This window comes from Canis lupus, chromosome 14, assembly GCF_011100685.1.
Source record: "Canis lupus familiaris isolate Mischka breed German Shepherd chromosome 14, alternate assembly UU_Cfam_GSD_1.0, whole genome shotgun sequence".
Taxonomy (NCBI): domain Eukaryota; kingdom Metazoa; phylum Chordata; class Mammalia; order Carnivora; family Canidae; genus Canis; species Canis lupus.
The window spans coordinates 42,613,274-43,101,466 of NC_049235.1; the positions used below are offsets into that span (position 1 = coordinate 42,613,274).

General features: G+C 43.4%; 5 protein-coding genes, 4 long non-coding RNA genes and 1 other non-coding gene across 24 annotated transcripts; 7 read left to right on the forward strand and 3 right to left on the reverse strand.

Annotated features, from left to right (window-relative positions):
* The first annotated feature begins 15,511 nt into the window (after positions 1 to 15,511).
* On the forward strand, positions 15,512 to 21,032 carry PRR15 (proline rich 15). Of its 2 annotated transcripts, none has more exons than XM_038557215.1 (2): positions 15,512 to 15,642; positions 17,615 to 21,032. In XM_038557215.1, the coding sequence occupies exon 2, from the start codon at positions 17,655 to 17,657 to the stop codon at positions 18,042 to 18,044; it is 390 nt and encodes a 129-aa protein (XP_038413143.1). In that variant the 5' UTR covers positions 15,512 to 15,642; positions 17,615 to 17,654; the 3' UTR covers positions 18,045 to 21,032. The 2 variants fall into 2 exon arrangements, with proteins under 2 accessions (XP_038413143.1, XP_038413144.1); XM_038557216.1 differs by lacking the exon at positions 15,512 to 15,642 and adding an exon at positions 16,398 to 17,076 and having other exon boundaries at positions 17,615 to 19,223.
* A 6,735-nt stretch (positions 21,033 to 27,767) lies between these two features.
* Positions 27,768 to 34,998, forward strand: LOC119866126. Of its 2 annotated transcripts, XR_005369635.1 has the most exons (4): positions 28,365 to 28,561; positions 30,097 to 30,881; positions 32,402 to 32,488; positions 33,506 to 34,998. It is a non-coding gene; the product is annotated as an uncharacterized LOC119866126 (long non-coding RNA). The 2 variants fall into 2 exon arrangements; XR_005369634.1 differs by lacking the exons at positions 28,365 to 28,561; positions 30,097 to 30,881 and adding an exon at positions 27,768 to 28,032.
* Positions 34,999 to 39,344: 4,346 nt separating this feature from the next.
* On the forward strand, positions 39,345 to 49,889 carry LOC111098692. 2 transcript variants are annotated; one of them, XR_005369220.1, is made up of 4 exons: positions 39,345 to 39,664; positions 45,019 to 45,191; positions 45,977 to 46,089; positions 49,449 to 49,889. It is a non-coding gene; the product is annotated as an uncharacterized LOC111098692 (long non-coding RNA). The 2 variants fall into 2 exon arrangements; XR_005369219.1 differs by lacking the exon at positions 49,449 to 49,889 and adding an exon at positions 47,052 to 48,470.
* Positions 49,890 to 61,946: 12,057 nt separating this feature from the next.
* On the reverse strand, positions 61,947 to 117,967 carry LOC111098813. 3 transcript variants are annotated; one of them, XR_005369637.1, is made up of 4 exons: positions 117,786 to 117,967; positions 70,873 to 70,977; positions 65,315 to 65,386; positions 61,979 to 62,009 (listed from the first exon to the last, which is right to left on the reverse strand). It is a non-coding gene; the product is annotated as an uncharacterized LOC111098813 (long non-coding RNA). The 3 variants fall into 3 exon arrangements; XR_005369638.1 differs by lacking the exon at positions 65,315 to 65,386 and having other exon boundaries at positions 61,947 to 62,009; XR_005369636.1 differs by lacking the exons at positions 61,979 to 62,009; positions 65,315 to 65,386 and adding an exon at positions 67,738 to 68,609.
* An 871-nt stretch (positions 117,968 to 118,838) lies between these two features.
* Positions 118,839 to 199,576, forward strand: WIPF3 (WAS/WASL interacting protein family member 3). The gene is given in 10 exon segments (XM_038557217.1): positions 118,839 to 119,206; positions 135,100 to 135,250; positions 173,735 to 173,867; positions 175,940 to 176,071; positions 181,633 to 181,823; positions 181,825 to 182,401; positions 185,375 to 185,539; positions 186,529 to 186,630; positions 195,299 to 195,375; positions 197,295 to 199,576. Coding segments are annotated over 9 exon segments (1,494 nt in total). The 5' UTR covers positions 118,839 to 119,206; positions 135,100 to 135,157; the 3' UTR covers positions 197,319 to 199,576.
* A 3,076-nt stretch (positions 199,577 to 202,652) lies between these two features.
* Positions 202,653 to 265,236, reverse strand: SCRN1 (secernin 1). The gene is made up of 8 exons (XM_038557218.1): positions 265,124 to 265,236; positions 241,396 to 241,555; positions 227,407 to 227,588; positions 222,914 to 223,116; positions 220,367 to 220,561; positions 217,964 to 218,129; positions 208,468 to 208,648; positions 202,653 to 206,400 (listed from the first exon to the last, which is right to left on the reverse strand). The coding sequence occupies exons 2-8, from the start codon at positions 241,552 to 241,554 to the stop codon at positions 206,242 to 206,244; spliced, it is 1,245 nt and encodes a 414-aa protein (XP_038413146.1). The 5' UTR covers position 241,555; positions 265,124 to 265,236; the 3' UTR covers positions 202,653 to 206,241.
* Positions 265,237 to 275,382: 10,146 nt separating this feature from the next.
* FKBP14 (FKBP prolyl isomerase 14) lies at positions 275,383 to 287,693 on the reverse strand. 4 transcript variants are annotated; one of them, XM_038557222.1, is made up of 5 exons: positions 287,551 to 287,693; positions 286,667 to 286,867; positions 283,747 to 283,898; positions 280,313 to 280,440; positions 275,383 to 277,721 (listed from the first exon to the last, which is right to left on the reverse strand). In XM_038557222.1, exons 2-5 carry the CDS (start codon positions 286,861 to 286,863, stop codon positions 277,563 to 277,565), a joined length of 636 nt encoding a protein of 211 aa, XP_038413150.1. In that variant the 5' UTR covers positions 286,864 to 286,867; positions 287,551 to 287,693; the 3' UTR covers positions 275,383 to 277,562. The 4 variants fall into 4 exon arrangements, with proteins under 4 accessions (XP_038413150.1, XP_038413147.1, XP_038413149.1 ...); XM_038557219.1 differs by having other exon boundaries at positions 286,667 to 286,887; positions 287,551 to 287,683; XM_038557221.1 differs by lacking the exon at positions 287,551 to 287,693 and adding an exon at positions 287,040 to 287,162.
* A 1,582-nt stretch (positions 287,694 to 289,275) lies between these two features.
* PLEKHA8 (pleckstrin homology domain containing A8) lies at positions 289,276 to 342,273 on the forward strand. Its single transcript, NM_001167698.1, is given in 15 exon segments — positions 289,276 to 289,635; positions 310,849 to 310,965; positions 311,984 to 312,139; positions 313,999 to 314,123; positions 317,586 to 317,744; positions 318,755 to 318,795; positions 320,368 to 320,522; positions 322,323 to 322,415; positions 322,417 to 322,483; positions 322,872 to 322,957; positions 326,529 to 326,587; positions 326,968 to 327,098; positions 327,718 to 327,788; positions 337,102 to 337,163; positions 342,028 to 342,273. Coding segments are annotated over 15 exon segments (1,560 nt in total). The 5' UTR covers positions 289,276 to 289,595; the 3' UTR covers positions 342,226 to 342,273.
* Positions 342,274 to 383,230: 40,957 nt separating this feature from the next.
* On the forward strand, positions 383,231 to 412,121 carry MTURN. 4 transcript variants are annotated; one of them, XR_005369642.1, is made up of 5 exons: positions 383,231 to 383,468; positions 393,058 to 393,180; positions 406,732 to 408,490; positions 408,664 to 408,725; positions 411,649 to 412,121. It is a non-coding gene; the product is annotated as a maturin, neural progenitor differentiation regulator homolog (transcript). The 4 variants fall into 4 exon arrangements; XR_005369641.1 differs by having other exon boundaries at positions 406,732 to 408,725; XR_005369640.1 differs by having other exon boundaries at positions 408,664 to 412,121.
* Positions 412,122 to 426,035: 13,914 nt separating this feature from the next.
* Positions 426,036 to 449,140, forward strand: LOC102152815. 4 transcript variants are annotated; one of them, XR_005369645.1, is made up of 6 exons: positions 426,036 to 427,633; positions 427,715 to 427,831; positions 432,019 to 432,275; positions 435,157 to 435,374; positions 446,918 to 447,035; positions 448,806 to 449,140. It is a non-coding gene; the product is annotated as an uncharacterized LOC102152815 (long non-coding RNA). The 4 variants fall into 4 exon arrangements; XR_005369646.1 differs by having other exon boundaries at positions 426,037 to 427,633; positions 427,728 to 427,831; XR_005369643.1 differs by lacking the exons at positions 426,036 to 427,633; positions 427,715 to 427,831 and having other exon boundaries at positions 431,728 to 432,275.
* Positions 449,141 to 488,193: the final 39,053 nt, after the last annotated feature.

The following is a 488,193-nucleotide window of genomic DNA, read 5'->3' on the forward strand; positions in this document are numbered from 1 at the left end:
CTGTGACCCCCTGTGGTTACTCCGAGCTCTACCACTTTCTGAGTGTAACTTAGGGAAAGTTCTTTTACTTATTAAGCTTGTTTCTTTGTCATCATAATGAACTACTATTGGCACCTACTCCACGAAGTTTGTGAGACTTAAGGTCATCTACATATAATACTCACTATAATATCTAGGGCATGGAACAAACGTTTGTACGTACAAACGTTTGTCTAAAAACTCAACCACTTGGGGAAACTCTTAGGAGAATGCTGAGACCATTAGTATCCTTTCTTGTACACTCTCAAGCACTATCCCTTATTGCTGCCTAGCAAATTAGAGTCAAGGAATTTTAGCCAGTTACTGCCCGTGAGTTTGTAAAGTCAAGCCACACCTGGCCGGTGGTGGGATGTGGTGGAAAGACAGCATGGTAGCCCTGTAAGAGCACTGGATTTAGAGCCACAAGGCCTGGCTCGGTCACAGATTAAGGCTTTTAACATTTCTGAGCTTCAGGTTTCTCCCCTTTGAAATGTGAAAACTAATGCCTGCCTGCCTGCCTGCCTGCTTGACCCACCAACCTCACAGGGTTATCGGCGAGGCCAGATGGCGTGGGAGCAGGTGCAGAGGTGCCGTCACACACCTTCACACCACCGTCCGGTGCTGCTGCCCCCACCCCCAAGCGCTCTCCCTGGAACCCCAACGACCACCCTAAATCTTCAGGTTTCCACTTACTGGGCTTCTCAGTGGCTGGCACAGTGGACCACTCCCTTCTTCTCAAACCCCTTCCTTTCTTGGCTGCTGTGATACCATCCTCACCCCCATCCTCTGCTTGGCTCCTCTGCCCATTCTCCCTCTTAACTGTCCAAATCCCTTGGCATGCCCACCAGCGCTGCTTCTTGCCCTATTTTATCCACAGTCCATCACAACCACTCTGGCTCTGAATGCCATCTGTCAACAAATAAACTAATCCCGAAGATTCAATAACTACCTAGTGGCCTGTAACAGATCCCTTCTGCTAAAGCCGGCTAGCATGTGATCTACTGCCCATAGCCAAGGCTCCTGATGAACACTCCCAGAACTCCATCACTCAGCTCTTTAAAATCTTCACTTCCACCATATTGGCCCTGCATCAAAAGAATTTAGAAATTCAGAATAAAAAATCAGTACAATATAGTGATCCAACAAGTCTCTATATTACTCAGGGCTCATCATGGTAAGTGTGCTCTTATACCCCATCACCTATTTCACCCATGCCCCTACCCACATCCTCTCTGATAATAGTTTGTTTTTTATAGTTAAGACTCTTGGTTTTTCATTTGTCTCTCTTTTTTCTTTGCTTGTTTTGTTTCTTAAATTCCACATATGAGTGAAATCATATGGTACTTTTTGTCTTTCTCTGACTTATTTCACTTAACATTATGCCCTCTAGATTCATCTATGTTGCAAATGGCAAGATTTCGTTCTTTTTTTTATGGCTGAGCAATATTCCATTGTGTATGAATAACACATCTTCTTTATCCACTCATTTGTCAGTGGCACTTGGGCTGCTTCCATAATTTGCCTATTGTAAATAATGCTGCAATAAACATAGGGATGCGCATATCTTTTTGACCTACTGTTTTTGTATTCTTTAGGTAGATCATAATGGAATTACTGGATCATATGGTAATTCTATTTTTAATTTTTCAAGGACCCTCCATACTGTTTTCCACAGAAACTACCTATATAATTTTAGGAAAACTTTTATCTAGTCATATGTATTAATATGGTGCTTTAAAGAACTGTACATTAGCTCACTCTTTTCTATTTTAGAATTTTACATCAAGCCTTACATGCGAAATTGAAATTGCTCTATAACTGTCATTGCTTGACCAGTCCTTATTCAATTTCCTGTCTCATAAGTAAAGTGACATAACATTATTTTTTTTCTCTGAAAGCATTTGAATAGGATTCATAAGGTAGCTAGTTTTAGTTTCAGCTGCAAGTATCAGAGAACCCAAAGTACAATGGATTACATGAGATGGAAATGTATTTCTCTGTCATTTAAAATTCCAGGTGGAAGCTATGGGTCTAAAATGGTAGCTGCATACTCACTGAGGTCCCGGGTTCCTTCTATCTGGCTCTTTTAGCAGAAATCTCCCATTGGCTCCCTCACACAGCACTGCCTCCTCCTACAGGATTCATTAAAGTGCACAGTGCTAGTTTCCCAAGGACCCCCTGCCTTCCCAACATCTGTCTCTGTTTGGATCACCAAGCCTGGATTGGGTCCCTTGCACGTCTAAGCCTTCCTGGAGTCCCATTTAGCCTGCAGAAATGCATGTGCCTCTTTCACATCGTTGGTAGAGAGCAGATCATTCCCCTCACCATAGCCCTCTCCTTTTACCTTTAGCATCAATCAGGTCATTTAAAGTCCCCAAACTCTAGGAGACACACATTAAGCTCTCAGAGGGGTTCTGTGAAACTTCCCCAAGTTTAGTCTTTCCTTCATCAAAGAACATTCCCATAGCACTCAAAAGTTCTCCCTCTAAATAAAATCCTATTAAACCTTTTGCTCATCTGGGAAATACAAATCCAAACACAATGAGATACCACCTCACACCAGTTAAAATAGCTAAAATTAACAAGTCAGAAAACCACAAATGTTGGCGAGGATGCAGATAAAGGGGAACCCTCTTACACTGTTGGCAGGAATGCAAGCTGGTGCAGTTACTCTGGAGAACAGTGTGGAGGTTTCTCAAAAAGTTAAAAACAGAGCTACCCTATGACCCAGCAATTGCACTGCTGGGGATTTACCCCAAAGATACAAATGCAGTGATCTGAAGAGGCACCTGCACTCCAATGTTTATAGCAGCAATGTCCACGATAGCCAAACCATGGAAAGAGCCCAGATGCCCATTGACAGGTGAATGGATAAAGAAGATGTAGGATACATACACAATGGAATATTACTCAGCCATCAAAAAAATGAAATCTTGCCATTTGCAACCATACAGATGGAACTAGAGGGTATTATGCTAAGCAAAATAAGTCAATCAGAGAAAGACAATTATCATATGATCTCACTCATATACAGAATTTAAGAAACAAAATAGAGGAGCATAGGGGAAGGGAGGGAAAAATAAAACAAGATGAAATCAGAGAGGGAGACAAATCATAAGAGACTCTTAATCATAGGAAACAAACTGAGGGTTGCTGGAGGGGAGGGGGTTGGGGGCTGGGGTGACTGGGTGATGGGCATTAAGAAGGGCATGTGATGTAATGAGCACTGGGTATTATATAAAACTGATGAGTCACTGACCTCTACCTCTGACACTAATAATATACTATATGTTAATTGAATTTCAATTTAAAAAGCTTCTTGCTCACTCCTCTGTATCCCCCTATATATACCCACCAAGATGGGTGCTAAACTAAGGGTCACAAAAATTTTTCTTATTCTTAGCATTCTCTGCACCTTTAGGCTATCATCTATTGTTCTCAGTCTTTGGGGCCTTGGTTGAAACTTGGTGACAACAAGAAAAGTCTCATTCAAAATCCTGTAACATATATATTTTTAAACAAAGATATATTACTCTGACAAACAGAAAAAAAGGCAGATTTTGAAAATAAATATTTAGCAGTTTAAAATAGATTATCTAGTTGTAAGAAATAAACAAAAGTGCAGATTCGCCTGACAGATTATTATCTATTGTCAAAGGCTATGAGATCACTCATTTTTTCCAGAATTCACCATTTCAGGAAAACTGAAAAATAATATAATGCCTATCAACAATGGATTTGTTAAGTCACCCATGGCATTGCTACCTAATGGATACTACTTGATCATTAAAAAGAATATGTTCCTAAGTTTATTAACTTGGAAATGGTTCACAGTAGCTGACTTGGAAATAGTTCTCAGTATTGAGTAATGAAAGAAAATACAGACTATGACTCTATAACTATTTCTAAAAACCCTCCCAGTGCTTCTAGCTCATGCAACGTGAAAGGAGTACACTGACACTGTCATCCCTGACTCCATTCTTCTCACCTACCACCAACAGAATAGCAGGGAAGCCTATTGGCTTCACATACCCATAACCACCTCCTAAGTCAGCTTTTTCTACCCTTGCCTCCGGCTTGCAGGAGCCTATTCTGGTCCAACAATCAGAGGGATCCTGTGAAAATGTGAGTTCTGGTCCCCACATTGCCTAGAATCCTCTGGTGGTTTCCCACATCACTTATAATAAAAGCCAGTCTTCACAGTGGCACACGAGGCTCACAGAAATGACTTATCTGGATTCCTATCAGTGCTCTGATCACCCCTCCTGCTACTAATGCATACACTCACTGCATTTCAGACCCAGACATGCTAGGCACACTCCTGCCTTGGAGAGTCTTGGCAGTGGCTCTTCTTTCTGCCTCATTTGTCCACCTGGCTCCCTGCCTTTCCACCTTCAGGTCTGTAGATCAAAGAGCATGGGCACACACGAATATGCAGCACTTAGAATGGGCTGGAACTCATGGCAAGAAGGATTAGCAGGAACAGAGTCCCCTTCTCCAAGTACTCAGTAGAGAGACATCTTGAGTAGAGGCCCAGATGAACACAACACTGTGTGTTGAGCTGCAGGGCACCCTTTTATAGGGAAAAGGTAAGAATGGCCTTGCGTGAGAGGAAAGAAAATTTTAGATTCAGGCTGCAGCTTGCCTAGCACGTGGACTTCCTGGAGGCTCCTGGTCCTGTGAGAAATTGAGTCCTAGCACAGTCTTTCCCACTGTGGGAAAGAGAAAGAGCCCTAGAGCCATCACCAGACAGTCCTGCTTTTCACTCCACTAGGTGCTGAGTGTTTTAAACTTTTTATTTTTGAAGTAATTGAAAGTTAAGAAACAAGTAAAGAGTCTGAAGTACCATCCACTCTGCTTCCCCAGTGGTGACATCTTCTATAACTATAGTACATTACCAAAACCAAGAAATAGACCAGTTGACAAGACTACAGACCCTATTCAGCTTCCACAACTGTCTAAGCCCACATTTGTATTCACATACACATGTGTGTGAGTGTAGCTGGATGCAGTGTTATCCAATGTACAGATTTGGATAACCACCACCAAAATCAAGATACAATCTAACTTCTTCCTGCTGTCTCTTTGTACCCATGCCCACCCCCAGCCCAATCCCCAACCCTGTCCCCTACAAATACCTGTTCTCCAGATCTATAATTTTGTCATTCTGAGAACATTAAATCAGTGGAATCAAACAGTATGTAACATTTTTGGCATTGGCTCCTTTCACTCTGCATAATTTTCTGGAGATGCATCAAAGTGGTTGTTGTATATCAAGAGTTTGTCCCATTTTTATTGCTGAGATGTATTCCATGGTATGGAGTTACCACAGTTTTACCCTTCACCCAAAGGAAGGACATCTAGATTGTTTCTAGTTTGGCGCTATTACAAATGAAGCCATATGAACATTCACGTACATACAGGTTTATGTGTGTGTGAATGCATGTTTTCACTTCTCTGAGATAAATGCCCAGGAGTGCTACTGCTGGGTCACATTGGCATCTTTATTTTTTAAGGCAACACCCAACTGTTTTCCCGGGCAGCCACACCATTTGACATTCTATCACCCCCCAAAGTTTTCTTGTGATCTTTTAAAATCTCTCTCTCTCATTTCTCTCCCTATCCAACTCTGTCCCATATATTAGGTGGCATTTCCTAGAATTTTATACAAGTGAAATCATAGAGCATGTACACTATTCTGGTCTGGCTTCTTTCACTCAACATCATTATTCTGAGATTCGTCCAAGTTGTAGCATGTATTAAGAGTTCATTTCGATCTCTTGCTAACAGCGTTCTGAAGTATGGACAGACCATAGGTTGTTTATACATTTCCCTATTGATGGACATTTGGGTTGTTTCCAGGTTTTTGGCTACTGCTAGAAACATGTAAAAAAAAAAAAAAAGTGATTCCGTTTCTCCACATTCTCACCAGCATTTGGTGTTGCCATTATTTTATATTTTAGCCATTCTGATAAGTGCCTACTGGTATCTCATTGTGGTTCTAATTTGCATTTTGCTAATGGGTAATGACGCTGCACATCTTTTCATGTGTTCATCTGTCACCTGTGTCTCCAGTTTAGTAAAACATCCGTTCGTGTCTCTTGCCCATTTTATTTATTTTTATTTATTTTTTAAGAGGGAGAGAGCATGTGGGGTGGGGGTGGGGGCAAAAGGGTCAGAGGGAGAGGGAGAGAGAGAATCTTAGGCTCCACGCCTAGCACAGAGCCCCACAGGGAGCTGAATCTCACAACTCTGAGACCATAATCTGAGCCAAAATCAAGAGGTAGATGCCTAACTGACTGAGCGACCCAGGTGTCCTATTGCCTATTTTATAACTGTATTTTTTTTTTTTACTATTGAATTTGGAGAGTCCTTTATATATTATAGGGATAAGGCCCTTGTCAGATATGTGGTTTGCAACTATTTTCCCCTAGTCTGCAGTTTGTCTTCAGTTCCTCTTAACAGAGTCTTTTTTAGAACAAAAAGGGTTTTAGTTTTGATGAAGTCCAATTTAGTAATTTTTTATTTTATGGATCATGCTTTAGCTGTGTCTAAGAATCCTTCACCTTGCCCTACATTGCAAAGAGGTTCTATATTTTATTCTAAAAGTTGTATAGTTTTACATTTAAAAACCATGATCCCAGATGAATGGATAAAAAAGATGAGGGGGATAATTTTTGCAAACACACCTTCCAGAAAGAAACTATATATATACACATATATATATATACACATATATCCCCCACATCTTATATATCTCCACAATGGAATATTACTCAGGCATCAGAAAAGATGAATACCCACCATTTACATCAATATGGATGGAACTGGAGGGTATTATGCTGAGTGAAATAAGTCAATTGGAGAAAGACAATCATCATATGGCTCCATTCACATGCAGACTATAAGAAATAGTGAGAGGGATTATAAGGGAAAGGAGGGAAACTGAGTGGGGAAAAATTAGAGAGGAAGACAAACTATGAGAGACTCCTGACTCTGGGAAACAAAGGGTTGCAGAAGGGGGGGAGGGTGGGGGGTGGGGTGACTGGGTGATGAGCACTGAGGAGGGCACTTGATGGACGAGCACTGGGTGTCATACTATATGTTGGCAAATTGAATTTGAGCAAAATTTTTTTTAAATGCCAAAACTAAAAAGTTAATATAAAAAAATAAAATCCATGATCCATTTTGAATTAATTACAGTGAAATGGGTGAGGCAAGGTTCACTGAGTGCCTTTGCACAAAGGAACTCTCCCAAATAAGGGTGGAGGGAGGTCCCAGGAGGATAGCTGTGTGCAAGGCACAGAAGATACAGTCCAGGTGGAAACACATGAAAGAGACAGCCATACTGAGGACTGCCATCACCATGCCTTCTGCAGCAGCACCATCTGACCATCACCAAAGCCAGGGAGTCCAGCAGGAAAGAAGGCACTCAAAGTCCAGGAAATAGGAAATCCAACTCAAGGCATTCCCAGGAAGAGGCAGTGAAGCAGGCCAGAGAGAGAGATCATTTCCTATGGAAGGAGATGGAGGTGTCCAGGAGTGATACCTTGGGGAAAACTTAAATGGAGCACACATATATTGATTTGATTGGACTTGTAGAAAAGTGTACCAAAAAACCACTGAGAGGCATAAGAAAGAATTAGAAAGAGGACCCACTGAAAGGGAGGAAGAGGGCCATTATTAACTTCAGGAAAGGACATAAATAAGAAAGCAAATACAGTGATCTGTACACTATAATGCTCAGTCTGAACAATATTTATACGGGCACAATAATATAAACATGGAACAGTTCACTGAACAAAGCCTGTAATATGACTCTAGTGGGAAACTGGGAGAGGGAAACAGAAGGCACAGTATAAGAGAACCAAGTCCTCAAATACCATAATAAGAAACTAATAGAGGATGTCAAATATTGATAAATCAAAAGAGAGCGTAATATACATATTATTTAGAAATATAGAGATGTGTTAATGCCAGGAATGAAAAGCCAAAATTGTTGAAAGTGGTTGGGGAAGGGACCAAGGGAAGGAATGAGACAAGAAACTCCCATAATTGGCTATAAGCCCTTTAATAACATTTGGCTTTTACCCTAAAAGTGCATGTGTCACTTTAATAAAATAAAAACTAATTTTTGCGAACAAGAAGTAGTGCCATGTTGTCTAACACAGCAGAGGACACGATGCTCTTGTTCTTTCCCTCCTTCGGGCACGATTCGCTGATGCAGGTTATATATCAAGATTCCAGGAACTAATGGGGCAGCACATGTGAAACCTATTCCTTGGCTTGTGCCCTAGCCACCGCCTGCTAGTGACCTTACTTCTAAGGATTTTGTCTTATGATTTGCTAATCCTTTTCTGGTAACATTGCTTCCAAGCTTAACTGAACACACTTCCTTCTTTAACTACAGGTAATGCAATTTCAGTTGCAGACAGGATAAAGAGCATTCTTGAATCACACACAGAAAACTTCTGCTAGATTTGATTTCATCATTAAGTGTGTTCCTGAAAAAAGTCAGATTCCGAGCAAATTATTGTGTATTAAATACTCTCCAGTAAATTTTAACATTATGTTCTTAGGAGGGGGAGAAAAATCTGACCCCAACCAACAAGGATGACAGTGCTTTCTCAAGACTCTCTATAATTATTTTCAAAAAGCCCTTAGAAGTGATTGACTTATACAGTTTGTTCACATAATTTTCCCACACAGCCAATGAAAGAAATTAGTCAAGGAGAAACTAACATTTGCTGAGTGCCTATTATATGTCAGGCACTGTGCAAGAGACTTTAATAAATGTATTGTCTACTTTTATCTTGGCAACCACCCAGAGAAGTAGATAGAATTATCCCCACTTTACATTTAAGGAAACCAGAGCCTAAAGATATTAAGACTAAAGATTTTCCCAAAGCCACACAGCTAGTAATTCAAACCAACCATCAAGTCTTTTCACAAGAAATGTATGTAATTACAATTCCCAGCGTTAATTTGAGCTTTGAGTGCTCTGTGATTCCATAGGGCTTTAATATTTAAACAGCCACATATGATTTAGCATTGTTCCAAGTGGGAAACTCAGAAGACACTGACCTCATCAGAATTTTTAAAGTATGACAATCTCTTTTGATGTAATAGTCTTGAAGCCAACAAATGTCTATTGATCTAATGATCAATTAAAAGGCAATATGAGATTCAAATAGCAATATGAGAAGAACACTGTTTTAGGGACAGAGTAACTAAAACCAAATCAAAATAAAAAGTCTTGTGACCTTGAGCAAATCGCTTCAGCTTTCAGGATAAAACTGTCAGTCTTACCGGAGCTATCCTCAAGGTTCTTCTGCCATTAAAAAAAAAAAAAGTGAAAAGAATACTATCCACTTTTGGATAAGCCCACAATAAAGTGAAAAGCCCACAGCAGGAATTTCAAACTTGCCACTGTTATAAAAGGTTCAGAGCTGCAGTTTCAGCAAATTTCTCCCACTATGTAAATGAAATGACATCAAATGGATAAACCTAAACACTCACTAAGAATGTGCAGTGTGAGATTTCCCTCTGTGAGCACCGAGCAGAGCTGAGTCCCAAAACTTTCCTCCTCTGACAGCCTGACACTGATAAAGGCAGCTGTTTCTTAGCTGTTTCTTTCTAACTATGTAAGTTTGACATTGGCCTCGATGCAGATGGGGAAACCAAAAGACTTACCTCCTGCGTCATGTTACCCTTCCATCGCATATTCACCTTCTACCTGTATGTGTGACGTAATGAGCTGACCCACAGACAAACCACAAAAGAGAAAATGTAACCTGGCAAATGGAGCATAACCAAACCAACCCCTTGAAAAGAGAAATTAACAACAGCCGATAGCAGGTCACCTTTTAGGGGAGCTGGTTTACCCCAGCCCTGACCTGGAAACAGGTGACCAGCCAGAGAACATTATCTTGGATGGTAACACATGATTTTTATTTACATCAATGATTTTCTAACAAACAATAAAGTTGAATTACCTTTTTTATTTCCTGAGTCAGGATGTGCTGTGGAGTCTTCCTTGTTTCAAGATGTCGTGTCCTCTAGATCATTCATTTATTCCTTAAATACAATATTTAATAAAATCTCAGCAACCATCCTCCGGTGTTACATCACTCTACCCCATTCATGTCCTACCACCTAATGCATCTCCATCAAAGGGTTGCAACATGAGAGTGGTCTTCCAATTTTGTAACAAGAACAACAAAAACGTATCAGATAATTGGGTCCACTCACACTACTCACATCTCAGAATTAAAATCAGGTTATTATTACATGTAATAGCCGATTGACGTTTTATTACATTGCCATTTTCATAGCATTTCTTTTTATAAGTCAGTCATATTACGACCAACAAAGCATTTATATTTATGCACTTGATGGTCACTCCTTCAACAATATCAAGAACTTTTATTGCCCGGCAACATGCCACGTCCTGAAGTTTCATTAATGACATGTCTTGGCGCTCATGCAGAGACACATGGCACAGGGACTAGTTCGGTTCCTGGACTCTCAAGCCAAGTTCCCCAGGGTCAAGTGCTGGCTCTGATGCTTACCAGCTGGGTGACTTGGGGCAAGCCACATAAATGCTTAGTGTCTCAATTACCTCGTCTATAATCATAACGGGGCCTACTTCACAGGGCTTTGGGGATTAAGTGAGTTAATAAACAGAACTGTACCTCACACATAGGATCACTATATAAATGATCATTCAATAAAATGGAATTCCTTTTCTAGCGAGGGAGTCAGACACAATAAACAAATAAGAAAATTATACCTAATGGTGGGAACGAACACCAAGGAAACAACTTACAATATAATTAAAACATACCCATTCCTGTCAGAAGCAGCTGTTATTTGGATGAACTCCCCTGCTAAAAACAAACTGGGCACCAAAACGAATTCAGTTTTTGATAGCCTCATGCAACAAAAGGGACAGAATTATAGGCATAGGGCTCACCCAAAAGCAGAACAATCCTTCTGTTGTTCCCTAAAGGGCCATAACCAACCTCAGGGCTTGGGCCACTTAGAAGTAAGATGTCCCCATTTTTCCCACCCTCTACAGGTCTGCACGGACAATCAAGCTGCTTTAGAACAGGAGAGATCTGCTAGGGGGATCTGTTTAGATCATGAATGCATTTGTTCCCAGAAGGTGTGACTACGAGTTCATAGGGCTCACATAGATCCCTGGCTTTCATCGCCCCAAACTCCTCAAGCCATGAACTTAGTGCAAAGGAACCCTGTCTGGTAATGCCCCTAACTAAAATCCTGTAAACTCTTTCTATAAGCCGCCTTTGCTTTAGGCCTTAAATCTTCATAGCAAGAGTTTCCAAATGAAAATGAGGAGTATACAATGATATCCAAGAATACAAAGAAACAAGATTGACAAGTAGGAGTAGGAAGTTAGGAAGAGTCAGCTGGTGTTGCTTGAATTTCAGAGAGAGGTGCCACCGTACTCATCGGCCTTGCTTAGGTCAAGCGTAAAACCAAAGGGACTAGTAATATTTTGTGACTTGCAATTTGCCTACTTCTATAATATGCATTCGTGTTAACCTAGCAGGGTACAGGACGAGACGCTACAAAAAGCGGACCCCTACTTCAGGCACAGGTGTTAAGGCCCACTCTCTGAAGTTTATAAACTAAGTCCAGCAACACTGATGTGAAAACATGGAAAGGAGAAAAGGAATATCAAACTACCAGGACACTGGTGATTAGAAAGGAAAAGGCCATGGGAGATGAGCATCTAATTTTCAAAAAGTGGAAGCATCCGTAAAAGAAAGGAATGAAGGGGGGCATGTGGCTGGCTCAGCCGGTTACACATCCAATTCTTGATTTCGCCTCAGGTCATGATTTCAAGGTGGTGAGATGCAGCCCCCAAGACCCAGAGGGGCTCTTCACTCAGCAGGGAGTCTGCTTGAGATCCTCTGTCTCTCTTTGCCCATCCCCCTTTCCCCTCCCCTTATGTGCACGCCCACACAAGCTCTCTCACTCTCTCTCTCTCTTTAAAATAAATAAATAAATCTTAAAAAAAATATAAAGGAATGAAGGGAGGGAGATGAAAAGAGTAAATGTAAAAATAGGGGCAAAAATAAAGAAGGACTAAGCTTACCCCAACGTTAACTGTTAGTCCTGGAGGAGAAGAATATAAATGATCTTTATTGTCTTCATTTTGATGAGCTGTATTTCTTAAATTTTCTCATTATGTGTTTTCCACTACCCAGTTTCCACTATAAATGCTTTAAAGGAAAATAATCAATTTTCCAGCCTCCAAAGGAATGCCAGGTTTGCTAGGATTGCAAAGGCCAGGTTTAACCTTGAAAGTTATTTTAATTTCTAGTATGCAAATCTTCCCCTCTAGGAATTCATTCTCTTTTGCGTTTGAGTATTATCATTTATTGCACTTAAAAGTGCACCTGAGAAAGAAGCAATTTAATAAGAGAGAAAGAGAAGGGGCAGGGCGAGTGGGGGGGAGGGGGTTGCGTAGAGAGAAGGAAGAAAATGTCCTTACTCAAACCATCAACACATTTTTGAAAAATAAAAAAATGACAAAATAAATATTATTAAGAAAAGTAAGCATACTTCTAAGCATACTTAAATTCTGTATTCAGAATTTAACAGTATATTTGGTTAAATTCTATAACATTAAAAGTCACCTACTATTCACTGGATAGATAAATTAACTTTTCAGTCAAAGTGGCTTATTTTACAGATGCATTCCCTGACTCTATAAGCTTCCCCATCACTTAAACATTTCACTGAATCCTCATTCCATGAAGAACTTTCCAGATTGGTCCGGGAAAAAAAAAAAAAGTGACTGGGTGGGTCAGTGGTTGAGCGTCTGCCTTGAGCTCAGGTTGGATCCTGGGGTCCAGGGAGCCTGCTTCTCCCTCTGCCTATGTCTCAGCCTCTCTCTCCATGTCTCTCATGAATAAATAAATAAAATCTTTTTTTTTTAATGTGACAATTCTACCTTTTTTCCCCCTTTGAACAATATCATTTTCTTCTATACCTCTAATAGACTGTATCAGGGAGGAATACTTTTCGGCTGCTAGTAACAGGAAACTGTATTTAAATCTGTGCTTAAATCATAGGAATATATATTATCTCACTCAACTAACAGTCTGGAGTTAGATGGTTCCAGGGTTCTTTCAGGGGCTTATTGATATCATCAAGACCCAGACACTTCTCACATTCCCCTGCCATCATCCTTAGCATGTTGGTTTTTATGCCCATGCCTGTTGCCTCACTGTTGCATGACAGCTGCTGCAACACCAGACATGACATCCTCACGCTGTGCTTAAATGTAAGAATCAAGGGTATAGCACAAAATATTCCTCTCTCAGAAGGCTCTCCCTTTATCCAGGGAAGAAACATTTCCAGAAGTCTTCTTTTGGCCCCCAGAGTCAGAACTGGATCACCTGAGTACTCCCAGTTACAAGGGAGGCTGTGAAAGTATCCTCTTTTTAAGCCTTCCTCCTCCACCCAGTGTCTTCATCTGTAATGGGGTGGCACTGTGATGACTTACCCTGTCCTCCCCTCCCAGGGGGGTGGCCTGTTTCAGTCCTGATGCCCTGACTGAACGTTTTATTCTCTAAAACTAATTGCAATAAACAAGCGAAATTGCATCTCTTTCAAATATACACTGTTGTGCATATCATTTAAAAATCCAGGAATGTTGGGCAGCCCAAGTGGCTCCGCGGTTTAGCGCCGCCTTCAGCCCAGGGCCTGATCCTGGAGACCCAGGATCGAGTCCCACGTTGGGCTCCCTGCATGGAGCCTGCTTCTCCCTCTACCTGTGTCTCTGCGTGTGTGTGTGTGTGTGTGTGTGTCTCATGAATAAATAAATAAAATCTTTTAAAAAATAAATAAAAATCCAGGAATGCTCAATTAAGAAGTTAATGATATAAAGTATCCATACTTTTATATTTCAGGCGTTGAAATACTCTACAAAAATTTCTTTCCACTAACTCCACATTGTCATTATTTCTTTCCACTAATTTCCACTAATTCCAAAGGCATTGTCATTGCCTTTCATTATTTCTGTGCTTCACAAAGTCCTCAGAACAAAGATGCCCAGATGTCGGTTGCTCTATACCCACCCCTTCGAAGGGAGGAATTTCCCAGGACCTGGAGGAACATCAAACTAGTGCTTTGAAAAAGAAGAGCACCCCGGAAGCTGGTGCTGGTTGTACCTCCGCCTTCAGGAGTGAGAACAACCTACAGCAATCAATATTTCTGCCCAATCAATAAGCAGCAGCCCCGGGTCCCCAGGAGCCAGAAGCCTCCGGAAGCCCTGCAGAAGCGCCCCGGTTCGCTTCCCCCAGCGGCTCAGGGCTGCTGCGCCCCCCCAGGTGGAGTGCCGTCCCCCGCACTTCCAGACCTGAGCGAAGCAAATGCACATCCTCACTTAGTCGTTTTGAGAGCCAGAGACCGCCAGGCTTGGGTCCAAGGGGCTAGTGAAGCCCGCGGGAGCTGGAGTCAGAGCTCCTGGGTTCAAATCCTGCTCTGCCACTCACGAGGCACGCAACTTGGAGCTACCAGTTAGCTTTCAGCGCTGGGGTCTCCTCGCCTGTCCAGTGCGGATGACGGCAGCCCCTGTGTCCCTAGGGCTCCTGCGAGGAGTGCAGGAGTTCAACCCCCCCACCCCGCCCCCCAGAAAGCGCTGGAAACAGAGCCCGGCTGGCACGCAGCGAACTCGTGCCTTTTAACTAAGTGCCTGCGGCTCCGCAACATTTTGCCCGGGTCTGAAGCGGCTCCTGTGCGTTACGAAACTGGAATCCTGGGGGCTGCGTGGCCGAGGCTGGGGCCCCGGAGAGCAAGGGAGGAAAGAAATCAGGGCAGGGGCCGGGGGAGCCCACCTACAGCTTCCGTCTCCCCGCCTGCGGTCTCCAGCGTTTCTTCTTCTTGGAGGAGTCGGACGGGCGAGCGGCGCCGCGCAGCGTCCCTCCAATCAGACACCCCAAGGCGGGCGCCACGTCCGCGACCTGATCCAATCTCGTCCCCTGGAGGGCGGGAACGCCAAGTTCCTACCTGCACCTGTGGCCGCTGTGGCCGCCTCCTCCGTTGTTGTTGTTGTGTGTTTTTTTTTTTCTCCTCCTCCTCCTCCCCCCCCCACCCCCCACCCCGGGGTTCTGGTTTCTCGAATCACTTGGCGAATAACCAGCAGGTGGGCAGATAGATGCCTTTTCCCCGTGCAAGGGACCGACCGGAGCGAGCCTCCGAGGGGCCCCCTCCCCGCGCCTGCCGGGCGGCGCCAAGCAGGGAAGAGGGGCGCGCGCGAGGATGAAAGGCTTAGAGACCCGGGCGGCCTGTCGGGGCTTTCACCTGCGCCGGTGAGCCCCGCACCTGCTCGCGCGGCGCCCTCCGCCCCAGCCCAGCGCGCCGCGGGCCCAGAACGGCCGCCACCGAGGCGGCGCGCACAAGTTGGAGGAGCCAGCGGAGGCCAGCAGCGGCGATCGGCTTAGCTGGACTGCAGAGATTTCGGCCCACACACCTTCCAGAAAGAAGCCCGACCTCCCCGAGACCGCGCGGAGGGACGCTGCGCCTGGCTTCCAGGCTGTCCCCAGCGCACCCCCTCCGGAGTCGTGGGATCCTGGGAAGCCGGAACAGGTGAGCGATTTGGGGTGATCCCGCGTCGGCCAACACAGACCCCACTCCGGGGTGTCAACCTGGGGTGCTCCCCACACACACACCCCTCCTCCCCCACCCCGGCTCCGGGCGGGGGGGGGGGAGAAGTTGAGAGCCGCAGGCGCTCTGCGTACATTTGCGTAATTTGCAGTCTTTTCCTTGCGCAACTAGTGCGAAGCCTGTCCGCGCACAGTTGGTTGTGGAACAGAGAATGCAGGGTGGAAGACAGAAGGCAGCCATCAGGACACCCCCCCAAAAAAACCACCAATAATGGATAACTTGGGGGTACTTCTCCGAGGCGCAAGATAGAGGGAGCGGGATGTTTGCAAACCCAACTGCCCACGGTGCCAGGGGGAGTGGGCGCCTCCTGACGGGAAGAACTTTCGGCGGGTTTAGCTTCTATTGTTTTCAAGTCGCAGCCCGAGCGTGCCCTGGGGCGTCCTGGGAGGAGCCCCGGCCCGGGTCTGGGCTGCGGAGGCCGCCGCGCCGCCTCGCGTGGGCGCTCCAACTTTCCCCGCGGTTCCGGGAGCAGAACCTCCAACCACCAACACCTCCGAAGTTGAGCGGCCCGGCGCGCCCGCAAATCCCCAGAGCGCCAGGCGCGTGGGATGGGAAGGAGCCCGGAGGAAACCTGGCAGCGCGCCGCGGCGCCCCGTTCGTCGGGCGGGCGCCCAAGACCCAGCCCAGGGAGCGCGCGCGGAGGCCGCTTCCCACCCCCGCACGCTCAGCGCCGCCCGCCGCCCCTGCGCCCCTGCGCCCCTGCGCCCCGCGCCGCGCGGTGTTTAAAGCTGGGATGAAGCGCAAAGGTTCGGAGTTCCAGGTTGCGCGCAGCGGGTTCCTCTCTGGGGGAAGGAATCGCGCCAAGAAAGAACGAACGAACCAGGGATCTTTCATGCGTGACCCAAAACCTCGGGAGTTGAATTGCGTGGTACACACAAGACCCACCCCGTGCGCCTTTTATTTATTTTTTATTTTTTAAAGGTTTTATTTATTTATTCATGAGAGACACAGGGAGGGAGAGAGAGAGAGGCAGAGACACAGGCAGAGGGAGAAGCAGGCTCCATGCAGGGAGCCCGACGTGGGACTCGATCCCGGGTCCCCAGGGTCACGCCCTGGGCCGAAGGCGGCGCTAAACCGCTGAGCCACCAGGGCTGCCCCCGGGGCGCGTTTTAATACAGAACTCAGAGGAGGGGACATTTGCCGCCTGGCCTCGTCTCGGCCATCGGTGGGGGCGGGGGACGCTTCAGAGGGACGTTGAGATTGGTCTCTGGGGAATAAAAGGAAGCGTGGGACGGCGGTTTTCAAGGGAAGCTAAGTCTCCGCAGGCTTCTCTGAAAGCGACAGGTAGACGTTGTCAAAAGCAGAATTTAAAAGAAACAAAACACCATGAGCTTGCCCCCTCGCGCTTAGGAGCACGTAAGTGCCCCCCACCCTGCGAAGAATCACATCGAGAAGGATCCTGTAGCAGAAACCTATGGGGGGAAAAAAAAGCCTCTGGGGGAAATTTCTGGAACTGTTGATGGGGGCGGAAGGAGGGAGTCTAACATTCCGGGCTCACCTCCGGCGGGGACGTGCTCGCTTCGGCGCGCCCTCCTCCCAGGTGCGCATCCGAGAGGAGGCCCCCCTGGGCGGCCCCCAGTCAAGGCCACAGGGCAGGCCAGCTTCCCTCTGGAGCAGGTGCAATCCAGACGCCCGGGAGCCTCCCCGGGGTGGGGGGTGGGAGGGGGTGCCCCGCGCGCGGACCCCCTGCACCGGCCCCGGGCTTGAGGGACGGGAGTGCCAAGCTGCCTGGAGACCAGACGGTGGCGCCCTGGAGGCCGCTGGTCCCCGCGCCCTCGGGGGCGCAGCGCAGCGCCGCGGATCGGGGCGGGCGGGGCGAGGGGAGGACGCGCGGCTCCGGGGCGCGTGGCCTGGGCCGACCCGTAACCGAGTTGTGCTTGCTTCCCCCGCACAGGCCGCGGAGCCCCCCCCGCCCCCGCCCCGGCCCGCGGGCCATGGCCGACAGCGGCGGCTCGGGCGGCTCGGGGCCCTGGTGGAAATCGCTGGGCAACAGCAGGAAGAAGAGCAAGGAGGCGGCGGGGGCGCAGCCGCCCGCGCAACCTGCGCCCGGGGAGCCCGCGCCGGCCGCGCCGCCCAGCCCGGACTGGACAGGCGGCTCCCGGGAGAACCAGCACCCCAACCTCCTGGGCGGCGCCGGCGAGCCCCACAAGCCGGACAAGCTGTGCGGGGAGAGGGCGGGCAGCAGCAGCCGCCGCAACCTGAAGATCTCGCGCTCCGGGCGCTTTAAGGAGAAGAGGAAGGTGCGCGCCACTCTGCTGCCCGAGGGCGGCGGGGCCGCGGAGGAGGCGGCCTTCCCCGGGGACCCCCGCGACGACGCGCAGTAGCGGGGCGCGCCCGGCCTGCCCTCGCCCCCCAGCTCTGCACCGCCCCAATACCCCGCGTCTCCGCCCGCCAACTTCAGAGCCGTGCACACGAGGCCTCCACGCTTTGGTGTTCCTGGAAATTGAAGTGTCCGCTGAGTTTTCAGTGTTTCAGGACTCAAGGAGGCATCGCGTGTTTATCTGTGCTGGGAGAAGGGGCCTGCCGCAGAGCAAGGTGGCATCATCATCACTATCTTTTTTCTCCCCCCAAAGTTCTCCCGTGGCCTCCATCCCTTGTGCAAACCCGGGGAGTGAGAAGGGTCCTTCTCCGAGTTGGTGGCCCAACTGGGACTGCGCAGCCGGGACGCCCAGCTCTGATTCAGGACTCGCCCTCCGAAAGCGAATCACAGTGGCTGCTTTCAACGCCAGGGAAATGCACTTTAGACGTACTTGGGTAGCATCCTACTTTAAGTGAAGGGACGACGACGAGAGAGGGCAGGAAACCTTCTTAGGTAGAAGCATTTTAAGTAAGGCAAGAGATTGCTTGTAAACGTTGAACCACAAAACTGTACTGCCTGTTTTAGTGTGGACTATTAAAATTGTTGCACCTGTGAGACTTAAGGTGACTTTGGTGTTTTTTCCATTGCAAGACTGAAGTCCATCCTACTTAAAAGCTGGCATACAGAGGCCAGAGTGACAGAGTTAATCATTTGCCACACAACATAACAGCTACTCTGGGATCTTGCTAGAAGGAGGAGAACATTTCTGAAAACTAACATCACCCAGGCTGGAACCAGTTGGCGGGACATCTCTATGTACTAACTAAATTTAAGGAAGGGAGGGAGAAGCCCTATAATTACTCCCAAATTCTCTTTGTTACCTCAGTACATCTTCACACAGTAGAGGAGCTCACACTGCCAGTACTAATTCTCTTTAAAAGTATCCATCGTTACCGTTGCTAACCATTGTCTGAAAATACTTGCTGGAATAGATGGACTGAACTCTTGGCTTGTGCAAAGCCGGCCTCTTTTCCCACCCCTTTGCTTCAAAAGCTTATTTCTTTAGTCTGACTTATGCATTTATCTGGTTTCAAAGCCTTGAGATGTACTGATCTGAAGATTCTGAACAAAAATCTACCTGTTTGCTTTTGTTACAAACTTCAGGAAAAGGAGTAAATAAATCCCACTTGCTTTCAGCAAATTACAAGGGAGTTATTGTAGTTAAGGGCCACTGGGATCATTCCCACCACAATTCCATTCATTTATGATCATACAGAAACACATAGCAAGGAAATTGTAGTGGTCAAAGTGTACATGTATATATAGTTTAGATAATTACAAGCAAGAACTTAATTGGAGCTTCTGAATGTGTTATATAGAAAGAGGCAGGTTTTTGTTTCTCTCAGGGTAGCAATTTATAAAACAGAGAAACATTCATTGGCTAAAGAGATTGAACAAAACCAAACTTGCTGAAAATAGCTAAAAGGGACTTAAATTAGTCAATCAAGTTTGGGTACCAGCACAATAATAGAATTTACCATTTGATACATGAATTTCCACATACCAAAGGCTTATTCCAAACGAAATTGTTTGTATGAGGATTACAAACACTTTACGTTAAAAGAGAAAGATCTATGAGTTTTTTTCATCATGAAAAAAACTTTTTTGTTGTGTATTTCGAACTGGGAATATGTGACCAAAGTCTCATCAGTGTGAGCCTCCTGGCCGAGGAAGACTTCATACCGGTTTTAAGTGGGCCTCCCATCTCGAGGCTCTGATGAAGATGAGGGAGAGGAGAATGTGCTGGGGAAGTTCACGGTAAGGAGGGAAGAGCAGGCTGGGAGCAAAGCAAGCAAAAGCTGCCAAATAAAGCTTTGAAACACAATAAAGCATTCCACTTTGTAGAAAATAATCAAAATTAGGGTCAATAACTATCGAAAATACTTTTCCCCTTCCAGGAGGACCAATAAATTAGGACCGTGCTCATTTATAAAGTTAAACCTGCAATTGCATACTTTTAAATTTTTACAGTAACTCTTTCATTCATGGTTTTATTGTTTTAAAAAAAACTTTTTTTTTCTTAAAAATTCCTTTTGATTCATGAAACATTGGCATTTTCTCAGGTTCTGTATCTTGTTTGGGATCCCATCCAAATCTATAATTGCTGCAGATAACCCATAGCAGATATATAACAGTGGAACTTATTCACATGACATCTTTACCTCACTGTTCTGGAAGAATTGAAAACCATGCTAATGGCAGTTATGACGGTGAGTGCAACACACAATCCGCAGTTGAGGTTTGTAATTACAGAGTTTTAAAGCAGTCCTAATTATGCAGTGGGAGGGATGCACTGATTTAATCCCAACTCAGTGAAATCAGAAACCAAGCAAAATTGGTGGGATGAAAAGATCATAGGTAAGATGAGATAATTTGACAAAGTGTCTTGCTGGGATTTATATGCTTTACAGATGATTAATTACATTCTTGTAACATGTATACAGATTTAAATTTTTTTAAACCTCAAGATAATTTATAGTAAATTGAGGGAAAGTGTTAAATTAAACTTGGAGTTAATTAGATTAGAGGCTTTTGCTTTCTTTACACCATCTTACAAATGAAATTTCACCCACACGTTTGGAAACCATTAGAGAAATTTTAATACCATGGTTCCAAATGATATGGGGGGAGGAAAGAGATAAAAATCTAGTTGTGTGTTTGTTAAATGCTTTCATAACCATGATAATTATACCTACAGGGTAGTTTTCGCTTCTGGACTCTCCTTGCCGAGCAGTGATTCCTATCACAGGGTCATTTGAACATCCCTTTGTGTTCATACTTCCATCATTCATCCCATTCTGACTTGCATTTCAAGAGTTTTGTGGATGTAGTTAGGACATTCTGCTTTAGTATAACACTGGGAAGTATAATGTGCCTTGAAGCATAATGTGAATTCAGCAAGCCTGATTTTGCCGCATATTTTGAAAGGAACTAATAAACCTCGTGAACAGTAGCACTGGCTAAAGCTTTGTCAGAAATAGTTCTCTCAAGATGTTCAGAAGAAAATGTTGGTGCCTTCAAATAAATAAATAATAAAAAGTGAGCAGAAAAAAAATTCAAATAAAAAGTGAATCAGAAAGGAGGAAATAGGGGCACCTGGGTGATTCAGTGATTGAGTGTCTGCCTTCAGCTCAGGTCTTGACTCTGGAGTCCTAGGATCAAGTCCCACATCAGGGTCCCTGTGAGGAGCCTGATTTTCCCTCTGCCTATGTCTCTGCCTCTCTTTCTGTGTCTCTCATGAATAAAAATATAAATTTTTTTTAAAAAAAGAAAAGAAGAAGAAGAAGAGCGCGATAGTAGAAATAGTATCCAGTGATCACAGGATCCTTTTATGAGGAAAACAGAGAATATTACTTTTTTCCTAGCTGAGTCATGCCAACCAGACTAGAAACTAACACACAGAAAGCTGGCCTGATAAATACAGTAAAGGGAAACTGATCTTTTAAAAATCTATTTGGTTTATGGAGCCTTTCATTATAATTTACAGAAATGTAGGAGATTCTTTCTTGGGATAAGCTCAAGTTTATCTCCATGGCGAGTAGAAAGTGGGACGAGAGATATTTTATACCGTTTCAGTGTCAACATACAAGCACCTTAGACTGAAACAAGCATGCAGCCCCGGGCAAACTTTGTCATTGAGAAGCAGGCTGTCCATTAGGCATTGTTCCTCTCATCTTTTCTCTGTAGTCGCCCACCCCATACCCACTTTGCCTTGGAGCCATTGCACATCCATTTTCACTCAGCTGAGTCATAGAAGAAGGGGTGCCAGGAGGCACAGGGGTCTTCCCTGGTCTCCTGCAGGCACAGCATGTTGACAACCACTTTGTCCAAAGATGGCCCTACAGATTTGGATTATGGGAAGAAGAGCGTTCATGATGAGAGAAGATTATCACGGAGATAGGATGTAAGGAAACAACACAGGCCTTCCCTAGCAGAGGACAGCTGACCATTTGTATAGGAATGGAAACAGCTATAATCCACGATAAGTAAGAGGACATAAGCGATCCTTCCACATGTTCAAACCAAGAAATTCAGCCATACTTCCAGACTGAATTGCACTACGAGTGACACATCATGGACTGGTAATTATCCTGTCAGAGTTGTTGAAAAACCTCATGCAATAAAAAAGATCCATGAGGAAGTGTCTTGATCTGAGATGTGTAACAGGATTGTTACCCGTGAGACAGAAATGTCTGGCCCTAAAACTAGAGAGCATCATGTTAAAGAAGCTAAAGGTCCCTATCCATGAGAGGAGCCACCAATTGACCTGTCTGTTGAGTGGGGACTATGGGGCCCATCTTGGACCTCCTCATACCTTTTATGAAGGGATTTTCCTTGAGTTACAATACCCTGGGCTATTAATTTCTTTCTAGTTCCAGTCAACAACTGCTGATTCATACCCTACAAGGATGGCAGCAAAAAGTTCCCGCAGTTTTCCAAGATGCTTTTTTCTTTTTTTAAGATTTTACTTATATATTTGAGAGCGAGAGAGAGCACACACAGAGAGAGAGAGAGACAGAGGAGCAGAAGCACACTCCCTGCTGAGCAAGGAGCCTGATGTGGGACTCGATCCCAGGACCCTGAGATCATGACCTGAGCCGAAGGCAGATGCTTAACTGATTGAGCCACCCAGGTGCCCCTCCAAGACAGTTGAACATAGTTGGCTCTCTGACTTGTTCTTGAGTCTTTGACAATCTGATGTCAGTTTATTATACTGTAAAATGATGGGATGGAGTCTATATTCCAGCTTTAAAACTCTCTTGAGTATTCTATTTTGAGCAACTGGTTGTAAAAGTAGTTCACATACTCACTGTTTACTATAAAACACAAAGGCACCACCTGTTCAGTACTGATGGTCAGGTGGGAGCCAAGGAGGAGAATTATAAACCATGAAAAGGCTACCTACCACCTTATGGTGTGGTGCTACCAAAACCATGACATTCATCTGCCCCAACAGTTGGGGTGATGATTCTATTCTACAGGAACATTGAGGCTCATTACTCATGTTAGAGTCAAATATTTAAGTTTGTCCTGTTACCTCTGCTTGGCATATCCTTTGCTCACCACCTGCCTGGCAAAGCCTCAATATACCTTCAAGCTTCAAGAGTCTCCTTCCCCCAAAACACAGCTATTGGGAACATCTATGAGTGATACCGCCAAGCCCATGTTGCTCAGCACCACTGACCATATTATGTGGATGTGATCATGTGTCTCCCTGTCTCTTTAGTCAGGGAGCTCAGGGAAGCTTGAGGGGCCATACTTATTCTTCATTGCCCTGCATGAAGTCCTGGATAACCTACTAGGACATGGACCTTGCAGGTAGCCTGTGCAGCTAGCATGTAGCTCTTGACAGGACCATAATCTTTTCTCCTCTAAAGAAGTTATCTTATGTCTTCCTGGTAGAGAAATAATCTGAGTGTTATTAATCAGTCAGAGTCTGATCAGGAGAGAGAAAATACAGAGTAATTTGAACAGGAAGCATTTAATATAAAGAATTATTACCCATAACAGGGATGGCTAATAAGAAATAACGAGAGATTGGCCAGTAGGAAGTAAAAAGAAAAAAAAAAAGAAGTAAAAAGAATCCCCCCAAAACACAGGAATAAATAAAGATAAGGGGCAGCCACCACCCTGGAGCTGAGATAGATTGCTCTTCCTTCCAAACCCCCTTTCTCCCCCTCACCCAACCTTAATGGAAAAGTAAGGCTATGAACCACTGATTGGCAGAGAAGTCGCTGTGGTGCACACCAGCAGAACTTGCTGGAAATATACCTTCTAGAACTGCTACTAGGTGCCAGTGAGCACTAAAGCACAAATCACTAAATTATTTGAACTCCATGGATAAAAATACAGGAAATATCACTGCGTTAATACAGTGTGGGAAGAAATTTAGGTTTCTGTAGGTTGGCTACATTAGTTTCAAGAGGGCAGGTGCTTGCCATAAAGTGCTTTTGCAAAGTGAGAAAAAGTTACTCCTTCCTCTGGGTGGACTTCGGCCCTGACACATTCCCATAGCAGGTACTCTTGTGCACTAAACAACCTACACAGCTTTACATGGCAGCTTGTGGGTCCATGAATAGATGGAACTATGCCCAAAAGGTGATAGGATCCAGTAAAGGATAGATTGGCCTGCTTGACAGGAAACCCAGGTTCTAAGACCCAGTTCTCTAACCAGTAGTTGTGTGATCTCAGGCAAATCACTTGCCTCTTCTGGGCTTTCATTTTTTTTTACTTATAAAAATGAGAAGTTCAGATACTGCAAGTTCCAAAATTCTATTATCGTAATGTGTATATAAAAGACCTTTATATTTAAAATACAGATTAGACCAGGGCACCTGGGTAGCTCAGTCCGGTAAGTGTCTGCCTTCGGCTCAGGTCATGATCCGGGGTCCTGGGATTGAACCCTGTGTCAGGCTTCCTGCTCGATGGAGAGTCTGCTTTTCCCTCTACCCCTCCCTCCTGCTTGTGATCTCTCTCTCACGCTCTTTCTCTCTCAAATAAATAAATAAATAAATACAATCTTTTAAAAAAAAATCAGATCTCTAATACCTGCAACAAATTCCAAAGAAGCATTGCAATCAACATGGTGCCCCTCACCATTGACTTACTTGCTGAGCGGGGCGGGGAGCGGGGGAGTGGGGGGGGGGGTGCTGTGATCAGATCTACCTGTATCAGCTCTTCTAGCTACTTGAACTCTCCTCCTTTTATACAAAACAAATCATAATATAGCTCCTACTCTTCCTTTCAGTTTTAACTATGATATTGGATGCTCCAGTAAGAGCTCCCGGATAGAATTAGGTCCCCCCACCCTGTCTGGGTTCCTTCAGTGGGCCACACAGAATCCTATCCCACAGACAGTACTGTCCCTTCCTCCATCACCAGATGGTAAGCTATTTCAGGGAAGAACTCTGAATCCTGCTGGCTCTTCTGTGTCCAGCACCATGCCCAGCTCATAGGACTCACTGTTGAGCTAATGAGAATTTAAATCCAATATCTTGTAGAAGCACATCGGTATAGTCGTTAGGACAGTAGGCTCTGAAGTCAGATGGGTTAGACTTAGATTCTGGGAATCTATCTGGGAAACTATGAATTACACAATCTATCTATGCTTCACTTTTTGTTTTTTATTTTGTTTTATTGGGGGGAGTTGGGGTTTTGCTTTTGTTTTTGTTTTCCCCCACTTTTATTGAGACCTAATTGACACATAACAATGTATTAGTTTAAGGAGTACACAATTTGATATATTTATATGTTGTGAAATGATGACCACAGTACCTTTATTTTTTTTATTTTTTATTTTTTTTATTTTTATTTATTTATGATAGTCACAGAGAGAGAGAGACAGGCGCAGAGACACAGGCAGAGAGAGAAGCAGGCTCCATGCACCGGAAGCCTGACGTGGGATTCAATCCCGGGTCTCCAGGATCGCGCCCTGGGCCAAAGGCAGGCGCCAAACCGCAGTGCCACCCAGGGATCCCCACAGTACCTTTAGATAACATTCACCACCTCACATTGTTACAGATCTACTCTCTTAGCAACTTTCAAATATCACAAGATAGTGCTGTCAACGATAGTCACCCTGCTGTACATTATATCCTCAGAGCCAATTAGTCTTTTTTTTTTTTTAATTTATTTATGATAGTCACACAGAATGAGAGAGAGAGGCAGAGACACAGGCAGAGGGAGAAGCAGGTTCCATGCACCGGGAGCCCGACGTGGGATTCGATCCCAGGTCTCCAGGATTGCGCCCTGGGCCAAAGGCAGGCGCTAAACCGCTGCGCCACCCAGGGATCCCTACCAATTAATCTTATACATAGAAGTTTGTACTTTTTGACCACCTTCACCCATTTCCCCCACCTCTAGAAACCACCAATCTGTTTTCCATTTCTATGAATTTGATTTCTTTTTAGATTCCAGTATAAGTGAGGTCATCCAGTATTTGTCTTAATCTGTTGGACAGTTTATCAAAGCTTTAATTTTTCATCTTTAAAAATAATTGTATCCAGGGACACCTGGGTGGCTCAGTGGTTGAGTGTCTGCCTTCAGCTCAGGGTGTGATCCCGGGTCCTGGGATCAAGTCCTGCATCATATTCCCTTTGGGGAGCCTGCTTCTCCCTCTGCCTCCTTCTGCCTGTGTCTCTGCCTCTCTCTTTCTGTCTCTCATGAATAAATAAATACAATCTTTTAAAAAAATAACAATAATTATATCCAATTCACTGGTTCCTTGCAAAAGCATGGAAAGTAGACAAAACTGTACTCCACATGTGGTAAACTCTTAGTAAATATTAACCATTATTATTATAATCAAAATTCAATTCTATTTGTGCAGAGGGGGGAAGTGGAAGGTAAAATGTGCTCATCCCAAGCCCCATGTAACTTTGAAGAAGATCTTGAAGCAGCTTAGAAGTTCAAAGCCTTTCCTATAATTTTATAAATCTGGGATGGCTCACGTGAGCTCACTCTGACATCTGATCATCTGAAACAGCATCATCTTTAGAACCATTTCCATGTTAGGAAGGAGAAGTCACAGCTATAATGGCCTTGCTGATCTAAAAGGAAAATAGGTTCTCAGGATACAACCAGAGTCTTTTTGTTGCAGTCTTCAAAGTGATTATTTTCATTTTGCTGATTTTTTTTCTTACCATGCTATTAATACCTATTAATACATATCATCACCAATCCTTTAGAAAATGCTAAGTAAAAACTTCTCATTACCCCACTACCCAGCCTAAGCCCTTCTGAGTGTATTTTCTTCTACTCATTTTTTAAAGCATCTATTATATGTAGAAGTTTGTAAATGTATGTAGAACCCTGAGATAAAGCTTTATTTTTTTTATTTTTTTTATTTATTTATGATAGTCACACACACAGAGAGAGAGAGAGAGAGAGAGAGAGAGAGAGAGGCAGAGACACAGGCAGAGGGAGAAGCAGGCTCCATGCACCGGAAGCCCGACGTGGAATTCGATCCCGGGTCTCCAGGATCGCGCCCTGGGCCAAAGGCAGGCGCCAAACTGCTGCGCCACCCAGGGATCCCAATAAAGCTTTATTTTTAATTTTTTCCCCCAGCAGTGTGAGGGCTGATGAGGAAGGAGAGGTGAACACCAGCCTACAATGACTATTGTGTGATCATTATGTTGTCCTTTTGGAGACCAAACCATAAAAAGCCTCTGTGCAGCACTGAACCCTGTTGACACATTTCTCCTGCCTGCGAGTCTCCTGTGAGCACCTGTCACCCAGCCTATCCAGAATTTCCTCCTTCCAGTCACTCAAGCCAGAAAACTGGAAGTCATTCTTTGTTCACCAAATTCATCAGTCTGTTCTGTGTTTCTAATAAACTTTCTCCAATCTGAACATCTCTCTCCATCTCTCCTACCACAGAGTGAAGGCAAACACCCATTTCTCGTGCGGGGCCCAGCCCAGCAGCCTACTCACCGGCCATCTGTCTCCACTCCTGCCCCACTGTGCTCTGTTCCCCAACTCACCCTGGAATGGAACTTTTTAAAAAGTTGAAGGCTTTTTAAAAAGATTCAAAATGTTTCCAAATGGAAAGCTAAACCAACGCTTCCTCTGTTTAATGCTCTCTGATGAGACAATAGCCTCAGAATAAAATCTGAAACCATTAAAAGTGCCTTAAAGCGCCTGCCCTGCAGGATGGAGCCCCCCACCCTCCCTTGGCCAGTGCTCTCTGTCCGTCCAACCCTCTGAAGCAGGTCTGGTCCACTTCTTTGAGCAACAATCTCTCTTCTATCATCAGGTCCTGGATCATGGTCTCCCAGCTGCTGGGAACCCTTCTGGGGGTCAAGTTGTTCAAGGACCCACAAGCCTAATGAACCCCCTTAGATCAGCTTTTTCTTTGCAGACTTCCAGTGCTTCAGAGGCCACTTCTGCTGCTTGAGCAGCCACACCAAACGGAACTCCAGTGGGGTTATCGTCCCTCTCTGGCTGCTTTCCTTGTGAGTATTTGGAAGTGACAATGCCACTTTGTGGTGTTTTTGCATGAACTAAGTCCACATAAAGTACATCTCTGACAGATAAGCTGCACAGCTCAGAGGAAAGCCTCAGTCGTATGGACTGATGTATTCTTACTGCTGAGTGGTGGGTTGAGATGGCCTGGAGGCATTATTGCAGTGGTCTTCCTTAGAAACTGTCTGGAATGTGGAGACTCTCCACATTCCCAAGGGATGTGGAATTCCATAAGGGAATCCCAAGAAGTCTGTGTTCTAGAAAATTGTGCTTATGTCCTTATTCCAAAAATTCAAGGACAGATGGGCATGGGGGAGGGGCTGGGAGATGGGGAATAAGAGAGAACCCCTAGAAAACCTTTAGGCCCTGAGATGAGGATTCTGTGTCACAATCTTTATATACAAAGATGTACTCTAAACCTGGGATTATTTAGTGAAAGCATTTACAGTATTGCCAGACCCCCAAGGAGAAAGGAAAAATCAGAAAATGAAGAGGCAATTAGTTTGGTGAGATGCAATGGTGAGTTTCAGGAATGCAGAGGCATGACTAGGGTGCCTGTGGGGACACCACTTTGTGAACAAAAAAATCCCTAAAGCCTGGGGAGTGACCATTCTCCCTGCACTTCTGATCTAGGAGCCTAGTGAAAGATGAGGAAGCAGCTTCATCCTCATGAGCCACAGGGTTTACTCAAGCTATCCCCTTTGTGTAAATACGGTGGGGGGTGGGAAGAGAACACCTGGGACAATTTTTGCACAGATGACTATGCTGGGAATTTGGAGCAGGCCTCAGGTAGCTCACTGGTGGTTCCCTGGAGGTTTTCAACACCCCTGAGCCTCGGCTGACCATCCCTGGCAGTAAATCTCTGTCTGAGTTTGCAGAAAGGTGTGTTTTGATTAAAGGCAGCTATTCGTACCTGCACCCTTGAATGTATTCTAAGTTTCTTTTACAATGAGGCCAATTCTCAGCAATTAGATGGAGAGACTGAGATGGAGTCGGGGGAAGGAGGCAGAAACAGCCACAGAACAGGAGAAAGAGCCTCATGAAGGTCCCAACAGGCATAAGGGTCTTGAAAGGAACTACCTGACGTCCCCCAGTTGATCATGATAAGAATATGGGTGTGGTCACCTCTGATCCTGGTGTAGCTGAAACCACAGGCACCAGGGAGGGAGGAAGACAGTTCTTTCCAGTCTACAAGGGCCCAGAGCTATGGCTTTTCAGGAAGGGAAGGTTGGATTTTACCCAATGCACCTTCTAATTCTGAGGGCACTTAGCTGTCTTATTTTTGCAATGTAATATTTAATTGAGGGGATCTCAAACTTCTGCACCAATCAATAACTATTTATTGTCTACATCCTACATGCAAACTCCTGTATAGGCCTTGAGACAAAAAAAAAAAAAAAAAAAAAAAAACGAAAAAGACACAGATGTTTTTAGTGCTTCACATACTTCATAAATGTAAGCCCTGGTTGTGCCCTTTCTTTTTTTCTTTTTCTTTTTTTTTTTTTGAAAAATTTATTTATTTATTCATCAGAAGCACACAGAGAGAGAGAGGGGTAGAGACACAGGCTGAGGTAGAAGCAGGCTCCATGCAGGGAGCCCAATGTGGTACTCGATCCCGGGACTCCAGGATCAGGCCCTGGGCTGAAGACAGCGCTAAACCACTGAGCCACCCAGGCTGCCCTGGTTGTGCCCTTTCAATAATTAATTACCTCCATAAATATTTATTGAGATCATTCATTCTTTTATTTATTCAATATGCCTCTTAGGTACCAAACAATAAACTAAACTGCAGATGCAGAAAGAAATAGGATCTTAATGTATACGTATTTATAGCCTCAGTGCAATACAGTGTAATACAAACAATGATAGTTCAGAGACTGGTGTTGGATCATTGAGGAGTCATCCAGGATATTTTGTTTTTTGCTTTTTGTTTTTTTTCATCCAGGATATTTTGATGAATTAATTACATGTCAGGAATTGTGAGTAAACTGAAGGTGTTAAATATGCTCACAATCCTGATTGACTGACACCCCCCCCCCTCCCTTTGCTTCTAGACTAACATCACTGCATATCTGAGCCAATATATAGGAGATGCCACCAGCAGATGTGACATTCTGCCTTTTAAGTCCTCAAGTGTGCAGAGCTCCAGAGAGGTCAGAGTCTGAAGCAGCCCTTGTTGGGGCTGGAGGGGTCTTCTGTGAGATCTCAACCCCTTTGACTTCTCAAGATACACAGATTCACTTCCTGGGAGCCAGTATGCCTCCACCCCACAACAGAGCACCATGTCTACTGTCACTGACACACAAATCCTGAGATGTGCTGTCTTGTATGGTTTAACCTTTTCTCAGTTCGAGCAGAAACACCAATCAGCCAGACCATCGACCTCGACAGAATTAGCGTTATCACAACTGTCAGTTGGATTGCTGCTTGTAGTTCTGTGCAAGGACAAGGGATGACTAGGGAGTTGATGATGTGCTCTTCCTTTGGCAGTCAATCTATCATGAAGGAGGGCTCATGAATGCAGATGCAGTCTCAGGAGCAACTGACTGGATTGCAGTGGGAAGAGAGTCTGATGCTACAGCACAGACCTGCCCACCCCAGCACGTACCTCTCTGACTCAACAGCCACCTTTTCCTCTTGGGCTCTCGGGGAGATAATGAGCCTGGCTAAATTCACTGAGGCCAACCTGATTTGCATCCTTCCTTTCTACTATACATCCAGCCATCAAACTTCCTGTTCCTGAACTCATTGATTGGGATACTCATTCAAATATTTGTTTCCAGGCTTTTCAAGCTATGAAAATGCTGTCTTGCTTTCCCAAACCATGGCTACTTCTCTGGTTAGTTTTAAGAATTATAGGACTCCTTCATTAGGCAATGACTTTTACTAACTCCCCAGGAAAAAGTACTACTCAGACATATCTACCTAACCACGTCACCTTGTACTTAAGAAACAGTCACAACTACTGCCAAGCAGGACAAGATGCTGAGGATAGTTAGCATTTATACAGGGCTTCATGACTGAGGAAGCACTTTCATATCCATAATTTCATGTGATCCATACAAGAATGGTGTGTGGCAGATGGTTGAGATTATTATACCTATATCCTTGCCCCTCTGATATGTGACTTTGCAGCTCCTCCCATCAGGATATGGAGTCCACTTCCTAGCCTTTTGTCTTTGGGCTCATTCCTAGTGTCACGCTTTGGCCAATAGAGTATGGTAGGAGTGACATGCCACCAACTCTAAGCGTGTTAGTCTGCTCAGACTGTCATAACAAAATACATTGGACTGGGTGGTTCAAACAACAGAAATTTGTTTTCTTACACTTCTGAATAACTGATCACAAAAAAATAAAACAAAAATAACTGAAGTCCAGGATCAAGTGCCATCAGAGTTGGCTTCTGGGAAGATTTTACTTCCTAGCTGCCTCCACACTGTATCCCCATATGGCCTTTCCTCTGTGGTCCTATGAAGATAGGGAGATCTTTGGTGTCTTCGCTTCTTCCTAGAAGGACGACAGTCCTATCAGATTAAGGCCCTTCCTTCATGACCTCATTTAACCTTCATTGCTTCTTTATAGTTCCTATCTCCAAATATAGCTGCACTGGGGATTTAGGACTTCAACATATGAATTTAGGGGAACACGGTTCAGTCCATAGCACCAAGACAAGGCCTCCAGGGTCCTTGTGAGGATAACTCTCTTTTGGGACCTGCTGCCTACTTGAAATAAGTCTGGGATAGCCAGTTGGAGGAAATACATGACATGAAGCAGAGATAAACTGTCTCCCTAAGGCTACCTGAGACCAGATCACCACCAGGAACCTGGGTACTGACTGCAAATGCAGGAGGGAGCTAGATGAGCCCAGAACCACCCAGCTGAGCCCAGTCCAAAGCAGTGACCTGCAAAACTGGGCACAAATTAGTTGTCAGTGTTGTAAGCTACTAAATTCAGCCTTGGTTTGTTAGGCAGCAAAAGCTTACTGATATGGGAGGTATTTCTTCTGTCCCCCAATTTGTTGAAGAGAAATGGAATTGCAAAGAAAGCAAGTGATTGCTCAAGGCTTAATGAGTAGTATGTAAGAGAGTAGAGATTAGAGTCTTCTGAATTTGAATCCTTTGTTTTTTTCTACTCAGGAAGGAGGTATTGAGTCTGGAAACACAGATACATTGCTATGGGCTTTTCCTAATAAATTGATGTTTAATGGGCTGCACTTTAGAATAAGGGTGTATGTGAATGTATGTGTATTGTGTATGTGTGTGTGCATATATATACGCCTATATTTCCTCTGAAGGGTACAAGCTGAGTGTTAATCAGGTTTTTGTTGTTTTGTTTTGTTTTGTTTTGTTTCATCCCAAGGGAATAGCTTTATTTGGCTGTGATGAATCCAGGCCCTGCATATCCAGGCTGCTGCATGAGATGCTGGAGACTACTATAGAAACCGAGGTCAGGAAGAAAGCAGGGCTGCAGAGAAACACTCACTGGGCTGGAATATGTTTGCTATTTGAGAAAAATGATGGACAAGTGCCTCAAAGGGGGGACTTGACTCCTAGGACCCCCCATGAGGACTTCCTCAGGACTGAGCTCTATCCCTACAGTGACAGTCATATTCTCCAGCTTCCTAATAGCAAAATTTGTGGTTTATTTCCAATATTTTCCTCTTTATGACAATGTGCTAGAGGATAATTTGAACACAGATCATTTCACACCTATATAGATTTTTCTGTAAAATAAAATCCTGGAAGTAGGCATGCTAAATCAAAGAATATGCATTGTACAATTTTTTATTTTTATTTTATTTTTTAAAGATTTTATTTATTTATTCATGAGAGACACAGGGAGAGAGAGAGAGAGAGAGGCAGAGACACAGGCAGAGGGAGAAGCAGGCTCCATGCAGGGAGCCTGACATGGGACTCGATCCCGGGTCTCCAGGATCAGGCCCTCGACCAAAGGCGGCGCTAAACCACTGAGCCACCCGGGCTGCCCTGCACAATTTTTTAATATAAAAGTTTTATAGATGTCCAATTGCCACTGTAAAGGTTGTACCAATTTACACTCAACAGCAATGTATGAACTGATCATTTCTCTGTAGCCTCACCAAGAGGCTATTGTCTAACTTTTGGGTTTTACCTACAAATTACATAAGAAATGATATTAATAACAAATAATTTCAGTTTGCATTTCTCTTCTTATGAGTAAGTTTAGTATCTTTTGGGATATTTAATTAATATATTTTTATGTGAACTCTCTGTTCATATCCTGTGTCCATTTTTCTATCATAATATTGTTTTAATTGTTCTTTCACCATGAGATATGCTAGTCCTGTATCTCTAACCAGATTGCTTTTAATTATATTTTTATGTGACATTACTGAACTACTGCATTCTTTAACTGTCTTGAATTATGTTGGATTTTTTGTGAGATTGGTTTTTCTTTTTTCTTTTCTTTTCTTTTTTTTTTAAGGATTTATTGTGAATCTCCAATCAGTCCATCAATTCCCTAAATATAGGACCCATGAACTGCATTTATTTCTCATTTATTCTGTTCTAGTGTAAGGCTAAGTAATAGTTCACCACCAGTAAGTGTTGGCGTTACTGAATGAGTAAGAATGGAAGAACTGAATGTTGTCTGGAGGCTGGGACCTCAACCATCATGGGTTGAATGTGGCGCCTACAAAGGGTATGTCCTAACTCTTAGGATCTATGAATAAGACCTTATTTGGAAAATGGGTCTTTGCAGACTCGGAAGTTAAGAATCTTAAGATGAGATGGTCCTAGAGAATCCAGGTGGGCCCTGAATCCAATAGTGTCATTGAGACACACAGAGGAGGAGGACACCAGAAAAGGAGGAGAGGGCCACAGGAAGAGGGAAGCAGAGACTGGATGCAGCTGCAACCCAAGGAACACCAGAAGCCACCAAAAGAAGAGGCAGGAAAGGGATTTCCCCTAGAACCCTCAGAGGTAGTGCACCCTGCCAACAATTTGATTTCAGCCTTTTGGTCTCCCCAACTATAAGAGAATAAATCTGTGTTGTTTTAAGCCATCAAGTTGTGGAAGCCACAAGGAAATGCACCCATCAACCTTCACTCCTTTAGTGTGCTCTCTTACCACATTCAGGAAGCAGGGGTCACTCAGCCCCTACTGTGAGACAGGAAGAGAGAGGGCTGCAGGAGACACAGAAGCTCCGGAGAGGAGAGGAGGGGACACACAGGGCGGGCAGTGCTGCCTGGAGAAATGAGGAGAGAGAGCAAAAAAAAAAAAAAAACAAAAAAAAACAAAGAAGAGAAGCAAAAGAAAAAAACAAGGTGAGAATGAGTTGGCCTCTGCTCAGACACTCGCCTTTGTCCCTATCCTTTCTCTAGTCTCTCTCCTTCCCTCCCTCAGCATCTCTCCGGCCCTCAGGCATTCTGCTGCACTAAGCTAGTGCATGTTTGTGCTGCTTAGAGTTTCTGTCCTGTCCCACATTTCTGGTTACAATCTGCAGGCACCAGTGAGAGGGTTAGAAGCTCGAGGAGAGGCACATGCTCCCCCAGGGAGCACCTGCTCCACCAGCCCACGCTGACCCTAACCCAGCATGCTGGCATTCAGGGTCTCCTGCGCCCAGACAGCACCCTCCAAACTTAACTGTGTTTCCGGTGTCTGCCTGGAATGCTCTGTGGTCATGCCTTTCTGCCACCCTACCTTCCCCCTAGCAGGAGTGCATGAAACAAAGGAAGGAACCCAGAATTGCAAATTGTGCAGTTCCAAAATTTCCAAAGGCTGGATGGAGATTGTGGTTATTTCTGCTGTTCACATTCTGGGTTTGCCTGAGGGACTCTAGTCGTCTCTGTGCTGCCTCTAGTAGTCACTGGTAGTAGTGTTCCCCTACAGGGTGTCCTGGTCCACAAATTTCTCACCCTGTTTTTAAAATTTTCCATGTGTGTTTTTTTATTAAGATTGTATTTATTTATCCATGAGAGACACACAGAGAGAGGCAGAGAGACAGGCAGAGGGAGAAGCAAGCTCCCAATGGGGAGCCCGACATGGGACCCAATCCCGGGACCCTGGGATCAGTCCCTGAGCCAAAGGCAGATGCTCAACCGCTGAGCCACCCAAGCGTTCCTCTCTGCATTTTTATGTAGGAATTTTATTTAGGATTATTTTTACATAGAGAAGTTTTAAAAGCATTTTTAAAATTAATTCCTTTTTTTCCCTTTTTGCATATTTTTAAAAATCATTTTAAAATTTACATGAGGTTCAATTCCCCTCTTTCAGTGTACAGATCTGTGAATTTTGACAAATTATAGTATGCTAGGGGATCCCTGGGTGGTGCAGTGGTTTGGCCCCTGCCTTCGGCCCGGGGTGTGATCCTGGAGACCCGGGATCGAGTCCCACGTCGGGCTCCCGGTGCATGGAGCCTGCTTCTCCCTCTGCCTGTGTCTCTGCCTCTCTCTCTCTCTCTCTCTCTCTCTCTCTCTCTGTGACTATCACAAATAAATAAAAATTAAAAAAAATTATAGTATGCTATAACAACCATCACAGTCAGGATACAATTCCTTCACTCTGAAAATCTCCCTCATGCCTCAACTTTGTAATCAACATTTCCCCTTCACTCTTAAATCATAGTAAACAACCTTAGATCTTATTTCTATCCCTACAGTGTTGTTCCTTTCAGAATCTCATATAAATGGAATCATACAGCCCTTTTTGAACCGTGCTTCCTTCACTCAGCCTAATACATTTGATTGGCATAATGCATCCATGTTGCTGAGTATCAACAGTTCATCCCTTTTTATTCCTGAGGAGTGTTTCATTTAATGGATGTACAACTGTTTATTTATTCAATTACCCAAAGTAGGATATTTAGGTTGCTTCGGGTCTTGGCAATTACGAACAAAACTACCACAATTATTTGAATTCAGGTTTTGGTGTGAGCATGAGTTTTCAGTTCCTTAAGATAAATACTTAGGAATAGGATTGCTACTATTATATGGCAAGTGTATGTTTAATTTTACGAGGAATTAACAAGTTGCTTCCCAGAGTAGCTCTCTGTTTTCATTCCCATCAGTAATATATGAGAGTTCCAGATGCTCTACATCCTCACCAGGACTCGGTATTGTTAGTTTTTGGTCTTGTATTTCACATTTTAAAAGGTGTGTAAAGGTATTTCATTGTGATTTTTCATTTGGATTTCACTAATGACTAGCAATGTTGAGCATCTTTAATGTGCTCATTTACTATCTATATGTCTTCTTTGGTGAAGTGTCTGTTCAAATCTTTGCCAATCTTTTAGGGTTTGTTTTCTTATTGTTGAATTTTGAAAGCTATTTCTATATTGTGGCTATAATTCTTTTGTCAGATATGTGATTTGCAGATATTTTCGCCCAATCCGTAGCTTGTCTTGACACTATCTATCACAGAGTAAAGTCTATAATTTTGTGAATTACAGGGGGCACCTGGGTGGCTTAGTTGGTTAACTGTGCCTCTGTCACCATCCTGGAGCTCTGGGATCAAGTCCCAGTCGGGCTCCCTGCTCAACGAAGAGTCTGTTTCTCCCTTTCCCTCTGCCCCCACCACCCCTACTCGTGCTCTTGCTAGCTTGTTTACTTTCTCTCTCAAATAAAATCCTTGATATCTTCTCTAAGAACTCTACCAATCCAAGGTTATAGAGATTTTCTCTTATGTTTTCTTCCAAAACTTTTGTAATTGTATGTTCTACCTTCAAATCTATGAACGATTTAAAGTTAATTTTTATGCAAAGTATGCATTAGCATTCATTTTCTTGGCATATTTGTATTCAATATATATATTCCAGTACTGTTTGTTTAAAAACTATACTTCTTCCAGTAAATTGTCTTTTCACCTTTGTCAAAAAATATATTGGACATATTGGTATGAATCTATCTACCGACCTAGACCTATATTCTGCTCATTCATCCATGTGTCTGTCCTTTTGCAAATGCCACACTGTCTTGATTACTGTCATTTCATAGTAAGTTTTTATTTTTTATTTTATATTTTTAAAAATGTATGTATTTATTTGAGAGAGAGAGAGAGAGTACACTATGGGGCAGAGGGAGTGGAGGGAGAATCTCAAACAAACTCCCTGCTGAGCGTGGAGCCCAACACAGGGCTCGATCTCATGACTTGAGATCATGACCTGAGCCGAAATCAAGAATGGTCACTTAACCAATGGAGCCACCCACGTGCTCCCATAGTAAGTCTTTAAATCAGGCAGCATGAGCCTTCCAATCTTGTTTTTTTCTTTTATAAAATCATTTTATTTATTCTAGTTTCTTTTACTTTGCATATAAAGCTTTATATGTAAAACTCTTTATATAAAGAATTATATTTTCAATAACTAAAAAGAGTCCTGTTGGGATTTTTACTGTGATTATAATAAACCTATTCATCAATTTGGGGAGATCTCCATATTTAGTCTCCTAATACACAAACACAAAATATCTCTTATTTATTCCTCTCTGATTTCTTTTATCCACATTCTGTAGAATTTAGCATGCAGAGTATGTAACTATTATATTATATAAGTATTTCATTTTTTGGAGCCCTTGTAAATGATGTTTTTAAAAATTTCAACTTATAATTGTTTGTTGCCAGTATATAGAAATATGACTAATTTTTAAAATATTAACCTTGTAGCCTATGACTTTTTTCAACTTACTTATTATTATTTACTAGTTCTAGGAGTTGTTTTTTGTTTTTTGTTTTTTTTTTAACATATATCCCTTGAATTTTCTACATAGAAAACTATGTTGTCTGCAAGTAGTAGTAGTGTTCTTACTTCTTTTATATATGTAGGTTTTATTTCTTTTCCTTGCCTTATTGCACTGACTAGGACTTCTAGTATGCTGTTAAATAGGAATGGTGAGAATCTTGTGTCAATCTTGAACTTGTTCTAATCTTAAGACAAAAGTATTCAGTCTTCATTATGCGTAATTTATAATGTATAATTTGTAATGTATCATGATGTATAATTTAGATTTAAATATTTAGCAGATGCCTTTTATCAACCATAAATAATTCCTTAAAGAACTTAAGAATTGACTTAAAATACATTATTTTATATTTATATATTATTATAATATATGGTATTATTTTTTATAGGCCAACGTTTTCATCTGGTAACATTCCCTTCAGCCTTGCTCTAACAAAAAGTGTAACTGGAGTCCCAGAAGGAGGAAAAAAAGAGAAAGGACAGCTTTTATTTATTTGAAAATATCCTCATTTCACCATTAAAGGGGAGCAGAATAAGCCACCCCAAGATGTGCCACTTTGGCAAGTAGATTGTTCTGAGCTGAAGGCAATTAAGACCTATCAGATTCAAGAAAAACTTCACCTCCCCTAAACTACCTAAAAAATTTAGCTATGGGGCCTGGCCCAGAAAGTGAGCTGAGGGTAACTTTTTATCTGAATGACCTATCTGTATGGCCAGGCAAACATCTGATTACCAGACACCTGCTCTTCTCTTCCTCCTATGAATGACCCTCCTGCCCTTTGGAGCCTCAGGCCCTTAACCCATTCCTTGGCTCAACATAGCATACAAGGCTCAATTGTTTGGTTTGTTCTTGAGTCTTGTGTCTTTGAGCTCCCATATAGATGTAATTAAACTTGTCCTTCTCCTGTTAATCTGTCTCATGTCAATTTATTAGACCAGCCAAAAAAACTAGAAGGAAAGAAGGAAAAATTTTTCTCCCCTAACTAACATTTTAGAAAAATATTTTCACTGGATATAGAACTCTAAAGTCTAGTATGGGTTGCTGGGTTGGATTTTTTTTTTTTTCTTTTAGAGTATTTTTTTCCTTTTGGCATTTTAAAGATGCCATATTGTTATACTTTGCCTTAAGGTTTTAAAAAATATTTTTTAAATTATGGCAAATATGCATGACATTAAATTGACCATTTGAAACATTTTTATGTGTACAGTTTAGTGGCATTAAGTACATTCACATTGTTGTGAAAGCATCACCACCAGCCTTCCTGATAAAGCTCTCTGCATAGCACTTATCACCATCTGATATTTTTGTTTATCCTTAGTTTATTACCTGTCTCTCCCCACTGAAATGTGAGTTTACTAGGGACAGGACTTTGTTCTATTCACAGCTATATCCCAAGTGTCTAGAGCATGATCTAGTCCATCCATAGTAAGTATTCAGCAGGTACACATTGAGTAAAAGAAAACATAGCAAGAAAACAAGCAAAAACACTATTCTCCTGTATAATTTTTCTTAAGATTTTATTTATTCATGAGAGACACAGAGAGAGAGAGAGAGATGAGAGAGAGAGGGAGGGAGACACAGAGGCAGAGGGAGAAAAGCAGGCTCCCTGTGGGGAGCTGAGTGCAGGACTCAATCCCAGGACCCCAGGATTACGACCTGAGCAGACGCTCAACCTCTGAGCCACCTGGGCACCCCCTCTTGTATAATTTAAGGAAGGTGATTTACAATGACAGAACTTTGAAGTGTCTTTGGCCATATGAAGGAATGTGATATTATCTGGGTTATTAATGTTTTTTTCTCTGAGCATACCTGAAGGACACAACCCAAGACAAGACGGTGAGCCTCAACTAGAAGGGATGCCCCCGCTGGGGAGAATATCAGAATATGGAGGGAGGAGCAGGACTCAGGTGAGAGTTTATGGTTTGAGAAATCCTTTCAGGTGATAAAGCTTTTCCAGGGAAGCATGTTCATGGCCCTCTTTCCCTGAGCTCCTTCCGCTCCTACTCACAAACCCCATTTAAAGAATTCCGACCTGATCTCACTACTTACTTTTAGACAGTGACCCTGAAAGGTTAAAGATTTGCCCAAGGTCAAGCAATTAATGACAGAGCTGAATTAGAATGCAGGATTCTGATACCGTTTTATAGATTCAAATAAGGAGCAAAGAGAAGAAAGAACGTTAAGGTCCATGTCCCTGGGGAAGAATTCTATAGTGATTAAGAGCAGAGAATCTGGAGCCAGATCATCCTGGGCTCAAATCCTGTCTGTGTAACCTTGAACAATTTAGTAATCTCTTAAATTTCATTTCCTCGTGTGTAAATTCTGGATTCATTTGAATATCCAATGGCCATCTAAAACTCAGCACAGGGAAAGAGCACTAAATGCTCTATTTTCCCTCACCCCAAAACCAGCTCCTCCTCCTCTGTTCCCAGTTAAATGCCAGCCTTACCTCCCCAGAAGCCTATGGCTGATAATTGACAATACCTCTCTTCCTCAAGCTCCCTCACTAACACCGAGGCCTACCAAATCTGCATCCTAAATGCCTTGCCAATCAAATCACATTTCATCCTTTCCCATGGTTTCTCCCCTAGCATTGGGCTATCATCATCTTTTTTTCCCAAATGACTTCGAGTTGACTAACTTCCTTTGTGACCAATGATCTTGCCCCCTCCCATCATTTACCTGCACAGTAACAGCATAATCCATCTAACATCCCCATCAGATCATGACATTATCCTCTCTGATCCCAAATCTCCACTCCTCAAGCATGGCTTTGATGAGCAGCTCAAACTTCCCTTCAGAGCTTGCTTTTCATTATCTCCATGTTTGCATTCTCTGCTTCTCCATATTGAAAATTTTTCAGTCCTCTGAAAATGTTATGCATATTCTATCCTTTGGATATATCTTCAGGCTTCAAGATTTCTTCTGAGAATAGTCTTGACCTTCTTTGTGTGGCCAACTCATACCATTTTGATATCACTTCATCCAGAGAGTCTCATGTGACCCACAGCTTTTCCTAGTAAAATCTGAATCTGGCATCACTCCAGTGTGCTTCCATGACAGCCTGTACTTCCCCATCACATTCCCTCCACCCCATATGTTGATCTATCTACACCTCATCACTAACTCTAAACTGTAAATCCAGGGACTGTGCCTCATATATGTACTATTGTACCTCAGGGGCCCAGCAGTGCTAAGTACATAATGGCTGCTTAACAAATGTTAGCTATTCTCATAATCATCACCATAATGATTGAATAAACTCATAGTTTCAAAAAAATGCTAAATATGATGTACAGTTGCTAGTTCTAAATAATACTTTTGACTAATATTTTTCCTCATTTTTCCACCAAAATTTAACCTTTCTGAGCTCATCTATTATAATAGAACTCAAGGCAAAACACAATTACATCCCTTTGGCATCTTATCATAAAATAACAAGTAATAAAAATATAAAATATAGAACATCTACATGTATATATATTTAGATGTTCCAGTGATATGTTCTCCTTAGATTCACTGATGTTCTTGAAGAGGAGCCAAAAACTTACTGGGAGTTCTCTTATACTTGTTGACTCAATCTAGTAAAGGTCAAAGATTACTTTATGTGTTTAAAAAATTCTTTCTGTGAACAAATCATTTAAACTTCAACCACACCTAACTATCCCAAGAACAGAAACATTCTTATTTGATGAACAGCTGGTAACAGGCATCCTGATCTTTCCTAATTCTCTTCTTTGAGCATAGCATTGAATGGCAAAGGTCTTGTTATGAAGATTGCTCCTCCTTCTATAAAGTTGGGAGAGGCCAGTTAATTATGATTGAGTTTTAAGATAATATAAGATCACACACACTAAGGGACTCCATTTAAAATGCTGACTTTCTGAAGCAGAAAAAAAAATCAGCAAAATTATTCAGCACAATCTTATTGTCTTTATACTAATTCTAGAAATATGCTTAAGACAATTTTATTTCTATGGGAGATAAAAACTTGAAAAGACTACTAATTTTCCTTCTGGATAAATTTTAGAAGGAACTGTTGATTTTGGATTCACAGTGAATGTCATAGAGGGTTTTTTTTTCCTAATTAGCAAAATTAAATGAGAACAATGCATCATAAAAAGGCATTTCTATACAAAACTCATTTACTTTATTTCACAAAAAATAACATGTTGAATATTAATATTATATTTTTTGTTAATTTGATTCCATGAAGTAAGGTTATACAGATATATGGTCATGTTCTCTCTCTCATACCTGGCATCCTAAGCAATTAAAATATTTCTGTGGTAAAATCTTAACTTCTGTATTTCAATACTCCCAGGAAACATTACTTATCAAAGCTATATATCTGTAGATATATCCCAGTGTGATAAACTCTAAATTAAGAAAAATCTGGGATCCCTGGGTGGTGCAGCGGTTTGGCGCCTGCCTTTGGCCCAGGGCGCGATTCTGGAGACCCGGGATCGAATCCCACGTCGGGCTCCCGGTGCATGGAGCCTGCTTCTCCCTCTGCCTGTGTCTCTGCCTCTCTCTCTCTCTCTCTCACTGTGTGCCTATCATAAATAAATAAAAAAATTAAAAAAAAAAAAAGAAAAATCTGAATGTTCAAAGCAGATGAGTTATGGGTAGAAATTATTTTTTATTACCAAAATACTCTACTAAAAGATTTGTTAACAGTATTCTTGAACTCAGAAATAAGTGTTTGTATCAATGTTTGTAAGAGCAGAGAAAATGAAAGGGAAGACTGAAGATCTGAAATAAAGTGGAAGGTAAATTTATGAGCAAATAAAAATGGTTTGACTTTACAATGTAAATTGATGGAAAAATATGATTTGCTTTGTCAAGCACTGATTTATATAAGAGATAGTATAAAATCTAATAAAAGAAAATGCAATCCTTTACTTAGCAGATTATATATTTGGAAGATTTTGCCTCTCAAAAAAAGATATTTTACCTAACTTCAGTTAGAGTAAAATATAAACAGACTAGACAACATGAGCTAAATTGATGCATAGAAATGCCACCAATGTTACCTAAGCTAATCATTTATTTCTACCTTATCTCATTTCACAAAGAGTGTTGAAAAGCTTATAAAAATAACAAAAACAGTAAAGTAAATATTTAGGCACCTGGAGCAAAAGAAATCATAGCTTTATAGTAAGCTACCTAAGAAATATTTTATATATTTTTTAAGGATTTTACTTATTTATTCATGAGAGACCGAGAGAGAGGCAGAGACACAGGCAGAGGGAGAAGCAGGCTCCATGCAGGGAGCCCAATGTGGGACTCGATCCCTGGACTCCAGGATCATGCCCCGCGCTAAAGGCAGACGCTCAATCACTGAGCCACCTAGGCATCCCACCTAATAAATATTTTAATAAGTGCTTAATCTTAAAATCTTAAACTTAATAAACATTTTCTGATTGATTTGATAATTGATTACCAAAAAGAAAAAGAAAAGCTCTTAATCTCTAGGACAGAAGTATGAGGGTGAGCCAGGGGTAGCTGCTTGGGGGGAGGGAGGAGTCGTTTTTATGGTCCCTTAAAAAAATTTCTAAAATAGCTAAAAAACATGATCCCAATTAACTCAGCTTGCCACACACAATTTCTTGTATGTAAAATATAGATAATTCCATAGTATTGAAATAAATAGAAAAACATTTCTCTCATTGCTTAAAATGTTGAGCATATTTTAAAAGAATATAATTTGATAAGGTATTGAATTATTAACCTTAAAGCACAGAATTATCAAACTCTTATCTTGGTTTGACTTAAATATGGGGACCATATCTTGTTTTTTATGTGCCTACAACACTGTAGGGCCTCAATAATATTTGTCGAGTGCATGATCTAACAAATTAACAATACTTGTGATCTCTGAGGATCACATGGAGGAAAACTAACGTCTTCAGCCAACGGAGACCGAATGGGCCAGTTGTCAGGTTGAATATGAAGTGTTATGTTTGTTTATGCATTTTGCAGGATCTAAAGCACATAGAAATCTTCCTAAAGTCAAGATGATCTAGAAAATCCCAATATTATCCTGAATAGTCCAGCTCAAAGCATAGAGTCTAGGTATTGTTCATCTAAAAGGGACTCTAAAGACTGTTCTTACGATCCCTACTTTTACAGATCAGGAAATCTCTGCCTAATCGAGTCATTTGCCCAATCAACATAGGTAATTAACAGTCCCAATGGAAATTCCACAACATTGGCTGCTTTTATAATTTAATTAGAGTGATGATCAAATAAAAAAAAACAGCAACTTTGTCTTAGTCTGTACTGTTTCTTTTTACTAAATTTCTTCCCTAAATTCAAGATGCCTTGAAGCTGGATCTGAGCAAATGTGGAAAACAGGGAGATTCTGGGAAGCTCCTGGAAGCAACTGGGGCAGCAAGATAAATGAAACTGTCAAACACCTTTCTTCTCTCCCACATGGTAGCAGTAGGGGAGTGGACTTAGGAGGATTCAGGTTTGCCTTTGACAGGGTCTGACTCAGTTCGTTAAGGATACTGTGTATGTTGACATAGAGAGATCTGGACAGACTATTATGTCCAAAAGTCCATTTATCAACTAGATAACAAACTCTTGGAGAGATTTCTGAAGTAAAAAATGTTGCTTGGAATGTAGCCGTATTCCAAGTAAGTGCTCTTGCAGTAACATTCGCAAACCATTATAACCCACGTGTCCTCGCTCTTCCAAGCAGTAGCTGAGCAACATTATCATGCTGGTGCAATCAAATTATTGCTGATCGAAATTAGTGCAGCAAAACAAAAGACCAATTATAGGACCGTAAAGCCCTAATTAAGAAAAATGTACTTTATTGTATGGTAACAGTTTTCTCCAAGTATCATTTCCCACTAAATTAAACAAAGTTTTCAGGGCCTCAGTGAACTCAGATAAGGTACTGTACAAGTACACACACGTGCACACACACATATGCACACACATACTATGTATATAAGCACACAGCTAGTTCTTGTTAGTCACAGTAGTGATGGTCTATGGGGTCACCATGAACACTGGATTAGCATATATTGACCCATTGCTCCTTAGGAAAATTCAGGGGTAGGTTCCTATGGGCCTCTGGGCACAACACTTTCTTGAATTGATCAATACATGACCTTGTTTTCTGTTGATTCCGTTTAAAGAAATTTTATTTAATATATACTGTTGCTTTATTAATATTGAACTCATGACGAACAGTACTAAAACTCGTACCTGAATGAATCTTACCTAACACATGTATTTTCTTTAGAGGGCACATCACAGCCCCACGTATACCCAGGAGGTCATTATAAACAGCAAAATTATCAACAAAAAGCACATAATAAGCTACTAAATAGACCATGAAAGGGACACTTGTTTATCGTAAGAGAGCTGAAACAAGGAGCCAGCCCATCATCCTGTTCAGCCTCAGCTGGGAAGAAGGTGTGTATCAGTTGACTTGAATTGGTCACTGCTCTCTGCCTACCTGTAAATAGCTGCCAAAGTGCCCTCAGTATGGATTTGGGGGTTACGGATACATTTTAGCAAATAAGTGGATTCATGAATACTGATTCTGTGAAATAATGAGGACCAACTGGACACAAACTACGTGCATCCATGGTGTACATGTATGTATTGGTGTGGGCATTTCTCTGATGATCAAGTAAGTTTAGTCCAATGTTGTTGGCAGTTGTGACTATTAGCAATCACAGTGTCATTTCTAAAATGTAACAAGACCATGATATTCCTACATCACAGGTTAAATATGTAGGAAACCCTGTGTTCTGGGGGCAGGGGGAGAGGGGAGTTTAGGCGGCTCTAAATTTTCCATCCTTCTTAGTCTACAGAGTTAGAACTGTAGCTTTTCTTGAGCCTTTCAAAAACCGCTTTATTTCTCTTTGTTATGCTTGAATGAGACAATATTGTGGTTCTTATTTTGTTGAAAATAGAAGGAAATTGGAAACTTGGAAGCCTCCCCTATCTTTCTGGAGGAGAGAAGAGTGTGAGCCTCCAGCTCTGCCCTGGTCAACAGCAACTTGGCACAAATCCATGTAGAGAGGAAGGGGTATATAGACTTTAGATCTGTTTATTGCCTGGCTCTCTTATTTTCTGTGTGATCTGCATCTGTAAGATGAAAATTATAGTGTCCACATCATGGTAGTGTTATGAAATCAGTAGAAATCATTTCTGTTAAGGACTTTGTGTTTTGTTCTCATTATCATTAACAGTAACAATCATCATTGTCATGTGAAACATGGAGAGTATAGCAAATTCAACCCCAAAAGAGATACAAAGGCAATTTGACAAAATCAACATCTCCCCGGTCATCCTAGATTTGAAAGTAAGTCTGCCGATTTGAAAGTAAGCACAGCTGGTCTGTGTCCCTAGAGAACCTTGTCATGATAAGCTTGACCCTCTGGCGGGACTACTTTCTCCAAAACGCTTGTGTGCCAATCATTCCGGGTTGTCCCAGCCATCAGCTGTCCCAAGAGCATTAATCGTCACCCCACCCTCCGCAGAGCTCTGGTGTTCAAGGTCCACGTAAATGATTCCATAAGAGAGAGCTGATCTTAGCTTAAGGCCAATGGAAGGAGTGTTAAGTGCTAATGAGGCTTCTGTACCCCTTCTGTCTGTCCTTGATTTTGCTGTGATTCTCATCTGCTACTGCTAGACCATAAAGAATAGAAAATTTTGAGGCTAAGGAGCTGTGATAGGGAAAGAATATTGCTTGAAAAAAAGATAGAAATCAGAACAGAAATGTATATAATAGGCATATGTTAATAATGCATGTATTATATATGAAATACTATATATGTAATATAGAGAGAGATCCAGGCATTTGTTATAAACAGTTATCAGAAAACAAAAGAGCAAAACTACTAAAAGTCACATTTTCCTGCACAGAAAATGTAGAGATCCACAAAATCATGAGCAGCTTTAGATGATAGTGAGTTACCTAACACTTGAGATGACCAGAGAAGACTAGGTGCGCAAGTTGTCGATCATACAGCAATGAGTGTTGGCTCATTCTCTCATTGAACTGGTCATCAGTCACAGAGCTTCTGTGGGGTGGCAGTCACTGCAGGAAGCAGTGCAGTCTTTGCTTCTGAGGAGCTCATGTCCAGGGGCATCATTCAGAAGAGTTTTTTAGAGACTGCGCCTATCTCTCAACTCAGGGATTCTATAATTCTATATCTTTATGTTCAGGGCTGCCACATAGCAGGTATGCTCTAGGCTATTAAGATATGGAAACCCTATTGGCTACTAAAATACTAAAATTTTTCCATTCTGCTTGGTAAACAGCCACTGTGGCAGCAAATTTAACAGAGGACCGAATGAGAGGACTCCGTGGGCTCTCGAGGAGGAGTGGGAGAGCCTTACTGTTTTAAAGACTCTTTGCTGTTTATCCTCCTTACTTTGCGGGAGTAACTGCAGAATTTTTCCTTGGAAGTGATTTTTCTTTTTGAATGGGAAAACGCTTTAATAGACTTTACACTTACACCTAATCTGGGCGGGAATGGTTTGGACAGAACAAGACCAAAATTTCTCTATGTAAAAATGCTACCTTCCTTGGACAGTGATGCACATCTGTTGTGCTGTGGGCTCTTGGGTAAGAGGCAGCACGGGAGACCAAGGAGCAGGGACTCAGGGAGAGGCAAAGATGGGAGAAGAGGCTCTGGCTTGCAGGAAGTAGATGCCAGTGATTTGCAGGAAGGCGCACATGGGCCGAGAGTGGAAGTATCTGTAATGGTCATAAGCTAAGACCCTGCTGCCTTCCACTATTCTCCTTTTCTGCACTGCTAAACCCCCATGCAAACCTCCCATCTTTAGTCAAGACTGTTATGCCAGCTGCCTCGCTTAGTGATCCCTGAGGGATTAGGAAGGGACTGGGGAGAGAAGTCTTCAGCTTGCAGGTGATGACAAGGACACCAGGGGTAACCAACAGGAAATCTGGAGCCACTGAGCCAAACGAGACAGGGTAGGTGGCAAGCAGAAGCTCCTGGGAAGAACTTCTGCGATGAGGGCCAAGGCAGTGTGTTTGGATATGAGAGGCTGGAAAATGTGGCAACTTGAAACACTCCCATTTTCTTGGCAAATATCAAATTGTAATATCTTTAATAACTTTTTAAGGAGGTTAGCTGTTGTACATAACTAAATTCTTAACATAAAAGTGAAATCTTTGGGGGTATGTATCGCTCACCCATAAATACCAAAACCGTGACCAAAATAAAAAGACTTGCTTTTGTTTGTATCAGCCAGTGGGGTCTCTTGGCCTCTACCCCTTGCCCTGCCCCAGTGCAGTGTGGACCCTCTGGTCTATATGCGGGCTGTCAGCTGCCTGTTTTCTCCCCCCACCCACACCCCCACCATGGTCTTACAGACAGTTGCATCCTGACTTAAGGAGCCACTGTGTTAACATTTCTCAGGAGCTCACCACCAGTGCCCTCGAGGCACAGAACAGTTACAACTCTTAGAGATCAGTCATAATCACAAAACTATAGCTTTTTTTGTTCATTCTGACTACATAAGGAATTGTGCTTTATAGTAATTCTGGAAAATACTAAAATTACCAAGAAAATTTTAACGTTACCTATAATTTCACCCCCTCAAGTCACCTTAATATATGTGTGCATTTCCACCTCCCAGACTTTTTTCTATGCATTAAAAAAAAAAGACCAGGATGATACATTATATACAATTTTATACTCTGTTTTATTTCTACTTACTGTATAATGAATATTTCCATCATTAAAAATCCTTTGAAAATAGAATCTATAATGACTACACAGTATTTTTGTATGAAATTTACTAAACATATTAGAAAAAAATTTTAGTGTTATAAACACATCCGAAAGAAAAATGGGCAAGTGATATGAACCAGGAGCTGGTAGGATTTAAAGTCTAAATGTCCCACAAATACAAAAAAGACATATCGATGTGTTAATATTAAAGAACTGCAAATTAAGCACAATAAGAGAAATTTTTCCTTATAAATTGCAAAACATTTAAAACACTTGATAACCCCTCGTGTGGGTGAGGACACAGAGAAATAAATATTCTCAAAAAATAGCATCTTCTAGGGTATTATGACAATTGCAGTATTGTTTGTAACATAGAAAATTGGAAACAACTCAGATATCCACTAACAGAGGATTAATTCGACAAATTATAGTAAGTTAATACAAAGAAATGTTATGGAGTCTTTGGAAAGAATGAGATACATTATGCACATGCCATCATTAAAGATGTCCAGTATGTATTGATGTTTTATAAAGTTAAAAGTTCAAATAATGCTGCAAAATACTTTGGACTCTATACACATATTCTGTTTAGTGTGGGGAGACTGATTAGTTTCTGGAAATGGGAGCTTCCTTTGAGTCAGATGGTTATGCAAGTCATTACAGCCCTGTACTTTGGGAGCTGAATTCTTACATTCAACATTGGCGATGGCTTCTCCTTGCTCCTTAAATTCCTTGAAATAGTTGCAAGATACCAGCTACAGTTTACGTAATTGGAGGCCCATTCTTCCAGGCTAAGGTGTTATTTATGATGACTTTCATAATGTCAAAGTGTTCCCAGAGTCACCAATTAATCTTTATCCTCTGCTTCCTAGACCACTGTCATTAAATGTACCATGAAGGTTCAACACTTTAATTTTAACTACTAGCATGATTCTCTTCTTTTGTTTCTTTGGGCCAGGTGCAGCACCATGGATACCAACAAATGTTTAAGCATTTACTGTAAGTATTAAGCACCAGTAAACCTTTTGATAGTCAAGAGTAGCTTAAAGTTTCTTCCAGAATTCAAAACAAATAGTAGAAAGAGAAGCCCAGGAGCACAAATAACATGTATTGCATAACAACCTGTGGGAGACCTATGGAACTCTCATTGGTTAAGGGCAGTTGCAATCTGGAGCAGAAACCCTCACTGGCCAAAAATGTGTAATCGAATCAGCTCTGCTGGCTCTCACTAGGGTGAGAACAGTACACAGTATAGAGGAAATATGTGGCAGTAAACTGTAATCATATACTAAATGAATATGTATTTTGGATAATATTCAAGGGACAAAGATGGTATTTCAAATCATCATCATTTAGGTGAGTTAAATGAGATGCTGCCATAAGCCCATTTTTTTAAAAAAGAGAGAAATATTGCATGAGTAATAATGCTGATATATGCAAAGAAAACTATTTGGAGGAAATTATAGCAAACAATCAACAGCCTTTGACAACAATCAACAGGAATATGAGATACCTGTAGTTTTTTCATTATCCATTGATGTACGTGCATGCATGTCAGGACAATATCATTTCTGTATCCATGAAGAGAAAAAGTTATTACAGGGGAATGAATCAGATTCATTAGTTTTACTTCTGCTGCACTAAATATCAATAAACAATAGAATTCCTAGACTTTTGAGGTCGTGAATTTAAAAAAATGTATATACCTAGTCAAGTTGTCATTGCAAGAATTCCATAAACGTCTCAACTGAAACAATTCCTTGAAAATGACACTCTGAGAGATCACAAATTGAGAACTCAAGCATAGAAACTCTTAATACCAAGAGGTTAGTGGTGACCTTTGAAACCCATGAAATCCTAAAGAGTCATTGTACAAATTGGTTACAAACAAACACAAAATCCTAAATCAATTCTTCATAAAGAAGATACATAATTAAAAGATATTTTAATAATGACACCCTAGGTTTGATATATATATATATATATATATATATATATAGCCTTCATATAAAAGAACAAATAAAACATGGGGGAAAAGACGACAAGATAAAATAAAATGATAAAAAATGGTGTGTCTTGATAGAGCCAGTGTCAAAAAGAATCATTTTGGTAATGAAATTATTATTTCAAGAGATATAAATTAAGTAATATTGCTACAACTATTAGAAATTTGTAGCTGCTAGAGTAGATTAAAAACAAACAAGATATAGTTTGTACAGTAAAATGACCATAAAGAACAAAGAAGTATTAAAGAAAAACATAAAACAGTATGATAGCAATAAAAGTAACCCGAATGATTGCAACAATTTATATAAACAATAAATATAAATATAATAGATTTCAAGAAATCTAATTACACAGCAAAAACTGTTAGTTTGGGTTGTTTTGTGTTGTTTTTAAGAGAGATAGTACAAGCAGCAGAGAGAGAGAAACTTAAGCAGGCTCCATGCCCAGTGCAGAGCCCCACTCGGGGCTCCATCTCACAACCCTGAGATCATGACCTGAGCCGAACTCGAGAGTCAGACCCTTAATCAACTGAGCCACCCAGGCGCCCCAACAAAAACTCCTAGTTTGAGTTTTAAAATGCAGTCACAATTACTGCTTCTAAGAAACTCAAAATGACACAGAAGAAAGAAAATTCTCTAAAGCAAAGTTAACAATATAGAGGAGGCAATATTGTGGATGCTGGTTGATGTTCATAGGCCCTGACAAATTTCTCACATGTTCTTTTTTTTTTTTTAGGATTTTATTTATTTGTTTGTGTGTTTGTTTATTCATGAGAGACAGAGAGAGAGAGAGAGAGAGGCAGAGACACAGGCAGAGGGAGAAGCAGGCTCCATGTAGGGAGCGGGACATAGGACTCGATCCCAGGTCTCCAGGATCACGCCCTGGGCTGAAAGCAGACACTAAACCGCTGAACCACCTGGGCCACCCCATCTCACATGTTCTATATATTTTTCTTGCACAGCTCTACTGCCTCTCTGGCTACCTGTCTTTATCTTGACCGTCATGTAATAATTGTACAATAGAGAGATGGCTGCCTGAGTTTCTCCTTGGTAAAGACAGTTTTTCTGAGTTTGAGGGCAAAGAGATGGGACCTAGTGCAAAGAAACTCCTTGCTTCATTTTAGGCTTGCTGGTTTACTCTCCCAGATACCAGAGCTCCAAGAAGCTTGTAGTTAGTGTATATTTCAGTCATTCTGCCAATACTGAGACTAGTAGTATGCTTGGTTTGGGGTCGTTTTCTAAATTTGTTCTTTCTTTCTTTCTTTCTTTCTTTCTTTCTTTCTTTCTTTCTTTCTTTCCTTCCTTCCTTCCTTCCTTCCTTCCTTCCTTCCTTCCTTCTTTCTTCTTTCTCTCTTTCCTTCTTTCTCTTCCATCTGGATGCCAAATTTCTTTATGATGGGACTAATGAAAGAACTTAAGTAGATGTTTCGAGATGGTCATTTCCTAAGTTTCAAGGAGGGATGGAGCAAGGTAGTATCAAGATTTCTAGGCATTTCAAATCAACAGTTCTCTTCCTTTGTCTTGGAAGTGAACGGGTCATCCTCTTATCTGACTTTGGTGTATCTGTCCTGGACCCCACCTTCCCCTTCCCCCCGGGGAAGCCTCGGAGAACATTGGCATCTATGGATTTAGCTGTCACAGATTAAATACTGGTGGTTTTGGCCTTTCTTCAGCCATCCCAATGGTACATGACACATGGAAAGCTGTCATTTGACTGGGGAACAAATTCGAATTGTCTGCTACCAGGCTGGTATGTGGCAGCACTAATACAGCTACTGAATGAACTGGGTGACCGCCCAGCACTCACATCCCCGTGACTTTGTTGTCTGCTACTCACTAATGAACACCCAGCATTTCTGCTGAAATGACTTTCTTTCATTGCTTTACTTCTTGGAAAAAGAAACTGCCAGTAAGTGAAAGAGAAACGTTTTAATGATAGTTGAAATGGCCTGAGATGTGAAGTATGCAAGCAGAATATGTGAAGGGAACATGCTGCGTGAGAAAAATAGGAGCCTGCAGAAACATCTTTGTAGGTGCAAAGTTAGGTATTACAGAAACATTAGGCCCAGAGAGATGCTGAGGGCCCACTACACCATGTAGCATAGATCCAGTTAAGTTCCTATTAGTTATTCCGAGTGAAAGTTATGGAAGCTGTAAATGTTTCGATCCAGTTCCATGGTTGAGGAAGGCAGCAGCGAATAATGTGTGAAAGGAGCAGGTTTTACAACTATTCTCATCACTACCAGTTATGGAACCCTTGCTAAGTCCACAGCATGTGTTAAACTCAATTGACTTAATTCTCAAAATATATCCATCAGGTTTGTATTAGGATCTGCAGTTACACATAAAGAAACAAAGGCTCGAGCAAGTTAAGTGTCTTTCCAGGGCCACCCAGCCGGACAGGAGCACAGTGGAAATTTGAACTCTTCAGGACACCTGGATGGCTCAGTGGTTGAGCATCTGCCTTCAGCTCAGGTCGTGATCCCGGGGTCCTGGGATCAAGTCCCGAATCGGGCTCCCTGCAGGGAGCCTGCTTCTCCCTCTGCCTGTGTCTCTGCTTCTCTGCGTCTCTCATAAATAAATAATAAAATCTCTAAAAAAAGAAAAGAAATTTGAGCTGTTCTAACCATGACATCTCATGGCCTCCCTCCGGGATACTAACAATAGCCTTTAAACTATACTCCTACTCACTTAAGGGAAGAATCTGTAATGGGGGCTCCATTTTAGCTATAAGGCCAGTAAGAGTAGAGAAAAATGTAGTGCTTCCTAAGAGTAGGGTAATTCGTCTTATCCAGGCTACTTTGCAACAGACCATCAGAAGGAACAAGGTAACAGGGCCTGGAATGGTACTTGCCCTGGTCCCGGATTACACACAAAGTCTTTTACTTTCCCTTTTCCTATGACACAACTGCACCCCACTGTTGGCTCTCAACACAGATGTTGAGAATTATAGAGCTGGGAGCAAATTTAGAGCTCCTCCAGGGAAAACCATGTCATGTTATGGGTGAGACAATCAAGGGCAGAAAGATGAAGGAGCGGGTCCAAGGCCATAAGGTGGTTAGTGAAACAACTAAGACTAGAACTCAGGCCCCACGGTGCCGTGTGAACAGTTGTGAAAAGCAGCCCTTTGCTCTGTTCTACCATTGACGTTTTCATAAAGCCCGTGCGTCAAGTGAACAGCGAATTGGTTCATTCTTCTTCGCTTTCAGCGAGCAACATTCTCCCAGGACCATTTTCCAATCTCACAAGAAGTAAACGGAAGCCATAGAAATCGAATGGACAATTTAAAATGAAACATGTGTTAGAAGAAAAAGAAAAGGCTCATAAAGCTCTGTAAAGGAACACACGCCTAGAGCACACAGGGTGACTCAGAGGGCGTGGTGAGGGAGCAGAAAGAGAAAACTGATAATCACCGGGCAGGCCAAACAAAGCGAATGCCATGGAACCTCTATTCTTCTTGCTCAGGGACAAAGGCTAATAGGCATCTGGTGCTCCGAGGCTGGTATTACATCCCCTGCAAGGAAGAGGTCATGGACAGAAGAGCTGAGTGTATGAAGCTGAGCACTGCGCTCACACCCTCCGCTGCCCTCCTCTCCACCCCTCGGCCCTGCTCTGGTGTAGGCCTGGGCTCTCTCAGTTGGAAATGGCCTCCAAGCCACGTCACTGACTGCAGGGATGTGTCAGGTTCATGCCAATTTGTCAGCTCAAGCCAGGTGGTTAATACCTCACTGTATCTTACAGGACAAAATCCAAGCTCTAACTTTTTAAGACTGGCATTCATCCAGACCTCGGCCAGGTTGGCTGATCTCCTGTGTTCCGCTCCGTGAGTCCCCATCCTATTGGTTGGCCTTCGCAGTGTGCCCCAAATATGCATTATACATTTCCTACCTTTACTCCCGCGACCTGAAATTCTCATTCCTTTCTCTCCCTCTTTCCCATGTTTTTCTGCCAATCCCAAACTACCAAACCCTTCCTGGAGCTTTCCTTGAGCATCCTATACACCACGTTAGTGACTCTTGGGGCTGTCGCTGTGGTTACAAACAGGTAAGACACATTGCATGTCCCTATGGCAGGCACGTCCATAGTGCTTCCTGCTGGATTATCCCATTAATCTACACAACAATGCCATGTGGTGAGCATTGCTTTCTTGGTGGTGAGTGGTAGGAACTCCAACTCAAACTGGATTAACACATAAAAAAGTTATTGTCTCACTTAAATGGAAAGTCTAGGGACAGAGGACAACTCCAGCGATGCCACCAGGAACCAGGCTTTCTTCAGGTCTTGCCTCAGCTTCTACAGCGTGGCTTCTTTGTAAGGCTCCGAGAGGGAATGTGGAGCTTCAGGCCCTCACCTCTCAACACCCGGTCCAGTGGAAGGCAGTGGGAATCTTTGCCAGAATGTCTCACAAAGGTCTCCTATTGCCTCCATGCTAAGAAGAGGTGATTTGGCCATCTCTGAGCCAATTGTTATAGCCAGAGGAATAGGATTTGAGCCTGGCTTTGCCCAGTCTCAGAGGTCCCCTGCCACCCCCACTAAGCACACAGGCCAAAACTGGTGAAGAAATGCGAGTGTGGGGGATCCCTGGGTGGCTTAGTGGTTTAGCGCCTGCCTTTGGCCCAGGGCGCGATCCTGGAGTCCCGGGATCGAGTCCCGCGTTGGGCTCCCAGCATGGAGCCTGCTTCTCCCTAGTCCTGTCTCTCTCTCTCTCTCTCTCTCTCTCTCTCTCTCTCTCTCTCATAAATAAATAAATAAATCTTAAAAAAAGAAAAAAAGAAAAGAAAAGAAATGCTAGTGCTAAAGGAAACAGAGTTACCAGGAAGCCAAAAACCACACATGTCACATGGGAGTTCATGAGACATTTTGACAGTGAAAAAATTTCTGCACATTAAAAATAAAACGGGTTCTGTCTATCTAGATAACATGGGAAATATCTTTATTAGTGAGTCTGAGTGACAGAAAACCATTTGGAAGTTGGCCATCAGCAACTATTTTCTGAAGTTGTCTTTGGTTAGACCAGAAGATGAAAACCATGAACTCACTTTTCAAGTCACCTCATAAAACATTGTTTGAAATCTGCTACCATAAGATTGCATTCTATTGTTGGAACTAATGCAAAAATGAACTTAAAATGTGTTCATTTTTCTCAAAGAATTATTAGACTGGCGATCTGAGTGAGTTTGCTGTTATTAGTTCCAACCAACTCAGATATCGTGGTAGCCAAGTGCTTGCTGAACGTGTATCTTCATGGCCACTTAGCATACGGTGGTTGCAAGGCAAATTTACGTGCCTGGGTTTTGCTGCTTACTCTTGCCATGAGACAGCAGCTCTTTCTTCTCTTCTTGTGTGCACTTTATCTTCTAGCTAACTCAGCACTACAGCACTTCTTGAGTCCGTTTGTATCTCACTGTACAATTGCTTATCTCTGCCTTGCAAATTGCCTTTCAAAATCAATAGTAGGGCAGCCCCGCTGGCTCAGTGGTTTAGCGCCGCCTTCGGCCCAGGACATGATCCTGGAGACCCGGGATCGAGTCCCGCATCAGGCTCCCTGCGTGGAGCCTGCTTCTCCCTCTGCCTGTGTCTCTGCATCTCTCTCTCTCTCTCTCTCTCTGTGTGCCTCTCATGAATAAATAAAATAAAATCTTAAAAAAAAATCAATAGTAAATTGACCTCTATAAGAATTCATAGAAATTAATTCCCATGTTCATGGCCTGGTATCCTCCCTAAACCTCCTTTTGAAATATCACAGAAATGCAAAAGAAGTTTCTTACATTATAATAATGTAACACTAATAGGTCTGTGCCAGGCACTGGACAAAGTCTTTTATATTATCTCATCTACTCCTTACAGGTGCTCTGTGAAGCATGAACATAACTTGGCTCCATCTAACAGATAAAGGAACTGAGGTTTGGTGAGATTATCAAAGTCAGTTACCCAAGGCCACTGAGTCAAGATTCAAACCCAGACGGTTTGCCTGCAAGCTCCTTAACAAACATTCTAGAAAATGCGTTATTGACAACCATGCAGTTTTTTGCTATAGTGAACATGCACTAAAATAATAATAACAGTGAGGATAACGCCTGAAGGAAAGAAGCACTTTGATTATTCATGCAGGGAGGCATGTTTTCCCTCCAACCTCAGGAGACCAGGTACTCCATGCTCTTAGACTGAGTCAATTGCAAATATTTAGTTAGATTCACATTCTCAAAGTGGCAAGTTCCCAGTTGGGCTCCCTTTTAGCTTCCCCACCCCACTCTGTGGACCACGCAGTAAATCCCAAGCCCTCCTCCCCTCACCCACCCCAACACAGAGGAGGTGAAGTCTGCAAATATTGGCGTCAGAGGCAGGAATGTATACATCTTGCCTTGATTGGTTGCTGCCTCATTCCCCATACCCTTCTGCAGCCCCAGATTCAGACAAAATGGGCGAGATGTGGGCAAGGCCTGCCACAGCTAGTCTTGTTTTCCATGTTTTTGAGAAACAAGGTGGCATCAGGAAGGAGTCTAAGGGTCATCTGGGAGACCCTCCTGCTCAGTGGGTCAGGATACCCACCCAGCACACCCACCCTGCCCAGTGGAGATACCCACCCATCCCCAGCATCTGAACAGGTCAGTATTTAACGTGTGCCTGACTCCTCCCAGTGACAGGCAGCTCACTGTCTTAAAGAATCAACCTGGAGCCTCAAAAGGGCTCATGCCCCATGAATAGCCCCTTCCTTTGAATATCAGAGTGAAAAACCACAATGATGGGTACATTTCCTCGTCCTCCAAACCTCCCAATAGCCTTGATTTCTGTTCCCCCTTATCCTACTTCTGCAAGAGAAGATACCTTTGACAGGTAGAAGGTAAGTGGGTGTGGTGCCCATCTCTGCCTAGGTTTTATGTACCTCCGGCATGCAGAGGCTGGCAGCCAGGAGCATTCACCAGCTCCGTGGACTCAGCCCTCAGAGCCTCTTGGTTTGCAGAGGAAAGGACAGATCTCTTGGCTTCAATATAAGAAATGAAAATAAAGCCTTCTCTCTTTTAGTCAAATATTAACTCACTTCCCCTTTCCTTCTCCCAGCCTCAGGTAAACATTGAGGAAATGAGATGGTGGCAAATTCCCAGGCGCTTTTAAGTGGTTGCTGCAGGATTCTCTGAATTAGCCCCATCTGGCGGTTTGCTGGAGTATGATCCGCAGCCCTAGTTTCTCCCCAGGGTCAAGGGCAGAAAGGGGAGAAGCTGAAGGTAATGCTCACGCTGCGGCAGCCTGCACTGTGCTGGGCATGGTTATGTCCCTTATTGTCTTGTTTAATCCCCACAACCTGTGTTGGAGGTGTTACACTCTCTCTGAATGAGGCACCAGGGGATTAAGCACCAGCTGGGCCTGGGACCCTAATCCTCACCTGCCTGACACCAGAGCCAATACCCTTTCCATAACACACCCCAGAGAAACCATCAAGCAGCATAGATGTGGTTTATAGGATTCGGAGACCAGAATTTAGTAGGGGTAATATTGACTTTCTCATGATTTTGAGTAGACTTTTTAGTTTGGGATGGGGTGGAGAAGGGAGTTGTTTTGTTTTTCTCAGTTTAGACTTTAGGTTAGATTTTTAGATTTAGTAGATCTTTAGTTTGGAAGAGGAAAATTTCATAAATTAAAAAGTCGAACAGCAATACACATTTTAGATATGTGGCTTTCTATTTCCATAGTTGAAACCGATAGAATTTATAAGATCCACTTCTGTTTCCATTAAGACTATTCTTCCCCTAATTCTTTCATTTTCAAATGGGAAGAGTGTTTACATTTCAGGTCCCAGAATTGTGTCAAGTTCATTTTTTTTATCAACAGTAAAAAGAATATACCACCTCCATTGTCGCGTTTTTCAAGACTGCTAAGTTCAATTAAATGTCAACATTTACCACAGAATAACCAACCAAAAACAAATTTTGGGTTGTCTTGATGTAATGTCATTAAAGTTTATTAAATGTAAACATCAGAATCCCCTCATGGAAATCCACAGAAATAGAACTGGAGTCACCTCAGAAGACTGCCATCCAGATGTGCTGATGGAGTGTCCAAGGTCACAGTGGTCATTGAAATAAACCTGATATTCATTGGTCCAGGGGACTGGTCTCAGTTGAAAAGGGACACTACATACATTCTAGTTGCCATAATGTTTACCTAAGGGCCTTTGCCTTAAGTGCCCATCTCTCTATGACTGCATGGAGAAGCACCATTCTGTGTGGCTGCCAACAACTTGATTCCTTTGGCCCCATCCTGGGAGACAGCAGGAATGGCTCTTCCTCTCAACCAGCATCATGCAAGCCCTGCTAAGTTACCAGTACATATTTATGACCACCTCTTCTCCCACTATGGGGGAAAGGGAAGTCTTCCTCATTGTGTTTTTGTCAAGAAAGCAGAACACTGGAGCCTACCACCATGGTTTTTCTTGGAATGGAGATTCACTGTCAGTCATGTGGAAAGTCCTTATAGATGAACTTCTCTGGGGCTCTAAGTTTTCTGAGACTCCCTACCTGAGTGATGAGAAGGGTCTCAGAGAAGACTTTGGTATATAATGAAATGAAGGTGAGCGGGTCACTCCATTTTTCTAAATTCCTGTGAAATTTAGTTCTGGTTTATTAATGATCCTACAATGTCTCCTTTCAGATTGACCACGATACTTGAAACAAAGCTCTCCAATTTCTCTCTCAGGTATCAGAAAGAGAGAATCCAAAGACAGTAATCCAACTGACTCATGATATCCAAAAACAGTCTTGGCAGGAATGGGCATAAAGAAAATGCCTCGCACCTCTCCCAGTCCTCTAGGGCAACAGCTGCTCCATGTTTATGTTGAGGATTCATAGAGACAGGTACATCTACCTGGGCACCTGGTGTATCAGCAGCTAGTTGGAAAGTCCTTGAGCAACTTTTGGGTAAAGCCTCCACATGCAGAAGTGGGAGAAGAGAGAGAGAGAGAGAGAGAGAGAGAGAGCAGAGAAGGAACAGAGACAGGTGGAAGACCTGGAGGAATGGGGAGGAGGAAGAAAGGGAGGGGGTAGGAAGGAGGGAAAAAGGAGAGGATAGTATGAGAGAGAAAAGGAGGATGGGAAGGAAAAGGGAGATAGAGCCAAGAAAGAAGACAAAGGGGAAAGGAGAAGCAAGGAGTGAGCCAAGGCCCATGGCATCCATCCTTCCAGGCTCACTTGATGAAGAGACAGTCTTCTGAGCTGCATGTCATGAAGCCAGGGGGATGAGAGGCTCTGTGTGCCCGGCTGGGCTGTCTCTGGTTTCACAGTCTGGCTGGCCAAGCCTCTGGGAGCAGGCATGTCACCTGGCACCTACTGTCATGGCTTCCCTTATTCTGTTTGCGTGCCAACCGGCCCTCCCAGGCCGCCGGATGGACAGTCCATGGGAAAGCAGTGGGAAAGCCCCCGGGGAGTGGGACATGGCTTCCCACTGCACTGTCAATGCCGTGAGAACCTCAGGTGCAGGTGTCAGGTGTCCAGCCCTTGGGAGGACGGCAAAGAGGGGGAAACACAATGGTGAGGCTGGCCAAAGGGAGGCTTCTGTGCTTTGCCAGTTCTGTTTTCTTCCAGGCCATGAGAACTCCTCTGTCCCTTTCAATTTGCTTTGTCCCAATCGGGGACAGATGTTGCTCCACGCTGGGACATGTGGAAACAAGAACTTTTCTTTTTCTTTTTTCTTCCCATGCCCACCCCCCCCCCCCCCAACCCTGGCTCGACAATTTACAAGAAAGGTTGACTCTAAGCCTTTTCAAAGTTTCTAGAAACACCAAGTGGACTGTGAATCAGAGAAAACAAAAGACATTAAAAAGAAGAGAGGTTAATTAGAAAGAGAAAGAGATTTTCGAAAGGGTCAGAAGACACAGGTCATTTACATTTCTGGTATGAGCTTTAGCTCCCTAGAAAACAAAGCAAGAATAGAGGGGGCACATTTTCCTCCATCTGTGTCTCCTGTGCGCACAAATCTCCAGCTACTGTCCCATCAGAATCTAAAATTCTCAAACTGAAAGTGACCTCAGAGATCATTTATTCTAATCTTTTCATTTTCAGGATATAACAAACGAAGCCGGTGAATCAAATCCCCTGTCCCAGGCTGACATGCTGGCGGTGGCATGGGATGCTCCTTTGTTGCACCAGCCCAGGCGACTGAATGGGTCACTGTGCCGGGGACAATGGGGTTGAATTTCTGCAGAGAGCACTTCCCGCATTTGATACAGGCAAAGGGAAGAGGGAAAGCCTGGCCTATTCACTGGGGCTTTTTTATTTAACAGCAGAACATCATGAGAATCTGCCTACACTTTTGTAGTTGGACTGTTATTATTTTACCCAACACCGTATCTGGTGCTAATGGAGGTACAGAAAGAAAAGAGGAGGCATCTCGTGCTTTGTAAGATCCCTTGGTGGCAAAGAAAATACTAGCGCCACTTTCTGCAGCATCTGACCTTGGGAAAGGAGCCTAACATTTCTGGCTTCAGTTTCCTCATCTGTAAGATGAGGCCGCTGGAATTCCCGCGTGGGCAGGACTTCTTTAAATTGATGTTAATCCAGGACATGGCCCTGTAACTGTTGTAAATACTACACATTTCCGTCTCAGTGCTGTTACGTGTATCGGTGTTGTGAGGCCTGTTTTTATCTTCTGGGACCAATAAATGCTTGTGGAATGGAGGAATGAATGAATTTTAAACTTCCTAAGGTTAAGTCTTTCCAAATCATACTCTCTTGCTTGTTGAGACCTTGAATATAACGAGTGTGCTTCTATCTGGGTGTCCTCACAGGACAAGTTGGCATAGGACAAAGATTATAAGAAGATAGAGATCAATGCAGCCTCCATGGAGTACTCCTTTCTCGCTGGAATAAAAGCCGAAGTCATGAAATGACTTACAAGGCCCCACATGATCTGCAGGGCCTCCACCTTGACCTCCCAGCCTGCTCTTTCTTCTGCTGCTATTCAAGTTACTCTGTCTCCTTGGGCACATCAACCAGGCTTCCACCTCAGGGCCTTTGCACATGCTCTTCCCTCTGCCAGAAATTCTGTTTCCCCATTCACTCTTCTCCCTCACCTTCAAAAGTCACATCAGTGATGCCTCTCAGGAACGTAAGATTTCAAATGGTCCCACCCTACCCCTGCCCGTGGCACTTAATGTTCAGTTGTGAGTCTCCTCCATCTGATATACTATATATTTTACCTATTTATTTTGTCATTGGCCCTTCTGCCCTCTTCTCACTAGAGAGCAAAGAATTTTGTCTATTTTCTCACTGCCATTTCCCCAGCACCCAGATCAATGTTTATAGCACACAGTGGGTACTCAGTACACATTTGTAGAATTAATGAATCTTGTAATCTTTTAAAAATATTTTATTTATTTATTCATGAGAGGAGAGAGAGAGAGAGAGAGGCAGAGACACAGGCAGAGGGAGAAGCCAGTTCCACGCAGGGAGCTCGATGCGGGACTCCATCCCAGGTCTCCAGGATCACTCCCCGGGCCGGAGGCAGGCGCTCAACCACTGAGCCTTAGGGGATCAGGTAAATAAATAAATAAATAAATAAATAAATAAATAAATAAGGCTCTCACTTACTAAGCACTTTCTAGGTGCTTCTAAGTACTTTCCATATGTTCATTTAACCCTTAAGACCTTTGAATGAAGAGCCCTACTAATTAAGGTCTGTTATTTCCATCTGCTTGGCTGGTCCCTCTAATCACTCGTGGGCCTTAGGATCAGTCTCTGAGCCTCTCCTATTCTGTGACTGTACTCACTTGCTAGGCGCTCCCATCCCTTCTTGTGACCTCAAATATCCTCTACATCCTGACTCTTAATAAATGTACACCTCCCACCCAAGACCTCTCCCCCAAACTCCACGTCTGTTTATCCAACTGCCTACTCAGTTCTCCTCCTTCTTTGGATGTCTAGTAAGTATCTCAAACTTAACATGTCTAAATTCAAACCCTTGGACTGTAGCTCTTCTCTCACTCTGAGAAAGGCAATTCTATTATTTTGGTTTTTCAGGCAAACATTACAGGATGGTAGAAATAGTCTTTATCGTGATAGTGGTGATGGGTTTATAACTATATGAAGTTGTCAAAACTCATAGAGCTATACAGCAAAAGAGTGGATTTAACTGTATGTAAATTAGACCTCTGTGAGGTCTAACTTTTTTTTTGAAGATTTTATTTATTTATTCTTAAGAGACAGAGAGAGGCAGAGACACAGGCAGAGGGAGAAACAGGCTCCTCAGGGAGCCTGATGTGGGACTCGATCTCAGGATCCTGGGATCATGACCTAAGCCAAAGGCAGATGCTCAGCCCCTGAGCCACCCAGGTGCCCTGAGCTTAACCTTTAAAAGAGGGCTGTAGAGAAGCTATGACTGAAAGACCTTATTTTGAAAATTGTCCTCCTGTCTTACATTGATGGTGGTTTCTGTTGTCCTGAGAGCATATGCCAGTGTGTCTCCTCACATTTGCAGTAGGAGGGGAGCTGCTATCAGGGCGGTGTTATGACTCTCATGGGCCCCCTCCTCCATTAGAAAGTTACTAAAGATGACTTTTTTTTTTTTAGATTTTATTTATTTATTCATGATAGTCACACACACAGAGAGAGAGAGAGAGAGGCAGAGACACAGGCAGAGGGAGAAGCAGGGAGCCTGACACGGGATTCGATCACGGGTCTCCAGGATTGCGCCCTGGGCCAAAGGCAGGCGCCAAACCGCTGCGCCACCCAGGGATCCCTAAAGATGACATTTTATGACTGCGTTGATACAACTTTTTTCTTCAGATTTTAAAAGAAATTTACCTTTTATTTAATTTAAATAAAATGACTGGATTTAATTTAAACTTAAATTTTAAAATTTTATTTTATAGATTTTCTTCAGATTTTAAAAGAGATTAAAACTTTTCTGTGGGCCCCTAAAAGTGTCATGAGCTGTGGGCATTGGGCCTAATGGAAAAGTTGGCTGTGGGTGTGACCCAAATCTGCCGGAAAGGAAAATCAGGCTAATCATTTCCTACAAGTGACTGACCAGGAGTAGAAATTATGTATTTAATTCCCAGTGCTGTCACTGGTTTTCCAATAGTTTCAAACAAACGAGTTACTCTCTCTGGGTCTCAGTTCCCCAATGTGCAAAAAAAGGATATCAAACCTAGTAGTCACTTAAAACCTGCTCCTAAGGTCCTAAATATCCAACAACAGTTGGTTCTGTATCAGTTTCTGCGTGGTAGATGAGGAAATCTGAGATAAATCCCATACAGCCCCTAACCTCGGCGTGCTGCTGAATTCCCATGAAAGAGCACTCATTAAACATGAACAAAACAGAAGATTCTTGAAAAGGCACTTGCATTTCCTTATCTTTTTTTATATTCTTCTTCCAAATATCGATTATTCTGCATATCTAACCAGTGAATGGCTTGCAACCACAAGGGTTTAGTTACAAATATAAATTCTGAAGAAATCATGCATTTCTACTGGGAGATCTCTATCAACACTTCTCAAGTGACATTTCCTGTGATCTTATGTGTCTCCAAACTGTTCATAAATGTCTCCCTAAGTCAGTACATGCCACTTTGAACTTTTCTTTGACTCCACTTTGAATACTAAGTTGATGACGGTGATGGTGGGCATATGTAACATGGCATGATTAAAGGAAAGACCTCTGACCAAGAAACATCTCCCCTGCTAGACTTTTACCCATGCTTGATGGCCAACTGCAGACTGTTCCTTCGTTCTGGTTATTTCCTTTCCCCTATAAGATCTCTTTAAATTTTCAATTACCCCCTTTGTTTATGAAGTCAAATGGCTTTCCACTGGAGCAATGCAAACTCTAGGGATTAGGTAGAGAGAGCAAGACCTAAAGAGGAGAAAGTGCATGGGAGGAATCCTCGAGACAATCTCCCACCTCACTCAACTCCCATTATAATTTCAGCCTAGTCTAGAGAAATTCCCTGCCAGTCAGTCAATAAATATTTATCTAGTAGCTCCTGTGCTGAAGTCCTGGGCTGTGAGGGGAAGTGTCCGTGTCAATCTCGATTAAAACTCTGCTGTCAATGTTGCAAATACCCAGCCACCTCAAGTGTCATCCATAATATGTTGCTCTGTTTTTAGAAATGTACTATGTATGCACTTCTTTCCCCCATTTCATTTGTGATTTTTGTTCTGGCAACTGTGGACTCAGAAGTACTTTGAGTAACACTACACAATTTTCCAAATAGGCAAGACTTTGAATAGTACTCATAGTGGACTCTTTCGTTTTCCTAGTTTTCTATTAAATTATTTTTCCCTTGGTAACTGATCCCTTTTAAACGAATAACTTAGATACATCAATCACTCACTTTAAAATTATTCTTTTCCCTGCCCACTATGTTCCTCCTTTCTTGACTGCTAGAGGTAAAATCGGATGTTACTGATGCCACTTCTAAGGGTTTTGTTACACATTCATTTCATGGGACTAGATATTGAAACTTTCACCAAGAAAAAAAATCAAAATAATGTTTTTCATCAAAAGAGTTTTATAACCGTAACAACTACAGGAATACACGTTTGGCTCTTTCTCCTTAATATAATGACTCTTAATATTTCTCTGTGCTCTTCCCAATTTTCAGGCATGTGCATAGTTTTTACTTCTGTAACACAAGCTTCCCAGGTCATACAAGACTGGCCAGAAAATTCAGAGGGTGTGACTTACTCTTAATAGAGTCCTTTGCAATCATATCCCTGATTTTGAGCTTCTTCTCATTCCTTTCCCTCCCCAGAAGAATCACTAGATACTCCAGCCCTTTTCCCTAAATCCATTTGGTGTCTGAGAAGGGTCCAGGGGTGAGGCTGACCTGTTCATGGGCTGCCAGTGGAGGTCTCCCTTCTAGGGCTGGTGACCAATATTTGTTCTCTCAGTCTGACAGCTATGAAGACAAGCAGATAATGAGACTGTCAGCTGCTATTGAAGGGCTCATTAATTGTTGAATAAGACCATTATCTAAAGAGGTAAGTATAGTCAATGATGCAAGGCCTAGACCACATATTGGAACAAAGCAATGACGTGAGCTTGGGGAAGGAAGGAGATTATAGCTTAGGGATGCTGGAAGGCTGAATAGAGGCACTAGGTGATTGAGTAGACCCTAGTCAGAAGGATAAACTGGGAAAAACCACTGTAGACCAGTAGTTCCCAACCCTCATTAGGAAACATTAGGGATGCCTGTGTGGTTCAGTGGTTGGGTACCTGCCTTCGGCTCAGGTCATGATCCCGGGATCCAGGATCGAGTCCTGCATTGGGCTACCTGGGAGGATACTGCTTCTCCCTCTGCCTGTGTCTCTATCTCTCTCTCAGTCTGTGTCTCTCATGAATAAATAAATAAATCTTTAAAAAAAAAAGAACATTAAAATTACCTGGGGAGATTTCTTTTTTATTTTTTTAATATCAGTGGAGGCAGGACTCCCTGGAGCTTTCTATTTAATTAACTTGTGTTGGGGCCCAGACAAGGACATTTAAAAATGTTCCCTAGGGAAGGCTAAAATGAAGCCTGTGATGCTGGATTAGAGTTGAAGGTATTAGTATGAATTTGTGTTTGTTTTCATATATTTGCAGACAGAAACATATAGAAATAAAAGTATATATGTATTCCTGGGTTATTATGCATCCATTTCCTAGTTCTATCCACTGAGAGGGCCTAGAAGCAATGACACCCCACTAATAATGAACACACCTAACATAGGACCTTAGATTCTAAATAAAAGGAAACAGGGCTCTGGACACCTGGGTGGCTCAGCGGTTGAGCCTCTGCTCAGGATATGGTCCCGGGATCTGGGATGGAGTCCCACATCAGGCTTCTTGCAAGGAGCCTGTTTCTCCCTCTGCCTGTGTCTCTATCTCTCTCTGTGTGTCTCTCGTGAATAAATAAATAGAATCTTTAAAAAAAAAAAAAAGGAAACAGGGATCCTCAGAGAAATGATGAACTCTAAGGCCTGAAGCAGGGAAAATACAAGATAAACCTGGAGCCTATTTGTAGCATTGGAATAAGAAAGTGTTGTTTAAAAAAAAAAAAAAAAAATGGGGGTGGAGGGTGAGGGGAGCTTGCCTTAAGTACAAAGGGGCCAGCCTGAAGGAGCCCCCGGTGGCCAAAGCTGGAATAATTTACAAAATAAAGGTAGGATTAGATTATAACCCAGGCATAAATAAATACCCTCAAATTCATTTGCAATTGAATAATTAAATAGATGGGGTGAAGGGGAAAATCTTCCTTACATAGAAGTCCAATTAATAAACACAGAAGAAATGAGGGATATAGAAAATCACCTGGAGAATACCAGAGTAACAATTGCTGGAGGCATGACACATAGATGGACGTGAAAGTCAAGTGGGCAAACCTTTACAGAAAAATAGGATATTTGCATAGCTTTAAAGTAATCCCTCAAAATATTAGTTATTGTGGTGGTTTTAGTGGTTTTATGGTTTTATGGCCATATTTTTGATGTACTTTTCCCTCCAAAAACTGAGGGTTAATTCCCTTACCCTGAGTGTAGGCTGAACTCATGACTAATATGTACAGAAAGAGAAAAACAGTCACAGTACAGTGGAGAAATCTGGTAGACACCACTTTGACCAAGTTCAACATCATCATGTTGCTATTATGTGTCCCCTGATATGAAGCAACAAAAAGAGCATACAACCTCTGTGATAGTCTTCGCCCAAACCCAGAACCCCAGTTTAATGATAAGAAAATATCAAACAAACTGGAAGAATTTTCTGCAAAATACCTGACTCGTGCTCTTTACAAGCGTCAAGTTCCAAAAAAGCAAAAAGAAGAAGCAAGAAGAAGAAAAAGCAAAAAAGCAAAAAGAAAAAGCAAGAAGAAGAAGAAGAAGAAGAAGAAGAAGAAGAAGAAGAAGAAGAAGAAGAAGAAGAAGAAGAAGAAGAAGAGAAGAAGAAGGAGAAGAAGAAGAAGAAAGAAGAAGAAGTTTTCACAGATTGGAGGAGACAAAGGAGACATGTCGTGTAAATACTATGTGGTTCCCTAATTTGGATCTTTAATCAGACGAAGGATGTAAGCGGAAAACAGGTGAAATCCAAATGAAATCTGTATTGAGTTATGAATGAACCAACGTTGATTTTTTAGTTTTGATAAATGTAGTGTGGTAATATATGATGTTAACACTAGGTGGAGCTAGTGATGGGCATATAGGAACTTTTATCTTTATAAATCTTCTATAAATCTAAAATCACTTAAAATTTTAAAATTTGAAATATAAGCAAGTGAAAAGGTGTTGTCAGTGTTCTCCAGGTGATGTTAATGGGTGCCCAGGGTTGAGAAGCCCCTACTCTAGCCAAAGGTAGAAACTTCCGCTGAGCCACAAAGTGATAAAATATGAGCCAAATGATGATATGGTAACATTTTTTGATAGTGTACATAATAAGGGATGGTGGGGAATGAGGGGAGAGAGGTAGTTGGGTCAGATTATAAAGTCTTTTTACCATGCAGGATAAGAGATCGATCCTTTACATGGTAGACCTTGGGAAGTCATACTGTCTTAAGCAGAGTGAAATTGGAAGTCATATCTGGGATTAGTTTTAGATAACTCTGGTGTCACTTAAATGTTTTATAAGAATAGTAATTACATAAAAATATCTTGCAAATCTTATTTTATTTTATTTTATTTTATTTATGAAAGACAGAGAGAGAGGCAGAGACACAGGCAGAGGAAGAAGCAGGCTCCATGCAGGGACTTGATCCCGGGACTCCAGGAGCACACCCTGAGTGGAAGGCAGATGCTCAACCGCTGAGCCACCCAGGCATCCCAATATCTTGCAAATCTATTAATTGAAGGATGTGGAATTGTGTGTGATGCCATACGAAGTTTTGGGTTTTTGTTTTGTTTTGTTTTGTTTTTTAATGTCCACGTGTTTTCCTTTGCGCATTTCTGCATTATGCCACACACTCCCTAGCTAGGCATTCTAGTCGGAAGCGGGAAGAGCTAGGATCCAATAGCAGAAACGCAATGGGAAAAGTAAGAGTTAGAGGTAAGATTCCAATGTGCAAAGTGGAATTTTGCAGAAAGTAATTTGCAAACCAATCTGAGTCAGGCCTGATGGGACAGACCATGGAATTCCTTGCAACTGTAACTCCAGACCTAAAAGAAAGAAAAAAAGGCAAGTTCAGCCCTCCAGCCCCAGAAGTGACCTTTCGGTAATTTTAATTTTTTCCAGAACTAGATCTTAATTAGAAGTGATTCTTAATCAGAATCTTCAGGACAATGTCCCTGTGGGGAGGGACAGGATTGTCTGGTCCGTGACCCTATGAACTCAGATTGCCCAGAGTGGGCTCACTGGGGCCAGGCAAATTCAGCTTCGAAGGAACAAGGATTCCTCTGGCAGCTGGAAACCTGTTTCTTCAAGGGTTGCTGAAACCTTCAGTTGGTGATGTCAAACAAACCATTGCCCAGTTTGGGGGGTCACCCAGAGTGCTTTGTGGCTATGTTCCCAAAGCTTATTAACTGTATGGGAGGCATTCTTTGTGCTGTAAGAAAATAGACAACCAAGGGGACAGAGGATCTCCCCTAAAAACAAACTCACAGCTGCATTCGCCCTTGCCCTGTCTAGTTGATAAAAATATCCATCAAAAGGGGCGCCTGGGTGGCTCAGTTGGTTGAGTGTCTGACTCTTGATTTCGGCTTAGGTCATGATCTCAAGTTCCTGAGACCAAGCCCTGTGTGGGGCTCCTCGCTCAGCAGAGAGTCTGCTTGAGAGTCCCTCCTTCGCCCTCTGGGCCTCCCCCTTCATGTGTGTGCTTGCTCGCTCTCTCTAAAGTAGAAAAATAAATCTTTAAAAAAATATATCCATCAATGAAAGAACAGTTAACTAAATTTTGGAACAAATATGCGATAGGATAGTATGCAATCATTACAGATGATGACTGAGTTTATAATTTTGACTTGGAAACCTGTCTATAATATCTCAAATGATAAGAAATAAATTCAATTTGAGCATGCTCAAATTCTCCATGAAAATAATATTGTGTAAGTCTATGCATGAGAGCGTGTGCCTACATGTATGCACAGAGGATATTGAATATGGAAGGATATTCATTAACTTAACATCTCTTTTATCTCTGACAGCTGGTGGGTTTTTTATTCCCTTTTGCTTCTTCCTTTGGGTTTTCTGCGTTGCTTCAGTTTCTTATTTTAATTTTATATTTTTTTTTCAGGATGATTGGAAAGTTATCTAGGTAATTTGGTGGGGACAGGTGACTTGGGGACCCTACTCTTCCGCCATCTTGCCCTGCCTCCTCCATAATTTCATATTTTTTTTAATCAGAAAAATAAACTACTTTCATTTTGAAGTAGAATAAAGTATTTGTTACACCTCAAAAAGCTCATTATTCTCTGAATATTCCTCATGTTGCTAATTACAACTTCAACTAACTACCAACATTTTGGAAAACTAAATTAATAATTAGATTAAAAATAAATAGCTAAAAGAGAATATTTTCTGGCTACACTATAATTTACATAAGATTAGTCTAAGTTTGGAGCATTGGGGTCATTTCAAACTTTTGATAAATTAATGAATAAATATCTTGATGTATAAATCCTTATACTTCTGACTAGTTCATTAGTAAATGAAAGAAAATTTACTGAAGCAAAGTAAAATTTGACAAATATCCCAAAGTGCTCTATCTGATGACTAGAGCATCTTTGCCGACTTACATTTGTGTCTTGTCTTTTTAACAACTCTTTGCCATTTAATAATTTAAAAGAAACGATCTTGTTTTCATTTTGATCTGGTTAGTTCCTAGGGAGGCTGGTCACTTTAATATATTATTTGCTATTTTCATAAAATGTTAAATTTATAAATTGCCTTTTCATATCCTTTGTTCATTTTAATTTCATTTAGGGGGAGAGGTTCTTGTTAACAAGTACAATTAGTTCACCTCTATAATAATTTTGTAAATATTCAATTTTATATTTTTATTTTGTTTGCCTTAGTTGTCAAATATGCATACAGAGTAATATGTATTCTATGTGGTCAAATTATTACAAACTTGACTTTTTAGATATTTTTCCATTGACTTTTGTAGCTAAGAAGTCCTTTCCCATCCCAAACTCAGATAATCCGTTACTTAATTCTTAATTTTATAGCTTAATCACTTACATCTAATTCTTTAGTTCATCTGGAATTTCTTTTGATGTATGAGGATCTGAATTATTCTTTTTCCCAAATGGCTAACTAACTATTGCCATACAAAATGAAGACATCCACTAAGATCTGCTACTTAAGTGTTAAACCAGGTAGAAGGGTCATTCTTCCATAATTATTTGAGGCAGTTTGTGGTTCATTGCTTGCTAAAAGTAGTATATAGAAATGCAAACCTCTGGCGGCTACCATTCCACTCACCTTTCCTGGTTTTGCACCTCTATTCCCTTCCCTCACCTGGCTGCTGGTGAATCACGGCTCACGCTTGTCCTCCTCCAGGTGCATTACTGAAACCAAACCGCAGGCCTGAGTACAAGCAGAGAGAGAAGTGTTGGTCTGGGGTGAAAGAAGTAACCACCAGCTGCTCACCTGTAAGACCCCATATCTCTGGAGCCTTGGGATACACGGAAACTTTCTTATAGCATCCTGAACATAGCATCTTATAGGAGGAGCCTTTTGAACACTTAGTTAATAAAATTTCTCCTGGAGTGATTCCGAGAGTTTGACCAATGTGTTTAATCCCCAAGGTGTTATAATTTACAACTGATTTTGCGAATTGTTTCAAACAGTGTGTATTTTTTGGGAGAGGGGGTGATAAATCAGGTATTTTACTGCCTAGCAGCCTTCTTAACCCGAGTCTAGTAATTATTTCCATACTTAAATTCTTTCTTTCATTGGAATCAACCCTTAAAAGGAGGACTTCAGACTTACCAACCCACTGATTATATAATAAATTTGTAATGTATGTAATATATGTAAAGCATCTTATAGTACTTTGCCTCGCTATCTGTGAGCTTGAATTTTTTTTAACCTGGTATTTTTACTTCAAAGATAAGTACATTTTAATTCCTGCAGCCATTGTCATGTATGGCTAATTACAACAGAGAAAAAAGAGAAGAGTTTCAACTCAAAGGGATAATATATTTTATTTCCCACAGCCTCCTTTCATCCAAAAACTCTTCACCATAAACTTTCCCTAAACTTTATATTTTGTGAAAAAAAAAATATGTGCTCTGTTTTAATGCAGGTCTAATTCTTTATGTGTCTTCAATAATTGTACCTTATTCCAAAATACGTTGCCAAAAATAACCCATTAGCAGCAGTGGCAGCTTTGTCTCAGCAGGATCTCCCATATTTTATGGCTACTTTTATTCTGGGAATAGCACACTCTTTCCTTAGTGAATTAATCTTTTAATGGAATTTCTTCTGCATTATTTAGTGAGACGACCCCACTCTGGGCTAACCCCACCCTCTATAAGTAATTAGAGATAAGTGTGTTTAATGCATTTCTGAATACTTTAATACTCTCCTTCAGTCACAAATAAGCAGCTGAATCAACCTGCCTTTGGGGCTCTTGAGTCCAGATTTAAAACTACACATATAATTGTGTGGCACCTAGTCCACCCGACTGTGCGGTGACTCAGATTTGCCTTCTGAAGGGGCAGGCAACAAAATAGCCAGCAGGCTGTCCTGACATTTTGGATCATCTCTGTGTTTCCTTCTTCCTTCTACCAAATGTTAAACTTACCTGAGCTAGAAAAGTTGCTTCAACTACTCCCTCGGGCAATGTTCTATCCTTCCCTAACTCCTAATTAGGGTTCAACTACATTTTTTTTTCCTGTCCTGGCTCCAGTTGCATCTCCATGACTCCATCCACCCCCATTTAGCCTTTGTTCCAGAGTTGGGCTGGTCACCCACCCATGATAGTCTGGCTCTGCCAAAGTCAATCCTAACCCTGGTAAAGAGGCCAGAAATGATGCTTATGGCCTTGCTGCCGGGACCACAAAACATGCTGAAGCTAGATTAGGATTCATTTTAAAAAATAGATATTTTCAGGGGCGCCTGAGTGGCTCGGCCGGTTAAGCGTCTGCCTCCAGCTCAGGTCATGATCCCAGGGACTTAGGATAGAGCCCTGTTGAGCAGGGAGCCTGCTTCTCTCTCTCCCTCTGCCTACTGCCCCACCTGCTTTTGCTTCATTCTCTCTCTCTCTCTCTCTCTCTCTCTGTCAAATAGTAAATAAAATCTTTTCCTAAAAAATAGATATGTTTATTTCCCACTATTTAGAAAAGAAAGAAAATTCAAAGTATGCCCCAGGGTTGGCATTAAAAGAACCCATAAAAAAAGCTGTAGGACTAGATTTGCATCATTTTCATTTTCTCAACCCAGGGGGAGCTTTGCATAGATCCTGCTGTTCTGGTCAGGGATAACCAGGGTGCCTCATTGTTTTTCAAATTACATTTGGGATAATGGACCTATTCCTGTAAACGGCTTGGAGCAGTCCTGCTCAAACTATGGTCCACAAACTTATAATTGTCCAAGATGAGAAAAGTACAGAAATTGAGACATGATATACTCTGTTTTCAGGGATGTGGAACTCTCTCTCCTACATTGCTGGTGGGAATGCAAAATCACAGAGCCACTTTGCAAAAACAGTGTGACAATTTCTTGTAAGGTTAAGAAACTTTGTACACTTGCCACACACCCCAGCATTCGTGTATTGGCAGCATTATTTACAGTAGCCAGAAACTGAAAACAACCCAAATCTCCATCTGCTAGTAAGTGAGTAAATAAACTACGGTATAAACCTATCATAGAATATTATACATCAAGAGAAAGGAATGGAATAATACATACAACCACATGGATGAATATCACAAGTACTATTTTAGATGAAAGAAGGCAAACACGAAAGACAACACACTGAATGATTCCATTTATGTGAAATTCTACTAAAGGTAAAACCGTGGGGAGAGAAAGCAGGCTCATGGTGGTCTGGAGCCGGGAATCAGGGTAGAGGGAACTTTGCAAAGGGACAGGAGGGAGCTTTTCAGAATGATGGAATTGTTCCACCTGATTTGAGTGGAATTTGAATGACTGTGCACAGTCATCAAACTTTATCAAACAGTATGCGTAAAGTAATTTTTTTTAAGTGAGTAAATTTTATTGTATGATAAACCTCAATAAAATGAGAGAAAAGGGAAGGAAAGAAAGGAGAGAAAAAGAAAAGAAATAAAGAAAGCAAGCCAACAACAACAAAAAAATCTTCTTTCTGAAAGTAAATGAAATGATTTGAAGGGAAGAGAAAAAATTTCATTGGCAACCCCCTCCAAAATACAAGTTTGAGCCGCAACCACTGAGTCTGAAGTGGAGGAATTTTTATTTTATATCATTCACAATGATATAAATGATATAATGAGTTTTTTTAAAAGATTTTATTTGTGGGATCCCTGGGTGGCGCAGCGGTTTGGCGCCTGCCTTTGGCCCAGGGCGCGATCCGGGAGACCCTGGATCGAATCCCACGTCGGACTCCGGGTGCATGGAGCCTGCTTCTCCCTCTGCCTGTGTCTCTGCCTCTCTCTCTCTCTCTCTCTGACTATCATAAATAAAAAAGTTAAAAAAAAAAGATTTTATTTGTTCATGAGAGAGAGGCAGAGACACAGGCAGAGGGAGAAGCAGGCTCAGGCTCCATGCAGGAGGCCCGATGCAGGACTCGATCCCAGGTCTCTGTGATCAAGCCCTGAGCCAAGGGCAGACGCTCAATCAATGAACCACTGAGCCGTCCCTATTCACAATGAGTTCTGAGATTTCTCTGACTGGGATGCAGGGGGACAGGACCAGCACCTGCCCATCAGTCTTGCTCCATCATGTGAGCTGCTGAACCAGGAAGCGCCGTTAGCCCTGGGGTGCACCTGAATCTTTGCAATAACGTGCTATACACACCCTGGGATCAAGCCTTCAGAGTGTGGTCCACTTCCTCTAAAGGCAAAATGTCATTTTTGTTATAACATTTATTTTGTTTTCCTTTTTACCAGCACCTCAGGGAAGAGCATCAACAGCTTCATGTTTACTTCAATGAATCAAGGCTGTTTCCATAGCAACGCCTCTAATGCTCTGGGACTGCCATTTTATGTCAATTTACTATTAATGGAAGATGAAACAAAAGAAAGCACACAGAAAGAGAAGGCTTAGTGCCTAAGACTGACAAGCAGAACGAGGGGGAAGAGGGGGGAATGTGTCATTTGCAAGACTTCTAATACTTTGTCAGCTGTGAGGTTATTCGACAGATAACAGATAACCATTTCGTTCCTTAGGTTTATATAATGATTTCATAGAACAGTAGAGTCATTGGGCTAAAATGGCCTTAAAAGCTGCCTGCAGACCTTATTTTAGAGTCCAGGATGCTTGGTCCCAAAAGCTGTAAGAGATTTAATGAAGGTTGTTTAGCTGGTAAGGGGCAGAGCCTAGAGCAGAACACAGGACATAGAAGAGTCTGGGGCTCTTTTTAGGCACATGACCTGTTAGTCTACTAGCTTAAGCTCAGCTCAGTACTTTTTGTGGAATCCATTGTACTAAATCCGAAGAATTTCACTACCTGGCCTACCAACAAGGAAAGTGAGACCGTCGATTATGGCTACTGGAGGACTGCACTGTGGGCTAGATCTCCAAGAATGATGCCCAGAACAATGTGGAACTGACGCACCAGGGAAGCTTTCGTGTGTGTCCCAACCAGGAAGGTGGAAAATCAAGGTTACCACTGGAACTATTGGGTCCAAGAAAATGTCAGTGTGGATAAGATCCAGAATTAAGTAGCGGGGATCCAGAAGTCACTGGTACTCTCACTGTCCACAAATCTGGAGATCGGACACTGGACCACTTCCGGAAGGAAGAAAACACTGCATTCTATTACCACATGTGACATCACCAACAGCCCCCAAAAGCAACAGGCAGGCCCCTCAACCTCATTTCCACCTTTAAATTTCCGATGAATGCATCTCATTGGCAGGACCTAATTTGCACCCAGCACTTAATCCAAAGGGAAGTGTAAAAATGCAGGGGTTTTTTTGTTAAAAATTTATTCATTTATTTGAGAGAGAGAGAGGGAGCAGGGAGAGAGGAGAGAGAGAATGCTCAAGCAGTCTCCCCACTGACGAAGGGTTTGATCTCATGACCTCAAGATCATGACCTGAGCCGAAATCAAGAGTCAGATGCCTTAACCAACTGAGCCACCCGGGCACTCCAAACTGTAGTTTGCTTGAAATTTCTGCTGTGCTGGAAGATGTGCTAAGATGAGGAGGGATGGAAGGCTGAGTGTCGGTTGACCGTAGACAGGTGAAGGAACTCATTAAGCCAGGTGGGTGATGGGTATTAGTACGAATCCACAACAACCAGGTGCATTATTACACTGGGAGGCAGAAGAATACTTTGGTGAAAGTGGGTAAACGAGTGCCCTAAAACATTGCCAGTGGGGCGGAAGGAGAGGTGGAGCAGCCACATTACATAGGATTTGACAGGACCATTTCAACATTTTCAAGCATGTAGCTTATGACCCAATAATCCCACCCACCCTTTTTTAGCCCAGAGGAACACCTGTACATGTGCACAAGGGCGTATGTATGAATATTTGATTTCCATTCATGTGCAGCAGCACAATACTTAGAAGTACAATAATATCCATCACCAGGATAATGACTGGATAAACTGTGGAAAGCCTTCCTAGGGACCTAAATATAGCAGTTAAGGAAAATAAATAGGATGATCTGTACTGTCATTGAAGGACCTTGAGGACATACTGTAGAACATTTTCCGGGCGCATAATTGGAATGATTGAGAGACCATCCCATATGGACAAGAAATGGTCTGCACCAATTCCCAGGCTTTTCACCACCTCGGACAGATGAAGGGTATAAAAAGAGGCCAGAGTGATGAGAAAGGGGATTCCTGAGATGCCTTCAGGAAAGATTTCCAGGAGAGGGAGGATTCCTGTTACCTTCTATTCAGGTCTAATGAGAAGAGCTCAAGGGAAATCCTGGTAAAGTTGAGAATGGGACAGAATGGTGCCCTGGAACAAATAAAGCCATTTCCTCCTGCCACTGCAAGGAGTTGTTCTTGACCAGGTCATCATGGCCCCTGACCTATGGATCTGTGCACCCAAAGGGAGATTGCCTTTATTTAGTTAAGAGTTTGGAAGAAGTGCTACTTTAAAAAAAAAAAAAAAAAGGTTTTATTTATCCACTCATGAGAGACACAGAGAGAGAGATGCGGAGACATACAGAGAGGGAGAAGCAGGCTCCTTGCAGGGAGCCTGATGCAGGACTCGATCCCAGCACCCTGAGCCAAAGCCAGACGCTCAACCACTGAGCCACCCCAGTGTCCCTGGAAGAAATGCTCCTAATTGCATATCGCATCACTATCTCATGTCTCCATTTCTCAATTATATTTACATTACAGTTAATGACTGAAAAAATAAAGTCAAATTTAAAGATGTAGCAACATGGCTTTCTACAACACAGAAAAAGAAATATTGAAGATACTTGAAGAGGCAAATGTGTTATCACTTTTCAACTATATAAGCTATAGTTTTATTTTGTTTGTATTTATTTTTTAAATTTTGTTTATTTTTTGTTATAGACAGCAGCCAGATATTCTAAGAGCCTTTTTAAAGTGTTTTTCTTGGTATAGACAGACAGAAAATCTATTTTGTGCAAGTGGCAGCAGAGGGCACTCTTCCTACAGATTTGTTTCTATCAGGACTTTTCTTCCTAAAGGAAAACTGTTAAAATATCTGTTAATAAGTTTATGGCTCCTTCTAAATACGCACATATAATTTTATTTATAAGTGTATGTGTGATTTTTATGTATTTATAAATTATATAAATATTTATTTATAAATATATTTAATATGCAAATAAATATATTTATATATTTAAATTACATATATATATGTTTAGAAAGAGCTATACACTTAACATATACAAATACAGATAGGTCGGTAGATTATGGTTTCTCCCTATCCATTAATACTAAAACCACACGTAATTATGTTCCCTTAACTAATTACCACTTTTTTCTCCTTAAGCATGCTAACTTCCTATTTCACACTGGGAACTCAATTCTTTTTTAAGGATTTTATTTATTTATTTGACAGAGAGAAGGAGAACACAAGCAGGGGAGCAGCAGAGGGAGAGGGAGAGACAGGCTCCTCACTGAGCAGGGAGCCCGATGCAGGGCTCCATCCCAGGACCTTGGGATCATGACCTGGGCCAAAGGCAGGTGCTCAACCAACTGAGCCACCCGGGTGCCAACTCAATCTCGAGCACAGAAAATTGGGATTTTGGGGACTTTCTCTTGTGATGGCTTTGGGTATGCTCTGCTGTGAGTGGGCTGCAAACTGCTCCAACACTCCTTCCTTCCTTTCTCTTTTCTTTGTCTCCCCTCCTGTCCCATATCCCTGCTCCGCCAAGCCCTTCTTCCTGATTACATGCTTCTATCATTCTCTGCCACCTCAAAGCCATAAGCATCATGGATGCCCACTCATGGTAGCCAGCCTCCAGGGTGGTCCCAGTGGTCCCTGCCTGCTTTGTATCTACATCCTTAGTATCCTCTGGCACCCAGCAGGGCTGATCTGCGTGCCCACTAGGATATTGTGGGAATGATGGGTGTGTGACTTGCACAGTTAAGGTCACAAAAGACATGTGGCTTCCACCTTGCTGTGTCTTGGATCACTGAGCCAGCTGCCATGCTGTGAGAGGCTCGAGTAGTCCCAGAGAGGGTCCTGGTTTCAAGGAACTGAGCTCTCCTGCCAACAGCCGGTAGTGGTTTAGCCATGGGAGTGAGCCACCTTGGAAAGCAAATCCTCTAGCCCTAATAAAACCTTCAGATGATGCAACCCTGGTGGCCATTTGACTACAGCCTCATCAGGAACCCTGGGCCCAAATCACCTAAGTCACTTCCAAATTCTTGACCCACAGGAACTAGGGGGTAATGAATGTTTATGGTTAAGATGCTAACTGTAGGGTAATTTTTTATGCAGCCATAGAAGCTAATACTCCTCTCCTCGTGCCTGATGACATGGTTAGCACTGCTGTGTTGTGGTTTCACCTACTGGTGGTGTATGCTCGCCAAAGTCTCATCATCAATTTCAGGATAAAATCCAAATCCCTGACATGGCCTGAGATTAAAAGAGGACTTCAACTACTTCCATTTTGACCTCAGTCTGTGCTTTCTAAGTGATTAAGTTCTTCTTTCTAGTTTATCTCTGAACTTGGGCAAAAGACCCTCTAGGCAAAGCATCTCTTAAGGGGAATGGAAAGTACCCTCTCAAGCAGTAAGGACAGCCCTGAGCCAGCAAGCCTCAGCCTGATTGACTCCAATACAATGATTGACCAGACCTTTATGCCCGCCTGCATGTATCCAAGAACTTTGTCCCACAGTTTCCTTATACAAAACTGGAAATATTTTCAGCACATTGGAGACCATCTAATATGCTAGTGCGCTGTCTGTCCAAGTTGGCCTCACTGAAATTAATTCCTTTCTTGTTTCACCACCATTCATTTCTCCGTCTTGGATTTTGTCAGCAGAGAGCGGCTGAACCTGGTCTGTCTGTCTGTCTGGGACCCCAGGGCCCGGTGCTCCTGCCCTCCTGTGCCCTGGCTACAAGATCTTTCACGATCCGGTTCCTACCTGCCTCCCAGCCTTACCCACCCTTCCTTCCCTCCGCCAGCACCAGCTACACGGAAACACCTTCACCTCCTTACATGTGGATGGATATAGCTAACAGTTGAAATACAGATTGCCCAGCTAAATTTGAATTTTAGATGAGCAACGCATGATTTTTCTTATTATACCATATTTGAGACATACTTATGCTAAAAATATTTCATGGCACATACTTATTCTAAAGGGTTCTTCATTGTTTATCTGAAATTCAAATTAAATGGGGCATTCTGTATTTTTAGTGCTAAATTTGGCAATCCTACAGAGGTGAAATGCTTTCTCTCAGTTCCTGCTCTTCCCCCTGCCTGGATCGCTGCGCCTCCCTCTAACTTTCCATCCTGCAAGCCTCTCATCCCCGATATCCATGCCTCTAGAAAGCCTATGCTGACCGCCTCCACCACACACACACCTAGAATGGGCTAGATGTGCCCGCTGCAGGCTCCCGCCACACCCTGTCATCCCTCTCTGCAAACCACACACATTACAGTTATTAATTTTCCTCCAGGGCTAGACTGAACTTCTGGAGGTCAGGCACTGTCTTATTCACCATGTAGCTTCTGTGGCAAAAATATAAAACGATCACAGCTTAAAATCATCAAACACTTACAGTAAGCAGGTCACTATTCTGAGCTATTTGCATGTATTCACTTATTAAATCCTCACATCAACCTGAAGGGGGTACTATTAACATTTCTTCGGTTTTTATTGGTGAGGCAACTGAGGCATGAAGAGGTTGTGCAACTTCCCCAAAGCCGCTCAGCAAAGGCAGCAAGGTGGGAGTTCAAACCCAGGAATCCAATTCCCCATTAGAATCCAGCACACCCAATGCTGAGCTAGCAGCAGTGCTTCTCCGAAGTGTTTGATGAGTGGGGCTTTTGGGGATGCGTACAAGAACTAATTATCTAGCTAAGTGTTTTCAAATGAGATAATTTTCTCCAAACGGGGACCATGTTAAACTTGGTCCTCTCTATCTCTGTGCTTCCTTGCTCTCTCTCCAGCCACCATCACCTAGCCCAAGGCATGGTGCTTTCATTTAAATAGCAAAGAATCCTTCAGGTCTGTTTTTCCTTGTTCACATCCTGACCACAAATCCAGCATGCCAGTGGGTGCTGCATTCCCTAAGGGAGAATGGACGCAGCACATGCCTTAGGGCTAGAAGCTGACAGGGCACCGTGGTTAACAGCCTGAGTTCTAGAATAAAGCTTCCTGAGTTCCCATCCCAGCTCTCCTGCTTATTCGCTGTGTGGATTTGGATGAGGTCCTGAGACTTCGATTCTTCATATTTGAAATGGAAACAATGATAGTTTTCAATTCATAGGGTGTCACAGAGGATTGAATGAGATTAAAGGGGGGGAAATGTGCAATGCCTGGAATATAGCATGTGCTCGATAAATGTCAGCTATTACAACTGCAATGATTATTCCACTCATCCCAGTGATAAGCAGGTGTAGGCCTGGCACTCCATGAATTTTTGTGACTTCCTCATCACCTTTCCCCTGCTCAAAATTTCAGACGGAGATTAGAGAAGCAGGTTTGCACTGATAGTCTACAGGGTTTCAAGGCCTGGCCTTAGATATCTAAATTAAGAACACAAAATAGGAGGAGAAAAGCTGGCTCCACAGCCCAGAGGGAGCTAGACTGAAGCAAGAATATCCTCGCTGGCCTGTACTTCCTGTCCCACTATGTGGAACTGGGTGGCTGGTCTCCTGACTCAGGTCAAGAAGCAGTTTTGCTTCTGGACAACTACCCCAGGAGAAGTGAGTTCCAGGAAATGATGCATGCTCGTTCTCAGGGTCTGCAGCCACATAACCCTGCACATCTCCAAGGCACCTGTCTGAAGGAACACTCTACTTTCCCAAGTGGCCAGAAATACGCAAGAAGCTCGATGTCTTTTCAGGGAGTGGTCTAAGCTCAATCATAGGGGTGACCATGACGAAATTGATGGCTAACATTTTTGAGCACTAATTACATATAGGTCACTGTTCTCACAGCTTTACATATGTTACCTCACTTATTTGCCACAATACCATCAGATTTGCTACCAACATGATACTTATTTTACAGATAAGAAAATGAATTAATTTGCCCAAGTCATACAGCAAGTAAGAGAAGAACTAGATTTTTAATTCTATGTATGGAAATAGACTCTTCAGCTGCTCTCATCCCTATGGCTCTGTCATGGGACTGGGTCAGTATTTCCAGTAGATCCTTAAGCTATAATACACTCAGAGCAGTAGTTCCAACTGCACATTAGAATCACCTGAAAAGCTGATTCACTGGACCCTCCCCAAACCAAATGAATTAAATTTTCTGGATGGTAGAACCAAATCATTGGAGGTTTCATAAGATTGGATGATTCCAATGGGCAGCCAGAGTTAAGAACCAATCTCCTGAGGGATAGTTTCAATGGATATACTCAGCTTTAAAAAGAAATTCCTAAGACTCTCAAATCAGAAATCTCTCTGGAATAGTGTTTGCTCCTCCCTCTCCAAAGAACAGTCTCTGAACAAACTAGAGGTGAGGACAAATCATGGAAGGTTTCAAAAGTTTTTGTTGTTCATCTATGGTGCCTGCGTTATGAGATTGGTTCACTTAATGCAGAAGTAAATGCTACCCTCAGGCCTTAAGGGGAAAACTTTGCCTAGGTGTCTGCCCTGCACTTGCATGAATCTGAGAGTGAGCATCTTCTGAAACTTAGCCCTCTGGGCAAAAGTCCTCGACTCACCCAAGTCTTGACTCTGGAAGAAGCTCTTATCATATCCTGTAATGTGTAAGACAAGGAAAAAAAATGAAGTGGCTCACACCAATGTATAATCATCATCATCACTTCTTTTTGTATGGCACTTGTTCTAGTTGTTTATTTACAAGCAATAGAAACCAACTGTGATTAAGAAAATAAATATTTAGGGCAGCCTGGGTGGCTTGGCGGTTTAGCACCACCTTCAGCCCAGGGTGTGATCCTGGAGACCTAGGATCGAGTCCCACATCAGGCTCCCTGCATGGAGCCTGCTTCTCCCTCTGCCTGTGTCTCTGCCTCTCTCTCTCTCTCTCTCTCTCTCTCTGTCTCTCATGAATAAAAAAATAAAATCTAAAAAAAAAAAAAGTAACATTAAAAAAAAAGAAAAGAAATATTTGAAAACACATGGAGTGGGTCACAGAATCCAAGGAAAAGCAGTGGCTTCAGAAGAGACAGAAACCAGGGTGCCCATAAGGATTGAGGAGACAGAAATTCTTCAGGAAACCACCTTAGATGTGTTAGCTTCCACCATCTTGAGATCAGATGATCCTTCTCTCAAGATTCAAATCCGTTGTAAGAGGTTCTATTCAGTTCATATGACTGCAACTTAGCACCATCCAAGAACACTATTTCCAGTAGGATAGTTTCTCAAAGCAACACTAGCACCCTGTTACAGAAGGTACCAGTAGGTGTGCAGAAACACAGCAAGGAGGGGATGGAGCCAGACAGGACCCTCGAGTTTAGCTCCTGCTTATGCCACCCTCTTATCAACATCCTGTCCAGCTTCCAGGACAGGCCATTTCTTACACTGATAGACAGTATAGCTAGTAGTTAAGAGCATAACTCTGGAGCCCGTAGCCGAGATTTAAATCCAGACCCTGCTACCTGGTGTGATTTAGGGAAGATGCTTGCCTCTAAGCTCAGTGCCCTCATCTGTGAATTAGGCTTAAGAATAAAATAGCACCCACCACATGGGAGTGCCATAAATATTAAGAGTTATTAAATGCTTTGTTCAGGGGCACCTGGGTGGCTCAGTCAGTTAAGCGGCTGCCCTCGCCTCTGGTCATGATCCCAGAGTCCTGGGATCCAGCCTCACATCAGGCTCCCCACTTGGTGGGGAACCTGTTTCTCCCTCTCCCCAGCTTGTGCGCACTCTCTCTCTCTCTCAAATAAATAAATAAAATCTTTTTAAAAATGTACTTTGTTCAGAATCTGGCCCATGTAAATACTAACAAGCATTTACTACTATAGTTCACCATGGTTTCAGAGGTATTGTTCATGGAAAGAGCTTCTGGAAGATAACAACTGGCCTATTCCCGTGTATAACATTTGGATCTGCTTCAGAGCTAGCCCTTTGCCTGGGTCATGTAATGGAAGTTCTCTGGGAGTGGAGCGTGGAGTCATGATTGCTCTTTCCTTTGTTCTTTGTTCACTCTTCAGCCCATCCCATCTCCCCTTCTTAGGTGGCAAACACGAAAATCCCCAGTTGATCCGAAATGACAGTTCACAGCACAATCTGCTTATCTGGGGAGACCAGCTGGGAGTCTGCTAACATAATCAACTTCTGCTTTGGTGCTTTCATAACTCAGAAGTACATGTACCCTGAGGAACCCTGAGAACTGTGTCCTCCCCTCCATCACTTCTTGGCCCATGCTCTTGCCCGATTTCTTCATCTTCCAACAGGTGCTGTATTCATTAAAAGGAAATACAGGATACCCAGTTAAATTTTAATTTCAGGGACACCTGGGTGGCTCAGTGGTAAGCAGGGAGCTTGCTTCTCCCTCTGCTTATGTCTCTGCCTCTCTCTCTGTGCCTCTTATGAATAAATAAATAATATCTTTTTTTAAAAAATCTGAATTTCAGATAAACAATGATTAATTTTTATTTGCTATTTATTTGAAATTCAAATTTAACTGGGTGTCCTGTATTTTATCTGGCACCCCAACTGCCGCCCACTGTGAACACACTTGCTGCGAAGCTTCCTAACAGCAGCCTTGTCTAGCCCCACGCCAGGACCCAAGATGTGAACAAGATTGCTTCTGTTGAGCCAGCTATGCCAAGGCAAACACAAAGTACATTTCCTGGCAACATAAACCCACAAGATGCTTGCAAATTACAGATCCGTGCTTAAATACGTTGGGGAAATTCTACATTCCCTTCAACTCTAATCACTTCCATCCCAGTTTAGAGAGGATTTCTGTCTAAATATTTTGGCTCTTTTTATTATCTATATAATAATATTATTATGTATAATATATTACATGTAATATTATATATAGCACAACATAGGTAATACTATCTATATAATAAGGGCATATTTCAAATATTAATTTTATACATGAAAGTTGATTTAGATTTATCACTTTTTTATTCATGAGAGACAAGGAGAGAGGCAGAGACACAGGCAGAGGGAGACGCAGGCTCTCTACAGGGAGCCCCACGTGGGACTTGATCCTGGGACCCCAGGGTCACACCCTGAGCCGAAGGCAGACATTCAACCACTGAGCCACCCAGGGGCCTCTAGACTTATCACCTTTTTAAATCAATTTTCTTGTTCACTATTCCTTTTTATATCTGAGATCTTTCCTTTGGGATCAGTTTTCTCTTCCTAAAGGACATCCTTTTTGTGAAAAAGAACCAAAGGTTCCCTTTTAGTGAAATCTGTCAATGGCAAACTCCCAGTGTTTGTGTGTCTAAAACTGTCTTTGTTTTACCTCTTCCTTGGAAGACAGTTTGATTGAGGATGCAATCCTCCCTCCTGGACAGTTACTTTCTCCCAGCATTCCATTCAACATTCCACTGCTTTCCAGCTGTGGTGTTGCGACTAAGAAGTCTGCTGTCATGCCATCGGTAACGGACATTTCTCTGTATGTAATTTGTCTTTTATCTCTGACAAGATAAATGATCTTTTCTTTGTTTTCATAGATTCATTACAATAGGTTTGGATATCAGTTTATTTTTACTAATTATGCTTAGGATTCACTGTTATTCCTAAACCTATAGATTTGTTACATAAATTCTATACTATTTCCTGCCATTATCTATGCATGTATTATCTCCTCTCTCTCTGTTCTTTCCCCCGGAACTCCTATTGGACATAGTTACTTCTGTACATTTTCTGTTTCTTTTAAACTCTCCACATTTGTCTCACTGTGCTGCCATCTGAATAATTTCTTCAGATTTATCTTCTAGTTTACAAATTCCGTCTTTAGCAGTATCTTATTTGCTGCTTAATCTGAACATTTAATTTTAATTTCAATAATGATGTTCTTATTTCTACAAGTTGTTTCTTTTTCAAATCTATCTGTTCTTCTGTAAAAGCATCTTATTCTTCATGTTTTTATTCCCTCTTTCCTTTATTTAAATAATTTAAATACTTTTATTTTATATTTCATATCCAATAATTCCTATCTGAAATCCTTGTAGGTAAAATTCTGATGTTTATTGTTTCTGCAAGCTCATAATAGTCTATTTCTTCATGTGTTTTGTAATTTTGAATTTTGAACTCATGTTCTGTGGACTTCAGCTATGGAAATACTGAAAGGCCTGGGTGGAGGATGAGTGCCTTGAGAAAGGAATTTTGTTTTGCTGTTCAAGGAACACTAGAGCATTATAATCTGAAATTTTTGTAAGTTAATTTTTTTACCTTGTGATTTCTCAGATGATAAAGGGAGTCTATTATTATGAAATATAATGTAAGACTTTTTTTCAGTTTTATATCTTTATTTGACAATCAGTGATTAGTTCTCATCCACATTAACAGTCTATAGATTTTTGAAAGTGGTGACAGGTACGTAGGTAACCAGCGTGTACAGCTTGTTTGGTGAATCTTCATCCTCGTTATGTTTTCTGGACAACCGCACACATTCTTTATTCCTTTGGCCCAGACAGCTTTGTTGAGCCTGGTGTCAATGCGCACATCTGGAGTTCCCATCTCTTTCAAGGCAAAGTTCCAGATCTCTTGGAGTGCCTGAGGGGCAGGCTTCTTGAAATCCACTCCATGGATATGTTTGTGAATGTTGATGGTGTATTCTCTGGTCACTACCTCGTTGATGGCAGAATGGCCCTTCTTCTTCTCGCCACCCTTCTTTGCGGGAGCCATTCTGCTGGGCCCAAGTTGGAAAGGACAAGACTTTTCCCAAATAAATAACACAGCCCAAGATAGAAGTATTCCTTATCACCTCTCTTTTCTTGAGTGGGTTTTTTCCTAGTTTTTCCTTTCATCTAACAGAGTATACATTTGAGGATCTAAGCTTAATGGAGGTTTGGCAATTCTAACTTCTGTCTCTCATGCAGCTGTTAAAACTCAGAGTGCTATGTTTGCAGGATTGGAAAATGCTCCCCATTCAGGGGTGGCTTTAGCCTTTCCTCGCTGGCCTGGTTTCTCCTTTGAATTTTTGCCCCTGGGGATTTCTCTAACTTTGCATCTCTGTGCATTTTACTTATATATTTCATCCAGAACTTCTAGGTGTTTTGTAAAGAGAAGATTTTTTAGGATGTCTGGTTCACTGCATTACTAGAAAATGGAGTCCACAACTGAATTCTCCAACTCACTCTTGGAGATTCACATTGCATGTCAATCAGCCTATTCGGAGTACTTAAGTAAATAAACCAATGAAGACTTGTTTAAATCAGTGTTTCTGGATTTTTTTTTTTTTTACCCTAAAACCCATTGTTCAAAAAGTACTTATCATTCAGAGCTAGGAATTCCTGGAAAACCCTTCTGGAAACAGTGGTCTAATAATTTGAATAGTGATAGTGAGTGAGAGTTGGTCTGCTGGTGAACAAAAGCCCTTCTTGATAAACTTGGGGAGTGGCCAAGGAAAACTTTACCAACTAATCATCCTTGCATTCCTGAAAGATTTTTTTGCTTTTTGTTTTGGGTCCTATAGGGAAACCAGAAACACTGTATGTTTGCTCCCTCTGCCAGCACACAGAGCTAATGTTGTCTCTCTTTGCACAAGGAAAGAAAGGAAGTACTTTCCATTCTAGCTCTTGTCTTCATGCCCAGAAGTTTCCAGGTTATTATCCTGGATGTTGAAATTTTCCAAACCCAGTGACATGCAGGTGGAATAGTCATATAAAATCTGTTCTGCCATTTCTGAATAAGGAAACTTATTATATTTATTTTTAAACCATAAAGTGTCTGTTTTTCTGACAGCTCAGGAACAACCAACATTGGAATAGAACTTTGCATAGAGCTAGCTAATCCTGATGGAGAAACAGAAGTTAAACTCATTCTCCAAAAGTTGAAAAAAGTTTAAATGAGCTGCCTAAGTGGAACATAATCCTATGTTCGGTTGAGTCGCAGTGAATTAAATGGACATGTCACAAAATTCCTTCACATCGGATTATAGACAGTCTGTGTGCTACTTCTGGAATAAGATTTTTCTAAGTTATGGAGTTGCATAGTTAGGAAAATTCAATCTGTGAGTATTTTTAGAGACTAGAAGAGTAGAGCATGGTTATGGAAATCATAATAATGTAGCATTAAAATCAAACTTTATATAGGAAGTAAATAGGAGAAATAAGATTTCTCTAGGAAATATTTTCATTGTTTGTCTGATTATAGTAAAAAATTTATTAGAAGACTGGGGGAAAAGAATTGAGTCTTTTCCAGCCCTAAGGTCTGTCTTTAAATTTCCTTTACCACTTTAGAACTACAGATTTACTAGACAGGCTTCTAAAACAAATAATCCAAAACAAATAATGGCTATATTATTGGCAATACCTTTCTAGGGTGACTAGAAGATGTTGTACCATATAATTGGGAAGAAAATCTGGGTAAAGGGGTTGTAACTATGTTCTTATCCTCCCCAGAGAATTCTTGACATTGGTAGCAGAGGCTGAGGATGTTAATGTTGCCATTGGAGTTTGGGGCTCTGCAAAGTGTCATATCTAATTCCCATGGAACGAGCAGTATTAGGTTCAAGGAAAAAGCAGAAATGGGCTTGCTCACCTCACAGAGAAAGAGAAACCAGTCTAGAAATCATACAGTGCCAACCTGAGTCTGGTTCAAGGTGGACCGTCTGTATCAATTTGACATTGACATCATCTACCCTGGGGATAGGAACAGGATTGTCTAAAGCCAGGGCAAGCAGTTGTACCATTGCTAGATGGAATCGACTCCTGTACCATTGTTTGAGGGAGCAGAATATTGGTAAAATCCTTTGTGTCCAGTTCAAGTTAGGGATGATATAGAGATAGGCTTATACAATAAGCCATTGCCTGAGACATCCACAAAGGCTGTTCTCCATGCCTTAGCCATATCTTGGATGGAACAGAAGAAGAATTCACCCTCTAGTGCCATCATCTTTCTGGGTCAGACATATTCACTTCCAATCCTACTCTCACTTTATCCACACCATCTGAACTTTTCCCTCAGCAAAAGCTCCATGGGAACAGGGAGGCATTTTTTTGCTATCGGGCTATCTTCACAGACCCACAGCAAAGAGGTGATCTGCTCCATGGTGCTTATGTCATAGCCATGGCCACATTACAGAGGAATAACATGATGGAAGCACAGAAAACTCAACACAAACAAACTGTCAGGGTTGGCTGCCTTGAGCAATAACCTTGAGATGACTTCACAGGGACAGAAAGCACTCAATTCACATCCATGAAGCTGTTCCCAAACCAGGCAACCCCAACTGCCAGGCCACACAAAAGGGTCAAAGGAAGTATGAAAAAAGGAGGAGAGGGATTAGGTATAGAGACTCACTGGTTCTGACATGCTCAATGGGCTCCTCATACCTAGATTGGTCCCTGCACCCAGCTTTGTGAAGTTCAGCCAGTTGCGAGCTGGTCTGATACACATGACATTATGCCACATTCCTCTCAAGCTCCCTTGTAAGAGCTCATGGTGGGTCCTGATGGCCTTGAACATATTCTCATGTATTGAAGTCCTATGAGCACCCAAGCATGGGGGAAAAAAGGTAAAAATAAGTAATGGGAAGAAAGTTAACTTAAAAAAAAAAAAGGTTGACTTTAATTTGTTTACAATTAATTCATGAAGCTAACGGTATGATGTTTACTAAATTTTATTGTTAATGTTGATGGTGTATTCTCAGCTTTCTCAGAGAAGAAAAGCTCTGTAACTGCCAAGTTTGATAGCCAAGCAACAGAAAGACATTTTCAGAAGCACTTCAAATTCAACATTGGTAAATGGAATTCATCATTTCCCCCTCAAAAATCCCACCCTTCTCTGTGTTTCTCTTTCATGAATGGCATTACCATATATCTATTTTTCTAAACCACAGATCAGAAAAGCTTTTTGCTTCCTTCCCCTTCCTCATGCCCCATATTCAAATACCAACTTGTGTTACTTTTACATTCTAATGAACCCATCCCTCTTCCTTTATCCCCAATTCCTCCTCCCTAGTTCAGGTGACCATCAACTCCCACCTGGAGATTAGCATGACCTGTAGACTGTCTCTCTGATTCTACTGTTGCCTTTCCTCCAACCATCTGTCAATACAACCTACTCTTTTCTCACCAAAAACCTTTCAGGAACTCCCTAATATTCTTTAAGGAGTATCTAAACACTTTTTCTTGGCCTATCAGCCCTGCAGGATCTATCATCTACCTTCCTCCCTAGATACTTTTCTTGTCCCTTTCCCATTCACTCTGTATTCTGGTCATGCTGTCTTTGAGAGTCCTAACACACTGTGCTCTTTCCCATCTTTGGACAAGATTTCTGGCTGGTTTCTCCTCAACTTCTGGTCTCTGCTTAAATATTCCTTCTTTGAGGAAGCTTGCTTGAGCCTCTAAGTCAGGTTAGATAGTACTCTATGTAATTCTATAAGACTCTGTATGTCTATCAGAACACAAGGTTTTTATTGCAGGTTACTGGCCTCTTTTTCCCCAGAAAGCAAGTGCTATATAGTGCCGATGCCTATATGGTGACCTAAACAAATTATTTTGAATGAATAAATAAGTAAATGAATGAAGGAATGAATTAATAGATTTTCAACTACTTATAAGACCTACCTCTTCTACACTCTTTTGGGAAATAATTATTTAAAGATATACCTGGGCTAAATCAGAGTTAATAAAGATTAGCATAGTAACAATGGGAAAGTTGTAATTCAAAAGGATAAAAAGAGCTCTCCTTATTCAGTGTTCATGCCAACCTTAGGAATTCAGTTGAATTATGTATTTCTAAGTGGATTCAGCAGTCTCAAGATAAAGTTTGACCTGTGTTCTTTTAGTTAACTAGTTATCATATTCCTCTCTTCCTTCCCCAGTGTAATGCTTCTTGAGCCATAAGCTCCATCCAACCAATCAGATGAGATCTCTTGACTTGTTTGATGACTATTTAAAACAATAACTGTTATTGTTCTCCAGGACTTGCTAACAATGGCTAAGTTTTTAACTTGGTGGGAACACTATGCCAGAAGAAATACTTAACAAAAAGTACCCCCCCAACTCACCCTCCCACTTTATAAAAGCAGACTTACATAGAAAAACATACTAGACATTTTTATGGCTGAGCAATTTGAATAATAACATTTTGGATCCTTTAATCTTATTTTGAATGATTCTGAGTTTTTTTAATTGGGAAAATCTATTAAACTGCCCAGGGATAGATACTATTCTCCAGATCTCTCTTCAGAGCATCAAGATTTGCCAATATTCCTGGGTCAAATGGACTTTAAATTCATATAATACGATCTTGACAACATGCTCTTGATTATGTAAAGTTATATAGAAAAAAGATTATAAAGAAATATATCAAAATATACGAAGAGATTATTTCTATATACTGGGAATCTGGGAAATCTGAATTTTCTTTTTTTCTACTTTTCTATATTTTTGTGTGAGCATTTTTTTGTAATCACTTAAAGTGGACATTAGTTTTACAAAAATCAGAACAATTTACCTATGTCCACAATAGTAACTAAGTGAAAAAGAAATGCATAAAGAGAAAAATGTCTGGGAGAATGAATAACAGAATTTAAGTTTCTATATGACTTCTGTTTTCTGACTTTTTATGTTTCCCAAATTTATTATATTTAACAGAGCACATACAAGTGCAAAAAAAAAAAAAAAAGGACATACAAATGCAAAAAAAAACTTAAGTAAAAAGTAAGTGATTAATATAAGGCAGTAAATTCTATCCAAAAAAGAAGGTTCCAATAGTAAGCAAGATTATTGGAGGGGAGTTCTCTGTGAGCCATATGCTAGGAATGGCCTCATGGGAGACAGAGCTTTTGCTAAGCCTTAAAGTATGGGCAAGTATGACTGGGCAAAGAGGAAGTGGGGAGGCACTTTAGGCCTGGAAAGGAGCCTGCTTACAGAGTGGAGCCAGAACATTCTTACTCAAAGGAAGAGCTCATATAGGGCAGTGGTGGGTGATGAGCATGAAGTTGAGTACTACTCAACTAGGGAAGGCTGTGGGTATCCAGTGAAGAACCTTGAGGTTAGTCTGCAAGCAAAACATCAGCACTTTATACCATAAATGCCCAAAGCAGCCCAGGAGTTGATTTGCAATTACAGTTGAGCAAAACAAATTTGAACTGCATGGGTCCACTTATACATAGATCTTTAAAAATAAATACAGTAGAGTATTGTAAATGTATTTTCTCTTCCTAAGGATTTTCTTAATCACATTTCCTTTCCTGTAGCTGTCTTTATTGTAAAAATCTAGAATATAATACATATAGCATGCAAAATATATGTTATTCAACTCTTTACGTTATAGGTTAGGCTTCTGGGCAACGGTAGGCTATTAGTAAAGTTTTTAGGGAGTCAGAAGTTATTCATAAATTTTCAACTACACAAGGGTGAGGTCAGTGCACCTAACCCCTGTGTTGTTCAGGATCAAGTGTACATTCAGATAGGTGGTTGTTTCTACCAACCATTGGCCCACTTATAAAGTCATCAAGACTTTCATTGGTGTCATCCTCTTTCATTTTCTGACCCATATTCCACCTCCTGCTGCCTTCTTTTTAATATTCTTCCTCTCCCCAAAAGCTCTTGATTTCCTGGGAACTTTCCCAAACTCCCCTATGTAGAGAGTTCCCTATTGTACAAAACCATCCCACATTCTTCCTCCCATCCACCCTATCCAAGAACATTGCTCTTCTGGCATTATTGATAGTGGATGAGAACTTATCTAGTTATAGTTATTCATAATAAAGGAGAAATTACCTGTACATTTTAACATTTACTTTCAAGGTGTATTCACATTTTAAAAGAGGTCCTTGTTAACCCATTGTAATTAGAACAATGGAGGAAGGGAGGTAAACTTTTTGAGATACTTGCCTCATTCTCAAACCAACAAAGCCAATGCAACTTGCCAGAGCCAACAACTTTGGGAAAGTTGTCCATCTTTTTACATGCTTGTAAATGCAAGACTGGGAGCTGTAGGAAGTAGAATCCAGGTGATCATCTGAGTTCAGGCCAATGTCAGGAAGTGCTGGTACCAACAACAGATGACATTCTCCTCTTACTACACAGATGGTCAATGTAGGTGAGTGATGCAAGTGAGTGGTGGTTTGACAAAGACATGCCTGCAGTCTAAAGACAGAAACAGGAATTTCTTTGACCCCCTAGAGTTGGATCACATGTTTTCCTGTTAATTCTACTGCCCTCCTATTCGGGGCACAATCAACCTGAGCCTGTGCCCACATCCAGGAAGGAGGAGAAGAGGAGATATGCATGGATAGCACTCTGTGAGCTGGAAAGGGGGAGGTAGGGGGATGATGTGTGGAACAGATGCAAGGGCTGGTTATTATTAGTGCCCTTGGTAAACAGGAGAGCAGCTTACCCAAGGATGAAATCAGCTGTTTTTGTACTGGGGCAAGTTCCAGAGATGACTGCCTCTGCTCTCTTCCCAGCTTGATCTGACTCTCTGAAATTTGAAACTGCTTTTCCTGCTTTTAATTTCTTCACTCTCAGTGTACTTGTTGAAGCCAGGTACATAATAAAATAATGATAATGACGATGATGATAAAACAATTATTGTAACTAACCATCCAGGAACAGTTCTAAGACTTCATACATGTAAATTGAATCTTTCTTATAACCACCCTCTGACAGAGGTGCTATTGTTGTCACCATTTTAAAGATAAAGATCCTGAAGCTCAAAGTTGTTCAAAAACAAAATTCAACTAAGTTTAAATATCTAATCAGCTCTATTGAATCAATTCATGAATCCAGCAGCAAACCATTTAAATAGAAGGGAGATCTGAAGAGCTGTACAAAAGGGAAGGTTTTAAAGGCAGAAATGAGCTAGGATAAGGAAGTCAGAAACAGAAGAAAGAATTATTTCAGGCAAGGTCACCTTCTTTTGTGGGGAGGGCCGAGACCTATTGCGTAGATTACCTCACTAGTGCTGATCAGTAATTCTTGGTTGACTGGTTAAAGGTCACATACCAGGGAGGGGCTGAAACTACAATTAGGTTAAGTATTTTTAAGTCTTGAGTTGCTGACATGGGTCTCAGCACAAGTAGCTCCATTTGCTGCCTGTAGTTTCTTTGTTGACAGAGTTTAAGTCATTGTTCAAGGTCACCCAGCTGGTAAGGTGCAGGGCTGGGGTTTGAACTGCTCCTAACCATTCTGCTGCACTGCCTTATTTACCGGTCATCTAATCATTTTGCTTACTGGCTTCTCCCAGCAATGACTTTTGAGTTCTCACTGTAACCCACATTATCAGTCCCCCTGCCACCTGCCTGAGTGCCCCCTGGTCAGTGTTTCTAAAACTTAAATGTACTTATGGATCACTTTGGGGATCTTGTTAACATAAAGATTCTGATTCAGTAGTTCTGGGTGGAGCCTGTGATTCTGCATTCCTAACAAGCTTCCAGGTGATGCCAATGCTGCTAGCCCGTGGAGCAAACTTGGATAAGCAATCTCAACATAACACCTGACTGAGTATACCAGATACCAGCTCCATTTTCCTCTGCCAGCACTACACACGTATGGGGCTGCTCCAAGGCAGGTCTGTCCCCTCCCTGGAGCTACCTGATGCACCTGTGAAAAGTCTCGCATTTGCAAAAAAAAATCCACAATCCCAGTGGCTGCTCCCTCCTTCTCCAGCTGCTCATTTCACCCTCTCTTCCTCTCCCTCCCTCCCTCTCTCTCTACTTGTCTCTTCTCCCTTTTCCCCTTTGTATCTCTTCTCTCTCTGACCCATAACATCTTCAACTGAGTAAACGTCCCTGCGGTTCTTGTTATTGGAGACTTCTCACTAAACAAACACAGCATGTGCTTCTTGCCACCCAGAGATTCTGCAATTATAATCTTTAACCAGCCTGAAGGCTGCTCACTGCCGTGGGATGTGTGTGCAACACAAAGAGGAGAAACGTGGGAAGAGAATTAGGAGAAAAGCTTGGAGGAACATTCTGTACCGTATATGTTATTTACAAGGGGCCTTGATTATTTATTATGAACATTATGCTTCTTCCCCATAATCACAAGAGAAAAGAAGACCTATTGTTTAACTTGAGGGGTATTACAGAGCACTGGGAAGCCTCTAGGAGTTCACAAACAACACAAGCAGGACGGCTGTCACATTCACAAAGCCTGGGGAGGTAGGGAGGGCACCACATGCTCCCACCGCTAAGCCAGGCTGCCCACGCCTGATGGCCAGCGAGGCCACCTCAGGGGCTCCTGCTTTCTCATCATCCAACACCGTGACTTTTCTATTTGGTGGAAACTTTTCAATAATTGGAACCTAATGAGAGGGAGGGCCTTTGTGCATATAAAGGCAACGGGAAACACCAACTCCTTAAAATTTCAAGACTCCACAAAGACATGAAAAGGGGACCCTAGATTAAAAACTACCCATGTGTTATTGACTGCATGTTTGTGTCCTCCCAAAATTCACATGTTGAAGCCTTAGCTTCAGTGTGGTGGTATTCAGACGTGGGGCCTTTGGGAGGGAGGGAGTAGGTTTAGATGAGGTCATAGCAATGGAGCCCTTATGATGGGACTGATGCCCTTACAAGGGACTGAAGGGAGCTCTCACTCCCCCATCTGAAAATACAAAGAACAGTCAGCTGTCTGCAACCCAGAAGAGAATACATACTGAACCCAACTATGTGGGCACCCTGATCATTGGACTTCCAACCTCAAGACTGTGAGACAGAAATTGTTATTTAAGTCATTCTGTTACGGCAGCCTGAGCTAAGATCTCATCTAAGAAAAGCATATTAAGAAAGATAAGTGCTGCAGAAATTGTACAGAAATGAGAGGTGGAATTGTTTAGTGCAAAGGAGTACAAAGAACTTCAGTGTGGAGCTAGAAGTTCCAGATTCACATGCCAGCTCCGTCATCTTTAGGACTGTGAATCTGGGCACATTACTGAACCTCTCTGAGGTACTAATACTTATCTCTCAGGCTTGCAGCAAGGATCTAATGGACTGAAGTGCATGAAAGTAACTTCCAGGAAGCAGGCATGCAGTAAGTATTGGAGGAATGTACCACCCTGCCTTGGAACACAGAAGAGGCTTCTAAAAAGGGTGATTCCTTCGCAGAATAAGAGCGATCTATGCTTTTGGGTCCACGTAAGAGAGGCTTTGTGCCCACACATTCCCATGGCTGTTGACCAGTTCACAGGAAGGGTTGTCTGCCTCACTTGAACAGGGCAACACACTTTCCAAAATGTCCTAAGAAAAACACACCTGTAGTTAGACTGTCCTCTGGGGCACCAAGGAGCTGAGGAAGCCCAAGGAGCCTGAGAAGTTGCTTACAAGCACGATTTGAAGCACTTATACGCAACCTCCAGACAATTGTATTTCTACACTGAAGGGTTTTAAAAATACTTAAAATCAGAAGGTCAAGGCTTCAAAATGCAAAGTGACTGGCTGTTTATCTTCATTCCTATCTGCTTCTAGTACTTTTGTGAACATGTTCTGACCTCACACTGTGGGTGGAAATGCAGGAAGAATGGTGTCTGTACATTAGTGTGAACCTTGAAACTTGTCTGGAGTACTTCTGAAGCCCTGCCCAGATGACATAAATAGACATAGATTCTCTTCCTATCTCAGCTTGAAAACAACACTGTAATTCTTGGAATTAAAGGATTTCAGTGTGCTCCAAATCATGTGGCAGTTATTACTAGAAAGAGAGCTCGTGGTGATTAAATGATAAAATTTGAGGCAAATCATAGACTTAAAATGAAAGCAAACCCAATCAAGCTTCTAGAAGAAATTAGAGACCATCTTCATGACCTTCAAGAAATGCAAAGATTTCTTGAATAGAGCACAAAGAACACTAATCATAAAAAAAAAAATTGAGAGATGCCTGAATGGCTCAGTGGTTGAATGTTTGCGTTTGGCTCAGGTCATGATCCTGGGGTCCTGGGATCGAGTTCCACATCGGCCTCTGCTTCTCCCTCTGCCTATGTCTCTGCCTCTCTCTTTGTGTCTCTCATGAATAAATAAATAAATTAAATAAATAAAACCTTTAATAAAAGAAAAGAAAAAATTAATAAAAACATTTCTCTTTAGTAGTAAGATCATTCTGTCAATCAAAGGACATCATTAAGAGATAAGAGGCAAACTGTGAGATGAGAGAAGATATTTGAAGTACATGTATTTAAGAACTCCTATCCCTATGGTGATAAAAGACTACTACAAATTGAGTTTGGGGTTTTTAAAAAGATTTTATTTATTTATTCATGAGAGACACAGGCAGAGGAAGAAGCAGGCTCCCCACAGGGAGCCCTATACAAGACTCCATCCCAGGACTCCAGGATCATGCCCTGAGCCAAAGGCAGACGCTCAACAAGTGAGCCACCCAGGCAACCCTATAAATTAAGTTTTAAAAGGTAAAACCAAAAGTTCAAGCGATCAAAAGTCTTGAGCAGGCACTTTATAAAGGAAGATACCCAAATGTCCAATGTGTGCGTAGAGAAGTGTTCAACATCACTAATCAGCAGGGAAATGAGAGTTAAAAATCACAGTGATACACCACCAGCCATTAGAAGGCTAAAATAAAAGACTGAGTGTGGGAGAGGAAGTGGAGCAACTGGTAGCCCCCATATCCTACTGGTGGGAATGTAAATTGCTTCAAACATCTTTGTGGGTGACCCCTATGAAGATGGGTACTCCTGAGATAGAAGACACCTAGTGCTATGGATAAAAATAAGTTAAGTGTGGCTGGGAGGTGAATAGCAAATCTCTCTTAGACTTGAGTCCGCCCTATCTACTGGTTGGTGCCCTTGGGGACTCCAGCTGACCGTTACCCAGTTCTCCTCTCCTTGTTGCACGTTTCTTTCTCTCTTTCCCTTGGGCTTAGATTTCTAGGTCTGGGACCGTTGATGTGATTCTACTCTCACCACCATCCCCCCTACCCCCCAGTTCAACAATTTTTTATTGCTTCAGGGGGATAAACAAAGAAATAAGTAACAGTTTCAAAGATTTACTTCCTATTGCTGCAAAATGCCTGCCTGTACAGCCTTTTGTCACTGACAAGGTTTTGGCAAAAGATACCTAGGTTTACTGTAGATTGAAATGTAGTCTTTTTTCCTGTAATTATTCTTCATTAGGTGCATGTGTGCTTGTGTTTATCATCTTATTTAGTAAATTTTTCTCGATCCTTCTTCACACTCATTGCTCAGTAATTCTGTTGTATTCCTGGTGCCTGATTCCTCCTCCCCCTCCTGGTCCCCAGCCCTCCTACTGTGGCCTTTTCAACTTAACACTGCTCACAGTTCCATGAATTTCTCATTTAGCCAATGGCATCATTTTCCAAGAACAATTTGTGAATATTGGATCACAGCCTTCTTTCACAGCCTGTGAATATTTCTAGGCTTGAAGTTAATGATACAGTTTTAGGGCGGATGTTTAAATCCAGACTAATCTCAATTTTCTTTAGATTTGGTGTAGAATGCACTAACGTTCATGAGAATTATTTTTCTGGATGTAGTCTGATATTTGGGCCACTAAATTCTTCCTTTTGTGTTTAATTCAAGTACTCTAAGGAAGGACAGATTTGCATGTAAGACCAGTCCTAGGAAATTTATCCTTGAGGTTCTTAGTAATTTTTTTCAGTGGCATAAACCCTGCTGATCTCCATCAGTAATTGGAACTTGCAGTACAAATGGAAGTTTCTTTTGTTTTGCTCCAGCCAGAATTATATGAAAGGGCTCTCCTTCCATGGCAGACACCACTTATTGCCTACTGAGTATTCATTTTCCACTACCACCCATTCTTTTTCTGGATGCAAAACCCTGGTTTTGCTCCAGAGAATACTCAGCAATGGATCTACATAAGCCATTGGGATCTCATTCCCTCTGACCTGTGATTGATTGGTCTAGAGATGGCCACCTGCCACAGGTCAGCCAGTGAGATGTAAGCAGACATCTGCTAGGTAGAGTCTTAAAATAAAAATGGCTGCCTTCCTGGTTTTTAAAAAAAAAAGGCCTTTTGCCCCTTTACCTTTACTTTCCTCCATCTTCCTTCTTCCTATTTGGAACAGAAATGTGATAGTAGAAGTGCAGTAACCACCCTGTGAGCAAAAGGAAAAGGCCAAGAAAATTGCAGAGACATCAGCATTAATGTTGTTAAGGTGTTTAACTAATATCAAACAACTGCCCACCTTTGCTGTTACTTGCAGCCAAAGACACTCCTAGCAAACGCTTTCCTTTATCATGGTGAGGTAAAGAGAAAGTAATACTTACTCAGCAGCTTCTGTACATCAAGGATTGGTCTGATTTAAATATGCTAGCTCATTAGCTCTTCAGACAACCCTATAAAGTAGCTCTTAGCATCTCTGTCTTCAGATGAGAGCATTGAGTTCTAAGAGGTTGAGGAAAAGACAGATCCAGGATGAACGCCAGGCCTAACTAACTCCAGTGTCCAGGCTCTTGTCACCCCACCACACTGGCTGCCAGCCTTTCAGTAGAGCAGATGGAAGCTTGTACTGTTTTAGCTGAAGTATAAGCCCTTGGGTTGTTTGAAGTAGGAGCATCTGGTTGTTTGTTTGGATTTGTTATTGTCTTTTTTGTTAATACCCTTAAAACAGTGTTCTACAAAGTGTTGGTCTAGAAGAGGTTTACGATCCTACCACTCTCTTGGCTTTGTATTCAAAAGTCAGCTAGTGGGCAGCCCCAGTGGCGCAGCGGTTTGGCGCCGCCTGTAGCTCAGGGCGTGACCCTGGTTTGAGTCCTACGTCGGGCTCCCTGCATGGAGCCTGCTTCTCCCTCTGCCTGTGTCTCTGCCTCTCTCTCTCTCTCTCTGTGTCTCTATGAATAAATAAATAAAATCTTTAAAAAAACAACAACAACAAAAGCCAGCTAGTGGAATGTATGCCAATAAAGGTAGGCAAAGCCATAGGCTTTCCACTTGAGGAAAAATGACACGATTGTGTGTCACTGTCAGTTATTTCAAGGAATTCTATGGGAGAATGGAGAAGTCCAGTTTCTTAAACATGAGTAGAATTAGCCCTCCTTTTCCCATCCATTCCATGTAGGTAGAAGGTAGGATTTAGGACCTCATTCACAGCCTGGGGATCTCCACCACAGCCTGATAGTCTCAAATGGTCACCATTAAAGCTACAAAATGATGAAACAACAAAAATCCCCAATTAGAAGAAGCACACCTTACTTTAGAAATTGCACCTCCCCACCCCTCCTCCAACTCCTGCTCTTAACACATTGCAAATCATTTATTCAGTTAGTAGTCACGAGCAAAAAAGGAAAAACAGTGGGTGGAAAATAAGAATGTGTCACAATGAACCGAGGTACATGTGTGTGAAGCCACAGAAAGAGATAAGAGTTGGAGTTAAGACATTGTACCATTAATAATGCTTTCATTCATTCATTCAACAAATACTTGAGGCACTATTCTAGGTGCTGTGTACAAGCTGTGAATAAGATGGTGGCCTCTGTCTTCTCAAAGCTTACATACTAGAACATAGATGTATATTTTTTAAAACATAGATCAATTTATTTTACCCATATATTTTTCATTATATCAGTGATAAACATCATGAAAAAAATTTTAAAGGGTTACAGATAAAGAGCAAATGGAGAACAACTCTAGTAATTTCAAATAAGTCATAAAATCTTCCTTGAAGAGGTAATATTTGATCAGAGTCCTCAATAAGAATGAGGCCACCTATGCAAAGATTAGAAGTGGGGTGGGGAGTTCAGACAGCAGGTAAGAATAGCATGTGCAAAGGCCCTGAGATGCAAATAAACCTGATGTGTGACTGTGGTTTGGGCATAATGAACGAAGAAGTAGGAGATGAAGTTGGAGAGGCAGGAAGGCCAGAGTGTGTAGGTCGGTGGGCCTTGGAAGAGGATGGAAGGCATTGGAGGGTTTTACACAGGTGAGTGACCTGATCGGGTTTACTGTTTTTAAAAGAGACTACTTTGCAGCTCTGTGGAGAATGGACTGTAGGGAAGCCAAGTGTGGAGGCAGGGAGGCCAGTTGGGAGGCTGTTGCAAGCAGAGAGTGGGAGATGATGGTGGCTCAGATCCCGGGGGTAGCAGTGGAGATAGAAAAAGTGATGACACTTGGAGTAACTTTTGAAGGGAGAACAGTGCTTGATTTGGATTCAATGTAGGAGCTAAAGGGAAGAGGAGTCAAAGATAATTCCAGGCCCCTTGTGGGATGGTGGTTACCCTTTGGTGGAAGTGGAGAAGGTTAAAGTGGATGATTTGGGGGAGGATACTGTGAAAGTGGGTGGGTCTGTGAACCAGGAGTTCCATTTTGGACAATTACATTTGAGAAACCTATTAAACATCCAAATGGACTTGCTGAGAGGGCAGTTAAATAATATGGCAACAACCATAACAGTAACTATGGTCATTAATTAGCCACTTGTTATGTGCGAGTGTCCTTATAAATGTCATCGTGTTTGGCATTCAGTCTTACAAAATAGATATTATTACTATTGTAACCCAGAAATCCAGATAAGGAAAAGGAGATTTTTCCAAAAGTCAAGCTACTTGCCCAAGATTCTACATTGGGTAGGTGGCAGCCAGGCCATGGACTCAGAGTTTGTGATTCCAAGGCCCATGTTCTTTCCCTTGAGTCCACCCAGCAAGATGACCCATGGGAGAGCTTTCAAGATCCTTTCTGAAGCTATTGTACAAATCGAGGGAAGTGGGGTCTGCTTTGTAGGAGTGGGGCTTCCCTAGGCCAGGCCACTAAGTTTCTTCTGGGCTCTTTCCCTGAACAACCCCAATCCCCTCTTGGGCTTGGATCTCTAGGTCTGGGACTGAGGAAAAAAGGAAAGAGGTTTTTCATGGACTAATGAGATGTCACCTTCTGTCTAAGCTTATTAAATCTGAAAAGCTCTCAATTTTCATGCAAAGATTGATTCTTTCCCCATCTCCTCTCTCAGGGCTTTTTAAAAGTCTGACATTACTTGACCACATAGAAAATATTCTCAAATGCACTTGTCGTGAAGGAGAAAGGGAACTACTCAATTTCTGGGCTAGAGAAAGGGCAGCTGCCAACAGGAGTGCATTAAGCCCTCTGCCTCTGGTTATTTAGCTTATAACGATTTCTTTAAAAGCTCCCAAAACCCTGTGTGTTGGAAAATGGTGAATCCTGTCATTACTCAAACTGAAAATAAACCACAATACCATCCTCTGAGGGCAGTCGAGCAGTGATATTAGCAAAATAAGGATGGATGGCAGAGCTGGGAGCCTCTGCCAAGGTCCTCAGAAGGAGGAAACCAAGACTCCCAGGAAGAAAGAGAAAGGTCAGACCCTGTCTTGTTTCTTAACACAAGAGGGTATGAGCAGGTTCTTGTGATCTTGTAGGTCCATCAAAGCACGCTGGGATACACTTTATACCACACAGTATAGTAGATATTCCAGTCTAATGACTGGGAGACACCAAATTGGGCAGCATTTGAGGCTTAGTCTCAAGGAACATTTTCTTTTTCGAATCCACATGGGGACACAATCCAGATTTTCATCCTCTACCTCTGTCTTTCCTGTTTTTCTCCCAGATAATTTCAGAGGAAAAAAATCTGGCTCCTCCAACAGAATGCAATAAATGAATGTTCTGATGAACAGAGTTTGGTTTTGCATCCCCACTCCCTCTCCATATTGCCTTTTGAGTTATATTAAACCTGACATTATCCAAGGGCTTTTGCATTCACTGCTTTTGAAACTTGGTGCAGTTTGTGAACAATTTCAATAATGTGCCCGATTCATTTTTGCTGGAATCATGAGAACCCAGCCCACTGGACAACCCTGAAGCCGCTGCTCTGTCCATCTTTTCTCTTCTCTTCCCCTGCCCTATTTCCCTAAGAAAAGGGATAAAGAATAACTCTATTTGCTGGGTTACATGCCTTATTTCTCTCTGCCCCCTTCTCCCATCAATGAACTTCAAATCCAGAAACAGTCAAGCAGCTTACAAAAATCATTTGCCACTGTTGGCTCAACCAATTAAACCTTCCTCCTGGAATGAGAGTGAGTGGGGAAACCTCCCGGACTCATTGATTTTCAACTTCCTAAAGCAGCTGGGCTCATACCGTGTGTGAGTTATTAGTTGCAAATTGACATCCCCCCAAACAACCTTAAGTGTGTTATTAAGATGGAAACCTAGAAGTTTCGATCCTAAGTGAGTACTTGAGCTTTAGAAAGGGCAAAGTGGGACTATTGGTCAGGTCAGCTAATTTACTGTTGCCTCCTCACCTACGTAGAATTTTCTCATGTCACTAATTCAATAACCTAATTAACACAAAGACCCTTTTTTAAAAAAAAAATTTCACATATAGTCTCTCATTTCTTTATCATAACTGCCATGAGCTAGCTTTATTGTTACCGTTATCATCTAAATGGGGGAAAACAGGGTTCATGGAGCTACTGCAAATAACAGCACAGACCAAATTTTAGGCTGTTTGAATTCTACATGTGCTTATCCATTACAGGGGATGAACCAGATGGGGTCTTAAACTTGCCCTAAGAGTCTTTTATATTTTTAAGAATTTTTAAAAGCTCAGACCAATAGCATGATGGTTGGTTTCTTCCTTTAACAGGTGGAATCCTCTGAGTGCACACCTACAAACTACTATAGTTAAATACTAGGAGAGGAGGGGTACTGAGAGGTTTATCGCACCTGGAAATAGCACACCTCCCTGCACATAGTTGGTGACCTATCAATATTTAATGAATGAATAAATTTCTGGGTAGTCATTACAAACTACAGTTAATCGATTTTGAAACAGAGTTGGAATAAAATCATATTCCAATTTCGAAACATGTATTAGCAAGTGTGTAAGGAAAATAACCAAGAAAAATATATACCACACCTTTAATGTCTGACAAAACATAATTAAAAAGAAAAAATGAATGAAAAAGAAAACAATAAACATTAGAGCATACTTGTGCTATAGTTAGGAGTTAGGAGTGAAGCCCAACAGACCTACCTATTTATAAATTCCAGATCCTCCGCTGTCCATGACATGATTTGGGACAGGTTACTTAATTCCATTATGCCTCCTTTTTTCTTACTTGACAAATGGAGGTGATAAATAATGTGCATTTCATAGTACTGCTATAATAATTAAATGAGACAGTGCTTAGCACTCAATGACCTATTCTTACTATTGTTATCATTCTTTTTTAAGATCTTATTTATTTATTTATTCATGAGAGAGAGAGGCAGAGACATAGGCAGAGGGAGAAGCAGGCTCCTCACAGGGAGGACTTGTTCCCAGGACCCCCGGGGGATCACCACCTGAGCCAAAAGCAAATGGTCTCATTCATTTGGGGAATATAAATAATAGTGAAAGAGAGTATAAGGGAAGGGAGAAGAAGTGTGTGGGAAGTATCAGAAAGGGAGACAGAACATAAAGACTTCTAACTCTGGGAAACGAACTAGGGGTGGTGGAAGGGGAGGAGGGCGGGAGGTGGGGGCGAATGGGTGACCGGCACTGGGGGGGGCACTTGACGGGATGAGCACTGGGTGTTATTCTGTAAGTTGGCAAATTGAACACCAATAAAAAATAAATTTATTATAAAAAACAAACAAACGCTCAACCACTAAGCCACCCAGGCGTCCCACTGTTGTTATCATTCTTATTCTCATTTTGCCCCAATTCACATTTCTGTGAGCCGAAATTCACTGTATCATGACCCCTTTTATCAGCAGATATCATGCAGATCAGGCTACAATTGCAAAAAAAAATCAATAGCATTAGTTATATGGAAGGTGGACCTAGAACATTGCTTTCCCCATCCTTCTTTCTCAACCCACCAAAAAATAAAATAAATAAAATAAAATATAAAAGAAAAGCAAGCAAGCAAGCAGGAATTGTTGAGACAATAGTTACAGAGAAGAAAAAAAGGCAACCTGCCTTCAACCCATCTGGCATGTACCAATAGCAGATGGATGGGTGGCACAAGTGCCTTTTTCTATGAGTCTCCATCCCTGTCTTCTTCTTTTCTGGCTCCTGGGGGAGGAGAAAAAAGCTGTCTGCATTTTACCTACCAAGTACAGTCTGGGTATTTAATGGTAGATCATTGTTCCCTAACTTCCAGAGGCAAATCAGGAGAGAGGGCAATAACAAGATTTGATTTTTTTTTCAGTAACCAAGAAAGTCAACCAGAGACATTTCAGCCCTTACACAAGAGGCCCTGTGGAGGACAGGGGAGACAATGAGGGATTGAAAATCGTAGGAATATATGTAAATCCACATACGGAACAGCAACTTTCCCTTTCCCTTACTCAGATCCCAGAATTTCCACAGCCAGGTTTATAATCTTCACACAAGTGGTGAGAAGATCCTTCTTTGGAAGAAGTCAATAAACATAGAACCATCTTCAAATGCTGGAGATCATCCAACGGATGGGCTGTCTCCTTCCTGACCCTCTGCAAGGGAACCCAGGGGCCAGCAAGCTTCATCCATGAACATAGAGCTTCTGAGCAGGGATGAACTTCTAAAACATGATTTGACAACTAAAGGTCGAAGTTTCTTTTCCTAACGTGGAAAAGAAAGACTCAAACAAGCAGCAAAAGGACTTAAAGATAACGGAGACGGTGCCAAAATCAAGAAAACTTCCTCCTCAAAAGTACAGAGATAAGAGAAGATACTGCATCCATGAAATAAGAACAATTGCAGAAAAAGATAATTTTAAAAAATGAAAGCCAAAATTTAAAAAAAAATCAAGTTAGGGGATTCCCGGGTGGCTCAGTGGTTTAGCACCTGCCTTCAGCCCAGGGTATGATCCTGGAGTCCTGGGATCAAGTCCCACATTGGGCTCCCTGCATGGAGCCTGCTTCTCCCTCTGCCTCTCTCTCTCTCTCTATCTCTCATGAATAAATAAATAAAATCTTCAAAAAATTCAAGTAAGATTCCAAGAAATTTTAACAGAAAACTAATGAGAGAAAACAATATTAAAATTAGAGTATCAATCCAGAAGGTCTGCATCAGATAAGATTAGGTTTGGCTACATTTAACAGAAAATGTAAAATGCTAGAAGCTTAAATGTGCAAGGATTCCTTCTCTCTTAAATGGAAATAGGCATACTAAGGTTGGTATGGCAGCTCCAGAGAGACTCCCAACTTTTTACTCCGCCTCTTTCAGCATGTGGCTTGTATCCTCAAATTCACATCATGATCCAAGACAGCTGGTGGAGCTCTGGCCATAATGCCTGCATTCCAGCATCAGGAAAGAGGAAGCCAGGAGAGACCAAAGGTATTCTTCCCAGCGAAGTTGGCTCCAAAAGCAGTGTCCCAATAAATCCCATGCCAACAATTTTCATTCATTGATATCTCATTGGCCAGAACTTAGTAATTTGGTCTCAACCAGCTACAAAGAAATGTAGGAAATGTGTTCTCTTCTCTAGATACTTTACCGCAATGAACCAGTGTTTTCCTACTAAAGAAGGAGAGGATGCAAATATTTAGGTAGGCAACCAGCAATCCTCATTACAAGGTCCAACTTCTGATTAATAAGAAGTCTATGAGGGGTAAACAGAGAAAATGGATAGGAGGAGATTGTTCAGAGGTGCCTGGGTGGCTCAGTTAAGTGTCCAAATTATGGTTTTGGTTCAGGTCATGATCTCAGGGTTGTGGGATCAAGCCATGCATCAGGCTCATGCTCAGCAGGGAGTCTACTTGAGGATTTTCTCTCTCCCTCTCCTTCTGCTCCTCCCCCTGCTCGGTCTCTCTCTCTCTCTCTCTCTCTCAAATAAATAAATAAATAAATACACAAATCTTTTTTTAAATAAAAGGAAGAAATTGTTCAGAATTAGTACAAAGAAATCATGTCTCCATATTGCTGAACTACCAATTACCAAGCATAAAGAGTAAGAAAGGACCCCACCAAGACCCATCATTAAGATTTCAGATTACTGGACATAAAGAGAAGATCCAAAATAAGTTCACAAGCAAAAGACTGGGGCTAAGAACAGCAGTGTACTTGTCAACAACCCCACTGGGAGCTGAAGAAAATGGAGCAGTACCATCGAAATGTTGAAGAACATAACATTCATCCTAGAGTTTCATACCTGCCACAACTAACAATCAAGTGTGTAAATTCTCAACCACTAAAGAAAGTGCCAGGAAAGAAACTGAGAAAGAAGAAAATATGAATTCCAAGCACCAGGAGATCCAGTGAGGAAGGAAGGATGGGAGAACTCACAGGAGGGCAGCTGGTTGGCAGGTTCCAGTAGCAACCAGGCCAGTTAGGAGGAGGAGAATGAGAATGATGGATTATCTGAAATTTGTACTCAAAACCTATGGGAGGTGTAAGAAAACTTAGCAATAGATTCAAATAAAACTAAACAAAGAAAAAAATACACAATTACAAAAGCTAAGTCCTTATCTACTATAATAGAAGTTAGATGATTGTGTCTAAAACAGATTAATGGAGCAATAGCACTTAATACTTATTATTAAAGTATCAACAGAGATATAAAAAAGAAAAATCTAAAGGAGTTGGGAGAGGTTGCTTCTGCCGAAGAAGGAAACTGGCATAAGGAAATACTTTTTTATAAGCTTTTCGGCACTATTTTTAAACTTACATGCATTATCACTTTGATTTTTAAAAATCAGTTTTTAAAATATGAGAACAACTAACCATGTCATTGTCCTTTTACTAAACTATACAAACTACTTCAGTGGTGTCCTTCATTGGAATTATTGAGAAATATATATTAAATGGAATAACTAGTAGGTTAATCTGTATTAATTTATCTTTATGAGAAACTCAATACCTTTATCAACTGATCCTATGGATTCTAGAAATCGAAGTTTCTATGTTCAAAGTCTATCTCAATCTCAGCACCTACAAAAAATCCCATTTTATTCAGGAAGGTTAACACCACACACACACACACACACACACACACACACACACACACGGCATTTCCATCCATGTTTCACTGATTCAGTTTGAAGGTTTTAGAACAAAAGATCCACAGGAATAGCTTATCAAGTTTCAAACTGTCAAATTCCTGAATCTTTAGTTTAATTGTTTAACTATTGATTAAAAAAAAAAAAAGCCAAAAAAGCGTTAATGAGATAAACTGTGGAGGAAAAGAATCTGTCAAACTGAATCAGGAAAGGAGACAGCTAACATAACACTTCTACAAAGATAAGTATTATTTGAAAACTCACTGCGCAAATTGTTCACCGAGACCTCCAGCTACTCAAAGCATTTTCCTGGGCTGATCAAGACAAGAGAATGTGTGTGTGCTTTGTTATAGTGCTCAAGGATCCGGGTGTTCCCTTTTCATTCTCCCAGAAAGAGGAGTTGACTGAAGGGTCCCAGGAAGTTTTTCTCTCCTCAGCGATAAAAAACTGGAGGACTGTTAACGGGCCTTTAAAGTGTGTATGATGAGGTGAGCAAAATAAAAACCATGTCTAGCCTCTCTCCTTGATTCTGTGCTGCCCCCAAGCAGGAGAAAGAGCAAGGAGGGTTTGATTCGGCCAACATGAGCTTGGTGCCTTTCCTCTTTTGACTCACTTGTGATTTCACTCCAAGTGACAAATGCAGACTTTTCATACATTCGTGGCTGCTAGCCCTCAACTTCACTCTAAATAAACAACTGGATTTGGAAACCCAGCTGCCCACAAGAGTAATGTCACTTCTGGGTTGACCCATCAAATGAGGAGTGAATGACAACCAAGCTTCAGATGCCTGGGTCCCTGCACTCCTACCACTGGACTATGTATGTAATGACAAGGAAATTCACTTATGAGGTAATGTTAAGTGAAAAAAAGCAGAACATTTGTATGTCCATATGTTGTATTATACGGACGAGTGTGTGTGTATTTCAGAGAAATACATTAAAATATTACCTCTGCTTATCTGTGTTGTAGAATAATTATGAGTTCTTTGCAAATTTTCTTCCTTGTGATTTTCTGTGCTTTCCAAATTTTCTTTATACGGAGCCAAGAGCATACATTACTTTATCATTAAAAAGAACACGCTTAAATAGAACTTGCTTCTTTCTATTTAAAGCAAAAGGAACTTCTAGCATATTTTCCACCTGTTTGCATCTTCTATGTTATAATGTCAGCTGGTTGACAGACGACACAAATTTTGGATGTGTGGAAGATACACTCAGAGTTATACCCTGAAATTCCTATGCACTTTTTTCTGGGCTGGACCCTATGGCCTTTAATCTGGCTTCCCTGTTGGGGTTCTGTTCTTCAGCAGACTTCCGGCGAAGCGCCTTCCTCCATCTTCACCATGTACTTCCTGACTATTCGCTTGAATAGCCAAAAAGGATAAATATTTTAGGCTGATTAAAATGAACCTGATTTAGAAGCATCTCTTTTCAAATGTTTTTGGGGGCAGACTTTTATTCTTACTAAGCAGTAGAGAGCTGGTAGGCAAGACCCTTAGATAAGCGTGACATAATATCTTCCTCCAACCTGATGTTATCTCAGATCAAAATAAACCAGCATTGGAAAGAAAAATAGGAATATCAGTCTTTTTAATTCCAGGGAAACACAGCTAATCTGATACCTGAACTTGTTACCTTATTGATGTGGAAAGAGGAAGACTAAGGTTTCTTTTTCTTTTTCTTTTTTTTTTTTTTTTTTTTGAGAACTGACTGACTAAGGCCTGGCTGTGTCACCTCGGTGACTGACCTTTCAATCTGAGAAGCTGTCACTCTCCTTTGTTGCCACAAAGTGATAGTTTAACACCCTGTCACATGCCACTCTCTTGTTACCATCTCAATATGCAATATGCAAAATTCCAGGACTTTTGAAAACAGTTGATTCTTGATCATCCTTGAGAACAGGGTGTCTGTTTAGGCAAAATGGCAGGAAAATTTAAAGCATGTCTGTTTAATCTTGGGCTGCTTTTTTGTTTTAACATTTGAAATGTGTGGCTGTTTTTCAGAAGTTTGCAACATTTTATTTTATTTTATTTATTTTATTTTATTTATTTTATTTAAGATTTTATTTAATCATGAGAGACACAGAGAGAGAGAGAGAGGCAGAGACACAGGCAGAGGGAGAAGCAGGCTCCATGCAGGGAGCCTGACGTAGGACTCGATCCCGGGACTCCAGGATTGCCCTGGGCTGAAGGTGGCGCTAAACCGCTGAGCCACCCAGGCTGCCCAGTTTGTACCATTTTAAACAAAATAACAAAGCTACAGAGTTGAGCTCGACTCAGGAATTGCTCTGAAACTGTCTTTCTTATTATATCATTCCATTCCAACCTAGTCCATGATTTCACACCATAAGGGTTAACCTGAGTCCTTTGTCACCAAGACAGAAATAAAGTACCCACTTCAGCTGACTTATCACCTCTAAGCTGCTATCTTTCAGATAGTCCCTGGACAGGGATCCCTGGGTGGCTCAGTGGTTGAGTGTTTGCCTTCAGCTCAGGGCGTTATCCTGGGGTCCTGGGATCGAGTCCCACATCGGGCTCCCTGCAGAGGGGAGCCTGCTTCTCCCTCTGCCTATGCCTCCCTTTCTCTGTCTCTCACGAATAAATAAATAAAATCTTAAAAAAAAAAAAGAATATTCCCTGCACAGATGAGAGAAGGAGGGCCAGATATTTTTTGAATAACTAATTAATCAAACATTTATTGAGTACTGACTTATTATAGGACACCTTATGTGCTAGGTGCTGGTAGTATTGACACAAGGACACCATTTCTGCCCTTAAAGATGTAAGCAAATAATCCAAGAGCTATGACACTGTGATCTGAGTGCTTCAGTACAGATGGAGAAGAAGATGCTAGATATTCAAAAGAAGGGCCCCTGTTCTACACTGAGGGTTCAGAAAGCTTTGCCAAAGTAAGTAGGCATTGATATTGAAGAATGAAGAGGAGTTCTCCAGGTAGTGAAGAAGGAAAAGGTATTCCAAGACAAGGATATGGCTTGGGTGAAGGAAGAGTCAGGAGCACATATGGTGAATCCAAGGGCTTCCAAGTCCTTTGGCATAGCTGGAGCATAATAGGAACAAGGAAGATAAGGAGTGGAAGATGATGTGGGAGGGGCAAATCTTGGAGGCTTTATAAGCATATTAAGTTATTTAGGCCTTATCTTGAGATCAAAGAAGAACAATCGAAGGATTTTGAGCAGGCAAATTAGATGATTAAATTTTCCCTTTAGAAAAATCACTATGGATACAGAGTAGAGAACAGTTGGGAGCAACGGGAAGAACACTGGAGCCAGAGACACCAATTTGGAGATGATGGCACTAGACCAGGCCTGCACTCAAGAAGGTGTCTGGGAGGCAGAATGGACAGGGTTTTGTGATGGATTAGGTGGTGGTGGTGGTGGAAATCAGGGGAAGGTAAGGACGAACCAGGTTTTGGGCTTGAGAGAATCAGTGAGTTACAGTGCCTTTAACAGAAACCAGTAATCCAGAAGGATGATAAATTCCACTTTAAAGGGCTTTAAGTATGACATGGTAGCTCTTATCAGGATGGAGGTTGCATTGGCACAACTACCCAGAGATGGTGATGAGTCATTCCTGTAGTTGTGCATTCACTGGATGTGCTCTGTACCCGGCACCATGCTGGGCAGTGAGACCAGAGTCCTGTGGCACAGGATTCATTTCCTTTCACAATTCTACTCCTTACCAGCCCTGAAACTCTCACGAGCCCATTACCTTTCCATGAGCCCATGAGTTTCCATGTCAACATCTCAAATATGATGATCAAACCCTCAGGTTGTTTGGATGATCATTATGATAATGCTGGGGAAAGCCCTTGGTAAATCGTAATCACTAGAACCTGAATGACGATTTCAACAAGGAAGCTGAAAGCGGAGTGCGCCTTGTAGGTAATGGACCATGTTGGCTACAGAAGAGTCAAGAAACAAGAGGTGAAGAAAACGAATCTTAGCAGTGTGACAGACCCGGATAGAACATGAGAGACTCCTGACTCTTAGAAACGAACAAGGGGTAGTGGAAAGGGAGGTGGGCGGGGGGTTTGGGTGACTGGGTGATGGGCACTGAGGGGGGCGCTTGACAGGATGAGCACTGGGTGATATGCTATATGTTGGCAAATTGAACTCCAGTTTAAAAAATTAAAAAAAAAAAAAGAAGTGAGGAAGGGACTCTGAGGGCCCATCATCCCCTTGCTATACCACATTCACTGCCCCCTGCACCCACAGTATATGGGGAGGTAAACCTTGGATAAAGGGAAATACTCTAAAAAAGCTTGGGGGAGTTTGTAAAACTGAGAGCAGTTGTCAGTAACGTCACCCTTTAAAAGATAATTACTTTTAGTTGGTATTTCCAATAAGTACAGGTTAATTTAAAATATGGTACAGTAAAAGAGGTAAAGTTCTTATGTTCCAGTGGCCCTTAGTAGTAAAAAAAAAGGGGGGGGGAGTTTCCAATTTTACAAATTTCATAGAATTCGCGCCTCTTGGTATTCTGTTAATGACTCTGAGGCATGGCAGAAATTATTACATTCATTTTGTAGATGAAAGAATTAATATTTTGGGGATCTGACAAGTTAGTGAATATCACATAGCTAGTTGATGAAACCTTGAATCCACATCTTTGGTCTCTGAGATGAAGGTTTTTAATATTATTTTATATATTTACTTAGAAGGGTCAATAGTTCTGAAAACTTTGTGAAATATTGTTTGGCAAATCCCTTCTCAGTTTTTCAAACAACAGGTCTAAGAAGATATTTCAGAGAGTTCCTGGCTCCATTTCCAATTTCTCTTTCCTAAATCTTGAAACTTTCTTCTCTACTGATTCTCTTAACCAACAAGATGCTAGGGTCTCTACCTTCCCTGACTCTTTCTCCTATTCTAGATGTGATTCCCCTTCTCACCTCCTCTTCTTGGCCAAGATTTCTGAAAACACTGGAAGTGTGTTCTACATTCCCCCAGCTTTTCTGTATTTCAACCCACCAAGATCAGTCTTCGCCTTGGCCTAGTGCACTAAACTAGTTACTAGGATAACTCATGACCTCCATTGTCACATGTTCCCTTGAATGTGACATCCATGTAGTATGACACTACTGACCATGCCTTCTCTCTGTCTGGTTTCTGCACCCCTTCTCTCCAGGCTCTTTCCTTATCCTCGCCCTTCTCTCCCCATCTCCCTTGTGGGCTGGCTCCTCTTTCTCTGCCTGTTCAGTAAAGCCCTGTGTTCTCCATATACCTTGACCTTCCAAGATCTCAACCTTTTCGTGTTTGCAGCACATTCTGGAACAGCAGAATTTGTGGAAGCATCATGATGGAATTTAACTGCATTCAAGATAGTGAACTATCCTTTTGTTGCCCTTTGGCACAGTCTAGCTGTTTATTTATTTTTTTAAAAAAATTTTATTTATTTATGATAGTCACACACAGAGACAGAGAGAGAGAGAGGCAGAGACATAGGCAGAGGAAGAAGCAGGCTCCATGCACTAGGAGACCAACGTGGGATTCGATCCCAGGTCTCCAGGGTCGCGCCCTGGGCCAAAGGCAGGCGCTAAACCGCTGCGCCACCCAGGGATCCCCAGTCTAGCTGTTTAATGGCATCACTAGAACTGTAATAAATGCTGCAACAGGAAGTTACACAGGATTATGAGAGCTTATAACAGGAGAAAATGGTCTGGTCAAGATCTAGGTTAAATTTAGTTGAGATCTGAAAAATGAAGGGGAGTTCACCTGGGTGATGTTCTTTACAAAGAGGAAATAGCATGTGCAAAGGACCTGTGACAAGAAAGAATGTTACCTGCTCAAGGATCTGAAAGTAGGCCCACATACTTGGAGTAAAGAGACAGGGGGAGAAGCCTGAGCAAGTAGTGCCGGAGACTGTGAGGGCCTTCAGACAAAGCTCAAGATCTTAGTTGTTACCATCAGAGCAAAGGGAAGTCACTAAACTACAGATAATGGGGGGTTAATAAGATCAGCTTTGGATTTCGAGATAATCTCTCTTGCCACACTGTGGAGAAAGGTTTGGAAGAGAGAAGCTGCATGTTGCAGAGTGACCAGCTGGGAGGCTGCTGTGGGAGCACTGGAGAGAGGTGACACAGGTGCCCCTGGGTAAGACCAGACAGACCCAAGAGACAAACTCCAGCTGGGGGAGAGGTGATGAGGGAAGGGCAGCTGAGGAAGCCGCTGGGTGGTCCAGCTGGACAGGTGGGCAGATGCGTGACACCCAGAACAGGATAGGTTTGGGAGGAAGACCACGAGTGTGGTTTCAGACATGTGGAGTTTGAGGCTCCTGGACCACCAAGCTCCGTCCGTCAGACATTCTCTTCCCTGAAATGGGGTCCCTTCCCCAGTTTGTGACAGGGCAAACTCCAGCTCCTCCATGGAAGCCCAGCCCAGGTATTACTGCCTCCCTCCTTCCCTGAACCAGACAGAGCTCATTGTTTCTTCTCCTCTATTACCCCTCTTTCCAAGGCAAACTCCTCTCTTGCACAGAACTGCAAAACTCTATTTGCAAGCTCATGCCCTCTACTAAGCTGTTTGCTCCCTGGGGGCAGTGCTGGGAATTCATCTTTGTGCCCCAGAACCAGTCCATTATCACCACCTACTAGCTGCTCATAAACACTTGCAGGGTTGATGTGGATACATGTATAAAACATTTACAATTTCTATAGCGCCCTTTCTCCCGACAAGCTCAGGAAGTCACAGCAGATGTAAATACACGTTTACAAGTAGAGGGTATGAAAGGTGAGCTATTTCAGGCACTTGTGAGCAACGGGAGAAGACATCCTGCCCTTCACCCGGTCACTGTATTCATTGGAAGTACATCTGGCTGCAAGGAGCAGAAAACCCAGCCTCAGTGGCTTAAACAAACAGGAACTATTTTTCTCACACAGCGAGAAGTTCAGAGGTGGGCTGTTGCTGCCATTGCTTCGAATGCCCAGCGGTGCCATGCTGACTATTTTTCCCTCGGCCATCCTAGTCATATTGGCCTTGTGGCTTCATGCTCATTGTCTCTTGGTTGTCATCTGGTTGCAGCACCCCTAGGCATCCCGTTTGTGTTCGGGAATAAGGACCATGGGAAACAGAATGAAAGAGCCAGCGGCCTATCCATTCAAATAGCTCCTGCTTGGGCCACTCAGCAGAAGACTCGATGGGTGCTCTCTGGGCTCATGGAAATGTCTTCTCCGCTAATTCATCTTTTCTTCCTTTTGCATTAGAATTTGAGTGGTTACGTGTTTAAGGAGAACAAGCATTAGGGATTCGGAGGACAGTGTCTTGTCTGGTTATGTTTCAGATATTTTTTAAGTAGTGTTCACCTGTGCAAAATCGTTTATGAATTTTAGGTTGAGCAGTTTTTCAGACTGCATACCAATGATCATCTTATTGGTTCTAAAGGAGGAAAGGCAGGCCGAACATGGACAAATAGGCAGGAAGCAAGTACCTCATTGGCTTCCACTGACTGCACATACACCTTTATTCATCTCAATCTAACAGAAACCCATGTTCTTGACAACCCACGAACGACATCCGGAGTGAATTATTTATCCTTGCTGTGAACATGAGTAATTAAGAAACTAGCTAAGGGCTGCGTGGGAACATACGTTGACAGCAGCTCCTCCAGAACCTGAACCTGAAGAGAGGTTGCAGCCCATGTGTGAGATCCTTCCTGTTGTCATTACCTGCTTCTTGTCCTGTGTTCCCGTGCACCTCATAGAAGCCTTGTCAACAGCGTGGAGCACAGGTCTCTCTCCTCCCTCCAGCCCAGAAATTCCTTTCGTGTTAGAGACCCTGCCCCCCTCACCCCCACGCCTTTAGGGCTCTGCAGAGGGCATGGGTTGCGGTCCATGTTCAGACACTGAAGGGCTGAGTGAAGGGTCCGTGAGTATCCTCTTAGCTCCTCCTGTCTGTAGAGAGGTCCAGGCCACGGACGATAGGAAACCCTCACCTAGAGGAACACTCCAGCCTCAGATACAAACTTTGTGCATGCTCCACGGCGCCTGAACCTGAAATGCGACGGGGATTTGCTGGTCACAGCGAGTTCTTCCCGCTCCAACATTTCAGTTTTCAAAACACAGTCTGCTCCCCGTCTCCTAGGCTCCAACTGGGACGGTCTACCTGCCCAGGCCCTGGGCCAGGCCCCTGCACCTGAGCCATCACCTCCTGGGGCGGCCTTGCCCTGACCTCCCCCCAAGTGTGGATCGGGTGCCATCCCCGCTGCCGCACCCTCCCGGTCCTGGACTGTACTTGCCCTGTAGTTTCCCTTCCAGACCGTGAACTCCGGGAGGGCAGAAGGTGACCTGGGTCTCCCCTTTTGTCGCCAGGGCTCCTGACGCCGCCTGGAGCAGAAGGAGGGTTCCAAAGGCCCGGACTAGGTGGGTGCAGCAGCGGCGCGCCCCCAGCGTGGCGATGCCTTAGGCCGGGTCTCCCCGCGGCCGGGACCCGGGACGCGCACCCGGAGAGGCGGGAGGGGCGCGCCGCCGCCGCCGGGACCCGCCCCCCGGGCTCCCGAGCCGCCCCGCCCGCCGGGCCGCGTCCCCGCGCAGGAGCCCGCGGAGCAGGTGGGGCGACGGCCCCGCCCCCGCGTCCCGGCAGCACCAGAGCCCGCGGCGGCCGCGGAGCGGGGCGCACCGAGCGCAGCAGCGAGCGCAGCAGCGGCGGCACCTGCAGCGCCGGGCTGGGGACGGAGCCCGGAGCCCGGAGCCCCGAGCCCGGAGGCGGCGGCGGCGGCGGCGGCGGCGGCGGGGACGTGGCCTGGGGCCTGCGTCCTGTCCGGCCCCCGCACGGCCGGCGGCAGGTAGCTCCGCGGGGCGGGGAGGGGGCGCAGTGGCCCGCGGCGCGGACAGGGGTGCAGCGCGCGCGGGTGCCCGGGCATCTCCGCCCACCCCAGCGCCGCCCGCCGCGCCTTCCGAGCCCAGCCGGGCCCTACGCGGACGGCGGAGGGTCCCGGGTCCCCGCGGGCTTGCCTGGGGACGTCTTCCCCTGACCCGACTCTCCACCGAGCGGCCCCGGCGCCCAGCCTGCCTGGCCTGGCCTCGCCGCCGAGCTCCCCCCCCCCCGCCCCCCAGAACAAAAGGCTGGGGTCTCGCTGAGTAGGGGACGGTCGCACGCAGGAAGAGCCGGGGCGGAGTGAAGAAGAGCTGGGACGTTGCAGGGCTGGAGGCGGCTTTGGGGTTGCAGAGGGAGCAAGCCGGTCCGGGAGGTGTGAAGTGACTTGCCCAAGGTCACACGGCTGGTGCGTGCTGCCCTAGCTGGGACCTGCCCGCGGATCTTGGGACTCAGCCCCCAGGGCTCATGTCCAGACCCCCGGGGTCAGTAGTCTGTGCTCCAGCGATTTAGATCTGGACACGCGTACGGGTTTCAGAGTCCTTCGAAGGAGTCAGAGAAGGTGGCAGAGAATGCCCCTCCCTCCCTACCGCCCCCCAGACACGGAGGGATGCGGGGAGCAGGGTGGGGGGAGCGGGCGCTGGGGAAGGGGGTGTGAGGAGCCCCTGTGGGCAGGCAGGCACAGGCTCGCAGGCACAGTGCCTTCCCCTTCCGTGCCAGCCGCGTGGGTGTGCCCGCAGCGGGAGCTGCAGCCTCGTGGGGACGGAGTGTACGCTGCTGCTCACGCTGCTCCCTACCAAGTTCTACGCGGAGCCTCCCGGAGAGCTGTGCCCGGCTCCAGGCTCGCGGGGATGCCCCGGCCGCGTCCCTCACGTTAGAGACGCGTCCTGTGACAGCAGCATTTGGAAGCAAAGTTACTCTGTAGCAGGAAGTAGCGCTGTCACTCGGCCTCCCTGAGAGCCTCGAGTCGTTGGCTATGACAAAATGAGGGCCTTGTCCTGCGTGACCTGTGTGATTCACAAAGTTCATGCCCCTTTTCCAAAATCTTCTATCTCATCAGAAGGAGGATTGGAAGTACGTTTCTCATGGGCAACCATGGTAGTAGTAATCGCTGCAACCCCAACCTCCCCTGAGTTGATTTTTTTTGTTTGTTTGTTTATTTGTTTGTTTGGGCTTGTAACTTTAGGCAAGGCTAATCATGGCAATGTAAGTTAGAAGTGGGGTTGCCTTTGGGCCTTTTACAACAACCTGGACACAAGGGGGGTTTCTGGAATGTGGGAGATGCTCCCTCCCTTGCCTTACTTGTGACTCCACGGGTGTGCACATACAGGTATTTATGAAATCCCTTCCTTGAAATTTGTGCGCTTGGCTTCTGCGTTACCTCGATTAAAAAGTACATAAAAATTTAATGCTGAAAATCCACTCACTGTGGTAGCACACAGATTAGTGTTTTCCAGGCAGTGCATTTTAGAGCTACATTTAAAAACCACAAAAACAAAAACAAAAATAAAATAAAATAAAATAACCACAAAAACCGAATCAGGAAAGAAAAGAAGGACAGAGGAACAAAAGAAAGTTGAGAAATAATGGGAAATGAAATATACGCCTGCAGAGGGCTTTGCCAAATGCCTGTGTGAACATCCTCACGCGGAGTCACGGTTCTTTAAGGGAGGTGTTTTACAGATGAGCAAATAAAAAGTCACACACTTTAAAAATGCCTTAAGTGCCTTACCCGGGGGAGCCAGAGTTAAGAACCTGGGGACACAGACTTCAAATTCTGTACATACCACCAGAAGCAGTTCTCGGCCACCTGAAGCCCGGACAAGAGACTTGAAGGTTGGCTTCCTGCCTTGCCCTCTTTTTGTTCCTTTCCAGGAGTCTCTGTTGTTTTCATATAATTGTGCATGTGAGATTGTGTCACAGACTGAAGTTAGCAGCAGAAGGGATGGAGGAAGTGCGTGTGTCTAAGAACATACAGTTTTAGAAACAGGAGAAAGCCAGCTGGCCCAGCCTGCCAACGCTCTTTTTAGGAGATTTATTGTTCAGAAACCATATAGAACAGGTTGTGATTTTGCGGTTACTCACACACACACACAGAGCACGCACACACACAATGAATAATATAACCTAGAAAAGGTATGAGAAGCCAAAATATAATTAACCCTAAGGGAGAAGGCATAAAATTTTCACCAGGCAGGAAGAGTCAACTTTCCTACATCCTAGAGTTTATAAAGATACTTTAACGCTGGAGTAACAACAAAAGCAACTAAAAAGCACACACTACGGAAATAACTGGGCAGGGGAGACGTTGTTTTCTAGCCCACGTGGTCTAAATGTACATTAAATTTGGTACAGAACTATTTGAAACTTTAAGGTACAGTGACATTATATGTAGAGAGACATCGTATCCTAATGTGTGGTCTTCTAGTGATTTCATATTTCTGCCTAAAATTCAGACCTCAGAGAAGTAGAAGCGTGTTTGTTTTACCAGCCAGTTTCACACTGCAGGTTGAATGTTTGCCTTCTTCTTGCAATTATAAGGATCTGATATGGGTTAAGTGGGGCAGCTAAAGAGGTACCTCTGGGTGACTCTACTTAGCCGAGTGCCATCAAGCATGATTATGCATCATGAAGTTATCTTTAGGCGAGTTTTGCCTTGTCACAGTAGTGTTCCTGCCATCTGGCTGCTGGAATATTTAGAAAGGAATCGTAATGTTTGACTGACTTTGCTGATAGCATGACAAAACAAACTTTGAGAGGGAACTGTTAAATATGAGTTAGGTTTGGTGAGAAAATGATTAGTTACTTCTTATTTAGCCACTGTGCTAAACCGAAGAGAGACGTACTGTTCCCAGCTGATGCTGAGCAGGTGCAGCACATATGTTCTTAACGGCTTCAGCCAATAACGCACTTGAGACTCCCGTTTTGCAATTCTAGTTGGGGCTTTTCCTTAGACCCGTTCAAGTGGGAACCTGACCCGTTATGCGGCAGGGGACTCGTGCAGTTACCTGCCGTTGTTGAAGCGCCAACCAGATAAAGTGAAGCAGAGCAAATGCAGGAAAAATGCCGGGTGGGGCGTGATGTGGACCAGGTACCGTGGAAGATTTTTGAGCGCAACTGGAAGGAATATTCGTCGCGTGTGGGTGATCTATTCCAACAAGACACTGAGTCTGAGATGGTGACATCGAGGGAAGAGTGCTAATGGACTGTAAGTCAGCTCTTAGGGGGTAGCTCAGGGGAGGTAGTAGCCAGCCTCGGTGCTTGAGCTTCTGAGAACACTTGTCCTTATGAGGATTGTGCGTGTGACAAAGCAGGATGCCCAGGCTGCTGTCCACTGTGCCTTAGGAGCTGAAGGCTGACACATCCTGAACACATAGTACATGCCAGGCTAGGCTAAGAGCTTGATCTTAGCCCAAAGATCTTAGCCCAAATCGTCGCAATAGCCCTCTAAAGGAGCTGATTCTTCGTACTCCCGTTATCAACTGTGACATAGACACCAAGGGCTAATCTGGTCCTAAAATGATCCCGTCGCACCCTGCTCTGGTCTGCTATCAGCTCGTTTATGACCCCGAGGCACCCTTTACCTCCCTGACTCCCCCTTTTTGCTCCTGAGCTCCTGAACAGGCAGGTGCTTGTCTGTTTCATCTCTGTTCCCAGAACCTGACCATGCATGGCACATGATGAGTACTGCATGGACGAGTGAGCGAATGAATGAAAACCTCTATGTTCTAAAATCAAAAGTCAATTATTTTTGGATTATCTGCCCTTTTAGCTTCTACTGTCTCATTCCCCTCTGTGGGTGGGGGTCATCAGGCATGACTTTATAGACAAGATGTATAAGAGATATCTCCTTTATTTTTTTTTTGAGATATCTCCTTTAAAGCTGAAGGATGCTAAGCTCATCCTATAAATTCAGAAGGCCTCAGCTTCTTTTAGAAATTCAATATTATTAGTTCTTTTTTTTTTTTGGTGAAATTTTGTAATTCAGAGTAGCTGGGTTTGAGTCATCATTTTTTTTTTAAATATTTTTTTTTCAATTTTTATTTATTTATGATAGTCACAGAGAGAGAGAGAGAGGCAGAGACATAGGCCGAGGGAGAAGCAGGCTCCATGCACCGGGAGCCTGATGTGGGATTCGATCCCGGGTCTCCAGGATCGCGCCCTGGGCCAAAGGCAGGCGCCAAACAGCTGCGCCACCCAGGGATCCCGGTTTGAGTCATCATTTATTTGTTGTATGGTCTTGGGCAAATGACTTCTCTGTCCCTCAGTTTTCTCATCTGTAAAACAGACGTAATAATAGTACTTATCTCATATTTAGGGTAGATAACTTAAGATAGGTTCCATGCAGGGACGCCTGGGTGGCTCAGTGATTGAGCATCTGCCTTTGGCTCAGATCATGATCCCGGGATCTTGGGACCAAGTCCCACATCGAGCCTGCTTCTCCTTCTGCCTATGTCTCTGCCTCTCTCTCTGTCTCTCATGAATAAATAAAATCTTAAAAAGAGAAAGAAAGTTCCATACTTAGAACAGTACCTCGTTCATAGCAATGGTCAGTAAAGTAGCTGCTGTCATCTGATGCTTTTAAAAGTTGTTTGCCTTAAATGGTTCCTATCCCATAAAGCATTTGAGGAGTTTACAAAAACAGGTAATAAACATAAAATTAATAGCGAATGAAACCAGGGTAAAGAGAATGCACAAATTAGAAAGCAAGATAAAATCAGAGGTAATTTCGAGAATAAGACTCTATCATAAGGTGCAGTTGAGTTTACTATAAAGTCTAGTGTAGTTTCTGGAGAGAAGATTAAAAAATTTGTCAGAGCTTCCCAGTAGACAAAACAAAGAGGAAAACACAAATAGTTATTTGATCCACAGTGACCATGAGATAAAAACAGATCAGTTGCACATTTTTTCCTGGTCCTAAAACCTGGGATAACTTTCTCCTGGCAGGTCTTCAAAGGAATCACTGTTGCCATAGAGATCTAAGTGTTCCACAGGGTCCCTGCCCTGAAGACAATGGAAGTTTTGTGGTAGAAGGCAATAATAAATGTTTCCTAGAACATTATGGACTGCAGTTCCGGAGACATAAACCCAGAGCACAGTCCAGCGAAAGTTCTTCTGTGAAGGGCCAGTGAGCTGTGGTTTGGGGACATGCTATTTTCTTAGCTATGTTTACTGAGGGCCTGGGGGAGTAGAAAGATTCTTTCTTCCACAGATTATAATTCTTGTGAGAGTCATGTGAACAATCCCATCTTTAAGAACATTCATTTTGGCTAAAGCCATTTAAATATACCAGCTCAATTTACCTCCTCCAGAAGGGTGTTTCATGCACATATGCTCATTAATAGGGTTTGTATTCATGAATTTTCTTAATAAAGTAGTCCCATAATCTCTGTTTAGCTGCAAATTTTATCCCATTGTCTGGAAGAAAGAAAAATCCAGTACTCAATACTACCTCTTAAGGCCCTTAATGCTTTCAGTACTTCTTGGTAGTAAAAATAAATATCTTGGGGACACCTAGTCAGTGCCAAAGAGCATCTGCCTTTGGCTCAGGTCATGATGCCCGAAGTCCTGGAATGGAGCCCCACGTCAGGCTCCTCGCTCTCCCTCTTCCTGTGTCCCTCCCCCTCCTCATGCTCTTTGTCTATCTCTCAAATAAATAAAATCATCTTTAAAAAAGAATAAATATTTTGTTTTTAAATTTTTTTTGGTAGTTGAAATGGTCTTGTCTTTTTTAGTCTCTCTCTGTTATATACCAATATAATACCAATGTATATAATAACACTGATAGATGTGTTAGTTCAAATGTGATTTCTAGCAGTTAAAATTGCATTCAGCTACCAAAACCAACAAAACAAAAACAACATATACATTAGAATCTTTTTTTTTTTTTTAGATTTTATTTATTTATTCATGAGAGACACAGAGAGAGAAGCAGAGACACAGGCAGAGGGAGAAGCAGGCCCCATGCAGGGAGCCTGACGTGGGACTCGATCCCGGGTCTCCAGGATCAGGCCCTGGGCTGAAGGCGGCACCAAACTGCTGAGCCACCCAGGCTGCCCTAGAATCTGGTTTAAACAGATACAAGTTTATTTATCTTGTGGAACTAGACTAGACTCCCAAGAAAGGCAGTCCAGGGCTGATGCAAGGGCCCAAACAATACTTTCAACTTCCTGATTCACTGTCCTTAACCTGTAGGACCTCATCTTACATCTGGTTGCCTCATGGTCACAAGTTGGCTGCTGCATGTCTAGGCTTAGAATCAGGAAGAAAAGGAAGATGTAAATGCCCAAAGAGTGAGGGCCCTTCCATTAGAGAGGTGTTACCTTTTTATTCAGAAAGTAATACCCTCTTTAGCTACTTCCACCTACATCTTGTTCGCCAGGATGATGTCACAAGATTGCTCAAAATATAAGGGATTCTGAGAAATCAAATATTTTTAGCTGAGTAAATTGCAACTGCTACCACCCCACCCACAAATTAGGGGTTTTGCTATGAGGAAGAAGAGGGACTGGCTATTGAATAGGCAATTAGCATTATCAGCCACCTGACTTACTGCCATTATTAGCCACGTCCCTGACTTAATTAGAAATTACAGAAGGCAACTCAGTAGTTTAAAATGTTACGCATTTCCAGATCTTCATACAATTAGCATGAGAGAATGAGACATACCCAACTGCCTTATGTGAAGATTCCTGAATCACTATCACCAGGCCTGATTCTTTCCTAAATTTCAGATCTAAATTTCCATTTGTCAAAAGCATCTCAGATGCTCCAAATTAAATCCCCTTCTCCCTGCCCATCTATGCCCCTCCGACCACACACACACTTTCTCCTGTCTGCTTATTTTAACACTAGATTGTCTCGGCCAGGAGCACTAGGGTTATCCTGGGCTCATACTGCTGATACCCATTCCAGACATCCAAACTAATATTCTTGGTTCTATCCCATTTACCGTGATTATAATTCAAATAAATATCCATCCTCACTCAAGTGGATCCCCAAATTGCTCTACCCATTTGCTGCTTTTCCCTATAATTCACTCTCCACACACAGGGCCCCCAAGGTGCTGTTTTTAAAACACAAGTATCTAACATCTTTCCTGTCTTTAACAGCCTACAAAGTAAGGCTCTGTGAGCACCATGCTGGCTGGGGCTGGCTGCCGCACACCCCATGCATGCACTGGTGGCAAAGCTTTGCTCATACCCTCCTCACTCCCTTCAACCATGGAAGGCCTGCTTCAGAGGTTTCTTATGCTTTTTACGTATCCATCACCCATGGAACCAATTAATTCATGTTTCCAAAACACTACATATTTGTATTAATATTTTTTGCCCTGGATTCTGTTTTGCCTGATACTAATCACACTGCACCAATTGTTTTTTGTAACACAGCCTTCTTGGGTTATAATTCACATATCATAAAATTCATTCTCTTAAAATGTGCAATTCAGTGGTTTTTGGAATATTCAGAGTCACGCGACCATCACTATCATCTACTTTCCGAACATTTTAATCACCCTAAAAAGGAACCCACTAGCAATCACTCCTCACCTTCTGTCTCCTCAGCCCTGACAACCACCAATCTCCTTTTTACTTTTATGGATTTACCTATTCGGGATATTTCGTATAAATAGGACCATACAGTATGTGGCCTTTTGCAATTGGCTGGCTGGGTTGCTTGCTTTCCTTCCTTCCTTTCCTTCCTTTTTTCTTCTCTTCTCTTTTTCTTTTCTTTTCTTTCTTTCTTAAGATTATTTATTTATTTGAGAGAGAGAGCAAGCATGAGTTGGAGAGGAGGGTCAGAGGGAGAGGGAGAAGCAGCCTCCCTGCTGAGCAGGAAGCCTGCTGCGGGGCTCTATCCCAGGATCTTGGGATAACTGACTGAGCCACCCAGGTGCCCCTGGATTGGCTTCTTTCACTCAGCATAATGATTTTGGGGTTTATCCATGCTATAGCTTATATCAGTCTTTCATTCATTTTTGTTGCCAAATAATATTTCATCCCACAGCCATTTTGTTTATCCACTCATAAGTTGATAGACATTTGGGTTCTTTCTACATTTTGGCAATTATGAACAATGTTACTGGAAATACTCATGTGGAAGTTTTGGTGTGGGCTTAAGTTTGCATTTCTCTTGGGTAGATACCTGGGAGCGGAGTCAGTGGGTCCTATGATAACTGTTGGACATTTCAAAGAACTTTCAGACTTTTCCAAAGTAGCCACACCATTTTGCATTCCCACCAGCAGAGTACAGTTAGCTCTGCCAAAGGGAGGAGGATCTCCCTGCAGGGCAGTGGGCACCTGAGAGTGTTTTAAAGGATCAGTAGGAATTTTTCAGGTGTCAAAGGCTGTCATACACAGCCTGAATAACATGGACAAAGACGCTGAGATAGAAAAGGTATGTAAGAAGATGTCACAGATGTGGTGTGGGTGAAGTATAGGATGCATAGAACAGAGTGGAAAACGAGATGTAGAAATTGCCTCCATGGAAAGGGGTATGTGGATAAAGCAGGGAATGATGCCCCTTGGCCTGGAGGTACACCCTATGGTCACTTGGCTATCACTGACCTGTGCTTGCTGCCATAGGAAAGGATCAGCCTGGTGAGGGATGATGGCTCCTTGCCACCGACTGTTTGAGGTTCTAGCAGAACGTCAAGGTGGACAAGAGACTACAGGGGCCACAATCTGCGTGGTCCTTTTCTGGCCCAAGCCAGAGCAGTACAAATAAGGTGAAAAGACTTAAAGTCTCAGAAGTGAAACTTGAAAAGGAAGGATTTATCTTGTAGCCTTGAACCCTGTGCCACCTCCTGTCTTCACATTATTTCCTCAGTGGTTCTCAAAAAGTCATTTTCAGGAGGGTTCACCATCCTAAGTGAAAAGTTACCACCTTAGCCTTAGAGAGTAAAAAACGCCCTCATCATAAAATCTAGTGTCATCAAATAAATTAAGGAAAGAGGTGGTAATTTATTGTGTAAAATGACTCATTATTTTATAATGTCGATTACGGGTTTCCATTGCATAATAAATTCCTTTTGTATACTTAAAGCATTCCTTGATTTTCCAAAATTAGAGATGCCATTTTGCAGAAGCATAACAGTTATATGAAATGAGGCTTACTTATAAATGTGTGATTAATATTATGTATTTTTAATTAGCCTCGTTCTTCTTTTAGCTCGTTCAAAGGCAGCAAAAAAAAAAAAAAGACAGGAAATCAATATTTTCTCCTTTCAGCCTTGGGAACTGCACACACAATGATTTTCGTTACAGTTAGCTATAATTTAAATACCGGAGTCAATGATAAATATAATCAATATTTCCATTTTTCCCTTTCGCCAAATATGTCCAAAAACCATAGAACGTTCAATGAATGACCTGGGAACAAATTTGTGTTTCAGTTAAGAGTCTTATAAAAGGAAACTAATTTATGAGCTCATTGTAGGTATGACTTGCTAGGATTTCATATTAGATTGTGGTTAATGTATATCTTAATTTTAGAACTCACGTAGACAAGACTATATTAACCCTTTCAGCATTTCACCAGATAATTAACTACAATGTCCGATCAGACCTGAGCAGATTCAGCTTCAGGAACTATTGTCATCAGGGCGGTGTTTCCCAGGTGTTAGAAATCCTTCCCATCACCTCGGTGAGAGTGAATGGACACTCGGTGTGGTTTCCCTTTCACGCTTGTGTGTCAGTTCCAATTCTCATACAGTATGAGAATCCATCCAGCAGGCTGGATCCATTCGTGGATTAAATGAGTCTATAGAAAAAGAGCCTTTCAGTAAAGGACACAGTGTCCCAATGGTGTAGGGCAGAGAATTTCAGCAGCCTTGATATTCTGCAACAGAGCTTTACAAACTTGAGCAGGCATAAAATCACTTGTTGAGAAGATTCTCCCAAAGATTCTAATTCAGGAGGTCTGGGATGGACACTGTGCCTTGCTTACATATTTCCACATTCTAGAACTACTCAAAGTGTGGTCTCCAGACCAGCAGCGTTGACCTGGAAGCTTGTTAGAAATACAGAATTTTAGGACCCACTCAAACTACTGAATGAGAATCTACATTTTCATAAGATCCACCCCCCCACCCCCACCGTGATTCATTCTCCATTAAAGTCTGGGGAAGCATCACTGTAGATCAGTTTCCCAAAGCACAAAGGCTTAAGTATCACCAAGGGAAACATGAAATGCATTGAAATGGTATATAGACAACATTTTAACAATGATTACATTCACTTTTTTATTACTTTCTATTTATGTATGACTTTCTATATACATTATGGAAATGTATATAGACAACATTTTAACAATTATTGCATTCGCTTTTTTATTACTTTCTATTTATGGAAGATGATTTTGGTTTTCCATTTATAGCAATAATTTAAAGTTTCTTCTGCAAAATAAATGTATCTAGCTAAAAGAAAGTTCAGGTGGTATGGGATGTGACAAAAACTATAAAAGCCTTTTATAAATTTAAAATTGTTTTTATTTTAAATTCTTTAAATTCAATTTTGTTAAAATATACTGTATTACTAGTCACTGGGGTAGAATTTACTGATTCATCAGCTACCTATAACACCCAGTGCTCATTCCATCAAGCGCCCTCCTTAATGCCCACCACCTAGTTTTCCCATCTCCCCACCCACCTCGCCTCCAGCAACCCTCAGTTTGTTTCCTAGAGTTCTGCATCTCTTTTGGTTTTCCTCCCTCTCTATTTTTATCGTATTTTTCCTTCCCTCCCCCTGTGTTCATCTGTTTTGTTTTTTAAATTCCACATATGAGTAAAATTATATGGTATTTGTCTCTCTCTGACTTACTTCACTTAGCATAATACCCTCTAGTTCCATTCACCTAGTTGCAAATGGCAAGATTTCATTTTTTCCCGTGGCTGAGTAATATTCCATTGTGTTTGTGTGTGTGTGTGTGTGTGTGTTGTGTGTGTCTATATATATACCGCATATTCTTTTCTTTTTTTTTTTTCTTATGATAGTCACACAGAGAGAGAGAGAGAGACAGAGACACAGGCAGAGGGAGAAGCAGGCTTCATGCAGGGAGCCCTACGTGGGATTTGATCCTGGGTCTCCAGGATCGCGCCCTGGGCCAAAGGCAGGCGCCAAACCGCTGCGCCACCCAGGGTTCCCTATACCACATATTCTTTATCCATTCATCTGTTAATGGATATATGGGTTCTTTCCATAGTTTAGCTATTGTGGACATTGCTGCTATGACATTGGGGTGCAGGTGCCCCTTTGATCACTATGTATCCTTTGAATAAATACCTAGTAGTGCAATTGCTGTGTCATAGGGTAGCTCTATTTTTAACTTGTTGAGGACCCTCCTTCCTATTTTGCAAAGTAAAACCCATGTGTTTTTAAGTGACTTAAGTTAGCTTGGGCTTAAGAGCATGGACTCTGGAGACAGACACCCTAGGTTTGAATGCCAGCTCCTCCGCCAATTCATTGTGTGACTTTGGGAAGATTTCTTAACCCTTCTGTGCTTCAGTTTCCTCATCTGAAGTATGGGGACAATTGTAGCGCTTAATCTGATTGGGCTGTTGTGGGGCTCAAATCGGTTGATATACAAAGAGCCTTAAGAACAAGATCTGATACATAGTAACAGCTATCACAGAGCTAACTTGTTTTACTATTCTCCAGAACATAAATGGTCAAGGATTTTTTTTTAACCTGTGTTTTTTATTTCCCCCTCCCCGTGTCCCCTGCTTCCCTGCTTATTCAGCCCAACGTGCCCCAACTCCCCCAAAAGGCTGAATATTTCCAGGACTTTTATACCATTGAGGAGAGTGAGGGTATCAATTTCCATTTGGCCTAAACCAGGACAATGTTAACTAGGAGAGGTGACGTGTGGGATGTGAGATCTTATGGGTGGGAAGTCCCAAGAGAAGGCTATGCCCAGAGCATTCACTCATCACACAATGAGGAAGGGACAGCAGAAAGTGAACACTCTAAATCATTTTCACTGTCACCAGGAGAGGTTTTTTTTTTTTTTTTTCTTTATTATTTTCCTTATAGCTTTGGCAACTTTTTTTTTTTTTTTTTTTGGCAACTTTGCCATGTGTTTTTCTTTCTTTCTTTTGTTTTAAGATTTTATTTATTTATTTGGCACTGAGAGAGAGAGAGCGAAAGACAGCACAAGCAAGGGGAAGCAGCAGGCACAGGGAGAGGGAGAAGCAGGCTCCCCACTGAGGAGGGAGCCCCACATGGAGCTCCATCCCAGGACCCTGGGATCATGACCTGAGCCGAAGGCAGACACTTAACCAGTTGAGCCACCCAGGTGCCCCTATCTTTCAAGAAACCTTTTATTTGTGCCTTGTATGCTCATGGGCCTGTGGGTTGTGATTTCCTGGCCACAAGACACCTTTGATAACTAAATGATAGACAGAGCTGTAGTACCCTGCTGAGACCATCATGTGAGCAGTTGTTTGTCACCTGGGGCTCCTTCACCTTTATTAGTTCAGAGGTGAGAAATCTCTGCCTGGCTCCCTCATTTCACAGCCAAATAAGAGACTCAATGGGACAACGACACAACATAAAAAGTCATGAGTGCACAGAGAAGTTTATTTTCAGATTCCTACTGAGATGTATTTTAAGAACCAGCACAAGGAACTTTTGTCAAATAGTAGCAGTAACCCTTCTTGCTTATATTTTAAAAATAGGTACACATTCTACTTGTCAACAACTGTAATCTGACAAACTACTCTTGGAAGGAAAAAAAAAGGAGCGTATAGTTTAGTCAAAAGCAACTAGTGTGTAAACTTGTTTACCATAAGCGATTTCTCTCTGATAAAGCTCAGTTGGTGTACATATACATAGAGAACTTTTTATTTTAACAAGCTAGGCAAGCCCACTCCACATCTATTTCTGAATCAGGTGCGGAAGGAAGGAAGGATGGGAGGGAGGGTTCATCACCCACCCCCACACTCCCAACCCCACTAGCTCCTGGTAGAGAGGTTGTATTATGGCAGCCCATGGATTCTGTATGACCTGCAGGTATGTTCTGTTGGCCCAGTGATTTTAAAAACACTTTTTGAATTAGTTACCGACGTTTCAAAACTGGGCTTCACACCAAAATCTGGATTTGGGGCTTTGGGGGGAAAACCGAAAGGATGTGGCCATACTGGGTTTGCATTCCCACTGAAGGGGGGCCTCCAGCTGCAGACCCACGCTGTCACTCCTGTGAGCCAGGGCCCCTCCACACCTTGTCCTTCCACTGTTGTGACCACTGAGTCACAAATCAGCTCCCTGCCTGCAAGGGATGCTGGGAAAGGGAGCTCCTGGCTTCTGGCTGAGGGGGCCAGGACTCCTCTGAGAAGTTCACCATCTTTTGAACTCTTTTCCAATGCCTGAGGAGTTGGTGGATGGCCGCAACAAGACACATGTCCACCCCTACCTGAGAGAAGAGATACTTGCAGAATAGTATAGTGTCATTTCAGCCCCTCTGTGATTCTGGCCTTTTTTCTCTTCTCCCCTCCCCCCTACATACAGAGCCTCCCAGGCTTGCTTTCTCCCCTTTCTCTGTCTCTGCTCATATGCTACCCTCCCTAACTAGAACAGCCTCCTGTAGCCACCTTGTCACCTGCTGAAGAATGCCATAGCTTCTACCCAACATTTATCTACTGCCCCCCCCCCCCCCGCCCGCCCTCCTCATATTGGAATTGATGGTGACATTCCTGAGCGCTCCACAGCCCTCTTGGGACATGTGTCCCGCTCCACCTTTTATTGTAGTTATTTGTGGGGCTGCAGGTGGTGGTGTGATGCTGATAAATATAGCTTCCAGTTAAACATCGGCTGCCTGTCAAGACCTCTGTAATACTCTTCATGTACAGTCTTTGTTTTAGTCCCGACGACCAACCGAGAGTTAAGCATTCTAGACAGTTTACAGGTAAAGAAAATGAGACCCCCTGGGGCTAAGTGACTTGATCAAGGCCACACAGCTGGGAAAAGCACACCTGTCTGACCCTGAGAGTAGCACAGTCCCCTGTACTGGGGCGGGGGGGGGGGCTCTCACGTGGAAGTGGCATTAGTTTTGCCGCCCTCCACACCTTCTAAGGGTGTTTGGATATCTAACCTGCGTCTCAGCACTGTTTTTCAGTTATTTCATGAGTCGGGAGAAAACACAAAAGCCTTTGAGAATCTGGCTTTTTTTATCCTCGGCATTTTTTTTTAATACATTACAGAGCAAAATAACAGTTTTAAGTGTGTCGAGAGAGCACAAAGCTTCAAAGAGCTCATGGTACAGCCTGTGACTTCCTGGAGCTCTGCATTCTTAACTGTCAGATTTTAACAAATACTTCTCTAGGTAATTGCTTAATTATTTTATCTGTCAAGAAAAAGCCTTCAAAGCCATCAAGTACCACATGTAAAAATACCCTCTAATCCTAGAGTTTGAAACATCATCCCAGGGAGTTCAGCAAGACAGAAGCCCAGTGGCACCTGATTACTCTCAGATTTCTCAAAATAAAATTGAAAGGACAGCAAGGATGCCTAGGTTCAGGAGGAGCAAGTGCAAGAATTATGCTTACCTACATGAGGTCCTTTTCACCTGAGGGTCTCAGGAATATTTAAAAATCTTTGCATAATGGAAGCAGATAATATGACCTGGATGATACCAAGTTATTAAAACCAAGAAGTGAGGTTTTGGATCAGAGAGGCCAGAGCTTTAACTCATCTGTTACTCTTTCTGAAACTTGGAGGAAACTAGTAAGGTCTCTGAGATAAAATTTGGTTCTCTATCATAGGAAATGCCAGTGCCTGCCATATAGTTGTTGAGGGCATTAATCGGAACAGTGTGTTATAAGTCCCTGATGCAGTGCTGAGCCCATACAGGGGGTTCAGAAAGTTATCCTGTCGATCCTCATTATTCACGGATTCCATAGGTTGCTAGTCACCTACTTGTTGAACTCTATTTGCAACTCCAAAGTCAGTATTCTTCGGCACTGTCATGTACAGAGTGGGGGGAAACCTGGGGCCTCCCCGTGCACACGTGCTTCCCAGCTGAGGTCCAACGAGGCGGCACTCTGCATGCTTGCTCCAGTTCTCACGCTGTAAACCAGTGTTCTTTGCACATCCTATTTAGTGCCATGTTTTTTGGATTTGTGTGCTTGTTGTTGGTGAGTTTGCTCGTTTAAATGGCCCCTCCCAAATGTAATGCTGAAGTGCGATCTAGTGTTGTGCATAGAAAGGCTGTGTTGTGCTTTATAGAGAAAATGTGGTAGAGAGGGCACCTGGGCAGCTCAGTGGTTGAGCATCTGCCTTCAGCTCAGGTCGTGATCCCAAGGTCCTGAGATGAGTCCCACATTGGGCTCCCTATGGGGAGCCTGCTTCTCCCTCTGCCTGTGTCTCATGAATAAACAAATAAAATCTTTAAAAAGAATGAGTTAGAGAACCTTCATCTAGGCATGAGGTATAATGCTGTTGGCATGGAGTTCAAGTTAATGTACCAACAATATATATGAAATGAGGTGTCTTATAGCAGAAATACACATAAAACAAGAATCTGTATTAGTGAATTCACAAAAGCCTTGTGACTAAATGTCCAGAGGAGTCTAACTCTTTGTGTTTCTGTGGAGAACAGTGGTTCAGTATTTGCTAACTCAGTGTCTCTGGCAACTTTATAGAATATAACTACTGCACATAATGAGAATTGGCTCTATTCTATTAAGTTCCTGTGTTGGGCAACTTAAAAATTAGTGGCTGTATACATTTAAACTCCAGACTCTCCATGATGTAACACAGTTGAAGTTTTTCATTTTTGTAAAGTCCAATAAAGGATTTGGTGGATGGCCTTAAAGAGAGTCAGGAATCCAGATTTCTTATATCTTGTGGCTGTGCCCACATATCAGACCTTTCCTTCCAGCCAGTGGATGGAGGAAGAGAGGAAAACTGTGGGTAGAAAGTCTTTATGGGCCTCATGGAAGACATCACGGCTGCCTTCATTCTGTTGGCCAGAGCTCAATCACATGGTCACATCTAACCACAGAGGACACTAGGAGATATAATCCAGCTGTGGGCTAAATGGTTGTATGAATAGTTCTGCCACAGTTCTCCTTAATTCCTTCCTGTGGCCATTTTTTTCTGAGATAAATGACCTTAGGTAAGTGACATTTAAGTTTCTAAAGTTACTTTCCTAATCCCTTTCCAGTTCTTCACCAAGGGAAGCAGGTCTGACTCCTCTCATCCGTCTTGCTTAAAAGATGTAATCCTCATTTAATGAGACCTCTATGTTTTCTTGTTCTGTGATACTTCAGCCAACCCTTTAATCCCTATTGTAAAGTTTTGACTGAAATTATTTTGCCACTGAATTAAGGATCACAAAGAGATATATACCCAATGCCTTTCATGAAAGAAATTGTTAAAACACAAATAGCTGATCATTCATCTTTGTTCCAACTAAACTGTGAGCTCACATCCAACTTCCTTTAGCATTCAGCCAGTAAAATAGTAAAACACCAGCTTTATCCGACTAATACACACAGTTTGTTTTATTGTATAATAAGATAATATTGATGCTACTTAGAAGAAATATCTACTACCAACTGGCATCTCTGCTCAATTTTAATATAGTTTTATTCTCTGGACTCTGATGAATATTATTTTTTTCAGTCTTTCTGTTCCTGTTTTACTATCAAGGAAAGAAAGAGTGACACAGAAATTATCAGGTGCTAGTAACTTTCAGGGGAATACTTTATAAGAAAATTGTGGTCTTGGGCAGCCCCGGTGGCGCAGCGGTTTAGCGCCGCCTGCAGCCCAGGGCGTGATCCCGGAGACCCTGGATCGAGTCCCACATCAGGCTCTCTGCATGGAGCCTGCTTCTCCCTCTGCCTGTGTCTCTACCTCTGTGTGTGTGTGTGTGTGTCTATGAATAAATAAATAAAATCTTAAAAAAAAAAAAAAGAAAATTGTGGTCTCCTAAGGTGATCAGCTCATGCACCTCTTTGGAATTCTTATAAAAACTATCATGGATTCTTTCCACATGAAAGTGTAACTTATGTGTATATCTTATACCACTTTAAATTTTTTTATATAATGTATTTGAGAGAGTGAGTGCATCTGTGGGAAGTGAGGCAAAGGGAGAGGAAGAAAGAGAATCTCAAGTAGACTCCCTGATGAGTGAAGACCCCAATACAAGGCTTGATCTCACAACCCTGAGATCATGACCTGAGCCAAAATCAAAAGTAAGATTCTCAACCAACTGAGCCCCCCAGGTTGCCCCATCACGTTAAATTTTTTGTACAATTTTAGAGGGTTCTTAACCCTGCTGAAAGCAGGGCAGTACCATATGATCCAGCAATTCTATTCCTAGGTATATGCCCAAAAGAATTGAAAGCAGGGTCTTGAAGAGATACTTGTATATTGATGTTCACAGTTATATTCACAGTACTCAAAAGGTGAAAGCAACCCAAGTATCTATCAACAACAGATGAATGGATAAACCAAATGTGGTGGGTGCATACATACAATTAAGGAAGGAAATTCTGGCACATGCTACAACATGAATGAAACTTGAAGACAAATAAGCCAGACACAAAAGGACAAATATTATATTTGAGGTACCTAGAATAAGCAAATTCACACTAAAAGTAGGCTAGAAGTTACCAGGGGCTAGGGGAGGAAGAATGGAAAGTTATTATTTAATGGGCACTTGTTGGGATGATGAATAATTCTGGAAATGATAGTGGTGATGATTGTACAACATTGTGAAAGTACTTGATGTTACTGAATTGTACACTTTGCAATTATGAAAATGATACATTTTGTAGTATGCACATTTTGCCACACACAAAAAAAATCATGTTGAGAAGAGGCTGGACTTTAGAGCTTGGGAAGCCTGGGTTCCAGTCTCAGGTCCACTCATGACTCTCTGTGTGATATTAAGTACTTAATATCTCTGAATGTCAGTTTTCTTACCTATAAAATTGGGATTAAACTACTGACCTCAGAGGCTTGATGTGGAAATTACTGTGATTAGCCGGTCACATGGCAGCCACTCTACACAAAGGTAAAGAGAATGTGTGTGAAGTAAGCAAAATCCATGGGACTAGGTTAGGAACAAAGTTCCAGGTTACATAATTGCTTTTTGCCTCTAAGAGATAAGAATATTACCATTAAATAATACAAATGGTAGGAGTTTAAAGCTAAAGAAACGGGCATGGGCCTTGCTCTATCCTTCCACTAACTAGAGAGACAGAAGGAACACAAAACCACCCCGGCCTAAGATTGATGTTTATTTTTGTTGCCACTTAAATTGTTAGATTCTTCTATAGGTTTTCCTCATTCTTGTAAACTGTGGGATTTTTCCTTAGTATACATTTTAAGCTTTTTCAGCGTGTTTTGATGTGGATTCTAAGACACACACACACACACACACACCACCCACTCCACAGTGAAATACCACATTTATTTGGAGATCATACATCCTCTAATATTAACTGTTTGCAACATAACCATATTTGCAGAATTGTGCCCCGAAGCCCTGTCTGTAGCAAATACCAGATTGTATAGAAACAGCAGCCCGGCAACGGCAAGAAGAGTAAAAGCAGAAGAGAAGGAAGCAGGAAAATGATTAATGCACTTTGCAAGCCTTGTTCAAGGCTGGCATCGTGAGTAACGTTAAGCCCGTGACATTCAGAAAGGTTAAATTTCATTCCATTTGCTCTGCTTAGGAAAATGGGAGTATGTACAGAATATTTTTAAACTGCATCAGAAAGGAAAAAGCGAGAAAGTTTAATGCTAAGCAGATAGGATGCAGCTGTTTGGAAAAATCGTTATGGAATGAGGTGTTGCCACTGACATATTTATATATTCTATTTCTATTGAGACATAAATAGCTAGATTTCATCAGTTTTTTTTACCTAAGTCTCTCTAAAATCTAGCTACTTCTTTTGTTTCCAGCACTTGACCCAATGCCGGCCCCAGAGCGGGCATTTGGTATTTGTTGAAAGAGTGAATGGGAGGAAGAATGAATGAGTGGACAAGAGAAAGGAAAAAGCTATCCATTCTTCGCCTGGGCCTGCGTGATGCGTGCTACCTGCGCATGAATAAAGACACTCAAGTTGAAAACTATCTCTTTTCTCCCTTTCAGAGCAGAAACCGTTCTCTTGGGACCATTCAGAAGCAAAGAGACGCCAACGCTGTGACATATGCCGGTGCCACCGCCGCCACCACCTCCTCCTCTGCCTCCCCCTCCCCCACCGCTGGGGGCCCCTCCTCCTCCCCCACCACCAGCGCCCCCGGTAAGACCTGTTGTTTTTCAGTCTGGGTTACTGTTGAGCATAAGCTGCTTTGGATACACCTGAGCAGAAGGGTTTTAAATGTTCAGAACCGGCCACCACCTAGCTCCCCATCTTAGGAGCTGGCTCTGGGGGCTCCAGGGTCTGATTCCAAGCCAGCCTGGCCAGGTATTTCTCTCCCTATTTCTCAGCAGCATCTCAGTGTCCCATACAATCGTCTGCATAATTTCTCCTCTGATTCCTGCTGCTCCATACAGGCCTCCCGAGACTCCCTAACTGGCTCTCCCATCTCACTGGAAACCTCAGATGAGAGGCCATGGGGACAAGTGCACAGTAGTGTGGGCCATGCAGCAGAGTCAGCTTCCAGTGCCCACCTGGATGGTGGTAACGTTGCTTGGGCTTCAGTGGCCTAGTTCTAGGCCCGCGTAAGAGAAGCGTCCTATGAAATGCCACAGTGAAACATAAATCCCAAAGGAAATTTCCCTATCTACACAAGCCAGAGTTCATTCCATTGCAGTTTGTATTACTGGATACTCTTTTTTGGTTTAATAGTTTGGGTTTAGGAGAGGCACAGAGGGCAGTTGCTTTGTTTTAGAAGAGGGATTTCTCAACCTTGGCACCACTGACATTCAGGTCCAGATCATTTTTGTCATGGAGGGCTGTTCTGTGCATTGTAGGTTGTTTAGGAACATCCCTGGCCTCTACTCCCTAGATGCCAGTAGCACCCCCCGATTGTGCCAATCAAAAATGTCTCAAGACTTTGCCAAATCTTCCTCAGAAGTGTAGTCATTCCCCCGTCATCTTAGAAGAATATTTGTGCTTAATACTGTCAATGAACCTTTCTTCTGAGGAAAACCTAGAGCACTTCTTACCCCTCAGCCTTCATTCCACGGGCCACTGCAGAGAGCCAGGTCTAGCACTGACCACGGCTCCTGTTTCTAGTGGAAGATGAAGGATACGGATGCCATGGTGATGTGGGCATGCAGAGGCAGGGCTGCCTGGGGTGGTATGAACCAACAGCGGAAGCCAGGAATAGAGCCTCACCTGCCATCCTCCCCTGATGGGAGCGAGGGCATGCCTGGGTGCCACCCTCTATGATGTTAGCTTTGCACGCTGACCATATCTGATGTGCCACGGACACAGACCTGCCTCAAACTTGGCTCTTGCTCTTGAAGAGAGTGGAAAGAAAACACATAATGTAAATTATATCTAAAAGCTCTCTAACCAGTATAGAAATACATGTTGGAATTCCACTGCTGAATTTGATCCCACAAAGTTGATAAAGGAGATGGAGTATACATGGAATACATGGGAATATCATGTGGCTCTTGCATAGACTTGCCTGCACTGAGAAAGTGCCACTTCCAAGAACTTCAGATACCACAATACACAACACTGTAAACTTAGCCAGAGTAAATAAACTTATCAAAACCCATATTGTTGGAGATTTGGGAAAATAAGCTCTTTTAAACACTACCAATAACACTCAAATACCTGGGACTCAGTACATGTTGAATGAGTCTTTCTGGAGTGTTCTCTGGCAGAAAACAATAAAAACCTAAATGCATCGTGCTTTTTCCTCTGGTTATTGAGTAGTTTTGTTTTTGAGATTGACTTAAGAATTTAACTCTAAAGGAATCAAAAAGAATTTATGTAAGGATATTCACAGCAATGCTATTTATTCTAATGAAAAATTGGATCTTAAATGGTTTATGAGAACTAAATGAAATTTATTTCATGCTGTTAATTAAAAATTGCATTATATCCTAGAGTTAATTAAAAATTGTATTTATAACTGTGCTGATTATGGAAAGCAGATATGGAATGATGGATTAAAAACAAAACACATTTTGTGCATAGTGAAATCAGCTATATAATATATATATGTAGCAAAGATCAGAAGAGAATTTTGAATATTGACAATAAAATTTTAAGTTTCATTAGGCAGTTCTTTAAAGATGCTAAAGTTCATAATAAACAAAAATAATTCTACATTTGGTTAATTTTTTGCATTCTCTGCCCCATTCCTAAATTCTTTCGAGGAGGAAAATAATCATGTAAATTTTAATATTTTTAAAGTGCATTTTTCTACAATCTGGGAAAAATATGTACAATGCATATTAAAGGCAAAGAATTAACATCCTTAGTATAGAAAGGGCTCTTATAGATCAATATTTAAAGGATAAATAGAAAAATGAGTACAGGATACGACCAGGTGAAAGAAATACAAATATTCCAACCTCACTATAATTGAATAAACACAAGTTAAAATAATGAGAAACCATTTTCATCTATCAGTTTGATGATGGTATTAAGTGTTGGCTCTTAAATGTCAGGAACCAAGCACTAATCGTTCTTAATGGGAACAAAACTTGGTATAATTCCGTAAAGCACAAATTGTTAATATAGATGAAAACCCTTTAAAAAATGGCTAGACTCTATGACCCAGTTTCACTCCAAGTAATTTTCTCTAAGAAATAGATGGAGGTGCCTGGGTGGCTCAGGATGAGTTAAGGATCTGACTCTTGGCTTTGGCTCAAGTCATATTCTCAGGGTTTTGAGATCAAGCCCCAAGTCAGCCTCACACTTAACAAGGAGTCTGCTTAAAGATTGTCTCCCTCTGCCTCTTCCCCACTCACTTGTGCGCTCTCTCTCTCTCTCTCTCTCTCTCTCTCAAATGACTGAATTTTCAAGAAAAAAAAAGAAACTAATCATAGGTGTACAGAAATATTTATCTACAGGATATAAATTAAACACTTATAATAGCAACCAAAAAAGAAAGAAAAGAATCTAAAATTTTGATATCAGGAGATTGCATTAAAAATGATTATGTAATCCATATAATGGCATAGTAGGAAGCCATTTAAAGTCATATCAAAATTATTTTGTAACTTCCAGTGTCATGATTGACTCAGGCAAGGATCATCTGTGAAAGCTAAAACCACTCAGTGAAAGGTTTTGGGTGAACAGGATGTTCACAGGATTCTAAGTATCACCCAGATTACTTGTAATTACAAAGTGGCAAAATGTACCTTTAAAATTGTAATCTTAGGGGCGCCTGGGTGGCTCAGTCTGGTGGGTGTCTGCCTTCAGCTCAGGTCGTGATCTTGGGGCCTTGGGATTGAGCCCCCCAGCCCTCTGGCTCCCTTCTCTGTGAAGAGTATGCTTCTACTTCTCCTTCTGCCCCTCCCCCTGCTTGTGTGTGTGTGTGTGTGTGTGTGTGTGTGTGTGTGCTCTCTCTCCCTCTTTCTCTCAAATAAATAAAATCTTTAAAAATAAGTAAATAAAATGGTAATCTTAGTATCACCTATAATGGAATGACGTTATATCCCTAGGCCTTTGCTGTGATGCAACAACAAATACATAGCACTGCTCTGTAAAAATCACCTGCCAAAAACAAATACACTCTGAGCAATCAGTTAGATGTATCCAGATGTGGGGTCTTCAACAATAGAGGTTGGCAAATAAGAATGGAGCCCGCTGTCCAGTTTTATACAGCTCACAAGCTAAGAATAGTTTTTACTTTTTCAAATGGTTGAAAAAAAATCCAAAGAAAACCACTATGACACATGAAAATTATATGAAATTCAAATTTCATCTCATAAAGAAGGTTTTATTGGACTGCAGCCGTGCTTTTTCATTTATATTGTCTGCTGCTTTTGTGCTACAGTGGCTGAAAACCAATGAAATAACTTGTTATTCCCCCCAAAATAATTTCATTTTCTCACTAATTAGCCTGTATTTTTAAAATAATACTCAATTACCATTATTATTATTATTATTATTATTATATTTTGAATGCCATTAAAAATTTTTGTGAAGTTTTTTTGTTGTTATATTATACTTACATAACATCGATGATTTTGCCTCTTGGCTCACAATGCCTGAAATATATCCTTTTGGCCCTTTACAGAAAAAGTTTTCTAACACCTGTCCTACAAGCCAGCTGGCTTCATTCAGCCTTCCTTGGTCACCAGCAGCCAGGGATCTTGATACACTCGCATTAGGTCTTATCCCTCCCTTGCATCGCTTTGCAGGGACTTCCCATCCTTCTCTTAACTGTTGCCCATTTCACCTCTTAGACCTCTACTGTGCTCTTCTCGTCGTGTCTCTTACTTTAGGATTTCAACATTGCTCTTCATTTTGCCTGGAAAGTTCTTTCTGTGCATCTCAGCTTAGACCTCACCTCTTTGGAACATCATTTCCTCACACCCATTCTGGCATTTATAACATACTTTTAAACCCCTCCTTCATAGCAGTTACCAGTTTTTAGTTTTGTTTTTATTTCAATAGGGGCCACATTGTGTGTGGCTCTTCAAACTTAAACATCCTAAAGAGGAAACAGTACCCCAAAGAGAAGTTGTATCTTGTTATTTAAAAACAAATCAGGGGGCACCTGGGTGGCTCAGCGGTTGAGTGTCTGCCTTCGGCTCAGGTCTTTATGGTCTTTTAGTGCTATGTGCCTGGCTCATACATAGGCTCTCTACTCATTGAATGAATGAATGAATACATGCATGCATGAATGAATATCTATGTAAAAGGATTGAGAAATGGAGTTAAGCCTTTCTAACCAGTGTTCAGGACCTTAAATATGTATGCTCGTGGAGCAACGTGGCAGGTTGTACTATATGTAACCTTTGCAAGGAGGGGGCACTTTGCATGTTATATCTGATCGCTTGTAATGAAAAGCATCCTGTCAGGCTTCAGTTTAGCTTTGGAAGACCTGGGGATCAGACCAGGGCTAAAAGTTTTCGGTTTCATCACCCTACCTCTCACGTCTCCTCTTCCCATCCTCATCTCTCCTCTTGTCTGATGTGCAACTTTTCTTTTTTCCAAAAACATGAGCTTGGAACTGGAAGAAGGGCAGATGGGGCTTGCTAAGTTTTGGAGTAGACTTTAATTAAAAGCCAGAAATGGGGCACCTCAGTGGCTCAGTCATCCGACTTTTGATTTCAGTTCAGGTCATGATCTCAGGGTCATGAGATTGAGCCCCGCATTTGGCTCTGCACTCAGTGTGGAGCCTGCTTGGGACTCTCTCTCCCTCTCCCTCTGCCCCTCCCCCACATCTCTCTCCCCATCTCTTAGAAAGAAAGAAAGAAAGAAAGAAAGAAAGAAAGAAAGAAAGAAAGAAAGAAAAAGTCTTTGCCATCTTGTTTTTCTTTTCTTGCCCCATATTCCCTGTCTTTTGAGCTCAACTCCTTTGTCTTATCCCTCTAAAATCTGGTAACAATATCAAAATTTCCTGCATGGGGCATTGGCCCACGTACAATGAAATTATTATTGTTGCTTTGGTTACAGAATATAACTCTTTAAAAATCTAAAGAAAGTATAATGGATTTGATTTTTGAAATGCAACAGATTCTCACTGAGTTTTTGTTTTCAAATCTACTTGACCCTTTGGTAGTGTCCAAGATGAGAGAATAAACTCCTTGAGGGCCTGTGATTTCTGTTTCCTTGCCATAATCCCATAACACTACCTACCCAAGAGGAAAGAAATACAAATGTCTCTGACCAACTGATAAACTCTTTGGAGTTGGGTTGTTCAGGCAAAGCATGATGGTAGGGTCATGACCACAGCATATGTGTTTATTTAAGAAGTAGGTTTGTGAATTTTCACAGCATTATTTTCTAATGTTGCTCTTCAAACTTAAACATCCTAAAGAGGAAACAGTACCCCAAAGAGAAGTTGTATCTTGTTATTTGAAAACAAATCAGGGGGCACCTGGGTGGCTCAGCAGTTGAGTGTCTGCCTTCGGCTCAGGTCATGATCCCGGGGTCCTGGGATCAAGTCCCACATTGGGCTCGCCACAGGGAGCTTCCTTCTCCCTCTGCCTATGTCTCTGCCTCTCTCTGTGTGTCTCTTGTGAATAAATAAATAAAATATTTAAAAAATAAAATAAAAACAGAGGGGGAACTGGTTTGATAATCCTTTATTTACCATGAAAGGGAAAACTCTAAGCAGGAAAACACCATGGTGCCATATATTTCTACCTGCCTGTTCTGGGGGATCATGTTTAATAAAATACTAAAGGGAATTTACAATGAGAAGCATGTTATGGCCCCTTGCTATTCTATTCCCTCCTTACCATTTGTAGAATCCTTGTTTGCATTCGGGAAACTCAGTGAGATAATTTTTCTCCTTGTAGTCTAAGGATTGCATGATTTATGGGCAAGGTAGACTTTCCAGTGTTAGGAAATATCTGCTGTGGTGTATCTCACCATCTCTAGGATCACGTGGTATAGAAAAATATGTCAATCTAAGAAAGAAAATGTGGAAAGTGGAGTGGTATCCGAAATCCCATGAGAGCCTCTTTCAGAGTTTTGTGTTTGCTGTGGTTAAAAAAAATGCAGAGTTGAGGGACACTAGGTGGAAGGGGGCTTAGTAGAATTGCATATTACCCTATATTCTGGAAAAGGTCATTTGCATGTTTACCGGTACAGTTGGAATAATGAAAGGCTTAAAAAGTCTTAAACACTGTCACTCAGATTCTCCTGACACTGGCGCTTTGATTAGTGCTGCTAATAAGGGATTGGGAACACTTACCCAGAATTGACAGTGACCACTGGGATAAGGAGAAGGCTTTTACATTAGGCCAGGCTATTAGGAGAGAATTAAATTGACATTTGGTCTCTGCTTAACAGTTTGCAGAGCTACACCTTTGTCTTCGAGTAATTTAAAAAACTTGATTCTCTCTCTCTCTCTCTCTCTCTCTCTCTCGTCCATTTGCACCCACAAGCAATAACACAGACTTTGGTGAAAAAGGGAGCCAGTCTTTGCAACAGATTTACTGGGTCTGTGAGCGAGAGAGGTGTGGCAGGACCTGCCAGTCATCCTTCCAAAGGGACCATTCTGGATGGTATTGAAATGTGGGTTTTTTTCCCAGCTGTGAGGTGGGAGGGGTGGTGGGAACGAAAAGGAAAAGGCTTGCAGTGGTATCCTGGTGGCAGCGATTATGCACTAATAATGCCTGGGAACGTGGCTAGAGAGCCTGCAAGCTCTTGTTAAAGGCTTTTATCAAATTTCCTAGGAGCCCAGGAGCATAAGCCAGTCTCCTGCAGCGCCTGAACCCAGGGAGAAGGAAGGAAGGTACCATGGGGTGTGAGGCCAGAGGGCGACCATCCAAAGCCTCAGCCATCTCTTTAGCAATCCCTAGCCGGAGATTTATTTTACACCCAACTCTGCTGGTTCTTTGCCTTGGAAATCTTTTAAAATTGCAGTGTGACTAACGATTCCTAGAAAACAGCAAGTGATCCATTTTCCTTACACCCGGGGTTACCTTTTCATAAGTGCACTGTTGCACTAAGGAACGCCACTGCGGTTTGGGCCACTGCGGTTTGGAGCCTGGGATCTTTGGGGCCACGGACCCCTTCCCCCAAACTGCTCTTTCTTTCCTTACCATACAAGGAAAAACCTCCCAGTGTCAGGTGATTGCTGGAGGTTAGATACCCAGCCCTGACTCAGTGGAGACAGTTGCAAGAGGGGAGGGGTGCTGGGACCTACCAGCAAACATGTCTCTGCAGCAGGGTGTTGGCGGCCAGGGAAAGTCCTATTTCCTAGAATGTTGCCTGAAAAGACAAGTAGCATGGCAGGAGAGAAGCAGGCTACATAGGAGTAGTATGGTCGCAATTATATAAAACAAAACACAATTGTGTATGTATCTGCTCACTCATGGTCTGACTGCTCGGAGTCTGTGCTGCTTGCAGCACTGGGCACACAGTGGGGACTGTAAATGCCTCTGAGCTCAGGGGCCACAGACTGTGCCCTTAACCTTGACCAAGACATCATGCAAATTTATGAACCTTCTACTGCACCATAAACTTACAGGGACTTACCCAGTCCCTGCCTCTGAAGAGTTTAGAACCTGAGTCCAGAGATGCCTGGACTTGTCACTGATCACTGCTTAGTCATGGTAGTAGTACTGAGAATTAGTACTGAGTAGTGCTGAGAATGGGTTATTCCCAGACCAGAACTTTGTACCTTGGATTGCTGCTTCATTATGTATTTCCTGCCTCTGGGATCCTTGAGGTCTAACCTTTTTTTTTTTTTTTTTTTTTAAAGATATATTTTTTTAATTTTTATTTATTTATAATAGTCACAGAGAGAGAGAGGCAGAGACACAGGCAGAGGGAGAAGCAGGCTCCATGCACCGAGAGCCCGATGTGGGATTCGATCCCGGGTCTCCAGGATCGCGCCCTGGGCCAAAGGCAGGCGCCAAACCGAGGCGCCACCCAGGGATCCCGAGGTCTCATCTTTAAAGAGCCCTTCATGTCCTCTGAGTTTGTCACCATTCATTCTCCTATGCTTGCTTCTCTGAGCATGGGGCATTGGATGTGTCTTTCTAATGCATTGGAGATCTCCCCGGGACAGGCAAATTGAGGACTGAAAGGATCCTGGGGCCACTGAGCAGTTAGTGAGTGACTCTGAGGCAGGGATTCTGTGCCCTGGTCAGTACTAGCTCCTAGCTCATAGTAGGAGCTTAGTACCTGGCATTACTTCCTGAACTAGTGAGTTTAGCAAAAATATAATTCTCAAGGTAACCCTACTGGGAGCTAACAAGCCACTACTCTACATCCTACACCTGCTTAAGCCTTGAAAGCCAGAACATGTTCTATGTTGTGTCAGAACAACATTAGCACATTCAAATTTTATTTTATTATTTTATTTTATTTATTTTATTTTATTATTTTATAGATTTATATATTTATTTGAGAGAGAGAGAAAGCAAGCCCACAGAGGGAGAGGGAGAGAAGTAGACTCCCACTGAGCAGGGAGCCCGAGCGGGGCTGGATTTCAGGACCTTGGGATCATGACCTGAGCCAAGGGAAGATGCTTAACTGACTGAGCCACCCAGGTGCCCCGGTACATTCAAATTTTAGTGAAAATATTTTATAAGGCAAATGCATTTCTATCAAAAGTAACAAATTTAGGGAAAGCAAAAGTTAACACCCAGGTGTTATTTTAGGACCCATAAAAAAAGCCTTTGGCACAGCCTTACCCATTCCAATCTGTTATTGTTTTCAAAGAGAATAGACCTTGCACCTTTCCTTTACGTAAACACATCTTTTAAAACTCCAGAAAGGCCACGCAGTGTATCCATTTGGTACTTGGTAGTAATAGATTTCCATATTAATAAGATCTATTCAAACAGTGGAGTATGAATGTATTTTCAAGCTGCTGAAAGCATGATTGCACCTGTACCACATACAGCACTTAAAACACAAAGGTGTAAAACCATGTTTGTGTTCTGCATCATCCATTCAGCACTCATTGTGCCAAGCTGTCCGGTTCCATCACTCAGTGATGCAGTGTGGGGTGTTAAAAAAAAATAAAAACATGTGGGCTTTAGAATGATACAGATTGGAAACTGAATTCCCACTGTGCCACTTACTAGCTATATGATGTCAAGCAAATTCCTTAGTAACTCCGGGCTTCCCTTTTCTCACTGTAAATGGGAAAAATAATCCCTATTTCCTCAGACACACTGCCCTAGGAGTGGAAGCTCCACTTTTGTCTGTTTGGCCTATAGCACATCCTCCACAACTGAGCAGTGCCTGGCATGGAGTGGACATTTGGCAAATATGTGTTGAATGAACAAATCATGGGGTTATTGTGAGGATCTAGTAAGATATTGATAGAAGCTGTTGTTTCCCCAGTCCCTACTTGGTGAGTGGTAGCTACTATTATTTCAGGGACCAGGGAACAGCTGTGCAAGTAACCAGATCCGGGACCGGTAATTGGCAGCCAGTGTGGGCCAGGAAGTCAGACACCCAAGGTCAAGATCAAGGTTGGAAGCCTGAGTTATTTAAAGTGGGGAGTTAGACCAGTGGTCTGAACATAGTCCAAAAAACGGAGGGCAGAGTTGATCACTTCTGGGTTTTCAGTGGTGATAATCCGTCGTGCCAGTATCTGCTCCTGTAGCATGATTCCAAGGGAGTCAAATGGTTGGCCTTTCCTCTTCTCTTGTGCCTCCCACTGAAGTTGGGTGGCTGGAGTCCATGGTATAGCAGGAAGTAACTGGAATTGGCAACGAGCCCTCAGTCTTAGGACCGGGGCTGTGGGCATGGAGTGAGAGGAGATGTGGGAGTGTCCTTTAGGACTCACTCCATTGGAATGATAGCCTGGTGCAGATATTTTAAACGTGTAGAGGAGGCTTTATTTTCTCAGCTGCTGTTTGGTTTGTCACTTTACAAGCAGCTGGGCAGTAGCAGACCAAGAGGCTGCCTGGAGGAAGGTACACATTTCCCTAAAGATTCCATGGTGATGCTCCTGCAAGGATTCTAGATCACCTGGCTAACTCTGGGCCCCTATCTAAAGCAAAGAAAGATGTTCTTGGAACTTGTGGCAGCTCCAGGGGGCTGATTCGGATGTTATGGCTTGGTCTGTCTCTGCGTGGCCCACACTTTTATTTCAAACTCAATGGACCAGGAGAATTTGAACACTGATGAGTATCCCATCAGTTGGGTTGAATGTGAAGAAATTATAGTTAATTTTACCTAATAATACTAGTGTTGCATTTTTAAGAGCTCTTTGAGCTCCCCCATACAGTGTGGGATATATGTTTTTTGATAAATAGGGACTTGGAGGGGAAAAGCAGGTCAGGGTAAAGGTAGAACAAGATAGGCTGTGAGTTGATCATTGTTGAAGCTGGATCATTGTACTTGAGGGCTCATTATACTACTCAACTTTTATATATGTTCGTTTTTCATGACAAAAAAAAATTAATGATCAAGGATCTCAAAATCTGCAAAATAGAGGTGGTTTAGCAGAACCAAGGAGGAGGGCATTATGTAGCATGCTTTCACCATTTCAGACGGATAGTTGAGACCAAATATTATATGCTTTTAATTTAAAAAAAAAAAGTAAAATAAAGCCACATAGGCACAGAATGTCTACTTAAAATTCTCTGCGTTGCAGCCTATCCCCACCCCCTCCCTGTGTAATCTGGCTCCTGTTTTTCTAGGGATTAATGTTAAAGTTTTTAGCACCACCTCCCTACAGCAGATGTGCCGTCTCTAATCACTGAGTTACAGAATGGTTTGGTTTTCTTCCCCCCTAAGACTGAGCACTACTGATAGTAGTGCCTTTGAAGGGGAGCGTGGGAGAAGCAGTGAGCTGAACACCACAATTGGTGCTACTCAGCACCGTTGCTACTTTTTATTTAAATAAACCTTGAGACCTGGTGGGAACCCCAGATGACAAACAGTGGTTTGTGAAACTGTTGCCTCTACTGTCCCCTGCCCTGGTACAAGGTCGCCGAGCCCTAGCTGGTATTTTCTCCTCAGACAAAGCACAGAGGACGTGGTGGGAATTACAAAGGCAAAACTTTCCCAGCCGGCAACGCTTCTGGGCACCAAGGTCACCCCACCCAGATATGGAAGACTTTTCACCTTCAGCATTGTCTCCTCTCCGACTCCATGCCACTTGTGATTGTGTTGCTGAAGGATTCTGGAGGGTGGGGAGGGGAGAGGAACTTTAAAACCAACTCAGAAGCAAAAACCATAGGTGTGAGGGTAGCTAGGAAAATGTGTTAGGGCTTAAAAACAAACAAACAAACAAAAAAACCAGAAACCTTGTAGGTTCATGAGCAGGTGAACAGCACTTCTCATGAAGTTGGATCATGGGCTTCCAGGAACTTCTTTAAACCTCACAGCTGTGGGGACACCTGGGTGGCTCAGTGGTTGAACGTCTGCCTTCAGCTCAGGTCATGATCCTGGGGCCCTGGGATCCAGTCCCACATGGGGGTCCCCGCAGGGAGCCTGCTTCTCCCTTTGCCTATGTCTCTGCCTCTCTCATGAATAGATAAATAAAATCTTAAAAAAAAAAACCCTCACAACTGTGAAATACAGACTTTTGCCCTTTCGGCATTGCAGACTGTCAAATTTTTTAGAAACTACCATTGGTTTGACTGGAAGACGCAAAAATACAATCATGCTGGGGGTCAGATCTGTGATGGGAAGAATGTGCAGCTGCCCCTCGAGGCTCCTCACACAGAACACAGATGGCCCCAGTAAAACCCCAGTAAAACCCATTCCTTTAGCTCAAGGGCTCCTCGTACAAACACAAGTGAGGACTGGTAGGTGAGTTCTTTTTTTTTTTTCTTGCCATCAATTCATAACTGGTGCTTAAAAATGTGCACCAAAAGCACTTATTGTCTCCAAAGAAAGGATTAAACAACAACAACCAAGCCAGTTGCTAAGGGAAAAAGACCCACTGGAAATATGGCATATCTTTGCTCACTTCCTCAAAGGCCAGATTTAGACTCACCTAGGGGAGCATGCACCCTTCCTCCCCCCATTGAGATTAAGTGTGGAAAGCTAAGGTTAGAATGGGGAAAAGTGGAGACTCACCATCAATGGTAGTGGTGATTCCCTGGGGGAGCAGAGAGCACTGTGCCCACTGGACACACACGTACTGTCCACCAGCAGTGGGAAGACACCTGAGCAGGGAGGGGAAGGCCGCAGGCTTCCGTGGCAGATGGACCTGACTCCAAGTGTTGTGACTCCTAGAGCCTGAGCAGATCTTTTTAGACCTCGGTTTCCTCACCTGCAAAATGGAAATACTACTACTCTATGGGATGGCCACGGAATTAATGGGAATGATGCTTTGAAAACCCTAGCCCCGTACCTGACACAGGCAGGTGTGCAGTTCTGAGTGGCAGCCCCTCTACCCCACACCCCCACATCCTGGGTTAGAGCATGGTCTCACTGGCTTTCCACTGGTGTCTCCACGAGGACAGTAAACCCTGCCAGCTCAGTTCAGCATTTGCCAGGCCCTCCTTTGTTGCCAGTTCCACTCACCTTAGGGGGATTGGGCCCAGGAGCCTTCTGTTTCTGTGTCAGCAAAGGCTGCTCTCTGGAGGATCCTGAGGGGGATGGGGGTCAGAAGACAGAGATGGGTGATTGTCCTGTCCCCTGGGGCCCTACAGAGCAAGATATGAAGGTCATTTCCTGGTGTCCCAAATTTTCTCCTTGGCACACTGGCTTTCCCATTTCCATGGCAGGAATTTCTTAGCAGCATGCCAACTCACACATCAGTTCGTCTTTCCCTTCTTGGAGATGTCACTTTAGCCCAACCTGTTTTGGCCAAATGCTTCCATGAATGATCAATTCCCGACCCTCACCTGGCTGCTTCTCCTCACCAGGGCTACACGAAAGCACCCCTGTCTCCAGTGATTTCATGTTAACACGAATAATAGGATTTTGTGTTCAAGGCACATAAATTTTCCTGTTACTAACAAGGCCCAGACTTGGCCTGTTTGGCTTGGATAAGAGTAGTAGTCAAGTGACCGACATGGAAGGCTCCGTGAACTTTGTGAAATTCAATGGTGTTCCTTCCTGCTGCACTTTGGCACAGAGAAGTGTGTTGGTGAGACCAGCCACGTGTCCTCCCTGGTTGGGCTAGTCCTGAGCAGGGGCTGCAGGAGCCCAGAACATCTGCCTCACCCATGCCCTCTGTGTCACCTGGGACTTCCCTGCCTTTCACCTCTCAGGCTGCACAATGTGGACAGTCCTATATGGAGAGAGGGGGTCGCTCGGGGTCGCTCACTGTTGATTTTGTTTCATTTGGCTTTGTCAAGGATTTGTTTCATTTTGTTTTAATTGTTGCTAGGTAATGAATGCCTAAAGAGAAAGACTTTGCTAAATCTTTTTTTTTTTTTAAGATTTTATTCCTTATCAATGAGAGACACAGAGAAACAGAGACAGAGAGAGAGAGAGAGCGCCAGAGGGAGAAGCAGGCTCCATGCAGGGAGCCCGACGCGGGATTCGATCCTGGGTCTCCAGGATCATGCCCCGGGCCAAAGGCAGGTGCCAAACTGCTGAGCCACATAGGGATCCCCTGCTAAATCTTTAAACACGTTCTCCAAAGGCTGGATTCTCAAGTGAGGGATTGCGGGAGACTGGATCAGGGGAGAAAGAGGGGACCAGGGCCCTAGGGAAGATATGAGGATCCAATGAGATTTCATATGAAAACTCTAAACTCACACAAAAGCACACGCTCCCTTAGATTAGCCTCTAGGTGAAATGAACAGCCATATTAGGACACACTCTTCTGGAAGGTGTTCCTTAAGGCCCAGACTCCAGGAGCACCAAGGTCAGCAAGAACCAATCACCCAAGCACCCCGTTCCTTAATCCTCTGCTTCGATGTCCAGAGCACTAGCCCTCAGGACCCCTCTGACCTGCTGTAACTTCTTGTATGTTGTTTCCTCCCTGGTGGCAGGCCCGTTGCCCCATCTTTACTGAAGGAATCAGTGCCTTTCACCAAGCCTCTGATTCTGTTTGCTGCCAAATGTAATTAGCCCCTACCCCAGACTTAGAGTTTCTGCTATAGACCCATGATGATGCCCCAGTTATAGGTTTTGAGGACAAGCTTGGAAAAAAGGGGGGGGGTGCATCCAGAGCCATCTGGCATGGAAACTTTACCATGGCCATTATATTCGTACCTTTGTATTATTACTCAAAACGGTAATCCTAATGTATTACTGTAAACAGCCTGACAGTTGAACAACTTCTCACAGAGCCTCATTGGACCTTCCCTCATCCCCTGTGAGAAAGAGAAGAGCGTTGTCTCATTTGGGTTTCCCTAGGAGTAGACCTCGAGACATGGGTCTGCGTGCAAGTCATTTATTTGGGAGGTGATTCCTGGAAGCCCTGGCAAAGGAGTGGGGAATGAGAGAGAAGAGTCAGTGAACAGTGTGTGGGAAAATGGGGCTCCCTCCTGCAGGGGCCCCCAGAGAGACTGTAGAATCTGCCTGGTTTGTGCTGTTGAGGGCCAAGGGGCTGGGGACTCTATCCTCCCACCCTTGTCACTCTCTAACACTTTCTAACACTAACACTGTCCAGGGAAGTCCTCTGGCGGAGACCAACAGGCAGCGTGGGGGGAGTGCCGCCCGCCGTCAGCCTCTGGGCTAGGCCAAGCAGGTGGCTGTGGGGACCCAGAAGCATCTGCTATAGTCATCACCAACTCATGGAGAAAGAACTGAGGCCAGCGAGGTTGAGTCCTTGCTCAGAGTCACACAGCCGGTGGAGCCTTTACGCTCCTTCCCCTGCATGCTCTCCCGTGCACCACGTGGCCTCCAGGGCTGCGACCCCCTGAAAACCCAAAGCAGCCCGTGTTAGGAGACCTGGGAGCAGGGCCGGCGGGATGCCTTCTCTGATGTGCTTCTCACGTTTCCATTTGCACAGGGACCTCTGCATGACTAGCGTAGCCCTCTCTTTCAAGGTAACCCCGCACAGTGGTGAAGATTTCCGAGCCAACCCCCCTGTGTTCCTGTCCTGGAAACGGAGTGGCCTTGGGCAGATTACTTAAACTTTCTGTGCCTTAGTCTTGTTCTCTCTTAAAATGCTGTCTGCTTCATAATGGCTGATGCAAAGACTAAATGAGTTAATACATGCCAAGGGCTGAGCAGGGAAGAACAACCACCAAGGCGTTAGTTGGTGGTGTTACTGTGCACATGGATGCTCTCTTTCCTTTCACTAGCATTTCTGTGGCTTTAGGATTCATGTGAACTCATTCTGAAACGAGAGCTCACATTTCATCCTGCGCTCATGTCTAAGAAGCAGCTTGCCGGGTTCAAACACCATGGCACTTCAGACAGTCTATCGCCTGTCTTCACCCCACGTCGATAACCTCCCCGCCAAGGAGGGAGGTCACGCTGCTGGCCTTACCCTTCACGGAAGGAGCGGTGCCAAGGGTAATGCCTGGCCCTGGGGGAGCCGCTCCGGAAATTGGTGTTGGGTGAATGAGAGTGCACCGGCCCCCCCAGGGGTTCACTGGTGACACCAAGGCTCCTGTGACACAGGCAAGCCACCTGCTGGTGGTCCATCAGCATGAAAAGAATCCAAAAGGTTGAACCAGAGATGTACTCCTCCCAGAATTTGCTGTATATTTATAGAACACTATTCTGAAGCCCTCAAAAGAATTTTCAGCTGTGGCTCAGTTCTTTAATCCTCGGTGAGATGAAATTAGATGAAATTGGAGTCCAAGAGATGGAGTGGGGCATTCCGATGTGCACTATTAACATCTGCCAGCAATTATTGGTATTATCGTGTCCTTACGGGTAACACTATGTGGTGAAAGGTGGACTAATTTTCATATCTCTTTGATCCTGACACACTGGTAAAATGGGTCAGGGTCAAACTGGGTGTACTGTTTTACATAGGAGGAGCTCAGACCCACTGTGGCGTGCAGAGGATGCTGAGGCACAATGACCTAAGCCGGGTTGCTTGTTCACAGTTACCAAATTCCCATTGGTAAAGGTTGGAGGTGAGGTGCCCAGTAGTGGGAGGTGGGTCATAGCTACACAGCCTGGGCACCAAGTCACAGATGCAGCTTGTGAGGGGCTGAACTGTGTCCCCCTCCAATTCATAGGTTGAAATCCTAACCTCCAGTACCACAGAATGTGCCAGATAGGGTCTTTAAAGTGAAAAGTCAAGTTAAATGAGGTCATCAGGGTGGGCCCTAAACCAGTAGAACTGGTGTCTTTATAAGAAGAGGAGATCAGGACCCAGGCAGGGAGGAGAGGGCCATCCTCAAGCCAAGGAGAGGGGTCTCAGAGGAAAGCCACCCTGCCCACACCTTGATCTCAGACTGCTAGCCTCAGTACTCTGAGGAAGTCCATTTTTGTTGTTTAATAAATTACCAGGCTGTGGGACTCTGTTGTGGCAGCGCTAGCAAAGGAAGACACAATGCCTTCATTCGTAGGCCCGTGCAGAGACCTCTCACCAGCTCAGGGACACCCTTGTGTGGCTTCTCCACCACACGACTCAAGGACAGGTCCCCTGGGGCAAATCTGGTTCCAGAGTCGCCAGCCCCAGACCAATCAGCAGCTTATTTCTGTATCCACTGCTGTATGCACATCCTTGCCCCCAGATTGTGCTTTTTTGGGGGTTGGTTTTATTCTTGCTTTCTCTGTTTTGTCTTACTCTGTCTACTGTTTAGAAGCACACAGAATCTCTGATTAGAAGGGGCCTTCTGTCCCCAAGACCTTGTTTAAAAGCCTCTGTGGCTTTTGCTACAATTGACCTAAACTGCTGAGTTTGCAGCAGGAGTCATGCATTTCAGAATCCATGGACCGATAGCTTCTATTTCTGGAAGCTCAGATTGATAGTTGTGTCTATTCCGTGCAACCTCAGATCACTTTCAGCATCCATTCTGGGACAGTCGTCCAGCCATCACAAAGCCAATCTCTCTGCTTGCTCACCGCACAGCAGCTGCTGGCTCCCTTCCTGGAACCTCCTTCTTCCTAGCTGATTCTTGCCTGCTAGGGGGGTGTGGGGGGAGGCTTGGTTATGTGCTTGGGTAGACCCAGGGTAAGCTTTGGGAGGTCCTCATGTAGACCTGGCCTTGCAAAAGTACAACACGGTTTTAGATCCTTAATCATACCAGAGAAACCACAAGAAGTGAAAATTAATCTTTTTTTTTTTTTTTAACAAATCATCTTACTTTCACTTTTTTGGTCTCCTTCACTTTTTCTCACTCTACCTTCCCTCTGTCACTTTTATCTCTGTTGCCAGAGTGAGCAAATAGAAGTCCATGACCCCTAGGTAAAATGAATTTCAGCTAAATAGTATAGTACAACTAAAATAAATCATTGTGTTAGTATAAGTTGGAAGCAAATATGGACATACTTATACTTACATTTTTTGTTTATATGAAATTCATATTTACTTGGACACTCTGTACTTTATCAACGGTCTCTTGATATGTGTTCTTTTGTGTATTTCTCATGTATACAGATATGTACGTACACAGAGATTTAGCTAGATAGAGATACCTCCCTCACAGGCTTTATCTGTCTTTTTCCTCTGTAAACCCACCCCACACACTCCCCACCTCCATTCATATGTACAAGAGTGGTTATACATATTTTTTTCCACTTTTTTTCGCTCCTTCACATCCTGTCCCCTGTTAAATTATCTCCCTTATCTATCCTTAAAAACTACAGTTTTCCTTTCCCTAAGTGTTGGTCACATTCATTAAATAACTTTTGTTTCCTTCCTACTTAAAAATGTTGAGAAATAGAATAGTTGATAGTTCTTTCTCTAAAAACCTGTAAAATAAGATCATTCTCAGCCTAGATGTTCTAATTTGCTTCTTGTTGATCTTACTTATTTATATTTATTTTGCCTTGCCGGATCATTAGCTCTAAATATGAAGATGGGATCATAACCCTTGTTCAGAAGGGTGATGCCACAGGATAAAGATCATGTAGGAGCCTTGTGGGCAGCATAAGAAGTTTGAGGAATTTTTCTTTTTTACTTTTGTTACATTTTATTGGTAAATCTTAAAACCTGCCAGTCAATAGGCATCCATCCCTTAATGTCTATTTTTTTGCAAATCATTATGCTAGGCTTTGGGATTCCTGAATCAGAGAAGCACATTGGTCTTCACCCTTAGATAAGACACATGAAAAGGTAAGAATATGAAGGAATATATATTCATTACAGCAAAGAATAAGGAGTGTAGGTTGAGTCAGAACTGAGTGATGACAGACCTTCATCATTAAGGCATTGGGGTAAAATGGCGCCCTTGCTCACCAGGGCACTCACTCTGGGCATCTCTTAGTTTTGCACCCTAGACACCTCCCTCACCTCACCCTTGCCCTCGCTCTGTAACATGGTGCAATTAAACTTTGCTCCCTCATAACCCAGCACTTCACAAGCTAAACCAAGGTGTTTCTCTTTCAAAAAGACTCATGGTACTGGTTTTTCCAATTTGGGGAAAATATAAGTAAGTGAGTTTATTTTTCTTGATTGTTATTCTATTGTGTTCCACCTCATTCTGCAGAAAGTTGACACAGCCATTGTTTAAAATTCTGCCTCCACAAACTTTTCCCAAATCCTTTTCATAGTAGTTGGCTTCTATGGTTTGTTTTTTCATTTCCAGTTTAACAGTTGTCTAATTCACTTGTTAACAAAAAAATTCAAAAAACTCTGCAAGAGTCCACCAAAGCAGTCCTAAAATACACTTTCCAGACTTCCAGCTCTTGGAGATCAGCTGTTGATGGTATCTGGGGCTTCCACCATTCCTTGACCCAACCCCTACCCCATGACTTTGATGACCAGCATGCTTTAATATTATAGATTTTCTTAAAAATATTTCCATGTAAACACTTGAATCTGAAATGTATCTGTCTGTGTATGTGACTTATTTTTAACTGACTTTGTAAAGCAGTTTTAGGTTCATAGCAAAATAGAGTGGAAAGTACAGAGAATTCCCTTATACCACCTGCCCCTGCACACATACAGCCTCCCCCATATCAACATCAGATTTTTCATCAAAACTGAAATTCTGTGTTTTGATAAAGATTCATGACCTTTAAAGCTATGTCTTTGAGGGCATGGTTACTTAAATGAATACTAACCAAAGATTAGTAGCATTTTTAAAATGTGATTTTAAAGAAATGTTATTATATTAATATTTTACAGGGTCTTACATATTTTCTGCTTATACAAGAATTATTGGTTCCTAAAAATGGAGTGAAATGTACTAAAGATCAGAGTAGTAGCTGGCACATCAAAGGCAGCTGATGTTTGTTGACTGTATTGATAATCTATTCCTTAAGGAGTCTTGTGATTTCCAGATGCATTGTCATCTGAACAGTCTTTGGCCTGGGAGCCAGTAGGTTGGTGGTCTTTTAATGGCTCTTCCTCAAGCTAGGGCGTAGCCCCTGCCTTAGGTAGTACAGAGTTGACTTCCCTGAGATGCCAAAGAGGCAGAGATCCATCAGTGCAAAAGAAGGACCCTGGTTGGAGATACATCTCAGTTTGCAGGAGCAATTATTGCAACAGCCTACATCATTCTGATTGCATATAGCCTCAATCAGTAGGCCTAATTTTAGGAGGTGTAAGACAAAAATACAGTTGAGAAAAGTGAACTAAAAATAGCCCTCCCCCTTTATTCTGTTACAATTCACTCCCTCAGATGATAAGTCTGTTCAGTTTATGCAAAAGTCTTTCCCTGTCATAATTGTCATGAAGACTTTTGACAGTTATTAAGCACAATGAAAGCCTACATCTCATTTTGATTCACTGCAGCTGTCACGACCTGCAACTTATTTCTGCTGTCCTCTAGAATTTCTGGCATTCTGTTAAACAGATGCTACTGTATTTTTAAGGGAGGGTTTGAAGTGGCCCCATTTTATTAAAAACGTACAAGGAATGTCATTAATAAAAGTATGTTGTGTAAGCCATGCTTCATGTGCTCAGGTGGGCCCCTTCTGTCTTTATGATGACAAAAATACTTTAAAAAATTGACATCGAATTTTCACGTTAAAGAACTAATTTTATTTTAGTGAATGTTCAGAGTGTTTATTATATAGAAGACGTTGTGCTGAGCCCTGGAAGAGTTGATGAAGACATAATTTCTGCCTCAAGGAACTTATTTGGGAAAGACAGATGTATGTCAAGATGTGAAACATACGATCTCAGCAACTGGCGCCAAAATACTTCCTAAGGAGGGACCTGTCTGGATAGGCTAAACTGCACCACACAAAGCAAGAAGAAGAATTTGCTTCATTCATAAGTAGCTGGGCAGAGGGAAAAGACAGCTAAGAAGGGAGATAGAGGAAGGGGCAAGAGCACTGGTTTGAGGTAGGTGACTAAGGGGATGCTGGGCCAGATGAAATCCTCCTGTGTGGTGTGAGCAAAGGCCATTTGAGAGCCAGGGATGGTAGTCAATGCAGGGGCATTGGTTCTCAGAATGGAAAGCCCTCCTGTTCTCCACCCACATTTCAATAAAGTCTACTGTGCTCATGAATGATTTATTCGTGGAGCGTGGAGGAAGAAGGGAAAGGCTCACAGAAGGCTGTGACTTGTGTTTCTGAGACCATAAGGAGTAAAGCAGAGACAGGATGTGTGAAAGAAGGAACATGGAAGCACATGTACCCATGAGACATAACTTCCCCTGAAATTACAGAAATATTTGGGAAGCTTTGGGCTTTCCAAGGGCATCAAGAAGGGCTCTGAGTCAGTCTCCTCTAGATCTCAAGGACTCAGGAACCCCCAGTTGATATCTACTTATCCAGGTTAAACTTCTAAAATATGACTATTGTACAGTAAGTGGATAAGAGTTGAAATACAGGGTCAGTTTTGACTCTGGAGTAGTTTAGGCTTTTCTGTGAGAGGTTTCATAGCTGTGCCTTGGAAGATAAGTGTGACTTTAGTTGGTAGAGTTGGAGGAGAAGAGCATAGTGTGCAGAGAGAATGCATGGGTACTGACGTTGAGATAACAAGGGCATGACCAATACAGAGAATGGGGGACGAAGCGGGCATGGGGAGTATATAAAATGTGTGGGGTGGGAGGTAGAAAAAGAACGTGGTCAGATTCTGGACAGCCTGGAACACCAGGCCTAGTGAGTTTTATCCTAATTCTGCAGGTACCTCATTTAGATGTAAAGAAAACTGGAGAAACAACATGAAAGTTTAACTAGAAAGTGGAGATTTTGAAAGCAAGAGTCTCATCAGAAGACCATTTAAATTTGTAACTCTCAACTTCCCACCTCCACCTGCACACCCGAAGGCTGACCTCCTCCCATTGCTAAGAACGGAGCCGTGGTTTAAGAGGATGTGGGCGAGAAGCGAAGAGTGAACACAAAATATGGTGGTGAGACTAGAAAGGACAGTAGGAATTAGAAATGTGTCTTGCAAGTAAAGTTGATAGTAGGCAAGTTTAACCAATTGTAGACTATCAACAGTGTGATATAGGGGGCTCCTGGCTTTGAGCCTGCATGACTCAAAGGATCCGTATTACAAGAGGTATGACAAGAGTGCAGGTGTGAGTGTATCCACACATGCACTTGGCGGGGGGCGTAAAATGGGGGAGAGAATGAGTTTGTTTTGCATGCATTGACTTTAAGATGCTAGTGGCACCCTTGAATGGAGATGTTCAGCAGCCAGTTGGAAACATATCCCTGGGATCTCACAAGATTCCATTCAGCACATTCTGAAGTGACCTGTCTCTCTGTTGCACAAATGCCAGCCAGCAAGGCCCAGAGATGGATTGAGTAGATTCCAGGTGTTTCTGGTCTGCTGGCACATTTCTGAGTCTTATCCAGCCAGTGATATGTGCAAGTATCTGGTTGCCCCCCTGCTCTGTTCCTGCCCGTAGGAGATGCTCACTGATTTTCTTGTTGTTGTTGTTGAATGAATGAGAGCACAAAGCCTCATTTTGACAAAGCTAGAAGAACAAGAAGAGTTTATATTTTTCTTGCAGGTTATGGCATGGAGATAATTTCCTATATTTACTTATATTTGGCTTTTTTGTCCATATACATATAAATGTAACAAATATTTTCCTAATAAAAGAAACAGAACTGTACAAAAGAGGATTAAATATATATGTAAGGAAGGAGGTGGGGAGTGAAAACCAGATGGTCTTAATTCTGCATTCCTGCCTTATTTCCTTTTTTTCCTTTATTTTGACCTGTTAGTGTAATATTTTATGCCACTTTTTGATTGACATTTACTTATTTTGGAGAGTTTGTTTCTTGTTTATTCATTTTAGATATCGTTCCCCTAAAGAGCAGCAATTTGAGGCTGTCTTTGTAGAAAGCTTTGGATCAAAATGTTGTGCTTTATAGTCAAAAGTCAAACAAATACAAATTGAATCCCTGGCATACCGCACTCAACTGGGTTTAAGTGGTGATAAAGGAAGGCACTCACATTTACACCTCAGGGTTGCTGGGAATCACACATGTCATAATATATATAGAAAGACATGTAAGCTGTAAATGTTTGCAATTATAGGGCTGCATTAGGCAAAGATCAGAGAAATGAAAGACCCACTAGGGTTTTCAGAAAGTACTTCATGGCAAAGGTGTGTTTTAGCCACAGAACCACTGTATCTTCTTAACCAGAAATGGGACTGATGAAAATGGTGTTTGGGGAACAAACTCATATCTTCTGGTTGTGTATGGGGTGATGGGTTTGGAGAGAGAATACCTGGGATGTTTTTCCAGGATTCAGCCTACAATACTGGGAAGAGCCTGGCATGATTGCTGAAATGGGAGGGGAATGCTATTCTGGTACTCCACGGTTTCCATAGATCCCCCTCTGGAACCCCATAGGGGGTTGGAATTCAGAATGGTTTATTCTCCCCAAGACATGTTAGCTTCTTTGCCAGCAGTACTTCCTGGCCCAGTCACCTTATTCCATGAAGGCCTCACACATATCCAAACTAGACAGTTCACAACTAAACTGAGGCTGGGGGAAAGGTCAGCCTTTCTTCCTAGAAGAAACATCAAACGTGGTTGTTTCTGGGTGTTCAAATTTACTCTTATTCTGAAAGACTCACTCTAGGGCCATAAAGTGATAAAGGGTCAGAGAGACTCTGGGGTAGTAGACAAACATGGTCTGGAAAGGACTTGGGTCACTTGTTGCCCTCAGGGTAGGTTATCTCTGTACTGCAAATGAACAGAAACCAGCACTTGGTGAGCAGCCCAGTGGACACACCAAACTAACACGTGCCCATGGTTAAAAAATAACCAGTACAGAAAGTCAACAATAACAAAAGAGCAGCAGTGTGAGTGTGAGTATAGTTTGAGCATTTTAATGGTGTTCACTTTTTTGGTGGGGGAAGTAATCTGGTTGATTTAAATTACAATCTCTAAATAATATTTTTGAGGAGTATTATAGAGACTGGCTCATACGCTTATGGAGGCTAGGAGTCACTATTTGCCATGCAGACTGGAAAACCAATGTAGCTGATGATATCATTCATTCTGAGTTCAAAGGCCTGAGAACCAGGAGTGCTAATGTCCAAGAGCAGGAGTAGGTGGATGTGTTGGCTCAAGCACAAGACATGGCCCTTCCTCTGCCATTTTGTTCTAACTCCAGCCCTCAGCTGACTGGATGATGCCCATCTGCATCATAAGGGCAACCTTCTTTACTCAGTCTATCAATTCAAATGCTAATCTCTTCCAGAAACACCCTGGAACACACACCCAGAAATAATGTGTTCCCCAGCTCTATGGGCTCACCTTTGCCCAGGCAAGTTGACACATAAATTTACCATCACACTATGTAACTTTAAAGAATATACTTAAACCTCTGTTGCTTTTGGTCAGCATTTGACTTTGTGGGTTCTTGAACCCTCTGTTTTGTGGAATGAGGTCATTGGTGCCTAGGCCTTATCCCATCTTTTTTCTCTCTTCCACTTTCCAGATTTTCTCAGCTGCATTTTTAATTTTATTTTTATTTTTTAAAGATTGACCTTTTGGGGGGAGAGGGTAACCCCTCTCTAAATTACAGCACACATAGAGATTTGTTTAACCTTGACCACAATCAGGATATAGTATGGTTTCATCACCCAAAAAACTCTCTGCTCTTACCCTTTTGTAGTCACACCCTCTCCTGTGCCTAACCCCTTATCAGCCTGTGATCTGTTCTCTGTCACTATAGCTTTGCCTTTTCCAGAACATCTTATAAACATACATCTTGTAATCATACAGTGTGTGATTTTACGAACCTAGCTTCTTCACTTAGCATAGTGCATTTGAGATTATCCATATTGTGTATATCAAGGGTTCTTCCTTTTTAGTTCCTTTTTATTTTTCCACTGCTGGGTAGTATTTTGAAGTTTAAATCAAGGGGCACCTGAGTGGCTCAGTTGGTTAAGTGTCCAACTTTTGGTTTTGGCTCAGGTCATGATCTCAGGGTGGTGAGATCCAGCACCATGTCTGGCTCCACGCTCAGCGGAGAGTCTGCTTAAGATTCTCTCTTTCCCTCTCCCTCTGCCCTTCCCCCGACTTGTGCTCTAAATCATTCATTCATTCATTCATTACATCTCTAAAAAATTAAGTTTAAATCCATTCACCCACTGAAGGACATTTGGGATGTTCTTAATTCTTGGCGATTATGAATAAAGCTGGTCTAAACATTTGTGTACAAGTTTTCTGAATGAACAAAAGTCTTTATTTCTCTTGGGGAAATCCCCAGGAGTAAGGATCATATGTTAAGGGTATGTTTAACTTTATATGAAACTGCCAGACTGCTTGCTAAAGCGGTTACACTACTGCACAATCCCATCAACAGTTTGTGAGAGTTCCAGTTGCTCTTCATTCTTGTCAGCACATGCAACTGTCAGGGTTTGGTTTTGTTCTGTTCCATGTAGCCATTTCTAACAAGTGTGAGGAAGTATCGCATCATGCTTTTAATCTGTATTTCCCTAATGACTAACAATATTGAACATCTTTTCATGTTTTTATTTGCCTTCTCTATATCTTCCTTCATAAGATAGAAGTCATCCCCCCCCCCCCTTTTTTTTAACTGGGGTTTTTATTTTCTTACTGTTAAGTTTCGAGAATTCTTTAGATACTGGATACAAGTCCTCTGTTGCAGAGGCAATTTGAAAATATTTTGTCCCAAACCATAGCTTGTCTTTTACCCTCTGAACAGTGTCATTCCCAAAACAAGAGTTTTAAATTTTTGATAAAGCCCAATTTGACAATTTTTTTAATGGGTAGTGCTTTTGGTGTCTTGCCTAAGAACTTTTTGTCTACCTCTGGGTCACAAGGATTTCTCCTCTGTCTTTTTCTAAAAATGTGGTTGTTTTAGATTTTACATTTAGAGCTATGACCCAGTTTGAATTTATCTATACATAAGATATAAGGCTTAGGTTTGGTTTCATTTTTTTGCATGTGGATGTTCAGTTGTTCCAGCACTATTTGTTGAAGACTATCTATCCTTTCTCTATTAAATTGCCTTGGCACCTTTGTCAACAATCCATTAAACATATTTGTGTGGGTCTATTTCTGAATTTTCTATTCTATTTCGTTATTCTGTGTATCTAGCCCTTTGCCAGTACCATGTCATCATTGTTACTATAGCTTATAGTAAGTCTGAAAATCATATAATGTGGGTCCTCCAGTTTTTCTTTTGGACCATTGTTTTAGCTATTTTATTTCCTTTGCCTTTCCATATAAATTTTAGAATAAATATGTCTATATTTAAAAATTGTATTGGGTTGTGCTTGCCACTACATTAAATTTATAGATCAACTTGGGGAGAATTGATATCTTTATTGTGTGGAGTTCTCCAGTTCATAAGCACAGTATAATTCTTCATTTCTTTAGGTCTTCTTTATTTCATGAGAATTTCATGGCTTTTAGAATCCATATTTTTTTTTTTAATTTTTGTTTATTTACGATAGTCACAGAGAGAGAGAGAGAGGCAGAGACATAGGCAGAGGGAGAAGCAGGCTCCATGCACCGGGAGCCCGATGTGGGATTCGATCCCGGGTCTCCAGGATCGCGCCCTGGGCCAAAGGCAGGCGCCAAACCGCTGCGCCACCCAGGGATCCCTAGAATCCATATTCTATACATATTTTGATTACTACATAAGTATTTCATTTGTACTTAAAGCTAGTTTAAGGTATAATGGAGTCTTAAAAATTCTGGTTTCCAATTGCTTATTGTTAGTACGGAGAAACATGATTGATTTTTGTATCTTGACTTTACATTCTATGACCTTGCTAAGTCACTTATTAGTTCTGAAGTTTTTTGCCTATTTGAAGTTTCTACATAGAAAATCATGTTGTCTGTGAATAGAGACAAGTTTATTTATTCCTTTTCAATCTGCCATTTATTTCTTTGTCTTACCTTATTGTACTTGCTAGGATTTCCAATTATGGTGTTGAAGAAAAGTGTTGAAGAAGAGTGATAAGAGGGAATAGCCTTGTTTCATTCTTGATCTTATCATTTTATCGCTGAGTGCAATGTTAGCAATAGTGTTTTTGTTCATGCTCCTTTTCAGGTTAATAAAATTCCCTTCCTTCTGACTTTGATGAGATTTTTTTTTACCATGGATGGATGAATTTTGTGAGATGTTTTTCTGCTTCAATTGATGTGATCATGTGATTTTTTTCTTCTTTAGAAAGTAGGCCTAATATAGTAGTATTAATATAATGGGCTTTAATATGCTAGGCTTTACTGATTGATTTTCCTATATTGACCCAGGCTTGTGTTCTCAGAATAAATCCCACTTAGGTGTAGTTTAGTATTCTTTTTATGTATTACTTGATTCTATCAGCTTCTTCATAGTCAAGGATGATTAACATTTGCCTTCTGTTATGTAACCATAGTTAAGTATTTCCGATGTCTCTAAAAATGTCTCTAAAATGGAGGTAAGGTAACTTGCCAAAGTTATGCCACTAAGAAATGATGGATCCAGGATCCCATTCAAGGTGAAGGGACTCTGGGATCCTCATTTTTAACTGTAAGGAGGGGCTGTCTCTCCTTGATGGAAGGCTGATGGCTTCCTCCTTGGATGACTCACTCTATTATGACTACTTAGCCATTGGCAAACTGGACTCAGTTGCTTCCTTAAGTGTTAGCCAGAACAGAATAGTAAATTGTAAAACTGACCCTTGAGCCCAGCTTTTCCCACCATACCACACTATCTTCTTGCCAACTGGCCACTGAGGATGCTAAAGCATCCAACACTTCCAGAAGAAGTGGCCCAAGGGAAAACAAAGGACGTGAGCAGCATGGATCACAGAGATATCAGGCAGGGTGTAGACCTGAAGGCCTGAAGGCCAACAAAGGATCCTTTAGTTGCCAGATAGGGCTTTCCACCCTTCATCAGCAGCGCCCAGAACTAGAGTGTGGTCCAGGGTGATGACAGAGTGATAGAGGACGTACACAGAGCACCCAGGTCCAGTACTGTAGGGGCCCACCAGATACATGGGGAAGCAGGTTCTGGAATGGTGAGAGTATCACCAGATCCAGATATAAGATTCTTTTAGTGGACTTGGTAGTATCCAATCCACATCCAGATCCTGCAGCTTCCACTGGCCTCTCCAGGCAAGGGACCTAAGAAAAGAAAGTCTAGATCCATTTATGTTATCATATATAATAGGTATAACACTTTGGGAACATCTTGGGCTTTCTAGAAATTTTGGAATTCTCTCCTCTGGGTTGTTTTTTTGTCACTTTTGTGTCCTTTCATATTTGAGCAGTGTTCAACATCTTCCTCTATTTCAGAGTCAAAAAAGGGAGGCCACCAGCTGAAAACCCTGCATTTTGCCCCGCAGCCAGCAGGGAGGTGTAAAAGGAGAGTAGGGGGCTGACATGTGGAAAGAAAGAGGTGGGCCAGCATGGTTGAGCCACAGGAGGTTCCGTGTTACCTGACGAGGGAGTTTCAGGTACAAGCTGTTTACAGTTGAGGTATCAGCCTCGGAGCTTGGGTTACTCGGCGTAGTTTCCATTTTAAGTGCTTTTAGTTGTCCTCCTGCCAAGACGGCCTCTGGCTCACTAATCGGACTGTTCTCAGAGTCCATCATTCAGCTCCGGCTGTCCTTTCCGGCCTTGGCAGAGGCCTGGCACTTAGCTCCTTGGTCCCCAGCCTTCCTAACAGCAACACCCTCCCTTCCTTTTCCTGACACCCCTTCCCTGCCCCCTCCTTCCTGCTCTGGCTGTCACACTCCTTGTGAAGCAACTACCATGGTCATAGGCCAGAAAATAATCTGACCACCCCCCGCCACCCAGCTGCGGGCTGGCCATGTATTCCTGGATTTTTGCCTACACTGTTTGCCTAGGTGTTGTCATGACAAAGAGGCTGTACAGCATGGTGACAGTGGGACCCGGCCTTGCCTGGCCCCACCTTTCCACTCTCCCCTCACTAGCAGTAAACAGCGTGCTTCCCCTCTGTACTTCCTCTGTAAAGTGGACATAAGACTCATAGTCGGTTGGGACGCCTGGGTGGCTCAGCAGTTTAGCTCCACCTTCGGCCCAGGGCGTGATCCTGGAGTCCCGGGGTCGAGTCCCACGTCGGGCTCCCTGCATGGGGCCTGCTTCTCCCTCTGCCTGTGTCTCTGCCTCTCTCTCTCTCTCTCTCTCTCTCTCTCTCTCTGCCTGTCTCTCATGAATAAATAAATAAAATCTTTAAAAAAAAAAAAAAGACTCATAGCTGGTACCTACATCACAGGGCTGGTTGTTCAAGGGCCCTGGAGAGGAGCTAATACATGCCAAGTACTTAGCACCCATGGATGCCGTCCCATCTCTTTTGTCTTATTGCTGTCATCATTGTCAGCCTTTGCATGTCCCAGCCTCGGTACCTAGATTCCAGAATCACCTTTGTGCATGGTTGAGTGAAAAGAAGGAGCCAGGTCTCAGGGAAAGTTGGTTATTTCAAATGGAAGAAAGGAAGGAATCATAGGTTTCAGCTCAGGTCAAAGAGACAAAGCCTTTAACAGGACCAGTAATGCTGCAGTTGACAGTAGTGTTGTGTCATTAGTTTGCAGATTAATCTGCTGGGACAAGAGCATGTTTCTTTTTGTCTTAAAAAAAAAAACAGGAAGATAAGAAAACTCAGCCAGTTTTTGAGACACTGTTCAAACTATGTTTTATTTATTAGCAATTCCTAATGCCAAGCCCTTGACTCCTAAGGCTGGCCTTTTTTTTTTTTTAACAAGGTTATTCTTTCCAGATCCAGCATAGGTTTTAAAATCAGGTTTTCTCATCGTTTAAATTTTAGTTTTAAAAGCCTGGGAATGTTGGCATCATTGAAAAAAGAGAGAAAGGGCGCTGAGCTGAATTCCCATCTCTAGGGACGGGGTGACCAAAGGTTAAAAAGTGTGAAGACCGCTTGAGGGGCAGTGGCATAACCTGAAAGGCAGCACTTCTCTGCGCACGCTGCATGTTTTGTTGGAGCAGACGTATGTCAGAGATCTAGAGGCTCAGGTTACATGAAGTCCATTTTAATAAAATACTGCTAGGTTGCTCATACAGTTTGAAAAAAAAAAACAGCTGGATATGCTGGTTATTAAAAAGGGAATGGCTTAGCTTTTGCATGTCCAGAATTTCCACACAAAAATAAGGGGGAATGGCAGAGACAAATGATCTCACTTCCAGAGAAATGGTGGTTGGCCTTTTAGCTCTTTTCTAATTCAATCTGGGTGTACCTCAAAGGAGTCTTAAAACGATGGTGATAGGATGCTTTCGTCCAGGGGGAGGCGGGGAGGGAAAGCACCCGGAGTTCAAAACTTGAACTTCTGAGACCAAACATGAGGTGTCCAGATGAAGAGTTTGAACGAGTTCTAGGACAGTGTTCAACAGTCTCCGGAACAGATGTCCACCAGGGTAGCCAGGGCGACGACGTGGACCCCAGATTTCCAGAGTTTCAGGAACTGTCCCTGGGACCCGAAGAGCTTTGCAGGATGTGGCAGGAACTCTGGAGCTGGATATTTTTATATTTGAACCCAAGGATTGTTGGCCTGGCCATGAGGGAAGAGCCAGCCACGGAGCAAGCACTGTGCCATCAGTACTGTTTGGGAATTCAGAGACTCCAGTCTTTGCTGGACCCTCAGGGCAAACTCTGGCAACGCTCTGTCCACAGTGACCTGTGTCACTTTGATTACTGGGTGTGTATCCGGACCTTGGGACTTTCTCTTCTTCTCGCTTATCCTTAACCTCCTGCTCCAACAATGAGATGTTTTGCAGCCACCGTTTGTCACCTATGAATTGTCCCAATTCCAGGAAACCAGTATGCATGGGTAGCAGTTGCAGGATTGTTAGGCAGCACCTCTGTGGGAAATAACACGGTCTTTCAGAATCCAGGCTTTACGTGCAGTCCGTTTGCCTTCATTCGTAAAAGTTTCGACTCCTTTGCAAACGTATTTTATCAGTGTCTTTTTTTCACACAATGTGCAGTGAGATTTTTATTTCGTTCATTGGTAACACAGTTGGATAATTTTGTCACATTCTGCATTCTTTCCCGGGATACAGCAACTTCCTAAGCGATTATTTTTATTTGCGTGCGTATGGTTTACTGCTTATGCTGTAAAGTTTTATGGGTTTTGGCAAATGCATAATAGCAGTTGCCTGTCATCAAAGCATCCTGGGAAGTGTTTCACCGATTGAACCTTCTTGCTCCAAAAAATGCCTGATATGTTTTCCTTGTCTCTAGTTTGGCCTTTTCTAGAATCTCATATGAATGGAATCCTAGAGTAAAGATAAATAAGTAAGTAAGTAAATAAATGGAAAGAACAGTGTATAAAAACTTTAATATTTGAAAGACCTGAGTAGCACTGTAGGGAATTACCGTGCACTTTGGAGGATGTGTGTGGATCAAACAAGAGAGACATTGATTTGAGGAAGTTTAAAAGAAAAAAGATTTTGTAAAGTAAACTGTTTTTGATGTAGAGTTTAAAAGAGAAGTAAAAGGTTGGGCAGGTGTGGCAGCGCAGGGGGAGGGTCGGGGAGCATTCCCAGAAAAAGCAGAAGCAAAATTCTTAGTGTTACTAAAAATGATACCATGACCATGAGCACAGGCTTGGAAGTAGAAAAAGAAATATGGGAGAAATCTGGAGCAGTTTTAACTCATCAAAAGGGACAAGATAAGGTCGAAAGTTTCCTTGGGGGAAGAAGTATGGCTAGATTCTTTGATTTGGTGCAGAGTGGAGAGTCATGGAAGCATTTTGAGGAGAGTCAGACAACAGATGCCTTAAATACAGTTATCTGAGGGCAGTCTTGAGGATAGATTGGGATCCTAGCTGTGGAGACCAGTTCAGAGTCTCAGGTCCAAATGATAAATAACAAGGAATGTAGGTTTACCCCGATATCTGGCCGTAGAGTTCTTATGAAACCTTTCTTAAGTCAAAATGTTGTAAATTGAGGAAGCAACTGCCATTAATTTATGTAGAAACACTTTTGAGCAAAATGTAACCTCTCTTAGGCTTTTCTAATACCTTAGAACACGTCTTCTAACAGGTGCACAACATAAATGGAGATAAAGCCCAGGTGCCCACAGACACAGTTCAAAGCTAGGCAGCTTGATGCTAAGATGCTGAGCCTACTTCTAGGCAAGGAGCCTGGTGGCACTGCTCGTGCCGCTCCAGGGCCAGGCTGCTTCTGTAAGGCTCACTGCAAAACAAACACTGAACACTATTTTCACTTTTTGCCTTTTTTTTTTTTTTTTTTTGCAAAAGCAAAAATCCTTTTCTGATTTCTCGTGTTTAGTAAAAAGAGGTGCAAATGTAGACCCTCTATATGTACATGTATGCAATACGTGTACACACACATATATACATACACACATACATAGATGTACTGCCTGAGAACAGGATCCTCACAGTCTTGCCCGTACTGTATCCCCAACTCCTAATCCAGTGGCACAGAGTCAACACTCAAATCTTATTATTGAGTCATATTAATAACAGGTTTGCTCTACTGATTTCTCTTTGTCCTCCTTTCATGGTCCCTCTCTCTAGCAATTCCTGTGAAATACTTACAAATTCATTTTGCTGTGATACAGACTTTTAAAATAACTATCACAGGAATTTAAAGGTGTGTTTTTGTCCCTGTCCAATCTACTATCCATAAATTGACTGCCTTTATAAATTCATGGCTCCGCTATACTTAAAATCTAATCTCTGCCTCTAAAACCCATCCATGGGTCCTGTTTATACACACCTTACATCCCTCCTCCTCCATATTTCTTTATTGCTACTCTTTGTATTCCCAGCCTGTATTCTTCTGTTTTCTTCTGATTATTCCCTACTGAAGTGACTTGAAATCCACATAAAAATCAGAATTCTCAGTATTGCTAAAAATGAGTACCACAAGTACAGCTTTGTATACAGGAGCTCCTAGAAACAGGAGATTCAAAAGCAGTGGAACTGCTTTTATAACATGATGTGGGTAGAAAAATGCTGGCTTTTATAGGTAAACTCAGGGTAGCATGCTAAAATGCAGTTAGGCCCAGTAGACCATATTAATCAGGGCTTTGAATTTTTCATCCCAAGTGAGATGGAAAAACACAGCAAGTTTTGAGCAGAGTGACATGATCTGGGTGGCAGGTGCTCTGCTAATGGTGAACATGTTGCTCTAGGAACAGAAAAGGGCTCTTCACCTGGTCTTCCAGGATCAGAAGTCTTCCTGGAAAATAGCCAAGAGACAAGTGTAAAAAGAGCAGAGAGATTAGCTCAAGCTAAGATCCAGGGGTAAGCTGCAGTATGGAATGCCTGAGAAGTGAGGGTTGGGGGACCTGCACAGTGTGATGGAGATTTGAACTTGCACCTGAGAACAGTGGGGAGCCAGCAGAAAGTTTTATGGTGGGGAGGGACATTATAAGTGACATGTCTCTTATCCAGGGCATTCTGAGAGCTGAGTGGAGGAGGGCAAGAAGACAGGAGGCTTCAAGACCAGGTAGATGGAATCCCAAGGTGACAGTGACCTGTAGAGGGGCGAGCAAGTCTTCTTTTTTTCCCCTCTAGGTTCTTTGGCTGGTCCAATAATTAAATTGCCATAAGACAGGCTAACAGGGGGAAAATTTATTTTGTATGTATAGGAGCTCCTAGAAACAGGAGATTCAAAGAAGTGACCAAAGCAGGCAAATTTTAGACCTTTTAGACAAAGAAACAGTAAGTTTTTAAAGAATGTACAAGACAGTGGCACCTGGGTGGCTCAGTAGGTTAAGCGGCCAACTCCTGATTTACGCTCAGGTCATGATCTCAGGGTGTGAAGCCTGCCTAAGATTCTCTCTCTTCCTCTCCCTCAACCCCACATAGGCATGCATTCCCTTTCTCAAAAAAAAAAAAATTGTTTTTAGACATATCAACAAGGCAAAGAAGTTTGGGCTTTGGGTAGTAAATTAGCAAAGAAGTAACAAGGTTTGTTTATATAGCCCGCTAGGCCTTGAATTCCTACTTCTGGAATTAAGAATGTCTCCTCTCCTCCTGGTACAAGGGGGGTACTTTTCACATGGGAAATTTATTTCCCTGCTAACAGAGGACAGAGAATGGTCAGTGTCCTTTATTGGCTGTTTCTTATGTAATTTTAATTCAAAATAAACAATATACCAAAGTGGTATTATTTAGGGGCAGCCTGTGCCGAACCCCCATCACCTGCTCTAAGTCAGCATTGAGGAGTGGAGAAAAGGAGCCAGATTCCGGAGAGATCGCTCAGGAAGAACCAATAGGAGTTTGTGATTGAGTGGCTGTTGAGAATGAGGAGGAGGGAAGGGTCGAGATGGCCTCCAGACACAGGGGCAAGGAGGTAGCTGCCTGCTTACAGTAGCCGGTCACTCCATTCCAGGGGATGGACTTCTCTGAGGGTGTAGAGAATAGGAACAGATGCACCTAGAGCTCCAGTGAAAGGTCCCTAATTCTTTTTTGCCTCCTGTTAAAACACAAAATTCAACCGACTAAACTTATTTCTGGGGGCACCTGGGGGGCTCAGGGTGTGATCCCAGGATCCTGGGATCGAGTCTCGCATCTGGCTCCCTGCATGGAGCCTGCTTCTCCCTGTGCCTATGTCTCAGCCTGTCTCTCTCTCTGCATCTCTCATGAATAAATAAATAAAATCTTTAAAAAATTTTAAAAATAAAGGTAGAAAGCAGGTGTGACAGGGAAGTCATAAAAAAAAGGACTGTTTCAGGCAAGGTGAAGGGCAGAGGGAAGGACAGGGGTCAATCACACAGATTACCTCACTAAGCTGGTGGGGTCGTTCCAGACTGACTGAGTAAAGGTCACATTCCCGGGAGGACCTGAAACTACAATTAAGTCTTGGTTTGCTGTCTTGGGGGCAAGTGGCTCCATTTTGGACCTGTCATGCCATTTTAATCCTCCTGGTAGGGGACGTGGCTCTGTACTGGGCAGCTGTGTCCTCTAAGGAACCTCACAGTCTGTGTGCAGTTGTTCAGGAAACCAGGCTTTAGAAAAGGAGGTTTCAGGGTCCATTCTTTCCGCTGTGGATTCTAATGGCATATCTGCATTTCTGAAAATGAGACCTAACACTGTTAGATTCCCAGTACACCTCATTCTAGAACTTTTTTTTTTTTAAAGATTTTATTTATTTATTCATGAGAGGCACAGAGAGAGGCAGAGATACAGGCAGAGGGAGAAGCAGGCTCCATGCAGGGAGCCCAATGTGGGACTCGATCTTGGGTCTCCAGGATCAGGCCCTGGGCCACAGGCAGGTGCTCAACCGCTGAGCCACCCAGGGATCCCTAGAACAGACTGACTTAAGCACATGGGAGGTTCAGGGAACATTGCATCCATTTTCTCTGAAAATATTTCATGTCTCTCTTTCGGATCCCAGGCCCTCTGTGTTCTCCTCCGTCAAGATGGTGCTGGCAGGGGAGGCAGTGCCATTCAGGCTGTCCTGGGGCTTCAGGTTGGGTCATGAAATCCAAGTACCCTGGCTGCTGAGAGCTGTCTATCCCCAAGTTTGGAAGACAGGAGTGGGCTGAGGGCCAAGGTAATGAGCAGGCTGTGTGCCTGGAAACCTGAGAACTAATTTTAGGTTTAACAGCCACATTGGAGAATGTACCTTTCGGAAGCTGCAAAGCTGAAATTGTACGACGTTGGTAGGGTTTAGATCATCCTTGAGACAAACAACCTGCTAGATTTGGATTAGCCAGCTGGATTTTTTTTTCCCATCAGTGTTTCTCACAGAAATCAGTATGAAATCAGACAGATGCGGGAATGGCATGTAGTGGCCGAGTGACAAACAGCAGGACCTGCATCTCTGGGCTGGACTGCCCTCCCCACCCCCCAACCACACTGAAACCTGATCAGCTCATTAGCTGGGATGACAAAGGGACATGCAGAAGCTTCTAATTTATCAAGATGGGAGAATAGATGCGTCACCACCCTTGGCTCTATTAAAATTGTCAGTTTTTGTCTGTGTGATCTTATTGGTTCACTTCTGCTTGTCAGCCTTTGCACGGCTCAGGATGGGCTAATCTGCATTGCTCTTCTGCTACTTTGCATCTTCTTAGGATCCAAGCTACTCCATTTGGAGCTCACTATGGGGGAATTGAGTCCACAAAAGGTTTGTGTGGAACTCAACAGATTGAGTCACACTCAATAGCAATGTCAAGGAAGAACTAGAACAAATGTAGAAGTAATGTTTTGGATTTCTGTGTGTGTGTGTGTGTGTGTGTGTGTGTGTGCGTGTGCACAGGGAGTGAGGGAAGCATGTTTGGTGGATATATTTACCACAGGAAAAGTGTCCAGGAGTGGCTTTTTCTCTGTTGATTATGCTTTTAGTGAAGTGGCTAATAACCAGGATGTGCATAGAATAAAAGAACGTTTGGAAATCTCTTTTCTGTGTCCCGTAACCACAGTAACAAGACTTTTTAGGGTTTTGTAAGAAAGCAAGTCATGAGTGAATCGTTAATAAATATTGCAGGTGGAGTAGTTTGTCACTGTGCACTATAGTTTTCAGTGTGCAAATGAATATGTCTTTAGATGTCCTTTTGTACAAAAACCCATTAAGCCTCAGTCTCTAGTGTGACCCTAGGCATGAAGTTTTTCGTTCTTGACCTCACAGGAGAGGATTGAGTGACATCTTATCAATATCAGGGGAGGGAGAGCCCTCTAGTGGAAAGTCATCAGGGCTGACCGTGCAGCAGGGAAGTAAAGTGAGAAGTCAACGGAGTGTTCAGTATAGTCCAGCAAATTGAACTGCAGCACGTAGATGTGATGTGATTCGCCATATCCTCCTGCTGATTTGGAAGGTGTTTATCAACAAATCTGTCCTGTGGATTTGTCAAGAACCTGTTGAAGCCCTTGCTAATTAGGTACTCAAATTAACATTATCCCAAGGACATACAACCTTCTCCATAGCCCTCATCTGAAAAGCTTGGGATGGATGGGCAAGATTGGGCAGTAGGGGATCTGTTTCTGTAGTAAATTAAAGAATCAGGTTAAAATTAGGTGAGATGACCTGCCTCCCACCCCAACAATATTAGCAATAAGGTTTGTTCATGGGTCCAGATTCCTCTTTAAACAGAAGAACACACTGTTCTAACCCTTGCCTTCCCCCAAGGCTATCATCTGAGTTGGACCATGACTATCATTATAATTCACAGTGTGACTTATCTTGTAACTAGGAAGAAAGCTACAAAGCATTCTCTCCCTCCTAATCCCTGACCATGATACATGTCTGAGATTGTAATGCTAGATTTTTGCAAAAATTTGCATACCCTCTTGACTGGGGTCATGATATTTCTGTTGGCCTTTTATTCTTGTCATTAACTACTTATAAATAAAATGAGAGGAGACTTTAGAAATCACAAAACTTTGCAGTTTAAAATGATTTATTGATACATAATAGCATATATAGAGAGACTTTTAAAAAGCATGTTGTGTGAGAAATTCCCTGTTGTATATGTGCATTAATAATGCCTTCTAAAAAACAATAATAATGCCTTCTAAAAAACATGCATCATTAGGGTTGGAGCCCTTTGCTTATCGCTCTCTTACTGACCATGACCCACGAGCCCCTCTCAAGGGTTCAAAAAGCATGTTTCCAGGCATCAAGAATCCAACTTTGAAACTTATGCCCTTCAAAGCCTGTGGAAGATGCGTTACCAGCGCTGTAGAGTCAGCCGGTGAAAATGCGCTCTCAGCACATTTTCGCTAAGATCACAATTACCCTTGTTTCCAATCTGTGACACTGGAAAGTCTCTGACTGTATAGTCAACAAAGATGAATTGTCCTTTTCTGAACAGGAAACGACTCTAGCAAGGATTTGTAAATCCTGTCTATACTTCAGGACCATCTTAAAGTCTCATATCTGTCTTGCAGCCTGACAAACATGGCCATTTATGAACTCTTGGTGGCCTTGCTCCCTGTGGGACTTATGTCTTGGGCTGCATTATATAGTGGCTTAAATTCCATTCATGTGTGTCCCGTCTCCCTGGCACACACATGTGCCCTTGAAGGCATGGCCAGTGTACCGTATATATCCTGGGTCTAGCCCACTCGTTCCTTCCTCTGGTAAATAGTCACGGGCCTATCTGCAGCCAGGTCCTGTTATACTCTCTGGAAATACATTTGTGAACAAAAGGAACAAGGTCTTTTTTCTGACAGAGTCATGTGGGAGTGGTGAACCTTAAACTCATAACCACAAATGGAAATTTTCCACAAGGAAAGATAAATATAAATTTATGCAAGGTGGTAGAAACTGCGGAGGAAGAAGGAATATGGTACCCTGAGAGAGAACACTGGGGGGCCTTATTTAGACTGGGGGGTCAGAAAAGGAGGAAGTGGTGCTATTTCAGTTGAAAACCAACGACACATGGTATCTCCTATACAGCAGGTGCTAAGAAGTATTTCTGGCTTTGAGAAATGTTTAACCAGGTCTCCGTGCACATGGTATGAACCTTCTGTGTTTCCTCCTGGCTGTGTCTTCCAGTGCAACCCCCCCCCCTTATTTGCCACCAACCTCCATATGTTTTTTTTCTGATGCTCCCTGGTTCATCGAGCCTACAGAGACCCCTGCCATGTCAGCTCAAGCTACAATGGAAGTGTTCAAAAACAAAATTCAACTGAGTAAATTTTAAAGATCTGATTTTATTCAGGGATTCATGAAATCCAGCAGCATCCCATCTAGCAGATAGAAAAGAGCCCCAAGGAGCTGTACAAATTGAAAGACTTTTAAGGGCAGAACGAAGTGGAAGAGACAAGGAAGTTGTCCTAGAAAACAGTAGATTATGATATTATATGTAGTTATAATCAAATGTCTCTTATTCCCTTACAGGTAGGCACAGACACTTCCAGCCTGAGAAAGGCGGACCCCAAAGGTCGGAGTGCGTTGTTGGCTGATATCCAGCAAGGAACTCGCCTACGAAAAGTCACACAGATCAATGACCGCAGTGCCCCACAAATCGAGAGTAAGTGAGCAGCTGGGCCAGGTCTGCTGTGAGTCAAGGGCAGACCACGTGAGGCTCAGCCAGGCCACCCCTGGCTTGCTCAGGGCAAGGGCCCCGCTTGTTACCCAAGTGCACTGCACCTTGGGCCATCGCAGACTTGCACGATGTACAAACCACAAGGGTGAGAGAATCAGAGCTCCCTTTCCAGATCGACAGATGGTTTCTAGGGTATCTTCTACCACTGTTCAAATGCTAAACAAACAAATAAGCAAAAACATGAGGGGATAACTTTTTAAAATTGCAATAAAATACACATAATATAAAATTAGCGTCCGATTCAGTGGCATTTGCGCCTTCACAATGTGGTTGCAACCATCACCTCTGTCTAACTTCAGAACATTTTCATCACTCCAAAAGGAAACCCCACAGCCATTAGGGGTCACTCCCCATTCCTCCCTTCTCCCAGTCCCTGGCAGCTGCTAAATCTATCTTCCAACTCTATGGATTTGCCACTTTGAGATATTCAGGTGAGTGGAACCATACACTATGTGGCCTTTTTGTGACTGGCTCCTTCATTTAGCAAAATGTTTTCCAAGTTCATCCATGCTGTAGTATGTGCCAGGTCTTTGCTCCTTTTTATTGCTGGCTAATATTCCATCACCCGGGTACTCCACTGTGTGTTTATCCACGGTGTGATACCCTCTACAGATCACTTACCCTGCGTCAACCTAGTCCTCAAACTCAATGAGAGAAAAATCAAAGTCTCAACATTAAAGTATGCCAAGGTTTGGTGTTCATGAGGAAAAAAGATGTATTCAGAACTCTCTCGTAGAATCATATGACTGCAGCTTTCTATATACAGAGTACGAGAGGCCCCGTGCTTGGGTCCCATGACCCAGGCTGAGTCCCGAGTCTGCTACTGGGCACATCTGGGAATTTCTCTGAGGTTCAGTCCGCTCATCTACAAAATGTGGGCGGTAATAATATTTTTTGTCAAGATTGCTGAAGGTTGAAATAATCTATGCAGAACAAATTATCAACATCATCTCTTATTATGTCTTCATATAGTTTTCAATGATGCGCATGATGCTAATTCTCAAAGATAGTCCTAAAAATAGAGTAGTATCTAGCATCCATAATTATATAGTAAATACACAAGGATAGATAAATTACCTTAAGAAATATTTTCAAAAATTGCAATAAAAATGAGTTTCCAGCTAAACCCGCTAACTAGTTAAGCCCAATTACCGGATAAGCCCATTTGATTGGAATACTCACTCCCTAATCACTCCACTGGATAGGTAATGTATAGTAATGGTTGGAATCATCTATAAACACATTCATCCACCAGTGGGCACTGTGCCCTGATTCCTCCGTGCAAGTTAGCTTCAGGCTGTGAGCATTTCTTGCTAAGCCAAATGTCTTTTCATTGTATGGAGTTAGTCCATCACACACATCTGGAAGGATGGAATTTGTGACACTTCTCCGCAGGGTCTTACGAGCTTTCTTTTCTATAGAAGAAAAGATGCAGAGAAGGGTGCAGGGCCCAGGGAATAAGAGCTGGGGACACAGAGAAGGAAGAGGCCAAAGCACAAATCATCACAGACCTTCACTTCCTGCTAGCAGCTTTGGGCCAGACTCTGGGGACAAGAAGTTAAAATTACTGACTAAACTAAATCTGTGGGTTTTCTCTGTCTGGTCCTCCCACAATAACAATCGAGTTGAAAATAGGCCCAGTGTGACACCTACAGTGTTTGGGTGTTCTCCCATTTAAAAGGTGCTGTCAATTTCCCCACCGGCATCCGTGGAATGGCAGCATTTAGATCCCTTTGTTTCGGTCCCTTTTCAGGGAGCTCAGCTACGGATGGTCAGTTCTTTGGTAGGTCCAGAGAGAGTAGCAGACAGGCGTGAGCACACGGCTCTGTGGGGTATCCCTGCAGAGGGGTTTGGGAACAATGCCTACTAGAAGGGTAATGCTGGAATGGGAGAACGGGATGACTGGCCCTGGAGGTGTTGGACCACGGTCCCAGGCTGGGAACGAGCAGCTCAGCTCTGCTCACAAGTCCTCATCTATGTGCCTTTGCTCTACAAAGGTTCTAAAGGAACCAACAAAGAAGGAGGGGGATCTGCAAACTCTCGAGGTGGAAGCACACCGCCAGCCCTGGGAGATCTGTTTGCTGGTGGCTTTCCTGTGTTGAGACCAGCCGGCCAGAGGGATTTGGCAGGTAAGAGAAAATTCAGACTGGCTACCTCGTGGTCTTTCTCTCTTTAACATGTAGAACCAACTGGGCAAGCCTTGTGTGCCCTGAGGATTGTGACATGTTTTTAGTGAAAAGTTTTTTTTTTAATTTTTTTATTTACTTATGATAGTCACAGAGAGAGAGAGAAAGAGAGGCAGAGACATAGGCAGAGGGAGAAGCAGGCTCCATGCACCGGGAGCCCGACATGGGATTCGATCCCGGGTCTCTAGGATTGCGCCCTGGGCCAAAGGCAGGCGCTAAACTGCTGCGCCACCCAGGGATCCCTAGTGAAAAGTTTAAGTGACGTGTTTTTAGTGCAAAGTTGTATGTAGCAGGAGATCATGGATTTGGGAGCATGCACTGGAAGTATTCAAAGCATTGTTCCCAAGGGATCTTGCAAATCATCATCCTGTGTCAATCATCCCATTGTAATAATTGAAGAATGACTTGCCATAGCATGTAGTGTTTAACAATGGTGTGATGGGGGCCCAGACTGCAAAGTATAGACAAAAGATATAAATCACATTAGAAAAACCTTGGTGACACCACTGTAATGTATCAGTCATTGTTATCAGTTAGGTATTGCTGTGTAACAAAATACCCTAAAACTTAGAGACCTTAAACAACCATGTATCTAGCTTACAGTTCTGTGGTTGGCAATTAAGGGTGGTCTCAGCTGGGCTCCCTCTGGTACATACAGCTTGGGTAAGTGGCTTTTGCTAATCTTTTTTTTTAAGATTTTATTTTATTTATTCATGAAAGACAGAGAGAGAGAGAGGCAGACACATAGGCAGAGGGAGAGGGAGAAGCAGGCTCCCTGCAGGGAGCTGGATCTGGGACTCAATCCTAGGACCCGGGGATCATGACCTGAGCCAAAGACAAATGCTTAACCACTGAGCCATCCAGGTGCCCCAGGTCTTTTGCTAATCTTATAGTTCCTATATCTTTGGTGCCTCAGCTGAAATCACTGGCCTGACGGTGTCTAGCCAACTATTTGGGATTGGTTTTCCTGTGGTGGCCAACAGAGAGGACAGAAGTATAGAGATGACAAAAGGATATGAAGTGTCCTAAGGCTTAGTCTTGCAATTGACAGTGTTACTTCCTACTGCATCCTCTTGTCCATAGCAAGCCACAGGGCCAGTCAGAAAACAAAGTTGAGAAAAGAGACTTCACCTCTTGATGAGAGGATCTGCAAAATCATATTTCAGAGATTATGGAATCAGGGATATGTGGATAATCAAGGCCATTTCTGCAGCCAGTCTACTGCAGTCACTTATGTGTTAGTGGGTATCAGATATTTTGAAAGCCTTGCCTTAAAGTTGGGCAAATATATACTTATTGTGTGTAATAGAAGTGTTTTTCCTGTTATTGATCTCTTTAGCCAGCAAGCTGAAATAAACTCCAATGATTTCATTAATCAGGGAATATTAAAAAAAAAATCAGGGAATATCAAGCCCCAAACATTACTGGTATAGAATTTTCTACCATGTGGCTTTGCTAACCTTTTTAGTGGGCTCTGTGGCTGTACGACATAATGGGGTGCATTTGCTGCTGTCACCTACTGATAAAGTCCAGCAAAGATAAGGGTCCTAGGATGCTTTGAGATCCAGTGTGAACCTTCTCAGAGGCCATTTCATTTCCTCTTTTTTTGCTATGGGTTTGGCACTTTTCAGTGCTGCCTTCTTTTTTGAAATTCCTGAGTGGTATCAAATAAGCATCTTGTGGGATGAAAAACGTCTACTAGTTTCTCCTCACAGAAGTAAAGATGGGAGAAATAGCCCCCAGTCAGTTTTCACAGGGAGCAGCCAAAGGAAGCCAACCATTCCTACCTATCAACAGTAGGATACGAACGTCCGATGCTTGAGCCACCCTGTGAAGACAAGGATTAATATCTGCAGAGGACATGGAAATCCATAGTGTAGTGACTGATGATGCCGTCTACAGGACGGAAACTCAAGGAGGGAGCCAATGAATAGACGCATGGATTGGGTGCCATGTTAGAGTCAGACAGACCATTGGCTCTCCTCTCTCAGAACCCTTCCATCAGCCCCTGGTCATTCAGCCAAAAGGACTTTGGCCTTTGCTACCTCTCTCATGTTGCTGCCCACCACCCTTGACAGCACACACCCTCCCTCCCAGCCACACTGTCCTCTTTGCTGTTCTTGCACACACCAGGCATGTTGCTGCCATCGGGCGCTTGCACTGACTGCTCCCCTGACCGGAAACACTCTTCCTCAGGTGTCCATGTGGCTCATTCTCTCCCTTCCTTCAGGTCTCTGCTCAGATGGCACCTGATCAACCTATCAGTGAGGCTTTATTCATCAACTCATATAAATTGTCAGCTCCATCCCCTTAGCCCATAGCCCCTCTACCTTGATTTAGTTTTCTTGTATTACTTGTCACCATCTGACGTATTATATTTACTGGTTTATTTGTTTATTTCTGTCTTCTCTCTCTAAAGTAAGCTCTGTGAAGACAAGAACTATGTTTTTTTTTCACTGCCTGAAAAATGCCTGAGGCATAGTAGGTGCTCAGTAAGTATTTGTTGAATGGAATGTAAGTGGGTAGCATGGTTACTTAGAGCCATTAGGCCCAGAAAACACAAAAGCCTAGTGCTCACAGTACTTTTGGCAACCCGTTAAAATGTTTGGGTATCTTTTTAAATCAGAAAAAAATAAAAAAAACAAAAAAACATGAACCTTTAGAGTCAAAGATTATATTTGTCATTGTAGCAATGCACCCATAAAATGTCTTCAAAAGTCATAATGTGGCCCTGGCTTAGAGCTCTGAAGGGGTGATCATTGAAATAAGATGGAGGACACCTGGGTGGCTCAGTGGTTGAGCATCTGCCTGCAGCTCAGGTCATGAGCCCAGGTCCTGGAATTAAGTCTCACATCAGGCTCCCTCCTCAGCAGGGAGCCTGCTTCTCTACTCTCCCTCCCCTTCCTCCTCTGCCCCTCCCCCAGTTCAGAATTCTCTCCCTCTCTGTCTCTCTCTCTCAAATAAATAAATAAAATCTTTTTAAAAATTAAAAACTAAAAAAAAAAAAAAAAGCTAGGATGAGTAAACACCCCTGAGTTGGGGTTCTATGGAATATGTAATGAGACTTCCATACAGTCTAAGGTCTTCTGGAAACATACACAGATTGAAGGAAGAAGACATATTTCCTCTTTTGATAACCCCCAGGCTCTTGGTGTGCTCAAGCTGGGCTTTCCCCACCTGCTTTATGTCTCCTTTTGTGTTTCTGTTTGGATTTAGGGTGAATCCAATGATTCAGGAGGAGGTGAATGAAGCCTCCTCCTTCATTCCCTTGGCTCCCTCTGCTGGCCCCATGCTACCTGGGTTCCTGGCCTGCACTTAACACTGTTAGTTCCTCTGCCCCGTGGGTCTTGCTTTAAGTGCAAGCTGCCGGCTCCCTGCTTCATCCTGGAGTGGGCATGAACAAAGCCAGATGAGGATTTGTGCCTATCTCATCTCTGCTCTTCATGTCACAATAAAAATAGGTTTGCTCACTTCTCATATGCTTGGCTTCTTAGTAAACAGAAGCTTCTGTACTTTGAACTGACTCTTTCAAAGAGATTTTGAATCTTGGGTACAGGGTGTCCCATAAAAGGTCTACATTTAGTCACATAAAAGGTCTACATTGGTTACTCAGGGGCTGATTCTGCTCCTTAAACTTGCTATCCCTCTAAAGTTCATGTTCAAGTAGACATAGAAGGAGGCCTCAGCCTGTTAGGGACTGCCTTAGTACTCCATCTTCATGTCTGTGTACTATGGAAACAGGCTTGAGACCTTGGAGGCAGGAATCCCTGACCCTGATACCTGCCCTGGCCCTCACGTAAAATGTCTAACGTTAGAGTTGTAGGTGGTAGATCCTGTTCTTAAAAAGGCCAAGTGGGGGGCCTTCACTCCTGGTCACGGTCAGCCAGCTGTTATGGCATTGCTTGCCTTAGACCCCAAGGGGATTGAGTCAGACAGGATGGATGCATCGGTACAAAGACATCTCTTCTGGAACTGCCCCAAAGAAAATCCTCAACAGAGGAATAGTGACATCACCACCCTGTCTCAAGAGCAGCCATTTCAGCGCTGAGACTTGCAATGAGTAGTGCTGCCCAGTAACTGTCACACCATAGCCAGACGAGGGTCATCCCTTTGGAAAGCCAGATGCCACCATCCTGCCCACTGAGTGTCAGCCCTAGTGTCACCCGCACCACACCTTACTTTGATTGGCCTGGCTTTTGGCATCAAGTACTTTGGGGTATGATCTTGTACCTGGTTGGGTAAACACAACTGGAGACTCATCAGCTGAAAAGTTCAGAACCGCCACCAGATGCTGGGGTTTATAATCTGATTTGAAAGCTCTGCTTTTTTATTCTGCAACACCCAGGAATCTGTAGTTATGAGAAGCAACCATCTTTTCAAATGTTCTCCACATGTTTTCATAGGGGTTATAAAATATAAAGGTGCGAGAATATAGGAAAAGACATATTCCCCAGAATTCCATTAAGGAGAACATTTATTTGGAAAGAATATTTTAACATGCCTCCTGAGTGGACCGTGATGCTCCAAGGACACATTTAAGCAGTGATTGCAGAACTTCCATGCTTTAGTAAATGGGGAGAGGACCCTTTTTCTCCATAGTGAGAGAGGAACAAAAGGAGAAGAGGTAGCAGTATAGTGGGCATTGTGCACAGAGTGCTGGGGCCCCTCCTAGGGAGCACCTCCACCCAGTCTTCCATGAAGTACACCAAGCACACGTCACTGTGAGGAGTGTGTGCTGTTCCAGTGTTCCAAAGAAGCACTGGGTTTTAAGTTGGGGTTCATGGATCTATGGGTGAGGAAGCCAGGAGACCAAGAGATAGAGAGCCTGTTGGAAATGGGCAGATCTTTCAGAAAAGAGGATTTGAACTTCCAGAGACCATGGAACTGGGAGGTTCAGGATCATTCGACATGATCCCCAAGGCAAGGTGTCTTCCCACTGACTTCTGAGTTACCTTAGATATTCAAGGAATAAGCTTGTGATTTTGTTTCTGCAGAAACAAAGCCCTTTATTCACAAAATTCTGGAAAATGAGGAAAACCTCACTAGCGAGGAGCTTCTGCTGGGTACACCTGAGGATTCAAACTGGGGTGTGAAGGCTGGGTACCCAACTGGGTTGACCTAGTGGGTAATGGTGAATGAGTGTGAGGGTGGTCTTGAAATACGGAGAGGTGAAGGAGGTCAGCACGGCCCAGGGCCCTGGGCTGGGAGACTCCGATGCCCTTGGCAATTGAGGGCAGAGGTGAGATGGAACAGGAAAGCTGGTTCTGCACCGCAGGCTGGTGGCCTGACCTGGGCTTATCTCCGAGAAGGACAGCACAGTAATGCTGGCAAGGCCCCTGGGGCCCAGCCGACTGGCACCCTTGTGACAGCTTCTGGGTGAACCTGCAGGAGAGAGCATCCACCATGCAGGTCACTGACGTCATGCCATCTGTCATCACTGCCCGCAAACTTGGGTTTCTCCTTCTTCTGTCTCTGAGCTAACTCAGAACTTGTTTCACTTCCAGGTGGCAAGACAGGGCAGGCCCCTGGCTCCCGCGCACCTTCTCCCCGGCTTCCCATCAAAACTCTCGGGGGCCCACCTAACCCCCCTGCATCTCCCAGGCTAGGCAATGCCTCTGAGGCTCATGGCGCTACCAGGACAGTCCCTCCTCGCCCCAGCATGCCTGCCCCACCTCCTCCCACCCCACCTCCACCCCCCCCTTCCTCCCCCCCTCCCCCCACCCCTGCCCCCGTCCTCCCCCAGCAAAGCTCCGCTGGTGTCCCCACCTGGCCCACTCACCAAAGGGAACCCCCCTGGGGTTGCACCCCCTCTCCCCTCCGCACCTCCCCCTCCCCCTCCTCCCCCACCTCCTCTCCCAACCCCACTCCCACCCACCCTGGCCTCCGTTCTCGGTGACAGAGCAGCTAAGCCTCAGCTAGCCCCCTTGCACCTGCCGCCCATGCCACCGCCACTCCCTCTTCTCCCACCCTGTGGGTATCCCGGGCTCAATGCAGAGGCTGCCAGCCCTGCCCAAGATGTTCGGGAGCCTCCTGCCCCACCACCTCCACCACCTCCACCCCCTCTTTATGCCTCCTGTATCCCGAGGTCCTCTGTGCCTGCGCCTCCTTTGCCAGGAGCTAACAACAGTGGTGAAGCCCCACTCCTGCTGCCCCCCAAGTCTCCCAGCTTCCAGGCCCAGCCACCCAAGTCCGGCACGCAGGCCTTGCTGGTACCACCAGCCCCTCCGGGATCCCAGATGTTCCTGCAGAAGAAGAGGCCCGGCCGAGGCCCAGGTAAGCACCACTCTCCTGGTCCAGGGTGGCCGTATCAGAGGATCACTCAACCCTCGCCAGTAGTTATGAAGTTGCTAGAGACACAACCAGAGGCCTACTCCCATGAGCCACTGGGGAGTACCTTGAGATGTCTTAACTCCTGGATTTTGTTTTCGAACAGAGCTCTCAGTGCCCCTCATGAAGCACAATAAAACTTGTTGTATGGGACTTTATGTTGTATTCATGTTAGAGACAGGAAAGCAAGGGGGAGGGAGGTTGAAAGACTTGTCCAAGATCATACAGACCACAAGCCAGCCATTCTGGCTTTGATCACCTTACAATTACTAGCTATGTGACGCTGGGCAATCACTTGGCCTCTCTGTGCTTCCTTCTCATCTGCAGAATGGAGAAAGCAATAGTTCCCACCTCTTCTGATAGTTGGAGCAGGGCCTGGCAACACTGAGCTCTAGAGAAGGGTTAATTATTCTTAACTCTCAACATGCATACACTCAACTCTTCCTGGGGATGCAGTTTGTTTCCAGAACCAAGTCTCTGGTGTAATTTTTGCCTCAGTTACTACGGTCTGGCTCCCAGCCACAATCTGCACTGGCCCTCAGCAGATTGGATTAGCATTCTGTCTTCTTTTTGGCAGGTTTTCGTGCTGATTCAAGAAAACTAAGGGTCTGTATTTCAAGCCAAATATTTAAAATAATTCTTTCACATACCTACCAGAGAGGATTTTGGGTGGGCACACAGGCCCGTAACTGATTTCTACATAGTGGGAAGGCTTCATTCACCTCTGGTGTCCTTCTGAATGGAAAGTCTACCCACCTACACATATGTCCACACACACGCCCACAAACACCACATCCACACATGCACACACATCCCAATGCGCGCACACGCACACGCACACACACACATATTCCTTGGTCTTTAAGAATATCTTTGATGCAGAAGGTTTCTTAAATGTAGTTCCTCAAATTGAAAATAATACAAGTTCACTGTAGAGCAAATAGAAAGAAGTTGAAATCACGTACAATAACATCACCCAGAAATAGCAGGGTATATTTCCTTTCATTTTGGAGTATATTTCCTTTCATTTTTTTCAAAAATATGTACATATTTACAGTTAATACTAGTTCAAATATCCAATTTTTTTTTTTTTTTTAATTTTTATTTATTTATGATAGTCACAGAGAGAGAGAGAGGCAGAGACACAGGCAGAGGGAGAAGCAGGCTCCATGCACCGGGAGCCCGATGTGGGATTCGATCCCGGGTCTCCAGGATCATGCCCTGGGCCAAAGGCAGGCGCCAAACCACTGCGCCACCCAGGGATCCCCAAATATCCAATTTTCTATGCTGTTTTAGTTTAATATTACATTATAGGCAGTCTCCTCCAACTGTTAAAGTTCACGTATAAGCATATTAATATGATCATCAGTATTTACCAGATTTCTGGTATTAAATTGATTCTATTTTTTGTTATTGTGAATAAGAATGCAGGAAACACTTCTATAGCAATTGTCATCCACCTTTTGGGTATTTTGAAAAGATAGGTTCCTGAAAAGGCATTTCTGAGACAAAGGGCGAGAATATTTTTAAGGCTCTCAGGCACAAGAGGTAAAGGTTCGAGGGATTCTCTTTTCAACTGATGGGTCGCCATAAGGGCCAGCATTTGTCCCAATGAGCCGGAAGTGTTCAATGGGGTGGTGAAAGAAACAGTGCCTTAGATTCAGAGAGACTTGAGTGCAACTAGGCGTCTCCACTCACTCCCGGGTAACCTCATGCCCAGTCTTCAAATGGTTCTTGAAAACTTTTTTTTTTTTCCTTTTTTTTTGGCAAATGGGAATCATGATAAGACCTTTCACACAGGATTGTTATGAATATTCAGTGAGAAAATTTGTGCCTGAGGTTCTTTGCATGGAGCTGGGTCTCAGCCATGTTATTCCCTTACCATGTGGAGGGACAGCTTTTCCTCCAGAAGAGAGGTCAGCAGCCACGGTCGCCCCTTACCCTCTTGAGTTTGCTTCTTGGGAATAAGTCAATCCTAGTGGCTCCTGATTCCGAGGAGGGGAAGACCGGAGTGGTGAACTCAAGGCCAGCAACAGATGCTTGCCCGGCCTCTCTCCTTGTGTCTTTGGGTGTGAAACTTAGTTTTCCCTGAACAAAATGAGGGCGATTTCTGCCTCAGGAACAACTGCAGAGGTGGGGGGGGGGGGGGGGCGGCCAGAGAAAGAGGTTGTTAGTGACGGACGTGTTGTCACAGAGAACAGTGGTACGGTTGTCATCATTTCAGGAAGTCAAGTGTCCACGCACTGACGTGCCAGGACAGCGGGCTATCGGGCTATCAATTGCCAAATGAGTCATTCAAAAAAGTCTTGGCAAAGTAGAGAGAGCCTCCCACAGACCCCATCAAGAGTTTGATGGTGTGGGTGGGACTCGCGTTGGGCCCTGGTGGGCGGGGTGGATTTAGGTGGAGACTGGAGGGAGAAAAGAGGCTCTGCAATGCAGGGGGACCCATGTAGGGAGAATCCTGGGCTCGGGAGCTCATCAGCCTCACCTCCCTCTGCCCCTCACCTGCAGACAGCCCTTCTCTTCCTTCAGATGCGGCAATGGTCCACCATCTTGGAGCTGTGCCATCTGATCTGAAGGCTGCTGTCATCATTCATAATGTCACAGCAGCTAACATTTACTGAACCCTACTGCATGCACTTGAATTTACTCATTCAACCCTCTTGACACCCCTAGGAGGTGCATGTACCGTGATCCCCATTTTACAGATGAGGAAACAGAGGCACAAAGAGGTTGTGTTGTTATCCCAGCAGGGGAGCTGGAAGTCAGTCCCAAGCAGCTCAGCCCCAGAGGCAGCCCTTTTATTCACCATGCCATATGACATCCAGAGACCTCAGTACCTCACTTCTCACAGGAGGTTACATAGCATCTGCTGTCCCCATTCTTCTATCTGAATCCACTGGCATCTTTTCTGTTAAGGGACCAGTGGCGGAAAACTAAATCCACCCCCAGCACCCCCTGCAAGATCACCCACCACGGAGCTTTCAAGCAGAAGCCAGCAGGCCTGGACCCCGACCCAGCAGGCCTGGACCCCGACCCAGCAGCCCGGAGGTCAGCTGCGGAACGGAAACCTGCATATCATTGGTAAGCGGGCCCACCTTCTATGCCAGCTTCCAGGGAGGGAGTGCTGTCCCCTGGCCCTTGGAGAGAGATTGCCAGCCCACCATTTCAGGATGCATGCTTCACAGGAAGAGGGAGCTGACTGTAGTACAAGACAACCTACAAGTTGTGTTAAGTAGAGTTTCTCTTGAGGTCTTCTGGGAGGTTCCAGAACCCATTCTCTAAACCTTCTGATTGAGATGAGAATGAGGGAAGAAAACCCACATTCAAACTGTATGTGTGTGTGTGTGTGTGTGTGTGTGTGTGTGTGTGTCTCCATGGGGAAATTCACGCATATTGGATTAGAATAGAAAGAATAGAGTGGTCTGGAAAGGTGAGGGGATGAATAGAAGGCCCACCAGATAGATGGACAGTTAGGGCAAAAATATAGAGATAGGAAGGAAAGTTCTCTGGGGTCAGACACAAAGCCTAGCTCACAAAGCAGGGATTCAACTCATAAAAGGGCCCCCAAGATTCGACTCTTCTTGCAATCAGGAGCTTAGGAAAAATCCTGTTTGTTTTGGGGAGCTCAGGTTCTGCACCGGACATAAGCCATGCTCCCTCCCACCAGCCACGCTGAGGACTTCTACTCTGCACAAAGCCCTCTCCAGGGGCTCAGGAGTAATTTCAGGCCACAGGGACTCCCCTGGTCCCCTGTTGCTGTCACCTTCCCCACGTCTGACTCTGGATCCTGTATATCTCTGTGGCACTTCTCCCTTTAGAAGTTTCCTGAAGATGTTGGTCAAAGCAGAGTGGGGTAGGTGATAGGGAGAGTCTGTTGATTTTACTTTTCCTGATTCCACCTATCTGAGCTAAGCAGTAAAAATTGAGAGGTAGATAAGTGTCTTCAGGGGGAACAGCCTGGTCATTAAAACCCTTGCTCTGGGCAGGCAAACATGTGTGCGTCTGGAAATTTTCAAAACTTGGGTTATCACAAGAACTAGAGTAATTTTGGCTATTTTCCATGTATGTAGATGACTTTGAATCTAAATTCACGTTCCATACTGTGGAAGACTTTCCTCCTCCGGATGAATATAAACCATGCCAGAAGGTTTACCCCAGCAAGATCCCCAGAAGTAAGTACCACCCTGGGAAGCCTCCTGCTTTTTCCCTGACCCTCCAGAATTAAGTGCTTAGTGTTCTTTGATTGGCCACAGGTTGCCTAAAGGATCACATCATCATTTCATTGTACTCCTGCAAGAATACAGTGCTATTCGTACTTCTAGAAATGTCTAAACACTTACTTGTCTTGGCCCCAAGGATTCATTTAGAAGCTTTTAGCTTTTTACAGAACTCCAGAGTTAATTGTTTGACTTTGGATTTAAGTGCCTGGATTTACCACTTGTCCCTCCCCTCCCTAGGGCTTTTGACAAGGGGGCTAAACACCCAAGACAACAGCAAAATGGGATACAGGAGCTTTGTATCAATAACCAGAGAATAATAATTTAAAAAAAACAATTCAGGACTCTGGTAGACTATGAAATGGGGAATCTCCTTAGGTCAGTGGTTCTCAACCTTGAAGACACATTAGGATGACCTGCAGAGCTTTGAGAAATCCCAAAGGCCAGGCTTCACCAAGACCAACTAAATCCGAATATACAGGGTGGGACCCATGTGTCAGTATTTCTGAAAGCTGCCAGGTGAGTCCAATGTCCAGCCAGGGCTGAAAAATCTCAGGCTGGTAAGAGCCTGCCTTCTCCTAACTTCATCATATGGCCAACCTCCAAGTAGAGGCCTTCACTCTGCTTCTCTGTTTAGCCCTAAGAGTGGAAGAAGAAGAGGCTGGTATATCCCTCAGGTGGCAGGGAGGCAAGTCTTAGGCAAACAGGGGGGCACCTAGGTGGCTCAATTGGTTAAGCGTCTACCTTCAGCTCAGGTCATGATCTCAGGGTCCTGGGATCGGGTGTCACGTTGGGATCCTTGCTCAGTGGAGAGCCTGCTTCTCCCACTCCATCTGCCTGCTGTTCCCCCTGGTGGTCCTCTCTCTCTCTCTCTCTCTGTCAAATAAATAAATCTTAAAAAAAAAAAAAAAAGAAAAAAAAAGAAAAGAAAAGAAAAAAAGGAAACAAAGAAAAGCAAGGTGAGGTGTTAACCACACAGTCATGCCACTTGTTAGTCCACATGAGCTGGTTCTGGTCCAGTACTGAGCCAGGCCAGTTGGGCAGGAGCTGGTAGGAGGGGCAAACACCGAGTAAGGGTGTTTCCCATCCTAGGACATAAGTAAAGCCCCCAGCCCCAGACATCTATGGACTAGCATGGAAAATCAGGGGACAGCCCGGGTGGCTCAGCAGTTTAGCGCCACCTTCAGCCGAGGGTGATCCTGGAGACCCAGGATCGAGTCCCACATCGGGCTCCCTGCATGGAGCCTTCTTCTCCCTCTGCCTGTGTCTCTGCCTTTCTCTCTCTCTGTGTGTGTGTGTGTGTGTGTGTGTGTGTCTTCATGAATAAATAAATAAAATCTTGAAAAGAAAAGAAAGAAAAGAAAAGAAAAGAAAGAAAAGAAAAGAAAAGAAAATCAGTGTCCTGGGATAGCCCAAGCCCATGAATTGTACTCTTTGACTCTTTTCCTTCAGAGGGACTCTGGCAAAGTCCTTTCTCCGAGGTTCAGCTTCCTGCAGGCAGACCAGAGAGCTTGAGCCTGCTTCCTCTTCAGGTCACAGGTCCTCTTGGAAGCAGCCTAGGCAGGTCTTTGCCTGTGGGCCTGTGGATTGCACATTAAGGAAGAAGTGACCTTGTGTGCTTTTTAAATAATATGTAAAAATTACGGCTCTGAACTAAGAGAGAGAAAGAGAGGAAGGAGAGAGGAGCAGCATAAGTGGAGGGCCAAAGGTGGAGTCAGTATTGTCAGCACTCCTACAAGGCTCATTTCCTTTCCCTAAGCGAGGGTCTGCTAAATGGCCCCCTTCATGCCACAAACCCCACCGTTTTCTGTTACCCAGACAGTAACACAGGAATGCAACACCTGGCCCCAGGAGGCTTTTCAGTTACTGACCCCTACCCTAAGCCAGAGGTCAGCCAACATTTTCTCCATAGGGCCAGATATGACATGCTTGATGCTCTGCAGGCCACATGGTCTGGGTCACAACTCCCCGGTTGTGCTGTTTTGACCTGCAAGGAGCCACGGACAGTACATAAATGAATGAACATGGCTGTATTCCAATAAAACTTTATTTATAAAAACAGGTGCTGGCTGGATTTGATCTGCTGGCTATAATTTTGCTGATCTCTGCACTAAACCATTCCAGAAAAGCAGATTCTTCAAAACCTCACTTCTTTCTCAGTAGTGTGCTAGGCAGTCCTTCCACCTTCAGACTCGGTCACTTCTAAAGTTAGCTGCGCTTTGAGGCCCCGGCACCCAGTCTCCTCCAGAAGGGAAGAGAGGTTGTGCCTCCCACCGCTCGCTGGCCAGGAGGGCTCAGCTGGCCATCTCTGCTGTATTCCTCTCATCTCAGAGAAATGGTCAAATCAGTGTGTCCCCCCGCCACACACACACACAAATAATCAGATGCTCTCGGGAAGATGCAGTTAAAAAGAAAAAAGAAAACCTGCTAAGTGAACTGACATCCTACAGACCAGAAAGGGTATTTCAAAAATAAAATGTGGTTTCATTTATTTATTTTATTTTTAATTTATTTTTTTACACCTTACTTTTTTTTTTAACTTTTGAATTTGGAATAATTTCAGACTTACACAAAAGTTACAAGAGTAGTACACATAAATGTGGTTTTAGATCCACGTGGCATTGGCAGGCGTAAAATCCTCCAGTGGTTTCCTAGCACAATTACACCAGCACATTCCTGCCGCCCCTGTAAGCCGCAGGGTACAACCTTGGTAATTCTATTAGTGTGAGTCTGATACAGTTCATGCCTGTCTGATTCCATTTCTTCTTACAGTTTTTCTCCTGCTCCCCATTGACCTGGTTCCCCAAGAGTGGTGTTCTTCATGGTCTGGGAGACAGTGCTGGTTCTGTGGGATGAGCACGTCCTCACAGTCATCAGTTCTGGCTTTGTCTCCTCCCGCCTGCTCGCTTTCTCTCTGTGCTCCTGACACACACACAGCACACAAATACCCTAATGCTTCGCTTTTCCACTCATCTCTTGACCATCTCCACCCAGCAGGTAGTAGCTATTTTCTTTCTTTGATAGGATGACCTGACCTAATTTTTTTTTAATGTTTTAAACATGCATTAGGTTCCCCAATGAGTCAATCATAGAATTACCATACGACCCAGCAATTCCACTCTTGGGTGTATGCCCAAAAGAATGGTAAATAGAGGTTCAAACAAGAGCTCACACTGCACTCTTCACAACAGCCGAAAGGTAGAAACATCCCAATGCCCATCGGATGACGAATGGATAAACAAAATGTATAGCCATGCAATGGAATATTCTTTGACAGCAAAAGGGAATGAGGTGTGGATACGTGCTACAACGTGGGTGAGCCTAGAAAACATCACGATGAGTGACACAATGCAGACACAAAAGGCCACATGTTGTAGGATTCCATTTGCGTGATGTAGCCAAAACAGACAAATCCTTGGAGACAGGAAGTCGATTTAGCACTAGTTGGGCTGGGGAGACAAAGAATGAGGAGTGGGTGCTACTCGGTGTGGGTTTCTTTTTGGGGTGATGAATATGTTCTGAAACTAGACAGAGGGGATGGTTGCACAACACCAGTGGTATTCAAGGCCACTAGGGGTAAATTTTATGTTGTGTGCATTGTGCTGTTACAATAAAAAGAAAGTAGGGGGGAAAGAAAAAGAAAGTAGGGGTAATATCAGCAGGAATCTTTGGGAAAAACTGCATAGGTCACAAATATTTACTTACATAGCGATGGTAAAAAGAGTGCAGTTATCATCATACTGAAAGATGCTTACTGAGGCTCTTACCCACTGGAGAGATGTAGTTAAATGATCCCCCGACACGCCCTCAAGAAATTCACATTTTGGTGGCGAAAGGGAGGAGGGACAGACACCCAAACACAACATTTCAGTCTGGTGTTCCCGGCAAAACCATCCTGATCACGTTCAGTGGGAAAGTGGCTTGTTAGAAATCTGTTTACAACACAACGCTCCCCCGCACCCAAATTGTGGCTTAAAAATACATAACATGAAGTTCTCCAGCTTAACCATTTTTAAGTGTACGATTCAATAGTGTTAAGTACCTCCACACTGTTGTGCAGCCAATCTCCAGAACTCCTTTCACCCAGCAGAACTGAAGCTCTGTTCCCATTAAACCCATTAAAATGGCAACTACCATGCTACTGTCTGACTCTAAGAGTTTGACTATTCTTATACCCTGTATAAGTGGAATCATATAATATTTGACTTTTTGAGACTGGCTTTCTCTCATTTAGTGTAATGTCCTCAAGGTTATTCAGTTCATAGCATGTGTCAGAATTTTCTTCCTTTCTAAGGCTGACTTATAATCCATTGTATGTATGTATAACATTGTGGTGATCCATTCATCCATCAGTGGCCACTTGGGTTGACTCCATGGTTGGCTATTGTGAGTAATGCCACTATGAACATGGGTATACAAATATCTCTGTGTCCCTGCTTTCAGGTCTTTTGTGTGTATACCCAGAAATGGAATTGCTGGATCATATGGTAATTCTATTTCTAATTATCAGAGGAAGCACCATACTGTTTTACGTTTTACACTCCCACCATTTTACATTCCCATCAACAGCACACAAGGGTTTCTCCACATCCTCCGTAACACTTGTTACTCTCTTTTTTTTTTTTTTATTTATGATAGTCACAGTGAGAGAGAGAGAGAGAGAGAGAGAGAGAGGCAGAGACACAGGCAGAGGGAGAAGCAGGCTCCATGCACCTCGGGAGCCCGACGTGGGATTCGATCCCGGGTCTCCAGGATCGCGCCCTGGGCCAAAGGCAGGCGCCAAACCGCTGCGCCACCCAGGGATCCCCTCTCTTTTTTAATAGTAACCATCCTAGTAGGTGTGCAGTGGTATCTCATTGTAGTCCAATTCCTATTTTAAAATAGTGACTTTGCACTTACAGTGAAACTAGCCACAATTATTTCCATTAGCAAAGTAACTTCACCAAGTGCTGCAATAACTTCAACGGTACCAGGTGGATCATGTCATGAAATCAAAGGATCAGGGGCACATGGGTGGCTCAATGGTTGAGCATCTGCCTTTGGCTCAGATTGTGATTCCGCGGTCCTGGGATCCAGTCCCTCATCGGGCTCCCTGCAGTGAGCCTGCTTCTCCCTCTGCCTGTATCTCTGCTTCTCTCTCTGTCTCTCATGAATAAATAAATAAAATCTTAAAAAAAAAGAAAGAAAGAAAGAAAGAAAGAAAGAAAGAAAGAAAGAAAGAAAGAAAGAAAGAAAGAAAGAAAGAAAGAAAGAAAAGAAAGAAAGAAAAGAAAGAAAAGAAAGAAAGAAAAAAGAAAGAAAGAAAGAAAGAAAGAACGAAAGAAAGAAAGAAAGAAAGATCAAAGGATCAGCTATCCCAAGACTGAGAGAATCCATAGACACTTGCCAGTGGCTGAGCATTTATCTCCACCTTTGTGGAGGGCAGCAGAGCAGTAAGGACCTCCGCCCTGTACTTACTGTAGCCGTTCTCCTTCATAAACTGTCTTCCAGCATCCCACTCTCTGACCACTTTTCCTGTCCTTCTAGATTACTCCTTTATTCCTCCGAGCCACCAAAGGTGCTGTCATATCTATAAAACACCTCCCTTGACCTAGTCTGGCCCCTGGGCCATTTCTCTGCTGCTCTCACGGCCAGTGCCGTCTGCATTCTGAGTAACTCTTACCCCTGGCCACCCACTTCTAGCAACAATGAAGTTCCTTTTACAGCAAAATACAACATTTTCCTTCCTGTTTTATGAAGAAATTGATTCTCCTTTAGCTCTGTTGTTGTATCCAGTCGTATTTATGAAAACTAGTGGCCACTACTTTCTTACAGAGAAACCCATCTTACTGCCCAGTGGTTCTCCAAAGGGAGGATTTTGCCCCCCATGGGACATGTGGTACTGTCTGGAGACATTTTTTGTTATTACAAATGCCAGGTTTGGCATCCAGTGGGTAGAGACTAGGGCTGCTGTCAGACAGGCCACCCCCACCACAAAGAGTTATCCAGCCCCAAATGTCAATAGAACCAAGTTAGGAAACCCTGGTCCAAAGGAAGGCTCTTCTGTTGTAGACTGGAGTTTCTTAAATCTAAGAAGTAATTTTAAAGTCATTTGCCACATGGAATTAGGTCAGGGGCTGTATATCAGTGTCTTTTTATTTTTAACCTAGTTAATAAACTGGCTAAAAATCTAGCGCTCCCTATGTCATTTGCCCCAAAATATCTTTATCCTAGAACAAGTGCACTCATTAATTTAAAAAGTATCTTAATGAAAATTTCAGTGTCCATTGGATTAATGTTTTATAAGTTGTAGAGACCCTTCCAGTGCTAGTTCATTTTAAAAACTGTATCTTGGGGATCCCTGGGTGGCTCAGCGGTTTGGCGCCTGACTTTGGCCCAGGGCGCGATCCTGGAGTCCCGGGATGGAGTCCCACGTCGGGCTCCCGGCATGGAGCCTGCTTCTCCCTCCTCCTGTGTCTCTGCCTCTCTCTTTCTCTCTGTGTCTATCATAAATAAAAATAAATAAATCTTTAAAAAATAAAAAATAAATAAAAACTGTATCTTAGGGATGCCTGGGTGGCTCAGCGGTTGAATGTCTGCCTTTGGCTCAGGATGTGATCCCGGAGTCCCAGGATCGAGTCTCACATCGGGCTCCCTGCATGGAGCCTGCTTCTCCGTCTGCCTATGTCTCTGCCTCTCTGTGTGTCTCTCATGAATAAATAAATAAAATCTTTAAAAATAATAATAAAAAATAAAAACTGTATCTTACTTTACAGATTCTCCAGATGGACTTGCATGTTCATTGTAGAAAACTTAAAAAGTATTTTTAAGAGATTAAAAAAAGCAGTAAACCCAGGTGGAATCAATTCAATAAATTATTTCCATTTTTAAAAAAAATATTTGAGATGATCCTATTTATACAATTTATAGCCTGTTTTTTCTCCTAAATTTCAAACATCACCCCATATTATTTTGTTTTGTAAACATTCAAAAGGCCACTTTAGGGACGCCTGGGTGGCTCAGTGGTTGAGCGTCTGCCTTTGGCTCAGGGCATGATCCTGGGGTCCTGGGATCGAGTCCTGTATCGGGCTCCCTGCAGGAGCCTACATCTCCCTGTGCCTATGTCTCTGCCTCTCTCTGTGTCTTTCATGACTAAATAAAATCTTCCTATTAAAAAAAAAAAAAGAGGCCACTTCATTTTCCGTCATATGGTAGTGAACCCTGCATTTCCTAAATAGTTTTGTTGAACACAGGGTATTATCAATTTTTTACTATCATAAATGATCTGAATGAGTAGTTCTGCTTTTCATGCTGTTTTGTAAGGAACATAGCAGCCTGGATTGTCTGGAGGGCTTTGGGTTGTGGTTATTTAATTCCCTGTCTGGGGGAATTAGTCGACTCCCTGGGTGGTTCAGTTGATTAAGCATCTGCCTTTAGCTCAGGTCATGATCTCCAGGTCCTGGGATCAAGCCCTGAATCAAGGTGGGACTCTGCTTCTCCTTCTTTCCTCTGCCTCTCTCCCAGCTTGTGCTCTCTCTCTCTCTCTCTCTTGCTTGCTCACTCTCAAATAAATAAAATCTTTAATAATAATGATAATAATTTCTGGTCCGTGACAGAGGCAGAACAGAAAAGCCTTGTGTTGCATGCAGCAGAGAAAGAGCCACTCAGGGACACCATTCAGATCATCGGATTCACAGAAAAGTTCTGGAGGGCCTGGGAATGTGGATTTAAAACTTGGCTAGACCAACCAAATCATATAGATGTACACATACACACACATACATAAGTAAATGCCAAACTAAAACATCTGGAGAGATAACCAGTAAGCTTCGAGTAGCAGTGGTAACTCTGAGATAGAAACTGGGATTAGGCCAAGAAGAGGCACTTGAGGTTGTTTTGCATTTTTACTTCCTATTGTCTTCCTCTATATTCTTTCAACCCTTCATTATGAGAAGATATGTATATGTAACTTGTGTAATATTTAAACAAAATACATTTTAGAAGATGAGTTCGATCCTCCTAGAACAGAGCTTGATTTATTCAGCATATATTTTACCCTTTCCTCCTCTTTTTAGCCGACCCTAGCACCGCACGTGGCACATTTGGGGCACTGGACAGATGAGCGAGTCTGGAGACGGTGGCTTGTTCTGAGCTAAGACGCTTTTCCGGGCCTTTATTTCTTTATTTTAAAGATTTTATTTATTTATTTATTTATTTATTTATTTATTTATTTATTTATTTGAGAGACACAGAGAGAGAGAGAAAGAGAGACGCAGAGGGAGAAGCAGGCTCCATGCAGGGAGCCCGAGGTGAGACTCGATCCCAGGACCCCGGGATCACACCCTGGGCTGAAGGCTCAACCACCGAGCCACCGGGGTGTCCCTCTCCCGGGCCTGTAGACGACAGGCCTTGATAAGCTGTCCCCTCCTAGCACATCGGACGAGCTGCCTCCTTGTCCCATTGTGGAAACAGTGGGTGGACACACCCAGCCTGGGGCCGGGAGCCTCAGGGTTTCGGGTTGACCGGCTCATGTACCCCGGTCCCCTTGCTGTCGCCCTACGTGCTGCTTTGCTCGGAGCTGCTCCGCGGGGCACACAGCGGTCCCTGGGCCACCAGGTGCTGAGAGCTTCCCTGTTCCTTGCAGGCCGCACTCCGGGTCCCTGGCTCCATGCGGAGGCGGCGGGGCAGAGCCCGGATGACATCAGGGGCAGGAATTCTCAGGTAAGGCCCCCCTCGGGTCGCACGGAGCCCAAGTGGGCCTTGTCCTTGAAGCCGCACATCTGGCACAGATTCTTTCGTCCTCAGGGAACGCCGTCGGGGGGACCCTTGGTTCCAGCTACAAGGCAACGCATACAGTTCCAAACTCCGAGGAGGGAAAGGGAGGGGGCTCCCCCCAGAACCCTCCCCCCACCCAGAAGCAAGGCTTCCCACCCAGAACCCCTTTGGATTCTTTGCGTAACCCATTGGCTCCCCGTTCATTCTTCCCCAGTTACGACGGCTTGAGAGGCCGGAGACAAAACTCCGTAACGTGTATTAGATGTGATTCAAGGTTGTCTTGTTATAGAGTACAGGGTATCTTACTGCACCCATGGGTGGGGGGTTTCTCCCATCAACGTGAGGATTTCTTTTGGCCAAATTTAGTCACAATGCAAGTCGCAAGTCGCAGTGGCCAGAGGAAGCTGGGAGGGGACCCTGGTGGGTTCCTGTGGGATGAGACAGTCTTTGAAAAAAATGCCCTCCTTCTCCCACCAGGCAGCTCAGACAGACCGTGTCCTCACCTGGGCAGAGCTGCCGTCTCTCTGCCCACGACCAGGGTCTCATCTCGAAAGGCCCTTTGTTTCTTTGAAAACACGCATTTAGTCCTGCCCTGGCCTCCTCCTGTTTCAGAGGTCTGAGTGGCAAAGGGGGTGGCCTGCTGGTCAACGGGGCCCTGCTACCACCACATGGGATGGCACAGCAAGGGACGTGAGTGGGGGGACGAGGCCCTGGACGCGGGAGGAGTTCCTGGCAAGAGGGCGAGGCCAATCTAGGAATTAGGATAACCGCTCCGAGGATCCCAGCCTCAAAGCTGGGTGTAGGATTGCAGGTAAGGCAAAAGAAAACCGAATATACACAAAATTCACAGGCATCCGCTCTGGGAGATGATGGTTGATTTTTTTACTCTTCTTCCTAGCACATTTCTGCAATTTCTGAATTTCTACAGTGAATACGTTACTCCTGTGGTCAGGAAAATACAGTAATAATCAAAATAATAGTCTCTACATTATACACTTCTTTACATGTTTTCAGATAACTTGCACCCATGATCTCGTTTGATCCTTTCAGTAACTCTGTGATGTAACCTGGAGAGATACCCTTAATGACCTTTTTTTCAGTCAAGAAAACTGAGCTCCAAGGGGTTAAGGAACTTGCCCAAGGTCACATGCCCCAGACTTTCGATTCCTTGTCCAGTGCTCCTTCCACTATACCTCTTTGCTTTTCCTGGCATGTTCATATTGCTAGGACAGGAGTCATCCTCCCCTTCAGAAGTGGCAAGAATGGTTGAACACTGTGCCACATCTGGTCTCTGGCCTCACAGCAGGCACACAGCTAAGTCACTGGAGCCCATAAAAGTCTAGTCAAGGGTGGATTGTAAGATCTCTCTTGGGCATCCCATAGTCAAGAAGATCTTCTTTACATCTAGCTGGTCACTGTCTTCAGGGAGACGAAAAGCATTTGCCCAGAGCAATCACAGGGTTCTAGACATAGCAAACTGCCCCCAGGGGGACACTCTTCTTTTATGGCTAAGATCCCCAAGTGGTCTAGGCCCAGGTGGGAGTCCTGGCCTGGAGATTTAAAGGCCTGGGGCTCTCCAGCAAATGGTTTTTCTTGAGTTTCTATCAAGTGCTGGTATTTGGTCTCAAAAATGTTTATAAGATGGCATTAGGTCTTCAGATGCCATCAATTCTAATATCCCATTTCATCCCTTTACCACCCACAAGTCCCTGGGTCAAAATTAGCCCCTTGCATCTGATGGGACCCTCAGGCCTTGGCTGCCATGTACAAAATGCAGGAAGGCTTTGGTGCCCAGCCCCAGGGTGGGTTGTTTGTGTGTGAAGAGTCTTCTAAACCCACTTGGTAATGTCATTGTGTTTCTGCAGTTATCTCTAAAGACACTCCGGTGAGAAGACAGATGAAGCCAATGCCCTGTGAGCCACCTGGGCCTCCGCGTCGCTAGATGGGCATCCCCAGGAGAACGTGTCTGTCCATGTCATACTTAAGTTGTAACTCAGATGACATACAAGCTCTGAGTGGAGCATTTATTTATTGTAAATATGTGGTTTGCACAGGCTTTAAATCAGTATGATAGTCGACTTTTACTTGCGTAATTTAAAAAATCCACAAACATTGTTTCTCCATTTTTTTAAGATGCATCTTGTCATTCATCTGTCATGACAGAGAGAGCCCTGTCCCCACCCCATGGTGTTCCATTCCATGAGTGTAAATATGCGTGCGGGCTGGCCTTTCCTAGATTCTGAACCGTGTTTAGAAGATTCCTTAGTTTCCAAGTAGTCCCAAAGTCATAGTATCCACAGCCGCTTCTTATTGGCATGATTCTATAGTCTCATTGCACCAACTGCAAACTCAAACCAAATAATGCCTTATAAATGATGCAGCTCAGAGAGAGTAGCATATCCCCACACCCAGACAATGCCACACAGCCTCCAGTGAACGAGATGCCATGTCTCGCTTCCGTTTTGCACACCAGGGATGTTTTTTTTTTTTTTTTTTTTTTTTTTTTTTTTTTTGCTGCCTAATGTAAATATAACGCAAAATAAAGGCAGGAGTGGGCTTGGCCCCTCCAATGCCAACCACAGGGCCCTTTTGTAACCGAATGATCCTACAAGTAGCCAATGTTCTTACTGTTTACAGTCCCCTATGCCTACCTTCCCACGGCTCTCCTCCTGTCCTGCTAAGTTCTTACGCCCCATCCTGGCAGCCAGGGTAAAGCAAGATTTATGAGATTTTGGGTATTTTTTCTGCAAGTTATAAACATACATAATTACAGTCAAGTACAAATTCTATCTCAGAGATTTTTTTTTCTCCCCGAGAGAGGGATTTTCATGGAAAATATGACATGAGTACGTGTAGATTGAAGCATATTAGCAAGTATCTGCCTCACATACCCGGTGCCTCACTCTCACCCTTAGGAACCCTGGAAGCACCCACCAGGCAAACTAGCTCCTTTCTGAGCTCAAGAGGACCTGACTGGTCTGAAAGCTCCCCCTTCCCCGTGGGGGCACACTTCTCTGTCGGGGAGAAGCGCACAAGTCCAGACACCCCTGAATATGGACTTGGTCAGGATGGGCTCTGACTGCTATGCTCACACTCTTTTTCTCAAGCAGGCAAGGAAATGGAAGTGTGGTTTTGCTTGCAACGGAACCCAAATGCTCCCCATCCTTGGAGGGGAGGCTGTCATGGAGGAAGGAGAGAAAATAGAAGCAAACAGACTGAACCCCAGGTCTGTGCTCAAAATAGATACAGATTAAAGGAAATAGGGGGAGGGGGACGGGAAGAGCAGTGGAAAGGAAGTGTCCTTTGGAACCACTCACTCATGTGCTCAGACCTCAAGGACACCGTGTCCAGACCACACCAGCCAAAAAAGGTAGCGGGTCAGGAGGGATTGGGCAAATGTGACTGCTTGCACTTTGCTGTTGTCTAAAGACTAGGATGGCATCCTGCATCCTTGTTGTGCTTTTTCATCCCAGAGAGAAGCAAGTGAGCAAGGTCAAGTGCCCTTCTCTGGGGAATCAATCATGCCAAATTATAACCGCTTAAATCAATTGGAAAAGAAGCTTTTGCAGGTCATCAGCTCGGGGCATAGCCGATTTGTTTTATCGGTTCTGGAGGGTTTCCAAAAGGTCAGGATTTCTTTAGTGTAATGGGATCCACTCCATCTCCCTCCCACTTGTATAAAAATAATTACAAGGGCTTTAATTGTCATGGTGAAGAAGGCCCGGGACAAAGGCAAGTCCACCTTCAGAGGAGACTGGCTGCCCTGATGAGGCGTTTCTACATTCATGTTCTGCATCACTGGAAGAGAAATCAAAAATAAAACTGCCAAGGACAGGGGGAAGGGATGAAAAGAGAAACCAAAAATTGCAACTAGGGAGAAATCTCAGGAATCTGGCATCACGTCGCTCCTCGAGACCTGTCACTGAATCCACGCCCTTCGCCCTCCTGCCTCTGGCAGGACCCACCTGTAGCCCCTTGACCATAAACTCACGCAGAGGCACCGAGTTACAGCGCTCTTACCACCCTCGAGTCTTCTCACGGACACTGTCGTCTGTGGCTCCCCCGTGTTTCATATGTATTTTATATTTATTGATGTGCCCTCCGCAGACTCATTTCTTTGTATCTAATAAACTTTAATAAGTGGAAACGCTTCTTCCTGTGTCCTTGTTAGAACCCATCGATGGTCACCAGTACCGATCTAAGCCAATCATTTTTCAGGGTTAGAAGGGCTTCTCAGGATGATGGGACACAAGGGATACTCACACAGGACCCAACGCTTGCAGTGACATACTGTGTTCAACACGGGGCGTTTCTTTTCTGAGCTGACATTTCTAACTAACCTGCATAATGTTTTCCTGGTTTTTGTAGGCAACCTGAACTGATGGGTGTCTGGCAAAAATAACCCAAGGAAAATCTTTCTGAGATGCATTTTCTTAAAAAAAAAAAATAGGTAACACGGTATTTTCCTAATAGAAATGGGCAGAAAGTATTGCTTATAGGATGCCTCTAATTTGTGTTAAAATGAAACAGCTTTCGAAGCTGAAGTGCACTGAGCACCTGCCCCAACTTAGCAAACCCCTCAAAACATCTGTATGAGGTAGTATGCTCTTGATCTCCATTATAGTATTTTCAGGCGGTCTCTCTGGCATTTGGTGCAGGGGCGATGGGGTTCACCTGCTTAGGGCAGACATAGATAGGACTCTCCAGTTCGCCTGAGTTTGGGGGTGTAACTTATATAATGAGTCTATGCCTCAGTTTCCTCACGTGTAAAATGGGGACACAAATATGTACCTAAGCATGTACTGGTAAAGAGGCAGTGACATAAGACCGAGACAAGCCCCTAACCCTTGGGTCCCAACAGTCTTGTACCCATACTCTAGGGTACAAGCAGTTTGCTCATCACAGGCCGAGTCCCAACTAGAGCTCTCAGCGGCTGCACCCCAGGCATTGCACTTAGATGGTTATGGAGCTGCTCAGACCACACTGCACTGGCTCTGCTGTAGGATAACAAGGAGAGACCAGTAATTAAAATTCATAGATGTTCCCGAAATAAATCGCATCTAGAAACTAATTTCAAAGTTAGCTGTTGCCACACACTTTGCCTTCTAATTAGATAGGGACCTGACTTGTTTTATCTGCTGCCTTATTAGCAGAGGTAGAGGTAAGCTCCTTAATGACCAAAAGGGCCAATCTGTGTGGAAAAGCAAAGCAGTGGCCCAAGATGACTGGCAAAGCAGGTGATGAACTTCAAAGCCGTGGACTGCGGAGGTGAAGGAGCCGAATCTTCAGGCAGCCCTGATGGGAGTTAGGGGTGGGAAAGGTGGTACCTAGGAGGCTGAGGGAAGCAACTTCACAGGAAGAGTAGTGGCGTCCAGAAGCGGGTTCCAAATTCTCACCCCGCGTCCCAGAGGTTTGGGCGTCCTTCACGAACCTGCCCTGTTGCAGGGTGAATTATGCCTTCCACAAATTCCTATGTGGAAGTCCTAACCCCATATCTCAGAATGTAACCTTATTTGGGAATAAGGTTGTTGCAGACGTAATTAGTTAAGATGAGGTCATACGAGGTGGGGTGGGCCCTAATCCAGTATGACTGGTGTCCTTGTAATAAGGGGGATTTGGACACAGACACAGACACGGGGAGGCAGAGATTGGGGTGAAGCGGAGGGCAGCAAACCACCAGAAGCTAGGGGAGAGGCATAGGACAGATTCTCCCTCCCAGCCCCCAGAGGGAACCAATCTTGCTGACACGTTGGTTTTGGACTTCTCGCCTCTAAAACTGCGAAACAATCCATTTCTGCGGCTTAAGCCAAGCGCTTTGTGGAATTTTATTACAGCGGCCCTAGCAAACTAACATATGCTCTGTCACCTTGGAGCTTTGTGGGAGAATGTTATGTTCATGGAAAAAGAGTCGGAAATAAGATTTAAAGAGCTAGAAGTTTCTTGCCATATAAACAGGGCAGTCAGGGATCCCTGGGTGGCGCAGCGGTTTGGCGCCTGCCTTTGGCCCAGGGCGCGATCCTGGAGACCCAGGATCGAATCCCACATCAGGCTCCCGGTGCATGGAGCCTGCTTCTCCCTCTGCCTGTGTCTCTGCCTCTCTCTCTCTCTCTCTGTGACTATCATAAATAAATAAAAAATTAAAAAAAAAATTTAATAAACAGGGCAGTCATCTTCTCTGACCCTGACACGAGTCACTTGTGACCAGTGACGGAAGTCCTATCTTCATGAAGATGTTCAGTTGCCTTTTGCCTGTCACAGTGGAGAACAAATCGTGGAAGCAATCTGGCATTTCTAGGTCACAAGTGTGGAGACAGCTGGCTTTTCTCTTAAGTGGCATCTTTCGGAGCTGGTATGGCTTTAACACAGAGATGCTGGGCATGGATGGCACCACCTGTTCTGGTGATCTGGACTTCCATTTCTAGCGTGGTTTTTTTCTTAAATTGTAAAATATACGTAACATAAGTTTACCATCATAACCATGTTTAAGTGTACAGTTTAGTGCTGTTAAGTACATTCACATTATTGTGCAATCTCCAGAACTCTTATCATCTTGCAAAACCGAAATTCTCTACCCCCTAGAAAAAAACTCTTTGTTCCCCATCCCCCCAGCCCCTGGTAACCACCATTCCACTTTCGAGCTCTATGAGTTTAACTACTCTTGAGACCTCATGTAAGCGGAATCATACAATATTTGCCTTCTTGATACTTACTGGCTTATTTCGCTGAGAATAACATCAATGGACACTTGGGTTGCTTCTACCTCTTGGCTATTATGAATAATGGTGCCGTGAACATGGGCGTAAAACTATCTCTGAGGCCTTGCTTTCAGTTCTATTGGGCATATACTCGGAGTTTCTGGGGTATATGTTAATACTATCTCTTCACATTTTTTGAGGAATGGCCATACCGTTTTCCATACTAGCTTCACCATTTTATACTCTCACCAACACTGTACAAGGGCTCCAGTGTCTCCACATCCTCACCAACACTTGTTATTTTCTACTTTTTTGACAGTTAGCCATCCTGGTGGGTGTGAAGGGGTGTCTCACTGTGCTTTTGTGTTTGGTTCTAAAGAGTGAAGCCATCCACAGTACGGTCCACCATGTTGGAAACACTGAGCTGACTGGGTTTTCTGAAGATTCCAGTCAGAAAAACATATCCCCCCTTCATACATTTTCTATTTTGTGGCTGATGCCCACATTTATTCATGAAACACAAGGACATTAATTTCAGTGTTTTCTTTTATTGTATGCTTGATGTATTTAGAGACAATTCCAAGGGCAAGCACTGGATAGGGAAGTTATCTGGTTCATAGATATTTGTACAAAAGGCTGTTAAGACTACACGGTCAGTTCCCACTGCAGGAAACAGAAAGGTTTTCTTATTTATTATTCCCTGCCAACAGCATTTTCCAGCTCACACATTTAACTTCTCACAACATGATTGCAAACACGTACATATTCATTCCCATGAGAAATCTGCATGTGACATTTCGGAATGTTTGAAGTCAGTCAGATAAAAAGCACATTTGACACAAACCATAGGAGGAGAGCTGGGACTAGGGACTGTGCAGAATGAAATGTCACAGCCACAGGGAGGCACAGGGTGGTGCTGGGACAGCACGTGCGTGTGACCTGCCACTCCTCCCCCTCCATACAAGAATGGCCAGCCAGGGGAGGCTCCCCTCCCTCTTTCTTCCATGTGCTTCCCTCCTTAAGCTGAGAGCTCAGCTGAAGACCTCCCCGACAAATAGCCTGACTGTTCTTCAGTCAGGGATGCAGTTAGTGCCTTCCTAGCAGACATACTGGTCCCACCTGGCTTCCCTGCTGGGCCAGCCAGAGCTGTGTAACACCTGTATCAATGTGGGGGTGACATAAGTTAGAGAGTAAAGTAGTTTGCCTGGTTGGTAATTATTTTTTAGACCTAATAATTTACCCAACAGTGAAAGGACTTCATGGCTAATGTCTAACAGGCATACACCTGCTGTGTTAGCTTGTAAGAAAGACTCTTCCTAATAATAACACTGTGTCTTAGGTTATTGGGCACTAAAGAATCACCATAATTTGAAGTATATCCTTATTCTACCTAGATTTCTACCTAGCATTCCAAACCAACCTCCAAGAGTGAAGAGTACTACTCTGCTTTGCCAATTTTCTTTTACTGCAGCCTCTGCCCCCCGTCGCCCCCGAGAGGATGAAGGCTGTCTTCATGTATGGCATATCCCATCTACTAGATAAGACTAAATAGCTTATGTTTAGTTATGGGGCATGGGAATGGGGGAGAAATTCCATCCTTGATGGCCATGTCTTCTTTCTGCACAAAGCATGCACAGCTCCCCCATCCAAATCTTAATGGATACACAAATGGTATTTCAGGAAGCTATTTACACACTGACCGTTAAAACGCTGCTTTCATAGTTCATCATGAATATTCATTTTCCCCATAATGCCTTTAGAAAAGCGATCCCTGGTCAAGAATTAATCCATGTATTGATAAGCATTTTTCGAAAGCAGGGTCTGTTAGGAGCATTTAAAAAGGAGCATCTCCCCAACAGCCTGCTCAAAATCCAACCACGTATTTTAAGCAGTTGACCTAAGTAGATAAAAGTCACTCGCAGAGAGCGCGGCCACATCAGCAGATTCCTTACTCTCTTCTTGACTTTCCTCGCAACTCCCAGTGCACAGAGAGTTCATGCTGCTATTATTGAGGGCTTGACTGTGCCCAGACTTCCCCTCTGTGCCTGATGGAAGCATCCCAGTCCCATTTAACACCTGCCAGGCTGCGCCATGGAGGGCTGACACGCCCCCTGGTGGTAACACGGGGACATCACAATTGTGACGTACAGCGTCGGCCAAGACCTTTCTCCTGTAGGGCTGGCCCTTCTTTGAGACGCTGGACATATGTCCCCTAACAGAAGTCGCCATTGTACTTCCCTCTTCGCAGTGGCTAGGGAAGGGCATCGGCTGGATGGGTTATCCAGGGCCTTCATTTGGCCCAAAATAATGAAAGCAGACGTCTGTGTAATTAATTCTCACTAGACTTCTCTTGGTAAAACGCCCCCCCATCGCCTTGGGTATCTCAGGCCTGTCAGGTCTGACACAATGTTTCTATAGTAGGTGGAGGTAAAACCACCTACTATAGGTGAAATTTTAGGGTGGCTTTCCACATCAGCTTGCCTTAACCAGCAAGCAGGTGGACGGAGAAGGGGTGAGGTAAGACTCGCCCCACCCCCTCAGCATCTGCAAACAGATGCTCTGAGAACGGCCGTTGCCTCTCCGAGGAGACCCTATGCTCAACGACGGCGAGAGCCCTGGATGGGCCCTGGATGGGAGGCCCAAGCCTCCTCCCCATCTCCTTCCACCTGTCGTTTGTGATTTTACACACAGAACCTACAAGACTGCAGGACGAGGCTCGTGGCTCTCTCGTGCCCACGCTGGTAGGGGACGTCGGCAGGACACGGTGTGTCCCGACAGGCCCCGTGGCCCTCCGCGCCCACCCCTGGGTGTGCGGCCGCGTCCCTCCTGGCCCTGGAGGCCGGTCGTGCCCCGCCGTCGGTGCAGTCGCTGCCCGCGGGCCCCTGGAGGACTGTCGCCGCTCACCACAGGCCGCGCGGCTCGGAGGGCAGAGCACGCGGGCAGGAGGCCTGGGGCTGCAGCCACCGCGCGGGAGCTCCTGCGCCCATCTGTCACCTCCTTGCCCTGTGTCCCCGGCGCCGGGCCATCTGCTCCTCCTCGCGCGCTCCTTCCACGCTCAGGCCGCCAGTCAAATCCTCCGCGCGAACCGACGTGGGAAACAAATCAGTTTAATGAAAGCCTCTGCTGAGATGATGTAGCCGCCGCCCCGATTCCGGCGACTTTGAAATCGAACCGGTCAAGGGTTTCTCCTTTTCTTTCCCTGGAGAAATTCGCAGCTTTGGTGGCGCCGGGGGTGGGGGGGTGCAACTAGGCCATCGGGCCGTTTAATGAATCCTGAAGGAAGCAGATGGCCCTCGAAATCGTCCCGACACAGGCCACCTCTAAGGGGTGGGCAGGCTGCCCCGCGGGGAGCGCCTCAGGCCTCTGGGGAGAGCCAGGCGGGGAGGCCGGGGGAGGCCGTGGGGAGGCCGCGGGCCTGGCTGCCTCCGCATCTCTAGGGCGGGCGGTTCCAGCTACCCCAGCCCTCCTCGCCCCCCAACTCCAACCCCAGCCCCCCACTGCAGGCGAGCGCAGTGTGCAGAAGACAGGCTCTTTAGGATCACGGACTCGGGAGGAGCTGGGACCACAGAGCCCCCCCACCCTGGCCCTCCCCACTGGCTTCGACCCTCAGCAGACACTTCTGGGGACATTCTGCAGGACAGGCACGCACCGTGGGAAGGGGGGACCGGGCAGCTTCTCCCTCAAGCACACACACAACAGCGCTGGGCCCTTCGGGAGCCTGGGAGAAACCGTCAATTGAGAGAAGGAATAAGACTTCAAAAGATTTTGCTCTTCCTGCACACTCAGCGCCGGGGAGCCCCCTTTCAAGGCCCGAGGAACCTCGTCCTCCGTGAGAAGGCTAATGTGTCCACTGTCACCGAGATACAATGAGAGCAGCTGAAAATCCACAATTAGTCATACGATCGAACGACAGGCAAATGGATACGCGTTACATCGCAAAAGAAGGGAAGCTACGTTGTAGAAGGAGGGGACGTTGCTGAGCTTCGGGGCAGAACACGGGTGTGACTTTGACACATCTGAACTTTCTCGTTCTACTCAAACAGGAGAGTGGTTTGTTTTGCTGGTCATTTAGTAAGGTGGGAAAGTTTAAATAAGAAGGGGAAAGGGAATGCTTACTTCACTTAAAGAACTTAATCTCCGTGTCAACACAGTCATAGAAAAGATCCCCCACTTCGGTGGGGTCCAGGGGGTCAGAGCTGGTCAGGATTTCTTCCATGGCTTCCAGGCCTTGCTTCTCTAGTTCCAGCATGGTCTTTCTCAGCTTGCGACCTTGCTCCTGAGGAAGGACGGAAACGGTGCGAGTCAGTACAATGGACAAGAAAGTCGCCCAGGGCCCACCCACCCCATTCAAGCAGTTTCCCCATAGCTGCTACAGGGATCATTCTAGAATGCTTGGCCTCCTTAACTCCTTGCTGCCTTCAGGATAAAATCCAGACTCCCGAGAGACATTCAGGAAAGATCTTTTGTGACATACGAGGCTCCTGCTTGCCTCACCTCCTGCCATGCCTTCCTTCCCTTCAACCAGACTGTATTAACTGCATTATTCTTCCAATCCGTGATACTCCACCCTGCTCTTCCTCAGCACTCGGTCATCTTGTACCCATCACCAGGCCTCTTCGACCCTTTCCTCTGGGCTCCCTGTCAATGCCTTTATTTCTGCCATGGTTGTTCTCTTCCTGTCTTGGAAGGATCTGTCTTACTTGCCTGTGTCCCCCTTTAGACCATGAGCTCCTGGAGGGAGAACTGAACTCATCACTATGTTCCAATGCCTGGGACACAATAGGCATTCCCAATAACTGTTTGTTGAATGAATAAATGGATCAGCAAATAAACACATGCCATGTCCATCCCCCAACTTTTTTTTCCCTGAGGTAGTGAGACCTCTTCTTCCACTCACTTACAGTGGATGACCATGAAAAGCTTTCATCGGCCCAATTAGTCTCAGAGTGGAGAAGCTGCTGTCACCACCCCTCCACCTCTTCCTGACACCGCCTTGGCTCAAACCAATGGTCATTGCTCAATTGCAAAGCCCACCCAACCTCATCAGTCTTATCTCTTTGACATTTTATGTGGAATAGTTCAAACACATGGCCCTTTCTCCCTCTGCCTCTGCCTTCTAGTTGCCCCATAATCACAAAACCATGCACCAAGTGGCATTTGTATTCAGGGCTTGCTGTCATCCACCTAGAAAGTTCGCACAGTCGGGAACCAAGGTGGACATCCGGGCAAAGCTCAGTGCAGCGTGGCAGCAGCACTCATGATTCTCAGGAAGTGTTCAACAGGGAAGGCAAATGTAAAAATCTATGACTTTGACATGTTCAAATGATCATCACTGTGGCACAGAAGAGCAAGTTCTAGTAGTGAGGCTGCCGTTCTCTGAGGTTCTTTCTGAATTCCCTTGGATTTACTATTGATATTGCCCTTCTATACATGCTTTTTATATAGTCCACCGTGCCGAGCATGAGATAAGCTCACCCAGCCCACACACATGCAGGCACCAATTTATCTACACGGTGTCCCTTTCTTCAGAACAGACTGGACCTGTTTCAAATTGTTAAACACATGCTTGCAAAGCAGATGGGCATCTAATAACCATGTTCTTTTCCTTTCCCTTCAGCAAAACAGAGGTTGGAGTTTTATACGCCACCCATCACTAATGGCTGCCGTGGGCAAATACAGGGTGTGTGTCTTATTTGAATCAATGTCCTCTAATTTTATTTACCAGAACTTGGGCGGGGGTTGGGGAGGTGGGGGGAATTGCACGTTCAAGAATAAATTTTGCAAAACACTAGGAATTTGAGAATCTTTTAAAAAAAAAACTTTTTAAAATTATAGTAAAATATACATAACATAAATTTTGCCATTTTAGCCATTTTTAAGTGTACACGGTCAGTGGCAATATGAACATCTGCATTGTTGTACAACCATCCATTTCCAGAACTTCTTTGAAGAATTACTTTTTTTAAAACATAGGATTGTAACTTTAAATAAAGTTTTGCCATCTTGTACAACTTCTTACCCTCAAAAGTATACAAAGATTTTTAGACAGCAGAAAAGCAGTGATCCCTACTAGAACCACACATTTCTATTATTTCCTAGGTACACAGTAAATGAAAGAGGGATATTCCTCGCCCACTGAAGTGGAAGCTTTGTTTCATTTGGTTTCAAGAGACTGGCTGGAAAGGTCAACAGCAGCCTTCTAGGAAGGGCCTTGGGTATCTGAATTTCTGGAAGGACGCAAGCTGGCGAGGAGGAAAATGGTGAACTCCATAACCGCTCTCTTGCCTCACCTCTCACAGACGGCGCTCCCCCCCCCCCCCCGTGGGCCCAGCCCCAGGCTCACCTGGTCACTTTCGATGACAGCACGTGCCCACTCGTGGGCCTTGTACAGCTCATGCCGGCGGTCCGGCTTCTCCAGGAACCGAGGCTCCTTTTTGGCAGGGTCGTTGTCCCCAAAGCAAGGAGACTGTGCTTTGGGGACCAGTTTTACATCATCAACAAAGATGAAAGGCTTGAATATGGACCTGGAGAGAAAGGAGAGGTGCTTCACCACAACTGAGCTTGAGGCTTGAGGACACCAGACTGTCCTTTCATTCGGCAAGCACTGCCTGAGCCAGCGCATGGAGGGTGGGAAGGGGGCTGGTGGGGGCCGGGACACCGACACAACTGCATATTTTAGTAAGTATTTTAGTAGAACTGTCATTTACCAGCTGCAAATTCTTCTATTAAAAGCAAGGAGACACCAAAACAGACTTACTTTGTCCTGGGAAGACCGTTAGAGAGGCCCCTTTCAGTTATGTAAAGGCAAACAGAAACACAGTGTCTTGAGAAAGGGCGTGATGGGCCATCTATCTGTGTTGAAAGAGGTTTGCCTTTCTCTACAGTATCTTCCTGGAAACTGGCCTCCCTGGAAAGGAAGAGCCTGAGACCTTATCTCTTTGTTTTTTTTAAGGTCCTACCTTATTTGCAGATGACACAAAGGTTCCCAGAGTCCCCAGAGAGGACACACTGCAGAGAAACAGCAGCCCTGTTGTGTGAAAGAGGAGCTCTGGGCATAGGAGGTGGCTAATGCAGAACTCATTCAGCTCTTCCGGCATGATGGTATACCTTAGGGAAAATGTGTGTGTGTGTGTGTGTGTGTGTACGCATGCACAGGGGTATCTGTGCATAACTGCACACACATCAACACACACTCACACACCAAAAGAGCCATGGTTCTTAAAAACTGCATCCTGAGATCCCAAGCCAACAAGGTGTGTGGAGACCACAGCTGCGTGTAACATGGGGAGAGAGCCCTATTCTCCCCTCTGCACCCAGATAAACAGTGCTGAATCAAAGCAGCGCTCCTGGGCCAAGGGTAGCCTGCTTTCAGCCACTCCGTGGGGCAGCACCTGCAATAATAAGAAGTGGGATAAGACTATGTGCACTGATCAGACTTGGGTTCTTTTCTCTCCTCTTAACTGGTACACCTCGGCTCCTCCAGGCGTCAGGTGGGTTAGCAGTGAGCTGGGATGCTGATCCTGAGGCGGCTGGGCCTGAGGCAGCCAGGACAGCCTTGCCAGTGTGCCACAATCTGAAAAAAACTGGGGACCAATAACCCTGGCTACCCAAATTGTGCCCCTGGATGTGATGCATCAGCATCATGCTCAGGCCCCACCCCCATCTTACCGAATCAAAGTCTGCATGTTAACAAGGTCCCCAGGGGGCTCCAAGTCTGAGGAACACACTAGGAAGGACAGTACAGGCTTCCCCAGATATTTGAAGGTGGAACGTTCCTAGGAAACCTCTCATAAGCCATGATGGTATAAGGCCAAGAACCAATTATCATTTCGTAAAAGGCAAACATCCTCTTGGGATGTCTTCTAGTTGGTGAAAACAGGTACCATACTAATGTACCTCTTTTGTAAAAGTGAAGGGAGGCGAAGCAAACTTGTGGAAAAGTGGAGAAAATCTAATCATGAGAAGTGACCTCTTGCGGTGGTTCCCTGAGGTTCACAAAGGAAGGAGGACTCAAGAGAGGAAAAAAGACCTTGAAGTCACTCTGCAAGACTAGGCTCCAGCTAAGTTTCATGTGAATATTAAAAATAGTGAGAGGGGTACCTGGGTGGCTCAGTCAGTTAAGCATCTGCCTTCAGCTCAGGTCATGATCCCGGGGTCCTGGGATGGAGCCCTGCATTGGGCTCCCTGCTCAGGGGGGACCCTGCTTCTCCCTCTTCCTCTACCCCTCCCCTCTGCTCATGCTCTTTCTCTGGCTCTCTCTCTCAAAATCTTTAAAAAAAATTTTTTTAAAAAAGCACTGAAAAATAAAATCAGTGAGACCTTCATAGCTCAAGCTGGTAAAGTGGGTGACACTGGTGCGGGATAGGTGCCAGGTACCCTGTTCTCTGCAGGTGATGAGGATGCTTCCAGGAGACTCAGACCCATCCTCAGCCCTATCTCCTGGGAAGCACAGGGCGCGGATAGGCCTGCCTTCCCCAGGCCACGCCTGCCAGGGCCTTGCCCTACCCAGGACGGACCACGGCTGCCCAGCACGGAGGGAGCACAGACTGCCAGCCGCCACCTCCTACAGCCTGGGGAACACACATCGGTCCTTCCCCCCTCTACTGAATATTGCACGCTGACTACTGAAGGTGAAAGGAATCCACGCAAAGCTTTAAAGTGTCTAAAGCAATTTTGATTCTCTAATGCTGAATTATCCAATTAGTCACGCGGTTGATCCTGCAAAAGGGCTGCAGTGTGAGGGGTCACTGGGAAAGGGTAACAGAGGGGGCGGGAGGGCAAGCGGGAGGAAAGCGAGTCCAGAGCTAACAGAGTCCCTCCCCTGCCCGCAGCCTCAGGGCGGGCGAGCACCCCAGCTCCGGGGCCAACAGTGCACCCCGGCAGCACACGTTAACCTGCAGGCCCTCCGCGGGAGCCCAGCCGGCGCAGCTCACGTGCTCTCAGCCCGGGGCCTGCGCTGCGGGCAGCGGGCAGCACGGGCCAGAGCCGGGACCTCCGCGGCCCAAGGCCGGCGATCGGGACCAGAACTCTGACACAGCGGCCCGTGGGCCAGGAGCGCGGCTCTGGGGGCCACGGCCTGGGAGCACCGCGGGTGGCAGTGGCGGCGGGGACTGCGCTGGGGCTCAGAACTGGGACGGCCGGCCCCTCCTCCTCTGACCGACCGCCGACACTCTCTGTTCCCTCTCTGTCCCTCATCGGGACTCCAATGATCTCTAACGTCCCTCCCAGCCTCTAAACCTATTATTTAACTTCTGTTTGTATGTCATGCAACCCACGAGCTTGTGGCTCTGACTTCAAGAAGTTCACGCTCAGCACAGTAGTGGTCTTCTGCATCCAATATCTAGGATAATGGTGCAGTAAGAATCAGAACATTCCATGTGACTTCAAACCCACTCCCCACCCGCCGGAATGTGGAGGTTAGTTTAACATCAGTAGGGGTGTCTGGTGGCTTTCCTAAGACACGAGGCGCCGTATGTTTATCCTTCCCCAACTATCGATTTTCTTTTTTAAAATAATAAAATATGATGAGGTTCCCATTATACTCTAAAGCAGCCACAGCTCTCCACGGATATTTTTTTTTCAGAGTCTGTAAGGAAGTCAGTATCCTCAACTGCTAAAAACATGAAGCACAGATTTGTCAAATGGTTAAAGGGAGATATTTGAGGGTTTAATGAATAAAAATTACTGCTGGTGACAAACTGTAATAATACTAATATTTATTTAAGCCAGAATATGGGAATTATAACTCAGGCTTGATTATTTGTGCCTACATACCCAAAAAACTAGAATGTGGATAAACCCAAACCTTCTGATTTCTTGCCAAGCCTTATAGAATATCACACTACAATTCTAAATAGCCGAGGAGAATCTCAGACATCTTCCCACACTAACAGCTCCGACAGTAGCTTCTTAAATGCCACTTGATCAAATATATGTTAATTAATGGCCCAGAAATTAAATGACTTGACCCAGGTCACATGTCCAGCCGATGGCAAAGCTGAAACTGCCACCCGGGTCATGAGGCACCACCCCTCCCAGGCCACCTGGACAGGCCAGGGCACACTTCGTCACACACCGAGTGTGTCAGGGATGGCTCTGATGTGGGACACACCTGAGAGGGCTCCAGAAAGCTAGTTCTGCTCTGTCCTCACTTTCAAAGAAGCCACCTACCCTGGAATTTACCCTGACACTCAGCGCCTCCATGATGTGCTGTGACATGAACCCAAGATAATATGCCCAGAAGGGAAAATTATTCCAGTAGCAAAGGGCAGCCCGGCAACTGATTAATGAGGAGGTTTAAACCTGGCTGAGCTACACTAAAGGAGCTATCCATCCTTTTGAGGAACAATAAACAAAGGAAGCCATGAGTAACATGAAAGGAACCATATCACCACCACCGCCAGCAATCCCTGAGACAAATCTAAGGTCCAAGGCACAGTCTGATGACAGGAAACACAGCATGGGCTTCCAGTGTGTCTCCGAGGCCTGCAGAATTTTAGCCTTGGGTGACACTCTGAGTCACAGCCAAGAAACATGCTCCCCTAGAGGCATTTTTGCCTTATCTGTCCTTGTGATAGACACAGTGAGCCAGTACAAAAAAATGTTTTCCTTTCATTTGTTTTCTCATTTAGAAGGAAAACAAAATTACCATGAAAATCCCTGACATTTTATAATGTATCACAATTTTCAAAGTGCTTGCATTCAGGTCTCCTGGTACTCCTAATTATTTATTCATTCATCAGTAAATATGTGTTGAGTGATACCTAAGTAACAAACCATTCTAGGTCCTAGGGATAGAGCAATGAACAAAGCAGGGCAAAATTCCTAACCCATTTTTCAGATGAGAAGACTGGGGCTCGCAGCAGCTAGGTGCTTGGTCCAAAGGCATATTCCTAATGAGTGGCAGATGGAGAACTAAATTCAGATCTTCAAAAGCTGAGGTCAGGTTTCCCCTACAACCTCTCACCATTATATCGTTCTGTTGGGTTTTTTTAATACACATCATGCAGAAAAATCTAACACCTTTTTGTACTGTGGGCTTTGGAATTTTATCAGTGGCCAGCCAGCCCTTCTGACCTCAAACATGGCTCTGTTCTCACTGAAGGTGCAGAAACTTCCTTGGTGCCTGAGTCAGGCTTCCCCCGTGCTCTGGAGTCCCCAGCAGATTCGCTGGCACAGAGGGAAGTGGCCCAAGATCCTGCGCTGGTGAATTTGCAAAATTTCAACCAAGCTCAGAGGAACTCAGGATAACCAGCTTTCTCTCGATTGCAGGTGTCTCTCTGAATGGGTCGCTCTGCCTTTTTACCTTGAGGCGCTTTAATCACATAGTCCCAGGTACATCTGGCTGAGCGCAGAACTGATCAGTGAGGAGCCTATTTAGAGAGAAACAGAACTACTACTTTTGGAGCATGGGACAAGCTGAGGGCTGGATCCAGAGGCTCTGGAAGGTTTTGAGGTAAAAATTGCATGGTAGGGACGCCTGGGTAGCTTAGGGGTTGAGCATCTGCCTTCGGCTCTGGTCATGATCCCAAGGTCCTGAGATCAAGTCCCACATCAGGCTCCCTGCATGGAGCCTGCTTCTCCCTCTGCCTGTGTCTCTGCCTCTGTGTGTCTCTCATGAATAAATAAATAAAATCTTTAAAGAAAAATTGTAGAATAGAAGAGAGGAGAGAGATGGTTACGGCCGGATTCAGAATGAAATGGGGGGAAGGGGCTGCTATTTTGCATGGGACCCTCAGCATTGTGGACATCTGTGCCAGCTGTGCCCTGAACCGCACCAGAGCTGTATTTATAGGCTGTGGTGTCTAAGGCTCATAGAGTTATCTCCACCAACAAAGAGGTGCCACTTGTCACCACTTTTGAATTAACCAGATGAGACAGTCTCAGTTAATCCAATTAGCTTCTCAAGCTTAGTACACTGGGAGAAGAGGTGGAAACACACACACACGCGCGCATGCACGCACACACACACACATATACACACCCCCCAGGCGCCTGTATCTCCCCAGCTCTTTGCTGCTAGATAAAGAAGGTCAAAACTATTTCCCTAGAAATTCCTCTCTATTTTCTGTTCCCTAGGTGTAAATATACAGCCTAATCTGATTAGAAAAATGAGCTGATAGCCTTTTAATATTTAAAATGGAAAAATTTCCCATTTTCTCCCCCTCTTGGTTTATCTATCCTGTATGTAGAGTACTTGTGGGCTCTCTCAGATGTCAGGGCCTCTTGATGATGTGCTGGTTTGACGACCATGTCTGGAGCAAATAAGCCCTGATTCGTGGTGTCAGCCAGTTTCTGCGGTGTGACCCATGTCAAGTTGCCAGTGTGACGTCACTGAACATAGGGTTGGGAAGAGAGGCACGTAATCGGCTCTCACTGGCTCCAGCACACTGCAGGACTGTTATGTTCTCAAAGTGCTAAGGGACTTCTCTACTCTCTCCCTCTCCAGTACTTCACGTCACTGACGCTTTGGCCAGTCCTGGCTTCCACCGAGGAAGGGGCTTGCAGAGGTCAGAACCCCAGCGCTAAGGCCAGTCGGTGTCACTATGTGGATCACCGAGCACTGGCTAACTCAGAGGAATATTACTAATATCTCAATATAATTAATCGAAGGTCTTTTGCATCTCTCTGGATCTCTGAAACTCTGACACATTCAGCTCCCAAACTTGCATCACATCTGGTACATACTGAGAGGGAAAGAGAAAGAGAAAAAAAAGGCTGGAACGAGTCGAGAGAAGGATCTGCAAGAAATACAGTGAGCAAAGGGCAGAGAAGTGCTGAAGCAGACAAAACAATAGATCAGGTCTTTGGTTCTGAATGTTACTTGGGAGCGATAAAGAGCACAGTCCTGCTCCTGGATCATCATCTTTTGCCAGCCCCCTGCTCGGAAATGATTTCCTGAAAACATCTCTCTGATGCTTTTAGCGTCAGCAGAAGCCAGCTAAAGTTTCCCCGATTCACTACCTAAAAACCCAAGAGTAGGTAATTATGCTTCCTGCTGACAAAATACAAAATGTTAAACATGCCCAATTACAGAGAAACACTGAAATGTTGAATCTGTGACAGTTCTAACAATTGCAGTAAGAAAGGCAGCTCACTTAGCCCTGGAAGACACAAAAGAATGTCTTCCGGAGAGCCTTTAATCTTCCTTACAGTCTTTTCAATTAATTTAACCATGAATCATTTTCTTTTAAAAATTACTTGAAATTTTCCATATTAAATACTAGAGGGCTATTTCCCAGCCCAATCTTAGAACTGTACCGGGCCACGCACTTCAGTCTAGGAAGTGGCATTCCTTCATATTACTGTCCTGGTCTCACAGAGCCCTGCCTTCTAAGCACAGCTGGAGCAGGTGCCTGAGATATCAGAAGCAAAAGGGGTGGTACAGGCCTTCTTCAGCTCAACCCACTCCTGCAAAGGCTCCTGCTCCCTAAAAAACATGGCCAAATACATAGGCAGAGCATCCCAGGCACTCTAGTGTCAGGCTCTAAGTGCCCGCATGTACCCCTGTGAGCCAACAGAGAGTGTTCTCAAGGTGGTTGAGCCACCAGTGTTGGGGGCAAGCTAAGTCAGAGTCCATAAGGGGAAGTCCAGACAACAGGGGGGAAAGACGAGCCCCAGAGCTGATGGACCAAACAGAGGGTGGGAGTGGGGCCATCCATGAAACCAGGCATCAAGAACTGGAAGGGAAGATTAAGAGGAAGTAGCTGGGATCAAACAGGAGTGCATCCTGGGAGACTGGCTGGTATATCACACAGTAGAGGCTCACTGAGGGAGGCCGGCAGAGGTGCCACTCGAGGGCAGCCGAGCTCATCCACTGGTAGAGTAGAGGTTGGAAGAGAGATGGAAACCTAATCCACAGAGGATACTGTCTGATGGCTCTCAGCATTTGCATTGTTCCTTCTACCCAAAATGTCATTCTTGTTTTCTGTACCTAACTAAGTCTTGCTCTTCCACAATGCCTGGCACTCAAGGGATCCTTCCTCTAGGAAGCTTGCTCCTTCAGCATCACCTCCAAGCCACCTGTCACCTTGTACACACTTCATCCCTAGTACTTAACAAGCATGATAGCTGGTATATAGTAGGTGCTTTATGAGTCTTGTTGAGTCAATAAATGAATGAATGAAAAATCAAGAATAGATTATACTGAATTTAATAGTCAGATCCTGCTAGAATGATCTATTGATATTGGCAGTAGTTTAAAAACTAAGGCTGAGAAGTCCCTAAGTGGCTCAGTAGGTTAAGTGTCTGACTCTTGATTTCAGCTCATGTCATGATCTCAGGGTTGTGAGATCGAGCTCCATGTCAAGTTCCATGCTGGGAGCCTGCTTCTCCCTCTGCCTGTGTCTGTGTCTCTGCCTCTCTCTCTCTCTCTCCCTCATAAATAAATAAAATCTTAAAAAAAAAAAAATTCTCTCTCACCCTCTCCTGCCGCCCTTCCTTTTCCCCACCCTGCCCCTCTCACATGTACACTCTCTCTCTCTAAACATAAAAAAAAAAAAAGAAAGAAAGAAAAAGAAAAAGAAAAGAAAAAGTAAGGCCAAAAGTTTAAGAGAGGTACTTAGCTTTTCTCCTGAGTCATCTAAGAAATAGATGACCCTTTCTAGACACCATCACTATCTTATATTCCTGAAATAATAAGAATAAATATGTACCAATTTCCTGGTAGCAGTTAAAGATTTGATGTCCAATATTCAAACAGTGATGATGGTTTTCATCCAGTGGAACTCCTAAGAAATACCAGTGAAACTAGTGGAATAGGAAGTCTTCTAGAGTTTTCCAAGCTGAGAATCAGTCTTACTGACAGATTCCTGAGCCCAACTTAAGGATTCTGATACAACAGGCCCAAGCACCTGTATTTTTCAAAAACCCCTCCAAGTGATTCTGATAATGAACAGAATTAGAAACCACTGGATGGTTGTGCCTAAGCCACTGATGATGTGACCGGTGCTGTATGTGACTCAACATTACCAGGGAGTGAGAATGCCGTCTGCCTAGCAAATCAGAGATAGTCTTAATAAAGAGAAGTTAAACCTACTGTGTATTTTCCTGGATTATCTCATTTAATCCTCCCAACAAGCATACAAGGTAGGAGCTGGGATTATCCCCATGGTACAGTATAGACATTGAAGCTTACAGAAGTTAAGCAACTTACCAGTCCCTAAGTCAGACAGATGGAATTCAAAATCCTGGCAGATTATTCTAGAGGCTGTATTCTTAAATCCTGAGCAGTACAACCCCTCTGCTGAAATACGTGAGCAGAAAGTAACCCCCTGAAACACACTGTCTTAAGGAAGTGGCCAGCACACTTGAGGTTTGGCCTCTGCACCATGTTGTCCTCTAGCTCATAGGAACTGATTGCTTTGATAAATCTTGGGCATTCCTGCATCTGTCTCACTTTGTGTTATTTATGTTTGCATCCCTCACACATAGCACAACACCTGGCCCATGAGATCAACTCAACACTTATTTACTGAATTAAAATCATTTGATTCTATGATTGTCATAAAAATGATGTGACTAGGGGCGCCTGGGTGGCTCCGTCAGTTAAGTATCCAACTCTTTATCTAGGCTCGGGTCTTGATCTCAGGGTCATGAATTCAAGCCCTGTGTTGGGCTCCATGCTGGGCATGGAGCCTACTTAAAAAAAAAGTGATATGACTAGAGCCAAGAACTCCCCTTAGCCAAAGTTCTCTGTACTGCCTTGGCCACGTTGGGGTTGATTGAAAAATGTGACTCAGCTACAGAAGGCAAGGGAGAGGAATGTAGTATATGCTTATTGGATGAGCTTTCAAGGGAAGCATATACTCTCTGCCAGCGCGACTGTGTGTCAGACAAACCTGGAAGGATCTGGGGTCCCAGTGAAGTAGTGAATGCATGGCGAGCTTCTGTTCTGAGGCAGAACAGACACTACACTGGCTGTGGTGAGGAAAGACTCAGAGTCTATACAGACTCCACTGGCTTTGTCCCGTAAGATGTCAATCATAGTCTGCACAGTGATGCTTTCTGTAAAGAAGAAGAGAAAGAGAGAAGCTGTAACAGTGGCAGGTTTTTAGCCAAAATCCCATTCATTCCTTTTCCTTTTTAGTAATAGAACTCTTGAACAGATAGCTGAGAACATAACTGCCCAGCCACAGACGACATTTCCCCGCTTTCCTTGTGGCTACATGTGGCCACATGATAAATCTTGACCAATGGGAGATGAAATGATATGTGCAACTTCCTTGTCATGCCCATAAAAGGGACAGTTTGTCCTTCACTTTTTTCCTCCTCCTGCTGCTGCCTAGGACACGCTCATAAGTGATCCACAGATGGAAGTCCTGTGTTGAGGCAGAGTAACCCACCAGCCCTGGACTGTCCATACACATCTAAACTATAATAGGGGCAAAAAGTAAGCCTCCATTTTCTTTAAGCCATATTATTTTGGAGTCTCTTTGTTAGAGCACTGAGCAACACCTCAATGAGTGCAGTATTGCAATAGAAAGGTACTTGCATAGCAAAGTACATGCAATCTATGCACACCCCACTAAGCTAGCTCTCTCGTACACTCTTGCTGGTTAGACTCAATACGATATTTGGAGAATGGCCTTTGCAGTGGAAGAGATTCACACAAAGAAGCATTTAGAATATTCAAGTCATTATGACTACTGTCTCTGACTTCAACTAAATGTGTTAACAATTCCTTGACTGCACAGAACCCCAGGTTTACATTTTCTCCTTCTGTTTATAATTCATTAAAACACTTTTCTTTCGGTCTGTGTTCACAAAGATGGGATCAAAGCATCACATAGGGAAAAGGTGCCTTAAACTTCACTAATACAACTCACATCCCCTTTGTAAATTTCTATTTATAATGTCACACCTAAAAATATTAACAATAAAAACCTTGATTTCTTCAACTACCCAGTGTTCAAATGTTCTCATTATCTCATAAATGAGTTTACTGATTTAAATCAGGATCTAGTAGTTGGTAATGTCTCAAATTTCCTTTAATCTCTGCCTCTCATTTTATTCTTTTGCATTTTACTTGTTGGGCCATTTCTCCTACAGAATTTCACACAGTCTGAACTTTGCAGATGGTATTGCCTGGTGTTATGTAATATGTTCCTCATACTCTGTATTTCCTGTAAACTAGTAGCTAGATCCAGAAGCTTCATCAGATTTAAGTCTGATGTTTTGGTGAGACTACTTCACATAAGGGATTATATACTTTTATCAACTTAGGTTTGTTTGTTTGTTTGTTTGTTTTGAACTTTTAATGGTTTTAAGTTCCCATTGTAAAATGGATGCTTTCTTACGTCCCTATGCTGAATACATTAATTAAGCTCCACATCAAAACTCCTGAACTGTTTTTCTACATTAAGCAACAGCAAAGTTTTTCTTGAAGAACCAGATAGGATTTCAGGCTTATGGGCAACATCATCTCTGTTGTAACATACTGTGCCATTATAGCATGAAAACAGTCCTAAACGATATGTAAATAAATGTGTATGGCTGTGTTCCAATAAAATTTTATTCACAAAATACATGGCTACCAACAAACAGGTCATCATCTGCCAACCCTTGTTTTAAATGATTTTAAATCATTTTAAATGATTTTAAATGAGGTTTAACTTACAAAACACACGTATCACTGGCAAATATAAAATGTGGCCATGGTGGTTTATTTGGAAGGGTTTCCACTCAGGCACACAAGTACCAAGCTATCCAGTCAACACATTCACCTAAATTTGTATTTTGATCAAGTCAATAACTGGGCAGAAGATAGAAGGTTTGGGAAGAAAATTCAGGTCAACAGTTCAACTCAATAAATATTCATGGAGCAAAAGTCTATAATGGGCACCAAAAAGGGAACTCAGGATGAGTAAAGGACAGTGCCTTGCCCTCAAGGCCTAGCAGCCTAATAAGAGAGGAAAACATAGGAAGACAGTAAGTCAAATATACAAATGCTGAGATAGAAGGAAGCTTCAATAAGAATCATAAAGACAGGTACAATAACACTGATGTTTAAAGGAGAAACCACTCCAGAAGAAGAACCTCCCATGGGTGAGGAAGCATCCTACAATAAGAAATACACATTGATATCCTTCCTGCACCTCAGGGGCATCAACACAAATTGGTCTGTATGTACAAGGTCTACTCTCATTTCCTCCTCTGCTGATCCTAAGATCAGACAAGTCCTCTGAAATAGTTACAAGACCACAGGTATGAGAGGGAGAATCATAAGGGGTGTACTAACTCACCTTCTTTCTTTTCTAAGCTGTCTTTGCCTGCACAGCAGTCTAGATGGTCATCAGCCAGAGAGAAAACTTGGGAAAAATTGAACTCGTCCTCTCCTGTCCACCAGCCTTGACTCTGAGCATAACTCCTGAGTTCAGGGTGCTCTGCATCGATCTTCGTGGTGAGTGAAAGCTGATTGCAAATGCACTTCACTCCTTCTGTAGAGAGTACAAAGCCCCGTTAGTTGGAAATACATAGTTGAGTATATCAGTATGAGTGTGTGTGTGTGTACATGTGTACCCAGATATAGGAGTGTGGGAAATCTGCGGGAATTTTTTTTCTCATAAAAACGTAAGTGTGGCTAAATAAATCTAGAATCAGAAACACATGCACTCTGAGTACACTCCAGCTTGGTGGATAAGAGGCCAGAAATTCTCCCATCAGCTGGCAGGCTTGCTCTAGCTCTTCCAAAGACTCAGCTGTAAATACCCTGAGGATGACTTGGCTTTCAAGCTTCAAGATACTGTCTAGAACACTAAGAAGTTAGGAGTTGTAGTTCAAAAAAGCCATCCATATTTGCTGCTGCCAGGAAGCATGTTGATCTAAATTCTTGGAGAATGAAGTAGAGAGAGAGCTCAAACCACAAGCTGCAATAAAGTCATTACTGCCTAAAAACCAGTCCCTTAGAGACAAGGTCAGTATTAGACTGAGTTCTTCTAGTATGTTCTGCCTCACTGAATTATTCTTCCAAGATAAGGAAGATTCCTAGCTGATAGGCATTGGCCCTCTGCCATTCATCATTTCAGAGGATAATACAAGAATAAAACTACTTTAAAAATTAAAAATAAAAAATAGCTTTGGCCTAAATAAGTGATTTTGGCATTCTTCATACTAAACTACCAAAAATCTCTTGTGAGCAACTCCACAGATAGTATTTTCCTCAAGGGCTGATTTATAATAAGACATTTGCTTTCAGGAATGTTAGCACTTGGGGGCCAAATTTACTATCCTATTACTATCACACTGCTGCTGGAAGCAGAGGACATGAAATCAATGAGTCCAAGGAATGGCTAGGGTTTTATTTCAATATTTAGTGAAAGACTGCGTGCATTTTGACGAGATGGGTTTTTTAAAGCTATATCTTGAAGAGACACTAAGCTTTTGAAAAGCAGGTATAGGTCAAAAAAGTTTTTTAAGTTCTACTGAAAAGCAATATATGACTGCTCTTCTGTACAGACCACTACTCCTCTTGAAACCATTTGATAGTAAAGCTTCATCTTAGGAGAATTTTTTTGGTAAAGGAGTTTTATGGTCTTGCACTGCAGGAGGCTTGGTGATATGGCTGGCCACACCGGCTACACCCGTTCTGTAAATACCACAAGAATAGGGCAGCAGGCACAAGTGAGTATATGCTGGGCACATGGGGGTGGAGAAAGTCTCTGAGATTGAGGCAAGGGCACCACCAGCCCATTCAGCACCCTTGTGAGAATAAGAAGACACCCTCCTCCGGGCAAGCCCCGGAAGCCAGCCTTGAATAGGACACAACATGCCTGTCGTCCACAGCAACTCTGATCACCACACTGACTCAGGCCACAAGAAACAACGGGCTTGATGCTCAACTATTACAGTAGATCTTCTGCTTCTAACTCAAGTCCGATTTGGTTCCAATCACCCCTAAGGCAATGATGCAAAAACAGGTTTCATCCCTCTCATCAATTCTGAGGAACCAGAAAAGACTTCCTTGCAAATTCAGTTGAGAAAAATATGTAGGCCAAGTACAGGTCCAACAGGAGAAGAGCGCTGTGATCTCCTAGCTGTGTCTGCCATGAGCGCACGAGGGGGAAATGGCAGCGCACAGTCCAAGTGTGTGTCATTCAGTCCTAAGGAATGTCAGTGGGGCTCCACTGCCCAATCCCCTCCTAGAACTCCTTAGTTCTCTCAGAAGCCCTTTAGCCCATTCTGGGACCCCATCCAGTCCCTAATATGAGGGTGCTAATTGATGAGACAGGACAACCACACCTCCTTTTAACATCTCCTCCCTCAGAACTGTCTAAGAACAAATGTGGCAGGGAGCACAGAGCAATAGGTGAATGGGCACTGCATCCTCCCGGGTGGATTCCCTAGTCTCTGCTCTTCTAGAAACCCTGTCTCACAGAGAAATGAGCCTGTTGGCCCAGAGGCAGTCAGTGGTCCTCATACAGATCCCAATTCCTCTTTCAGAGGAATATTCCAAGCACAAAGAGCTATAGGGCTGGGGGTAACGAGGGGCAGTTCCCTGTAGTAATGGCTCATTGACTCAATGGAATGGGAAAGTCACCATTCCTTTGGCCTGGTCAGAGTAACTTTGGGTCACAAACTGGTGGTAGTCAAAATTGGGTCCTGCTCAGAAAGCAAACAGAAAATAAACGTCAGGAGTGTGTTTCCCAAGTGCTGACATCCCCGCATCCCACGTTCCAGAAGCAGAGCCTAGAAGAGAAGGTTCAGCACAGAGAGGGTCCACATCAGCAGTGGGCAGGCAGCTACACATCCGGGCAGCATCCCCCTCGGCCGCCCCATCCACACGGGCTCACCTGTGATCTGCTCGGCAGCCCAGTACTTCCCCACGGTCTCCAGCACCCAGGCCTCCTCACGATCCACAATCAGATATGCGCTTTGGAAGCTGTGGCAGGAGTCTGCATCTTCATAGTAATTTCCACCTTGTCCATGTTCCTCCAACAAGGCGACGATGACATCTAAGGCTTCTTTAGCTGTTGTCCCTCTTTCTAAACCAAGCCTGGAGTAAGAAAACCAGAAGTGTACCTCAGTTATTTCCTACCATGTGGTTTTTACCACAATAACCAAAGACTAGGAGGAAGGGGAGTGATGAAGCGGGCTGACATGTGTAAACACGTCCATCTGTGGACAGATACAGAGATTCACAGCACACTTGAACAGCACAGCACACTTGAACTCAAAGTGCATCTCTTCCACATTCAGTTCAAAATCATGGGGGGTGTTTTGTGTCTTTAGGCACCTCCCCTCCCACACAGACAGAAGAGTCAGGAACCCAGGGCTTCTCCCCCATGAAGGGCACCTCAGCCATCTCTCTGTTTCACTTTTCTTTTCTCTTTCTTTATTTCTTTTAAAGGTTTTATTTATTTGAGAAAGAGAGAAAGCACGATCAGGGGAGAGGGGCAGAGAGAGAGAGGGAGACTCCCCACTGAGCAGAGAGCTCGACATGGGGCTTAATCCCATGACCCCATGATCATGACCTGAGCCAAAGGCAGATGTTTAACTGATTGAGCCATCCAGGCACCTCTCTGTGTTTCTTTTCTAACCCTGGCTCCCATGGAGCTGCCTAGCTCAGCTCTAGCCTTATCAAGACTCCCTTTCTTTTTATTTTTTTTAAAAAGATTTTATTTACTTATGAGAGAGAGAGAGAGAGAGAGGCAGAGACACAGGCAGAGGGAGAAGCAGGCTCCATGCAGGGAGCCTGACATGAGACTCCATCCCGGGTCCCCAGGGTCATGCCCTGGGCTGAAGGCGGCGCTAAACCGCTGAGCCACCCGGGCTGCTCCAAGACTCCCTTTCTGTGGCTTATTCTCCCTCCTGTCTCTGAGCAAAAGGAAATCTCTGCCCAGTGCACCCTGATCTCTGCTATTCTACGCCACATACTTTGGTTGGTAGTGAAAGTGTCCCATAGCCAGCCACTGTCCTCAGTGCATATGATTCACTCAGAGATGGCATTAGGAACCGGAGCCTGGTTGGGACACGATCAATGCTTTTCAACATATCTCTCCTCCTACCTAGTATCAGCCTCCTTCTACTGGTGTGGCTTACAGCTTCACTTATCAAAAACTACACAATTCCTCAGAAATGAAACAGCAATCTCCTCCCAGCCCTTCCAATTAATTGGCCCCCTAAAGAGGGCACAGATACTGCCCTCTGCGTGACCCTGGGGAAGTCACATAATATATTTGAATTCAAATTTATGTTACCTATCAAGTAAGGACCTATGTCATCAGGTGGCTTTGAGGACAGGTTTATGAGATAATGAATGTAAAACCACAAGCACAACTGCCCAGGACCAAGTAGGTGATGAGTACATTTAAGAGGCAACACACTATGGCAGAAAAACAGTGACTCAGAGAGAGAGGGGCCTGGCTTCTGGTTCAGGCTGTGCCACCCACCGGCAGCATGACCTTAAGTAACATAACCTTTCTGAAAGTTGATTTTCTCATTTGTAAAGACAAACTGGTACTACATCCCTCTCAGGCTGATCTGAAAGAGGATGGCACCTGATACGTACTCAGTAAATGTCCATTTGTTCATTTCTCCCTTCCCATTATAATTCTGGTGCCAGCAGCACAGAACCTCAGAGCAGAGGCAACAGTGCCTGCTAAGGTGGTAGCGTACACCAGTTCTTGGTGAATTTCCAGCATGAGACCAATTATAACTAAAATTCACCCAGCCTGATTCTTTCCAAAGGGCCTTTAGCTGTGCTGCCAGGGAGGGAGAAGCAATAATTCCACAGAGATATTCTTGTAACAGGCTTATTTTCATGGTCAGATAATTATATATCAATTCATTGGCCATTTCTCAGTGTTGGTCTATTTAGGAAGACTTGAGGACAAGGCACTGATTTGAAAGCTGAACCCTATGACCTTAGGAGAGTGATAAAAAAATAAACTCATTAGAAGGTTGGATTAAGTAGACTATTCTGTTGGTCAGTGTCATCTTCTCCGAAGAGGAACAGCAGAAGCAAGCATTCATCTGATCTTGAAGGTCCAGAGCAAATAAGTGTGCTGTGAGCACTTCTATAGGTCTGCCCAAGCTGTGCCCCAGGAGGGCCCTGAGAGCCTCTGGTCACATTGTCTCGTGCATGCATTCCAAGCAGAAGCCTGTCCCAGGGCTTCGGTAGGGCTCCAATTTGCCCATGCAAACCTGTGCTAGGAGCACATGAATACCCAAGCAGGGGCACCCTGCCTTTGGAAGCTGTGACTTCTCTTTTGCAGTTTCCAGCTCACTCTCCTGCTCTTCTGCCTACTGTGTTCCACACAGACTTCCGAGACATGCACTTGCCCTCCCACGCTGACTTTTGTGTCCTCTTTGCACAGTATCTGCAGCGGGACCTCGACACTCATCCACAAACACAACTTTCTCTCTCCTGCCCCCTGTGCCAGGACCATGGAAAACAATACTCCTTTGTCCACCTGTTTATTCCCAACTAGCCTCTGTGCCTCGGGACGAGGGCAGGACAGCCTGCTCCATGGTACCAGGACTGCAAACGACAGCAGGGTTACACACTCTCCGGCTGGGACCCAGGGGACAGATGCTATAGAGCTACAGCAGTCTAGGGCCACAAGTCACCTGATATCAGGATGCCTGTTCCAAAGCCTTTCACAGGGGTCTTGCCTCCTAGATGGGCAGATTCATGTGATTCAGGACGAGAACAGCATCTTCCTGGCCCCCACGCCTATTTTCATACTGGCTGCTTCACCTCATTATGGGGATGACTGGGGCAGGCAGAGGAATGAAATTTACTGGACCAAGGTTAGAGTCCTACTCTGATATCTACCTTAGGTACAATTCAGATCCTTCAAAAGTGTGTGCTTAGTCCAAGTTTTTCTGGGCCTTGGATGCTCCCAAATTCAAATCTTGTTCTACGGTAAATCCTTAGAAGAATCCCTATTTTCAGCCTGTCACTCTCACACTGGAATGTCAAGCTCACTGTGTCCATTCCTGAAAGGGTAACAGAGCTATCCATCAGTTGGTGGAAGCCTCAGATCACAGAGATCTCTGTGCAAATGTGTACTTTCTCCTAACACAGCCTACAAAGTGTCAAAACCTCTACTCCTTTGTATAGGATGTTGGTTTTGGGAGGTACTTTAGAGGTCATCCAATCTAAGGCCTCCCCTCGAACAAATGCAGACTATGGCCCAGAGAGGTAATATAACTTGGTGTATTCACACTGAAAACCTAGGCCCCTGGTCTCCAGCCCAATATTCTCTCAACTAGGTCACGATTCTATTGCATTTCACTATTTCAGAAAAAGAAAGTTGTTTCAGAATGTCGTTTCATTCCAGCCCATCCTCTCCTTTGGTCATTCAGTCCAAACTCAGTCACTGATGAACCACCAAAGGCCAGGTACACAACTCCTGGTGCTCATGACACAACAGAAAGCGAGCAAAGATCCCCATCCTGCTGAGCCCACACTTCCACTTCCCCCTGTTACATAGTGGCTAGCAGAGCAGGAAAGGGAAAAAGATGCCTGAGATAAAGAGGGGACAAGAGGGATATTTTTCTTCTTTTTCCCCTTATATCTTATGTATTTGATATGTATCCTTTCTTCTTTCATATATTTTAAATGTATTTCAAACCATAAACTTCACCCACTTAAAACATACAGTTCAGTGATTTTTGGTATATTCACAAAGTTGCGCAACTATCACCAGAATCTAAAGTTGGTACATTTTTAACAGCCCACAAAGAAGCCCCATATCCCTTAGGAATCACTCCCCATTTTCCCATCCCAACCCCAAGCGACCATTAATCTACTTTCTACTACTATGAATTTGCCTATTCTGGATATCTCATGTGAATGCAATCATATGTATGTGACCTTCTGCATCTTGGTTTCTTTCACTTGATATGTTTTCAAAATTCATCATGTTCAAGCATGTATAAGCATTCGGTTATTTTTTACTGCTTAATAATATTCCATTGTAATCTTCTATCACCTTAAACTTCTTATCAAAAGGCACACCTCAGGACGCCTGGGTAGCTCAGTGGTTGAGCTTCTGCCTTTGGCTCGGGGCGTGATCCCAGAGTCCTGGGATCGAGTCCCACATTGGGCTCCCTGCATTGGGCCTGCTTCTCTCTCTACCTGTGTCTCTGCCTCTCTCTCTGTGTGTCTCTCATGAATAAATAAATTTTTTAATTTAAAAAATTTTCTTTAAAAAAAAAAAAAGACCCACATCTTCTTTGGGAGGCTTGTGTTACCATATATGAGGTTTGGAGGAAAATAAATCCTGCCCCCATTCCCCATCTGTTCTAAGCAGTTGTTTCAAAGAATCACTAGTACCTGACCAGATCCATCCCCAGTAAGGCTTCCGTCTCAGCGGCTGGTTCTCTGGCATTGATGGCTTCATTGGCTATGCACACTCCATGCTCGTTGGCTCCCATTTCTGCCCCCCAAAGCCAGGCAGGTCTGCTTATCACAATGGCATGGGTCCTAGGGACTTGGTCGATTGAAATGTAAGTGCACTGAAAAATGAAGACAGAAAAGAAAGGACCATCATCTGCCAGGATCCACTTAGTTTCCACCCTGGTACTTATACCAAACCACCACATCAGTTACAAACAAAGCCAAAAATAAATAAATAAATAAATAAATAAATAAGGCTCAGGAACACCAGACTTAAACGACACCCCCCCAAATAAATAAATAAATAAATAAATAAATAATAAAAAAATAAACGACACCCCAAGTCTCAATGCAGCTCAGATGTCTCTATGGCGGGTTTAAGTTTTGCCTATCAGGTGTCTCTGGTTCAAGTGCAATTTATCCACAGTGTTCACGTATATACTAGTCATCTTCTTGAACCAGGTATTCAGTCAATCTCTGCCCTGAACATTCCGTCTGGTCATTTCAGTAGCTATTTATCCTCATGTGCAAAAATCCTAACTATTTATCCTCATGTGCAAAAATCCTTCTCGATCAGTGGTTAAAAGTTAAAGAGCCCTACTATAGGAGAAACTTTACCTGGAGACTTAATATAGAAAGCAGATTCAAGGGAAAATTTTTTCTGAAGAATAGGGGTTCTTATGCCTCGGGCAATGATCCCTAGGGTTCCCTGGAACCAGTTTGACAACCTCTACGATTACTCTAGTGTTAGAAAAATGATAATATTTTACATTCAACTAATGCATTAAATGCTCTCGTATACACTGTGCTTCCCCATCTGTCTCATTTGATTGACACATGCTAAGCCTGCGCAGTGAACACCTAAGGAGACAGTCCCAGAAGGGCATGTTTCTATCTGTTGTCAGGATGCAAGACATACTGCTTGGTGGTGTATATCTTACCTTCTCCAGGCTGCTGTATCTTTACCTGGAGAATGAGTGAGCTCATCCAGATCAAAGGATTTTTAGCCTCAGAACCCTGCCTTCACACAAACTCTTACAAAGAAGCGTGAAGACAGTAAAAGGGGTCAACGTGTGTTGAGGCCAATGGAAGATGGGTCGTGGGAGCAGCTCACTCAGAGCCAGACCTGCTGGCTCTTCCCTCTGACTCCCCCACCCCCCCCACACACTGGGCCCATGCGAGAGCTCCCTTGGAGAAATCAGAAAACCACCAAATGAAGTTATCCATAAGGAGCCTCCTGCTTCTGGCCTCCTCTCAGTCTATGACATCTCCTGTGTGGTGGCTGCAGCACAGAATTCAGAGCTCTAAACTATACAGAGCTCCCTGGCTCTCAAGGGAGAATTTTATCAGCTGCAGCAACCATTTACATTTTAAATGGAGCACTGAAAGCATGGGCTCGACTGTGGCCTTGGATCTTTTTCTGATTCCAGACCCAGTTTTATCGACTGAGTGCAGCTCAGAAAGTTATTCTGCATTGATTTTCCCATAATCTCTAAACCTCATGTGAGAGCTGAAATGCATGTAGCTTGCACTGCTCATTGATAAGGTGACACGTATCTCCTTATAATCCATATGAGGTGCAGCTCTGCACTGGGATAATGTGATTTCACTTGATAAATAGTGGTAAACTGAAAGCTAATTAAATCCAGAGGTTGTCAGGAGACTCTTGAGTTTTTCATGGCAAACTGATAATAAAATATACTCTTGAAATCATTTCCCCTATTCAGTTCCCAAAAGTTCTTTACTTTGAAAAATGATTCTGTTAGAGCCAAAACCTTAGCCAAAGCAGTAAACAAACTATAGTCCTCTGTGCTCTTCTACTTTGTAATTGAAATTTACATCTTATAATTGTGTTTTTTTTTCATGTAAAAAGGAGTTCAAGCATTTAACTAACATTTTTCAAAACACCCGTGCACACTGAGCTCTGCTGAGAAATTTGTCTTGAAAAGATGAGTAAATGTGGAAGGAATTTAAGATTCTTTTTTTTTTTTTTTTAAGATTTTATTTATTTAGGGACGCCTGGGTGGCTCAGGGGTAGAGCGTCTGACTTCAGCGCCAGGGCATGATCCTGGAGTCCCGGGATCAAGTCCTGAGTCAGGCTCCCTGCAGGGAGCCTGCTTCTCCCTCTGCCTGTGTCTCTGCCTCTCTTTTTCTGTGTCTCTCATGAATAAATAGATAAAGTCTTTCTTTATCTATTATTTGAGAGAGAGACAGAGCACAGGCGGGGGAAGGGCAGAGGGAGAAGGAGAACCAGACCCCCTGCTGAGCAGGGAGCCCAACACAGGGCTCAATCCCAGGAGCCCAGGATCATGAGCTGAGCCAAAGGCAGATGCTTAACCAATGGAGTCACTCAGGTGCCCCTTAAGATTCTTAAGTATAGATTTATCACAAAGGTTGTTTTAAGGAAAAAAGTAAAATTAAGAACGGGTTCATTTGGGGTGCCTGGGTGGTAAGAAACAAAGATCAGAGGGACATAATACAGGTTCAAAAAGAAGAGGGAAACCAGCCAAGTGGGCAGAGGCTTTATATCAAGTGGGTGACATTTGAGTCGATCTTGAAAAATGGGCCAGACATCGAGGTATTCCAGAAAGGGGTAAGAGCCAGAGAAGAGAGGAAAGATGGGGATGTCAGAAGTGTGTTCATGGTCCAGGGACATCCTCCCCTGTGCCGCTCAGGGAAGCTATAGCGATGGCACTGAATAACAGGGCTGCAAGAGCTCAGTAAGTACTGACTGATAAAAATGTTGAAAACTGAATCCAAAAGACCATATGGTCTTCGTGGGAGTTCAAAATATTTGCAGCCAAATTGACACTTTTGGCCAAACTCAGAATGAGGAGGAAGAAAAGAGATGCCCAAGTAGCCAGATGGGCCAAATCAGCCCCTCCTAAGCACGAGGCTGAAAGCCAGTGCACCAGATCCCCCTCATACGCTACAGAGCCAGGAGGGTGGGGAGATGGGGAGATGGGGGTTGGGGTGCACCCAAGCCCTAGTGAGCCTGTAACACACACCCCTTAGGGCATCTCTGTCATGGCCTGCAGTGCCTGGGCCTAACAAGGATCCTTCTGTTGCTGTAACTCACACACACTCCATGTGTTTGAAATATGACTAATCGCACGCAGGTCAAAGAGAATGGTCACGCTAGTCTCATACAGGTGGGTTATCTAAAACCCTAGTCTGGGCGCAAACCTCATAAAAAAAGAGAACGTTTACACAAGATGTAATTAGCTACACTTTGTAAAGTCAGCCATCTAGAACATGAATTCTGCAGGCAGTCATTTCTTTTTTTTTTTTTTAATTTTTTATTTATTTATGATAGTCACACAGAGAGAGAGAGAGGCAGAGACACAGGCAGAGGGAGAAGCAGGCTCCATGCACCAGGAGCCCGATGTGGGATTCGATCCTGGGTCTCCAGGATCGCGCCCTGGGCCAAAGGCAGGCGCTAAACCGCTGTGCCACCCAGGGTTCCCAGTCATTTCTTTTTTAAATAAAATTCACCGACCTCCACAATTGCCACATCTTTAATGAGGCAGATACAGTAAGTGGGATTCGAGGCAGCAGAGAAGCTCTCACCAGGAATAATAATAATAAAAAAAATCCAAACAGCACCTGAAATCTTCTTTCAGCATGACAAAAACAATATAGTTCCTCAAGTCAAAATTCCTAGCCAGATTCCTAGTCGAAAACAGAATTATGTTCGCCACTCCAAAGATCAATCTTGCCAGGGATGGTTCTGGCCTCAGCTCTGGTGCTGAAGCTGTTTAAGAGGTCTGCAGAGAGAGATGAGCGAATTGTCTTGCTGCCCCACGGCCGCTCCCAATCAGCCTTTAATAAAACAAATCTGTCAGCGAGCGCGACTTCTGGGTGCCAAGGCCACATGGCAACGTTAAGAATGTCCAGAGTGGGGCGCGTGGTGAGGCATGCTTCCAAGTGCCAGCACTGCTAATAACCACCGAGGTTTTCAAGGTCCTGCCTGCACTGAGCCTGTCACTCTCCCAGGTGGCTCCAGGGGACACGTGCCAGGCTGGAGGATAGAAAAGACGAGCCTTGACAAAGCCCCGGAGACAGAGACAAAAGACAATTCTACTGCAGAGCAAGCCCTTTATTATTTTGTGTGATTGTGTCAAAAAAATGAAAAAGCAAAATCAGCTTCACGCTGGCGCCTACCCTTTGCACATTCCAGCGCACTCTGTCTGGCTCTCGCCCAGTGAAAGGGGACTAGAGACGCTCACACAATAGACGTTTCAATTAATGAAATGCAACCATTGTGCTTTCCTACTGTACTCAGATGGTGAACACAACCCTGGCACCACCAGTGAAAACCACTCTGAAATGAGTTGATGAGTCAGCCAGACTTCCTAGGGTGGGAATAAAAAAAAAAAAAAAAAGCAGGGAAAATGGGATGCTTTGGAGGAATATTTTTAGTCTTAGAAAATTTGCAACTCTAAAGCTGCGTGGCTAATTATCACTGAGGTTTTGGGGGGGGGGGGTTGTTTTTTTCTTTTTTATCCCAGTGTCTTGCCTGCTAGTTGAGTGGTTTTTGAAAATGTGCCCTTAGAGTTCATCTGACTCTAAATAAAGACAAAAGAAAATGTCAGCCACATTTTAGAAGAGCTGCTACTTATGTCCCTGAAGCCATAAGCTCTTTGAAAATGGGCGGTGGTGCCAAGGCCTGGGGTCAGAAACAGGCTTAAGAAAGGGGACAGGGTGGAAGGCCCCAGCTAAGCCATGCTCCCACGAGGCAAGGGAGACTTTCTGGCTCCACACCAGGCTGGAAGCTCTTGCTGCTCCCGGGCCGTGAGAGGGCCAACTGCAAGACAGGTGCACAGTCTGCCCAGCAGCCGTGGAGCTTTGCTCAGCTCTGATTCCAGACTAGCTTGTGCTTTCCTACTGTAAGGGACAATCTTCTGAATTAAAATTCAGACCCTCTCGGGCAGCCCTGGTGGCTCAGCGGTTTAGCACCACCTTCGGTCCTAGAGACCCGGGATCGAGTCCCACATCGGGCTCCCTGCATGGAGCCTGCTTCTCTCTCTGCCTGGGTCTCTGCCTCTCTCTGTGTGTGTTTCTCATAAATAAATAAAATCTTAAAAAAAAAAAATTCAGACCCTCTCCCAGGCAAAACACACATACACGCCCAAACCACAAATACAGCTGCCATCTGGACAGTGTTACTAACAATGTTACCAGCTCTCATTAATGGGTAATTTTCGATTCTTCTTACAAGTATTTTTATCCAAGAAGAAAAAGGAAGTGGTCTACCAAAAGCCTGCCCCAAACTCTGTAAGTTGTATAACCTCACTGGGGTTATTAAAATCATGGGACCTTCATGCAGAAGGAAATATAAATAAATACTCACTTTCACTAAAAAGGGAAATAATGAAAACTTTAAACTTTAAAGGAAGGGGGGCAGTGGAGGGGAGGTTTATTATATAATAATAAGAGGCTCTTTAAAAAAGCATTATGAAAAAAATAAATAAATAAAATAAAAAAATAAAAAAGCATTATGTGTCAAAACTGATTGACCATCAAGATTTCTGTCCCAACTGAGGGGTGAAATGACTGCCTGTAGGTGGGGGATGGGCTAAGTGGGAAGGGGGTGATGAGCATTAGGGAGGGCATGCGTTGGGAGGAGCACGGAGTGTTGTATGGAAGTGATGACTCACTAAATTCTATTCCTGAAACCAATACTACATTATATGTTAACTAACTTGAATTTAAATTAAAAAAAAAAAAAAAAGGAATTCTGTCTCCAAAAATTGGGATATAATTATTCTCTGGGACACCAAGTGTAAATCATGTCAACTTTAACTGAAATTCATTGTTTTCTGGAACAGCATTCTAATGTTGAATCCACTGTTTCCTAATTAGGAGATTCAACCGAATAAGAATAGACCCACATACCCATCCTCAGTCATGTACACACGCGCAGGCACATCACATGCACACACCACGCACTCACAGAACATCATAATCTGGGAAATTATCCATCTGCTTCCTTGACATTCCTAACTATAGGAAGGAGCAGGGCTTGAAAAAAAGATGAGATGAGTTCTGTGATGCACAGTGGTACGACATCCTCAGAGGGGACAGAGGGCCTTTCACAAATAGATACTCATTTATCTATCCTACTCCGCATCCAAAATTGGTGTTGTGAAAAAAAAAAATCAGCATCCACAAGAGAAAAACTGTAGAACATAAAATATAATGCTCCAACCTTCCAACTGTGTGGCTAAACAAAAATGTGCACTGTAATCTTAGAAACTGAGGAATTCTGCTAAAGGATCCTATCTTACTCTTCCAGTCTCAAGCAGAGAACTTGCCGTAGAGTCGATGATGGATGGACAGAATGAAGGAAGGAGGAAGGGTGGGTGAGCAGACAACTTGGAAGGGAAGGCCTCCTGGAAGGATGGGCCAGCTGGAGGGGGAGGTGGGTCAGTGGATGAGTAATCAAGATGACTTTTAGCACAGAGTTATTCCCAGAAAATGAATTCCCAGAACTTCAAAACTCAAGGATGAGGCTTCTAGGGAAACTGCAGAATATGTTAAGTTTAAAATGTCATGAAATGGCTGAGAAATAGATGAGGTTTTATGGGAACTTCTCACTTCTCATAGTTTAGAAAAATAATTTCTGTATGCTAATGAGAGCTTTTGTGAAAGTTACAGGATAGTTGTTGTAGATCATAACCCCAGCTATGGAAAAGTAATGGATATAACTGTAAGGGAACTATAGGGGTAGGAGTAAATTTGAAAAGCAGATTTAGAACCATATGCTACAGAAAGGAGTTTGGAAACTGAGACCGGGAGTCATAGAATCTCTCAACACTAGCCAATTCCTTAAAAAAAAGAAAAGAAAAGAAAAGAAAAGAAGAGAAGAGAAAAATTAACTGTTTTCATAATGTTCTCCTTAGAGTTTACAAAGTACTTCCAAATATCAGATCCCATGTGCTTCACAAAAAAACTCTGTAAGGCAGACACAGTGTGTGTTATCTCCCTGGCAAATGAGTAAACTGAGTCTCAAAGAGGCTCAAAGATCCAAGGTGCAGGAAACAGGGAAGGCAAGACTGGAAGCCAGGACCCCTGCATCTGGGGCCAGACTCATTCCACTGGTTTCAGGCAACTGTAAATTTCAATTGATTTATAAAGGCAGAACAAGCATAAAGTGCTACATGTTCACAGAAAGACAGCAGGCTAGGGGTGGCTCAGTCAGTTAAATCTCCAACTCTTGGTTTTGGCTCAGGTCATGAACTCATGGGTCATGAGACTGAGCCCCGCATCAGGCTCTGCACTCAGCAGGGAGTCTGCTTGAAGATACTCTCCCTCTGCCTCTCCCCCTACTTGAGTTCTCATTCTCTATCTCTCTCTCTCTATCTCTCTCTCTCTAAAATAAATGAAAAGCTCTTAAAAAAAAAATAGGGGCAGGCTAGAGGGAGGTGGAGACATTGCTTTTGGGCTTTGAAGGATACATAAGAGTCTATCAAATAGATGTGAAGAGGGGAGAGCAAGGACATTCTTAGCAAAGGATGGAATGAGCAAAAGCACAGAGAAATGCAAGTGTGTTATTTGTTAAAGAAATGAGGAGCAACCAGTTTAGTGTAGCTGGAGCCTATGGTACAGCTGGGAGAGGAAAACTAAGAATTAGGATCGAAAAGTAAGCAAGAAATTATACAACCCTTATACAGGGTAATTAGTACAAAAATTTTACCCCATGACCCAGCGATCCTGCATCTGGAAGTGTATCTAGCAACTACACCTACACATGTACAGAATGATTCATGTACAAGGTCCTCAAGGCTGACTTTCTGGACTAGCAAACAGGCCCAGTGTCTACCAACAGGGGACTGACTATAAATTATGGTGTATCTCCATAATGGACCACCGTGCATCTGTAAAAAACAATAATAAGGACAATCTCTGTGTACAGATGTAAAAAATCTTTTAAAAATATTATTAAACAAAACAAAATTATAAACCTTTTCTGTAAGTTTGAAATTTTATATTTAAAAAATCAAGTTTCAGGGGTACCTGGGTGGCTCAGTCAGTTAAGCGTCTACCTTTGGCTCACATCATGATCCCAGGGTCCTGGAATTGAGCCCCTGCTAAGCGGGGAGCCTGCTTCTCCCTCTCCTCCCTGCTTGTGCTCTCTCCTGCTATCTCTGTCTCTCTCTCAAATAAATAAATAAAATCAAGTTTCAGAATAGTATATATAATGTGCTACTTTCATGAAAAAAGTGAGAAATAAGGCTAAGTATTCATATTTGTTTGTATTTGCATAAAACACTAGAAGGGTGTGCAAAAAATGAATAAAAAAGGCTATATGGGATGGGAATCAGAGTGAATAGCAATAAGGAGGAGTAAGATTGCTCATCAGGGCAAACCTTTTTAATATTACTTAATCTTTGAACCACATGAATATATATTACCTATTCAAAATGTAAAATTACATTAAAAAGCATCTTTACTTTTCAAAGTATCCCAAATGAGTTAAAAACTATGTCCATACAAAAACTTGCACATAGAAGGAGAACAGGGCTAGAAAGGAAAACAAAATAAAATGAAACAAAACAAAACCCAAAAAAACCCTGCACACAAATGTTTATAATAACTTTGTTCATAACTGCCAAATCTTGGAAGCAACCAAGACATCCTTCAATACGTGAATGGAAAACTAAACTGTGGTCCATTCAGACAATGGGATTTTTTTCAACACTAAAAAGAAATGCACTTTCAAGCCCAGAAAACACATGGGTGAACTTTGAAAACATACTACTAAGTGAAAGTAGCCAGTTTGAAAAGGCTACATACTGTAGGATTCCAACTACACAACATTCTGGAAAAAGGCAAAAACTATAGACAGTGAAAAGATGAGTGGTTGCCAGGGGTTAGGAAGAGATAAATGAATAGGCGGAGCACAGAGGATTTTTAGGGCAGAGAAAGTATTATGTATGATAATTTAGTGGTGGATACATGTCTTTACATACAGCTGTCAAAACCCATTAGAATATACAACACAGAAAGCAAACCCTAATGTAAAAGATGGACTTTAGTTAATAATGATGTACCAGGGCAGTCCTGGTGGCCCAGCGGTTTAGTGCCGCCTTCTGCCCGGAGTGTGATTCTGAAGTCCCAGGATCAAGTCCCACGTCGGGCTCCCTTCATGGAGCCTGCTTCTGCCTCTGCCTGTGTCTCTGCCTCTCTCTCTGTATCTCTCATGAATAAATAAATAAAATCTTTAAAAAATAAAAATAAAAAAATAATAATGTACCAATGCTGGCTCATGGATTATAACAAATGTACCACAGTGGGCACCTGGGTGGCTCAGCAGTTGAGCATCTGCTTTTGGCTCAGGTCATAATCCCAGAGTCCTGGGATAGAGTCCCACATCAGGCTCCCTGCAGGGAGCCTGCCTCTCCCTCTGCCTGTGTCTCTGCTTCTCTCTGTGTGTGTCTCTCATGAATAAATAAATAAATAAATCTTTAAAAAAAAAAAACAAAACCAAAAAAAACCCACATATGTATCACATGAATGCAACATGCTAATAACAGATAAAGTTGGGAGGTAGGAGGGTGAAGGGTTATACGAGAACTCTCTGTACTTTCTGTTTTTCTGTAAACATTAATCTATGCTGAGAAAAAAAGTGAAGTCTATCAATTTAAAAGAAAAGAAAGGGAAAGTGAGCCCAGTGCCAGTCTGGAAGAGTTCCATCGGCATACAGATCAGCCCGGACTCTCATCCTTTAAACAAGGCAGTGACAGAGTTGTGCTCTGAAAATTCCTACAAGCTGAAGAACCTACGAAAAAGAAAGCCATGGACCAACAAGCGGATGATAGAAGGGAGATGGGGGCGGGTCTGAACAAGGGGGGGTGCCGGGCAGTAGAAGAGAATGCAGCAGAAGAAGTCACAGGACTTGGGAACAGCTGTACCTGTGCATCTAGGGATGTGTGTGAAAAATGAGGGTCAGAGTTGCCCTCTGGTTTCTAGATTAAACTATGCGGCAGACAATGGTGCTGACAGAGGAAGAACAACAAATGAGACGGGGAAAATGCATTTAGTTTTTGGTCTGTGATGTTATTTTATTACCTGGAGAATATGGATGTGGAAATGTACAGAGGCAGCTCCAAACACAGGGGGGCAACTCAGAAAGGATGTCAGGTTGCCTTAGAAACTAATTCTGGTATGTATCAAGCTGCACTTATTTATGTGAGGGGACATCATGTAACCTCCAGCATAGGTGAGTGATAACATACCAGGGGTTAGGGACGCCTGGGTGGCTCAGTGGTTGAGCGCCTGCCTTCAGTTCAGGTCATGATCCCGGGGTCCTGGTATCAAGTCCCACATCAGGCTCCCCACAGGAAGCCTGCTTCTCCCTCTGCCTATGTCTCTGCCTCTCTCTGTCTCTTATGAATAAATAAAATCTTAAAAAAAAAATACCGTGGGTGAACAAGTGAAAGAAATCTAGTCTATTCCCTAATCTGATTGTACCTCTGAAAGTAAAATATTGAGTTATTGAGCCTATCCCTCCCAAAAGAAATCAAATTTTCCTAAAATATCTATTTCAGACATATTTATAAGTGGCTTCTGTGTGATGCTGTGGTTACTATGGCTACTAACAAGTGACCCCAAAGTGTAGTGGTGTGAAACAACCATTTCTTATGCGCATGCACTCGATGGGTCAGGAATTTGGACAGGGCACCACAGAGATGGCATGTCTCCAATCCACAGTGTCTGAGGCCTGGAATCATCTGAAGGGCCATTCACTCACACATCTGGCAGTTAACATTGGTTGTTGGCTAGAGGGACTTTGGTTCCTCTCCATGTGGGTCCCTCCCTGTGTTCTTCATATGCTGGTTTGGGTTCCTTCCAGCCCAGCGCCCGGATTTTTAGGACCCAGGACCCAGGGTAAGAGACTACGCGTCAAATTCATTCCTTTATGAATTTGACGTGTAGCCCTGGAGGTTGCATGGCATCACTTCTACCAGGCAACACTGGTCAGAGCAAACACATGCCCTCACCAAGATCCATGGCAGGGGTAGGGGGCACAAACCTCACCTCTCCCTGGAGGAGTGTTCATCACACTGCAAGAAGTACATGTAGGATGGGATTTGGTGCAGCTATCTTTGGGAAATTAAATCTGCCCACATGAAAATCGAAGTATTATTTTAGTCTGCATGACTCCTTGAGAAAAAGAAACACTGAGGGAAGACAGGGAAAGTCAAAACGACTCAAACCTGCAAACTTCATCCATGCCCAGCACACTCTGTTCCAGGAAGAGAGAAACATTCAAATCCAAACAACACGAACATTCAACATTAATAAATATCCATTTAAAACCTAGCGTGAGGGCAGCCCAGGTGGCTCAGCAGTTTAGCGCCACCTTTGGTCCAGGGTGGGATCCTGGAGACCCGGGATGGAGTCCCACATCGGGCTCCCGGTGCATGGAGCCTGCTTCTCCCTCTGCCTGTGTCTCTGCCTCTCCCTCTCTCTCTGTATCTCTAATAAATAAATAAAATCTTAAAAAAGAAAAAAAGAAAACCTAGCGTGAATAAATAAATAAATAAATAAATAAATAAATAATAAAAATAAAACCTAGCGTGATCAGCAGAGACCCTAGCACTCTTCTCTGCCTATAAAAAAGAAAAGTCCTGAAGTTTAGGGGTTTGGACCCAGTTAGTGGGGCAACACGAGAGGTGAGTGGTTCTGTTGAAAGTCCTGTGGGAGACAATCTGCCACTGCCCAAGCCACACACAATCCGTGCCAACTGGGGCTTCGTGCTGCCTGGGAGCACTTCACTGCCCCTGTTCAATTCACATAACATACCCCCCTATAGAATTCTGTGCTGCTTAGTTGCTTTTAAAGCATTGAAACAGGGATCCCTGGGTGGCACAGCGGTTTGGCGCCTGCCTTTGGCCCAGGGCGCGATCCTGGAGACCCAGGATCGAATCCCACGTCGGGCTCCCGGTGCATGGAGCCTGCTTCTCCCTCTGCCTATGTCTCTGCCTCTCTCTCTCTCACTGTGTGCCTATCATAAATAAATAAAAATTTAAAAAAAATAAATAAAATAAAGCATTGAAACAGATAAAGAAAATAAAACACACATTGATGAATACCCATTTAAAACCTAACACAACTACTAGAAAAAGTCAATTTGTTTCATAAAGCATAGAACACCAAATAGTAGAGGTTTATGTCCGTGGAAGGAGCACACTAATTTACCTGCCCCCAACGTTTTTTCTCTAAATTCTTCCTTTAAAGAACAACTACCATTTAAACACACACACACACACACACACACACACGCGCATACACACATACACACGCAAATAAATACACCATAATCAAGAAGTTTATTTTATGAATGCAAAGATGGTTCAATTTATCACATAAATTCAAAGGAAAAAATCAAGTGATTATCTCCATATCACTGGGGGTAAAAAAAGGTTTAACAAAATTTAACACCTATTCCTGAAGGCTTTTTTAACCACTAAAAATAAAAATTGGTGTATGCTTTTTGACATGACAAAACTATATGAGTTTCAGTCCTAAAGCCAACATCTGAGTGACTGAAGAAGCACTAGGGGCTGCTCCACTGGAGTCAAGAACAGAGAAAGATAACCACTCTTACCACACTAAATATTAACACTGAATCTAAGCTATCAGCCAATCAGACAAGAAAACAGATATAAGAACAATCAGACTATCTATCTCTGTTTGCAGCTGTTGATAACAATAAACCTGGAAAACCCAAGAGAATCAATGATAAAAGCTGACGCAAGGAATGAAAGAACTGAGTAAAGTCGCAGATTGTAAAATTGATACAAATGAGCCATCATGAAAGTCTGACAGTACACTCTGAGAATATGGAGAAACAGGCATTGTTATGCTGCTAGTAGAAAGGCAAACGTGCACCACCCATGTGAGGAAATTTGATAAAATTCCAAAAACCTACATTTACTCTGTGACCCAACAATCCCATTTTAGCTACCTATCCCAAAGGAAGACTGACAAAAAACTGATTTTTAAGCTCTCAAAATAGTAACTGATGGATAATTTTTTGACATGATAAAATACAGAAACCAGGAGCAGATATTGTGACAGATACACTAGATTGTTATTCCCTTCAAAACACAACAAAATATTTTAATAACAAAAGACTGGAAAGCAACCTAAATGTCTAGCAATGTGGGACTGATTAAACCATGATATATCCATAGAATGGAACACTCTACAACTCTACATGAGAAATGAAGACTACCTCTATTTACTGTATGGAACAATCTCTAAGATATGTTTGAAGTTGAAAAAGGCAAAGTGGAGAAAAGTGTATGTGGCATGCTACCATTCATCTAAGAAAGAAAAGGAACTGGGATAAATATGTGTGTGTGTGTGTGTGCAGTATGTTACATACATAGGTAATTTTTTAAAGATTTTATTTATTCATGAGAGAGGCAGAGACATAGACAGAGAGAGAAGCAGGCTCCTCGCAGGGAGCCGGATGCAGGACTCAATCCCCAGACCCAGGATCAATGCCCTGAGTGGAAGGCAGATGCTAAACCGCTGAGCCACCCAGGTGTCCCAACATAGGTATTTTAAATGGAAGGACAAACCAAAAAACCTTTCAAAACATGGAAAAAGCAAGTAGAAGAAATGAGACAAAATTAGGACTTCTATGAATACACCTTATTTTATACATTTGACTTTGGAATCATGTAAATATTTTACTTAATTATAAAACAGGACCATAGCAACAAATGTATCATTCTCCATGTGATCCTGTTTTTAAGGCCATGAACAAACCTTCGTGGGAACAGGAATCCACAGAACCGACAGGACAGTTCGGACCGGTGAGCAGGTTTAAGGAAAGGTGTGCTGGGCAAAGCCGAGGAAGGAAGGCAATGAGTGCCCAGGAGAGATTGTGTGTGACACAGGACTTACCTCGACCTTGCTCTCGGGTTCATGATCCGCAGCCGAGAAATACATGACCTCCTGTACTTCATCCCTGGGCCGGGCCGAATTTTTCCCAAACACCACCAGACCGTCCTTAGCACGTGGTGGGAAGGCCACAAAACAGTAACTTGGAGGAGCGACGGCCATCCTGCAAAGAGAGAAAATGCCAGAGATGGACTGGAAGCAGCCCGAACGGGGAACATTCCAATAGTGAGTCCTTCAAACACATTTTACCAAAAAATGGTTTTCGTGTTGCACTGTGTGCAGCGAGCTCATTAAGAGATCCCGGCTGGCTCATGAAGGTAGGGCGCCCGGAGGAGAATTACAGAGCCACCGAGACCAGATAGCGCTTAGCACTCCGTGGGACTAAACGAGCACAGATTTGCAACAAACTGCAGTCAGGGGCAGCCAAAAAAGCAATGACACAAGAGAAAGGGAAGGAAGTTACTGTTCCCCGGCAGAAAACACAAACAGACGCAATCTGTCGCAGTAATAGAGAAATAAATAAATACAAATAAATACACTCGTAACAGTGCGTTACACAAGTGTCTCAGGTCTAGGGCTGTGTGGCTTCCACCTAATGGGTTTTGGGGTGGTGATGGGGAAATGGGTCTAGAGAGAAAGGGAAAGATACTCCTATTTTATACATTTTTACTCTACCTCAATGACCGAACACTCAGGGATGTCATGGTTTTCGTCCAACCTCTCCAGTGCTCCTGGGCTGGCTTGTTCTCTTCGACCTGGCCGCTGAGCTTCCTTGCTGCTTCATTCCTCTTTTCTCACTTTATGCTGCTTTCTCTCTGGGAAAGCTCAACCCTGCCCAGTGGTCACTCATGTGCCCATGACCTACACATTCAATCCCAGCTCAGTCCTCTCCTTGAGCTCTCCACCCATACACTCAAATGCCTTCCTGATACCCAAAGCTGATTTCATCTTCTTCTTCCTCAAACATCCGAAACTCAAAAAACTATCCTTATCATCCACGTCTCTATTACCCAGGATACCACTAAATTCCAGCTGGAGAGCTGACCTTCTAAATCCCTCTGGAAACTATCTACTTGCCCCATCTCCACTATCACCACTCCGCACCACAACATCATGTGGCTTGGATCCCACGGTAGTCTCCTAAGGGGTTACCGCATAACCACTATTATTCCCCCTCCAAAACACTGGCACACGCCAGCCAAAGTGATCTTTTTAAAAGGAAGATTTGATCACAGCAATCATGTCAGTCTGTTTAAAATCTTTCAGAAGTTTCCCATGGTTCTTGAAATAAAGACCAAAATCTTTTTTTTTTTTCAAAGAATTTATTTATTCATGAGAGACACAGAGAGAGAGTCAGAGATGCAGGCAGAGGGAAAAGCAGGCTTCATCCAGGGAACCCGACGTGGGACTCGATCCTGGGTCTCCAGGATCACTCCCTGGACTGAAGGCGGCGCTAAACCGCTGAGCCCCTGGGGCTGCCCTAAAGACCAAAATCTGATCAGGCTCATGCTCCTCCCCTGCCTCACTTCATGCCACTCACCATTCTGCTCTCTCAACCCCAGCACACAGGCCTTTTTCCAGACCCTCTGATCCCCCCCACCCAGGGCCTTTGCACGTGCTTCACCCTCATTCCCGATCACTCCTCTCTCTGCTCCCTATGCCAAAACCATTTTCCTAGTTACTTCTACTCCTTCACGTACAAGCTTAGACATCAAATTTACATCACTGTATTATATGCTCTCATAGAATCCCACCCTTTTCCTTTATAGCAAATCTCAATCTGAAATATTTATGTAATGATTTTCTTACCAACAATCAATATTGGTCTTCCACCCCAAAGTCTAAGCAACATGAAGCAGGGAGGGTACCAATGTATCTTTGTTCACTACTGTAAACCCAGCTGGATACAAGGTCTTCGGCAGAGTAGATTTTCAAAAAATTACAAACAAGTGCTCTTTTCTTCTTTCTTAAAACTGAAGCCAAGCATACCTCTGTACCTAGCTAGAATGCCCTCCCCTTAGTTTGTCCATATCCTTTAGGATCTGATTCAAAATCCCTTTCTTTTAGAACATCTTCTATAAAGGACTCTGTCATTTTCTCAGCATCCACGAGTACTAAAACATCCAGTTTTAGGGTGATGTGCATTTGTTTCTTGTAAATGTGCCGCTTTAAATATTTCAAATAAAGATCCCTGAGGGCAAGTGCCAGGCCATCCAACTACATCAGCCCCTTTCCCAACCCCCTATTATGGGCACTCAACGAACATTATCTATTAACCCAACTATCATATTTGTGTCATCAATTATCCAATTTAGATGTGTTTTATTTTATGATCCCAAAATATAAGCAAGAAGGAAAACAATTGTTCTCAGCAAAGCCACTGGGATTCAAAACTCTGCTGTACCACCTACTATATACTGTGTGACCTTGAGCAAGTCACTTCACCTCTCTGGGCCTAGGTTTTCTCTTCCGCAAATGTTTGGCCCCAGCCCCTGAGTTTATTAACAGTATCAAATGACATGATGCTTGAGAACATATTTTGCAAAATGTAGAGGATACGTAAGTATAAGATATTTTATTTGGGTTTTGACTGCTCAAACAGAGCAGCATCTCAACATTTCTACAAGGCAAGCCAACCAAAACCAACTCACTCGTAAGTGGAGTAATTATCAAATCACAGAGTCAGCAACATTCTGAGATTGGAACCATCTTTATGAGGGACCATGTTGCTATGTCTGCATCCAGGCTGCTTCACATTAGTCTATACATGCACACCCTGGGCTGGCAGATTGTGAAGCGGGGAAGCCCAGAGCTCTGAAAACAATTCCTCCCCCACTCCTGGCTCAGAAAAATCTCCCCACCCCCTTTGATGAGAAAGAAAAAACAGGAAGATAAATTCCAGTGCCTTCTCCCATTATCCTTTCCCATTATCCTTTTCCACAAAAACTTCATTATCTTCAGACTTGAAGTGTAGGAAGTGATAAACCAAGACTCTGTATGTGGAAGAAACATCTAGAATAATAAGATAAAATGCACTAATAGTGAGTTCCTAGAATCTGAGGGTGGGAAGAATTGCTGGCTGAGACAAATAAAGTGAAAATCCAGAAGATAAGGTGGAGAAAGGGCACATTCACCTGTGTTTGTATGCCTTGTATAGGTGTTATGACTTCCCTTCGTTCTCCATCACTGGGTCATTTCAAAAGTGCTGGTGTCTCATCTATGAGCAGAACCTTACTTTATTTGGTCCTTAAAAATACTAGCAATCCACTAGTCTTACATTTATGACACATATCCATAGAAAATAAATAAAACTTGCAGGGTTTTTGACTAGCACCTTTTCTATTTTTCAGCCAGGACATCCACTTGGTTAGCAAGTCCTATGAATCACATGACCATGATATGGATGTAGGCAATAGAAGCCCAGGGCTATATGGGCCCAGAGAAGCTGACCTTTTCACTGAATCTTGTGAAAGACTGGGAATACCAGAAGGGAATAGAATTGTAATGTCTGTTTTTTTAATGCTAAATGAACCAGGAAACTGTGTAACACATCCAATAGCAAACTAGCCAAGGATAATTGTCCACTCATTTCTCCTGGATCACCATTCTAGACACTGGCTAGCCTCAGAATGGACCTAGCTGAATCCTTTCCTACTCTCTAGATCAGTGCTATCCAAAAGAACTTTCTACATTGATGGAAGTATTCTATCTCCACTGTCCAATATGGGCCATCAGCCTCATGTGGCAATTAAAGTATAGTTAGTGTAATTAAGGACCTAAATTTTTATTACAAACTTAAATTAGTTTAAATTTAAATAGCCACACATGGCTAGTAGGAATGCTATTGGACAGAGCAGCATTACAAATTCCCAATAAACCCAGAAATGAAGATTTTCTCATGAAGACTTCTAATAATCCCCGAAGAGCTTCTTTGTGAAGCCTTCCACATATTTTAAAGGCAAAATATGCTACCATCCATATAAACTGGATTAGCAAAGAGGAGATAGTACTTCCAAAAAGCTGAAAACAAATGTTAGGAAGTAGCTACTAACTGGATGGACTGAGTTTAAACAATTTCTCCAAAAGCTTAAGGTAATCATAGCCCTGGACACCAATTCCACTTCCCTTGATGTGAGTCTCATACTCCTAACCCTCAATACACCATGAGCATATTCCCCTCATCGGTGCCTGAAATCTTGTGGGTATCTCTCCAGTCAATTCCACTCTTTACCTCCTAAATGAACTTTTGAGACCTTCACTTCTCTCCAACTACCTCCTCTAAGCAGACATCTCACCTCCTCCTACACAAAGAAGAGATGATCAGGGGAGGGAGACTGTTTCAGAGACGTGTAAGCAGCTCTGAAGGCCCTGAGGCTGGAGGAACGGCAAGGAGCCAATAAATCAGAAAGCCAGGGCAACTGAGGCCAGAGAGAATGGGGAAGAGGCTGGACAAGCAGCTAGACAGGCCGGTCCACGTTAAATCTTGCTGACCACAGCAAAGATTTTAGTGTCTATGCCACGATAGACATGGATGTCTATCCCAATGGAGGCTTTTAAGCCATGTGTTAGGTAGGAAGTGGAGCCAGTGCTCCCAAACAACTTTTCAAAGAAGTTGGCTGTGATGGAGAAGAGCTAGCTCATTAGATATAAATGAAGGATCAACAAGTAAGTCTATTTCTATGTATCTATCCTAAGGAATGATCAGGAACACTGACAAATATTATGCACAAAAATGCTCATCACGGTGGTATTTATAAAGGTGGAAAACTAAAACTTAATTGTCCAGCATCAGAGAAATAGCTTAAAAATTCATGCTACATCGATGCTATAAAAGCATTAAAAATGTTTGTGAAGAATTTTTAATTGCACAGAGAAATGGCTGAGGAGGAAGATCCAAAATAAATTACTCTAATTATGTAAAAATACATATAGAAAAGACTAGAAGGAAATGTGCCCAAAATATTAACAGCGGTAGCCTGACCACTGAATTTTTCCTAATTTCTTCATATCTTCTTTTAATTTCCGATTGCCCTACAAGTATTTGTAGTTACATAAACACAAGAATGATTTTTTAAAATAAGCCTGATGGATAGTACCAATTTGGAAATTGTATTTTTTTATTATTTTTTAAGGTTTATTTATTTGAGAGAGAGAGAGAGAGATCAGGGGAATGGGCTGAGGGAGACCAGAGAGAGAATCCTCCAGCAGACTCCCTGCTGTGCATGGACCCTAACTTGGGACTCAATCCCTGAGATTATGACCTGAGCTGAAATCAAAAGTTGAACACTCAACCAACTGAGTCAGCCAGGCCCCTGGAATTTTAAAGAAAACACTTTGCTCTACTTCTACATCCCGACACATCTAAAATTTCAAAACTGGAAAATTCTTATGAGGTACAGTTAGGATGACATTTTTTTTATGGAGGTATAATTAACATACATTAAATTAGCTTCAGGTGCACAACAAAATGATTCAATATTTGGATACACTGCAAAACGATCAGTCTAATAAGTCTAGTCAGTGTCTATCACCACAGTTACAGAATTTTTTTGCTTGTGATGAGAACTTTTAAGATCTACTCCCTTAACGTTTCAGATATGTAATACAGTATCATTAACTATAGTTGCTGTCCCTGACATCCCCAGGACTTATTTAATATTTTGTTAAACTGTAAGTTTGTTGTCTTTTGGCCACCTTCAGCCATTTTGTCCATCCTTCATTCCCAAGGATGAATATTTTTTATTATTCAGCATTATTATACTTATTCTGATACTTTCTTCTCCTTTTTTCTACAGCTTGCCTAATTCAGAGTTGCTCAAGGAGTACACAAATTTTCATTACTATTATTCACACAAATAGGGGGCAGGCCTCTTACAGTGTTGTCTCCTTGGTTAAGGTGAAAGGAAAAACAGGCCCTTAAGAAAGCCAATTCTCTGTTGACTCTGAGATGAAATGTTTCTGAAAGTGATTCAGGAAACTCCCATTTTGTTCCTATTATCTGTCAACATACTAGTTAACATACCAGTTACACTACAAAAGAAAAAAAATCTGACAAGTTGACTCATCTACATACTGTATAAAACATGCATTTTAAAATCTTTGCAAGAGATCTATAAACTATTAAATTGGCCATGCATGACACCAGAAACTAAGATTTTTTTCCTCCTCCTCCCTCAATAACTTTATATAGTATTTATATATATATATATATATATATATATATATATATATATATATGATGTGATATTATCCTTCATAAAGAAAAGTAAGCTAAAATTCAATGCACTCCCAATCACACATGCTAATACAGAAATTTACTGCATGGGGGCACCTGAGTGGCTCAGTGACTGAGCTTCTTTCTGCCTTTGGCTCAAGGTCGTGACCCTGGGGGTCCTGGGATGGAGTCCTGCCTTAGGCTCCCATTGCAGAGCCTGCTTCTCCCTCTGCCTGTGTCTCTGCCTTTCTCTCTGTATCTCTCATGAATAAATAAATAAAATCTTAAAAAAAAAAAAAGAAAGAAATCTTCTGTATGAAAAAGTGTTGTTTATTTGGCTTTGGAAAACACAGTACGACCATTTGATAATGGATTCTATCATAATACTCTCTACTTAAACCAATGGACAGAACTCACTTAGAAGCAAAGCCATGATCAAAGGCTTTTTAAAAAACTTGCTTGTTTTGGGGGGACCTGGCTGGTTCTGTCTCTTGAGCGCCTGCCTTTTGCTTGGGTCATGATCTCAGGGTCCAGCCATGAGTCAGGCTTCTTGCTCCCTGTAGGGAGCCTGATGTGGGACTCGGTCCCAGGACCCCAGGATCTCGACCTAAGCCAAAGGCAGATGCTCAACTACTGAGCCACCCACCCAGGTGCCCCCAAACTTGCTTGTTTTCATTTGTAAGCCATTTTTGGAGTCATGGGGACCCAAGGAAGGGATGGGGGGCAGCACTACATCCCAGGCCTGAATAGCTAAAGCTATTCCAGGAATAGCTTGGTGTAGCTAAAACTGTGTTTTCCAAAATGTATGTTGTGGCCCTTTTGAGGGTTACAAAATCAATTTAGTGCATGGGATCAGTGTTTTGAATAGGCAAGCATTTTTTTTAAATAAAAGAATGTATGCATCACACTTAAGAAGGTTAAGTGTTGTTCCAAGGAACTTTAAGTTCGGGTATAGATACACATAAAGTGTGTGTATGCCCTGGGTTGAGATACAACTTTCTCTTACTGTGGGCCTCAAGCAAAAATCTTTAAAAGCAACAGCTTCAAGGGTAGGTCTACTGAATAAGGCTTCTTTGTGATAAATACCAATTAGGATTCTTGCCAAGTTAGCGATAAACTGGATAGTTCCAATTAATGAAACACTCTAATTCAACTCCCATAGATGGTTAAACTGACAGGCATTTCCTGAGATGTACTCAATAAGAATATTTTAAAGTACATTTATCTGTAATCTGTACTGTGTATTTTCTCAAACTGGATTATTTTTCTTGCTCCATGATGCTGGAAGATGTAGGGCTGGGATAAGGATGGGAGTTGCAATTATTAAAACATCAGGTAGCCGGTACTATTTGGGGGCAGGGGGCAGGGAGGAATCAGATTATTCATTAGCTGTAATGGTGAGAAAAAAACAGCTAGTACTTTCCTTCTCCCAGCCCCTGCCTCCAGCACTTGTCTGTATAAACCACCCATCTGCTTTTAGATGAGCCCTGTCCAAGAGAAATTTCTGCAATAATGAAAACGTTCTGTGTCTGGCTGTCCAATATGATGGCCACTGGCCACATGGGGCTACTGAGTACTTGAAATATGGCTAGTGCACATCCGGAGCTGAATTTTTAATTAATTTAAACCTAAATAGTGCTTATTATACTAAGTGAAATGAACCAATCACACCAAAGCAAATACTGTATAATCTCACCTGTAGGAGGCTCCTGGAGTAGTCAATTCATACATAGAGACAGGAAGTGGAAAGGTGGCTGCCAGCGGCTGGGAGGAGGGGGCCTGGGGAGTTGTTTAAGGGGGAATGGGGAGGCGGATACAGTTTCAGCTTTGCAGGCCAAAAAAGTTCTGGAGATCGGTTGCACAAGGCAAGTACACTTAACACGACTAAACTGTGCACTTAAAAAGTGATGTTAGGATGATAAATCTATGTTATGTAGATTTTACCAAAAAATCTTTTAATTCTACAGCCACATATGGCTAGAGGCGGTGGTACCGCAACCCCACAGCATTAGGGCGGGTGCCGCCGCTGGGGTGAAGTCCCCCAAGCTGGTCCTAACCACCACTGTCCTCCCTAGCAGACTTTCAGGAGTCACGGCTCCTCGTGGGGACAAGATGCTGGAGCGCCCCTGGGGTCCCCCGCACGGGGGCTGCACCTCACCCCCTGGCTGTGCAGGCGTGCAGGGCTGGGGCACTGCAGCCCTGTAGCTAGGAGACCACTCGCAGAATGTCTAGACAGGAGGGAGGAAGCCGCAAGCGAGAACCGGTCTTTGTCCTGAGTCCTGGAAGCTGTTATTGAAGTGCATGAATGGTCAGGCCCGGCTGGGTGGGGGCTTAACTGCCCTGCCCTTTTATGTCAGGGAAACTCCAGAGTGTCCCTCATCTGTCACCTGACCCAGCAAGAGGAAAGCCTTAAACTGCCTGAGAGGAAGAAAAGGACCATCTCTACAAGCTATAGGCTTATTAACTGTCTCACAAGGGATGGTGACAAAGTGCCTTTACTTGCACACAAAATGCAAGCCAGAGGTCCAGCAAGGCTTCCTGGCTCTGCAAGCTCCAGCTTTACTGAGAGGGCTGGGTGAGCTGAAATCCAGTGTCTGTGAATCACCAACTTCCAGAAAAGCCAAGAAGACATTATTTTATTGCATTATTTTATTTATTGATAAGTTCCTTTAATTATTGATATTCCTGCCGAAGTGAAAACAGAACAAATGAAAGTCACTTATGAATTGGTTTCTTTGTCATGTGCCTATTGGTGGAATAGTAAGGAATCAATAGAGTGTTTGGGAAAGGAATTGTCTCACTTGGAACTGGATGTAAATGCTAACCAGAACCAACGAAAGGCTCATCAAGCCATGCCTCAAAGAAGGAAAATCCTACTGTTTTGTTGAAAGCTCAGGATAGTAGAGCATCAGGCTTTGGAAGTCCACAGCCAGGGAACTGCAGTTTCTAATACTCAATGCCTTGAACGAGGAACTATTTAACGGAAGAAAGACCACATAGGGCAGTAAGTGAGCAAGCAGGCTGTGGAGTCAAAGTAGGTTGGAATCTCAGAGCCCTGCCACGTTTCCACGACAGGATAATGACAGGGCTGTGGAGAGGCTAAAATGAGTTGAAGCCTTGCAAATACTTACAAAATGCTCAGAATGCCATCTGGGACACAGTGAGGACTCAGTCCTCAGGAGCATGAGGAAAGGTACGCAAGGAGGGGGGTTCCTTTGTCAGGGTCTGATCTGTTCAGACTTCAGAAACTGGCTTTTTCCCTTGAAGTATCTAAACGCTCTGTGACTTCTTGAAGATCTGGTCTGTTGTCACTTGATGTCTTGGCCTTTTCTCTAATTTCAGGGGCAACACCTTCCTGGAACAGTTAATTGCCCCAGTCATCAGCCCCAACCTTCAGGTGATGTACCTCTGTGCAGCATGAGGTGGGAAGGGGGTGGCAGGCTTGGTTCAGGGTGTTGTCCTAGGTCATGTTTTTTAAAATCTGAATTGGCAGCTGACATTTTTAAATCTAAAGATTTTTCATAGATATTCAGTGAATATTCATAGATATTCACTTGACTTCTGAAAACTCAAAACATCTGGCAACACTGGGTGCACATTCCTGCATGAGATCAAGACAGGAAGGAGCTGAGCAGGGGCTCTTCCCCACATTCCCCTACACCCTCTGACACTGAGGACAATATAGTGGCACCTAGCATCATCCTAGGGCTGGTGCTTTTTTTCTTTCTTTTTTCAATGTTGAGTCAATTGTACTCATTTACATTGCCTACTTGGCCCTGTAGCCCAGTGTATACAGAGGCAAGAGAATGATAGGCTTCAAGACAAGCAGACCTTTGTTCATATCTGACTCTACCCACCAACTGTAAGACACAGGCAGGTCATGAACTCTCTGCACCAGAGTTTCCACATGTGAAAATGGAACTAATCCCCCAAGCACACCATAGCACTTGCATTTATATGAGAGCATGTGGAAAACCAGGTCCTATGGCTGTATACAGTGGACAACCAATAAATGTTTACTTTCCTCTTTCTTACTCACTGGTGATGGTTTGCCACCATTACACCAATCCCTCCTATGGCTCCTTCACCCTTTCTCACCAACAGTTTACACCTGGCACAGCAGACACATGGTCCAAAGTGTAACTAAAATGCCCATAAAGAATCAAACTGGAGTGATAGTGCCTCCAGATCTTAACTATCAGTTTACAGAGAATGCAGATGACACCATCGGGAGGCAATGAGGAAAGCCTAGACTAGGAGAAATTATAGGGTAAATCTGATTTCTTCAACAACAACAAGAACTGAAAGGAAAAAGAGATTAAGAGACAAAGTTACTTCAGAGATACATCAGCACTGAATGGAATTTATTTGGATCCTGATTTAAATAAACGATATAAAAACTTTATAAAACATTTGGAGAAATGTGAATACTGATTGAATATTTGAAGACATTAAGGAATTCTTGTTTTAGATATTATGCCATTGTGGTTATGTCTGAAAAAGAGCCCATATCTTTTAGAGATACATACTGGAATATTTCCATGTGAAAAGATATTCTGAAAGTAATCCAGGGTAGAAAGAAAGGGTGACAGTTCAGATGAGACAAGGTTGGCTATGTAATAAAGACGGCTGAGGTTGGGTAATGGGCGTGCAGTGGTTTACTATACTGTTCTCTTTACTTTGGTATATGCTTATAATTTTCTATAATAAATAACATTTTAAAGCAAAGCGCATGGATGGCTCAGTTGGTTAAGTAACCAACTCTTCATTTTGGCTCAGGTCCTGATCTGAGGGTTGTGAGATTGGGCCCTGAGTTGGGCTCTACTCAGCAGGGTGTCTGTGAGAGATTCTCTCCCTCTCCCTGTTCCCCTCGCCCTGACAGCACATGTACTTTCTCTCTCTTCCTCTAAACTTAAAAAATAAATCCTTAAAAAAAAAAAAAGCAGAGCACATGAGGAGATGTTCAAAATTCCTTTGAGGCTAGAAATAGCATTGAACTGATCTAATAATACAAGGAATGTTTTCTTCGAGTTATACTTGTAACTTGTCTAGGGCTCAGATACCTCTTTGAGGAAGGATTATTGGGGCAGGAGGATGAAGAGAGACCTTAGTTTGTCTTGTATGTTTATGCAATGGGGGAAACTTCCTCAAGTTTCAAAATGCCTGTCTCTCTGATCATCAGACTCTAAGTCCCATGAAGGCAAGAACTCTTACATAAGTCCTGTTTCCCTGGCATCTAGCACACAGACTGGCACATAATAAGACCTCAATAAATGTTTGTTGAATAAATAAAGGGGAAGGAACATATCTATTTTACCTTTAAAGAGAGAAAAAGAGCAGGAAAATCTAATTTTGCCAAGGTGTTCCCATGCTGTGGTTTAATTCATGGTATTTATATTTGATCATGCATCAAAATCATCTGGGGAGTTCCTTAAAATGGCAGATTCCTAGACACACCCTCCTTGTTGATTCCATTCAGTAGATGTAGGCTGAGATCACAGGAAGGCTATTTCTAACAAATGCCCAGGTGATTCTGATGCAGCCAGTTCAGACTGGTGTGCAATACCCAGGAGTGCAGGTTGTTTAACCTCTTTGCTCCTCAAAAGCATTATTCATTTTTTCTGCCTGGCTGTTTGTGGAAACATTCAGCACACATATAACAATACAATAACTGCCCCTCCAAGGCATCCCCCAGCCTCAAAGGCCATCAACTTTCTGCTTCTCGTTTCCCAAATTTATTTTTAAGAAACCATTTAATTTTAATTGACTGTTGCTGAATTCAGCAACAGCTTGGCAGCAATACTCTCTGCTGAAGGTGGGTGAAACCCATCTCTGGTTGACTTGAGAGAGCAGGGTTTTCTTTTCCCTAGTAGGACAAGTTGAAGTGTAGGAGCCTATGCTTTCTTGGTCTCTAGACTTAACACAGGAAAATGAGGGTACATGATAATCAGGAAGATATGAATTGTTAATGGTTATTTCAATGTTTTGCATTTTTTACCACTTTAAAGAAATGAAGTTTCATCCAACTCTTTAAAAATGCCTTTAAAAAAAAAGCGTTCATTTAACAGATGCAAGATTGGCAACTATCATGACTTCTCTACCTTGGATAGAAAGTGAGAATATGAGTCAGAAAAGAAGAGTTAAATATCATTTCAAGTAGCTGAATATTTCTAAACCAGCAAGACAGTTAAGAAATATCCTCTGCATGCTTTTTTCTTAATGATTGAAATGACCACAAACTTGTTTGTTATTCATTTCAAAAATACTGCAATAAATGTTACTAGCTGAAGAAATGAGTGCCTATTTAAAATTATAAAACCAGGGTACCTGGGTAGCTCAGTCAGTTGAGGGTCCAACTCTTGGTTTCGGATCAGGTCATGATCTCAGGGTCATGAGATCCAGCCCCACATTGGGCTCCACCCTGGGTATAGAGTCTGCTTGAGATTCTTTTTCTCAGAGTGCCTGCGTGGTGCAGCCAGTTGGGCACTGGACTCTTGGTTTCACCTCAGGTCGTGATCTCAGGGTTGTGGGATCAGGCCCCAAGTTGGGATCTGCAATGGGCATGGAAACTCTCTCTCCCTCTGCCTCTCCCACCCACCCTGTTCTCACTCTCTCTCAAAATAAATAAATAAATCTCTAAAAAAAGATTCTCGGGCAGCCCTGGTGGCACAGCGGTTTAGCGCCGCCTGTAGCCCAGGGCATGATCCTGGAGTCCTAGGATCAAGTCCAGCGTCGGGCTCCCTGCATGGAGCCTGCTTCTCCCCCTGCCTGTGTCTCTGCACCTCTCTCTCTCACTCTGTATCTCTCATGAGTAAATATAATATTAAAAAATAAAAAAATAAAAAATAAATTAAAAAAGATTCTCTCCCTTTGCCCTCCACACCCCTGCTCATGCACACAAATACTCGCTCTCTCAAAAAAAAATTTTTAAATAAATAAATTAAATTAAATAACTAAAATTTCAGGTAATTAACAACTATTCAACTTCATCATAACCCCTAATAATTTAATGGGCCACTGCTGCTTCATTCACTTCCTCAAAAATACAGCCATTTAGATGGTAAGAATAAAAAAAAACAAAACAAACACATAATATGTAATTGGCTATCTATACATATCATGGAAAGCTGGAAAATATATAAATACACAGAATCAAGCTGGTGAAATGAAAAGAGGTCACACAAATTAAATATAGTATCATTCAAATTATGTATTACCTAAATAGATAATGCAAAAAGATCATAAGGAAATGCAACAAAATTTTTAAGAGTCATAGTATCTCTGGGTTGTAGAATCACAATTTCTTAACCTCCATGTATTCGGGCATTTTCAAATTTCCCACAGGAAAGTACAGAATTTGTAATGAGAATATTTTTTAAAAAAATAAAATTAAGAGTTGCAATCATAATCTATTTCTAACTCATTTCAGGTAATAAATATGGTCTTACAACAAGGTAGAGACCCGGGAATTGGGGTGAACCATATAACTCAGTCAGGGCAAATGAACTCATTTTACCTTTGGGAAAAATCTGATTCTGCCTTATTTGCAATAAATGGTCACAATGAGAAATATGAATAAAGCAAAACGTCTAACTGAATGATTCATGTGACAAACTAATAACTAAGGGAATGTAGAGCTTTCTAGATATAGTCAAATGGAATGTTGTCCGTTAATCTGCATTTATTCACAGGATAAGTGGCGAAAGGTCACATCACAAAAGTATTCTTCAAATCACTCCAGAACTTCTCTATAATGCAAAATATTCTAATATGATGTTTTCCAACTTATAAATGTCAAAAGAATTTCACGGAAACCTCCACGTAAGAGTCATTATAGTTGGATGGGAAATACATAATGAATATATGTTATGAATTTGGTAACCCTTCCAATGGATTTGTATATATTAAATGGCAAGGCAATCCTTATATATTTGAAAAACAGTAGTGTAAATATATATGGCTCATGTGAATTCAAGGACCATCTGCAAAAATCCCACCACACCCAGGAGTCTGTCCATCACTCTGGGGTATTTAAAATACGGTATCACTTACAAGAAAACTCAGGCCGCAAGATTGGTGACTATTATGATTCCTCTGCCTTGGATAGAAAGTGAGAATCTGAGTCAAAAAAAAAATAAGAGCCCTTTGAGGGATTTCAGAGTGAAGGAAAGCAGAGAGGGGCACCTGGGTGGCTCATGTTTGAACGTCTGCCTTTGACTCAAGTCGTGATCCCAGGGTCCTGGGATTGAGTCCCACATCAGACTCCCTGCGAGGAGTCTGCTTCTCCCTCTGCCTATGTCCCTACCTCTCTGTGTCTCTCATAAATAAATAAATTAAAATCTTTTTAAAAAAAAAAAAGGAAGAGGAGAAATTAGTTGAATGGCATCCATTTCTCATGGATATGACAATTTTTTTTTAATTTTAGGAAAGAGGCAAGATTAATTTCCCACTCAAGCTTGCCAAATTAGAAAAATATAGTCACCTCCAGTTCATTGTAAGGAAGATGTTTTCTTCCTTCCATGTATTCATGGCAGGTTGGAAGACGTTTTCCATCTTTCATAGTAACATAAAAAACAAGTGACTTGCATCACATTAATGATATAAGTTAGACTGTGCAGTTAAATTAATCCCTCTGGTACAGCTCCTCTACTTACCAAATTCTTCATTTATACAGTGAGCCTTGATGTCCATTCACCATGAACTACTACGGGGATTAACCGAGGTAATACAATAGAGAAACATTCAAGGTTTGCTCCTTTAATTTGCTTAAAAAACAAAGTTCTTGAAGCATAATGGTAATGGAGATGAAGAAGAAGAATGTGTTTGAGATAGGCAGGTGTGTGGTTAGCTGCCAAAAGCATTCTCTGTGAGAAAGATCTAGAAGCTACTAAGCAAACCACATCTAGGATCCTTTCATTTCCTTCTGTTCTCATTTCTGACATTGCTGCCATTGTGTCCACTAATTTGGCAAGGTTGCTTTTAATTACGACCTTCCTATTCCCACCATCTGTTTTCTTCTTCCATCTAAATAATGCATTGTCTATTCTGGTCTTTCCCCATTAATGTGATTTGATATGTACCTGTTAACTCTGCAAACTGGGATTTCAAAAACTCTTCTCAGTCATTCTTAAAATGATTTACACTGTGCCTGTGAAAAATTGGCTAAATATTCATTTCCTACAGAAGGAAAAAAAGTAGTAAGATTTAAATCTTGCTGGTAACCAGAGAATTACTTTATCACATCTAGCAAAATTTGACCTAAAAACTACATTGTAAATACCCATTAATGCCAGAGCTATTTGCTGTGTTTTACTATTAGAAAATATATCCCATTTTACTATCAACAGAAACTTGTGTTCATATATGGGAATATATGCATGTATATATGTATATACATATATATGTATACACATACATTTATGTAAATATAAGTATATACAAAAAAAAAAGAGAAAAGAACCTTAAAGGATTTATGGATTAATATCTAACTGAGGGACACCTGGGTGGCTCAGTGGTTGAACGCGCCTGCCTTTAGCTCAGGGTGTGATCCTGAAATCCCAGAATCAAGTCCCACATCAGGCTCCCTCCCTGCAGGAAGTCTGCTTCTCCCTCTGCCTATGTCTCTGCCACTCTCTCTGTGTCTCTCATGAATAAATAAAATCTTAAAAAAAAATATATATATATATATATATATATATAAAATGAGAATTGGCATGCAGGTAAGGATGGGATACAGAGATAGAAGCTTTAAATTTTACTTTACCTAGTTATGTCATTTTAAATTTATAGCAAGCTCACATTACTTTACTGGGTTTTTAATTATTTAAAAAATCTGATTCCTTTAGTGTTTAAGAAAGATATTTCATTTAATTCTTTCAGGTCACTAGGGCACTTCTAAGTGCAATTTAAAAATACACTAAGGTTTTACTTTGAGAGGAGAAAAAGATATTCAGAAGAGCCTCTGATCACTACATTATTTAATCAGAATTTTTAAGAAGTCAGATGAATTACCAATTTGTATTTTGAGCCCCTAGCCACCTGCAAGCACCTTGTTCAACCCAAGGGAAAAACAGAACTAAAACGAGATTTTCAAGGTCTTTATCACCTAGAAGAGGTGCTCATGAACACAGCGGAGAGAGAAGGGCAGCAACCCAACTTATAATAATGACTAGAAATGCTTATAGGAGCTTTCTAAGATATGTAACTCACTTCAGGGGAGTATATTAAGCCCTGGGAGAGTTAGACTAAATATATAACTATTAAGAACAGAAGAAGGAACATTAACCTTCTCAAGTTCCCTCTCTGTTTCAAGTGAGGCTCAAGCTGGTCAGCCCTTAGCACCTTCCCCTCCCAGGCACCCTGACTGAGTAACCTGACATTCCATCCAGTTCAGTTCACCCACCATCCCAGGCTGGGCTGATGATGTGGGAAGCTTCTAAAGGAGGGTGCGATTAATGCCTACATCACTCTTGCCTTCTTGGATGACAGGTTGCTCCCTTGTCCCAAAGGGAATGGGACATGTGATCTTAGGCATCCCTTCTACTACAAGAGCTTTGTAATCATCCTTATGGATTGCTGAGAAGATTGTTCCATATGAGGCCCAGCCTGGGAGTACGGATGACAGTGAGGGTAGAAGGGACACAGAATGATGGAAAAGGATCTGCCTATTCCTGGTACAGGGCAGGAACAAAGTGCTCAAGGGTTGTGGCCAATCTACCTCAGAGACAGAGCAAGTACATATCCTACTTCACCCCTGGTAACTGCCTTTTACATTTCTTAGCTCTTCCATTCATTTGTTTCCTAAGTTCAGCTGAACTCTTTAAAAATTTGGCAAAGGGCAGCCCAGGTGGCTCAGCGGTTTAGCGCTGCCTTCAGCCCAGGGCATGATCCCAGAGACCCAGGACTGAGTCCCACATCTGGCTCTCTGCATGGATCCTGCTTCTCCCTCTGCCTATGTCTCTGCCTCTCTCTCTCTCTCTCTCTCTCTCATGAATAAATTTTTAAAATATTTTTAAAAAATAAAATAAAAATTTGGCCTCTTGAAATATTTCCAGGGCCTCTCTGGACCTATGATCTAAACATGATACTGATTTATAGATTCATTTGACAGAAATAACTAAAATAATCAAAATCACAAAATCTTACATTATTCCATGTAATAATGTAAAATGCATAAAATCTTACAATCATATATTACTATTACTATTATTGAGAGTATAAAGCATTCACTATGTGCTTAGTAACATGCTAAGCAATATATATAGATATATATAATATATAAATAAATAACACACAATAATCACATCACAAAGGTAATACTATCCCCCTCCCTTTTTTTTTTTTTTTTTTAAGATTTTATTCATTTATTTGAGAGAGAGAGTGCTCACAAGGCAGGAGGAGGGGTGGAGGAAGAGGAAGAAGCAGACTCCAGGCTGAGCATGAGGACCCTGAGATCATGACCTGAGTGAAGTCAGACACTTAACTGTCTGAGCCACCCAGGCATCCCTTATTTTCTCCTTTTTAAAGATGAGAAAATTGAGATCAACAGCGGTTAAGTCTTGCCCAGAGTCATATAATAAGAAAGTAGTAGAGGAAGAACCCAGACTCCAAAATGCCCTAACCACCCTGACTCTACCTTGCCATCCAAAGGCAGGAAATGTCTCTGTTGGCATGAGATTCTAAACCCATTAGTCAAGTTTTACAGTTTTCTTTACAGGGCTTCTTCCCATTTTCTGACAAGTTTACTAGAGAGAGATGTACAAATTCTCAATGAAAAAAATTATAAGGCTTATGGGGACCTAGGAGAAGATCTGAAGGGCAGGGAGAGATGCCTGTGCTTTGCTGTAAAGATCCGAAGCTATATGGAGGTGTCAGTCTTCCCTACATTAATCCATGGGGTCACTAGGCAGCAATCAATCTTGGATACAACCTGATAAAAAATGATCCTGAAGCTCATCTAGAAAGGATTTGGGAGAAGCCAAGAAGTTTCATAAATGAAAACTAATGAGGAAAGACTTGCCCATGGTATTAAACCATGTTATGAAGTTTCAGTAATTATAACAGTTTAATACTCATGCAAGAACAGACAGATTAACAGAGCCGACACTACTGAAATATACCCATATATTATAGGAAATTAGGGTATGATGAAGGTTGAATTTGAAACCAAGGTGAGGAGCGCCTGGGTGGCTCAGCGGTTTAGCGCCTGCCTTCAGCCCAGGGCGTGATCCTGGAGTCCCGGGATCAAGTCCCACGTCAGGCTCCCTGCATGGAGCCTGCTTTTCCCTCTGCCTACATCTCTGCTTCTCTCTTTATGTGTGTCTCTCATGAATAAATTTAAAAAAAGAAACCAAGGTGAAAGGACACCTTTATTGTATTAAACAATATATGTTGTTGGGATAATTAACTATTTAGGATGGGGAGAAGAGGGGAGGAATCTGTGCAGATCTCCAACTCATTCCTAATCTCCTCCCAAAATATTATTACTCAAAAATTTAAATTTTTAAAACACATATTGGTAGAACCAGAAGAAGGCTGGTCTTTTGGTTGTTGTAGTCCTCCTATGCACACATGTAGAAGTAAAAGTTATCTCGGTGTGTAGTGTTGTAATAAAGTAATTTAAATTCTAATAAATCCCTGTATTTTAATATGCCATATCTCATCCCATGGAAACCACCTAGCTAGTTGGTGGACAGCCCTTGTTCGTCTCATTTTAAAAAGAAGGTGACTGAGAAGCATCTGAACGAATGACTTGCTCAAGGTCACACCTCTAATTAGAGGCAGAACCAGAGCTAGAACTCTGAATGAGATCTGTTCATCTCATTTCAATGTGCTAGATATGTTTGTGAAACCAGACATCTCAGACTCGGAAGTTACTTTCCAGTGTGATTTACAGTTGTGTCCATGCTACCTTTCCACCATCTGGGTTCCTGTCCCACCACCACAACCCCTGCCAACCACAATTCCATAGATTCCAAATCTTGGATCCCCACACACTGTTTTTTCTACTTCAGGAGTCTCATAACTCAGCAGGCCCAGCACACTCCATGCTCATGCTCTCCGATTACCAAGGGTCCCTGAGCACGCACTCCTGGTGGTCCTTCTCCATCCACTCTGTCTCCATCTAGCTTCTATACACACCCAGTTCTGTGAACAGTACCACACATCCTAACCAACCTCCATTTCTGTTAATGATCTAGACCAACACAGTGTAATGAAAAACAGATGGAAACCACATAATATATTTTTATGTTTTCAAATAGAGCTACCCTACAACCCAGCAATTGCACTGCTGGGGATTAACCCCAAAGATACAGATGCAGTGAAAAACTGAGATACTTGCACCCCAATGTTTATAGCAGCAATGTCCACAATAGCCAAACTGTGGAAGGAGCCTCAGTGTCCATCAAAAGATGAATGGATAAAGAAGATGTGGTCTCTATATACAGTGGAATATTCCTCAGCCATTAGAAACGATGAATACCCACCATTTGCTTCAACGTGGATGGAACTGGAGGGTATTATGCTGAGTGAAGTAAGTCAATCAGAGAAGGACCAACATTATATGGTCTCATTCATTCGGGGAATATAAATAACAGTGAAAGAGATCAAGGGGAAAGGAGATAAAAATGAGTGGGAAATATCAGAGAAGCTGACAGAGCATGAGAGACTCCGAACTCTGGGAAATGAACAAGGGGTAGTGGAAGGGGAGGTGAGCGGGGGGATGGGGTGACTGGGTGACGGACACTGAGGGGGGCACTTGACAGGATGTGCACTAGGTGTTATGCTATATGTTGGTAAATTGAACTCCAATAAAAAATATATAAAAAAATAATAATAATTTTATGTTTTCTAGGAGCCACACCTAAAAAAAAGAAACTGGTGAAACTATTGTTAATAACATATTTTATTTAAACTGAATATATCTCAAATATTAAATATATAATCAATACACAATTAATGAGATATTTTAAATTCTTTTCATATAAATATTTAAATGTGGTGTGTAGTTCACACATCTCAGTTCAGACTATCCACATTTCAAGTGCTCAATAGCCACACGTGGCTACTGGCTATTGAATCAGCACAGACCTAGGCTCTCATTCATTCCTAAGGACTGGTTATTGCTGGATAAAGAGATCTTGAAGACTTTTTAAAAATAACTTTGGCTTATTGTTCCCCAACAAACACAAATTGCACATGGTTAAGTATTTCCCAAATTCGTGATTTTAAATATCCTTGGCATATCAGGGGAATTTAAGTGAATGAATATTCACGTTCACACTCTAAGGCAACTTATCCTTTTTTAAACAGCATACATGGTATCATCATCTGTCTGCACTTGCATATAATCATCCATACCTAGCTCCTATCTGCTTCACCACTGCAAATTATTCTCCTTGTTCCCTGCAATCCATGCACCTTCTCCTTCTGCAGATATGGAATGCCCACAAGAGATATTTTGTATCCTCACCACCTCCTTGCAAATACTAACCCATGCACACTTTCCACCTTGACTTTAGTAGATCTGTGGTTACTGGTATATGACCAAGAGAATTCAAGTTCAAATTCTAGAAAGAGCCTCAAAGAGCTGCTTCAAAGTTATTTTAAACTAGGCCCATTGTTTACCTTTTACTTAAAATTAGACATATTCAAAAGCTATTACACATCCTACTTTGGTTTCTTTTAAAAAATGAAGTTGACCTAATGATTCTCCACAAACGCGAGCCACCCATTTTTAAATCATAGAATGTGTTTATCTTAAAGAATATAAGTAAAATTACATTTTTGGTGCTTAAATATAGAGGCAGTCTAGTCACTGGAAAATGTGTACATGAGGTACACAGAGCTTAAGAATTTAAATGGTTTTGAATTTGAAAACTAAGATGTAGCCACTTACTTTAAATACCCATAGATTTTTAAATTCATGTTACAGTTTGCTTTTGAATTGCTCTGTTTGCCATTCTAATAATGACAGGTTTGTCCCCTTAATCCAGGCTGTAAAAAGGTGGCATGTGGAACCCTGACCTGGGCAGTTACGAGACCTGGACTTCAATTCTCACTGCCAGTTGCCAATCAGCTATATGACCTTGGGTGCAGCCCAATCACCCTGCTGGATTCAACTTCCTGGGCTGAAAAAAGAGGATTGACAGCAGAGTGCTCTCCAGGCTGCTTCCAGCTCGCCATTCCTGACCATAGCACTAATCATCCTCTATTTCATTATCCCTGGAACACTTGCCTCCTCATGCATCTCCTCTTTCCTAAATGAGAAGATGGCTGGCAGCACAGCCATGAAACCGGGGGAAAAAAAAAAATCCTAAAATGAGTCACCTTTCAAGAATTTATCATTCTCTGATGCCTGGATGCTTGATCATGGAGCTGTACAGTTCTTCCAATGAAACTTGCTCTAAGAACCTGGTATTTGTCATGTACTGTCCTTGGGTGATGTTTACAACTAGACGCTTAAGTCTTTTAAGAGCCACTTGCAGGTATAAAATAAACAGAAGTTTTGTATCAAACAGACAAAAGCAGCCACATAAATCGTCTTTAGCGGAGCCTGGAGAAAATCAGATCAAAATCACAGAAAATTTTAATTAGGTCTTTCAGCTTTCAAGAAGTTGGAGAAGATAATTATAGCACTCCAAACTTCCCACTTCACCTCCCCATGACCCTGCTGCGCCCTAAAACCTAGCCTGCTGCAAGAATCCCTTCCTACCCCTTAGGACCAGCTGCAGCCACACTCCGGAGCCTTCCCTGCGGCTATTTCTTCACCAAGGCCTAAGTCAGGGGGCAGCTGACGTTAGCTGTGGTCTCTAGGCTTCTGCCTGGCCTGATTTTTCATGCTGCCATTTTGAATTAACATAGGTTTCCTCTGCACCCCGTGGCATCTTCTGGTCAGGCCTGGAACACGGCTGGGGCACACGCACACGCGCGCACACACGCACACCCCACCGGGAAGCTGGACACAAGTGTAATTCAAGACCATCACGGGTCAGAATTGAACAGCACATCCAGAAAGCTCTACCAAGTCAGTTTCGAGTCACTGCGATGACGGCTTCCTCGGACGCACTTGCATTTAATGTCCATTTGAAACCCCTAAATCCGAGTTCTTGTCAATTCTCTGAAAGTTCGAGCGTCCCTCCGGTTTTGCAGACCACACTCGTCTCAGACCTCGGCAGTGATGCTGCCAAGTAACGGGCGTCCGGACAGACCAGCGAACCGAGTGAAGTGCATGATCACAGCAGAAAGGCATGAGTGCCCGAGTGCCGTTCGCCAGGACGTGTCCGGGCGCCACCGCGAACCCCGCCACCCCCGCTCCCAAGAACCTCCCCAAGTGTGGCTGGGAGGGGGGGGGGCTGTTGGGTCAACTCCCGCAGCCCGCATAGACGAGACGGCTACAGCCCGTGCGTTTGCCCTTAAGGGGAGGGCAGTCCCTGGCCCCGATGCCCGGGCGCAGGGCCAGGTCAAGGACAGCGGGCCCCACCAGGCAGCCGTGTTCGCGCCCCCCGGGCGGCAGGTGCGCTACCTCCCGGGAAGGTGCCGGGCCCACTCCAGCGCTGCCCCCACCGAGAGAGCTGCGAACCCCAGGAGCAGCCCGAGGGGTGGAGGGGTGGAGGAGTGATGGAGGGGTGTGGGGATGGAGAGGTGGCGGGGTGGAAGGAGTGGAGGGGGTGGAGAGGGTGGAGGGGGTGGAGGGGTGGGGGGATGCAGGGGTGATGGAGGGGTGAGGGGATGGAGAGGTGGATGGGTGGAAGGAGTGGAGGGAGTGGAGGGGTGGGGGGAAGGAGGGGGTGGAGGATGGAGAGTGAAGGGGTGGAAGGAGTGGAAGGGGTGGAGAGGGTGGAGGGGGTGAGGGATGGGGGAATGGAGAGGTGGAGGGGTGGGGGGAAGGAGGGGTGGGGGATGGAAGGGTGGGGGGTGTAGGGGTGCTGGAGGGGTGGAGGAGTGGGGGGTGGACGGGAGATGGAGGGGTGGAGGATGGAGGGGGTGTAGGAGTGATGGAGGGGTGGGGGGATGGCGGGGGTGGAGGGGTGATGGAGGTGGTGAGGGAAAGGAGGGGTGGAAGGGTGGAGGGGTGGAGGGGGTGGGGGGCACAGGCACACACCCCAGCGGGGCAGCAACTTGGCTACCAGGAAAAGGAAAACGCAGGAAAAGCACCCAGAGGTCAGGGCATAGGACGGGGTTGGGCGCACAGCGGGGGCGCAGGCTCAAAGCAGGCGGCAGTGCCCGCGCCCCGGGGTGGGGCGTCCCCGTCCTGCGCCACCCCCACCCCCACCCCCACCCCGCCAACCTCGGGTCATCCCCAAGCCGGGCCGGGGCCGCCTCTCCCCCGGGCCCCCAGAGCCCGCAGCCTGCCCCAGCCCCCATCTGCCCGCGGGCCGGGAGCGACGGGCTTGGCAACGAGGCACGGCGGCCGGCGATGGCGGACGCGGGGAGAGGCCGGGAGAGGCGGCTGCGGACGCGGTGCGCCCCGGCCGTGCGCCCCAGCCGTGCGCTCGGGCCGTGCCTGCGGCTCACCTGCGGGGCGGCGGGCTCCGGCGGGCTCTGCGGGGCGGATGCTGCGGCCGCCGAGGGTGCGCGCGGCGGCGGCGGCGATCACTGCGGCCACATCGGGGGCTGCGGCTGCAGTGGCGGAGGCGGCCGTCGGGCGCTTCCCCCTCCCCAGGCTCGGGCGCCCGGGCCGCCGCCCCCCGCTCACAGCTGGCGCGGCTCACGTGACCGCGGGCCCACCCCCGCCTCCCCCACCCGGGCCCGGGCCGCGCCGCACCGGCTGCAGCGCCGCGCTCGGCCCGGGAGGGGAGGGCCCTGGGAGCCCGCGGCGGCCGCGAGGGCGACTGTCGCCGCAGAAAGTGGCTCCCTCTTGGCTCGATTTTTAGTTCTCGGCCACGGCCCGGGTGGCGGCTTTCTCGGAAGGGAGAACTTGGACTTCACGGAGCCAGGCCCCCGTTCGTCCCCGCGCACTCCCGACCTCCGCGGCGGGGTTGCTACGTGATGGCCTCGGCGCCCCGGCACAATTTGCACAATTTGCCCGCGGAGAAGCGTGTCTTGCACTTTGTCGACTCACGGGGTCCAAGGCGACTCCTTGCTTTTAAAGGTGCCGCCCCGCGAGAGCCTGCGCTGGGGACTTGGACGTGGGAGCCCAAAGAGGTCAAGTAACTCGCCCAAGGTCACACAGCACATAGCAAAGCCAACATCCCATACCTGGGTTAATAAATCCACAGACAGGTGACAGGTGTGTTGATGCTGGCGTCAAGGTCATTGGCCAGACATGACCATCGTCTTTCACCAGATCACAGGCTCTACCTTTTATAAATTCACCAACTCAAAGGATATGAAGAGATAGTTCACAACAAAAACGCAATACCACTCAGGCACATGAAAAAGATATTCATGCTCACTTAACTGCAAATCAACTATGCAAGGTAGCATTTTCCATCTATCAGATTAGCAAAATATAAAAAAAAAAAAAAGTTTTTATAACCTCCACAAGGGACAGTTTTGCAGTATGTCCCCAGAAAACAAATACATACATAGTCTTGGATCCAAGGATTCCATTTCTGTAATTTATCCTACCATACACTGATAGAGGTGTGAAAGGATAGGAGTCAAGGTCATATCCATTGATATATTATTTGTGCTAGCGAAGACTGGAAGCAATTGTCCATCAATAAAGGACTGTGAAATATATTACAGCACATCAATACAATGGAATGCTATCCAGCTATAAAAATTTTTAAATGGGAAGATCTATCTCTGTGTACTGATATGAAAGATTTCCAACATATACTACGGGAGGTGAGGGGACAGGCCCATATGCTGAATATTGTGTGTGTTCTCATTTGTGGGGGAGAAATATGCCTGTACTCATATTAGCAAATGCATGGAACATCTTTGGAAGAATACAGAAGAAACAGTAATATGAGATGCCATCAGGAAGGAGAATTGGGTGACAAAATACAGGGGAGGGAAGGGGACTTTTTTTGCATGTCTTTTGTGCTTATGGTTTGCCACATGAGTGAATGGATAGTGGGAATCAGTGGAATGCTGCAGAATAGAGCAGTGGTCATACAACCTTAGCACACAAAAGGACCTTATTGTGCATTTAGTCGACCAAGGAAACCATCCTTTTACTTTTAACCTGTTTCCCCCTCTTTATATTAGAATAGGGGGTTTTTATTTGGTTTTTTTGTTGTTGTTAAGATTTTTTATTTATTTATTCATAGAGACAGAGAGTGACAGAGAGAGAGAGAGGCAGAGACACAGGCAGAGAGAGAAGCAGGCTCCATGCAGGGAGCCTGACATGGGACTAGATCCCAGGTCTCTAGGATCACACCCCAGGCTGCCAGGGGCGCTAAACCGCTGCAACACGGGGGAGGGGGGGGGGCCCTGCTGCCCAGAATAGGGTTTTTTCTTAAAGACTAAATATAATTGGATCCTGCTTTTCCTTCAGACATTCTTTGCTTTTTAATTAGTGTTTAGATCAGCAGCTCTTAACATTTGGCAATGTCTGGAGATATTTTTGGTTGTCAAATGGCAGAGGTGGGGGAGGTCTCTACTGGTATCTAGTGCATAGAGGCCAGGGATGCTATCAACACCCTAGGATGCAAAGCACAACCTCCCACACCAAGAAATAACTGGCCCTAAATGTCAATAGTACTAAGGCTGAGAAACTCTGGTTCAAACCATTGATGTTTATTTAATGCAATTATCAACATGGTGGGTTATAAATGTGACATCTTGCTACTTCCATTTGTTCCATCTGTTCTTTGTTTCTTCTCCCCCCCTCCCCGCTTTTATTTGCCTTCTTTTGAGGAATTGAGGGGGTTTTTAGTATTCCATTTTATATCCATTATTGGTTTATTAATCATACTACATGTTTTATTTTTGATTACTCTAGAATTTACAATATGCATCTTAAACATACCACTGTCTACCTTCAAATAATGTAATTTCAGGTATAATGCAAAACACTTTCAACAGTATCCTTCTATCCCCCTCCCCTCCTCACCAATAAATGTCATTGCTGGCATTTATTGTAAGTGCAGGTTTGATGGTAGTGAACTTTCTCTAATTTTGTCTGAAAGTCATTACATTACATTTTTTTAAAGATTTATTTATTTATTCATGATAGACATAGAGAGAGAGGGGAGCAGAGACACAGGCAGAGGGAGAAGCAGGCTCTATGCAGAGAGCCCGACATGGGACTTGATCCCGGGACTCCAGGATCACATCCTGGAGCAAAGGCAGGCACTTGAACCGCTGAGCCGGGGACCCGGGGATCCCTATCGCTTTCATTTTTTAAACACTTTCATTGAGTATATAATTTTTGGCAGAGAGATTCTTTTTCTCTGAGCAATTTAAAGGTACCATTTTATTGTCCTAAAACACTGTCACAAGACTTGCAGTTTCTAAGGAAAAGCCTGTGTATGATTATCTTTCTTCCTCTGTACATCTATTCTTTTCCCTCTCTATGATTGCTTTTAAAAGTTTTTGCTTTAACACAGGCTTACAGAATTATCCTGTACCTCAGTCTGTTTTTTTTTTTTTTTTTAAATCGTGTTTATCCCACTGGGGTTCATTAAACTTCTTGAATCTGTAGGTTTATAGTTTTCATCAAATCAGGAAAACTTTTGGCTATTATTTCTATACATATTTTACACATTGTACAATGCCCCTCCCAAATTCAGGGACTCCAATTACATACATATATTAGATGACTTGATATTTTCCTACAGGTCACTAAGTTTCTATTCTGTGTCCCCAACCTCCATCAGTCTTTTTTTTCTCTCTGCTTTATTTTGAATATTTTATTTTAAATAGTATTTCTTTGAGTTCACTTTTCTTTTGCAGACTCTAATCTATTATTAATACCATCTGTGAAATTTTTATATCAGATATTTTATCTTTTATCCCTTGGAGTTTTATTATTATTTCTCTCATATATATTTTCCTTTAAGTCTCTGATTATACTTATATTTTAATAGCTGTTTTAAATTACTTAGATGCTAATTCCATCACTTGTCAATTTATAATCTATTTGTGTATATTGATTTATCTCCTGCTTCTTTGTCTCCCTTGTAATTATTCATTGGATGCCAGACTGTGAATTTTATGTTGTTGAGTAATGAATTTTTTGGTATTCCTTTAAAGGTCATTGGACTTTGTTCTGGCAGTCAGTTATTTAAGGATCAGCTTGGCCCAGTTAGGGCTTGATCATAAACTACTTAGGAGAGGTCTAGGGTAGCTTTACCTCTATGACTCCTTTAGCCCTTCTCCTATGGTATGACTCACATATGGGCTCTAATAAGTGTTCCATGCAATCCGTAAGGTGATCCTGGCTGGTAGAAATTTGAACAAGTTCCAGTTTTGTGTGAGCTCTGGAAAGTTTTTGTTGCCCAGCTCCCAATAGTTGTTCTTTCCTTAACCTTGTGGAGATTCATCATCTGCATGCATAGACTGGTATTCAGTCGATGACTAAAATGCAAATTTTTTTTTTTTTTTAAGATTTTATTTGGGACACCTGGGTGGCTTGTGGTTGAGAGTCTGTCTACCTTTGGCTTAGGTTGTGATCCCAGGATCTGGGATGGAGTCCTGCATCGGGCTCCCTGCGGGGAGCCTGCTTCTCCCTCTGCCTGTGTCTCTGCTCTCTCTCTGTCTGTGTCTCTTATGAATAAATCAGATTAAATCTGATTTATTCATGAGAGACACAGACAGAGAGAGAGGCAGAGACACAGGCAGAAGGAGAAGCAGGCTCCCCGCAGGGAGCCTGACTCAGGACTCAATCTCAGAACCTGGGGATCACAACCTAAGCCAAAGGCAGACTCAACCTCTGAACCACCAAGGCGCCCCTAAAATGCAAATTTCTGCATCTCTTTCCCACTTAGTTTTCTGCAGAACCCTGGCCCACAGATTCTAACTGCTTTGACTTCCTTGGGCTCTGATCTTTCCTTAACCCACAAGACAACTGGGCTTGGTTTTGTTTCCCTACTCTTTGCCATGTATGGTTCAGGAATTGCCTCCTAACAGAAAGTTGAGGCAATTGTAGGTCTCATCTCATGTGTGTCCTTTCTCTAGAGAATCACAATCCTGTTCTGCCTGCTGTCCAGCGTCTGACCCAAGTTGTCTTAGGTATTTGCCATTTTCCAGTTGCTACAACAGGATAGAAAGTCTCATAGCAATTTTTCCTTTATAGGAAGATGTGGAAGGCTAGGAACACTGATCTTAGTGCCCCTAAGGAACCAAATGTACTGAATTGGAACGAACTAAGCCCATTATTTTCTGTACCATAAATGCATAGTTTGCTTATGGGAAGTTCTTCAACAATGCTTAATTTAATAGCAAACACTTACGGAACACCTGTACCAGGAATTACATTTTTGCTACAAAGATGTAAAAGGCATAGCATAGCCTCTCCTCTCAGAAGTCAAAGAGGCAAGCAAGAAAATTAATTAAGTATAAAGGTAATAAATGCATATATTCCGTCTTCCTGTCATGGTAACCTAAGCGCTAGGCACAGACAATTATGTTGATCTAGCACACTGGGAAAGGTAAACAAGTGTGAAAAATGATCAGAAATGAGGGTTATTGGGATGCCTGGGTGGCTCAGCAGTTAAGTGCCTTCAGCTCCACACACGATCGTGGAGTCCGTGGATCAAGTCCCACATCAGGCTCCCTGCATGGAGCCTGCTTCTCCCTCTGCCTGTGTCTCTTCCTCTCTTTCTCTGTGTCTCTCATGAATAAATAAATAAAATCTTTTTTTTTTAAAGAAATGAGGGTTTTCTAAACTTAGACCATTTAAAAAAATGATTGATGATAACGTTGCCTTTTCTTCTAACCAGTGTTATTGTCTAAAGAACCCTACCGTGGGCAATGATTTTGAGGAGCCAAAGTACACGTGTAATTGAGAAATAATGCCTTTAACACATTACTCAGGGAGGTATTTTCCACTTAGTGCTTCTTTTACTGTATAATTGTAGCAGGAAGAAAAAGATCTGTCACTGGGCAGATCTCATGGGGATGAAAAACAGACAGTCTTATGTGAATGAGACACTCGCATATGGGTTAGAAAGCCTGTGTAATTGCTTGGTATGTAATCTTACAAGAACCAAAGAAAGAAGCTGAGAGAAAAGCCATGGAATAATGAGAAAGAAAAGCACTGGTTAACATTAGTCAGCCACCTGCCTTAATCCTATGACCGCCATGTTTAAGGGGTTAGTTTTCTGAATTTGGTTACCATGGAAACAAACCTTTAAAATGCCCTTAAATCAATTTACAGAATTATTGCCCATACTGAGTATAGGCAGCACCAAGAGATTTTAAGTATTAAAATCTATTTTTAAATTATTTTTAGAATTTAAATGACCCATTAAGCCCTTTGAATATGTAATTTAGATAACCATAAATCGTATTTTGGCAAAAGGTATAAAAATCCTATTTATTATAATCAAGTGATGGGTTTATAAGTTCAATTACTCAAATGTGTCATTTCAATTAATGGCTCCTATTTAATTTGAAATAACAGTTCAGGGATCCCTGGGTGGCGCAGCGGTTTGGCGCCTGCCTTTGGCCCAGGGCGCGATCCTGGAGACCCGGGATCGAATCCCACGTCGGGCTCCCGGTGCATGGAGCCTGCTTCTCCCTCTGCCTGTGTCTCTGCCTCTCTCTCTCTATCTGTGTGTGACTATCATAAATAAATAAAAATTTTTAAAAAAATGAAATAACAGTTCATAAATGTTCTGGACCTGGTTTTAAAAACAAATTATTATGTATGTTCCATACTCATTGCTGTACCTCTAGGAGTCATTCATGAGTTTACCTGACTGTACAGATAATTTAAAGGAGAATTGCTGAGACCTTGTCTTGTGATCATCAAAGAACAGGCTAGAGGATTCTATGATCAGACTGGGAGTTTCAATCTAATCCAGTCTTGCTGATGTTATCCTAGTTTATGTATGTGGAAAAGGTCGACCTCATACTATACACAGGTTTAAAATCGAGCTTGTTTTTAATATTCTAGGGACACTTGAGGCCACCTTTTCTTTTTTTAAGATTTTATTTATTTATTAATGAGAGACACAGAGAGAGAGAGAGGCAGAGACACAGGCAGAGGGAGAAGCAGGCTCCATGCAGGGAGCCAGACATGGGGACTTGATCCCGGGTGTCCAGGATCAGGCTCTGGACTGAAGGTGGCGCTAAACCACTGAGCCACCTGGGCTGCCTGGGGCCACCTTTTGATAGATGAAAGCTTCTCCAGAATTGTAGAAGTTGAGCCTCCTATATCTGCAATTTTAACACCACTGCTCACTTAAGATAATACAGGATTTTATAGGATACAGGATTTTTAAATCCTAAAATATAGGATTTTATATTAGGATATTTTAAATAGGATAATTTTAAAAGTTATTATTAGTTATTTTCCATTCTTCCAAGAACTAAACAAAGTCTGTCTAAATTGCTGTAGACATTTTGGGCTCAATTGAAGGAAGACCTCCTTCATACTACCAATGATTAAACAATGATTTGAGAGATTGAGAGAAAGTATAAAATTTCTGACTCCAGAGAAAGAGTATTTTATTTTAGATATGCTTCTCTTTTCCATGAAAGAGCAGAAAACTGGCACCATTTTGTTTCCTGTTAGATTAATTACCTGGCTTTCAGAGTATTGGGAATAATCTAGGTATATAGAGATATTTTAGTTTTTAAATTCCTAAGTATTCTTCGATCTCCTTTCCATTAACTTTCTACTTATTCAGTCATAAACCAAGCGCTAAGGTTTTTGCTATTATTACATCCCTTATACCATTGGTTCCAGGTCTTACATGCACCAAGGATTTGACTTTTTGTGTACACAGAGTGATTTATTCCTGGGGGTTGGAATCTGTGTCTGGTTCATTTTGATTTTCGAAAACCACCTATTATATTTTTGAAACAAAAATTAAAAGCAGAAATTGTTTACTGTCATATGAATTTCTCAGTCAATTTTTCTTTACTATGAATATAAAGAAAGGATTGAGCTTTTAGAATTATTAGAAAATTTCTAGAATAGGCAAATAGATAAAGTAGATTGGTAGTTGCTTAGAGAGTTGGGGAAAAGGGAAGAATCTTTTTGTTAAGAAAAATATTCTAAAATTAATTGTGATGGGAGTGCCTAGGTGGCTCAGTCAATAAGTGTCCAACTCTTGATCTCAACTCATGTCTTTTGTTTATTTTTGTTTTGTTTTGTTTTGAACTCAGGTCTCGATCTCAGGGTTGTGAGCTCAAGCCTGCATTGGGCTCTTAAAAAAAAAATCTGTAAAATTAATTGTGATGGTTGTGCAACTGTGATTATACTAAAACTTATTGAGCCATAAACAGATCATATTCCATAAACAGATCATTGTATTACATATTAATTTTTTGTCTAAAACTTACCCTACTTCAAAAAAAAAAAAGAGAGAGAGAGAGAGAGAGAGAGAGAGAGACAACCATTGAACATTGCCCAGCTCGGAAGAAATAGGTCAATGATAAAGAGTGAACAGTTTTGGAGAATTATTGCCATAGTAATAAAATGTTAGGAAAAAGGAATCCAAGGAGCAGAGTTGATTTATTGCTCAGTCTTAATGTGAGTAAGAATTAATTAACTTTAGTGGCCTGCTTAATTTTCTTAAAAATTATGATACAAAACAAAAAACCTTGAATACTAATGCATTTGGCAAGAAAAAAAAAAAGGCACATGACATTTTGTAAAGGATTATATAACTTATCAAATTTAGCCAAAACAATGAACGGAAGAACACCAGAGAACAATTATGCTATAGGGAAATTTGGCAATTCAAGTGAGGATTTCACTGCAAGATACTTTTTAGTTCTTCCTTACATTTCTGCAAGTATAATGTTTTTCTTATTTCAAGGCAAATTTCCTATATTTATACTAGTCCTCTTCTTAGTTATTCTATACCAGTATATTACCCATTTAATTTAGCTCCTAACTTCAGAGCTACTTAAAAAGAAATCTAGAAAAAAAAAAAAAAGAAATCTAGAATGTCTCAAGTAAAATGTGTTCCACAGAAAATAGCTGCACAGCAATTCAAGGAGATATGGTCATAAAATGGAAAAAACCACCAGTATATGGTTAGGTGTTATAATATCCTAGTCTCCTGCCCAGAGGTAAGATTATAATCAGTGGTATTTTTTTTTTAATTTTTATTTATTTATGATAGTCACACACAGAGAGAGAGAGAGAGGCAGAGACATAGGCAGAGGGAGAAGCAGGCTCCATGCACCGGGAGCCCGACGTGGGATTCGATCCCGGGTCTCCAGGATCGCGCCCTGGGCCAAAGGCAGGCGCCAAACCGCTGCGCCACGCAGGGATCCCTAATCAGTGGTATTAACATAAAGTACATTCTAGCAGATTAAGTCCAACAAACGAATGAGAAAGTGCTCCAAGAAATGGAAACTAAGGTCCAAAGGGTTTCCCTACCCTTCCTTCATTCTTTATAATAATGAGAACTGTCCCTCAATGCCTCAATTCACATTGTGTATGGAATTGTTTCTACTGCAACTGTTTACTGGAAAGGAAATTACCTTTACCCTATAGCAGTATGGAATAAATTTAAAAAATGATTTGTAAATTCCCAGAAATCCCCAGTGAGATATAATTTAGCTGTTACTAGAGACCAAGAGGACAGCATTCACTTTACTCTAGATTTTTAGAGTTAAACCTCAGCAAACATCTCATGTGATTTGTTTTTAGATCATAAAATAAAATTAATATTAATCTAGCTCCTAGGCACTTAGATTGGCTTTGTAAATTATTGGTTGACTCATGCTCACTAAAGTCATCCATTTTATGCCAGAGGCTTTATTAGCAGTACAGAGGCATGAAGAACTGGGAAACAAAAGAATCCATGGATAGATAGTGTACTGGGTGTTGCAGATCTCCTCAATCTTCCAACTGTTTGTATCTGTTTCTTTTCCCTAACAGTAATCTATGTATATCAAAATAAGCCACTTAATCCCTTTTGTAAATTAAAGCTGAAGGAATTGAAAAAAAATTATTACAATGATAATTCCTCTTTTTTAACAAAAAGATGAGAGACATAGTTTTTCCATAACACTCTACCAAGTCCCTTTTTCTCCTCTTGTATTTTCCAAACACTGAGAAATTATCCCTGCACTCAATTCAGGGGGCACAGATAGCGTGCTGATATCTGTAGTACTGTAAATGTACAGAATATCCTGTATATCATGAATAAGATCAGTACAACTTCATTTCCATAAGTAAAGATTCAAATGGCTGATTCCCCATCTGAGTCAGACATCATTGTTTCTTGTTATTTTTATGGCAACCCAGCATTTCATTTAATTACATAAGATATTTTATAGTGCTCATTTACTCACTGGGCATTAATCCTCATGATGTCCACCTATGACAAAATAAAATCCCAAACCAAAACAATAGTGATAACTACCACCAAAACCAAACAAACTAAACAAAGCCCATCATACATACTTTTGCCAGTACCAAACATTCACTATGAACTACTGCCCATAATGCTCAGTGTTTAATGCTTATTTCAAAACAATTTAAACTGAACCATGAATCACAGCTTTCCTTACAAATATATCGAAACAAAATAGATCATCAGAGGTACATTCAAAGTGTCACTATACCCCTCTCCTATGGCTTCTTGTCCATCTTCCCCATCTAGTTTCAACATAAAACCTAGAATAATAGTTAACAGTATCAAAAAAGCTGCCAAGGAAACAAGTACTTGAAGAATTTTTCACAAAAGCAATCATTCCCCAAATAAAGTTTTATTTTGAAAAGAATACAACATAGTCATAGAAATTTAGGGACACATTTAGCAATACTCATGAGTCAAATTATATTACAAGTGAGGTCGCCGTCTGTGTCTGATTATTCCCATGAATGGAAAGATATAAAGTTGCAGCTAAACCAAAGGCAGATATCTAAAAACACCGTAACTTATTTATATGCTTTCATTTCATACTTGTGTCTAAATATTTAGATGGGAATTGATGCAAATTCACATGAGATAAAGAAATATGCTGCCCAGATAATAAAAATTCTTTTTACTTTTCTTACTGTATCACAGATAGCGTCACCAGTGATTTCTGTACAAAGGAGCACCACATGGCAAGCTCTTTCCTTCCTGATGTAAACACAGCATAAGGCTTTTGGCATTGCGGTTCGTAACTCCCCCAGGTTGAGGAAAATAGCAGTGACAATTTAAGAGTTTTCTACATAGAGCTGATTTCATCAGGAAAAAAAAAAAGGTGTTATATATGTTCTTCTCAAGACCTTTATGTTTTAGTGAGGAAAATTCAATATACAATTAGTGAAAGTAACTTGTATATGATGGAAAAATTGTTTGTGATTCTCTAAAAAAAACAAAACAAAAAAATCTAGAGGTAAACAAGAATGAAAGGCCTCAGACACACACCTGGACCCTCTCACAGCATAGGGTTTTTGAGGTAATTCAGTGCTAATCCCAAGTTTATTCAACAAAACCAGAGCCATTCCCAGATCAGGGGAAGAATTCCAAAGCACCCAAAACAGCCAATTAACCATCTTCAAAGGATAAGGACCCGAAGATAAAAAACAAAAACAAAAACAAAAAACAAAACAGAACAAAAACCAAAAAACAGCATAGACTGCTAGGAGAGCAAATTGAAGAGAGAATTAGGCCCAATGAAGTCAAAGGAAATTTTTGTTTTTTCAATAGCAGAGGGCAATATAAGATGATGAATTAGGGAACTTCGATCTGGTTGCCAAGTTGCCTGACCTCAGGCAAAACAATCAATTTCTTTGAAGAATAATGTCCTCATCTCTAAAATAGGTACACTGAGATCCACCAGCTTTGTTCAGAGGCTTCAGAGAGATGAAAACCAAAGACAACAATGTACTTGAGATCCCTTTGGAAAGATAAGGAACTATTCTTAGTAAATGGAGATTCAGGGGCTTTTTTTTTTTTTTTAACATATTAAGGATAAAAACCAATTTCAGGTAAAATTAGTAAATCTTCTATTTTTTGACCTAGGACAGATTTCTATGCAACAGTAGTTGCTGTGAGTCTGTGTCATTTTTTGATAAGCAGAAATGGGAAATTTTTGATTGGCTTATAAATTTCTCTCATAATACAATGTTATTGTAGTATAATATAGTACATAGAGATTTTATTTAATAAACCAGGAAGGGTCATCAGCCACACTTAAAAAGGAAACACTGAATAAACATAACTCTACCTCAGCTCCAAACTTCTGACACATTATTACAAAGACCCAGAAACACATAATTTGTCCTATTAGTCATTAGAGGTTATTAGTCACTAGGAACGGAAGTTCATACAGATTAGGTCCTGGGCAGAACGTTTCAATGTATACATATTTCATTAAGTTTGTGACTCACTTCAGCATTGCACATCTCAGTGGGGCAGTAACTGTTAATAAGGCCAGTTCAACAACCACTTTCCTCTTGCTTAAGCAGACTCAAAAGCAGTTACAGATACACCGTTTCATTATAACATAAAAATAGTAAGCCTTGGGCTATCGCACATGGCTTTTCAAATGTCAGTATCTAACTTGGATAAAATAAGGGAAAAAGAAATAGAGGGAGCTGATTTGTGCTGTAACCTGTTCTTATGTTGGGCATGCTCCCAGCTGCAATATTTTAAAATTACGAGTAAGCAAGTAAAACAGAAGGCTTTATATGTGAAAGTGGAAAATGATCCAGAAGTCTTCTATTCAAAAACAAGTTAATTTTTTCTTCCCAATAACTCACCAGAAAGAAATGGGCACTTAGGAATTCTAGGGCTTCTTCTGAATGATATTCAGAAAAATACATAAAAATAAAAAACAGAGTAAGAACAGCACATTATTTAAAAATAAGACTTCCTTTACAAATGGTTGCCCTGTCTTTAAGGATGTGTGCCATAGAAAATGGGCACGTGTGTCTCTATAACTCATCATGTTTATATGTAAATTCTCTGGCAGATATAAATCCATCTTTGTCTTCATCTTCTTTATCAAAAATATCCTCCACCAAAACATCATGATGACTTTCATTCACCACTGCACCATGCTTTTCAAATTCCTTCTTTAAATACACTTTAACCTACAAAATAATGGGTCTCATTAATAATTCTAATTCATAAGATACCCATATCAAGCCAGTTAATATCACAGAGTGGACTGGTAGTTCATTTGATTATGTATAACAATGACTAAACAATTACAATGTATTTGTAATGACAGTAAAAGGTATTATTTCCCCTTAAAAACTGTTGCTATACTGCTACAGTAAAGACACAGAATATTGCTCAGAGGCGAAGACAAGGCTTATATTATCTGAAAAACACCCAAAGAAAGCATACTATCTGTTCTTGATCCGAGTCTAAATAAAGCCAAGCATTTGAAAGACTGCAGTCTTTCACTCCATTGAATTATCCAGATCTCATTTTCTAACTAGGGCCAGAATCCCAGATATTTCTCTTAAAATGAGATTAAAGGATAGCATTTTTTAAACTTATTTAAATTTAAAAAAAAATTATTAAATCCAGTATAATTCACATAGTGTAATGTTAGTTTCAGATGTACAATATAGTGAACAATTCAACAGTTCTATACATTACTCAGTGCTTATCATGATAAGTATACTCTTAATCCCCTTCACTTATTTCACCCATCCCCCACCTGCTTCCCAGCTCTTAATGGCATTTTTTAATTTAACTAAGTGTCTGGTAATAGTTCATGCCATGGCCCTGGCTATGATCATGCCTCATGACCTTTCAATCTCAGACATTAAAGCAAAATCCAACCTAATGAGTGCTTAGACCAAAATTTTCCACTCTCCTCCAGACATTTAAAGATATAAACAAAATACTGTTCTCACTTACCTACCAGATTCACCATAATGCAGTTCAACCTGCATTTTCATTTTTAATCAGAATCTCTATTACTCCTTCTGTTAGATCAATAATTTCAAATCCTTTCCCCCCTCCACCAATATGTAAATATATGACATACATTTACTTTTAAGATTAAGGAGGTTTAATGCAGTTATAAAAAAAAAAGGGGGGGATGATAAAGCTATATGGATTAATGTAGAATATATCTGGGCAGTCTGGGTGGCTCAGGGGTTTGTTTAGCACTGCCTTCAGCCCAGGGCCTGATCCTGGGGACCTAGGATCGAGTCCCACATCAGGCTACCTGCATGGAGTCTGCTCTCCCTCTGCCTGTGTCTCTGCATCTCTCTCTCTCTCTCTGTCTCTCTCTCTGTCTCTCATGAATAAATAAATTAAATATTTTTTTAAAAATGTAGAATATATCTCTAGGATATACTGTATGAATAAAGCAAGATGCCAAATATTATGTATGTCCTGCTACTTTTTGTGTAAGAAAAGGGGAAATAGGAAAATATATTCACATTTGCTTGTATTTGCATAAAGAAACACTGGAAAGATACATTAGAACCTAATAAAATGGGACATCTGGGTGGCTCAGCAGTAGAGCATCTGCCTTCACACTCAGGGCGTGATCCTGGAATCCCAGGATCAAGTCCCACATTGGGCTCCCTGCATGGAGCCTGCTTCTCCCTCTGCCTGTGTCTCTGCCTCTGTGTGTGTGTGTGTGTGTGTGTGTCTCTCATGAATAAATAAATACAATCTTAAAAAAAAAAAAGGGATGCGAAAGAGGGGTAGATCACAGAGTAGGAGGAGATGTGGGTGGGAGAAAGACTCCTTAATAAACACCTTTTTTAATTGGATAGATTTTTTTTTTGAATCACATGAATGTGTTATATATAAAATTTTTTTTAAATGAAAGGTAATTAAAATTTATACTGGATAGAAAAAAAAGTCCAGACTAGTAATATTATGAGATGTTATGAATTTAGTAACTGTAGATCATGACCCTGTGAGCTCATAACAACTTCACTTATTTAAGACTTAATCATTTCCTGGCCATTAGAATGAAGTTGATCGAAACATAAAAAGGGACTTGACTTCTGACCAGCCAAGACACAACATAGAACATGGGCAAACAGAAAAACACAGAGTAGATGTCTACCTCCACTTGTCTTCCCATAGCAGCCATACTAAAGACAAGTATGTGTAAAAATCGCTGCAAAAGCCTAAATAAATTATAGAGACCTTCTTGCTTTCTTCTTACTCAAACATTAAGATGAGCTGGGAAAGATCTTCTGATCTAGAAAACTCAGCCTGGAGTCTCCTTTCCCCAGGTGTCAACCAGAACAAAACAACATGTGGGTTGTTTGCTGCTAACTGCTAGAAAATTTAGCAGTGCATTTAGCAGCCAGTTTACAGTTTTAAACATAAACCATCAATATGAGCTATTTCTCAGAACATCTGTTTCTTATACAGCAACTCCAAAACGGGAATTGTGTTAGCAAAATGGATCTTTCAAAAATTCAGGGTGATGGCAAGATACAATGAACCTTAAGTATGGTGGGGAGAGGAGGGCAGGGGCAAAAGAAGGAAAGATGGTTTTTAAGTCTCAATAAATTTCTCTCCAAAACAATGATTTCCTATTTTTTTAAAAAGCCAGTATTCAAAGCATCAGCATTTTCAGAAAACTTATAAATCATATTTTATCCAAATAAAAATAAGTTTTCTTTAAAAATACATTTTTTAAAAAGTGATGAGAAAGAGAGAAACAAAGAAAGGAATAAGAGGAAAGAAAGATCACCTCAGCTTTAGAGAGTTTCCAGTCATCGTTAAGATCCATTTCTTGGAATGACTCATGGGATCTCGGTCCATTTCGAATCTCCAGGAGATCAATGTTGAATATCAGTGTACTCTCTGGGGGAATTTTACCTGACATGAGGAGAGAGGAAGGTTAAGTTTCATTTAAACAATCCCAGAGTCTTGATGACAGAAAAGTTACGATATTGAACAAAATATTCTTTTCATTGAATTAAATGAAGAGCCTTCCTAACATTGTCACACTTAAATGACTTATAATTATATTTTACTCAAACGAATAGAATAGAGAAGGAATAATCCAAACCAGTAGATAAAAAGCAGTCTGTTTTTGGCTTTGCGATTACAAATAGTTTTGTGCACATGAACACACACATACATACAGATATGCCTCATGGCCTGGTATTAAATTTCAAATATGATTAAGATATTACATATTACATGTCAAGAATGACTTAAAGGGCTTTAGATAATTCAGAGTTAATTATAGTACAAATGATTTACTACCTTTGGCATCAGCAAAGTCCTGACCTAGGAATACATACAGTACTGCCATTTACCACTAGGAGGCAATATCTAGCTGGGTGAGATCTGGTGTCACACCAGCCGTATTAAAGCTTACCCCACCCTTTAAGCCTATTTCCTCATCTGTAAAATGCAGAATCTGTTGGGAGGATGAAGGAAGATAAGTCTGCAAAATATTTAGCATTATGCTTGATAGATAGTGAGCTCTCAGTATATGTTACTAGGATAGAATTACCTCACCAGCTTTAAAAACAATGTGGAAAAGTCTGACAATTTCAGAAAGTTAGGCAATACCCCCTGATATAGAACATTATGCCTATTTTGAAAAAATTTCATGAGACAGAAGAAATTAAAACAAATTTCTGAGAAGAGAGATTAAAAAAAATCTTTAAAAATGAAAAGAGCTTTGTTCAAGTCCCAGAGACCTTTAAAAAAAAAAAAAAAACTTTCTGGGAAGTATGTTCACTTTTTTCAACCGGTTTCCTTATAATTATATTTAACACACAGGTCTGGGAACATGACAAATATTTCTTAGTTACCCCACCTCAAATCCCACATATTTCCATGAAAGCACATTTGTTAAATATTTAAAAGAACAAAACTTACACTGTGTGTCCAAGCTTACCATTCCAGATCTAGACAGAGAGAGGGCATGCACTAGAAGCGTCGACAAAACTGGTGTCTTTCCAAAGGAGGCATGCAAATATGGTACCAAAAGACTACAAAATTAGTATTATGTATATATTAGAACAGTTAGTTTCATGGCTCTCAGTTTAGAGGAAATGACTCAAATTTAGATCTTTACTTGTTATAAAGTAAAATTGAGTTATATACAATATAGAGAAAGAGTAATGGACTAATACTACATATATATTAAAGGTGAGACAAGATACAACAGGAAGGTAAAAGAATACACTTGAATATCAGAGAAACATTTTCTGGATACTTGATTTTCTTCTCTAAAGAAAGTATTAAAATAAGAATTGAGTTTGGTTAGTAAATCCCATTCTGTGCATAAGATTTATACAGCAAGTTCCATTTTAGAATTTACAATGCTTCACATATGGCACTTACTTTCTTCTAAGTAAACTGCAGCTAGGATTCTCACTTTGTAAATAGCTAAGCTACCTAAGGATACTGTGAAGTCTATGTTTCTAGAGTATCAGTGTGTTCCCTGTCTGGTTCTAACGACTACTCAATAATTTTTTGGCAGGGGGCACCTGGGTGACTCAGTCAGCGAAGTGTCCCACATCTCAATCTTGGGTTTCAGCTCAGATCATGATGTCATGGGTCAGATCATGATCTCAGGAGTCCTAAGATCAAGTCTCTGGTCCAGCTCTGCGCTCAGCAGACAATCTGCTTGAGAATCTCTCTCTCTGTCCCTGCCCCCCCCCCCACTCTCTCTCTCTCTCTCTCTCTCACTCTCTCAAATAAAGAAATCTTTAAAAAATAATAATTTTTTCATTATATAATACATGCCCATTGCAGAGAATTTGGAAAAGACAAAACCAGAAATAAAAATAATTTCCAGTCATCCATCATTATCATTCTTTATTATTTTCTTGTGATTCACTCTATATGTAAATAAACTTCAGCTTTATTTTCTTTTATATATAACACTATGTCATACACACTTGGATAAAATTTTTTAATCTTTGAAATGCCGTTTTTTAATAGCTGGGCCAGATTTCATTTAGCTAAACCCTTCTCATTATCCACTGAAGTTGGTGCCAATATTTTTGCTATTAGAAACAATGTAGTAATGGACATCCCTGTTCACAAATCTTTCTCCTGATACTTGATTATTCCCTTAGGTTAAATGAGAAAGGAACTATAGGACACATGCATATCTTACACAGGAAACATCATCAGGCCTCTTGTAAATAGCCCTTTGGAAAGCTGCATGGCTTCCCATTCAAACAGCAGGTATGCACGCCTGCTCTGGAACAAAGGAGCACAAACTCTCCTGGAATCAACTAGCCCATTTGCTTCTCTTTTATTAAACTCATTTCATGTCACTCTTTAGTTTTATAAATGAACTGTAAAAAAGTTCTAAAACAACTTTTTTTAAAAAGATTTTATTTATTTGAGAGAGCATGAAAGAGAGAGAGAGAGACTGAGATCACAAGCAGTGGGGATGGTAGAGGGAGAAGCAGGCTTCCCACTGAGCAGGGAACCAAATGCAGGGCTAGATCCCAGGACCCTGGGAACAAGACTTGAGCCCAAGGCAGCTGTTTAACTTACTGAGCCACTCAGGCGCCCTAAAACAAGTTTTAAACAGGAGCGAAAGCAATCTCCAAAAAAAACTTTGTTGTAGAAAACTTCAGTTGTGAGTCACTGGCAGCCCACATCTAACCCTCATTTAATGCCTTAATAATCTATATTTTACACATTCAACTCATCAAAACCTTTATGTTGAATAATCTTTCTTTTTGCATTGTGAAAATAAATTGATGAGTTTCAGCTGGGGATGATGAAAAAGTTCTAGAGGTGGATAGTGGTGATGTTTGTATAACAATATGAATGTTCATAATGTTACTGAACTATACGCTTAAAAAATGGTTAAAATAGTACACATCATATTATGGGTATTGTGCCACAATTTAAAAAAAATTTTTTTAAAAACCCATTATTTTGGTTAATATGGTAGTTAGTTGTTAATGATAGAGGTCAAGGTTCCAGAACTATTTATGATTAGCTCAGTTGTCCATTAAGATATAACAGCTTTAATTTGACCATTTCAAATGATAAGACACAATCATACTTCCTAAAAAAATATACATCTCTACTTACTTTTAAGGAGAAAAAAAATCCCACATAGTAGTTACTCTAATTTCAGTCTCCTAAATCCAGAGAACTCCAACGCTATAGTAAAAATGTAGAATTGTTTATTACCTTTTCCTTCTTTTCCATAGCCCAGGGCAGGAGGAATGATGAGCTTTCTCTTCTCTCCTACACACATTCCCTTCAAGCCCTGGTCCCAACCTTTGAGAGCTTCCAGGATGCCCAAGGTAAACCAAATGGGCTGACCATTGTTATGTTTGTGACTATAATAGAAAGAAAACACATTAGAACTTTCTAATAACTTTTTTTTTATTTCTACGGTGCATTTTTCCCCCATCCATAAGTGGTTAAACTTGAAAGTTAACAAAAACAGCTACATACATACGCACAAAACCAAATCAATTTTGTAATTCACTGTCCATATTTCTTGATGCAAATTTCACACAATTGACTCAGGTAAAGAAGGTGAGAGGGAATAATAATTAAAACAGTTAATAACTATTTGTGATTTATTGTGTACCCTGACAATGAGCTAAATATCATGATTTCCTCATTGTACAGAGGAGGAAACTCAGGTTAAGTGTGCCAGTATCTGATCTAACTCCAAAGTTCAAGGTCTTAACCACAATGATGCTGTCCCAGGAATATCATAAGGGGGCAGAAGAGGGGAAAAAATAATGGAAAATAGGTGAGTTTGGGAAGGAAGATGAGAAGCTAAGGAAAATTCACTGCCAACCTTTGTGAGTCCGTACCCACATGGACTTCGGAGTCAAGAGCATAGCACCTTCAAGCCTATCCACAAACTCTCCCAATACATTGCCTGGTGATGGCTCTGATAGGTGGAAAAGGCTGCTTTTCAACCCTGAACCCCACCTAGGCAGTGGCCACAGGCATCTTCTGTGAGGCTATGCAAGGAAGCCTGGAGGAGTGGCCCTTCAAGGACTGAGGGAGAAGGAAATAGCCAAAGTATCCTGGCTCATGTGCTGGAGAGAGGCCAGCCTAAGAAATCCAGCTGGCTGAGCAACTAGGGGACTTGAAGGCTGAGTAGTGCCTGAGCCCTGAATAGCTCCCTTTCAGGGCAATACGGAAAGTGTTCTCAGGGACAACTTATAGGTGAGAATGAGATACCACTGTACTAGATTAGTTACTAAATCCAGGTAAAGATCATTACTTCTCCTTTTCCTTAATTTCCCCCCATGACTAAAGAAACAAACTGCTGACTGTACAACATTTGGGAAGGCTAGAAAAGAATAAAGAAGGAAGAAAACAATCTGCCACCCAGTGCTGACTACAGTTTTGGCACATTTCTTGTCACAGCTAAAAGACTTAAGCTACGTACCACACAGGCTATCGTTCTAGAAATTGCAAACATGCTTTACGATGGACCATTTGATGGTAATTATTCACAATATTCAGGGTTAGTAGTTCCTAACCATCTACACTGAGGTTACATGACAACAGTTCCCTCATCAGGTACTAGAACATTAGTAGCGAACTCCCAAATAATGTCTTACAGCTACCACCAAAGTCCACATACCATAGGTTTTTCCATTCGAGACCTGAAAGAAATCACGCTGTGTCTAATAGAGATTGAACTAAAAATAAAAATGTGATTGAAAATTTTAAATGCAAGTCTTAATACTGGTTAATGTGGCCCTGGCCTTGTCAATAAGGAGATAAAGCTGTTGAAAATTCTATGGCAAGCCACTGTTTTTGTAAAGTTTTGCAAGGGCTAACAGAGTTCAGAGAAGGGTGCCATTCGCTTCTCCAAAGCCTCAGGACAGACCAGGTCTGAACGCCCAATGAAGGCAGGTCATCAAACCAGGTCTAGGAGGGGCCACAAAGCTTCACTACTTTAGTTCATGCTGTTCTCCCTACCTGGAATGTCCTCTCCGCTCGCATTCTCCACTGAGAAGGAACCCTCCACCCATCTTTCAAGGCCCATCTCAGTTATGATCTCTGGGAAGTCTTTCTCTTTCTCCACCTCTTGGAGCATAAATAATTCCAGACCCCACTGTGCTTTGTGAACACTTTGAACGTTCTGCACTATATGGCATGAGTTATTGACTTGTCTTCTTCCTCTCTGTAGATGATGTACAGCTGGAGGCCAAGAACCCATCACCTCTGCATCCTCAAGTCCTGACTTGTGGCTGTCCAACAAGGGTTGGTTAGATGAGCAGAGAAATGAATGGACAAGGATGGAGGAGTCAAAGTTTTTTAATCTTCCTAGTATCAAGCACAGAGCCTAACACAAAAGAAATGCTCAATAAATACTGTTGGAACGGAATAAAGAGAATCAGTGCCTAATTCGAAATCTGTACACTTGTAAAACTTTTCTTTGTTGCAATTTCTTTGCTTATAGAACAGAAATAATGATAGTGTAACCACCTGAAAATCCTTCACTGTAGGTATTGGATTAATCTTCCATAACCACACCCACACCCATCAATGAAGTCTTTGAATTTCTAGAAAGAAACAAATAATGAAACAAATCATGGTACTGTGCCTTGACCAAAATGTCATCTGTAAGAACAAAGATTAAACAGATCAATGGACCAGCATTAGCATATCCTACTAGCGAATAAATGATTGTGTATCCTTCTCATGATGCCCGCTGTGAAAAGTTTTAAGTAAATTTCACCTACGCCAAGTGAAAAATGGAATTGAGTTATTTCCCTCGGGATTGTTGTTTGAAAAATAAGAATTCCTTTAAGTCTTTTTCTCTATGTATTGCCTAACTCTAAACCTAGATTAATTCTGCAGTCTTTCAAAGATTCTAGTTCTGATTTTTATAATAATTAAAAAAAAATTTAACCCTTTATCCCTTACCACGTTTCCAGTAAGCACTTCAAAGGCTCTGTTACATAAGATGGTCGTTAAACAATTTCCTTTTCCAAAGAAGGAAATAACATATTTCAGTTTTTTGAAAGAGAGGTAAAAATCTGGTATAGGCTAGCTTTCCTGCCCGAGAGTTGGCATCGGTGGGTGGTTGGTTGTTCACTGTTTTTACCTCCAGGGTATAATTACTTACGTGGAGTGAAATAAGGAGCCATCCTTTTCTAAGTAGCCTTCATAGTGGACCAACATCAAGTCCCCCCCTTTGGTCTTGCGATGGCAGATGAAAGGCTTCTGCAGCACCTCGATCTTCACTTCTGGTTCAGGGATCAGAGCCCCACTCAAAGAAGTGACCAACAGCGTCAGCACCGCGTTCCACAGGAAAAGCCTCATCTCGCTGCAAAAGGAAAGAAGTTCCTACAAAAACAGAGAAAGGGCCCCCCACCTCATGGAGCTAAGAACGTAGCTGGAGGCTTAAGGACAGCGGCCTCGGGCACGTTCATGACTCCCCGTTCCTAGCAGACGTGGCACATTTACTACAACAACTTTCCCACGCCTTGCAAACCCACCTCTAAGGAGTTAAACTCCCAACCCGGGGTCTGACTGGCTCCCGCAGCTGGGCCGCCGGGGAAGGACGGCTTCCCATTGGCTGGCGGTGCTGTCCGCTGGAGCCGCGCAAGCCAATGATGCTGCAACAATGACAGCGGGGCGGAGCCGGGGCCGGTCCGGCTGCGACCGCCCCCCCCCGGGGCGTGGTCCTAGAGCCCGTCGGGTTGAGAGAAAGCCGCGGCCTCGGACTTTGCGAGACTGGGGGGTGCGGGGAGGCGCGGACCTAACCGGAACCCCCACCCCCACCCCCACCCCCACCCCCACTCCCGGCGGATTCACAGCCGTAAAATTAGGCGGGCTCAGCTGGCTGGGAAGAGTGCCGGACCCGGGGGAAAGGGGTTCCGGAAAGACTCGTTTACTCTCACCCGTGCTGAGAGACCACCTCCCCGCCCCCCAGAGTCCCGCAATCCTGCTGCTGCGGTGATCTGACTTGCTGTATAAAGGATAAAGGCTTAACAAAAAGTTCCGTACGTTTCGCAGAGCGCGTTCCGGTGCGTAAGCCTCACAGCACCGGTGAGGTCGGCTCTTTAGTCCCATTAAATGATAAATATATCTGGGCTTGGAGAGGTTAAGTGTCCCGCTTAAAGTTCAGCCTCAAAGCAATTGAGCTCCGCCTCCAAACCAGGTCCTCTGATTCATTCTGCAACACCGCGTAACGTGAGGACGGCTAATAATATATCACTTAGGTGGTGACCGTAGTGTAGGGGGTCAGGGGTAGCTCCCAGCGTGGATGAGGACGGGCGGGCCTCCACTTTAAAAAAAGAAAAGAAACCGTAATCACGGGTTGTGAGCTACATTGGGTCATCTTAGCTTAAAATTATTGGCTTTGCAGTTTTCGCCTAATTTCAAAAGCAAAACATGTTCACTGTCGTCGATGTGGAAGAAACTAGAAAGCACGAAGATAGTTTTTTTTTTTTTCCGGTTAAAATACAGGAGTTGAATTAAATATGAGTTTCAGACACAACGAATCCATTGTTCTGTATTTTATTTGCTAAATTTGGCGATCTTATGCCAAAGAAAAAGGGGGTGGGGTGGGGTGGGGAAAATGGTCTATAGAGCCATCATCTACAAATAATCACCTTAAGGTTTTGGGGCATGCTTCTGTGACGTATGCCTAAAACAATTTGGATCAGATGGTACAGCTTGTTTCGTAACCAGCTCTTTCTGCACTTAATCTGGTGTTAATGTCTTCCCTGGTCAAATATCCTCAGCCCAGTACTTTCTCACACTTTAATTTGCTTAGGAATCCCCCGGAGAATCTTGTTAAAATGCACATTTCGACACTGGAGGCCTTGGGGTGAGATCTTGGAATTTCGACAAGCTCCTCGGTGATGCCAGTGCAGCAGTCCGCGGATCACACTTCCGAGGCCTGAGAGTGTAGACATGCTCACTAGGTGCACAGTATCCTATCGTGAGATTCCCATGAACTCCATAGGTTCTATTGGTGACCGACTCGATTTTGTGGGATCAATTAGCCTTTTTTTTTTTTTTTTAAGATTTTATTTATTCATGAGAGACACAGAGAGAGAGAGGCAGGCTCCATGCAGGGAACCCGATGCGGGACTCGATCCCATGACTCGATCCCATGACTCGATCCCATGACTCGATCCCATGACTCGATCCCGGGACTCGATTCCATGACTCGATCCCGGGACTCGATCCCGGGACTCGATCTCGGGACTCCGGGGTCACGCCCCGGGCCGAAGGCAGGCGCTATCCCGCTGAGCCACCCAGGGATCCCCTCAATTAGCCTTTCAATAAGGACTGGACCTGGGGACTGGAACGCAGGAGGCACCCTAAGGGGTCTCCTTGGCACTCACCCCCCACCCCACCCCCGAACATCGAGAGGTGGGTTCTTTCCGATCGACAGTACCGCGAACAGTCAGGACCGTGTCCCGCACTGGTCGCAGACAGAGCTCTCCCTCCTTCCCGTGGACCCGTCGCCTCGTCCCGAGCCAGCCTCCCAAGACTCAATTTCCCGGCCATCCCCTCGGTCTACGTCAGCCCCGCCGCCGCCGCCGCCGCCGCCGCCGCCGCCGCCGCCGCGGTTGCTGCCAAGCCCCGGAGTGGATTTCGGGAACGTGCGCGCGAACGGCGCACCGGGCATGCGCAAGCCAGCCCCGGGCCCGGCCGGTCGGGGACTCAGGTAGCTCGCGGTCGCGCGGCCGGAGACCCGCCGCCTCGCTAGCGGCCGCGAGGAGGGTGCAGCCGCCGCCCCCCACGCCCCGCCAGCGCCTTGGCCTCCCGGGGGACGGAGCGCCGGCCCCGCCGCTCGGGGCCCCCGGCCGGCCGCGTCCTCACGTGCCGAGGCAGCCGCAGTGACCCCGCCCCCGGGCCGAGGATGTGAGGCTGGCTGGCCCGGCGTCCCCGCGGCGGGTCCGGGCGGCTCGGCAGCGCCGGGCGATGGCCCTGCTGCCGGCGCTCCTCGCGTCCTGGGGCTCGGGGCAGTGAGGGGCCCGGCGGGCGACGGCGACGGCGACGGCGAGGGCGAGGGCGAGGGCGAGGGCCGCGGCGCCATGGAGGGGGTGCTGTACAAGTGGACCAACTATCTGAGCGGTGAGTGGGGGCGCGCCGGGCGCCGCGTCCTTTGTTTGCGCGGCCGGAGGGCGGCGTCGGGGTCGCGGGCCCTCCCGAGGCGGGAGAGGCCTGCACGGCCGGGAATATTCCCCCCGAGCTGTGCTCACAGAACCGTGTCGCCCGTGCTGCGCGAGCCCGCGGCTGGGTGAGGGCCGGAGCCGCCGCCTCACGACGGAGGCCGGGCCCCCGCGGTGGGGCCCCCTGGGGGTCCGTCCAGCGCCGGCGGAGGAGCCGGTCTCCCCTGGCCAGCAGGTAGGTCGGAAGGCTCACTCAGGTGAGTGCCCGAGGGGAGCTGGAATTCCAGGGGCGAGACGTCCTTTCTTCCGCGCAAAGTTCCCGGTGCGGACACTTTTCCTTTTGTCCCCTTCGGAGCCCTCCGTGCGCGGGCCGGCGTCTCGGGACTTGCCTCTACACAGTTTTCAAAGCTCCAAAGTCCGTGCACGGTGTTTGCGTTTCTCAACGGAGCATCCTTTTTTTGTTTCACGGACTCGGAAATTACCATAAAAGAATGAAACCGTAGCAACTGTTTTGGTTGCACTGCCGAGCCAGAATGGCTTAAAAAAAAAAAAAAAAATAGTACCCCGCCCCCTTTCCAATGTGTGGAAGTACTTTATTTCATACCTTGGAAGGTCATAACTTAGCCTCCAACTGGGAATAGGATTCAGAACGAGCTTTTTTTTTTTTTTTTCCCATTTGTGCAACCAGTATGTTAGTAAGAAGTTAGAAGCCTTCTGCTTGCTGGAAATTGTGTTAGGCACCTTTTGGGAACTTTATTGTAGAAACTGAGGTGGGCACTTTTAATAGCATATTTGAAACCGGAAGTATTCCCAGGATCCCTTACAGTGAGAGAGCTATACTGTCCCATCCTTTCTCTGATAGAACAGTTTTTTAAAGGTTGCAGTGTGGTGACCACGGATGTGTCTGGGAGGATCAGTTGGTATAGTGACTTTGATGAGGTTACATGGCACAGCCAAAAATGCACCTGTTGGGTGTACCCAGGATCTCTTCCTTATGCAAATTGTGGTGAGAAGTGAGTTGTTTATTTTTCTTATTAGTAGAGACTGAGGGAAGAGAAGTGTTTTTAGAAGATCTGGCCTTTGCTTTTGAGCACTTTCTTTGAAGCCAAATGATGAAATTAGATGTGGATAACTTGTGACTGGGCTTTGGTGAATGTCCAATGCTGGTTAACACTCTACTAAGCCAAAAGAAACATGCACGATCGGGTCATTTTCCTTTGAGATCTCTCTGAGCCTTGATATGTATGGATCTTATGTCACTGAGTAAAATTTAGTTCCTGGTCTTTCACCCCTTTCTTTGCATCACACATGCTTTTTAACTTTTTTCTTTCATCCTGAACCCTGGTCCTTCTTTTCTTCCATCTCCTCCCCACCATTTCATTTTTTTTTTTTTTGATGATTTTATTTATTCATGACACAGAGAGAGAGAGAGAGGCAGAGACACAGAAACAGGCAGAGGGAGAAGCAGGCTCTAAGCAGGAAGCCCGATGTGGGACTCCATCCTGGGACTCCAGGATCATGCCCTGGGCCGAAGGCAGGTGCTAAACCGCTGAGCCACCCAGGGATCCCCTGATTCACCTTTTATTATTCCTCTCTTTCTCCTTTATATAGAAAGATTAGTCTCTGGGTACAGTCCCTGTTTCCTGTTGTGAAATGCCTTTTTTCCCCCCTGACTCTTTTTATGTACCCTTCAATAAAATAAAACTTCTCTAGAAGGATCTTTTGGAATCTTTATCCTGTGATGCCTGTACCATCTGTCCTGTTGGAAAAGAGTCGTCTTTTTTCTGCCCCAAGTGAAAGAAGTTAGTTCTGCAAATGTGCCAGGGTGGAAGCCCTAAAAAAAAGGGGGCTGGAGCCATTGCCAGAGGCAGCTGTCCTCTTATCATGCTGCTGCTTCCCTTGGACCCACGCGCCTCCTCATTGTGGGCATACTGTTCATGGAAGCCTGTCACACTACTGGGTACTTCTCCTGAATATACTTAAAATTATGTTTCAGTACATTGTCTTTCATCAGGAGATAAATTTAAACAGTATAGCCTACGAAGAACAAATGCATTCTTGTTTCTTGTATCTTCCTATGTAAGTTAGTCTCCCAGAAGAGTATAGTATAGTGTGACTATTAATGACACGCTTTGGTGAAGACATTACTACTTTTTCTTTTCTGAAGCTTGTGTTTTTTTTTGTTTGTTTGTTTGTTTTTGTTTTTTTATTTATTCATGAGAGAGGCAGAGACACAGGCAGAGGGAGAAGCAGGCTCCATGTAGGGAGCCCAATGTGAGACTCAATCCCGGGACTCTGGGATCACACCCTGTAGCCTAAGGCAGGCGCTAAAGCACCAAGCCACCCAGAGATCCCCTGTATTTTATTTTTTTGAAGCTTGTTTTTAAAAGTAATATTTTTTCTTGGGATTTTGCATGTAGTAATTTTAAAATACAAAAAATTCCAGTTTTTGTTCATGCTGAATTTTTCTCTAAATCATACCTGTTTGTGTAATTTTGTCGTACCCACTGCTTGATATGGGAAGCCTTTGGCAAATGTGAGTGGAGAAGTTAGAAAATCAGTTTATTAGCGGGTCCTCGGATCACTTGGAGGATATTGTTAATTTCAGTCACCACCTACTGTGTGTCCTAGGCAGTTTCTCAGGCACAGGGCAAGGGACACGACACAGAGTAAGACAGACACAGTCCCAGCCTTTGAGTGAGCTTATAGTCTGGTTGGGGAGAAAGACATCATGGAATAAGTACTTAGAAGCATGTTCCAAGCATGCGTGGTCTGGGGGAAGGTGAAGGAGAGAAACTAGCTTGGGTCATTGGGGAAGGCTTCTCTGAAGAAGAGATTTCAGCAGAGCCTAAAGGATAAATAGAAGCTAACTAGTTAGCAAGGTCAAGGCAGAGCTGCAGTTGGAGGTTGCTGAGAAGAATTTATAGCTACAGAGAATGTCAGTATGAAGACCGAAAGCAGGATAGAGACAGGTGAGTAAGAAAAGGAAAGAAGACCCACGTGGCTGCAGAGTTGAGAGCAAAGTTAATAAGGCTCCATCCACCAGGGCTACAGGGGGTCGATAGGAAGCTTGAAAGGCTCCTGCAGGGCGTCTTACACTGGGGTAAACACGGTGCAGTGGTGGGAGTGGGTGAGAGAGAAATGATGAGATTGTTTAAAAGCTTACTTTGGTTGCGTTTACTGTATTTTGCTAAATACTGTTATTTATTTTGTGAATTTCTTTGCCTCTTGAATTAAACTGGTAGGTATCAGTTACTGAAAGTTGGAAACATCATCAAACCCTGAGAATAGTATCTAAATTGCTTGCATGAGTGTGGTGCCAAAATACAGAAATAGAAGCAGTTCTTTTTCTAATACATTAGGTATTATACTCAGGTACCATCTGCTCCTTAAAAGAAAAGTGGAAGAAAAAAAAAGTAAAGGAGAGCTCATGTGTATTTTCTTCCAAGAGCCCTGAGCCATCCTACTTTTTAAGCATCTGATTTAGGGTCAAACCCTCTCTTCAGGTATTTGATTAAACCTGGAATGCAAAGGAAACGGATCAAACATTTCACAAACACCTATGTAGTGTGAGACACAGAGCTAGGCATTATAGGTTTGTTATTTGTATCTTTCAAGCCCTAAAACTTGCTCAAGGAATATTATACATACACACTTGTAAATTAGTGCTCTGTAGTAGAATCCTAGTTGAGGAGTCAGTTGATACCAGCTCTATCACTGCCAGCTTCAGAGTCGCTTTACCATTCTGAGCTTAGCATCTTCCTCCATAAAAATGATGAGATTTACCAGTTAATAATTATAAAGATAGTAAAAAACTTAATAATGTTCCAGGCACTATTCTAAACATTCTATATGGATTAAGTCATTTAATCTTCACAGCAGTTTTAAGAAGCAGTTGCCTTTATTCCCATATTCCAGATGAAGATCTTGAGACACAGAAAGGTAAAGAAACTGGCCCAAGGTCACATAGTAAGTGGCTTCAGAGTCATTGCTCCATTACATAATATTTTGAAAGGTCCTTCCTGCTTGATCATTATATAATTCTAGCTGATTCATAATGCACCTATATTTAAAGTATGTTGACCTAGAATAGCAGACTCTATTTGGGGGTAGGAGGAAAGGAAGAGTTCAGGAGTGAGGAAGACTTTGCTCAATATTGTGCATGTGTTTTGTCACAAGAAAATTTTCTGAACTGTGCTGTGAGCTTTCTGTTTTGCAGTTTTAGGTCCCTTTCCTGCTCTCTCAGCAAATGGGAGGTCTGCTGCCCAGAGCTCTATCCAGCTGCAGGCTTCAGGGGCCCAACCAGCAGGTTAGGGCACAAGCACATTGCAGTACTGCATTCCAGAAATAACACAAGCTTGCATCATGCTGACCAGATGGTTGTCTGAGAAAGTACCATAATTTTGCTTACTACACCCCAACTCAGGTGAAGGAAGGTGACTCCTGCCCATATATGTTTGTGCTATATAAACAGTGCCAAGAGGACATCTGGAATGTGAGTGATCAGAGCAAGATTCTCATGGTCTCATAACCCTGGTCAACATTTTTTGTTGTTGTTGCTTTAGCCTCTTTATTGAGATAAATATTCACTTATCATAAGTTTCACTCATTTAAAGTATACTAGTTAGTAGTTCTTAGTGTATTTATAGAGTGTAACCATAACTGCAATTTTAAAACATTTGCATTATCCCCTAAAGAAACCCAGTTAGCAATCTTTTCCACCCCACCCCCTCTTGCCCTTGACAACCACTAATCTTATGTCTGTGTAAACTTGTCTATTCTAGACATTTCATATGAAAGGAGTCCTACATTATGTGGTCTTTCTGTGACTGGCTTATTTTATCTAGTATAATGTTTTTTTGGGTTCATGGATATATAACATACATCAGTATTTCATTTCTTTTTATTACAAATAATACTCCACTGTACAGATATATCATATTTTGTTTATCCATTCATCAATTAGAAATTGGAGTTGCTCTATTCTTTTGGTTTTATGAGTAACAGTGCTGTGAATATTTGTGGCAGGTTTTTGTGTGGACATGTTTTTATTTCTCTTGAATATAAACCTAGGAGTGTAATTGCTGGATCACATGGTAATTCTCTTGAACAGTTTGGGGGAACAAACTTTTTTCCAAACTGGCTGCACTATTTTACGTTCTTATCAGTAATGAAAAAAATGTTCTTATTTCTCCACATTTTCACCAACACTTATTATTATCTGTCTTTTTTATTATATCCATTCCAGTGAGTGTTAAGTGGTATCTCATTGTGGTTTTGAATTCTATTTTTCTTTTTCTTTTTTTTTTTTTAAAGATTTTATTTATTTATTCATGAGAATACACAGAGAGGAGAGGGAGAGAGAGAGAGGCAGAGACACAGAAACAGGCAGAGGGAGAAGCAGGCTCCATGCAGGGAGCCTGACGTGGGACTCGATCCCGCCACTCCAGAATCACACCCTAGACCAAAGGCAGACGCCAAACCGCTGAGCCAACCGGGGATTCCCCGAGTTCTGTTTTTCTAATGACTAACGATGTTGATCATCTTTTCATGTGCTTATGAGCCATTTATAGATATTCTTTGAAGAAATATGTATTTACGGACTTTGCCCACTTGTTGATTGAGTTATTTTTTCATTGTGGAATTGTAAGAGTTCTTTATTCTGGATGCAGGTTCTTTATTAAATATGTAATTTGCAAATATTTTTTCCTATTCTGTAAATTGCCTTTTACTTTCTTAATGGTATCATTTGCAGCACAGATGTTTTTAATTTTGATGCCTAGTTTATCAATTTTTTTCTTTTATTTCTGTGGTTTTCCTGTCATATCTTACTAAACTATTGCCTAACTTAACCCAAAGTCACAAAGATTTACTCCTGTTTTTTTCCCAAATTTTTATAGCTTGAGCTGTTACATTTAGGTCTGTGGTCCATTTTGAATTAATTTTTGTGTATGATATGAGTTAAGGGTCACCTTTATTCTTCCTTATTCTCTGTGGCATCCAGAGTTCAGCTCTTTATTCATGATTTCAGTGACAGGACCATGGGCCAATATATTTGAATGTTTTAAAGCCAAAGAGATGAAGTCAGAAAGCCCTGAGTTCAGAGTTCTGCTCTGCTACTTAATAGCGCTGATGCCTTGAGCAGGTTACTTAATCTCCCTGAGCCTCAGTTTTAAGATGACAGCAAGAATAATAGCCATACTAGGTTTATTATAAGGATGAAATGGATAACATATATGAACCTGCCTGGTACATAGTTCATTTACTGTTAGGTTAGTTGGATAGCTGTTTTGATTAACAGTACCAGAAAATTTCAGTTTATTTTGTCTGTGCAAACTGTGGCTCCTCATGGCTGATGAGAGTATATGATATGTATCCTGAATTCTTTAAATCCTGCTTTTGGAAATTAGAGTGGTATAATTTATAAAGGAAGATATTCAAATGAACCATCAGAATCTTGAAATAGGCTCTGTCGTCTTATGACAGTAATTTTTTTTTTTAAAGATTTTATTTTATTTACTCATGAGAGATACAGAGCGAGAGAGAGAGAGAGAGAGAGAGGCAGAGACACAGGCAAAGGGAGAAGCAGGCTCCATGCAGGGAGCCCGATGTGGAACTCAATCCCTGGTCTCCAGGACCAGGCCCCGGGCTGCAGGCGGCACTAAACCGCTGCACCATGGGGGCTGCCCTGACAGTCGTTCTTTTGAATGAATGCTGATTACAGATCATGTAATTCTGTGTACTACTTACCTTTGCTTCTAGCAAAAATTAGTAATTTGTTAAGGAGCATAAAGACATTAGACCATTGCCTCAGTGGCACTCCATCAAAAGCGGCACCAGTCTTTCCATTGATTCTGATCTGTGTGTGATGTGGTTGGAGATGTTAGAGTGACTGTGGAGTCTTAGGTCATTGAAGTGGTCTGTAGACTGAAGAGGCCTGGGGACCATTTTTTTCAGACTGTACTCTCAGTGTTTAATCTGCCATTTCCTGTTACCATTACTTTCATCTTGCTTAGAATTGAGCAAAAGCCAATTAAGTTACATTAGGAATAGATTTGAGACAGATAAGAAAACAGGCAACAGAGCTTTGTTGGACACAAGACAGATGAATGAGACAACAGGAAGGGTAAGTCCAAAAGAATACTATGATGCTTGAGCATTTCTCTCCCTGGATCCATTTTCAAGTTGGCTCATGGAGTGTGTGACAGTATCAGGAGAGATGGAAAAATGTAAAACTTAAAGGTAGTCAAAGAGAGGGCTGAGCTTTCTCAGTATTCTTATTACATCAAGGAAGCAAAATCTCATTTGCTTGAGGATCTACTCCATGTCCTTTAGATAGAATTGTTCCTATACAATCCAAAACAAGGGTGGCTCTCTCTTGCTTTTTAAATACCAGAGGAATGGTTTCAGCAATCTACTTTTTAATGCAGTTTAATAGTCCCCAGTCATCGTTCATTCACTGAGTATGAATGAAACACTGAGTATCAGCTTCTTACTAGACCCTGTGTGGGTGTTAGAGATACTGTTTTGAGTAAGACATGATCCTGTTCTCAAGTAGATCATAGTCTAGTGGATATCCTTAACTATGAAAAAATACCCTTCTAAGTTCATGATTTTGACCCTTATTAAGCCTTTACGTGGTTATTTCAAGGTTGTGGTTTGACAAGACTTAAAAGAACCACATTGCATATAGCTGATCCATAGGTGTAGTTAGCTGTTACCTGTCACCCTCCGGTGTCTTTATTAGAATTTTAAAGGCAAATTTGGGGTATCCCTGATAGGCTGAAATGTCATCCAGGTTGACATCACAGATATCCTTCTGTTTTTCTGCCTCTACCGGCCAGTATACACAACCTGGGTGGAGACCAGCCCCTTCATCTGAGGCCTGTGTAAGCAGAGAGAAATGATATAGAGAAGAAAGTTAGAACATGTCCAAACAGGCATACTTTTGTCAAGAAAAAAAATAGGAATTCTAGAAGGAAGGGAGTGGGGGGGGAAGGAAAGAAGGGAAGTGGAAGGGGAGGAAAGGAAAATGTAGGAATCCTTTTTCAGGAGTGATCAGGGAAAACTTCATGGAGGAGGTGGGACCAGTGGGTGGGTAGAATTGACCTGAACAGAAGGGGCAAGTGAGAGAACAGAAGTGAGGAAACCAGTAGTACTAAAAGGGAGAGTGCGTCCTGAGACCAGAAGGAAGTACTGGGGTGTTGTTGGATTAATCCAAGTCAAGCCTGAGAGTTTTTAATTGTTAGGGAGTCCCTTGGAGTTTCTGAATAGGAAGGAAAAACAGGTAAAAACAATACATAAGGAAGATCCAGCTGGCTAAAACATGTTAAGGGAGGAGGAAAAGCTGAAATAATAGGGACAAAATGATGATGGAAGAGGAAAAGGGAAGCAGCATCCTCCATTTCACAGATGAATAAACCAAGGTTCTTAAGTAGTTAACTTAGAATCACACAGCATGGAGCGCCTGTGGCATAGTCATTTGATCCAACTCTTGGTTTCATCTCAGGTCTGATCTGAGGGTTGTGAGATCAAGCCCTGTGTCAGGCTCCTCGCTCAGCAAGGAGTCTGCTTGTGTTTCTCTCTTTCTCTCTCAAATAAATAAGTAAACCTTGAAAATAAAAAAAGAATCGCACAGCAAATAGGTATTGAGCCAGGTCTCCCTGACTTCATGTCCTTCCCATGATTTTATAGTGTGCCTCAGCATGGGCATGGTGTAATGTTGAAGCCAAAAGTGAAAAGGAGGAGAAGACTGAGTGACTGACGTGGAGGGATAGAGCAGCAGGGGCCCTCAGGTTAGGAACTAAGAGAGTAAGAGATTGCTGCATTTGTTAAAAGTGACATCATAGTCAGAAGGAAGAGGACATGTTAAACCTTAGATACTCAAGTTTAGTCCATCTCTCTCATTTATAAATTGGAAAATAATGTCCAGATGAATTAAGTAACATGCTCAAGAAGACATATCTAGGTGTTCTGAGTCTGAACTTGAACCAAACTTTCCTATTTTCTTGATTAAGGTGATGGTGACACATACAAGAAGCATTGCCCAGAACAAGTAAGCATTGCCCAGTTTGATAGCCCAAAGCACACAGCAGAGGTGACTTACAGCAGACTCCAACAGAAGATTCTAAAGAGAATTTGATATAATATATTGTAATTATAGTCTCCTCACCATCTGTATGTCTGACTCCCCAGTAGACTTTTACTCTTTGAAGCTAGGATCTTCTTTTCTCTAAATCTCTAAGCCTGGCAAATTATAAGTGCTCAAAAAATGCTTTGTGAATTAATTAATGGTAAATTGAGGAACCTGTAATTTAGTTAATACTTGGTTATTATCTGTTACTATTAGGGATGTCTCTTCTTCCCTCTTTTCCAGCTGCAACAAAACTCTAATGACTGACCTGGCAGAGGAGCACACAGATAACAAATCTCCTGTCCTGTCTGAAGCTCCCCAAGGGAAGCTGAGTTGTGGGGGAGGGCTCTGATGAGGTGGGATATAAGTGAGCACACACAACTGGACATGGAAAACACCAAGACTAGAGATCAGGGTCAATAACTATGCTTTCCTTCAGTGTAAAAATGGTAGGTTTTCTCACCTTTAACATATCTGTAAAACATCCATGATAAAATGTATTATAACCATCATATAATATACATGGGTTATGAATACAGCAATCATAATTTATGGTGAATAAATTTAAGTCTTGACTCACCACTTCAGAAAGATTGTTAATCCTATGGAGAAATATATTTATTTTTATTTTTTTTTATTTTTTATTTTTATTTTTTTTTTTCCTATGGAGAAGTTTAGTCTCCCTTTATTTTTTTGACATTACTTTCTCTTGAAATAGATTCTATGGAAGAATCGAGTTTCCTGTTACTTTGAATTAAGATGGAGGTTTACAGGTTTTGAAAGCTGAAAGAGACTATTAGACTCATGCTATAATTCTGTACAGAAGGAAATTAAAAGCTGATAGAAGTTAGAGGCTCATTCAGCCCTTTTGCCTCTTAGGTTCTGTTCCTTTTTTATTATGGTCACTTGATTTTACTCTTATGATTGACGAAAAAGCACCTTTCCTTCATTTTTTTTACTTTTAGCTTAATTTTCTAGAAGAGATTTAAATAGCTCCTTCTTTTGTTTTTCTGCTTTTCTACAAAGCAGTATTTCATTATGAATTTTTAAAAATTCACAACATGTTAATTTTTTTAATCTTTTTTTTTCCTGTTAAACAGTAAGATTTTAAACTGGTTTCCCATAACATCTAATTGACAGAAGTTCTGAAGAAACTATGATGGGTTTATAGGCAGAGTGATGTACCCTAGCATGAGGTTGACATTCACTTAGTGGGTAACCTACCAGTTCTATTTAAGAGTGTTGTTATTGGGCCACGGTAGAGTAAGTTCACTGTAGTCCCTCTTCCACTGATTACAGCTAAAAACTGAACAAAGTACTCAAGCAATTACTTGAGAACTCTGAAAAGTAAGTAATAGCAAGTGGACTGGAGAGGGAATACAACACTTGAACAACCACGCATGGTAAAGATGAACATTCTTGTAACAAATGGAAAGGTAGAGATTCTTAGCAGAGAAATATAAAATGCTAAAAAGGATTAAATGGACATTTTAGAACTAAAAAGTATAATATAATTTTTAAAAAAATCACTCAGGTGGGCTCAGTAGAATATAAATGACACAGGAAAGAATCAGTGAGCTTGAAGATAAAGTCAATAGAAATTACCCAGTCGAAAGAAGAGGAAAAAAAAAATAAATGAGTAAAACCTCAGGGATACAAACTTCCACTTACAAGAAAAATAAGGGGCACCTGAGTGGCTCAGTCGGTTAAGCATCCTCAGGTCATAATCTCGGGGTCTTGTCGGGCTCTACACTGGGGCTAGATCCTGTCTGGGATTCTCTCTCCATTTTCCTCTCCCCACTCCCCCCCCCCCAAAAAAAAAACAAGTCTTGGTGATATACAGCACAATGACTATAGTTAGTAATAGTGTGTTGTATATTTGAAAATTGCTAAGAGAGTAAATCTTAAAGTTCTTATTACAGAAAAAAAAATTTGTAAGTATGTGTGGTAATAGATACTAAACTTCTTGTGATCATTTTGCAATATATACATAAATCATGTTGATGTTAAATATCAATTGTACCTCCATTAAAAAAATATAAAGTCAAGGGCCTGGGGGACATTAACAAAAGGTCTAATATTTAGGCATTGGAACAAAGAGAAGGGTAAGGAGAGGACATAGGTAAAGAAAAAGGGGTTGAAAAAATAATAACTGAAAACTTCCCAAATTGGGCAAAAGCTGCACATTTACAAATTCAAGATAGTCACCAAACTCTAAGCAGTGTAAAAGACATACCATACATATCAGAATGGAACTCCTGAAAACCAAAAAACACTCAAAAGCAACAAAAATAGAAAGACAGTGCAATAGGAAAACAGTTTCAGTATCTGGGATTTCGTACCAGGAAATATGGAGTAGAAGACAATAGAACGGTATCTTAACATTCTGAAAGAAAAGAATTGTCCACAGAATTCTGTATTTAATAAAATACTCTCTAAGAGTTAAGGCAAAATAAAAACATCCCTAGATGGAGAAAAACTAAAATGTTAAAGGCAGTTCTTTAAGCTGATATCATGGGAAATGTAGAACATCAGGATAAAAGGAAGAGCAACAGAAATGATAAATAATCATGCAAATATGATAAACCTTTTCCACTCTTAAGTTCTTTAAAATGTCTTTGACTAGGGGAAGCAAAAATTATAACATCATCAGTGGGAGTGTTCATTGAATGTAGATGTAATACTTATGGTAACTATAATATAAAGAAGGAAGGCTAAAAGGACTTTTTTTAAAGTTTTTTTTTTTTAAAGATTTTATTTATTTATTCATAGACACAGATTGAGAGAGGCAGAGATACAGGCAGAGGGAGAAGCAGGCTCCATGCAGGGAGCCCGATGTGGGACTCTATCCCAGGTCTCCAAGATCACACCCCAGGCTGCAGGCGGCGCCAAACCGCTGCGCCACCGGGGCTGCCCTAAAAGGACTTCTTTGGTTTTAAACTTGTCTATTTTGCTTAAAATGGTGAAATATTAATTCTAAGTAGGCCGAAAAGTTAGATATCTATTTCTCAAGCCCTAGAGCAACCATTGGAAAAATATCAAGAGATAAAGCAGAAGATTCAGTGGATAAAATGGAATCCTATAATCCAAAATAAGACAGGAAAGGGAGGAACAAAGTAACCAATACCAAAGCAGGAAACAACCAGAAAAATAATAAAAAGTGACACTAATTCCAACTCTATTGATAAAATATTAAATGTTAGTGGTCTAAATAGATAAAAGGCACAGATTGTCAGGGTGAAAAACAAGACCAAACCATATGCTGTCTATGAGATTCTACTTTAAATGTAAAGATACAGATTGAAAATAAAAGGATATACGAACATAGATGCACAAGTCCTCAACAAGATATCAGCAAATTGAATCCAAAAATGTATAAAAAGAATTGTATATATAACCAATTAAAATTTATCCCAGATGTGCAAGTCTGGTAATGCATTAATGTTATCCATTAATGTAACCCATTCTATTAATGAGCATAAAAAGAAAAATCAAATGGTCATATCAATAGATAGAAAAACCATTTAGTAAATCACATATTCATGTTAAAAATTCCTTAAACTGGGAATGGAAGAAAACTTTCTCAACTTGATTAAAGACTATTTTCCAAAAACCTACAGCTAACATCATACTTTATGATGAGAAACTAGAATTTTTCCCACTAAAATCAACTATAAGGCAAAGATGTTCTCTCACCACTCCTTTTTAACATCATACAGAAGCCCTTGCTAATATATAAGGCAAGGCGAGGAAATTAATAGTGTACAGATTTGGAAGGAAGACATAAAACTGTCTTTGTTGGGGTACCTGGATGGCTTAGTTGAGCAGCCAGCTCTTTATTTCGGCTCAGATGGGGGTCTCAGGGTCTTGAGGTCAAGCCCCAAGTAAGCTTTGTGCTCAGCAGGGAGTCTGCTTCAGGATTCTGTTCTCCCTTTGCTCCTCCCACACACGTGTGTGCATGCATACTCTCAGATCTTTAAAAAACAAAACAAAACTGTCTTTATTCACATGTGACATAATCACCTATGTAGACAATCTGAAAGAACTAACCAAAAAAGTGGAAGTCCTAAGCAGTTGTAGCAAAGTTGCAGGATACAAAGTTTATGTGCAAGTCATTGCTTTCCCATATACCAACAATGACCAAGTAGAATTTGAAATTTTAAACACAGTACCATTTACATTTGCACCCCCTAAAATGAAATACTTAGGTAAAAGCCTAAGAATGATGTATAAGGGCAGCCCCGGTGCCTCAGTGGTTTAGCGCTGCCTTCAGCCTAGGGCCTGATCCTGGAGACCCAGGATCAAGTCCCACGTCAGGCTCCTGCATGGAGCCTGCTTCTCCCTCTGCCTGTGTCTCTGCCTCTCTCTCTCTCTCTCTCTCTCTCTCTGTGTCTCTCATGAATAAATAAAAATCTTAAAAAAAAATTATGTACAAGATCTGTATGAGAAAAACTATGAAACTGGTGAATGAAGTCCAAGAAAAACTAAATAAATGGAGAAATATACCCATGATCATGGGTGGTAAGACTCAATATTGCCAATTTATCAGTTTTCCCAACTTGATCTATAAATTCAATGCAATTCCAGTCTAAAGTCCCAAGAAGTTACTTTATGGATGTCAACAAATTGACAAGAGTCATTTGGAGAGGCAGACGACCCAGAGTTGCCAACACTGTCTTGAAGGCTATCTGACTTGACCACTTACTATAAAAGCTACAGTAATCAACATTGTGTGGTATTGGTAAAAGCAAAGATCGTTGGGGAAAAAATAGCCCAGAAGCAGACTCACATAAATATTGACATTTTACAAAGGTAGAGAGATAGTACATATAATACGATGAAGCAAAGGTATTTTCTTCAACAAATGGTCCTGGACCAACTGGGCATCCACATGCAGAATAAATAAATACATATACATACATACATACATACATACATACATACATACAGACTACATCCTTCACCAAAATTAACTCAAAATGGACCTTAGATCTAAATGTAAAATACAAAACTACAAAACTCTTGGAAGATAACATAGGAGAAAACCTATGATGACGTTGGCTATTTTCATGTCTTTTTAGATATAATTCCAAATACACAATCCATGAAAGAAATAATAAGCTGGACTTCATTAAAATTTATAAAAACCTTTGCTGTGTGAAAGACGTATCAATAGAATTAGAAGACACATCATAGACTGAGAGAAAATAGCTGTGAAAGACATCTGATAAAAGAACCGTTATCCAGGGATCCCTGGGTGGCGCAGCGGTTTGGTGCCTGCCTTTGGCCCAGGGCGCGATCCTGGAGACCCGGGATCGAATCCCACATCGGGCTCCCGGTGCATGGAGCCTGCTTCTCCCTCTGCCTGTGTCTCTGTCTCTGCCTCTCTCTCTCTCTCTCTCTCTGTGACTATCATAAATAAATAAAAATTAAAAAAAAAAAAAAAAAAAAAAAAAAAAAAAAAAAGAACCGTTATCCAAAATATACAAAGAAAACTCTTAAGATTCAACAATAAGAAAACCAATTTACAAATGGGCCAAAGAGCTCTACAGGCACCTCACCAAAGAAGATATATGGATGGCAAACAAGCTTACGAAAAGTAGCTCCACATCATATGTCATCATGGAAATGCAAAATAAAGCAACAGTGAGATATCATTATACATCTGTTAGAATGGCCAATATCTGAAACAGTTATCTTTAGAAACTTCAACATTCTTCTCTCAGTAATCCATAGAACAAGTAGACAGTAAATCAAAGATGCAGAAGATGTGAACATTATCAACCAGCTTGACCTAATTGACATTTGCTAAACAGTCCCTCAAACAGCAGCTGAATACTGCATTTTTATTTTTAATTTTTTTAAAGATTTATTTATTAGAGAGAGCATGAGCAGGGGGAGGGGCAAAGGGAGAAGCAGACACCCACTGAGCAGAGCCAAACATGAGGCTCTATCCCAGGACCCCAGGACCATGACCCAAGCCTAAGGCAGATGCTCAACCAACTGAGCCATCCTGGCCCCCCACTGTGTTTTTTTTTTCCCAGATACACATGAAACATTCACTAAGATCAACCATGTTCTGGGCCGTAATAGAAACCCTACCCAATTGAAAAGAATGCCTTTGTCTGTCTGTAACAGAAATAAATTATAAAGCAATGACGGAAAGATATGGGAAATCCTCAAATATTAGGAAATTAAGCAGTATACTTGTGAGTAACCCAGGGGTCAAAGAGGAAGTCTCCCAAGAAAATTGGAAAATATGTTCAACCTAAAATGAAAACACAGCAGTGGTTGGCCAAGGGTAAAGTGTGGGAAGAGGGCTTAACTACAAAGGGGCAAAACAAGGGAATTTTGAGGGGAGAATAATGGAATTTTTCTGTATCTTTATTATGATAGTTGTTAGAAGATTATGCATTTATCAAAGCCCAGAACTGTTAACCAAAGAAGAAATTCAATTGCATGTAAATTTTAAAATATTTTTAAGAATTTAAATGTCAAGGTGTCTGGCTGACATAGCCAGTAGAACACGGGACTCGATCTCAGGATTGTGAGTTGGAGCCCCATGATGGGGGTAGAGATTACTTAAAAATCTTGGGTGTGGGGGCTAGAATTTAAGTGTCCTTTTAATGGAGTACCCTTGTTTTTAGTCAAATGTTTGGATGAGTTACTAGTCACAAGGCTGCTGAGTAAAAAAGGGAAACTACAGTATTTTTTAGACATAGGTATGACTCACAAGTAATCACTCTTTGGGTTGGATCTTTTTTTTTTTTTTTTTTTTTAAGATTTTATTTATTTATTCATGAGAGAGAGAGGCAGGCAGAGACACAGGCAGAGGGAGAAGCAGGGAGCCTGACGCGCGACTCCATCCCTGGTCTCCAGGATCAGACCCTGGGCTGAAGGTGGCGCTAAACCGCTGAGCCACCCGGGCTGCCCTGGTTTGGATCTTTAAAGGATTTAGACCATCTCTTCGAAATTCTGGTTTAAAAATGGTAGTTGTGAAATAAAAAAGGAAGAAAATAAAATATAAATTTTTTAAATAAAATATAAATTAATAAGAGCTATGCTATTTTAGATCCACATATATGTACATTTTTTCCAAGAAAATTATGCTTATTGAAAAAATACATACTGTTCAACAATTAGCTGAAAAAAGTGAATTTTGCAAACAGTTGCTGTCAATTAAATATAGAAAGACATTGCACTGAGAAAAGAACAAGCTGAATGATCTTCAAATCTTTAATTTCTTTGAATGTTTTATAATTTTCAGAGTTTAAGTTTTATATTTATTTTGTTGAATCTGTTCCTAAGTATCTTATTCTCTTTGATGTTGTTATAAAAGAAACTGTCTCCTTAATTTCATTTTCAGTTCATTGCAACTGTATAGAAATGCATTGGATATCTGGAGAGTGGTCTTCTGTCTTTCAACCTTGCCAAACTTAGTAATTCTAACAGTCTTTTTTATTGGGCTCCTTAGGTTTTTGTTTTATTTTGTTTTGAAATACACAAGAGGGTGTCTGCAAATAAAGGTAGATTGGCTTCCTCCTTTCCAATCTGGATACCTTTTATTTCATTTTGTACCCCTAATTGCCCTGAGTAGAACCTCCAATAAAATGTTGAATAGAAGTGGCAAGAGGAAGCATCCTTATGTTGTCTCAGGGGAAAAGCATCCAGTCTTTTGTCATTAAGTATATTAGTTGTGGGTTGTTGTTGGTTTGGTTTTTTGTGGCTTTTTTGTGTGTGCGCATTTATCAGAGGTTCCCTTATATTCCCAGTTGGTTGAGAATTTTTACACCAAAGGGTGTTAGATTTTGTCAAGTGCTTTTGCTTTTCCTACAGTTAGCAAAGTTGATCATGTGATACTTCATTAATCTTTTATTTAGGGAAAAAACCTAACTCAGACATTAAGTTAAAAAAAATATATATGTATAATTATTGCCTCACCTTTTTTTAGCCCACTTAACTGTAAAGTTCAGTGGGTATCTTATCGAGGGCTATAACATGGTCTCATTGTGGTGTTAAAAACTGTCATCTTGGGCAGCCCAGGTGGCTCAGCGGTTTAGTGCCACCTTCAGCCCAGGGCGTGCGTGATCCTGGGACTCGAGTCCCATGTCGGGCTCCCTGCATGGAGCCTGCTTCTCGCTCTGCCTGTGTCTCTGCCTCTCTCTCTGTGTGTCTCTCGTGAATAAATAAATAAAATCTTAAACACACCCACACACACACACACACACAACTGTCATCTAGATTTTCTTCCTTTCCCTGCCTCCCTGAAGTCCTCCCACACCCATTCCGTTTATGTGTGAATCATGTTTAGGTCCCGTGTGATGGCAGAATGACTGCTGGCAGCTCCAGGCAAACGTCTTCCAGTCCAAAGAAAAAAGAGTTTCCATTTCTTTCCACCTTTCTCCAGACCCAGCAACAGTCCCAAGATCATCTTTAGTTGGGTCACTTGCCTGTTGTGAAGTGTATCCTTGAGGACAGGGGATGTGAAGCTCCATTTAAGCCTGAATCACATGCCCTCCCGGAGCTGGTCAGCCCCACCCAACTACATGGAAAGAGTATGGAGATTTTCAGTAACAGAAATGTAGAGGATGGATGTCAGGTTACCAAAAATAAATGTCCACTGCACCTTCTGTGGTGAAATATTCCAGAATAATGCAAAGTATGTGAAATTGGTATTTAAGTAGTTTTATTTCCCTACCCCATCCCTGGCAGGGGTAGCTTATATAAGCTAAAACTTTTCTCTACTCACACCACATTCCATCTCCAATAGAGAAGAGCCAAGAAAAGAGTGGGGGTTGGACAGGAAGATTAATGATAATCTAATGGAGCAGGGACTGGTTACACCCACAGTTTTCATCTGCTCTTTTGTTTCCTTGAATATTTTATCATTTCCAAGTGTGTTATTAAGGGCTCTCTAGAAAAATAGACCCAATAGTATACAGAACTCTATATGTATTACATATATATGTGTGTGTGTGTGTGTGTTTGTATATATAACATATGAAGGGATTTATTATAAGAATTGGCTTATGCAGTTAGGGAGACTGAGAAGTCCATGATCTTTTTTTTTTTTTTTTTAAAGATTTTATTTATTTATTCATAGAGACACAGAGAGAGAGGGGGGCAGAGGCACAGGCAGAGGGAAAAGCAGGCTCCATGCAGGGAGCCTGACGCAGGACTCAATCCAGGGTCCCCAGGATCACACCCCGGGCTGCAGGTGGCGCTAAACCACTGCGCCACCGGGGCTGCCCAAGTCCATGATCTTCTATTGGTAAACTGGAGAACCAGGAAAGCTGATGATGCAGTTTGGTCTGAGTTCAAAGGCCTAAGAATTGGAGAGATAGATGGTGTAAATACTGTGCCTGGGTCTGAGCACCAGTGTTCTAAACCTAGAGAAGATGGATGTCTCCCTCTGAGAGAATAAATTCTCTATTCCTCTGCCTTTTGTTCTACTGAGGGCCTCAGGAGATTGGGTGAGCTCACTTGTAATGGTGAGGGCAGTCTTAATTCAAATGCTAATCTCTGTCAGAGACACCCTCACAGACATACCTAGAAATAGCATTTTACTTGCTATCTGGGCATCGCTTAGCCCATCAAGTTGATACATAAAATTCAGTATCACATTAGTCACGGTAACTGCAGATTAATTTATTTTTTTTGTTTTGTTTTGCAGATTAATTTAAAACAAGAAATGGATTAATGCCCTCTTCATTCTTGCCTCTTTTCTCATAGTTATTTCTGTGCTGTATCTGAGCTTCTGAGGACTGGACATCATGAAAGAGCAGTGTGTTCCAGTCCCCTCTAGACTCTCCATTGCTCTGCCTATAAATTTCATCTAATGGGAATGAGACCTCTGTGGCCTCTTAATGTACCTTCTGAAAATCCAGTAACTTTATGGTTTAAAGAAAAGTTATTCTTGGTTATGATCTTTATAGTTACAAACTATAGGATAAAATAACAATGTATAGAACTTCCCTTAGTATATACTTCTAGGTAAATGTAGAACCTATTACAGGGAAAGTGGTGTTTCAGTTATTACAGTTTACCAGCTACTTTCAAAACTTAACTGCAGCTGTGCTTTGTGTGTGTGTTTGTGTGATGGGGGAGGTGTTTAACTTTTTTCAGATTACTATAAGATAAAGCTATTTAGGGCCACATTTTTTCAATTTGTAGATATTTTTTCACATTTCAACAACAAAACAGAAAGCATCTTAGAATCAGTACTGTGTCATTGCTTACCGGGCAGGTATTTTTTTTTTCTTGTGTTACCTAAAATAATGATATGTCTTAAAATTGATGGTGTGTGATGATTAATATTACGTGTCAGTTTGCCTGGGCCATGGGGTGCCTAGACATTTGGCCACACATCTTTCTGGGTGTATCTGTGAGGGTGTTTCTGGATTGACATTTGAATTGGTAGACTGAGTAAAGTAGATTGCCCTTCCCTAATATGAATCTTATCCAATCAATCAAAGACCTAAATAGAATAAAAAGACTAAGAAATAGGGAACTCCTCCTGCCTGCCTGAGCTGGAACATTGGTTTTTTCCTGCTTTCTGCCCCAGACTGAAGCACAGCTCTTCTTGGGTCTCCAGCGTCTTGGTTTGTGTGAATTAGGCATCAGACAGACCTCTGTATCTAAGCAGCCCCTAGGGCTCTCCTCAAAGCTCCTCCTGGCCTTCTCTCTGTCTGCCTCAACCACAGAAGAGTTTCATGAGAAAAATGTGTCCTTAAAGGGCTCTAGCATTTCAGAGATAGAAAAATATGTATCCAGCTGAGGACATTGACAAAACTTATGCAGAAATAGTTAGAGATGACATTTTAGAAAGAAGATTCAACTTAGGCAAAAGCCCAGAAGCAAGAATACAGAAAATAAGTTTGGTTTGTCTAGAATATAGATTGGGTAAGAGCACTAGATAAGATGTATATTTCAACCAAATATGGTTTGTCCCTGAAATTCTCCAAAGTAAAAGTAGTTTGCCTTTCAGTGTTTTTAAGATTATTTTATTTCCGTGGATCAATTTTAAGTAGTAAGTGAAAGTTCTCTTTATCTAGGGTTCATATGCCCCTGCACAGGCTTATTAGCACTCTGGAATGATCTTTGACATCAAAAGGGCTATAGCCAAGCCACAGAGGTCCACAAGCACCTAGCTCTAGGGTACCCAAACAGACCAGGTTCAGCCTCTCGCTGCTGACAGAATCCAAAGACAGATGAGGGGTCGTGAAACAAAATAAGGTATTTCAGTGAGACCAACACCAAGAAGTTGGCAGACTAAAGTCTCAAAGACTGTCTCCAAAGTGCTCAAAATACTCCCAGATTTAGATAAGGAGAATGTGGGACAAAGGTCAGTGGGTACATGTGCTGGGCAGTAAAGGTCAGGCTCCTCACTGTCTTGGGGTCATTTGTGCAGGGTCTTGCAGAAGTCAGGGAGCGTTAAGGCTTGAGGGAGTTGTTTCACTTCCTATCAGGAGATCCTTTGGCTGTGATGTCTTTTGCCTGAGTTAAGAGATAAGCTAGAAAGAAGAACTTAATCACTTAGAAAGTACAGACAGAGGTCAAAATGGAGGTGGCTAAAGTCCTTTTTCAGAACAGTATAATCTTCTGCCTCATTTCTAAGTTTGGGATAATTTTTCTTAACCAGAGGAAAGAAGATCAGGTTTGTGATAATGTTCAGGAAACAATAATCTTTTACCTTAAAAAATTAAAAACCAAAAATCACTAGTACTATATGAAAGGAAAAGGGAATAAAAATCATTAGTCTTCCTCTTAACTAGAGAATCATCACTATGTCCCTGATCCTTGCAGACTTCTTCTATACATTATGTGACTAAAAATATATGGCCCTGTGGGTGTTTGATTTTAGTTTTAAAAATGAGATCATGCATACAGTATTTACTAACCTACTTCTTTCCCTTCTTTCCCTGGAATTTAAGCTCCTTGGAGCTGGGACCCAGCCACCTTTGTCAGGTCCCATTCCTGTGTACTGGGAGACACCTCCCATGCGGGCAGTAATTGAGACCATGTTCTTGCTTCTATTTGCAGGTTGGCAGCCTAGATGGTTCCTACTCTGTGGGGGTATATTATCCTATTATGATTCTCCTGAAGATGCCTGGAAAGGTTGCAAAGGGAGTATCCAAATGGCGGTCTGTGAAATTCAAGGTAAGAAACCAAGAGATTTGCAGGTTTTCTTTTTCTTTCTGTCTCCCCCATAAAATTAAAAAAAAAAAAAAACACTGGCCTCTCTGTGCCTATCTCTGCTGTTCCTATGATACAAAGATATACATAGTGTTATGTCCCAAAAGAAAGCTTTGCAAATAAGACCTAAAGCTGCAACCAATTTTTACGAGGAGGTTGTTGAAGAGGTAGTCAAAATAAATGAGAACAGTGTGCTTCATCACACATTTAGTGCCCATTTTTTAGTCCCTTGCTCACCTGAAGCCAGGGCAACTATGTGCAAAGCTTATTTAAGTCTTTTTACTACAGCATCAAACACTTCTATGTTTAAATCAGGACACACACACACATACACCTTCTTATCACTACTGTATACTTAAAACAAGCAAACACATAAAGACTTGCAAATAGCTTTTACTTCTTAGTTTGGGAACATCTTAAGACATGCTGAGAAGATATGGCTCTGAAACAAGATTAGTAGAGAAACAGATTAGAAGGGTATTTTACAGCAGGGTAGGGGGTGAAGGAGAATGTAGTTTGCTTATTTCTTCTTCCAAAGATCTCAGAGGAAATTCTCACACTTTTGATATAACTTGTGAAGGACAGTAGAAAAGAAAAATATTGTGTTCTTGATTGCTTTCCAGTAAACCCAAGAAGATACAGAGGCATACCCTTGTTGGCATGCAAGCTTTTTTGGCCTCAGAGCAGCATACTTTACACACACAAGCCAAAAGAGAGATTCTGTCTCTATTCCAGTAAGGAGAATTGAGTGCTTCTTTTTTAGTCTTGGTGATACCTTGGAGCCAGCCAGGGTTTTTCTTCTTCATCAGCAGAGGCATTGAGGAAGAGATAAATAAACTAGGGAAGGTGGTAAGAGCTAGCATCCTCCCTTGGAAGAAGCCTTCAGTGACTGGCACCAGTTGAGCTCCAGAATTTGGGTGGAGTGGAGGCTACCCAGATTGCACTCTTCTAGGTTTCTAACCTCCCTCTGCCTTGCTCCCAGTTCATTCTGTAGATAACACACGCATGGACCTGATAATCCCTGGGGAGCAGTATTTCTACTTGAAGGCCAGAAGTGTGGCTGAGAGACAGCGGTGGCTGGTAGCCCTGGGGTCAGCCAAGGCTTGCCTGACAGATAGTAGGACCCAGAAGGAAAAAGGCAAGTATCAATTGTCCTCTGATCTCGGATCCTTGGGAATCACCCACTGACCTCTTTGGGTTCCCATATTTGTTATCTTGCCTCTGACCACCTAGGCAGCTTTTTGTGTCATTCGCATACCATATACCCCTGAAATTTCAAGGACAGTGTGTATTTAACTCCTCTCTTAGCATATCACAATAGAGCATGGGCTTTGAAGCCAGATACAACTGGATTCAAATTATGGCTTTGTAGATTACTGGCTTTTTGACCTTGGCATAAGTCATTTAATCTCTCTGATCCTCAGCTTCCTCATTTTTTTTTTTTTGCTTCCTCATATTTTTAAAAAAGATAACAACCTACATTAGAAGGATTGCCATGAGTATTAGTAATGATATGAACCTGTTTAGTACCTAGTCTGGCACAAAGTTGACTTTTGGTAAAGAAGCCTTGGATCAGGGTATTTTCTCCAGTAACACCCCACCTTCCCCTCCCTTTCCCTGGGACGGATACCTAATTGTCAGGTTGCTACTGCTTAATGCTCATTAATTCAACATCATTAGGTCTCCTGAGAACCCTGGCATAACTTTCTATGCGGACTGGGGGAAGAGTGCCAGGGCTTACTGTCTGAGACCTAATGCCACCTTCCCAGCCCTTTACCCCATATGTACACCTGAAGAGATTAGTGGGAGACAGGGGCCTCTTTCTTATGACAAGTGTGGCAGATGTGTTTACCTCTTCAAGTAGACACAGGAAAATGGCCTCTTCCTTGGTTGTTTTTGTTTTTTTTTGTTTTTTTGTTTTTTTTAATTTTTTTTTAAAATTTATTTATGATAGTCACAGAGAGAGAGAGAGAGAGGCAGAGACACAGGCAGAGGGAGAAGCAGGCTCCATGCACCGGGAGCCCGACGTGGGATTTGATCCCGGGTCTCCAGGATCGTGCCCTGGGCCAAAGGCAGGCGCTAAACCGCTGCGCCATCCAGGGATCCCTTCCTTGGTTTTTTTGAATGCCAAATTGGGAGCATATTCTAGACATTGTCAGATCAAGTTATAATGTACAGCTTTTTTTTTTTTTTTTTTTTTTAATGTACAGCTTTTTCATGGGGGAAAAAAAAAACAAGTGATAATGAGCCCTCAGCGCCAGAGTAGCTGGAGCACTGTGCTAATGAGGGAGCAGCAGGTGCACAGAAGGGTGCTATTAGCCTTGATGGGTGGCATGCTGGATGAGTTCTTTGAGTTAACAAGCCATCTTATTAGTAATAATTGCACGTTACAGAACAGTTTCCCAGTTTTGAGTACTGTTAGCAGGTAGATCGCTATGACCCCATTTTATAGATAGGGAAAACTATGCAGCAAATGAAACCAAAACTCTGAACCCTTGATTGACTCTGTTCCCAGTTTTTTGTTGTTGTTGTTTTTTTTTTTTTTTTTTTTAAAGATTCTATCCATTTATTCATGAGAGTCTCAGACAGACGCAGAGACACAGGCAGAGGGAGAAGCAGGCTCCCCATAGGGAGCCTGATGCGGGACTCAAACCCTGGACTAGGGTCACACCCTGAGCTCAAGACAGATGCTCAACTGCTGAGCCTCCCGGGTGTCCCTCTGCTCTCAGTTTTGACATGAGGAGTTGAAAAGTATGCTGTATCCTTCTTCCTACACTGGCTATCATTCAGTATGTTGGCCAAGAAATAACATAGATTAAAAAGACTAGAAATCTCTTTTTGTTTTTCTTGCCCACATATCTTCATGTGTATCTTATCTATAACTCATACCATAAACATCTGACTTTAGATGTAGGTTATATATTGCACTCTATGGTATGCTAACCAGTGAATAGTTCCTTCATCCTGTAATTACGTTATCCTCATTTTGTTATTTAGAGTTTGCTGAAAACACTGAAAACTTGAAAACCAAAATGTCGGAACTAAGACTCTACTGTGACCTCCTTGTTCAGCAAGTAGATAAAACAAAAGAAGTAACCACAACTGGTGTGTCCAATTCTGAGGTAAAATATTTGTCTTAGCCACAGGAGAAGTAGCACCAGGTGTTGCTTACAGGTAATGCTTACTCTCACACAGTCCCTGACTATTTTAGCATTTACTATTTTTTGGAGGAGAAAGTTAACAAAATTCAATGAAGAGAAAAAGTGTGTGCATGTCAGCATATGGAAGCATATAGTTTTCCTTCATGGAATGAATTCAGGATTAATTAGTTGATAACATTTGGAACCTTTAACATTGGTGCTGATGTACTAAAATTTGTTTCTTCCCAGTTTGCATCACTTTGTAAATACAGCCTTACCTGTCTAGCACAGCTACTTCTAGAGGTGTGGCTACTAACATGCCAGCATCATGTCTATCAATAATGTGTATCTGTCATCTTTGATGAGACTGTAGTAAGATTTTATTATTTATTTATTTATTTTAAAGATTTTATTTATTTATTCATGAGAGACAAACAGAGAGAGAGGCAGAGACACAGGCAGAGGGAGAAGCAGGCTCCATGCAGGGAGTCTGATGTGGGACTTGATGCTGAGACTCCAGGATCACACCCTAATCTGAAGGCAGACGCCCAACCACTAAGCCACTCAGGCGTCCCTAATTTTTTTTTTTTTTTTTTTTAACTAAGCTCTACATCCAACATAGGGTTTGAACTCACCACCCCAAGATCAAGAGTTACACGCTCTATGGACCAAGTCAGCCAGGCACCTCTATGACAGAATTTTATTGGTGACATAGTAATTGTGCTTTAGTATAGGCTAGTTCTTTCAAAGATGGAGACAAGCCTTTTTTTCTGCCCATTATCAGTAAGGATTGCAATTTTTAATGTTAATTAATAAAGTAGTCATTCGCTCGTCCTAAAACATATAATAAAAGGTCTATCTGGTGTTATGTATTAAATGGCTCACACTACCCAGAGAGAGCCTCTGGTCTCTATACCACTAATAGTATAATGTTCTTCTACCAAAACCATTAACTAGGATCTGTAGATTCTTCATTTACTAGCCATTGTTAATCAGATTATATAATCTTATCTATACTTCATTTACTAAACATTGTTAATCAGATTATATAATCTGATTAACAATGGCTAGTAAATGAAGAATCTACAGATCCTAGTTAATGGTTTTGGTAGAAGAACATTATACTATTAGTGGTATAGGTACTTTCAGTTTTTCTAATAAGGGTGATTTAACTCGCTTTCATTCACTACCTTTTTGGCTGTCTTATTCATTCAGCAGTTGCCTGGGAGCAGGGAGGAGAGGGATACCAAAAAAACATTTCAGCCCTATTCTTGGGATTTTTAGGGTTCAGAGCAGTGATTCTCAGCCCAGAGCCTCTGGTTTTGCCCCTCAGGAGATGTTTGGCAGTGTTTGGAGACATATTTGTTTGTCACAGTTGGAGGAGTGCTACTGACATCTACTGTATGGAGGTTAGAATGCTACTTCTTGTCCTGCAGTGGGCAGGAGAGCTCTCCCACCTACTTCTCCCACTCCAAAAATTAGCCCCCCATGTTAGTCGTGCCAAGGTACAGAAGCCCTGGTCTAATGCAAAGGAAAAATGTGAACACAGCAATTTTTTTATCCAAGATGTTTAGAGTGCCTTGAGAATTTGCTAATGAAACTGTGGCTGTGCTATTGTGATTTATAATAAGAAATATATGTTTGGTCTCCATAAGAAATATGTTTAGCAGAGCTCCTGAAACCCTTGGAACTTCCTGTGATGAGAATGATAAAGTTGTCTCTTGTTATGTTAATGAGGTGACTTTAAGAAGGTGCCTAAGGATGGGAGGCTGGTTGACCCAGGACCCAACCATATGATTAGAGCCACCCAGCATCCACCCACCCTCATCTCCTGGGAAGGGAAGGAGGCTGAAGATTGAGTTTAATCCCAGCAGCAGATGATTTTGTCAGTCATGTCTGTGCAATGTAAGAACAGGGTTTGGAGAGCTCCTGAGAACAAATGGAGATTCAGGAAAAGTGGTGTGGTCAGAGAGCATGGAAGTCCTGAGTGGTTCCCAGATGCCTTGCCCTATACATCTGTTTCTGGGTTGTGTCCTTTTAGAATAAACTGGCAGTCTAGTAACTAGTAAAATGTTTCTCTGAGATCTTTGAGCAGCTCTAGCAAATAAATCAAAAGGAGGGGGTTAGAACCTCCAATCTGTAGCAGATCAGTCAGAAGCACAAATGACAACCTGGACTTGCCATTGGTGTCTGAAGTGAGGGATAGGAAGCTGCCCTGTGAGATTTGACACCAATTTGAGGTAGATAGGGTCAGAATTTAGTTGAATTTAGATCACCCAGCTGGTGTCAGAGAATTGCTTGGTGGTGTGGGGAAAACCCACATATAATTGTTGTCAGAATCATAGTAGTCCACAACCAGTAACATCACCTGCTAGCTTGTTAGAAATACAAAATTGATGAAAATAGAGAGGCCACTCTTAAATTAAGAGAAAAATTCAACTGAGTACATTTTAAAAATCTTACTGGCTTTATTCAGCAACTCATTTATCAGGCAACATCTCATCTGGCAGATAGAAAGGAGCTCTGAAAAGCCTTAAAAGGCTAGAGATTTTTATAGACCAAAGTGAGCAGGAACAAGGAAATTCTGCTGGGCATTTATTGATTGATTAAAACAGGGTTGCTCTCTTCATGTGGAGTGAAGAGAAGTCATGGAGCTGGATCAGGTAACTTGTGCCAATTTGTTGACCTAGGCCTGCCTTTTCTGGGACAATGAGGCATAGAAATTGAAGTTTTTGGTTTTGGTGTGAGGATTAGCATGAGCGACTCCACCTTGGGCACAGTCTGGCTTCTTTTATACAATTAAGATGTGTTTATTGTACTCTCTAGTCAGGGTATGGCCTCAGTTTCCTGAACAACTTATTAATATCAGTATTCAGAGGAAAAACATCCTGAACAAGTAAAATAACTAGGGGTTAAAGTGATCAGATATTCAAAAGGATTCCAGTTGCTAAGAACTCTCAAACTCATCTGTACCAAAAGTCAAAAACCCTATCCTAAAAGCAAACAAAGAATGATTTATGGTTTCTAACGCTTCTATTCTAGAACCTCATTTTTACTCAGGCAATAGGAGACATTTTTCCATTGATTCCACTGGTCTTCAGTCCATGTGATTTCCTATTTCATGGCCTGCCACCCCTCATGGACTGGAAACTCCCTGAGGGCTCTGTGCCCAGCACCTGGCACAGTGCTAGCATATAATACTGTTCAACTGAAAGAAGTTGTCTCCAGCTGGAACAGTGTGGGGAGAGTGTGAAAGGTCAGATTGAGGCTTGTATAGGGTTAATAGATAAAGTGGACTCTTTCTTTTGTAAATGATGTACATATTTGTCCAGCAAAATAGGTGGGTACATTATTACTACATTGTGGATAAAAACCTCTAAGGACATTCCACTATTGAGCCTTTTCTTTGGCAAGGTAAAGAAGTCATCTACTCTTGTTTTGTAGGAAGGAATTGATGTGGGAACTCTGCTGAAATCAACCTGCAATACTTTTCTGAAGACTTTGGAAGAATGCATGCAGATCGCAAACGCAGCCTTCACCTCTGAACTACTCTATCGTACTCCCCCCGGCTCACCACAGCTGGCCATGCTCAAGTCCAGCAAGGTAAAAGCCAGTTCACGTTGGGGGCAGCAGGACATAATGAAAAGCTACAGAGTTAAGAAGTGATGTAGTGAGCCATATTATCCATCCCCCTTTCATGACTAGAGAGACATTTTTTAGTGGCCTTCCCTTTATGTCCACTTACATATTTCTGCCCTCGGTCCTCTGTATCCATTTACTTTTAGCAGTTTTACCACCTAAACCTGTCTCTGATATAGCTAGCCTCTTTTCTGCTTCCTTGTCCAGCGAGTCTTGCCAAGATTTGTGGTTGCCTTCTAACTGGTTACTTTCAGCCTAACCCTTCCAGACAGCAAATGGTATTTTATTCATGAAGTATAAACTGGACCACTTTACCTAAACCCCTCAGTGCCTCCCTCATTGCCAAAGGTTAAAGTCAGAACTTCTTAATCCATTCCCACACCCACAGTTTCTTTCTCTGTCCTTAGCTGGCTGAACATACTAACTGCCTATAGCTCCCCTGACATCTCTGCACCATTTCCCAGTGCCAAGAATGCTGTTCTCACTTATCTTCTCCTGATTAGCACTTCCCCATCCTTCAATATTTAATCTGTCCTTCCCTGAATCCCTAAGTTGGGCTATAGGAGCTCCTCCTCTATGCACACCCCTATTATAGCATTACTCTATATTAAAATTACCTTAAGTGTAGGAATCTTCATACATGCTGTTTATACTTTTAGTGTTTGAAACAATGCTGCATTATAATCTTTACTGAGCATAACTAATGAGAAAGCCAACCACCAAGGGTTTGGTTGTGATAATTAGATTCTTCAAAAAACCAGTCTTCCTTTTCCTTAGAAATGCGGGTACACTTATCTGAAAAAACACAAAGGACTGGTTGAGATCATTGACTCCCTTCTTTTGGGAGGGTCTAAAATTGTTCCTGTTGGGGCAGTTATGTTACAGTAATATTTACCACTTTTATATGTGATGAAATTCTAAATATGCTCTGTGAAGTTTAACATGAAGCTTTCATTTTTTTGCTTCTTTTAAAGATGAAACATCCTATTATACCGATTCATAATTCATTGGAAAGGTACAGTAACTCTTGGTTTTTCTTCTTTATAAAGATAAATAATTTTTTATTATCAATTTTTTAAAAAATAGGAATATTTTTATCATGATTCGAGATGATACCAGAAAGAAACAGTAACTGATTTTCCTCTTTGGGGTGAGCTTGAAGCAATGCAGACCTTTCATTTAGCACAGACTACCCAGGCAGATGTTTGCATTTTCCCTCAGGTATGGATGGATCTGCCCACCACATTTAGTGACTTTTCATCTGTCTAGTGTGCTGAGGGTTGGAACCTCCTCTCTTATGGAGAGGCATTGACTTAAATGTGCTTTTATCCAGAAAAGACAGTACTGTTTTGTTTTATTTAAAAATAAAAATCTTAAGTAGCCTTCCAGGTTGAAAACAAACAAATTTAATACCAAAATCTAAACTGTTTTCTTCCTCTAATTGCTCCTTCAATTTTAGAAAAAAGTACACATGTACATAGTTGTATTCCTATTATTTGGGGTCTTTATTCAGTTATTATTTTACATAAGCATTCCCGTATTTTGATGTACTCCATATATTTGTACTTTCAAATTATTATTTAACATTTCATCTCTTTGTATACTGTTGTTTGCTTTAGCACAAAGATTGTTCCAATTTCGTTAACATTTTTATCTTGTTCTAAATATTTCTACTAGAAAAAATTGTAGACTTATTTCTCATGACATTTCCTTACTAAACACATTTTTAAGTATAGCCATGGGACTCGAACTTACAACTCTGAAATCAAGAGTCCTATGTTCCACCAATTGAGGTAGCCAGATGCTCCTAAACACCTACATTTTTAGTTGCTAAGTTGAAATATGACACTTCTTTAGAAAATAAATGCTTTTCCTGGAGTCACCATATAGTTTGGACCCTTTTTTGTTTATTAGAAGAAAATATTTTTGTTCTAATTTATTTGGATTTAATCACTTATAATAAGATGTTATGATTGAACTTGTCACAGAATTAGCTGTTCTGCTTGCATGTTAAGTAGCCTTTTCTGTTATCCCAAAGGGCAGCAGATTCTCAGGATGTATCCTATATCCTCCTAGGTTTTTTCTGTCAGTCCTATTTTGCGGGGAATATTCTCCCCTCACCACAGCATGTAGCTTCTAGACAGTTAACTGCTAGGCAAACATGTAAGAGTGGCCAATGATTTTAGAACTGGAGAGAGAAAAAACTTCCCAGGGAGAAGCTGAGGAAAGTGAGAAAAGTGTTAAATGTTTACATTTACATTTACATTTACATTTACATTTACATTTACATTTACATTTACATTTACATAGCTGATTGAAAACCAGAGACCTGCTGGTGGGGAGCAGGAAGCTTGAGTCACCTGAGGGTCTTTGAAAAACCAGGAATGGCTCTTTGATTTCAGACAAGCCTGTCTCATCATCAGATACTTGTCTAGGAGGCAGAAGGCTGAGAGGTTTGGCTGATTCAGCAGTACTGGTTTTTAATCACTGAACCCTTCCCCCCTTTCTCAGAATAAGAGCTACCCAGACCATTTATTTAAGACCAAATAATTGGATGTTTTGGCTTTTCCTTACAAAATATTTTCAGGCAAATGGAGTTAAACAGTTGTGAAAATGGATCTTTGCATATGGAAATAAATGATGGTGAAGAAATCCTAATGAAAAATAAGAGCTCCTTACATTTGAAACCAGAGATAGATTGCAGCATATCAAGTGAAGAAAATACAGATGATAATATAACAGGTAAAAACAACTAAAGTCTGAAGCAAACCATTGATCTTGGAAGTTTGTTTATGCATGATATGACACTTAATAGGGATTGGCCTCAAGACAGAATACTAGTAGGTCCTAAGGCAGACATTAGCCTGGTAACATAGGTCACTTGACTATATTGTGTCATCTCATCCAACCCAGTGTTGAAAAGGTGGAATGAAGAGGATTTTTCCCGCTTGTTGTTCTTATCTGTGTTATTTGTGGGATGCGGTGAGCAGCAGCCATCTGTGCTGCTTTATAGACACTGCTCTTCTACTCTAAGTCAAGATCCTTTGAACTTAAACTATGATGTCAGACTTAACAGAGTGTAAAGTTATGGCAGTTGAGGTTGCACTCCTCGTGGTTTTTGGTGGGGCCCAACAATACCAGAATTCACCAACCACCATCAGGTTTTTCACCCAGCCTTCTCCATGTCCATCAAGCCAGAGTTCCACATTTCAGGTAATAGCTTGTTGTTGAAAATGCTTCCCTTTCAAATTTGCTAATTCCATTGGCTCTAACCACTAAAACCAGCTTCAGATCAGTCCAAGACAATCCTATGAAAGCTTTTGTGTTATAAGTGTTTAATAATTATTTTGAAAATAAAATTTCAAATAAGTTTCTTGCTCATCTCCCCTGAAGTAAGAGACCTGTTTTTTCCAGATGAGTTGGGGGAAAAGAAGATGCATTTTCAAAGCTCTAAATCCACTGAATCACTAAAGTCTTATCGCTTGAGTAAATAATAAAGATAGGAGAATCTCTATGGAAACAGTACTGTTATTTGGTCCAATAATTTTACTTATTTCTAGGAGTTTATCTCCAGGGAATAGTCAAGTTTAAGGACAAATATCTGTGGACAGGAATATTCTTTATGACATTACAGTTGATTCTCATTATTCATGGTAATTGTGTTCTATAAAGTCACTGCAGACATTGAATTAGCAAACCATTGCTTCTAGAGGAAATACAAAGTTAGGTTCCTACAAACCTCTGTTCACATTTTGGTTGATTGATCAGTATATAGCTTTGTTTTATGAGTGTTTCTGTTCAAAGACCCCTTATTTAATATGTATTGTTGATTCGTTAACAGTGAACTCATGGCCAACAGCCAACAGTACTATAACTCATGCCTGAATGAAATTTACCTAACACATATACTTTCTCCATAAGGCACATCATAGCCTTCTTAGACTTAGGAACAGTAGACAGCACTACACTTGGAGGCACCTATAAACAGCAAAATCAATAACAAAATGCACAAAGCATGATGCTACATAAACACACTTGTGTATAGTATAAGAACTGAAGCAAGAAGGCAGATTGTCACCTTGTTTGACCTCCACTGGAATATGTATGTGTGACTCAAATTTTTCACCACTCTACACATGTCTAGAAGTGACTGCAAAAGTACCACAAGCATTGGTTTTAGGATTACAAATAAACTTTCCTGAGAAGGCAAATACACTAATAATGAGAATCGACTGTATTTATAACACTAAAATTTGAGAAACACAGTGTCCTCTATGTGAGCTTGATGCAACATCAATGGTCATTAAAATCATATTTTAAAGAGTATTGAATGATAATGGAAATACTCGTGATAAACGAAAAAAACAAGTGGAATACAAACCTACATATATTTAAACCAAATTGTGTTTGTATGTATATATATAGTATTTCACTGATTTTTATTTCTGTATAGTTTTCTGTGTGTTAGAAATACTCAGCAATGAATATATATTTTTATAATAAATAAATAATAGGTTAGTAATAAGTATGTTGTGTTTGCAGTCCAAGGTGAGATCATGAAGGAAGAAGGAGAGGACAACCTGGGAAATCATGACAGCAGCTTAGCACAGCCTGCATCAGACTCCTCAAGTAGCCTCTCCAGAATCCCACTGGGAAGAAGGCCAAGAAATCATCCCAACTTTCTTTAGTACCATGAATACCAGGTATCCTATGCTTTTCTAAAATCAGTGACAGTTGGATACCAGCTTCCCTTCTGGAAAATCAGTCGTGGTGTGGTGTTCCTTTCAGGTGATGGCATATTCTAACAACAGAGGATATGGTATACCAACTCTCTGCTTTACTATTTACTTTGTTTGAAGCATTGGGAAATTAGATTGTGAGACTATACCCTGAACAAATTTTATCTTGCTTTGATAGATTATCTTTGGAAAATGATTTTATTGGACCATATTATAATAGAAGAACAATCACTGAAATCAGGCCAAATTACTTGCTCTGCAGAAGGGCAGCTGTTTTCATGACTACCTCTGAACTGCATAGAGTGTTAATGCATTTTCATTCTTTCTCCTTCCGTATCACCAAATTGTTTAGCTTTAGTGACATTGAACTTCTGGAAGACAGTGGCATTCCCACAGAAGCATTCTTGGCATCATGTTATGCTGTGGTTCCAGTATTAGGTAAGATTAAATTTGTCTTAAATTCATTAGTCTCTAGAATCTGTCTCACTGCTGTTATTTTGCAGTAGAAATATCCTAAATTATATGTACAGTGAAATTACCCTTCTTAGCTACCTCTCCATATCACCAGCTACACGCAGTTAAAAACTGTATGACCTTGAGCATTATTGCAGATTTCCTTTTTTATTCCTATGATTAAATATTGACCGCAGAGTAGTGTAAGGAAAAAAGGGAATTTTGTTTTTGAGAAATCATACTTAAACAGCAAGAGTAAAAGTAGTTGAAGAAGAGACCTTCAAATCTATTGATGTAATGAAAAAAACTGATAAAAGAAAGAAAAAAAATTTATCAGTTAAAACATTTTTTCAAAGATTTAAAAATTACACGTATAAATTCAAGTTCAAATTACAAATTTTTTATAGAGAGTGTGTAGAACCAGGCAACACTAATGTGTTGAAATTTGTTTTTTGACCCATTTGGCTATGCATCTTTTTTTTTTTTTTTTTAATGATCTTTATTTACTCATGAGAGACACAGAGAGAGAGGCAGAGAGAGACACAGGCAGAGGGAGAAGCAGGCTCCATGCAGGGAGTCGGACTTGGGACTCAATCCCGGGTCTCCAGGATCACACCCGGGGCTGGAGGTGGCACTAAACCGCTGAGCCACCAGGGCTGCCCGCTATGAATCTTTTTTAATTCATGTAAAAAATTTTTACATATCTCTTTTTGATATTGAGTTACAGCTTACGTAGAACTTAATTATTATGATTCAGTGAACTTTAAGAAACACACCTACCCCTATGTAATCCATATCCCTGTCAAGATGTAAAATGTTTTCATCACCCTAGAATGTGCCAGTCAGCTACAACTATCATCCAGCCCAAGGCAACTATTTTACTGATTTCTGTCACCATAGGTTAGTTTTGCCTTTTTTAAAATGTTATATAAGAGAATCATATTATTGGGATGCCTGGGTGGCTCAGTGATTGAGTGTCTGCCTTCAGCTCAGGGTGTAGTCCTGGGGTCTTGGGATCAAGTCCCACATCGGGCTCTCCACATGGAGCCTGCTTCTCCCTCTGCCTGTGTCTCTGCTTCTCTCTCTGTGTCTCTCATGAATAAATAAATTAAATATTTAAAAAAATATATTATCTACTCTTGCATCTGTTTTTTTCTCTCAGTATAATGTTTTCATCCTTAATTGTTACATGTATCAGTAGTTCATTCCTTTTTATTGCCGAATAGTATTCTATTAAGTGAATATACCACAATTTGTTTATTCATTCTTCAATTGATGGATGGCATTTGGGTAGTTTCTTATTTGGGACTATTATAAATGAAATAGCTCCGAATATTTTTATGTCTGTGGGCAAATTTTTTCATATCTTGAGTAAATATCTAGGAGTAGAATTGCCAATTTATTGGGTTCATCTATTTAACTTTATAAAAGTGATTGCACGATTATACACGTTCAACAGCAATGTAGGAGTATTCTGGTTGCTTCACATCTTAACTAACACTTGGTGGTATTGAGGTTTTTATCTGGCTATTTCTGTGAGTGTTTAGTGATATCATTGTGGCTTTAACTCGTGTTGAGGAGGAAGTAATTTACTGTTCTCAAGGTCCTTCTGGCTGGACCAAGAATCAAATTGACATGAAACAAAATAATAGGAGAAAATCAAATTTAATTCTGTACATATGGAGCATCCACACAGACCGGAAATTCCAAAGATAGGCAACATGAGGCGCTTATGACATTCTGACCTAAGGGAAGGGGTAGGGGCCTGGGAAGGAGGATATGTAGTGGGGGAAATCATTAGTAGGAAGATGAGAGGAAATGGTTGGAAAACCGAGGTTGCCCTGTTATGCACATAAGTTTCTTATGTAAAGAAGAATCTGTTAATTGCTTTCTTCCTGGGACAGGCTTTCCTTTCCAATGTAAATTTAAGCAGTCCAGGGAAAGGTAAAGAACCCCCACCCAGTCTGCTGGGTTTGATTGCTTTTAACTCAAAATAATCTTCATGTTCAAGTGGCCCACCTTGGGGTGCCCTTGGCCTCTACACTTCCCCTGTGTCTAATGATGGTGGCATTTTTAATATAATTATTGGCCATTGCTATCTCCTTCATTGTGAAGTCTTTTCAAATCTTTAATCCATTTTAAATAGTTGATTAATGTTCTATGTTCTGAGTTGTAAGCATTCCATTGTAAAACTTTATTTTCCCTTCTATATTATTTTAGTGGCTTTGTTGAAAATCAGTGGACCTTTTAGGTGTGGGTCTGTTTTTAGACTCTGTCTTCTGTCCTAGTGGTCTGGTTTTTTTATTTTTTTTTTTATGCCAATACTTATATTGTCTTAATTACTGTGCCTTTATATTAAAGCTTGAAATCAGATAATATAAGTCTTTGAATTTTGTTGTACTTTTTCAAGATTTTGACATTCTAGGTCCTTTGCGTGTTCTTATAAATTTTAGCTTTTCAATTTCTATTTAAAAACCTATTGGGGGATACCTGGGTGGCGCAGTGGTTTGGCGCCTGCCTTTGGCCCAGGGTGCGATCCTGGAGACCCAGGATCGAATCCCACGTCGGGCTCCCGGTGCATGGAGCCTGCTTCTCCCTCTGCCTGTGTCTCTGTCTCTCTCTCTCTCTCTCTCTCTCTCTCTGTGACTATCATAAATAAATAAAAATTTAAAAAAATTAAAAAAAAACCCTATTGGGATTTTGATTAAGATTATCTTGAATTGGTAAACTAATTAGGAAAATGGTTACATCCTAAACAATTTTGAGTCTTCTAATCTGAGAGCATGCTGTGTCCCTCCATTTACTTAGGTCTTTTTTGTTTTCACAATGTTTTGTATAGTTTTTAGTGTAGAGGTCTTACACATTTTTTATTAGGGATAAATTTTGGAATTTTATGATTTTTAATGCTATTGTAAAAAATACTTCATTTTCCAGTTGTTTGTTCATAGCGTACAGATACAACTGACGTTTGTGTTTGAGTAGTTTTTTATAATCATGAGCAAGTTAATTTTATAAAATACATTTTCAACACTTATTGAAATTGTATTTTTTTTCCTGTACACATTAAATAGTAAAAACAAGAGAAAACTTTTTTTTTTTTAAGATTATTTATTTATTTATTAAAGAGAGACACAGGCAGGGGGAGAAGCAGGCTCTATACAGGGAGCCTGATGTGGGACTATCCGGGGACTCCAGGATCACACCCTGGGCCGAAGGCAGGCGCTAAACCACAGAGCCACCCAGGGATCCCTAGAAAACTATTTTTAAACTAATTTCAATAATATATAACCTGGTATATCCAAAATAATATTTCAACATGTAATCAGTAGAAAGAAATCATTAATGGGATTCTTTTTTTTTTACTGAGTCTTTGAAATCTGGTATGTATTTTGTGATGACAATATCTTTAGAAGCCTTTGGAACTTCTGTTTGGAAAATGATTTAAAAGCAAAAAAAAAAAGTTTGGGGAAGAAAAACATACTAAATTTTTTTTACAATAAAAATATTTTCCACTTAAAAATTGCTTTTTCAAAGATGTTTCAATTTTTTCTTCTAGACAAACTTGGCCCTACGGTGTTTGCTCCTGTTAAAATGGATCTTGTTGGAAATATTAAGGTGAATATACTAGCATGTCTCTATGGAAACATATTTGGAGGGAGTAGTGCATGAAACTCATTCAGAAACACATGATTATTAAGTTTTATACTCAAGATGAAAAGTATAGACTGCTGTGGGAAAGGTTCTGAGACATAAAAATAAAAACTTTAAAAACAGTATTTTAAAGCCTTGAGACTATTTAATTCTAGCTTAAGCCTCATAAGGATTCTCAAACAAAAATATATTACCTTGAAAACATAAAGAAGAAGGTAAAGAGGCTTAATTATTTTGATTTCTTAGAGGCTTGCTTGACAAGCTTTTCAGTCTCAGTACTATACTGATTTGCTTGATAGCTTTAGCATTTTTAACTTAGATTGTTTTCCCTGCTTTTCCTGCAGAAAGTAAATCAGAAGTATATAACCAACAAGGAAGAGTTCACTACCCTCCAGAAGATAGTGCTGCACGAAGTGGAGGCTGATGTAGCCCAGGTTAGGAACTCAGCTACAGAAGCCCTCTTGTGGCTGAAGAGGTGAGGCCGCTGGGATGGGGCAGCAGTTGAAATCCAGCTCAGTTGAAATGCTACCAGCAAAAAAAGTATTACGCAAAGATTACTTCTGAGTGGAGGATCTAACCCAATAGCCTTTTCTTAGAAGGCCTGATGAATAGAACACCAGCTCTTTTTTTTTCTTCCCTTCTGATGAACATTGTTAATATTAACAGTGTATCTAAGATAGGAATCTTAAAGGATGATAGAGTTGACTGGTTCTCTTTAAGTCAGAGGATCACAAACTTGAGTAGCATCCAAATCACCTGAAGAGCTTTCTGAAGAACACGGATTGCTCCACTCCAAACTCAGACTTTCTGACTCAGTAAGTCTGGAGTGGGGCCCAGAATAAGCACTTCCAACAAGTTCCCACTGGTCCTGGGACCACATTTTGGAAACCACTGTTTAGGTAGATCAGATGAGGGTCTAGAGCAAACTAAAAGGAAATGACAGGGATGAAAGTCAGAAAGGACTGCCATGTGATTTGACCTGTTTGCTCCTATATCCAAGAAATTATTGAAGACACTGATGTCTGCCATTTTTTTATACCTGTTCAATAGAAGTGAACTTTGAAAATAATATTTATTCCTCTTTTTTGTTTTAGAGGTCTCAAATTTTTGAAGGGATTTTTGACAGAAGTGAAAAATGGTGAAAAGGATATCCAGACAGCCTTGAGTAAGTGTCCTTTACATTTTGATCAGTCCATTGAATAGGATGTGGAATGGAGACCCCTAGAGGAGGAGGCAGGGTATAGGGGAAAATTTTTACTTTTCTGGAGTTGATTTTATTTCTTTTCTATTTCATTATTATTGTTTCTTATATCCTCTGTTTAAAAAAGAACCCATGAAACAGTGACCTACTAATATAGAGCTAACTTATTAAAAATTAGTATATCTTAAAGAAGAGCTAAATTAATGGAGAGCCATCTCTTAATATGAAAGCCTAATATTTTTAAGAAGTGAGTTCTTCCTAAGTTAATCTTCAGATATAGTACAGTTCTCTAAAATCAATATCCCAAGAGAAGCTAGTTTTAAAGATCATAACAGGGAGGGTTTCGGGGAACACTGGAAATTTGCTCTGGAGTGATATAAAGGGTGGGTCATCATTGTCATCATCTTGTACTCCTCAAATGCCTTGTGTTTGTAGTGGTAGAGCTGAGACCGGGATGAAGGCCTTGGTCAAAGGTCATCCTGTATCTCCAGCATCTTATAATTAATGCAGGAGCTGGAACCTTATAAGGTGCTTAGTAAATACAGAGTGGATAGTAGATAGATGGACCTATCAGATCAGTTTTGGAAAACATTAGAGACTTGGGAGCATCCTCCGAGTGCTCCTGACAGAGTGGCTGAAATCTCATTCTTTGCCTAAAAGAAATTTTCCCAGCATGGGCCTTGAGGCAGGAGGGTTGGAAAGTGGGTGTTGAAATTACATATTATTTTGAAACCTTACATTATTGTGATATAGAGAAGCACATGGTCAAGCTCTAAGTAGCCATAATTTTATTTTATTTATTTATTTTTAAAGATTTTATTTATTTATTCATGAGAGACACAGAGAGAAAGGCAGAGATGGAGAAGCAGGCTCCATGCAGGGAGCCTGATGCAGGACTCGATCCAGGACTCCAGGATCACGCCCTGAGCCAAGGGCAGACGCTCAACCACTGAGCCACCCAGGCGTCCAGTAGCCATAATTTTAAATAGTGAAATGAATGAATTAGATGCCTCTGTTGTAGAAGGTGAGCCAGTATTCACTGTAGCATTTTGTTGGTGTCAGGAGTGAGCTCTTCCTTATGTTAATCTTCCCCCTTGGCCGTGAGTCTTGAGGGGTTCTGCCCCCATGTGACTTTCTCAGGCCTTCCTATCTAGAAGCTTGCTGATGTGCCATGAAACAATAAAACTGGAGATTTTTTGTGACACTTTATGAAGAATTTAGACAACTTAATCCTCACGTCAGTCCATTTTTACAAGGCTGGGTAACCAAAATTCTGAGGGATTAAAATATATGCTAAGGCCATGAAAGATCTAAAGCAGAATCACTTTGGGCCCATTGCCTCAAAAGCCCTCATTTTTCTCACAAAAGTTCTTCTCCATTATCCCTAGACTACCTGTATTTTGGGAGCTTCTTATATATCCCTGAATTTCTAGGACAGGCCATTGTATGTTCCCCATGTGTCCCGATTTCAGTACACATGTCCTGAAGTATATTTACTATAACTATTGATGCCTCCTCATCAGTGTATCGATGGAGCTTTATGACTTAAGGAATGATTAAGATCTTGGACTCTCTGGAATCCACCACTTGATAGCATTGTGTCCTTAGGCAATTTACTTGACCTTTCTGTTTCCTGGTTTCCTCTTCTATAAAATGGGAATGATGATACCACTTCCCTAAAAATGTTGTAAATATTAAATAGGTTCATGCATGTAAAAAAGATTAGTAGAGTAGTAGAGTGCTATATAATAAACACTTGATAGAGGCTAGCTTCTCTTTTTTATATTTTCATCATCATGACATAAGAAGTTGATAACCTGTCAGAAAATGAGGTTTGTTTGCTCCAAATCAGAAATGAGAAGTTTACAAAGCTCTGGTGCCAAGCCAGAAATTTCTCTCCAGACTAACTACTTAGTGTAGAAATTTCACCCTGAGAGGAAGACTCCTCTACTGCAGGAAATACAGAAGCTCTGGGATTCAGCAGTGTGCCTGGTAGGTTCCACCCTTCACATGATGCTGTTTTGGTACGGCTGTCTGTGTGAGGGAGCAGGTGAATACTGACCTCACTCACCCCTCCACCGGAGCAGAGGCAGAAGAGAACCCAGCTGCTTACTGGTCATACAAGTAAAAAGAAAAGCTTGGCCCCTGAGGTGGGGAGGCAGCTGAAAATATCCTAATTCTGCCCTTTTTTTACCTCTCCCCCCCCGCGCCATCTTTTTACTTGATTTGGAGTCTGGACCCTTCTGAAGAGAGAGGAGACCAGAAGGGGAAATGATGCTTCAAAACCAAAATAAGCACAATCTCAGCTTTTCCTTCCCTCTCTTGCCCTTCAGCACTATTTTCAATCAGAGGGAAAAGAGGGCTGTAGACTTGAGGATTTTCATCCTGGTGTTCAGGATTATTTCAGAAGTTTTCATGATTTAAATCATAGTTTTGCTTATGGGGTCCCTAGTTTCCTGCTGTTGTTCAGTGTAAAGAGAAGTCCCTCTAGTCACCCACCCTCCCTCCAGATGCAGACAGGACAAGCTTTGTGGAAACAAATGTAGCTTCATAAGAAGTGTTTACACATTAACTACTTAGAATCCATAGGCTCCTCCATGCAGATTTCTTCTGAGTCAACAGCTTCTCATCTCATTTTTCAATCATGGCCTTTATAAGTAGAACTGATACCTTATCTAAAATGAAGGAGTTTAGAAATGTAGGTAAAAGAGAGGGTTTATGCCTGTATTTATATAGGCAAATTAGCTTTCATATTTTAGGTTCTAAAGTTGAATATGAGTTATTTTTTTAGAGCACCTGGTGTAGGAATGAGATTAGGTTCTTGAGAAATATTTAATCTTCCAAATAGTCCTTTTTGACAATGAGTAAACTGAGGTCTAGAGGATAAGTACCTTCCGTAGGGTCTCAAATCTAGATCAGTGGTTCTCAAAGTGGTCCAAAGAGAACGTCTTTATCATCTGAACACTTATTAGAAATGAAGGCTGCTTGGGCACCTGGGTGGCTCAGTTGGTGAAGCATCCACCTTTGGCTCAGATAATTATCTCAGGGTCCTGGGATGGAGCCCCACGTCAGGCTCCCTCCTCTGTAGGGAGTCGGTTTCTCCCTCTCCTCCCCATTCTTATTCTCTCTTACTATCTCTGTCTCTCTCTTAAAGAAACAAAATCTAAAAGAAAGAAAGGTGAATGAATGAATGAATGAATGAATGAAGGCAGGCTGCCAGGCCCCACCTAGCACCTGCTGATAAAAACTCCCCAGGGATGGGACATGACAATCCATATTAGTAAGTCCTTTAGGTGATTCTAATCCATGTTAAAAGTTTGAGATCCACTCATCTAGAACTAGGACATCGAAGCTAACCTGTCACTAGGCTACATTTTGATTATTTGAGAATTTGATTGCTTCTGAGTGATTGATGAATAAACTGGAATAAAAGTGCTGAGGTTAGTGCCACAGCATCAGTTAATTTTGCCTCCTTTTCATGATAATTAGCTAGTTCTCCAGTGACAGAAAATTTTTCCTAACTTAGGAATAGCAAGATAGTAGGGATGAATTAAGGATAAACCTTGACTGACACTCCCAAATTTGAAAACACTGCTTAAGAAGGATTTTGAGGTAAACGTTCATAAAACTTGTATAACCTTAATGGCCTTGAAAATGGAAGGTGATATATATAAAAAATTCTAAATGACACAATGGAAACCTGACATCTCTTAGGAGAATGTATGTATAGTCATTGTATTGCTGAAGTTCTTTGACCTAGAATGAGTTCCTAGCATCTGAAAGAGGCCTTAGGCTTTATACTGCCCCCTTTTGCATTTGAACCATCGCTTGCATTTCCTATCATGATTAGAATGGACTATTTTGGGTAGTCTCATGTCAAGAGCTGCTCTGAACCCTTAAATGTCCTATGGCATTCTCTAGAGTTCATTCTAAAGGAAGAGATAGGTCCACAAGGCAGATATGTTGAATGGTCCACCCTATAGCTGAGCCCCTCCATTCGCAGATGCCACATCAAAAAGAGCTTTTGGGAAACCTCCCTGTAAGTAAAAGGCAGAATAGTTGCTCAGGCATTTCAGGCACCATTGTACTGAGTGTTAACACGCTCTGCACTGTCCCCTCAGTGGGACAGCATATTACTACACCCCTCACCTCAGGATGATTCCATAAATGTCAGGTAAACACTGACCCAACCAAGATCTCTAGCATACAATGGGAAAATTTGTAATAAGATGCTTAGTTATGTATTTAATGTAAACGGCTTTCCCAGACAAAGAGAACTGTGTGAGAGAGCTAAAGTCAGAATTCATCTGCTATTTACAATCAAATTATAACTTGACTAGTTTTTCTTAAAATACCGTGGAAAAGGAATCAAGTCAGGCCCTCTCCCAAACTACTCAGAGCATGTGCCTTTCTTGAACCGCAGACTTGGCTTATAATACATGTTTTTGTCTTGATAATGCCTAAAGTTAACAAAGGATATATCTTGGTACTTGTTTCACTGCTGTCCATTGGTTATTGATTTGCCTTTTCTTCATACAATTCACTTTGCCTGAAACTTAGTCACTATTACAGAATTCAGTACTTTTCTAATAGCTCAGGTTTTTTTATTATTATATTTCAGACATTTAGCAAATCTCTACCACTTGACAAATACATAAAACAGTTTGATGCTCTACCCATGTACCATCCCTTGACCCCATTATTCCTTCCATTCTCCAGAGAAGATCTTCATCCTGAATTTGCTATTTATTGTTATATAACACATGTTTTTATACTTTTACTAGATATTTATGTGTTTATAAATAGTATCTAGTACTTCACGTTTTAAACTCCTATACTTGGTGTCACACTATATACACTCTTTTTCACTCAGTATTCTTTTTCAGATCTATTCACTTTCAAACCTCTCCTGGTTCCTAATTGTTGCCAAGGACTGCCTAGCATAGTTCATTGCAGAGCTGAGATGAGTGTCATCTCCTAAACTCAGGGAATGATTGATTCCACCTTTCCCGGCTTTGCTTATCTACTTCCCAAGCTCTGCTAAAATTTAGATTTGCATTTCTCCTTTGTCTTCTCTACAGCACAAAGTAACTTGACGAATTCTTACCAATTACAGATTGACAATAGAGAAACACTGTCATATATTCAGTTCCTGGACAGAATAGTTATCTACCAACAGTGATGTGATGGAAAAGTTGTTTTCTCTCACATGCTGTAACAGGTTTAGGCATAATCAATCTCTAAATACCTCAGCAAATTTCTGGAGCACCTGGCTGCTTCAGTGAGTGGAGTGTATGACTCTTGATCTTGAGGTTGTAGGTTCGAACCCCACATTGGGTTTAGGGATTATTTAAAAATGAAATCTTTTAATACATACATACATACATACATACCTCAGCACATTTCTGAGTTATCAGTAAAGAAATCACATTTTTGTTATTTTATTTCACAAAGAGTAAACATTAGATTTTTAGAATGGCTTAAAGTGACAAGACTACCCCAAGTTCTCATTGTTTTTAACTTTGTGACCTTGGCCAAGTGACCATCTCTCTGGGTCTTTTGTTTCTTCTTTTGTAAAAGGAAAAGAATTGGGCAAGGTGATTGTTAAGGCTTCCTACTCAGAAATTTTGATTCAGCCTCTGAGGAACTGACACATCTCAAAGTTCTGGGAGAAGGGGATCATTTATGTCTTTCAGAGGCCAAAAATACTTGCAGATTATAGAACACGCATTATGATAATGAATGGATATTACAGTGAAGATTAATGTATTTCATTATCTAATCTTCTCTAGGTAACTAAAATAGGTCACGCTTAGACTTCATTTTATTTTAATGCAGCCTCATGTGGCAGGGATATTTGTAGCCCTAGAAGTCAGCTAAGGACTTTTGACAAGTTGTGTTTTTTTGTGGGATATATATATATCGAATTTTCTCTCATTTGTTGGTTTAAGTTATAATAGCGGTCTTTCTGGACCTGAGTCAGGACCCAGCGCAAATTCTCCAGTTGATTGTTCCTTGTCCTATTAGACTAGCTGGCCCACATTTTGCACTGTGGCAAAGCTCTTCCCTGGCAAGGTGTGGGTGTAGCAAGGGATGGCTGTCGCCTCTCGAAGGGCCAGGTGGGAGGGCACATCATTCTGCTATACAGACACTCCCCCTTCCTTAGACCAGACTGCCCCATTATTGGGACTAAACAGCACCCTTTCCCCCCTCCGCTGCCCCCCCCCCCCCCCCCCCCCCCCCCCCCCCCCGCTATCCTAAAAAGGGTGGCATGGAGAAGGGTTTCTGGGCTTTGAAGGATTGACTTAAATAGCGGATTGTAAGGAAGGTATAGAGTCCCTGAGGTTTGGAGTAACATTGGAGTTCATCCAGCTAGGACCCCTTGAGAGCTGAAGACTGAGGGACCAGGACAGCTGCATTTGTTGCGAACTGTCAGGAAATGTAAATCTCACCCTCTTACTTACCACAGTTCCCAATTGGAATGATCATGGCTGTCAGAAGATCATAATGCAGTTTGTATAGGAAAAAAAGACTAAGAGAATATAACCGCAGGATGCCCACTGTGGTTATATCTGGGAGGCATGATTATATGTTTCTTTAGTTTCCTCCTTTTTGTATTTTCCTTATTTTCAACAATGAGCATGCATTACTTGTGAAATTAGGAAAAAGCAGATAAGTGTTAAGATTTTTTAGAAGTGCCACTGTGCCTTCGGTGGGAAGTTCAGAATCCTTGGCATGGCACATAAAGGTCCTCACCATTTGGCCCTAGCCCCAGTGATCTTCAGCCCTGGTAAACTACTCCCCATTGCATAGCATGCCCCCATCTCTCACAGCTCCTTGGTGGTTGTCTGCAGCCCCAGCCACCACCCTTCTCTCTGCCCTACCAGCCTGTGAGACTTCTTTGGAGAATTCTTAGTCCACATGCCCACAGGCTGGGTTCATTTCTCTGTCTTCCTTTTTATTCTTACAGAAAGCTCTGTATACACGTCTTTACTATAGCAGTTGTCAGTTTATATAATACCACTTTGTTAAATGGCTGGCTCTCATAAGCCCAGAAACTTGCTGAGGGCAGTGGACTGACTGATTTTTAATCACTCAAGGATCTCCCCTGCCTTGCACAGTATGGGGTGTGTGGCAGCCCCTCATTGCATTGTGGATGTCCGCCAGCAGATTTTAATGTCACTGAATCCCATCTGTTTATTTATAATGGCATTTAATTCTTTGCCTGGACTAAGATCACAAGAAATAAAGTATTCCCACTGTTTTACTTCTGTGACTCACTTCAGGAGTGGACACCCAGGGGCCTGTACACTATCTTGCCAGCCCAAATGAATTCTTGGAAAGGATGGGTGGAATGTGGTTTGTCTTCCTGATTTACCTCAGAGAGTATGCCTACTGTTTTCTGCCCATCTGCACTATACACATAGAGGGCCAGCAACCCTTTCTTTGCTAAGGCCTTATACACCGTCTGCAGTGTCCCTGATACCATCTGTCCCCTTGGAGAATCAGATAGATTTGAAGTGTGGCTTACATCAAAGGCTTGTATCTATGAGCACACCCTACATCTATTCAGACTGCTCTCCTAAGAAAAAAATTAAATTTAATCTTGAGTTCTCCTTTAGGCTGTTTGTAAGAGTCTTCTCCATACTTGAACTTATTATTTCTTTATTGTTTCTGCTTTAGCTTACCAACAGGGTGCTGGCATTTCCACCTGTTCTTAAAACTTTAGATAACCAGAGGAATCTGTTACATTTCAAATGTACCGTCTTTTATGTAAAATATAAATTGTATTTTATGCAAAGTTGAATTATGTAAACTTGATAGTAGCGTATGCTAAAAGTATAATAAAGCCTCATCCAAATTTTTAAAAGAAAAGTTGACAAGAATTACATTATTTCCAAACCAGAGGGCTTGAGTAAATTGTTAAAATGTGTTTAAGCTACAGCCACCTGCCCGGAAAATGCAGATACCTGACATCCTTTGGCAGTATTCTGTGAGCCACATTGCAGTGAACTGCATAAACTTGTGATTGTAATTTTTCAGTGTCTGCTTTTCTGTTATGTTAACATCTGCTTTTGTTATAATTTGAAATATTTTTATATCCTATTATAATGTCACTTAAACATTGATTAAATGGTGGTGGCACTTGTACTGGTGCTGAAACTAGCACATGAAAATAATTGAGTTTGGAATAAAATTTAGATGTGATAAAGCATGATAAAGAAGGTCAGACGACCCCTGTGATCCCTAGCTATTATTTAGGAATGAGCACTCTGTAAACACTGGAGATGGTGCTTCAAAATGAAATGGAGTGTTGATACAAGTGCACTGTGGTAATGTAGATCGGTGCCTCCTGAGAATGCATTTATTCCTTTGGAAAAATCAGTTTTGAATTTTGCATGTATTATTCAAATCCTTAAGGAACACGTCCCTTGCATAAAATGCAGTCATTTTGTTCTTGAGATTTTTTTTTTGTAATTAAAATTATTATATGCCAGTTTTAAAATCTCATTTTAAAACATATTGGGACAAAAATCATAGGTTTTTATCTTTAAAGTCTAGAATATGAGTGACTTTCATTAATAGGTCTCACCAAGAACTTTATAACTAGCTTAGTAATTTCAAGCCACTCTGTCCATGGTAGTTTTAAAGGTGTCTTGGTTTAATACTGTATATCCATGGTAATGGGGACATCTAGGACAAACATTTAATATACCAGAATAGAATGTTAGAATTGAAAGGAAACTCAAAGATCAGGTTACAAAGAGGGAAACCAAGAAGACCGCTAAGGGACTGGCTCAGAGTCCCATAACATTCAGAGAACTACATTTTTATATTCTTATAGTGTATTTTTAATTGTATTTAGTTTAGATTTTTCCAATTACACCCCCTCCCCATCTTTATTTCCTGATATGGACATTTCTCACCATTTTAATAAACTGAAGTTCAGATATATTTACACAGGGTAAAAGTGGAGCTATCTGTTTTTTTGTTAAAAAAAAAAAATCTTTGTAGGCTTTTTCCACTGAAGTTCAGATATATTTACACAGGGTAAAAGTGGAGCTATCTGTTTTTTGTTTAAAAAAAATCTTTGTAGGCTTTTTTCCTACTCAAGACTTTTGGGGCACATAATCTTGTAATTAGACTTTTCTCATCAGCTCATAATACCAGTAGGATCATGCTACCATGTACATTAGAAAGGAGGTGCTACAAATAGCACATCTGATTCTAGTGAAATTGTGGTTCATGGAGTTTTTTTTTTTTTTTTCTTTTCAAGATAACGCATATGGTAAAACATTACGGCAGCACCATGGCTGGGTAGTTCGAGGGGTTTTTGCGGTAAGTAATCCTCCTGCCTCCTAATGTTCTGATGGTCACAGCGAGATGTTTTTTTTTTGTGTGCATGGTGTTTCTGTTTGCTTTGTTCTCAAGAATAAGAATACAGTGTTGCCTGTTTAAGTCTGTAGATCTTTGTTGTGTGGAAATGTTGGCAATAGAAAATGTCTAGACTAGAAAAAACTGTTAGCGTGCTTTTCCCTGTCCAGCTCGAGCTCCAGCTCCAGTGACCATGTGGAGATTGTAGTTGTCTTCTCATCAGTGCAGTGGCCCCAGTGCTGGGAGACCAGCGGTGTCTTCAAACTCATGGCTCCCTCTACTGCCCATGTATTTGGTCCTCTTAAGTCCCAGGTTTTAATTGACTTGTCTTCCACTTAGTCACACTTCATCTTTGAATATTAACTAAGTTGGTGTGCCAGCGGCTAGGGCTTCTTAGAAACCACTTCTTAGTCAATTTTCTTCATTGTAGGAGGTGTTTGTTTTCAGGTGTTTTGGCTCCTGTTACCCCTGCCATTCCTTTCTTCCCAGCATGTTGACCTAAGAAGAACACATACCTGGGAATCATAGTCCCCTGCACAAGGCAATTAGCCTGCTTTGTAAAATTGCAGGAGTAGATGGCCCCTTTATGTGAACAGTAATACTCTGTGATTCTCCCGTCATCTGAGGAGAAGTGAGCCTTAGGTACATCTGTAAAAAGGCAGAGTCTTGTGTAGTGGTATGCTAGCAAACACCACAGAATATGAGTGTTCGGTGGAAGGTCAGAGGGTAGAAACAGCCTTGCACATGTCTTTTACTAGGATGGGACACATTATTTGCTGAGATAAGAACTGTTTAGGTCATGATTTATTAAGGGTAGGTAAAGAAAGTGGGAAGAATTTAGTGTGGAAGAAATAAATTTTAGTGAAATGAAATAATGTTTTGAAAGCGTGGAGACTCTATACCCCACCGCTCATTGGAGTAGGAGCCAGAGCCACTGCTGCAGCCACAAAGTGCTCACGCTTACCTTCAGTACATGTCTCATCATCATCATGATAGCCACCGTTTGGCTCTTGGACACCTTTGTGTACCAGGCACAGCACAAGATTCTACATTCGTTACCTTAGGTAATCCTCAGGGCATACTCTCAACTGTTCGACAAGTTCAGATCTGTTCATTTGAGTCCCAGAGTAAAGGTGTGACGGAGCCTGGGTCTAAACCGGCTCTGCTGTCTCCAGGGCTAGTGCTCATCGCTCACATCGCCGCTTCTCTGCCATGAAGCAGGATGGAGAGGCTGCGCTGAGGATTAGGCAGTGGATGTGGTATGTTCGGGATCTCCCGGAGTAAACACTGACTGCTTGTAGGTGCCTGAAATCCAAGTTCCCCTGGTGAGATGACAAAGCATAAAAACATTGAGTTGCCCTATTCATAAGAAACAAAGGTGGTGTTGTAGTTGGTTTTGTGGTATAGAAGTCAGAGTTTAATCCTGAAATAGTAATGATCCAAGAGATGTTGCCAAAAAGAATATAAGTATAGCAGAAAATTTAGCATAAGCGAGAGTCTTTGAAAGGACTTTGTTAATTCTCAGCATTTTCCCCAGGAAATAGTAATTTAGACTCAAAGAAATGTAAAAATCATGGAGGAATGGAAAGGGAAAATATTACAATATCCATATTCTCTACTCTGTAATAACCATCTTTAACATTTTTGTGGTTTTTTTTACCTTCTTAGCTTATATTTTTATATATATTTACTTATTCTTTTAATGCTGTTCTACTTAATTGTATATATATTTATCTAAGTATATATCTTATAGGTGCTTATATTTTTATATCTATGTTTTGTTACATGTGTAAAATTATTTTGTATATTCTGTATATGCATGTAAATTTTTTGATAGTTAGCTTGGAGTATAATTCTGTATTATTTCTCTTCCCACTTAACAGATTCTATCATGGCCATGTTTAAATGCCATAAGGGCTTTGAAAATCATTATTTTTAGTGACTGCATACTTCCCTAGTATGGACATACCATGATTTATTTGCCAGTCCTCTATGATAGAAGTTTAAGCTGCTTCTGAGTCTGTTGTTACAAATACAACAGCATTCGTTTACATCCCTTTTTGACCAGAACTCTTTTATTTCCTAAAAGTAGGTGCCTAGAAGTGAAATTGTTATATTTGACAGCAAGAACTATTAGAACTTAGAATTTTGAGCACTTACCAGCTGTTGTTTTAAGTGCTTTACATATATTTAGTGATCTCATAATTCTGAAGTCTGTTCTCTTATCTTCCCTGTCATAGATAAAGAAACCTGAGACACAAGAGGTGATCTAATACACCCAAAGTTAGAGAGGAAGAACATTTTGAAGGCTCTCAATATTCCAATAATTTTTATAGTTGTTGGTTTTTAAGAAAATAGATTATGTTGAGCATTTGCCAACAGCCATTATCAATAAAAGAGCTAGATTAGCCCTTCCAGCCTCTCCTGTGATTCTGCAAGTCATCCCTACTGTAGAAAGCATATTGTTCCCCAGTGTGCAAAGTGATCAGCAGGGGCAAAGTCATTAACTGGTCTCGGTTGCTCAGGGAAGCATCTTTTATAACCCAGGAATTTGAGTCATCTACCAGACAAATAGTGAACTTTTATCTTCAAGCAGTTGTAATTCACAGGACCAAAGCCCAGTCCAGGCTCTGCCTGCAGCATGTGTCCTAACAATGTGTCCTTTGACCTTTTTGGTTTCCTCCTCAGTTGTGTTCTATCTCTGGTTCCTAAGTAGACTTGACTGCATCACAGTCCTCTGGGAACCTTTGAGAAATACATTCTTGACAAAACTTTTCATAAATTGTATTATACCTAAATACACATGCATAGGGCTTGATTTTATTTTTTTGTTTTTTATATCAAAAAGTCCAAAAAGATTATGAGAAAAAATAGCAGCCCCTGCCTTCTGTGCACACCTTTACAGACTCACTCCAAAGATGCTGCCACTTTCAGCTACTGTGACTATTTCTTCCAGTACCTTCATAATCCTAAAAATGTTTGCTATTATTCTTGGCCTCATCAATTTTAGTCATTAATGTTGACTTTCTGTTATAGATTAGAATTTAGCTTTCTTTAGACCTTACTATCACTACCTAATTTCCCATCTCCACCTTCCCAATAGTATATCACAAAATAACATGAAGATAAGCCAAGATTCTGTGGATTTTTTCCCCTTTTTTCCTGTACAAGTTTTATATTTTCCCCTGCATCATCAGATCTCTCAAATTATCATTCTGAACCCACAGACATGTCATGTTTATCTGTGTTGAGTTTTTTTGTTTCTTTTCTTGGAGACTTCCCTTCCAGAACTTTCTAAACTCACAGCCAGTCTTAATTAGCTATTCAGTCCTGGTGTACTGCTATGCCCTAGGACTCTTCTTTACAAGTTTTTCTATACTAAATCCCCATCTCACACTAACTTCTCAGGTTCTGTTACTTCTTGATCTAATCCCTTGTTTTACTGATGTCTTCTAATGGCTTGCTAAGAGTGGTACAAGGGAGCTAAACTTCTGAGTCTCTGCATGTCTGAAAATGTCTTTGTTCTTTTCCAGAGTGATGCTTTGGCTTCTATAGAACACTAGGTTAATAATAATTTTCTCTCAGAATTTTGAAAGTATTTCTCTGTTGTCCTTCAGCTTCCGCTGTTATTACTGTAGAATCCAATGACATTCCAGTTCCTGTTCCATTGTATATAAACTGTCCCTTACCCCCCTACTAGATGCTTCTAGGATCTTTATCCCACATCCTAAAATTTCATGATATTCTCCTTTTAGTCTTTATCATTTATTATGCTGAGTACTGGGTAGATCTTTAAATCCAAAGACTTACATCCTTCAGTTCTCTGGGATTTTCTAACATTTTTTAGATAATTGCCTTCCCTTCATTCTCTGCTTTCCTGTGTACTTCTACCATTATTTGAGTATTTGGTATGTGTCAGAAAGTGGGCTAAACATGTGCTACATATTGCATTAATCTTTCAAATAAGGAAAATGGTACCAGTCCTACAGATGAGGAAATGGAGGTTCTAGGAGGTTAAGCACCTTGCTTAAGTTTCTCAAGCTAATATGTGAAAGATTTAGATTCGAGCCCAGGTCTCCTTCACCCAAGCCATGCTTTAACCATTGCATGATAATTCCAGTTACTATCCAATTACCAAAAGGGGGTGGCTTAATTCTCAAAGACTTTTAAAGAACAGGGAAGCTCAAGAAAGAGTGTAATTAATTCAAGATTCCAGAATCTCCAGAGCTATCAGCAGAGCCAATCCAGTAGATACCAGATAGCAGAGTCACTCCTAAGTTCAGATCTTGGCCCTGACACTCATGATCTATATAATGTTCACCTGTAAAATAGGGATATAAACTGTATCAAGGTGCAGAGGAAATATTACCATGTTGGGGGAAAGAGGGCTAGGCAGAGAAACCTACATGGGATGGGACAGAAATGAGTGAGGTGCCCTGGAAGGCTGGCCAGGTGGGAGCAAATAGAGTAGTAGGAAGATGTGTGCAGATGGATTCTGAGGATTCAAAAGGCATAGTCTGGATCACACTGTGAATGAGAAGGGAGCTCTTCTCAAACTCTTTCCTCTCGGCACCCCCTGATTTGTTGGTATCATTCATCCTCAAGATGGCTCAAGTACATACAGCCATTTTACAGCCTTAAAATTTGTTGTTCTGGTGTTTGAAATGTAATTTCAGAGTTTATGGATCGGAAGGGTATGTTCCTGCTTTTTTTTTACTCTCGCTCTCCTAATCTGTGTGTATGTGTGCATGTATGCACTCATGTGTAAGAGTAAAGCGTGCATCAGCAAGGGACGTGATACAGATTCTCACGAACAGTTCTTTTGCAGTTAGCTCTGAGGGCAGCTCCATCCTATGAAGATTTTGTCGCCGCATTAACCATAAAGGAAGGCGACCACCAGAAAGCAGCTTTCAGTGTTGGAATGCAGAGGGACCTCAGCCTTTACCTCCCTGCCATGGAAAAGCAGCTGGCGATACTGGACACTTTATACGAGGTCCACGGACTGGAGTCTGATGAGGTGGTATGACGTCTGCAGCACTGCGCCGCCTCCTAACTTCAGGGAATAAAGTCTGCTAAAGTGTTTTGTTGCCCTGCTTAATTTCCAGCAGCAGCTTCAACCTTCTCCAATTCCTTACTTGAGGGGATGGAGAGATGGAGGCAAAGCCTAGTGCTTTTATATATAATTTTTAAAAATGCATATGTCTTTTGTGTGTTTAAAAACCAAGGTGCTATATATTCAGTTCAAAGGGCCTCCTGGAAACCAAATCGTAGCTGTTATATTAGAATTGAACAGCAAGTTATAAGAGCAGATTTAACAAATGAATTTGTTGGTATTGTGTTTTGTTTTTACCTTTTAGTTTTAATGGGCCTCCCAAACCCAAACTGAAAATGAGCAAATTCTGTATCAAGGACTATAACACATTGCCAGTGTTTCACTCAACTTAGACTAAAAATTTGGGGTAGGCTAAGTTCCTTTGTGGAAGCTATTAAAATGTAGAGTCTGGTATTCCTAGACATTCAGAGAAACCTCTTCTCCATGGCTCTGTAGGCAAGAAGATTCTGTGTGGTCCAAGTGTTTGGGGCATTGATGTGAGCGTGTCATTGTGGAAGGAGGAAGACACAAGGAGTGCCATCCCTATTTATGTGGGGGGGGAGACAGTGGCTCTGAACATATGAGTGGTGTGCCCTGATCAGAGCTGGAGGACAGTATGGCAGAGACGCAACATGTGATCTGAGATGACCCCTATCTAGTGCCCACACTTTACAAGCATGCTTTCCCATGAACCATCTGAATTGGACATAACAGTGAAACTGTGACATCCAGGGTTTTTTATCCATTTCAAAAGTAAGGTTGAGAGCTTGAGGGATTTGCTCACAGTCACACAGCTTCTAATTAGAGGAAGCAGGTCATTTCAAAGTGTGATCTGGACCACCTCTCCAGCAAAATCACATGGAGTGCTTCAAAAAGCAAATTCCTAGGCCTTACCCTGACCTGAGAACCTGCATAGTAGGGGTGGGACTTAGGAATCTGCATTTGAATAAACTTTCCAGGTGATTCTTCTGCACCCAGGGTTGAAGAACCACGAAATTAAATTCTAGTTTACAGGACTCCTCATCTTCTGCATGAACTAAATGATATATCCTTTTTTCTCAAAGAGGAAGAGGCTTTCACTGAAATAAAATAGTTGAAGGGAGAGCAAGAAGTGGAGCAAATGTACTCAGTTTTCTTGATTGCACTGGCCTCAGCACCCAGCCAGCAGGCTTTGGCATTGCAATCAGGGACCTTGCTTCTCAATGTGCTGTCTGATCAATCTTGGTGTAAGCGCCAGTAGTGCAGAGCCAGCCAAATACAGCTGCTTATCAATCTCAAAAGCTTGGGGACTGTGTCAGAATTTAAAGGTGGGATTTACACTTGCATAAAGCAACACTGGGTAGGCATTCTCCTAAAAAGTGTGTGATGCCAGGAGTCTTCAGTAGGCCAAGCTGCCAAAAGTGGGCATGGGCGGGAAGTCGTGGTGGCTTCTCCACTAGAGGCTGCTGCTTTCCAGTAGCTAGAAGAGACATTCCAAGGTAGTGCCTCAGAGTAGAAGGTGAGTTCCTTAAAAGGACACAGGTGATTGCTACCTGAGCAGCCCTGCAGATGATACTTTTCCTAGGGCAAAGAGAACCCTCTTGAGGCAGGGGTTGATGTAGAGAGGAGTTTTGATTTTGTCTTTTGTTTTGTCCTTAAACAAAATGGTGTTTATTTAGCTCAGGTTAATGAAACAGGTGCCCCACTCATTAAAGACTTCTGGAAAATGCTTAAACTTAGAAAAACAAGTGTTTTAAGGCGGGAGGAAAAGGTGCTAAAATGATATTGATTCATTTGTATTTTAGCACTTGCTGTTGGCAGCTACCGAGGTGGGTGTGTCATCCTCTCCCACTCCCTCGAGTCATCAGTGTGGATCTCCTCTGTCTAGTGTGAATATGATGGCAGAGCTAGAGGATAATTCAGACTTGCTGCCCTTGACATAGCCTACTAAAAGGGAAAAAGAGAAAAAATTAAAAACAGCCAGTCTTTGCTTGAACCCTGAATGAAGACACTGTAGGCGTGGTGCTGCTGGAAGGGGCTGCTCCTGGGAGACTATAAGTATCTGTTCTGAGCAACTGCTGCTGCCCCATCACTTCAGGTGAACTCATGTGTTCTCCTGGAGAAGGGGTGGGCGCATTGAAAACAACTCAGATTTGCCACCGAGGCTCTGGATACATACAGAAAGAAAGCTACTCAGCATGGCCCTTTCACATTTATATAGGTACTGCCTTGGTTTCTATAACTCAGTTTTCTAGGAAAGAAGAGTTGGATATGATCCAGGGTCCTTGGGAACCTAGATCAGGTTAGCTTGAATAACTTGAAGAGGTTATATTTTGTACTCTCCCTCCCCCCTTTTGCCACCCCTGTAGAGAGGGGGTAAGGTTTTTGGTAGGTACTTTCCTCACTGGAGCATGTGAAGTGTGCCTGATAAGTATAAAGCTTGGAGGGCCCTAAACAAAAGCTTGTATTAGGTGATACACTAGGTGATAAATTGAACTTGGCCTGAAGTATGGCGTAGCCAGGGCTTCATCCTGGATCTACAGAGTTTGCTTTTAGTTCAGGTACTAATCTGCAGGTATCATCCTAGATGGGAACAAAGAGAGAGGATAGTTAAGACCTTTCCTCGGTAGCTCTCCAAGATTTCTTTGATATCTCAGCTTTCTTTTCCCCAGAGACCGAGATGAGATGAAAGCATGTTATGCTTGTTAACAGAGAAATCGCCCTTGCTCTCATTGCTCAAAACATTTTTAGGAGTCCTTTTTTAGAGTAACCTTTAGAGAGATCCTGAAGAAGAAAGTAAGTTGTCTTCTAGGTATTAGTAGAAGCTACTAAGTAATATTTGGATGATCCCTGACAAAAATGCTTGCAAACACATAATTTTATCACTTGTGCTCTTCTCCAGGAGAAGCCATGCTTAGGAGGGATTGATGTATATTTGTCCAACGAAACAAAATCCTTTCAGAGATGGGAATTTTTTTTTGTCCTTTGAAAGTAAATTTGATTTATTTTAGTTAATCCTGGTGACATAAGTTGGAGGGATACCTTTTGGGGGCAAAACCAACCAATGACTATGAGGTAGAGCTGATTCTCTTGTCAACTCTCGATTCAGCTCTGCAGGGTGTTCTAGAAGCAGGGCTCTCAGGATGTCAAACACCTCAGTCCCCAGGGAATTGAGAATTGACTTTGAAAGGCAGTGTTCATTAGGATGTGTAAGTAGCGGCTTGAGGCACCTTATCATCACTATTTGCATGTCATTCCCAACAAAAAGTTTCCTCCAATGTCAGTTTGCACGCTAAGGGATATCCGAACTCCAGAACTCAGCCTTACTGCTTTCCTCTCCGTTTTTTTCTTACAAGAGATTGCCAGCAGAGCCCCCTCAGAGCACCAAATCCATCCCCCATTTTAGCTCTTCTGCCCCATTCCTCAGCGACATCCTCTAATGCATATGTGGAGCCCAGGGTGAGGTGTCCAGTCAGTGGGGATTCTCTTCCCCTCTTGGACTTCAGGAGCTTCTTTAAAGAACCTCCGTTCCCATTTGCTGTAGCTGTAAAGCAGGTGACCACCGTGTGCGGAAAGTAACCTATCAGACAAACACTGCTGGGAAAGTTTGCGAGCTTCTCTTTTTTATTATTATTCGCACACATGTATGTATCCAAAGTTAATGCTTTCATCTTTATATTTTCGGAACAGTGCTTTTAATCAAGAAAAATATATGGTAGGAGCCAATAAATAAAGTATACTTTTCTTTATTAAATTAGAAGTAAAGGAGTTGAAGTAAGAGGCATCGTATTAAGGAGACTTAATCTGATTATGAAAGTCCTATCTATGAAGAAACCTCATTTAAGGCAGTAGAAGGAGTCAGAAGGTCATGAGCAATATAAGATGATGTGAGGCAACTTTCTGAAAGAAAACTATTTTCATGGTTTTTTTTTTTTTTTTTTTTTTTTCTATTTAAACTACTACATCCCATGAGGACTTGGTTACTTTGTGGTGCATTTCTGAGTCATTGATTAAAATCCGTTCCTTCTGGTCTTCATCCCAGCTTTTATAGCTTTTCAGCTTCCCTGTTCTGAGGTTCTGTGGTTTTTTTTTTTTTTTTTTTAAGGTAAACAATCAATCTTTTTTATATTTTTAGATTTAGAATTTGTAAGTAAAGTCTATTTTAAGCCATTGTTGTGTTAGCTGAGCTTCTGTGATTGGTCCTAGAGGGCCTGACTGCAGATGCTCTTGGTCATCTGGTACAGCCTGTACACCAGCATCAGCGTGTGCAGTAAACCTGTGTCCCTGTGAAGTGCATATAGAGGGCTTTATTTAGAAATAATGTTCTGCTTTTGGATGTCCCTTTGTAACCTGCAGTTGCTTACTCAGGGCTTCATAATAATGACATTAAAAAAATTACTCAGTAGCTGTCTAATGGTATTTTAAGACTGTTTATCAATTACAAGGTTGTTAGGGATCCATTCAACAGTTCCACAAACATACTGTTCATCAGACCTTCTCTGTAAACGCTCCTGGTTTCCATCCCGTCGCAGCCAGTCGTCCTGTGTACAGAGGCCGTTTGCATGATTTCTCGTTGCGCTGCTGCACTAAGGCACTCCAGGGCATGATTAAATGATCGGTGGCGGTACAGCTGACGCATGCATTGATCTTTCTCCTCCACTGTTTTTATATAGCCTTTTATTAAAAGGGGGGGGGGGAAAACATACCACTACTCAGTAATGCAAAAGTTTGTGAGATTTCTTTTGGTTACCCTTTTTAATCACTTCTCTTGCAGAGTGAACAGATGTTTTCGGCTAAGCTATGTAAGATGACAAGAAAGAGACCCTGCTTGTTTTAAGCACCATTCTTTCTATTACATATATTTTACAGCGTGGTCAGTATTTCTTCCCTGTACTTTATAAACAGCAGCCACCCTGGGATGGTTGGCACCCCTTGCAAAACTGATGAGGTCACAGGCTCCTGTGTATGTGTCTCTTCATAGGTGTGTGTGGAGTCAGTGATGACAGGGTGATCTAGGAGTATTCTATTGCTTCCCAGAGGCTAATGAGCCAGTGTCATGGCACATTTGATGTCTGAGTCCCCAGTGTCATGACAGCTTTACTAGAATGTCAGTAAACAGCCCAACTACCTCATGTGAAATTGGCTGTGGACAATCTGTGTCAGATGAGACATGTATTTAAGGTTGACTTAATCTGGTTAGTAGATTGGACAAAACAATGTCTTTATAAAGAAGAAAAACATTAGACCAGATGCCAAAGGCTACAATGTACATAGTTTTCCTCGGATTAATTTTGTAAGTCAGTGTTGAATTCCAGCCCCAGTTATCCTGAGTGTTTGCGGTCTCATAGATCTGTGCACTTTGAGTACCTGTCACATACAGTCTTGTGTTAACTGTCTTTGTCCTAAAGCATTTTGAATGAACAGCATAATGTCAGTAGAACGCAAATGTCAAGTAGTTTGTTGATTTATTAATTTTAATGGGCCTTTCCTTAGTATAAATGTGTTGGAGCCATTGGGGACCAACCAATGAATGAGAATTTTCATGTTTAGTTTTCATGTAAAACTCTGTCCAAGTTCTTACTCTATCTTGTGGGGAGGGTTTTACTTTTTTTTGCAAAAATGTTTGAAAACATCTGTCAGATTTTATATTCGTTAGTTATAATAAACTTATTTTTAAAGTATTTTATCAAGTGCTTCTCTTAAAGATGTTTGTGTGCATTTCTGCTTAATTGAATATGCCAATAAGAAGTATCATTTATGGAACACATACTCTTTGGCAGGCATCATTTTAAGCCCTTTACAAATATTAACACATTTAATCATCCTACTCGCTCTGTGAGGCCAGTACTGTCGTTATCCTCAAATTGCAGATGAGAACACTGAGGTGGAAAAAAAAGAACACTGAGGTGCAGACTGAGGAAGCTCCTTGCCTAAGATCCCACAGCTGTTAGGGAGGAGAGTCAGGCTACCAACTCAGGCAGCCTAGCTCCAAAATCTATATAAAACTGGCTAAAACCAGGATGCCTGGGTAGTTCAGTCAGTTAAGTGTCCAGCTCTTGGTTTTGGCCCAGGTCATGATCTCAGGGTCGGGGATCAAGCTCCATGTCAGGCTCCACTCTCAGCAGAGACTCTGCTTGGATATTATCTCCTTTGCCCCTTCCCCCACTTGTGTGTGTGCTCAACTCTCTAACTCAAATCTTTAAAAAAAAAAAAAAAAAAAACTGGTTAAAACCTAAACAAAAATTAATTTTGCAGCACCAAAAGACCTATGTAATGGCATTGCGCTGGATGTTCCTAGCACTCTAGAAAGAAGACTATTTCCTTTCATGGCAGCTGTGTTCCTTGGGCCAGTTTAATTCTGTTTTCAGAGAAACCACAAATGCAGAAGAGAAGGATGAGTTTGCTATGTATAATATTTGAATGGCTTTGTGATTAATAAGCTTATGTTCAGTAGTCAATACTTTTTTGCCTAAATCACTTGATACCAAAGTAGGGTTGAACCTGTTGGGTTTTCTCCCTCTTATACTTGTTGGTGGATGTTGAGGTACCTGCAGAGAGAGAGAGAGAGATCTGTGTGGCTGGTGTTGGGATGCTGCCCTATCCACAGAAGTTTCCCACGCATTGCCCACACGGGGCCTCCTCTCCAGCCACCTCTTTAAATACATGAGTTGAGCCAATTAGAATGGGAGGAAGCAGGATTGAACCAAGAGAAGAAAGTGAAGAAGTGCAGTGTGGTAGATGCTTGAGTGCAAGGAGTCGTGGAATCGCCATGTTGAGCCACATGCAAGAGAAAACTAGTCCCACTGAAGAACTGTGTTGTCACCAAGGCACCCACCAGCTTTCTCTGAAGGCCAGCTTTCCCCTTCCTACTTCAGGTTTCAGGAGGCCTACTTTCCTGCCCTGAGATTCCTGTACCTCTGTTGGAGAAACCTGTACCTTTACAACAACATTTTTGTTTATACTGCCTCTGTTGGGCTTCTGTCGGTTGAAACAATCACTGTGACAGGCATGTGTGTCTTTGTTCCACACCGAATATGGGCAGATCTTCAAGAAAAAGCGACGTAACGCTGGAGAACCACCACCACTGTCCTCCTTGCTGTAGAAAATGGGCGTGCCCATCGCTACCTGCAGTCTGTATGCGCTCTGCTTGTTCTAAGTTACAGGTACATCCTCCACAGAACCCTAGGAGCTTTTTTGTAATGGCTTTGTTCTTATAAGTCTCAAACGTCCAAACTGCCAGAGACGGCTGCATGAGGACCAGCTGTCAGTCTCCTGCCTTCACCATACCTACCAGCACCAGGGACTCAGATAGGAGTTGTGTGAAGAGTCGGGTTTTGTCCCTCAGCTCCACTTTTTGCAGTGCTTGGGAGGCATGAAAAGATAATCTTCCTGGAGGATGAACCAAGGTGTGTTCAAAAAGAGAACATGTTTGAATATCTGTCCTGAGTTCCAGTGGGTAGGAGAGTAGAGCAGCCTCGTGATCATGAGGGACCAGCTAAAGTGAGGCTATGTCTGCTGCTCGCTATTCCAGAATCTGAATATTGGTAACATTTTCTGTCTGTTCTATTATTCTATGATAACATGAGTTCTGCTGGAGTAAAAATCTAGAAAATCTGCTGAGTGGCCATGATGGAGAAACCAAAAGAGCAATTAGGAATGGCACCATCCTAGAGTTCGTGTTTTTATTTGTTCTTACATTCATATGCATCATTTAGATGTCCGAGATCTTTTATACAAGCACACATCACGTGTGTATATGCATCTTCACACACACACACACACACATACACACACACATCCTAACATTCATCATCACCATCCTCCTTTCCTGAGGCACAAAATGGAGATGCTGCCGTTGGATCAGGGCTGGTTCAGGTTCATAGAGAACTGTTGAGTGTTGATAGTCCAACATCGGTACTGCGAACACAAACCACGTTTGGGTGGTTTGCTATGCAATCACATCTCCTTTTTCAGAGAACAGAGTTGTCACATCTTTGCTCACATTGAGTGTGTGACCAATTTCGGGGTTTTTTTTGTTTGTTTGGTTTTTTGCTTTGGCTTGACAGTCTAAGTTGTTGGAAAAGTTTTTAGAGGTTTTGAAAATCAAATCTTGCTTCAGGGTTTTACGTGAGATCACTGAACAGCCACTGTCACCTTTGCCCTGACTGTGATGTGTCACTGACCAAACCTTCCCCTGGGTTTTGTGAATCACTGGGGCACATGGGGTGACTTTCTGCCTGCTTCCTCCTGATTTGGACCTGACTCTATTCCCTTTCCTGCAAACATGCTAACTTCATTCATCTCCTTCAGGAGCCTCCTTGCAGACAGTCCTTAAATTACACTTGAGGTGCAGGTCACTCACCTGGGCCATGGTCTTGAGCTCCCACCAGACCCGTGAGCCTCCTGAACTTCCACCCTTTGATGGCCTACCTACCTCTGAAAGCCCAGGTCCAAACTTGTTTGCCACTTACACTTTGCCATTTAAGTCAATGATGGCACCATCATGGCAGGCTCTCAGGCAGGAAATTCAGAGACACCCTGAGCTCCTGCCTCACGTCCACTATCTCCACCCAGTTGGTTACAACGGCCTGTCTCAGCCTCTGCACTCCAGTAACCACGGCCTTGACCTCCAAATTCGGTGATCTTTCAGCCTGTCTGCCCCTGCCTTCCAAATCTGAAAACCCTTTACGACGCCATGCCATGGTTCAGGTTCCTTCACAGACTTGGAATGCCTTTCCACTGGCCCCTTCCCCAAAGCCCAGACTGAACCTCTCCTTAAAAACTGTCCCACATCATAAATCTCAGCCATCAGTTTCACCTCAACGCCTCCTGCATTTCTAAATACCACATAAATTACAACTGAGGGGTGGGAAGCATGATACTAGGGGAATTAGACCCAATTCTTTGGTGTCTGTTTTGTTTATTGGTTGTAGCTCCTTCCTCACTAAGTCATGAACTTCACCTTGTCCAAGTCAGGGCGCCAGCACCTGCCAGTGGCTTCTTGCCCTTGGGAGGATCCCAAAACTCTCTTAGAGATTGGGCATTACATCACACAGTACTCCCCTGGTTCTTTCAAATGAGTTCCATTATCCAGCTAGATAAAAATAATTGAAGCAAAACCATGTACTTCTCTTCTTTCCTGCTTCCTTTGCTACTCAAGAAATACTCTGATCACTCAGCATATAAATAATTTGTGGTTTTTATATTTTGCCTTTGTTAATGCAGATATAAAATGTCTTTTAAATGGTGCTTATGTGGGGGATCCCTGGGTGGCGCAGTGGTTTGGCGCCTGCCTTTGGCCCAGGGCGCGATCCTGGAGACCCGGGATCGAATCCCACGTCGGGCTCCCTGCATGGAGCCTGCTTCTCCCTCTGCCTGTGTCTCTGCCTCTCTCTCTCTCTCTGTGACTATCGTGAATAAATAAATAAAATCTTTAAAAAAAAAAAAAATAAAAATAAAAAAAAAATAAATGGTGCTTATGTGTATCAAATTATGGACAATTAGAAGGTAAAGTCCAGCTCATAGTTTTCAGCTGTTTGAGTGTTTAAATAAATCACAAAAAGGGCTTAAAAAACAAGCAAATAAAAACGCTGATGTTTAAGCCTCTCCTGATCACTTAAATCAGTCTCTGGAATGCAGCCTGCCACTTGCATTATTAAAATCTCCCTGATGATTCTGATATGTACCCCAGATTGAGAACCCAGAGTTACTGGTTTAGACATTTAAAATTGTACCTTGGGGGCAGCCTCGGTGGCACATCGGTTTAGCGCCGCCTGCAGCCCAGGGTGTGATCCTGGAGACCCAGGATCGAGTCCCGCATCGGGCTCCTTGCATGGAGTCTGCTTCTCCCTCTGCCTGTGTCTCTGCCTGTGTCTCTCTCTATGTGTCTCATGAATAAATAAAATCTTTAAAAAATAAAAATAAAATAAAATAAAATAAAATAGTACCTTGGGGGTGCCTGGCTGGCTCACTTGGTAGGGCATGTGACTCTTAGAGTTGTGAGTTCAAACCCTACATTGGGCATGGGGCCTAGATAAAAAAAAAAATTTAAGTCTACTTATTTTAGAGATTGAAAATGCACCAGAACGGGAAGGGGGGGTTGGAGAGAGGGAATCTGGAGCAGACTCCCTGCTGAGCATGACCCTGAGATCATGACTTGAGCTGAAATAAAGAGTCAGATGCTTAACCCAACTAAGCCACCCAGGCACCCCTAAAGTTTTTTTTTAATTTTTAAAAAATAAAATTGTGCTTTAGGGTGGTTGGTTTTTTGTTTTTGTTTTGTTTTTGGGTTTTTTTTTAGGATAAATAGGGCCACATCACAGAAACTCCATCCCCCAAAACCTGACAAAATGATCTACCAAAATAAATACAAATTATAAAGGTTAAAAATATTCATTAGCAATGAAGCAAGGGAAGGAGCCCAATCTTGTCAATAAGCCCTAAACTTCAAAAGATGACCATCAAAGAAAACAGATTTTCTGGCAAAAATGAAAAGAACTCCTAATCCTGCCACCCCATTGAGGGAATTTGCAAAATCCAGAATTCTCATTAAAATCTCAGGTTTTAGAAAAAACTGATTAGAACGTTGGGTCAACCAGCAATTGCACTGCTGGGTATTTACCCCAAAGATACAGATGTAGTGAAACGCTGGGACACCTGCACCCTAATGTTCATAGCAACAATGTCCACAATAGCCAAACTGTTGAAGGAGCCTCAGTGTCCTTTGACAGATGAATGAATAAAGAAGATGTGGTCTCTATATACAGTGGAATATTACTCAGCCACCAGAAGAGACGAATACCCACCATTTGCTTCAACGTGGATGGAACTGGAGGGTATTATGCTGAGTGAAGTTAAGTCAATCGGAGAAGGACAGTCATCATATGGTTTCACTCATATGTGGAATATAAGAAATAGTGAAAGGAATTATGAGGGAAAGGATGGAAACTGGGAAAAATTAGACAAACCATGAGAGACTCCGTTAACTGGGAAACAGGGTTGTGGAAGGGGAGGTAGGCAGGGGGTTGAGGTAGCTGGGTGATGGGCACTGAGGAGGGCACTTGATGGGATGAGCACAGGGTGTTTTACTACATGTTGGTAAATTCAATAAAAACAAATGTAAAAAAAAAAAGTTGGGTCAAGATGAGTAGACATCTCTTCTTTGAGTGGGGCTGGTGTGTGTGTGTGTGTCTTAGAAGAGGAGGAAGAGGAGGGTGTTGCTAGAGAGAGATGGGTGGAACAAGAGACCGGAACAACCAGCCCATCTGTGAATTAAAATGAAAATACCACATCCCAAAGGTCTCCTTCCCCGTAATATAGTAGATATGTCTCCTCTCCATTTGGAATTCACCCTGGTGCAGGACTTGATACAACTATCAGAAGACAGAGCAGAGTCCAATCCCTCCAACAAAAATGTGTATACACAGCTCCTCCTTTCTCCCACATGCAGACAGACAGGTTGGTTTGGCTGGTACACACTGGTAGGCTGTGCTGGTCATTAAAATATCAAAATCCTTGCATACCCGAAGGTAAATGATCACTAGCTGAGGTGTGGCACACTGCTCTGGCCACCTCAGTCCCTCTCACAAGAAACCCCCCCCAATTCCAGACCACCTCACAATCTGACAATGATTGGTGGTCCAACTCAGAGACTTCGGGCTCCTGCCCCAGAGCTGTGGCTAACCTCCATTCTGCTTATTCAGTGTGTCAGCTGGTTATTAAGTACTTTGATATCAGTCATGCCAGAAAGTGCACAGAACAGAAGCCCACGGAAGAAAAGAAATAATTGTCAGATAAGATGGGAAGCATGCCAAGGGAAATACACCAACAATATATCAAAGCAAACAAATGGTCTGAAGGGAGCTGCCACCTTACATGTGAGCAAATTTAAATAAAATGACCCGGTGACTACATAAATACACAGCCAGCAAAAGGAGGGCATGGGGACCAGATGAAACCAACTGGGAAGAAAAGCTAACCTAAAGAACAAAAGCTCCTATAGGTATATTGTGTTCTCAAAAGAACATGAATTCAATAAGACGAGTGCTGACATATGAGCTGATTAAACAACAGAATGAAATAAAAAGGCAGATTGCAGAGCTAAGAAAACAACTTGGCCAGAATAACACTATTCTAGAACAAATAAGTGAATTAGAAATAGCGAGAAACATGTTGAAAATGGGATACAAAGAAGAAAAGGCTTGAGAGGGCTGCAAAGACCAAAGTAATTCTTGAGAGGATAATTGTAGGAAGACAAAGCTACGCTAGCATATATATGCATAATTGGTGACCTTTTCTTGGTGAAAAAAGAACTGAAAGATTTAATACAGGAAAGTTCTCCTGAAATGAAGGAATGAATATTCAGACTGAAAACAAGTCTTATATTCTAGGAAATCTGATAGAAAGCACTGGACACCAAAACATAACCTGATGGAGTTAATGAACTTCAAGAATGAAAAAAAATGAAGCAGAGAAAGCAAATCATCAAAGGGTCTTAAACTTCATTACCACAAGATGGTAGAAGGTAGCAGTGCCAGGAGGTAATAGATAAATGTCTCCAAAAAAAATTTTTTTAAAGATTTTATTTATTTATTCATTAGAGACACACAGAGAGAGGCAGAGACACAGGCAGAGGGAGAAGCAGGCTCCCCGCAGGGAGCTCAATGCAGGACCCTGGGATCATGACCTGAGCTGAAGGCACACGCTCAACCAGAGTCACCCAGGCGTCTCTCTCCAAAATTCTAAGTAGGAAAAAGAGTGACTGAGGATATGATTGCCAGCCACGTGGTCAAATATAATGTCAAGTACTCCCGCAAGCAAGAGCTCAGGGAATACAACACCTGCCAGCCCTTCTTTTATTTTTTTTATGATAGTCACAGAGAGAGAGAGGCAGAGGGAGAAGCAGGCTCCATGCACCAGGAGCCCGACGTGGGATTCGATCCTGGTTCTCCAGGATCGCGCCCTGGGCCAAAGGCAGGCGCTAAACCGCTGCGCCACCCAGGGATCCCCCTGCCAGCCCTTCTTAAGGAAACCTTTTGATAGGAGAGTCTAACCAAATAGCTCAATAATGGAGGAGCTTGTAGCATGGAGCCTGCTTCTCCCTCTGCCTATGTCTCTGCCTCTCTCTCTCTCTCTCTCTCTCTCTCTGTATGACTATCATAAATAAATAAAAATTTAAAAAAAAACCTAAACTGGCAATTATAGATACAGATTGCACATATTGTAAGCCTTAATGATATAACTAATAAATCGGAGGTGAGAAAGGGGAGTATGAGTGTTAATCTCTCATAGCAGAGAGTTAACATTATCTCAAAAACAAAAACAAAATGAATAACCTCTTTCTTGGTAACTTTTTAAAAAATAAGCTTGAATAGATTTTTAAATAGCTGTTGGGGGAGTAAATTTTAAGTTTAGTAATTGTGGGATCCCTGGGTGGTGCAGCGGTTTGGCGCCTGCCTTTGGCCCAGGGCGCGATCCTGGAGACCCGGGATCGAATCCCACGTCGGGCTCCCGGTGCATGGAGCCTGCTTCTCCCTCTGCCTATGTCTCTGCCTCTCTCTCTCTGTATGACTATCATAAATAAAAAAATAAAAAATAAAAAAAAAGTTTAGTAATTGCTTCACTTTGGTTTCTTGTCTTAAATGCAAACAAATTAGCCAAGCGCTATTTTTTTAAATAAATGTAATTTGAAATAAATATAAATAAAAATGAGCATATATCTATGTTTATAAAAAGATCCTGTATCCTTTTATTTCTGTGTAAGAAAAGTCAGAAATGATATCCAACTAAAGTTAATGATGGTTGTTGTTAGATGGGTATTGATTTTGTTTTACTCTATTTTTTGTACTTCATTATATTGCTTGATTTTTAAAAAGATTTTATTTATTTATTCATTAGACATAGAGAGAGAAAGAGAGAGAGGCAGAGAACACAGGCAGAGGGAGAAGCAGGCTCCATGTAGAGAGCCTGATGTGGGACTCGATCCCGGGTCTCTAGGATCACGCCCTGGGCCGAAGGCAGGTGCTAAACCCCCGAGCCACCCAGGGATCCCTATATTGCTTGATTTTTATTTGAGAACCATGCTTTTTATTTTAAAATGGGGGGGCTATTTTTAAAACAAGATTAAAAAGCACTGTACAGTGTAGGTGGACACCTGGTATATGCTGCTCCTTGTAATGACATTTGCTTTGTAACTCCTAGCAAGATACTTTAAGTTTTTAACTTAATGTCACCACGCTTCCTTTTTTTGCACTGGTTATTTTTCACCCATGAGCCACTATCCCTTTAGGCACACAAAGATATTACTCATCTAAAACTCTCATTTTATGCAACTCATAAGTGTTGTATTATTTTGGGACTAGCCGGAAAAACCAACCACCAGGGGATCCCTGGGTGGCTCAGCGGTTTGGCACCTGCCTTCGGCCCAGGGCCTGATCCTGGAGACCCGGGATCGAGTTCCACGTCAGGCTCCCTGCACGGGGCCTGCTTCTCCCTCTGCCTGTGTCTCTGCCTCTCTCTCTCTCTTTCTCTCTCTCTCATGAATAAATAAATAAAATCTTAAAAAAAAAAACAAAAAACTACCACCAGTATGATACCTAGTGACCTGCCCAGTACATGTGAAACAAATGAGAAGATGAGAAAAGAGACCATTTGGAGCGGCTGACAGTAAATCTCACAAGAGGAAGCCAGAAAGACTCAGCAACATAGGAATTTTGCACATGCATTGGCTGCAGTCCACCGGAGGAGCTGAGAGCTTTCTATCTTTATGCCTCTGCGAGTTTGGAAATAAAATGTCAACCCCTTCCCCACCCGAGTGAAATTGCTGGGCAGTAGAGCTGTGCCAGGCCAAGAGAGGTGCCATGCTGGCACCCTGACCTCGGCCCTCCAGCCCTGGGAGAAATAAACGCCTGTTGTTGAAGGCGCTGGCTGTGGCATTTTGGTATAGCAGCCCGAGCTGATGAAGACAGTCCTTTTTCTCTCGGGCTGCAAACTGGGATGGCCTGAGAATGACTCATGTGCAGCCTGCCCTCGAGGCTGCCACGAGGTCGGCCCTGGGAGGGGATGAGGGCAACGGCGCGAGCTGAGAGATGGCAGCAGCACCGAGGGGCGAGAGCAAGAGCAAGGGAGAGTGTGGGGTGCTGGATCAGACCATGCCTGGGGCCAGCTCCACGAATAATACCTCGCCCTTTACTTAGATCTAATTGGAATTAGGCTGCTGTCCCTTGTGACTGAAAGAAGCTTGAGACACTTTTAAATAAATCCGAGACATCCGCCTTGGGCCAGGTTATCGTGTTTCTCTCTTGAGGCTTTCCTCCTCCATGAGAATCTACGAACACGTTCTTTTGTGGTTAATAGAAGAAAATTGAGCAACGGGCCCAAACGGGAGCCACTTGGGGGTCTGATAAGCCAGAAGGATTTGGTCCGGTGGGCTGAGGCTTCTGGGGCTTTGGTTTCTGTTAGCCTTTCCCTCCTCCCCAACTAACAAGGATAACCATGTGTTTTTAGGTGGTACCCAGCGCTGTGCCAAGAGCGTCAGAGAGCGTATCTCATGTGACCCTCAGAACAACCAGGGAGGGGATCCCTGGGTGGCCCAGTGGTTTAGCGCCTGCCTTCGGCCCAGGGCGTGATCCTGGGGTCCCGGGATCGAGTCCCACATCGGGCTCCCTGCATGGGGCCTGCTTCTCCTTCTGCCTGTGTCTCTGCCTCTGTGTGTGTGTGTGTGTGTGTGTGTGTGTGTGTGTGTGTGTGTCTAATGAATAAATACCTAAGAATCTTAAAAAAAAAAAAAAAAAAAAAACGAACAACCAGGGAGTTTATGCTTCATTACCACCGTTAGCATATGATGAACCGAGACTTGGAAATGTCGCTCTGATTGCCCAGGTAGCATGTGTGTGCAAGGTGGGACAGAGACTTGAGGCCACACAGGCTGGCACCGGAGCCCACCTCTTCCTGCCCCACGTGTGATGTGGCCACACCTGGGGCCACCTCCCAGCCCCGCCGCACCCCACCTGTGCGGCTCTCAGCGTGCTCCTTCCCTTCCTCCAGCTTCACTTTCTCCCCTGCAAACCGCGACAAGGAGATTGGCCTCCCGGCTCAGAAGATCCTTGCGAGGACTGAATGAGGCAGCGCGTGAAGTCACTTAGCAAGGTGCCTGGACAGGGACGCGCTCCGTGGTGTTTTCATCGTGGGCCACGTTCCAGGCTCCTCAACACGTGGTGGGTGCGCACCCTCTGTACGGTCCTTCTGCACCCTTCTCACCCTCCTGGGTGTCAGGGTGGAAGCTGCACTGGGCTTGCAATGGACAGATCTGGACTCGGGGCGTGCCCTTGCAATTTGCAGTCTGGGTCACCTTGAGCAAATCATTTAACGTCCTGAGTCCTTGTTTCCTCATCTGTAAGGCTGAGATGGTGTTGTGTTGAGCATTGTGTGAGGTGAACACGCTTCTAGCGCGCAGCTCTGTGCTGGCACGAGGCGAGTACTGGTTAAGAGGTGACGGGGGAGTGGTTAGGAAGGTACTGGTTTCGGACAGGTAGGTAATCCCTTCTCAGCTCACGCCAACCGCACCTACACCCCAACGAAGTTACATTCTGGGGAGGGACATCTGTAGACTGTTCATAAATGCCAGCCCTTATATTACACTTCAGGCTTTTTCTTTTAAGTTCCTTGTTATTTGATTTACTCTTACTCACGATTGGCAGGAGAGGAAGTTTCTAGTAAAATAAAATTATTTAAGATTTTTGCATTTTAGAAAATAAGGTAGTTAATCAGATACCAAAGCTGCCCTCTCTAATACAGCTTCTTGCCGGTCCCCACATTGTAGAACCGACTTCTATCAGCAAAAGTGTTTCTACAAGCGGGCGAGAAACAGAACACTATAAACAAATGAATACCCATGGTGGTGTAAGCATTGTGATAGGTGCCTTGCAGACACAGAAATAACTCAGTTCCACTTCCTGCTCTCCGGGAACTTGTAATCTAGGAATGGAGATAAGGTGTGTTCTCGAATAGCTGTGCCATAAAACAATATAATACACGCTCTACAAGAAGTATAAACAGCGTGTGACTGGCTCATTAGTAGAGCATGCGACTCTTGATCGAGGGGTTGTGAGTTCAAGCCCCATGTTGGGCATAGAGCCTACAAAAAAAAAAAAAAAAAAAGCATAAATAAAATGCTTTAGGAGTCCAGAGCAAGCAATACATCCTTTTAGATGAGGGCATAAGACAAAGGCTTCCTAGAGAGGGTGATGGTGATGTTGGGGAATAGGAATGGTGTGCCAGTAAGCATTCTTTTGGTTGCAAGTGATTGGAGACCCAACAAACACTATCAGCCAGCTCACCTCACTGACACTTGTAGAACATTATATCTGTTTGCAGAACACACATTCTTTGCAAGTACACATGGAACATCCACCAAGTTAAGCCATATGCTGGACCATAAACAATTTAAAATCACTGATGTGAAGAAAGATTCTGGGAAGATGGGTGTGGTGGTATTGTAATCTTTCAGTCTCTGAACTACCCCATAAGAACAGACCAACTAGGAACGCCTGGGTGGCTCAGTGGTTGAGTGTCTGCCTTTGGCTCAGGTCGTGATCCCTAGGGTCCTGGGATTGAGTCCCGGGGCGGGCTCCCTGCAGGGAGCCTGCTTCTCCCTCTGCCTCTCTGTGTCTCTCATGAATAAATAAATAAAAATCTTAAAAAAAAAAAAAACAGGCCAACTAACAGAAAAAACAAAAGTTCATGAACAGCCACAAAACTAGGTATATTCATTCCCTAGGGCAATAGCAATTTACCACAAACATGGTGACTTAAACGACAATCATTTATTCTCTCTGTTCTGGAGGCTAGACATCCAAACTCAAGGTGTTAGGTGGACCATGTTCCCTCCCAAGGCTCTAGAGAATGATCATTCTTTATTTCTTGCTGGCTTCTAATGGTTGTCAGCAATCCTTGGTGTGCCTTGGCTTGTGGCAGTGTAACTCCAATGTCTGCCTCTATCTTCACATGGCTGTCTTTTTACTGTGCCTCCAAATCCCTCTCCTTAGAAGAATACCAATCATTGGATTTAGGGCCCATCCTAATTATCTATGACCTCATCTTAACTTGCTTATATATCTGCAAAGACTCTTTGCAAATGAGATCACATTCACAGGTGCCAGGAATTAGAATTAAACTCTGTCTTTTGGAGAGACACAATTCAACCTATAACACTAGGTGGCATTATACCTAAGAATAAAGTAAGGAAAGCTTTCCTGTCAAGATCAGGAACAAGGTAAGGATGTTTGCTCTCAGCACGACACTTCTATTCATTATTGAAGTTGAGCTCATAGCAATCCAGTAAGGCAAAAAGAAAAAAAAAAGTATACTGATTGAAAAGGAAGAAATAAAATTGTTTCTCTGCAAATGATATATGTAGAAACTCTAACGGCTCTACAGAGACTAGTAGAATTAATAGTCAAACAGGATGTTTGTAGGACACAAGATCAGTATAGAAAAATAAATTGTATTTCTACATACTAGCAAAAAACAGAAAATGAAATTTAAAAAATAATGCCACTTAAAATATTTTAAAACCTGTAAGATAATCAGGAATAAATTTAATAAAATACGTACCAAACCTCCACACTGAAAACTATAAAACATATCTATGACCTAAAATTAATTTTTAAAGATATGCCATATTCCTAGGTTAGAACATCTGATAGCAATAGGATATCTCTGATATATTGATTGGTTGTTTTTTTCGCTCCACCAAGGAATTCTCCTACACCAGCTGGGTGTCCTGCAATTCAACTCCATTCAATTTTGCTACTATCTATGCAGAGAAAGCATCAGATTCCACCAGTGAAGGGCTCAGTCCTGCAAGATTTCCACCACCACCCCACTCCACCCCCGCCTTCAGATGCCATTCACAGCTCCAGGTTGCTATCTGCCCGGCTGTAGCTCAGAGGTTCCCATAACCTCCTTCCTGAGTTTGATTCGTTTGCTAAGGTGATTCACAGAACTCAGAGAAACATCTACTTACATTGAACAGATTATCATAAAAGGATATAACTTGGGAACAGCCAGATAGAGGTGCTGCATAGGGCAAGGTACAGGGGAAAGTACAAGGAGCTTCCATGTCCTCTCTAAGTGCACCTTCTCCCAGCACTTCCATGTGTTCAATGCAAAAGCTCCCTGAACCCCATCCTTTTGGGTCTTTTATGGAGGCTTCATTACTGATTAAGTCATTGGCCATTGGTGATTGAACTCCATCTCCAGTCCCTCTTGCCTCTCTGGAGTTCAGGATGGGGACTAAATGTTCCAGCCCTCTAATCACAGGGTTGGCTCCCTGGCAATCAGCCCCTGTCCTTAAATGCTTTCCAAAAGTCATCTCATTAACATAAAATCAGGTGTGGTTAAAAGGGGTTTGTCATTAATATTAAAATGCCCTTATTACTCTGACAATTTAGGAAGCTCCATGGACTTTATTATCTCTGTGCCAGAAACAGAAGACCAAATATAAATTTATTATAAATCGTATCACAATTTATAATAATATTTAATATAACAGTATTATAAATAGTTTCACAATGTCATTTATTCCAAAATTCATCTAAAGATTCAGTGCAATCCCAGCATGTAGATATGACACCAAAGGCATGAGCAACAAAAGAACAAAGAAATAAATTGGACTTCATCAAAATGTAAAACTTTTGTACATCGTCAAGAAAGTGAAAAAATAAACTATAGAATGGGAGAAAATATTTGTAAATCCTATATCTGACAAGGGATTCGTATCCAGAATATGCAAAGAACACTTATAACTCAACAAAAACCACTGACGACCCAATTTAAAACTGCACAAAAGAAAAATAGGCATTTCTCCAAAGAAGATATACAAATGGCCAGTAAGCACATGAAAAGATGCCCAACATCATTAGTCATTAGAGAAATTAGAAATTAGTCAATTAGAGAAATGGAAATCAAGGCAGCAATGAGATCCCATTTCACACCTACTAGAATGACTATCATGCAAAACAAAACAGAAAACAGAAAATAACAAGTGTTGGTGAGAACATGGAGACATCGGAACCTGTACATTGCTGGTGGAAATGTAAACTGGTGCCGCTGCTATGGAAACAGTTTGGCAGTTTCTCAAAAGCTAAACATAGAACTACCGTTAAGACCCAGCAGTTCTACTCTCAGGCATAGATCCAAAGGAGTTGAAAGCAGGGGCTTGAAGAGACACTTATATGCCAATATTTATTGCAAGTTATTCACAATAGCCCAAAGGTAGAAATAACCCAAGTGTCTATCAGCAGATACATTGATAAACAAAATGTGTGTCTATGAAAACAATGGATTGTTCAGCTATAAAAAAGGAAAGAAGTTCTGATACATCCTATCACATGGATGAATCTTGAAAACATTGTACCAAATGAAATAAGCCAGATACAAAGGATGTATACTATAAGATTATGCTTGTATAAAATACCTAGAATTAGCAAATTCATAGAGACAGAAAGAAAGCAAATTAGAAACTACCATGGGCTGGGAGGAGTAAAAACAGGGGGTTACTGCATACTGGCTACAGAATTTCTGTTCGGGATGCTGAAAACGCTCCAGAACTAGATATTGATGATGTTCATACTACGTTGCAAACGTACTTAATGCCGCTGAATTGTTTACTTAAAAATTATTAAAATGGCAAATTTATGCGTTACATGTATTTTACCACAATCTTTAACTTAATAGAGTAATATGCCAAAAATCACTCATGAATTGTATAATTTGAATTGTATACTTGAGTTTTACAGTTGTACCCTTTAGATGGGTAAATCATATGGTATGTGAATTATATCTCAATAAAACTGTTAGGGAAAAAACTAGTAGGATTTTGTAGAAATTGAGGAACTAATCCTAACGTTTATGTGGAAATATAAAGGACCTAGGATAATCAAACAATCTTAGAAGTTAACAAGCTGGAGGACTTATATTAGCTAATGACAAGATTTTCTATGAAGGTGTAGTAATCAAGATGGTACGGTATCAAGATCCGTGGAACAAGAGAGAGTTCAGAAATAAACCAGATTTACACAGTCAAATCACTTTTGGTCATTTTTCAAAAAATATTTTATTCATTTATCCATGAGAGACACAGAGAGAGAGAGGCAGAGACACAGGCAGAGGGAGAAACAGGCTCCCCCGCAGGGAGCCCAATGCAAGACTTGATCCCAAGGCCCTGGGATCACGAGCCAAGCCAAAGGCAGACGCTCAACCACTGAGCCACCCAGGCACCCCAAAGGAATATCTTTTCAACAAAAGTTTGAAAGGAACAAATGCCTATGTATATTGGAAAAAAATGAACCTTGATCCTTATCTCACACCACACAAAAAATAATTCAAAGTAGATCATATAACTAAATGTAAAAGTAAAAAGTCTAAAGGTTCTACAAGCAAACATAGGGCAATATCTTTGTGAATTTGGGGTGCACAAGACCTCTTAGGACACAAAAGCACTAATTATAAGCATACGTAAATCATACTTAGATTTAAAAAGTTAAGTAAAAAACATGTGCTTGGGAACAAGGTTAAAAGCAGCAGGGCCAACATCGCAAAGGTCAGAATAGCCAGAGCAAAACGGCAAGTTCAAAATGAGGTATTCCCACACCTCAGTTAGGAAATACACGAACACCATAGGGAAAGTTCCAAAGGATATGACTAGATAACTCACAAATGAGAAAATGCAAATTGGATTAGAAAAGCCACCTGGGTGGCTCAGTTGGTTGAGCATCTGACTCTTGGTTTTGGATCAGGTCATGATGTTATGGTCCCAAGATCCAGTCCCATATCAGCCTCCACCCTCCAGGCAGAGTCAGCTTAAGGATTCTCTTCCTCTGCCCCTCCCCCCAATCAATCAATCAATCAATCAATCAATCTTTAAAAAGTGGGGGGTGATGAGCAAGATTTCTTACATTCACGGCCATTCAGCGTTCTTCCTTTAGGTATTGCTGGCAATGATACTGTTCATCATTTTTCTCCTGGATTTTTTTTTTCAGTTCTAACTTATGTTATATGAGTAGCAAGTATCTTCTCTTGGATGGTGGCTTGTCTTTTCACTTTGTAACTTATACCTTTTGTTATAAAACAAGCTTTTAATTTTAATATAAGCAAATATATCTGTGTTTCCTTTATGATAAAGATTTGTTGGGTTTGGTTTAGAAAAGAATTCTGTATGCAAATATCACTAAAACATCATGTCGGGGATCCCTGGGTGGCGCAGTGGTTTGGCGCCTGCCTTTGGCCCAGGGCGCGATCCTGGAGACCCGGGATCAAATCCCACATTGGGCTCCCAGTGCATGGAGCCTGCTTCTCCCTCTGCCTGTGTCTCTGCCGCTCTCTCTCTCTCTCTCTCTGTGACTATCATAAATAAATAAAGAAAAAAAATATTAAAAAAAAAAAAAACATCATGTCATATTCTTCCCAATAATTTTTAAATTTTTCACCTTTAGGTCTTTAAATCATCTGGAAATTACTTGTGTACGGAGTGTGGTTTGGATTAATTTTATCTTCTCTTTAAGGGCAGCCACTTATCTCAGCACTATTGAAGCTATCCTTTTCCTATAAGTTAAATGCCACTGCTACCATATGTAAATGAGTTTAATTCTAGACTCTGTTCTATTCCATTTGCCTAATTGTCTCTGTCTGAGCCAATACCACACTATTATTTAAAGAAAGTGTTGCTATCTGTTTGGAATCAGTTCCCTCCATTGCACTCACACACTTTTTGTGTTTTCTCTTAAAAAGATTTTGACTATTCTTCACCCTTTGATTCTCTGTATGAATTTATGGATCATCTTGTCAACTTCTGAAGCATACCTTGTTAAATTTTTATTATAATGATACTAAATTTATTAGACTGATTTCAAGGTTTACATATGATTACTTTATTATAAAATTTCATCTTCTCTTCAATATATATGGTTTATATTTTCATCTATTTAGCTATTCTACTATTTTCTTCAATAAAGTTTTGTATTTTTATTTATAAAAGTCTTGTACATCTCTTGTTATATTTATTCCTAGGTACCTTATACTTTGTTGTTGCCACCTGAAAAACATATCTTTTTAAAAAATCACACTTTCGGGACGCCTGAATGGCTCAGTGGTTGAGCATCTGCCTTCGGCTCAGGGCGTGATCCTGGGGTCCCAGGATCAAGTCCCACGTCAGGCTCCCTGCATGGAGCCTGCTTCTCCCTCTGCCTATGTCTCTGCCTCTCTCTGTGTGTCTCTCATGAATAAGTAAATAAAATCTTTTTTAAAAATTAAAAATAAATAAGAAATCACATTTTATAATTTTTGTTGTTGGTGAATAGCAATGTAGCTGATTTTACATATCTGCTTTACATTCATCAGTCTTGATAAACTCTTATTTCTAGTAGTTTGTAAATTCTTTTTATTTTTAAATTTTTTCCTTTCCAATCTTTATAACTTTTATTTTCTTTTTCTTGTCTTATCACATTAGTGAAAGCCTCTGGTACAATGTTGAATAGAAGTGTGGGTAGAACAAACCATTGTGTTCCTGATCCCCAAGGAAATACTTTCAACATTTCACAGTTTTATATGATTTTTGCTATGTGATTTTGAAAATTGCTATAATCTTGGTAGCTACCATTCACCAGGCTAAGGAAGTTGCTCTTCTTTTAGTTTGCTATGAATATTAATTATAAAACAATGGTTGCACATACTAAAAAGTTTTCTGCATTTATTGAGATAAACATATGACTTTCTCCTTTAACCACTTAATATGGTAAATCTCACTAATAGATTTCCTAATTTGAACCATCTGTGCATTCCTAGGATGACTCCAATTTGGTAATCAGATTTTTTTTTTTTAAGATTTTATTTATTTATTCATAGAGACACAGAGAGAGAATGAGAGCCAGAGACACAGGCAGAGGGAGAAGCAGGCTCCATGCAGAGAGCCTGACGTGGGACTCGATCCCGGGTCTCCAGGATCACACCCTGGGCTGCAGGCGGCACTAAACCGCTGCGCCACTGGGGCTGCCCGGTAATCAGATATTTTTAATAGGCATTTCTGCATGCAGTTAACTAACATTTTATTTAGGATTTTTGCATCTCTGTTTAGAAGTGAGATTAGCCTTTAATAATTAGTTTTTCATCCTGCCCTTATCTAATTTTGCCATCAGGTTTATTTTTACTTCATAGGATGAAGTGGGCAGTGTTCCCTCATTTTACATTCACTGGAACAGTTTGTTTAGGCAACATTTATATGTTCTTTGAAGTTTGAGTCTCACTGGTAAAATCTTCTGAGCTTAATGGGTTATTTTATTTTATCTTTTTTTTTTTTTTTTGAGGGAAGAGGATGGATTATAAAACTTCTGATACAAGTTATAAATACAACCAAAATTATATTTCTTCTTGAGTTCTATTAAGTTATATATATTTTTAAAAACTGCATTTTGTGTATGTTTTCAATTTATTGATTATGAATGTCAAGTAGAATTGTGCACAAATGACCCTGAGAGCTTACTCTGAGTAGGCTGGACAAGAAGCTGGCTCCTAGAGGGAGAGCCTCTGCCAAGATTCAGCTTCGCATAAGACCCAGGGCTCCCTTCTTTTGGCTCCCCAAATCACCCACCCCCAGGTCTTCAGGTGCTGGACAACTGGTTTTCTCAACAGGTGCTATAAACATCACTCTGCCAAGCAGTCTGTTTGCCTCCCATTGACAAGCTCATCACCCAGGTCCTGACATGACTCCTTGTGGTGATGGAGGACAGTGATCCACATATCTTGTCTCTTCTTACTGGTCTGTGTGCTGTAGTGCCCCCCGCCCAGCAGAGCCTGTATCTTATCTCAAACTGTGTCACATGGTGGGGTTCATCCGGAGCCCAGAGACCTGAGAGGTGGTTCCAGTGAAGGAACCTACCTTGCGCAGCACTGGTACATAATTACTCTTAGTGTTACGATTACATCTCCACTGTTTTGTATTTATCCCACGTGTTTGTTCTAATTATTTATCTGAGCCTCCTCTCTCCCTTCCTCTCTTACTCTCTGACTCAATGCATCAAGTCACTAAAGGTTTGCCATGGTTGTTTTTTACTTTTAGTTTAAAATAATTTCATATTTAACAGAAGAGTTGCAAAGATAATCCAGAGTTCCTGTATGACCTTCACTCATCTTCCTTAATGTGAGCATCTCACCTAACTGTGAACATTTGCTAAGAAATTAGCGTTAGCCCAATTACCTTAGTACAACACTGTTAACTACAGTGCAAACATTATTGAGATTTTTACTAGTTTTTTCACTCGTGCCTCTTTGCTGCTCCAGGATCCGATCTGGAATACCACATTGTATTTAGTGTCATCTGACTCCATTTTTCAAAATGCAATCATATTGGGCAAAATTTACACACCATTAAATTTACCTGTTTAAAGAGTACAGTTAAATGGTTTTGATTATATTTACAAAGTTGTACAATCCCCACAATAGTCTAACATTAGAACATTTGCATCACCCCAAAAAGAAACCCTGTACCCATGAAGCAGTCACTCCCCAGTCCTCGGTCCTCCAACCCTAGGCAACCACTGATCTGCTGTCTATGAATTTTCCTGTTTGAGGCCTTTCCTATAAATGGAAACTTGCGCTACGTGGTCTTTTCTGACTGGCTTCTTTTACTTAGCATGTTTTATACGTTCATCCATCTTGTAGTATATGCCAGTATTTCATTCTGCTTTATTGCTGAAAAGTAGTCGGTTGTATGGATATACATTTGGTTTACCCATCCATCAGTTGTTGGGCATTTGGGATGTTTCCATTTTTTGGCTATTATGAATAATGCTGCTATGAATATTCTTGTACCAGTCTTTGTGTGGCACATATGTTTTCATTTCTCTTGGATATATACCTAAGAGCAGAACTGTTTGGTCTTATGGAATCTCCATGTTGAACATTTTGAGGAGCTGTCAAACTGTTTTCTAAAGTGGTCGCACCGGGACACCTGGGTGGCTCAGCGTCAGCCTTCGGCTAGATGATCCTGGGGTCCTGGGATTGAGTCCCACGTCTGGCTCCCTGCAGGAGCCTGCTTCTCCCTCTGCCTGTGTCTCTGCCTCTCTCTCTGTGTCTCTCATGAATAAATAAATAAAATCTTTAAAAAAATAATAAAGTAGTCACACCATTTTTTAATCCACCAATGTATGAGGGTTCCAATTTCTCCACTTTCTCATCAGCATTTGTTATTACCTGGTTGTTGTTATTTTTTAAATTATTATAGACATTTTCGTGTGTGTGTAGTGGCATCTTGTGGTTTTGATTTGCATTTCCCTAATGACTAAAAATGTTGAGCACCTTATCAAGTATTTATTGGCCATTTGTATATCTTCAAAAGAGAAATGTCTATTCATATTCTTTACCCAATTTTTGAGTTATTTATTTTCATATTATTGAGTTGTAAGAGTTCTTTATATATTCTGGATACACATCCCTTTTCAGATATATGACTTTAAGTATTTTCTGGCTATTCTGTGTTGTCTTATTTTCACTTTCTTTCTTTCTCTCTTTTTTTTTTTTATCTTGGGATTTTTCTCTGTTGCTTCTTGCTTCTTAGGTTTCTATTTTGTTGATTTCTGTATTTATTTCTGTATGTATTTATTATTTCCCAGCTTCTACTTTTCTTGGGTTTGGCATATTTGTTTTATAATTGGAAAAGGGACATTTCTTTTACTATTTTTCAGGCTTTCTTCTTTTTTTAAGATTTTACTTATTTATTCATTCATGAGAGAGAGAGAGAGAGAGCGGCAGGCAGAGACACAGGCAGAGGGAAGAGCAGACTCCATGCAGGGAGCCCGACATGGGACTCGATCCTGGGACTCCAGGATCTCACCCTAGGCTGAAGGCGGCGCTAAACCACTGAGCCACCCAGGCTGCCCAGCTTTCTTCTTTTCTAATGTATGCAGTTAAGGCCATGAGTGACTCAAGCCGTACTCTGGCTCCATCCCATATGCTCTACTTTGTGTTGTTGTCATTGTCTTTTGGTGCTAAGTACGTACTCACTTCTGTTAAGGGTTCTTTTTTGACACATAAACTATTTAGAAATGTATTTTTATGGCTTTTGAAGGATTATCTTTTCATTAACTACTGTCAAATGGTAGTACATTATAATCAGAAAACCTTGACTCTTCTGATGCACACTGAGTGATGTGTATTAGGTTGCTCAAATCTTCCCTATTCTATTTTTGTTACCACATTCTGAGCATGACTTTGTTTTACTATCTCAGTCTTTCAATTATGCTATGTTGTTTGGTGCTTCGAACACAGGAACTGTTGAGTATTCCTGGGAAATTCCTTGCCTTCTCATTTTGCACCTTCTTACCCCTAAAAATATTTAAAATTATCATAATTTTTTCTCAAATATCAACCTAATTACATTGTCTTCTGGCCTCTGCTGTGGCTACTGAGCAATGTACTGCCAGTTTTTAAAAATGTGTATTTACTGAGTATAATTTTTTTTGCCATTCTATTCTTTTCCATCTTTCTGAGTCATTAGATTTTAAGTGCCTATTGTGAACAGCGTTTGGTTAGGGTTTTGTGTCTGATATCTGAGACCCTATTTTTAAATTAATAGATTTAGAACATACATACATATACATAAGTGTGTGTGTGTTTTATTGTTTCTGCTGACTCTCATGGAGGATATTTCCTTCTGCACTTCATCATTGCTGCTTGCAAGCTAATCTTTACAGGAGTCTGTTTTTCTGTGAGAAGCCCCTGTGGCCTGAGTTCTGGGAGTATCCCTCAAGGGCTGTTTTGCATTTGCCAGAGAGATCACCATACCTGTACCACCTTTTTGATCATTGATCATTATGTTTCCTCAATCATCAGCAGAGCTGAACCTTTGCTCTGTTTGGGATAGAAACAGATCTGGAGCTTTTCTTTTTTCTTCTCCCCCCTCCCCAAAGATTCTATTCATTCATGAGAGACAGAGACAGACAGAGAGAGAGAGACAGACAGACAGACAGAGGCAGAGACACAGCAGAGGAAGAAGCAGGCTCCATGCAGGGAGCCCGATGAGGGACCCGATCCCAGGACTCCAGGATCACGCCCCGGGCAAAGGCAGGTGGTAAACCACTGAGCCACCCAGGGATTCCCAGGAGCTTTTCTTTCCCAGGTGGACATTTTTCCCTACTCAAGCAGAAGCACACAAATACATTTTTGTCATTCTATGCCAGTGGATCCGTGTTTTTCCTAACCTACTCTTCTGGTAAATCACAGCCCTTTAAAAACTGCTTTATTCAGGAATCCCAAATCTAACACCACCTGCAGCAGCATCTCACACCCTGGCCCTTACTGTCCTCTTTGTTGCTGACATGCTTAGGTCTTCCTTTCTCTCTTGCCATTTTATTCACACATTTAAAGTAATTTTTGCTGTATCGTAGCAAGCATGTCTAGGCAATGTGGCAGGAGAATTTTTAGATTCTTTTTTCCTCTCAGTTTATCTTACGAGGGAAGTCTCATTCTACCCTTAAAAAAAAATATGATGTCAATCATTTTCTCTTTATAAGAATATTTTTAAAAATTAAGGACATGTATAAAAGTGTTAGGAGGATTAATTGATGCTCCATCAATTAAGCATCTGTCTTGGGCTCAGGTCATGGTCTTCAGGGTCCTGGGATCGAGTCCCATGTTGGGTTCCCTGCTCAGCTCTCCCTCTGGCCCTCCCCTGCTCATGTTCTCTCTCACTCTCAAATAAATAAATAAATAAAATCTTTAAAAAAAGGTGTTGGAAGGAAAACATAAGCTACTCATGATACCACCACGTAGAAATGACCACTATTTATGTGTTTCCTTCTTTCACTCTCATACGTGTCTAGATGTATACACTTATATGTATATGTATGTATGTTCATATTACATAGCTGTATTCATATGTCTCTATCTGTTTATTGCTTTTTTCACCTGATATTGCATTATATTTTCATTATATCATTAAAATTTGTTGAATTTACTTTTTGATACCCTTCGACCTAGAAATGAAACCTGGAAAACTTACTTTAAGAGAAATGCTTTGCCTTTTAAAGCAAGGTAATGTATCTCTCCCGTGAAACTGATTTTTGTTGACTGTTCTTTTTTTTGTTGTTGTTGTTGTTGTTGTTGTTGACTGTTCTGAATAACTAGTTATATTCTAGATATATTGTCTGGTCTCCAGTTTGCTGCAGTCCAATCTTAGATACCCCCCCTTCTGAGTTTCCTGTTGCAGTTGCTCTCTCCTAGTGAAGGCTGGAATGTCTCAAGTGGGCGCCCCCAACACAGTTGCTATATAGGAGAGAACAGAATTTACTAGCAAGATTCTCCCTGGGCCAGGGTATAAAGATGATCTGAAACCAAAGTTGGGGAATGACAAGTATGCTTGATGGAATGCCATTCCCCTCCTCTCCTTCTAAAAGTAGTCTGGCTTCGGGAGAACAGGCATTGTGTTCCACTGGGTCTTGCAAATGTAGGTCTAACTTTGGCATAGCCTCTCCATCTGCCCTCCCAGCATCCATGCCCCAGTTGACAAGATTGTAGAAGGCAGGGTGCACATTAGAGAGGAGAAGATCCTGGAAACTGTAAGGGGCAGGCAGGGTCGAAGGATGGGAAGCATTCTTAGGAGACCAGGGTTTCCACCTGGCAAAATCAAGAAATCAACTCACACTCGTGCAGCATGAAGAAATGTGCATTTCCTGGGCCCTCCCCAGTTCAGTTACTACTATGCCGTGTCTCAGCCAAATGGGTGTCAGCTCCAAATTAGGTTCTTGAAACTCAAATTAGTTCCAAGTTAGAATCTTGGAATTTACAGTAGAAACAATAGTCTTAAAATCCAACACTTTTGATTTCCAACAGCTAGGATCGATGAGGAAAAAAAAAAGGTATTCTAAGTTGGAAAAGGCTGTCCCATAAAAAGACCAGTGCACAAAGTCTTTGGGGGTAAACAGGATATTAGAAAGAAATTAGAAGAATAATTGGACGGCTCTATTTCCTGCAGATTAAAGATTGCCCAGACTTTAGTCAAAAACCTTTTTATTTAAAAAAAGAAAAAGATATAAAAGATTCAGACTCTAGTGAGTTCCTAAAAGGGGCACAAAAATGTCTGTGAGTGGCCAAATTGCTGTGGAGGGCAGTCATGCAGAAGAAGGTGGGTGGAGGGCAGCCTGCCAGGACACGATAGGCTGGGGAGCTGGGAGGGCTGGAATTCATCACCTCCGTCTCTGGGGGGATGGGCACGGACTGATGCTTCCCCTGAAGCCAGGGTGCCCAGGAGATCCAGAGGCAACCATATGGACAGCTGGACATGTGTGAGGACATCCTGAATTGAGTGAAACCTAAAATACCTGGAAAATGCCAAAATGCCTGAGTTTCTCTGGAGCTACTTGATGGCTCTTCTGCCTGCAGGTGGAATGAGGGCTCAAAACTTAATTGTGCAACAAGAAAATAAAGTTCAATCACTTGTGCATTTGAGTTTGTGGCCTATGAAAATCTTGCCCACCAATTTGAGGAGGAAAATGAGGGACCTGGTTATAAGCATGCAGGTGGGAGTCTCGTGGAATCCAAGGGGAGAAGTGTGAGCTGGAATCAGAAAGGATTAGAAATGGGAACTGGCAAGTCATCAGAGTCCTTTCTCAGCTCCCATTCTGCTTCTCTCTGCGTGTCTACTGCCATCTTCTCTCTTTGAGGACCGGCCTTTTCCAATATCCCTAGCCATGTGCCAGGGTATAGTGGCATCTAGGTCTTAAAGTTCTGTGACAGTTCTAGCTGCATACGGATTCTAATTTTGTATCTCTTGGTCTCAGTTCCAAGTTCTTGCACAAGAATCTGAATGGCCCATTTGAGCCTCATGTTTGTGTCCCTCAATTCAATCAACAGCAACCTGAGGGGCAGTGGCCAGTGGCATGAACATGACTGTGGGGGGTCCAGCACCCTGATTCAGAGCTCAGTCCCCAGGAAGCTGAAGATGGTTGTGAGCTGGAAAGGCATTCCAGGAAAAGATGACTTCTCATTCACTGTGAGGTTCATGCCTCACATTCCTCATCTACGAAGAGGAATAATGTCTGTAACACCCCTACTTCTGGAGAAGGCGGAGGGACCTAACGTGTACTGACCTCTCTTCATGTACCAGCCACTGCAGTAAGTTAACCAGGTTATCTCAGCTGCTTCTGGAAACCACCCTAAGAGATGGCCAGTTTTAGTTCTATCTTTGTAGATGAGGGAATTGATGCTCACTTGAGGTTAAAGCTCCTTGCTGGTCGGTTGTAGAGCTCAGCTGTGAACCAAGATGCAACCAGGGCAACAGCAGGGGAAAGAACTGTTACTAAGACCGAAAGGACATCTCGAAGCTGTGCGTTACATTCCCAGCTATTAATAAACTTCATGGGACAGGATCTCACAGGTAAGTAACTGCTCAGAATTAAAGTCTCATTAATGAGAGCACCCAACCCTTCAATTACAGCAGAAGTCTCATCATCCCGGAGTGTTCAGCTCACATTTATCTCCCAAACACTTCTGGGAAGAGGGCACCCATCTGCCTTAAGAGGTTTCTGCCAAGGCACATTTGATAAAAAATGAAAAGAGAGATGAAAACAGCAGCAGATACCTGTTTTAACTGTAACTGATGTTCAGCCACCATTTGGTGCAGTGGATCAGAGAGGTTCTAAAGCTTCCATTGCTGCTTCTTGTTGAGGTGTGAATTTCCCAGCTTTCTGGCCTGTTTTCACAGTCTTTAGAATGTGCTCTGATCTGCTGACCTCCTGAAGCTAAATATAACTCTTTTTGATTGGTGCTGAGCAGATCCACAGAGCTCAGGCTCTCTTTGTAAATGTTTGCCGAATGAAAGGTTTGTCAACAGGTAATGATTAATCACCTACTGTGTTCTCAGCCCTGAGAATGTTAAGCCTCTAAGATAACAGTCCATGCCTCTGAGCACAACTTTTTTTCTGTGTAATCAAAAACCTAAGAACCTAAATAGTAGGGAAATGCAAATCAAAACCACAGTGGATACCTCTTCATACTCACTAGGATAACTATACTGAAAAAGAGAAGAGAAGAGAAGAGAAGAAAAGAAAGAAAAGAAAAGAAAGAAAAGAAAAGAAAAGAAAAGAAAAGAAAAGAAAGAAGAGAAGAGAAGAGAAGAAAGAAAAGAAAAGAAAAGAAAGAAAAGAAAAGAAAAGAAAAAAGAAAAGAAAAGAAAAGAAAAGAAAAGAAAAGAAAAGAAAAGAAAAAGGGTAATAAGTGTTGGCAAGGATGCAGAGAAATCAAAACCCTCATACATTGCTGGTGAGAATGCAAAATGGTACAGCCACTGTGGAAAACAATCTGGCAGTTCCTTAATAAATTGAACAAAGAATTACCATGTAGCCCACCAATTCCACTCCTACTGAGGTATACACCCATAAGAATTGAAAACAGGGGTTCCCACAAAAGCTCACCCATAAATACTCAGAGAAGCAGTATTTACAATAGCCAAGAGCTGGAAACAACCCAATGTCCATCAGCTGATGAATGGATAAACAAAATGTGGTTTTATCTATATATACTATGGAATATTATTCAGCCATAAAAAGTAACGTAGTACTGATACATCCTACAACACGGACAAAGCTGTGCTAGTGGAAAAAGCTATATACAAAAGACCACATATTGTATGATTCTATTTCCATGAAATGTCCATATTTATCTATTTTTTAAAAAGATTTTATTTATTTATTCATGAGAGACACATACAGAGAGAGGCAGAGACATAGGTAGAGGGAGAAGCAGGCTTCATGCAGGGAGCCCGATATGGGACTCAATCCCGGGACTCCAGGATCATGCCCTGAGCCAAAGGCAGATGCTCAATCGCTGAACCACCCAGGGATCCCCAGATTTATTTTTTATATATGTAATATATGCATTCATATTTCTGTATAGAGAAATGTAAAAGCTATGACCAGAGATGGGGTTGTCAATGTCAAATACCATGTGGTTCTACTGGGCATTCCATCAGATGGCCTTTCTTCTAAGAGGCGGAATCAGAACATGTGAGCCTGGGAGAAGCTGCTAGAAATTGGTGCATGTGCTTATTCTAATTGAGTTCAGAAAAGAAATACCACCAGTCCCATATATTGATATATCAGTAACCTCATTGCCAAATATATACATATATTTTACAGGACCCTAAAGCTATTTATGTGTTATACTTTGGGTTACACTTCCCACTGTGTTTTTTTAAATAGTGTTATTATGACTCATGTTCAGTTTCCTATATTCTATAAATCCACCCACTTCCAAGAAGGTTTTTAATCATGTTCATCTATCTAAAAGCCTTATAGTTGGAAAGTTCTTTTTTTTTCTTTTTTTTATCATTAAGGTATAATTGATACATAAAATTATATTAGTTTCAGGTACACAACACAATGATTTGATATTTGGACACATTGCAGAATGATCATCACAGTAAGTCTAGCTAACATCTAATGCCACACACGGTTACAAATTTTTTTCTTCTAATGAGAACTTTTAAGATCAACTGTCTTAGCAACTGTCAAATGTACAGTACAATATTATTAACTGTAGTTACCACGGTGTACATTGTATTCCCAGCACTTACTTATAACTGGAAGTTTGTATTTCTTTTTCCTTTAAGATTTTGTTTGTTTGTTTTAGAGATAAAGAGAGTAGGAGGAAGAACAGAGGGAGAAGGACAAGCAGACTCCCCACTGAGCACAGAGCCTGACACAGGTCTCAATCTCACCACCCTGAGATCATGACCTGAACCTGAATCAAGAGCCAGACACCCAACCAGCTGAGCCACCCAGGCACCCCTGGAAGTTTGTACTTCTGATCACCTTCACCCATTTCCCTACTCCCCCATCTCCGGCTGCAGGCTACCACCAATCTTCTCTATGAGTTTAGTTTGGGGGAGGGAGGTTGATTTCATATATAAATGGGATCATGTGGAATTTGTCTTTTTATGTATGACTTATTTCACTTAGCATAATGCCCTCAAGGACCATCCATGTTGTCACAAATGGTAAGATTTTCTTCTTTATGGTTGAATACTATACCATAGCTTCTTTATTCACCCATCGAGAGACACTTAGGTTCCTTCCGTGTCTTCTTGGCTATTATAAATAAAACTGCAATAAATGTGGAGGTGCAGAGAGTTTTTTAAGTTAGTGTTTTGTGGGTTTTTTTCCCCAATAAATACCCAGAAGCAGAATTGCTGGATCATAGGGTGGTTCTATTTTTAATTTTTTAAGGAACCTCCATACTGTTTTCCATGGTGGCTGCACCAACTGGCTGCACCAACTTCCATTCCCACCAACAGCACACATTCCCCTTTCTCCACATCCTTGCCAACACTTGTTATTTCTCATCAAGTTCTTCTTTCTTAATGATTGTTTCCTGCACTTGTCTGCATAAAAAAAAAAAAATTTACCCTGTTGAAATAGATACTTTTGGAAGATGTCTTCCCAGCTCAGTAACCCCCTTTCATTGAGAGTATGTCCATCTCCAGGAAGCAACTCTATCTATGATTGATAACTCCACTGCACTGGCCATGACCAGAGGTGAAGCAGCAGATTGGAGTGGGCATTCAGAGATGAATGACCACCTTTTGGGTGAAACGGAGGTTACAGAGAGTGATGAGCAGTAGCTGCCATCATGGAAAGCCTCATTCTCATCCACATGCCAGGAGAAGCAGAGAAAGTGGGCATGTAAAGAGAAGAAGGGAACAGATGTGCAAAGGTAGAGGGAAAAAAATGATCTGGCCAGAAAGACACAAAGAATTAGATAAGAGACTGAGAGGGAGGCAGGGAGGAGAGGATGCGGGGAAGGAAAGAGGAAGGGGAAGGAGGGAGAGGGGGAGGAGAAAGAGAGAAATTAATAGTTCCTGACAGTTTTTCAGTTCCTGGTTCTTGCCTATTGTGAGACATACTCCTGCCCTTGGGTTCTGTGAGAGTCTCTGGATCTTTATGAAAGTTCTCTTGACATTTTATTCTGTTGCCTAAACTAGCATGAATGTGTTTCTGTTACTGATGAACAGAAGACCATTGACTAAGACTGCTACAACCTACTCCTCTGTCTCATTTTGAGCCCCAAAACAAAAGAATAGACCTTGAGTCTTTCTGAATTAATGAAATGTAGTTATAGACATTCAGATCTGGAATCATCTGACAGCAGCTTCTGGTTTAGCAAATTCCCTGGATACACGCCTTTTCCCAGAGGAATCCACACCCTCCTAGGAGTTCTGGAGTAATGCTCTGGGGACCTGTCTCTAGAGGATGAGCTAATTTAACCAGGTCCTAACAAGCCTCAACAGACAAATAAAAATAGAAGCAGAACAATAATCTTCATCGGAAATGGAAAAGAGAAAAATGTTAAAACAACTGTTTTGCCACCTTAAAATCTGTGTTTCTCTCTCAGCAGCACCAGTGAGATGTTGGTGAAAAGGAAGTTTTGTGTGTTTTACTGAAGGAAGGCAACACAAATGCTTAAAAATAGGGAGTAGGAGAAACCATTTTAGTTGAAGGTAAGGACAAGGAGGGGAATGATTGAACAACATAGAATACTTGAAATGTTTGAAAAAAGAAACTTAAAAAAAACAACCTCAAACTATGTTTCTTTGACATATAGAAAAGGAAAATACTTACCAGGTGAATTTGATCAGATAGACATGTTTTGAAGGCAAATGTAGCCAAATGGTGTAACCCAGAGCTTCTTCAAATTTTATTTATTTATTTTTTAAAGATTTTATTTATTTATTCATGAGAGACACACACACAGACACACACACACACACAGAGGCAGAGACACAGGCAGAGGGAGAAGCAGGCTCCATGCAGGGAGCCCAACGTGGGACTCGATCCCGGGTCTCCAGGATCACGCTAAACCGCTGAGCCACCCGGGCTGCCCCTTCTTCAAGTTTTAGATGCAAAGTTTTTAGAGGGATAACAAGAAGAAAAAGTGATTTTGTAAAAATTAAGATTGACAGATTCAGAAACAAAATTTGGAATGAATTTTTCTGGCCAGAGGGCAGAAATGCTGGAGTAAATCTTTCTCCCAAGCCTTATGGGGTATTTGGGTTACAATGATTCACTTATATAGAATTTTAATTTTTGCTGATCTCCCAATTTAACTTTTTTTTTTTTTCAAACTCTAGTTGCAATGAGACAAACTTTGGCACACATGTCTAGCCTCCGTCCTCCCCACCCTGCTGCCCAGGCATCTCCTTTCTTAAGTGTTTTGGGAAAGGGAGGAAATAGCTCTCATCCCTCCTGTGTTCACCTCTTGGGTACTCCTTCTCCACATCCTGGGCTCCTTTTACCTCCCTCATCACCTCTGTGACAAATCACACACTTCTCTACTGACTGCCACCTCCTGGACCTTGGGGTCTACTGTCCCTCTTGATACCATACGACTGCCATGGGCTCAAAGGGTGAATGTGGAACCAGCCACACTCCCCTCTCTGCCTGATTCGTCTTAGCATATATCCACCAGGCTGTATGGATGAAGCGGATTTGCTAGAGGGGACGGCTCATTAAATGGACTTACAATGTGGAAGTAAATAAAAGGTAAAATTACATGGAAAAGTCAGCTTTACACTAGAATAAAAGCCACAGAGGACTTAGAACAGAGGTGGGTAGAAGACTTGGCTTGAGCCAAGTCTAGGGTGTGCTTGGCAAGACCAAATTGGGCTCCTGAGACATCCCAGCCAGCATGGGGTTCGCATATGCCTTCTCGTCTTAACCAACATACATCTCCCAAAGACAATCAGTGGTTCAGAGATGGAAGTCAAGCTTCTTCGTATAAAGAAGAGAAACATTTCTCTGCATGCAGTGAGGACTACACAACTCTCCACTCACCAATGGGGATTCATTTTCACCTTCCTTCTGCTTCCAGAGCCAGAACAACGAAGGGTCTTCAGGAGACCCTTATGTTTCTTCACCTTCAGGCAGCATGAAAGACCTGGTCGACGTTCTGGATGACAACTGTCCTGTACCTGGAGCCTGAACACATCCCTACATGGGATGCCTCACGGGACTCTGTCCAAACGGGAGAGAGGCAGAGTGATTTATCATCTTCCTGTCCAAGCGACTGACTTTCTCAGTTGCATTAGGGAAACCAAAGCTCAAGTGACTTGTATAGATGCACTTTCCAGGACTTATTTCCACGGCTTTACCTGCCACACAAGGCTTGCTTCAGCCTTGTGCAAGACTTTTCTCTCTAAATCTGTAGTTCTCAAAAAGGGGCAGTTTGGTCCTCCAGGAAACATTTAGTGATGTCTGGAGACTTTTGGTTGTCAGAGGCTGGGCAGACTCCAAAGGAGAGGCCGCTGGCATCTAGTGGGTAGAGGCCAGGGATGCTGCTAAATACCCTACAACACACGAGGCAACTCCCCACAGGAAAGATTTATCCAGCTCCAAGTATCGATAGTGCTGGATAATTGAGAAAAGCTCATTGAGACAAGCTCATTGAGAAACTCTGCTTTAAGTGCCTGGAAAAAATGAGGTTTTCCTTCATCTGTGCAGTATTCACTACCCTCATGTAACTCCTGAATTTTACTTTTAAAATTCATCAGCTGGGGCACCTAGGTGGCTTAGTCAACTAAACATCAGACTCTTGATTTTAGTTCAGGTTATGATCTCAGGACCATGAGATCGAGTCCTGTGTTGGGTTCCCTGCTTCTGCCTCTCTCTGCTCAGTCTCTCTCTCTCTCTCTCTCTCAAATAAATAAATAAAATCTTAAAAAAGAATTCATCAGCCAATCTTCCAACAAATCATCTTCCAGAAGCTGATCAAGAGTAATAATGACCCTTGCTGTGTGCCAGGTTCTGGAACAAGGAGTTTACATACTTTGTCTCACTATTGTCCCCATTTTTCAGAAAAGAAAACTGAGGCTCCAGCAATTGAGTTAGTTGCAAATGTCCATAAAACTTAAAATCTCATTGGTGAGAATCAACCCAGAATTCCAAAGTTTCTGCTCTTTAACTCAATGCCTTTATTTCTTTTCTTTTCTTTTTTTCTCAAGTAAGTTCTACGCCTAATGGGGGAATCAAACTCACAACTTCAAGATTAAGAGTCACATGCTCTACCGACTGTACCAACCAGGCACCTAAGTCAATGGCCTTTCTAAGGAAACCAACAGTATTCAATTCATTAAGCAATTGCTTGATACCCAGAATTCTATTTTTCGTCATGAGAATTTTTCATCTTCTAACAAAAAGTACTTATTACATAAATACAACTTTGTAATTATCATCCATCACTTAGAACAAGCTTCATAGATGGATTTAAAAACACAGGCATTTTTTAAACTTCCTGTTTTCCAAGACAAGCTATGTATTTTATTTATATATTTTAGTCTCAAATTTAAGGAATCTTTTTATTTTTGGAACTTCCAGAGTAATGTATAATAATGCTTTAAATGGCAGAACCAGAAGCTTGCTTTTTTCCTGAGGTCACCATATTAAAAAACAGGAAAAAAAAATAGAGCAACATTTTATAACATTTACAGGAACATATGGAATTTTCTTTATCCATGTGCTTGTCTCCTTCATTGTCTTATGTACTCTTTTCAATGTTACATAGCAAATTAAAACAAACTTAGTGACTTAAGACAATAGCCATTTATTAGCTTATGGTGCTGTAAGTCAGTAGTTCTGGCACAGCCACCGCATGCGTGCATTCTCTGCTCAGGGTCTGTCAAGGTTTTCATCATGGTTCGGTCAGGCTGAGTTTTCGTCTGGAGGCTCTAAGAAAAAAACCCCACTTTCAAACTCATTGAGGTCATTGTCAGAATTCAGTTCCTCGAAGCTGTGAGACAGAAATCTCACTTCCTTGCCGACTGTTGGCCAGGGTTTGCTCTCAGCTCCTACACTCAGCTGCCTGGTCCTTGCCAGATGGCCCCTTCTATCTCCAACATCATCAGCGGAGAATCACCTTGATGAGGAATCTACCTCATGCTTTGAATCTCTCTCCAGGAAAAGCCCAGTCCCTTTTAACACCTCACCTAATTAGGCCAGGCCCACCGGGGACAACCTCCCTGTCTTAAGGTCAACTGCTTGGAAACCGTAATTATATCTCTAAAATCCCTCACAGCAATACCTAGATTAGTGTTTGAATGATTGGGAGAAGGTGCATGTATACCAAGCAGGCATGGATCTTGAAGATCAACTTGGAATCCTGCCTAGTGTATAGTCTGTCCTTGGTGGCAAAAATTGGGCCTTGTATACCTGGTACCAATAGATGGTCCATAAATGTTCACTGACTAAATTGTTTTCAAAGAATTGGGAAATTCTGAAATCAGGGAATTGTTACATGGAGCCACTAACTTCAGGGTGAGGACAACTCCCATCAGGTTAAAGGTAAGAGGCAGTGCCCAGGATGGCTTTGAGCTGATCACCGTCCTGACCTCTGCCTCTACTGAAAGATTATGTGGAGTTTCTACTTTCAATATGGAAATGCAGCTTTGATTTAGTAAGGAAAGTCAAGGGAAAAAGAGTCCCTATCCCAGAAATGTGCAAGAGAACAATTTTCCAGAATCACACCCATTTTAAAGGGTGTGTTCAGAGGGTTGACGGTATCCCCAGCTTTCCTTGGCTAATCTGCCAGCCCTTTCAGGGTGGAACTACACATTGTTCATATTTATATCATGAGGGCTATCACGGTGCCTGGTTCAGAAGACCAACTTTAAAGACAAGAGCTGATTGAACGTTTGTAGAATGAATGCTATTTAACGTGTCTCTGCTAGTCGTCATTCAATTCCTGTGGGCGAGGGCTCTTCCGATGCATTTTTTGCAATCCGGTAATGCCTGTCCCATTCCTGGCAACCAATGAGCATTCAACAGGTGCAATCACTGAGCTGTGCACACTTGTTTTAAAATGTACTTTCTCCTCTCCAAACTTGTAGTTGGTCATTTTAAGTTATGCAATATGAATTGAAGGTAAATAATATTCAAGCTAGTCTGAGGAGGCTTATTTCTAAGAAATATTTAGATTTATGTTCAGGGGGAAAAAAAAAAAAGACCTCCAAAACCTATCATCTTCCTTTCAAATGGATACTCCCATCAGTGTCTAGTCAATGTATTTAGGGGAAACATTTTTTTACACCAATCGGAGGACAGAGCTCTGATTTCTGAAAGAGAAAAGCGGTTTCCCTCAGATTTTCTCAGCTCCTCCATTGTTAGCCTCAGAGGAGGTCCAAGTTATCTGCAATTCTGCGGGCGTCCCCTGCACTTAAATCGCATTCGGGAAAACACTTTGCCCGACAAGGCCCGCTAACCCCCAGCAAGCGCAAGCCGGGACCCCGAGCTTCCCCACCGCCCCCGCTTCACTGTAGCGGGGAAAGCCGCGGAGGTCGGGTCCGCGCTGTGACGTCACCGGGCTGGCGGACCGCGGCCCTCCTCTCCGGCTCCGGTGATTGGCTGGGGCGCATGACGTCACGGAACGGGGGCGGGGCCGGACTCGTGAGGACTCCGGGAGGCTCCGAAGCTGGGTTCGCTTATTTATTAAAATAATAAATAAATAAATAAAGAATAAATAAAATTTTTTTTAAAAAGGTGGTGGTGCGAACCGAGGAGTCCGCCCCGCCCTGCCCGCTGCAGACCGCGCCGCCCGAGAGGGACGGGCCGGGAGGCGGGCGGGGCCGGGCCGGGGGCGGGGCTTGGGCGGGGCCGGGCCGGGCCGGGGGCGGGGCTTGGGCGGGGCCGGGCCGGGGGCGGGGCTTGGGCGGGGGCCGGGCCGGGGCCGGGGCCGGGGGCGGGCCGGGGGCGGGGCCGGGCGCGGCGCCGCGCCGTCCAGGCCGCCGCCCACTCCGTACACACAGCATGTAAACAGTCCCCGCCGGGAGGAGCCCCGGGACCGGAGGGAGCCGCGCCGCCCGGCCCCGCCGCCTGCCCGAGAGCCGCGGAGCCGCGCGCTGCCCGCCCGGGAGGAGGGCGCCCGAGGAGCGAGGAGGGCGGGCGGGAGGCGGGAGGCGGGCGGCGCGCAGGAGGCTGAGCGAGCGGCGGGCGCGGCGGGCCAGGATGGATTTCCAGCAGCTGGCTGACGTTGCGGAGAAATGGTGCTCCAACACGCCCTTCGAGCTCATCGCCACCGAGGAGACCGAGCGCCGGATGGATTTCTACGCCGACCCCGGCGTCTCCTTCTACGTGCTGTGTCCGGACAACGGCTGCGGGGACAATTTTGTGAGTGCGGGGGGGGCGGGGAGGGACGGCTGCAGCCGCGGGAGTGGACGCGCGGCCGCCTCCCTGCGCCCGAGCTCCGGCTCGCCGGCGAGGCTGTGGGCGCGGGTGGGGGCGTAACCGGCCCGGCCGGCGGGGCTGCCCTTAGGGCCGGGGAGCCGGGCGGGGCGGGCTGTTTCGGGGACGCGACCCCGCGGCCCGGGCTCGGGGCTCGGGGCTCGGGGCTCGGGGCTCGGCCGGGAGCTTGTGCCGAGCGTCCCCGCCGCCCCCCAGCCCGGGCCGGGGCGCACGATGGTCCCGCAGGGCCCGGAGTCCCGAGCTTCCTGCCCCCAGGCGTCCCGTCGGGCTGAGGAATCCCGCTCCCCTCCCGAGGCGCAGACTCCACTCCTCGAGTTGTCCCCGCCCGGGGGAGCCCCCGCCCCGGCCTCTCCCCTGCGCCGCCGGCTTGGACACAAAGCCTCTGTCCACACGAGCCGTGCCCCATCTCCAGGACCTTCTTTGCGGAATTACACCCCGGATCTTAAAGACGCACAGGCGCGTGCGCGCGCGCTCACGGACACACTCACACACACGCGGGCACGCCTATCCCCTCTGCTCCCGCGCTTCCATGGCTCCTCTGCGAGCTCCCAGCGAGGTGTGCGCGGCCCGAGCGGGCTCCGTCCGGCGGAGGCGGCGGCCGAGGCCCTGGCGGAGCCCCCCGGGGTCTCCAGCCGCGGGGACATCCCCCCGCGCCGGCCCCGCCCGCCCGCCCCCACGCCCGCCGCGGGCTGGGGGCCCCGGGACCTGCACCTGCGAGGGGCGGATCTTCCACTTGGTCCCCTGCGCCCACTTGGGACCTTGGCGCTGGCGGTTTGGGGAGGGGGTGCGGCGGGCAGGGGCGCCGGGGCGGGAGGTGCGGGGAGGGGGCGAGGGGCGCTCCCCGGAGTGTTTGCGGGGACGGAGGAGAAGATCGCGGTCCCCAGATGTAAGATGGAGGCGGCCGCGGGCTCGGGTTACGGTGCGGTCGGCGGCGCGAGCCTGGAGCGGGCGCTGCCGCGGCCCCTGCGGACCGAGGCGGGGCGGCCCCGCGGCGCGGCCTGGCGCGGGCTCCTCAGGTGGGGCAGACAAAGCCCGGCCCGCGCGCCCCCGCCGCCCCCCGCAGGTTGGCAGCGCCCTGGGAGACGCGGCGACACCACCCTCCTGGGCCCCCAGAGACGGAGGCAGCCCCCCCGCCGCGCGCACGCCACCCCCCGCGGGTGAGGAACACACCTGGGCCCCGGAGGGGCGACGCGAGGAGACAGATGGCCTCGGGTGACAGACAGCCGGGTTGGGGACTCGGATCTGAAGCCTTGGGGCAGCTCAGTTTACACATCTGAAAAATGGGCGCAATACCAGTCCCCCCCCCAGGTGATCCCTAGATAAAACACCTGCGCAGCAAGGGCGCCTCAGACACCTGGGCTTCCCCGGAATTTGCACCTCTCTCTCTCTCTCTCTCTCTCTCTCTCTCTCTCTCTCTCTCTCTCCAAGAGCTTCAGCTTTCTCACCTGTAGAATGAGGTTAATGGGAACACCTCCGTCACAGGTACTTGTGAGGAGTAAACTACAAATATGTAGGAGAACACTGCTTTCTGTGGTTGAGTGAGTGTTCTTTGTTATTGGGGGAAAATGGGAGATCCTTACAAAGGGATGTACTCCACTGCCAAGGCGTGAGAAAACCCCAGGGGTATACTGCAAGGGGCTCCAGTGTCCAACTAACTACCACCTCGGGATTTGATTAGAAGTCCCTTCTAACCCGAGTCCGCAGGTGGCATTTCCCTCTGCCTGCTGTGCGAGATAGAGCAAGAATCACCCAAAGTTCTGGATTTTATAGGGGAGAGTTCCACACAGCCCTCCTGCCGGAACTGTGGGAGACATCCCCAAAGAAACTACCCCAAGGAGAACCATCGTTGAGAAACGTTGTGACTTTTTCAAGCCCGTTTATAATAGATTTTAAAGGTTTTCCCACCTGTATGAGTAAAATGCTTAAAACGTATTCATTCTCTACCAAATGAAATAGATAAGGAAGAAAGTAGATGAGAGGAAAAAAACGATTTCTTGGGTAGATTGGAACATTCTTAAAGTGTCTAGAGGCCATCATGGAGAGGATGCCAACCACCAGAGTTTTTGTAGCCCAGGTCTCTCCTCAGATCTCTCCCAGGCCAGATTTGCCAGGCTGTCATTTGCCCCTAGTTAAACATGAAGGGACTCGGGGGTGAAGTAAGTGTCCTACCTCCATTCCCTTTGCCTTTCCCAGGAAAATCCTGTTAAGAATTAGAAGAAATTTAAGATGAATGGAACTCCTGTAATATGAAGGATTTATGAACAATATTTACATGGTACTTCTCAATTTACAGTGTTTTCACATGACTCATTCATTCATTCATTCATTCACACATCAAGCATTTATCGAGGGCTTACTTTGCACCGGGCCAGGGCTACCTAGCATATAATAGGATCTCTGACCTCACTTTCCTGGGGTCATTCTATCCACCTAAGAGGCAGTTGGCATAATGGTCAGGGCTGCGCAGGCTCTAGGGCCAGGCTGCTTGGGCTTGTACCCCAGCCCTCCTGTCTAACTGTGTGCATCGGGGAAACTTCTTTAATGCCCCTGTGCCGTGATTGCCACATCTGTACATGAGGGAATGATAACATCAGTCCTTCCCAGTGGGCTTGTTTAGAACAGTGCCTAAAATAGGGATGGTGATATTAGGGACTCTCCAGCAGTCTCCACACAGCAATCACTCTGGATCTGTTTAAAATATAATCCAGGTCTTAAAAAAAAAAAAAAAAATCCAGGACTTGACCTATGCCTTCCCACCTACACTGACTGCCTATAGCTTTTACCGTAGAACCTGAGCCCGTGAAATGCCCCATATGATGGGTCTCCTGCCACCTCTTTGAGGTGAATGGTCCTCATCTTGGACCGTTCTTCCTCCTTGCTCACTGTGTTTGTGCCACACTGACTTATCTGGTCCTCAGACAAGCTCATTCCTGCCTCAGGGCCTTTGCATTTGCTGTCCCCTCTGCCTAGAATGTTCTTCCTCCACATCTTTACATGGCTGGCTCCTTCATGCCATTCGGGCCTGAGAGCAACCTTCCTGACCACATATTCCTTCATCTCACTGTCTTTTATTCAAATCATAGCACTTATTAGTACTTAATACTCTCTTGTTTATTTTCTGCCTCCCCCATGAGGCTGTCAGCTTCATAAGAGCAATGGCCTTGTCTGTCTTACTTATCACTGCGTTCCAGAACTTGGAGTAGTGTCAGAAGCATGATAGGTGCTCAGCTCCTATGTGTGAGAACGAATGATAGTGAAGAAGGCAGATGTTAAATTTCAAGGTTGACAGCTTCCAAGAGTAACTACCACTTAGGTGCCATTTCCTATGTGTCAGATGTGTTCTAAGTACTTCGTGCATAGGTGCTTACTTAATCTTAGTTACCTCACAGGGTCCTCTCTGTGATTTTCTCCATCTCACAAAGACACCGACACACAGCAAGGTGTGCTGACTCCCACAGCTAATAAGAAGTACAGCAACTTGAACCGTAGCCCGTGTACTGAAAGCAGAGCATCCCAGGAGTGACAACTGGGGACCCCATTCAGACTGTGGGTTCAAGGGCAGGCAGCTTCTTATTGGGCCTCACAAAAAGTCTACGGTTAGATATTGTCCCCATTTTATAGGTGTGGAAACTGAGGCTCAGTGTAAGAGATCTATCCAGGACTATGTCACTAAGAAATGGCAGCCAGGACTTGAGCCCAAGCCCGGTGGCCTGTCATTTGCACCATGCAGAGTGTCCCACGGGCGACATCAAGCCAAGAGCTCCAAAGGCCTTGGGAACAAGGGCTTCCTTTTATTTTCCTTCCACTTTGGCAGCTCCTGGGTCCCTTGTGCACTGTTTCCTCTTCTCATCTCACAGGCCATCCTGTTCACGCCATCCCTTTCCACACTGCTGCCCTGATTCAGGTCGCCGTGGACAGTGCCCAAGGTCGGGTCCTGGGATAAAAATGAAGCTGCCTCTGCCCTCTATGTTGGCCGATCAGGGACAGAGCCAACCCTGCCTGGCTCTACAGGTGTGACAGGGAGGGGGCTGAGAGCTCACAGACAGGTGGCGTGCTCCCTTCTGCCAACACAGAAGGTCCTGCGGGCTTCGTCAGGCTTGAGGAGTGGGGTGTTGGCATCCGCAGATGGACCAGCCGGACAGAGGGGCACGTGTGCGCGCTCTCCTGGGCATGGCAGCACCAGCTGCTTTCCCTGCTCGTCCTGGGCCAGGAGAAAGGAGCTCGAAACAAAGAGCCCTGCCCTGCGGCTCCCTGGCGCCTGGGTGCTCATGACAGGAGAAGGGGAGGGCTGCCTTATTGTCCTATTTTTTCTGCCAAACCATCAAAAACATGTTTGGATCTAAAATTTTGTATCGTTTAATCCCTCCTCAGTATGAAAACAAAGATAGCAGTTGTCATGCTATTAAAGAAAAAAGGCTCTGTTTATAGAAGGACCATGTGATTTAATTTTATGCATGCGTGTATACGTGTATCTCTATATATTCTCTCTCATTTTGGTTCTAGGCGTGTCCCTATTCCTAACTATGTGACCAAATAAGAACCTTTTCATTTTTTTTTTAAATTTTTATTTATTTATGATAGTCACAGAGAGAGAGAGAGAGAGAGAGAGAGGCAGAGACACAGGCAGAGGGAGAAGCAGGCTCCATGCACCAGGAGCCCGACGTGGGATTCGATCCAGGGTCTCCAGGATCGCGCCCTGGGCCAAAGGCAGGCGCTAAACCGCTGCGCCACCCAGGGATCCCAGAACCTTTTCATTTTGGAGAAGAAAATATAACTTGTCTAAATGAGATTGCATCGCCTCGTATGGTGGGACGGTGGAGAAAAGAGCACCTTCCTATCTAATTTAAACTCTAGCCTCAGTTTCCTCCTATGTCAAATGGGGATAATCATACCTATGTTACATTATTTTTGTGGGGATTAAATGAGGGATAGTGGGAACTGTAAAGCTTTCCACAGTGGCTGTGCATTATTCATATAGGGAGATTTTTTTAGGGAGAAAGGTATGTCCTTAACATATGCATGAAGTGGTAATCCTGAGGAGTGTGAAGTTATGCTGATAGGAGTTTCAACAGACGGGAAGAAGCACGCTGGGCTCCTGCTACATGAGAGGCAGCCTACAGGCTCACCTCTATAATCTTTATAACCACACTGTTTTATTGTTTTCTGTGACTTACAAATGAAGGAACTGAGGCTGAAGGCTTTGCCCCTTGGCTTTGCCCCTTACCCTCTGTGTGACCACAGACAAGTTGCTTAACCTCTCTGAGCCTCAGTTTCCTCCTTGGTAAAACGTATCAGTGGTCGGCAGAAAGAGCAGGTCATAGGTACAGCCAGGCACACTCTTCTTACCCCTGGGCAGGAGTACGTTGTGTGGTATGAGATGGCGTGCAGCTTTTCTCTCCTAGCATCTCTTCGACGGATGGCAGTCAGCTTTGGATTAAGCCACACCAACTCAGAATGGACTCCTTGGTACTAATGATGGCCGAAAACCCATAGGGCAGTACTACAGTGAGGGTGAGGCCCATGGGCAGTGGCCTTTTAACTCAGATAACTGAGTCCAGGGAGGAGAAATGGGTGCATTCTTTGCCCCCTGGCCACCCCCGACTCTGCCTAAGCACCAGGAAGCCAAGCACCATCCCAGGTGTTAGGACAATAGGAGCATGCAGAGTTTGCTCAAGAAGATATTTGTGGGATTGAATTACCATAGTGGCATAATCCCATTCGGGCATGAGCTGGATGTTCTCATCTATACTGTAGAAAACAGGTGCTCATTTTCCTGCGTGCAGATGACATGGTTATGTCGTCTTAAGCTGGGCAAACTTTGATGATAAACTCTGGTCCAACCTAATGACAGAAAGAAAGGCCACGGATGGCCTGTTTTAAAATCAAAGTTCTGGGCAGCCCGGGTGGCTCAGCGGTTTAGCACCTGCCTTCAGCTCAGGGCCTGATCCTGGAGACCCAGGATCGAGTCCCACGTCGGGCTCCCTGCATGGAGCCTGCTTCTCCCTCTGCCTGTGTCTCAGCCTGTCCCTCTGTGTCTCTCATGAATAAATAAATAAAATCTTAAAATAAAATAAAATAAAAGTTCTCACCAGAGATTTTCACCTTCACTCCTCACCTCCCAAATATGATTAGCCAAAGTTCTGCTCTGGTTCTGGTTCTTAAAGTGTGGTCCCAGAACCAGCAGCGTGAGCGTCACCTGGGAACTTGTTGGAAATGCAGATCCTTAGCCCTGCCCCCAACAGTTGTGTCTTAATAAGTTGGGTGATGCGGAAGTGGGGGGGGGGTATGTTGTGATGCTTGCTGAAGCTTGAGCACCACTGCTGTGCTCCTCTTTGGAAGCCTTCCTTGGCATTCCTCCTACGATAAGGTGCCTTAGCTCTCATTGCATGGTTGGAAAGTCAATACATTCCCTACCTAGGTTTATATTTGCCAGAGAGTTACATTGTTCAAAGCCACAAGTTCTCTGACTCCTGCTATAGTTTTTTCACAGCCAAAGTGGCTGGTTGAATTTCCAAGTCAAAGTCACTGTGGCTACACCCAATGATGCGGGACTCTGGGTCTCAGTCACCCATTTATCTTTGTTCAAGACTAGATCCCAGAATTTTTCAGGAGCGTCAGCCCAGCCACCAGACGTCTGTCTGCCCTCTCCTGGTCTTAGAACGGGCCCCTCTATTTTTCCTAAGAGATTCCCATCATACCCTCAGCCCATTGCCTGTTAGTTTTTAAGAGCTCATCTGTTTTATCGGGGGCACTGCCTCAGGCCACTGATGGAACTTCCGTCTCTGCATAGGCCTATAGAAAGCTGTAGGGGCGGGCGGTGTCCCATCTACAGCCCATGGCCAGGCCCATTTACCTGGCACAGTTGGGCCTAATCTCACTCGGTTTTATATTCTTTTCCTTTCATTGTTTTCCCCTTTGTCCTTATTTTTGCAACTACAGACTCTTACCTTGTACTTTATGGATCTTTAATGACTGCCTTGGTTAATTTTGGAAGGAAACAGTTTCAACAAATAAATCAGAGTACTTTTTGTTATGGGCTACCACAGATAGGAAACATTAGCATTTAATAAGGGATGCTTTAAGTGGCTGCGTGCACAGGAGTCTGTGATTCCAAACGCCACGCACCCTTGTTGTATCAGATGGACAGGGATTTGGTTCAGACTTCTTTAAACCTACAAAACCAATCCGTCTGAGAGTTAGACAGCCAAATGAAGGAAATGTAAGCATACTGGACAGAAGGCCCTTTAGCAGGTGGTAAGTCAGCCTGCTCCAAAATATATTCATAAGTCAACGGCTCCAGAAATGGAGCAGTGGAGATTGTGGCCCGAGCACTCTCCTCACGAGGTTAGAAATGCCCTAGAAACACTTCAAGAACCTGTCTCATTTCCCAGCAGTAGTGGATACGATGCAATTCTGTTGCTTGAGTGATGCACTTTCCTTAGTTTATAATTTAAAGCCCAAATGTACTTTAAAAAAGTAGATATATAAGGTTTTCATAGATCCACCTACTTCCGAATTAAGTATAACTCAGGTTGCCTTGGGTACTGTTCTCAGGGAAGTCACATTGAGTGTCTCATTTGCTCAGTGGGTGCCCTTAGGCTTGTGGCAGGTGGAAAGCCCAGCCCAGCCCCTTCCTCCCCATTCTGCAGACACAAAAGGGACAAGAGGGTACTTACACCCACCAGTTAGTGAACATCCATTGCATGCCAGTCAGGCACTGTGCCAGGCACTTAACATATTTTTGACTTTTTCTCTAATCTTTACAAGGCTAGGAAAGGCAGGATTATAGTTTTCTATTGTGCAGTGCTAGATGTTCATCCCATCTTCCACTTGGGTAAGAATTTGAAACACGCTGGAACTTTTAAAAATTTGAGCATGAAAATGGGTGGCAAGCAAAACTTTATATGGAAGCGAGACTTTATTGTTCTTGCTGAACCCCTGCTGCCCAAGAATCAAGGATGATAACGAATATAAAAGCACTTTGTACTACTACACTTTTGTACAATGTAAGAGGCTTTTACATAAATGGCATTTCAGTGGCTCGACAACTGTAAGGGTCGTGTTAATAGGGAATCGTGTTTGAGCTATTGTCTAAAGCGAGAGAATCGAGAAGTTATCTTTTAATTAATAGGGAATCGTGTTTGAGCTATTGTCTAAAGCGAGAGAATCGAGAAGTTATCTTTGTTAGGTCAAGGCAGAAGCCCCTCCAGAAGTCTGCTGGAATTAGAGCAGCATGTGTCAAAAATGGACCTTCACATCTATGGAACACAGATAATTGGGGTGGAAAGATGGCACATTAGTTAGGCTCTTGGACTGGAGCAGTATTTGAAGTCTGTAGATCCAGTTCTTAGAAATGCTGCAGTGAGAAGGAAGGAGGTGAAATGTGTTTCTCGAGTGATTGACATAGAACTTTCTGGGGGGTGATGCCCTAATCATTGTATTAATGGAAGGGAGCAAGTGTGTGCTTGACATGGACTATTTCTCCAAATAGATCTTGTCCCCTGCTGCCTCCTCTCTGCTTCTTGCTCTAATTTGCCAGATGTCTTCCTCCCTCCCACGCCTCTACACTTTTCCGCCAATGGTGAGCTGTCATTGATCGGTTCCCTCTCAACAATGACTCTTGGTCACGTACCCTGATGTTACCCTAGTAGCCCGGTGCCCCTCCCTAGCTCTGATGTGCAAAGCAGGGGGCTTCTCAAGCCAGTTTCTTGGGCTTATTCCAGATCCTTGAACGTGTATGGGAGAGACTTGTCCAGTTTTAAAGAGGTGCTAAGACAGATATCCTCACGTGGGGAAACAAAAAAAACCACAAAACCTTGTCTAGCCTTAAGAAAAAAATGAAGCCTAGAACCAGTCTTCCCTTGGTACATGTTACCATCAGGAGGCAATGCCCTCTTCAAGCATTTTTAGAGAAGGGGAGCTTTCAGAAAGCCTTTGCTTCCCAGTGACATAGCTATGGCTCTTCTGTGTGTTCCTCTAAATTCATTTTGATTTGGTTTTGTCTTAATTCATTTCATTTTGAAGTAAATTTACCCCTACTCACAGGTGGATCTGGGTAAAGAATGTCTCATTGCAAGTTAGTGGTTACAAACTCTGCTTAATTAATCCTTCAGCTCTAGCTGAAGGCAGAGCCACGGATCATGCAGGCCCTGGGTTTTCCCTCCCTGCTGCTTTTAAAACCCTCCTCACTCAGCGGGAGAAGAAGGACTGTGGAAATCGTGGGCAGGGGAATATCGATCCCACTGCCTTTTTGCTACGTCTGAGCAGATCTGCTGGCAAATGGAGCAGGTGAGATCGTGGACTGAAAGCTGGGGCTTTTCTATAGGGTATGCAGTCTCTCATCCCCTTCAGGGCGGGTGAATCAAGAACGAACATAGGAATTTTACTTTGGAACAGAGGGCTTCAGATTTATGTAATTAAGAAAAAAAAATGTGTTTCGGCTTTTCGGATTTCACACTGAGGGTAATGACCGTGTGTCTTTGTTTTCTCCTTTCCCTCGTCTGTGGGCACGTAGCACGTGTGGAGCGAGAGCGAGGACTGCCTGCCTTTCTTGCAGCTAGCACAGGATTACATCTCCTCCTGCGGCAAGAAGACGCTCCACGAAGTCTTGGAAAAAGTCTTCAAGTCGTTCAGACCTGTAGGTGCCTGCTTGGCTTCCAAAGCCACCTTGTTTTCTACAGTGATTGTGCTTGGAATAACAGGGATGGTGGGGAAAGTGGGCAAAACCTGGGATGACTAATTGTTTTTCTCTTGTCTGCTTTGTGGCTTAAAGATAGCAGCGAAGGGAAGGAGGGTGAGGGCGGAGAGGGAGGGGGAAACGGGATGTGACACAGCTGTTTGTTGCAGGAATGATGGTTATTTCTAGCATCACTTGAGTTGAGAATCTCTGATAGGGTGGGAAGCAGACAGAGCCCTGATGAGACTCCTGAGCATTCCTGTTCTTGTCCAGTGGACTTAGGGCCAGAATGCTTGGAAGTGCTATGGAGGTTCTCTTCTATGGGGCCTGTATTTGGGGATCTGCCAAAGGGCTGTTCTACAGGATGTGCCTCCATGGCTCTGGGTATGGAGAAGGATGAAACGATCCCGGGGTTCTGTTCTCTTTTTATAAACTATCTTATGTAGGGAGCTTGCTTTCCGTACCACCTCCCCACCCGCCACTCTGCCCCAACCCAGGATTTAGGAATCTGTATATCCTCGCCTAGCAGTTTGTTTTCATTCTGGCTGAAAAACATGTAAGGCGAATTCTCACCCCTATTCTGAAGATTACCTATTTCCCTTTATCTTTAGTGGGAGATAGAGTCACATTACTGGTGTTGTGACACTTCCCCTGAGTTCAGTTCCCCTGCCTACCATAAATACTCTACACCTTCAATGATATTTGCTCTAGGATTTTTTTCCCCCAATTTTTAAAAATAGTGTCTACTTCTCTGCTCTGATTTTCAAGCTTGCCTTTCAATTCTCTGAACATAGTAGGCATGATTGCATGGTTGTGTAAGAGTGTATGTCTGACATTCCAGTATTTCAAGGTTTGCAAGTCTTTTTTGTCGTCTTTTGTTTCAATCGTGTCTCACTCTTGGTATCTTGTTTCTTTGCGTGTTGGATTATCTCTGTGTGCTGGTTATGGTGTTGAAAATGTGTATATAGGAGTAAATTGAGGCCTGAGATGATGGTACCTTCCTCCAGGGAGGGTTTTGATCTGCTGCTGCTGGGGCTGGGAGCCCTATCAATCTGAGACCACCTTCAAACAATTTGAGTAAGACTTGTGGTTCTTAGAACTCTCCAGGTGATGAAAAGCCAGGCTTCTTGTCTGGTTTCTTTTAGTTTATCCTTGTCCTGAGAGCTGTCTTAGTCCATTCGGGCTCCTGTAACAAAATATCAGAGACTGGGAAGCTTATAAACAGCAGACATTTATTTCTCACAGGTGCAGAGGCTGAGAAGTCCAAGATCAAAGTGCCAGTAGATTCAGCGTCTGGCGAGGGCCCACTTCATAGACAGACAGCTGTCTTTTCACTGTAACCTCACGTGGTGGAAGGAGAGGGAGGTATCTCAAGGGCCTGTTTTATAAGGGCTCTAATCCCATTCATGACCTAATCCCCTCCCAAAGACCCCACCTCCTAATAATGTCTCCTCGTCCCCCCCAAGCGTTAGAATTTCAGCATATGACTTTTGCAGGGACACAAACGTTCAGAAAATAACAGGTCTTTGGATCTCAGCTCAAAGTGGATAGTTTGGGTGTGTAGGTGGCTCAGTTGGTAAAGTGTCTGCCTTCAGCTCGAGTCGTGATTTGGGGTGCTGGTATCGAGCCCCACATTGGACTTGCTGTTCAACTGGGAGCTTGCTTCTCACTCTCCTTCCTGCTCATGCTCCCACTATCTTTCTGTCTCTCTCTCTCTCTCAAATAAATAAATAAAATCTTAAAAAAAAAAAACCAAAAAGGGTAGGGATGATTTATCCCAGTCTGCTTGTTTGGAAGACTCTGGGTTTGACTTTTCAGTGCCTCTGTAGCTCTTAGAGTAGGCCAGGAATGCAGTAAAGTTTCTAGCTGTTTCTTTCTAGGTCAACAGATGCCCTCAGGACAAAAGCAGCTTTTTATGTTTACCTCTCTAGGTTCTAATTCTTCAATATATTTAAGAAAGCATTTTTCAAATTTAATCCAGCTTTTTTAGTTCTCTGAGGAAGAGTTGATCCCAATCATTCAATCCACCATTACAAGAAATAGAATTTCAGTGGCTTTTCTCACTCTCTCTGATTCGTATCATTTGTCCAGCCAATTCCTATTTTATTTCTTCATTTTCCAAGCCTGGTTGGCTCATTCACAGTAGACTCATGACTGGAAAGTACTGATCTATTCCTCATTCATTCTGTATATATTTACTAAGTACCCAGCTACTGTATTCCTAAGACTCGATTCAAACAGATGAAAATCTTGTCCTTATATTCTGGTAGCAGTGGGAGAACAAGATAAATAAGTCCAGCGCATAATGTATTAGGAGTAAGTGCCAAGCAGAAAAAATAGGTAAGTCAGGGAAAGGAAGTAAGAAGTGTCAGAAGTACCAGAATTTTTTTATTGGGGGAGCAGTAGAGGCTTTGCTAAGAAGTTCACATTGAGTACAACTTAAAGCATGAATCGTGAGGAAATCTAGGGGAGAGCTTTCCAGGTAGAGGCTGGGGAAAAGGTGAAGTGTGGGGAGAAGGACATCGGTGTTTTGGGAAGGAGGAGGTGTGGTGTGGCCAAAGTAGAAGGGTGGTAGGGAGGAGCAAGAGAGGAGCCTGGGGGATTTCAGGGGTTTGCAGGTCACAGAAGGATCTGGGTTTTACTCTGGTGTGACAGGGAGCTATTGGAAGAGTTTGAGCACGAGAGGGATCTGACTTCACGTTTTAAACCCCTCCTCCCCGTGACCAGGTGAGAATAGGCCTCAAAAGGGGTGGGTGGGAGCACGGGGACCAGTGTGGAGGCTGTTGGGTCGTTCAGGTGAGGGGATGAGGGTTGGAGCAGGGTCATCACAGTGAAGGCAGCATGGAGGGGGTAGATTCTAGAGATGGCCTTGAAAGTAGACCAACTAGAGTTGCTGGTGGACCAGAAGTCGGGAGGGAGAAAAAGAGAGAAGGCAGGGGTGAACTAGGTTCCTTGGCCACGCAATGAGGGGAATGGCGCTGTCATTTACAGAGATGGGGAGGCTGCAGAAGGAGCGGCTGGGGGATCATCTTACCAGGAGCTCAGTTTGGGGCATGTTAGTGTTAGAAATGCCATTAGACATCCAAGCAGAGATATCAAAGTAGGCAAAATTTTTTAAGACATTCAACCACCAATACCCCCCACCCCCAGCACCTGAGTGGCTCAGTTGGTTAAGCAGCTGGCTCTTGGTTTCGGCTCAGGTCACCATCTTGCAGTTAGGGGATCCAGCCCAGCTTTGTGCTCAGCAGTCTTTGTGCTTTGAGCTTTGTGCTCAGCAGGGAGCCTGCTTCAGATTCTCTCTCCTTATTCCTCCTGCTCACGCTATCTCAAATAAATAAATAAAATCTTAAAAAAAAATACACCCTGAGGCCCCCCACCCCCGCCCCACCACATCTTAGCCAGAAAAAAAATCTATTAGCACACGATACTCGACTTTGCAGCTGGTGTCCTCGCAGGGGTTCCATTCATGAGCCTGCCACCTGCTTTTCTTACTGCGCCTGTTCTCCTGGATTGCAAGCAAAATACCTGCAGAATTGGCCTCCCTGGAGAAGGCGAGCTCTCACCAGAACTCATTTTGCTGTTTCTCTTTACCAAGAAGACCTGGCCATAGTTTGGCAACCAGGCAGCCACATGTAAATGGAAAGAAAAACACACGCTCCAAAGAAATCCAGATGCACAGCTGAAAGCAAGTGGATTGTTTGAACATTTTCCTTCAGATTCCTTTTTTTTTTTTTTTAAGATTTTATTTATTCACGAGAGACACACAGAGAGGCAGAGACACAGGCAGAGGGAGAAGCAGGCTCCCTCTGGGGAGCCGGATGCAGGACTCGATCCCATAACCCCGGGATCACGCCCTGGGCCAAAGACAGACGCTCAACCACTGAGCCACCCAGGTGCCCCTTCTTTCAGATTCTGCTGCTGCTGTGCCAGAGACACACAGGCTCAATCTGATGTTTTCGTTGGATTTCGAGGGTTCCTTTCTAAAGCAGAATCTTACATCCAAGGTGGGGCCCTGCTCCCAGTACAGCAGCCCATTGCTCTTGACATTTTTATGTACCAGGCACACTCTGGCGGGGCCTCTTCTGCCCCTCAGGTAGAGTTGGGTGGGAAGCACCTTCTCAGAGTCAGGGAAGGTGAAGTGCAAGTAGGGCTTTGGGTTTCCCTCAGCCAGGACAGGTCCCAGGTTGGATGATTCAGGGAGTGTTAGAGACCACAATGAGGGGCTGCTGGATGTCCCTGGGAAACTTTCACCCTCTTCCCCTCCACTCAACAGTGTGGTTCTTCCCATGACTGCTCTCTTTTGGTTTTATGTAAGGGAGCTTTGTGTTTAGAAATAAAATACAGCGAGGTGCCTGGGTGGCTCAGTCAGTTAAGCACCTGACACTTGGTTTCTGCTCAAGTCATGATCCCCAGAGTCCTGGGATGGAGCCCCGCATCGGGCTCCCTGCTCTGTGAGGAGTCTGCTTCTCCCTCTCCCTCTCCGTTTATTTAAATCAAATAAATAAATAAAATCTTAAAAAAAAAAAAGGAAAGAAGACCCAGCAAAAGGGCTTGTTGCTGTGGGGGTTGAAAGTGTCTGATGAGAGCACTTGGGTGGCTCAGTAGGTTAACTACCTGCCTTTGACTCAGGTCATGATCCTGGGGTCTCGGGTTAGAGCCGGCATCAAGCTCCCTGCTCAGTGGGGAGTCGGCTTCTCCCTCTCCCCCTGCGCCTCACTCCTGCTGTGCACGTGTGTGCACACTCTCGCCCTCCCTCCCTCTCTCTCTCTCTCTCTCTCTGGTGCAGGCGCATTTTCTCTCTCTCAATAAATAAATAATCTTAAAAAAAAAAAAAACAAAACAAAGAGTCTGTCAAAGTAACACATACCCAAATGCTACAGGGTTATCAAGCAGGTAAACTTGAGTACATCACCTCCCCGGACACTTGTGGTAGGCTGATCAACCCGTGTAGCTGCTTTTCGTTTATAGTTGGGAAAACCATGGGGAGGGGGGTCTTTCCACTTTCATCTTAGAACAGCCTCACCCGTGGCTTTGCATCCTTGTTTCCCCTTGGCCAGCCCATCACCAGCCCCTGCCCTGTGCAGGCTCTCCAGAAGGATCAGCACCTGTCTGTTGACCTGCTGCTGCTGCCGCCTTTTGGGGCTTGAGCCAAGCAGAGTCCATGAACTTTGCTGAAACTTGTACGCTCCTGTGTGCACGGTCCAGAGGGACGGGGTCATCTTCTGGGCTCCTTAGCCATCCTGCCCGAAAGGCTGGGATGCCACTTTAGTGCTCGGTCTTTCTGCCAACTTGGCCCACACTGTGCTCTTCCCCCTTCTCCTCTCTTGTGTGCCTTCCTCCCACCAATACAAGCAGTGTCACGGTCAAAGCCCTCCTGGACACATGAAGAAAGCTGTTGGATTTGAAAAGCAGGAAACCTTTGGTTTTGTTTTATTCCTTTTCCCCATCTCACGACTCCTCTTTTTTCTCTATTTCTTTGTCACGTTTTCAACAGAATATATTGACTGTTTGCTATTTGCCAAAGCACTACTTTGGAGAGTGAGGGGCAGGATACAGTGCCCAGCTCTTGCCCTCAAGGAGCTGACTTTCTGGTAGGCGAGACAGCCACAAAAACATACACGTTCCAAGGTGGAGCACTTATTTCGGTCCAGACACTCTCCTAGATACTGTGCAGAATAAGCAAAGGAGTCCCATTCCCTGCTGTGCTCACTCGACTTTGGGGAAATACTTCCTGAGAGGACGTTAGTGACCACGTAGTACAGGGTGTTGTTTGTGGTCTCTTTACCTAGTTATGTGGACTCAGGAGACTACATGTTGAGGAACCCAAGCTTTGTGGGCAAGCCGCTCTGACACTTGCTGGCTGCGTGTCCTTAGCCAAGTCACTTACCCTCTCTGTTTCTCAGTTCCTTCATTTGTAAAATTAGGAAACCAGTGTTGATAGATACCGTAGAGATCTATGAAGATTAAATGATGCAATTCTTGTCAGGTACTTAGTACAGCACATTACACAGGATAAGCACTGAATAAATGCTGGCAGTGATCTGGACGGGACCAGGACACGAGGCAAAATGCTGTTGGGAAGTGAGTAGGACTTAGTGAAACCTTTTGTAGGATTCTTAGATTTTTGTTGGAGAGAGAAAACTATTGCTAAGTGATTTCAACACATGCTTGAGCAAAAGCATCCAGCTGAGAGAAGGGATTTTTTTCAGAGGTATAGTTGGGGTATTATAGGCAAAAGTTTATCAACATTGGTTTTGGCAAAACAATAAGCATCCATTCAGTGCTTGATCCATGCACCTCACTGGTTAGATGCTGGTCCTGCAGGGAGGACAAACTGAAGCTCCCGTCCCCTGGAAGGGCATATGACCAAAGAGTCTCTGCGTGACAGGGTTGTGGCCGATACTTCTTCTTTTCTGTATTTTCTAGATTTTCAGTGATGTCACAGAAAAAACTCTCCATGGTACTTTTTTCCCCAAACCTATTGTCTACAGTGTGTAAGAAGGGCTAGAAATAGGGGGATCCCTGGGTGGCTCAGCGGTTTAGTGCCTGCCTTCGGCCCAGGACGTGATCCTGCAGTCCCGGGATCGAGTCCCACATCAGGCTCCCTGCATGGAGCCTGCTTCTCCCTCTGCCTGTGTCTCTGCCTCTCTGTCTGTGTCTCATGAATAAATAAATAAAATCTTAAAAAAAAAAAAAAAAAAAGATGGGCAAGTGGGCTCACCAAGGAACGAAGAGCCAGGCCACAGCTTCCTGAGAACTTGAGACCTGAAGACATGGCAGGATCCAGACGAGCTCAGAGGGGAGGAGACCTGAGGCCAAGAAGGTCTAGAAGGGCACATCAGGGCCCCGTGTCTCAGATTCCTCAGAGATGCCCCCTGGGTGGGGGTGGGTGGCTCAACCCTGCCCTGGCCTGTCTGGCTCCCAAGCCGTTGCAGCCTCTAGCAGGTCACTTGACCTCAGGGTCCCCATCTTTAAAATGGGGGTCATACCCGTTTTGCTGTCTTGTGGATTCCTGTGGAGCTTCAAAATCAGATTAGGAGCACAAAGAACTCCTGACAAAGAACTGTCAAAGCCCATCCACACTGCTGAGGTTCATCTCAGGTTCTGATTCATTGGGTGAATACGTGACTCTGCGTGCAGTGGGGCAGCTTGCCTCCCAGAGGGACACATATTCAGCTCCTACTCCAGGGGTCTCCTAGCGTGGGCCTCGTTCCTACCGGAACGTCCTATCCAAATGGTACAGGTAATGCCAAGTGGCAGCGCCAAGCAGGCTGTCATTGGCATCTGTGAACAGGCAGGTTTATCTCTGCTGTGCAACCAGCAACAGCCTCAGAGACACCCACCAAGAGCCTTGAAAAATGTGAATTGGAGAATCATTGGAGTCTTAACATTTTTCTTGTTTAAGTGGCCCTTGGTTGACAGTGGCTGGTCATCGCATGATTGAGCTAGATAAAAAAAATAGTAGTTATGGATCTAAATAATGGTGATGACGCCACTTATTTTTTGCCTCTGAGTCTTCATATCTTTTATTTATTGACAACTGACAGGCTTCCCCTGGTTAAAAAACACTTCACTAGCGAAGAGCGAGCTTACCATTTCCACTTTAGCTGCAAAATCAAACCTTATCGGTGCCCTTTCAGTTTCTCTCAAAGCTTTATTTTATTTCATTTTATCCTGGACTATTACTCCTCCTCCTCATACTAGCACTGTGGATATTCAGGTCATGAGGCATCTGTTGTTATGACAACTTTGTGTGCTGTTCGGTTGATGTTGCTTTGATGGCCCTACCTGGAGTTAGAACCCGTGGTTCCCCCCTGTTTTCTTGCTCTCCTTGGCCTTCATCCCCTCCCTGGAGTTGCTGTTCCAATGCAGAGACACCTCTACCAGAAAAATTCCCCTAGTTCTAGCTGGCTGGCCTGAGCAAAATTATTATTTTCAGTTTACCACTGAAGGCTGAGGAGCCAGAGATTAAACCCCACAGGAAAGCCCATCATGACCCAGAAAAAGGCGAATTCTTGCATCTACTCTTACCACCTGGTTGAGAACCTGGAGGAAGAATCCACCTGTGGGAAGCTGCCCCAGTGGGTCAGAAAGTCTGATAAGAGAAGATTATGCAATCATGTGGGTTTTAGGAAGACATTGAATGTTGATATGTTTATCATAGCTTTTGTTTGCTGCTCATGTATGAAATTTCAAACATGTACTTTTTAGGAAATATAACTGCTCCTGAAAGTAAGAGAGTACTTACTAGTCTTGCCCATTTGGGTCTTATATCCATCTGGCCACCTACCCCTTTTTCTCCTAGTATCAAGAAGACAGACCAACCAGGATCTCGTTGTAGGTTTCCTGGTACCACTTAGCATCATTGATCATTAAGATAAATAGTCGCAAATTCCCCAACGTTTAGGGTAATACTCAGAGGGTGGGTTTTGGATCAGTAGTGTCCCCATCACCTGGGAGCTTGTTAGAAACACAGAACTTCAGGTCACACCTGAGACCAGCTGAATCATAATCCACATTGTAAGTAGACCTCTGGGTGAATCACATAAGTAGTAAAGTGCTCCGAGGAGTCCTCTGGTAGGACCTTCCAGGGACCTCTGAAGCCACAAGCCACAAGACACTTCCTGAAAGCACCTTAGCTAATCAGCTGTGCTCTCCAAGGCAGAGACCTCTTCTCCCTGTCTTCCATAGACACATTCTAGCCCTCTGCACTGAGCGAAGGCCACCTTTGGAGACAGCAGATGTGAAATGCCAGCTACACGTGTCCTCAACTCATTTCTGCCACTTTCTAATAGACCTGGAGTGAGTCCCTGAAGATCATTGATATTCTCCTGGGTCTAAAGAACTTTTATTCTCGAGGGTTGGCATTTCTACCTTTCAAGTATGGCCCTGTTTGGGTTCGTGGGCTGCAAAAGGTTTTATGTGATCACAGGTTGCCCAAAGGCAGCTTCATGCACAGCAAACCCCTGGAAATGCCAACACCATTGTTCAGAGGTAGCATAAAGATTTTTCTCCAGTCAATGGAAAACATTGTACTGAACAGAATTAATGATTATAACTATTAGAAGTAATTTAAATGTACCAGATAGGATTTTTTGGCCTGTCTCCTTTTCTTATGCATACAGTAAAAGCAAGGACCCCAGGATTCTTTATATATATATATATATATATATATTCACGATAGAGAGAGAGAGAGAGGCAGAGACACAGGAGGAGGGAGAAGCAGGCTCCATGCCGGGAGCCCGACGCGGGACTTGATCCCGGGACTCCAGGATCGCGCCCTGGGCCAAAGGCAGGACGCCAAACCACTGAGCCACCCAGGGATTCCCCGGACCCCAGGATTCTCACCAGTCTGTTTGTATTCCTGCCTCTGACATATCGTCTTGACTGTTAAAAATTTGGATCCATGGGACGCCTGGGTGGCTCAGCGCATGATCCTGGAGTCCCCGGATCAAGTCCCACATCGGGCTCCCTGCATGGGGCCTGCTTCTCCCTCTGCCTGTGTCTCTGCCCACCCCCCCCCCCTCTCTGGCTCTCATGAATAAGTAAATAAATAATAAAAAGATTACAAGGATTTTAAAAAATTGGATCTAGGGGTACCTGTGTGGCTCAGTAGGTTAAGGGTCCAATTCTTGATCTCAGCTCAGGTCTTGATCTCAGGGTTGTGAGGGTGTGGAGCCTACTTTAAAACAAAATGGATCCAGAAGTTAAATGTCGACTTAACTTGCCATAGATGGGAATAGAGACAGAAGTGAGAATGCTGGATTGCTGCATGTCTATGTGGTACTTTTTGCAATCCCAGGCAAATTATAGTTCTAGTGATTTTTTTGTTCTCCTCTGTGCTTTTTCCAATTGTACATACTCATGAATGTAGACATTAATATTGCACAATGATCTTTTTTAAAGTATATACCTTATATAAGATAAGTTATACTACTCAGTAGAAAACATTGACGCCTCCAGCTATAGGAACAGCATTGACAACTAGAAGGGAATCTTCTGGGTACCTGGTGGTTAGGTTGTAGTCTGTGATCTGATGGCCTGGGTTTGAATTCTGGCTCTGACATTTACTGAGTAACTCTGTGTGACCTACTCAGCCTCTCGAGGTCTTATCTGTAATAAAGGGATAATACCTACCCCCATAGGGCTATTAGGAGGACTAATGGAATTAATAGTACATGTAAGGCTGCCTAACTCCATGCCTAGCAGATAGTAATGTAACCAATATTAACAATCATTATTAAATCTGCAGCACTATCAGATTGGTTTGTTGAAGGGCGTGCTGACTGTGAGTCTGAGAATCAAGTGAGGAGGCTAATAGAATTGAGTTTCTTCTCTTCCTGCTTGTTGTAGTACTGATCTGCAGTGAGCTGGTCCAAAAGCAAGCACAGCTGAAGGGAGAGGGAGAAACAGGGGCTGGAGGCAGTCTACCGATGCAGCCGTAACTCCCCGTGAATAACTGAACTTCTGTGCTTTAAAATGAGAAGCTAAGACAATATAACCTAACTAATTTACATGAGGCTCTATAGTTTACAGACCATCGCCACATTCACTTTCTCATTTAATCTCTGTAGTCTCTCTAGACATAGAGCAGGTGTCATGGTCCCCACTTTACAGAGAAGGACACTGAGGCTCAGCAAAGGTGACGGCTTGGCATAGGTCCCCAACTAGAGCCCTGGCTTCTGGATGCCTGATCCAGTACCTTTTTCACACAGCCTCTCAGTTATCTGCAGGCCCTGCACTAAGGCGCCTTGGAAGTCAGGAAGGCCATTGAGAATTGCTTCTGTTCTTTCTTCCTCCTGTAAGGGTAGGGAGTGGGCAGTTCTAGAAGTGGCATCGAAGTATTTCCCACCAAAGGGAAAGGCCTCTTATGTGCTGATGCTCTAGACCTAAAAGTATGTGCTTTGGATTCACACCAGAGGTAAGGTAGAGAGCTAGGAAGAGGAGAGAGGGGGAGAGATGTGGTAATGGTTTCATGCTTGGCTCACTGGAACCTCTTCTACAAACCAGCCTAAGGAGAGGAGAGGAGGATATTGAGGGGTACATATGGTTTGAGTCCATGTGAATTACTCAAGTGTATTATGAAAAAATATAATCAGTGACACAAGTCCTTAGGACAAGATGGCAAATGTGTAGGTGCATGCCTCAACTGCACCCTCTTTACCCATATCCGCCATGGCTGATCGACCATTCTCTTTCCCACTGAGCTTTGGAATCCCCAACCCAGGGCTTCAGGCAGCTGCTACCTGTCAGATTTGTTAAGTGAGAGAGAACCCATTGGCCGTTCCTCTTTTAAGGGGTATCCCCCTTCAGTGCAGTGAGGAGTCCCATTTATTATTGTTGAATTAATGCATCTTCTGTGGGCATTTAGGTGATTCTCGGGTTCTCAGTAGGGGCAAAAACATTTCTGTTTCATCAACGATTTAAATATCATCACCCATTCAACGCTTTGACCTTGCTGTGTCACCAAGCAGCTCTTCAAATAAAAATGGAGCATCAGAACACTCACCATCGGTGTTCATTGTAGCCATCTTTTCTCTCTCTTTATTTTTTTACGCATTTTATTTATTTATTCGATAGCGAGAGTGCACAAGCAGGGGGAACGGGAGAGGGAGAAGCAGGTTCCCCACTGAGCAGGGAGCCCGGCGTGGGGCTCAATCCCACAACCCTAGGATCATGACCTGAGCCAAAGGCAGACACTTAACCAACTGAGCCACCCAGGCTCCCTTTTCTCTCTCCTTAGAGGCAAAATTTACATTTTGCTCGTTTCACTGCGATGTGAGAGGGCGACAGCAGCAGGAGAAAGGGGCTTCTCACTTCCCCCAGCATCCTTGCGATTGCCCCACACTGTGCAGGCTGGCGGAGATGCGCCCCTCCTGCTCCACTCCTCCAAGGCAACTGTGGCTCTTTGAGACAGCTGCAGCCCTCCAGGCTCTATGGTGAAAGAGTGTGTCTGCAGCTGGCCACGACCGCCTTGCTAGGCCACATGGATAGATAATATGACCGAGGGCCTGGTAGATGATCTTGAGCTGAGTTCGACCGTAGGGCTGTGTGAGACCTGCAAGAGTCAGGGTTCGAGAACTTCAGGGGAGAGGCATTATTTCCATGGGGATGTATTTCCTCATTTAAGCATTTGGACAAGGGAGGAGGGGAAGAAGGGCCAGGGGTCGCCCGGCACAAGGGAGGCAATGCAAAGTAAGCAGGATGGTCTATCTTATTACAATGGCTTAATGCAGTTAGTTTGGATCATAGGGCCGTTCAGCCAAGTTGCCTGAGAGTGACCAACCAAGAGGGCCACCGTGTGAGAATGTCAGGGCCACGTGTAGACTGTAAATCTCATGGAGGAGCTGTGGGGTGGAAGCACTGTGATCATGGGCAGGGCCCAGGAGTACCCAAGGCCACAGCTTTCTGCCAGCACCAGGGCTTTTCATTCATGTAAATCAGGCCCGGCAGACAGCACTCGGTTTCCAAGCAAAGACCAATCGGTGCTTTAAGGAAATGTTTACCATGTATTTATTGTGAATTTCCCTGATGATAATCATAGAGCATTTGGAAAATACAAAAAGAAAGGAAAAAATTTACCCATCACCACACTAAGACAGTACTCTTAAAATTTGGATGTATTTGATGGAAGTCTTTTTTTCTATGCACTTGTATATAAATTTTAAGAAATCTGTTATCGTGGTAAAGATGCAGTTTTTAACCATGCTCTCTTTACAGGTATGAGCATGTTTTTATATCGTTACTAAAAATACTATCTTAAGTAGGTATATAAGATCCCATCTAACAGATGCACTGTAATTTAACCAAAAAATTAAACATTTCAGTGGTTTTCACATTTTTCTATGTGTGTTATAAATACTAGCAGCACATGGTTTTAGGGAAGAAAATCTAGAGGGTAGATTTTTGATGTATTGATGGAACAGTCAGCATTGTTCATTGTACTACTGCTGACATCCCAGATGTGTGTGTGTGTGTGTGTGTGTGTGCATGTGCACGTGTGCACGTGTGCGCGCCCACAGATACTATATTATTGTACATTGGTGATGTGTGGTTCCATGTTTTGATACTTAAAAGTAGAGAGTCTCCAGGCTCCTCAAAAAAACCTGACCCTTTGGGCACTGATCCATTGAACGATTGACATTTCATCCAATATGTTTATAAAAATAGTTGTAGGGATGGTTGACTCCAGTGGGAAATCCATAGCTGCTGTGCTAAGTCCTGCTGCTGAATTTAGGGACGCCTGGGTAGCTCAGCGGTTGAGCATCTTCCTTGGGCTCAGGATGTGATCCTCAGGATTTCCTGCATGGAGCATGCTTCTGCCTCTGCCTATGTCTTTGCCTCTCTCTGTGTCTCTCATGGATAAATAAATTAAAAATCTTAAAACAAACAAACAAACAAAAAAACAAAAAACAAAAAAAGTGCTGCTGAATTTGAATCAGATGACTTTGGTCACCTTCCTGCCCGTGGGCCTTTTGGCACTCATGGCTGGTTCTCTTCTCTCTCCTCCAGTTACTGGGGCTTCCGGATGCAGATGATGATGCATTTGAAGAGTACAGTGCAGACGTGGAAGAGGAGGAGCCAGAGGCGGACCACCCCCAAATGGGGGTCAGTCAGCAGTAACCTTGCAAGGGCTCCCGTCTGAGAAGGAGAGTGAACCCCTTGGTACCTGAGGTGGGGTCGCGTGCTCCTGGGTTAGCATTTTGCATTAGCACTTCGAAACAGGACATCTGACTCCCAGCATCCAAATTAGAACTAAGTACCTTTTTATTGACCACAAAATATCTGGGATGAGCTTTGCTCAGAAGTGACCTGAATTTTACTCCCGTTTCAGTGGGTTTCTATGGGGTTGTCTCGGTAGCCTTTGCCATTTTGAATTTAGAGTCCCATTTTGTGGCTGACTGTTCTCTCTTGAGCTTGTGTCGGAGAACTACCATTCGCTGACTCGAATGTAGAGAACTCTGAATGTATTAAGGATATGTTTTGAGTCCTCACAGGTGACATTGTGGAGGGAAAGCATGACAGAGAAGAAATGCAGTCTGCACTTTTTACGTACTTTTTAAGTGTCCGTAAGTGAAGGAATTTGCTTATGAAGCATGGGTTTTAATATCTAGTCATTAAACTGCACAAGTGCAAATACAAGGGCAGGAAAGGATAATCACTTAGCTTTGGATGAAGAGGGGAAGAGAGGCAGAGAAGCCTTTGTCGAAGTGTCCTGCCGTTACTGAGTTACCTGGATAGATAGCAACTGGTTCATGGTTAGTAGAAACATTACTTGCATGTTCGGTTATTTTAAAACATGCTAATTCCAAAGCCACTTTTACAATCCAAGAGTGGAAAATATAAATGGGGTGACATAAATTATTGATTTCTTTAAAATGTTTATAAACCGTCCCACATATGAAATGAAACATTTACGTTCTCTCTTTATAACCAGATGGCAACTTGTTAAATCATGAAAACATTCAGAATCCAAGTGCCACTTAAACTTTGAAGCCATAGATAAATTTAATGGGGAAATAAACCAGGATAAAATTTTTTAAGAATATGATGGAATCCTTCTTTACTTTCTTAATTTGTCTTTTGTTCCTAAAAAAAAAAAAAAAAAAAAAAAAAAGAAGTGGTCAAGAAAAGGATCCCCCACTGTATAATTTATTGAAAGAATTGTCGTCAAGTGCTTCGAGGGATCTAACTGTGGTGAATTTTTAAAGCGATATGAAAGTAGAAATTTTTCAGCCGTGGGTTAGCTTGGTTCAAAGGGGGAAGTTTCAGTGATCCAAAAAAACTAAGACAACTCACAGAAACAGCTACTTAATAATTGGAAACACTGCTGTCATCACTTAGCCAACAAATACTTCTAGGGGAAATCCTTTGTAATGCTAACATGAAATTATTTAAAGTGTTCATTTTCTTGGACCCTTCTGGATCTCTCAGAGCAGAATGCCTCCTTCATAACCCTTGACTAAATGTAGCATCTGGGGTGGGAATGTTTTTAATGTGCATACACACGTTAGGTTATCATAGTTTGGGACTTAAAAAAAAAACAGCAGCAGCAGAGAGCACAGTGTTTCTGGGAGTCTTGTGTATCTTCTAGGCATATCAGTATTAACCTGATTATCTCACCATTCTCTGTCTAATTGATTGGTGCCATGAAGAGCTCGGCTGCTTGCGGTGAAACAGCGTCCTGCAGTTTTAAGTCATGGGCTAACACAATACGGTGGTTTCCATCCATGCTTCAGTACCACGTTTTTCTTTTCTTGGAACAACCCAGGTGAATTTCAAGCAAAAATGACTTTGCTTCCCAGTAGCCCATTCCCACAGCAGACCTCGGTGTCCCATCCAGTGGGGTGAGCACCCGGCCCAGGGTGCTTGAGCGCAGGTTCAAGGTGAGCTGTGTTCTGTAGCTGGCACTCAAGTTTGGTAACCTCTGCTTTAACACAATAGGCCGAAAGAATGACCTCCTGCCACTGAAATGAAGAAGCTTGACTAGCTTGCTCCGTTTGAAGGTAACCTGGAATTTTATACATAGAGGCTGAAAAGCTAGATTTACGTGTGTTTGCAAATGGAACGGATGTTGGTATAAAACGTGTTTTATGAAAAAAGTGTGTAGGCTTTGACCAAATGCATTTGGGCGTATTATCATGTTCACGTTCTGCTCGTAAAACCTGAACTGAGATCCACTCAGCCTTTCGGTGGGCGGAGGAGAGATCTCGTCTGTGTTCTGTCCCAGGGGTGAGGATCACGGTACTGTATGTTACTCATTTTCATGGCAAAAATCCCAGAAGGCATTAGCGAATGGAGCCGTTTCCTCTAAAACTTCCTTTTTATTCTGATCGGGCGCCTCCCCGCCAGCACCTGCTGCCACACGGGCCCGTGCACACGCTCACGCCCACCTGGCCCGTGTTCCGTGCGGGGTCATGTGTGCGGTCAGAGCCGCCTGGTGCCGAGCTCTCCGGGTCGGCAGCGTTGTTATGCAAGCGGTGCCCTGGCTTGACAGGTCCCTGACTTTCACAGACACATAAACCCTTACGAAGAAGGCCGGGTGGCGCCGTGGGAGGAGTTAGGAGAGAGACCTGGGTTCTAGGCCTGGCTCTGCCGGGGACCGTGTGACCCTGGGCAAGTCCCCTAACTCGCCTGAAACAACAGGTGTCAGCCCTTCTTGCTTTAACCACTGTCATTCCACAGTTGCCCTGTGATGTGTGTGTGTACGCAGAGCAACTCGAGCAAAGTTTCGTCAAGGAAACTTTATTTAGGGAAATAAGAACTAGATTTGGAATCTTGCCGAGATGCTGTCCTGAGGACGCTGGCCACAGGGCTGCCTTAGAATATGTTTCTGTTCATCCGTGAGTGTCCAGACCCCCTGGAGCCTGAGGGGCTGATGGCTTCCCATTCCTTAGACGAGGACAAGGTCAGGCGTCAGATACAGAAACGTGCCCCAGATGTGCAGGCTGTGTCTGCAGAAGGCAGGGCTTTTCCCTGGGCCCTGGCAGACTGTGGCTTTGGAAGTAGAGTAAGTTTTAACATAACCAGGAGGGGAGAATTTGCATGCAGAGCTGGGAGAAAGGGAAAGAGCAGTACTTGGACTTTTTTGCCATGTCATCCAGTAGAGAGGAAGAAAAGTGAGAGAGAAAGAGAGATTGTGTGTGCGTGAGCGTGTGAGCGTGTGCGCGTTGGGGGGATTGACGGCCTGTTGATCACTGTGGGCCAGCTGTGAAGTCCTGCCTGTGATAACCTTACGAAATCTTGAGATCCAGGCTTTGAGTGAATCAGAGACGTTTTTCCTACGGTGGCCTAGTCACTGTCTCTGCCTGACAGTCATCCTGAGCACACTTTGCACCCTTCAGGGAACCGGAGGATGAGTTAGGGAGCCGGGGTGGGAGGTGAGACCCCACACGATGCCTGCCCCCACCCAGGTTCAGTTACGCCCACATCTCCCAGACTCATAGCAGCACATAGGACTTTGGTTTGTTTGTTTGTTTGTTTTTAAATATGACTCGAATATGCAAAGTCTCTTATTTAGGAATTCTCCTTGTGTCCGGTGCCAGAATTAGCTTTCCAGGGTCCTTAAGTGAAAAATCTCTCTCCTCTCGTAGCTACCGTCATTTTTCATGGACAAATGGAAACCTTTTCTCTAGCACAACTACATCTCTAGATATTGTGTCTGTCTCATAAGAGCACAAAGTGTATGGACCTAGGGGAGCTGCGCTTCCAGAGCATCGTCGGAACTTATGTTTTAGAAACCTACCTTGCATATTAAAATTCACAAGTTGGGAAATTGGTATGAACAAATCTGATTTCCCACGGTTCGAGAGGCACATTAGGAATAGGCAGGACTTAATCTGGGGTGGGAGGAAAGGAATAAGGGAGAAGGGGAGAGTTAGGGTCTAATTCTTTTAAAAAAAGAGAAAAAAAAGCTAGAAGACAGGTATCACGTAAGGTACAGGAGAACTGTTTTCGTGGCTATCCCACTAGGAGGTGGCTTTGCTCACAGGGACTGCCTGCATGTTGAGAGGCAAGACCCATGTCGGGGATGACTTTGTGGCTTTACGGATACCCCGCAGCCAAGGAGACAGCATGTGTCCTGCAAATCTGGTGGAGGTTTCCTCGGTAAACCAGCTGCCAGCCAGAGAAGCCCGTCTTCCCAAAGTGCTAACACACCTGTGGGCTCCAGTCACCTTGGGCAGCCCGTGAGCCAGATGTGACCCACATGTGCTTGCTCTCAGCGTGGAGGAGGCCGTGGGTCAGGAATGCCCCCCCCCCCCCGCCCCAGGCCTGGAGAGCAGAGCCCACCTACCCCACGGTGCTTCAGGTTGTAGAAAGAACACAATTAAAACGGCAGCGGATCGCAGATCCCTCTTCCCTATAGCGAGTGTTAACCCCAAAGAGGTGCCACTGCCTATTACTCAGTCTTCAGATTACCAGAGAAGCCTAACGTTTTTTTTTGTTTTTTGTTTTTTGTTTTTTAATGAAACACTAATCCTCTTCCACAAAGATCCAGTTAGTTCTCTCGGTTTGGGGACACCAGGTATGACATGATAGGCTGAAGTCCTTTGGATTTTACACAGAATACCGAAAACTTGCCAGGATGCCAGTAGCCTCTGGTGTTCATGGCAACGTGGTGTCCATGGTAAAATAGCTATACTCACATTCCCCTGGGATTAAGTTGTTAAATAATATGTTGTCTCTGATATTTTTATTTAAATTTGTATTACCAAAATAGAGGGCCCATGAGCATCACCTGTTAGAAACCTCGTTTAAAGCACCGTGTGGCTGGATAGACCCGGGCAGTTGAAAGCGTGCGCCAAGCCACATAAAAATAAACAATTTACTGAGAACTGTATTCCAGTTATTCAGTATCGAGAAAGCAGATAGTCTGTTCTCTGTCAAACTGCCTTTCCCTGTTGTTTTCTTTTGTTTTCGTTTCTGAAGGGTCGTTTTTTTACTCTGAGTACCTTCTGATAGCCAGGCGGGTAAAGACACAGCAGTACTGTGTACACACGTCACCTCTTCAGAGGAGAAGGCAAATGATCAATTCTAGGGAAAATCGGAAACGATCCGTGAGCCAGTCTTCATCTGTGTGTGAGAGCAGAGCTTAGCCATCTACGGGAGAAACAAAATCAAGGAACGGTTTTGGGGTTCTTTTTCCTTAGGCAAAAATGTTTCATGCAGGGTGTGTATGTTTTCTTTGCCTTTATATTTCCTTTCCTAGAAATCTCTTGTAAATGACAAAACTGTGAAATGGGTTGCCAAAAAATTGTTGCCCTTTGTTTTAGATGCCACAAGCAGTGTAAATCCCAAACGGAACCCTGTCCAATCTGCTCCTTCCTCCCTCCCCAGAGAGTGAGGATCTCATCCACCAATGTAATTACCATACGCTTGCTATTAAAGAGCCTTCCAAACTATGGTGATGTTTGCCTCTTTTTTCCCCACCCTCCACAGTGTTTGGTCGAGAGGTCACCTCACGCGACGCAAACGAGGGACAGAGAATGAGGACCACCAGCCAGCATTGTGGTTGCCACAATGGGGCCGGGGAGTGGGGGGATGTTTGCAGGAACCACTGACATGATTCAAATGTTAGCAGTGGATGTGTTTTGAGGCTTTAATATATCTGTTCCGGTGTGGCTGGTGGGTAGTGATTTTCCAGTCTTCCTTGAAACTAGTACTTGAAGTGTGTATACGAGGACCCTATTTTTTTCTATCATAGCGAAGTACCACGTGTACTTTGTGACACCAGTTAGAAACCTGAGGTCACTCTGTGACAACATGATGCTGTTTCCCCACGGCTCTCCTCCCAGTGATTGTTATTCAGTAAACAGTGGCATCCAAGGAGTAAATCAGAAGTCGGTGGTAAGTCCCATTATTTGATTAAGAGCAGTGGAGGTTGCCTTAACAGACACAGCAGAGAGGCGTACGTGTGCGTGTTAGATAACTTCACTGCTGGTTCTCTGGGACACGGCTGTTGTCAAGACACTGCTCCTGGGCCGTGGGCTGTGTGCAAGCATTCCGAGCCTCGCTCAGGCTTCAGCACGGTGGTGGCAGGATCTTCCCCAGACAAAGCCTTTCTTCTGGGGGAGTTTCTTTGTCACTGTTATTTGATCTCTTGCGCAGATCACCTTTTTAAAATGTAGCCTGGCTCCTTTATCTAAGTGCAGGGGCTCGTGTTAGAAAGACCCACGTTTTCCCCTTTGCGGTGAATCATTCTGCAATCGGTTGGCTGGGAGAAGAGGTTCTAGGCCAGTCTCCTCCCTGACCAGCATATCTCCCCGTCCCCTACCTTTGTTCCCTCATCTGTAAAAATAAGAGTATGGACTCACTTCCAAGTTCCCTCCAGGCACTAGCCTTGTGGGAATGTATCTGGTGTTGGCTAGTGGGGCTAGGGAGGGCGGGAAGCAAAGTTTATAGGGAAAATGCTGTCTCGTGGAACCAGGGCTGGGCAGCCAACATTGGCAAAACGGTGTTTCTCTGATTTTGAGCCATCTTCCCTAGGATCCCTTTTAGAGATAAAAACCCCAGCCAAAATAGTGCGTGTGTGTTAGCCCAAATGCTGACATCCTAGAGTACTTTCTCCTGCCTTCCCTTTGTGATCAATGATACGGAAGAAGGAGCTACCATAAAATAGGAAGATTTGTGGTGTTTTGCTTGGGGATATAACAAGCAGTCTCATTTCTTTTAGAAACGAATCTCCTTTCCACAGGAAAGTCAGGTCAGGTGGGACACTTCATTGTTTTTTAATGTGCATTGTGGACGTCAATGGGTTGAAGTCAAACGGAGTAAACAAAACTAAATCCACTACGCAGTGCTTGGACTCTGCACCGGGACTGGAGCAAGCAGGCTTGTGCCTGTATGGGAGGGGGAGGGGGGTGAGTGGGGGAGGGGGAAGCTGGCACATAGTTTTGCCTGGTGCCCTGCTGAATTGGGGTGAGCGAACATTCCTTTCCCTTTGGCAGGCCTGGCCATCTGTTACTTTGGAAACTCAAGAAATGCATCCTGAAATAGCTGGCAGTGTGCTTTTCCTCTTAGATCCATAGTAGGAAAGTAACTTTGAAATACTGTCTATCTCTGACCCACCTTTTTTCCCCTTTTGGAGCAAAAAACATTGACATTTGTAAAAAATCTGGGCAAGCTGTAGTTAGGCAGCCTAAGAATGAGGTAGGCATTTCCTATTAGGTAACACTTAAAGGAGCAGAGACATTTTCTCCTCCTTATTTTCTAGGAAAATGTGGCAAGCGCACAGATGGAGAAACCGGCCAGTCAAATTGAGTTGGTCCTTTGGGATGCTTTTTAATTGGAAGCCTCTAGAGGTCAGCACTGCATAAAGAAGGGCTTTCTAGTTCTGGGTCACCCAGGTGCCCACTTCTTGGTGCAGCGTTTGGGAGAGGGGGACCAGCAGACCCCCCCAGCATGGGGAAGGAGGCATGAACAGCTCAGCTGTGCACGGGAGAGGATGGCGTAGGGTCCTTTCCTTCATACAAAATCCTAACATTTGTCTTGGGTTGTTTTTTTTCCTCTTTCTCATCCATCTTTCTCTACATCTCCCACACCCTGGTATGCACACACTGTCAGCTCAATAAACACGACTTATTGACCAATCGATGAAGCCTGGCATTTAGCTCACTCGGAGGAGGGCTGGGGAGATGCCAGAGAGGAGCTAGACGGCACACTGCGTATTGCTTTGAGCAGGGGGGAGGCCCCTCTGTTCCCAGGCAGGCTGGGCCTTTCTCAGTATTAGCCAGCGGGCTTTGCCAAGCCCTGAAGCTTCCAATCAAGCATCAGGATGGCATGGGCAGTGTTGGGACCCCAGATTTCTGCTTGGAACCCACATCGGGTGCCCGGAGGCTCCCACACCAGGGCTGGGTGGGGAAGCACTTGAGTATCTTAGGAGATCTGGCTAGAACTGGGGTTGTTGGGAGCCGCTAAAAGCTGGTGGGACGGTCCTGGGGGTGGGGCGCTCCAGGGCACGAGATGCAGTGACAGTGTGCTGTGTGCAGTGGTGGCTCAGGCTGCACACACCACGGTAGGCCAGTGGCTCCCAGCGGTGCCCTGGGACACCTAGCGTGACAAGGAACAGGGAAGCCTTTGCTCCTCCACCCCCCTCTCCTGCTCAGGGTTTTATTGTTCCTGCAATAAAGGAACAATACTGCGTTTGGCCTAACTCACCCCAGGCAGCGTTGACAGCTGTCCTTTGCTGGGTGATCTGACTGAGCCTGGGACCCACTGACTGAAAAGGGATGGTGGTGGAAGGGACAATTAACATGTCGCAAGTACAAGGGAAGCCTGACTCCCCCCAGAAACATCTTAACCCTTAGCAGCTTCAACATTCTCACTGCTACCATTAGGTTTTGACAGTGACGTTTCTTTGACCCTGGTAAGTGTGGACAAGGCCCAAGGTCCCCTGATGCCTGGTGTTGGTTGTATTCTGTGCAAGTATGGAACAGCCTGACGACTCCGTAGTCGTCTTGTCGTGAAGCCCACAGTGCTGAGTGAAAACGTCCCAGCTGTGTTTGCCGTTACGTACAAAAATCTGCTTTAACAAATGTTTATAAAATCCCCCTCTAAGTATCAGGCACTGTACTAAATTCCTTTTAACTAACTCCTCATATCCTTCCAACATAAGGTATATGTTACGATTGATAGTCCCGTCCCCTTTTACAGATGAGGAAACTGAGGCACTCAGAAGTTACTTAGAGCTAGTAAGTACTGGGGCTGAGATGTAAACCCAGGCAGTTTGGCTTCCGGGCCCTTTTATTATTATTTTTTTTAAGATTCTATTTATTTATTCATGAGAGACACAGAGAGGGGCAGAGACACAGGCAGAGGGAGAAGCAGGCTCCATGCAGGGAGCTCGATGTGGGACTCGATCCCAGGATCCCCAGCATCACACCCTGGGCTGAAAGCACACGCTCAACCACTGAGTCACCAGGCGTCCCCTGAGCCCTTTTAATCACTCTGCACTGAATAGTGTCATCGGCATTGGTCTCACCGTGAAGGAAACTTCTGGCTCTTTCTGTTCAGCATGACAGAGGTCCTGCCCTTACACTCCATGCCGTGGACGCTATTCGCTGCCTGTGTCTGTGCACAGGACAGACTAAAGAAAGTTTCTTCGGGTCTTTGCCTTGCCCGGGATCAGGCTGGCCACGCCAAGTGGATTGGGATGAAAACTGGAATGTTCTTTCCAGTATCCACATACTTGCAAAGATTTGAAAGTGATTGAAAGAACTGGAGCAACAGTTCTTCAGTTTCAATGATTGCTGAGATCATTTAGTGCCTGCTAGAATAAGAGAATCTCCAGGCAGGGGCGAGGCTGTGGGAACAGCCAGTATGCCCCTTCTTCTGTACCCTTCTTCCTAGGTCTCACCCCCTGAACAGCCCTTTAGGAGGCCATCACAGACTCTTCTGATAGCAGAAGAGGCTATTTCAGACTCGTGGGCATGCAGGACCTTTTGCCCCATCTTACCCTGCAATAGCCAGGGGCCCAAATCACTCTGGAGTCAGGCCAGGGCCTGAGAGCAGGAATGCTCACCTCGTCCACTCCTATCTGATGCCGGAGGATGGGGTCACCACCACACCCCTGGAGACTGGAGGCTCATGTATCTCCCTGAGTCATCCCAACACCCTACCAGCCCACCCTCCAGCCCTTGCCTCTCCCCCCACCCCGCCAAGGCGGCAGCGCACACCTCCATCAACCCCCTGTCACTGCTGCTTGTCTTAGCACAGCTTCTCGAAGAAGGAATGCCCAGCAGTCAAGGAGCACATTTCAAAGGCAAAGTCAATTGGCTTTGAAGCTCATCTGCTTGTTTAGATAACCTCTGCCATGGTTTCCTCCGCTAACGTGGAGAAAGAGGAGCCGGCCAGGTCATAGGCCGTAAGAAATGTTGGTGCCCCAGCTCTGCTTTCCTTGGTTCTGAGATCACAGGTGTTATCACATAGATCCCTCGTGACTGGGACCCTGTGGCCTTGGCGCACCAGCGTGAGTGAATGGGTGAGTGGCCGCAGGGAAAGCATGTTCTACCCCGGGAGGAGTGCTTTTCCATTTTCCAAACGATGCACAGATGAAAGGAAGGAGCGCAGAAAAAGTGAGTCCCTTTAGGGGCGCCCGGGTGGTTCTCAGATTCTGCTCAGGTTGTGATCTCAGGGTCATGGGATTCAGACCCACATCGGGCTCTACACTCACTAGACATTCTCTCTCTCTCTCTCTCTCTCTCTCTCTCTCTCCCTCTGCCCCTCCCCTTGCTTGCACTTGCTCCCCCTCCCCCATAAATAAATAAATCTTAAAACAACAACAACAACAATCCTTTAAATATATCAATTCTCCAAGGAACACAAAGCTGCACAGGTTTGGAAAGAGAAGGACACAGTGTCACAGGGTAGCAAAGCCAAGTTGGTTTTCTGGATCTGGCTCTGCCTTCCCATATGGCCTCGGTCTTTGAAATCTATATTTCTTCTGCTTAGAAGTGTTAAGGGCCACTTCGAGCCTTGAGCTGCAAGGGCAATCAAAATACAAACTGTTGTGAAGAATCAGCTTTAAAACGGGTCTGGGAAGTGTCAGAGTTCACCAGTTTCTGGCTCCAGTATTCCCTGTTATCGGAAGTGTGAATCTAAGAACCAGCAAGGACGTGAGCCACAGCCTCACCCCAAATCTCACTCTGGGATAGGATCTTTCTCTTTCTTTCTTTCTTTTTTTCTTTTTTTTTTTCTTTCTTTCTTTCTTTCTTTCTTTCTTTCTTTCTTTCTTTCTTTCTTTCTTTCTTTTCTTTCTTTCTTTCTTTCTTTCTTCTTTCTTCTTTCTTTCTTTCTTTCTTTCCTTTCTTTCTTTCTTTTTTTCTTTTTCTTTTTCTTTTTTTCTTTCTTTCATTTTATTTATTTATTCATGAGAAACAGAGAGAGAGGCAGAGACACAGCCAGAGGGAGAAGCAGGCTCCCTGCAGGGAGCCCCATGTGGGACTCGATCCCAGGATCCTGGGATCACGACCTGAGCTGAAGGCAGACGCTCGACCACTGAGCCACCCAGGTGCCCCCTGGGGTAGGATTTCAAGTTGAATACACCCTTCCTCCAGTGAGGCTAGCGTGGGCTGTGTGGGGGTCGGCCTCTGCCCCCACCCCACTCCGCTGCCCCCCACCCCGGCCTGACATTGAGCACCTTGTAACTTACAGTCCACCTACCCTTGACATGGGGATATACTTTTATATTTACATTCTTCACTAGACACACTATGTCTTCAGAAGCATGTCCTCTGGATTTGCAAGTGGCCTTAGCTCAAACTGGACTCCGAGGAAGAGCCCTGTAGGAAGCACGCCTGCTGGCAGCCCGCGCCAGTTCCCAGCTGGCTTGTGCGGTGGTGGTCACACCGGTGCTCTGGCTGAGGACCTGGGCTATACTTCATGATAGAGCTAAAGTCCCACTCTCTTCTGACGTCCCCTTGCTTCAAAGACTCTTTCTGACCCTGGCCAGCTCCTAAATGACTCCTGCAGCCGCTCACAGGAAGGGCCACGCAGGATGATAGGACCGGTTTGGGGTAAAGCTCTTTGCTGTGCTGGACACATGAACCGGTGCTCGGCTCAGGGTGGGGGAAGCATCATCACACCCAGCCCGCCAGCTTTTGAAAAAGATCTCTTCTCCAGGGCAGCCCGCATGGCTCAGCGGTTTAGCGCCTGCCTTCAGCCCAGGCAGGGCCTGATCCTGGAGCCTGGGATCGAGTCCCACATTGGGCTCCCTGCATGGAGCCTGTGTCTCTGCCTCTCTCTCTCTCTCTCTCTCTCTGTGTGTGTCTCTCATGAATAGCTAAAATCTTTAAAAAAAAAAAAAAAAAGTAAAAGAAAAGAAAAAGATCTCTTCTCCAAAAGCAAGCCCAAAATGTCATCGCACTCGGTGATGAACTCATCAAACACCTCCAGGTCGCTTGCTCTCTTGGGACCTGGGGCCAGCCCTCCGCTTAACGCAGGAGAGCCTATACCCCCCGCGGTGCCCTGCCAACCTTGCTCTGACCCCCTGCTCTTCGGCTCTGGAAGCGCACAAGCAAAACTGGCCCCGGGCCCTGGAAAACCTCGTTCGGGAGCCAGAGCTGGTGAGCCCGCGTGGGGTCGTGACGACACAGCCGCCGGAGCGGGTGCAGGTGCCCTGCCGGCCGCGCGGATCCATCCCCCCGGGCCGGGCGCCTGCTGCTCAGGGAGGGCGGTCCAGATGTGCAGCGGGGCAGGGCAGCTGCCGGGAAACACAATGACCTCGGTCTCTTGGTCTGTCATCGAGACAATGGCACTCTTGTAAATCCTCCAGAAATGGAACTTCTCCTCTGGCGCCGCAGGGCGCTGTGCTCTGGAGCAGTGATGTCATAAGGAGGCAGAAACTAGGGAATTCATGGTCTGGGGCGGGGTGACTAATCCTGTTTCCCCACCTCTGCACATGGACTGATGTCACCCCTTTCTCCCCAAACCACACCAGCCTGGGGGGAGGGGAGAATCACGACTGCAGACAAATTCTCATTTCTCTGACTCTTCTGGCGCTTGCTGTGGGGATTCCCAGTCCTTCTGAGGTTCCTCCCAAATATTCTGGGCTGTTCCTCGGGATGTCTCGTGTAGGGTTCGCAAGCTCCTCTTCAGTGGCACCCAGTGTTCTTTGGGCTTTAACGCACAGCCGTTTCTGCTAATGCTGCAGAGCTTCTAAGTGGTGCCTGGGTCGCCGGGGCCCAGGGACGGGTCCAGGTCTGTCCACCGAAAGTGTCCACCTGTGCCCACCGCCTGCCATCGTTGGCCGCCAGTACGAGGTGGTGAGGCCCTGCGTGTGTGGTCCAGGGTGCGCCCTGGTGACAGCTGGCTTTCAGTTTTCATTTGTCTTTTAATCCGGCCACTCACTAGAGGACCTCGAGTCCAAAATGTTAGATGTTCTGCGTGATGGGCTGAGAATAACCTTTCGCCCACTCTTTCCCAAGGTCACCAGTTTGTGAGCCTGACACGTTTCCTGTGGGTTCAGCCCAAAGAGGCTTGTCAGCCCCTCCTGGAACAGGCTCCTGGCAGGTCTACCTGCCATACCGGTCCTTCCCCCCATTTTTTGTCCAGAAATGACAGAAGCTGGAACTTTCCATCCTCCTGAAATAGGTTGGGTAAGTCCCTGGGGTGACCCCCACAGTGCTGGGTTGGGGTGGGTTAGCCAGGACCAGAAGGCTCAAGGTCCTGGGTGGTTTGAAGTCTTCTTTCTCATATAGGAAGTACTTTACTGAAGACACACACATCAGGTGCCCCCACACTGTAAAAGCTCTGATGCTGGGAGTGGACCATTAAAAAGTGATTTCTTGGGCAGCCCCCGTGGCGCAGCGGTTTAGTGCCGCCTGCAGCCTGGGGTATGATCCTAGAGACCCGGGATCGAGTCCCACGTCGGGCTCCCTGCTTCTCCCTCTGCCTGTATCTCTGCCTCTGTGTGTGTGTGTGTCTCTATGAGTAAATAAATAAAATCTTAAAAAAAAAAAAGTGATTTCTTGACCCTCAACATAATAGAAGCCTGGGCCACCGATCAAAGCTGTAGATGAGGGAGTCTCCAACTTCAGGCTCTTAAGTGAGTTGCTTGGGAAAGGCGCAGGCTCGTGGACCGGCGCCCCCAGGGCCTGATGGACACAGACAGCTGCGCATCTGCAAGTACCCCAGGTGGTGCTGTCTCAGGTGGTCTGTGGACCACACTTTGAAGAGCCCTGGCCTCCAGGCTAGGAATCATTCACTGTGTTGACAGGGAGCCAAGATTCACTGTGCAGTTCCTGTGTGCCAGGTGCTGGGCAAAGCGCCTTCATGGTCCTAATACATCTTATGCCACGAAGAGAAAATCCTTACAGAGATGCCAGTTTTGTCTCCATTAAAATCTCATGACTTGGAGGAAAAAAGTCACTTCTCTAAGCTCACATGGTGGCAGAACCAGGAATAGAAGCCAGTTCTGTCTGACTGCAAAGCCTTAGTCTCTTGTCACAAGGCGTCATGCTGCTCCTGTGGCATTTGGGGAACAATAATGGGCAGAGGCCAAGTTGTGTTTGGCAACAGTGCTTTATTACAGCTAAAAACCATTACACTGCCCTCAGTACAGCTGTCAGCCCCACAGCAAAGAAATGAGAGTATTGTGAAGAGACCAGCGAGCTTAAGAATCAGAGGAGCACCCCCCTGAAATTCACTTTCCGTGATCTAAATGTGTCATAAGGCTGGCCAGCCGAAGAAAACCCTTCCCAGGAGAGGACAGACGGCAGGAGACTTCATGATCTAAGTATGACCTTATCTTCTTATTTCTTTGTGTACGTATTTATTGCCCATCAGCCCCACTGGATAACAAGCTACCTGAGGGCAGAGGTGTTCTCCATTGTATCCCCCGTGCTTAACACAGTCCTGGCATGGAAGAGGCTCTCATGAAACCTTTGTGGAATGAACGAATGAATGAATGAATGAATGAGGTATAGGAAGAAGAAAGAAATGCTTCCCTTTCTTTCAGGAGCCTGGAGAGACTGCTTTGCTCTCAGATTGACCTGCTCGCCCTCGTTCGTGTGCGGAATGACAAGCTTGGAAGTACACAGCCCTCAAGACAGAAGCTTCAGGGCCCTGCCTTTGCCCCTACATCTCAAGGGAAACCGTTTGTGTTCAAGAGTTGGGAATGTTGTTGGTAAATCTCCAAAACTCCCGCATTTTACCACGGAATGGGAACAGGAGTCGGTGGGTGTCAAGGTCTCTGTGCCCCCAACCCCATGATCCCTGAATGACCCTTCAAGGAAGTGTCACCAGTAGATGGGAAAGTCATAAAATAGATGTGGCCCTGGACACATCCTGGTGGGAAAGCGAGACTATAACGCTGTGGCCCCTCCTGCTCTCTGCACGGTTTCTAACCTAGGATAGAAGCTACCCAAGGTGCACTGCTTTCTGGTGCTCTCCAAGGCTGCCTGCCTATACACCATCTCCAAGAAGCCTCAGAACTTGCCCCATTCCCGCAGGACAGCCTGAGAGCAGAAAAAGGCCCCATGTGCCTCCTAGGCAGTGGTGAGAAGTTGGTATGCCACTGCTCTGTCAAAGTGTCTAAATCATTAAATTCAAGGAGATTGAAATCATATCATGTATCTTTTCCAGCCGCAATGGTATGAAACTGGAAATCAATCAGAAGAAAAAAATCTGAAAGAACATGATGTCTTAATCACTTCAGGCTGCTATAACAGAATACCATAGACTGAGTGGCTGATAAAAAAGTTCTCATAGCTCTAGAGGTCCAAGATCAAGGCACCAGGAGATGCAATGTCCAGTGAGGATCTGCTTCCTGGTTCGTGTGTCCTCACATGACAGAAAGGTTGAGGGAGCTCTCTGGAGTCTCTTCTGTAAGGGCGCTAATCCCATTCATGAGGGCTCTGCTCTCATGACCTAATCACCTTCCAAAGGCTTCACCTCCAAATACCATCACGTTGGAGATGAGGTCTCTACAGATGAGTTTCAAGGGAACATGCTCAGTTTACAGCATAAAGTCACCGAGATTTCCGCATCTAGAGTAACATACGTGGAGCTCCCCCCATTGCCTGTTCTCAGAGTCATAGGAATCCTGGAACTCTAGGGCTTCTTTTTCCAACTCTTTCTTTAAAAAAAAAAAAAGTCTTCCAGAAGTACTCACCAGCTTCCATCAGACCACACAATTTTATGATCACCAAGGAGGTTGGGGTGGGGTGGGGGGGGTCCCTGAATGCCTCACAGGGCTGCTCCAGCAGACCTGACTACTGATTCTATGAAAGCTGTTGGCAAAAATGGCCTTTGAGATTCAGTGTCCTCGAACCTTATTCGTTTCTTGCTACCATTTTTCTTTTCCCGTCACCTAATTCCAGTCGGTTCCTCCTTTCCTACTCCTTCCACCTCCTTTATCATCACTGCGCTGACATTCTTCCCCTCACGGGCCTGCCTTTCTCTCTCATGACCCTTTAAGCAGGCTTTGGCTACTAGGTATAGGTTGCCAAACTAGAGACTTGACCCCTGTGCTTCAGAGCCCACAAAAGATTGAGTGGTGTTTCCCTACTCTTTCCAAAGACGGGAACGGGGATTTTGACTTGGGAGAGCTGGAGTCGAGCTCTGATACCTTCTCAAAGCCAGGCCACCGGGTGGCACAGCTGAGTTCTCACTGGGACCAAGTTCCACCTGCAGTATTCCAGCAGCATCTGCCTTGACCTCCAAGAGCCCCGAGCCATGGTCATGTGTGCACATCTGGAACCACTGTTCAAGAGGATCTGTGGGTCTGAGGTGATTCAAGAATCAGGGTCCTTTACTTGCCAAACAAAACCCCTAAGCTGCCCTGTTTCTCTGCAACAGTCATAGCAGCCATTTCAGGAGGGGTCTCCTGGGGGCTGGTGGGTGACAGCCCCAGGCTGTGGGGTCCTCTGCCCAGATCATCTCTCCCACCACGCCTGCCACTGGCCCTGGGCGGAACGCATAAATGGTGCGGATGCCGTGAAGGCCGCCAGCCAGTGGAAGCCCTGTGAAGGACTTCTATTTATAGGGAAGGCATTCCTCCGGCACTCGGGCACCCTCCGGCCTGCTGAGAAGTCAGGCTGACAGATACCAAAGGGCAGGCCTGCAAACCTCCTCTGCCAAAGAAAGGCGTTGATCTGCCACAAACAATGGTAGGGTGGCCTTGGCATGATGTCAGAGGAGTTGACAGCAGCTGCCTATGCATTCCCACTCTGTGTTTGCAGCTGACCTTTGCCAGATACAGAGTAGTCTTGGATTTGGATTTTGGAGAATGAATCGCACCCAAAGCCAAGGATGGTCTAGCTCCAGTTGGCTTAACTAAGAAAATGGCAGTAAGCCATGGGTTGCTATTTCTGGCTGCCTATGTCTTTAGGGGCAACGTGATTGCTAAATGTGGGAGGACGGGTAGCCAGGGCCAGCGCAGGGCAATAGGCACAGTGGTCAGCCAGGGAGCCCAGGAGCCACCCCAAGGGCCTTCCTGGAGGGAGCTGTAGCATACAGTGGGGCTGTTTCTGGTAGAAACAGAAAAGACCACACCTCCACAAGTGAGTGAGACTCATGTCCCTGTGCAGCCTTCAGGTTATCATTCATCCTATTAACCTTGACCATCCCTGAGAAGCAGGCTAACCCACCCGGTGGTTGAGAATGTTCACTTTTAAGAAATAGAGCCAAGCTCATGTCCAGCCCAGCCACTTACTAGTGGTGAGACTTCAAGCCAATTAATTTATTTTCTTCAGTCCTCAGATTTTCCATTAGTTATTTGGGATAAATAACCCATAGAAAAACAAACCAAGGATACAGAGAGGCAATTCACTGAAGAAAAACTCCAAGGGGCCAATAAATACATGGAAATGTATTCAAGCTCTGGTTATCAGGAAAGTTAAGTAAGTTAAGGCAAGATCTCATTCTTGGAAATTCTTAAAAAGATTGATAATGTCCAGCACTGGCACAGAGGCACTGTCACATGCCGGTGGTGGGAATGTAAACCACATTACAGGATCATTTGTCAGTCTCTCCCAAATGTTTTATGTGCAAATCCTTTGACTTCACAGCCCCACTTCTAGGAATCTAGCCTGAAGAAATAATTGCGCATATGGATATGGATATGGATGTTCATTATGGTATTGCTTGTTATAGTCTCTTTTTAAAACAGGAAAGAAATGATCTGTTTGTCAGTAGCAGGAAGGTCGTAAGTCCCGGGCAGGTGAGTGCAGGTAGCCCTGTAGGTTCTGATATAGAAACCGTTTGAATATATGTGGTGAGAGGATGAGGACATCAAGACGGAGAAAGATGTTCGCTTTTTACTCTTTTTACTGAAATCTAGATTTTTGCATCTTTTACAATATGCATTGTCAGATCATCGCTGTTCACTCTAGAGTGGTCAGAGCAAGACTTTTGCAATGGGCGGACTGCAGTACAGCAGAGCTCTGAGGAAGAGTTTGAAAGCAGGGGTTCAGATCCGAGCATGTGAAATCTCAGATGCCTCTTAGACATCCCAGGAGAGATGCTGAGTGGGCAATTAGCTAGAGACCGATGTGGGGTTAGGGGATCCCATTCAAGGAGGAGACCCCCTGGCATTATGGGCACGATGGAGAGGAGTTCCATCACCAAAAGAGGGTGGGCGCTCAGAGCCAACCGTAGTGGGCACCCAAGCCCTGGATTCTGGTGCCCTTGGCGTGAGTTGAGTTCCGCTATGCTCTTAAACACTTGCCGTGTTTCCATCGCTTCTTCCCACCCATTGGCATCGTTGGCACCTTATGAAAGGCTCCCTCCATCTTATTGCTCTGCTTCCTGCTTTTCCTTTGAACCTATACCTCAGTCTGTCTGAACTCTTTCAATCTCTTCAGTCCCCAGATTTGCCTTCACTTGACATCCTATCTTTTGCTCCTCCAGCTCCAAGCTTTGTGACTGCAGGGAAGCCCTTCCCACTCTTCCCACTGAGTAACTCCTCCTGTTGCTCTTACCGACCGTGGTCAAGATCCAGCCCAGGCATGGCCCAGACCCCTTACTCAGATGTCAACATTTGCATGCTTTTTTTTTTTTTTTTTTGCAGTTACTCATTGTATTCCCCAAAAGCAGCCTTATTATTATTATTAATAATAATATTATTATTAACACCATCATTTTTATTATTATCCCAGCCATCTTGACAGATGAGAAAATTGAAGTTTATTTTTTTAAAGATTTTATTTCTTTATTTGAGAGAGCATGAGTGGGAGGAGGGGCAGAGGGAGAGGGAGAAGCAGATTCCTCACTGAGCAGGAAGCCTGATGTGGGGTTCGATCCAGGGACCCTGAGATCATGACCTGAGCCAAAGGCAGATGCATAACTAACTGAGCCACCCAGGTGCCCTGAAAATTGAAGTGTGAAGAGGGAAAATAACCTGCCCAAATCCACCCAAATGAGATGTGTCTTAACATTCTATTGCTGGGTGACAAATTGCCACAAACTCAGCAACATACAACAGTGCACATGGACTATTTCATGGTTTTAGTGCTTCTGGTACTTGGGTGCATCTTAGCTGGGTGCTCTGCTTCAGGGTGTCTCAGGTGCTGCAATCAGAGTGTCAGCCAGGGCTAGGGTTTCATCCGAAAGCTCAACTGGGCAAGGATCTGCGTTGAAGATTCTCAGCAGTTGTTGACAAAATTCAGTTCCCTTGAGCTATGGGTCTGAAGACCTCAAATTCTTGCCAGCTGTTGGCAGGAGGCTGCTCTCCTCCGCTCGTCACCGTGGGGGCCTGTGTGATGTGGCCACTTCCTTCATCAGGGTGTGAGCCAAGAAAACAACAGATAGAGTCTGCTAGCAGGACAGAGCCTATAATCTTTATAACCTAATCTCAGAAGGGGCATCCCGACATCTTTGCTGTATCCTGTTGCCTGGAAGAAAGCTGCTAGGCCTGCCCACGCTCAAGGGGAGGGACCGTGGCAGGAGCGGGATCGCTGGGGAACTTCTGAGTCAGGCTGCCACAGGAAGTAACATCTGAGCTTTCAGCTCAGATCTGTGAACCTCCAATGTTTGGGTTCTTCTTCCTCTGCATGGCTGGATCCTCACAGTTGTTCCCTGCTGTGGCATGAACAAAAAAGTAAAGGTAACATCACTTTCCCTGTGTGACTCCCTCAACTAAAAACTCTTAGCCAGTGTTACTGAGTAACCTGATTTTAATAAGCAAGAAGGGGAGTTTCAAATTAACATACGTATCCACAACAAAGTGTGATTCAAAGCTGAGTAGCTAACGTGGTGCAGAGAGGAGCACATGGTGCCATGTTATAAAGGTGGCTGATACAACTATTGGCCCTTTCCAAGCCACTCCTGAACCCGCAGACCACTGGCAAATAATCTTCATAGGCCCAACCCAACAAATTGCCCTTTTTATGAAACGCTGACACTCTGGAGAGGGAGGCGGGTCAGAGGAGCAGGAGAAAACCAGCCATGACATCGTCACCCCAACCTTCTCTATGAACCATCCTCTTCCAAGCTGCTCAGGTGGGCACAGACTTCAGTCTGGGTGATGAACCAACAATCCTGATTGGCAGCATGTCCTGTGGTGACAGCTGGGAGGGATGGTTAGTGTCTGCCCTCTCTGCCCATTCCCCCCACCAACACCGCCGCTCCCTGGAAACTTCTGATGGGGACCGTTTCCAGCACAGAGGCTTCTTGGCAGCCCATGTGACTGTCTCACATTCCTCTGCTCCCATGCCTGTTTCTCAGGCCGCTGCTGGATGAGGCTCTCTCCCCACTGCCCCCACCTGCTAGAATGGTCACTTGGTTTCCATGACCCCCATTCATCCCCACATCTGGGACAGTCTGTCTCTAGCTTGTCTCACATGGGCTATTTAATTAATAATGATTTATTAAGAACTCACTACAGAAGCACCTGGCTGGCTTGGTCGGTAAAGCATGCAACTCTTGATCTTGGAGTCATGAGTTCAAGCCCATCATTGGGCATAGAGATTTCTTAAAAAACAAAAAAAACAAAAAAAAAAAAAAAAGAGAGAAAAAAAAAGAAAGAAAAGAAAAGAAAAAGAACTCCCTATAGGTGGATATTCTTCTAGGTACTGATAAAAAGATATTCCCTATATGTGGACATACATACACCTCTATGAGGTAGAGGCTAAGAGCCCCACTTACAGGTCAGATCCTGCCATTTAGTGGCAGTGGGCTCCACTTTGGCAGGTTACTTAAACTTTCTGAGCCCCAATTTCATCTTCTGTAACGGAGAGATCATTATTCCTACCTTGTAAGACTGGGGTGAGAATTCAGGGAGATGATTTGTGTACAGCACTTAGTACTGTGCCAAGCACCTAATAAATATTTAACAGTACTTCTGTGTGATCAGCGCAGGACAGACCATTAGCAGCAATTTCCCACCCATGCCAACCTGGAGGTCCATGAAGACCGGGACCATATCTTTTGACTTCAAAGCTACGGCCTCGATACCTAGCACGACACCCGGCACAGGGTAAGGGCCTCCTAAACATTTGTGGGACAGGTTAATAAATGAATAAGTAATACTGCAGTTAATGACAAAATATTTATCCAGTTCAACTTTCCAGGGAGCCCGAAGATCTCCCAATGTTGCCTAATTCCGTTTCAAAGTCCACCTTGGATGATAAGCAGCAAGTTTGGCCACCTAAGCAGCTGACCAAGGTCTAAAGGAGTAAGTAGACGGGGACTCAGATTCAGACTCTCAGCTCATGACTCCCACGTACCGAGTGTGCTGACATCATCTTCCCAACTGATTTAGCAAATAAGGAAAAGCCCTTCTGAATGGGGACTTTCTAATTTGTTGTGACCGTGAGTCATGTTGAAAGAAACCAATCCGTCCCGGGCTTGGTGCTGAGCGATGGTGGGGCACAAGGAGCTGCCTTCTACTTGTCGGTCCGAGAGTATGGTCTGCACGTCCCTGCAGAGTTCACCCAGTTCCCCTGTGGGTTGTTTTCCTGCATGGTAAGGTTATCTGCTCAAGCATGACCAGCAGCCATACTTGGAGATTGAGAACAAATCTCAGTATCAGGTGATCTGGCTTCTCTTGCCAGCCAGCTGCACCAGCTGGGTGACCTTGGACACATTTACTTAATGTCTTTGCATTTTCATTTTCTCCTCTGAAAAGGAGGGCAAGTCACACCTTATAAGGATTTCACGATATGATGTAAGACAAAAAGGGCCCTGCATAGGTCCTAAAGCATGCTTGTGGCATTGAGATCTGAATGCAGGGCCAGCATCAATCGCCCCATGTGGTGACAGGCCTGGGAAAAATCTCCTAGTCCCCTGAATCTCCCCCAGAGCTGGCCTGATTTCCACTGGTACTTGGGGTGAGGTGGTGATTTTCAAGATTTATTTCAGAACAGAACCCTTTTGTCCAGCAAACGTAACATGGGATGGAACTGAAATATATGAAGCTAATGACGGGGAGTCACCTGTCAGAGCAGAGCTGGGGACAGCCTGGATCTTTGCCTCTGATCTATCCCTTGAGATTCTGAGGCAGCCTCCCACGTGTCTCCCAGAGCCCCCAAGCTTCCCAGAATTTGGTTTGAAAACGACTGCACCAAAGTATTTTACATGGCCCCTGTTGAACTACTAGTCATATCGACACATTATTATAATACAAATGCTAACTATTATATTATTCTTATACTGTATTGCTGACATTTACCGCGGTGGTTCGCAAACTTCAGCTTGCGTCAGAATCACCTGGAAATCTTATTAAAACACAGATTATTGGGCCCCACACCCAGAGTTTCTGATTCAGTTCCTTTGAGGTGGCACTGAGAATTTGCAATTCTAACAAATTCCTAGGGATGCTGATGCTGGAGTCTGGGGACAACACTTGGAGAACCTACTGACTTAACGTGCACTTTCTATGGGACAGGCACTACACTGGGCACTTTACTTGGGTAGTGTTACTTCATGCTCCTGAGAACACTGTGAGGTAGGGATTGTGCCATTGAGAACCCTTATTTACAGATGAGGAAATGAAGGCTTAGAGAATCTAAATAATTTGCTCAAGGTCTGCAGGTATTGAGTGGAAGATTCCAGTCCAGGTGTGATTCCAAAGTCCTTGCTCTTCACCATAGCATTAAAATGAAAATGTGTTATGTGGAGGGGATGGGCATACTTATTGCCATATACTTATTTTCATTCATTGAACTGATATAAATGAGTTAATGAAGTCAACAGGCTCTGAGAGGAAGGATTCCAGCATAGTGTGAGGTTTCATGGAGAGCAGAAAAACGAGACAAAACGGGGATGTTTGAAGAACAGACCACAGTTTACTGACGTCTGCCTATTTGGGGCACCTGGGAAGCCACCCAACTTCTCAGGATACCCTGGAGATATTTGACCAAGTGAAGCAGTACTTGTGACAAAGGATAGAAAACAAATTTTACTTGATTGTTGATTGATCGATTACTTCATTTACTTACAAAAATTTACTAAATATTCTGGGTGCTATTTGGTGATGGGGGTTACTACGGGAAGTAAAATAGGCATGGTCCATGATTCTCAGGACTACAGTACACTCAATCTTATTACATCTAGTAACAATTTTACCCAAGTCTTGAAATTTTAAAATTCAGCTTTGGCCACATGATTCTTTTTTTGTCTCAGCCCTTTGGTTCTGACTCTTCCAAGTCTTATTATCTTATATTATTCACTCTGTCTGTTGACCTAGTGACTAATTTCCAATCTGATTCATGCAGTTCAACCCAGTTCTGACATCATGATCTCAAAAGTCTTCTCAATGGATCTTTTTAAAAATTCTTGATTATGGACAGGATTTGGCTGGTATTTGGTAATTGGTAACTTGCAAATATGACTAATAGGTGGAGGATTTTTAATTGGTCTGCTCTTGTGTTCTTATTCATTACTGTTAATTATCCAATGTGTCTGATTTGCCAAGTGGATGCTTAATGAATGGCCTAATACTGGAGCTGGAACCATAGCCAGGTCCAAGAGACCATGGTCCTGGGAGGCAGGTTCATGCAGTTCTCCATTCTGTTACATAGGACCCTTCCTTTTAGAGGTTTGACGAGGCCACATCCCATCCTGGAGATAACGTAACACTGTTTGATTGAAAGGAAATGAGGCAGCCCCGATGGCCCAGCGGTTTGGCGCCGCCTTCAGCCCAGGGTGTAATCCTGGAGACCCGGGATCGAGTCCCACATCGGGCTCCCTGCATGGAGCCTGCTTCTCCCTCTGCCTGTGTCTCTCCCTCTCTCTCTTTCTGTGTCTCTCATGAATGAATAAATAAAATCTTAAAAAAAAAAAAAAAGAAAGAAAGAAAGGAAATGTCCCCTGCACCTTGGGCCCCACTCACATGCTCTGTTGAAAACTAATTTGGGGAGATGCTCTGTGTTACCTGTTCCAATTTGGATTTGCTCACTCCGGCGAAGTCATGACCTATAAAAAAAGTAATAGTATAAGTAGTCCTCACAGCTGGCATGTCAAATTTCAAAGGATCATGTGAAAGAAAAAAAATTACAAGGGAAGAAAGGAATGCTAGGAAAGAAAGCTAGTAAAAGATTCATGATTGATGCGAAACACGGTTTTCACTGTGAGCTCAAGAAAACCTAGAGCCACAATTTCCGGCTCTCTAATCTGTAGATTGGTTGCATTAGAAACAAAACTAAATGTAAGCTTCAAAGTAAGGAGTCAGCATTCAGGGCAGGCTTATGGACCGTTAGTTTTGAACACATGGCCGTGGCTGGTCTTCTAGAGATGGCCCAGACAAAGTTTTTGAAACTGTGTTTCAAATTGCTAGCTGGCCCATGGGGCCCATGGAAGGAAATAGGTGTTTTCAGGAAGAAAAAAAATGAACAGAGAATAATGAGAAGAAGCAGCCCACATAGTCAGTTCTTTTGGTTAATGTAAAATATCACTCACCGATCCTAGCAGACCCAGTAGTAATTATTCTTGTTTGGATGTTTCCAGTGGAAAGGTATCCAGTTTGTAAAAAGCCTTGGTAGTTGTGTCATGAAGGGCACTACTTGCATTTTGGCACAAAATTAGCCTGGCCCACATGCCCCCATCCTGCCTCCTTACGTCCTGCTCTGTCCTGGATTTTGGCAGGGCACCCCTCCAGCATGACGTTCGGCCTCAGCCCCATCCCCGGGTTGCCTAGCCAGGCCCACATCACAGTAGGGGGGCAACAGAGGATGAGGGTGAGGAGTTGGCATCACTGAGTATTTAAGAGCTCAAATTCTAAAGCCAGAAAGATGTCGATTCAAATCTCCAATCTGCCTCTTACTATGTGACCCTGGGCCTCAGGTTCCTAATTAGTCTTGATAATAACATGAACTGATTATAAAGATTTGATAAAAGAGTATACAGTAAGAGTTTATTTAGTTCAGTGCATGGCACATGATATATAATCAGCAGTTGGTCCCTGAGATTACCGGAGTCTTGGTCTTAGTGTTAATCTGGGTGGTTTAAAAGAAGAAAGTAGGTGGATCAAGAGCAGTTCTCAAGTGAATTTATGCCAGTTATGAAGTTTATCCAAATTGGTTTCTAAATCCATTATAGAGTGCTAGAACATTCAGTAGAACATTCTGCAATGGAACATTCTGCAGTCATTAAAAAGTCCTATATCTGTGCTGCCCAGTATAGTATAGCCATTGGCACATGAAATTTGGCTAGAAAGAGTAAATTTTCAAATCTAATTTAAACTGTAGTGGCCATAGGCAATCTGTGGCTACCGTGTCAGGATTAAAACTGCTGAATCTGTAGGCGAAAGGGCAGACGTGGTGAGGGAGCAGTTGACTGTAAAGTAGAGTAAAGCTCAGAGGATTAAAAACGTCAGAAAGAATCAAATGTTTAATAGAGGGATGGACGTAATTCTTATTTCAGCCCCTTAGCACAAAAACAAGTAAACTACGAGACATCTGTAAACATCAGAAGTCAAACAGTCCAGTGTCAAGAGCTATGTGACGAACTGAAATGAAAGAGATTGAACTTTGGCTTGGAAAGGAGAATCGCAAAATGAGCAGCATTTGGTAAGCAGCCCCAAGGAATAAATGAGGCAGCGTCAGACCTGATCGTGAACCCCACTAGGCGGAGGAGCTTCCTGAATTGTCCTTCTGGAAGCCCACGATGAACCCGTACAGGTGAGAGTCATCTGGGGGGAAGGCTAATGGAAGGAGCGGTGCTTGTGTAATCACTGAACTGGCAGCGAACTCGCTCACTGGCAGCCCAACGCAGAAGCCCATATGGGGAGAAAGGAAAGTTGGCATCTTTTCTGTTCCTATTGGCACAACCGAGGATATAGGTATACACCGTGTTTGTTCGGCAATAACTCAAATGTGTCACAGACGTTGTGATAGAATGTCTAGTGTCTATAATTAGTTTAAATATTAGAATTGGAATCCGGAGGGTCAAGGGTCTAAGATGAAAAAAATGTTTGCGACAGCACTGGTTTTACGTAGCACTGAGTGTCTACATGGAGGTTGCACGGAGTTGAGGTAAAAGTGGCCCTGCCTTGGGAATGAAGATATTTGGTTTCGAGACCTGGTTTCTGCTGGTTACCGCTTGAGGGTCCTTGAGCAAGTCACTTATGTGCTCTTTGCCCCGCCGTTTCCACGTGTGTAAAAACGGGGTTGGGACTGACTAGCTCGTGAGATTCTTCAAGGGTCAAATAGGAAACGATCTGGAAAACTGGAATGCACTTTGCAAGTGTTACCGTCGTCACTGTCCTTTTGACTTTCTCAATTGCGGTGAACATGGGAGGTTGATCACTTTACAGATGAAGGAACCAAGCTGAGAGGGAGGGGTTTAATGACTTGCCAAAGGTCACACAGCTGTGAGGTCAGCACTCTCATGGGGCTATGAGAATACTGGCTAGGGGTTAGCCCATGATCACGAATATTTCATACTTCTTTTTTTTTAAGATTTTATTTATTTATTCATGAGACACACACACACACACACACACACACAGAAGCAGAGACACAGGCAGAGGGAGAAGCAGGCTCCATGCAGATCGGAGCCTGATGTGGGACTCGATCCCGGGCCTCTGGGATCAAGCCCTGAGCCAAAATCAGACGCTCAACCTCTGAGCCACCCAGGCGTCCCAGATTTCATGTTTCTTTGGAGTCCCTTGCTTTAGAAATGCTTAAACTCAGGGGATGGTGGGACTGAAACAGTCAGACTGCCTTTAAATCCAGACAAGAGAGGCCCCGCCTAGGGCCCCATGTGTTAGAAGGGCTTGCAAACTGGACCAAATCCAATCTGTTTGGGTAAATAACATTTTATTAGCACATAGTCGTGCTCATTCATTTATGAATTGTCTTTGGCTGCTTTTGTATTACGATGGCAGACTTGAGTAATCGCAATAAAGGCCAAAGCCAAAAATATTTACTCTCTGGCCCAGACAGGAAAAAGTTTGCCTACTCCAGGTTTCAAGGGCCCCAGTATCACAAACCACACGAAACTAAACGTATTGAAGAGCACACGGGCAATCTCTCCCTGGGGATCTGATCAGCACTTGGCAGAGTGTGACCCATACCCCAAAATTGCTTCTGTTGCTTTACAGCCTCCCTCAGGTCTCAGGCCCCCGACCTCCACATCTGCACTGTGAGCGCAAGAGAGACCACATCTGGCTGCCAGTAAGGTTTAGGGCTTCCAGTGTTCCTGACTCAGGTGGGCGCAGATGGCTTTGGAGTGCAAGGGGGATCCTAGGTGCACAAGTAGTCAGATAACCAAAATGACAAATCAATCGATTTGTCAAACCATTTCCTCCCGGCTAGCATAACCGTAGTAGCCTGTTGCATAACCAAGTGTCAGTTCCTGGTGGAGCCGGGCACCCTTGCTTCTCTTTGAGTTTCAATTCCTGGTTCTGGTTCTGGGAGTCCTCACAGCTTGCCACGGTATCTACAACAGATGTAGGCGGCAACTGGGGAACATTTTGCAATATTATCTCATGTTACCTTTAAACAATTTTTCACATAGATCGCAATGTGACAGGAGTAAAATGTGATGCATTTCTTACAATGGCAATTTGGTGGACATTGAGCACTGGAATCGTGAACAGTGTTATTTTTCTAAAAATGATTTTAACTAGTTTTGATTTACACTTTTGACATTCACATATTATAAGTTGTATTGTGCCTTTTAATTTTAAAGATGTTTTATTTATTTATTTATTTATTATTTATTTATTTATTTATTTATAAGATTTTATTTATTTATTCATGAGAGACACAGAGAGAGAGAGAGAGAGAGAGAGAGGCAGAGACACAGGCAGAGGGAGAAGCAGGCTCCATGCAGGGAACTTGACGTGGGACCCGATCCTGGGACTCCAGGATCACACCCTGGGCCAAAGGCAGGCGCTAAACCGCTGAGCCACCCAGAGATCCCCTCATTTTAATTTTTTTAAAGGTTTTATTTTTTTAAAAGATTTTATTTATTTATTCATGAGAGACAGAGAGAGAGAGAGAGAGAGAGGCAGAGACACAGGCAGAGGGAGAAGCAGGCTTCACACAGGGAGCCTGACATAGGACTCGATCCCAGGACCCCAGGATCACGCCCTGAGCCGAAGGCAGACACTCAATCACTGAGCCACCCAGGTGCCCCTAAATTTCTCATTTTTAGAAGACAGATATATCTTTGAAAGCACAAACATTTAAAAATGTTTAATGGTTTTCACCTTAATTTTAATTTGCATTATTTGATGAAAATGTATTCACGTTGTCTACTTTGAATATTGTTTTGACTTATTTTTATACTCCTTTGAACATTAATGTCAATGAAATAAGATCCAGGTTTCTTATTTGTGATGGTAATCACGCATTTTGGGTTTGGCAGTAACAGAAATAATATGCCTATCTTTGTTTTTTTAATTTTTTTTAAGACAACAGATGGGAAAGTGACTGATCAGAATCATTAATAAGGTTATTTATCCCCCATCCTCCAACTTCTTGATAGGAATTCTCTAGTTGGAATTATATCAATTACCTTCTACCTCAGTATTTCTGGGAATCTGTTTTTCAGGGAAAAAAGAGTTACCTTCAGTATTGGGACTACACAATCCCATGTGACTGCTTGGAGCATTGGGAGCAGGCCTCTTTCTCCGGTGACTAATTGACTAGGAGTCTACTTCTGAGAGTTTCCTGCAGCTCCAAGTTCCTTGAAGCCCCATCTGAGGCTGTCTTGCCCAGGAGGAGAAGGAGGAGGAGGAGGGAAGAACTGACCTGGAAACAGGAAACAAGGTGGCCTTTGTCCCTTTCGTTCTATAGAGAGCTGCTTCCCCTGGGGTGCATTAGGACCAGCCATTCAGGGGCAGTTGGGTGACTCAGTCGGTTAAGTGTCTGCCTTTGGCTCAGTTCATGATCTCAGGGTCCTGAGATCAAGCCCCATGTCAGGCTCCCTGCTCAGCAGAGTGTCTGCTTCTCCCTCTCTCTCTGCCTCCTCCCCACTGCTTGTGTTCTGTCTCTGTCTCTGTCTCTCTCAAATAGATTCTAAAAATTAAAAAAAAAAAAAGGTCCAGCCATTCAGGGAGCCAACCAAAAGCCCACTTCTCTTGTGGTGGGGAGAGACACACCTCTAAAGCCACCCAAGGTGCTCCTGGAAGACTGACACCAACCATTTTTAATTATCCAGTGGCTCCAAGGCCAGGGCTCAACTCCAGCACCCCAGTGCCCTGGGGGAGCTTCTCCTACACTGCAGAGGAAATACGTATTCATTCGATAGCTCGCTCAGTCGTTGAGCAAACATTGGCTGCTGCCCACTGTGCCAGACGCTGTGCTGAGCATAGGACACAACTGTGAACATGGCCTTCTTGGGATGTAGTAAGAAATATATTTGGCATTTGTCTCTGGTTCCTGGTGCTGAGCTTCCAAAACCCTTGGAACTTCATCATAGGACAGTCTTTTGTTTTTCATCATGAGCTCCTTCTTAATGCACTTGAGTTTATGTCAGTGAGGTGACTTGGGGGTGTATGGGTGGTGGGGGGGTGAGGATCCCTAGGGAGCCTCAGATGGTGCTGATCACCAGAAGGACCCAAAGTTTGGAGGGTTGGTGGTTTCAGCCCCATCTGCTGTTAGGGGGCAGGGGGACAGGTTGCTGGAGATTGAATTCCACAAAAATCCTTGAAATGGGTGAGAGAGAGTCAGCGCAAGGGTGTGACTAGAGGACCTGAGCTGCTGGGTTCAGCAGTACCTCATCTGAGATGGATGGATGTCTCACTCTGCAGTTCTATAAACCAACAAACTCCCTTTTTGGTTTAAGTTCATTGGAGTTGGGGTTTTCTTCACTCACATGCAAGAGTCTTGACTCACAGAGCAGACAGGCAGAAAGTCTGCTTCACCATAGTGTGACGAACGCCATCGTAGTAGACGGAAGATGGGAGGCGTGAGTGGCTGCGGGCCCTGCTTCTCCCGTGGCCCAGCCTGGACACCTGCAGCTTCCTGGGCCATGTCCATTCACATCGTCAGCTTCCTCCTCAGTGCCCGTGTGTGTCTGTCTGCCTGGAGGAATGTGCTCGGCCAAGCACAGGACAGGCTAAATAACAGTCTCTTAAATGACACAGTGGTTTCTTTTTCATGTAACAGTTTATGCTGGAATAGCAGCCCAGCTCCCTGAAGTTGTCAGAGGTTCCAGCTCCTTCCAGAGTGCTTCTCATCATCCCTAGGGGGCTGACATGGTCCTCAGGCGTCCCAGCCGTGCCTGGGTCCATGTGTCTGTTATTTTGGTTGTTGATTCACAGCTGAGTTAACCCTTGTTCTCTCCCTTTCCTTGCTATCTCTGTGCGAATTTAGTGCCACTCTTGGGCACCTGGTGACCTTATGGCTCTCACAGAGAACTTGGTAAAGTCTGTAGACATCTTCTCTGCCATCTTGCCACTTCCACAGATCTATACATTCTAGTCTCTCCCACTTTCCAGATCTTTCCATCATCTCTTGCCTTCTCTAAATCTCAGTGTGGAATAGAGAGCAGAACACAGTATGCCTCCAGGACCCAACAGGGGCCTCCCACTCTTTCCAATCTCCTCTCCTTCCCCCACCAGGAAAACCCCAATTTGGATGAGAGAGTGGGGAGAGTAAACTATATCGTCTCATCAGGTTTTCTTCCAAATCTATTTCTCACACCCTGGGTTTTTCTTGTTGAACCTGAGACTTAGGCTTTTGACAATCAAAGACCAAGAACTGACTTTTTCAGGTATTTCTCAGCTTTTTGCAGTGTCTCCTTATCTCTGAAGGAAGTTGGGTGTCAGGCTGATGGATGGGTGGGGGACACAACAGAGAAGGACAGAGGGGAGGAGAAAAACACATCAGCGAACACTTCAGTCTAGCCCCTGAGCACCAGGACAACACAATGCTGGGACTGAATAGGACGCCAGTGCATCCTGCCACCAAGATTGGGAAACATGTCTCACACACTCATGTCTGGTACATATTTTTTCCCCTGGAAGCCTGAATAACCCCCGAGACTATTTTAAATTTTCAAAGAAAATTATGCACATTTCCCCATCTAGGCTGCTATGTTGTGGCGCTATTTCATTATAATAGCAAATATCACAACTATGCCCTCCAATCTAACATTCATAGGAAATATGCCAGTCTCTGATCTGCCTCTGACCTAAGTGTCAAATGTGTTTCCAGGACAGCCCCCCATCCCTGTGACCAGCCCAGATCTATCTCTGCCTGACCAATAAGACATTGCTGTGTCTCTAGGAATGAGACCCAAGCTGGAACCTGGCATCTCTACCCCATAGCGCCAGTCTTTGCAAGGCTTTGCAATCAAGTTGCCCACTTTCAGGTCTTTCAGGTCTACCTGCCAAGCCTCGCTTGCAGGGTGTGTAGCTAAATGTAACTCTGATGGCAGATGGTCAGGGTCACCTTTCCGTAAAATAAGGGAAAATGTGTTGGTAGCCAAGGACCTGCATGCCATTTCTGGCACAAACGTATTGCAGGTTGCAAATCTGTGCTCCACTTGCATGAAAACACTATCATTGAAACCTCAGGCTGAGATGTCTTTCTTAAAATGTGTTCTGTACAAAAGTGACAGATGTTATTTGAAGATAGGGTTCTGGGCAGCCCAGATGGCGCAGTGGTTTGGCGTCGCCTTCAGCCCAGGGTGTGATCCTGGAGACCCAGGATCGAGTCCCACGTTAGGCTCCCTGCATGGAGCCTGCTTCTCCCTCTGCCTCTCTCTCTCTCTCTCTCTCTCTCTCTCTCTGTGTGTGTGTCTCTCATGAATAAATAAATAAAATCTTAAAAAAAATAGGGTTCTATGGTCAAATATATTTAACAGGTCCACTTCTCAGAGTCTTTAACATACAAGTGTCCTTTGTAATGCCCGAGAGGGGGTATCATGTGTGATGGTGATCAACTCACTCGGCCTCTGAGCACTTTCTGACGCAGAGAGCTCCTGAGACTGTGGCTGGGTGGGACACACTTTGAGAAATGCTATGGCAATGCCCACTTCTCTTGTTACAGTACATTCTTCTGCGGTTCTGACCGTTGTGGCTTGGGGTTAGAAGACCATATTACCTTTCGTAGGAGCTAAGTGACTAAGAAACAGCAATTTGGAGTCACTATTAAGGCCTCATCTCATCATTCCTGTAAATGTCCAGATATGAAGAAATCAATGACTGGATCATTGCCACTGCTCATTTCAGGGCTGGGTTTGCTTGGCTTTGTGACTGTGTGTCCAAGGTCCAACTTGTTTCTCTTATTTATACTTTTCTTTTTTCTTTCTTTCTTTCTTTTTTTTTTTTTTGAAATGGGGAAGGGGAAAGGGAGAGAAAGAGAAAAAAAATCTTAAGCAGGCTTCACACCCAGCACGGAACCCGACACAAGGCTCAATTTCATGCCCCTGAGATCATGACCTGAGCCCAAATCAAGAGTCAGACGCTTAACCAACTGAGCCATCCAGGCGTCCTATACTTTCTTTTTTGAGACACAAACACAATCTTCAATAACCATGAAACATGGTAGGGATCATACAAAGCATCTCAGAGACTTTTCAGGTGGTAAAACCAATGGTGTATTGATGATCAAATTTATTCACCCACCTACTGTTTAGCACCTACTAGGTACCGGGCCCTACAGAATGCACAAGGTTGAATAAGGCAAAGTCTCTATTCTTAAATATCTTCTGTGCCAGCTCTATCTGATTTCTTCAGCCATTTGTGTTCTAGAAAATGTTACAGTAATGCATTTATAGATAAAGGAACCCATCTGGAGATGAAGTAAATAGCTGGTTCCAGTTTTGGTGCCGCGAGAGGAGAGGCTGTTCCAAGACAACAGAAGAAGGAAGGAAGATCATTACTTCATTTCCACTTAATTTTAGTGAGCTTCTTGGAAGAGGTGGTATTTTGACAGATCTGAAAAAAGAGCATTGGACTGATCTCAAGACAAGTTGTTCAATAAATGTATGAGGATCCAGGCTTGGAAATGTGAGCATTGTGAATGAAAGGAGGCCACCACCACTGAGAGCTCAGAAGCAGTAACGCTGGGTATTCTAAATGTCTCTGTTCACTGTCGTAGAAGGTTCTCCTGCATTTCCTAATTCCCACCATTGTGAGCTGCCGAGCCAGTGTTTCATCATAATCTTGGCCCTCAAACAGTACAGTTCATCCAAAGATGACAGGGTTTTATGAATAGAAGTTCGGCCCTGGACCAAGCTTGTAATAAATCATAGGCTTCATTATACAGGTGAGGAAAAGGGGCCAACTGCTGGATGATAGATTTGCCATGGAGCAAGAGGGCAGACTCCATGCGGTGTTTCGGAAAGGTTCCATTGTGAACTTTGACTGACCCACAAGGTGACTTTCTTTTGGAGTAAATAGTGTGGAAGGAGGACCATAAGAGACCAAAGAATAAAGAGGGAAAAAATTGGGGGTAGATGTTCCCTCCATCCACTACTCCATCAAAATCATGTGAAGCCTCCAGAGAAATGTTAGCATGGTATGATGCTTAACAAATATTAAAGGAGAAAATAAAATGATTTTTCTGTTCAACCCCAATCAAGATCTATGTGAAGAACTGGAGAATTTTTCCTCTCTCTCAGAATTAACAAAAGGCTTATTTAATAGTGTTAGGATGTGACCTCACTGTGGTTAAAAATATCTGTGTTGCTTGTATGTGGAAAGGCAGGTAAACCAAGACTCATGTGGGCAATAAGAAATACAGACATAAGAGAGAAAAGGAAATACAAATGCAATGGCAATAATAGACTTGGATCAACACCAGTATTTTCAAAGAAGCCCCACACAACCTCAAATTCAATAGAAATCTCTTTGCCAAGGACTCTGACACATTCCATCTATCAGCAGGCTGGCTGCTTATTCCTAAGGAGCATCCCTAAGATCAGGCCTTTCCCGTTGGTCCTGTTGGAGCTGAAGCCCCCCTTATTCTCTGCTCCTAATCCCAGCCATCACTGTGCAGGGCCATGAGGCTCAGTCAGGCTGTTTCATATGCTGCCACTGAGTTATAATCCACCTTGTCTGATTTTGCCACACTTGCAGACGTTCATTTTTTTCTCCATCTGTAACTGAGGAAATAACAGGTAATTAATTCGGTGACTAATTAAGCCCCAACCAGGCACTTCAGACTTGTCCTGGTTTGTTCAGTGGCCTGCTGAGGCAGATGGACCCAAACCTTTGGTTGATTTCAGTGGCCTGGAATCTCTGCATTTGTCTACAAGGGAGAAGTGCTATACCTAACGTTGGAGAGTTCCTGGCGAGGAGCTGGCAAGATGTGGGTGGCTATCGTTGGTTCCGTGGACAGTTTGGGAGCCCTTCTAAGAGAGAAGAGTTCAGAAAAGCTGGAGAAGTTGTTCTTGTAAAGTGATCAGTGATCCTGGGGTGAGATTGTAAGGTGGAAGGGGAAGGCAAGATGTCCCAGCAAAGCTGCTAAGACTTCTCCCCACCACCCCAGGTGACAGTATATGTCACAGAATAGGGGAAGCTTGCTTTCCTTCCTGCTGCAGAAAATGGCCCCATGAGGCCTGGCAGCTTTGAGAATAGGAGCACAGGATAAACAGCCACAGGCTGGCCAGGAACCTGGTGTAGATTTGTGAGTGTGCTATTATATAATCTATCCAGGGCGAATACACTAAATTGTTAAGAAGAAGCCAGTTCATTTGAGGCAGAAGTTGCTGGTGCCCACCAATTTTCTGTGTGCTCTGCTCCTCCTCCTGTGGGCACTGCCAGACGACGTCTCCCAGCCCCCATGCATGCAGGGACCATGCAACTAGTCCTGGCCAAGGAAATGTAGGTGAAGCGATGGACACCACTTCCAGGCCTGGCTCCCAAAACCTTCTGTGGGATCCTCCCCACCCTCTCTCTTCGTTGATGCGCTGGCTGGGTGTAGAGGACCCAGTAGAGGACTCTAAAACCCTAGGTGACAACAGGGCCACAAATAGAAGGAGCCTGGGTCACTGAATGATGGCATGGAACAGAGGCTGTCATAGCACACCTCACCCCCATCCTCACCGGGCTGTGATGTGTGTGAAAATTTAAACTTTTTGTGTTAAGCCACTGAGATTTGGAGCTTGCTCGTTACAGTGGCTACTATACTGGCTAATACTGAATTGAAGCTAAAAAGTGACACAGAGAAGGGCCAAGACTACCTAGTACCTTCTCAGATATTTTTCATTGAAGTTTTCAGAAGTGCAGACAAGAGTGCACGCATATCCCCAGGTCCTGGGGCTCATGACCCAACTGTTTCACTTCAAGTTTCAGCTTCCCTTTAGTCTTCTAAAGGAACATTTGTCTTCTTTTCTATAATATACTCATGTTTATCTTCATATCTTCTGAGCTTTAGCCCTCAAGTTGATTTGACTTTTAACCTGGCATCCCATGTACCAGCTATATTACAGTTTGGTTCCAAAGATCTCATCCCCTTTGCCCTGGTTATTTGGTGAAAAGCAAAGCTCTGTCAGGGAAACCCCTATGCAGGGTTTCAGTGAGTTACCCTTCAGATTTCAGATGCCTGATTTAGTTTTTTTAAAAACAAAAATGAAAGCAAACTTGGTCTCATTTTCTGGTTAATGCTGAGGCTATTCAAAATGTTTTAATAACTTGGTTTGACGAAAAAGACAGAGCTTTTTTTAAAAAAAAAAAAAAGAAGTAAAAGAAGTCTGGAGACATTTACTGAAGCTATGTCCCTCTTTGAATTGGGGTAGCCATGGTATAAAGATAGCTAATGCCTTTTTCCCTGCCTCAATGGCTTTTTCTCCTGGAAAACTGTCACACTGCCCAGATGGTGACAAGCCAGAGATGGAGCCTGGGCCCTGGAGACTCACCTAGTGAACGCTTGATTTTCAAAAGGAATTTCAAAAAGGAATCAATCAAAATTACCTTAGATGAGGGAAAGGCACCTGAGTCCACTCCTGGACAAACTGAAAACCCCCAATTCGTTTTATCTTTTCTCAATGTTCTCATTTGCTTATCTTCAATGATTTATCAGGGAGAATCACTGAGAAGTTCACTGCCAGGGGCAGAGCAAACTCTGGGCTGCCGCCATCAGCAGAGGTGTGAGCATCAAAAGGAATCATGCTTGGACCAGCTTCTCTGTCTCTTACTGTCTTAATTTTACCCTATGATCTTCAACATAGACTTAACTACCATTATGTCAATATAGGACCTTCAAAAAAGTTGTTGAAACAAAAAGAATGATAAAATGGGTCTTGAAGTGATATTTAATTATCAATATTCATAGCAGCATTATTCACAATAGCCAAAAGGTGGAAGCATCCCATGTCCATTGATAGATACATAGATAAACAAATTGTGTTATACACACACAAAGGAATACTACTCGGCCTTAAAGAAGGAAGGAAATTCTGACCCCTCTTGCAACACAATGAACGTTAAGAACGTCATGCTAAATGAAATAAGCCAGTCACAAAAGGACAAATATTGCATAATTCCTCTTATATAAAGCATTTAGAGTGGTTGAATTCATAGAGACAGAAAGTGGAAAGCAGTTGCCAGAGGCTGTGGGGAAGCAGAATTTGAGAGCTAGTGTTTAATGGGTCAAGGGTTTCAGTTTGGGAAGATGAAAGAGTTCTGGTGCTGGTGATGGTTGCAGGACCATGTGAATGTACTTTGTGCTGCTGAATTGTGTATTTTACCATGGTGAAGATGGTAAATTTGATGTTATGTGCATCCTATCACAGTTAAAATGGTTGAAGAGACATGGCATTGGAGAGTGTGTTGGGAGGAGGTGATGGTCCCCTCGCCACTCCACCCCCTCCCAGATGCATTTGGGCAGTTGGGGTAATTTCTTCAGTTACATATTTTGTTTGCATATGAGCACTCAGTTAGTGATTTATTTTGCTGCTTTGACTTTTGAAGAAAAGAATAAAACAATTTTCTCCTTTTCGCTCACACGAAGAGCCAGGCTTTGTGTTCTCCACTTTTGTGCCCACCTCTCCCATGGAGAATGACTGGCTTTTCTGTGTTTTGAAGGCTGCTGAAAAGACAACCCCACCTGGGGCTCTATTTGGTCATTCTGGACCCTTCTAGGGAGCATTAGGAGTTACCCAAAATGGGGAAGGGTTGCAGCAGGGAGGGGGAGCCTAGGAATTTGAGATGGGTTCTTTGAAGGACTGGGAGGGGTTGCGGCCCCAATACTAAGCCTCAATATTGGGGCTAAGATCTAGCCCCAATACTAAGTGACTGGGCGGTTGTGGACTTGGGGGGTGCGGCCGCCAATGGAAAGTTGTATTAATATCTCAAAGAAGGATCCATTGATTGCAGCAGAGGGTTTCAAGGCAGAACTTGTATCAGTGAGGAAGTGCCCATATGCCCACACTTTGGCAGCCTACGGCTTGGAGAAGTGCCCCCCCAAAACGTATAGAACCAATGCTGGTGGCAGCTGCAGGTGGCAAAAGGAGCCTCATATCCAGGACAACCGCAGTGGATTATGGAGCATACACCACCTTTATTTTGGAGGACCACAGAAGCTTCCCTTTCAAGTGCCAGTCACTAGAGGGAGGGGTGGGAGCCCAGGCTTGTGGGGAGAAGGAGGGAGGAATAAGTGTTCAGCGGGATACGAATCAATGGAAAAGAAACAAAGAAGTATGTCGCTGCCTACATCTTTAACAAGTGCCTTGGAACACTTCCAGCCATCACAATTGTCCAAATTTTACTCCAAATCCAATCTGTGACTCCTATTGTCTTCTTACACCGGGGGACACTTAGGAAGACGTAACAGATGGCTGTGTGTGGCAATAGCGCTCCTTCCCCACTGCCAGGAGGGACTTTTGTCATAAATGCCTTTCTCTTTCATCCAAAAATAATCTTTCTTCATATGAACAAAAGCAATACATTGTTTTGCTATTGTATGAAGAAGAAAATGTAAATTTCCCGTAATGCTACCAGCCCAGAGACGACCACTACTAACATTTCACTGTATTTCCTTCCCAGTTTTTCCCGTGCATTGTATCACGTCGTTAGCCAGGGACGTCTTTCAGGTCCCACTGCCCTGCTGTGCTGATGAGCCTGTACTCAACCTTTCTGATCCAGGATCTTCATGTCAAGTAGCAGACAGAGCCGGGAGGACCGTGTGGGACACTAGACAGAGAGAACGCTAACCTACCCATAAGGGATGCAAACACCGCCTTCTCAGCAGATTCCTCATCAACCAAAGACTTGATCTGAACATAAGCAACTTAGATTATACTCAGCTGGTTCCAAATGTTTGTTGGCACTTACATGATATTTATCCATAAAAACAAGATTGTAAATGGTGGTTAGATTCGCAGGCCATAAAACCCAAGATGATGAGCAACATAGCTGAGAGGTTGTTGATAACTGTTCTGATCACAGATTCCTTCCAAATCCTTTGGAATTCTGGGTCCCTCCGAGACCCAAATCCCAGATGTCCAAGTCTTGACCCCTTGCCTGGTCTTGGGCCTCTAAACTCTCAGGGTGTGTAGATTTGGCTGGGCAAATGGCAATGGAAGATCAAAAGCAAGGGGAAAGGACTCAAGTGGGAGAGACACAACATCCCTCACAAGTCCAGCATGGCTAATTAGGGAGTCAGCATTGAAATCGTAGACTTTGGAGACACCCCTACTTGGGTTCAAATCCCAGCTCCGCCTTTGATTAGTTGTGTGAGTTTGGGCAGCTCACTGAAACGCTTTGGAATCTGTTTTCTCATCTACAAAATGGGAATAATAATAATACATATTCCTAAGGATTTACTTGAAGATTAGATAAGCCAAGACATGATTTCTCAGACTTGAGAATGCCGATATCTTATAGATTCCCACCGTTGATTTGAAATACTTAAATTAGAACATTTCCTAAATATTGACACTCTTAACAATGACAAAACCAAATGTAAGATTACAAATTAAAAAGACCCCCTAAATTAGAATTAATTAGTGTGATTAATGATGTTATTTTGCCAAAATTAATTCAGCTTCCTGAAGTACTAGTTTCTAGGACATGGTTCTTTTGGGCTTGACATTCCTAACCCACCATATACTGTGTGATGGTTCAACTTGCCTACGACCTTTCTCTAGACTAGACGTTGTAAATTGGAGGGCTGTAGACTGTGTGTAGCCCATGGACAGGTCTCATTTGACCCTTATAGAATTCATTTTTTCAATTAGTTGCTATTATAAGAGAATTAAGAATTACACATACAATCTGCCCTCCCACCTTCTCTTGAAAAGCTGGAAGATCTAGCCCCATAGGGCTGCAGAGTCTGGAGCTGAATGGCAGTCCCCTCTCGCCTGAGCTGGGCTTCCAGGTGGACCCCAACACCACTCCCCGGCTGTCCTCATTTGTGTTAGCTGCCAGCCCCTGTGGTTTTTTGCATTGTGATCTCTTCTTATAGGACTTACTGAAAAGCACCTGTTCTTTCTCTACTAACTTATGGCAATTAAGCAGCACTTCAAGACACCAGCCTGTGAGAAACACAAGAGCAAAAAAGTTCTGCTGAAATGATGATCAGTTCAGTTCTAAGGTGTCCATCGAGATGACCCGGCCAAGTTTGTTCATGTAAATGTGTTTGAAGATTATTATTGAAGTGAAAATACAAAATGTTTACATGCCCCAAGAGTATCTTTAGTTCCTCCGGGATTCCTGAACCCCTGAGCACCGATTCACTCTCAGAGCTCTCAGCCAGAGCCAACACTGCCGACACCTTGATTTCAGACTTCTAGCCCCCAGCACCATGAGAGGATAAACTTCTGTTGTTTTAAGCCACCCAGTTTGGAGAAATTTGTGAGGGCAGCCTTGGGGAACTAATATAGTCGCCTGGCATAGGATCGGACCCCAGAGAAGAATAAGCTGGATGTGACTGTCACTGAAAGGAAAGAAACTAAAGAGAGAGAACAGTAACCATCCCAAAATGCAGTAGGGGGGGGTCCCTCCTCCCTCGTCCCTGGTGGACACGCTGGCAGATGATGACCCACTTGCCCCCAGGAGGCCGCCAGCCCCAGACCTCTGCCCTCCTCTGGCTATTGCTTCTTCAGCATGTACTTTCCACTCCCTTACACCCCCTTGCTCCCCAGTCTCCTCTCTGTGAGTTTGGAGAGAACCATCCGAGCAAGTGCATGGCTGGGAGAGGAGGATGAAAAGCAGGGTCCAGCTCGGGAGCCGGGAGGTCGCTGCTGGGAAGGAGGAAGGCCAACGGGGCCACGAGGCAGGTAGCCTCTGATACACCTTCGGTCCCAAGTCTGAACCAGGCCACCCCGATAGATGGTACCTAAAGGCAACGCCTTTAGGATCTACGGTGACGTCTTGTTCTGGCATAGCCAATACAAAACAAAACTTTTTTCTTTGAAGGAACAAAGAAACCTAAATAAGCACTCGGATCTTCAGCAGCGCTCCGATCTTCCCCGGCCAGCGTGTTCCCACCTCGTGCATCGCTGCGGCCACGCCACGGCCACGGAGGGCATCTCAGGTGGGCTCTGACCTGCCTCGTCCTGACGCCCACTTAGCCTGCTGCTGTCTGTCTGTTGTAACAGTTCTGTCTGTCCTCAGCTCTTTTGAATGAGCTGAGTGTATTTTATCAGACCTTATGTCTCCTCATCTGTTACCTTCACGCCCTTCACACTGACATGCTGTGCTCAACTTTGCAACCAAGTGTTTACTGCTGATGGCATTTTCTCCCCTATTCCCGTCCTCCCATCCCGCTATTTGCATTGCATTAATATGCAAATGAAATGAAATGAATCGCTTCCCCTTTGGTTGAGAATTCACAGTTCTAGGGCTGGAGATGGGCTGGTTTAGTTTTTCATAGATTTTTGTAACACCAAGTTCTGCTGCTGTGTTGGAAAGTAGGAACGTTCCCAGGTGTTTGCCTGCCTTCTTTCCTTATTCTCTTCCTTCCTGTCTCCTTCCCCTTTCTCGCTCTTGCCCTTGATGGGGATCAGGACATGCTATCCCAAAATATAGTACATTGGCATTTTGAATATTTTAAGCTGAAAGAGTTTGAGAAAATGACAAAAACAAGAAGATTGTTCTGACCCCCCTTCACAGATCTGTATTCCTATTACAAGTCATCAATGTGTACACTTAAAAAGATGCAGTTCATTATATGTAAGTATACCTCAATAAAGTAGAAAAATCTAATCAATTAAATGAACAAAGGGCTTTCATGTGAATCAGGTTTATTGAAAAATTGAGCATTAGACTAAAGAAAAGCTGTATCTGGAGAAGACTATATATTAAAAGCTTTAAAAATGATTTTTGGTCCAGCATTTCCAAATCAGGGAATTGATTTTAAGGAAGTCACAGTAACTTTCATCCTAATATTACTCATAAAGGACAAATTGAAGTGGCCTAAATGGTTAGTAAAAGGTACTATGACATATACATATGATATTTCACCATCCAACATGAAAATCATGTTTTGTTTAAATATTTTATTTATTTATTCATGAGAAACACACAGAGAGAGGCAGAGACCTAGGCAGAGTGAGAAGGAGGCTCCCCATAAGGAGCCCAACATGGGGCTCGATCCTAGGACCCCGGGATCACGCCCTGAGCCAAAGGCCATGCTCAACCACTGAGTCACCCAGGCGTCCCGAAAGTCATGTTATTTAAGTGTATTTATTGACACAGACTTTTACACAGACTTTTACAATACACTAATGAGTTGGGGGGTCAATTACCAAAACATATATATATGGTATGATCCTATCTTTAAAAGAATCAGTATGTCCCTACATGCATACAAGAAATCTGGATGTAGTAGTCACATAGGTGGGTATGACAGAGACTGCTAGTTGATCCAACATAGTTCTCTCTTCCACAGTGATAGAATTTTTGACAGGATTCGTGGCCACCCAGCTGAAGACTACATTTCCGGGGTGCCTGGGCTCAGTCAGTTGGGCATCTGCCTTCAACTCAGGTCATGATCCCAGAGTCCTGGGATCCAGCCCCACATCGGGCTCCCTGCTCAGCAGAGTCTGCTGCTCCCTCTCCCTCTGCTCCTCCCCCTAACTTATGCTCTCTCTCACTCACTTGTTCCCTCAAATAAATAACTAAAATCTAAAATAAAAAAAGAAAGACTACATTTCCCAGGGATGCCTGAGTGGCACAGTTGGTTGGGCATCCCACTCTTGGTTTTGGCTCAGCTCATGATCTCAGGGTTGTGAGTCTGCTTGAGTTTCTCTCTTCCTCTGCCTCTCTCTAAAATAAATAAATAAATCTTTTTTTTTTTTTAAAGGACTACATTTCCTAGCCTCCATTACAGCTAGATATGACCATATGACTGTGTTCAAGCAAATGGGATCTGAACAGAAGTGCTGTTTCCAACTACAGATGATTCTTTGCAAGAGAAGGGGCATGTTCTCCCCTCTGTATTTTTCCCTTTTCCAGTGGTGGACTGAAGCAGTGGTACAGAGCCATCTTGGACCCCACACACAGGTGGAACAGCCAGGAATTTTGGAGCAAGAAGATGGAAGGAACCTGGGCCTCTCACAGTGTCACAGAGCAGAGCCAAATACTGACTCCAATGTTCATGTGAAAGTGAAATAAAATCTGATGCTTTTTAAGCAACTATTTCTTTAGGTCTCTGAAATGTGACTGAATCCATATCTATCCTACCCAGTGCATGTAGGGAAAAAACAAGTTAGAGAAGAGAATGATTAACAGAGAAATACAGGTGATAAGTCAAATGAAGTGAGTGCTGAAAAGCATCTACTTGGTGAAGCAACGGTGAAGTCACAGGTGACCCCAGGGACAGCACTTTCAAGGGGTGATAAGATCAAAAGCTCAGTTCTGGAAGTGAACTCCAAGTGAGGAAGGATGGATAGTAAATGTAAGCATATTGCCAAGTTTAGCTATAAAGGAGGCAATAACTAGGTGATAATTGGAGAGTGATGTAGAGATGGAGAACAATCCTGGCTCACCTCTCCTGTACTCTCTCATAGCATTCTCAGAGAATGGAAACCCATCCTAACAATAATTGCTAATGTTCTCAGCCCATTTTACTTACTGGTAATTGTGTCACTCTACACTTAGTGGCCAAAACTACAAAAATGTATTTATTATTTGTCAGGATTCTGGGGGATGGCTGGGCTGACATGCTTGCTATAGTGTGGGCTGGAGCACTGACATGCCTGGAAGGTTCTTGGTGGACTAGAAGTCTGTTCTACATGGTTGTTTGAGCTTCCCCATGGCATGGCAGCTAGGTTCCAAGAGGAGACATTTCAAGTGTGCAAGAACATGAGTTGCTAGTATTTTCTAAGGCTCAGGCCTAAGACTAGCATGGTGTCATTTTCACCACATCCTACTGTTCAAAACTGATCACAGGGCCACCCAGATTCAAGAGGAGGGCACTATATCAGGACGTGAATACCAGGAGGCACTGAGGACTACCGAAATAATGGTCTATCCCATGGAAATGACTCAGAGGGGAGGGAGAGATTGCAAAGGGGCAGGAGGAAACTTTGGGGGGAGATAGATATATTTCTATATTGACCATGGTGATGGTTTCACAGGCAATACATGTACCAAACTGTACCCTTTAAACCTATACAATTTATCATGTACTGATTATACGTCAATCGAGCTATTTTTTTAAAAGAGAGCAATCTACTTACAGAATAGGGGGATGTTTCAATAAATTATGGTATGTCCATTAGGTGGAATCTTTCATAGCAATCACTATTGATAAGAAGATTATGAAGGAATGCTGGGAAACGTGTATGAATGAGGACAAATGGGAAAAGTAGCATGAAATTCTGAGCACGCTGAAAATTTTGCAAAAATGTATACGTGTGGGCAAGGCTAGAACAGCTTTTGCAAGATGAAAATAACTTCATTAGGGAGGTAGAAGAACGTGGATTTTTTTCCCCCTTTAATTGTCGACATTTTCTGCTATGCTGCTGTATTTCCTTTATAATTCATGCCCTGATCCTTTCATTTTGCATTCATTTGCTTCTGTATGTGTCAGGCCTCTTCCGCTCATGCTCCGGCGATGCAGATCCTGCGTCTGTCCACAGCACTTTGCTCCTGTGTGGGCCTCTCCTGACGCAGGGACACTTGCACCGGGCTCTAGATGGGGGGCAGTGGCGCTGCCTGGAGTGACGTGGCAACTCTGTGTTTGTCAGCCCTAATAACAGGCTTGCGCTCTCTCTCTCTACCTGGAGCTGTCATACAGGCTTCCAAACCCAGACAGGTTCTATTTCACAACTCCTTCCTAATTAGTCACCCTCTTCCCACTTCCCTTTTCTGCCACTGTCTTATAAAACCCGCTGGCGTGTCTGCACCATGGCCAGGCTTCCAGCTCCTGACTGCCTGGCGCAGCTGCTCGCCCCCATCTAGCAGAGCGGTGCACGGCTTCGCTCCCCGTGGCTGCAAAGTTCCCAGCTGCCCATCTATCTCTCCCCCCAGCTCCTGACATAATCTCTCTTCACCAAGAAGCTACTTGGGGAAACATGCTATTCTTTCCCAGGTGTCACACGACCACAAAGGCAATTTTCCAGAAAGATGGGCTCAGCAGGCCAGTGCCCCAAAATGGGGAGGAAAGGGCGTTGGGCCTTTTCATCATGCCACCACTGATTGGCTCCAAGTCCCTGTTGTACCTGCCCTGATGGGGCTTACTGCCCCCTGAAGGTCAGCTCTGGCCCTCCCCATGATAAGCACAGAAAGACAGCCGATGGCAGGCCAACATTTTCAGTCTCACGGGCCAAACTGCTGTCTGCATTCCCAGAGTGCTGTGTGGGCAATGGGTTCATGATAAAAGATTGCAAGCCAGAGCCGGAGAGGCACCTGCCAAGTCCCAGTCACCTGACTGCAACCAGGAGCCTGAGGGCTGGGGTGGAGGGCACTGTGCAAGCAGGCTGCATCCCGCTCCAGCCCCGGCTGCTGTAGGGGAGGCTCTTTGGTTGCAAGCAGCCAACCTGATGCCTGTTGAACTGGTCCTCAGGGTGGCCAGACTAAGACTCAATGCAACACACCAGAAGAGCCAGTGTGCTGTCAGACTGATTTGTCCTCAAAATGACTTTTTGCTTTGGGCAGAAGCAAACTGCCTGTCAGTTTCCGTTGAGGGCAGCCGAGGCACTCCCAGAGAAAATGTGGGTCCTGGGCAGGTCCTGGGGCATCTGGCCTCCAAGGGCTGTCATTTTGGTCTCACTGGTCCTTGAGTGTCTACCCCCAAGCAGCCTTTCAGAACCGTCTTTGCTCATATTTTCCCCCCTACCCTTAGCCTCTCTCATTGTCTGACTCTTGATTTACGTTTGCACAAAGCTCTTGGCAGAGAGACATTTTGCAAGCTCTAGTCACCATTTAACAGTAGGAATGCCGGGCGCCGTCTGAGTGGGCGACATCAAGGAACGTGTGAGGACGGGCTGTGTTGCAGCTGGGATCCCTCACCCCTTCTCTCTCCTCTGCTGCCTTTCCCAGAACCCCTACCAGGCAAGAAAATGCAAGCACGGGAACAGGTGCACATCCACACCCCCCTCCCCCACATTCTGGAAGGAAAGGGAGTACCAAAAGGCCTTCCTTTGCAGTGTTCATGATTCATGTGATGAAAAATGCTTCCTGTCTGTGACCATTTCATTATTATGGTAAATAGGATTCCAAAACAGTGGGGAAATATTATCAAGTTGGGCCCCCAATGATTTAAAATTACATTTATGCCTCATCCAGAAAGCTTTTCCTGAGGGAGGGGGTAAGAAGAAACCGGGTGACTTAAGGGAGCTAGATCACTTCTTAAGGTTAAAAAATACTAACTATGATATGAAAAAAGGGATGGTGCTGGAAATCCACTGGACATCCTAAGTACCAGGAATAAAGATTTTAGGTTTTATTTCCATCTTTACAGACTGAGAGACTTGATAGGACTGGACTGTCCTGAATTGCAGACCCCTGCCAGTCCCCACAAGGTCATGAGGTCCTTGAAGGTAGACCCTGCCACGTGGAAACATTTTCACAGCCCCATTAGATCGGGCTCAGTAGGGATTCAGGAACTATCTATTTATTAATAGACAACTGTCTATATCTATTTATTAATAGACAACTGTCTACAAATTGTTGGAAAGGACCAACAATATCCATATGTGGGACATGGGCACTTTTATTAGGACAATTAGTTATTTAAAAATGTAGGAATTGCGCATTCCCTCTATATTTCAGTCACACCAGGGGTATGAGCTGAGCCAGCAGGTGTAGCCAGGAGGGCAGCCACAGCCAAATGAAGAGCCCCTTACCTTCTCAGAGGGATACTATTTTCACGTATGGCATAGATTCCTGAGCGTCTGTGGGACAATGAGGACTATTTGTGCAGTTTTACAGAGACGTGGCTGCTTATATGAGCTGCATTACTCAACCGGCCTTGCTCCGAAGTCCTCAAAGACATAACATAAGTTCAGGTGTGTTGCCCTGTTAAAGGCAGAACTGAAGGAGGCCAGTGCTGGGTGTGGGGCTGGCCTGTGACACTCTCTCTCTCTCTGGCCAGGCTGTATGTTACTAGCACCTGTGGAACTTCTTTAACTATACCTGTTGCCCAGGTTCCTCCCTGGACCAATTAAATCAAGATCTTGGGAGCTGAGTCCAGGTATCATATTTTTAAAGCTCTCTAGAGGGGTCTCAGATGGAGCCAGGGCTGGCACTTTCTGGAAAGCCATAGGGAAAAAAGAGGCACAAAGAAAGGTAAGAGGAGAGATTTTTTTTTTGCTCTCCACAGTCTACCAGTTTGCTTTCAGCCAGCAATGCTGATTGAACTTTGATGTGTACGCAGACCACCTGGGGGTCTGGCTGAAATGCAGATTCTGATTCAGTAGGCCTGGCTGGGGCTTGAGATTCTATATTTCCACTGAGCCCCCAGATGGTACAGATGAAGCTGGTTAGCAGGCCACACGTGGACTAGCAAGGATCTAGAGCTGCAAGGTCTAGTAAGGTGGCCATGAGCCACGTGTGGCCACTGGGCACGTGAAACGTGGCCAGTCTAAGTTGTAATCTGCAGTAAATATAAAATAAACACGATTCTGAAGGTTTATTATGAGCAAAAAAATGTAAAACATCTCAATAGTAACTTTTATAGTGATTACATGTTTAAATGATACCATCTTAGATTTAATATATTGTCAGGTTAATTTTCCCTGTTTCTTCTTGTGTTTTTTTTTTTTTTTTTTGTAGCTACTAGGAAATTTAAAATTACTTATTGACTTGCATCATATTTCTATTGTACGATGTTGGCCTAGAGCACTGTTCATGGCAACTGCATAGTGATGAGAGCTTTTCAATGGGACTGGATGTGAATGCAGATGGGGGGTGGGTGGTTTCCTGCTTGGAACACAGCCTGTCACTTACTGTGTGCTCCCTAAGAGCCCTCCCTGTTCTAAGGGCTTGGTATGAACTTGCTAATGTTTGAGTGCTCACAACAGCCAGGGAGATAAGTGTTATTATCATTTCCATTTAACAGTCCGGGACTTGGAGTCAGAGATAGTGTAAGCAACTTGCCTACAGTTAGCAAGTATAGTGTGTTTCAGAAGGCCCTGCTCCAGACCCTCTCTGCCTATGCACCTCCTCTGGAGTAAAGAGACTAGGAGGCCAAGAGGATGTGCCACCCGGAGCTCTCACTCCCATCCCTATTGGTGACCTAGAATCTCAGAATTGTCTGCAGGGTGAGAAGGTAATTTGCAAAGCCTACATGGATCTCTTCCCTAGATCCATCCTCCTAAGGGTGGATTGCTCTCTGATTGACCTGGATTATGGCTGAGGGGAGCCTTTTTGTGGGGGAGTGGATGGACCTTCAGTGCAGGATGGAACCAGGGGTGGGAAGAGAGATAGGGTAGGCTGAGTTATGGGGGCATCCAGTTGTGCTGTTGCTCTGGGACCCCTAATGTCAAGAGCAGGCCTAGTGCCCAGATCCACTGCCAAGGACCATGTGCTGAAGGGCTGACATAGCTGAAGGTGGGCTGCATCCCACGACTTTGCAGGTGACTCTGGGCTTGGAGACTCACCCTCATGTACCACAGCCACAAGGCAAGCATTGCTACTGCAGTGATTATAGGCCGGTAGGGTTCTGATCTTCAGAAGTCCTGTTTCTGCCTTGGTATTAAGCCAACTTAGACTTTGAGGGTGGCAAATTTCCCATGTCTGTCTCCCAACTGACCATTTTCTCCTCAAACTTAAAATGATCCACTTTATGGAAAGCAGCCCTTTTGTGGTGGAAAGCAAAAAAATAAAAGACTTGCTGTAGAAATCACAGTGCTGGAACTTATTTCAATACTATAGCACCACTGGGGAAAAAAAAACAAAAAAAAACAAAACCTGAGCTTTGATAAAGAGTTCATTCATGTAGGTGCAAAAGGATGCAAAAAGGAAGAACAAGAGTATATTTGAATTTTTCTTTCTGTAAAATACAGAGAGTGGTAATGTATGCCTCTGAGTCTTGTTTGCTGAGGGGCCTTTAGAGTATCCTCAAGGGAAGATTCTGGAAAACAGAGCGTTGCTGGCTCCCTACCCTTGCTGGGCCCATGGCAAGAGACCTTTGAGAGCTCCAGTCCGATGCCTCTGTTACTGTCGCTGTGAAACAGTTTTCTTTTGTCCACCTTCCCGGGGTGCTTTCCTGAGCACTTAGATGGAAACTCAGTGACCAACCTCAGGAGCAGCCCTTGTGGTCTGTTCCTTCGTTAGCAGCATGCAAATGTCCCTCTTATCTAGAAGCCCGTCCTCAGCCTCATTCTGAGTCTTCTGTTCTTGCAGGATTATCTTTTGAACTACGTATAAGATAAAGTCTTGACATGCCTCTAAACAGCATCTAAAATAAATTCTCACTTTTCTTTCACTGGAGAGAGAAAGAAGAAAACACAGCAGCAGGGGAAGAATCTAAACAGCCTTCAAGGTCAGGCCAGGGTGAAGTAGATAATCCTTGTCTCCTCTGAGATCAAAATAAGAGGCAATTAATTCACTTGGCCATGCAGGGGGCTCTGGGTAGACTTTGAAGCAACTCCCAGATAATGAGGATTTCTGAACTGGGGAATGAATTACCTGAGTGGGATAGATTCTCCTTCCCTCGAGGTACTCAGGAGCTGGAGCAAGAGCCAAGCAGGACTTAAGGGCAGATTGGCTTCCGTGGACAGAGAAAATTAGCCTCGTGTCTGCTCAGGAGGACGATGGGAGCTGCTAGCTGAATCAAATCAGTCTTTCCCCTTCCCTTCTAGATCTTCTCAGGCAATTCAAATAAACCAGGCCAGGGGCACCTGGGTGGCTCAGTGGTTGAGTGTCTGCCTTTGGCTTGGGTCGTGATCCAAGGATCCTGGGACCGAGTCCCACATCGGGCTCCCCACAGGGAGCCTGCTTCTCCCTCTGCCTGTCTCTGACTCTCTCTCTGTCTCTCATAAATAAATAAGATAAAATCCTAAAAAAAAAAAAAAAAAAGCCAGTATTGATAAATCCTTTGCATTGTATATTTCCAAAATGCTTTCACATTACTTCAATTGGTTCTTTCAGTGACAACTCCACGAGTTAGATGGAAAATGCTTGTACTGTAGCCATCGAGAGGGGACTACAGAGTACAGTGCGCTGCCCCAGCTCGCACAGCTGGTTAGCACCAGGGCTGGGCCTAGCACAGGTTTCCCGATGCATTACTCTTTTCTACTGAAGTTTGAAAACTCTGAATCCAGTGAAATATTCAGGGATTCTGCTACAGCTTAAATTACGTTTCTGAAATGTTTCAATATGTTTAAACATGACAATAATACGGACTTCCCGCCTTATCTCCTTGTTAATGTTTGGCTGGAGGGTGGGATGGCTTGAGCCTTATTAGAACTGACACAAACCGCAGATGCAACTACGTTGAAAAAACCAGAGAGCCAGAGGGCTGTCCTCTGCCTAATTGCACAGTCTGCTTCACTGTGAGGCATTGTCCCAGGGGCCTGACTCCAAACTGGAAAACTCCGGGGAACGTATTGTTGGGAAGAGCCCAGTCTTGCTGGAGGCAGATACGCCCGATGATCTGATTACAGCTTCATCCCAACTGGAGTCCTACATGGCTCCTTTCCTTAAGAAATTTAGAATAAAACTGAATTAAAAAAGAATTTTAAACCTCCTTATATCTCTCCAATGATATATATGAAGTCAAAGAAAGGTATAAGCTGTTCAGAGGGTTTTTTTCAGGGGAGCAGAGGGTGGGAGTGGTCACCTTCATCACTTGCAAATGCCCCTGCTGATTCCACCATCACTTCAGACCGCAGCCCTCACCCAGTCTGGTTTTAAGGTACAGGCTTGTTACAAAAATATCACATGTAGGCACGCCTAGGTGACACAGGCAGTTGAGCAACTGACTCTTGGTTTCAGCTCAGGTCATGATCTCAGGGTGGTGAGATAGAGCACCGTATCGGGCTCCGTGCTAGGTGTGGAGCCTGCTTGAGATTCTCCCTCAAACCTTCCCTTTGCACCCATGCTCATGCTCTCTCTCTTTCTCTAGGAAAAAGAAAAAGAAGGGGTTATATTTTTCTGCTTTAAATTTTTGGTTACCTGTGTTATATACATACATATACATGCATGCACAGTACATATGTAGACATGCATGTGCATGCATGTGTGTAAATCCCTTAGATCCACATCCTCTTCTATATAAATAATCCAAATGTGTACTTGCCTATGTGCAAACATGTCATGTAGATCTAACACACACACAGACACACACACGTGTGCACAGCTTCAGCAGAACTGAGTTCCTGCAGTTTTTGTTTTGTTCTCAACTGATGATGGAACCTTAAAATTTCACTCCTTTATAGCAGAAGTTCTGGGGCTCCTGGCTATGACACCAAACCAGTTTTTTTAATCTGAGAAAGGAAGGAAGGAAGAGTTGTAGCAGAGTTAATCGGGTGGTAGAAGTCTCTAGAAAGCGCCTGGCCTCTCACAGACAGCAGAGAAGGAGGAACAAGAAACTGGAGGGGAGATGTTCCTGCTCCCATTTCCTGCACAAAGAAACTCCCTCTTGAAGTAAGTTGGTATAACGCATCTGCAGGGTATATTCGTCTTATGCATCCACTTGATCCCGTTCTTCTTTCAGGAATTTATCCTTAGGAGGCAACTTTTCAAATGTGCAAAGATGAATGTGTTGAGATGCACATTAGTGACAAGCTACATAATGATAGACAGTGTAATGTCTGTCAAGGCAAGACAGGATTCAATGTGTGTTAAGTACATCACACTCCACCTCCACGATATCATAATGAACTGTCATTCAAATGGTGATCCATACTTCTTCCCTGGGAAGGTAATGAGAATTGCTATTTAATGAGTTGTCCATGTGGCAGGTGTTTTACATATATGGTGTGATTCGTTGCTCATCACCACTCCTTAAGTTAGGTATGATAATCCTCATTTTACTGATGAGGAAAATTGCCTGAGGTTAAGTAGGCCCAAGTCACAGATTCAGTGAGCAGTGGGTTAAGATTTAAACTTTACAGCCCACTATCTGTACAACTCTGCCCACGGCACCTTTTTGAATGAAATATATAGAGCTAATAAAGGGACTCTATTTACACAAATACACATACTGAAAGAGGAAAGCAGGAGAGTTGGAGAAAACACACAATGGTTAAAACTTGGGAGGCTAAAAAAAAAAACAACTTGGGAGGCTTTGGAGTAAGTAAACGTGAGGTCAGGGTGTTATGCCATATGTTGGCAAATCAAACTCCAATAAAAAAATACATACAAAGAAAAATCCTAACTCCCCACGTACCAGTTCTATAGCCTTGAGCAAGTAGGGTGACATCTCTAACACTTCAGCTTCCATAATTATAAAAGAAAGGTAAAAAAAAAAAAAAGGTAATGCTGCCCATCACACGAATTTGTTGTGAGATTGAGCACTAATTGGGAGCCGCTGGATAACGCAGAGAGACATCTGGAAGGCTATTCACCTATGTATAAATGGTGGTCGTATCCCTGGGGTCGGGGGGAGAAGTTGGAGGTGATTTTTATTTTTTTCTTTCTCCTTTTCTGTCTTTTAAAATCACTTCAAGGGGTTTATATCATTTTATAAATAGAAAAATCTAGGAAAGCTCTTTTTGTTTTGGAAAATAATAATCAGATGGTGAAGAATGAGGGTGAGCAGAAAAGGGGAGAGAAGATGAACTCAGGGAAAGGGAGGGACGTGGCACCGTCCTTGCTAGAGCAAACTGCTGCCAGCTGGCCCGGGAGCTGGAGTCGGAGCATTCAGTCTGGGAGTGAGCATCTCCATCCGCTCAAAGCGCGTTCTGCAGGAGTCAGGCAGCCCTGATCTTGGAGCAGGACTTTGCTAGGACTGCTGTTTCCAGGCCTGGTCCATGTCTCTGTGCCTTATGCAATTCCCACCTTTTTAGGAGTTCTGCTCTTTCCTCTGGGGAGGAACTCAGTCTGAAAAATGAGTCATGTGGAGATGTAAGTGATTCATCAAGTTATGGGAATCCTCTCCAAGTCCTTATATTAAAAAAAAAAAAAATTCAGCAAAACTCTTGGCCTGATAGGAGGAGACTGAATTTGTCTACTTAAAGATTGAGGGGCACCTTAATTTAGATTTAGGGGCACCTGGGTGGTTCAGTGGTTGAGCGTCTGTGTTCAGCTCAGGTCATGATCCTGGGGTCCTGGGATCAAGTCCTGCATCAGGTTCCTTGCAGGGAGCCTGCTTCTCCCTCTGCTTATGTTTCTGCCTCTCTCTATGTCTCTTATGAATAAATAAATAAAATCTTTAAAAAAAAAAGTTAATTTAGATTTGTACCCAAACTCTTAGAATTATACCAACATTTTGATCTAGCAATTCTACTTTCAAGAATTTATTCTATGATAAAAAATCATAAGCATACAAAAATGTTTAGCTATAGGAATATCCATTATAATAGCTCTTTATCCTAGTGAAAATTAAGGCCTGCTTACATGTCCAGTGATAGGGGACTAAATTATATAACTCCATTCAATGGAATACATGGTCCCCTCTCCAAGTGTTTTAGGAGCGTATTTATCGTTATGGTGAGATGTTCACAATATGATATTAAGTGAAAAAAAATCAGCCCCCCAAATAAAGTAATCCCAAGGTAAAATTAAAAAGTGTATTTATATTAAGACTTTCGAAAAATGGTAAAATGTTAGGAATGTTTGTTCCCGATCTATATGTGATTATTTTCAGCTGTTCATTTATAGAATATAAGTAATTTTTGAAATAAGAAATGATGTCATTACAATTTTAAAAGGCCAAAGAACCCAAAGTATACCCACTGACACTGCATTACCCTATGCAGCTAACTCCACAGGACACAAAGGACACGTACCACATCTGCTTCGGTGCATCCTTATGATTCCAGCACCTGGCATGATGCCAGATATGTGAAAGTTCTTCACAGACATTTGTTGAATGAATGAATGAATGAATGGTAGGGCAAATGCATGAAAAAATAAAGTAGTGGTAACAGGAGGCCCAAAATAGAGCAGAAACTCACAACAAACTCAGTCTACTACTGGTTGACCTCCTCCATGTAATTTGGTAGTTGAGCTCCATGGGATGAGACCCATTCATCTTTGAAGCCCTCACAGTGCCTTGGCTCTAGTAGGGGAGCTCAATAAGTGTTGCATGAAACTACAAATGATAGTTTATCTCTTTCCCAGTAGGATTATTTCTGGACACTTTACAGCAGCCGGTAAATGCACGCCTGGTGGCAGATCGCGTGCAAGGACTGTACTAATGGCCATTGCAATAGGAAGCTGTGCTAGTTGGGGTTAGATTTGTTATAAAGTAACAACAACAAAAAGGATGATTTACTTTAAAAGAGAAGTTTCTTTCTTTTTAATGTTCAAGAGATCTAGAGGCAGGCAGCCCAGAGTGAAGGACCCAGGTTTCTTCTATCTTTTTGCTCTGCTACAAATGGCTTCCAAGGTCATCTCATGGTCCACACTGGCGCCGGGGGTTCTAGTCATTTCATAACTCTAGCAAGAAGGAAAGACTAAGAGAAGAAATACATGCTCCCTCCCTAGAAGTTGTGTCTATGACCTCCGCTTACATCCATTGGCCAGAACTTTGTCAAGGGAGCCTGATTAGTATAATTTTTATTCTGAGGTGTCTTGTTCCCAGCTCATGACTGGGGGTTCTCTAACTGTGGAAAAGAAGAACTGACATTGGGAAACAACTGGCAGCTTCTGTCACCAAGGTGTCCTCAACCATCCTATCCCTGGGCAACCAGAGTCTCATCAAATGTGTAACATCTGCTGTAACGATGTAGGGAAAGTCACCATGACATGTGGCTTATGGTTATCAGGTACTTGGAGCTGCTGCTGATAAACACTTCTTTAGTTTCCCCTTAACGGCACACTTCCATTTCTAGCACAGTCTCTGTTCTTGTCACAGGGGTGACACGGGTCACTGCTTTCTGCCTAGCAGAGCTGGATCGTAAAGTGCAAGTCAGCATCTTTCCTGCTGCAGCAATTGCTTATGTCCTGTGGGTCGTGATTGGCTGCAGCATTCAAATCATCAGAGGAATCAAGAAGTGCTGTGAGGGAGTCTAATTATATAAATGAGGAAAGAAACAGAAGAGGCTAAATTTTCAGAATTTGTCTTTAAGGTATTTGAGGCACTCTTTGGGGCCATGGGGTGCTGACTTTCTGACATCACCATGGCACTGAGGGCCACTAGATATGAGAGTAGAAAAGCAATGGTTGGCCCTTTAGAGCAAAAGAAAAGGGAGCATTCTTTCTTTGTGGAAGTGATATGAAGCAGAGGAGCACAATCCTCTCAGGAGCTACCATTTAGTTAGGTGCTATGCAAGCCCTTGTGGTTGCCAGCATTCAAGGCAGCCCTCAGAGACCCTTGCTTCCTGGTACACAGGCGCTCGTAGGGTCCCCTCCCATACCAAATCGGGGCTGACCTGTATGGCCAGTAGCATACGTAGAGGAGGCGATGTGCGACTCCCAGGACTAAATCATAAAAACCGTTGCAACTTCTGCCCTGGTCTCTTGGATGGATTGCTCTGGGGGGATCCAGGCACCATGCACCAAGGACACGCTAGCCATCCTATAGAGAGGCCCATGTAGAGAGGAGCCAAGACGTCCTGCCAGGTGCCAATGTATCTTCCTAGAATAATGAGCAACCCTAGAAGTGGTTCCTCTAGCCCCCCTCTAGCCATCAGATGACTGCAGCCCTGGTTGCCGTCTGGCTGAACTGCCTGAGAAATTCCATCCAGAACCACCCAGCTCAGCCACTCCTAAATTCCTGACCCTCAGAAACTGTGAGATAAGGAATGCTTATTGTGCCTTAAGCACTACGTTTTGGGGTAATTTGTTATGTGGCAGTGGATAACTAGGACATCCCTTATATATAATGTATTTATCACACCCTAGTTCTGAACTAGGCATTATAACCCCCATTTTACTGATAAGGAGACCAAGGCTTAGAAAGTTTGGTTTATTTTCCCAGGTCAGAGCAGCTGGTAGAAGCAAAGCTGGCACTCCAGATTAGCTCTGCATGCACAAACCCTGTGCTCTGAACAGCTGCTCACTGTGGTAGAGGCCATGAGGACCCATCTAGGACTTCCAGAATGCCTGGCAGGAGAGAAAAGCTAACTGTTCCTAAGTGAACAGAGTGGTCTTGTTACAGTGAGGCTTACCTGCTAGTGTTTGGCATTACACAGGCCCGATAGGGGGCTGTGGATCTGTGCCCTAACATGCACAGCCAGTTTGAAACTCCAGGGCATGACCACCCAACACAGGAGCCCCCATTTGGTCCTCAAGATGCAGAAAGGTTCCTAAACTCCCAGCCCACATTTAAACAGCTTCAGAACAAGGATGGGGGCTCACAACATCAAGTTTTAATTTTTTCTGAATACAGAGAGTAGGGATGGGTGTATGGCAAGGAATGTGGACTGGAATGATCACTTGCCCTTCGCTTTTTTTCCTGTGATGGGTCAGTTTCCATTTAACAACGTGGCCGCCTGCCAGTGTGCTGATGGGGCCAAGTTCAGTTAGTGCCTCCTTGTCAGCAAAAGAATGTGAGCGTTCCTCTGAAGTCACATCAAGTAATGAGCTTCTGGGCTCCTCTCTTGGACTGACTGGTTTACGTCTGTCTCATTCTGGCCAGAGCCCTCACTGAGAGGCCAGCAGCCACTTGCTGTCTAGTGGAAACTTCTGGTCCTGCTGTCCTATGACTGTTACCCACACCTGGGGACGTGGGTTAGGAGATCGCACTCCAGACACAAATCTGTTCTGGCAACCAAACAGGCAGCCAAGTAAATAAAAGAGGAAGGAAGGTCTGAAGGATGAACTGTCACTTCTAAAACAGGACTCATTCTCTGTCTTCAGCTCTCTCAGACTTTCCGTTCTACGGGTGGTGCCAATATGCCCCTGAGCTCAGAACTTTGGCATCAACACTGACGCTTTCCTCCTGTCGGTCCTTCAAATTGAGTCAACAGTCCAGGCTTCTCAATTGCACCTTCAAAATCTCCTGGGATGATTCCCTTTCCATTCCTGCTCTGCCTTTGGGTCACCACGTAGATGGGCACCTGGGCCTGATTCCCTCTCCCCTTCGGTGGCTTCAAGCTCCCTGCTGCAAAGATCCTACATGTGTTTATCTACCTTTCAAGACCCTGCATAATTTGTTCCTCCCTCATTGTATTTCCCACGGCTCCCCTCCTAATCCCTGTCCACGGACAAGCACACGTGCATGCTCAAGTGGGCACACTTGCACACGGACACACGCGCGCACTCCCGTGTGCGGACACCACGCCTTGCACCACCACCCACCTTCCTCTCGGCCGCCTCCCCTGTGGTTGGGGATGTCCTCTGTCGTCCTCGCTTTGTCAGTTGTAACCCACCCTGGGAGGAAAGCCTGCTGTCCGGCTCTCTCTCCTCTCACCACCTGCAGACTGTGAATTCCAGGGGCAAGCCACACCTCTGCACGAGGCCCCCATCTTCCGGATCCCTGGGGCTCCGGGAATCCCTCTGGACTCAAGGATTTGAGGAAACAACGACGGGAGTGATGTACCGAAGAGCGCAGCCCCGGGCGGGCTCAGGACAGCGCTCAGCGGAGCCACTGTCGCCACGGCCACACCTGGCCCAGGTCCCCCGCAGGCTGGGTGGAGGGAGAGGCCCCTGCTAGGGGGTCAGGCCACGAAGGTCGGCCACGCGAACACCCAGGGAGACAGGCGTGATGAAAGCACCAGAAGGCCAGGAGGGAAGGCAGCTGCCGTGGCAAGTGGCGCTGGATGCGATTACGAGCGGCGACAGGAGTTACCCGCTGCAGTGAAGAAGCCAGGGGATGATGAAGTGACAGATGATGCCACTGCGTGGTCTGCGGGGGTGGCAACAGCCCACACTCGCTCGCGTGCACTTGCTCTCTCTCTCTGTGCCATTTTCCTTCGAAACAAGGAAGATTGTGGGAAAGCAGCAACTTCGGTCCTGCCCCGAGAGCACGGGTCACCGCGGCCGCGGAAGGGGGGTCAGCCACGTGGAGCGCCCGGGGGTGTGTGACCCCTCTGTGTCGTCTGCCTGGGGCTGCAACGCAAGTGCCTGGGGGGGGGGGGTGGAGAGCAAGCAGGTAATGTCAACGTGCAAAGAAGGGCAGGTGTTAGGAATAGAGAGCCACAGGGACCATGACAGGTGGGAGGGCACACACATCATGGAAAGGCATCCAAGGGCACCTGGGTGGGGCCCAGCGGTTTAGCGCTGCCTTCGGTCCAGGGCATGATCCTGGAGATCCGGGATCGAGTCTCCTGTCGGGCTCCCTGCATGGAGCCTGCTTCTCCTTCTGCCTGTGTCTCTGCCTCTCTGTGCCTCTCATGAATAAATAAATAAAATCTTAAAAAAAAAAAAAAAGATATCATGGAGGCTAAACAACACATGTCTTTGGCCCAGATGGGGCCCACAGGGATCCCGCTATGATCTCGGAGCTCTACAGGTGTGAGTACAACACACCATGAGGACTGCTGATGGGAATGGTGGCCTGGAGTTGCCAACATGTTGGTTAAGCTCTTTCAGACTGCCTGGAGGGTTATTTGAACTCTATCTGGGGAGGTCAGCTAGAGGACATGGCTTCACCAGCCACAGAGTACACTCAGAGATCATTCAGGAATCATATCTGCTCCTGTGGCTGCACAGACCTTTCGAAAGCCAGCAGGGGAGAGGCCTGGCCTCAGTAGCAGCCATTGGTGGCTTCCTGCCTCAAAGGTTGTGCCACAGTTACGATTCTCCTGGTTATTACCCTATAATTTTTTGACTCTCCTTCTCTCTACCTCTTGGTTTCCACATGTTCCTGACTTACATTGCTTCGTAGCAACTGCTTGTTTGAGACTTGCCTTGCCTCGTGACTTTTGCTCCTCCTTGCATGACTCAACTTCTGTTTCACAGGTGAGCCAGTCAACATCTACACAAGTGCCTTTGCTGGAGAGCTCTCATGCCAGACCACCTCGTAGGCTATTGGCTGACCTGCAGATGGGTGCTTCTGGTGAAGTTCCAAGAGTCAGAGTCAACTTAGCTTTGGCCAGGGAATCATGGTCACTTGGCACAAAACATGAGACTCATTCATAAAGAACCACTGATCCTTGCACTCTGAAGGGGCAGTGGGCACAGGAGATACCTGGAGTGTCATGTCCACAACACTAAGATATCTCTTAAAAAAAAATATATATATATATATATATAATTTATTTATTTATTTGAGAGAGACTGAGCGACCACACGAGTGGGGAAAAGAGGCAGAAGGAGAGGCAGAAGCAGACTCCCTGCTGAGCTGGGAGACTGACTGGGGGCTCCATTCCAGGACCCTGGGATCATGACTTGAGCCACCCAGGTAGCCCTAAGATATCTTTTATTTTAAAGTAACCTCTACTACCCCCAACGTGGTACCCCCAACTCATGACCCAGAGACAGAGAGGTACATGCTTGTACCAACTGAGGCAGTCAGGCACCCTTAAGTTATCTTCAATTACATTCAGGATACTCTGTTTATGAAAGCGGGGGGGGGGGGGGGAAGTCAGTTCAAACAGGCATAGGAATCAAAGGCTTTCCTCTCAGGTATAAGGAAAGTGAGGCTCTTCCTCCTTTCTGTATCAGTTAGGGTTGTATGTGGCTGCAGTTAAGAGAAGCTGATATAACTATGGACTTTTCTCCCACAAGAAGTAGAGACAGATGGTCATTGCTATTGGTTCAGCAGCTCTGTGATATTAGGGCCACCATCTCTGAGAGTCCTTTGGCTCGTACCTCATAGTTCCAAAATGGCTGCTGCCAACTTGTGTTCAAGGAAGAAAGAAGGAGAGAAGGTCCCTAATAGCTGAATTTGTCCCTTTTGTCAAGATAACAAAAGCCTTCCTAGAACCCACCCACCCTCACCCACGGACTTCCCCTTAACATCTCACTGGCCTGGACAGCACCACCCTAGCTGCAAGGCAGGCCAGGAAGTCAAGTGCCTCGCTCTGCAACTAGGTTGCCAGCACCCTGTTTCTTATGCATGGACAGTCTCTCATATTGTGTGTGCACCTATAGATTTCTGGTTCAATGCACCGACAGCATTGGGTGCCTTAGGAAGCAAGTATGAGGTAACAAAAAAAAAAAAAGCAAGCACAGAAAAACCATATAAGTTTGAATCCCAGCTCCATCATTTACTCTGTGCTCAAAACCAATTAACTTGCTGAATGTTGTTCTCATGTTAGGTAAGAAGGGGTGCTGAATACTCCCTTGCAGAGCTGTTGTGATGATTAAATAAGATAGTATGTTCCTAGTTCTTGGCCCTGGAGGGATACCCCCAAATGATTACTGTTCCACTGCGGTGTGTTGTCTTCTGTTCGATGGGCATATGGTAGGTGGACACAGAGTGGGAGGCTTTAGAGCTTAAAGGTGAAGAGCACAGGCCCTAAAGTCAGGCTGTTGGGCCCAGACTTGTTCTCTACCACCTACTAGCTGTGTGACCTTGGGGAAGTTATCCATTCCCCTCTTTGAAACTGGAGACAGTAGAACATATCTCACAGGGTACACTTGGAAGGAAAGAAGAGACAGCTCACCTAAAGCCCTGGGCACCGAGTCTGGTACAAAGCACACATGCAGTAAGGGTTGGCTATTATAAGATTAATCACATTTTTTTTCTCTCTTGGCCCAGAATGAAAACCTATTGAACCAGAAGAGTGAGTACCTTGCTGTCGAAACTCTTTAAAACCAAGTAGTCTTCAATCCCCTAAATACACAAACTATGACAAGCAGAAGTAGCAGCATACCGAGAGTAAGGTGTTGGAGTGGGGTGGGGTGGTCTGCCCCGGATTCAAGCAGTAAGAAGGGACATTGTCTGTAGATAATTTTTTTTAAGATTTTTATTTATTTGGGGACACCTGGGTGGCTCAGTGGTTGAGCGTCTGCCTTCAGCTCAGGGCGTGATCCTGGGGTCCCGGGGTCAGGTCCCACATCGGGCTCCCTACATGGAGCCTGCTTCTCCCACTGTCTGTGTCTCTGCACCTCTCTCTCTCTGTGTCTCTCATGAGTAAATAAATAAAAATCTTTTTAAAAAATTAAAAAATTAAAAAAATATATTTTTATTTATTTGAGAGAAAGAGAGAGTGAGCACAAGCATGAGGGGGGCAGAAGCAGAGGGAAAGGGAGAAGCAGGCTCGTTGCAGGGCCGGATCCCAGGACCCTGAGGTCATGACCTGAGCCGAAGGCAGACACCCAACCGACCTTGCCACCCAGGCACCCCTGTAGAGAATGTTTTCAATAATTATTTTAAAAACCCAAGTAAAATTAAAAATGTATTTGCTTTTTATTATCACCATGTGCCAAACATTTCTAAACCATGTAAGTGATCAGACTCCCCCAACTCCAACATGTTTGCCTAAGTTACTGTTGAGTTTTAATAATAGATACGTAAACTCCACGTGAGTACGTTTTTATTACTGATCCTTTAATAAATAGCGTATTCTGCTGAAGGACTCCCAGCCATGTAACCAGCCTCTGATGCCGGCCGGCTCGGGCCCTAACTGCTCAGAATCCTGAGAGCCCTTCACGTTGTCTGCAACCCTCACCCCCACGCCCACCACCCCAGTCCTTCACTCTCCTGTGGGTAAACCAGAGACTGAGTCAACAATGAGATCTTGGGGCCTCTAGAGACAAAGAAAGGAAACTGGAGTTACTTCAATTCCATGTGATTTCTGGGAATTCTATTTGGATTGAAAGTTAAAACAGCTAACAGACCGTGAAGGGAGAGGTGTGATATTTTCGTTTGGCGGATGCAAATTTTCATTCATACATGATATGTCTTACCACAGCTGAGTGAACTTTTAAAGTAAAAATCGTGCTTTTAAGTGACGTATTTGTTTTTAAAATTAAGGAGCAAATTAAGGAGATGGTGCTAATTTCTGATCACTACATGATTATTGCTGAAGATAATTTTGTTATATAGAAGAGGATGTTAATGATTTGCTCTTGGGGATGCCTCAGTGGCTCAGCTGGTTAAACATCAGACTCTTGATTTTGGCTCAAATCACTGGTCATGATCTCAGGGTTGTGGACTGAACTCCATGCTGGGTGTGGAGCCTCCTTAAGATTCTCTCTCTCCCCCATCCCAACCCCACTCTTAGAGTGCACACATGCTCTCTCTCCCTAAAAAAGAAAAAAAGAAAAAAATTTACTCTGATTAGATCAAGTTCTACAGCCCTGGTGCTGCTATCAGGGAGAAGGCAGAGGAAGGTGAGCAAACTACATTGGTACATTTTAATTCACATTCCAACCCATCTGAAATCGGAATGTGTGTCCCCATCGCCACCGGCTCAGGGGTAGCCACGATGTATTGTCACTGCCAGAGCCTGTGCGTGTATACCAGCAGCAGCATGGAAGAAGATCCCAGGGCCAAGGATGGCACACTCTGCGGAACGACGGCCGTGATGGAAGGAAGAACAATACCGGGCGGGTGGAAGGGAGGACACTGACCTAGGGGTGGCTCGGGAGAGTCAGACTTTGAACAGGAAATTTTAGAAAGACTTGAACCAGTTTCTTTCTTTCCTTCCTTCTTTCTTTCATTCTTTTTTTCTTCAAAAAGATTTTTATTTATTCGTGAGAGACACAGAGAGAGAGGCAGAGACACAGGCAGAGGGAGAAGCAGGCTCCCTGCGGGGAGCCCAATGCGGGACTTGATCCCAGGACCCCAGGATCATGCCCTGGGCCAAAGGCAGACTCTCAACCACTGAGCCACCCAGGTGCCCCTCCTTCATTCTTTTTCTTTCCTTCTCTTCTTCTTTCTTTCTTCTTTTGCTGTGTAAATGCACAAGAGTGATAGAAGATAAATGGGTAAGGATAAGGATGTTCTCTCAATAAATACAAAATTTTAAAATCCATAAAAAAACAAAAGTTCTGCTCTGGCAACAAGCATTCTTCATGTGGCACTGCACAGGAGGGGCCTCGGAGAGAATCTAGCCCAAGCCCCTCACGAGGTCACCCTGATGGTCAGCAAAGATAACTAGACCAAAGTCTCCTGGCTGTTGCCAGACTATTTTCTCCTGTATCCACTCCCAAGCTAATCAAAGTAGCACTGCAGTGTTGGTGTTTTGCAAACTGTGATAAAGAAGCAATTTAAAAAATATATATTTACAGTTGGGGCACCTGGGTCGTTCAGTGGGTTAAGCAGCTGCCTTTGGCTCGGGTCATGATCCCAGGGTCCTGGGATCGAGCCCTGCATCAGGCTCCCTGCTCAGCAGGAGCTTCTCCCTCCCCTTCTCACTGCTCTCTGTTCCTGTGCTCTCTCTCTGTCAAATCAATAAATAAAATCCTCAAAAAAAAATTTACAGTCAAATATGAATACACTGCTCAGGCCACTTGGGACTCATTGTGCAAGTTCACATCCAAACAGCCTCACCCTGGTCTATGAAACAAGCCTGAGGCAAGTGCTGATCGTGTGGACTAGTGGCCATGTCAAGTCGCCACTGAGGTTTCGATGTTGACTCTCAATTTTGCTCTTCTCTACCATAGCTGGCACCGCTGTTCAGACCTTTGAGTAGGTCTGTACCACATTCGTGCAGGGTCTGTAACAAAGACCGATGATGGAGAACATCCCTGGATTTTGCTGTAAGCAAATGCTTAGTCTTTGGATTGCTTTGTTTTCCTTACATTCCTGAACATATTCTGGGAGGGTTGGGAGCACATCATTGAGTGAGTTATTACTGGCTGTGCGGCCTTGGGCTGGTATCTCACCCCCACTGAGCACAAGTTTTCTCACCCATAGAATGAGGTGCATTAGTACCCAGCCCAAGGTATGTCTATGCACATGCCAGGGGGCCTGCTGCACAGCGGGGCCCTGATAAACATGAGTGTTATTACCCTTCCACCCACTGACAGGGAATATCATCAAAAAGACCTGGTTGCCAATTGACCCATGAGCAGGACCCAGGGAATTAGAGACTCCTCACCACTCCCCTCCTCAACCCCACCCCAGTCCTGGGAACACGAGTTCCGCTCGCCTTTCCCGCTCCCAGAGGCTGCCCCAAGAACACAGAGTTGAGATAATGATGAGAACACCTGCGCGGGCTACATGACTGCGCCTCGTTAAAGCCTCTATATAAAGTCTTAAGGCCTGGCGGGGGCAGGTGTGGCGATCCAGTCACTCGCTGCCGCCCAAGATGAGCCTCCTGTGTAAGTTGCCTTTGCTTGTTATGACTGCCACCTACCACCTAGAGCGGCCCGCCTCTTTCTTTGGTCCCTCCCTGCCCTCCGTGTGTGGGGGCCGATTTTAGATTATCCCAGGGAGGCTCCTGAGACAGTTGTGAATCAACACCTACCTTTTTGGTTGGGGAGGAGATATAGATTGTGTGTCATGGTGGAGCTACCGTGGAGGCAGCATTGGGCAAAAAGGGCAGCAGGCCAGAAGTCAGGGTTGTGGCTCTGGCCCTGTCCTCTGGTCACCTGGGATGAGTCACCACGTGTGTGCACATCCAATAAGCAATAATGGGGCCTTGTCTGGTGCCAGGCCTTGCACTGGGTGCTGGCTATGAAATGGTCTCCGACCTGGACTCTCATGTTATGGAAGAGACCGAGACACTGCTGGCAACAGTAGGTGCCATCCCAGAGGCTGCAATCTCACACCAGCTCTGGTGGGAGTACATGAGCCTCTCGGTCCTCTGGTTCTGAGTTCAAGTTCAAGTGAGCATGAGTTAGATTCGTGTTAGAGGGGCACACCTTCCCCTTCTCTGCATCCCTTGAGGATAGATTTTGCCCTGAGTTATACTCTTCACCCCACCACCCCCTCTGCCTCCCAGTCTGATCTGGAGTGCTGAATCTGGGAGAACAACTGGGTGCCGGATGCTCTGCTTAGCCTGTATTGCCCCCTGGGAGCTTCCTCTGGCAAGAAGCTGAGCTCCAGGGGCAGGCTCCTGCCCATCCTGAGGCCCTCAGGGGAGACCCTCCCAGGCCAGCCCTGCCTGCGAATGGGTGGAGGGTTGGCCAGTTTGGAGTTTCGGTTCATGGAGCCACTGAGCCACATTCTCCTACTTCACTTTTATTAGTAAGAAAAGATGATCCGTGTTGGGCATGATCTGCCACCACTCTTTGATTTATTCCCCAATAAGTGGGGAATTTGGTCAAGACAGAGGGATAGTATTTCTTGGACCCCAGGAGTTAGGCATGACATATCTCTAGAAGGACCACAAGCTCCTTGCCCCATGACCCACGGGTGTGTTGACATAGCTGCCTCTCCACCTGGGACATGCACGATGGGTGCTCCCTGATAACTGGTTACATCAATTCACAGTTTTGGAGAGGCAGGCGGAAGGGAACAGGCAAAGCTGCAGAGAAGGGGAGAGGTTTTATTCAGGCTTCAAGGGAGGAGAAAAAAATCTGCCAACAAGGCAAGGTAGAAATAGGTGCTGGGCAGTGAGTGCGGGGGGGGGGGGGGGTGCATTCTGTGACCGTTTGTGACCTGGAAGGAGACCCAGTTTTCTCATCTGTAGAACAAGGAGGAGACCATTGTCCTCGCCTCCCTCACGGGGTCTTTGGGAGTGTCCTACTGTATACCGGGGGCAGAAATGTTTGAAAACCATAAAGTGCCACACAAATCATTGTACATAATACTCAGCCCCCAGCATAAGCATCGACTGTGGGCAGAACAGAGGGACAGAAGAAGAGGTTTTTTTTCAAGTTCATGAATTCTTTTAATCTCTTATAAGCTGAACCCCTCCCAGAAGCAGTTTTCGTTACTGTCCAATGCCCACAACTGAACCACCGAAGCCTCCTGTCTTTTACTGAAACAATCTGGCTTGCCTTCACGGATGTGTTAAAAATGATATTTTCAAGGAGAAAAACAGACCGCGTTGTCAGTTTGACATTCCTGGCTGGGATTTTTCCAGGCTGCTGATGTCTATATGCAAACAATACATTTAGAAGCCACATGGGGGCCTTAAGCATCCCCCCCCCCCCCCCAGTTTGCATGGAGGGGAGGCCAGTAGAAAATGGTGATGATCAAACTTCAATGGTAATGAAACAAAGAGACGTTTTCTGACGGTGGGTAGGTATTTAAATAATCATGAAAGCAGCAGCTGGCTCCTTCCTCTCTCTCCTCCAATTAGGAGGCGCTTTCTCTGTGAGGCCTGCTCCTCGGCCATCATACCTCATCCCCGGGTGGCCAGAGTCTGAAAGACTAACTTCTCCTCAGACAGAGCCATTTAGAAAAAGAAACAGCACATTTATTTTTCTGTCTCCGGATGATGCCACCTCAGAGAAAGGTTGCTAGCCCTGAGCAGAAGCCTCCTTTCATCCCTGGGGTGTCGGTGAGGGCTGTTTCTTCTAGAGCTTTGGAGGGGATGGTGCCAGGTGAGGGAAGGAGCCCGGAGAGCCAGCTGCTGCCAGCCAACAGGGTCTCCGTGGGACACATGAGACAAAGCGTGCATCAGGGCGATGAGATCTGGAGCTGCCACATAGCAGCTCTGGGAAGAGAGAAGCTCTGGAATAATCTACTTGCAGACAGTTTAATGCTTCGAGAATGGTAACAGCCCATGGGCAGAAACCACCCGATAGGGCAGACTGGCAAATTCACTTCTAGCAAGGCGGATGTGCTTTCTCTGCAAGCAAAAGTTCTGGCAGCCTGGGGAGGAAGGAGGAGGAGGGGGAGGAGGGCTTTGAGAGACAGCCAGGGCCCTGCTCTGTCCTGTGGTGCCACAGGGGAGGTGGCTCTGCGGCAGTAGGGATCCTAGGGGCTGATGAAAGCCAGTGGCATTTTTATCCCCCAGACTTAAGACCCTTCTCCAATCGCTGATAAGCTTCACAGGGTTGGTGGTGTTCACTGGCCACCGCTTGTGTATCCAGCTGGGTGCTAGGCCTTCTGGGGGGATTCAGAATACATCCTCATAATCCCTAGCATCTGCACAACAGTGTGTGGCTTCCAGGGCACTCTTCACTTGAGGAGTTGTATATATTTTTGCTTCCCAGTAATCCTAAGGGGTAACAAGGGATTTGGAAGTTCTTTCCCTGAGAAGAGGAGTAAAAGAATAAGACCTCATAATGCTACTAGCTCAGGTGTGTTGAGCCTTGCCGGAGTTACCTTCTGAATTTTCACATTTGATTTCCACAAGCACCTCATCAAGGAACTATTCTCATCATTAATTTGCAGATGAGAAGACAGAGGCTCAGAGAAGTATTCGAATCCATAGCTACCACTAGGAAGTGGTGGGGTGAGGCTTCCCCACCGCTGAGGGAGTCCCTGTGCTCCCTTCTCCTGGTTTTGACACTCGATCCTGTCCCTCCCCCAGGGAGAGAGCTTGCATAAGCATTAAGGGCCTACTGTATGTCCAATAGCTCTAGATACTATTCAGCAAATATTTGCTGAGTTCCCACTGTGTGCCAGGCACTTTTTTGTGATTGGAACATGTCAGTGAACAAAGCTTTCAGCCTTGCTGGAGCTTACAGTCTTGAGGGAGCAGGCAGACAGGCGACAAGATCTGTTTAAGGAAACAATGTGGTATGTTAGAGAGTGATACGTTCTGTGGGAAAGAGGAACTTTAGGGCACAGGAAAGGGGATCAGGAGTGCTGGAGTGGGGGTAAAGAGACAAGATGTACGTGTAGATAAGGTGGCCAGGGGAGGTCTCACTGAGAAGGTGACAGTCAAGCATAAACACCGACAAAAGTGAGTGAAGTAATCATGCCCTCGCGTAGGGAAGAGCATCTCAGGCAAAGGGAACAGGAAATGTGTGGTGTGTTCGACCAACAGGCAAGAAGGCAGCATGACCAGAACAGAGAGCACCATGGAAAGCCAAAGGAGATGTGTCACAGTATAATGGGGAACCAGGTCACGGCGGGCCTCATAAGCTATTGGACAGACTGACTTTCGCTCTGAGTGAAACGGAAAGCCCTGCCAGCCTCTGAGCAAAAGAACAGCCTGTTCTGACTTCTGGACCATCCTGGTTGCTGCTTTGAGGGCCAGGGTGGAGGCAGGGAGGCCAGCCAGGAGGCTACTGCAGCAATCCAGATAAGAGATAATGCTGATCCGGCCTGCGGTGGTGAGCAGAGGTCCGATTCTGCATGTGGGTGGAACACAGAGCCCCACTGCAGGACTACCCAGCCACCGGACCAGCTGAAACCTGGTGAAAAGAAAGTTGTTTCCATAAAAAGAGGCCTAGAACACGGGGACTCCTGAGGAGTGACTTAAAACACTGAGAAACGGTGCCAGCTAGGAATGAACTATCCTTATAATGACCCAACAGAAAGCACCACACTGTAAAACTAGAGAACATAATAAAGTCTTTGTCTTTATTCTTTCTATCATTAAAGTCAGTGTATTCATGCAAATTAGCAAGCCTCCCTAGCAAAGCCACGTCATTTAGGACCTTATCCTCGTGATTGTGCCGTGAGCGCAGTCCATTGAAAGAGTGACCATATTTTTAGGAACCCTCACTCCTTTGTTTCCCAAGCTGAACTCTTAACTATTTTAATCCACTGGGAAATGCAAACAAAAGGACAATAGGAAGCAAAAGAATGCACGTATTCTTGCACTGTTCCCAATCCCTAGGACTATGACATCTTGTGATTTTGAGAATTTCAAGGAGATTGGGTCTTTCTTTTCATACAGGTTTCATCTCTAAGATGCTAATTTGGAAGACAAAAGTGGCCAGATAGGGGACGCCTGGGTGGCTCAGTCGGTTAAGCATCTGTCTTCAGCTCAGGTCATGATCCCAAGGTCCTGAAATGGAGCCCGAGCCCCACATCGTTGGGCTCCCTGCTCAGGAGGGAGTCTACTTCTCCCTTCTCCCTCTCCCTCTGTCTTCTCCCCTCTGTTGTGCTCTCAATCTCTCTCTCACTCTAATAAATAAAATCTTAAGTCCATCTGGCCACTTCTTTTTTAACATCCCTATTTCATGAGAGGATGGTGAGCTGTACATGGTGAGGAAGGCAGTCATGCTTAGCTTGGTGTTTTTATCCTCTGTGAATATAGCATAGGAAGTGTTTTGCTGTTAACATAGATTGGATCATCACTTGATCTTGTATCACGAGTGAGTATGGGTGGGGGATGAGCACCAAGAATATTTTCTGACTGACTCCTCTGTATCAGCACTTGGCTGTCTCATTCACCTTTGTGCACCCAGCACATGGTCTTCCAATTCAGCCTGACATTGCTCTTTATTGAGGTACACACCATCTTTTAAGTGTCACAGTTGAATGAAAATCTTACTTTCTGCTCTGCTCTATGCTTTAATGGTCTCATATTAAGGGAACATTAGTCTTAGTGGAGCTCCCTCCACAAAGTGGGTTCTGATGCTGGATTCAATTCTGAGCATCAGTAACTAGCCTGGAAGATCCATATGCTTCCCACTTTGCCAGAGGGCAAACCGTACAGCCAATATCAAGTTTCCCAGCAGGAAACTACTACGGATAGATGTCTAAGCTTATTCTCTTCCAAATACATTTATATGTCCTGGGCATTTTTATTAATCAGGCTCACTATTTCTGCATATTTGAGCCACCAACAGACAAGACAACGAAATAAGTAAACAACACAATCATTCTTTGTGAGAATTAATCAGAAGGAAAAAAGTTCAGTAAGGAGCCACTGCTAGAAATCCTCTTTGAGGGAAAGCTAAGAGCTCACCCCTGGCTGGGCAGTGCCTCAGACATCAACTTGCTCCCTTAAGGCAAAACAGACGTTCATTCTTTATTGAACTTTGTCCACACTCAAAGGTGAGATCAAAAGAAAAAGTTTGTGAACCCCATGTCCAAGAATAAAAATGAAGGGCTGAAAACCAAGCTTTCCTTATTTTTTAACCATCTCAAAAAGAAGTCAGACATTCCATACCAAGTACTGTGGCTGTAAGAACCTCGGATATATAGTCAAATTTCTCACATTTTTTTAAAACTCCATGATGAACTTTTGTATTCCTCTCCCTATTTCTACACATGCGCGCGCGCACACACACACACACACACACACACACACACACACATACAGGGATTAGGGATAAAACTTGAATAAGACAAGAACCTATGAGGCTTTTTTTTTTTTTTTTTTTTTTTTTTTTATAGGAACAATGAGTATAAGATCTTTGTCCTATTTCACGGCCAGGTTTGAGAAACCCAAAAGGGATACAGTAGATAGTAGCAGTGATTGATGTTGTAGCTAAACTGGACTTGGGGAAATGGAGTGCCATGTGTTTAAAAACGTATCCCGAATTCTCTTTGGCAGTGGCAGGCAGGCCCAGCACAGGAGAATGGCTGGGGGAGGCAGGGATGCTGGCCTGACCTTATATTAGACTAATTTTTCTTTGGTTTTAAAATATCTCCCCCACAGCTTTCAGTACATGGATCTATCTAAGTGTGTCTGAATCTGCGAAGAATGCTTCATGGCAAGACACGCTTTTCTCCCCTGTTGCCATGGAAACAGCACCGTGCTCATGTATTGGCAGCACGTGTGCACATACACACTGTATATTCATATATTCTCAGGGAAATGCTTTTTATGCCTTCTCCTTCTGGTGTTCCTTATAATTCTGAAAGATACGTTCAGAGCCAAAAATTTTAATTTGACTAATTCTCGCCATCTTGTTGTTACTGATCATCTCCTTTGTTTTGACATTAAAAATTCTTTTTTTTTAAAGATTTATTTATTTATTCCGGGGGGGAGGGGCAGAAGGAGAGGGAGAGAGAGAATCTCAAGCAGACTCCCCACGGAATGCTGAGCTGGAAATGGGGCTCAATCTCACGATTCTAAGATCATGACCTGAGCTGAAACCATGAGTTGAACTTTCAACTGACTGGGCCACCCAGGTGTCCTGACATTAAAAATTCTAACATTAGGTTTTTCTTCAATATAATCTCTCCTGGAAGTGAAATAATCTATTATTTGCCCCTTCATCTACCTCCAACTGTTCTCCACTTCTTAAATGAACATACTGTAGACCTCCATACATTTACTTTATCAGTTAAAGAAGTAATCTAATTCAGATTTTTTAAAAAGATTTTATTTATCCATTTATGAGAGACACAGAAAGCGAGGCAGAGACATGGGCAGAGGGAGAAGCAGGCTCCCTGTGGGACTCAATCCCAGGACCCTGGGATCATGACCTGAGCCAAAAGCAGATGCTCAATCACTGAGCCACCCAGGTGCCCTCTAATTCAGATTTTACTCAACTTCTCTGATGGGTAAATGATGCATTTTGTGTACTTCATTCCCTATCCAAAATACCGTTTTTGACTGGCAAAACAGCAATTCTTCAGAAGGCTGTTGATGAATCACAAGTTTATGCGCATGTGGGACTGAAGTTGTCTAATTTTCAATCTATATAAACTTGTAAAGAAACTAAGGGAAGCTCTGATGCTGAGAAGTAATTTATTCCAACAAGTATTATCTTGGGCACCTGTTATCTGACCATTTATGACTCAGTTCCCTTGAGGGCTGATCTGATGACCTGGAGCAGCTCAGGATCAACCTTAAGGCTGGTGGGCAACACAGTATGTCAGGGTCAGGAAACTGGACATGGATTTCACCACCAGCTCTGGGTTGTCCCTTCAACTGAATTGGGATGTAGAATTGTAACCTGTAAAATGAACTTGAATTACACTGTCACCCTGGTGGTTTTAGATCCAAGACACCATGGCTGTCATTTAATTTCAGAGCCAGGTCTGAAGTCAGGCCAGGAAGTGACTCAGCTGCACCATGGGGTGAGGTCTCACACCCTATTAGTCTTTCTACCCTTTTATGATACCCACCCCAACCCCCAACCTGATGCCTTGGCCTACATGGTGGGATGGAGCTCCTTCCTTAGTGTCCCTCCCAGACCAGGCCTTCTTTGGCTTTCATCAAATCCCACACTATCCTTTGTCTCTCCCCCATTGAACTAGCCAATCTGATACATTCGTTCACCCCAACTCATCCAGTGGCTCCATCTGTTACATTCAAGGCAGACTTCTTTAATTATATAGTGACTTTTTAAAGATACCAGACCCTGCTAAAGTCTCCAGTTCCTACAACTTGGCCTCTCACATGATTTGCTTTAGCCTCAAGGACAATTCCTGGAACTCACCAAGCTCTCAACTGCCCTGAGCCTTGGCCCCTGGCCAGGGAGACTGCCACTGCCCAGAAATGCTCCTCCCGCACTCAGCCCTCCGTTAACTCCTTCCCACCCTTTAGGCTTGCTTCAGAGTCCCTCTCCAACTGAGCCCTTGCTCTCCTCTTTTTCCTTCTTAGATCTTCCCCAGCAAGGACAACCAGCTTGTAATCCATTACCATCCATGTCCTCCAGTAGATGATAAACTCCATGAGGGCACTGCACCACCCTACACCCAGTGCCTGGCCCACATGGGGCATCAGGACATGGATGAACAAATGAATGAGAGCTCTGTCTTAAAGACAAGTCAGTGGTGGAAGTTTAGAGCCCAGGCACATGCTGATGGGGGAGAGACATATTTGAACAGAGGAGACTTGCCTCTCACCTCTATCTGCAGTGCTCACCTGGCTGTTGTAGGATAGACACCAGCAATAGCAAACATCATTCCCCTCAAATGTACCAGCTTGGCCTACAACTCTTTGTCCACAAGAAGGCTTTGGTTCACTGTGAAACCTTTCTTTACAAAACCCAAAGCATTTTACTTTTTGTTTGGGCAAACAGATTGGTGACTGTAGCCTTTAAAATATGAATAACAGGGGATCCCTGGGTGGCTCAGCAGTTTAGCACCTGCCTTTGGCCTAGGACACGATCCTGGAGTCCTAGGATTGAGTCCCACGTCAGGCTCCCGGCATGGAGCCTGCTTCTCCCTCCTCCTGTGTCTCTGCCTCTCTCTCTCTCTCTCTCTCTCTCTCTCTCATAAATAAATAAATAAATCTTAAAAAAAAAAAATGAAGCACAGTGGTAGGAACATCAAATTGAGACTTGCTCCCATCTCATGGCAAGTCTTTAGTGGAATAAAGACCACAAGTTTTGCCCGCCAAGTCACTCTGCCTTTCTGGGCCTCGATTTCCTTCCTCTGTGGACAGATTTCCTCCCTTCACCCACGTCACTCCTCAATGGACACTGCAACTCCTCGATTTAAGTACAACTTTTCTGAAATCAGAAATGCCCTAATCACCCCACCTCTTGAAAGAAATTAAATAAAGGAGCATAGAGGTATGTCAAGTATTTAATTAATACACGTAGAATATTTTTAAATTTTTGTGATGTTTGTGATTTTTGTCAGCTCTTAAAAAATGTGTTATCTTCTCTAAATATTCATGTTTATATCTAAAAAAAATCACTCACATGTGAACTTTTCTTTCCACAATCAGCTTATAGAGTACACATATTTTTGGGAGTACAGAAGGGTGTTAGTGCCATTTTTGCAACCCAGATTGAGGCTGGCAGATTTACAATTGTCCCACTTGTTTGATTTGTCCTGCCTACAGGATGAACAGGACTGAGGGATTGCCCTCAGATCTTTGAACATGTGTTCCAGCTTTAAAAGATGGTTTTGCCTCCTATTTTCACCACTAAATCAATGTGAAATAGAAAAATCATTGAACCCCTTTATGTCTTAGGTTTTTCACAAGTGAAATGGAAAGAGTATCTGTCTCTACTTATGTCTCAAAGAATTTGGCAAAGGTTGTTGGAATTAGGGGCCGTGTTCATGCCAGTTCCATAGAGAGGGCCGACCTCACAGCAGCACGATGATGCAGGCTTGCCAGGGGTTTGTGGCACTTCTATTACTGGGTGCCACAGAGGATTTCTGGAGTGAGGTGCTCATCCAGAGTTCTGTGTCATGAGAAGACAGATTTGGTGTTACTTCTAGAATGGTGGCTCCCCAAAGGACCAAGTCCCATTGGGTCTCATCTACAGCCAATGAGAAAAATAAGGATGAGCACATTGTATGTGTCTGTATGCGGACATGCATATTATTGGCAGCTGTTCTTTCTTCTGAGGTCATTTCTTTCTTGTTTTTTTTGTTTTGTTTTGTTTTGTTTTGTTTTGCATTAAATTGGTGTTTTTGACATCCATAAAATGTACTCATCCATATATTCCAAAGTCTGCCTGGAAGAACTGAGCTGAAGGACAACCCTGTTATTGTTTCTCAGACCTTCTGTGACCAGGTTTCGTCCATCAATGATTAACTTACTTTGGCTAGCAGAGATAATGCTAAGCTTTGGAAATTTACCTAGCTTCTTCAGTGGGAGGACAGTAACATTTACTGAGCCTAAATGATGGCCCTGGAACTGCATTTGGTGCTTCCAGATCCATTATTGCATTAAATCTTCTTAGTAACTCTATGAGGAAATATTGTACCCACTTAAAATAGGAGGTATCTGAAGCTCGGAGAAGACAAGTCACTTGACCAAGGTTCCAAGTCATTGACCAGCAAAATCTGAATTTGAACTTAGTTTGTCTGAGCCCAAAGTCCATTGTCTTTCCATCTCACTAGCTTAATTCCCAAAATAAAACCACAGGATATATATTTTAATCTGGGATATGCTTTTTTTTATTGTAGTAGAATTAATGTACAGTGTCATATACAGGTGTACAATACAGTGATCCAGCAATTCCGTACATTACTCAGTGCTCATCAAGATAATTGTACCCTTAATCCCCTTCGCCTATTTCACCCATCCTCCACCCACCTCCCCTCTGTAGTCAGTTTGTTCTCTGTAGTTAAGAGTCTGCTTTGGGTGGATACACTTTTGATGTCAGTTGAAGGCCATTTCCTGTCTATGGAGCGTGTGACAGACTCTAAAGGGGTCCCAAGGCACCAAGTAAGACCAAGTGACCAAGCCACAACATGGCCCTGAGTGCACTCCAGAACTAGGTGAATTCTGGATTATCTTTTCTGTGGCACCATCTATCCTTGATTCTCCCTCTGTCTGTAAGAATTACCAATGTTGGCTGGATTTCATGACTTTAAAAACAAACAATTTATTCTCCCTCCAGGGCCATAACCAGCAATTGGCCTTGTATTCAGTGATACACAGGCCAGTGTTTATCTATCTGATACCTTGTTTTATCTGTGGTTAAATTCTACTATGAAGATGACAAAGAAAGACGAATGTTCTGAATTCTAAAGACTTCATTGTGAAGGAATCAGTTCAAGAAAAGGCCAAGTCCTTGGGCAAAATGAACAAAAGTCTCTAAGCCCCAGGTTTGGAAAGCTTAGTTAAAAATGTGGAGTCCTGGCCCTCCTGCCTGAAAGTTCTCATTCAGTAGGTCTGGAGCAAGGTCCTGGAATCAGTGTTTTAATGAACAAACCAGAGGATTGAGTACAGGTAAAAGATTCAAGGAACACACATTGAGAAACAGTTTTAAGATATATCTCATCCAAGGGAGTTATAATTATTTACTTACTAGATGGAGGTTTTCTTCTTTATTATTTTTCTTCTCAACAGAGAAAAAAGATAGCACCTCTTTTCCCTAAATGCAGAGAGGGGACTACATGAACCTCCACAAAACAACTCATTTTTTGGGCATGTTTCAATGCAAAAAATAGGCCAAAGAGAAGAATCCTTAGCTGTGGAGAATTACAGAGGGCTGAGGTGGGGGAGGGGTGATTACCAAGGAATGCTAAAGATCCAAGAGAGGACGCCCTCATGCATACCCTTCATAAGGACAAGGAATGTGCTGGGCCCAATCAGCATGAAGGCCATAAATCTGAACTAAGCAGTCACACTAATTCAAAAGTCCTTTGGAATTTCCAGACAGTTCTGTTTTTATCGAGTGTACAAGTCAGCATATCTTTCAAAAGCTGCCTGAAAATGCTAACGCTCTGGCTGGCTGCCATAGTTGTCCAAGGTGACGTGTACCATGTGCAGGGGTGTCCTCATGGTTGTTTATGGGCAGGGCGCCATTTTGGTTGATCAGCACCTGAGCCAAACCAGTTGTTAAATATACTGAATGTCGTCCCTTACTGTGGCAGTGCCTCTTGGGCAAGTTGTGACCATGGAGGGTCACAAAGAGTGAAGGACATAAAGGGTGCCTTGAGAAAGGCAAGGTGATGGGAGGAGGAGGAGCAGGGAATGCAGTTAAAAATACTTAGCTCACTGTCCCCAGCTACCTAGGGTGGCAAGCTCTTTAGGAGAGTCAGGGGTGAAGAAGAGAAGGAGTGGCTCCTGGAGCCACTAAGCTGAGCCTGATTCAGAGAGCATGGTCTCAGCAGTGGTCACCTACAGTTATTGACTACTGGTATCTGCCAAGGGCTCTAGAGGTCTATGCATGTGGCATGCTCGTTAGCCGTGCTCTAGTTGACACAGAGCTACATTTTGAACTCTCCGGCTTTTTGCTGATGTCTCTCTTTAGAAACACATCCCAGCTTTTTCTTTGTCCTCATGAATATACATAGCCATCAACATGCTGCTCGAATAAGAGATTTATAGTAGTTTCAGCAGACTCTCTCAGAGGTATCTGGGCTAATGAGCAGTAAATGCCACTCAGCATATGTCTCTAAAAACTAGGAACAGGGAAATCCCTATAAGATGGCTTTCCCTGTGTAGTCACTTATTCTCCATGCAACAGATGTCCAACGCATCAGGTTCTCTCATGCTCTAGAACCAACTGTCACCCTCAAATCCTCTGGAGTGGATCATGACTGTGGTAGGATTTATGACATCTGTCACTGGGCTTCACACAGAAGACATGGTAGATTAATGTGAATTATGACTGGGAGTTCACCAGTCCTTGCAGCCATAACTGAGTGTTTTGGAAACATCTGCACCACTTGACAGTGCTGATGTTCCCAGGTGTGTCCAGCTGGATGGATAGGAAATGGTACTGAGAAGGTACTCATCTCACTTCCTTATCACACTCCACAGCCTGACTTTTGGCCATTTTTCTTAATAAAAGTCAAATATCCTTAAATATTAAATAATCTTGTTACAAGATTTCTAGAAGGTATGTTTTCATTTGAAAACACTGGTCTTTGATAATGCAACTAAAGTTTCTAACACCAAAGTTTTGTTTTACAGTTTGATCTCAAAGTTTTGAGCTTTGGGCTTTTTTTTTTTTTTTTTTTTTTGCGGGGAGCGGGGAAGGTTAGTGTGCTTATGGTACTAGGACTGTATTAGGATTCTCTAGAAAAACACAATCAATAGGATATATATATTATATATATGTGTGGGTATATATATGTGTGTATACATATGTATGTATATATATGAGCTTATTCTAAGAATTACCTCATGCAAATATGGAGGTGGAAAAGTCCCACAATCTGCTGTCTGCAAGCTGGAGAACCAAGAAAGACAGTGGTATAATTCAGTCCAAGTCTGAAAGCTCGAGAACCAGGAGCACTGATGCGCCAGGGCAGGAGAAGATGGATGTCCCAGCTCAAGCAAAGCCAACAAATCTTCCCTTCCTCTACTTTTTTGTCCAATTCAGTTCCTCAGTGGCTTGGAGGATGCCCACCTGCATGGTGAAGATAATCTTCTTTACTCAGTCTACTGATTCAAATGCTAAGTTCTTCTAGAAATACCCTCATAGACACATGGAGAAATAATGTTTTACTAGCTATCTGGGTATCCCTTAACTCAGTGAAGGTGACACGTAAAATTAACCATCATATGGGTTGAGAGCAAAGATCCTTAAAAATCAATATGAGAAATAATGGTATTCAGTTTTTTAAAAAGCAGTGAGTTGTTTGATTGCTAGTACTAATCATAGAAAAATGCCATTGAGGAATTGTGTGGGGGAATACAGAGAGGAAACAGCAGTAGGAAGGAGGAAGATAGTTTGGGCCATTTAACCTGTGTTCTCTTAATGATGCTAAGTGACAGGTCTGCTGGTCAAGTTAACAATGTAATGTAGAAGGTAAGGAGCCACATCTGATAAGCCACCACTTACCAGCAGTGTGACCTTGGATTAGTTTTGTAATCTCTCTAAGCCTCAGTTTTGTTGGCGGTGAAATGGGTGTAATAATAGTTCCTACTTCATGGCATTCAATGAGAAGAGCCAATGGGAATATATGCCAGGTAACCTAGCACTGTATCTGGAACAAGGTAAGTGTTCGTTAAGTGCTAGCCATTATTAATGTCATTTATTATCAACACTAGGAAGTAGCAGTCCTTTCCTCAATTACTTACTTAAATGAGTAATTACGGCAACAACAATAGTAGCAAACACATGTCCCAGGCCCCTAACACACACTAAACTACAAAAACCATCCTATGAGGAAGGTGCTAGTGCTATTATCATTCCTGACTTATTATTGAGGAAACTGGTCAGAGAGAGATTAAGTATTTACCCTTTTGTGACTGGCTTATTTCACTTAGCATAATATTGCCTATGTTCATCCGTGGTGTTGCACATATTAGAATTCCATTCCTTTATAGGACTTTTAAAAAATTCATCCATCTGTTGGGGTGCCTGGATGGCTCAATCAGTAGAACATGCAACTCTTTATATCTAGGTCATGAGTTCAAGTCCCACATTGGGTGTAAAAATTACATAAAAAAATGAAATGAAATAAAATTCACTCATCTGTTAATGGACACTTGGCTTGTTTTCACTTTCTAGCTATTGAAAATAGTGCTGTTATGAATATGGGTATGCGAGTATCTATTTAGAGTCCCTGCATTTAATTCCTTTGGGTATATAACAGAGGTGGAATTGCTGGATCCTATGGTAATTCTATGTTTAACTTTTTGAGGAACCACAATACCATTGAGCATCTTAGCTGCACCACTTTGCATTCCCACCAGCAATATGCCACAGTTCTAATTTCTTCAAATCCTCATCAATGCTTATTTTCTTTCTCCTCCTCCTCCTTCTTTTCCTCTTCCTCCTCCTTCCTTTCTGGATAATAGCTATCTTAATGGCTGTGAGTTTTTTATATACTTTTTGAAAGCTGTGATAGCTAACTTTATGTGTCAACTTGACTAGGCCAAGGGGTGCCCAGGTTATCTGGTCAAATGTTATTCTCCATGTGCCTTTGCGGGATTTCTGGATGAAACTCTTCCCTCCTAACTGACTTTGAGGTGGGACATTGGTCTTTTGCTGCCTTTGGACTCAAATTGAAACATTGGCTCTCCTGGGTCATGAAGCCTTCTGGCTTTCAGACTGGAACTACACTATTAGCTCTTCTGGTTCTTAGGCCTTCAGACTTGGACTGGAATTACCACAAGCTCCCCTGAGTCTCTAGCTTGCCAAGTGCAGATCTTGGGGCTTTTCAACCTCCATAATCATCTGAGCCAATTTCTTTCCTTTTTTTTTTTTTTTTTTTTTTTAGTATTTTATTTATTCATGAAAGACACAGAGAGAGAGAGAGCTAGAGACACAGGCAGAGGGAGAAGCAGGCTCCATGCAGGGAGCCCCACATGGGACTTAATCCCAGGTCTCCAGAATCAGGCCCCGGACTGAAGGCGGCGCTAAACCGCTGAGCCACCCCGGCTGCCCCCACCCCCTTTTTTAAAAATATTTTATTGAGCCAATTTCTTATGATAAAATTTCTCAAGAGAGAGAGAGAAAGGTAGGAAGGAAGAAAGGAAGAAGGAAAGAAAAACACCTCTTAGTGGTTCTGTTTCTCTAGAGAACCCCTACTAATACAGAAGGAAAGAAAAAACAATAAAGTAAAATCTTGGACTCATGTACACGTAACCTTAAATAATCAAAACCAACACAGCGTTAGATTTGATCATGTAATCCAATGAGAGATAGGCACATCTGGATCCTGAGATTTCACTTTGCTGATGGTTAAAGTTTTAAACTGAGACCTCTAAATGCCAACTGGTTTGAACAAAACGTTTCTTCTTAGAATCTCTAAATATGGGCTATAGAAAACCGTAAAACAAGAAAGATCATAGTTAAAAACACCACAATGAAACATTAAGGAAAAGAAGAATGGGGAGCATCACGAGGGATGAGAAGAGACAAAATCTTGGGGCAAAGATGTTTATTGTTTTTTTAAGATTTTATTTATTCATGACAGAGACAGAGGCAGAGACACAGGCAGAGGGAGAAGCAGGCTCCATGCAGGGAGCCCGACATGGGACTGGATCCCAGGATTCCAGGATCACGCCCTGAGCCAAAGACAGACGCTCAACCGCTGAGCCACCCAGGCGTCTTGGCAAAGATGTTTAAATGAAACTTCGTCATATACACATTTCTAGGCCCCAGAGAAGAATCTTCCACGTATATATATTGACAACTCACTGAAAAAAGGAATTATGAGAGGTATATACACATTTGAAAAAAAAGTTCAACTTCATTAATGAAAGAAATGCAGATTAAAGTTAAGACTGAATCCCATTTTCAAATCATTGAAATAACAATGTTTCTTTAAACAACGTTAATTCTCACTGCTGGCCAGGATGTGGTGTACGTGCTCTATATTATACACCATTAGTAGGCAGATAAATGGATATAAACTTTCTGGACATTATTTGGCAATACATTTTAAGAGGTTTGAAAATGCTCATCCTTTTGACGCTATACTTTCATTCTTAGAGAAATATTTTTCTTAGGGAGACAAAGCTTTACATGAAAAGATGTTCACTGCATCATTACTTAGAACAATAAAAGAAAAGAAAAAAATTGCTACAAACAACTTAAATGTTCACCAAGGTAATGATTCAGTCGATAATGATGTATCTATGAAGTAATCCAAAAGGTAATTATTAGAAATTGTGTTCATGAAGCATTTGTTAACATTGCAAAGACTTGTAATTAAATGAGAAAAAATCGGGATGCCTGGGTGGCTCAGCGGTTGAGTGTCTGCCTTCAGTTCAGAGCATGATCCTGGGGTCCTGGGATAGTCTCACATCAGGATGCTCGCAGTGAGCCTGCTTCTCCCTCTGCCTGTGTCTCTGCCTCTCTCTGTCTCTCTTGAATGAATAAATAAAACCTTTAAAAATAAATAAATAAATGAGAAAAATCAGTAAGCTTGAATAGTTAGCAGAACCTAACCTGCCTAGGAGAGGCCTTAGAATGCCAGCCATTCCTGTTGTCCTCTTCCACAGGTCTCTTATCCAGTCAACTTTCCAGCTGACCACAGCTGGGCCAGGAACAGAAAGCTGCCCAGGAAAAGCCAATTTACCTGCAGAATGGCCAGCAGGGAATATAATAATTAATTGAATCACGCAGAACTTTCCTTGGCAGAACCTAATGCTGAGGCCCAGTGAAGGAAAAGCAATTGGACACCAGGGAGAGGTTAAAAAGGCATTGCGTGTCCATCATGGTGGTGAAGAGGCACTATCTATTGCCGTATAATGCACCGTCCCCAAACTTGGCATCCTAAGATAGCAATAAAAATTTACCTTGCTCACAAATCTGTAATTTTGTCAGAACTGAGTGGGGACAGTTAGTTTCTGTTTCATGAGAAGAGTCAGCGAGTGAAGTTCAGCCGGGGGAAAAGGGTCCAGTTTTAATACAACACACTCACACGGCTGGCACATTTGGGCTGGCTACTCACGGTGAGCCATGGGCCTTCTTCGTTCTTCTCCATATGGTCGTCTTCATGGACTGTCTCACAGCATGGTGACGGGTTTCAACAGGACGAGGCTAAAGAGAATGACTTTCTTTTCTTTTCTTTTTTTAAGCACATGGCATTTTTATGACCTGGACTTAGAAGTCAGAGTGTTGGGGGCGCCAGGGTGGCTCAGTTGGTTAGTCATCTACCTCAATCTCAGCTCAGGTCTTGATCTCAGTGCCATGAGTTCTGGCCTGCATTGGGCATGCAGGCCCAGCATGGAGCCTACTTTTAAAGATAACCAAGAAAAAGAGTATTACTCTTACCAGACTCTGTTGGCCAAGGCAGTCACCAAGGTCATTTCAATTTCTTTTCTTTTCTCTTTTCTTTTTAAGTAGGCTCCATGCCCAGAGCAGAGCCTAAAGCAGGGCTTGAACTTATGACTCGTGACCCTGACATCAAGAACTGAGCCCATAGCAGGAGTTGGCCACTTAACCAACTGAGCCACCCAAGTGCCCCAAGCTCACTCCAGTTTCAAAGGCAGGGGGTCGTAGGCTCCACATCTTGCTTCAGGAATGGCAAAGTTCGGGCATCTGGGTGGGTCAGTGATTGAGCGTCTGTCTTTGGCTCAGGGTGTGATCCCAGAGTCCCGGGATCAAATCCCACATTGGGCTCCCCAAAGGGAGCCTGCTTCTCCCTCTGCCTATATCTCTGCCTCTCTGTGTGTGTGTCTCATGAATAAATAAATAATATCTAAAAAAAAAAAAAAAGAATGTCAAAGTTCTGGAGGAGCATGTGGAATGGGAGATACTATTGCAGCATCTTTGGAAAACACCAT

Bases quoted from the DNA above. Each gene is read 5' to 3' on its own strand.
- PRR15 (XM_038557215.1), top strand. From the start codon at position 17,655: ATGGCCGACAGCGGCGGCTCGGGCGGCTCGGGGCCCTGGTGGAAATCG.
- FKBP14 (XM_038557219.1), bottom strand. From the start codon at position 287,616: ATGGGACTAAAGAGCCGACCTCACCGGTGCTGTGAGGCTTACGCACCG. The intron at 286,888-287,550 runs GTACGGAACTTT...CTGTTTTTGTAG, and splicing joins CGGAACGCGCTCTGCGAAAC to GAACTTCTTTCCTTTTGCAG. The intron at 283,899-286,666 runs GTAAGTAATTAT...TTTCTATTATAG, and splicing joins GGCTCCTTATTTCACTCCAC to TCACAAACATAACAATGGTC.
- SCRN1 (XM_038557218.1), bottom strand. From the start codon at position 241,554: ATGGCCGTCGCTCCTCCAAGTTACTGTTTTGTGGCCTTCCCACCACGT. The intron at 220,562-222,913 runs GTGAGCCCGTGT...TACTCTCTACAG, and splicing joins GGCTGCCGAGCAGATCACAG to AAGGAGTGAAGTGCATTTGC. The intron at 218,130-220,366 runs GTGAGTTAGTAC...TCTTCTTTACAG, and splicing joins CAGCTTAGAAAAGAAAGAAG to AAAGCATCACTGTGCAGACT.